This window comes from Dermacentor albipictus, chromosome 1, assembly GCF_038994185.2.
Source record: "Dermacentor albipictus isolate Rhodes 1998 colony chromosome 1, USDA_Dalb.pri_finalv2, whole genome shotgun sequence".
Lineage (NCBI taxonomy): Eukaryota > Metazoa > Arthropoda > Arachnida > Ixodida > Ixodidae > Dermacentor > Dermacentor albipictus.
In genome coordinates, this window is record NC_091821.1 from 31,379,208 (window position 1) to 31,902,781 (window position 523,574).

General features: G+C 47.8%; 1 protein-coding gene, 1 non-coding gene and 1 pseudogene across 10 annotated transcripts; 1 reads left to right on the forward strand and 2 right to left on the reverse strand.

Moving 5' to 3' along the window:
* Positions 1-5,405: 5,405 nt before the first annotated feature.
* Positions 5,406-468,383, forward strand: LOC139060753 (collagen alpha chain CG42342-like). 9 transcript variants are annotated; one of them, XM_070539837.1, is made up of 33 exons: positions 5,408-5,904; positions 206,573-206,630; positions 312,910-312,971; positions 337,017-337,052; positions 353,401-353,436; positions 353,542-353,568; positions 356,042-356,077; positions 357,335-357,394; positions 362,380-362,433; positions 365,804-365,902; positions 366,716-366,760; positions 366,889-366,924; positions 367,611-367,742; positions 389,424-389,504; positions 393,668-393,772; positions 400,470-400,541; positions 403,623-403,712; positions 404,629-404,673; positions 404,761-404,784; positions 423,858-423,926; positions 424,094-424,126; positions 433,265-433,297; positions 444,551-444,622; positions 447,147-447,191; positions 447,318-447,380; positions 449,249-449,275; positions 449,352-449,405; positions 450,948-450,974; positions 451,326-451,361; positions 453,820-453,873; positions 455,381-455,470; positions 462,772-462,865; positions 464,278-468,383. In XM_070539837.1, exons 1-32 carry the CDS (start codon positions 5,626-5,628, stop codon positions 462,814-462,816), a joined length of 2,025 nt encoding a protein of 674 aa, XP_070395938.1. In that variant the 5' UTR covers positions 5,408-5,625; the 3' UTR covers positions 462,817-462,865; positions 464,278-468,383. The 9 variants fall into 9 exon arrangements, with proteins under 9 accessions (XP_070395947.1, XP_070395954.1, XP_070395941.1 ...); XM_070539846.1 differs by lacking the exon at positions 447,318-447,380 and having other exon boundaries at positions 5,406-5,904; XM_070539840.1 differs by lacking the exon at positions 450,948-450,974 and having other exon boundaries at positions 5,407-5,904.
* LOC139054839 (uncharacterized) lies at positions 287,098-296,172 on the reverse strand (annotated as a pseudogene).
* Positions 350,532-350,604, reverse strand: TRNAM-CAU (transfer RNA methionine (anticodon CAU)). Its single transcript has one exon. It is a non-coding gene; the product is annotated as a tRNA-Met (tRNA).
* Positions 468,384-523,574: the final 55,191 nt, after the last annotated feature.

The window sequence follows — 523,574 nt, forward strand, 5'->3', positions numbered from 1 at the left end:
TGCAAGATACGCCAAATAACAGCGGCTAGTACTGACAACACCATTTATTTCAGCTTAAAAAACATTGACCCAACAGGCACGTCCACTCTCCTACAAGTCTTCAACAAGATGTGGGAGAAAGTACATGTCCCTGTGAGTTGAAGCATCGCTAACGTGATCCCGCTGCTAAAACCCAGCAAAACGCCCCTTTCTATTGGGTCCTTTCTGCCTGTCAGTTTAACCAGCTGTGTGCCAAAGGCGATGGAAAAAATAATCGATATTAACCTAGCAATGGTGATTAGAATCCACCAATTGTCTACCAGGTCAAACGGCTGGTTTTACAAAACGTACAAGTAAAATTATACTGCATCTTTGAGTTGGTAACGTTTACTGACCGCGAGATTAGCTGCGGGAACATTTCTGTTGCTGGCTTATTGATGTTAAGAAGGCCTTTGACTCAGTCAGTCACCTTCATGGCACGCATGGACTCCCAACGCTCGGAGTGCATGGCCGGGTTCTCAAATGTATCGCTAATTTCTTGGAAGACAGAAATATATATATATATATATATATATATATATATATATATATATATATATATATATATATATATATATATATATATATATATATATATATATATATATATATGGATGGATGGATGGATGGATGGACGGACGGACGGACGGACAAAGCGATGTATACACCATAAATAAATGGGTACCGCAAGGAAGTGTATTAAGTCCACTTCTCTTCAATGCAGCAATAGCAGGCTTACCAGCAGTACTTCCGGTAGCCATAAACATATCTATGTATGCTGATGACATTTGCGTATGTACATCGCCCGTGTCTCTAGAGGCTGTCAAGCATCGGCTGCAGGAAGCTTTAAATGCAGCAAGCGATTATTTATGAGAGCGGGGCGTGCATGTCGATGTGCCAAATCCGCGGTTTTGATATTAACGGAAAAGAGGCAAACATTTAGACGGCCATGAAATTGAGCTGGTTCGGAAACATCATTTTGCTGGCGTGATTTCAGGTCACCAACTTCGATTAATTAATGTTTTCACCGCCCTTAAGGACCGAATTAGCTGTGTAATAAATATTATCCACAGAATCACAGGTAGGAAGTGGGATGGAACAACTGCATCCCTGCTCCACATTCACTCGGCAATTGTCCGCCAGAGAAGTGCTTACTGCGCACATGTATTGCGCAACTTATCTGCAGGGTCCGTTCACCGCCTACAGCTGTTAGAGGCTCGGACTTTACCAGTGTGTCTAGGAGTCCCACAAGCTATATCCAGTCACTTCACTATTGCAGAAGCGCGGGAACCACATTTCACCGCTATTCACAGCCTGGAAACATGCCGGCATACCTCTTTAGAATTTCTACCCAGCATTCTGGTACCCATTTCTTTCTGTGGTAGAGAACCGTCCGGGGGCACAGATACACGCCATGTTGCAAGAGCATAAATCACAATTGCCGCGATGGTTTTTTTACTTCCGCTACCAACCATGGCTTCAACTAGCACCGAAAATAGAAATGTCAATCTAAGGTCTTAAAATAAAAGGGGCATTTTCACAGTCGCAGCGCAACAATAACATTTAAATCAGCTACTTGACAATTATCAGAAACTTATTCATGTCTATACGAACGGTTCAGTAATCGAAGAAAGTGTGACTGCAGCTTATGTTATAATATTCCTATAGGTGGAGTACGCTTGTCGGCAAGGACGCACGTTGTCACCAACAATAGCCGAATTAGTTAAAATGCTCCAAACCAGTTACTTTATGAAAACATATGACACACCAAGGAAGTGGGTAATTTCTGCGGACTTCTCAACGGCATTAGCATGTCTTGAATATATTAATGATAACCAGCCACATACACGAATAGCACATGCAGTACTGAACAGTTTAACCCAGGCTACTGAAAGAAAACAGTAAGAAGGAGGAGGAGAAATAGACGGAAAGACAGGGAGGTTAGTCAGTTCCCAGACCGGCTGGCTACCCTGTCCTGAGGAAAGGTGGTAAGGGGAATAAATGATAATAGAAAAGAGATGTTACAAAAAAGGGGAAGAGCAAAAATAAAAGAGAAAAAGAAAAGGAGAATACGGCACTGCTTAAAATCGGTCTCTAAGACCAGTCCTCCGCAAGAAGCGCAACAACGCTTTGAAAGCCTTCTGTGCTGAGGACGGTCTCGGCAAGTGCCCCAGGACCTTTCCCTCCGACAAAGGGCGTTTGTCAAAACTATCTAGCACTCTTGAAAGTTCTTTCGTGGGCACACTGAAGAGGGGGCACCCACAGAGAAGGTGGGCGATTGTTTCCTCGCAGCTACAGTTATCGCATATATAGGGCTCTTGTCCATTCCTATCCGAAATGAGTAAGCATTCGTGAAGGCCACGCCAAGCCACAAGTGGCACAGAAGCGTCTCCTCAGCTGTAGGTAGTCCTGACGGAAGGCGGAGCCGTAGATTCAGATCCAAGTTGTGGAGACGAGCGTTGGTAAATTCCGTCGAGTTCCACTGTGCGAGTGTAAGTTCATGTGCGAGCGAACGAAGCCCTGTAGCTGCGTCTGTTCTCGATAACGGTATAGCTACACAGTGGGGAACATCATGAGCAGATCGGGCGGCCTCATCTGCGTGGTCGTTTCCGTAGATACCACAATGGCCCGGTATCCACTGATATGCTATGTTGTGTTTTTTCTCTATTACGTGGTAGCAAAGAAGTCTTATGTAAGTGACTAATTTCTCATTCGGCTCATGACTAAATGGCGACACATTGCACTGCAGAGTGGTCTTCGAGTCGTAGAAGATTGACCGTGCCGGTGACGGTTCTTCAATTACGAACTCTAGAGCAGCATGGAGGGCCGCGAGTTGTGCAGCCGTCAATGATGTAAAATGCGATGGAATTCGCGGGAATAACCACTGCTCCTGCTGAGCTTGCAGAAGAAACTGAACCATTCGTGTAAATGTGAAGGCGTCCACTGTGTTTCTCATGCAGGAGCAGCAGTGTGGCTTGTTGTAGGGCTAAAAAAACAGTAAGTGATATTACAGTGGGTCCCGGGACATGCTGGTATAGAAGGCAATGAATTACCGGACTCGTTGGCAAAATCGGCCTATAAAGATGCAGATATTCAACTCATCCCTTTTATCGCCAATGAACACACAATGCATTTTGAAAGTACTAAACAATGAATTGTGTAAATCAAAATGGTTTAATGCTAATACTAAGGAATTGATTCTTTGCGAAGTGGACCCTGTTGTGCCTCGCGATTCCTCAGAACAAGGCATGCTTCACCGGCAGACATGCGGCTGTCATAGATTCTGATCACGCCTCATCGTTCACCCAAGGCAGCTCGCTTCAAGACAACAACGTCGCCCCCTCCTGACCGTCACGAAGAGGCCATTGATTGATGACAGGGTCATTGTCGAGAACTCCCAAGGAAGGCGTCGACAGCCGGTTCACAGTTTGACACGTGGTTGCCTCTTATTGTGCAACGTTGGAGACAGGAGAGCCGCCACATGGGTGGGACGTTGGTGGACGGGTGGTGGAGAACGATTCAGCGTTTGTGATTGGTCAGTGCATTTCCTCGATTAGCGAAAGAGAGAAATAAACGGCATAAAAAGCGGATCCGAACGGCTGCGGGAGAGACACTCGGACATGCAAAGATTCTGGCATGTACTGTGCTCCGATAGTTGGAGCCATGTTTGTAAAACTGAATCATGTACTTTGATTATAACCCTTTTTTCATCTCATCTCATAAACATCCCTCGGAGCTATTCTTTCTCCCGGCACCTGGCACGGCACCATCCGTGGAACCTTCGTGGCCACACGAACCACCCCACTTCACCACAGCCCTCAACTAAATTACCAGCTGGATGTCGAACTTTCGAAAAGTACCCAGACAGCATACACAGAACATTTCCTATACTACTGCATAAAACGGGCTTCATCCCCGGCTTGCTCCTTTGGCAAGGATGATGAGGATGTCATCCACTTCTCGAATGCCCCAGACGCGACGCAAAGACGGCAGCCAGAACAAGAGCTATACCCTCCAATGATCCTCACCGACCTTTCTCACGCGCGAAATTGCTGGGCCCATTGTCATCGAATATAACACAGCGAAAAGCATTGAACGCACTCGAACATTTTTTCGAAGACAGAGGCATCCTTAACAAGTACTAGATACCGCGCTGAATAGCTACACAATATAAGTAGCTTCCAATATTTGTAATAATTAGCACTTGTACATCACGTGTTATACACTTTTGTATTCTGTGTTGAAGCTCACTTTTCACTGCCAAATTCGGTGCGCGCATTATTTTATCTCTATGTACTACTAATCTGTTTAACTGCTCATTGCAGTCTATTATCGCGGCCACTTGTGTGTTTGGGACTTTGCGGTGCGATTTGTCTTTCCCTTTTATATCTATATGTTCGAGTATGTATATCACTGTATCCATACACTAAGCTTAACATAAAAAAAAAAGAATCTAGAGAAAGGCTCTCCGCATTATCTATTCGAAGTTTAAACGCAGCGACTCTCTTACTCAGCTAATACTGGCTAGTATTCGACTTCTTAAAAGATGGTTAAAATTACACCGTCTTAGTATTTCGCATTCACTCAATAATCGTGAATTATTGCTCGGCCTTACGTTATACGTAACCCCTTTATCAACAAGAGCCCCACGTCACAATAATCCGAATTCATTGAGCCACTATTTTGCTAGGATAGATACAAGTTTTCTGTCTTCCCTCGTACGATTTCGGAGTAGAATATCTTACTCGAGCCGTATTGACATATGCAAATTGAGAGCCTATTATAGATTGTTTGTTTCTTTTTTTTATTTTACTTCTATTTTGTGTTGAAATTTTTGTATTTCAATCGTTTTATTGCAGTTAATACACATTGAAATTTCTGTATTGCAATTATTTTGTTGTTCAGTTTGTATTTTGGAATACTTATTCATATGATTGGTCTCTTGTTTACTCTTGTTGTTCACTGTAGGAGTGCCCGTTCTGCACTATGTCACAAATAAATAAATAGATACCGGAAAATACGTGAAGTATCCCGAGAATGCTAATCGCATCAAAAGCGACGTGCTTTCTTCGGAATATTTGTTGATTGTGATGTATTTAATGTTTAATCAATTAACGTATAATCTCATATACAATATCGGTTGATAATGTCTTCATTATAATTTTTTTTTTCTTTTCACCCTTTAATCCTATAGCTCCCTTCATTGCCGAATAAACCGTACTTGCTAGTTGGCACTTGTGGTGTCTGTATATATCTTTCTGCTTTCGTGGGACGTTTTCGCGCTGCACCTCGCCAACACAAGCGAGGCAACAAAAAAAGGCGCCGACGCACGACAGCAAGCCGCCGCGAAATGCGCTCGCCGTCGAAGAACGCGCCCGCCGGCCGCGGTGTCGCGTGGGGCCGTCCGATGCCGCCACCTGGCGGACGCCGGCCCCGACGAAGGGAGGACGCGGAGGAGGCGCCCGGCGCGGGCGTTCCGAACGCGGGCGGCCAGTCAGTCGGTCCGCGAGCCGGCGCGAGCGAAGTAGCAGCAACAGTGCGGGCGATTCCGATGGCCGGTCTCCGCGCTCCCGCCGACTGACCACGCGCACGTGCTGAGCGGCGACCATGGGCAGTCCCGACGCGCCGGCGCGGACCTCCTTGTCCTGGGAGCCGTGGCGGGCCCCCCTGCTGGGCCCCGCGTCGGGCCACGGCGTGCTCGCCTGGCGCCTGGCCGCCGTCGCGGTGCAGTGGTTCCTCTTGACCGGCTTGGTGACAGTGACCGTGGTGTGCGTGGTCAGGTTACAGCGGCTTGAGGACAGAGTGAGCCTGCTCGAGCAGAAGCTGCTGGCGCTGGACGTGCGCGCGGACCCCCTCGGCGGACGAGCTGCTGCAGCACAACAACAGGTGGGCGGCGATCGAGGTCGCGCTAACGTGCGCCGGAAGACCAGCGCTTGCATTTCGCGGCTTTCCGGCACTTTCCCGCGTTTTACGCGCCGAGTATGACGACGGACCGAGTAGCACGTGTGTAGGCAGCGCCGGGTCCACCGGATGTCACGACGACACGAGTCAGCGGAGAGTGTTTGATGATTGTTGATATATAGTTAGGATCTATTCACGGATGGCCCAAGACTGAATGTTCCAGTGTGGCAGCGTGTTGACGAGGGAATCAGGCGCGCTGCTTCCGCCAGCCTTAGGGAAGCTATGTTCTATGAGGGTAGACGTTGATGCGATACTCATGATATGTAATGCGATAATCATTTACTCTGAAGTGACCGCAATCGACGTACGTGACTGGTCCATCTTGCCGTGTTATTGAACCATGCTGTCCTGCCACGGCACCAAGGGCGCAGCAACAACGAACTCACGTTCATTTTTGTTGCGCTGCCTTTGACTGATTTCTAACACAATTTCTCAACCACACTCTGCGCCGCAAGCGCACTAACGTAGATACCGAGCCACGTACTCGGGACAAAGCATCGGCGTTTTTGGTATTCATATCCTTGCACTATACCCACGATTTGTCGCAGAACTGATCATATACCGAACGGCTCTTGCTTAACAAATCATTTAAGTCTTCTAAGACAAGTAAAAAGAAAACGCTTTTTGCTTAATAGTGCTGTACCTCCAATTAACAGCCCAAAGCTTGTTCAGCGAAAACATCGCTGTTATTGCCCGCCAGGAAAAGAAAAGATGCTGTACTGCAATTGCGCTGGAGCTGAGAACGTGAAAAGTCGCTGCTATCGCGTGCCAGTAGAGATGCAGAGATGCAGCCGGCCAAGTCGCTCCGTGCAGTTACGTACTCGCTGAACATGTGATTCCCCGGCACCTCTGCAACAAGACATCACCACGTAAACATCCGAGTCACATGTGCTAGTGACCTTTAAGGCAAATTGTACCATGCTTTATCGCTCCATCGAGGGTATTTAAATGCGAATGGAAGCCGGTGGTTTTGATTATGCTTTATTTTTCCGGCCGAATGTACACGTATACGCAACGAACGTCGGCCACGCGCTATACATTCGTGACTCGAGCATAACCACCGGGTTGTGTTGAGTGCGTGTATCGAGTGCAGAGGGGTGCAACAGCACGCGTTTTTGTCGTATTAACGCTTGACTCTAAACTTAGAGACGCTGATAATCCAGGAAAAAAACATAAGCGGGGAAAGAAATGTAACGCGCTGTAAAATCAACTTTATCATTAAATATAATTTTGATCTTACAGCGCATTACATTGTACAACTTTTCCAGAACTGCGGAGCCACATCCACATAAACTTATAAGACAAATTTTCCGTGCACGTAGGTGTATAGGAAGGGACGTGAGCTGAATTTCGGGGTTCTATGGCGCCTTAATTATTGTCGAGTTATCACGCCGATTACTGTCATCGCCTTACGCGATAGAAGTTTTGTGAACCCCCACCTACGGTTCTCAATGATTTCACAAGCATGAGCAGAGCATAGCTTTAGTTCTTCGGGATGAACAAACAGGAAATATTCGCCGCTCGTTGCCAGGACAATCGCAGCTGAGCTTTGTTATTTTTTGTCACATTGCTTTACACGTACTTATTCAACAACAGATCTCTTCGTCAGGGCAGACAGAGCCCTCTGTATAGAGCGCTACATGACTGACTTGCCAATTTTTCGAAATTATCTACCTCTTGTGAACTAAAGCGACTATAACCAAACCATTTTAGCGCTACATGGACTCACCGTTACTGCGCTACTTTCGCTTTTATGTTCACGCTACGTAAATATAACCACTGCTCAGCAGCGAGGGATCTTGTTTGTGCAATTACGGGGTCTTCCGGATGGATAGTCGGACCCACTTTGCTGGACACACAAGACTGCATTACGTCGACACTGCGCTTGTTCTTCGAACTTGCATTCCTCGGCGTGAGCAGTGAGTGTTCTTGTGTGCGTCTGTGCTCACCGACTCTGTTTCTTTCTTCCTGCCTCTTTCTGTCCCTGTTTTCTTTCCCAAGTATAGGGGAAGCCAACTGAGCACAGGACCGCGGTTGATATTCTTACTTTTCCATCTTGAGTTTTCGCTATAGAGTATGCGTTCAAACAAATTAGCGTCCACGTTACTGGACCAGGTTATGAACTACAACTGCATATGCTTCGTCTGGGCAACATGCTTTGTCCGGACAACATGCTTTCGACTGAGCATTTGCGTATGGCGTTGGTCCAAAATGGTAAGCAAAAAGGCTGGGAGAGTAAAGATGGACAAAGAGAGAAAGAAAAAGACCATTCGACGCATGCCAGTCGTCTTATTTGTGGCCGGGGCCTTCGGTATACTAGCATTCGAACTACGCAGTTCTCATATGACGCCTTATAGTATCAATCTCCACAATTTGCGTTACTTGAGTGTAAGAAAAATCCTTACTATGGAATGCACTGCTCATATGCACCTGGAGTGGTGTCAAGAAATGCGGCGCCTAATTTGCGGGCCCCTTGACCCACTGTATATGTACAGCGTGGCCGACAACTTCAGAAAATAAAGAGTGAACAGGTTTGCCGCCAGACAAGCAAAACAAGAAGTTTCACGACTGGTCGTTCAAGCGTAGCAAACCACGTCCAACGATCACCGCGGCTAGACAGTGAGTAACTTCGCGCATCTTCCCGAGTAGAAAGAAGAAGTAAAAAAGATAAGGAACAAAAATAAAATAAGAGGCCATTACACGCGTGAACGCGTAAGCTAAAACGCGTCCTTCCCTCAAGGGGCGGAAACTATTTCGGCCTTCCCGGAGGCTTTTACAAAACGACAAGTTTGAAAAATGGGCGCACGCGGGTATAGCCGTCGCCTGCCGCCTATTCTGTTCGCGTTCGTAGGGGGGGGAGGCACGTGCCGCGTGTTGCTCGGCAAAGGCGCGCCGAGGGCATGCGAGCCAAACGTTGTAACCATACACTACAGCCCACGCTTGCTACCTCCGCTCGCCCAACCTGTGTTTCCACCTCACAGTGGCAACAGTTTCTGCGAAAACCACGGAGGAGATCAATTTCGACGCTGCTTAGCACCGCCCATCTCGACGCTAATTAACGCGTCGCCTCGGCGCCCTTATCTCTGCTTGGCAACGCTGCGCTTGGCTGCCGTCCGTCGCCTCTGCTTTTCTCGCCCCTCCAGCCCGCTATCATCGCTGCGCCCCTCCGGTGCCCAAGAAAAGAAGGGGCTTCGTGTCTGTTTGGATACAGCCCTTGATTTCGAGGCCGATTCGTGGCGCGGTTCGGACCTGGTTAAGAGTGTGGATGGAGAGGCAGATAATGTTGCGACACGGGCATCTCCTATTCCACTGCCGCCCGCCTTCTCCTTCTTGCCTCCCGAAAGGCTTCGGTGCTTTGTTCCCACCCGGCGAAAATAAAGAAATAGGAACAGCCTGTACGGTCCCAGTTTATAAGAAAGCACAAACAAACATACCATGAAGAAAGAAAGCTCTCTCTCTCATATATATATATATATATATATATATATATATATATATATATATATATATATATATATATATATATATGCATGCGTGGAAAAAGCGACAACAGCATGATGACGCTTAGGCATGCGAACTGTACATGTGTCAAAAATCAAAGGTGTTATCAAGGCCTGCCATTTGGAGAAGGCGCAGGAAAACGAAAAAAGAAAAAGAAAGACAGAAAAAGTGCGTACGTATCGCAGCATCTGGCTCCTGGACTCCGCGGTGCGCTGCGCTCGCACACTCCCGAGGGTGGCCTGCAAGACTTTTCCAGCACTCGTGTTGATGGTAAATTTGCAAAACGACTCCGCATGTGGTGCTCAAAATGGCAATATCACGTACATTTGAATCACTTAACGGACGTAGGTATTCCAGCAAAATATAAACACAAGAAGGTCAAATGCGCACTATATGTCACCTGCATGTCTGTCGCGAAGGAAAGTGCTAATTAACTGATAATAGGCGCGCAATGTAAACAAAATAAGACATGTGTGCGACTAAATCGTTCTGCTTGAGTGATAATAACATCCAGTTGTTCTCACGCTTTTCCCAATTTCCTTTTTCCTTTGTTGTAATACTTCATAAGTGAGAGATGTCGGCGCCTTTAGGCGAGTGCCGGCTGCTCCTTTTCACGAACAAATACACTCTATAATCGAAATAATGGTGCTTATGTGCACACAGTGCAAACGGCGGGTACATATCACGTGGTAGCTAACTGTAGGGTTAAAAAGCGTCAAACGAGCAGCGACGGAACGTCGTGTCGGGTAGGATGGTCCTTTAAGTCGTCATGCTCGTGCGCCTTCACAGTCGGATTAACTTACGCAGCGAACGAAAATCAGAACTGTAGCAGGTTACCGGATTCTTGCGGGCACTGCCATGCACTGCTGGCTCTCATCCAGACGCCTTCATCGCTTAGGGAAGAGACAGAATCAGAGAAAGGTGGGACACAACTTAACTCCAACCCACCTCGGTGTCTCAGTGGCTGTTGCGTTCAGCTGTTGAGCAGACGGCCGCGGATTCGGTTCGCCGCTTCGGCGGCTTCATTCATGCGGAGGCGTGTATATATGCAATGAAATAGAGCGCATGAAAATCCGCACAGTGCTCGTTAAGGAAACGCATGCGTTCGAGGTTACTGACTGAGTAGACAGAAGAAGAAATGCGGTATGTCTATTTCTCGCGCTGCGATCACTCACCGGCATCATCAGCGAAATGGAAAAGGCAAATCGCTATAGTGGGGAATGAGAGAAAGGTCTGTGAGAACATATATTGGGCCGTAAAAAAAGAAAATGAACTTACGCGAAGATGAAAGACCAATCCGTTGCGAAATGTCCCTAATGTATACTAACCAGCTAAGGGCGCGCAGGACAGAGTCGTGGGAACATATCGATGGCGTTCCCGAAGCAATATGGACTCTGCAGTCGTCTCCGTTTGTGGTTCAATACGTCTGCGAGTGTGGCTAACAAGTGTGAGTCCTGTGAGAAATGTGGGGTGTGGGAAGTTTTTTTTCTTCAGAGTCTCATCATTTGCGCGGTCGAGGCAGGTTCGAGAATCAAGTCGCCTTTGGCGGAACAGGCACTCAACGATACGAGCTACCTTGCTCCATAACCTCTCGCGGTTTTTAACCATCTGATACCATCACCAGCCAGTCCGACAAGCTATATATATATTTTTTTTATTTATTTTTTTTATTTATTTAGTCATACTGTTGGCCCGGAGGCCGTTACAGGGGTGGGGTACAGCACAGAAAATGAAAAACATAATGTACATTATACACAATGCACGCAAATTATACATAAAATACTGCTTTTGAGCATACATTCATAAAAATCAGGAAACTAGTAAGAGCACAAATACAAAAGCAATATGCAGGGACAATAAACACAATCTGTGTTGGTGTAACATAATGCACATAATTTTGTTTAGGGCATGATTTGCCTCAGATTGTTTTCAAATTGTGTAACGGTATCACATTGAACAATGGCTTTTGGTAGTCTGTTCCATTCATTTATTGTTCTGGGGAAGAAAGAATTGGCGTATGCATTAATGTGGAGTTGAGATATCCGGAAATTATGTTCATGTGTACCTCTTGAGGTTCTGCCTTGTTTTGGTGCTAAATAGGGAGTAGTATTTATGTTGAAATGCCCTTTCCAAAGCAAAAAAAGAAACTTAAGTCTGGCTACATGGCGTCGTTCTGCTAGGGAGGGTAAGTTAAGTAATTGCAGCATTTCTGTAACAGAATCAGTTTGCGAGTAACGAGACAGAATAAATCGAGCGGCTCTTCGTTGGACTCTTTCAATCATGGTTATCAATCCTGTTTCATAAGGGTCCCAAACAATACTGGCGTATTCCAGTGTGGGTCTTACCAGATATAGGTAGGCAGTTAACTTAGAGTCTTTCGAAGCAAGCTTGAGCTTCCTACGCAAAAACCAGAGTTTCATTTCTGCTGTCGAACAAATGTTTTTAACGTGCTCCTTCCAACTCAGGTTCTTGGAAATAGTTACGCCTAAATATTTAAGGCTATCAACTGCGGCAAGTGTAAACGAACCCAGGGTGTAGTTAAAGTCAACAACATGTTTTGTCTTGTTTGTGACGCGAAATACAAAAGTTTTATTTCTGTTAATTTTCATTTTTGAAATTTCACACCAGTGTTCAACCACCTGCAGAGCTTCGTTAAGAATTTTCGAATCGTCCTGGTTGTTTATCTGTTTATACAGGAGGCAATCATCTGCGAAGAGTCGCACCCTTATGTCTTTGTTAATAGATTGCGCAATATCGTTAACATAAACAAGAAATAAGACTGGACCCAACACAGACCCCTGTGGAACACCCGATGTGACGTCTAATAATTCAGATTTGGAGCCATTAATTTCTACGTACTGAGTTCTGCCTGTTAGGTAGGCATGAATCCATTGTGTTACATTGTAGTTTATGCCAAGATGAACCAACTTATCAATGAGTTCTGAATGAGGGACTCTGTCGAAGGCTTTGGACATGTCAAGACAAATACAGTCAATCTGTCCCTTGTTATTCAAAGCCTTCGCGAAATCATCAATTGTTTCAACCAGTTGCGTCACTGTCGAAAGATTTCGCCTAAAACCATGCTGATTGGAATATAGAAGTTTCTTGTCTTCCAGGTAGGTGTATATTGATTTTGATATTATATGCTCGAGAAGTTTACAGCATACACAAGATAAGGAAATGGGGCGGTAATTTTCAATTTTTTGCCGGTCTCCTGATTTGAAAACTGGGACAACCTTGGCCACTAACCAGTCATTTGGGACGCGTTTTTGTTCAAGTGACGCTTTAAAAATGATCGTAAGATAGTGTCCAATCCATTCCGCATATCTACGTAAAAAAGCATTTGGTATATCGTCGGGACCATTAGATTTTTTTATGTTAATGTTTAGCAGGAGGGAAACGACGCCTTCGTACGTTACGTTTACGTCCGGCATTTCCGAAGAACGATGGCCAGGCATCTGATATTGCGACGCATCACCACCAGACCGCGGGGAAAAAACAGACTGAAAAAACGTGTTATAATGTGACGCTATCGCTCCGTGATCGTGCAGAACTGAACCGTTCATGATAATACTATGTGGGTTATTTTCGGGCTGTGATAAGTGACGCCAAAAACGGTGTGGGGAGGAGACCATAAAGTTGGACAAGGTTTCGGTGTAATACTTTTCTTTGGCTGTGTGAAGCTTAGTTCGTAATTGCCGTGATAACAGAGCTATTTTTTCGTGGTTCCTTTTTCTCTTCAGTCTTTGGCGGGCGATCTGCCTCTTTAAATGAATTATTTCTCTGGTTACCCATGGATTTTGTTTCTTTTGTCTTATTTTTCGCAACGGTACAAACGTTGAGATACAATACGAGACAATATCTTTAAACCGCAGCCACAAGTCATTGACGTCACTTTCCGCTCTGAAACTGTCCAACGTAAATGATAAGTAGTCGATAATGCTCGTGTCATCGGCTCTGTCATACTGTCGAACAAGTGTGGTCTTTGCTTTATTTCGGGCAGAAGTAAGATCAGTTTTAAGTTCTACAGAAATAAGTTTGTGATCAGATAGTCCACTTTGAATTTGTACTTTGTAATTATCCAAACATGCATCAAGAAAAACTAAGTCAAGCGTAGACTGTGCTGATCCTGCTATACGTGTGTTTTCACGAACAACCTGCGTCAAATCATGATTGAAGGCGATATCAAGAAGAACTTCACAGGAAGCCCGCTCTTTTGTATCAATTGTCAAATTATTCCAGTCAATATATATATATATATATATATATATATATATATATATATATATATATATACGCACACACACACACACAGACACACACACCATCGCCGACTAATCAAACAAGCTGCTAAGGGGCCCTATTACCAAGACCCGTATGACGTTTTTGTTTTACGCTGGTATAGTTCTGAAATACTGCTTATAGGGTGTTCTACCGCAATATTTCTTTTTTTTTTCAAATAGGATTAAACGAAATGTTTTGAGGTGATTATGCGAGGAGACGAGCTGGCCTTCCTACTGACGACGCTCTCTCTCATTGCTTTTTCGTATGCCTTCGAAATACATGGCTACGTCACACTTATTTAGCACAAGCCGTGCCTCCTATTTTTTCGCTATCTTCAATTTTCACTGCGAGGCGCATTTCCGGTGATGGCTTTTCGCGTTATGCGTTGTTGTACAGGAATCCCACAGCTTGCTGTGGGCGCGGTAACTTTAATGTCCATGAAAGCTCGGAATGTTAGGTTCTCACCGTATTTTGCACAAGTCCTTCTCATTCATTCTTCAAAGGGACTGCATAGCGTTGAGTGTTTAACAAAATATTTAAGACAGAAAAGAAAAGTTGTGTGCCACGTCCACCCCTTCCTTCTTGTCATCTGTGAAGTGATGAGCACGGGGACGGACGGTTGAACAATGGTCCCCTGTATAAGATCTTCGCGCGAGATGCGCTTCTCCCGTGGCCGACAAAGCGCTGTCGCGCGCATGGCAGCGTGTATTCGCGCGATGCCACCTCCTCTGGCGTGGGCCATGAATGCAAATCACCTGACCGCTGCAATCCCGATTTATGCAAAGCGCGCTCTCTCTCCCGCTCCTATACAAAGCTCCACATATGCGCCCTTCCGATCGCTGCTCTGGTTCCACCTTCGTTTCCCTCGGAGCGCACTCTCACTGCTGTGGATGCTGCAGGCGACAGGAACGGGGGTGCGGGTGCAGGGCCACGGGTGGCTCTGAAGCGGTAGCGCATTGGCTACACGCGCAGAGCGAACGACGGTGCCCGCTGTTCTCTTTCTCGCGGCACTCCCTTTCTCGCAGGAGTGCTACAAAGCTGTCATTTGGCGTATGCGCACAGAGTGCCAGAACAAAGAGAGTAGCAGTGAGAAACGATACGTGGCGCGAATGCTAATACTGCGGCCGCGCACACCCAGATCTGTAACCAATTTAAGCGGGAAGGCACGTGCGTGTAGCGGTCATTTTAGAGAACGGCCTTTCGGAGAAGGCCGGGCGCATCGAATGCAAATCGCGCTTGTGACGCGTCGCTTTTTTTCTGGGCCATTCTTTAAAGGCCGCTTTAACCTGGATTGTTAAGCACGTGCGGGTTTCGCGGAATGTTTCAAAATTGTGCGGGTTACACTTCATAGACTCAATCCTCTACTTCAAAAGAACTCTGGAAAACGTTCTCGCGTGCTGATCTCGGGCGTGCACTTACATGCATTCCAATTATATTGAGGGGCAATAAATGCGATTACAATGAACAAACTAATACGTGCGCATAAAATTCTTCAACAGCGACCGCAGAGCTCGGGCCTGCAGGACCACATTCTATCAGAAAAATTTTTTCCTCTGCTGGCAGTGCTTCAAGCGCCGCAAAAAGGAGCGTCCGCTCGCGAGAATATCTTGAAAGGTATTAGCATAATATTAGAATACAGGTGGGGGATGTAGTGCAATTCGGTTGTTTCACGCCGTCGCACGCAATGCCCCCTCTACGCTCCCACTCCTCGCCACGACATAACTCGGGCGGTTGGTGAATAGATGCTATATTAACCAGCCGTCGGAATCACACGAAACCGGCAAGCGACGTGTTACGTTTTCGCTGGGTTTCCTTTCCATCCCATGAACACATGTAACTTTGGTATTCGCAGGCGCCGTTTGCTGTCATCTTGTTTCATTTCCGTTTGTCAACTTCAGCGACTCAGTGGCATGTGCTGTTCTGCCACTCAGAACGAGGTCGCAGGTTGGATCCTCCGTCTCGGCGGCCTCGTTCCGAAGGGTCGGAATTCAAAAAAAAAATTTATCTTGCAATGAGTGTTGAGGTGTATGTTGAAGAGCCCCGGGTGGTAATTAACGTATCCAGAGCCGTCCACTGTGACGTTTCTCTTGACCCCTGCATTGCTCTGAGACGTGAAACCCGGCCTAACAATCAATGGCTTCCATGGCCGACTTGATGTAATTCTTAACAGTTCCGCACTTTCGTCTAAGCTGCCGTATCACTTCGACGACCTGTCACGAACACCGTTATATGCTCCTGCACCGCGCGCATTGTCCGCAAGTTTCCTCCAGGATACGTCTATAGAGCCAGCGTTTGATGGTGGAAAGATTTCCGAGCCGGTTGGTCGAGAGTCACCGCTAACAGGCTTCTTCATCTCAGTCAAAGTGACCAACCCTTTGAGTCTCGGTGTTGTGTATAGTAAATGTCCTCCATTCCTACACACGACCCTGACTTCTCATTCCAGCTCATTCTGGCTGATCCTCTCTCTCATGCGACAGTGAACACATTCCGAGCGTTAGGCTTCGAATGACCAAAACAGAGTCACCTAGACCAACCACGGCTTTTTGAAGACGTTACCTGCAACTTCGGTTTCGGTGTACCACAGCTACAAGGTGTGTGTGTGTGTGTGTGTGTGTGCGTGTGTGTGTGTGTGTGTGTGTGTGTGTGTGTGTGTGTGTGTGTGTGTGTGTGTGTGTGTGTGTGTGTGTGTGTGTGTGTGTGTGTGTGTGTGTGTGTGTGTGTGTGTGTGTGTGTGTGTGTGTGTGTGTGTGTGTGTGTGTCTGTGTCTGTGTCCGCACATACAGATCGGCACACATACCGTTGGTGCACGGGCTAGCAGTCTAGATCGCTTAGTTTCGTTCACAGCTGTTGAACGTATTGTAATAGGGAATGTACCAATTTCTGCAAGTACGTTTCCCCCCACGCGCGGTGGCTTGCATCACCCTAGAAGCGGAAGTAAAGCAGGAGCGCACAAGCTGTCGCCGCCATTCTTGTCACCCTTTCTTGCTTACTCTACATCCCCGCTGTTTTGTGCAAACCTACTCTCGGCATGATAGTACTGTGAGCAGGAGGTCGGCTATGTTGTGTAGGGCAACCTAATAGTGTGAAAAAGCCTAGTTCGAGTAATTCGCATATGCCCTATTGTTACAGCTCTGCGAAAACAGAGTACCTATTTCGCACGCGATGTGCTAAAATTAAAATAAGCGCTACAACTCCTATAACGTACACTGCCTCGTGACCAGCTTACAAAACCGTCCCTGGTGCCGATTAAGCCCCTGAAGGGCAAGGGTCTCAATCTGATATTTTACTGGGTTCCTTCTCACCTTGCATGCAACTGAAGATAATGAGAAACCTGCTGCACTGGCGCTCGAACAAACTGGCAGATATGTGCCCCAAAATTGAGAGCCCCGGCCGAAGAACCTTCAGCACACAAAGAGCGATCCACAAGATCCCCAAGATCCACAAAACTCAACATTGACCCTCTGTGGTTACTCGCCAAGAGGGCTCACTCGCCAAGAGGTTAACCTCCTGTCTCGCGTTATAACGGGCGGCGCCACATAGACACGCTTATTTTAAGACAGGAAGGCCTGCCTCCCCGCTTTTTACTTTAGGTGGTGAGCTTGACGACGTGAAGCGCTTCGTCTGGTTGTGCCCGCATTTCGAAGAGTAAAGGGAGGTGTTACTTTACGGTCTACAGAAGAAGTGTCTTTTACACGCGCGCTCCATTATGTAATGTTCCCGGGAGGGCCCGGAATAACCAGAAAGAAAGGAAAATATTTTTACGCCTGTAATTTGCCTTCTTCCGAGACACTCAGTTCATGAATGCTTCGTAAAACAGTCTTACTAATTTGCTAAAAGATGCTCAGACGGAAAAACTGCTGGCCAAGCACGCCAAGCCAGCCCTGCTTATTATAAGACCACCACGGCAAAGCGCTCAACGCGGACCGAGTTGCGCATTGTACAGCCAGAGGAAGCGCCATGTGGACAGTCTCATGTGGCTATCGAAATAAGCAAGGAACGCTGTGACCGTGCTAGCCGTGCATATTAGGGTCATTGCCGACCACGCTCTAAACGCACTCTTCTTTGTGACTTTGTTTTCACTGTTCCTGCAGCACTTGCAGGCCTCAACTATACTGCGGACACCGAGTTTCGTTCAGAAAGAAAACAGTCCATTTCCGCCCGTCTTTATTCTTTTGTGAGAGCGAAAGAACTGGCACTCTGAGCGCAAACGTATATTACTCATGTGTCAGATGCTCATAGGGTCATCTTCGCGTCAATAAACTTTGCAATGTAATTAGATGGCCGCTGGTTACAAAATAAAACTACCTGGAGCATTATGCCGCATATGTTCGTTACTAGTATTTGCTTACAGGGTATTCGCCTCGTTGCTGACCTATTTTTGCACGTGTTTATCACTGAATGAATCACATTGACTAGGCCGTTTTTTTCTTTTTTTATACAACAACGAATTACAGCTGAATGATAGCGATACTGCACAATAATGTTTTTCTTTCTTTTTTTTTTGCTAAATATAACGTACCGCGCGAAGCCAAAATCGGTGATGTAAGCTTGGACTGTGTAGCTTGGAAGCTATGCTTGACAACGCACTGCATTCGCATGGCTGCCCAGTCGTAACGTCAGTAGGCATTAGGGCCGCGATAGTGCTTAGGCCGCAACAGCGCTATGCCCGCTCTCCTTCTCGGACGGCGCGAAAGTCCGCTGGGTGCAGAAGACGGCGCCGGCGGCTACGGAAGCAGCGGGACGTTTCGATTGGGGCGGCGGCCGGGAATCATCTTCCGCGCTCGGGCCGGTGCAAGAACTGCGCGGCGCTAACTCGTGCGGGCTCCTCTGAATGGGAAAGCCGCGATGAATGGGGTGCGGTGCGCGCGCCACACAAAGGCCGCGCATTAGACCCGTCCCGATTGGTTCCCGTCGGGTGCCGCCAGAGTGGGGGAAGCCAATTGACTCTGACGCGTGCTTCGATGAGAAATCGGCGCCGGTCGCGAAATTAGAGACGCCGAGAGGGAGGTGTCGGACTTGACACGTCGCGAGCTCTGTGTCACTCTGTCGCGTTCGGGGCGCGGGACTCCACGCTCGCCTGGTATTCGTTGACGCAGCAGTGCTGCTTGCGCGAAGCCGCGCCCAACCCTTCTCGCCAGTTCTCGCTCGACACGAGAGCCAAGTGGATTGATTGTGAGGCACGCCGCGGCTGTGACTGATGTCGGCAGCGTAGACTCTGGAGTAGTGGTTGCGGCGGGGGGAGAGCAAGGAGGGACGGGACTGAGGCTGATTACCGGCGGGAGGTGCGCGGCACTCAACACGCTGCCGACGGTTCGCTCCAAGTGTCGGCAGGCGCTTCTTCCCTGCCCTCGTTCTCTCGCAGCTGCTGTTACTTGTGCTTTCCAAGTATACAAAGTCTCTGAGCCGGCTCACTAGGGGAGGAGGGGCGCTGCGGTGTGAGGCCCCTGGCGGCGGTGGGGTGCGCTGTGTCTTAGCCTTCGTTTGGGTCTGCCTCGCTAAGCTATCAATGCGAACAAAACGAACTGCCAATTGTCTGCTCATCACGTGCTCGGTTCGATTCAGCTTCGCTCAAAAAATGACAGCGAGAAAGCCGAATGTTTGACCTTTGACTTCCTGCATGCGCGCTCTTGGTGCAGGACAGGTCTTGCGAGCGCCGCGAGGACAATGAAGGATTGCTGAACCGAGAGTACGTAATTCTTTCTCTCTGCGATAGGGGCTTCCAACGAAGTTTAGCTCCTTTCATTCGCAATTATTCGCCACTTTTGCGTTCGCAGAGGACGCGGTAAATGGACACCTCAATTTGGCCCAGCTATTCAATAAGTGACGAGGAAACTCGTCAGGACCTTCCGCATGCGTGCCTGCAACACCTTATACTTACCGAGAGATCAGTTATAGCCCGCAAAGAAACGGCACGTCTCCTTATCGAATTCTTAAGAGAGGCTGGTTTGATGGACACATGGTGAAACCCTTCAGCGGCATTGTGCGAAACGCTCGGGCGGAGCAATTGCCGGCCTCATCGCCAGGCTAAACCCGCCTGCTGCTAAAATTCACCACCACCACCATCGTCTAGACAAATGACACCGCAGGTGTTTGGCGCGCCAGCACCACGCGCCGATATGCGGAAGCTGGTAGCAAGCGCCGGTAACTATGCACCATATCCAGCTTTTCTGGACACGTACCAACTAGCGCCCCAAGCGGCCCCGGCACGAAGCTAGCGCGTTTTCAATGGAACGAGCGGGTTTTTCGCGAATAACAAAAGCTGCAGGTCGATTATTGAAAAACGCAGGCGACAGACGTGTTCTGGAAGACAATCCACACGAGCCAAATGCAGTGATCACGCTAAGGCACGTAAGAATTTTGTTCCCACAGCGGTTAAAGGTTTAGCAATGGGAGCCTATGGAAACGACGAAAATTTGTACTCGATTTTCGAGGCACGAACAGTGCCTGTAATTAACCTACGACGTCTATCGTAATACGCAGTGCAGCGTATGTAGTCCGGAGACTCAGCTTTCGATTGATGCCTATCTCGACTCTCCGCACATGGCGCAACATTGTTCCCAAAAGCGTTTTTTGAAACACTGTCGTGAAAATTCACGTGGTATCTATAAAAACATGAGCGTAACACTGGGCGTAGCCTCGGGAGCCGTGGCCGAGCGGTAGAATGGCGCGCACCTTTCGTCTCCCTTCGCGGTGGCCGCGGTTCGATTCACGCTTCGCACTTTTTTTTTAAGCCGCATGGGGCCTAGTTTTATAGTCTGTCACTAGATGGCAGACACACAAAATCCAATATTTGCTTTCGGTTCTGGTTTTGCAGCGTTGCAGTTTCTTTTTTTTTTTTTAGAAGCCGCATAGGACTTAGTTTTACAGTCTCCCAACAGATGGCAGAAACACAAAGCTCATGGTTTGCTTTCGGTTCTAGTTTTCCAGTGGTTCTCTTGAAATATTATGTTTTCTATTTTCCTTCCTAAAACATAGCAGTGTTGTGTTCATTAGTTAGGTCACCGCATTTATGAATATTTTATTCATTGGACATCATAACTAGAAGCTTGCGCATAGCTTTGTGTTATGCAAAAAAAAAAACACTTTAGTGCTTAGTAGCGTGGAACCTGGGAGAACAAAATGGCTATTCTTATTGCGTTCTTCTGGAAGGTCCGTTTTCACGACTTTCGCCTGTCCTTAATGGCACATACTCCGAGCGAATTAGGTCCACCTGGGCCACAATGCCACCCGGTGGCCAGTGCTATTCCTATGCAACATTCGTGCGGAACAAAGGGTCTGCTAAGCTGAGTCGCTGCCCGAACGTTAACTATTTCTAAAGATTCATTCAAATAAAAAATGCGCCAACTAGGAGAAGACGTGCAGCGTGTGGATTAATAGCTACTGTTAATGTGTTGCCTACAGCCAAGTGGTATGAATGTGTAGGTGTGCCCGTAAAAAATCCATTTGAATAAATGTCCCGTGTTGTGGCTGCCCCGGTCGCTCTACAGAGAAGCTAGCTTGGCTAGCCGTCAGTATTTAGGATCAACACATGGCGTCGCTCGTTCGGTGCAGTTGCTTTTAATGCGCAGCATTCGTTGGCGAGTACCCCAGCAATTTGGTAGCAAAATCGTGCAAAATCGTGTCTGTAACGCCAAAAAACTTGACGCATTTCCCATATGAATACATAGGTCTTCATAAAAAGGGTTGGGGTGGCCAACTTGAAATTGGAAGTGCCATCAGTATCAATTTGGGCGTGATACAGGGATGGGCCAAGCTGAATTTGGTAGTGATATGGGAGTGGCCCAACCTAAATTTGGGGTGAAATGGTAATGAGTCAAACTGAATTTGAGCCTGATATGGGGGTGGCCCAACCTAAATTTGAGGTGATATATGGGTGGGTAAGCCTAAGTTTGGGGGAATATGGGGGGTGGGTCAGCCTGGATTTGGGGATGATACGGGGGTGGGAGAACCTAAATTTGGTGGGATATGGGTAGTGGGACACCTTAACCATGGGGGTGACATGGGGCTGGGCGAAGCTGAATCGGGGGTGTAAAGGGGATGGGCTAACCTAAATGTGGGATTGATTTGCGGTGGGCCATCCTAAATTTGAGGTGATAGAGGGGTGGGCCAGGCTAAGTTTGGGGCTGATATGGGGGTGGGCCAACCTGGATTCGGGGATGATATGGGGGTGGGCCAACCTAAATTTGGGGTGACATTGGGACCGGCTAACCTGACCACGGCGGTGATGTGCGGCGGCGCCAAGCTGAATTGGGGGGTGATATATGGGTGGACTAACCTTAATTGGTGTGTGATTTGCAGTGGGCCATCATAAATTTGAGGTGATCGAGGGGTGGGCCAGCGCTAGTTTGGGGCGGATATGGGGGTGGGCCAACCTCGATTTGCAGGTGGTATTGGAGTGGGCCAACCTAAATTTGGTGGTGTTGTGGAGGCAGCACAGTTTGTATTCGGGGGTGATATGGGGTTGGTCCTACCTAAATGTGGGGGCAATCTCGAGGTCGGCCAATCTGAATTTGGGGGCGATATGGGGGTGGACAAGCCTAAATTTTGGGGTGCGCCGACTCGAAATTTGGACGTCGATTTACGGAAATTCGTGTGTGCATGCATCAACTTGAAAATTAGAGGTGGCCCAATTGAAATTTGGGATTGCGATTTGAGTTTAAGAGGAAGCTTTAGCTCGGGCCCAACTCCGACGCGGCGTATTCAAATACATGTAAAACGCAAAAACGTTTTTATGAGATAACCCCTGGACCGATTTTGATGATATTTGTTGCATTTGAAAGAGAAAGTTAAATTCTAGTGACTGTTGTAGCGGAATTTCTATTTAGGGCTTGAATTTTCTTAAAACGATTTTCAAATATTTGACCGTTTGAAAAAAATAGAAGCATGAAGTTTACAAATTCATAGTTCTGCATAAAGAATTCATATCACGGTTCTGTAAACGGCATCCATTAGACCATTCAAAGCGGACAAATTCAATATGTCATTTTACATCTTACATGTATTTGTTACGTTGGTTACGATGGTTTTGCAAAAGTTGTATTTCCCTATGATTAAATTTTTTTTATATTCATGTGTAACATATCAATTTTGTCCGCTTTGGATGTACTACTAGATGCAATTCACAGAATTGTATTATCATATTTAGTGGTTGAGTTACAGAGTTGTAAAGTTCATAGTTTCGTTTTTTGAAAATTTTCGATTTTCGGCAATTTTTAACGAAAAATTGACAACCTAACTCAAGAATTGGAAACCAACAGTCACTAGATTTTAAGTTTTTCTTTTAAATGCAACAAACCTCGTCAAATTTGGTGCAGTGGTTGCCGAAAAAAACGAATTCTCCTTATACATGTATTTAGATAGGAGCACTCGAGCTAAAGCTTCCTCTAAGGCTGGGCGAAAAGAAAATCGGGCGTGGCCGAATTTAAATTTGAGGGGGGTGGGCCAATTTAAATTTGAGGGTGTGCCAACTTGAAATTCGGGGGTGAGCCTACTTAATGTTTGGGGTGGGCCAATTGAAATTTGGGGGCCTGTTTACGAATAGTTAGACAACACCAGTGGTGTTTCTGCATCTTTTTCATCATCGCAAAGTACGTACATTAATAATTGTTAGCCAATACCCCTCAAAGTGAGCTACCACTCGAGCCTTCCCAGCCCACTGAGCTAATAATGTCACAGGAGTGCTCTCATCGTGACGACTGCGACGTTCAATGTGGAGATCCACAAGAACAAATCGCAGATAGAGCTGACCATTTTCACACCAATGTCATTGTTAACACTACTCGCGCGTGCTAGACGTAACACAAGCCTACAACGATCATAATTCAACTTTCCATTGCACGCTAGTCGACACGCTCTCAGTGCACTATTTCGCCAATCATTGGATAGAGCCTTGCTGGATGTTTTACTGTCGTGTTGCGTCGTTTTTCACGAAGGCCGTCTCCCGAAAAGAGAATACATTTTTGAGATTGACGAGGCAAGCTAGTATATAACTCATACGAAGCAAATGTATAAACGGTTATAATGATTTTTCAAAAATCAATATAAATAAATAAGATTTCAGATGGTATTGTTTCGACCGGGCATGACAACGAGTTTTTCCCGCCTGTCACAGTGCTTTGATCGAAAACCTAATCATTTTGCTCAAACGTGTTGCCCCAATACTACATGTGCTAAATGTAGAAAAGTGCGGTGCGTGTTCACAGCTTCAAAGCCAGTCTATTTTGTGTACGGTTGTTGATATTGTAGTAATGTGGAGTTTTCTTCTTTATAAGAGCACAAAAAGAAGAATATAACAGATGGTAGCTAAGCGCGAAGTAAATTGGAAGATCTGAAACCAGCAATTATTTTTAATTTGTGGGTTGGTCTTCTCCACCGGTAGATCGCTGTCGGATAACTTCAAAGAATTTTGTTTGTGTGCAACTGCAGCAAAAACGAAAATAATACCATTTCATTGCCAGGACCTCTATGCCCTCCACACACACAAGAAGGACACCAGATAATTGGCAATATCAGTTTATAAACTGACATTGTTTTACTAGTTTCAGTGTAGCGTGGTGCCTGCGGACGGAGTATTTTCTTAGTATCAGTCCAGTGTTAGCAGTGAGCAGCAGTTCGGTCTACCATTCCCATGAAGGCATACTAGCCATTGTAGCGCTTTACTGTAGGACAAATTAAGTGCTAAAAACTTGGTGTGCCTTGTCCTTTCCGCAGGTCGTCCATCCATTCTGTTATGGTGACGATCAACGTTGTGTCCGTCAGGCCTCCTCCTCATTTTTAGCTTCACCATCGCGAGAGTGGACAGAGGAAGGAAGCTTTCTTCACAATCAGCCCCAGTGGGATTTCACCACTCGTAACTCGTAAGGATGCCACTCACATTTCACCACTCGTAAGGATGCTAAGCACATCCTTATTTTCACAATGACTAGAGTACGAAGAAAAAGTAGAGCGTTGGTCGCTATCACTACCATGAACCCATGTCAATGCAGATATAAGTACGTGCAGGGGCTGAGTATGCTAACCTCTCCGCTACCACCTGCTTCCACCACCTTAGATTTTCCAGGCATACCTGTTTCTTGTTTTCATCGCAGACGCATGCAGGGTAAACGCGGATAACTAAAAAATCTCAGTGCCCTTCCACTCTGTGGAGAAACATGACCTGCAAAGCTGTGTATGTGGGTCCCTTAATGGCGAACTGCACCTCCACCGTATGTCGGCCCCGCATTGCACTGTCTTCGGGATCGGCCCACGTATGGGGAGTGCTTAACGCCTGCTTCATCTCCGCCGCGGGTCTCCCCGGCATGGCGTTACATTCGGGATCAGCCCACATATGAGGAGCGCGGAACGCATGCTTCACCACCACTGTGGGTCGGGCCGGTATTACGCTATCTTCGGGATTTGGCTCTACACGCGGACGCGATAGTGGGGAAAGTAGCCTTTAAGAGGAAGCTTTAGCTCTGGTGGTCCTATCTAAATAAATGTAAAAGGAGAACTCTTTTTTCTCGAAAGCCACTGCATCTAATTTGACAAGCTTTGTTGCATTTAAAACAAAAACTTAAAATCTAGTGTCTGTTGGTTTCGAATTCTTGAATTAGGTCATCATTTGTTTATTCAAAATTGTCAAAAATTGCACATTTTCAGAAAACGAAACCATCAAGTTTACAACTCTCTTTCGGCAATGAAAACTGATATCAAAATTATGTACATTGGATCTAACAGCACATCTAAAGCAGACAAAATTGATATATTACGCATGAATCTCAAAAAATTTAGTAATATGGAAATACAGCTTTTCCACAAGCCTTGTTCACAACGTAACGACTTCACGTAAGATATAACTCGGCATATTGGTATTGTCTAATGGATGCTGTTTACAGAACCGCGATATCAGTTCTTGATGTGGAGTTAATAATTTGTAAACTTCGTGCTTGTGTACTTTTCGCACTTTCGAATTGTTTAATATCTTTTACCAAAATTCAGGCCCTAAATAGAAATTCCGCTTCCAATAGTCACTAGAATTTACTTTTCTCTCCCGAATCCAACAAATTTCATTAAAATCGGTCCAGGGGTTATCTAAGAAAAGCGTTTCGGCGTTTTACATCTATTTGAATAGGCCGAGTCGGAGTAGGGCCCGTGTTAAAGCTTCCTCTTAACGACTTCGCTGTAAAAAAAAGAATAAAAGAAAACAAGAACGCTGCAGCCATCAATATCGCCGGCTCAGATTTCGTCATGATGGCACCGTCCCCATCGGCACGGCTCCGTGAGCAGCTACCAAGCTGTTCACTTTCGTTATCTTCCTTCCCTCGGCGGCAGCGCATTGTCTTGATGCCAGCGACGCGCTAAATCTGCACCATCATTGCGTCATGCATCACTCCTGCGACCAAGCAAGCTTTCTGCGGCACACGTACAATGCCGCATTGACACCAAAACTTTAAACTGCTTGCTTTCGAGAAAACAGCATGAATAAAAATGGAACGCGACTATAAGGCCACGGGGAATATGTTCGCGGGGCAATACTATTGATGACAGCATCCCGAAAGGCTAGATGTGGTCAGGTTGACTTTACAGGTTTGGAAGGAATGACTGACGGTCTAGTTGCTTCATTATCACATAAAGAACAGCGCTTAAGGTTAGCGCAGTTTGTGTGTGGTTCCTCTTTTGTGTCCCGTCGTGAACTGCTGTTCTTTCTGTCGCTTTACAGATGTTTCTTTTCTGCGTCAGTTACGCCTTCCAAGAGTGTTTACTTGGAAAATTTTTGTTCGCATGGCTCTTACAGAAGCATGTTTAGTCGAAAGTTTTTCGATTGGCTGCATAATCTCGTGGACGGGCTCCAAACTGCTCACTTTCTTTAGCCACGTAAGAACCATTACTGAAAATTTAATTAACGTAGCTTTGTTAATTACGCAAACAACTTCTCAACTTACTCCGCATCTAGAGATTACCAATCTGAACACTCGAATGATAAAATGATGTTAACATTGTTTGTATCATTTCAATAGTTTTGTTTCGTGCAGTTAAAAGCAGCCGGCATATTGATGGTGTTGTAGACTTCTTATAAAGTAACTGTGAAAGCTTGGACAGGTTATCTTGACACAAATCAACTTCATGAGCTTAAGCGCATGTGTCAAACCTTGCACGACTGCCTTTACAGCCGATTCTCATATATTATACAAGACGCACCTCAGCGTTACGGTACATCCCACAAGGTGTGCGAGAACATTGTGCGCGCTCCCGATTAGGTTCCTGAGTGTTGGTGGCATCAGGCTCGGTTTCCTGGCATCATATGGAATAAAAACTGCTGCCTGGAGGAAAGCATAGGGTACATTTTCAGTACTTTGTAACATATGAATCAGCACGGATGTGTACGTTAGAACGAAAAGTACTGAAATATTAAGATGAGGATTTCGCTGGATGTATTTTAGCTGTGTAATGATAAGATCTAAAGAAAGAATACTGTGATTTTGTGAAAAATAATGCTGACATGAAATATGAGCTCCGACACAGTACCCGTGGTGGAACTGGCCCCTGAACTATTGGGATACATTGAACCACGATACGCTGGTTTGATAGTTCGCGCTTGAATTTCCTGTATGTCAGTGCCGCTGTGCAGTGTTGGAGGCCCTTTTTAAACGACAAGCACTATTTTTCAGCTAATATTGAAAGCAACTGTATTCTTTTTTTAGGGGGGAGGCTTTTTTTTAGCGTCTAACCACAGTTCCAGAGTTATCAGTTAGCTCAAGATGTGCCTGCATGTGTTTCTAACATCCAGTATGTTGTCACGGATTCAATAGCGAAAGAGCGTTATCTTATCAGATTGCGAGCGTGAAGCGAATACGGGCCTACATTCGCCGTCACATTTGAGGACCCGAGATTGCGCTGTAATGTACGACCATTTCAGTCTGACGAACTGACGCCTTGATCCGTAGATCGGAATCAGAGCAAGCACTTTGCGCGCAGCCATCGTTGCGCTTTGAGCGTTTTCTTTTCCCGCGCAAGCTCACCTTATAATGACTTATATTCGTGACTCACTCTTTGGAAGTGTTTTGTTCTTGACATCCCTACAATGTGAGAGTATAGAGGCGCTCCTTCTTCATTGAGTGAATACTTGAAAACAGACTAGGCCTTTTCTTGCGTCTGCGTTTACACACTTACCGCATCAATTTATTTTTTATGCCCTAATTTAGGAGGCTGTAGAACACAGCAACCTTTTATTAACAGGACGTTTTAATAACACAGAAAATATGAATGCTTATTAGTCGGCTTTCACCTAATGGTAAGGAATTTCAATAAAGATATCTTTATGGTAATTAAAAGCCTATCCTCTTGACAACGTTTAATCTGAGTTCCTCTTTGCAAGCTGATACAGACTTGCAGGTGGTTCGTATCGGGGCCCTCAACACATGTCTAACCGTCAAACAAAGAGTTATTCCGAATGCTTAATTTCAGGAAGGCGTGTTACCCTCCTGTCTTTCATTCCCGTTCGCAAACACGCATAAGACAAAAGTGCTGCATGAAGAGTGTCGTTAGTCAAAACCAACGAGCTAGCGTAACTCACCTCGCTTATATCGCTGTCATTTAGGATTATATACGAAATATATATATTTTATATTGACGCATCACGAATCCAAAAAGAGCTGTCCGTGACCAGCCCAGCTAGGTTTCTTTCATTTCGTACTTCGTAGTAGCGGCTAATAGTAGCTCACGAAGCAGAGCACTGAGTGTGGATATTGCAGAGAAAGTGTTCTATATACTGTCTCGTCACCCACCGAAAATTGCCCGCCGTGCTACTGGCCATTCCTAGAAAATTGTATATGTGACGCCCAGTCATTTGCAACACCGCAACTTTGTTTCGCGATTGGAGAGTCCAGGTGAGAGACAGGGTGGTTATGTAGATAAAGACACGCTATTTTTTGCAGTAACAGATGAAAGCATGAATGAATGCCTTCATTTATTGAGAAAAAATAAGACCAAGCATCAGTGGAAGCACGTCTCAGCACATTGGGAAAGAAGCGGGGGACAAAGAGGAAAAGCTGGAGGCCGGGTGGTAGGCGAAGTCGCAGTTTAGGGGCGAGAGAATATAAGCAAGAGTTGGTGAAACCAGTTGAATTCTAGTGTAGATCTGTGATGTGGCGAGTAAATGATTGGAGTCACCGCCAAGCATCCGTCATTTGCGGTAGTATAAGCACCCGCCGTTCTTGGTAACAAACGTTTACTGAAAACCAATCTTCGCAATTAATTATTCATCAGCCATACCTCGCCACGTATTTCTTAGTGGCAGGGTCAGTGGATTTCAACTACGCTGTCACGACAAGTTACGACTATAACGTGGCGCTTGCGGTTACGGTTGCCATACTCGTGACTCTTACTATTGTGCGAATACTATAAACATGGGTTTACTACACAAGTTAGTGAACAGACATTTTAGAACCGCGTTTCTCACCTTACATACGCGCAACGCAATCACCATTGCAGCATGTTACGGTGCGCGTCCCTTCAAGACAGAGACAAAAATAAAAGAACGCGTTAGAAGACAGGGTACCGACTTGGGCCTCGTGCCAAACATATCCAAGCCAACAATATTTATTTGATTTCAATACCCTAAAGGCCCAATGCGGGCGTTACGTAGGGGGGGATTCATCAAAGAAACTTAACAATATACAACACAGAATATAAATGGCTGAAGACAGGAATAAACAAGTTAATAAGCCAGGTACAAGTTGACAGGGGAAGAAGTGGCTAGGAACAGGTGCTGAAAAAATGCACATGTAGCAAATCCCACAAAACAAAACAAAAATCGCACCTTCAGAAGTTACAAAACATGCCATCTAACATTCCACGGAACGTTACGGCCCACACGCACACACTGCAAAAAAAAAACGAAAAAAAAAACGCACATCATTGTACAGTGGAATGTTCTAAGTATGGGGGGGGGGGGGGTACCAAAGAGCTGTTTGAAATGATGATGTTCCAGCGATAGCCGCAATGCTAGAAGGAAGCGAATCCCACTCTTCAATAGCCAGGACCAGAGGTGAGTATTTGTGTCGTTCTGTCCGAGCGAAAATGGGTTTAGTCTTCTTCATGTGATCTAGACGAGCCGGTGTGTGCGGCACCGGGAGAAGATGTGAACTTGCGAATGGTGTGTTGCTGTGGTAGAGAGTATGGAAAAAAGATAAACGGCTGAGTTTTCTGCGCATGACCAGAGGCGGGAGACGGAGCGATATTTTCAGCACCATTACACTTTGATACCGAGAGTAACGGAAAAGGATGAATCGAGCAGCTTTGTTTTGTATAGATTTCAACATGTTAACAAGATAGATAAAATGAGGGTTTCAGATCACGGGTGCGTATTCTATCACAGGCTTGATTAGCGCGTTGTATGCGTGTAGTTTTGTATCCTGGTTGGCTTGGCGTAGTCGGCGTTTAAGAAGACAAAGTTTTTTTAAGTCTTTCGTAGTAATCAGTTCAATATGAGTGCTCCACGATAAATAAGAGCTAAAATTTACACCGAGGTATTTTACCGCCGCTGAAGTTTCAATGATAGTATTATTAACTGTGTGGGCATTAGGAATCGTCTTAGCAGCGGAAGTAAACTTGAGATGTATAGTTGTGTCTGCGTTAATTACCATCTGCCCTACCGCACCAATGAGTTAGCTCATCAAGATCAGTCTGGAGAGCAATGATGTTAACAATCATGCCGTCATTTCTATGCAAAGAGGTTATGTATTTAAACTTCTCGAGTGACAGTCCAATCGGCCACCTACGGGAGCGCTTGAAGCCGCCGGCGGCCATATTGTTAGAGGAAAAGGAGCACGGCTACAGTACGTGGCTGCAAGCACGCGCGACGCAACTGTGCTTGCAGTTCTGCGATGAAAAATCAAATGAGACCCTTTTAGGAAGTATATCAGTCCGGCATTGTGTGTCGCTGTTGTAAAGAAAAAAGAATGTCATGATGGTGGGTGCCTTGTGTTCTGTGTACAATGTGTTGCGAGAACTGAAAAACAGTCGTTTCCTGTTTTCTTCATTCAGTAACCTGCCGCGTGCATCGGCACTGTGATGCCCTTTCGTCGATACGTGGTGCCGGGCCGTATTGACAAAACATGACCTTGAAATACAGTATCCTTATGCCATTTCTTAAACAAATCACTATTTGTGTTAATGAGCATTTTTGCTTTAAACCTTGAAAACAAGAAAAATAGTCAACGATAGGTCTCATTTTTGTCTGGCGTTTCAGTTCTAGCTGAAAAGAGTTGGTGAAAGCAAATTTACATTAAAGCTAAGGCGACCCACAATCTGCACGATGCCGCAAGCCTACATGCGATCCAATGAAGGTAACCTGCCAAAGTTAAAGTCATGCGTCACTGGCGGCTCAAGCAATCTTTACTTCTTTTTTTCGTTTCTGCATCCGTTCTTCCTGCGTCTGCGGCAAAAACGAGAAGTGGGAAGGCAGATAAACGGAAATTGGTGGAGGCAGGTGGTAGCGTAATGGTTAGAGTGCCCATCTCCCAAATGCAAGATGCTGCATTTGGGAGATGGGCTCGAATCCCGGTGGTTTGTTTGGGAAGACAGCTTTCTGTGCACTCTGGTGACTGCGACGCTCAGAATTAGGCGGCAGCCTGACGACAACGGTCGCCGTCAACGCAACAGAATAAGCGGGCGTGCAAGGTCCCACTTAAAGCGGAAGTACATTCAGAGGAGATACGCTATACTCTTGTCGGCAAAAAAAAAGTGATGAGTAACGAGCGGTGTTGTTGAGCGAAGCTGTAGACCGATAATGTCACCATAGACATGACCACGCTCCAATCCCGGTGCTCAGCGGAAATATACGTCGACAGCATGTCAACTAGCGTGTTATAGATACTTCATTAGGGTCGTTGCGTGTTTGTGTTGTGTCTAGCAGGAGCGAGTAGTGTAAGAGATGACACTGGAGGGAAGGCGGTGAGCGAAGTCCGCGAAAAGTAATTGAGGATAGCCGTATTGAACGTCGACGCCGTGTTGAAGAAAGCCTGCGACTTCAGTTGCTCAGCCGACAGAAAGGCTTGAGTGGTAGCATACCGCTGGGCGTATTTGGTAACCACAGCGATAGACACACACTTTGCGGAAGTAAACAGAGGAAAGGGACCTAGTGAGTTGGCCGCCCTTTTCAAGCTCTGCTTGAAAAATGCATGTGGCGAAGTATGACGCACCAAATAGTATATGCCAACCCAAATGAATCAGCGCGGTCATACTTGCGCGACATGCCATGGTGGCCTGCCACCAGGACATCATGAAGTTGCAGCGATTACAGTTTTCATTGGGTACTTGAGAATAAAAACGAGCACATCAGAGAGGTCCGAGGGATGTTTCTACGGTATAAGAACACATCGCTCTCGCCCCCCCCCCCCCCCCAAGTAACTAAATCACGAATATAAGCTTACGAATAGGGGCATCATAAGATCGAGCACTAGGGCGCTTGTTGATCTTGTTCAGGATGACGTCAGCGTTTCATTCAGCGTTTATTTCTGAGAAAATGAGTTGGAGTTACGTTTATTTGCATCACAATGGTGGGCGTAATCAGGCAAACATTGACAGCATTTCATTAGAGGGTGCCTGACTACTCTGTGGAGATTACGTTTAACAATGACAACAAACACAGAAAGATTTGCTTACATCGATTCGCACATACGTGGGATCCGCATAATTTTGTGACTATCAATTTAGGTTCCTCAGAATGGCGCTCATTAACGCAACATTTCTATCCACAGTGAGCATAAGCGGCTGTCGTATCCACAGTAGAATTGATTTAAATGGCTTTAATCCCATGGACTTATCTTCGCCAACTTCCGTGGGAATGGAGTCGTCAAAATGGAATACAGGTGACAGGGAAATCAGGAGGTTGAGGAACGGCACGAAGGCGGAAGCTTGCGCATGACCTCAGGGATATAAAATGACTTTTTGACCAGCTTGGCCAGGGGGCCATGCAATGGTTTCCACGTCTATTAAAAATCCTCCAAAATATTAAGAGGCCGACGAAAATGCGGGCATTTTGGGAAAGGTGAAACCGCTGGAAATTTCACGACAGCCTTAGCCTAAATATTGTCACGTGGTCGTGACGTTGAATAACACAGTAGCAGTACTGTGAACGACAAAACTAACTTTTATTGGGCGAACCTGTGCCCACAAAACAGGCTACACTTATAGCACAACGATAGCGGCGAACACGCTCGGCGATCGTCGAAAATATGATCAGCGGGTCAAGCGCGTCGGCTTCTTTAGAGCAGTCATCGAATGTTCCAGACTAATCGTTCGGACCCGCGTGCCTTCCACAAAGTTCTGCACCATTCGCGTCAGGTGATGAAATCAGATAACATAACGTTCGGCGACAACAGACAGCGGATAGAAGCATCGATAACGTTCCAGAAACTTCGGATACATACAGGCGCGTCCCACGCTGTGCGATTACGTTTTTTAGGCTGCGAAACGTGGTTGCCCGATAAAGATAAGTATACGTGTCAATATAAAAGATGACTTAACATAAGAAACCATAACGTTGACAGGGTGGCCAAATTCTGGCACAAATAAATCGGTTGTTGAAGCAGTTAAGCTGAAACGCAAAAGTGCGAAATAAGGCGAGAATGTCGGCAAGTGTTAAAAAAAGGTCAAGTAGGTCCTGTGGCCGACGCCAGCGCTCGGCAGCTGTCAAACGACTGCACGTATTAACGAGATGCCTGGTCGTCAGTAATTACAGTATGATTCGGCTCTGAAATATTGGACGCGGACTCCATCACATTGAATACAGTGCATTCTACGGTGTCATTCTTGGACAGATGGTACCCATTCTCCAGCAATGAGGATGGGAACAAATTGTCCCACGGGCCGGCCGTCACCTTCCTCCTACTGCCAACATTCCTTTCCCTCCGTAGTTGCTTAGCTTTTATTGGGTTCGGCTGCTAATCACGAGGTCTCGGGATCGAATCCCATCCACGGCAGCCGTATTTCAATGGGTGTGAAATGCGAAAACCCGCGTACTTAGGGTTAGGCGCACGTTAAAAATCCCAAGTGGTCTAAATTATTCCCGAATCCTCCACTACGGCGTGCCTCATAATGAAATCGTGGTTTTGGCAAGTAAAACCTCATAATACGTTATGTAACATTCGTTGAGGATGTCCTGGGCAGTCGCACAACTCTTGAATTTGAATACAATTAAGTGTCAGGAGTTGCGCGTGAGGTCCTTGAATATGTCATCATCATCATCATCAGCAGCAGCAGCAGCATCATCATCAGCCTGGTTACGCCCACTGCAGGGCAAAGACCTCTCCCATACTTCTCCAACAACCCCGGTCACTTACTAATTGTGGCCATGTCATCCCTGCAAACTTCTTAATCTCATCCGCCCACCTAACTTTCTGCCTCCCCCTGCTACACTTCCCTTCCCTTGGAATCCAGTCTGTGTATAATAGCTGTGTCTTACCAGTACTCACCTACGGGGCAGAAACTTGGAGGCTTACGAAAAGGATTCTACTTAAATTATGGACGAGGCAACGAGCTATTGAAAGAAGAATGATGGGTGTAACGTTAAGGGATAAGAAAAGAGCAGATTGGGTGAGGGAACAAACGCGAGTTAATGACATCTTAGTTGAAATCAAGAAAAAGAAATTGGCATGGGCAGGACATGTAATGAGGAGGGAAGATAACCGATGGTCATTAAGGGTTGAATATGTGGATAGCCTTTATGGCGTTCGATAGCTGCTAGTCTACATTGCGGCTATATAATAAAGGTGGAACGGCAACATGGTAGAAAATGTGGAGAACATACAAATCCCGCATATATTATTCCACAATAATTTTAAATAGCGTTCTTGCTTCACACACGTGGATAGCCGCCATAGGAGACTACTTTGGAAACTAACTGCAAGTACTGTATATGTCGTACCCAAGGGTGTACCTGGCGTGGTGGCCAGTAAATGTGACGTAATATTGCGAGCAGCTTCGGCCATAGCATGCTAACGGATGACGACACAGACTGAAGTGACTAGCGCAAGAGTGGACAATAGAGAGACGCTACAAGGACAAGCGCCCAGTTGGAAGTTTGCGCTTATTCTTGTCGCCTCTTTAGTGTCCCGTGTCCACTCTTGCGCTAGTCACTTTAGCATGGAATACCAACTAGCCCCCTCTCACACCCTGCGACGACACAGGGACAGTTTGCTCAACTCTTGTTTCGTGACTTTTGTGTCAAGGTGAAAAACCGACATATCCATGTATATGTCCTGATACTTAAGCACATCTAGATTTGCAGCTGCGTCGATAGCCCATGAGTGCGCATTGCAAAGTCGCTAGTGAAATAATTGTGTGCACCTTAACGAATTCGATAAGAGAAAATCAAAATCCATCCACGACGGCGTCTCTAGTAGGCGCGGTGCGATGTTCGGACGTTAACAATGTATGCCGATTGAAGAAAGGCTGCCCCGAAGTGCTTCTGACGGTTAGGCTATCTTCTTTACTCCGTAGAATGAAAAAAAAGAAAAAGAAAAGGAAAAGAGAAAAAAAAGAACCGAATCAAAAGCCCAGAATCAACAATTGCTCGTCGCGAGTAAACGCTGGATGACGAGCAATTTCCAGGCGACGAGCGAATACGCTTGATCAAGAACACTGATAACGCTGGCGGGACAAGCATTGTGGCGAAGTTCAATGCACAGGGATAGCTTTTACTTTTTTATTTTTGTTTGGTTGACGTCATCACGCGTCACCGCGGGAAGTTTGAAAAGTTTAAGGTGAGTACGCCACGTGGTGGCATTCACGCGAACTAAACCCTCGTGTCCAGAAAAGCTGGATACGCAGTCACTGTTAGGAATTCAGACGGAGCTGGTAGGTAAAGATAATGCACCATGGTGTGTAACCATGGTGCATAATCACCTCATTTTGAAAACGGACTTGGTTAATTATTCACATACTGTCCGAACTTTTAGAAACATTTGTGGGGTTTGTTGTAGGCTTCCCATCTATGAGATGAATAGCAACAATAATGTCCATTGCGCGAAATAAGCTGCTGGTGTACGTGGCATTCAAGACACATTTCACGCAGTCTGATGACAGGAGTGGCGAAGGCGGGATGGGGGTGGTTACACGCAATGTCACGTGGCAGTTGCCACCGCAACAAAGACAAAAAAAGCAGAGGCCAGGCACGTCCACCACTATAAGGGCCACCACGATTTCATTCTCATTTTAGGCGAAGAGAGCGTAGCTTATATTTGTCGTTCGAGTTCTTGCCTACCCTTTGTAGCAGTATAACAAAAAAACAGCAGCAAAAAAATTGAAGAAAGAAAGAAACGCCGCTTCGTGCTGCTTCCAGCCAAAAGAAATTCCTTTGGTAGTGATGATGGCAGCCGGAGGATCGCTTGACGGCTCACCGCGCCGCGCAATGAATGGGCTTGCGCGATACGCGTAGCGCTACACACCGTCGTCGCCGAGCAGAGACAAACGACGTCTCGACGCGCGTTTTGCGACTAAACCGCTAACGACCGGCCGCCGCTCGAGGATATCGCGCACGCCGTCTCCGCCGCGAATTGCGTTAAACGACACTCCGACTGATTGGGTTATAAATCCGTGCGCGGCGCGAGCACGATAAGAAACTAACCGACGCGTCGCGACCGTCGGGCCTCGTCCTTCCCCGCTCCGATATAACTGGCCGAGCCGAAAGAACGCGCAAGGCAGCGCCGTCCCATCGCGTCAAACGGCGCCGACGTTGGCCTCGTTTCGCCGTGCCGTTCGGTGCTTTTCCTTCTATATCTAAACTGCAGCCCGCGAAAGTCGTCGACATTGCCTCCTCTGCTGCGGAGATCGGTTTCGATACGAAACGTAATTTGTTGGACGCGCCCAGCAAATGCATTCTGCAGTCCGCGGCAAGTCGTTCGACCGTGCCCGCGTATTTCCGTTTGCTCCGGGACTTTTCTTATTCTTCTTATTGCCCTCCGCCTTACCTTTTCCCATAATCCTCTGGTCCGAACAGCGTATCCCAAGCGCGTCTGTGTTGTGCGAGAGAAACGTCGGCTCTTACTTTCTGCAGTTTCGCCTTATGGCGGAACCACCGTGCAACGCTTTTCGAAATATTGAATCGGGTGCGTAGGAACTGCTCTACCGCGATGTTACATAAAAAAAAAGGAGGGAAAGAAAAAAAAAAAGAACTGCACTTTACGGGCTGAGAGGAAAACGCGGTATACCGTGAGGTGGCCACGATAATAGAAAAACAAGGAACGGACCCTGTGGAGCGTCGCTGCGCCGACCGATTTTGCAGAGTGAACAGCCAGGGAAAATAATACTGCTTCGAACAGACTCGGGAAGCCGAAGCATGCAGCGAAACACTTACCGTGCTCACCGTGCTATACACACGAGGGCGTGCCTCTGCGTAGAATGAACGAAGCAAAACAAAATAAAACGCACTTATCTAATATCATGATAAGTTTAAAAAAACACTTATCTAATAGTATGAAGAATGGTTGAAGCAGAAAGGCCTAATAGAAATTATCGAGAGCTAAAGCAATGGTCGCTCGCTCAAGCGAAAGCGCTTCAGGTTTTACATCTCTCTCTAATAAGATTAGGCGAAAAATACGGCGAAATCGGCCCCCAAAAGAAGAAAAGACAACTTCTCGCCGCCCACAAAGTTATCTCTTGTGTTCCATAACAATTTGACAAATGGGCCGCTTCAAAATAGCTTGAAAACGATGTTGAATGTGCGCAAACGTTACGTTTGGGAGGAACGATGGGCATAGAACGGTCGTAACTAAAGTGTACAGGTGCATAGACCATCCACAGGCGAGAGACAGAAGGGCGCCACAAGTTCTTCCATTGTGCTGGTATAATGGCCTATTCTACGACCAAATCAAATTCTCATTTATTCCTTATTTCTAACCATACTCTCTTCCCTAGAATTCCGTGCCAGTGTGGCTGAAGCTGCGTTAAATGACGTGTCACCTGGCTGAGAGCGCATTTCGAACCAGGCTGTACCTCTTTTCTTTGCACGTGTAGGTAAAGTAGGACTGACACTATTGCCGAAACAGCGTCGCCTCGCTTAAAATAAGAAAGACCTCGAGCGTCGCAGGCCCAAATGCGCGTGAAAACCCACCCGAAAGCCCCATAAAAATGCTAATGAATCTCCGGCGAGGCTCCGAAATTTTCGTTTCAATTTGCTTCGTCTTATCTCGAGACAGGGCGCCCGACAGGTCTTTTATTCTCAAAGGGCCGGAGTAATGAAAAGCCTGGAGAAAAAAAAAAAAAGTGACTACAGTAGATTGTGCGTTCACGAACTGCGCAGTGAGGACATTTTCTTTAGCTTTTTTTTTTTCGCAAGCGCGATGTCTTTCATAACGCGCTTTCAAGAAACACGGCACATCTCGTCAGCCCGCGAGTCAATGACAGCGAGCATAAGCGCCGACGGCCGCGAGCACGTTGAGCGTGTACGCGCAGTCGCCGAACGCTGATTGCCGGCGCAGGTGTTTCGAGCGCCGCTCGCGCGCAAGGGCACGCCGACGTGATGGCTGATTGGTGTCCATGTGTTTCTCAACAATCCTCAAATTCTCGCTTCGAAGAGAGCTCATTAATTGCGCTGTTCCAAACAGCGCTCGTTCGTGTATCCTCAATTCCTTCTCTTTGTATTCTTGTTCTTTGCTTCTTAACCTATGGGCTAAAACTTGCGTGGAAAAAAAAAAAAATACTTCGAAGCACTCTCCGTGAGCCTGCTTTTGCGCAAAACATCTACTTGCAATGATTACAACTAAATATACTTTGCGCACGAGCAGCCCGGCAGCACTGAATGACTGAAATGTTGCTATAACTATCCCTCAATTACGCGGAGATGCGCGGCCCGTTCTTGACTTTGGAATATTGGTGGGTGAACCAAGGGGGAATGCGAGGTAAAGAAGCAGCTGTGTGAAGGGGGAAAAAAATGTGGACCCTGACAACGTGGTCTCAATGACGCCCTTGAGCTTGACACGTGATAGCAGAGCAAAAAAAAGAAAAAGAAACGGCTGAATTGACAACACATCTGTAGCGATGAAAGTCCGCAGAATAAGCATTTGGCTGAGCAGTAAAGTATAAGTAACAGAACTTCACCGTTATGCCTCTTTACATGTCAGTACTGTGGTGTCACGCGCTCCGTCGAAGAGTCCACGCTGCCCTGAGGAAAAGAGTAGAAGCGAAAACACTGCGTCATGTGTAGCTCTCCGCAGATCTTTCAGCAGTATTCTAAGCGACAGACAATGATGCAACATGATGTAATCACAATAAGACGTTGGTGTGACGAGTAGACGTTGTGTTTAGGCCATAGAGTTTTATACGATAATTGTTAGAGGGAACATGGCGCTAGTGTCTACGGCAGCTGCAAGCGGGGTGGTTCAGCCAGCATGGGAATGACGCTGAGTGTATATGGATTTGCCTAAACTTCGTCCCTCTGGCTTCAGACGACTATACGCGACTACGTAAACTCGTCATTTTAAACAAAATAATTTGTAATGAAGAAACATTGATAAAATTGTCCGACGACAGGTTTCGAACACGGGACCTCTAGGACAGATGCCCAGTATTGAAACAATCGCGCAGGGACGCATGCATCGGCAAGCGTCATATAGAACGCCTTTGTTAATTTCTCGCGGGCAAGCCAGCGCGCTCAGACGCCTGGCGCGTTCCGATTTCGCCACCTCGACAGGCTGAACCGCTGCAGTTAGTAGCGATTGCGCGTGTCCACGGAGTCTTCTGCCCTCAGAAAGGTATAGATTGCTCTGGAATGTAGGACAATCAAGGCAGATAAGGCGTAGTAAACAAACCCAGAAGAACGTCTGAATCCACGAGCACGAATACGAGACAAATGCAGGTACTATATACACATCATTACCATGGTGGCCGAACGATTGCAGTGTCAGTGTTCCTCTAGAATTGTAGGAAGCTCTAGAGCTTAAGTGTGCGAATGCGTAATTGAGTCAATTTTGCGAGACGTATGCTCTTAAGTATCGTACTACAGTATAGCCATCTGAAGTGCAGCAGTTGCAGACGTGCCAGAATACTTTACACTCCATTGCATCAAATTCCCTTAAATCAACAAGGTACAGTGACGAAGCCGTATCAAAGTCTATAGCAAATTATTCTTTATTCGAGGAAGTGAGCGAGACGCTTTAAACTTTACACTTATGATGAATACTGGATTATTCGTGTATTATTGCGGGAACGGTCTCCGTAGTATCAAGATGACCAATTGGAAGGAGAAATATATCAGAACCACGCAGCCTGGTTTGATATGCAATAAATACGATCCCTTTGCCTGTATCTCAGAGATAATGGACACGCTGGAATGGGAAACGCTGTAGATTTACAAGGGAGGAACTAAGATTAATATCCTTGCATTGCACATATTTATAATGAAACCAAGATCGTTACGACGAAGTGTGTCATCGAGGTAACCTTTCTTTCAACGCGGTGTCAGCAGCACTCAGAAAAGTGTAGATACTCCTTCAAATAATGAGCTTTGTGAACTCCTTTGTTTTGTAAATTGTAAAAAACACTCAAGTACTGGAATAAGCTTCCAGGGCAAATGGAAAAATTACGTGTAACAGTGTCTTTTTTTTTTTAGTTATGGTGCACGAATCTCTCTATGTGTGCATGTTCATTTTGCATTGATTCTGATATTGTAAATTAATTGCCTCCCCCGAACTTTATTTGCTTATTTATGTAATAATTCTCAAATCAAGTGGATTTTTTGTTTATGCTCTTTTCACCTTGCCAGCACGCCCTCCCACCTCCCCGTTAGTAATACTACTCTACCGATTCAAGTATTCTGCAAATAAAATAAAAATAAATAACACGTTAAAGACAAGAAAACGAAAAAAAATTTGAATTCAGACCCGTGCCCGCGGTCGGAATGACAAATGATGAATCATCAGGCTGCCCCAGCAAGCGTACTCACGCCACAAATGCTAAGGTCTTCATTTTTCAGAATGAGATTGGCGGTAATAGTTCCTCTAATTTAACCATCATTACCACCAAGCGTTCGCTAAATAAACAAACAAGCAAACATAAAAACGCCAACCAATGGCAAAATAACGGGGCCACATGAAAATATTATATCTGGGAAACTACAAAGAAACAAAGCTAGACCGCAACGCTAGAAAGAAAGAAAAATAAAGGAGAGAAAGAAAGAAAAGCACGATACACCACCGCCGCCTTGTTATAACAGCACTTGATGAAACACGAAATAAAACTGAGACAAACGGAACAATTGGCGGCTCTCCCTTTTGAGAGCTATCGCTCGTGCTGTATCTCACTTTGACCAAGGCTGCTCAAGTGTCTCTTTCTCTCTCCCTCTTTTGCTAGGCCATCTTGCATATTCAACGGATGCTTTATAGAGTCTGTGATTGTTTAGTACTCGAAAGTACCGAGTTACGAATCGCCTTACAGCCACTGAACAACGAACCGACACCCAACCTATATGCAAACACATCGCGTGATGTTTACGGTTTGGTTTTGTCTGCACTTCACTTGATCAGTATGCGAACTATTTGCGTACAACTCCACCCGCTTACTCATTCCTCGCCACGATACCTGCAGCTGCAGGAAATCTGAATAGCCAAATTATTTATCGCTCTTTGAATGCGATAGCATCGCGCAGATTTTAAACAATTGATAAACTCGACCGTCGTCGTTGTACTCGGATTTGCAACGTGTGGTGTGCGTGGGCCGATCCCGTAGGCTTGTACTCATAGATGCGGATGTGCCGATGTCCTGTTGACAGGAAGCGATATTTGTCCCCGCAAAGGCTTTAACGCGAAAGGCTTAAGGGCCCTGCTTCGCAGAAAATCCGGCGTCGGCGGCTGGCATCGGACCTCAGCAGTGTGGCCAATTTCTCGGCGTGCGCTCTTGCCTCCTCTCCAGTATCATCCGAAAATCGACAGCAAAGCACTGGGACAATCCGGATAATCGCCACAGACGACTCCAGAGATTGGACCCTACCGTGAAATTTAGGCTACCACCGAAAATTCAACGCAGCTGTGCCAGTATTCTGCACAGACTAAGGCTGGGGGTAGCGTTTACGCGCGGATACGTGCACCTCATGCCGCGCACTGGGTCTCCAGACTGTGAGTTGTGCAATGTGAATGAGACTATAGGTCATGTGCTTTGTGACTGCCCTAAGTGCGTGAAAGAGCGTCAAAAGTTGAACAATTACCTTATGCGTCTCGACAGCCCACCGTTGTCGGAGGACGCAAATTTAGGCCCTTGGTCAGACGCTCAATCGAGTTTCAAGGCCATCCAAGCGTTACTGAATTTTTTAAAAAGTATGGGCCTGGACTGGATGCTTTGAGCATGCCAAATTGCTTGCCATATGTTTTACATCCTCCTTCTCTCGTCATTGTCACCCATCATGCACCTCTTTCTTCCCTCTTTCTTTCCCTCTTCCCCTTCCCCTAACGCCGAGTAGCTGGCTAGAGGAATATACCTCAGGCCGACCTCTCTGCATATCGTATCATTAAACGTCTCTCTCTCTCTCTCTATCTATCTCTCTCTCTCTCTCCCCGCGTGCCGTATTATCCCTAGAAGGATACCCGAATATCCCTAGATTAATTTTAACCACAAAAGCGTCTGGTTGGCTACCCTACTCTGGGGGACGGGAAAGAGGAATAGAAAGATAGAGAGACCGAGGGGAGGGGGAGGAAGCCGATCTTGCGCACGCACGCGGAAGGCCTGACCTACTCAAAGGCGTTCACATAAGCCAGTCGCCCTCAAGACAAAAGTGCCTTCAAAGCTTTGTGCGCGCTTCTATTCACATCTGTATATGTCTTGTTGAATGACAGAGTAAATTGGTTTCGTTTTACTCGTCTCACCGTGCTTGTCGCCGCCCGTTCCACAAGTGGCCATTTACTTCGGTAATGAACCTGCTGCACAAAGAGCTCTTGGAATTATGAAGATATGAGGTGCTGTGAAAGTAGAAGTATTGAAAACTGCCAAGCATGCGTTCTCGAGCGCGCAAAGATCAAACTGGCCAAGCTTCAGAAGTTTTGCTTTTACACACGCTGTGCAGCAAGGGGGGGGGGGGGGGGGCAGCGCTGAACGCCCTTTTTCGTCAAAAAGAAATACTATGTTACCGGAGCCGCCTCAATTACAGAGCCGCCGGACGACATGCCCCACAAGGTCGGCGAGAGTGCAGCGACACCCGCTCTACCCTCTCCTATTACGATGCCAGGATTGTAAAAAGTCGCGGCTGACTACAGCGCTGCTAGTTTTAGCGACCACTACAACAGGCTCGCTGCCCCAACTCCACTGGTACTGTTAGAAAGTTAAGAAGCAGGTGGTTCCAGTAACCTTACTAAAGTCTGCGTGGGTAATTATGAATATGCACAGCGGCGTAAAAGACGAGGTAATCTCGTCTTTAAAAATCCCTAGATACTTCGAGAAAGACACTAAATCCCAAAACACACTAATAAACCCCTAGATCTAGGGACAAATCCCTACAGTTGGCATCACTGGACGTCGTTTCGGCCTAAGGAATTTCGAACCGCGTATACCCAGGCGATCCATGTGACGCAAGGAAGTTAATGAATTGGTTGAATTCCTCAAGCTAAAATACGTAGAAAAATGTTAAAGTACGACTTACACACAACCTATAGGCATGACAGCGTCGGATTGTAACTTGAATATACGAGAACACATAATTCTGTTACGCGAAAACTCAAACAAGCCCATTTTCCAGCGTTTCTACATCATACGCCGCGTTCATACCAGAAAGCGCGCCTTCGTGCGTAGCGTTCGTCGCCAACCTTTCCCGGTAAACATTACAGTTACATACGCTGCAGTTTCTGGGAAGCGTGAGAAGCGGTCAGGGATCTTAGAATGCTATCGCGTTAACTCTTAAAGGCGAAGCTTAGGCGTCCTTCATTTTTTTACAGCGAAGCTGTACACCTCTACCGTCCAAGTAAATTTTTATGTCTTTGTGGTAAGCAAAAAACTCCCCATACGTGGGCCGATCCCGGAGATAGTGAAATGCCAGGCTGACCCGCGGCGTATTTGCAGCAGGCGTTAAGCAATCCCCATACGTGGTATGGCGAAAAGCGTGAGAAGAAAAGCGTAGTGTCGCGGAAGACGGGCTCTGCCGCAACGATGGCTACAAAATGGCGCAAGAGTAGCGCGCTTCGTCTGTTCACCGACGACGCCACCGATACCATATATGGAAACAAAGCGCTGCATTAGCAGAGGTCTGTCTGCGGCGGCTGCTGTGAATCGCGCCCACGCGTCACCCACGCACTACCTTTCGCGATCTCCCGATTAGCGAGGCAGTCGCGCCGCACTTCGCTCCGTTTGCAACGTGCTGCACGAGGCAGACTGTCCGCGCCAGCCAATTTATTGCGGAATGAAAACACCCATAAAGCTGCGCTCAAATTTCGCATTAGGGAGTATCGTAGTCGTCAGTGAAGTTTTTCATTTCGCCCCCTTCGAAATGCGGCCGCCGCGGCAGGGATTTGATCCCGCGATCTCGTGCTTAGCAGCGCAACACCATAGCCGCAAAGTCACCGCGGTGGGTGGCACGTGACAGGAGGAGCGGGCGCTCTGCATTGCGCAGCGATATCCGCCGTGTGGGTGGTTATATAGCAATGGTGTGTTTAGAGTGCTGTGAGTTCTATCGCGATAGCTGCGAGTCATGTGATATGTGTATATGTATCGTGTTGAAGAACAACAAACAAAAGTAGTCGTTTTCACAGTTCTGTTTCGGTTCACCATGAGGGGTTGTTTACACTCTTATACAGCATCACGCAGGTGACCATGAAGTAGAAGTCATAAACATGTCCATAGACATAATCATGGAAAGATTGGATCTCGTATAGTGCTATCGCATTACAATATGTCCACTCTAGTACAACATGGGGCCCCATCAAAGGCACGGTGGCCTGTTTCGTTTTCAAACACTTCATGCGCACGTAACGTTGTCTGGACGCTATTGATTTCTGCAGGCGAATCTTCGGTTTAAAGCTTTTAGTACATAATCGGGCTTGATTAGCAGTATTTATTATGCCAACAGTAACGTTTGTATTCAATTGAACACAATGACGAAAAACGGGTGTATCAAATCTGTCTGGTATTCTTTTTTTTTCTTTTTTTAGTGCTCGCCGTGCGCACGCACACTCGTATACTGAGTGAGATAACTCTAAAAAAAATATAATAAATTCTGGTGTTTCACGTGCCGCAACCACGGCATGATTATGAGGCACGCCTTAGCGGAAGGCTCCCATCGAAATGCGGCCGTTGCTGCCAGAATCGAACCCGCGTCCATGTGCACAGCAGCACAAGGCGATAGCGGGTAAGCCACCGTGATGGGCGAAATAACTATTCTTTCTTAATTAAGATCAAAATAGTCACCTCTCGGGGCAAAGTAAGCTGAAAATAAGCGCATTTGGCTTGGCACCTCTGGAACCACATGACAGAATAGAAATTATGTTAACGCGCAGGTCCTCATATTCTTCTAACGATGGTGGTTGTTGGAATAGTAGAAGAAAATGCGTTGACATAATTGAAGGAGACTGGCGCCAGCGAAGGTGCGGTGAGAACTTTACAACTATGACGACGCGATAGCGGTTGACAACTATTTGACGATAAGGCAACATCTGGCGCGTCACATACCATATGCATTATCAGTCATTATCCCTTTAATGACGGCACATATAAATACCCCAGAAATGTTTATTTTCTATCTAAATGTGCAAAACATATCGAGGATAAGCATAATCAATGAAAACAGACCAAAAATATTTTGCGGAAGTCTTTTCTCCAAAACAGAAGCAGAAAAAGCAGAAACGACCTAAGGCTCCGTTTGAAATTTGTACGGACAGCCATCGCCATATGTGAACTATATGTGTACATATAAAACAAATGTATGACAGAACTGCAGCCGGATATCTTGCATCGTTCTGTCTCCTCTGACCGTACTTTCAAAAGAAATTGAGCATCGTGCCAAAGTTCTTTTTCGTTCGGTGTTCTACCTCTAAACGAAGAAACGATGCTGGCTGCCTGTCATTCAGTGTTGGCCGAATACATTTAGCCAGAAACTCAATACCGAAACTCAGCAAGAAAAATTTGTTTTTCTAGTATGTTGCGTGTACACGCAACACTCGTCAATAAAAGGTTATTTCTAAATAAGAAGGTGTGATTAGACATTGACTGCTGCAAACGTTTCTCGATGGCTTACGAGTGTACGAGTGTACCACCGCTCCGGTGACGCATATCACATTCGCTTCTCGTGGTCGCATTTCATAGTCATGCCGTCCCCTATCGCGTATATTGCATGCATTTTTTTAGAGCGCAGCTTTTAGGTGCCCGTTCCTGCGGCGAGCGTCGGCGTAACCGAGCGAACGAGCACAGTGAAAGATGAAAGAGCGAACGCGGAGCGCAGCGGGCGATGAAAGACGCGAGAAGTTAAAGCGGATGAAGAGGGTATGGCGAAAGCGTGGACCTTGAGTTCGGCCTATTTGGTATTTACTGCATGTCATGTTGACCGCTAACAAAAGACGAAGACAGAGAAATAATAATAATATTTGGGGTTTTACGTGCCAAAACCACTTTCTGATTATGAGGCACGCCGTAGTGGAGGACTCCGGAAATTTTGACCACCTGGGGTTCTTTAACGTGCACCTAAATCTAAGCACACGGGTGTTTTCGCATTTCGCCCCCATCGAAATGCGGCCGCCGTGGCCGGGATTCGATCCCGCGACCTCGTGCTCAGCAGCCCAACACCATAGCCACTGAGAAGCCAGGGCGGGTGAAGACAGAGAAAGAAAACACGAAACGACCCGGCTCTCCGTCTTCCGTCTTTTATTAGCGGTCGACATAACATGCTTGACAAGAAAGGCGTAGGGCGACGACGATAGCTACGAGATGGCGCCAGAGCAGCGCGCGTCGTCTGGGAGGCCTGTCGGCGGAGGCTGCTGTGAATCGCGCCCACGCTTCACCCGCGAGGTGCCTTCCGCGATCTCCAGATTAACGGGGCAGTCGCGTCACATTTTGCTCCGCTTGCAACGCGCCGCACAAGACAGATTGTCCGCGACAGCCAACGTATAGCGAAATGAAAACACGTATGGAGCTGCGCTCAAGTTTCGCATTAGGGAATATCGTAATCGTCGGTGAACTTTATTTTGCTTTTTCTTTTGTATTCTTCCTTTGTGGTCATGAAAGCAATGCATTTTTTAGAGCGACTTTCTCGCTAAGCATGGCAGCTTCATTAAGGGGTCAAGAGCTGTCAATTAGCTGAAGCCAGTAAACAGTGCACTGAAAGGCACTATTTAGTGTACTGAAAGTGTGTACTGAAAGCACACAAATAGTGTACCAGCTGAGAGGAATGTTACTGTCAAAGTCGATGAGGATAGCCATAGGGGCTTGTTGGTGCGGCATATCTTATTGTAGCGCAAGCTGTGCCTTTCTGTTGTCCTTGTTCAGCTTGCGCTACAGCAAAATAAGATATACTGTCGAAGACTCCAATTGGCGTGGCGATAAAGTTCTGCAATACGATGACTCTATGTTTCCTTTTCGCGTTTCACGCCATAGGACTGGCCACGTCTCGCCTGCTCTCTTGCATGATGACGCAAGTCGCGAGTAAAATTGCTTTTAAATAATTCATCATATTTAGTTTGCTGGCTTGTAAACATCAGCACTAGCTTTGTTTACTACCGGTATGTTCTTTGCTGGCGAGTACAAATTTACTAGTCTTGGTATTCAGATTGCGTCAGGTGGCATGTTTGTTCATTCCGATTTTGGTAGCCGGCGTATGTTTTTGCGTTAAGACCGCCTTAAATGAACTTTCGTTTGCAAATAAACCTTGACATCCGACATGAATGCGTATATGCTTCTTTTAACAATGTCCCCGCGAATCACGATATTACGAAATCATTAATCCATAAGTCAAGCATTGCAGTAGGAAAATGACCTCCTTCAAACAATAATTAAAATATGCTCTCTTTCTTTTTCGTTCTATTGGTCATTCGACTATTGTCTGAGCAATGCGAAAGAAACGCACAGACAAATACCTGCGCGTAAAACAGATTCAATAGTGCTTGAGTACCCGTTGAACGCAAGAGATGTGACTCGTAGCACTTTTGGGGCCCACTAAGTCAACAACCGTTTAGAAATAATCACTGAACTGCCTCAATTAGGTGATCTGGAATACCTCGCTTGCATCGACAAAATGCAAATTGTTTCGACGTGTAAGGTAGTAGACGATGCGTGGGCGCTCTGATGACGCCAGGAGCACGAGAGAGAGTAGTATAACGTCGCCTAATTTTTACTCCACAAGCGCACACTCCCGTCCTGTGGTCGTGCTGTTAGGCGTCTGCGACAGTTCTGAAAGCGACGCACTCCCCGTATTCACGCTTACGAAGATGACGATAGTATACCAGAAATGCTAGATGACAAACGCTGCAGAGTTGGTTCCCTGCAATTATTCCTGTGCTCTCGAATAAACTGAAGCATGCATGACAAGGTGCTTATCGTAATTCGGTGTCGCATTTGCCAGTGACGCCAAACACGCTGTCGCGTTGGCCTATAGCTGTAGTGGTATAAGTAGCCTCGAGTTGCTCAAGAACATGCGCCTAAGCTCGGAATATGCGCGCGTACTAAGAAAGCGACGCCGCGAGCGCTCTTGAGAGAGGACCATCCACCAGAGCACATCGGGCGCTGGCGTCGGGGTTCTTTCGCGGAGGGAACCTAACGAGTGCGGAAACGCAGCTCTGTGAAACGAACAGAAAATAAAGTGGGCTTCGTTTCGCCCGCAGGGCTAACGAGGAGTTTAAAAGCTATAGAAAGAAAGAAATGAGAGCTCTCGAGGTGTGTTCGAAGAGCAGGCATAGCCGGGACGACGTGGGAGCTGCGAGAACGAACCTCCAGGGAGAATCCCATTTCAGGGGCAGGTGCGTTTGTCAAACGCGAAAAAGTGCGAAAAGAGCGGGGGCAGGTTCCTGCGGTTGAGGGTATCGGCCGCCCTATTATTTCATTTGGCGCGCCCCCTCACAACTGACTGCACAGCACCGTGGCGTGAGCGAGCAGTACGTGTGCTGTCTCGCAGAAAAGAAGAAATGAAAGAACGTGAAGAGGAAGCGCCACCGCGGTATTCGATGGTTGATGGGAAACGGAGGAGCGATTCGTGTGGGCCTGTCAGCGCCGCTGGAGGACGATGTCGGAAACGTGGCCGCATTCAGCGTTTATCAGGAATCGAGGCTTGTTTTTCGGCCTTTTTTCGCCCGCAGTTCCATTGTTATTAGCGCCCCTCTCGGAGGTGAGGAAAGGTGAGCGCGCGCGCGCGCGCGTCAGAAGCTGTTTCATCGCTCTCGTAACGCAGCTTGCTCTGTCGGCCCGCGGAACTTCCCAGAACGCTAAGAATAGGGGTATGCGCGGGAGGGAGTGAGAGTTGCAGTGGCGGCGAGGCCTGGCAGCAAAATACGACACGACATTGTTTGCTTCGTGTTGTGCCATCGACTTCTCGGCGGCAGGGTAGCGGGCAAACTCTGCGGGTGAAGTTCCACCGACCTAGCGCTGATGCACTTGTGCCAACTCCGGAATGATGCCGAAGAGCATACAACGCCGTTTGTATAACTTGGATGTTTTGCAAGCGCTTCCGAGCATGCTGTTTGCGGTCTTGCATTCTCTTATTCCATTTGTTTGAGCGAGCATGAACTCCTCACGTTTATGCTGGAGCGTCGCCAGTTACAAAGCATCCCTATACCAAGAACGCCTCAGCAAGCCAGCTGCTCGACATCGAAACGAAAAGAATGGAACTTGCTCAATGTATCGCTGGAAATCTCACACCTACGGTTCACTAGTAAAAAGGTACCGAGTCTTCAAGTGGGCGCACGCTCACCTGTAGCGACGTTCGGTGGCAGTCAGAACCGCGTTTTCGTATACCTTCTCTAGAACGAGCAGCGGTTTTAAAGTTTTCAATTTGAAATGAAAGTTTCGCATATTTGCTGCGCAAACAACCTAATATGGAGCCGCCGAGCACCGCAGCCTCGGTGCGAACGCGCGACCTCGTTCCAGTGGGCACAATACGTGCTCGTTGTTCGACTCCGTGACTGGAGGTCGCACAATATGGCCCAAGATGTCAAAAGAGACCGCACCGCGACGAGGCACATCGCACGAGAAAATCAGCCCGGCTCGGCCGGCTTCACTGCTTTGGCTCAGGGGGGCCATATCTTGACGCCCTTGACAAAGGAAAGGCGCGCGTAACAGGAGGCAGACCAGATGCGACAGCAAAGCGCGCGGCGGGCGCATTTTCTTTTCCGACGAGTGCAGTCGCGCTCACGGCATAAGGCAAATCACGTGGCCTCTTCGGAGCAGGAATGCTTGTGCGAAAACAAGAGGCCCTGGAGGATTGCGTTTCACCATTTCGTCGGGCAAACCTCCCTCCCCCCTCGTGGGTGGCGTGTTTATTTTGTTCCGCCACGGGATTAAGTCGCGCGCGCGCCCCGCTGGTGTAGGCGACTCGTCTCACCGCCCGGGGCAAACGCACACCCGGGCAGCCATGACATGCGGCGCGCTTAGCGTCCCCTCGCCCGCCGCCACCCTGCAACGACTCCTCGGGCTTTTTCCGGGGGCATGCCCCGCGTTCTGTCGCCGGGTCTTCCGACGTGCGTCAGCGAAATGGCTCTGTTCTAACCGGCGCAGTGCGTCGATTGCGTCTGACTCGAGAAATAAATAGCGTTTGACGTGCCGCCGAAATACTCGCGCTGCATCTCTCTCCCTTTCCATGCCCGTACCCTTTCTGTCACGTTTACGGCTACACGTTGTAGCCGGGGTTGCAGTTTGCTTGGCCGAATCGTGGCGATGAAGAAGCACTCTGTATTTTAGTCGCGCTTATGCTTTTATGACACTCACTGCGTGTTTGCGCGCGCGCGCCGATCCAACGGACGCTGTATTCGATGCAGCGTTCTGGGTCAGGAATTTCTCAGCCTGCACATTCGTCCGTTTTCTCCCGTATTACGTTATAGAACTCAAATGCGCGAATTCAACATTTGCAAGAGAAAGAGGTATAAACAAAAGACGAAATTACGAAACTTAAAATTTAAAGTCACCAGTTAGAAACGGCAAGTTATAAGAGGAAGGCGACAATTCGGTCGCCGAAAACAGCGCAGGTCAAGACGTCGAAGAATGACGCGACTGGCGCAGACGAACCCTTGCTATACAGCGGTGGTAGTGTCTTGCTTTAGTTGCCCCAGGATCCGATTGAGCTGCATCAAAATAATCAATTAACTGATATGATCATGGTCGCAATAGTCAGCTCACTGCCGACTTTAGGGCCATGCACGTTACACCATCATTTGGCAGCATTGTCAGAAGTGGAAAGGCGTTGATGGCCACCAGAGACAGCGTTGTTGTCAGCGCGCGATGGGTAACAGGCTCAAGACGTGACGTGTAAACTTCTGCGCCCTGTCACGCTTGAAGCCGCAACCTCCAGGCAGCATGCATGCGATGCCTTATGGCAGCGTCGTGCCACAATCACACATCGCATGCCACAACTTTTAACGCCATTTTTTCGTCACATGGAGAAGTAAATGGGAGCAGAGCCTTGCTGACTGTGCATATGTACAGTTACCCGCAGAAGTTTACAGGGCAACGCTTTCAGGACAAATGCGGATTTCTGCTCGGTTATGGCGTCGTGCTTCTAATTTAATGGATCACAGTGTAGTTCGCAAGAACTGCTACGGATCAAAGCTTTTAATTAGAGGATACGTGCACAGACTTTACGAAAATTTGGCTCTTTCGCAAACACCGTGTCTTGTAAACTTTTGCGGGTGACTGTACGTATATCATGATGTGCCGTGGCTCGCGCAAACATCCTGGGTGTGTTACCACAATTATGCGCAATATTACTCTCCACTCTTGGCTTTCAGTTACGAGCTGGTTTCCTTATTGTACAATAGTGTTTTGTGAACATTGCCACCTTCGAAATTGACTATGCATGAGGCCGAGTTACACGTGTGGAGTAAACAAACCAATAAATTAAATAAATGAATAAGAAATATTGCATAGAGGCCAACGCAGAGTGTTAAGTGGAAATCAAAGCATGGATTGTTACTCCGACAAAAATTAAAACAATAATGACTATGACAGTGATGACAGGCGCAAACGGCACAGCAGCTCGCACGTAGCAAAACCCTGGTTGAATTCTATGCAAGGACAAATCACTTCTTTAGAGCGCAGCTCTTAGGCGCTCGTTTCTGCGGCGAGCGTCGGCGTCAGCCTCGACGTCGGCGTAACCGAGCGAACGAGCACAACAGCGAAAAATGAGCGAGCGAACGCGGAGCGAGAGATGGAAGACGCGAACCGCGAACGGCGGAGACCAATGAGAGCGGCTTCTTCAGTGACGTGCCCGCGGGAATCTGGTGTCATGCGGACCCGCCCGACCTCTTGATGCGTACTCGTATCTGGTATCAGCCGGACCGATAGTTTCGTATACTATCGCTGCTCGCATCCGCTCTCGCTCGCGCTTGTTTGGTTTGCTTAGTTTGGTCTCGTTCGCGCTTGTTTCGACTGTCATGGTCGAAACCGAGACACCCTGTGGAAAGGTTTTCGAGGACAATGCGCCATATCCGATTCTATACGACAAGCTGGACCCTGAATACAAGCACACGGAGTCGACACCCAGTGCATCATTCTCCTTGACTTTGAAACGCAGCGACGCCGCAACAAAAGAGAGCACAACAACGTGACTATGATCAGTGGTAACGGCGTAATCATCTTCTTAAGACATGAACGCGTTAAAAACGAAGCACAAAGAACGTAAACATAGCGCCGACCTTTCAGCAGACGAAGGAAAAAGCACGCGACATATCGCATCTACAGAGAGCAGGCGAGATTTTCATGCTGTCGCCTGACTACCGCAGCGGCTCGCCGCCAGTTGGTGGGGCCGCTCTGCCACAGCTGCCTTTTAACGCCGGCGGCGCACCGCGCGCGTTTTCACGCTAACGCGTATGGGGCTTTATGTGGCCACAGTCTCTCCGAGATAGCACCAGAGTAACGCGCGTCGTCTTTTCACCGATATCGCCATCGATAAAGCATGCGGCGAGTGCGTCAAAACAAAGCGCTACATGAGTGGAGGTCCGTCTTTAGCGGCTGCTCTGAATCCCGCCCACGCGTCACTCGCGCGCTGCCGCTCGCATTCTCCTGATAAGCCCCAACCAGACGTACGCGTTGGAACGCGGCCGCACGCGCCGTACCGTGTCTGGGTGCGTACGGCGTCAGGCGCAGATGCTGCGTCGCGTGTCGACGCGTGGCGGCGTGGAGACCTAGCACTGCTAGGGTTTTTGCGCCAGCGCCAGTAGCTGCCGCCCGCGTCACCCGCCCGACGGGCCTCACGTGACCACGGCGAACCAGCATGACTTCCGGACGACTCTGCATCGACTCCGGATAGACGTGCATGCCAGCCCGAGCAAGCTGCATGCGTTGTGATATGCGTTCCGCGCGCGTTTTGGTAGTTGATAATGGCAGCCGCTGAAGTCTTCAACCGTAACGGCTGCATTAATAATGAAATATGCCGAAGTCCGAGACCTGACATAGCATGCAGCGCGCGTAGGGCACGTAGCGCGCGAGTGATCAGGTTTCACCGGGTTCACAAAACTCGTATTCCGTCGCACTTGAGCTCACGGAACCATTAGGAATCCTGCAATATCTTTTTTAATATAAAAACTAATTTTAAGTTAAAATGTATTGTTTTATTGCCATCTTTAACACATTGTTTAACGTGACCGTTACGCGAAGGCTAGGCTGCCTCGAACATCGCAACCTAGCAACGCTGAGCAGCCGCGACGAAACGCGTGGCGACGCGCGGCAACGAGTGCATCGTTTGGGTGCGCGCCCTCTTCCGCCGCCGGGCGCGACGCAACGTCGACTGAGCGCGGCGCGTGCGGACGCGTTACAACGCGTACAACGCGTACAATTACGGAGTATCGTAATTGTCGGTGATTTGTTTGTTGCATCCTTTCTCAGGGAAACGTGAGTATGATTTAAAGGAAGTCATGAAAATTAGAAAATATGAAAAGACAAACACACACACACACACACACACACACATACGCACACACACACACACACACACGCACACACACACACACACACACACACACACACACACACACACACACACACACACACACACACACACACACACACACACGCGCGCGCGCACGCACGCACGCACGCACGCACGCACGCCCACGCACAGATATACGTGCCTGGAATTTCTCCATGCAAGTTGAAGCGACTCGTGAACCGGCCCCCGTGACAGGAGCGCCGCATCATCTCATATTCCAATTGTTCTTTATCAAACGCCAAGCGGCCGCGCGCTTGGCGTGCGTAAACGGGCTTCTTAGCGTGCGTAAACATTACGAACGTTATACTCGCCGAATGACGTACGTTATCATATCGCACTTAAACCTCTGAAACCAAATAACGTACTGAGCATGCGCAGGGAGGATAACGCTGTTTCCTTACGTACGTAATGCGTTTACGTTTGGTTGAAAACGCTATTCTAAAGCTAGAGTGGTTTAGCTTGTCCGGTATACGGGTAAACAAACGCGGATGATTGGGGCGGAGGCGTAAAGGGGAGCGGCATTCATGGTGCAGCCACCTGGTGGCGGAATACTGAAACATCCAAAAACAGCTAATATTGCAGTAACCAAGTGTATTTTACTTCGCTGTGGGTGTAAATTTTTGGCAGCAAAACGATTACGCCAGTGCCGAAAATTTACACCAGCAGTGAAGTAGAATACAGTTGGTTAAGGCAATATTAGCTATTTTTGTCTATTTGAGCTCTGCGTCACCAGGTGGCTGCACCATGCAGGTCGCTCCCGTTTACGCCTCCGCCCCAATGCCCCGTCCGCCTTCGTTTACCCGTATACCGGATAAGCTAAACCTCTCTGCTAGCTAACGTTCGTAATGTTTACGGACGCTAAGAAATAGCGTTGTCGAACATGGCGGTACCCATGGCTTCCATTTCAGAGGGAATTCTCGTGATGGCTACGCTGTTATACTCGCGTTGGTCGCCAGTAATTGAAATGAGCTTTCGCTTTCTCTAAACTCACCTGAAACGTTAGTTATGAGAGCATAGCGCGTCCAATTTCTAAAATCGTTCGGTGATTCCGGCGCCCATAAGCATAACGAGAAATGTCCGTATAGCAACAACAGGATGGTTGGTTGCTAATGGATTGTCTTGGCTTGGATGCCTTTGGTACGAGGCGCAAGACGGCGCCCTGTTTTATAACGTCTTCCTTACGTTTGCGTTACCGTACGTTGAAGTGTTGAAGGTACGGGCATTGTAACGTCCCGCAAAAGTACTTATACGTTTAAAGCACGTAAGGCGATAACCGCTGTTCGAAAACTGTAAGTTTGCACTGCCTCGAGACCGCAATATTTTACTTGTCCTTACTCGCTGAAGCACTAATCAGTCGCAGGTTAAATTAAAGGTCAATGGCATTGTGGCTTGCAGCAAGACATTAGGCGACCTAAACATAAGTCGCAGCTGCTTTCGCCTGAAAGGTGATGCTGTGATATTGATAGCAAAGTATTAGACAGAAACACTATGTAAGGTTCGTAGTTTACCGGCCGTATAAATTGCAGTAACCATATACTAAAAATAACAAGCGCGGTGTCACGCGCGTACAGGCAAACATAAAGAGATCTCACTCGATGACCCCGAATACTCGCTGTCAGTGCACTGACATCATGAAGAGCGTACAGAGTGGAGAGATAGGGATAGAGTGCTTCGTGCGCCCTCTTGCTTCGACCCGTCTGCGAAACTTTAGACTACGCTACCTCAAACACCAGGCGCGCTTAAAGACAGCTTAGATGTAGGCATCAGCCACCTAGACTCGCCCAGACTGCGATGGCCGAAGTTTAGCTTTAGCATGCGGTGCGCAGGCCAGATATGCGCTCAGCCGCGCCATGCGCAACCACGGCGACCGGGAAGACGGCGCGCACCAAGAAACCATCTTTCTTGGCCCAGCCCTTGTACGCTTTCCCTCGCACCCACAGCGTATACGCCGCGTAAGAAGCGATACGATCTTAAACATCACGGTGACGTCGAAAATTTTCCTGGAGTGTCTCTATAATTCTTGTCACAATATAACCGTGCAACTAGTAGCATTCTGCGTCAGATGACCACTCGTACGCGCCGGCCTCACAAGGACGAAGACCAGCGGATAACGTTCACGCGACCTTTCACTTTGGAATTCAGTATCCCCATCCACGTAGTACTGCGTTTTCTGCATAGTTCTGCAAAGCGAAAAATGACTATTCAGATGTGATGCGCATTACTACTGTCTGCACCCAGAAGCGAAAGGACTTGCGTAATAAGCCTCAGCATGCACGAGCATTCACCTCAGGGCACCAGCGGCTCCCGAGCACATCTGCCCGGGCGCCACTCAACTGAACTTCAGCACAGTTCGGGCGTATTCGAACGCACAGAATTACGTTTTCTTCGGTAGCAAAAGCAAGCCAAAGTAAAGCAAAAAAGAACGAGTGGAGGAGGTGCAGTGAGGTTCCGGAGAAAAGCCCCCGCGTAAGGGGTACGTATACCGAGCACTCGGCACTCCTTTCAATCGAATGAAAACAAATTTAATCGCCACATCGCGTTTTCGAATCTCAGGACGCTAAAAGAAGAAAAGGAGCGAAATGGGGAAATCGGATCGGGCTTGGGCGGTGCGTGAGCGTCGGAAGAAATTGGCGGCTTAGTCGACGCTGGCCCCGCGCGCACTACCGGTAAAGGCGCGGGACTTCACTGCAGCGCGCGTACTCGGCTCCATTCCGTTGCATATGCGCACCTGGCTTCTTCGATAATTACGCGGCGCTCCGCGAAGCAGCTGACAGGGGCGGCACGCTTCTGCTGCTCGTCCTGAAGTCGGCGAAAGGATACACGCAACGCACCCTCCTCCTGCCGACGCCAGGAAAGAAAAGCACCCACAGGCGCTCGTACGTACGCACCCACGACGAACGATTTGACCCGTGCATCAAGAAGGGAGTTCGCAGGCGCAAAGCCTATTACGGGGCTCGTTATTAGAGGATTCCGTATTCTTAATCTCTGCTCCGGGCGGCCGTCGCGATGCACCAGCGACGGACCTATGTGGCGGCGGGGAACCTGTTTCGCACTTACGACATCGGCAGCGTTGGTGTTCCACGCGAGTTTGCTACGCGGACGGTCGGAGAATGCTGCGCCGCGTGGCTTGGAGGACCGAGGCGCACGCGCGCTTCCGAGCCACGGCGATCTCGGCGGGCTTGGCTGCAACAGCGGCGGGCCTCCGCGGTTTGTGCGGATGCACGTAACAGATAGCGTTGAGCGCGGTGCAGCGTAAGCGCGCCCAATGCAGGACAGCGGAAAGCTTGCTTGATTGAGGGATGGGGTTTAACGTCCGGGAGCAAGAAAAGGGCTATGAGTGACGCCGCTGTGAAAAGCTCCGGATTAACTTTGACCACCTGGGGTTTCTGAAATTGCACCCAAAGCGCGGCACACGAATGTTTTCGCATTCCGATCCCATTGAACTGTATAGCAGCAGGGAAACGAACCCGCGGCCTAGAGCTGAGAACGCTACAGCCGCTGAGCTACCGCGCTGCGGGCGTGACTAGCAGATGCGTGGTCGGAAGGCGGCATACATACATACATACATACATACATACATACATACATACATACATACATACATACATACATACATACATACATACATACATACATACATACATACATACATACATACATACATACATACATACATACATACATACATACATACATACATACATACATACATACATACATACATACATACATACATACATACATACATACATACATACGCTGGGGGAAGGGATAAGGACAATAGAAAGAAGGAAGAAATAAAAAGAGGTATAGAAACGTGCACGGACAGTACTACAGAGTTAAAGGCGCTCGCACAAGCCACACGTTCTCAAAAAGCCAGAAAGTGCCTTCACTGCCTTTGAGCCAATGATCGATGGGGTCGGTGTTCTAGTATTGTCTGTTCACTCAGAAGATGATCATCTAGTTTCCTGAATATGTTGAACATAGATTGCCTTTGTGCTTCAAACTGAGGACAGCGACTCCATAGGTGGTCAATGTTCTCCTCGCAACCGCAGACACCACATGCAGGACTGTCAGCCTTTCCAATTACTGCTGAATAAGCTTTCGTGAAGGCGACTCTCAGCCACAACCGACACAGAAAAGACGCTTCGCGTTGGTGCAGTTCGGCCAGAGGTCTGAGTTGCAGCGAAGGGTTTAGTCTCTGCGGTCTGGTGCGCCTTAATTGTATGTGCGGTATTCCACTTTGCTGAGGAGAGCGTGCGTGCTAGTATGCGAAGTTGTCTCCCGGCGCCGGTCCCTGAGAGAGGAATGAGGACGCAGCGGCCTTCTTTGTTTGACGTCCGTGCTACCTTACCTGTACCATCATTTCCGATGATACCTCAATGGCCTGGTATCCATTGAGAAGAGATATCATGGCCTTTTTGTCTCAAGTGATGAATAAGTTCGACTCTTTCGCTCATCAGCTGATCTTTAGTTTGATGTCGGAGAAGCGACTGTACACAATGTAAGGCCGGCCTTGAATCGCAGAATACTGCCCATTTTTCAGGACTTTCAATATTTATCACCTGAAGCGCACCGCGGAAAGCCGCCAGCTCTGCAGCTGTAGAAGTACTGATATGGGAAGTTTAGAACCGTTGTGTTATTCCCATTGTTGGTATAACTAGCGCCACCAGAACTGCTTGATGTAGTTAAGTCACCAGTTTAGACGTGGGCACAGACGTGGGTATTTCTCGTACAAGAACAGTAAACTAAGTTGCTTGAGTGCAGATGACAGCAAGTCGGACTTTTTTTTTTTAAGTCCTGGGATTGTGAGGTTTACTTTAGTACGGCTCACACACCATGGAGGAATCGAAGGTCTTGCCGCAGGTGCGTAACCCGACCTGAGAGAGGCACGGTGCGCGAAGACGGTTGCACTGAATGTTGTGAGGGACCTTTCTACTGGGAGACTTGCGAAATGGTTGGTAGGGGTAACGGACGAAGTGTCTTATGTGCACACGCATTGTTTCAGTGGCAATGTGCGTTCTAATAATGTAATCTTGAGTGACTGCAATAACTTCAGTCGTTGACGCGCTCCGCGGTAGGCCAAGGCATATCCTGAGGGCTTGGGCTTGGACGCCTTGAATTTTATTCAGGTTAGATCTGCAGGTGTTGCAGAGGACCGGTAGGCTGTACCGCAGGAATCCAATAAAGAGGACCCTGCGCACTTGCAGAATAGAGTGTATTGGCACTCACCAGGTGTTTCCTGTAAGGACCTTAAACATATGGCAAATCCTGTCAGGCGTTTTTTCACATAATTCACATGAGGGGTTCAGGAGAGATTTCTTTCAATGACCACCCCCAAAAATCTGCGACTTGTGCTGTAGGAGATCAGTTGTCCATCGACGGATACCACGTATGGAAGCATTAGTTTCCTGGTAAATGCCACCACTGCACAATTTCACATGATATTTGAAGTCCTTGTTCTCGAAGGTAGGACGATGTTAAAGTGCCTAACTTCTAGAACCAAATGGCAGCCTGAATTCGCGTCACACCCGACGTCCAACTACAAATGTCGTCGGCATAAATGGAGAGCCGAACGGTGCATAGAAAGATGTCGGCGAGTTCAATGAGTCTTAAATTGAAGAGGGCTGGGATCAGTATACTCCGCCCTGAGGGACCGCACGGTTACTATAACGCTGGGAGGTTGGGCCATCCTCGGTAAGTATGAAAAAGGACTCTCTTTTGAAGGTAGCTACTAATCCATAAATAGATCTTGCCGCCAAGTCCTATTGCCTCTAACGTGCTGAAGATCGCTTAGTGTGTTTCGTTATCGTACGCTCCTTTAACATCCAGAAACAAGGCAGCAGATAATCTTTTGCAGGACTTATGGTGCTCGACATAGGTCCCCAAGTCGACAACCGATTGTGCTTGCCAGCTGCATCGGAAACAGGATGGTTGTAGCTCGGCTAGAATGGTACCTCGAACATGACCAGGTATATCCAGATGCAATGGCCGGTTTCAGACGGAGCCTCATAATGAAAATCCGCGAAATCCAATCACTGTGGTAGCAATACTATGGAATATAAAACAGAAAGGTACGAATGCAGTCAGTATGAAAGTAGCATAAATAAAAAAATTAACAGCATAGAAACATATATCGCAGCCTAACCAACGGCAAAAAAAAGGGAAAAAGAACTAACTGCTATACTACATCGCAGCATCTAACCCGTGCGTCTCAGCCAGTGTTAGCCAAATGTTGAATGAAAAAAAAGGAATTAAAAAAAAAACGTAGCGCAAGATACAGGTATAAGGCCTCCGGTGTTCTGTCGTCAGAGGTCTGACTACCGAACACTATAGGTCTGATAATTGTAACTTGGGCCATGCTTTCTTCATCTGTTTCTTTTTTTCGTTGAACAGCTTGGCTAACGTTAGCTGGGAAACCCTATAGAGAGCACATAAGTAGCTGCGCGCTCTATTACATAAGGCTTAATAAATGTGTCAAGGGCAGCCGAATTTGCTGAACTGAACTGAACAGCGCCAAATTATTAAAAATTCCGACTTGTCATTCATGACGCAAGGCGTCTCAGGGTAAATTCGAGAAATACCTCGTTAGTGGAAATTAAATGGCGTCGCTAAAGGAGAAGATGGTTAACTGTCTCTTATTCTTATCATACGAAACACCAAGATGTCATAGAGCGAGCAGCCACATACATCAGTCAAATAAAAAATTTATAGACAGCCCTCCTCAGCGGAAGCTGGTCAACGTCACCTCTCATTAACGGGAAAGGAAGGCTGGGAAGGCGCTGGCGTGCTCGCCACAAAAACCTGAAGTGCTTGCATACGATAACGTTGACATTATTGAGCAAATGTGAGCACCGACGCTGCATTTGCATCGTTTACATGAATTCGACACGAGCGAGTTGAGCCAGAATTCGAGCTGAACCAGCTCGACTCGATCGAGTTTATCTGCATATTGCAAAGGCATTGGGTCAGTCAACCCAACACTTGGCAGGCGGGTTGACAGAACTTGCATCGACGCTCGTTCGTCCCGATCCGCTAGTTTTTACATGAACCCTTTGGCCGGATTTTGGCCCGACAAACTGATTCGACCCACCATTTCTTCATGCAAACGTAGCTATGGTCACCCTTGCCATATGCATGTAGCAACACGAAACAAATGAAAAAAATATATATCCAATTCGTGAGCTGGAACGAATACAATGTTACCTCTAGGTACGTCTATTTCATGCGAAAACAAAAGTAAAAAAATAAAACGATGTGACGCTGCCTGATATATCGCTTTGGAATTTCAATTTAGTTGCTTTTTTTCATGTCAGTCTCTATTTATTTATTTATTTATTTATTTATTTATTTATTTATTTATTCGTTTATTTATTTATTTGAACATACATCAAGGACTCCGAAAAATGGAGTATTACATGAGATGCTGGTAATATAAACCTAATACGACAATGATGCAATGGTGGTCGCCAAATGTGCGGGATTGCAGTGGTGGATGACGTGAGCAGGCAGAGCACAAAAAGGCACATCGTAAAACGTGCGCCGTTTAACATTTCTTTATCTGTGTTTCACTTTAGGGCACAAACAAAGTGCCGGTAACCGTAAAAAAAAAAAATGCTCCTTCAAAAACATTTTTGTCAGACACAGAATAATGAATCGGCTAACAAAATTAATTATCGGCAGAAGCGCCTTAATTGAAGTGATTGCAAATTACTCGGCCGACTTAGAACGTGGTTTCTTGAAATCTTTCTTCTTTTTGTTTTATTAACAGCGCCATCTCAGAGGAATGATTCGAAACACAGAACAGTTGAAGTAGCTAAGGCAGCACAACTGCTTGGCAAATACCTGCAGCAACTATTGAAGGCGACAAAGAAAGGCGCGCGTTTTATTGTTAATTTCAATATCAACTGGGTGTGTGCGGGTGTTTCCTCACCTTCACCAGCTCAATAAAATACATCATGATCCTACGGGCTTTGTTTTTTTTTCTGTCATATTAACAAAGATTTTTCGCACATTAACGTTGATTTATTACAATGATGAAAACAATTAAACAGAGGCGATGCTTCAACAGATCCTTTCGTATTACTACGCGAGAACACATTGGAGGTCATACATTAGTGTGGTTCCCGGCGCACATGAACGATGTAACTAACCAAGCGGGTTGCAACCCTAACGAGCGGGCCAACTGCCTGGCGCGTGAATTCACGAACCGCGCCCGAGATAACGGTCCGGCTCTCCCGCAGGATTGCTCCTTCAAAGATAATCTTACGACCTTTCATGAAATTACATCACATTACAGACTAAGCAGGAGAAAATTCCCTCCCCCCAGCCCGAAACTCAACAGGGCTCAGGCTGTTACTTTCAGACTTTTACAGACGAGATCCTACCTCACCCCTAGAGCGCTGAGTTGGATAGACCCGAACTTCCCGCAATCGTGCTCCAAATGCGGTCACGCGTGCTGCTCCTTCGACCACATGCTCTGGCTGTGCCCGTACAACGCGGGCTCCGACTTTCATAACAAGTCCAAGTGGGAGGCCTTGCTGAAGAGCTCGGATTTCACAAACCAACTACAGGCCGTCCAGAGGGCCCGCGACGTCGCGGAGAGTCACCACCTCCCTGTCCCGTCGTGGGCGGAGCCACCAACTTGATCGGGGAGCCTTCGGTCCCCCCAGTCGAGTTCCTCAGGACACTCTTAATAAAGTTCTTGTCAGAGGCGATGCTTAAATGGGTGGGCAATAAGGTATCGAGTGCACGTACAGGGGATTTCACGTTCGCGTCGTGGCCAATTACATTGAAAGGCGGATCAATCTGAAATGTATTTTTTATTGAGACATTCAAATTACCTCAAAGCTGCCGTATGCGCGACATACATCTTCGGTCCGGGTCTCTGGGTATAAGCAGCCCTTCGCTCCGCACTACCTAGCGGCCGAAACGTAGATCAGTTGGATATCTTGCCAGGCGACCCGCACCTGGCATGGTATTTCAGAGCACGTTCGCGGAGCCCGCGGGCACGCAGCAGTGTTTCACAGTTGCAAAGGCGGTTCACCGATGGGATGGTGCTAAACTGCGACCACACGGCACATGCTGCTTGGAAGGCGGTGGACGCGGTATCCGAGGAGGCCCTTTCCACTTTGAGTGACAGCATCCTGATAAAGTCTCGTTAGGTGGCGCGCTCGGATCGCGCTAATGGGTCAATATCCGGCACCGCCGGCCCCCCGTTTTGGACGAGGATCCCCGGATTTGCAACCACGTCTGGGCCCCCGTCTGCCGCCCCCGTCGACGAACGGGGAAGGGGAGGAGAGACCCCTCAAATCTGGCGCTGAGGAACGTCTCAAAGCGCGCTCGCGGGACGCGCAACGAAAGGGGAGAGCGTGTGGGTTGCGCCAACGAGCGCTCTTCACTGACGGCATCGATCGCGATTGTTGGCAGCCGGCGCCAAAGACATCCTCCCCGGCCGCGCGGTCGACGGCTGACGCGCCTGATCAGGGCAGCCGCATACAGTGCCCGCATGGCACTACGTGGAACACAGACTGAAGTCCATGCTTTTGCTGAACCCCGCAAGCACTGGGCCCGAAGCAGGTGCTGCTGCTCGGGACTTGGCCGCGTCGCGCGCCTCGACTCAATGAAGCAGGTCGGAAACTTTTTCAGCGCTGAAAAAGGGGTGCAAACGGAATTACGCTGGTAGACCTGCTTTAGCGCTTAGGGACGCGGACACATGAAACGGGGCACATGGACGCACGAATCCCTGCTTTCGACGCATCATTTCTTTCTTTTTTTTTCCTTTTTTCTTTTTAATCACACACTTCAGTCAATCACCGTGCAAGATTTTTACCGTGATGGCCTCCGCTTCGTTAGGGTACAAGATATCTGCTGAGTACGCTGACTTAAATAGGTACACAGGCCACGCATAACGTCGTACTTGGTTACGGGGATGTGCGTGCGGCACGGTATATTTCTAAAGGCGTCCGTGAACGTCTTCTTAATTTCTTTTTTCTTCTCTCTCACTCTCGCTCTCTTCTTTTTTCAAGAGCCTATAGCACGCTGTAGTTATGTGCTGCGCTTTAAAGCTAACGTTGCGTTCCAGAATACATCAGAGTACGTTAAATAAATGTTTATAGCTATCAAGCGGCTACAGCACGTCGGTGTCCGAATTGAATGAACCAGGTTCTAGCAAGCATAAATAAAACAAGAAGGCAAATGTTGCGCTCAGCAAGTGTCGAGTCTTGCGAGCCTTCAACGGAACGTGTCTCGATCTTCGTGGTCAGCTGTATGCCACGGCGATAAAATTCAAAAACGGCGAGCCATCTTTGAAGGTTTCAACTATCCAGCGACTCATTAAAGCATCCATTCACTACCTTCTTTATTTTATTTTTTTTAAGAACTGACGAAACGTATTTAATTTGTGAATAAGAAATGAGTCGCACATTTGACTCATAATGTGACGTAGCGCCCGATTACCAAAACGGTTGCTTTGAACTTTAGATGGAACTAAGACCGAGGGAGAACATATAGCAGGCATATACCGCGTTTTTTTTTTAAGTACCTTTAATTAAGCATTTTGATTAGTCCGCATATTGTGTGTTGTGCTGCGTTTTTTGTACTTTTTTTGTACGTACATCAATACGCATATTGCCACAGACACCCTAAGAAATCATCTTCGTCCCCTTTCCCGACTCCAGTCTCAACGCCTTGCTTCTCTCTCGGAAGTTAGACCAGAGGCAAGTTTTTCGGGCATTGTAGCCTCGTACCGATCCTCTCTTCCATCCAATTCCATGCCTGCAGCAAGATCACCTTGTCTTTTGTGGTGTCTTCGGCAGCCACAAGTGCTGCTTTTCATTCCAGGAGTTGTAAAAAAAAGTCCGAATTTCCAACTTGTGCACTGTATCAAGCCGCTCTACAGCTACTGCATGATTCATTCTCCAATCGAGTTCACATTTATACGAATGTCTCTTCGACTCTAACCAGATCTACTGGTGCGGTAGCCTTTCCGTCGATGTCAGTCTGCAAGAAGTTCAAGATCAATCACGACACAACATCGACCGGGTCCGAGAGAGAGAGAGGATGGTGCGAACTCCACACACTCCATAGCGCAGTGCTTGCTATATGTGCAGCAACAATCACCAAATAACTGGGCTATATTCTGTGATTCAAAGGCCGCCCTGCAATCTCTTGCACAGGAGATCACGTTCTCTCTATGGTGAACACCAAGCAGCCAGACCAACCGGAGCAATCGTCAATACCGCCTGCCCTCTTTGATGCATCTCTGTATGCCAACTGGACTCCGCCGAAGAGAGGCCACTCTGCTTTATCGCTTATGGCTAGGGGTGGCATTCGCGAAATCTTGTTCATTTCGCATTGGAATGGCCGACAACGCCCTCTGAAATTTCTGTCTTTGCGAGGAGACGTTAGAACACATTCTGTGCGACTGTCCTGAATGTAATGTTCAGAGAGAGTCCCTGGCGTCCGTTCTAGCGCCAATAGACCATTGTCAGTTGAAACGATTTTCCCATGTCGCCGACAGAAGACATCGCAACTGAAGGCGACGAAGGGACTACTTCGGTTTTTGAAAGAGACGGGCTTGGACAAGCGGCTGTGGCAGTGGTGTCACGTACCGCGCAAGAGTGACGGACTGTACCTGACGATGTGTGTGCTGTGCTATGTGCTCTCTCTCTCTCTCACCTCCCCATCTTTCACCCCCCCCCATCCTGTTCCCATGTGTAGGGTAGCAAACCAGTTGAGCTAAGCTGGTTAACCTGCCTGCCTTTCCTTCTCCACTTTTTCTTTCCTTCCTTCTGCGCCACAGCCCACATGAGCAATTGGTAGCAGAGGTACGATTACCCTGCCATCAAGCGGTGGACGAAGGCCACGGCATTATATTTCAGTGGCTAGCTAGGCGTCGCAACATTACCGGCAATGAAAGTGCCGACAAAGCTGTATGTGAGGCACATGGTGAACGTGAAAGCCCCTCGATACCATTGTCGAGAACATATGCAGCGCGGTACCTCAGCCGTCTTGCCCATATTATTACTCAAAGGAAATGGAACACACCGGAGTTCACCAACCAGCGCCTATGTGCCATGGACCCGCATATGAGATTACATTCTTTACCTGGTTTTAACTGACGGGAAGTTTCTGTGCCGCCTGCGAGTAGGAGTTTCTTGGAAAAACGTCCACTCATTCCTAATTGGAATGGCGGACAGTGCCGCTTGCAGCAGATGGGGTGTCGAAGAGACGGCCAAACATCTCCCGTGTGACTGCCCTACATATGAAGACGAGAGGAGCGCGCTTCGGGCAGCTTTGGAGCACTGAGACAGCAGGCCTTTCATAGAGGAGAAGGTCTTGGGCCCGTGGCCTCGTGCGTCTGCTATGGTCAAATCCACAAAGGCGCTGGTGCTTTTCTGGAAATGCCCCAGCCTGTATAACCGCCTGTGACTGACTCGGCGATGAACGCTTGTGCGTGTACCATTGCAAACTGTGACCTTCGTTCTTCCTTCTTCTCTTTCAATCCTCTTTCCGCCTTCCCCAGTGCAAGGTAGCCTACCGGGCTCAGCCTGGTTAACCCCCCTGCCTTTCAATTATGACTTCTCTCTCTCTGTGTGTCTTGTACTTTGCGCGTGTGCGATATGTACTGGCTTTATAATTTCATGTCCTGTGTGAAGTAGCATGCTAGGCACGCCGCGAGGCGAATCACTATCCTGCACGATACATTAAAAAGCGCTACTCACTTCTTAAGCGACTGCTTCAAGTTTCCAAAAATAGGAGGTACTAGAGAACATGATAATAGTTCACATCAATGTCCGACAACAATATTGGCGCTATAGTCGCCAATGTGATTATTAGTTAACAAAATATCACTAAACAGCATAAATAATAATTTTAGGAGGCGCGATGTAGTTGCAGAATTGAAGTGAACCAGTACGCAAAGCATAGCCTTTAGAAAGAAAATTTGTTGCTAAGACCAGTTCCAACAACACGCGGACTGAAAATGTATACCCGAAGTGAATTGGCTGTTCATCTAGAGAGTTCCGCGTATACTATATTTGTACACGGGGTGGAAGCAGCAACTAGAACAGGCAATTTATTTCGCTGGAAATTTCGCGCATTTATTTATCGCAGCTGGCCCAATTAAGGCACAGTCTGTGGAAGAATGCTAAGCTTTTTGGTACTTACTGGCTTCAATCCTATATAGCTGCAGTTACAACATGCCGCCTAATATCCACAACTTTTAAAAAGAGTTTATTCGTGAAATACTGTCTATCATTAATTGTATTGGTGATCATCGTGCAAGTTCTGATTTCGACCGCTGCTAAGCAGCTTATTCAGTTCAAGTTTTCATTTCTTCCTCGAATCTTTAATCACAAGAGACCAGTCGTAGTACCACAGCGCGCACACGCGCGCGAGCGCAGACTCATTATTTTTGATGTTTCATGAAACATTACGAACTCCAAAGCATGTGGCATAGAAAGGGCTAGATTCGCGCTGCAGCACTGTGATATCCAAAGTAGTTGATCGACCTGATCCGTTTTCTTGTCCACTCATTCTAACTTAGTAGCTCTTCCCACTTTCGTTGGCCGCCGTCCAACTTGATTAAACGTAGAAATGGGAGCCTATTTACTGGCATCGCCTTCGCCTGCAGTGGGTGGAGCGTTTGTTTGACTGCGTAGGGCTACATACTATGTACGTGTATCTCCCGCACTCGTGAGATGTGAGAACTACCAGTAGTGAGCAAAGTACTGGCGGTGATTTATCCAATAGTCCTTACAAGAACCGCCTGGAGTCGTCGGCTTGACTTGGCCTCGTCGCGATGGTAATTAGCTATACGGTATAGCTCCACGTTCATTTTCTTTATTAAATGTGAACTACGGAAATTTGGCCGCAGATAGCGTCGGCTATCCTAATATCATAGGTGCAGAAAAAAACAAAACAAGAAAGGTAACGAAAATACAAAGCACATTGAAAAGTCTCTAACAAAATGGCATAGCAAGACCGGGGATCATGGAGATAATGAAGAGAAAAAAAAATTGTCGCAGAAGGCATCAAAGATGATTTTCAATGTCAGCAATATCTTTCATGCGTGACCTGCTACATATGCCCATACCTGTCCGTGAAAAAAAAAAAATTATATGGGCGCATCGGAAAACACAAGTGGCAATCTCGCTGCCCATCCCGATGTCGAATGATGCCGTGACACATTATATATCTAGTTGTGATCGCTGCACCCCAGTTGAGTTGAAACCCCCCGAGCACCCGAGTTGAAACCCAGTTGATAGATAGATAGATAGATAGATAGATAGATAGATAGATAGATAGATAGATAGATAGATAGATAGATAGATAGATAGATAGATAGATAGATAGATAGATAGATAGATAGATAGATAGATAGATAGATAGATAGATAGATAGATAGATAGATAGATAGATAGATGCTTCGGATTTCTTCAGACCACTCGTGGATTTTTTTTTTTTCGTTCACGCAGTGCTCGATAGACGAGCGCTTTCGCATTCTGCCCTCAATCGGAATGTGACCGCTGCAGCCGTGACTCGCACCCGTGACGCACTAGTGACTGGACTTCGAATTCGCTTCGCGATAGGTTGGTGTCCCTATACGAAAGGTGGACTAGTGGCGCCATCTATACGCTAAGGATTGCGCACTACACGGGACATGTACACGACTAAAAAAAAGAAAAAAAAGAACGCAGGGCGAGTTCCTAGCAAAAATGCTGAGCAGCGTATTAGTTACATGGGAGAACTAGTGCCGTGACTTGTTCTTTTTTTTACTTTTCTTTTTTTAAGCGCCCCGCATACAGATATTCTTGAAAAGATTATTTCTATAAGGAAAAAAAAAATAATACTAAAGAAGGTTGAACCGGTTAACACCATTTTTTCACCTTCCAGTATCATGTCCGCCAACAGTGCTCTGCGAGTGTGTTCGCGCTGACTGCCTCTTTAGTATTTATCTTATCTTCCCTTTTTTCTCACTTACATATTTCCCCTTCCACAAGTGCAGGGTAGCCACAACCGGGCATAAGCTTGTTTAACCTGCCTGCCATTTTTCTTTCTGTGTACCTCTACCATTATACTTTCACTCTTTTCTTTTTTAAGTGTGATGTGACAATTAACAATTGCGCAGCAGTTTTTTTATTTCATTTCATTTTTTTTATCCAGTGAAAAAGAATGAACAGCCTAGCAACAAATTGAAAAAGCAAAAAAGAAAGAGAAAGGCTAGAGCCCAGCAACGAAAATGTGACAAACGCTCGTGTTCTTATACGTGCTGTAGGTGTACTCACTGCAAGACGTATGCATTTACTTCATATATTCAGAGCCCATCACTACGGCGCCTCTCATAAACTCAGCGCTTCTTTGACTCAACGAACCAATCGATCAGGTTTATCTCCGGTTTTCAAAACACCGGCCCCGCGGTGTGCATAACAAGAGCGGTGTGGGGCGAATATTATCCGGAAATCTATGACACTACGGAAGCTATTGTTATTAGTAGCAGCAGTAACGACACTCACTATATTGCTAAGAACCACACACGCCTATGTCTCTGTCTCTCTCTCTCTCTCTCCCTTGCGACCACGGACATGAACGCAGTGACGCACCGGCCTTATCCTCCTTGAGCCAAGCTCCTCCACATTTGTTTTCTTTTGTGCAGCAATGCATCGTCGAACGAACGCGCAGCTAGGGGCCAACTTTCGCCGGCGCCGTACAAGCGCCGCAGACGCGCATTCCACGAGAAACGTCTGCGGCAAAATCGCCCTTTGGCGCTGCTATATGTACTCCATCTGGGCGCGCGCGTCGTGGAGCTCGGCCTGCTTGCGCGGTGCTTTGTTTGTGTTGAGTCCTTCGCGTCGTGGCCCGGCCTAAATCGGCCCTTCTTCGACGTGGGTCACGCTGGCGTACGCGCGAGCACGCCTCTCTGCCGTCCCTTCATGGTTGCAGCTAAATGGTTGCTTGCGAATGCTTCGTGCCGAGATACTTGAATTGATTTCGGGCATTTTTGTCGCCGGCGGTAGAGCGCGACCGCTTATGCGGCTAGCGGTGGCCTCCGCTGGGATAAGTACGCCCAGCTTTGACAACGAGGGTGGAGAGATAAATAATAATAATAATAATAATAATAATAATAATAATAATAATAATAATAATAATAATAATAATAAACGCAGGAAAAGTGATTGCACGCCGTGCGTTTGATATCGTGTAATAAAAGGCAAGAAAAAAGATGGCCGAAGGGGTGAGGGCGGCTGCACGCACACAGGCGGACAAGATGCGCTACAGTATTACTCTGATCAGCCACGAGATGAGGCACATATAGAAATAAATTTACCGGAATGGTTTTAGGCGTTATCATTTGTTGACGACGCGACGAAAACATGAATTCGATGTGAAATGAACCCTCGACTAAAATTCCGACTTTCTCTGAACTTACTCCCTCCCCTCCCCCCGCCCCCCGAAAGAAAAAGTGGAAGCAATTGTTTCATCTGCGTCGGCTGCATGTGGCCTTCACCAACCAATTCCTACGTAGAATAAGGCGCGATGAATCATATATCACGTGCTGGAGGAGAACGATCTTAGAACATCTCACACGTGATGTGTTAACATGCCAGCTTCATGTCCAGCAAATGCGAGAACTGTGCGTCAAGTTTAGAGCAAGGAGGGAGGGGGGGATTATCAGTATCTTTAGGGCCTATTTCCAGACTGTAGCATTCTTCAGACATTTCAAGGATAAAATTTTGCTCTCTCTCTCTCTCTCCCCCCCTCTCACCCCCCCCCCCCCGCACACACACACACACACATAAGGATAACATTCTGCGCCGTGCGCAATTCGTATGTTATGTAGGACCTAGCCTTGGGGTACATTAGCAGTTTGCATGTGTTTAAACCTTACCATCTTTTTTTTTTAACTTCCCGCTTAATGTGTGACCATTACTCTTCTCGCTATTTATTTCTTTATCGTTCTTCTCAATTTGCTTTCCATCCGCATTTTTTCCTTTCCTTCTTTTTTTCCAAGTAATTGTGATCGCGCGTAACGTCTCAGCCGGTACAGAAGTGAAATGAATCAGCTGTAAGCACACGTTACCAGTTGCTTCACCTTATTTGCCGGATAAATATAATCGACGAGTGCACGACGCACACACCCACTCGCTCGCTCGCGCATACACATCGCGATCGGATAAGTACTGTTCCTGCCACTGCGCCGCTCGTTAATGACCACAAAGTCCGCTTGATACCGTCTGCATGCGACCACGGAACATCCTGTGTTCGGCGCCAAACTGATACGCTTGCCGACGTCCAAGGCGTGGTTGCCGCGGCGAACGACGTGCTCATGACAGGGTTCGCGACATTTCCCTTTCCTGTCGCGTAGACGTCGCCGCCTTCCGGCGTCGTTTCGGCGGACGCGGCGAACAAGTGTGCCTCAAGACAGCCAGCCAGCCGCGGGGCAGGTTAAAATAACAGGCCCGCGCCGGTGGCAGCGTAGCGTGGACAGGCGCAGCGAAGGCGCCCCCCGCTCGGCGCGCGGGTCGTTCCCCCTTCACTCCGTGCGCACTGTCTATTTTGTGTGCCCCCCTCCCCCCCCTCTCCCTTCGGAGTCCGCGCGAGAACAACGACGCCAGTCAGCGCACCGCGGCTCAACGTGCCGCCACCGCCGCGCGCGCACGGCAGTCATGGTTCTGGCATGACTCGTCAGCCCAGGGCGACGAGCATGCTTGCCTCCTTGTTCAGCTCCACCTCCTCAACTGTGGAAGGCGCGCGCGTCTACTGCGAGTGACCGAGGACCTGCGATTGCGCTTGACGTCGCATTGGCGAGCGATGACAGGGTTTGTGTGCACTGGTCATCTCTAGCCAGCACGGTAGGCTCGGTTGTCGGTGCATAGAGAGGGACGGGCTCGGTGATTCGTGGGGTTTTCCCTACACGAAACGACAGAACTCCGTGGACGCTTTTTACCTTATTCTTAGTATTTCGTCTTATAACTCGCGAACATCGCTCTTTAAGCTCGTGTATAAAGGATCGCTTTGTTTATTTATTTATTTATTTATTTATTTATTTATTCATTCATTCATTTATTTATTTATTAAAAATATTTTCAGGGCCCAGAGGCACTACAGAAAGGAGTGGCAGGAAAATGGCATGACGTGCAGTTAACAAATATATATATATATATATATATATATATATATATATATATATATATATATATATTAAAAGACATCTTGTGAAGCCATCTTGAACTCGTGGCCATTAGTTATGCTGGCGATTGTGGAGGAATGGTGGTTCCATGCGACGCTTGTTCTAAGAACCAGAGAGTTATTACACAATTTTGTGCGATAATACGGTAAACCCACCTTGAAGCGACGATCGTCGTTGAAGATATCTAATGATGTGGGTGAAACAGGACGTCCTTCAAATTGTTGTTACAATAACATATTTTGTGAAAAAGGTTAAGGCGAGATGACTTCCGACGCAACAAAAGGTCAGGCAAGTTTAGGGTTTTCTTCGTAGGTGTGACACTGCAGTGACGTGAATAATTCTATAAAATGAAACTTGCTGCGCGATTCTGAATGGCTTGAAGAGCTTGAATGAGTGTAGTCTAAGCAGGAAGCCATATGGTGCATGGTGCGTACATATGGTGCGTACTCAAATTTAGAACGTATCAAGGTTTTGTAAAGTGTGCACTTCAGGCACGATGAGGGCATCAAAAAAGTTTCGATGCCCATAACCGACTAGCAGGATGTCTGGCGCGGCCGACTAGTGAGCAGAGACGAGAACTACTAATATTATTGCCACTGAAAAGACTACAGTGAAGGCGGAAGCTGTATGTAACACAGGAGCATGTCAATAGGCAAACGTGGGTAAACATCGAGAATGATCCCCAAAGCAGGAATACCATGGAGAAATGGGGAAACGATAGGAAATCTTGCCAAGAGTAATTCAACACATAAGTAAAGACAGCTCCATGCGATAATGGATCGCCGCTCCTTCCCGGTGAAGTCATCTATTCCCATTCAGCAACTTACGCGGATAAATCGTATGATGTCTTCCGGTGGAACTGCCCACGCCATTACATGCACAGCGTTATCAACAAGCGTGAGTTCGTTTTCTTCTTTGGGCGCCGGTGACCGGTAAATAGATGATGAGATGACAGTTATTGTAAACGACCACAGTTTCCTCAAACCGAAATATCGCGAGGATGGTCTATCGTGTTGTCTAACGAATGCTTAGAGTCTAGTGGACTTAAACCGGTACATGATGTACCGCCTTGGGGAGTACATGCGCCAGAGAGAGAGACAGAGATATTAGCCAGTGTGAGCACCGGCTGGCTACCCTGTGCTGTGGAAAGGGGTAAAGGGAATAAAAGGTGAAAGAAGAAAAAAAAAGTGAGAAAAATTCACACAATAACGCGATGATACGCGCTAGAACTTTCGAAGGCGGCCGCACAATTCACAAGCCCTTAAGAACTTGAGCAGAGCCTTTAATGCCTTGAGTGCCGAAACCCGTTTGGACCAGTATCTTAGAACTTTTTCTTCTGTGAAGGGGCAATTGTGCAGTTTTTCGAGCGCGTCCGCGAACACTTTTCTTGACACATTGTAACAGGGACAGTCACAGAGGAGGCGCTTGATCGTCTCCTCGCAGCTGCAGGTGTCGCAAGTTGGACTGTCAGCCATTCCAATGCGGAAGGAATAGGCGTTCGTGAATGCCACGCCGAGCCACAGGCGGCACAGAAGTATTGCTTCTGCTTCTGGTAACCCTGGTGGAAGACGGAGTTGCAGACGTGAATCCATTCTGTGGTGACGTGCGTTCGGGAATTCACTGGTGTTACACAAAGTCTGCGTAAGCTCTTCTAGAGGTGTACAACAATTCATGGCGTGAAGGAGTGGCTCCATGCTGCATGGAAGTCCAGTCGCCTTGTGCCTCTGTTCAAACTAGGCAAATCACCCCTAGACGTGGCGTCTTATCGTTTCGTTGCTCTGGCCAGTTGTCTGGGAAAGGTGACGGAGAGGATGGTGCTGACACGTCTAGAGTGGTATCTAGAACGTTACGAGTTGTATGCGCCAGCACGCAAGGAAAAGTACGCGCACACACCTTATGCCTATGCACGTCTAAATTCTATATGAGCTGTTATTGGTGCATTTCTGTAGAACTGTATTGCATTTATATGCGCATACGATTGGGCAGATTGTTTGCTTTATATGTGTTGTGCTTCTAAAGCATACTGTTGGATCCTGTTTCGCACCACTTGTCTTTCTTTTCGTCGAGCAGGGATATCTCGCAGTTTTTGCGGCTAACTCGTTCCGATCGGCCGAACCCTCCTTACGTTCTTGTTACCCGCCCTTCGCATTTTGTAATTACAGTTCATAAGCTGCATGTTATGGCATGGCAAAACTTTATTGATGTCGTGCAGATAACGTGGGGAAATTTACAGCAGAGCGGTCGCAGTTAACGCACCAAATACATGCACACGAACTAGTCATACTGTAGGCGACTAAACTGTCTCGTGCACTTTTTTCTGTCATTAGGCTGCTTTTGGCATAATAAAGAACCCTATGGAAACGCAACAGGGACGGCTACCATGCTGGGAAACTCTTCAAAGTGACATTAAAAAAAAAACACATTACACACCGCATAAAAAGTCAGGACCCAGAATGTTCTACGAGAGCTTGCGTGAAGCAGGGGCACTAAACGTTCGCATCGCAGAAGTTCCCACTCTCCCTAAAGAAGTTTCATTTGTGATTCGTTAGGGGGGGGGGAGTAGGGGGGGGGGCTTTATTTCTAGTAGTAAAACATAATTACCCTAGAAAGTGGATGGGAAAACAGCGCCGCGGTAGCCCAGTTGGTTAGAGCATCGCACGCGTAATGCGAAGACGTGGTATTGTTCCCTACCTGCGGTAAGTTGTTTTTTCATCCACTTTCATTGCCATTAATTTATCATTTGTTCAAGTCAGTCAGTAAGCACGAGTAATTTCCCCCATCTCCTTGGTGTCTGTTGTCTGTTGTTGCCAACCGGAACTACCTCTGGTTAACCTCCCTGCCTTTCTCTGCATTATTTTCTCTCTCTCTTTATGATTAACAAAAATCGGGCCCCTCGGTTATCCCCATTTCTTCTCCTTCACACACACACACGCGCACACACACACACACACACACACACACACACACACACACACACACACACACACACACACACACACACACACACACACACACGCACACGCACACACACACACATATATATATATATATATATATATATATATATATATATATATATATATATATATATATATATATATATATATATATATATATATATATATATATATCACTGCACGCTTCGCCAGTCCCATTGCTGGGCTCCCTCTGCGGCCGGTCGTCGTCTCTCAGAGTGGCAGATGCAGCCTTGCATCTTGCAACTTGAAACTTGCAGCCGGGCTGTGGAGGTGCGCGACCGTCTCTCGGCAGATGGGCAGTCGCGGATGCTTCGCCGTCCGTCAGGACGCCCCGGAAAACATTAAACGTCCCTGGGCGGCGGACTTTCCTGTAGCAGGAAGCGGTGCTGCCTCAGTGAGCCCGCTACATGATGCTCGTGGACGGGTTGCTGCTCCAGGGGAGGCCAGCGCGCCGTATGCGGTACCGTGCATTGCAAATGAGTCGCGACGGAGATACGGCCAGGCAGGCCAGATGACAGCGTTTCGGCGGCGTGGGGCTTTTGCGATGCGGTTAGCGAGGGCCGGCACTCATCAACGCACTGGGGATTTAATGGACAGTGAAAAGCCCAGTCCCTCCTGGAATGGATAGGAAAAGGGACGGGCAAGCGCAAGTAGTCGATGACTTCTCGAAAACAAAAGACAGAATTCCGCTCGTGTGAAGCAATTAACCCGTAATGAGTCTGGACTGCCCTCCCCCCATGCGTTTCCTCTTTCCGGTTCACCCGCGTGTCAACTCTGCTGTCGTGGTGCCGCTTCTTCCGCACGAGAAGCGCGCAGAAGCTGTGGCCGGCGTTCCCGTCTACAGGCGCCAGCACCGCCATTCATACCTTTGACATCAACAACAACAACGACGACAGCAACAGGGCAATTAGAAGCGGGCGTAGACGTACGAACGAAGCAGAAGAGCGCGTACATGCAGCGCAAAAAAAAAATATACTATACAACGTCTCCTGCACTCTGCAGTCGAGGCTGTCCTGTCCCTTTACTTTTCTAATCGAGATCGAGGTGCGGAAATTTTTAGAAAAGAAGCAGAGGGTAAGGGGCGGGGGGATGGTTGGAGTAGCTCGTTGAAAGACGTGCATCAGGCCGGCGCGGCAGGAGCGCGCACCCTGGAAGCAGGAGCTGGCGTGGGAAGGAAGCAGTGCGGAAAACGCTCCGTAGCCCAGGATGGAGTAAAAACACGGGCTCTTCACTACGGGTGCGAAAAAAAAAAAAGAAAGTATGGCGCAGACGGCGCCCATTGGCTTCTAGGAAGGCCGAGAGCGCGCACTCTCTGGGTCCTCCCGATGGCGGGCCGAGCTAAACTGGTCTGTTTGTTGGCACGGGGAAGGGCACGCGGCTCACCCAAGTGCCTCTGCCGCCGCCGTTGCCGCACGGACTCTTGAGGCCACACTGCGGTGGCCCGTGGCGCGCGCGTCCGACGCGCATTCCTCCCGGTCGGTCGGCTGGCTGGCTCGCAAATGGTGTCCATGCCCTCGCCAATTAGAAGGCACCAGAAGGGTCTCGTCCGAGGGAAACAAAATTGCGCGCCTTTCTTCTATATCTTTTTGTACATTTCATTTTCTGTCTCGTTCCGCTTTTCTCGTTGCGGTCTACTTTTGCTTTTCCCCCCTTTTTTTCCCCTTCCATTTTATTTTATTTTTTTTCCCCTGTGATACCCCTAACGAGCACTTCGAAAGTTGCTGTGGGAGATGCGTGTATTTTTTTTCTATTAGAAGCACTTGCGGCGTTGCGAAACTGCCGCTGCTTGGAACGGGGCTCCAAGTTCGGTTTCCACCCCGTGACCTAGCACTTGCCACCATGACGGCAGTGTTTCCGTCTGACCATTGGCTTTGACGTCACGGTGGTAACGCTTGCCATGCATGCGTCTGCTTCAAAGTTGTCAGCGAAGCTATATGTTCCGAGAAAATCTATACTTTCTACATCACACAAACTTCCCTGCCTTTTCCGATCCCACTTCTCTCTCTCTCTCTCTGTCTCTCTATTTACCAGCCGTTTCTCGTACGGCTTATGTATACGATGCATCAAACACAACTCTTTTAAACAAACGAAGAACACTTCAGCACAAGGCTCATTTGCTCATTTACCGCGATTGCTTAGCGCGGCCACGCTGATGATCTGCTGAACGCAAAACGGGAGTTTAATGGTTACCCTCGGCATTCTATACACTAGGCGCCCAATCGAAAGAAAAGCCCGCTAGCCTTGCGACCTTCCGGGAGAGAAGTTTAAACCGAGCCACCTGAGCAGCCTCGAGTTAATTCATTGGAAAGGAGGAGAGAGAAAATATATTTGAGGAAAGCCAGAGAGGTCGGCCTTAGATAAAAATCCTCTGGTCTGCCATACATTTTGCAGAGGAAAAGAGTGAGAAGAACGGTATGAGGGGTTAGGCTGAGGGCAGGAATTAGGAAAGAAAAATAAACAAATTGAAGTCCAGTCCGCAGGCCCGAATCTAAGGCTGCGTTGACCAGAAATTCAATGAGCGCGCGCGTGGCTTGCTTAGTTGACATGAAATTCCACCAACCGCCCAGCATAGGACGATCTCGAGCAGTCACTGGTCTGCTGCCAATCAGTAAACATGAAATAGTCAGTATACATGCTGTTTCCACGCATACTGGAGGCAAACAACAAATACGAACTCCCCTGTGTCGAGCGGTAAGCCCAGATCATACTTCTTCACTGCATAGTCCGCGCGTCAGATAGTGTGCATATGTCGCACCGTAAGTTTGAGGCAAAATATATATAATCTGGCGCGTAACACGTCACAGCATGTTAGGGTGCTTTGTGTGCGTGTGTCTATGCCTGTATGCGTACGAGTTTCTTTTTTTTTGTTATTCGTACAAATCAGGGGCCGAATTCACAAAGCTTTTCGTTCGTAAGTGCTCTGCTCTATTCCAATTGCTGATCGCCTTGGCTAATAAGTCCTTTATTACTAATGGCCGGAACGAACGTTTTTATCGTAAGAATGTTTTGTGAATACGGGCCCTTGATCAAAATTCACTAAGTGAACTTACGAACAAATTTTGTCGTAAGAAAAATCTCACGAAAAAAATGGGTTTGACAAAGCTAAAACTGTTCGTAGGATCAGCAAGCTTGCGATGCCCGCCGCTGCAAAGACGAGCGCTGTAGTCGAAAAAAAAAAAGGCGTCTATGTAACGGTAGCGCTGCTGCGAACTACAGAACTTCCGCCAGAACTTACTGTAAGTCGATTCACAAGGCCTAAAGAGCCGTCGCAGATGATTTTCATGATTACACTCGGCTGATTTTCAATCAGCCGAGTGTAAACGGACCTTCGTTTTCACCGACCTGTTACAAGTGGGTCAAATTAGAAGTCCAGCTGAGACAGCATTACCCGACAGCGTTGACAAGTACTTGTTCCCATCGGGTGGAGACTGCAGCGGCCGAACGCGTTGATGTGCCGATAAAATAAAAAAAAGCGCGAGAGAATCTGCCTTAGGTTCTTTGTTGTATAGCTGAGAACTCCTTGAAAACCACATCTTCCGCCCAGTCTCTGCCGCCGCGCGTAGGTTGCGTTAAGAAACATGCGCGTGGGTGTTGCATTGGCACCAGCCACGACCTGTCCGTGGGCTCCGGACCGCCGGCCAGCCTTCAGCGCGACTTGTCCCTGGTGCCGTCACCCAGCCACTGCAGTTATTGTGTAGTTGTCCAGTACTGCGCTCACCAAGGCGTCACTACTGGTCCAAAGTGTGGCTACATCCAAGTTGCCCACCTGACTACCATCTGTGCACGTATGGTCTACACCATGGATCAGAAGGTCTACACTGGTCCAGACGGGCTTCGGCACTCAAGGCCTTAAAGGCTTTGCTGAAGTATTTAAGGACATGCGAATTGTGCGACCGCCTTTGAGTGTTGTAGCGCTTAGTACCGCGTTACTGTGTGAATTTTCTGGTTTCCATTTTTTTTCCCTCTTCTTCTTCTTTCTCCTTTTATTCCATTTACCCCTTTCCCCAGCACAGGGTAGCCAACCGGTACTTACACTGGCTAACCTCCCTGTCTTTCCTCCCCTTTGTCTCCTCCTCTTTATGGCGAAAGGCAGGCTTTCGAATTCAAATAAAAAGGAAAGCAGCCTTCCCCTTCCCCGTTCACATGAATCTATTTCGTCTTTTACGATGATATAAGAAAATAAAAGGAAAGATTAAAGGGGAAAAAAAATCTTTCTGGCGCAGCAAGCGCAAATAAATAGTTTCAATGTTGGAAAGGTGGAAAGGAAAGAATAACTTTTTAATCAGTAATCGATAGTAAGTCGATAGCTAAGCCAGCGCCAACGAGGAGGGGAGAAGTGCTGGTAAAATTAAATCACGGTGCTATACGCCTAATAGCCATAGCTATGAGAGACGCAGCGGGTGGCGCCGGAATTAATTTTGACAACATGCGTTATTTAACGTGCACCTAAGGCCACAAGTGTTTCTAATGTAGGACAGTTATATTTAAAGGCGGTATGAATTCTACGGCCGCATTTGAGCCATCGTATAATGACCGCACATGGCCGATTTTGTTGTCTACGCGCACTATGCTGGAAAGCATAACTAACCGGCGCGAACCGAGGCAAGCGACACATATCCTTAAGGTCCGACACGGAGGTACGGAGGCACGAAACGTCGCGGTGGTGACGGACTCAAAGTCAGCGTTACAACGATTACACCGTGGCCTACCTCAAGAGAAGCTTACAAGGCAATCTCTGGCACGAATTAAAGATCTAATGAGCAAGGGATTTAACGTAAAATTTTAGTGGATCCCATCCCATGTAGGAATTGAAAAAAATGAGAAATCTGACGCTGTTGCACGTCTAGCGCTGACAGGCGTCACTAAAGTGAGAGCGCCAAAGAGAGAGAGAGAGAGAGAAAGCAAGGGTAGGGAAGGCAGGGAGGTCAACCAGAACAACATCCGGTTTGCTACCCTACACTGGGGGTGGGGGAAAGGGGAATAGAAAGAGGAAGAAAGGGAGAGAGTCAGCACTGAGTACATGTGGGAGGGACACATTACACAATGACACTATAAGCGGTCTCTTAAGCCCGTGCACTTTAAGTACCGCACTAGTGCACGAATCGCTTTTCGAGCCAGTGACGGTTGTGGCCACGGTCCGAGTATCTTTGACTCGGTGAATGGTCTCGAGTCTAGACTGTGTAAAGTTGCCCGCAGAGAGAGGCGTTGGACATCGTAGCGAGGGCAGGTACACAATACGTGCTCGATGGACTCCTCGCACCCACAGGAGTCGCACATCGGGCTCTCGGCCATTCCCATACGGTAGGAGTATGCGTTCGTGAACGCCACTCCCAACCACAAGCGACACAACAAGGTTGCTTCGCCGCGGGAAAGGCTAGGTGGCAGTTGTAGCCGTAGCGTGGGGTCCAGTTGACGTAATCTGCAATTGAAGCCACTTGATGTCCAGAGATCTTGGGACTTCTTGCGCGCAAGTAGGCGAAGTTCTCTGGCAGCGTCCGACCTTGCCAAAGGTGTTGGACGCGTCTTTGTATCTTCGTGGGCGCACCGGGCAGCCTTGTCAGCTAGGTTGTTGCCGACGATGCCACAGTGAGCAGGAATCCACTGAAATACAATGTGGTGTCCTCTTTCCAGAGCATGGTGGTGCAGTTCCCTGATTTCAGATGTCATTTGCTCGTAAGTTCTGTGACGTAACGCGGACTTGATGCAATGAAGGGCTGCCTTAGAGTCACAAAATACGACCCATTTCTCTGTTGGCTCTTCCGTGATGTACATCATAGCGGCACGGAGAGCTGCAAGTTCTGCCGATGTAGATGTAGTCGTGTGCGACAGTTTGAATTTAACTGTAACGTTCTTGGCTGAAACGACGAATGCGGCAGTTGAGCTGGTAGGTGAGGTTGAACCATCGGTATATATGTGTATGCGGTCATGATACGTCTGGTGCAGTAATAGGAGTGTAATTTGCTTCAGAGCCGAGAGCGCCAAACATCTTTCAGAACGCTAAGGATGCAATCCGCAATTACTTTAGGGCGATCCACAAGACTCCGCACCAAGCCTGATGACCCATGCACGGAATTACTCGCGAAAAAGCAATGCTGTTGTACCGCATCAGAACCGACTCCGCTTACACCCAGGCTTGGCTATTCAAGGCTACGGGATGCTCTTCCCAGCTCTGTGCCTTCTGTGGTGATATCGGCGATATCGAACATTTCATTTTTGGCTATGCCCGCAGTTCGACACAGAAAGAAAAGCGATCTTCGACAGCCTGAAAAAGAATGGCCTTTCCCACAGGACCTATGAAGACCTCGCTTTTCCCGGAGTGCCCGCAGCAATCAGGAAGATAACGCAATGACTGCTGATTGCCTTCATGCGAGACACGGGGCTCTTTGACACCTGGTGACACACCCCCCATCTTTACTATCTGGAGGCTCAGGCGGAACAATTGCCAGCTATGTATGCCAGGCTAACCCTGCCTGCCGCAACACCACCACCACCACTACTAACACCACCACCATAAATCGCCATGTTCTCCGAATATCATATTTGTAAGTTTGCTCACTGTCTTCTTTGGCACTTCAATGCGCAGCAAATATGTTTCATAATGACTGGACGTTGAGCAACTACGCGCAAACGCCGACAAGCCGCAAGAGGCCGAGGGATGATAGAGAGAAAGATCCAATGGTCCGAAATATTTTTCCTGTGTCCCTTACGTATTCATTTGCTTCAAGTTATCTTTAACAGCCGCGTGGCGCTTTCCGTCGAGCATCGGGAACTACCGTAGATGGACTGCTGCGATGGGTGGAAGGCTCTTGAGCGTCGTTATAGCCACCTGCGATAGTTGTCCGACAGGCGCGCACATGGCGTGAGACACTCCGGTTGCAGTGGCCATGTCGATGCTCTCTCTCTCTCTTTCTCGCTTACAGCCGTTCTAAGTCGGAGCCTGCGCACTCCTCACCAGCATTCTGCAGGCATCCGCGGGCCAGCGCCGGCCTCGCTTCTATACAGCGTGTCTGCGGTACGCCCAGACTGCGAAAAGCCGTAGCGCAGATTCCGCAGATAAGCGTGAATAATCCCCCTTGTTTTATCCCCATATCGACCTCCGTGGTTTTCCTGGTGATTTCGCCGACGCTATCCCCCACGCCGCTTATACGCGTCGGCGCCTTCGACATCTCTCTTCATCAATCAGCGATAAGCATCTCCGGCAACTAATAGCGCTCGGGGATCGGTTGCCGTCCACGTGTATATACGCTGCATAAGCGGCAGCGAAGACAGCCGCGAGCTGAGCCGCAACTTTAGCTCCCGGTTAGAGGAGGCTCCGGCCTCGCTGACCGCGGCGTCTGACGCGTCCGCTTCTCCCCGCAGTGTACGCGTACGTGACGGCTCTGCGCGTACACGCCACGCGGGAGGCGGCAAAGGAGGGGGAGCCAGAGAACGGGCGCTCGCTCCGCCCCTGGAACGCGCCTACGGTGCTATCGTGCCGTTATCTGGGGAGGCATTTCCCATTAAGAGCTTTCCCTCGGGTTTTATACCCTGCGCCGATGAGTGCGGAAGGCCACTGAGAAATGAAGCGGCACGGGAGGCAGCCGCGTAATGGCTCAGATGGTACAATTCGATAGTCACCCCCATGATTCCCATTGCCGCGGCCATGCACCTTCTTCCCCGCTCTCTCTCGCCATGATGAAAGGACCATGTTTATCGGCGTCCCTTAAGGCTCTCGTATGAGCAACCGTGCCGAAGACGCTAAACGTGATTCTTCTCCCATCTTCGATCTTGGTAGTCTAGCCTCGTTAATGTTCCCCCTGTTTGATGTTCGCTTAATCTTCTTGTACGGCACCGGCCTCACGTACTCTCGCTTTTAACGATGGCGCCGTATCAGCTCACTCGTTATGAACTTAACTTTTTTTTTTCTCCTGCTCTTTGAATGGAACGCGTAATGTTTCTTCCTTTACGCTGCCTTCAAAAATCGGGCCATATATAAGATCGATCCGCGCTTTGTGATTACTATCCCCGTTTTATCTGCAATGAAAAGTGCGACCTCCCGCGGATTATAAATTACGTCACAGCTACCAGGCGCAAAGTTGCCTGCAAGTGAAAAGTAATCCAGCGCTCAATAGTCCATTTACGTAACGCCAGCGTTTTCGATAGGCGCACTGTGTGCGATCATTCGACGACTCGCCTTTTCTCGCATGACGACGAGCATCAGATTTGCCTCGGCATGACCGTTCCGGTGCAAGAGCCAATTTGGCGCCTGTTTATTGGTGACGTAATTTTGGAAATGTAATTATTGGCTCATTCTCTGCGTTCATTCACTCTGACGAGCACAGCATAGCTTATGTAAAAGGTGAGACACGGGTGATGATTTGCAAGGCGGCATACCGGTGAATCGTGGAATAGAGTTCCATCGCTTTCATACAAGCCATATCGATCAACTCTCAGCCTGTACGGAAGCTTAAGTCACAGTATACATTCTTCGTTGCTTGTTATCACATTACTACGGATTGGAAATAGTTCACAGGCTTTTGTACTCTTGAACAGGGCACAGGTGGCTTCTGGGCCACCGCAGCGTCTAAACGGCGTTCGCGTTCACCTACTGAGGAAGAAGCCGCAGGCTATAGATTACCGAAACCGACAGGCGCATTATAGTGGGCAGCGTGCGTTAAAATGTTGTGCAATGAGATAAACAACTCCTATATCTACAAACCTGTGGGCCGCAGCGTCCCTCACAAACTAGGAGACATCGGAAGCGAAGGTAGCTTGCTCACTTGAGGAAGCTTTGTGTTTCAATGTCATTGAAGAATAGTTATGGAACAGCACGGCTACTAAACCGCGGGGTGCGGCGTGACGCAAAAGTGGTTTGCAGAAGTCATTGAAAGACCGAGCGGCGCCCAGACCGCAGGCTATTAATTTTAGGAATGCACGTAGTGTCGTGGGTGGCCTGAAAGCAGGAACGACGCAGTGACAGCATTGACTGTTATGTCTGTCTTTCTTTTTTTCTTTTTGATTCTCTAGAGCATATTCAACATATCGCCTACAATTCTACACCTTATGCTGTATTACGCAGGTATTGGACATTCCGGAAGAAATGAAAATGAATAGCTGACTAATAACAGAGATGTCACCAATTAGCTTTTAAAGATATTACTTTAAGGCGAATATCAAATTCTTGCCTATGAGTTATCGACGCACGTTCACTTGGAACCACAGCACCGGACGAACACTGGATGTTTGTGGAACCATCGGTATAAATGTGTTCCCTGTCCGCGTACCTCTCGTGCAGAAGAACTATATGCCAACTGGACTGCGTCGAAGAGAGGCGACTCTGCTTTATCGCTTATGGCTGGGGGTGGCTTTCACTAAATCTTACTCCTTCGGCATTGGAATGGCCGACAACGAGCTCTGTAATGCCTGTCTTTGCGAGGAGACGCTGGAACATGTTCTGTGCGACTGTCCTGAATATAATGTTCAGCGACAGTCCCTGGCATCTGTTCTAGCGCGCCTTGACAGTAGACCATTGTCGCTCGACACGATTTTCACATGCCGCCGACAGAAGATATCGCAGGTGAAGGCGACAAAGGGACTACTTCGGTTTTTGAAAGAGACGGGATTGGACAAGCGGCTGTGAGAGTGACGTCGCGTACCATGCCAGATTGATGGACTCCAACGGACGATGTGTGTGTGCTGTGCTATGTGCTCTCTCTCCCTCTCCCCCTTCCCCATCTTTAATCTCCCCCATCCCTCTCCCATGTGTAGGGTAGCAAACCGGTTAAGCCAAACTGGTTAACCTCCCTACCTTTCCTTCTCCACTTTTTCCTTCCTTCCTTCCTTCACTTGGAACGAATTTTGAAACTATAGCACAATGTGGCGACGCGTACGGCTATGGTCCAAGGATATTCACGTTTAAAAACGATCTTCCGTCCAGCCAGTTTAACGATGACCGGAGAGAGCGGTGCAACAGCAATATAAAAGCCTTGGTGCAGGAAGCAACGAGGGCGTTGGCTCAAGTCAACAGCTCTCTGTGACTAGCTGCGCACACCTTGAAGTGTGCGCGTAACTAGCGCCTGTCTCTCCACCTTTTCTTCTCGTATCGCTCACTTTATCTCCTTCCACTAGTGGACTTCCTATCCGCACATACCCTGCCTTTCTTTCTCTGTTTCTTGAAACTGGCGCAATTTTGAGATAAGCACCCTGGAACGTGCAGCAAAATGCACTCCGAACTCCTAATACGTGCCAGGAACATTCGGTACCAATTGCAAACGAAAATATTAACGTGACTTACTGTGCGGTAGATTCGCATGTAACCGCCGACGTCTTCTATTCGTCCTTATCCACTTCCGCTTTCTTTCTTACCCAAGCGAAATCTTTCGCAATCGCGATATAGCTGGTTAGTTTAGGTTAGTGTCGTGGGAAAAATGTTGCACATATCTGAAGTGGCTCAGTACTATAGGAAGAAATACCAATGATTTTTAAGAATCTCAATGGAAAATGTCACACTATAGCAATGCAAGACGTAAGAAAAGAAAGGCTTGTAATTGTGGCTGCAAGCCACGTATCGATATGTACGATGCAACAATTCTTGCCATGACTATACGAGTTAACTGCAGCAGTGGCGCGTACACAGACTTCTATTGAAAAAAAGTTAGTGTTGTTGAGGGATTAGGATTAGTATGCCTATAGCCATGCGAATATTGTCCTGCCTCTCCTACTCGACTTGGAGAACCAGGTGGATATTTCCCTCTTACGAACGGAGCGGGCCAATTCTCTCTACGACGAAGTAGGGCCGGACAAGAAGACTGCCTACGAATGCATCAGCAGCCGCGAATGCCGTGTATGCGAAGACACCTTGTAAAGAGTTCGGGTGTCCTCATGCTAACCCCAAGAAAGACGAGACAGTTGCGCGTAGCGATATACTTCTGTACTGATTAAAGAAGTTGAGCTTCAACTTACTTGCATTAGATGTGCTAATCATCATCATCAGCAGCAGCAACCTATTTTATGTCCATTGCAGGACGAAGACCTCTCCTTGCGATCTCCAATTACCCCTGTCCTGCGCCAACCGATTCCAACTAGCACCCGCAAATTTCATAATTTCGTCGCACGTACCACCTACTCATCTGCCGTCCTCTACTGCGCTTCCCTTCTCTTGGTAGCCATTCTGTCACCCTAATGGTCCAACGGCTATCTAATCTGCGCATTACATGACCTGCCAAGCGCCATTTCTTTCTCTTAATGTCAATTAGAATATCGTCTATACCCGTTTGCTCTCTGATCCAAACCGCTCTTTCTGTCCCTTGAAGTTATGCTGCGCTCTGGAGACCCGGTCGTGCAGACCATGGCTACTGATCGGCCTGCCAGCATTATGGAGCGAAGAAACATAAACGCTTGAGTGCAGTGGGGTCGTGCGGGGGCCCGGGAGCTTGCGTGCCCCAAACTCCCCAGTCTTACAACAAAGTTTTTATGATGATGGTGATGCTTAGCATTCTTCTTTCCATCGCTCTTTTCGCGGTCTTTAACTTGTCCTCAAGCTCCTTTGTCAGTCTCCAAGTCTCTACCCCATAAGTCAGCACACGTAAAATGCACTGATTCTATACCTTCATTTTCATGAGGTATACCTTGGCTATAGCTTACTATAGCTATAGCTATAGCTATAACTATTGTAAGCATAGTATATAGTATAGTAAGTATAGTATAGTTATAGGTATAAGTATAGCTATAGCTATAGCTATACCTTACCTATAGCTATACCTTCATGAGGCATACGCCGTCGATTCTCACTCCTAAACCTTCCCAGTTTATTAGCTTGAATACTCCTTCCAAGCACGCAGTGAATAGCATTGGAGAGATTTTGTCTCTTTGTCTGACCCCTTTCTTTATAGGTATCTTCCTACTTTTCTTGTGTAGAATTAAGGTGGCTATGGAATTTCTGTAGATATTTTCCAGGGTATTTATGTAAGCGATCTGTACTCCTTGATTACGTAATGCCTCTATGACTACTGGTATCTCTACTGAATCAAATGTTTTTTCGTAATCTATGAAAGCCATACAGAGAGGCTTATTGTACTCTGCGGATTTTTCGATAACCTGAATATTGACATAAATGCGATCCATTGCAGAGTATCCCTTCCTGAAGCCAGCCTGTTCCCTTGGTTGACTAAAGTCCAGTGTTGCCCTTATTCTATTCGAGATTATTTTGGTAAATATTTTATATAATACTGGGAGTAAGCTAACGGGCCTATAATTTTTCAGTTCTTTAACGTTTCCCATTTTGTGGATGAGTATGATGTTTGGAATCTTGGAAGAACGCTAACATAATCCTAATCCATAAGAAAGGGGACGCCAAAGACTTGAAAAATTATAGACTGATCAGCTTACTGTCCGTTGCCTACAAAGTATTTACTAAGGTAATCGCAAATAGAATCAGGAACACCTTAGACTTCTGTCAACGAAAGGACCAGGCAGGATTCCGTAAAGGCTACTCCACAATAGACCATATTCACACTATCAATCAGGTGATAGAGAAATGTGCGAAATATAACCAACCCTTATATATAGCTTTCATTGATTACGAGAAAGCGTTTGATTCAGTCGAAACCTCAGCAGTCATGGAGGCATTACGGAATCAGGGTGTAGGCGAGCCGTATGTAAAAATACTGAAAGATATCTACAGCCGCTCCGCAGCCATCGTAGTCCTCCATAAAGAAAGCAACAAAATCCCAATAAAGAAAGGCGCCAGGCAGGGAAATACAATCTCTCCAATGCTATTCACAGCGTGTTTACAGGAGGTATTAAGAGACCTGGAGTGTGAAGAATTGGGGATAAGAGTTAATGGAGAATACCTTAGTAACTTGCGATTCGCTGATGATATTGCCTTGCTTAGTAACTCAGGGGACCAATTGCAATGCATGCTCACTGACCTGGAGAGGCAAAGCAGAAGGGTGGGTCTAAAAATTTATCTGCAGAAAACTAAAGTACTGTTTAACAGTCTCGGAAGAGAACAGCAGTTTACGATAGGTAGCAAGGCACTGGAAGTGGCAAGGGAATACATCGACTTACGGCAGGTAGTGACCGCGGATCCGGATCATGAAACGGAAATAATCAGAAGAACAAAAATGGGCTGGGGTGCGTTTGGGAGGCATTCTCAAATCATGAACAGCAGGTTGCCATTATCCCTCAAGAGAAAAGTGTATAACAGCTGTGTCTTACCAGTACTCACGTACGGGGCAGAAACCTGAAGGCTTACGAAAAGGGTTCTACTTAAATTGAGGACGACGCAACGAGCTATGGAAAGAAGAATCATGGGTGTAACGTTAAGGGATAAGAAAAGAGCAGATTGGGTGAGGGAACAAACTCGAGTTAATGACATCTTAGTTGAAATCAAGAAAAAGAAATGGGCATGGGCAGGACATGTAATGAGGAGGGAAGATAACTGATGATCATTGAGGGTTATGGACTGGATTCGAAGGGAAGGGGAAGCGTAGCAGGGTGCGGCAGAAAGTTAGGTGGGCGGATGAGATTAAGAAGTTTGCAGGGACGACATGGCCACAATCAGCACATGACCGGGGTAGTTGGCGAAGTATAGGAGAAGCCTTTGCACTGCAGTGGGCGTAACCAGGGTAATGATGATGATGATAATAATAATGATAATGTTTGCATTCTTCCAGTTTTTAGGGACCCTTTTAGGGACCAGCCGATAGACACTTTGTATAAAGAGCCGCCAGTTTTTCTAGCATTAAGTCTCCTCCATGTTTGATTAAATCGACTGTCATTCCATCTTCTCATGCCGCTTCACCCCGTTTCATGTCTTGCAAGGCCCTTCTGACCGCATCTCTAGTTGTAGGACGAGTTTCTGTATCCTGTTCATTATTGTTTCGAATGGAGTACTCCTGAGTCTTCTAGGTACTGTACAGGTCAGTGTAGAATTCTTCCACTGCTTTTATTATACCTTTGAGAATGCTGATGATATTACCTTGCTTGTCTTTCAGTGCATACATCTTGGTCTGTCCTATGCCAAGTTTCCTTCTCCCTGATTTCAGGCTGCGTCCATTTTTTACGGCTTCTTCAGTCTTTCTCACGTTATAATTTCGAATATGACCTATTTTCGCCTTCTTGATTAGTTTTGACAGTTCCGCGAATTCCATCTTATCTCTTGAGTTGGACAGTTTCATTCTTTGTCGTTTCTTTATTAGGTCGTTTGTTATTTGGGAGAGCTTGCCTACTGGTTGCCTTGGTGCCTCCCACTTCAATTGCTGCCTCTGAAGCCAGCCTCGTTAAGGTTTCATTCATTACCTCTATGTCATCATCATCATCTCTCTGTTTTAAGGCAGCATATTTATTTCGAAGTACCAGCCTAAATTTGTCTGCTTTTACCCTTACTGCCTCTAAGTTGACCTGTTTCTTCTGGACCAATTTTACGCTTTCTCTGTTCAAATTGAGCTGAATCCTAGTCCTCACTAACCTATGATCACTGCACTTTACCCTACCTATCACTTGTACATCCTGCACTATGGTGAGATCCGCAGAAAATATTAAATCAATTTTATTTCTTTTTTCATCGTTAGGGCTTTTCCAGGTCCAATTTCTGTTGCTACGTTTCCTGAAAAAGGTGTTCATTATTCTCAGCTTATTCCTTTCTACGAATTCTACCAGCATCTCTCCTCTAGCGTTTCTAGAATCGACTCCGTATTGACCAATTGATTGTTCACCCGCCTGCTTTTTCACCACTTTTGCATTACTACTGTATACCGAGTTTGCACTTTTCTCATCGCTAATTCAACATCTTCATAACACTGATCTACTTCCTCATCGTCGTTACTGGATGTTGGAACGTAGGCTTGTACTACCATTAATCTATACCTCTTATTAAGTTTGATTACGACTACTGCCACCCTCTCATTAATGCCGTAGAATTCGTCAATGTTGCCCGCGATGTCCTTATGAATTAGGAATCCTACCCCGCATTGCTTCTTACCAGGGAGACTTCTATAGCAGAGGACATGGCCGTTATTTAGTAATGTATAAGCCTCACATACAAACTAGAATGAATGGGGTGACGTCAGCGAGATTGCAGAACCCTGCGACATAACTTTCTTTTTCCCATTCGATGCACGTATGTCCCGCTCTCGGCAGCTTCTTTCGCGAGGGCGCCCTGTACGCTGCGGACAGGTGGAAGCCGAGGCCAGTAGGTCTCGGCAGATCGTGCATTGCGAGGTACGCATGACGAGTATAGCGCCGCTCCTGCGGTTGGTCAGGTCGGGGCGCGTTATTGGACAACTTCTGCATGGCAAGTGGTGGCGCAGCTGGGGTCACGGCGACGGCCGGCACCGCCTGAGTCATCGCCGACGTCTTGGGCTCGCGTAGGCGTCCTGTCCTTTTCGCGAGTCTGACCGAAGGTTGGGTGAAAGGGGGGGGGGGAGGGAGGGGGTTGCATCGCGGCTTTTGGCGCAACTCGTTCCTCGACCTCGGCGGCCGCGGAATGCCGCGCCTGGGCTTCATCGCTCGCGCGGGTGCCTCAAGCGCGCGGGAAAAACCGCCGCTGCATGGCCTTGTCTCGAGGGTGGAGAAGCCGCGCACCGTTGGTCCGGCCGCCCAGTGTAATGGCTAAACCTTTCTGTTCCGTTGTCTTGGTGAATGGGGTGTCGATAGTAAGAGAGCGTTAACTAGTCGTTTGAAATGTGACCCTTCGTATCACTTCAGGGCGCACAGAGGCTCTCGGCGGGAACGCTAGTGCGCAGAAGTGCGATACGCCGGCAGCGGAAAGCGAAACGCAGCCCGCTGCCGAACTGATTGAGCTTAACGCGTCGGGGCGTCCACTTGGCTTCTTTGTCGTCTTGCGGCCAAGTTGAGCTCGCGCCTTTCGAGCCTCTGCGTAAAGCTCTTTAAAAAAAATGAGAGGGGGAGGGGGAGGAGGGATGCCGTTATCTGCAGTGCCTGGTGCGTGAGAGACGGAAAGCAAGGCGGACGAAACCAGGGAGGTAAACAAAACGAGAGTCCGGTTTGCTACCCTACACTGGGGGAAGGACACGGATAATATAAAGATAAATAGAGGGAGAGAGTGAACATTGCGTGCTCGCGGGCAGATGCACGCAGAGGACTGTGAGCGGTCACTCAGTCCGGTGAGCACTTCAAGAGCTACACCAGTGCACGGATAGCCTATTGCGTCACCGACGGACATGGCCACGGTTGGAGTAACTTTGACTGAGAAAATTGTGAACGCCGGAAATATGAGCGGGACGGCCCGCAAATGACTCTCACTTATAACTTCATAATGCATTCACGTGGTGTTAACAAAGCTTTACTTCTTGCAGCTCGCGTACATGTGTAACATGCTTGCTGACGGCTGCAATGGCAAGTTATTAAAACACGAAACGTATCTTTATCGTTTATTCGTCAATAAAGAAAGAAAGAAAGAAAGAAAGAAAGAAAGAAAGAAAGAAAGAAAGAAAGAAAGAAAGAAAGAAAGAAAGAAAGAAAGAAAGAAAGAAAGAAAGAAAGAAAGAAAGAAAGAAAGAAAGAAAGAACTTCGTCTTGACATGGTGGATGATTGGTGTAGTTCTAGCTGCAGAAAAATGCATTTTGAGAGATAAATGAGATTGTAAAAAAAAAGGGCTTGTTTGGGAATAAGTTATGGCTACACTCTTTTTGCACTTCGGAAATAACAAACCGATAACCCGGTCGAAGGGAGGGCGTGAAAATCTACGGTAACGGAAAATGAATAGACATGTAATTCCTTCTGATTCAAATGCTTCGGCTATTGTCGCTGTCGCCCATATCGTTTTGCTCAAGTAAACTGCTGATACGTTTTGTGCGGTATTGAACTAACCGGAAAGTATACACTTCAAGCTTTGTGTAGTGCTAACAGAGAGAGAGAGATAGTGAGAGAGACAGAGAGATCACGTTTATTTAAAAGGAAGGGTATGAATATGTCGACCTGCAGGTGCACTCCTATAGCGAGCAGTGCTGCGGAGGAGGAGGAGGAGGAAAGGGAAGAACAGAGGGAGAATGTTCGTGTTTATACAAGGCTGGTCAGTTAGATCATTGCGAAACAAATGGCGATCTGCGAGAGAAGAACGCTCACACATAACGAAAACAAACGACGGGCGCTAACGGCTCTGCTGCTATTCCTGTGTCCTACTGTTTGGACAGAGACGAGGAGCCTTCAAGACGGCCTTTAAATTCGCTTTTGTACTATAATGGGTCCGCCGTGTTACGCTGTGAACCCGTCGGCTACACACGTGTCATCCACTGTCGTACAAGAGGCTTCCGGGGAAGGGGAAGCGCCATGCGTGCGCAGTCTATATTCGCACGCGTAGAAATAACGACTGCGGTTCTTCGGATGTCCACCGCTTTCTAAGCATAAAAGGGAAGATTTTAAGGAAAAAGGAAACATTCGAAGCCCACAGGCTTCGGTGTGTTCAGCGTTTTTGCCAACCGTATGCATACCCAGTGGCGTAGCAACAGGGGGGGCCGGGCGGCCGGGGGGCCGTGGGCCCCGGGTGCACGGGTTGTCATATACGTCTGAAGACACCCAAAAATTGTCGATATCCTCGCCTTCCTCGACTACACCCGGGGGGGGGGGGGGTGACAGAAGAGCTAAGGGCCCCGGGTGCCAGACGACCTAGCTACGCCACTGTGCATACCTATACGTGAACTAAACTCTTTATTTGACAGGAGCCAGCTCTGTCATGTATTTGCACTCTTCTTGCACCCTCAGGGCTTCAGCGCTGTGGGCAACGGTCAGAACTGTAATCCTTGCCATTCACGGCTCTCTAAGAGCAGGAGCGCCGCAGCAGCCTCACCAATTAACCATTATGATGGGCGGTCTCGTAGCGTCAGAGTACCGATTACGCTGCAGTCGAGACACTCTGCGCATACATAATCTGTCATTGCAAGCTAGTTTGACACCAGAAGCATCACGTGTTTACGCATATTCCCGCATGTGATATGTTTGAAGTTCAAATCACTACTTGGCGATACCATGACGGCAAATTCGTCTGGTCGTTTTAGAGCGCTCTGGGTGAGTTATACATAAGCCGTTAATGACATATTGAAAGCTGAATTACCAGAATAGACACGTATGTAACATCGATAACACTGCCTTCATTATTGCCATTGGAACCCGCTTATGCTCGCAGTAAATCTTAGTTATCGTCTCACACGGCATTTGTATAGCGCTATCGGGAATGTCCTTGTATACGACCGGATCACTATGCCATAATTCGACCTTCGACAGCTCTGCATGTAACGTGTGAAGGATGAGTTGCGCTACCTCCACTTAATGCTGCTGGTAATTCGTAGCGCTACGCCCACAAAATGTTGCGCAATAGCGCAACATAATGTGGAGGTATACCTTCACATTATGCTGCATGAGGAGGAGGAGGAGGAGGAAAAACTTTAATCTGGTCCTGTACAAGGTGTTGCCACCTGCCTGGCTAGTTCCATGTTGGGACCGGGAGGTCAAGCCTCCTAGCCCTATCACGGGCGTACTGGACAGCCAGGACTTGAGGGATATGATCAGGAGATCTGATCATTCCTAAAAACCGATTCCGGGAAATGCCAGGGCCGAGCGACCCACACTCCCAGAGCAGATGTTCAAGCGTGCATATCTCCTGTTTGCATGCTTTGCATATAATATTCATGTCTGCAATGTTATACCATTTCTTTATTTGTGCTGGTGAATAATAAGACTCTGTCTGTAATTGTCTAAGTGTAACTGCTTGTGCTCTGTTTAGCCTATAGTGAGGGGGTGGAAACTCCCTCCTTCCCATGTAGTAATGTTTTGTAATTTCATTGTATGTAATGAGCGTATCTCTATGTAAGTTCTCCAATCCAGCAGAATCAAAACCATATGTAAAAGCGGCCCGGTCTGTAAGGTCGCGGGCGACGCTGTTGGCCGATTCATTTGGATTGACGGGAATGCCATCAAGTGAACCAAGGTGCGCCGGGAACCAATAAATGTAACGTGTAACATTTGTTTGCCTTTTGTTAATTATTCTCGCAGCCTGCGGGGCAATCTTTCCCCTATTGAAAGCTCTAATAGCCGTTTTCGAGTCGGTATATATTTCGATGAATCTATCGTCTGTTAGTGCCAATGCAATGGCAACTTGTTCAGCGTCTTCAGGTTTGTTAGTGTAGACCGTGGCGCAGTTTGTGCAATTGCCCTGGTGATCTACTACCACCGCCGCGAACCTACTTAGATCTTTGTAGGCAGCCGCATCGACAAAGCAGGCTCCTCTGCCCCCTTTATCCATTTTCTCGATTAACGCCCTGGCTCGTGCGACTCTCCTGTTGATATTATGTTTTGGGTGCATATTCCTGGGTAGAGGTGCGACAATTATGTTGTCTGCGAATTCTTGATTAACTTTAACGTACTGTGCTGAATCCGTAATGGGGTTGATCATGATCTTGTCCAGGATTGATCTTCCCGTGCTGGTTGTAGATAGTCTCGCTATTTGTGATGTTTCTTGAGCCTCCGCGATCTCCATGGTCGTGTTGTGTATTCCTAATTTGAGCAGTTTTGCAGTGCTGGTTCGAATTGGGAGCCCCAATGCGCTTTTAACAACCTTCTTGATCACTGCGTCAAGCTTTTTGAGTTGAGACTGCGTCCAATTGTACATGGCAGCGGCGTATGATATATGACAGAGTACGAATGAGTTGATTATCCTGATGAGGTTATCTTCTTTCATGCCCTTGTGTCTTCCTGCCAGGCGCCTGATCATCCTGCACGCGTTATCCGTTTTAAGGGTGATTTTCTTCACCTCGGTATGGTTTCCACCGTTTGCATCAATGAAAAAGCCTAGTACCCTGATCACGTTGACTCTGGGTATATTGGCACCATTTTCTGTATGTAGGTGTATATTGCTTTCCGATAGAGGTTTCCAGCCCTTAGGCCTGCCCCCCTTTTCACGTCTATAAAGTAGTAACTCCGATTTATGGGGGGAGCACCTGAGTCCAGTGGGCCTCAGGTATTCTTCCACCGTCTTGATCGCTTCAGTCAGTGCGTCCTGTATCTGCCCTTCACTGCCACCAGCACACCATACAGTGAGATCATCAGCATATATGGTATGGTCAATGCCGTTAATCTTGCCCAGCTTTCTGGACAGACCAATCATGCACAGGTTGAAAAGGACGGGAGAGATCACCGATCCTTGGGGGGTTCCTCGATCTCCGAGCTGAACCACTTCCGAGTTTGTGTCTCCGACCTTTATCTTCGCCGTGCGTGCTTCGAGAAAGGATTTGATGTATTTAAACATCCTCAACCCGAGTCCAATGTCTTCTATCGTTCTGAGGATGTACTCATGCTTGATTCTGTCGAACGCTTTTTCCAAGTCTAATCCCAATATGGCCTTAGTATTTCTAGAATATCCGTCGAGTATGTGGTGTTTAATTTGCTTCATGGCATCCTGCGTGGAAAGTGCAGACCTAAAACCCAGCATGTTGTGAGTGTATATATTATTGTCTTCTAAGTGGTCTTTTAGCCTGTTAAGGATTGCGTGTTCAGCGACCTTCCCCACGCATGATGTAAGTGATATTGGCCTTAAGTTGTCCAAGCTTGGAGGTTTACCCGGTTTGGGTATTAGTATAACCTGTGAAGTTTTCCATTCTTCTGGGACTTCGCCTGAGATCCATGCTTCATTAATGAAGTCTGTCAGCGATTCAATGGACGGCTCATCGAGATTTCTAAGTGATCTGTTTGTTACTCCATCAGGACCGGGGGCTGAATTTCGATTTAGTTCACTTAACACCCTCCGGATTTCGGATATGGTGAAGGGTTGGTCGAGTTCCGGTTGAGCGGCTCCCCTGTATTCTGATGGAAGTGGCTGGTCCTGCTCATTTCTAACTGGTAGGTATTTGTCAATTAGTTGTTTGGTAACTGTTTCGATGGGCTGATCCCTAAGGGCTACGTGTATGGCTCGGGCAAGGCTGTGTCTTTGGTTGGCTTTAGTGCCTTTTTCATCCAGCAGATGCTTGATCAATTTCCACGCCTTGCCGTTCCTGATTTGCCCATCGATTGACTCACAAAACTCGTCCCACTGTTGCTGGCAGAGGGTGTTACAGTATTGTTCGATTTGTTTGTTAAGTTCTGCGATTCTTTTTCTGAGCCTACGATTTAGCCTTTGTGCCCGCCACCTTCGGGTTATGGCTTCCTTGGCTTCTATTAAGTGGGCAAGTTTCGAGTCCATTGCCTCTACATTAGTATCTGTAACAATTCTTTTGGACGCTGTTTTGATGTCCCTTCTGATGCCCTCACACCAGTCTCTGAGATTGAGTTTGGTGGTTTCTTTTCCGCTTTGGGCTCTTAATTTACGAAAAAGGTCCCAATCTACGACCTCGAATTCTCGAGTTCGGCCTTTCTCAACTTCCAGTGTGACTTCTATTACGTAATGATCGCTGCCAAAATTCATGTTTGTATTAGTCCATGAAACATGCTCTGTGTTCTTAATGAACGTAAGGTCAGGTGTGGTGTCTCTGCAGGCAGAATTGCCAAGCCTTGTAGGATGTGTCTTATCCGTGACTAAGACCAGGTCTAGCTCATCCGCGTGATTCCACAGATTCCTGCCCTTGGCATTCGTCCTAACGTAGCCCCATAGCTCGTGGGCTGCATTGAAGTCTCCTAATATAATCAGAGGTCTACTTCCAGCTAAATTAGTAGCCTTTTCGAATAATCTCTTGAAGTGTTGATTCTGGTGTTTCGGATTACTGTAAATGTTGAGTACGAATAAGCTATTGTTCCTTTGATTTTTGTGTGAAGTTGGTACTACAACCTCAACCATGAGGTACTCTAGGTTTTTGTCTATGACGCCTAATTCATGTGGGATGTGTGTAAGCTGCTTATTTACAAGCACGTACAGGCCCCTACCGAACGTTTGACACTCTATGGCTCTGTATCCAGTGAGTGTGACATATCCATATCCTGTCTCTTGAAGTGCGATAATATCCGGTTTAGACTGAAGTGACCTAAGGTATTGCTGGATGATGGAACGTTTGTTATTGTACCCCCCGCAATTCCACTGCCATATTCGAAATTCCCTCTTATTGTGAGCCATATTGCATATTCATCTCCCCCGCCTGGGGAGTTAGTGTAGCTCTGAGGAATGACGACCCGCATTGTTCCCTTACGTCCATTGACATAGTCATCATTTCCAGGGTTTTAATTCTTTCGCCAAAAGCCTTCAGTCCCTCCTTAGGGTCATTCAGTGCCGTCTGTATATGGCCTACATTCATTGTCAACTGTGAGACACTGTCCATAAGCATCTGCATGTTGTCTTTAAAAGACGCCAGCGCTTGTTTGACTTCCTCCATCTGTGTTTCAGTGTTCTTGAGCTTACTTTCAACAGCCCTACGCTTGGCTGACATTGGGCCTTCACCAGCAGGCGCCGGGACTGGGGCTTCTTTGCGTGTATTAGTGCTATCTTTGTTTTCTGCTTGTTTAGCCTCGCTTAAGAGTTTCCTTATTGCCGTCATCTCTCTAATCATGTTCTGATTCATTTCCCTTAGTTCTGCATTCTCTTTCTTAAGTCTTTCTATTTCGCGATCCTTACTTTGCTCTGGGGGTGGGTCACAAAGCATGGCACTTACCGGATCGGTACGCGCGTCGTCGGCCCAGATAAGTCTTGTTTTATTGTTGTCCCGGTGAGGAGGCGTCTTGTCCGCTATGGCCGTTCCCTTGACTTTGTCGGCCCATGTGGATCCGTTGATTCCTTCCCCGGGTTTCGATGCAGCCTGTTGGCTCCGATCTCTTGATCCGGATCGCGTCCTGGATTGGGATCTGGATCTGGGTCGGGATCTGGACACGCTTCTTCCCCTGGAGCGTGAGCGACTGCGGGACCTGGACCTGCCGCGGGACCTTGAGCTTGGCTGCGTGTCGTTATTGTCCTTGTTGAAGTTGGTTGCTAGTGCTCTTTCGTTTCTCCGTTTTCTGACCACGTATGGAGTTGTATAGCGCTGCTTACACACTTTGTCCGCAGTTGGGTGTGGGCCACCACACAGTTCACACCTGGGTTGGCACTGATGTTTGTCAGTCGGATTCACTGCACCACAGCCTCGGCATATTCTCTCTTGCGGAGACGGGCACACATCAGCTCTGTGACCGAGCCGACCGCAAGCGTAGCATACGTCGACTTGTTTCTTGTATAGTGAACACCTTACAAGGACCGGGCCATATCTGACGAAATTCGGAACCTTGTGTCCATCAAAGGCGATGATCACCGTACCAGTATTCTTGATTCTTTTAACGGCGAGAGCCAAAGGGTTTCTTGAGTTGACTATGTTCTTCTCCAGCTCCGTCGGGCCATCTGCTAAGTCAACGTTCCTTATCACTCCCTTGCACGTGTTGTGAGGTGCAGCCTCATATGCGTTGATCTCGAAGCTGCATCCATTCAGGTTAATTGACCTGATTCTCACATATTTCTCAGCATTCTCTCGTTGCGGCGTACTCGCCACAATTATGTTTTGGTTCACGTTCGGGCATATAATGTCTGATGCAATGTGGTCCGAGCTTAGACCAGCTGCTTCAACGATGGTTTTGCCTATCTTGGTAGAGCCAATCTTGCTAATATTGAGTCCGCCGCGTGGTCGGAGTATGATTTTAAAGTGATCTTTCGGCAAGTATGGCATTCGGGATGCCCTGGCGACCCTGTTCTTGACTCGACTGCCGTTCTCGAATGTTCTAGGCGACGTAGCCATATGAGGCCTAGCTCCGGCTGAATTGCCGCTAACAGCGGATCTGGTAGAAATTCGCCTAGAAACTGCTGCCTGCCATCCGTACTCTTCGGTGCACTTGTCGGGAGGTAGTTCCTCCCCATCCATCATGACTTGCATGCCTGACTCGCCTCCAATTGCCACACTCAGGCAGCACCTGGCCTAGCGCGGCGGCAATGGTGGCTGCTCGAAAAAGTCTCTTAAAATGTGAATAGTCGACCCACCGTAGAAATCCTGGTGTCGCCGTAATCCTCTTGATGCTAAGCGTCGATTGATGTAACCGAACCAAGGATACACTCAGACTAATGGGTCGAAACCGATGTTGAAAGCGGGAGCCGATCTTTCTCCATGTTCTTCGATGCTTCTTCTTCTTCGTCCTCCCATTATGCTGCATCCCCGACTTGTATATAAAGCGCACGAGAAAGAAATTAAAAGTGTTATGCGCTTTACTTGTACATTTGCAGAAGTTACTTTTTGCCATCGTGGACGCCTGAAGCTTTAAATTTCAGGGCTCCTCTCGATTACACCAGCGGATTTTGGACAGCTCTCGTATATATGCTTTTGCAACCACCTAAACGACGAAGAGCGCAGACGCCATTCCGCGCCACCAGCCATTGCACGGTTTCGTTGATGGCTTTCGGCTTGTCGTATGGCTTTCTTTATCTATCCTTTTTTTTCTATTTATCTGTTTTCTTTTTCATGCCACTTGTTCGCAACCTCTTCTTGCAAGCGCAGAACAACGTCCGAAATTTTCTTTTGTTTTAAATTTCCATTACGATGCCCACATGGCCCCGGGCTCGCCTCCGGTAGCAGCGCAAGAAAGTCTCATCACCAGCATTATTTCTGGGTGTTCTTCCTCTGGGCGCTGTTCAAACAAGCACCACAAGGATGCTTGCGTCGGGCGACAGCGTTTCTGCTTTCGCTTGTCTCTAAATTGAGCAAGGCTGCACTCGAGCGTGTGTGGCGTCGTTCTACGAGCAGATACATCATATGCTTGCTTCGCAAAGAAAGGCTGCGGTAAAGGTGCGCGTGATGTCTCGTTGTATAGCCTTGGGTAAACAAGCTTTTCTCTGCGTTAGGCCCACGCATCCTTTTGTGAGGGAAGAATAGTTTGCTTAGCGAAGTTCGTCTTCCGCCAATACATAAACAGCATGTCTCCACCTGCTTACTGAAGTCAACAAGTGCATCCCGCCGAGACATGGCATGCACGAACGGAAATTCCTCAAAGCTAAACGACATGAATAGAAATAGTGAAATATAATGGGACACTTGAAACGGCAACAACGTTCACTTTTTTATGTGTTTGTGCAGACCACGTTTTCAACTGTTCTCTCGAATCGTTAAACGTTCATGGCTCCTCGCAAGGAGCCACGTTAAATCAGCCAATTGACGAAAAGAACAACTGACGCCGAGTGTAGACGGCGCAGCCGGACGTTTGTGCAAGTCGTAACGTTGCTATGTCGGTACACGGAGTCGATGGCGGCGCGACGGCAGAATCGAATGCAACCGTTTTATGGGCGCGGGTTAATATTACGGTTGTTGTTTTGTTGAGTGGCGAGGCGCAAAGCGATTGATGCCCTCAATGTGCAAGCAGCAAAGCATACGCTTATGCGCGATGTTGTGTGCCATCGAAGATGGTGCACGTTACTGGAACACGCTCATTGATCATCGTTTTTCTCTTACACTCAGCCTCGTGTGATAAGGGTCGATATAAGCATACGGGCAACGTCTTTCCTGAACCGTGCATGCATGGTGCGCGTGCGCCATCGCTGGCGGAAGTAGTAAGGGGCGCGCGAGTTTCCTGGCAAGCATGCGGTTGTCGAAGCTGGGGTTACTTGGAAAGGCGTCAAACATCGCTCGGGCTTCTTGGAATGGCGTTGTCGTCACAGCCACATCGCGAGTGGAGCAGCCTGCGCGGCTGCTGTGATGCGAGTGTCGTGTCGCGCCTCCGCAGATGGTCTCCATAAGGTTGACGCGCACGCTTATTCATAACATGCGCAAAATCGCACGCAACTTATATGCACGTGGCTGGAACTTTTCGTGTTGTTGAGTTGCTGCTAACCGTATATACTCCCAGAGAGATCGTCGCTACTATTTTGTGCTAATATATTTGCCGCTGTAAGCGTGCTGAAGTGTCTCCTAGCTACAGAACATAGTCGGAAAACCCACCACGGTGCGCCACATATTTTCATCGGTCGCGACCAAACGGAGCGCCACCGACAGCTCATTGTGGGCACCTACATGTCGAACACGCGCGTACACAACCGCCGATCAAAACTGCGCTCGTGAAATCGATGCACAAAGGTTCCAGGTCTTTGATAACTGAAGTGTTCCTATATAAATACTTAAATCAAATAAAGCAAGCTGTTTCGGACATTCAATGAGGCGCCACGCTACGGACTTGCTGACTAGTCTGCCCCCTCATCTCATGAACTCGCTCTCCTGCTCGCTTTTCCACATTTATTTACGGGCCTGTCTCGTTTTATCATTAACGAGTTCACCGACTCAAGCAGTAACGAGCTCTGGCTGGTTCAGTCGTGATTTTACCCCGTCTGTTCCGTTATTTCGTGTTTAGATAAATGTTGATTATAGCATGATATAAGTGGTCGAGTTGAGGCCTTTAACGGAAACTTCGGCCGGCATGTGTCTGCAGACGTCAAAAAGAAATTTGCGGCAAGCTCACCGCTGCACATGACGTATCCTGTCTTTTATGTGTCTTGCACGCAGGAACACGGAATGTTGACCTGTACGTTGTAAAAGCGAGTTTCACAAAGAAGGTGAATATTCCCAATACCGACACTGGCACACAAAAACACTCCCTGCATAAGTGAAGTAGCTCCAGCTCTTATATTTCTCCTCATTTTTATTGACGCTTACATCTTTCTGTCTTTTCCTTAACCTCATATCTACGAACACATAGGCACAACCTGTCGCATATGCAGTTTACGCAAGCTGCCAGCCACATGCACTGAATTTCGTGTCGTAACAGGGCCCACTTTTCTCTCATTCTGAAACAAATCCAAAAAAGACTCGTCCAGCTCTACCGAAGTGGTGGTGACGCAGTTCCAGAGCAATAAAGCAAAAAAAAAAAGAAGAGAGCGAGAGAGAGTAAAAAGAACGTAGGTTCCACGCGACACAGGTTCGACCATTCAGCCAGTCACGGCGCAACCATTGCCCTGTCGACCCATATACTTCAAAGAACCAATGAGGCTATCCAAGTAAAACTTTGAAAGTGTATATGAAAGGCTACATAAAGATCAGGCGATGTACCCCGCGCGGAAAGTTCTGCAGTTCTTCTGTTATCTTTTATATTTCATTGATCTCAGAGGGCCTTTACGCCAACTCTTATTGGAGAAAAGAAAAACGCTGTCGAAGGGTTTTGCAAGAGTCAAATGTCAACTCAATAATGTTCGCAACGTTCGCTTTATGTCACCACTACAGCGACCGCTACGAGTGCACATCTCAAGAGAAGTAGGCGCTGATTGGAAGAGAAATTAAACTTGGCAGTTCATAAGTAAAGCCGAAATCACGTAGCGCTCCAATCCGCACTCTGCTGGTATACTTCTTTTCCTATAAGTTGGCATATAGGATGATACTCGACAAGAGTGGTGAATGTAGAAGGATGCTGCGTTGTCCTCGCTGAACTAAGGTTGGTACATTGAAGGGAGAGCATTTCGTCTTTATCGCCATCGTCTTTATCATCACTTTTGAAAGCGACAGCAGATTTATTTCTTTTTTTTTTCGCATGGAGTGCCACTCGGAATAATGTGTAACTGAAATTATAAATAAGCTCGGAGCAAATAAAATCTTGCAACTGGGTTTGTTTTGTCCATTGTATCCATTTCGCCCGTCGTTACGCTAACGATGACCATTGTTGTCATCGACTATGTTGTTTATGATTCAAGCTCCTAATCCTCAGCTCCACCGTCGTTATAGGTCGAAGAAAAAAAAAACATTACCCGCCAACTAGCTTGCTCGCGCAGCAGACAGCCTCAGCCCCGGCAAGCCGGCATACATAGCACCATTTTCATCCACCAAGTAGCGCCAGTGAGCAAATCTCAGTCATGCATAATTAAAAAATGTATGCAAAATGATACCCCTATACTTGTAGTCGACACGCATCTCTAAAGCGCATTTAATTGCTAATCACAGAGCACATTATATACCATGTTTTGATAGCTTCAACCAGGCACGTACCCAGGATTTTTTTTCGGGGGGGGGGGATATTCTTACGCGAAGGACAGTCGGTAAGACGAGAAACTATTTACAGATTATATTTACAACAACGGTTGCAGCGCTGACCGGTTAGATTCACAGCGCGAGCCCAGTTCGTTCTTCCTCCTCTTTTTTGGAGTTATGGCGCCTACGCGCCTCGTTCAAACAAACAAATACCACACGAATGTAGCAATATTTTCCAAGCTTCTTACGTAAGCGTTCTGTACTCCTTGATTACGTAGTGCATCTACGATTGCTGGTATCTCGACTGAATCAAGTGCCTTTTCGTAATCTATATAAGCCACATAGCGAGGTTTATTGTACTCTGCAGACTTCGCGATAACCTGATTGATGACATGGATGTGATCCACTGTGAAGTATCTCTTCCTGAAGCCAGCCTGTTCCCTTGGTTGACAAAATCCAGTGTTGCCCTTATTCCATTGGAGATTATTTTGGTAAATATTTTATATAATACTGGGAGCAAGCTAATGGTCCCATAATTTTTCAATTCTTTAACGTCTCCTTTTTTGTGGATTAGTAAAATATCTGCATTCTTCCAGTTTTCTGGGACCCTTGCAGTCGATAGACACTTCGTATAAAGAGCCGCCCGTTTTCCAAGCATTATGTCTCCTCCATCTTTGATTAAATCGACTGTTATTCCACCTTCTCCTCCGCTCTTCATCGTTTCATGTCTTGCAGGGCCCTTCTGACCTCATCGCTAGTTATAGGAGAGTTTCTGTATCCTGTTCATTACTGTTTCTAAGTGAGCTATCGTGACTCCTCTGGGTACTGTATAGAGGTCAGCTTAGAATTTTTCCGCTGCTTTTACTATATCTTCGAGATTGCTGATGATATTATCCTTCTTATCTCTTAGTGCATACATCATGGTTTGTCCTATGCCAGGTTTCGTTTTTACTGATTTCAGGTTGCGTTCATTTTTTACGGCTTCTTCAGTCTCTCTCATGTTATAGTTTCGAATATCAGTTATTTTCGCCTTGTTGATCAGTTTTGACAGCTCCGCGAATTGCGTAACGCTGTGCGGCCGCCAGTCCCATACAACCGCGTAGAGCGCAGGACTCTGCGATTCTAGACGTACTGCGCTCACCGCGAAAGGTTAGAAAAACACCCACATAAGCACAGCAGATAAGTGGCTACGTGAGGCGGTTCAAAACAAGTAATTGTTCTCCACTTCCGGCGGCGTTTTCTCTACTTCCTTTTTAAATAAAAAGATGTTGATCCATAAATATTCTCATAAACAACGGTTAAGTTATTTATTATTCGCTTTTGCTTGCAGTTTGGTTGTTGCCTTGGCTCTCTCCCTTAATAGATCGCTTAATTTCTCAACTCCTTGCGATTTTTGTTTCCAGTTGCCAATTTTGCACGAAAGGTGCTATACAATTAGGGAAAAACAGACGAGGTAACGGACGACAGTCATCTTACTCATGGGTTTAAGGGTTATTGCAGGGTTTCATGATGGACGCTCTTTCACATTATTTTATTTCCCACCTTATCTAACCCATATCAAGTGTATATGGTTCCGGGCATCTTCCAGCGTCGCAGCGAGCCGTAACTCAAGGAAATAATGAAGCAAAGGGATAAGTTAAACGCAATTGGCGGTTCTCCGGCCGCAACTCGTACCATGAGAGTACAGACCAGCTGAGTAACAGCCGCATCCCTCTCTTGGTCCAAGGACCAGCCTAAACAAAGAAGGTTGAACTAACAAAAGCAACAGCTATGCGCGGGATGGTTGAATAGATGGTGACAATTGAACGCATCTCGAGTTGATCGCGCGGGTGCGGAATCTATGAGAAAACTGTCCTTCACATTACAAGAGATGCCGATAACTACCGCCATCTAAAAAGGGTGAAAAAGGCAGCATAATGCTGACCGATGAACAGCTGCCAAGTCTCAACATTGATCTGACGGCGCTTTAGGAATGTGTGAGTAGTGGTGGCGTGGGCGGGGAGGGGGGGGGGGAGGGGTATGCCATATAATTTCGGGGGGGGGGGCCCGGGCCCCCCCGGGCCCCCCCCTGGGTACGTGCCTGGCTTCAACGCATATTAGGTGTTACATTTGAACGACGGTAAGACGCGCACAGGTTCCAAATAAGCGCTTACGCGTTTAAAACAGAGCTTTGTATACCGCTGCCACTGGTATTCGAACTCACGTCCCTGCGGCAACATAGACCCTGTTCCTAATTCGCAAGTACGCTTCTCTGCAGCCCACATTTGCCCCAGATGTGGCACCGTTCAAATTGAACACGAAGTGCTAGCTCCACATTTTACAATTATGAAAAAGGTCTATACGGAGCCGAACGAACGCCCTGGTGATTTGTACAAGATTTCACGCCCCACACAGACTCTGAGTTTACTGCCGTCCGTTCTTGCATCTCAGATGCCACAACAGGTAGTACTGCAACGGGCGAGGAGGAAGTTTTGTGTATATCAAACGAATTGCTCCTTGCGGCCTGCCGAAATAAAAGAAAGGAATTTAAAAGCGCGCGTAGTACTTTTATCCATTTTGTATAACTCTGCGGCACTTTGCTGTGCGTCTGAGCTGTCTCTATTTTTACCAGTCTGAAAGCGGCTGGATTTTTTTTTCTTCTTTATTTTTTTCATGTAGCCCATCCGGGTGAAAAACAGCCTGCTAAAATTATTGAATTAAGTTTCTTCTATCTCTCCCTTGTAGCATCAAACACACACTGTCTGTGAACCTCGATCCTGAAGCGGTTCATATTGCCTAATGCTTCTCCACAATTTGGTGTTAAAGATACGCAAGGAGCTCTACAGATTAGCACGGTAGCCTTTCATGAGCTAAACTAGCAAGGATAATCGGAACAATGAAATGCTAAGTCGTACGCTGTAAACCAGTGACCTATCGCATTTACGTACATTCATTCTAATAGGAGCATCACGAGTATCTAGATAAGTTTTACACGTAAACTCAGGCGAATCTTAGCCGCTCTGCTTCATATTCAACATGGCCATTCCAAAAATAGTTTATAATCAAAATGCCGACCGAGGTATTTATCACCATGCGTCCGTTTGAATGTAGCAGCAATTGTGGCTCCTGCTGTTATGCAAAGAATGCTCCAAGAATGCAATAAATACGAGTAAGTTCACCATACTCTGCTCCGACGCTTTATTGTGCTTCGTATATACATATTTTCCTAGTACTTTCTCACGCGTTACGCAAACGGAGCAGTAAGTTCCAGATAACTTAAGGCGCTTTCCGCATTTAGCGCTGAAACTGTATTCCTATAAGCGCCTCAGTCACTCACAACATTCTTTGTGATGCCTGCATGGGCTGCACAAAATGTACGCAAACATGAAAGGCGGAAAGCATTCTTTTTGCACCACTCACGCGTGGGGTGTGAAAGGCCGAGCGTCACTTCAGAACGGACGCCTCATTCTCGAGTTCTCCCGTCTGCTGCCAAATATTGAAATCACGCCACTGTTCAGCGAGGCTAGTCACGTACCGCAATGAGCTACATCAACTCCCGCTATCGCGTGACATTCATTTGAAGTTTCTTTGTACCAAGTGTAAGAATGCGCATTTTCGTAAATGTTAGCAACTTGTGCATAGGTCCCGTTGCAACCGTCGCTCTATGTTTCCTCATTAAGCGACACGCGTTACGGCTGCACAGATTAAATTAATTTTCAGAGTGTTCACGTTTCCAATGTCGGAAATAGTGCCGCCGAGGAAAAGATAGTGTGCCACTGAAGAATGCAAATGTGTTTAGTAAATGAGGGAGAGAGAGATTTAGGCAGTTGGAAAGAGGGAAAGACAGGGAGGTTAGCCAGTGTGAGTAAAAGAGAAAGGGAGAAATGAAGAGGGAAAGGTAGGGAGCTTAATCAAGGACGTGCCTGGTTGGCTACCCTACACTTGGGGACGGGAAAAGGGGAAGAACAGATAAGGAGAGAAAAGAAAAATAATAGTCAGTCATTCACAGTCAGTCGCAGAGGAATCTTCACTGTCACAAGCGTTCATACAAGCCACTGTCCTTAAGAAGCGCAGAAAGGCTTTTGTGTTTTTTTTTTTCACGCAAAAATGCATAGGTCATGGACCAAGGATCTTTTCTTCTCAGAGCGCTCTATTATCTAGCAGGTTGAGTTTCGCTTGGAAAGTACGTCGTTGATTGACAAAAGATGGGCAGTGACACAGACGGTGCTGTAGAGTCTCATCGCACCTGCACAAAATGCACGCCGCACTTTTGCCATTCCTATCAGGAATGAATAGGAATTTGCCAACGCGATGGCCAACCACATGCGAAGTTGTTTCGCGACGGGAGAGTTCAAGTGGCAGGCAAAGTCGCATGTTAGGGTCGACAGAGTGCAAGCGTGAGTGGGTGAAACCAGGTGAATTCCATCGTGGAAGCGTGATGTGGCGAGCAAGTGATTGAAGTTGTCGCGCAAGTTCTTGAAAGGGGTATAAGAACCCGGTGATATTTTTGGTGAGCCGAACGCGCAGCTTCATTTGCGCTGCCGTTGCTGACAATTCCGCAGTGGCGTGGCAACCATTGAAATACAATGTCGCGGCCTTTCTCGAGCGCGTGATTATGAATGTGCCTTATTTCGAACACTAGCTGCTCATGTAACCTATGACGTAGGGCAAACTGCAGTTTGCAGGGCTCTTCAAGGTGCACTCAAGTACGTGCTCCAGCAAGTACGTGCTCAACCAAATCGTTGGGCCATTTTCTGTGATTCCAAAGCAGTGTGAGTAAGAGAGAGAGAGAGAGAGAGAGAAAGAGCGCTCTGTCTCATGTATTCTCCCTTCTTTCTTCGTGCACTTGCGCTTCACAGTAATCTTATTCAATATAGCATACCAGCAAGTCAAAGTGCTCACCACCGTTGTATCGCTTATCAGAGAACAACCGCGATACAGGCTGTAAGAGGCCTCGGAAAACTGAGAGAAAAGCTGCGCAGTCACGCTTACATTTACTAGTGCATAAATGCTAAAAATTCGGTTGTAGTTTTAATTCGAATAACGGTATAGTGACGCTTACTCAGGTAGAAGACCTTGTCTTTATTTTTTCTCTTTTAGATAATTTTGGTATATTCATGGCACTGCTTCTGTGTTTTCTGCCTATACATTCTGTTCACCGTCACGTACGCTCTGATTGCAGTCGTTTGCTTTAGAGCACCCTAAATTTTTATCAGGCCACCTCCCACGAATCCTCCGCTGAATGATATGACGCTTTACTAAAATATTTCATTTCATAATGTATGGATGATGTCCTTGGGCAACACCATTGCATCCGCACGCTATGTATGTTTGGTTATAACGAAGCCGAAGCGCAATTTAAACGAATATGCTGAGCGGGAGCGTTTCTCGCGTGGTCACGGAACGCGTCAATAACTATATATAGCTTTCGTCGCTTTTTGGCATGATGAAGCCGTTTCTGTGGCTTTTTCCCTTAGACTCATCCGTTTTTATGGGACATAAATAAATGAAGTTAAATGAGAAAGAAAAAGTACATATGAGAGAGTGTCCTATAAAGGGTACATTCATTTCGCGGCAGGCGCTCAGACACCAACGTCAATTTTGTGCATGTGCCCCCTATTATACATGTACTTTTCCCACTGAAAGATTTGCCGCCTTGTTCCTTATACTATGAGTTGCGTGTATTTTTCGCCCTACTCGTAAAGCACAACGGCGCAGTTGCCATTGCAACTTCTCAGACCGCAGTTTATTGCGTCAGCTCAGACCGTCAATCAGGTCAATAATTCGAATCCTGTTGTCGGACAAATAGCGGACGAACTTATGTTTTCCGTCTGCTTTATGATTGACGGCGGAGGTCAGGCCTCGGGTGAAAAGCGAGAACACTAAAACAAGACAATAAACTCTAAAAAACGCTACATCGCGCCTTATGAAAAAAAAAATAAGAGGATTGTATCTATTTAACTGATACGTATGCTGAAGCGACGTTCGCGCTAATTGGCTGCTTTGAAGCTTCGTCGCTGAAGGGGTACACTGCAGAGAACCGTAACGGGAGCACTGCTGCGTCGAGGAGGTCATTCAAATCCACCCACAAAATGTACTGACTCGGGAGCCGCACCGAAAGTCGCCTGCCAACAAGTTCAGTTTCCGGCCGTCGAGAGCGCCGGAACTGCTCGAGAATGGAGTGGTGTGGCGGGCGCGGACGCCGTCGGCGCTCGAGAATCGACGGGAATAGAAAAAAGAAAGTTAAAAGTACTTCCCCGCCCGGGTGGCATCTATGCCTGCTGTGTGAAGGGTTTAAATTGTGCTGCTCAGGTTAGGCAGTGCTATAGCGCAGCGCACCTGCGCGAATAGCGACTCCCCTGCCCCTGTCGCTTGAGAGCGAGGACGTTCTCGAACCTCGGCTCGCTAAACGCCGCGTCTCTCCGCACATTATCGATGTTTATTTCATGAGCCTCGGGAGCGCGGGCTCGAGCACACTTCTTGGGGGATCGCTGCCAATCGAGAAGCCACTCGTGGAGGTCTCGCTGCAGTGACGAGGAACAGCGGGCTGGCGCTGTTTGCCGCTCGGAAATAGACCGCCGGACGCGCACGTCCAAAGCCCTCCGCTCCCACTCGGTGGACCTCGCCGAAGCCGTGGGGCGGCAGCGACGGTCGAGTGCTCTCGGCCACTGCCGGCGGGTATCATTCAAACGCCGTCGCGTGCGCGTGTGTGCACAAGCGGGGAACTGAGCTAGAGCGCGCGCGAGGCCCCCAGGGCTGCCGCATGCTGCGGGAAGCCGACCGCCTGTCGCCGGTATATCCGTCCCCGCTATCGCTCTAACCCTTGCCGATGACCATGCCTTATCTATATCGGCGAGGGACAAGCCTAAGCTGACCGCGGAGAAACCTTGGTCGACGCGGTGGGTGCGCCCAGTTTTGTCATTTTCTGCGGAAACCGAAGGAGTGAAGCTCCTCAGAGAAGGACCTACTATTCTGAAACATTTGGTTGACGCTCATTTTTTGCTTTAGCTTGCTTATGTCTTTGTTGATGTTGTTGTTTCTTAATTTTCCTCGTTCGTTCTCTCTGCCATTTCCAAAAAAAAATAAAAATAAAAACAAAAACAACACCAATTGCGCAAATACAAAATCTTGAATGAGAATCAACTAAGCTATTATACCATATAGTGCACCAAAGAGCAATGCCTCCAATTTTCACGTAGTTGCCGTATAAACATGCAGTTGGTGTTGTGAATACCAAATGGTAGCGGGGTGTACTCGGTTTTGAAGCGCAGTGTGTTCTGACAAAAAAAAAGAAGAAAAAAAAAACCTGAAAGATTGCTACTATATATCCTTGGCCCGTACAACGTCTTAATGACAGGGTATGCAAGGGCGGGGTATATCGTGGTTGCACGCTATTGCCGTCTGCAAGAGTTTTGTTGGAGACCGCCCCGAATCCGAAATACGCGAGAAATTGAGGCAAGGCAATGCCTTCCTCATCGTGCTGTTGAGGAATTTTCTCGCGCGCTGTTCTCATTTTCGATTAAGCAAAGGAAAAGAGGCGTCGAAAAGGACTGCTGTTTCAATAATCCATGCTCTGTCGAGTCCTTATCACCAAATGCTATCGCCTGTCAACTTGCGGTTCATCGGGTAGTTTTATCCTGGTGTACACATGTAGAAAACCCCGGAGAAGGTCGCATCGTGACCTCGCAGAGGTTCGCAGCGCCAGAGTGCCGCTGCGGCGCCGCGAAACCACATGACTCGGCACACGCGCACTATTCGGTGTGGCATCGAAGGTGTCGGCTCCCGGCACGCAAAACAGTGCGCAATAAAAGTAACATAAAACCTCAAAGAACTCACTTTAAGATAAGTGTGTGCGAATGCTCGAAGCTTTCGCATAATGAATCCAATGTTGTCCAATCTGATCCGGTCTTCGAATCGAAAAATCACTATTTGTAAACACGAATATTTCTCGAACAGTTTTCTAATATTTTAGAATCGGGAACCGTGCTCAATAAAAAGGTAAACTGGAGCGAAGGTACAATAAATTACATCTCCGCGGCCATACAGCAGGCCTAAAACAGGATGAGTTACAGACTGGAGCAGGATATACGTCGCCTAGGACGCCCGGCTTTGCCGGATAAACCGCGATCATTCACACTCTCCGAAGTGTCCCATGCATGGGGTATGCGAACAAACTGCCTATTTAGTCCTAATGTTCCATTTGTGCTTGCATTAAGCAAGGCTTCATAACCTGCAATGTGATGTGAAAATATATACGTATGAGCTGGCGCTTTTTTTTATTATGGTCAATTGTCATTTCTGGAGGAGTGGAGGAGGAGAAACATTTATTTAAATATAAGCAAAGGTTTTTGGTTTAAGCACACGTGACCCGCCGCGGTAGCTCAGTGGATGTGTGGCGCTCTCTGCTGCTGAGCGCGAGGCCTTGGGTTCGAATCCCGGTCGGTACGGCCGCATTTCTGTGGGGTCGAAATGCACGAATAACACCTTACGCAGATCAAACGCGTATCGTAGAATATGTGTATCGTAGAATATCGTATGAAGCGGTTGATCAAATGCTTTAAATCAGCCCATTTCATTGCTGCGTCAGTGGCGTAAAGGAAAATACTGGCTCGTGCTCTCGCGCACACGTGCCATATACGCAATGAGACACGCGTCGATACCACGATAGCAGCGAATGTGGCCTAATTAATGAAGTCTTTCTTCTCAAGAGTTCTTTACAGCATACCATCCGATACTTAATTGCACCCCCCCCCCCTCACCCCGGAGGAGACGTGCCATTTCATACGTATCTTTGTTTTTCTAACTGGACCTCATAGCTCGTGGAAGACATGCATGCTGGACCGAAACGCTGAACACATTTTTTTTTTCACATTCAGATTTATTGGTTCCAAAAAAAAGAAGTAATTACATGACAAATATACAGACGAGGGTCCCAAAGTGAAAGAACTGTAGTGGGACCCTCGGTTAATAATAACAACATTGATGGTGATATCAATAGTCAGCAAATTAGCGAGCTATAAACAACAATTGTTTCGTCGAAATTTCAGTTAAGCTCAAATGATTGGTCTCTTGCAAAATATGTATGACTTAACAGAGTTTCAGCTGGACTGGTGCCACCTCTTGCTTAGATGCTTGTCGTTGCCTCTTTTTTTTTCTTTTTACTTCAAAAGTGCTTGTAGTTCCTTATGTGGTGCACGGTGTTCACAGAATCATATAAAGGTCCTTTCTGAACCAGGAATATGATATGTATTGGCTAGCGCTTGCACGTTTCTCGCGTATATAGTACGTCTCTCGTGTCCACACGATGCAATAAATACCATGTAAGGAAAACGAAAAGCAACTGTTACCTAATTGTTAGAGCAGCGGCTTGCTGTGGTGGGGGACCGAGGTTCGGCGCCACCGTCAAGTACGTGATTAACGTTTTCTTCTTCTTTTTAAGTATGACCTATTCGGCAAGACGCCAGCGGCACCCTTCAGCCAGCGTCAGGAAAGTCCGCAAGAGATCGCGAAGAAAGCTTCGCATTGAAACACTCATATAGTTATATTTAGGCTTGTGTTAAATAAACCCAGGCGGTCGAAATTAGGGGCGTGCAAGTAGTGATTTTTCAGACCGAGTCAAATATGAATCGAAAAGCGCCAGAAACGAATCGAATATCGAATAATTTTCGAATAATGAATAGCCGCATTCTCACCAATAATATGAAACTATGTTCATCTCCCAGTATTCTTAATGCTAGCAAGTTTCTGTCATTACGTAGTATGTTATGAAGCGTTGTCTATCAAAAGCACAAATTGAGCGATAGGAGCAAACAAGTAGCTTTATCGCATGCACAGGGCTCTTCAGAGTGCAAATGCTCGCTTTAAATCCTGTAAAGTATGGCTATACCTAAGTCACGTAGCTCCACTACGCAAGTTCTCAGGTTTTATGTCTGTGCTATGCCAGCGGGGTTGAAAATGTATGGTACTTTTGCTCCAATGTTATCTTTGCTTGGGCGCAGCTGAAGTTCTGAGATATTCGAAAATTATATGAAAAAATGTTCGCGTTTACGAATAGTGGATCTTCGGTTCGTAGTTCGATTGCAGTAGGACACTATTCGAGTCATTGTTCTAAAGTTTTATTTTCGCACACCCCTTGCCAAATTAATGCGGAGCACTTCATTACAACGGCTCTTACAGCCCCAGGAGTTAGTTGCTTTGGGAAGTTAAATCTCATGAATCGATCAATTCAAGCAACCATTATTTGAAGACCTATAAGTATAACTAATCGGGTCTGGGAACTCACTACTGAATAGGGTGGCCTACTTGCCTCACAAAGATGATCTTGTTACTTGCAATACCTTGAGACATGAAGTAGGTGGTAGTGCATAATCTTTAAGTTCAGTGCCATAAGGACGTAATAGTATGCACAACATATTTTCAGTGCTTTCGCGAAGACAATTCAATGTTTTCCTGGGACAAAAGTTGGAGATTTGGCTGCTCAGAAGCATCATTAAGGGTGTTAATTACTTCATGTAGTGTACTAATATATATAGGAATGAAGGTAAAACAATGGAATCGTAGTGAATTATTCCTCTTAATTATGCTAGGACATTATGCGACTGTGTTTTCTCTTTTTTCTTTGAGTCATGCTAACTGGCTACCGCCGCCGAGAGAAATCTGCAGACAACTCTCGTCACACTAGGGTACCATCAAGTTCACGGGCGCGTCGAGAAGCGGGCGCATGACATTCAGCCTAATTCCCTGCGTAAACATTCGGGAGCCGCGGTATAAAACGCTCGCGAGGGTGAGTGGCGCAGGTCCTCAAATGTGCAGCGCGCTCGCTCGGACGCTAAGCAATGCGTAATCGGAAGAGCCACCAGTTCCGCAACGCCGCACGGGTTTTATGTTCGCATTTAATCTTGCACGAAGTGAGCACAGGCGGTTTAAACTAGGTTTCAGGCAAGCTCCCGTGGAACCTCGCCAAACGCCGTTCCTGGTCGGTCGTAAAGCAACTAAAAGAATCATGAGGTGTACAAACGTCGCATACCCCTGGTCGGCCACGGAACTGAGATCAGAGTCTCGTTCCCGATCGAGATATGCCTTCTCCCCTACACCCTGCGACTACGGAGCTTAACGAGGTCTTACAGTACGTTTTGAATACGCCAAATACTACCCCCGCCCTTCACCCCTTTTTCCCCAGTCGCTACGCGGTGCTCGCACGAGCACATTTGCAAAATATTATTTATCTACGCCCAGCAGGGAGCCTGTGAAAATCGCACGTGTTTTCCTGCGATGTTACCAAAGCACCGTGGCCATTCCTCCAGCCCCATTGTATCATGGAAATACACCAAGACTTCTATAACTGATGCCGTGATGGTCCCTTTTCATCAGTGGTCGCGACCAATAGCTGCCAGCGCACGGAAAGCAGTAGCAACATTCAGGAATACATGTAACTGTGGGGAAAAAATGATGGAAAGCAATGAAGTATAAGCATAATCACGGCCGTACCCGAATGGCGTGTGCGAGCACTTGGGATCTGACGCGAGTGCCCCTTGTGAAGAGTAACGAAGTAAAAGCATAACTGTGCTAGACGGCCAACCTATACACGGCGAAGCAAAGTCCTATACGCGTCTGTGCATTGCAGCTTGCAGGGTTTGCAAGGGCACTAAGGGTACTGAGCTTTAGAAGACTCTTTCGCTCATCGTACAAAGAGGTTTTGAAAAATTCTTGCTGGATAAGTCTGCGACGAAGCGCTGCACATAGTGCGCTGATTACAACGAGTTATACGGTTTAACATCCCAAGGCTTCGTGGCCTGTTATAAGGGACGCCGAAGTTTCAGCAGTCGGCTCCCCTACCGAATGCAGCCGATATGCCGCGCAGCTGAGATTGAATCCCACGACTTCTTGCTCAACGGAAAACGCCACAGTGACCGTAGAGGGCGAATAGGAAGCGTGAGGACACCGTTAATTCTCTTCTAAATACGGAAAATGATTATCCCAGTTACGGTGACGAACTAATTGAGAATGACTTTGTCTAGCTATGGACACTACTGAGGAGGCCATGAGCGTGGTCGTGTACCAGTCTCATTGAGAAAGACCATGCTGATGTAACATACTGCATTCGGTCCTTAGTAATACATACACATAAGAGATGTCTTTCTCTTTTTTTCTAATTTCCTGCAACACGATAAAAAAACTGATCTTAATTTCCCGCAGTTCTCCCGCAAATACCACGCACAACTACCTCGATCAACATCAAACAGCACCATATTTGCTAGCCCACGCACCATCGATTTGAGGCGTCGTCCGCAAGCTGGTAGCGAAAAAGTTTCGCGATTGCTTATCAAGTTAACAGCTTCAACACGTTTGCAAGATCGCTCCCGTTTACTCGATGATAAACGCCTGTAAAGCTAAAATGTGACAGTGGATGGAAAGGTGCACGATAATCACCGGGCAATGAACATTTTATGCCCTAAATAGTTATCACAAGAAAAGAAAAGAAGAACAAGGAAGATAGGTGCTTTCGCTTTCTGCATTCACCAGAACGCTCTCTCAAAACCCATGTTTCCTCCCGCAGGGGTGCTGTTAAACTTTACGTTGTTGCGTTTGATGAAGGTACCGAACGTTTTACAGCCTTTATCTTTCACTCGCAAAAAAAGGGTACGATCAGCTCGCGCAAATCGACGTTGTGTTGCTCTCGCAACGGGTAACAAGTCATTTATTGTTTTGATCACTATAAAGCATGCAAAGAAAGTAAATTCGCTTCTAAAACCAGTGTCGGCTCCTGTGGTCAACGCAGCGGCTTCCAGAATGCCCTAGGTAGGTTTCTTTCTCTCTTTTTTTTTTGCAGGTGTCGGGAATTGTTAATACACTGTGCACACACGAGGGAGCCTACATATAGTAAACGTCTTCAAAGGGTGTCATCCCTGAGACGAGATCTTCTCACCCGTCACTGTATAAATTCGTCGACTGTGTGACGCTCTTACCGAGTACTATTTGCGGATGGAGACTTGCGACAACCGTTTTGAAATTCCTGTCTCCTTTCGAAGCCTCACCTGGGCGTCTTTTACGTATCATACTGTTATCAGGGTTTTATCCAATTCTCACTTATTTTTCACAGGAACACTGGAAGCAATACCTGCACTCTACGGAAGACAGATTGTCACTTAAAAAGAAAAAAAAGAGAGAGACACGAAGGTTGCACTAAAAATTGTCCGCAAAGTCTGCAAGAAAAGAAAAGGAAAGGAGAAACTGCAATGTAGCAAGGAAATGCTCGCAGAAATCCTGTCCTGTCGTCGTTTTAAGGGGCCGTAAAACACCGACGCACTTGCGGCAGGTTGCTGTCTTCAAGAGACACTCCGTATACACGAACCTTAAATCACTTCATCCGTATAAGCCGCTGTGGCACTTGTGCGAATTTGCCATGCTATCTTTTCTTTCCTTCTTTCTTGTTCTTTGTTGAACCTGACTTTTACTGCCTTCCATACATTGCCACTTCAATGCTACCGGCTTGCGGCGAACGATGTAGAACATCGGAACGCCCTCAGGCGAATATCTCCCGTTGAGCGAACGATTCTTAACACTCTTACTAAACGCCACGGTGTATAAACAGCATACAATAAATGCAACAGCTTAGACGGAGACGAAGAGCAGGGCAATGCCTCACGGGACCGTCCACCTTCATCCCTGTGATGCTTTGTTTCATGTTCTCGCGGGTTATTTATGATGTTTTGAGAGCCTGTTCTACGTTCTGCTATCGCTCGAAGAATATGGCGGCCACACGTGTGTTCACTGCCGACGCGAGAACGAAAAGAAATCCAACGGTCGAGGAGGGGACGGTCAGGGTTGCTGTCAGTGTATGCGCGTGTATGCATGCATGCCTGCGCAACTAGATTTGTTATCTTTCTCTTTCTTTTTTGCCCTTCCTTACCCTGAGCTAAAAAAGAAAAAAAAAAAACTTCCATGAGGTCATAAAGGCGGCGCCACGTGCGAAAGATTATGTCTGAAAATAAATTGCCCAGGTGTCGCTTTGTCCTTCTATGGGTCTGTATCCATGAGCCGAGAACTATTGAGTGTTAGGCTATTCATAAAAAAAAGAAGAAAGAAACGAATTAAAAAAGTACTGGAACACCGTAGATAAAATGTAAATGTCTACGGTGCCTACAAGACAGACTTTGAGAACTCTGCCCGCTGCCACAGAATAGCGTACGCCGTTTACTTCGTTTATGCTCCTCTCTCTTTCAAACCCCTTACTCCTTCTCCCCAGCTAAACAAAGGAGAGCAGCTAATCTTCTCTGTTTAAGCCTACCTATGTATAACCTCTTATAGGTTCAATTTTTTTTTTTTGCCTGATAAAAATTTTCAAGTTGCTTTTGGAAATACTTGTGTGCGAGGTAAAACATCATAAATTACTCTCACGCCATTCGCTACCACGAAGCAAGATTGGCGGGATCGTTTAAAGAAGACTGCAAAGGGCATCTAGCACAAAATAATGCATTTATATTTGGACGTTTTCGCAATGGACAAACTCAGATTTCTTAGTCGAACCGTCTCGCACCTCACAGCAGTCTCTAGAACAGTCGGTATTGCACAGATGGCGACTTCAGTTTGCGCATCTGATTGGATGCAGCCGCATTAGTTTCTTGGAGTGTTCACCCGTGTTGGAAACATCATGCGTAAAGTGTTGCTTTCTGAGTCAGGGGAGCCGACACGCTCACTCAGTTTTGTTGGAGGACCACACAAGACGTCAAAATCAGGATTTCTCTCTTTTAAGCATTACATGAGGATATTTTAGCTCAGATTCGGTATGTTGCGAACAAGCGACTACAGGCTAGAAGACGTTAACCTCCCTGCTTTCTATACCATCTTTTTCCCTCTATGTAACAGAAAGCTCGCCTATACTTTAGCGCGTACTCCACGCCTCAATGTACTCAGAGTACCCCAAATAACCTGAAACACTAAGGCATCAAGAAAAAAAGAACATATCTGCATTGCCCGAGCGTAAACCCACGACCGCTTGTTGTTGCGGTTGTTGTGACGCTGTCTCGTCCTAACTCGGAGCACTTATCTTGTGATTACCTGCTAATCGCTCCCAAATGGTTCCTCGACAGCAATCATTAGCCTTTATGGACAACCTTACTTTCCAATTACGGGCACCGCAATGGTGAAGGCGATGGGCTATTTATAGAAGCATCTTCGTAGTAGTGTGCGTAGTGCGGCCAATTTAGCGAATTAGTCAAACGCGAAATCATTTTTCTGGCTCTGAACGCAGCGTGTTGTCGGCGCTGCGTTCATGCTTGCGGCTCTTCACGGCAGCGTTTCCGAGCGTCCGTTAAACCAGTAATGCCTTGTGTATCGTTTGTGACACGTGACATTCTCAGCACTTAATCGACTTAAAGGCCTTACTTTAAAGAGATTGTGCTGAGGGCAATAAAAAGGGCAGATGGAGAGCCTTCACACATTCTGTATACGTTTCTTCTTTTCTCTCTTCTTCGTCTTCTTTTATTTTTTGAGACGATACACAATTGTATTTAAAAGTCGCCCGACGCAGATAGCGTGAGTGTAGTGTTTGAGCTAGATTATTCGACGCGGCGGACATTACTCACACAGAAAATGAAAATGCATAACCGGCCAATTAACAAGAAAAAATACCCATTACCTTTTTAAATAACGGATTCTAGCCAGTGAGCTTGCAAAGCATATCCACCTGGAAGGAAATATAAGGATCACACGGGTTTCAACATAAGCGCCGTGAAACTTGCGGTAAAAAATGCACTATCGTTCCACTTATTTTTTGTTTAACTCACCGCCGTTTTATGTATCGAAGCACAAAAGTGAGCGGAACGCCCATGTATGTCGACGTACACTTTGGGAATGAATATCTCGAAATTGGTATCACTCTGAAAATTCGTTCCAAGTGTATACGCCTCGCGATCTAACCGGCTCGAATTCGCAAATTACGACATGTGCCGTAGAGCAAATAATTAAAAATGCAATTAATAATTGTTTGTTAAGCAGTTGATTATGCATTTTGATTGCTCGTCTCGCTTCGCCTCTTTGAGTAATCCAGCTCAATGGCTAGGGTTATGCTCTCTGGCGAAGGCGATTTTTAACACACACACACACACACACACACACACACACACACACACACACACACACACACACACACACACACACACACACGCACACGCACACGCACACGCACAACACACGCACAACACACGCACACACGCACGCACGCGCACGCGCGCACGGACACGCACGTATATTCAGTTTTCACCAGCATCAAATCTAAAATGTGTTTTAAAATGAGAAAGTCGCGCACCACATAAAATATGCCGCACGTTACAACCGTGATAGCTTAGTGCATGGCTGCGTTGCGCTGCTCAGCTCGAAGTAGCGAGTTCGATCCGAATAGCCGAGCGAAAGGAACCGCTACGTTATACCAGCTATGTTTCAAAGATGTTTTGCGACATAGATTCCTTCGATCCTTGTATAAAAGCCGCGGAATTGTAGTGGCACGAACAACCCTGTCTAACAGCACTGCGCTTAAATTCGCCACCTATTAAGTTTAATCCACACCACACTCGTGCTGTGGCGCACCGTGGCAGTTCCTTTGGTCAGATTCAGAGCACTTCCGTAGCCAAATGCTGCGCTCTTTTTGGAGCAAGCATCTTCCAACGGCTGATTGAGGCCCGTTCGCTGACACGGATTTACGCTGGGGTAAATTTACACCAGTGTAGGTTGGCGAAGACGCGCCGTCATCGACGACGCCAGGTTGCCCCCGTATTGGCCTGCTCACATCAATATGCGCATCGCTCGGTGCCTATAGCTCACGCTACTCCGTATGGCTCTGTATAGGCACCGAAGTCGCTGACCAAAGTGCCTATACTGCATGCTACAAAGCATGCGTCTGACGCTTGCTACTGACTAACAAACATGGCTGCGGCGTGAGCGTTTTTTCCGCAGTGCACAAATCCGCTCGCGAGTTACGATGACCAGCAGCTGCGAACACAGCAGCGCATCGGCTACACAAGCATCACCTCGCGAAATGGTGCCGGGCGTACGTACACGATGCGCGCAAAAAAAAAAAAAACATAATAGTATTTTACTGAGCTTGTAAGTCGGCATTTACAAAACAGAGGTGGGTATAGGAGCATGAATTGAATTAAATATGGGGCTTAACATGGTGGAGGGCTCCGGATTACCTTGAACCACCTGGGGTTCTTTAACGTTCATTAGCCGAGGCACGGTACACGAGCGTTTTTGCATACCATCATACCATCCTCATCGGAATGCGGCTGCCGCGACCGGGAGTTGAACCAAGGACCTCGTGCTCGGCTGCGCAAGTCATTGAAGAACCGTGGATACAACTAAGAAGGACAAATGGACAAAGAATTTACGTGACAACTCACGGAAGCTCCATCGGTGACTCCAGCTGCTCTGATCTTAGATGACCCATATCGTTGCATGATACCTGAAGGACTACGCATAATTCAGGGGCGAGATAAAGACCATATACGGACGCTGTCAATGAAGCCTTTAGCAGCCGGCATCAGAGTCGCACAAGGCCATGCTCGTACAGGAATTGGTGCTTGGCGCAAGCGCAACATCTAAAGGTTGCACGATAGGCATAAACTAAGGCTTTCGGCTGAGTCAAGGAGCAGAGACACGTTAGGCGATGTGGCATCTCGCGTCACAGGCATCTCCTCGTGTAAGGGCCCCTACCGCTGAAAACTTGCGCACCAGCAAACATAGAGAAGGCCGCGAGCGGCATTTCTTGAGGCAACGGTGGGGAAATATGGCGCGCTCTCTTGCGGCGGCTCGTTCAGTTTGACGCATCTATCACTCAGTTAAACATGATCTGACACATTTCCGAAGGTCCGCTCAAGAGCGGCGGATGAAACTGACATCGACGCGCACGACATGCACTGCCTAAGGCCACGTCGCTGTATGCAAGTGCATCGTTCACTGAAACAACGCACCGTTGTGAGACATAATTGCCGCTAAAAGGGCGCACGCGAACCACAGACAGGAAACAATCACGACGATACGGGCGGCACTTCCAACTGATTTATTTCTGGCATAGACCGCAGAAGGGGCACCGATCACGAATGAAGAAACGATCAACCTTCAAAGAATCTAGTCTCAGAGTTATAGAAAAACGCAGATGGGTGTTACGGTAGAAGTATGTTAATGATTTTAGAAGTTTACCTTAATAACAGTTGCATTCATGTTGGTGGATGACTCTTTTCGCAAAAAAATTTAAAAAACACGGCACCTGCATTAGGTTTTGCATTTGCATCAATATTACGCAACGTATTCTTCTTTAGCGATATAGTACTGACTATGCTTTTTAAACGTGATGATAACCTAAGCATTTATATGTTTTTAGATATATGAATGAATTCTTGATTGTTCTTAAAGGACAAGCATCTCTGACGCACTGTGACGATACTTTAACCCGTTTGATACAACACTGTAAAGGCCTCTCTTTTGCTCAGGAACTTCCACTCCGTTACACCTGGCAGCATGTTTTCTGGAAGTACTCACCGCTGGCGAAGAGGGCAGCCGTACCGTATGATTTATCTCATTCTAAGTTAGTAAAGCAGGACATCATCATGCTCTGCCTAGAATTCGCATTGAGGAAATCACGTGCTCACACGATGCAAGCTTCTTTTGAATATCAGATGCATCACCTCAACATGACGAGATTCCCGGGTACGTTGGTGACGTCAGTGGCGCAGACCGTCCTGCGGAAGGTTAGAGGTACGAGAAAAGCAGCGGGAGTTGGTATGTGACTACAAGGACCGTAAGACCTGCAGTGGCTCGCCCTATATTCTTTGAATGCGGGTTGTACCGTCAGATGCGATTGATGACTTATGCGCATGCGACCATATGCATATTTACCCTTGAGTCTATGCCCGAAACCAATCAGTTGGTAGTGCCACCCGTGTTGTTGTAATTGTTTTCTTTCGTGCCTGAGGCTTGTGCGCATCCCTTTAGAGGGAATTATGTATCACAGCCGTTACCATCTGGGACCAACAACAAGTTCTTATGAAACGTACCGTTCCGTGAAGCTTGCCGTCGTAAATGAACTCGAGTTTTGCGTAACAGCACAGAGAACGAAAAGTTATTTATGATGGTAAATTATTCATGTGTGTAGCTTTGTGTAATGAAGAGGGCAGTTCTTAAAGAAGGCAGTCGATTAAACAATACCGAACCGTTAGTGAGAACAATTTTCGCAGAGAAAATCGAAAAAAAAATAATACGATGGAGGCGGGGAAACGTCGGCGACAAAAAGCATCCACAAACTACCTCATTTATTAGTCATTGCCTGTCATTGCCCATGCTGCAGTACAACAGGATTCTCATTTATTACAGGCTTTCCCAGCTTTTGTCGAACAGCAGATATACTTTAGCCAAGAGATACAGGCAGCAAGCGACCACTTAAGCTGAGCCGTCCAACTTTACGCTCGCAAAGAACTAACGACGTCGCACGCGGAGATTACTGCGTCTATAGCGTAGACAAGCGACTTCGCAGCGTCGTAAGCTCCCTCGGAAAGTCGAGGCTTCCCAATCATTCCACTTAATCATCGCCGCGCTTTCCCTGCCCCGTCAGCGCTGTGCTGGCAACCATTTCATTTGATTCACTTCTGAGCGGCCTTCTTCGATGCAGCAGGCGAAGCGTAACCCCGGCAGCCGCGTGCCTCGGTCTCTCGGCCCGCTTATTCGAGCTCGCGTCCGAGCACGGACAGACGATGCAGACAGACGTTATCGATACCCAGCACCTTGCGTGCCGCGACACCATCCGCGCACTGCGCCTCCGCCGGGCACCCCTGGCACCCCCGTGAACCCTCCGCTTCTCTCTCGCCTTTCAGCCATACAACAAACACAGCGGAGCGTCGTCCGTAGAGTGCGCCGTTTCCGCCAGTTCTTTGTGTGCAAACTTGGCGCGTCGAGGCAGGCAGGCTTTGCGGACGGCGGTGGCGGCGGGAGGGGACGAGGCCGGGCTCTGCGGACGAGGCACGAGACAAAGCGGAGAAGTGGAACCAATTAGATCCGAACACGAAACCCGTTCTCGCGAGACCGCCGGCGCCTGGAATTGTTGCGAGGCACCTTGCGTTCCAACGGAAGAAGATAAAAAAAGCAACGCGGGTATCGGGCGCTCGGAGCCAACGTTCCAATTAATCTCCGGCTTTCATTAATCCACAGTGCAAGATCACACCGCAGTATATGCTCTGTGTATGTGCGTGCTTCGGTACCGAGGCCGACCGCTGCTGTGATTTACGCGCGCGCCCCGTCCGGACCGGTGCTCCCATCTCGACGGCCACCGCTGGGGCGGCTGACGCGGACGCGGGACCGTTCATCATGGATTGCGGGCCGCCACAGCGGCCAAGGCGCATGCTTCATTGGGGAGCCAGACATGCACTTAACCCGGGAGAGCCTTCCGCCCGAGCGGAATTCCGCGGCTCGTTACTTGGTGCTTCATCAGCTCTCTTACTGTGGCGCCCCGCTTGTACTGTGCGGACTCCCGCTTAGCCGTGGGCTTCGAAAACAAGACGAGCTGCGCGGATGCCAGTGACTACAGGGGCACCGCTGTGCGCGGAAGAGCGTGAGGCCGCGAGTTTTCCCAGTCAGTCTTGGTGGAGCATCGGTGTAGTTGGGTCCTTTAATATACGGTGAGAGCAGAGGTCAAGCTACCCCCAAATCCCCCCCTCCCTTTTTATTTTTCGCATTTGCGCCAAGGTTTGCAGGATTCTTCAAATGCGAATTGGATAAAATGAGGTCTTCTTTTTTGATGGCTATACATTCGTCAGCTTGGAAATCGGTTGCACAACAGGCTGCGCGGGAACGCGTCGGCATTTTCTGTGGACACGAAGCGCGGCCAAACATGCCTGGATCTTAAAAGCCGCGGTGGCACAACGAATAGCGCAAGAATTAAAAGTGACGTAAACGTTGATACGATGTTAGCTTGGAAGCCTTAGCATAGTACAATTGTCACCGCGTCATAAAGCGTGTGGTGCTTTAGCGTAATAATGTCACTCATTACATACGCTGCAATGTGCTAATTCAACGATAGCGGCTGCTCCGCAAGGCAGCTCATGCTTAAGCATAACTTTTTTTTGCCATTTTTGTTTTCTCACGGGTGTTTTCTAACGGAAATTCGACTTCATTAAAGTATGCACGTAGTGAAACGACTGTATAAGCAAACAGGAGACCGCGAACATTTGACATAGATATCTGACTTCGTTATGCTCGCTCCCCTAATACATCAAATAAAACAGAAAGAGTGAGGTGAACCTTTATAACAGTTATTCCACAGTAGAAGCATAGGAGCACACACGATTTAACGTTACAGAAAATGTATAATGAACATTATTATTCGCCTAAGACTTAGGCGAACTTAGGCTTAGCTTAGGCTTAGCTTAGGCTTAGACTTAGGCTTAGCTGAACTGAAACACGGGACGAAGGGAGACAAGCGTCCTTGTCTTAGTGACGTCCTTATCTGTATCCCTTTGTAAGATGTTTCATTTCGTCAGAAATTGTCTCAGAATTGTTCAAGTTTAGCTTCCGCGTCCAGGCAGTCTTCAATCGCGACAAGTGTCCCATGCTGTGAGTGCCACTAAGTCACTAATAACGGTGACCCACACGTTGTGAGAGTCTATAGTCAGTCAGCAGGGAGCGAGCGACTCGCTGAAGTGGCGCTTAATGCGTGCTCATCGGAAAGAGTAGCAGCATCCTAAAGAAAGCACAACAACGAAAACGATATACTAAAACAAGCATAACGTCAGAGTAATAACCGCAGTTGCACTTTATATTGAATTCTTGACTGTAGCAGGGCTGTAGCATAAATATTGCCCGCGCCTTCGCGCATGCACTGCTTGCTGCTATGACCTCTGGATGAACGGGGAAGCGGTCGAGGTGGGCGCGTGGCATACACGAATAATCACACTGCCGGAAGAGACGACCTCGCGATTAAGCTTTCGGGAGCGCCGCGCTTGCAGATCGTAACTCTACAGCATCGTAACTCTAGCGGCGATCAGAGAGCGTCGCAGTTTTTTCCGTAGATAGCAGTCTGTGTATAAGGCGTAGAAACACGCCCGTCGTGACCGCATCGTCGGTATACACAAGACCTGAGTAAAATTCACCGATCGCCGAACGTATATATAACCACGGCGCTCGCTTATCATCGAGATCAGGGGACGGGTTTTGCTAAGGAACAACGTACTCGAAAGATGGACCATTTTTATGCACGCGCATAGCCGAGCGCCGCACGTACTCACAACACTAGGCACCGAAAGGAAATTTGCGTGGTGCTTCGCATAACTAAGCACGCTGCGCGGAGCGAGCAAGCGAGAGCGAGATACATATCTAAAATCGAACGAGCGCTCACCTCTGGACTCCCGAGCAGTTGCCCAGCAGGAATTTGTTAGGCCCGCGAATAGAAACCCCGAACAAGGCGCACGGAGAGCGCGCGGCGTCATAGGGGGCGCTGCGCGTTCGTGAGCGGCCGAGCAGAATCCTCGAATTTGGGAGAGATAGAGCCCAGATGCGGAAACTGTTCACGTTGTTTCTGATTAACGTGGAACGGTAGCAAGAGCGCGAGAGAGAAATAGCGAGAGGGCACCAAGGTTAACCAAGGTCGCGCCCGGATAAATATCCAGCAATTTGTGAAGGAGGAAGACACATTCAAGAGAGGGGAAAGTAGCAACGATATTGTCAAATAAAGCAGCAAACATCAATATAACGGAACTATTTTATTATATATTATCGCAGTGGCTTATTTGACAGCGTCCGCGTGTATAGATGGACATTATCTGTTTCTTGTTCATGAAATCAACTTTGTCACTGTTAGCAAAGACAGTCTTTTGAAGATTATATGAGGTCGAAGCTGAAGCTATGACCAGTCGGGCGATTTCTGGACCGCCTATATAAGGAACTCGCGACTGACGTGATTCAGCTTGCGTTCCGGCTATAGTGTCAATGAACTCGTCACGTACTGATGTCTCAATTACTGCAAGTTACTGTATGCCATAGGGACCGTTTTGTTTATTTTTGTCTTTTTTTGGCAGGTCTTCATAAAGGAACGTATGATTATGTGACAAGTAATGGCAGAAAATTATTAGTTTATTATTATTAATAATTAATTAATTATTAGATACTGCTGCGTGCAGACAGCAGTACGGTGCAAAGGCTCCCGTTCCATCAAGTGAAAGTCGCCCCTATACAGCTACGCAGCGCAAGCGTACGACCCTTGCCAAAAGTTTCGAAGTCACAACTTTAACGTGCGACAGGAGAAGGCGTCGCGTACGGCCCCCTTGTGTCATTTTTGGTGCTCCGGAGAGCTGAAGACCAATAGGAAAAGGTGTTTACTGTATATACAGCTGCCTTTGAGCTTAGGAATCATTACTGTCATTATTATTTCATATGAGAACGCACATACACACATACAAAGGGAAATAGGGAAGGAGCCGTATCCATGGGAATTCCGTCACGAGACCAGGAGATGGCTCTTGTCACTGGTGCTGAGGCTGCAGAACTTTTGACAGACTTTGCGGGCAAACCTCGTCTGGTTTGACCGAATCGCATCATGGACACTCGCAACTGCGGGCCAAGTTTGCCACGCCGCTTCAAGTTCAAGTTCGAATTCAATTGAATTCTGGGATTACACGTGCCAAAACCACGATTTTATTATGAAGCACGCCATAGTGCAGGGAATCTGGTTTAAGTTTTACCACTAGGGGATCGCTAAAGTTCCCCCAACGCACGGCCCACGGGCATTCTTGCATTTCGCCCCCATCGAAATGTGGCTGTCGCGGCCGCGATCTCGTGCTTAGCAGCGCAACACCATAGCTGCCACGGCGGGTCACGAAGTGTAGGACATTGCAAAAACATCTGCCACGAGTTCACTTTTATAAGCGCAATTAGCCCAAAGCATGCTCGTCACAGCGCGTACGCGTAAAGTCACAACCACGCGAAACACGCTTTGGACGGATTCGCGGCGCCGCCCGGAGTCTTCAAGAATAATGCTATGCTGGGGCAACTCTCGCGCGACGTCGGAGTGTGCTCATGCATGCCAGGTCACGCCGCCGACACCAGAAGTGGCTAGCAAAGCATGAAAGCGGGCCGACATCAACCGACGCCAGCCGGTGCCGTAAGCTTTTGTTCCTTGTCGTTGGGGCCTATTAATAACGGAGGTTGTTATCGGCCCACGTGTTGGTCACCATGTATAACGCCGCTTACATATACCATTGGTGCGTCTCCGTTTGCATTCTGTTTTGTTTTCTCTCAAAATGTCAAAACGGCACTAATACAATTAAGAAGTTACGGGAATAATGAAATCGCTATTCGCGCTAACTTGAGAGTACAACCACTGCTAATTAAACTAGGGCACGGGAGGAGGGACGTGGCGTACGCACCAAACTTGTCCTCCTTTAGGGTGCAGCTCTTAGGCGCCCGTTCCTGCGGCGAGGATCGGCGTGCCTCGGAGTCGTAGCTCGGCGTAACCGAGCGAACGAGCGCCGCGAAAGATGAAAGCGAATGCGGAGCGCAGCGGGGCATGAAAGACGCGAGGAGGAGAGCGCAGAGGAGGGTGCAGCGGAACCGCGGGGCGGAAAGCGGAGGAGGGTATCGCGAAAGCCTGAGTATAAAACCGTAGTGCGGCGACAATGGCTACGAGATGGCGCCAGAGCAGCGCGCGTCGTCTGGGAGGTCTGTCGGCGGCGGCTGCGGTGAATCGCGCTCACGCGTCACCCACGCGCTGGCTCGCGAAAATAGATAAGTCATAAGTGAAAATAGATAACCAGGGGCGCTATAACGCAAAGCTATTTCAAACTTTTCTATTCCAATTCTGCAATCATGCAGCCCACCCCGATTGGTCGAAGACTTTTTTGGACCACCCCCACTTCACCTGTCTGTCACGCGAGGTCACGAAAACCGCAATAGCTCTCCATTTAATACAGCGTGTACCCACTGATTATGCATGATCGGACCGCGCAAAAGAAAAATAGTTATTCCTGATTCGACGCGTTTTAGCCATTATAAACCTCGGCTATTGGTCAAAAGTTTTCGGCCTGCACCCACTTCACCTGTCTGTCATGCGACGTCACAAAACCGCGAAAAGAAGCGCGTCAAAGTGACGTGTACGCGTTAAAGATGCTATAATATGCCGAACAAAACTGAATTTTTTGCTGAATAGCCGCAGGCTGCCCCGTTCGGAAATAAATAAAAATGGCTGACGCCGATCACTCAGGCACTGGCTACTCGCACCTGCCGGAGAACATGGGTTTATTTGCATGCAATAAAACTTTTTGCGTGGCCGTCTAACGTTTTCGAGAACTTTCGGCACTTTTACGGCCTCGCTCTGCCAACTCTTCTTGGCTGAGGATACGATTTACCAGCATTTTTAACCTTCCGTTGCGTGCCACCGCGGTTTTCGACCAGCCACTGCGAGCTAAGTAAGGGAAAGCGGACCAATCGCAGACGCCGGCACCACCCTCTTCATCCGGTGATAGATTTTCAGTGCACTGGCTCGGCCCAATCGAATCGCTCTCCACTTGAGCGTGCTGCTCGCCTTTTGTCCACCAATAGATAGGACACGCCGCTTACTGTTAGGCAATGTTATTCGATTTTAAAGCAAACAAAAGTGACCTCGATCCTATAAATGAGGAGAGTGTTTGATTGGTCTCTTCAGACAACCCTGTGGGTTACCGCCCGATGCTTGCGTCGGCGGTTACGCAAATTTGACGTCAGGGGATTGTAATGACAACATATTGGAATAGTTTTGCGTTATAGGGCCCCAGGTCAGCGATCGGTGTGCTTCCCGTTACTTAGGTTGCGGTGGCTGGTCAAAAAGCGCGGCGGCATGCAACAGAAGGTTAAGAATGCCGCTAAAACGGATTCTCAGCAAAGAAGAGTTGGCAGAGCGAAATCATAAACGTGCCGAAATGGCTCGATAACGTTATACGGCCGCGCAAGAGCTTTTATTATACGCAAATAAACCCATACTCACCAGCAGGTGCGAATAGCAAGTGCCTGAGCGATCGGCGGGCAGCCATCTTCTATTCCTTTCGAAACGGGGCAGTATCCGGCTATTCAGAAAAACATTCCGTTTTGTTCGGCATATTAATACATCTTTAACGCGTGCAGATCACTTTTACGCAGTGAGTTCTTGCGGTTTTCTGACGTCGCGTGACAGACAGGCGAAGTGGGCGCAGAGCGAGAAGTTTTGACCAATAGCAGAGTGCTAATGGCGAAAGGCGTCGAATGAGAAATAATTACTTTTCCTTTGTACGGTCAAATCATGCATAATCAGTGTGTACACGTCATGTCATATGGGGAGCTATCGCTGTTTTCGTGACGCCGCGCGACAGACAGGCGAAGTGGAGGTAGCCCAAAAAAGTTTGTGACCAATCGTGGAGGGCTGATTGCAGAATTGGAATAGAAACAGTTTGGAATAGCTTTACGCCATAGACGCCCCTGTTGAAATAATGCTCATGCATTTTCAGCCCTTCTTCGTTATAAAGGCTAAACCCCATTAGCGGGATTTTGTGCGCGACAGCGGCGAGCGACGGGTTCGCGCGACGGATCGGGCCGTCGCTTGAACAGATCGCTCGGTCATGTCGCGCGATCGCTCGGTTTCTCAAATCCAGAATTCGTCGCTCGTCGCCCGGAAGTGATATGAGCGACTAGCCAATAGCGCAAAGCCGGAACTGGATGTACATAACTCCAGTACTTCCGATTGTCGCACGGAACGAGCAAACTATTTTATTTTTATAGGTGCAAGAATAAGAACCTACTGCAAGACTTTCAGAAATATTTTATGCTGCTTTTTACAGTAAAATACATCAACTTAAGTTAATAAAGCACGCGTCATGCTAGTTTCGGCGCCTATATTGCTGCCCTCATACCGGCAACACTGGGGAGACGTCGCTCGAAGTCATCGCTCGCATGGGGTGCAACTTGTAGGCGACGAGCGAACGCGACAGCCATCTCCATCGCGTCGCTTGTCGCTGTCGCGTGCAAGATCGCTTGCATGGGGTTTATACTTAATCCTAGCTCCGACGTTCTTTCTGCTAGGTCGAAAGCATCTCGGCCTGCACTTTATTAATTTTGGCATCCATCTTTTCAACGTAGCAACATTATCCTGACCAGCCATTTATGTGTTACTTATTCTCTCCGAGTCTTCTGGGCTTTGATAAGGCTGCGTGCCATCCAGTTTCTGCGTTTGATTGATTTACTTTTATTTACACATACTGCAATCCCCAACAGGAAATTTAGCAGGGTGGGAACACAATATATCCGTGTACAAACGCAGGCAACAAAACAAATGAAGACGGAGTACATTGCCTACAGAAACAAGATCGGTATTGAGTAAATAAAACGTGGCGAAAAACAAAACTGTTGAAGAAGGTCATACTCGCGCTTGTAATCCAATCAGCAGAGGTTAGCAGCAAATGAAGACAACGAACGCTGAGTAACTACGACATTAGTCAAGTTATCCCATTCAATCACATTCCTAGGAAAAAAAAGAAATATTAAAAAAATAGTTTTTTTTTTTTTTAACGCGGAATCGGGACCATGTGTGCCTACCCTTTCTGCGTTTCATCATCTCTGCTCTCTCTCTGCGTAAACATACTGCTCTGCTGATGCACTGAGCGAACTTGTTTTGACTTCGAGAAAACTGAAAGAATACGTGATTTATATTAGAGATGAATGCAGAATTTGCTTGATGCGCTGTTGTGACAGCACACGAGACCGTTACAGCGAAGAAACTATAATGATTCGAGAACTAGATTAGACTAGCGGGCGTGGAGGAGGGATTGGGTAAAGGTGAAGTCAGTTGCAAGGGTCGCATTTTTCCCTGTGAAATTATAGGTACCTCATATTTGCCTGTTGTGAAAACGTTTATTAAAATAACCATAAAAAGTTTCGCTCTCAGGAAGTGGATCCATCATGGCGGGGGGAGGGACGAAAGAGGAGGTCAGTTCAGATATTATCGACCATTTTTGAGTCTTTGCAGAAATTGAAGTAATGACTGGAATATGAGGTAGCGGTTCTAGGGGACCAGTGGGAAGGCGCCAGGCGTCGAAATACTGAGTCCTTAGAGTAGGCGGGAGGGTGGCTATCGCTCTTCTACGGTGCTAAAAGCCGAGCAGCCCCAGAGTATATGTTGCTGATCCAGCAGCTGGTTCCCTGGACAGCAACGGCAAGTGGCTGATTGCCAGGTCTGGAGGCGCATCCTGAGTAGAGTCATTTGCACCTCGAGCTATCTGTTCTCCATCAATTTGTTTGCATGCTGTCTTGCGCTGTGCAGCGCTTACATTTCAGAACAATGTGACCTGCGCGGCCGAACGTTTGTGTCGGGTTATGGACACTGTGGAAGGTCAGGACACGTCCTCATAGAGGAGGACGAGAAGCAGAGAAATAAGAAAAGGCAGCGAGGTCACAGAGACACGCGTCCGGTTTGTTACCCTACACCGTGGAAAGGAGTTAACTATCGAGAGCAACTAATCTCGGCATTCTTGATTAAAAGAAACGAAAAAAAAGAGGGGGAGAGGGCTTCTTCAATCGACCACGTACAGGCTCCCACGAAAGAAAGTTACAGAGACAGCCGAATAGCTCTGGCGCCAAAAGCGTACGTCGTACTTACAAATCGTTCCGTGGAAGGAAAGCTTCTCGCTCCAGACGGGGCTCGTTATTTTCTAATGAAATCGGTCGCTCGCTCACTCACTACAAAGTCTCGTCTCACTTGAAAAACCGGCATCGCAAAAAAAAATGAAAGAAAGAAAAAAGAAACACGGACGGAGACGAGACGACAAGGACGAACGCGGCTAAAGTAGCAACGCTTTTCAATATAAACGCGATGGGTGCTATCGAGGCCGCCCGCACAGTTCAGGGGCAACACAATGACCACTCTTCACTCGAAGAGCGAGCACCGTCCGACAGCAATCGCTCCGCGCCGAGAGAAGCCCGACAACAAGTAACAAAAAATAAAGATAAATGCACATATATAAAAACAGGTGGCACTTGCCGAAAGCGGGCTTTAGCGGAGCCCCTCCGCCACTCTGCCCTGTGACTGGGCGTCAACCTAACAGGCGTTCTGCTGGGAGAAGACCAGCGCTGAAAGAAGAGGGAGCGAAGGGGAAGCGGCGCAACCGGCAATCGAGTCGGGGCCGCCGAGGGCAAACACGCGTTCGCAGACAACATGGTACGTTAGTTGCTCGAAGATCGCCTGCGGGAAGCACGGGCAAGTGAGGAGGGCGCACTGGGTTGCTGGCTCTACGCTAGCACTTGCAGCAGCATCCGGCCAGCTACCGGGACATGACGGTGGCCCATTACTTCCGGGCCCGCGCGCACCCCGGGCGCAGGCCGAGCACACGGCCCGCGCGCGTAGCACGAAATGGCCGAGCGCGTTCACCTGATCTTGTGCTCCCGGCTAACGACAAGAGCGGGACTGAGCGCGGCGACCGACACTTCGGCGCGCGCGCAATGCCCCGGCGGCGATTCGATTCAATCGAGTTCATTGCGTTACTCGGTCACTGCAGAAGCGCCGTAAAGAGTTTCTGGGGCGACGCACTTTGACAGCACTTGCTCGGCAGCGTGTTCTAAGTATAGCCGGAGCACTCAATGTCGAAAATGGCGCGGGTCACCCTCCCTACGAAAGAACGAAAGAAAAAACGCAATAGGAGGGGATACACCCAGCTCAGTTATATGGAGGGCCGTCCACGACGATCTCCCGATTGCTTGTATCTGCACGTGCATCTGCAGAAGAACGCGACCATCAAAATATGTGTCCCGGAAGGACGCAACTTGCGCGCTCCTCTTGACGTAACGGCCCAGCCCGATTTTATTCTATACCGCTCGCACGCATAAAGGTGAATTTCCTACTCCTGGCCCTTATTCAAACGCACTCGTCGGAATGATTCGGTCGGGGCATAACCGTGGCTGTCACAGTGCAAGAGCAATGAATGGATGCTTCGGGCAAAAAACATAAAACCACCGGAGCACGTCGACGAAGTCGCGCAGCTGTACATATGCGCGCACCAGAAAATTCGTTTTCCTATCTGCATAAGGGGCATTGTGTTTTTTCTTTCTTTTGAATAGCGATCAGACACTTCCAAAGCAGGCCGCGACGAAGCAGTAACCGCACCCTACTCACCATCTTCTCTAGCTTGTTCCAAGTGAATTCTTGGAGGTTACCTTAATGCAATCTGCATGCTTGGCAGTCCACGAATATGCATATATACATTGAACCAGCTTGCTTAGGTAAGCGTATTACTGACTTTATTTCATAACATAGGTCACCGAGCTCTGTTTTTAGTTATACAGCGGTGGTTACGACTTTCAGGGGAGAGCGCTCGCTGTGGTTGTACGTGTATACGCGTGTATTCCTTAGAATTATTATTATCGATAGTATTTAATTATTATCACTGTTACCAGGATAAATTGCTTTGTTAAAATGAAATTATGGGGTTTTACGTGCCAAATCCACGATCTGATTATGAGGCACGCCGTAGGGGGGGGGGGGGGGGTAGTCCGGAAATTTGGACCACTTGGGGTTCTTTAACGTGCACCTAAATCCAAGCACACGTGTTTTCGCATTTCGCCCCCATCGAAACGCGGCCGCCGTGGCCGGGATTCGATCCCGCGACCTCGTGCTTAGCAGCCCAACGCCATAACCACTAAGCAACCACGGCGGGTATTGTTTTGTTCCCGTCCAATAGAGTGTTTTAGTTGAGCGTCTTTACGGTCCGCTCCGAGTTGCCCCGCTAAGCCACAGCGGAGGGGCGGGCCATTTTCGCGTTTTAGTTATACTATGGTGGCTAGATAGGGAGAGGTGGCGTCCACGCCCGTATGTTCGCTGCTAAAGCGCGCTCCTTCGATTCATGCCGCCACCACAGTGGCCGTGGTGGCGCTGCGGTCAGCATTGCGATGTCTCTCCTAGCCCCCTACGCCTCTTTCCCCCGCTATCTGTGCATGAGCACGTGTGATTGTTGTCTTCTCGGTTCGACTGAGCACGCATGTGATTTTTGCGGCGTTTTCATTGTGGTGAAAGATTGCTCGTTAGCATATAGGCTTGAGTTCCGTGACCTGTTGCAGACAAATGGATGCTCGCGTAAAGAAAGAGAAGCAAACGCGCTGCTTTGCGCCTCACTGCACGCCCAGTTACGTATCGTCAAGGGAGACCGGAAGCCTGTCACTTTGTTTTCGGTGCCAAAGGACCCCGAACGTTTTGAAACGTGGCGGCGGGCTGTCCCCCGGGCTGAGAAATTTCTCGACGAGAAATCAGCCCTGTGTGAGCTTCACTTCCACGAACAATGCATTGTGTGGCACTTCACGCACGTGGTCAACGGCGAAACAGTCAAGATTCCATGTGATCGACCCGTGCTTACAAGCGACGCAGTGCCAACAATTTACCCAAATGCTTCATCGCACCTCTTGAAGAAAGTGGCCCTCACCACTGCTGTAGACAGGGGAGGACGTTTATCCGTCAGATAAGCTGAATGCACTGGTGATATCACTGGAGAACACTTTCACCCACTGCTTTAGTGTGAATCAACTAAGAAGCGACAGCTTTATGGATCCGGTATCTTTTCTCCAGTTGAACCTCGTTGGCTGCCCTGAACACAAAACAGCACTTAAGAATAGAATTATAAAGTTCTATGTGCTCACAAAGCTCCATTTCTACCTTAAGTCTCAGAACGCGAAATGGGACGAAACGTGGAAGCGAATGAAGATGCATGCTAAAACTGCCTCGGGTGCTCTGAATTGTGCCTTGAGAACCTTGCTACAAACCTTTTTGTTTTTTTATCAGTGGCTTTTAGTTTCAGTTGTGTGCAATTTCTCTGTGAATCTTGTTCAGAAGTCCTATTTCCTGAATACAATGTGCAATAAATGTCGGTTTGGCAACCTGGATTTGGTTGTTGAGGTTTCGTGTCTGTTTCTGCTGTGATACTTCATTAGTTGGAAGACTCGGCGTGAGCACGCACCGTGAACTCAGGTAAATGCGACTTCTTCCCCGCGCATGAAAGAAGCTGCATTTACTTGAGTTCACGGCTCGTGTTTCCGCGGCGATAAGCTAAAAGCGTAAGTGAGGACTTAAAGGCACATAGTGAATAAAGCTCTACATGCAGTTTCAGCTCTTGAGAGCGATTGATTATCGCACCGCACTCGATAGGGAGGAAACTGGTGATTCTCATACGATGTCCGAGCTCACGACGACCAGCTCCAACTAATGAAGGAGCACAGCAGAAACAGTCACGAACCTCAGCTACCACATCCAGGTTGCCAAAATTACATTTATTGCACATTGTATTCAGGAAATAGCACTTCATCTCAGCACAAATCACGCAGAAATTGCTAAACTGCGCCCGCGGCCAGCCCGGCGCAGCGCGTTGGGTCCTCTGCGCATCGCTCTACGGAGAGCAGCGCCACCTATAGGCAAGACATGAATCAGTGGAGCGGCGATCGCGCCCGTTGGCGTGACCTATCAATTCCTAGCCACAATAGTCATACGCTTAGTGGAACGGACCTTCCGTAGTTGCAGCGCTCCCTGGCCAAATTCACTGTAATAAAAGAACATAAAAAACACCCACTGATCTCTTTCATAAAGTAAAACGAATATATGTAACTCATTGGTACATGAAGTATCTAGACGTGCGCTTGTAATGCGTTACCGGTCCATTTTGTCCAGTGCAAAATAAAGCGCCGTCTTGGGGAACGCCACGTGATAGTCAGCGAGCTTGCGTTTACATCCAATTCAATCCTTTCTGACACTAACGCTAGCCAATGCGCGACGCAGCGCGCTCCGCTCAGGCAGCCTGTAAGCGGACCGTGTTTGTCGCTCCGCCAGCCCGCTCGCGGATAAGCGGAGGGCGCCATGGCGCGCTTCCGCTTCGCTCAGCTCCTGAGCGGAGCGCAACAACGCCAAACTAAAGCACTAATGTTTCGTACTACGATACAGCGTGCACGCGCGTATCCTTTGGGGCCATTTGCGACACGTTAAGAGCCTGCTCTGAGACAGCTGCATCGCTGTCCTCCGTTTCTATTCATCGACCTGGCCGGTATTGTTTTATCTAGCCTCCGAGCTGGCAGCCGGGCATTAAGATACTGCCAATTTTCTTCATCCCGCAAAGGAATTGGAAACTTAACTTTTTTTCCCACGAATCCGTATACTGTTTGTTCCCCGCAAACACTTTCTTGCTGCTGACCTTACTTCGCTTTCTGTATTCACTCGGTGCATATAGATCCTACCACATTGATCGCTCTCACCACGAAGGCGTATGTGTTAGCCAGGTCTTGGCACGACCACATGCGGCCACATACATCGAACGCATATCCACGAGCGATTCTGCGCCAACCGCCGCTTAAACTTTCTGGTGGCTGAAGAGAACGATTCTACTGCACGCCGAAGGCGCAGTCTAAGGATTCCACGCGCAAAGTGCCGTAGAGAAGCAAGTGGTTCGAGGCGCGCTTCTTGCTTCGCATGCGCCTCCGACTTGGCCATTCTTCTTCCTGCGTCGTCGATCGACCACCGCGCACTGAGTGCTCGAATCTGAGCTTCCTTCTTGGCGCTCGGAACCTCTCAGCGCCGCCTTTTAGTCTCGCCTCTCAGACTCTCGCGCTGTGCTCACCGAGGCGCAACTATACACACGTGCTATATCGTATGCCCCATGCACGGGCAGATGTGCACGTACGCACGAAAGGTCACAGACGTTTGACGGGCGCTATGAAATGCACCTCTACTCCTTGTATACCAAATAGCGATCATACTCTTTCATTCGTCCCATTTGGCGCTACAAGAAATATATTCCTTATATGCCGAAAAGGATGCCGCTCTTGTTCAACGAAATTTTGAGCACTGAACGTTTGTTATACGGCGTCAGCATATACAGCGTTGCCCAAGCTCTAAAATTAGTTAAATTTAATTCCGCCTTTTTTACGCGCGAAAAGCGCCATGATCGTGTGGCACGCCGTATAGCGGAAGACACCGGATGAATTTTGACCACCAGGGATTATGCAACGCGCAGTGAAATATAAGTATGGTCTCAATCCCGCCACTTGGTGATTCTGATCTTGGTGATTCGGGTTAAGCCGGAAGTATGAAAGTTTATCTCGATGCGGGTGCATCGCGAGGCATGTTTCAAACGACGACAAAAATGTAGCGCCCCTCTTCGCGGTGGCTCAGTGGCGATGGCGTCGCGTTGCTGAGCGCGAGGTGGCACGTGCAAACCCGGCCGCCGCATTCCGATCGGGGCGGAATGCAAAAGCGCTCCTATACCGTGCTTTGGGTGCACTTTAAAGAACCTCAGGGGGTCAAAGTTAATTCGCAGAGCCCTCCATTACGGCGTCCCCCATAACCCACTGTGCATTTCCGTGACGGTAAACACCACAATTAAATTTTTACAGCGTTGCGTCATTGTGGACGACGTCAGACATCCTCATAAATGTTGCCCAGAAATCAGACGAAAGTAAAGTGTAAGGCAACTAGATATATGAGGTGAAGGGACCAAAGTACAGATAAGACGGACGGCACCGTCATCATATCAACAGATTAAGGACCTGACATGGTCGACGATAGCAACCGTGCACAGCAGGAAAAAAAAATAGTCGCAATTTCGTCCGAAACGCGAAGCACCGATTGCGATAGCAAATTAGTAGATATCTATACGAAGTAAGGATAGTAGATTTATCGGCCGTATAAACTTGTAAACATTCGCTTACTGACTAAAATATATAATGTGTAAGCGCGACTGAACGATGACGTAAAAAGAAACAGACACACCATGACAGCGCAGTCGCGCTTGCACATTTTATCACGGATTCAAACCAACTAGCCCGCGAACGTGTTTTGACTAAATTAACAAGCCCGGTGTCACGCGCGCACAGGTAAACAGGAACACATCTCGCTCGAGGAGCGCGGAAACTCGCTGTCAGAATGCTGGGGTGAGGAATCGCAGCAGCAGCGATCGAACTGACCATCGCGCATCTCTCGCTTCAACGTGAAAGAAACGTCGAAAGTACAGCGCACACGAAGCTACCGGCACTACGCACATTTGTAAACATCGCAAATCGCTTTGAAGATGAGACGTGTGTTATCAGGCACACACTATAGGCACACCCTTACTAAGCCAGAACCGTGGAGCAGCTGTGGCTTCAGGGGAGCGTGCTCATCTCGCACCCACACCGAAATGTATCAAACGTTCTTTCCAAAGCCGCTAGCTTAATTTGTTTACAGGAACCTACCTGAGGAATGCGACGTCGATTCGAGCATTTGTTGACGTGATTTTGCTCTTTGCGACATCGTCCATTTTTGTCACGGCGCAGTTTCGCTAAGGGCACCGCCAGCACAGACACCTAAGGCTTTCGATGTAAGAACCTTTCAAATCACGTGTGTAAGAACTCTCAAATCATGTGTAACGTCACCCAACGTGCTTCTGTTGAACGTATACCTAACGCCTGGTACACTATTACCACGTAACGTGTTCCCAGGAATCAAATTGTTAAATATGTTTAGAAATGTTCATTCACGCATGCTCAGATTTTTTCCCCTTGCGGAACTAGTACATCAGGAAATGGGCATCAAAGAAGAAACAACTGATTATTTTCCGGATTGTAGGAACTTCGGCAAACTTCCTGTCGTATGGAGTATCTACGCACGGGAATAATTTCTTAAATATCAAGGATATTTATTTCAAGCGTCATTTTACATACCTTCATGAATACAGACGTGTACAATAGGAGACACATTGTCAAACAACGTGAACAGTGGGTCTGATTATATATCGCTATTGTAATCTATATACTTTTGTCTATAGATTACAATATGACTATTGTAATCAGGGGTTGACGGGGGCAGGAATCCTCCTGGTACCTTAGAGTTGAGCCATGAGGCCTAGGCCGTCTCCCTAGGGTAAGTCAGGAGCGCATCGCTCTAATGCTTTTCTTAACAAGACCTTTTCATCGGGCGAGGAGGAAATGCCGCGCGGCGAGCCTTTCCTCCTCTCTGGCTTGTGCGATCCGGCGCGGCGCTGCTTGAAAGTATTGCTGTCCCGTACTGCGGAACGGTTAGGAGATGCTTTCGCTCTTACTTTGTGAAATTTACGCAGTGTCCGTTCATACAGGGTCGGCGGGGAAGCCTTTCGGTGCATCGGTAACTACATTACGCGAAAATATCTCTTGGGGGCGCAAACATGTGACGCGTATCGCCAGCCGCGGTGTGTATATGTGTTGTGAACTATTTTGGGTGCATCGGCTTTAATTCAATGAGGAGAACCGGCGTCTATGTATCGCCAGGAAAGAGTAAATCTGCTCACTATCTGATCGCTTGCCGTAGGAACTAAGCGCATAAGAACGGCAAACCTAAGGCAACCCCGAAACATCCAAGCGCCAGGCGCTATCAAATATATGTGACACACCGGCATCGTTCTCACGCATTTAAAGTCGAGTAGACTTGAAATCACGATGATATGTCTACGCTAGCCTCCTGTATGAGGCCGATGGCGCTGCTCAGCACAGCGGTCACTGCGGTTGGCGAACCAGCATGATACATACATAAGCTATGTGCTTCGGCATTGCCTTTTTTTTGCACTGTAAAGCCATAGTATATACGAGAAGAATCGCCTAAAAAGAATGCGACGGCTATTTGGGTGGAAAAAATTTCCGTAACACGGCTGAGTGCATCTTAGAGAAAGGGACGAACAAACCGCAATAAAGAAAATTCGGTTGTCATCCTCTTTCTCGAAAAACAAGAGAGAGAGAAAGAGCGAAAGCGGGCCAACGCCGCAATGAGACCAATGGTCATGCAATGACCGCAGTGGTCATGCTGCATAACGTTTATAGAGATATAAAAGTTGATGTTGCATGCTTGGATTATGCGCTATATAGAGCAAAGATATCTGTAATCCAGCATCTACCACTGCTTCGGACGCTCGCGCAGTTCGCAAAGGGTTGCTTTGCTTAACAAGTGTAATCCACAGTGTAAGGTATGCTGTTATTACTAACCAAAACTATTTTATTCATCGATGGCAAGCACGACCACCGAGCCAAGTAGTCACGCAATGTAATCTACAGCTAACAGTCTGATCGCTTCTCAAAGTACAACAGCACATTTTCTGCCGTAGCAGAACGGTGCCCACGCTGTTACGATCGTTGCATATGTTTCATTGCTCCTAAACCGCAGCTTAGAACTAAATGAGAATACTGCTATAAGGGCACATTAGTGAATAGAATTTTCAGAAATACACATTTGATCTCCGAGGCTGACTGTAAGCTCAAACACGCGCGCAGATTTCACGCTGCGTGCTCCGTCCGCCTCAACGCCAGCAGAAAGTCCGGCCATACCGAATAAACCACTTCAGTACGTCTCACAGAACCATTTTCCACGTAAAAGACGCCACGTCACACTAAATAGACCGCGCGAGCGCGAAAGCAAACACCAGAAACCAGCGCCCAGCGTATATACCTGACATACAAGACGGAGCTCTTGCCCAAGCCAGCATGCCGACTGCTCATAGATGGCGCCACTGCCTAAGCAATATGGTGGCGCCCATGAAAAAAAAAATGGTCTATACACCGCCGAGGTATTTTATCGCTATGCCAGGAGACGGCCGCTGCTTGTGTTGACTTTTTGCTGCATTGAGCTTACGTCCAAAGACAAGCAAATTCCTTTTCGTTGTCTATCGATTAAAGGTGTGTTCTTTATAAGTTTAGAAAGAACGTAATGACGCCCACAGTTTAATACCGTTTTTGTAAAAATTAATTATGCGGTTAAATGTTGAACTTTAATTGCAACTGAGGCACACGGCTTGGAATTTAGGGAAGCAATGTGGGGGAGGGAGGAGCAAGAGAGGCTATACGGAGATATTTCCACGGCGCATTTCGATTTGAAGGCGGCTTTACTGGCCGCAGCGAAGTTTCGCCTTTATTTTATTTTCCTTCGTTTTTTTTTTTCCTTCGTTTTTTTTTCATGAGTCCAGTGCTGCGAAGTCTTTCGCGGCGGGTGCGCATCACTTGTTCCGCGTTTCATTTGCGCTTTTGTGTTCTTCCTTTCTTTATTTCAAAACGCTACGTACTGTTTCCTCGATCCAAGAAATAAAATTACTCGATAATGGCATTACTCACTGCCGTCCTAATGAAAACCTGTCTCGCTTTCGGACGGCAGCACCGAGCGTATAAATTGGCAGAAGCAGCGGTATTTCGACGGGTGTCGAGGCACACGGAAAAGCGCCTGCGTGCGGCTGGCAGCAGCATTGGGCAGCTACTTGGCTGGCACGGTCCCTCCCTGGTGGGAGCGCTTCTGTGGGCTCCGGTTGCTACAGAGCGGATGAGCGGGAGTCGCTTCTGCGGCGGGATCTGCGAAGAATCTGCGGCCGTCGGACAGGGCGGCGGAACGGGCAGTCACGACGGCTGCCGACGGAATAGGGGCAGCCGGAGATGCCGAGGGGAGTCGCCGAGAGACGTCATCATAGCAGAATATTCGACGGTCCCCGGAGCGAACGCGACAACGATCTAAACCGAGGAGGAGGCGCTGCTGGGTCGGCACTGTCTATTGTCGAGCCGCACTTCTCCGCTGTCACTTCGATCGACCCCTCACGTTCGGGCCCAAACGAAAAAGCACCGAACAAAGGAGCGGAACGCGTTCTTTTTTGTTTTTTTCTTAAAAGCGCGCGCAAAAAGGCAGCGCTTTCGCTCGACACCGCGGTGGCGGGGCACATGCGAATGGCTCATTGTCGCAGCGCCCACTATATATAGACGGGGACAATGGAGGCTTTTGAGTGCTTAGGACGTGCTCTATCACTTCAACGACTCGCATATCGATTAACAATTTCGAGTTGTGCGCTTCGATGAAAAAAAGAATGCTTAAAAGGCGGAATAAGTTTGTAACACGTAACATGGCTTGGCGACACTGCAAAACTGACTACTCTTCGCGTATAGGCCGGTTTGTCGGCCTCCTCGCATCCTGGTCGCATAAGAGTGCATGACGCGCCTACAGCCGAGCTAGTGCGCTTGCATGTTTTTCAAGCTTCACATGCACTACAACATGGAAGCGGCCTCAGCACAGGGCGTTATGCAAATCGGGCACACGTGCGAGACGACGTGATTTTCGCCGCACGAGAGGAGCACTGTGTTCATCGGATTGTTTCGGCGCCCTTCGGCAGCCCGAGTTGCGTAATCGCGCTGTATACTTCACGCGTTAGGAATGTAATATCGAACTCAATGACGCACTTTCCGCGCGCTGCCAGGATGGCGCTTTTCAATATGTGCGTTGCTCAACTGATCAGTACATCCATCACTGACTGCACGCGCTCTGTCTACAGTTCAAGTGCTTCACGAATTCTTACAAGGGGAAAATTGGAAAAAGTGTTTCATGGGAGCGCAGCAGTTGCTCCAGTGAACTTTCTGGTGCATTGATCTGTCGAGCTTTCGGCGCCATGTGAAATGGTTAGAATGATCCGGAACCCGGCCTCACTTCTCATTTCCTTTTCTTTTTCTTTTTTTGTCGCGCGGCCTTTCTTCTGCACAATGCGGTCGCCAAAGCGAATGCGCCCGCATTCCAAGCTAGCGGATGACACAAAGAACCAGTGCGCGCGGCCGACCAACCCAACAGGAAGCACAAAGCATCCAAGACGCGCAGGCAATCGTCTGGGCGACAGCGGCAGCGCCAAATGTTCGCTGTACCGAAAGTTCTCTCCTGTGGGGCCCAATTCGTTCGCGAAAACCGGCGTCAAAGATCGCGCCTCCCCGCTGGGCGACTCGGACGAGATGAGATCGCGCCTGCGCGGGGCGTCCTCGAAATGGGAGGCATTCCCGCGAGGCATTCTCGGCGCGAAGAATAGGTGTGGGCAGGCAAACAGACAAGCCCGGCGGCGGCCCCCGCGATGCCGGAGCGCCTTCGCGGGCCCCGGCGATACTTTACGAGTGTTTTCCTCCGGGGGCCGCGCCCCTCTCCGCCCTCGAGGGGCCGCCGCTGCGGAAGCAGCGGCCGGCGCGAGCCGCGCACGCCGCTGACCTTTGGCTATATAATACCACGCGGCGTGAGCCATTAACGGCCATCCATGAAGACATCTTGGCCGGTGCATATCTGCGCTGAAAGCACCCGCTGCTTGGGCAGCACGACTGCGGACCGGTTGCTGGGACGCGCGTGCCGCGGTTCGCTCAGGGGCTTCGTCATCGCGTCGCCTCGGGTGCCTGGATACCGCGGCGCCATTAATTGCCAAGCGAAGCAGAAGCCAGAGGCAATACGCGCAGGAAGGACACGGGTTCGAGAGCATCTCTCTGTCGCCTCGGATGCCGAGTGCAGGGAGTTCTGGCACGGCCGCATAGAATAATTGCGCGCTAACCTGTACGTAGCGCCGCATACTTAGAAATCGTGCGGGGAACATAAGCACGTTTGCTGCTGGGCGTAAGTGGAGACGTTGCATGTCGCAAAGCAGAAACGTTACTACGTAATTGCGTCGCGCTGTAGGACTTCCGCGTGACCAATCCAAACAGTTATTTCTGCACTGCCGACCTCCCGCCGCCTTCGGGATTTCGCGGACAACTGTTACGAGGTGTCGTTCTATAAGTCACCAATGCATGGGCGCAACAGAACGACGGTGTATATGAGCGGTGGCCAGATCGGCGAGAGGCACCGATCTTCAGACGAGGTGCCGGCACAGAAAACCGGAAGCGCATCGACCGCATGCTACTCCGTTGACCAACGAATGGTCGACGGAGTAGCATGTGGCATACTTCCTCGGTAAAACCGTGTACAACGGACTGCATATAAGTAGATCAGAAGTTACTGGGGCGAGGTTTCGTGCGCTAGTATTCCTTTGAAGAAATTTCAGTCTTAGCGGGGCGCCAAGAACACCACACACTCATGTTACACCACCCACATTTCTACATGCTTCTGCATCGTTCATATGCTTCTTAGTCGACCTCGATAATCTTCTCTTGAATGAAGGAAGTGCGTTAGGCGGCAGAACGCGCCTTTACGTGCCGCAGATTTTTTCTCCGTGGATAACCAGAAACATCAATTTAGCACGTAACGTAACGGTAGATCGAATCTAGTATAAAGCTGTCATACCTTATGAAGCCGTTCTTAATAGCAGGTAATGGTCAATCGCGAGAGCGAACCTGTTTGAGAAGGCGGCTGCGAAATGACGAGCAGTTCTCATGAACTTGGTTAGCTTTGTGAATTTGGTTCCCACGTGCATTTCCTGTACCTATAGGGACTAATGTTATTCGTTTTAAATAAAGGTACGGAACTCATCCGATCTTCACTGACGAGACTAAAGTTTTTTTTTTTTTTGCTATAAAGACCGTTGCGTCACTAGTCCCGCTTTTAATTTTCTTGTAGACCAAATAGCTTGCCACCATTATATTCCTTATTATTATTATTATTATTATTATTATTATTATTATTATTATTATTATTATTATTATTATTATTATTATTATTTGCTTTGAACACATATACACAGTTAACTGGAAAGGGAAAGCGAGGGGCAGGTTGGCAACTGCCACAGGAAGGGGCACAACGCCTGCCTTCTCTTCAGAAGGGAGGTGACAGCAACACATAAATGGAAGTTACGAAGGAAGGGAGGAGAGAGGAAAGGAAGAGCAACAGCACAAATCTAAAGACTAAAATAGAACACAGTACACTGCGCACGTTGTTCTGCCGAGTTTCGACTCTGCAGCCGGAATTAAAGAGACGCCGCGTCGAACAGCCTCCACAATTATCAATAACATCCATGGCTAGTTCGCTATGCGGCTAATTGTGTGCTCCACGGTGAGACGCCAACTATAGCTGCACGCAATCACCGTCTCACCGGTAGTCGGTTCACAATATACACTATTCACTATAAGTGTATAGTGTATTCCGTGTGTAACCCCACAATAAACACTCAATGGTCCCGCAACTGTAAAAGATAAGTTCTTCTATAGGGGATGTTTCCAGACAGCGAAGAAAAAGGATACAGGCATCAAGCACCTTGCGACACCAGCGCATCGTGCCAAAGGGCTGCTCTTGATGATGTACGGGTGCCCCGTTGTGACAGCTATTGGCCGTTGCTGTACGGTACACCCGAGAATGCGCCAGTGTCGCACGCCGCGAGCGAGTGGCTGCAACACATATTCGCCCTTAGCCAACGTCAATCACGCGTCATTTGATAGAGTGAAAAAAGAGGGAGAAGGAAGGGCTATCACCCACAACAGCATCTCGTTGGACGAATAGCGCATGCATCCACGGCACACGCACGCGCGCACTAACGAAGGCATCTATAGCTCTCAAGAATGCTAGAAGTGCTGTTATTGCTTCCCCACAGGTCGAGAATGTTCCGCCGCATCAAGCTCGAGTCTCAATGCGAGTTTAGCGTGGCGTTGCGCGCGAAACGTACGTCTGGAACACTATCGAGGCAGGCGCCTAGCCCGGGCGACCGCATTCCTCAAGCACATAGACAACAAAGCGGACGATGTCGCGTTCGTGGACGCGACATCGAGAAGGAAGGGGGATAACCGAGGGGCCCGATTTAATCATATCATAAGAAGCCAATTTTCCTGACTTCTTATGATATATATATATATATATATATATATATATATATATATATATATATATATATATATATATATATATATATATATGGTGTGTGTGTTACCTGGGGCGCATAATTTGCATTCATGGTTGAAAAACGTACCAATAAAATGTTTTGCCTAAGTAAAAAAGAATACCACAGTAAATTTCTGAAAAGCGCCCTTGATTTGCCGCTGTCATAAATACATAATGCGCAGCGATGTATATAGGGGGCGAGCTCCACCACAGGAAAAGCTGGCGCCACCGTCGGCTTGACGTGGTATGTGTCATCACGTGGACACAGCGGCCGCGTCGGCTGCTTCGCAAGCACCGAAGCGAGCTGAAAACGAAAGTTTGAAGTCCCACCTGCGCTGCGGTTCTGATTAAGTGGTGAGGCTTTCCCGCCTTGGGTGTCTGCTTGGCAACATTTGAAAGTACTATAATAGGTAGTGGCTGCCTTTGGAAGCTTGCAGCATGGTAGGCTATTTATCAGCGGGAAATCGCACGCTGAGAAGACCGATGAACATACAGTGCGACGCAGTTTGAGAAATAATATTGGAACATCCAAGAGTTTATAAGAAAAAAAAAAGATTGGATCGTCGCGACGGCATATCACAGTCAGCGCAGGTGTCGAAGTCTCTATAACGAAATTATTTTTGAACAGCTCTGATAGCGTCCACGCAACAATGGTTGCTAGTGTACTGTCCAATGCTCATAGTCTGCGGCCTAAATAAACCTCACGGCATGGTGCGAAAACGCGCTCGCAGCGAAAGCGAAACATTGTGCGCAAACGTGCATGCAGACGCGCAGTCGGTCGCTGCGAACTCATGCGCGATCGCTGCATTGAGGCTTCATTCTGTTATGCTGCTATATTTGGTTATACAGACAGCCCACTATAAGAACATATTTCACATAGCTTGCTCTCAGCTGCGTTTGCCGACCGTTCATGCAAGAAGCCCGTTCGGGAGACTCCATTGCGGCGACCGCGCGCAGTGGCATTCACTGTACATATTCGGTAAAGAGATATCGTCTGTAAACGGTTCTGTGCTTTCAGTTTGCCCAAGACTATTATTTCGACAGTCAAAAACTTCCTTCGTTTTGAGAGCGCCTACGTAAATGTCCAGGAGGGCTGCCGCATGGTGTTTTTATTGAGCGCCGTAAACGAAACCTGTGAGGAGCGCGTCGCGTGATCCCTCATACTACGCAAGGGAGGCGCTTCTGATAGATGGCATCTCCGTAAGTTCTCGCCTCGAATAGAAGATAAATGGCGTGTATGCTGTAGGTTTTTGCCACTATATGCATATGTTTTCCATGGGTAATGTAATAATGATCTCATCTATGAACACGGCTGTGTGCTTCTCGGAAAGTTTTCATGAGTCTAATTGGAGGAATTACTGAACGATATGTTGAAGAGAGAGATGAGGGAAACGCAGGTAGGTTAACCAAGGCCGTGCCCGGTTGGCTACCCTACACCTGGGAAAGAGTAGAAAACAGGCAAGAAAAAGGAAAGATAAGTTGAACTGTGTAGGCTGGACTCATGAAATACATGCATAGCCCCAGAGTGTGTATAGTATTTCGTCATGTTTCTTTCTTTTCTTTTTCTTTTTTGTGCCCCTATTTTGCACTCTGTACTATTCGCCGTTTTCCTGTTCAATCGCGCCATTTCTTCCTAGCCGATCCGCGGCGAAAAAACCACGACTGCGAGGGGACCTTGCCCCCGGAGTGTAGCAAAAAGAAATGAGAGGAACAAAAACCCGCGCGCCCTGTGGGCTCGCAGCCGCAAGGTAACGACGAGCCTGCCAGAACGATTTCCAAGGCGCTCACTTCATTAGGCGTCGCTCCAAGAAGTGCACTAGTCGCATTAGGTGCCCCACACGTTCTACGTGCCCTGCGCACCAAGTCTCCCGAGGGGACGAGCGAGAGTTCCTTAACCTGCGCACCACGCGTCTATGTATACGCAGCACTCGCGTGGCTGCAGTGGACACGGAGATGAAGAGCACGCCCACAGCGGCGAAGAGCAGTGTCGAATAAGGCGCGCGGCGATCGCACTCTACAACGCGATCTTTATGCACGCAACGCGCCACGCATACGGAGAGGCGCTTGTGCTGGGGCCGCGGGCTGCAGCGGGTCGCCCCGTGTTGAGCGCGCGCCCAAGTCGCGCCGATGATGCTGCCGTCGCGGTGTGGGCCACGCCGCTGCCGTTCCGAGGAGGTGCCGTTTCTTTGCCTCCCGCATCATAAGGCTTCTTCTTCTCCATGGGTGGCCGACCAAAGGGCGTCGTTAAAAAACGCTTTCTGCAGCGAGGTGATAGTTTGGGGGTCGACTCTGGGACCTCTGCGCGCTTCAGTGTATGCGCCTCCGTGCGGCCCATTGTGTCCGGACGGACACCAGATATACGCGTTTGACGCGCCGTGAGTGTGCCCGTCGTGAAACGTGTGCCATTGTCTATTCATGGCCGCCGCGTATAGTGATCTGGAGGTCACATTCTATATACGGTCGACACGATGCGCGCTCTCTTTTTTGTCCTTCCTTCCTTTATTTCTTTCTTTTTTTTTTAATCTGTAAAAGCCGACTCCCAAGAGTCGTGATGCCTCGTCGTGTAATGGGCGCTAGCGCTGTTGGAGGGGCGGTCTGGAAACGTCCATTTTATGTGGCATATATTACGTCTAAGCTTCCTGTCCAATGGCGTCTTCCCTAAATCTCGCACCGTCGGAGGGCTTAAGAAGCTGTAGGTATGCGACTTTTGTTCTTTGTGTGGCGGATTTACTGCCATTGCATTTATTATTTTTATTTTCATTATTACCAGTATTATAGTTTTTTTCCTTATATGCTTTTCCTTGCCGTTTGAGACGGCTCGTGGGAGCACGATGCATCCTATGCACAGCAGAGCGCGCTACTATACGGGGTGCCCTAGCTAAGTTTAGCCAGAGTTAAAAAATATGCGAATGTCACGTAGCTGGACAGAACAAAGGTAATGTTGTTTGCCGTCGCTTGGAGATACTCAAACTATTATTTGTTTCATTCCGTCTTATTGGATAATTCAATTAATTAATTAATAAACTGCTCAAATATTACAATTAGATTAAAGTGTCAATGAGAAATATGTGGAGCAACATGAGAAACTCCCGATACAGCTTTCTGTGGTTCAATACCTGCTACATAAAAGTGTTTTTCAGAGCGTGAAAGGAGCCCGCAAATGCACGCAAAATGGCTGCGCGACTGGCCACTCAAGGCACTTTGCGCGTATTCGCGGGCTTCTTTCACGCTCGGAAAAACACTTTTATGTAGCACATATTCCGAAACAGAAAGCTGTATCGGGAGTTTCTCATGTTGCTCTACAATTGTTTTATTGACGCTTTTCATCTAGCTATAATATTTCAGAAGTTGATTTATTAATTCGGACTAATTATGTAATTGGACAAAATGAAAAAATAATAATTTGAGCACCTACTTCGAATAGTATGTGTTCGGTTGAATTCGCTTCCAACGCGCCTTTCATTTTTAAATTCTTGGCTCAAGTTATGTGGGACAGCCTGTATAACTGAGGTCAAACTTCTGAAGCGCATAGCCTGTTGCACTACCTTCTTAGTTAACGTTAGCGACCATTTCTGTTCCGTTACCTTTAGATGGTATTCTTTCAGACGTGTTAAGGGACTTTCTAAAGGAATGCCGTATCTCGGATTGGGGTTCTTGTTATGCGGTATGTGTGAGTTTGCTCTGTTTATTGCAATTGTGTGCTTATCGTAGCATAGTGTGTGTGTGTGTGTGCGTGTGTGTGCGTGTGTGTGTGCGTGCGTGCGTGTGTGTGTGTGTGTGTGTGTGTGTGTGTGTGTGTGTGTGTGTGTGTGTGTGTGTGTGTGTGTGTGTGTGTGTGTGTGTGTGTGTGTGTGTGTGTGGGCGTGCGCGCGCCTGCGTGCGTGCGTGCGTGCGTGCTGTCACACTTAAGCAGTACGACACGCGAGGTAGGCGCTCCCCACTCCTGGCCTACGTCCACCGCGCTGGCTACACATTGAACAGACCTCACCCTCGGGTCGGGCGTGCGACAGGTCTTCAGGAGCGCTGCTCAGGATTGCTGATGCCCTTTTACCGCCCAGACCCTGTGCGCCTCGCTATTGCCAAGTATTATGCTGCGAACGCCTAAGGCGACCAGGAGAGAGCCAACGATGCGGGCGCTAAAATGAGAGCGCTTGGCAGCAAATCTGACAGGGGACGCGATGGATCACGTCCTCTCCGTAATGTAATCCGCGAGTCGCTCTTCCCCCCTTCCTTTCTCAATTTTTTTTTCTTCCACATTCTTGTATTGTGGATTGTGCGCTCGAAGCACTTGAGCAAAACCGAGAACATTGAGAGGTGCATAACGCAGTGAATATAGCAAAAGTGCATGGACTAAAAGCTGCGGTGTTCTGTCTAGTGCACTTCAGATTACGCCCACTGTGCCATCCTCGGCATTTCGCTGCTGCAGCAGCACAATTTCGTCTGCTCACGCATCCACCGCCTATTGTCCGTATACTTTCGCGCGCCGAAGCCTTTGCCTGTGTGCGAACTCTGACGACTTTCACGGTAGGTCTCGCGTACTCAATAGCTTGAAATACCAGACCCTTCCTTCCTCATTGCCCCCCCCCCCTTCCCCGCGTACGCGCACATAGACTTGTTTCCCGTATTTACCACTCTTTCTTTGTCTTCGATTCTTGCGGAGGAATTATGCTTTATTAGGTGGGAGAAAGGGCCCGTGAACAAACTCTGGTATATACTATGGGATCTTTTGCACCATGTTTTCTAGTCTTCAATGCAGTCGATAAATTAGCGGCATTGCGAAAAGTGGACATTGCCATTGGACAGCGTGCCACTTGTATTATATTCTGGCATTTTTGAACCAAACCATTATCTCAGTGTTTCCTTCCCTTCTCCTGAAGTGAAATCTCCTGCCCAAGATATTGAAGCAGTGGTGAATTAATAGTGAAAAGTGCTGGGAATTCCAGTGTGTTTCACGCAGTAGTCTGTGTAGCCGCCAAAATCAAACGTACAGGCAGTTTGGAGTCGACGTATTCATCGTTCTCTCACGACCACTGCTGCATGTTAAAAATTAACATGCAAAAGTCGTATTGGTCTCGTCAAGGAACAAAAGCTGCCACTTTCCTGCTTCCTTATTAGTACGCGGTGTTGATAATCAAAACGCGACTCCATAATTAAGAACTAGACGCAGCTGTATTTCGTACATAAATTGGGCACTCTGAACTTTTAAATAAAAAGGAAAAAAATGTCCCTGTAATGATGACCATGCTGTGCGAAAAGTAATAGAAGCGCAATTTATATAGCCGCGTTTACATGAATGCGACAACTGGAGCATCGCATCGCATCACATCAACTTTCTAGCACATCGCATTCATGTTAACGGGGATAATGCGCTAGGAAAGCGCGTCACATTAGTGTGCCAGACAAGGGTGGATTGAGAGTAGTAAGTCGACTTTCAGAGTGCATGCATGTAAATATGATCGCATCGCATTAGGAATTATGGGAATCGAATTTGCTGCGGATCTGCTGCACTCGCCGATCTGCGGGACAGCAAGATCGATGAGAAAATGGCGACCCAGAAAGCCATAGAGTTTCGTGCAAAAATTACCAGAGGGAACTCCGGCGCTGCGATCGTCCAGCCGCCATGGGAATGATGAGAAGTGCGTGAATTTGTCTGATTTACGTACATGTGGATTCGGGCGTTCTTGTGGCTTTCTTTATTACGCTTTATCTGTGTTCATCGTCCTAAATTTCAGAGTGATGTAAACTTTTTCTACGTGTAGAATATTGTGTGAACACGCACATTCGCTACTAATTGCAGCGGCTCACTCTGTCGAGGTGGCCAAATTGAAACGCGTCAAGCGTCGACACGCCGGCTTGCCCGCAAGAAATTAATTACGGTATTCTGTGCGGCTTGTCGGTTCATGCGTCCCTGGCGTAATGGTTTCAATATCGGGCTTCTATGCTAGAAGTCCTGTGCTCGCATTCTGCCCTCGGACAATTCAATAATGTTCATTTAATTACATATTACACAGTACTCTGTTGAAAATGACGAATTTACAAAAACGCGGGACCGTTTGAAGCCAGAAGGACAAAGAATTAGGCAAATCCATGTATTTCCCACAATTCCTACGTTGGCTTAACCGCCCCGATTGCAGCACCCGCAGATGCGATAGTGCCAGAGTTCCCTGTAGTAAACCTTGTATGGAACTCTGGGTGTGTTTCTGGCCAGCATCGGAGGCAGTCTACGTTGACAGCTGAGCAGACAGACGGAGACAGCTTCGAGGCCATGTAACGGAACGCGTACCGAACCGTCTGGAAGACGCTTTTGCGACGCGAAGCCACCTCGCGGCGACAAGAAGTTGACAAAAGCGCGCATCATTTCTGTATTTTATGCCTTTGTGCCTGCGAACCCATGAAAAACATGATGCGACTTACATTAAGGGCTCAGGAAAGCGTTTCTACGTTTTCTTGTGCTCAGACGGCTTTCCTGTCGGCATTCCAAGCGTCCTGCTCAGCTTTATCTTGTTTGGACAGGAAAGTAGCTTCCATCGTTATTGACTTCGATGCTGTCTTCGCGAAGCTGTCTACTTTGGCGTCTTCGCGAGAATTGGAGCGAGACTTAAGATGGCCGCTGACCGCTTAGCCGTCTACTTTGCCGTCTACGGCGAGTATTGGGACACAACGTCTGAGCCAAAGGCGACGCCGGAGGCGCTGCTTAGGCTACGATGTGCGACACCGTGTGCCGCCCCCATCGCACCAAGGGTGATGCGCTATACATGTAAACGCTGGCGCATCGCATTACTCGTGATGCGCTAGGAATTATGACGCGCTGCTTCCGCATTTTGTTGCATTCATGTAAACGCGGCTTATGTCCCACATAACGGACACATAAATACAGGATCTGTCAGCGCAAAAAACGACAAAGACGGAAACGAGGAGACGATCACAGGCGCTGTCTTGTTGTGCTGACAGATCATGAACATATTCCAACTCGCCCAGTTCTCGCTACTTGCGCACAGCATATACATAAATTATTAAATGAAGGTGGTAGATGTGCCAGTTTCTGTCATAACGTTTACCGATATGGTAAACCGATATGGATATGGTAAAGTTGTAGCATATTGTTCGTTCGGGGTGCTGCAATCAGTTGAAGCGCGAGAAGCCGGTCCAAGCCCGCTTCAAACGACTGCGTCACTGGTCATGCAGGGCGACAAACTGCGAACGCTGAGAGGAGCAGCATGTATCGAGGCAGCGTTTGCTGCGCGTGCTGTAGGAGTTGTCGGGACGATCCCACCGCTGTCAACCAGATGTAGGAGTCGTCGGACGACCTCGCCGCTGCCACCATTTGAAGGAGTTGAAGGTCGTAGAGAGGAACTCGGTGATCAGGATTTATTTACATATTAACATTTTGAATAAGGCATACATCGACAGTCTAGCGTGACTCCCGTATGGAGCCCGCAAGACTAACATACAGCAAACAGCTTACGAGCACGCAGCTCACTAGTACATTTCTAGCGTGACAACGAGCACTCAGCTCCCGACGACGAACACACCCTAGCAGCCGGCAACCGCTGCTTATAAGCACTTGGTCCCCCCTTGATTTCAAGCGAACGGAAACGTTCGTCCAGTCATCGTTCGACGTCATCGTTCGACGTCACCGTTCGACGTCACCGAAGATGAGCCGCCCTTTTGGAGGAGGCGGGCTCACGTACTCGTGTCGCACACGCACACAGGTGTAAAGGTCCGGAGCCGACGTCAGAGGGCTTCGTAGAACTCTGCTTTGTCCCGGGTGGCGCGGCCGAGTACCACATTCCTGAGCTGACCGCGCGCCACGTGGCTGCCGGTTTATTCGCAGTTCTCTGAAGTGCGCCCCGTCTGGTTGGATTGGAACACGTGCAGCGGGCTGAAAGCTGGCACGTTGTCACCCCGTACGGCCATTCCTAACAGCGCTGCGATGGGCGAGGCAGTCGAAATACTGCCGAGAGCGAAGCCCGAGGTAAAGCACTGCACAGGGAACAAGCGCTTGCGGTGGTATTGTGTTCTACAACACTATAGCGAATGTGGTTCTGCATAGTGGTAGAAATAGCAGAACGTTTATGATAAAAGGTTGGCCCGAGAAATAATGGGAGATCGGTTGTAGAGACAGTAGTAAAACAGGACACAGATAACATGTCTCGCGCTTATTGCAAATATCTAAAGCGCAGTTATCCAATTGTTTAGCTAAGGTATATAGGCAGAATGGGTGGTCCTTTAGCGTGCCTATAATGCAATTTTTCAGAAGTTCCGGCAACTGGAAACTAAGCTCAATGTGGCGCTGGAAGAGAAAAGATGCAACGCCCGCGAGAAGAAATAAAAGGACGAAGAAAGCTTAGTGAATGCCGCAAACATTTTTTCCTCATTATGTATTTCAACAGAACTGATCTAAACATAGATATCGTTTGCAAAAAAGAAAGAAAGAGAAAATAAATAATAACGCATGGTACAGTAAACGCTACTTTTGTCGCGCTTATCGTCGAGCTTTCTAATGAGTTCGTTGTGGTAAGAAACCACACTGTTCATCTCTGTCGCATATCGCTGCCCTGTTAGGCGCACTGAGACAGTAAATCAGCGTAATCATTTTCGTGATTCTCCCTTGTCAAGGATGGAAGAGCTCCAAAGCTCTGTTTAATTAAATACAAAGGCAGAGGCACCTCATGGAGAAGATAAATATCGAACAGAAAAGAGGTTAAAGACATACTACTTTGATTTAGCGCATTGACACTTTCTGACCCTGATAACTGCGAGTATAACACCGCCACCATTTGCTGACTACGCATTCAGTGCTTTTAAAGAAAATAATGTATACCGGAGTTGGAGCGATAAACGCGGATTTAATTAATGACACTCGACTTGAGGAGGAGGCGTTCCTGTCGGCACGCGCTGTCACTCGTCGTCCGACGCCCCGGTGACCTGAAGGTTTGCGGTGCCTGGTGGACACACTCAGCGGGCGAAAACTTACACTCTTGCAAACTTGCAAACTTACAAAACACGAGTCTAATTTAGGGGGAATTAACGCCATGCCATTTTCAACTGTCCAAGTTACCTAAAGGTCGCCGCCTCATCTTGGAGCGCAGGGCCGAGTGGCCGCAGCCGCCGTGCCGGAAAGAGGCTCTCTTTGAAGAGGGCCAATTTGGTGCCGGCAGGGCCCTTGGAGTTCGTGGCGAGGGGCGCGCTCACCGGTCACGCTGCGGGCTTTGCGCGGACTCGTGGCGCGGACCCTTGGCGCACGGCGCCGATGAAACGCAACGCCCGCGGCGGCTATTAGCGACATTTGCGGCGTTAAGGACCGACAAAGGGACAGTGTCGTTTCGTCGAGTGGGGGCGGCTGCACCGCAGTAGCGGGGACGACTACGTGCGCTCCCCGAAAGTCGGCGTGCGTAGTGCGGCGAAGCGTTCGAACAGAGTGGTGTCTATTAGCGCTGGTCCCACATACTTGCCGGACGGAGCTAAGGTGCGGGGAACGTGATCTTCGACCGGTGGGTGTCTTATTCCTCCGCGCGTCCTGCCCACGTAGCTTCGGGCTGTGGGCTGAAGAGCCGACCTCGAGTGAAGAGGGAGAGTCAGCGACGCGCGTCCGAATCACGTGTACGTCGCTCTTACGATGAAACGTCTGCGATTGCAGGCAGACCTGTTCGTGTGCAGGAGTGCCGACTTGCGGAGAGCGTCCGTAACTTCATGCGCACTGCGGAATGTGCCCCGTGCTGAGTTCCATATTCAGGTTCGACGCACTGCTGAGGGCCATCGTGTAAGCATAGATTAAACTGTTTCAGGTTCAAATCGAGCAAAGCTAAGAAGAGGAAAAAGAAAGAAAAGAAAAAAAAGAATGGTGTACCGGAATGGTTTTTTAAATTTTATTTTTACTTACTTTTTTTTTGGGGGGGGGGGGGTCCTGCAGTAGAAAGAACAGTGCTCGAGTGCAATAAGAAGTGCGTGAAACAGAAGACCGCTGGCGATCAGGCTCCGGAATTATGCAGCGGGGAAGTTTCATCGCACGGATGCACCGCGGATGTAGCATATATGGCTGGGAAATATTCAAGCCTAAAACACAGAATGTGCACTCCTATTTCTTAAAATCGTAACATAGCTGTAATTAGCAAGAACACTTTATCTTAAAACTTCCTTTCCGCTTAAGCCTATACAATGAGCTTCATAACAGCGTTATGTTTTGCTATAACAGCCATAATAGTCTAACAATATGCCAGGTTTACATTTTAACTAAAGTCCCCTACAATAATACCTTATGGGCAATGTAGGTATGTGTAATAAGTAAATAATTATAAAAATAATGAATTTGTTGTCAATAGCTATTGTGTTCTTTACGCATCTTCCGGCCTTTGGTCGGCTTAGGTTCTGTATTCACAATAATTCCCCTTTGATTCATGGTTACGAAAATTCGGCGCATACACAAGGGACAAAGAAAGAAAAGCACGACACTAGTGCTGTTTTTCTTTCTTTGTCCCTTGTGTTTCTGCAGAGGTTTCGTAACTGTAAACCCAACATTCCAACTAGCCCAATTGGCCGTTTTAATTCCCATCTGGGCACTGATCAAGAAAGTTCGCGCACTGAGAAAATGTTGAAAAGTTGCTAAACCCGCGTAAGCATCTCCGTTCAGAACAGCATCGCGTTCCACTAGGTTCAGTGGTCCAGTTTGTGTCTACAACAATGTTCCAAGACAAAGCTTGGCACTCCCAAAGTGCGACGTGCCATCACTCACGAGGTTACACCTTCGCAGAGGGGCCGTGTTTGTTTTGTGCATGCGTTCGCGGTGCGCCAAACGCAAACACTGACAACGGGGCGTCCCCAGAATGCGCCGGCGGCGTCATCAAATTCAGTGCAGTCGAAAGGAGAGAGAGATCAAAAAACTTTATAAGCATGAATTTTTTTACAAGAAAAGATTACTGCACATGGCCGTGTTTGAAAAATTTACTTGGCAAAAGCTATTCCTTGTTCAATGCGGCAAACAGTGAACAAAAGGGCTGCTCTTTTTGATTGCCTACACTACGCGTCGCCATTCCTCTTTGTTTACAAACACGCAGCTTGTACTCGTATATAGGTACAATGTATAAGCAAGTGACGCGGTGCTTTTGCTTCTTTCTTTCGCATTTTTCCTTTTCTTTCCTTCTTTTCTTAGTCCTTGTTATTGTTCCTGACAGAAGCTCCTCGTAGTAACAACGGCTGTGTATACACGCCGAGAGCGACACGTAAGGTCTATTGTTTTGAAAGTCGCGTTCTGCAGGACGACCCAGATTCTCGGCGAGACAAGCATCATCTTGTGCCCTAATGTGAAATCACTGCAGTTCGTTGTAGGCGCAGTAAGAGATAGATAGAGAAAGCCAGAAGAGTAGAGGTAGGGAGGTTAGCCAGACAAAATCGGCTGTTTACTAGCCTGAGCTGGGGATAAAGGAAAGGGGGAATGAAAGCGATGTTGACGCAGTAAGAGACTTCAAAGTAACACCAGCCTCAAGCTGCGCGGATTAGTCTTGGTAGCCACCCATGCATGCAGGTATCCGCACCTGCGAGCGGAAGACGGGTAGCCGCAGCCCCGACGTCGTGCAGCGACCTCCCCTGCCTTGCGTCAAGAGCGCGTGCCAGACTCATCGCCGCGTGCCGGCGATACGCCAGCGACGAGCTTGAAGAGCCGCCAAGCAACACCGATCCGTCACTCGAGTCGGCTGCGCGCTCGACAGCACAACCAAGATGAATGGCGCACTGGAGACGAACCCATCGCGTCGTCAGCGCAGTGGGGGATCGCCAACGACGAAGAGTCGTTTCAGCAATACACGACACCGCAGCGCCAGCAATGTATACGTGACTGGGTGGGGCTGCACGAGTGAGGCATCACACGTGGTCTGCCACCGAAGTCAAGTGCAGCCCACATGTACGGCCATGAACTGCGCATAAGCTTCAACTGCACGCACTTTTACGGTTTGAAATGTTAGTTTCGTCAGAGGTGAACAGGCGCACTGAAGTTCACAGCGAGAGAGTGAGAGATAAATGAGGGTTAGAGAGGGGCAGAACATCAAGCAAGCTAACCAGGATATGCAGTCCGGTTAGATATGTCATTGACACTGGCGAAAGGCATGGTTACCTACGTCATTGACACTTGCAACATACATCTATAGGCATGAATAACAGGAATAATCTGGGAATGCGTGTACGTGTGACCAGGCGCCGTACGACTATAGGTGATACATGTACCTCATGCAGACTCACGTACTATGTCGGTCCTCGACCGAGTGATTTTACAACCTTTGGCGCAGCTATACAGTGCCACACGACTGTTCAATGATCTCTCCTTCCAAGAACTAAGTGCAGTCCAATCGGCTTAGCGCTGTCAAGCGGCACTATCTGCACACAATGTACTGAAGGCCGCGCCATCTATCAAGCAAGCAAACATCAGATAAGAGGCAGATGTGTCTTTGATGACGCTGATAAAGCTCGATCAGTGGTTTACCCAAGTTAACGATGGAGACCAGAAGCAGCTTAAACTGGAAATTTTTTGTTGATGTTCTTTTCTAAAGCGTGATACATGAGCTCGTCGACGGGCCGCAGTTTTAACTCGAAACTGTAACCAGTTACCCACAAAATATATCAAAGGTGGAGTCAATGCACGAGTGCAGCGCAGACCATAAACTGGTTTGACGCGTCGGTAGGATATATGCATACCAGCCCCGTGGAAAATGAGTTCTGCGTCGTGTGTGTGTGTGTGCGTGTGTGTGTGTGTGTGTGTGTGCGTGTGTGTGCTATTCTTTTTCTCTCTCTCACCTATCGCATCCCTTTGCGCCTCCCCCGGTATAGGGTAGCCAACCGGAAATAATATCGGGTTAACCTGCCTGTCTTTCCTTGGCCTTTCTTTCTCTCTCTCTAGTCCTCCTTGGAATGGGCGTTCTGAAGACTCGTGAAAAATTAACAGTTGCTCATTCGAGGGGCTGATCGCGTTCCAGATCAACAGCAGATAGGCGTGCGTATTATGATTACAAGTACTCAGGCCATTTTAACGCTTTTCTCTCGACGGCTAAGCCCTTCATCGGAAGTGAAATATAAAGGCTTTCTTGTGATTTATAGCGTATTTTAGCAGGCCCAAATAAATGGTCATAACTTAGGTAGTACCGCTGGCGAGACAGGCGGCGTGTTCGTATTACTTTACCCCACCCTTTCTTTTTATTTGATTTTCTCGCATCCCCAAGCAGATGGATGCAGCATCACTCTATAGCGAATTCCATTTTGGCGTACAAGAGCACTCTAAAAGCAAGTGCTCGAATGTCGAAAAATCTCCTCACCAGGGCTGCCGCCTCCAATTTTGCGAGAGCGCCTTTTCAGCGCTCAAAATGCCCCTATTCCTCCAATGGAAGTCGCATGTTGGGCCTTTGTTATACTTTCAATTTTAATTTCAAGCGTTATTGTGATTGATCACCGTGTTTTTTCGTATGTCGGGCAGGGTGGTGTGTCTTAATTTCGACTGACAAGATAACGCCGGGAGCGCAACTCTATTCTATGTAATCAAACAATAAATCACGACATGCATAAAACCTGCAAGTACAATACCGGCTCATTGTTATCTCTAAAGCGCGTAGACCTATTTTAATATAATAGCGCATGGTTTTCAGTGGCCCCAATTAATTACTTATATTTCCTATATTTTTCCAAAGGCAAATACAATTGTGCACACTACAGGCGGCTGTCCTGTGTACTGTGTATTTGTCCTTGTCTTTCGCCGTTATGATTAGTGCCAGAGTATTATCATTTGACTGGCAGACTGTTCTCGTAAGAACAGTCAAAGCGTAATAACTATGTTGTGAATGCGGACCCTGAATCGTAATCATGAAGTAGGTCGTAGTGTGGTTTGTAAGAACATATACGTCATCCAAAAGCCGTAGTGAACTTGTCATTTGCGGAAGCAATCGGCCTATGAGGAACGTGTGTATATAAAAAAGAAAGGTTTGTGAATGATGCCCCAAATATCCGTATTATCAAGTAACGAATTCACAAAGCTTTCCGTTCGTAAGTGCCGCGTGCTGTCAGTCGGCTGTCTTCGCTAATAACGTGTCCAGCATCGAGATTGGCTCACACCTGCTTTTACGAACACTGTTCTATAGCTATAGCGTAAGAATTCTTTTTTTTTCAGTTTTTTTTTCTTCTTTTCTTTAGAATGCTGAACGAGCTTAGGTGATGCTGCTTGCGAGTCTGTTCAAATGGACAGGTTGAAATTGAGCAAAAAGCAAAGGAAAATCACGTAAAAAAATTCATGACCGATGCTGGGCTCCAAATCTGGGTCCCACAACACAATAACCCGATGCTCTCTCACATCTCGAGTGTCAACGTCAACTAGCGATTTGGGACGATCGGCGCGTCGTCACGTGGTATATTAGCAGCTCGCTCCATAAAAATCGGAGCGTGTGCGTGCACACCAGTTTTCGTTAGGCCGCAGAGAGAGAGAGATCGACAAAAGAAAGAGGAAAGGCGGGGAGGATAAACAGAGGAGAAGATCCCCAGCGTAGGGTTAGGCCGCAGATACCGCGATGGAAAACGCGAATAAATCTCAACCTAAGCACTGTCCTACGCGTGCGCCACGTCGGAGAGCAGCAAATTGCTCATAAAAGCGACAGTGTCCCACAGTATCTTCAATGATTCGCTTGTGGCAGCTAGCGCATTGAAACGCTTTGTGACATTCCATGCGCCGACTTCTGGATCGGCTCAAAGCGCAGTGGAACAGGCTTTAACGTGATAGAGTAAATCCGTCTTCATGTCATCGCCGTAGCCGTTACACTATAACCGTCGACGTCGCCTTGTGTATTTATGTTTGCACACGCGGGACCGCGACGACTTCTGCAACAAACTGTTAAATTTGGTAGATAAAAAATTACAATGCAATCTACGGCAGCCTTTAAATATACAGAGCTCTCCCTCTGGCACCAGTTTCACTGCAGAGTTAGAATGTTTGACAAAGGAATTTTACTGCCAAGTACAGCAAGAACGCTACACATGCATGAGCTGAAAGCATGGGGCACGTTCCTGATATCTGAGCACATCGCCAACATGACCCATAGTAAACTACGGGACAAAATACTTATTCTTCCTTGGCTAACTGGTTGTCAAAAATGCATGACCAGATATCTCTTTTTATTTTTTTTTTTCGTGAATACACCACAGCCGCAGCGCGTATAAGATGGTATATACTGTGCTCGCATACACGCTCGTGTGACACACAGAATTGGTCGCCTTGCAGAAAAATGTTGGTTCAGGATAAGCAGGAGGCGGTGGCATGGCGCTTCCTTCAAACCAATACGTATCCAAATCCGGTGACTTATAATCACTATCATCCAGGACAATATTCGGCCAAATGCAAATTTTGCCAAGAAAGGGCGGACCTAGATCACATTATCTGGGCCTGCCCTTGGGCGCCCCGACAGGGCCGAAAAATTAAAGGATGGGAAGCAGTGGGAGACCGGGCTGCTCAGCTCGGCCTCCGAAGACCAACTTTTGGCCGTCCAGCAGGACGAGGATGCTGCCAGAGCCCAAGGGCTTCTGGCCGCCATATAGGCGGGGTTGGCCCCCTCCGCCAATCTGCCGGCTACATAAATAAAATGTATTTCTCTCTCTCTCTCTCTCTCTCTCTCTCTCTCTCTCTCTCTCTCTCTCTCTCTCTCATCCGGCAACGTTTTGCAGAACACCGAACGATGTTACAGATAACCAGCTAGCCGTAAGGATGCTCCAGATAACATGATTCCCACACTGCGTGAGATATGCATACTTTATTTGCGACCTGCACATGAAATCTGCACATTTATTTGTGCACGGAAAGAATATGCGGCAGCACAATTTTGCTTTTAGGCAGAAAAACACTCCTACAGAACAAAACGGAAGTAATGAGTTACAAAGTCCGCAGGTCATGAGCACGTTTTCTATAGTTGCTCCTTTACATATTTATAGTGTCCAAGTAAATGGCCAGCAGCGTGCTAAATTGCAGCGGAGATGCGACTATAGCGACAAGAGCGCCGCACTCTCCTGTAGCACGGGCTTGCGTGCGGTGCACCGCTAAGAAAGCTGCACGCTTCCTTATAGGGGCCACTTTCGGTAACACGCGCGGGCTCTAATCCCGGGGTCCGGCTCGCACGCGTCTGCTGCGTGCTGGCGCGCAGGTCGCGAGCCGGCTTCTCGACATGCTGCGTGAAAATCCCGAACGCCGCTTTCGCGCGCCCCGCTCTGGTTAGCCACCCCTCGTCTCCTACGACATGCGGAGCGACAGGAGCAGCCCAAGCGCTCGCCGCGGGGCCCACCCTTCCCGCTTGCCTGTCCCCACTGAGTGACGGTGGCGGACAATTTTTCGCGCGTGCCAAAAGCGAAATTGGGGATCTAATCAGCCGGCCTGCCGCCCCCTTCTCGCGACCAGCAAGACCAGGCGGGACGAACGTTAAATATGAAGAGAGAGCAAGAAGGAAAAAAAAGGAACAAAGACAGAAAGCGAGATCTGAAGGAGGCGCAGCAGTCCAGAGTCGAACACACTGTCCCGTCCCTCGGCGCGGATGCTTGTCGCCCCGGGGTCCAGTTTGTGCGGAAGGGCTCCCGGAGCAGGGCGCAGGGAAGTGGAAACCATTCTTCTTTTCTTGTTTTGCCCAAAGTGGACATCTCCGGCACTTAGCAATGGGTTGCGCACCCGCCTCGCTGCGACCGCATCGCATTAGCAGCGTGCAATTCGGGACCGGTGCAGAGCGCGCGAGATGTCGGACGAATCACTTCCGTGCGGGCGGCCTTGCATGGTAGAGCGTCTTTTATTCCTAGTGTATCCTTCCTCACCGTGTTCTATTCGCTCACACGATCTTATTAGGTTATTCATTGCGGCGCGACAACGGTGCCGGGAGTCGATGACACTTGAACGAGATAGAGCAGTCTGATCTGTAGCAAAGAGACCCAGCCAAACGAGCGTGACCGACTGTCCTAGTATAAGGTCGAATATTTGAGACCCCTCTCGCGTAGATACATCCAACATCCAGAACACGCACGTTTCTCGCATTTGCCGGTCATAGAAACGGTCTCACTTTGCTACCGGCCATGCTCCCAGTGGTAAAAACCGCTCCTAGACTGCTTTGCAACCCCCCCCCCCTTTTTTTTTTGTCGCTGGAATGCGCGGCTGCAAAGTTGTGTGACCGCAGCAGTAGAAGTCGTGGTGCCCATATACTAGCTTGGACAGATACAGAGCTGCTTCTGTGCCGGGCAGCCTGCCTTTGACATTTCTTTAAGTTAATCAAATCTAAAATGTTTAATAAATGCAAACGTAAAACAGCTTTCACTTGTATTGCTCATCGTGGGTGCATAGGTATTAGACAGTTTAGTACTGCGTTAGTACTAAAGTTAGTACTAAAGTTAGTACTAGTTTAGTACGCAAGCGCTTTGTGGAACGTAGGAGCGCGTGTCACGTCAGAGCTTTTAGTACTGGGAAATGCCTACGTACGTAAGATGGCGAGCGTTGTTAGACGCCGAACGCGTCAAAGCGCGTTGGCCGCGTCCGCCAGTACGTCGAACCATCGGTCGGGCTATAGGCGCTGTTGATCTCGCCAACGTTCACGCTATTTAGGTCTTTAAAAGACTACATTTAATACGGATGCAATACACGAATCATATAGAGAAAAATAAAAACCGAGTACTCGCTTTCTTAGGCTGGCACGGTCGTTTGCGACGAACTGCGCCAACAGGAGGTCGAGCGTTTTGCGCAAACAGCGCACACTCAACACTTTCTGAAAAACAAAATTCCTAATTTTTTGCTATGGCTTTGCACCGTGCATGATCCAAGAATGGCTTCCGCGCGTTCACTTCACGCATCAAAGCCAGATCGTAGGCCATTGAAAAGCACAGCCATTCGCTGGTCGCCTTTGACGCCGCCATTTTGCGAAATTCTTTTGCCTCGCACACTCCCGAACAACCGAGAACCACGAGAGCAGCACGCAAGGCACCCCATGTACGCACGCAGGAATCGGATGCGTGCGTACGCAGCAGCCGCGTACGCATTACGTACCGTTCGTGTTGCGTATTGCAGATGCGCACTTTGCAGAACGTAACGATTTTACGTACGCAACGCCGTTGCGTATGCAACGTACACAGAACTAGAACTGTCTATTTACTGCAAGTTGTTTCATGCATAAAAGCTCGTGTGTCGCCTTAAGCATAATAAAGGGATCATACAGGACAAACTGAAGTAAGATAAGTCGCAACTGAAAAGCGAAACGAGCTGCACAATCACCTCGATTATTTGTGAAGCTCAAACCGATAACGGCTCTGTATTGCGTCCATTCGCCGATAACTTCACAAGATTGGATGCCAACAAAACCCTGTGCAAAAAACCCTGGATGCGTGTGTAGCGCTTTAAATACAATGTCTCTCATAATTTAGGGGCATGGACGGACGTACGTTGAGCATACGTACGCGTAATAAAAAGTAATGTAAGGCTTTCTGTATGAGATGGGCTTGGACTCTCAGCTCTAGCAAACGGGTAGCGTAAATGGGCTTCCACGGAGAGGCACAACATCCGTATACGCATGTGTGCTTATGAAGCTGCGTAACGTGTGCTTTTGCGACATCGTTCTCTGCGAACGTAGTATATGTGTACCGCGCATTGTATGCCGCGCATGTAAGCAGTTCACTGGATTATTGCCTCACCGCTTGCCAGTTGTTCCCCTCTTGCGGCAGTGAGGAACAGCAGCCCAGAGACAAGTTCTTCCGCCTTCCGTTACTACTCAATAAACTAGCTCTCCTGTCTCGTCCCCCCTCCACACACAAACAGACATACTTCTTTTCCTTTCTTCTACTAATTGCGACATAATTAGATCAAACCCTGTGCACTCCTCTTTGCCTATCACAGGCAATGACGCAATTCCACTTTCTGTCTCCTGCTGCAAGGATACGTCGGCAGTGAACATGCTCTACCAGAAGAAAATGCTGCCAAATGGTGGCTTTAATCTTGAAATACCAGATTATGGGCTAACTAAGCGAACATGAAATATGACGAATGACAGATATAAAGAGGTAGGGAGGGTAACCGAGAGCTGACAAATGAAAAAAGATCACTCTCTACCACTACGTCTCCTGGCTTCCCAAACGCTGCTGGCCCAACTTCTCTGGCTGGGGGAGTCCTTCGCTGGGAAAGGCCTCCTCGGAAGACCAGGCACTGATCCCACTTCTATGCGGCACTAAATGTTCTATATAAGAGGTCCTCGATTTCAAAAGTTCGAAATGAGAGCCATGAGCTGGTCCACTCTGGATGCTTGAGGACCTCATTTGCGACGCTAATGTTCCTGGGTTGTAGTCCAAGAGGTTGACACCTTCCTCTAAGGCCCGCTGTCTGGGGCTCGAGCACTTGCACGCCTACTATGCCAAACTCCTCCATGTCTACACGGACGGATCGGCCGCGTGGATTCAGATGGCAGTGTCGCTTCACACTGATTCCCGTCTCTTGGTACTGCATTGTCTGGCCGTTTGGACCAACTGGTCTCTTCGGCTAAAGCACAGAGTGCCGCTATTGCTGATGCTATTCACAAACTTAAGAACGGATCCGCACAGAAGAATTTAGCAGTATGTTGCGTGTAAGCGCTGCCAGTGTCGAACGGATACATAGCCTAGGTCAAAAGATCGAAAATAAAACGCGTCCTCATACTTTAAAATTCTTGGACTACCGCGACAAAGCATCCATACTGAGTGCCTGTAGCAAACAAAAAGGCAGTAGTTTTTCTGCGCCAGACGACTTTTCCAGAAACGTGCGTGAAATACGCAAACAGTTATGGAAAATAGCCACAGAGGGAAAAGCAAACGGAGTGAAAGTTAGGTTACTATATATAAGTTAAGCAGTGATGGCGTCATGAATGGATGGGATAAGCAAGAGGGCTTTTGTTATCGTCTGAATACAAAAAAGAAAAAAAACGAAATTGACAACGCAGTCCAAAACATCACTCGGTTGCAATTCTCAATGTTACCTGTAGGAGCATTGTAAACAAGGCTACTGAGTTTTAGGGAGTTCTACTGGTGCATAATCCAGATATTGCTATTCTAACGGAAAGGTGGTTGACCGACGCAATACACGACCGTGAATTTGTCTCACCGGGTTTTAGGGTACTTAGAATAGATCGCGGCACTAAACGTGGTGGGGGTGTGTGTATAGTTTTCAAGACAACTTCAAGTGTGCAAAAAATGCCTGATGTACGTTATATAGAATGCATATGTTGAATTCTATATGTTCTATATCTTTTGGGAGCAGTGTACAGACGCCCTGCGTCTACCATAACCGTTCTAGAGGAATTACGGGAATACATGAACACATATGTGAAATCCGGTGCTCGAGTTATTTTGGCAGGTGATTTTAATTTCCCTAAGGTGAACTGGTCTTCCATGTCGTACACTAAGCGCAGTGACATCACGGCTGAGCACTCTTCGATATCTCCTTTGATTTTGACCTTTCGCAGGTAGTTGAAAAGCATACGAGGGTACAGGGTATGTCTAAATTGATTCTAGATCTTTATTTTTCTTTAGTGGAGACATTGTTCTTAAAGCTCACTGTGAAGTAGTTCTTGGTATTTCTGATCACCGTGCTGTATTACTTCATGTATCTTCTGCCTCTACAAATGAAATCCGAAAGACTTCTACGTTTCCTAACTTTTCTAAAGCAGATGACGTGTCAATAATCGATGTTCTTTCTTTTCATTTTGATGACTTTGCCAATAGTGCTGATAACATGCACATTCTTTGGCACCTGTTTAAGCATATTGTGAACTGCTGTATGCGTACCAAACATTGTTAAGCCAACAAAAAGTAAGAATCCGCGGATTTCCAGGGAGATACTGAAATTACGGAGGCTGCTAAAGAGGCTTCAAAAGTGAAAATCTTGCTCCAGCGCATCATATTGTGATAATCTAATTTCAGATTTGTCCTCTAAAATCAAGAATCAAGTGGCCATGGACAAAACACCCCACTACGGGGAATCGCTACCTAGTTTTATTACAGCATCACCGGAAAAGTCTTGGAGAACTATTTCGCCTAAATCCTTGGACTGCAATACCTTCTAAATTAACTGGGAACGGGTAACTGATTTTGAATTACTATCCGATTCATTTAACGACCACTACACATCTGTTTTTTACTAAAGATGATGGTGCCCTACCTTTTTTTGATGTCTCCTTGCCATGTATGCCAGACCTTATAATCTCAGAACAAGGCATCTTCCACATGCTGTTAAAACTGAATATAAAGAAGTCACCCAGGCCAGACACCATCCCAAATTCGTTTCTTCAAAAATATGCCGAGTGGATGTATAAGTATTTGTACGTTTTATTTAATGAATCATTACGCGATGGTGAACTACCGAGCGACTGAGTGACATCCAGAATCAGACCGTGACATAAAAATGGAATGAGAAACAACATTAAGAACTGTCGCCCGTTTTCGTTAACATCCACAACTTGCACACTACTCGAACACATTATACATTATCAAATGTTCAATTTTCTTGGTAACCATAATTTTTTGACCAAATTTCAACACGGTTTTAGAAAAGGATTCTCGACGTGTACTCAGCTGGTAGAAAAATCCACGATTCTTCAACATCAATTAACACCGGTTCAGAAATTGACGCTGTATTCATGGATTTTTCAAAGGCATTTGACAAAGTTCCTCACAAAAAACTACTCTATAAATTGCGTAATGTTTTCAAAAATAATCAGTTAACTGAGTGGACCGCTGCGTACCTAACACAGAGAAAACAGTTTGTTTCCTTCCGTGACAGCATATCTGCATCAGTAACGGCGGATTCTGGAGTACCCCAGGGTTCGGTGTCAGGGCCACTTTTGTTCCTCCTATGTATCAATGTTACTGTGCGAGATATTCCAGTTCATATTGAACTTTTTGCCAAGGATTGTGTTGTGTACTCTGAAATTAATATCAAATCGGATCACTTATTGCTGAACAGTTCACTTGAGAAGGCTGCTTCTTGGTGTCGTGAATGGCAGATGGTGATCAACGTTGAAAAAAATGTTGTCATGAGAATAACATACAAAAAGTAACCTTTGCCCTTTGATTACAGTAATAATAACACTTTCCTCTCTGAAATTAGTTACTGTAAATATTTAGGGCTGTAGATTCCGAACGGTCTCAATTAGAATACTCATATTAATTATGTCACTAGAAATGCGAACCGTAAACTCTTATTTCTCAGGTGAGCACTTAAACTTTCCTGCCCTTTTGCTCGACTCTTGGCTTATAAATGCGTTGTGCTGCCTATTTTAGATTAGGCTGCAGTGATATGGGACTCTTTTACAAAAACTAACATCGCCAAACTAGAACAGGTACAAAGGAGAGCCGTGCATTTTATTTATAACACATTTACGAGAGCTTCAGAGACAGAGCTTTTAAAGAGGGCTAATCTTTCTTCTCTGGCACAAATAAATTGTTGTTCACGATTGAAGTTCTTTTATAAACTAATAAAGGGGCATTACAAGATTGACATAAGTGAGATATTATCCTTCTCGTCCGGATACGCTACTCGGCAAAGACACAATTTCATTATAACTGCCTTTTCCTCACGTAACAACTCTTTCAAGTATTCATTCTTTCCGCGCACAATAGTGCACTGGAGCCAGCAAAAAGATAACGTCGTCGTCGTTGTTGTTGTTGTTGTTGTTCTGAGTGGCTCTGCGCCAACAATAACTTCTTTCTTATCATATATAGTGGCATTATTTTGTTTGTATCATGTTTCCAGTGACAATGTTTTAGTTCTTCGGTGTAACCTTGTGTGTGCCCAACCTGTATGCTTAATATTTATTTATATAATAGTGTTTTTCATTAACCTGTGCATTTTTCTGCACAGGTTAATGCATGCATAGTGCACCATTGTATTAATTAGGTTTTACCACCCTGCTAAAATCACCGCATGGTGGGTGCAATATATATATAAAATAAAATAAAAATGAAAGCCGTCATACTCGAAGTCTGCATTTCACCAACTAACTCGCGATGCGCCTCCAAACAAGTTCTGTCGTCAGTGACTGGCTCCACTTAAAGAGATCTTCGAAAAAGGGATTAAGATAACGTTTCAGTGGATACCTTCGCATGTTGGTGTCATTGGCAACGAAAGAGCAGATGCCCTCGCCACTGAAGCGCTTTCAAGGCAGCCTAAGTGAGAGCTCCGGTGAATCACCAACTTCGTGCAGCGACAATTGGCTGCCACTTTCGTTCGCTTCGGAAACCATCGCATCAGCCCTCTGTTATAAAGAGACTTAACCGCACGGAAGCCACCTTCCTATACAGAGTAATAAAAGGATCGGCCTACATTCCATGCATGGGTGTTCAAAGTCAGCGATGCTGTTTCTCCGTCTTGCACTGAATGCAATGAAGTAAGTAGGCGAGACGGAACATTCTATCTCGTCCTGCAATAGCCTCTGTCCTGAAAGGAGGGAAGCATCTGGACAGCAACGTGTAGAGAAGTTATTCTTCCCAGAAGTAGCGCGCAGAGTGCCCAAGGAAATGTCACGCATTCTCTTCACATTTCTGCGAGAGACATAACTGAATGACACATGATGACATATTTTGCACTTAAAAAGACGCTCTGGAGGATCAATGGCCGGCCAGGTTTCTTTAGGCTAACCGAGCCTGTATAGTAAAATCATCGTCATCACCACCATCCTGCAGTGTCTCAGTGCGCGAAATGTGAGCGGTGCCTAAGCGACGCTCAATTAAAACTCTCTAATGTATCCGCTGCTCTGGACTGTATTCGACAGTTTTAGCGCAGGGTTTACATTCGCTCCGCTCAGTCCGGCGTATCCCAACAATTCGCACACAGCCGCTCAGCGGGAGCGCTACAGTGCGCCTGCGCACAAAGCTCCCATACGGAACGTAGTACGCTGCGATGGAGTCGACTGAGCGGAGCGTGAGGGTGCGATCACTCGGCTTCTTTTTCGTTTTGCAGCCAAGCTTAACCGTGCGTCGCTCGCGTCTCCGGGCAACGCATTATAGTTTAAAAAAAATCGAAGTCAACACATTTCTCTGCAGCCATCTGAGCGCGTGAAATGCCAGTGGGGTAGAGCGCAGCCGACTTTTTGCTAAAAATACGAAATTGGAACGCTGGGCCGAAGCATCGTCAGTCGCCAAAATGCCGATTCCAAAATTTCGAGGACGCCTAAGCCTCGTCTTTAAAAATCGAACGAGATAGCATTCAAAAATCCCTGACTGCTTCTCACGCTTCCCGCCAACTGCAGCGTATGCAACCGCAATGTTTACCGCGCAACGGTGGCGGCGAACGCACGAAGGTGAGCTTCCATGTAGGAACGCGGTCTATCTCGTGTGGGCCGATCTTGTCTTATTGTTTTGCACTTTTAATATTTCAGTCTGAGAAGATTTAACATAAAAGGCATGTGATGTCGTTGTTTTGGTTCATGACATTTGTTTGTGGGCTGTCATTCTCAAAATTCCCAGGAATAACTTAGTAGTAGAACACGTTGTGGAGCTAGTTGGTTCATATCTCTTGAAAAAAAAAATTTACTTAGGGAAGAATGTAAGGCAAGGTCTGAGCAACTTTAGTGATAGAAAAACTTTAATGCCGTATAAAATATACACGGCAATTTTCACTCACAGGATGGCCGACGCTGGACGCCGACACCGGATTTTCTGCGACACGGGGCACTTAAAAAATAAATTATGGGGTTTTACGTGCCAAACTCCGGAAATTTAGACCACCCGGGGTTCTTTAACGTGCACCTAAATCTAAGTACACGGGTGTTTTCGCATTCCGCCCCCACCGAAAAGCGGTCGCCATGGCCGGGATTCGATCCCGCGACCTCGTGCTCAGCAGCCTAACACCATAGCCACTGAGCAACCACGGCGGGTTACGGGGCATTCAACACTATCGTGTTAAAAAGCATTCTGTCCTAGGCGGAGGCCTCGGCTGCGTTGGAAGCAAAGCGTCAGCGTCAAGCGGAGTGGGCAAGGACGCGATGAGCGTCCACCAACAGGTGAAGAAAAAAAAAAACAGTCATGAAGAAAAGCAGGACAACCACATCGTGCTTAGCCATACAGACGCAGCAGAGGGGAATATAATTTAACTGTTGTTTAATCACGCGTTTCGCGCGGTGAGAATGTAAAAGGGCAAAGGGAAGGATATCGAGAAAAGAGAGCTAGAAGCATGAGGAAAATGGGGATAGGAGTAGGGATCATAAAAGTCAGGAGAAGTGGATAAGAGAAAGAAGGAATAAGCGAAAGGCAGGGCAGCTGGTTGAGCCAGGTTGGCTAACTTGTACTGGGGGAAGGAGGAAAAAAAATTAAAAGATGACAAGAGAGAAAAAATGTGCACAGCATACAAGGTGTTTCAACGAACACTTTCAAAACTTTTTCGAACTGCCTGTGACAGACAGCAAAATTCTAGTCGATGAGCTGCTCTACTCGAAGACGTGGGCATATCGCGCACAAAAAAATGTAAATGCATAATCGATCAATTAAACAAAATTACTAATTAAGTTTTTAATTAATTACCTTATGTCACATATTGCAACTTAGAAATTCTAGCGTGTGAGACCGCAAGGCATATTCACTTGAAAAGTATTGTGTGGATGACACCATTTACGAGATATCCGCCGTCAAACTTGCGGTGAAGATCCACTCTAGTCCCACTTACTTTCTTAACAAAACGTCGTTTTACACATTGAAGCACGAAAGTAACTGGAACGCCGATGCAGCTCTCCGCGAAGTTCGCGAATAAAAATCGGGAATAAATATTTCGAAACTGGTGTCATCCTGAGAATTCGTTCTAAGTGGATCCGCCTTGCAAACTCCCTTGCTAGAATTTGTAAATTACAATATAGCATAAGGTAATTAGTTAGAAACTTAATTAGTGAATTTCTGTTCATTCGCCGTTTATGCATTTCAATTTTTTTGTGCAAGTAATGTCCGCCTCTTCGAGTAGAATTGCTTACGGACCAGAATTGTGCTATCTGTCACAGGCATTTTTTTACAAAGTTTAAATGTGTTCGCTGAAACAGCCGGTATAGGAGAACCAGCTAATGTTAGACACCCTGTCCAAAAAGAAAAAAAAAGAAAAAGCAAACGAAAAAGGAAACCTTGAAAAACACGGTGCTAGATATGGCCTTAAGAACGACGGTGACTGTTCGCCGGACCCCTGACGACAGAACACCGTAGATTTTATTACTGTATCTTTCATGTAGATTTTTAAATATTTTTCTATTTTTCGTTGAATAGCTTGGTTAATGTTAGCTTAGATACAAGGTACATATATACATGCACAAGCGTTCAGCGTTCAATCAGTCACACGCGCTCTTACAGCTGTTGGAAAAAATTGGAGGACGCTTAAGCTTCGCCTTCAAGAGTGAAACGCGACAGCGTTCCCGTCGACCCGCCAAGGGGTGTAAGACAGTGGGCTACAGGGCAGCCATCACTTACGAGGCGCCCCGCATCGGACGCGGTGAGCGCCGAGCCATATGGTCGAGCAACGCGGCGTTCGGCGCAGCAACGAAACGTGCGCCTGAGCAAGCGGAACGAACCGAAGAACTCAGTATCTCGGAGGGGGAAATGATGCACGCCAGCCAAACGTCGTGATCGGCACGGGCAGAGAGATAGACAGATAGCGATCCAAAGAAAGGAAGGACGCTTGATTCTACAGAGGGAGCAAGGCGAAGCGTTGTCAGGGGAGAGGGAGTCGGGGCCGCGAACCGCCTCGCACCGGTCCTCGCAGCTCCAATGCGCGCGTGGCGCGCCATCTGTCGGGGCAGCGCCGTACATGGAGAGGAGGGGGTCTTCTGTGTTTGCCGCAAGATGGCTCTGCGTGTGCGGAAAGCGCAGAAGAAATGCAGCGGAAACGCACTTCGCTACTCGTGTAATTGCGACTTCTGTAAGTTACATGTTCATAATTACCGATATACACCGCAGTATAACTTTCCACGGCTCGTTTCGAAGGCAACACCGCATTCACTAGAGGCGCGTTTGTACCGCTTGGAAGCATCGAACTCGTGGCTGAGTGGTAGCGTCTCCGTCTCACAGTCCGGAGACCCTGGTTCGATTCCCACCCAGCACATCTTGGAAGTTGCTTTTTATTTATGAAGTGCCTGCCGTGATTTATCGCTCACGGTCAACGCCGCGGACGCCGACACCGACGCCGACGACACCGGCTTTTCTGCGACACGAGCTCCTTAACGCTATCGCGTTAAAAGTCAGAAAGTTCACGGGTGACCAGGGAGAGGGAGGTCGTGTTAATGCCGGTGAATAGTCATCGAGTCACAATGGCTCACACTGCTGTCGCTCTACAGTCGTTTCGGTGTAGCTAGCACTAGGGTGTTATTTAGGTATTAAAACCGTTTATCGAGCAGACTTGAAATGCTTTGCCAAGATTGATTAAAATTACATTCTGGGGTCTTACGTGCCAAAATCATGATCTGATTATCGTACACGGGCATTCTCGTATTTCAGCCCCGTCGAAATGCAGCAGCCGCGGCAGGGATTTGATCACTAACCATTTGATTTGATCCAAAACCACTAAGCAAACACGTTGGTTGATCTTGCCAAATCTTTTGTTGTTGTAGGTTTATTTTTGTTTCCCGTAAAAACTGTTGTTCGATAAAAGATTTATCTGGCATTCGCTTGTTTCGCAATGTCTCTGGACATTGCAAAAGAGAATGTGGAAGCTTGGGCGAGTTGGTGTTTCAATGTCGACATGTTTGCACGGAGCAAAAGACGAGGACTGAAGGAAGAACACAACACAGGCGCTGACTTCAAGTGATCTTTATTTGCGAAATCGCCAGAACTATATACATGAGCAAAAGTAATGAAAAAACAACTTTTGCATTAAGTCACACGTGAACCCCTACTGCATCACAGCCAGATATTTGATTTCGTTTTTTTGTGACGGCAATAGACGGCATGCTGATGCAAAGGCATTTGTCGCCACTTGTCCTGACGCATGAACTACCGGTAGATGACTCGTTAAGGTTTTCAGATTTGCGACTTAGTATCTCTAGAGATCACTTGTGCTGGATGTACGAGCCCAGAGGGAACAAGCCACTTTTGTCTTATCTGTCAGCCCATTCTAAGCTGGTTAAACGGGGCATCTGTAAATCTTTGCTTCACAAACGCCCTAAACAAGTCTTGCTTCCACTCTTTCCCGCGCAGTCTCCAAGCGCAGGCCTCCCTCCTAACATATGCTGGGTACCCCAAGCTTTTGTTAGTTTCTGTCGCAGTAGGGGTATTAAAGACAATCAAGCTGGGAGTCAAAGCACCAGCTCACAGCGCTGCCAGGTACAATGAGCCAGTTGCGGTACTCCCTTGCACAAGATTTCGCACAGCTAGAAAAAGATAGGCAGTAAAGTAGATGTTAAAGTTGTTTTTTTTCTGCCCCGAAAAAGTTATCAGTGCTCTGTAGACGTGTGATTAATGCTCATGCCACCCGACGAAATATTCGCAATACTAACCATAGGAAGCGGTTTGGAGCATGCGCCCTGGGTGTGGTTTACATGATTCCCTTGACTTGCGGAAAGAAATACGTTGGCCAAACAGGCAGAAGTTTAAATGAGCGATTGAAAAGGCATTTTTACAATGTTTATACCACCGTGCAGGGTCATCTTGGCATTCACTGCACAGACTCCCGTTGTGACCTTGAATTTGAAAACTGCGTCATAATTTCCTAACACCGAGAACAGCTTACACGTGAAATCATAGAGGCTGACAAGATACACCGGCTGGGTGACCATTGCATCAGCATGCCATCTATTGCCCTCACAACAAACGAAATCAAGTATCTGGCTGTGATGCAACATGGGTTCACGTGTGACTTAATGCAAAAGTTGTTTTTTCATTACTTTTGCTCTTGTATATAGTTTTGGCGATTTCGCAAATATAGATCACTTATAGTCAGCGCCTGTGTTGTGTTCTTCCTTCAGTCCTCGTCTTTTGTGCCGTGCGAACATGTCGATATTGCAACAGAACTCAGTTTTGTTTGTTTCCTTGCAAGCATTCTGCGTATTTCTGTCTTTCGGGATTTTGGCGGCGTCCTTAAAATGCGTTGAAGCGACGTTGCAGGACTGAAGGCAAGGAAGATATCACTGGTGTTTTTCACTTTTTTCGAACCAGAATCATCCCTGCTGCTTTCTTTATTTTTATTGATGTTCGGAATGTGCACCATAAGTAAACGAAGTGCGAACAGCGATGTCGGTTGGTATGGCGATGCAGTTCGAAGCACGAGGGTGCGATCTATTACTTTTGCTCGGGGCTGCAGTTGCTTGCCACGGAGAGGAAACTGAACGAAAAATTTATTTGCTTTCGGATTAGATTTCAGCGCACGTCGGCTGTGTACGGCTGTAGTATACGCCGATTTGACGCGTATATTTGATTTCCTCTCGTTTGCGCCACATAGTGCATCCCGGTCCAGACCCCAGGCTTTCCCTCTTAGGAAACCTTCATGCACAGCACGCCCACCCGCCCCTATTTCTTACTTACTTTTTTTCTGCATGGCGTGATAACTTCTTTTCACCCATGAAATTTCATTGTACCGCCAAAAAGGAGCAGCTGCTGCCTCACTGTGGCCGCCGCAAAAACACACCTTGAGAACGCCCAGGTTAAGGGCACCTCACCAGGCTTGGTTATCGCAGACAGGCGCAATGTGTCGATCACGTGGTGACGATTATGTCTGCAAACTATTAAGCCTACGTGCGCCGCGAAAGCAGCTGAAAATTTCAACAAAATCCCGCGCGCTCTGGGCAAAGGATTGTTCGACCCGCCAGTGATACAACGTCACGCTCGTGATGCTTCCACGTCGCACGCATGGTGCCTGCAGCGTGCAAATAACCAGAAGCAACGCGAACTCGATCGGGTATTCCTCGCCTCCTCGCACCATTCTTTCTGACATTTCATATGCTTCTATGTTGACTACTAATAAACCGTCGTTTTTGAAGATTGTTACGATAGAAAGCTGCCTGCACGGTCCTTTACAACTCCTAGTGTATAACCAATATTTCTTACTGGGCGCCTGGTGAGGGGCCTTTTAAATCAGCTGGGGCACCAAAACGTCCCTTTGCTGATTCTTCCACCTCGCGAATCTTCCTGTAGAAATGCCCCCACCCGACATTCAGTGCAACTGTCTTTGCACACCGTGCCTCTCTTACGTCAGGGTGCGCACCTGCTGCAAGATCTTCGATTCCTGCATGGTGTGTGAGCCATACTAGAGTAGACCTCACAATCCCAGGACGTAAAAAAAATGTCGGACTTGCCGTCATCTGCACTCAAGCAACTTACTTTACGCCTCTTGTACGAGAAATAAAGCGACTGCACACACGCCTATACTGATGGCTCAATTGCATCAACTAGTTACATTAGCACTGTATAGTTAAACCAACAACGCGTCAACCCAACGCTTCAATACTTTCCATGTCACTATGTCTACAGCTGGAGAGCTCGCGGCTATCTGCTATTCGCTTTATGTGATAAAAACTGAAAGTCCTGGAAAATGGACAGTCTTCTCTGATCCAAGCTCAGCCTTACAATGTGTGCAGTCGTTTCTCCTACTTGTAACTCACGATCAGCTAACGTGCGAAATCGTGAAGGTTATCCATCACTTGAGAGAAAAAGAACATCGTATCTTTTCAATGGATACTAGGTCATTGAAGTATCATTGGAAATTATGACGCAGATAAGGCAGCAGGGACGTCAAACAAAGAAGAACGCTGCATCCCTATTCCCCTCTCAAGGACCGGCGCTGTGAGACAACTTCGCATTCTAGCACGCACGATCTCCTTAGCTGAGTTGAATACCGCGTATACAAGGTGCACCAGACTGCACAGACTCAACCCTTCGCTCCAACTCGGACCTCCGGCTGAACTGCACCGACGCGAAGCGTCTCTTCTGTGTCGCTTGTGGTTGGGAGTTGCTTTCAGGAAAGTTCATTCAGCAGTAATTGGAATGTCTGAAAGTCCTGTATGGGATGTCTCCGGCGGCGAGGAAAACAATGACTACCTATTTTGCCACTGTCCTCAGTTTGAAGCACAAAGACAATCTATGTCCAACGCATTAAGGAAACTAGATTATCGTTTTCTGGGTAAACCGACAGTACTAGAACACCGTCCCCACCGATCATCGGCTCAGAAGGCAATCAAGGCACCTTTGTGCCTTCTGAGAATGTCTGGCTTGTGCGAGCGCCTTTGACTCTGTAGTGCTGTCCGTGCACGTTTCTCTACCCCCGTCTCTTTCTTTCTCTCCCTTCTTTCTATTCCCCTTCTCACTTCCCCCAGCGCGGGGTAGCCAACCGCACTCTTGAGCGGTTAACGTCCTTGCCTTCCTTTTATCTCTCTCTCCTCTCCACTGTTTCTTTCATCATAACTATAGGTGCCCTGCATCGGCAAGAAGGCGCTGTAATTCTTCCATTTATCGCACCAGTGTCGCTAACTTACACTTGCCGCTAGGGTGGGGATGAAAAAAAAAAACATCCCTGAAACAAAGAGACGCACCTGTGCATCTTCACTCGATTCACGGTCGCATGCCAAGCTTTCTCGAGCTCGAAGGCCACTCTAGCCACCCCGTAGAGTTGTTCGTTCGTTCTGCTATGTTCAAACGCGACCATGCGTTATTGTCCCAGCACGGTTAGCGTAGGATAACATTTCCGCGTCTCGGGCACTCTCACCTAGTGATAAGGGATCGAAAGTATGAATCCAAGTCTGAATCGCGTCCCTCCATGTTGCTTTCCCCGCTATAGCCGTCGGTCGGTCACGACACGTGCACAATCGAGGTCCGACGCTAGGAAGGAAGGAAGGAAAAAGTGGAGAAGGAAAGGTAGGGAGGTTAACCAGTTTGGCTTAACCGGTTTGCTACCCTACACATGGGAGAGGGATGGGGGAGATTAAAGATGGGGAAGGGGGTGAGGGAGAGAGAGCACACAGCACAGCACACACACACATCGTCCGTTGGAGTCCATCAATCTGGCATGGTACGCGACGTCACTCTCACAGCCGCTTGTCCAATCCCGTCTCTTTCAAAAACCGAAGTAGTCCCTTTGTCGCCTTCACCTGCGATATCTTCTGTCGGCGGCATGTGAAAATCGTGTCGAGGGACAATGGTCTACTGTCAAGGCGCGCTAGAACAGATGCCAGGGACTGTCGCTGAACATTGCTCTGTGTTGCGGCGCTGTGGTCAATAGGGGGAAAGCTTCAGCGCAGGTTGCCTACACTGCTAGAATTACTCACATTTTGGAATGACCCGGAATGTGCTACGTCGTGACTTCACCGATCTAATGAACACGCAGAGTGCCTATATATAGTGAGTGCGCACTTGTCGTCGCATCTGTGAACGGTCGGAGTACACGTAAGTGGACGCTTCAGACGAATTCTATTTAAAAAAAAAAAAGGCAGACGAAATACGTGCGAGAGAGTGTCATCCACATTTACACCGTATCGGTGCTGCAACGCCCGCGATGGCGGTCTGTAGCGTCCCTGCGACCGTACTCGAGGAGAGTGCGCCACTCCATGACAGCGTCTGTCCCGATGTGCGATGCCGGCAGTCGGCGAACGAACTCGCTGAGCCAGCAGTGATTATTGTCTTCAATTACGGTCGACACAAAGCCTATGTAGCGGCAGCATGCCTGAGAGCACTTTATCAAGCGTAGGCTTCGCCAAGGCAACGTAACGCGCCCCATTTTCTGGATCGATGCTGTGCACTCTTTGCGTGTTTCCGCTCGAGTAATTTGTGGGAGGACAGGTTCCGGGGCGCTAACGTTAATTTGAAATCGCATGTTAAGTCAAAAGCTTCTTCTCGCACTGTCAGGAGCGTTGTTACATCTATTTACATGGTTTAAGGAACCGAACAGTCTTTGTGAAAGCTAAGCCCTTGCTTTAGCAACAAAGGGTGAAAACATTCGTGTATTTAGGTTTAGGCGCGTGTTCAAGAATGCCAGGTAGCCGACATTAATCCGGAGTCACCCAGTGCGGTGTGCCTCATAATCACAGCGTTATATTGACAGGTAAATGCCCAGAATTTAATTTTAATTTCTACACAGAGCCGGAGACCCCCTCCGGATAAGAGAAGCGAGTTGCGTTTGGACTTCAGGTAAAACATGTATATTCGGAAATCTCCGATAAAAAAAAGAATTATAAGGCAATGTATCTGTTCGTTTCTTTGTGGCGAATGGATAATGGTGTAACGGTATCTTGAAGGGGGCAAAAAGTATATTTATTTATTACTATTAATAATAATAATAATAATAATAATAATAATAATAATAATAATAATAATAATAATAATAATAATAATAACAATATTATTATTATTATTATTATTATTATTATTATTATTATTATTATTATTATTATTATTATTATTATTGTTGTTGTTGTTGTTGTTGTTGTTGTTGTTGTTGTTGTTGTTGTTATTATTATTATTATTATTATTATTATTATTATTATTATTATTATTATTATTATTATTATTATTATTATTATTATTTTATGACTGAGCGCAGGCGACAGGCTTTGTATTCGGACGTTACACGACAGTAGAGAGTTTTAAATTAGGGGACGCAACCGGATTGCGTGCGCAAGAACGAGAGGACATGTTACTGCGCATGCGCACTACCGTCGCCCCTAGTTCTTGCGTACACAAGCCGCTTGCGTCCCCTAATCTAAAGCTGTCTAGTTTTAGCAAGGGCACGACTCCAGTTTTCCGTTTCGAATACATAAGAAGCACAGAAATGCTTTATTAGCCAACTGCTAAATCGACTTTAATGAAGCTCCTTACATTAAAAACAAAAAAAACAAAAAAACTAGAAGAAAGAAAGCGTCACGATGCAGCGACTGATATACCAGAAATTTTTGTAGGCCATTAAAAAAAAAGAAACAGCGGCGCTTTGTGTTCGCGCTACCACATGCAGTTTACGGAACTTGAATATTTATTTTTGTGGCAATGTCACCCGGTTCAATGCTTGTGTTTTAAGTTATCAGGATATTAAAAAAAAATGTTTTTCCCGCTTTTATTAACTTCGTGTGACATTCGAGAGCCTGAATGAATATTCTTCGACCATCAGTTGCTAGAATTCCGCTCTTTCCTAAGAAGCAACGTATTTTGTCCATATAGGTTCAGTGGTCACCTGATAAAAGTACATCTGCGTTTCACATAGCAAATAAAATATGGGGTTCCCAGCTGAAGCTTTTCAAACTGTTCAAGTATGCCGGCAACGAAGCCCCAGGCAAGGCGCATGCCTTAAAGATTGTTCGGCTTTTTCCCCGCGTGCACTTAACGCGTGCACGTATTGGCCTCGAGCTCCACCACTGGAAAAGCTGGCGCCACCGTCGGCGTGACGTGCTAGGAGGGATCACGTGGACATAGTGGCCGCGTCGGCTGCTTCGGGCGCGCCGAAGCGACCTAAAAACGAGTTTAAATTCCCTCGTACGCTGCGGTCCTCATTTAGTGGCGAAATTTTCCCGCTTCGAGTGTCGCCTTTACAACGCTTGAAAGCACTAAAATAGGTAGTGGCTGCCTTTGAAGGCCAACATGGTAGGCTACTGCTCGGTGCCGCAGGGCCGGAAGCACGTAACGGAGGCCGGTGTCAGCCTTATTCACACGTAGCCGCAGGACAAGAAGCTGCGTGAAGCTTGACTCGCGAAATATAAAACCGGCAAACAGTCATCAGCTACAACTCGGGTATGCAGCAAGCACAGACGCGAGGAAGATTTCTGCTACGGCGCCCGGTCTGCGATGTTCTGAAAACGCGCACTGAGACGCTCGCCCGAGTCCAGTGCCCGACTAATGTCATGACGGTTCGGTCTATGAACTTGTCGATGCTATAGACACTGGCAAGTTCAGTGGAGTGGAAAGGCAGCGGTAAGAAGCACATTTAAAAAAAAAGCATGACATATGGTCATGTTTGTGTTATGAATTAATGCACTGGATTACAAAAAAGGAGCAGCGGGAAATTGCACGCTGAGAACACCGATAAACATACAATGCGACGCAACTCGAGAAATAGTATTGAAAGGTCAAAGAATTTAGAAGAAAAAAAAGATTGAATCGTCGCGACGGCACATCAGTCCCCGTAGGCGTCCAAGTCTCTACAATGAAATTATTTTTGAACAGCTCTGATAGCGCCCACGCAACAATGGTTGCTTGTATACTGTTAAATGCTCATATTCTGCGGCCTAAAGCTCATGGCACGGTGCGAAAACGTGCGCGCGGAGAAATAGAAACAGTGCGCGGACAAGCATGCAGACGCGCAGTCGGTTGCTGCGAATCTGCGCGATCGCTGCATTGAGGCTTCGTTCTATTACACTCCATTTAGTTATACAAACACTATAAGAACATATTTCACATTGTTTACTCTCAGCGTTTACCTACCTTTCACGCAAGAAGCCGGTTCGGGAGACTCCATCGCGGCGACCGCGCGCAATGGCGTTCACTGTACGTATTCGGTAAAGAGATAGCGTCTGTAAACGATTGTGTGCTTTCAGTTTGCCCAAGATTATTATTTAGACAGTAAGAAACTTCTCTCGTTTTGAAAGTACCTACAGAAATGTCCGGGAGAGCTCGCGCATGGTGTTTTCAGTGAGCGCTGACAGCAAAACCTACGAGGAGCGCGCCACGTGATCCCTCATACTACGCCAGCGAGGCGCTTCCGATAGATGGCGACTCCGTAACTCCTCGCCGCCAATACACTGCAGCGCAAGTATTTCGATCACCATGCTTCTATGGCTTTGCCAGTCGCGAAGTCGTCCAAACGTCAGCACCAGTACAATTTATTTACGCAATACATTCGGAACGGCGAATGGACACAGCTATGCGAGCCGTTATCGAACGCTTCCAGTTGAATACGCAACACTCGTGAAGTTACACCATCACTGCGCAAAACAGCGTGGCCCAGTGTGCGAGATAGCGCATCCTGCAGAATCGAACGCTTTCCGGCCGCACAGTTGAGGCTGCAGGCGACGACGTCCGAACGTGATTAAAACGATTATCTATATTTTCTGCAAAACCTGTTTAAATCAGGCCGTGCAGACCTGCCATCGGCGGCCGGATAACATAACAAAGTGCTGTTATACTAGAAACCATTGTGTTTGATAGAGAAGGACCTGGTTGCCTGCTAGCTTGAACTTGCCAATATACTTACTGTATGTGGTTCGCGGAGAACTCGGAAGCGGCATGATACAGCTTCACTGCATTATATGTTCACGTTATTTTATTTTTTTGCTCTTACTTATGCTTCCATCCTACATTTATCAGTTATTTGCCGATCGTATATCAACTAGAGGGAAATTACAATGACTGTGCTTGTCCGCTGCGTATTTGATTCGAAATTCAATTACAGTGAAATATTTCTCGGAGAAAGGCGCCTTATAAAGGGTCATGATTGGCAGGCATGACAACAGCTCTCAGCACTGGACAGCGCGAAAGCTGTTAAAAATGGCTGTTTTGTAATCCGTCTAGAATGGTTGCCGAAGGCAGAGTCAGTATGCGTCCCTGATAAGTTATTGTCACTGGCTTGATCCCCGTCCCCAAGAGCTGTATATGGAAGCACGAAGGTTACGCAAGAGCGCCTGTCGCACGCGTCATGCAGCAGGGCTCCAAGCAATTAACTGAATGACTTAACAACCCGCGTTCACAAAGCAGTTCGTACGCCGTTCGTAACAAGAGGCGCCTAGTGATTCTGTGACTGAATTCGGAGAAGTTTTCACCATAAAGAACTGTTTTACCAACCGGCTTCTCGAATATGTTCGCTATGACAATTTGCCGGTTCTTGCGAACCGCTCCAGCGTTTAAACTTCGTAATAGAGGCTCTATATAATAGCGAAAATGTTAATAGCGATAACAGCTGGCCAATAACGAAAGTTTCTTACAATTTAAATGCATCGGGAGCCCGAATTCAGAATACGAAGAAAGTCGTTCGCGATCACTGGTGCGTATAGGTGATTTTTTTTTTTTCAATAAAAGTGTAATCCTCCTCCACGACGAGTCGCTCAGCTTACGCGACGCCTTACGCACACCGGCCATAGCAGGGAGCGTGGATGTTGCACCTGGACGACGCACGAGGCGACAAGTCCAGAGGTGGCGTGCGTGGAGAGGACTGAAGGCGAGGAGGAAAGTGAGGAGGGGGTTTCGTTGAGGCCGTGTCTCACTTGTGCCCGCTGTCGGCAGGTCGTTTGCGAGAGCGTGCGCTGGGTGCCAAGCGAGAGCCCACCGCGAAACAGGCTGGGCTAAAATCAATGACTTCAACGATCGCGTCCCGGCGCACACGAGATGACCCGGGCGGCTTCTGTCAGCCAATCGCTTCTATTCCGAGATTGTTTGTCAGAAACCGCGTGGGCTATTGATCCGACAAGCGAGGTCCAGCCAGCCGCGATCTTTGTATCACACAACCAAGCGACGGAAAAAATAGTAAAAAAAGGTGAAAAGGGAAGTGTCGAAGGCGAGACTGGCTTTTCGCTCGCGAGCCCCGTTTCATGCCGCTTCGGAGGCGGCCCTGCTTGGCAGCTTTCCCCGTAAGCTTGACCGGCCGGAAGAACTTCATTTCCGCGTCGGAAAAGAAGCCGAACGTTTTTTGATCAATTGTTTGAAACGACCGCTGCGCCGCACCGAAACGGGGCAGCGAACGCTGCGGTTCGCGAGGCTCTGGGACGAGGCCCGAACCAATCACTCGGCCGTCTGTGCATGGCGCGCTTCTCGGCTGGCTCCTTCTCCTCCGATTTCAAGCGGCTTGGCTTTTCCTTCAAAAACCGTAAATCCGTTGATAGAGCGTTTTCCCGAGAAATGCCGCCCACTTAGTGGCACTTTCCCGCCGTATAAGCGCTGTGAGATACAGAAATAAGGCGGGGGGAGGCCTGCGCTTTTCTTGTGTGCAACAGATGGCGAACAACGTTGTTAGTAAAATATTTTTGAGGGTGTACGACGTGTTCTCGGTTGCGCTATTCTTTTCTGCGTTTCCTGTCTTAACTCAGTCGCGAGAGAGAGAGAGAGAGAAGGGAAGAAGGAAAGGCAGGGACGTTAACCAGACTTAGTCCAGTTTGCTACCCTACACGTGGGGAGGGGAATGGGGAGTGATAGATAGATAGATAGATAGATAGATAGATAGATAGATAGATAGATAGATAGATAGATAGATAGATAGATAGATAGATAGATAGATAGATAGATAGATAGATAGAACTTAGGTGTAGGATGTCTATAGTCGAGCACTCGAGTCTGTTGCATTCAGCTAGTGAAAAAAAAATTACCGACGATTACGTTACTTCCTAATGCGAAATTTGAGCGCAGCAAATAAGCTGTTTCACCTTTTCGATAGATTGAGGCAAAGAAATCGAGCAACACATGTATGCGCTATCACAGAATTTTTTTTTTATTTTTCACACGTATTCCTTTAACAAAGACTGAACACAAACTTCCAAACGGATTGTCTGTAAACTGTCGCCGGAAAGCATTTGTTGCACCCTGACTGTTTGCGAGCCTTTGTTTGCGTTTGGCCTCGGCCTCGGCCGCGCGAACGGTAGAGTCTTCTCTGCGACGGCGATGAGCTTCTGCTTCAGCCTCGCTTACTGCTGGTTGCTCTCGACGGCGGCGATGAGCCTCCGCTTCGGCGGTGCGAACGGCAGGGTCTTCTCGGCGGCGGCGATGAGCTTCTGCTTCAGCCTCGCTTAGGGCCGATTTACGCTCGAGCCGCCCATCGCCGCAAGCCGCACCACCGCACGCTTGCGGTCGCGCGAAAAATTGCTCATATCTAGCACTTGTGCACAAATTACCGTTTACACTGTGTACACAGTGTATACCTTGCACATTGTAAGCCGAAATTTGTGCACAAGTGTTTCACACGTGCTATGTTTAGCGCGACCGCACGCGTGCGGTGCGGCTTGCGGCGATGGGCGGCTCGAGCGTAAATCGGCGCTTACTGCTGGTTGCTCTCGACGGCGGCGATGAGCCTCCGCTTCGGCGGCGCGAACTGCAGGGTCTTCTCGGCGGCGGCGATGAGCTTCTGCTTCAGCCTCGCTGGTTGCTCTCGACGGCGGCGATGACCCTCCGCTTCGGCGGCGCGAACGGCAGGGTCTTCTCGGCGGCGGCGCTTAGCCTCTGCTTCGGCGACGCGTACTCCTGGATCATCTCGACGGCGGCGACGGTAAGCTTCTGCTTCGGCGGCACGCACCTCTGGATTCTGACGGCGACGGCGCTGGGCCTCTGCTCTGGCAGCTCGTTTAGCAGCAGCAGCAGCAGCAGCAGACGGAGGACTTCCATCGGTCGTCTCGCTCATGGCTCAGAAAGAACTGGCAGATAATTTCGCAGTGGCGAACGGCAGCGGCAATTTCGGCTCGGGCGGTGCACATATACAGATCCGCCGCCACCGATCTGGCTCTCTGATTGCCACCGCACAGGGCGAACGGCAGCGGCAATTTCGGCTCGGGCGGTGCACATATACAGATCCGCCGCCACCGATCTGGCTCTCTGATTGCCACCGCACAGGGGTTGCATTGGAGGAGGAGCGAAGAAAGGAATTAAGTTCGAGCCGGCGCTTTGACAACCGGAGACTCGCAGGAAGAGGGGGGAGGGGGGCGGCGTGTACACCCAGCGGCAAACGATGGGGGCAGAAGCGCGCGCAGCAAGCGGACAACACGATAAAGGGAGGAGGGAAGAGATAGCAGCGACTGACTGATGCCGCTGACAACCCCAGCTGCGGAGTTGGTTTCAGGGACAACGCCGCCGATGCCGACACAAACAATATGATACCCTCGCTTCCGCAGCGCTAAGAAGCAGGTCTAGCCGTGGGAAGGTGGTTACGTATTCGTCGACGTGCCGGGGCCTACGTGAAATAACCGGCGCGTCGGCAACTGAAGAGCACCCTATCCGCCACACAAGAACAGGGGGGGGGGGGGGACCCTTTCCTCCTCTTTCTGCATGGCGGCGACGGTGTTCTATGCAGTCACGTTATCTTGACTCTCTAGCGGCGTCAGCGGCATCCAGCGGTATCAGTCGGTCGCTGCTAGCGCTGGGGGGATGAAAGGGGGGCGGAGCTGGTTACGAGGCCGACGACAACGCCGACGACGACGCGAAACCCAGGAACGGACGCCAAAGAGTTGCGCTCTAAAAGCGCTCGAACTGCTTCCTGGGCTAATGAACTGTGAGGCCAGGCTCCCAAGATCTTCGCTTCCGTAAATGGCCTGTCATCCAGTCTATTGAAGGCACACTGGAGAGTCTCACGTTGATTATCGAAGCGAGAACAGTGGCACAGAAGGTGACTGATGGTCTCTTCACACTTGCACTTACCGCACATTGGTGAATCCGCCATACCAATACAATAGCTGTAGGAGTTGGTGAATGCTACTCCTACCCACAGCCGACACAGCAGTGTTGCGTCACGTCGTGGAAGGTTCGCTGGTAATTTAAGTTTCAGTGATGGGTCGAGGCTGTATAAACGACACTTAGAGTTCTGTGGTGTATGCCAGTAACTTAACGTGATGGTACGAAGCGAGACTGCGAAGTCGGGACGTTTGCGTTACTGAGTAGGAGGTATACTTGCAGTATGTCGGAATGACTCGGGTTATCCTTCAATAAAAGTTCGTTCTCTGGAGTCCACCATTCATTCTCGTCTACACGCAGCGCGACCGAAACAAGTTCGGACAAGATATCTGTGGTAACTCAATAAGCTTCTCTTCGCGTTGTTCACGGTTTCAGGTTAGGCGCACATCTACGCGTGCCCTAGCTGTAGATTTTCGCCGGTGAACCCCAAGCATGACCTTTTCGAGATACCTGGAAGCATTCATAGGCGCAAGATGCACAACTGCTGGGCAGCTTCAAGTTATTTTCGCTCAAGGTTTCCGCGAGCAGAAAAGTAACTGCCGGGAACATCATGAACAGACGTTCGTTTCGCGAAACAGCGCATCGGTACATGTGCTTGCTTTATTTCTCCCACGCACGAGCACATAAGTAATAAAACAAAAAGTAAGGGTGAAGGTAATATAAGAATGTTTTCAGGAGGAAAATGATGTCATGTTTGGGAGCCGAAGTGTCAATATCCTTTTTTTTTATTGTTAAATTTATTTAAGGAAAGGTCTGTGCCTGTGTGTGGAGCCGGCTACTCCTCTTCTCTTGCATGAGAGTTATCATCGGAAAATTGTTAACAATCACAAAACTGGACTAATAAACAAAGAACGAACATTCACGTACTAAGTCTCAGTACTGCAATATAAATAAATTTCGCGCAACCCCACGAAGAGTTCACCTATCATAAATACTCACCACACCGAAATGTTCACACGCAACACATGAGGTCACGCAGCATAAATGTTCACAAAACCTAGATGTTCACACAGAAGATGTTGGGCGCTTGAATGCCGCACTCTAAATACAACAAATAAATATGCTACATCAACGTGGAGACACCATGAACATGCAATTAAGGGTGCCTGTTAATAATAAAAATGCGAGTAATAACTATCAATATCCTTCATTGGCGTCTAATTCTACACGTTGCTGAACTTACTTTTAATGTCATACACGTTTACCCTGTCTCCTTTCTTCTGTAAGCTTCGCGCACTTGCACTGGAGCTTGCAGAAAATTCCGCTGACTTCAGGATTCCGCCTTCTTATACCTTGTATTCTAACCTGTAGAGCCTTCTCCATATGCGTCGCTTGCCACGGCATGGCGTAGTTATCTTATTGCGTCTATTTGGAGCTGGATTCCCAGATGCGTAGTCCTTTCTGATCGGAATGGTCTATAGCCCCGAATGTGAAGTTCGTGGGTGCGGGGAGACGATTGCGAATCTTCGCTGCGAGTGCTCTTGCTCCTACTTGACACATTTGAGAGCCGTTGTCTCCCCACAAAACAGCATTCTTGGACCCTGGTCCCAGCCGACCGAGCGGCTTTAAAGACACTTATGTTTGTTTTGTTTTCTTTTCTTTTCTTGAAACCATCGAAACTGTGTGACAAACTGCGATAGTTTTCAGGCGTCTCACCACTTGTGCGCAAACCATTCATTTTCACAACTTCGTTTCCCTTCTTCATATCGCGTCGGCCTGTCCTCTGGTACAGGGTATCGAAGCGGTTATTTATTGTGGATAAACACTCCCTGCTTTGTATCCCTTATTTGTTTTCTTTTCTTTTTCTATATTGAAGCGTACTGGCTCTTAAGCCGCTTGTGGCTTAGTGGTAAACTGTTCAGCTTACACGTGTGTGCATTAGGTCACTCTTCTGTTGTTCTGTACACATCTTTATTGTTCCAATTTTCTTTCCCTAGTGGTCGCAAGCCGAACTGTCGCCAGGTTAACACCCCTGCCTTTTTCCTTTTCCTGTCCTCCTGCTCTCTCTCTCTCTCTCTCTCTCATAGCTGTTTACTGCTTACTGAATATACGTTTTCTGTCTACAATACTGTCAACACCTTCCGTGTCTATTGAAAAAGTGCTTGCATAAATGTGTTGTAATGTTAAGTATTGCATGTGTCTACGTGCATGCGGGGTACTTGACTGAACTGCAGTCATTTCTGGTGAGCGAAGACAAGTTCTTCACTGTGTCAGTAATTATCTCTCGCTCAGCGTCAGAGTCATGCTTTTGCAGCTCACACACAGATGGACAGCACCTTCTAAGTAACCTCCTGAGTAGTTAGCTGACGGTGAGGGTAACACTCACTCAATACTCATTATGCTGGCTCTGTTCATCTAAGCCCAAAGCAATCAAACTGAAAGAAAAACTAAACGAAAAGGAAAATAATTTAAAAGTCTCAATTCATTTGATTTCATTACAGTGGCTGTCCTCTCTTTAAATTGAAGTTTTTACGGTTCTTGAATACCGTCTTTCGCCGAGCCCAAACAGGCCGAGCGCTTCCACATTACGCAGTCAAGAGCAGGAACAGCAGGGCCACTTCGCTCCGTCTCGCCAGCCCTGTCAGTCGCCTCGTTTATACATCACGCTAATGGCCGCAGAGACGTTATAGTAGCGAAATAAGAAAAATAAATAGCCCCGTTATCGCTGCGGGAAGCAAGAAATAAAGTACCTCACGTGCTTTTAGATCACATGGCGCTTTGAAACCGGAATTAGCGAGCCTTAAGCCTGTTTTATGGTTTTCGGAGCCATCTTTGCGCGGAGATGCGAGAGTAAATTTGCCGAGATGCTCGTTACACTTTCTTTCTTCACATTACGACAGCACTACACTCTCTGTATCTTTTTGTCTCTCTCTCTCTCTCCCCCTCCCAGTCTTTACCCACCCCTCAATATTTTTCCATTGAAGTCAACCGCCCACACTGTTCTGAAGAACGCCCATTTTGCATTTGTCGCCAGCAGAGTGCTCGGCGTGTTCCTTAATTAATGGCTCGTCGTCTGTCTTCTTTATTTACTGTTTAAGTGCCCTCGGTATTCCAGACTTTGCACTCGAAGTTCACGAGCTTACCCGGGGATGGAGAGAGAGAAAGAAATGGCAGAAAGATGCAGGGAGGTCAGCCTAACGCATGTCCGTTTCGCTACCCTACGCAGAATGAAAATAAGGCGAAAGCATACTACGGGCTCTACCAGACCAGAAACTTTCTTGGGCTGCTCGCCCGCGCGTAACTCTTCGCAACGGCTGCCGCTGCGATGGTCTAAATTAGCAGTCCGGCCTTTCTACGAACCTCTTTCACGCATTGCTAGCCGCGATCGTGTTGTAGTGCAATCGAACAGAATTGCCGTTTCTTCCTCTAAAAAGCTGTCCAGCCTATGCTTAGCGGTCCACGGCCTCGTTTTAAGGGACGTCTGTCTGAGCAGTTGAGATGGTGCCAAAAGGCTTCTCGCTGCCGGTGTATAGTGGATGTTCGGCGAACACGCTGCTGAAGCATCCCTGGGACGCAGTCAGTGCAGTCGAGAAGGTCACCGTTCTTTGCCCAGTACTCACAGCAAGGAGAGTAGAGGAAGCGCCGAGACGTAGGTGGAAAGAAGACCTGCAGTCGATCTGAAGGTGTGCCAAGAAATTTAGCAGGGAATATGAGCTGTACATCTGCGGCGAATTCGACCTCTCGATGGAATGCGTGACCTCGCACGGCCTATGCCACACTCCGCAAAGAGTGCCCCTCACTTGGGGGACATGATATATGCCATACTGGAACTGCAAAACATGAATGTGCTATAATTATAGCAAGTGGACCATTTTCAACGTGAATCTCTCTTGGCAAAGACAAAGCAATTCAAGCACTAACGCCTGTTGGGATCTACGAACTGGTGTTAAGAGTGTATATAGGGACATACTGGTATAATCAGTAGCGCTGATGAATGGTCTTTTAAATACGACAATTCAATTACATGATGGTTTATAAGACTGGGCTCAGTAGAAAAATTGTTGCCTACATATGCTCTCCCACTCAGGGGCTTAGCCAGGGGGCGGGGTGCTTATGGGGCTTCAGCCCTCCCCTCCCCCCCCCCCCCCCCCTAAAATGTTTTCGTGCTGTCATGCACCGCCGACCAAAACAACCCCCGGCGCCGGAAATCATGCTGCATTTTGTCTAGAATGTCCTTTTAAATGCTCGAAAACACATTTCAGCGCGAACATTGCGAAATCAGGCTGGATTTCGCGGCAACGCCCACGCACCGGGAGTCACACATCGTAAAACAAGGAGCCCCATCTAAGCACAGTTTCAAGGGCGTTTTGATGCCAAGCGGGCTCATCGCGGCATCTCGCGGAGGCCGCAGAATCATCCAGCGCATGGATTTCAATTCTAAAACTTTATGGGTATAAAGTTCTCATAAGCTTTTGATGCGAAAGGTGCATTGACATTTTGAAAGTCGTTCTTTAGGTTTTCAATTCCGGAACTTCGCGAGTTTAATGTTGTCATAACAATTTCACGCTAAATGGGCACTGACTTTTCTAAAGTCGTACATCGGACCATACAACGAGGCAAGCCAAATCAACACACTATCATACAAGGTGACAAAGCACGCAGCGAGGTCCGATGAACCGAAGCGTTGTGGTGGTTCATTTGTGCCGTCATGTCACAGAAAAGAATATCAACATTCTTTTTCACCTGCGCCAAAGCATTAATGTCGAGCTACCAAAACCAGCAAAGGTAACTACGTTCTTATTTAATTTTATATTTTGACTTTTATACGCGAGGACATATTGAGCCTCTTCAATTTTTTTTTTTTCTCTCGCTACCCGCGGGCTGCCGGAACCAGCCAGTGCGCATGCGTTTTTCTCGTGTTGCCCCGACCACAGCGCGGCGCACTTCGATGCGCTTTCGTTTTTCTCTGGCTGAGAGGATTTTCGTCTGGCATAGCTTTGGACGCTTTCTGGCTGGCAGACGAGAAAAAGAATGCATTGTCGCTCGCCGCCATCACTGCGGGGACTCGACGGATTGCAACGCGTTTGCTTGAGCGCAACCTCTCCGGAAAGTCTTGTCTCGCCGGTGTAGGATACCGAGCAGTATGCGCATGGTTCTCTGTGGACCAAGCGTCTCACGTTTTCTTCGATATTCCTTCAGTAGCCACATTAGGTGCCCTAAGTAGGCATTCCTTTGTTGCCAACATGCTTTCCTTGCGTTTTTTTTTTCATTTCCGTGCCTTCGTCCCACAATGAAAAAAAAAAAGACATTGTTGCGGCGCAGCAAATTCCCCCATGGTGAAAGTTCGATTTTGCTACTTCTTTTGCGGAACATAATGGGGCACGGGATGCTTCAGCTGCCGGATACTCTTATTATATTATTGCGATAAAACTTATATGGACACTTCAGGCGCATTCCTGCCGTCGCCGTCGCCGTCGCCGTCATGTTTCGTATAAAGTCCAAGGGCGATAACATCGTGACCGCATGCCGCATGTTGTACGTGCGAGTGACAGCGTAGGGGGGAGGGGGGGTATGGCATGTGTGAGCCGTCGATGGTGGCTCAGTCTAGTGTGTGCAAGGGAGAAAAGCGAGGAGGAAGTGCGCCGCCTCCTGTCACGCGCGATACATCAGGGGGAGTGGAGGGAGAGGGGGCTGTGCTCTGCGAATTTGTGGTTGCGCAACATCTTTATTTGCCTTGTTTGACGCATTATATACCGTGGATTTTTCTTAGACACGTAGATTTATTGGAGACTTATACGTATATTTAGATATCTTGTTGCGAGGTTTTGTGTATACGTGCAGTGAAATTTGTTTCCAGTGACACTTTTTGGCCCTTTATCAAGCTGTATCTTCGCATTTGTATATTCCATTGTATCATCGCATTTCTAATGCACGAGGGCGAGTCAAATGAAAGTGAGCCAACCAAACCCGCGCAATAATGGTTCTGTTCATTATCTGCGAAGCATGCGCGTAGCTCTCATTTACGAAAGTGACACGCAGGTGTGAGGATAAAGGTTCTTTAATGCTCTCATACACTGTGTTGAACATGGTTGTGTGACATAATGGAGACTCCGAAAGTTCAACAGCATGTTGTCGTCAGGTTTTTGACAGCTGAAGGTGTTTTCTAAAAGAAATTTGTCGCCGTATGGCTGCCGTGTACGTTGAACATTGCGTTTCATTGACCACTGTGAAGCGTTGGAGGAAACGGTTCAAAGAAGGACGTGAAAGTTGTAAAGACGATCGAAGACCGGGCTAACGCCAGCGTGCACACACCCCCAAGGCTGATGAGCTGATTAGACAAGAACGAAGGAGAAGCATCTATGAACTGGCAGAGCGTGTGAAGATCAGTCACGGTTTGGTTCACACCATAATTCATTGACATGTCGGTTATCGGCTCTTGTGTGTGCAATGGATGCCCAAGATTTTGAACCACCGCCAGAAGACGGAGAGGTTCGGCGCTGCCTTGAGTCATCTGATCCGGTATCACAATTAGGGTGACGACTACTTGTCTGCAATTGTGACCGGGGACGACTCGTGGTGCCGCTACTACGAGCTTGACACACGACGTCAAAGCTTACGGTGGAAACATTTGAATTGACCTCCGCAAGGAAAACAAAGGCAGTCATTCCTGCCGGAAAAGTGTTGTTCTCTTTTTTTTTTCGATCGTCAGGAGCCATTATTGATCGAATTTGCTAAACCTGAAGAGACTATCTATCGCTTCCGATAATGTGAAACGCCGGATGGGCTGCGTGTAGCAATCAAAAACAAACGACGTCGAAAATTGAGGAATGGGGTCATCTTGTTCCAAGACAATGCCCGTCCCCACCTCGGTGATGTGCTGGCAAAACTGGCAAAGTTCAAGTGGGAAACGCTGCACCATCCACCATACAGCCCAGACCTGTCTCCTTGCAACTTCCACATTTAGGCGCACTTGAAAAAACAGCTCAAGGGAATTAGATTTGTGTCGGACGATGACGTGAAAAGTCAGTTACAGACTTTTTGAAACAACAACCCAAGGTGTTTTATCAGGCAGGAATTACGGGAGTCATTAGTCAGTGGGACAAATGTCTAAATGCTCATGGAGACTACTTTTGAATAATGTACCCCGTTTGTCATAGATTCGCATTGGCTCACGTTCATTTGGCTCGCCCTAGTAGATTTTGCGGAACTCCTGCTTTTTATATGCGCTCTTTGTTGCAACTAAAATTTTGGTGCAATTACTCACAATACACGACCAGTGACAGCTGCTCCTGCGCAGCATATTGCAACAAAGTATAGCGTCATTGAGGTTTTCCCTTGGTCGTTGCATATGTACAGAAATGTAAACAAGGTTCGTGAGTCACAGAGAGAGAGAAATGCAAGTGAGAGAAAGGCAGGGAGTTTAACAAAGTTTCTTTAAAATATTTGTCCTCAACTTGCTCATTTCATAGCCTTTACATTTTTCATATCAGCGGCATGCACTGCTTTGCTGGTTTTAAACCGATATAGTTCTAAAGTTCGTGTGATACTTTATTTGCTTATTAAATAGACAAATAACATGGAAGCATTGATATCAGTTAGTTCGGGCACAATTTTTGAGACATGCTAGTATATGCATTTAGGAAAAAATGCATATTTTACTTATCTTGACAGTGCGTAGCGTTCAAGAATTCGTTCGCAGCATCTTTGGCAATGGCAATGCGGTTATTATTAATGTATGTGATCCCTCGACAAATTCTATAGAGAGGAGGCTGAGCTGCAACACGAGCTTCCCCCGAATGAAGTTTCTGGCTACGCCACTGCTCCCACTGCATTGGACGTATTCCCGAAGTGAAGCACAGTGAACGCGTCAATGGTTGACCTCACGTTTTGCTCTCTCCGAAATTGGTGCACTGATTGTCACCCTCGATAACCACGGAAATCCTTTTCCTTTCTTTTTCTTTTAATTAAAGATGCTTGAAAATTTTCCAGCATCCGCTTTGCTATGCAAATTCTTCTCTTCCACTAATTACTCGAACAGTCATTGCAGGCAAAAGGGCGTGCTTTCTCAAGTAGCGACTGTGCACAAATTCATTCGTTACCTTACAGAGCCGCGCTCTGATTTTAGATGTAGGATGTGGACACAGTGTGCAAGCATTGGTGTTGACTGTCACATTGTGAGATTTCGTCTTCATCTCAACGTTAAGCTTTCCGGCACGCATAGATTTCACATCTTCAGCCTTTGTCGTAGTTATGCAAATCGCATCGAGCAAACCAAACTGCCGGTTCGGCGTTGCACGACTTATATACGCGCTAGTCTTGTGGCAACCGTACAACGCCAACGCGATGCTGAATTAATGGACGCGTGACAACACACTTTTTGTGTCACAGGAAAAGACGATGAGGTAAAGCGTTTGCCGGCGGAGCACCAACGCAACCTCATTAAAAGCACACTATCACTACCACCACCTAACGAACTAGCATGCCAGTATACCATGCAGGGCGCCCTCTTCATCTGGAATTTAGATCTAGTTACGTGCAGCAGTATATCCCCATGGCAAAACCCACCCGTATAGCGTTTCTCAAGCGTGCCCAGGGCTAAGAATACTATACACTGAGTGGCGAATCGCTGTCACTGATCTTCCGTTTTAACGGTGTCAACCGACAAATGGACATCCGCGGCCACTGCAAACACTTATGGTTTGTAGTGCCACGCATGTCCAAGCGTGTGAAAAATAGCATCAGGCACGCGTCCAGGGCGTCCCGGTGGGAAAAGAGGTATTACGTTTTGAAATACTGATGAAATCTTACCAACCATTTTTTCTATATGCTCCGATACAAGCCTCAAAATTCGAAGCACAGTGTCGCGATACGCCCGATAAGCCTCCTCTAGCGTCAAAGAGCTTCAGCCTTCATTTATAGCCGACCGTATAATCACACCCGTGATAGAAGACGGACAGGGTTCGTTTCTGCCGGCGGATCCGTGATTTCGCGAAACAACGCTCGGAAGGGGCCAGCAGATCGCTCGAACGCAGTAGTTGAGCACCACTGTTCGGCTGAAGAAAATCAGAGCTGTATAGCCTCGCGTGCCGTTGCTGTCGGCGCTAGCGATAGGAGCGATAATAGGGCTTTTCGGTGCTTTGAGCTCAGGACAAGCTCTCCGGGCGAGGAAATGGCTCGCCGAGACAGAAAAACTGCGTTTACGATCCGGCATTGACGGCGAAGCCGTGATTTATGTCCTCGGCAACGGGAGCGGCGGCCGAATCATAAAGCCACACACGAGCGGAAACGGAGTGCACTTGCCACCGGCACAAGACAGCGCGATCTGAAGCCATGGATGGTTGCGCGAGCGCACCCGCATGGCGCGCAGGCGGTGGACGGATTTGACTCAATTCCCGGAGAGTTTTACTGCCGGCACTCACTGTGTCTTTTGCTGCGCAGCTTCCTCATATCGCTCGCGCGGCAAGCTCAGTCGGCCTGAGCTCTCCGGATTCGCGCAGTTTACCCAAACAAAACTTGTTCTTAGGAGCCGGAAGAAAAATATGCACAGGTTTCCTTGCACACATAAGGCAGAATTGTACTGCCGACAGCAGCGGATGCGTTGAATACGATGAACAGCTGTATTTGTGAGAGGAACGCTGAAAACGGCTGCTGCGCTGAAAGCCCCGCTGCGAACGATTGCAATATCGCCCGCGCCAACTACGCTATACGTGAGCGTATACAGCTGGATAACGCCTCCTAAATAAACGCGCAGACGCCACTACTCTCCGGGAATGGAATTCGCAAAGCTTTTCGTTCGTAAGTGTAATTTCCCATTGGCCGGCCGTCTTCAAAAATATGATATGTCCAACATCACGATTGCGTGAAATTTGCTCTTACGAACAGTACTAGCGTAAGAACATATTTGCGAATACGGGCCCGAGTCTGCGTCGGGCACGATGTACAAACCCCGGAAGTTGTGCGATACCTCACTGGTTAATGCGCCCGTCTCCCAGGTGGACGTCGCCGCATGAGTTCGATCCCCATTCGTGGCATCGATGGGCATGGTTTTATATGTGCCGTATGGCGAGGCACCTCAGCATGGCAGCCAGATGACGCTCTATCGTGCCACAGACGTCTAAACAACAACTCTGAGCCCTCTTAGTGAGGATGGAACAAGAATCAGGAGAGCTGAACAGACGAAGTCAAGGGAAGGTGCATCGGGCCTTTCCAAGTTGCTCTTCCAAGCCGCTCTTCCTATACCAAATTTCAGCGTGAACTTCAAGGACATGTCGTGCGCGATAACTGTTTCTACACGTGCAGGAAACTAAAGCCGGTGGATGTTATAGTTTTCGGGGCCGTCGCCAGTGTATACGTCATCTGGGCGTATAGACTGGCATTCTCATTGCCAGGCGACACTCATTAATTAATGCAGGAGGACTTTGCTTGACCATAGGCTAGACACCCTTGTCACCGGGCACTCTTGTGATCCTTCAGAGAACAAGGGTGTCATTGAAGTGACGCATTCATAGGTGTCAGACAAGCACACCGTATACACAGCGCCACACAGTATAACAAGCAAGCAGACGCCGCCAAGTTGCAAATCACAAGTGGCGCACAAACGCCAAACGTTCCATAGAGGAACGCGCTATGCTTATGAAACGGTATCTGTCATCAGATTAGCGACATTGGGAAAGCTTCGGCGACAACCTGTGCGCGAAAATAAAGGAGATTTACGGACACATTCGCCAGCTGGTTACTGATTATGAGCCCGAAAATAGAACCGAAATCCGGAGTACTGTGATTCGTTGTCGTAAAATAAATGTTATGAAATGGGAAATTGCCATCCGCCTGAAAAGCAGCTATATGCATACGAGGCTACAAAGAAAATCTCTACGGGAAACTATGAACATCTATCAAGGTTGTCCCACCTTGCGGCTTTTTCCAGATGTTCTGTACGGGTTAATATGTGCGCAGTTGTCCGTACAACAACAATGAAAAAAAGAAGAACTTGACTGTTTTAAACGATGGGTCGCCAACATTCCTTCGTGGATGTAATTACTCAAGCTGCATAGATGTTACCCTGTGTTCACATGATCTAGTAAATGGTGTGGGATGGACAACAGATATGGAAACGCGCGGAAGTGATCATTTTCCCATCCTTGTTAACCACCCTAGCATGTACTGTGATATCAGGCGTTACAGCAGACTAACCAACTGGCAAGCTTTTCGGTACCGCCTAACGGATCAAATTAATCAACATGCAACAGTGGAAAAATTTACAGAATTTTTGCAGGACAATATGAACATATGCACAAGGAAGGTCCCAATTCCAAAAGATTATGCTGCAGTTGACGGAGAATATGAACACCTAAGAGCCATCCGACGCCGATCCGAAAGAGCTTACCGACGGAGCGGAAGTTTAGAAGCATACAGAAATGCTCAGAAAATACACAATGTAATGCGCAGACGAATGGAAAATCTAGGCAAACGGCGCTGGCGCGACTTCTGCGGCACGCTGTCTCCTCACATGGCTGTCCCACGAATTTTTCTAGTAATTCGTTCTTTAAGCGGACCTGTAACACAGAGCTTCCCATTTCGTGCTCTCGCTGTAGCACGGGACACGTGTGAAATAATAGTTGCAGATGAATTTTGTGAGCTTATTTCCAGACCTGCTTTCTCATCGCAATGTGCAGAGTTTGATATTTCAGTAGTGTTGGCTAAGCGCAAAATTACTGCTTGCTACTGGGCCCAACATCCTCAATTAGATCATACTTTCACATTAAGCGAGCTTCAATGTGCAATTGCATCATGTCGCCAAAAGTCCGCTGCTGGGCCGGACGGCATTACGTACAATATGCTAAGAAACCTCGGACCGACATGTACAAATGCTCTCTTAGACATCTATAATAACTTATGGATAGAGGAAACTGTACCTGACTCTTGGAAAGTCGCTCGAATCATACCAATTTTAAAACCTGGTAAGACGCCCTTGTGCCTTGAATCCTTCCGCCCTGTTAGTTTGACAAGTTGTTTATGCAAAGTAATGGAGAAAATGATTGACGCGCGACTTCAATGGTGGTGTAATGAAACGAATGTGCTGTCCAACTACTTAGTAGGTTTTAGAAAACATAGATGCACAATGGATGCAATATTAGATATAGTAACCTGTGTGGAGCACGAGCGTGCACGTGGGAACATGACTATAGCAGTATTCCTAGACATCAAGAGGGCATTTGACACTGTTAGTCACGTTCATGTTTTGCGAAGCATGTTGGAACTTGGACTGTCTGGCAGGTCCTTGCGATGGATTTCTGAATTTCTATCAGGTCGCAAAATCTTTGTTCAGACGGGTGAAGGAAAGAGTGCTGAACATGTTGTCAAACAGGGAGTACCACAGGGAAGCGTACTCAGCCCCTTCCTTTTTAACTGCGTCATGGCTGATTTACCAAGAAGGCTGCCATCACAATTAAAATTTTCACTGTATGCAGATGATGGGTGTATTTGGACATCTGGGTCTAATGCTCAACTACTTCAAATGGCATTGCAAGACGGCATAAATATAATCAACAAATTTTTGAGAGAGAGAGGAATGGTACTATCACACGCAAAGACAGCTGTATTGCCCTTCACTCGAAGGCAGTTAAATAATTTCACTCTTAATCTGGAAGGACACCCTCTAATGATTGTCAAACAGCATCGATTTCTAGGCATAATACTTGATAGGCAGCTATCCTGGGCACCCCATATAAAGAAACTCGAAAACGAGGTCAATGCCGTAGTGGCTGTACTTCGCAGACTTGCAGGCACATCATGGGGCGGATCAGTATCTTGCATGCTGACTGTTTACAATGCATTAATACGACAAAAAGTTGCGTATGCCGCGCCCATCTTACACGGACTTTCCCACACTTCAGAAGAGCGACTTCAAAGACTTTTAGCTAGAGGACTACGCCTATGTCTAGGAGTTCCACGAGCGACTTCTAGTTCTCTTGTAATAGCTGAGGCTCGCCAATCACCATTTCCAGTTATGCGAACTACAGAAACATGCCGGCATTATTTCCGTCTTCAAACCCAGTATAAAAACCACCCATTGGCTCTAGGCATAATGAAACGAGATAGAAGTTATGTTCATATAGAAATTCAAGAAAATCTTCACATATTGCCAAGAAATGAATTTTGGAACTCAGACATCGAATATCCTCCATGGCTGCTTACAGTTACAAAAATCGAATTGTCAGTAGATGGGATATTCAGCAAAAGAGACATGTTCATTCGAGCTGCTCAACAACTAACGCTGTACCAGATATATATGCGGTATTCAGGATACACACACGTCTATACAGATGGCTCCAGTACAGCAACCTCTTCAACTTCATCATTCATTATACCACACCTGAACAAACAAGAATCATTTAAGTTAACTCGTGCGACTTCGTCTACAACGGCTGAACTGTTCGCAATCCTAGGTGCGATAAAATTTATATTGTCAGTAAGAGATGCGCAAAAATGGGTAATTTTCAGTGATCCACAGGCGGCTCTAACATCACTCTGCAACACAAAGGGGAAAACATTCAGTGACAGTATAATATATGAAACACTTAAAAACCTCACAAAGGCAAGCGAAGCGAAACATGCAATAGCATTCCAGTGGATACCAGGGCATTGTGACATTCCTGGCAACACAGCAGCCGATGAAGCAGCACGACAAGCACACCTCAAAGATGATACATCTCCGCTCCCAATATCAAAGGATGAATTGCGCTGCATTATAAGGACAACGTCTCTCAAAATGTCTAGAAACACTTGGTTTGACCAGAATTCTAAGAGCTCGGACTTATACCATATTGATCCATTTATTGAATTCAAATTTTCATTGTCATTAGATAGAACTATGGAAACCCTTATTCATCGATTAAGGCTAGGCACTGCCTACACAAAGCATTTCTTACACAGAATTGGCCGTGCGGAAACCCCCGAATGTGATTGTGGATTTGTAGACGAAGATATATATCACCTCCTTCTAGATTGCCCACATCACGACACACCAAGAAGCCGACTTAAATCAGCGCTAATTAAATTAGACCGCAGACCTTTCAGTTTAAGGAAAATTTTGGGCCCTTGGCCAACAACGGCCTTGCAGAAGAGTGCTTTAAAAGCACTAAAGAGTTTTCTTGATGACAGCGGCATTGCTGGAAGTTATTAGCGCTTTCATTGTTCTCTTCATTTCATTGTCACTGTGTATATCCATCTGTTTGTGAATTATGTTATGTTGACTGTTCTGTTGTGACTGTATGTGATAATGCATTTACGTGATGTATGTACCACCCGCTGACTAGACAATGTGTTATTAGGCGGAAATATCTTTTGTACTTTTGAGACTTTCATCTACATAAGTGTGGAGACATATACATTGTATTTTGTATGTACCATGTGTTCCGTACGTCATAGTGTTCCTGTGGAAACGCTGCGTGATAAGTCATGGTGCTTGTGTGAAAAGACTATTTGATATGTAACCTTGAACCTTGTACAATGTGTGACGGAACCACTCAAGAGATGAGGAGTAGCCGGCGCCTTAAACTGTGCGCCAACATCTCCTTATATCATATCAATAAAAAAAAGAAAAGAAGAAGACGAAAAAGAAGAAAATAAAGAAAAAGATGAAATATCCGAGACCTAAGCACTTATAAGTTGTGAATGCGAAAGCATTAACGTCCAATTGAACGCCACTGCGCGGTTCTTCGAGTTATGAACTCCTCCTGGTCAAGCGAGGGCGTTTAGATGCTTGGTCAACGCCTCCTAGATTGCACAAGGCCGGTGCATTTCGATCATTGACGTCATGCTACCTTGCCCGACTGCCGTAGAATCTAATGGTAACGCTCCCGAGTATACGCCGTGTTGATTTTTGACGTAACCGCTTTCGTCACGCCGGGCTTGGCAATGGAAATTTTGGTTCGAGGACCATGTCATTAAGCAGAGTGTATAAGCCTGCCATGTAGGAGGCGCTGGTTAAGCCCAGTAGGTAAGCCGCTCGGCTTCTGCGCGTGGGGTCGTAGGTTTGAAACTCACTACCGCCAACGTTCTTCGTTTCGAATTTATTGTTTTTTTACATTAATTTCTTTATAGCAATTGCCGACGCGAAGTTAGAACGCAGGCGAGAGTTTGCACGGAGAAGCAACGCGCGGATAACGCAGGCTTTCGAGAGCGACGGTGACGTGTCTGGCGGTGACACCCTCTCCCCTCACGCTACACCCAGCGCTTCCAGCAGGTGTTCCCTTTCACCCACTCTGCTCCGTCGAGGCGCGCACGTAACGTGGTACGGCAGCCAACTGGAATGCAGCTGCCGTTTCGCTGCTACATACGCTGGCTTTTTCTCTCAATGGGCCATTTGATGCTTTCGCATAAAAAATTCGTGCGCTTGTTGGCGGATACGTGCGAGCTTCAGACTTACGAACTTGTCCTAGTGGCATTATGTCTGGTCTCTCTCTCTCTCTCTCTCTCTCTCTCTCTCTCTTTTATTTGAGTGTCAGATCTGTTTCGGTACGTTCTCTCCTTGTTTTTTTTTTCTTTCCAAAACGTTTTCCTTTCCCTAAAGCAGAGCTTCGTCTGACAGAACCCCACTGTCTGCGCACTTAAAATCGTATCTTTGCTATGGTTCGGCAGATAAATAGGAAACAAAAAAGTGCTTTGCTATCGTTACTACTACTACTACTACTACTACTACTACTACTACTACTACTACTACTACTACTACTACTACTACTACTACAAGAACAGCAACACAGTGATATTAATCACGTAGTCCGACGCCTGACGTGGCCTTGAGACCCACATGCTATGTCTGGCAAACTGTAACGCTTCACATCCGCTTCTTCTCCTCCAAGCTTCCCGTACCCAACCAGAAATCTGGTCACTATATTTTGAACGAAAGTACAATAGCGCCGCCATCTGTGATAATGTACATTTCCGCACTTCCCGTTCGAAAGTTTCTTACGATCAAAACTAAGATTAGTGCTTCTTCTCACCATTCCTCATAGAATGGCATAAACAATTAAAAAATATTATTGCCACTTAGCGCTGTACTGTATTCAATGCTGTACCATGTTCGCATGTACGCGTTTAGGAGCACTGTTACGTATTGAGTGCATCCAGCGACAGAGAGAGAGAAGTAATAAGGTAAGGCAGGGAGATTAACCAGGCTGAGCCCGGTAGTCTACCCTGCACTAGGGTAGGGGGAAAGGGGACTGAAAGAGGAGGAGGAAGAAAGAAGTTCACAGTCTCCACTGTTACACACGCAAGCGTTCATCTCTGAGTCAGTCACAGGCGGTCATACAGGGCGATGCATTTCAAGAAACGCACCAGCGCCTTTGTGACCTTGCACATAAGAAACGCATGACGCCACTGGCGCAAGATGTTCTCCACTGTGAAAGGATGGTCGTCTAAGTGCTCCGAAGGCTTGCGCCGCAGCCCATAGCAGAGATACGATTACGCTGCCATCAAGCGGTGGACGAGGGCCACAACATTGTATTTTAGTGCCTACCCAGAGCATTGCAACATTACCAGTAATGAAAGTGCCGACAAAGCTGCACGTGAGGCACATGACGTATGTGAAAGCACCTCGATACCATTGTCGAGAACGGATGCAGCGCGGCACCTCAGCGGTCTTGCCCGTATTATTACTCTAAGGAAATGGAACACACCGGAGTTCGCGAACCGGCGCCTATGTGCCATGGACCCGCATATGACGTTGCAACTTTTACCTGGTTATAACTGACGGGAAGAAATGCTACTGTGCCGCTTGCGAGCAGGAGCCTCACAAACGCCTACTCGTTCCTAAATGGAATAGCGGACAGTCCCAATTGCAGCAGATGTGGTGTCGAAGGAACGACCAAACATCTCCTGTGTGACTGTCCTACACACGAAGACGAGCGGAGTGCGCATCCAATGAAGCTTTCTTGCGTACCCTTCCAGACGTAGCAAAAAGAAAGAAAGAAAGAAAGAAAGAAAGAAAGAAAGAAAGAAAGAAAGAAAGAAAGAAAGAAAGAAAGAAAGAAAGAAAGAAAGAAAGAAAGAAAGAAAGAGCAAGGCTATGTATATCGCTGAACACGATTATTGTGGAACGCGACTGAGAGCGACGAAAACGAAGCAGCTTCTGTGCTTGCGTTCACAGCCATTGCCACGCGCGCACACAAGCATCAAGGCACGGATTTATGTCCTCCCTGTAAGTAATGGAGTGTCAGCGGCGGAACATTGCGCTTCGCTCAGGCATGGGTTCCCGCAGATAGCGCGGAGCCCATAGCTTTATGCTCTTATATGCACATCTACATCTGTCTTTCTTATTATATATATATATATATATATATATATATATATATATATATATATATATATATATATATTCATTACGGCTGCACGTATGACACGCTGAAGTTGCTTTATACGCGGAAAAACGTTGTGGATTGCAAGATGATGCATTTCGCGTCGCGATTTATCACGTTGATGACCACGACCTACATAGAGGAGGAACGCAGTCTTTTCTTCTCGCAGATGAGTTGCGTCTCCCGCAATTTGTCCTCTAACGAAGCGAACGCACAGAAGCGTGTAGAGACGGCTTGTGCCTTCTTTGAAAACTGGTTGCCAAATAATAGTCTTTGCTCAAAGTATAGCAGAGGACGCTTGGTGTCCTTTTTTTTTTTTTTGTCACGTGGCGCTTACCTTGGGTCGGAGGAATATGGTTCACTGTGCAGCAGAGATCAATTTCGTGTTGCCTTTGTTTCTTTCTTGGCTGGTGCTGAGCTCTTTTTCTTTCTTTCATATAATGACCATGCAACGAGACGTATGCACATGCACGCTACGAAACATTCGACTAATTAAAAAAAGAGTAGACACGAGCTATTTAGGGCAACGTTGTCAAGCGGTAATAAGCCTCCTGGTGGTTTGCTAAATCCAGGCGCGGGGCACCGTCAGTGTGGCTTATGTGGCGTTGTTTTTACCGGCCGTCTACTCTTAAGGAACATACCTCGCAAAATATCGATCAGAGCTTATATCTGACATGAGCGCCCGCGGACCCATCTTTAATCAATAAAAGTGTAGCTCAAACGTGATACCGATCTTGACGTAAATATGATAAATCATGGCATTATACCAATCTTAGCACTAATAAAGTGTTTCAATCGTCGTCAGGGCTAAGAGGGCAGTCGACGCCAGAGGGTTCCTGGACTAAGGAGCCCTCCCACGTTAGGGTGATACCCGGCCTCGCTCGAGACACTGTTTCGCACAATAAACGTTTCTTTCTCTCTCTCCCTAGCATTTCAGAAACCTTTACGTTGTAAGTCGCATCAGAGAACCAAAGGCAGCGAGGTCAAATATGACAACCACACGCTTGCGACTTAAAGGCAGACACGCCCACTGTAAACCACCTACATAACGCGTGGTTACAGAAGTGGGAAAGATTCATCAACCATTTCAGGAGCACGGTAGTGGTGCGAAGTTTATACAGAAATAAGAACGACAAAGTTTAGACAAAGCTATGCTTTATACGTCCTGTACTTACTTGCGACGGAAGTGCTAGTTGGCCTAGTTGGTGCTTGCTAAAAGACATGTTACTTACTTGGCACAAAGGTGGCGCACGCAGTGTAGCGTCAGATCTCCCTAAGTTTTTCTTGATGCGACATTGTATGATTCCAAATGTATAGGACAAATGCGTTCAAAACGCGTTCTTCCCGCACACTGTAACAAATTGGAATCGGTTGCCCACAAGAACCAGTTGAGTGTTTCAACGTGTAATCATTCATCTCCACGTTGGGTGTGCAGTCTAACAGCTGTCATCTTCCTTTTTTTTTTGGTACTGCGATCACGTTTCAGACATCAGCTACACTTTTCCGTCTATAGCCATTTATCTTGCTGTTCCGTGTTGTTTCAGCAAGTGCTGTTACTTTTTTTTTTTTAATTGTCGTGGTCTCTTCCGCCCAAGTCCTTTCGGGCATTTTTTAAAGTGGGTAAATTGTGTTATCACTTGTTGAAATAATAAGTTTTCTGTTGATCTGATACATTGTTTCTTGTCTCACTTTACATGAAATGTCTTAAATAAAAGTAAATTCTGGGGTTATACGTACCAAAACCACAATATGATTATGAGGGACGCCGTAGTGGGTGTGTGACTCCGGAATAATTTCTACCACCCGGGTTTCTTTAACGTGCACACAATGCGCGTTACGCGCGCGTTTTCGCATTTCGCCCTCGTCGAATAGCGAGAGCCGCGGCCGGGATTCGATCCCGCTCCTTCGCGCTTAGCAGCGCAACGCCATAGCCACTACACCACAGCGGCGGGTCAAGAAACGTTTTGATTTCATATTACTTGTTTCTTTCTTTTTTCGCTTTCGCTGTATTGCCCATTCCTGCCTGTGGCCGCATACTAAGATTGGCACTATTTCTGAAATAAAAAACTCAGTGCCCTTCCACTCTGTGAAGAAGGATGACCAGCGAAGCTATGTATGTGGGCCCCTTAATGGAGAACTTCAACTTGCGCCTCCGCCGCGCGTCGGCCTGGCATTTCACTATATTCGGGATCGGCCCACGTATAGAGAGTGCTTAACGCCTGCTGCACCTCCGCCGCGGGTCGGCCACTGCACTATCTTCGGGCTTTTTTTTTTTTAAGCACACGGACACGATAGTGGGGAAAGTAGCCCTTAAGAGCTTCGCTCTAGTAAGTGTCCTCCGAGATTACGCACACCTTCGTGCACAAGATCACAGAGGCCACGCGATGGCGCAGCTCCTGCTCGCAGTCGCTACTTTGTCCCAAGAGAAGTTGCATATAATCGGTAGTCTTCGAACTGAAGGCACGTCTTATTGCCACATGTTTCCCATCACCATACCAACATCAGTCTTAGGAGAAAGGCCCGCTCATAGAGAGAAACGCGGAGAGAACTAAAAAGGAAAGATTAACCTGCCTGAAGAGACTGGCATGTTATGGCAGGATTTTATGATGATGGGTTTCCTTGTACGCGTAAAAGGGTAAAATGCAAAAGTGCTCTCGGTAGGCAACAATGGCTGTCTGCTGTGAGCATTTTTGCGCTTCTCGTGTATTGAGCAGCGAAACAGTCGTCCTGCGCCAAGTGAAGATTCTTCTTCAAATTTGTTTATGTGAATCGACTCAAGGGAATTGAACCAGAAGTCGTGCTGCAGCAGCGCAACCGAACCTTGTTTACGTGAACTTCGTTTCACGCGAGTCGTCTAATCGCCGCAGCACCCAGCGTCGAAGCGTGGCAGTGGAGGTAACGAACGATTGCAATTCCTGTCTGGTTTTTGACGGCGCACCGCCCCCCAGATGCAGATCGACTCGACTGTGCCGGATCGCGTCCCGACGCACCTTCCAAAGTGTCACTTGTCGTTTCAGGCTTCAATAACGCGTGTTAACCCAAACAGACGCGTAACTTTGCTTTCATGGGCCAACTGGGGCCCTCTTTATCAGGTTTGTGCAAACTGCGTGAGCGGATTCTGCTCAGCTGAGAAGTAACCTCAGTGGAAATATTTTGTCCCCGCTCACTCTATAGGTAGACTTGACCGCCAAAGCCTGATGAGGTGATTGTTGGTTCCAAGAGGAAATTAATTTGTCGTGCGTAATTCGCCGACAAAACGTCTAGCGCTACCAGGAACTTGAGATAATGGGAGGAGTATAACTCGTAATTTAGCACGTCGACCTGAGTTAACGAACACTTACGACCTTACGATGTTTCTACGCGTGTGGGTGCGTATGTGTGTGTGTTTGTGTGTACTTGCAAGATAAGCAAACACTCCTGCTTCTTCCAAACATTGTCGTCAGCAAGTGCTCGTGCTTAATATATCAATGCCTTGTAACGATTCCACAATGTGCGATAAAAGGCTGATCCTCATTTTGTTTTTTTTCTTTTGTTTTCTTCTTACAGAGCCTTCTAACTAGGAATAGAAGAAATAGTCCAGAATCAGAGTGTATGTGCCCACCCGGTAAGTTTCTCTCTCTCTCTATCTGCGTTTTCTTACCTTCAGTTTCCTCGGGGACACGCGTGTGCTTCGGTCATGACGTGTCTATGATCTATACGAGTACGAAAGGTTTTATAAACGTCGACAATCGTGTCGTTTCTCTCTTTTCTTTTTTTTTGCCACACTTCCCTTCTTAAGATGTGCCAGCGCCTGGAATAAAAAAAAATTATATTCATCACGTGACTGCAAATGCGTCTCCATTACCATCCCCAGGCCTTCACCCAAACGCTTTCTTCCTATCTTAGGCTCCAATTTCGTGCGTCCAGAAGATTCCTGGAAACGACGCATTATGAAGATACCCGCAAGCTGACGTAGCGTTAGCTAGTTAAAAACTAGTGAAGCAACCACGACCGCGCAGCCTTCAGGTCATGTATACCAAATGTGGTGCGCATGCTCAAGCCTTGTCCAAGTACAGCGCCTCACACGTGCGGCCATTTTATGCCGCTTCACCACCATATCGCTCACATCTTCTTGGCCGTCAGTCATCTTCTTTTTTCGTTTTATTTTATATGCGTACTTCATTATGGATTCTCAAGGGCGAAGCAGTCATTACCACCCAGTGGACCCTCCCTCCTAGAACTGACCCAGCCACCAAGTTTTAAATAACCTATGTATCCAATAGTGCGTTGGATAAATACATGCACGCCCAGTGCCTGACCACCAAGTGGCAGCCTCACAACTGTCATTTTAAACCAGGAGAAGTTTAAACAACTCTGTTTTGGTCTAGCTTTGGTTAAAACTTGTCGCTTACGTCGCCAAGACCGTTAGAGTAATGAGGAATTCGTATTCGGCAGCCCCCTATTTCTATATTCTTTTCATGGGTATAAGCGGTTGAGTGCTTATAAATATGTGAAGATTTCTTATTCACTCAGAACAGATCCGTGGTACCATCGAGACCTTATTGTGAGAGGCAAGTGATTATAAAACAAGACTACTGTTTCTTATATTTTCTGTCTATTTTTTAAATATAGGCAATACGTAAGTTCCGAAGAGAAATTATTCAATTTTTCTCATTGTCGTTCGGTATTTTGAGAAATTCGTCACGCGATGATTCTGCCTAACATTAGATAGATTAACTTTGCGGGATGATACATAATGTGAGGATTGCAGCTAGGTTATTGAACAAATCTGTTTCTTTGTGATAAACAGAAGTAAAACTATAGATTAAGGCGCACATTTTTGCGCCGCTATATAGATACATATTTTTGGGAAAGGTGGCCACGTTGTTGTCTTGTTGCATGTTGTTGTTGTTGTTGTTGTTGTTGTCGTCGGCGTCGCCTCGCTCAGAGCCTGGCGGAGATGAAACGAACGCTGCACAACTGCATAACATACCTCGCCACGAGTGGCTGATTGAATATTTTCTTTGACAGCGGCTTATTTTTATTTATTTTTTTAAACTGCGGAATGTGTTTTTCTCGAGGTCTCCCGCAGACTTCTGTTTCACAGAAACCATGTCATCGCCGGACATGGCTCAACACAGGACAGCGCACATACACCAAATCGGTGTATACGTGCAGCCATCTAAACGACTGCTACAAATGTGCCAGTAAACATCTGCTTCTCTGCGGGATTACGCAACGAAACAACAAACTCTACTTAAATATCCTCACTGAAACAAATGTACGCCGTCAAGCCCCCCTCCCGTCATTCCTTTAATGAACCGAATAAAATTATTTGGCTCTTTTCGATGTAAGTATTCAGGGCGTACTCATGTAAGAATGCAATTACTGATGGAACTGCTTTATGTTAGCCTGCAAAAGAAAAAGAAAACAAATAGAGCGGCTGACTCTCGCAATTAAACTGTTAACATATTCGGACCAACCACGTATATTTTTACAGGCTTGTTTTTTTTTTCTTAACTCTTGGGTGTGCAGAAAACAATTGCGTATTATTATGCTAATTCTCTTTGTGAAAGACGCCTCTACCCACTCCTTTCTATTTTTCTACACTTAAAATAAAGAAATAAAGGAATAAAGAACAAACGTACAGCCACTTAGCGGCGTTTAAGAACACACCACTGACCACGCCTCGGCGATGCCTGTATGCGTTGCAGGCAAGCACCAAGCCGCGCACAATCTTGCTCGTAGAAAGAGAGCATTCATTTGCAAATAACCGCATTTGACAATGCAAGTAATGTGAAATATCCTCAATAAAAATCAAAAACAAGAAGAGTACCTGAGGTTGGGAGAGAGAGAGAGAGGATGTATATATAGAAAGGCAGGGAGGTTAACCAGGTCTATGCAGTTCTGGTCGGCTACCCGCGCGTGGGGATGGGGATGAACAGCGAAAGAAAGCGTAAGGGGAGAAAACGAGAAATGATCACCTCTGTGGTAGCCATACGTGACCCACTTTACATATAATGGTTAGTTTTCTGTGAACTATTCACCACCCTGTTAGTATGTGTATCAACTAGTTTCTGTAACAGTAATGAGCGAGATACCGATTCGTAGGTTTCTCTGAAATTAAAAATAGGGAATCAGGTTCTCCACTCTTACGTTTACGTTTATATTCATACGGGCCTATAGAAATTGTAAGTTCGAAACTAGTTAACGTGCCGAGCAAGTATTGGTCCTAAGCTGTTGTCAAAGCTTGCAGACTTACGAGAAGTCAAGGAGTGCACAAACGCATTCGTCTCGGAGTTGGTTAACTTTTCCTTCGATATGGCAAGCTGTCGCGACCACCGTTTTATTTGATTGATTGATTGATTGATTGATTGATTGATTGATTGATTGATTGATTGATTGATTGATTGATTGATTGATTGATTGATTGATTGGGCTTAATGTACCAAATGAGTACTGGGGCTATACGGGACGCTTTAGTGGAGGTCTACAGATTAATATTGACCACCAGCGTTAACGTGCACCCAAATACGAGTACACGAGTGTTAATGCGTTTCACCCCCAGCCTTGGCCACCGAGCCACCGCGGGGCAGCGAGTTTTCGACGCGTGCTATACGTGAAGGAAACCTTCTCGCGTGACTATTTACAGATGTTTCCTGTGGTGCAGCGATATAAACCAGAGAGAAAGAGAGAGAGAGGACAAAAACGAGCGAGGTTTGTGTTTTCCCGTTTGGATTTGACCGGTCGCATCGGCTCGTTCCCTGCGCGTTCCTTCACCTCGCGGGCGCACTTTTGGGAGCGCCGCGCCTGCTTCCCTGAGCCGTCGCGTGCAAGGGTCGCGGCGGTATGCGCCCGGCGTAGGTGGCCATCCGTCATGCTGGCGGCCACCGAAGCGCCGCTGTGCGCGCGCTCGCTCGTGCGTGGCGGCGTTGCCTGTCGGACCGCGCTAACGTGCGCAGCTGCGCCCGAATTTCTGAGCAAAAAACGACCTCGTCGCCGCCGCAACTAGCGCTCACGGCGTCCTCGAACCGTGCGACAGCTATCTTTGTCCGAGAGAAGCTATATGGGGACTGCAGACGCGGGCATCGTCGAAATGGAGGCTGCGTTCCGTCGCGAAAGGAAGGAAAACTCCCCTAGAATCTCCCCTGAAAAAAGAAGAGGACCAGGAGTAAAGCTTGCAGTATTTTTGGTACGTGAAAGTGGCAGGTGATTGGCTGGTGCCTGCGTTTGTACACGTCTCGCTGAAGCTCCCGATTGGCCTGTGCTCACGCCTCTGCCATATATTTACAAATTGATGTTACATAACACAAGTTCACGAATCAGGAGTCATTACGAAAGGGTTCGTTTTAGCACAGGGGCACAACGAAAGGAATAAAGATGGATGAGACACCGCGTAAAATAATTTATGCCCTTAAAAGCGAATAACAGTGTAAATGGATATTGAATGTGAATTGGGGTGTAAACCAGCTTATAACTAACACCCTTGCATCCAAAACGGTGTAAAGGTGGGATATATAGACCGATTTGCAACCTTTATTTTAAAACTCATTTACACCCTTATTCGCTTTTAAGGGCGTAAATCATTTTATTATTTTTCATTTTGTTTAGTTCAGATCACTCGGTGCTGTCTATATATTATTTTCTTCTTTTTTTTCCCCTCATGTAGTTGCATTAAAATAAGCCTGCGCATGTAATGGTATATCGGCAAGGCCATATGCTGTGAATCAGCACAAAGAAACTCTTCAAGACTGCGAAGGTATACGGTTCCTGAAATGACAGGCGCACTCGGCCGTCTCCTCTTCTGGTTGAGGATCGCCACTGAAGTGGCGACCTCAACGCTAGTTGCGCGAAGCTTTTAACGTAGTGTATGCTGCGTAATGCGCCTCCTAGCGACAAAAGTTCGGTACGGGGATATAGCTGGTTCATTCCGAGACCACAGATCCGGGATAGTGCTCAGCGATTCAAACGCGCACTAGTGGGAGTGCGTGGCTGCCGGCGCCTTTTCCGCCACAGGTCGGTGCTGGGGCCACTGGTATATGATGGGAACTGCGGTATATACGATGAAAACGAGAGACCTAGGGTGCGATCTTGTACGCGTTCCAAAATAGAGCGGAGGCGGTTCGTTCTTTACGTCACGAAATAGGCGGTATGTCCCGTTCGTCCGATAGCAGACGACACGGAATGCTTGACAGCAGATATCACGTCTCAATTGACGTCATGGCGTTCGGCACGGTTCAAATTGACGAATCGTATTTGGCTCGGTGGAACGAACCGCCTCCGTTCTATTTTGGAACGCGTACAAGATCGCACCCCTAGTGACGCATTGCGACTGAATTTGGCTTTCCAGCGATCTTCCCACGCTCACAGGCTGTCCATGCTGTCCGATTATCGCGTTTGAATCGCCGAGCACTGTAGATGTCCCTTTCTTCGTCCGCGATATTTACTTTACTTCTTAAGGCGAAGGGTGTAGGTTACCTATAAGGCTCCTGGCGTTTTCATCTTGGCGTCTTCGATTAATCTTATGCGCACACGTATTGCAGCCGACGCTTCAACACTACCCCCCTTCTCGCGGTCCTGCAGCCGAGCGCAGGCACTTAAACAACTTTCGGCGCGCGAAAAGCACGCACTAAATTACGAGACCACGGGCGCTATAACGTAAAAGTATTCCAAACTTTTCTATTTCAATTCTGCAATCATCCCACCGCGATTGGTCAAAAACTTTTTTCGACCAACCCCGCTTCACCTGTCTGTCACGCGACGTCACAAAAACCGCGATAGCTCCCCATCTGATATGACGTGTACACACTGATTACGCATAAATTAACCGAACAAAACAAAAACAGTTATTTCTGATTCGACGCCTTTTTGCCATTAGCCCTCGGTTATTGGTCAAAAGTTTTCGGGCTGCACCCACTCGGCCTACCTCCCACGCGACGTCACAAAACCGCAAAAACTTACCGCGTCAAAATGACGCGTACGTGTTAAAGATACATTAATATACGGAACAAAACTGAATTTTCTTCTGAATAGACGCAGGCTGCCCCGTTCCGAAAGGAATAAGAGATGGCTGCCGCCAATCGCTCCGGCACTGGCTACTCGCCCCTGCCGGAGAGCATGGCTTTATTTGCGTGTAATAAAGCTTTTTGCGTGGCCGTGTAACGTTTTTGAGAACTTTCGGCACGTTTACGACCTCGTTCCGTCAACTGTTCTTTGCTGAGGATCCGTTTTAGCGTCATTCTTAAGCTTCCGTTGGATGCCGCCGCGATTGTCGACGAGCCACCGCAAGCTAAATAAAAGAAAGCGGACCAATCGCAGACGCCGGCACCACCCTCTTCATCCGGTTATCGATATTCAGTGCAGTGGCTCGGCCCCATCGAATACCTCTCCACTTGAGCATGCTCCTCGCCCCTTGCGAGCCAATTAGATAAGACAAGCCGCTCAGTGCAGGTAATGTTATTCGTTTTTCAAGCAAACAAAAGTGACCTCCGAACGAAGGGAGCATTTTATTGGTTTGTTCAGACAAACCTGGGGGTGACCGCTCGATGCTTGCGTCAGCGGTTACGCAAATTCGACGTCAGGAAATTGGAATAAAAACATATTGGAATAGTTTACGTTATACGGCCCCACATCAGAGGATTTCACAATAAGTGCGCACCTCCCAGGCACGGTTACATAAGTTTGGCACCATAGCAACCTGTCCCGAGCAAGTCGGTTTCGGTACGTTCAGGCGCACAGTTTTCAGAAGAACCCGCGGCGCTATAGGGCCCTGTTAAATAATTCGTAAGGGGTGCAGAAGTGATTGAAATGGCGATATTCTTGAAGGCTTTCTTAGAGACCGTGTGTCCTAGCTAACGTTAGCCAAGCTGCTCAACGAAAAAAAAAAAAAGACGATTTAAAAAGAGCCGTGCAACACACAATTAGAAAACATGCGGTGTTCGGTTGTCGCAGACCGAAAACCGTGGGGATCGTAAGTATTGTGATTGTATTTTGTACCAGCCTTTCTAAATCTCCGTTGAACATGCTTGCCTGAGGTCAGCTGGCACACCCTATATACAAGCACCAGCTTGGTAAGAGCAGTGTGAGCGAGCGAAGGCAGCGTTTGCAGTGATGCGCTCGTGGGGTCACAATCGAGCGGGGATACGCCTAGAAGCTGTTTATTTCTATCCTTCTGCTTAAACTCAGCGAACTCTCAGCGAACTTTGAACCTACTTGCTGAACTCTCTTCGCTTTCCTTTTTCGTGTCGTCTATTCCATTGGAAACCTCGGCGTGCTTTTCACCAGACGAAAACTGGAGCAAAAGTAAAGTACCTATACAAGTACAACAATTCCTTTCCTGAAAGTATTTAAGAAAGAACTATAGCATATACGGGGGAAATCATTGCATAAGTACGATCAGTTTTTATTTCGAAAAAATATGGTGTGCTCCTTCTGCACTACCATCGCCCAAGGCGTCCGACAAACGCTGAAAGAAAAGTAAACCTCGTGGCCGGCTGTTGTAGCTGGTTAAGATAGTCAACTTGCAGAGCGGCATGAATGCAAAAAGGGTATGAACGACAAACAGACGCTTCTAAGCCTTGCATCACTTTTGCCGGGATGTGGGTTAGCCGGACTCCTGCATTGTGTTTGCGTTATCCTGAACACTGGCCTACGAGGCAAATTTCGTCTTTAAGAGATTTAGAATTATCTGTGTGAATGGCGCACCACTCCGTGAGCAAATGACAGGCATTACTATAGGCGTTTCTTGCTTGTAACTTGTAGCGCGGGCACAACGACAAGGATACAAGACACAGCTGTAATTTCCAAGGACATATTTAGCTACAGTTCCCACAGCCGTACTTTTTTCATTTTCTTCGAGGAGGGCTGCGTTAAGCTATAAAAATAATAAAAAAGGAAAAAGAATAATTGTTGAATGTAACCTAGCATCGTGCGAGTAGTCGAGTAAGGCTCTGTAGTGAAAGCCATCTTGGCTCGACTTGTTGAACTCAACATGCCGGTCTGAGCAAGTCAACAGACCGCAAGTCAACAGACCGTCTGAGTGCGGCGTGCCAGATGTGTCATGTGATATGCCACCCAAAACGTCATATAGGGAACGTGTTTATTGCGAAGTAAGCATAAACAAGGCCACGAAAAAAACACAGCAGACAACACTGAGATCGCGCTTGTTTAAAAGTTGTTTCATTTGACAAATGTAAAGAACGTTGCTTCTTTCTCCATTTTTTTTTAACAAAATGATAGGCTTTGATAATGCATGCGTCATCGGAGTTGACTGTGAGTCTACCTTCTAAAGGCGAGCGCGTCATTTCACACTTGCTCCTGCACATAATTTGGGTTGGCAGTTGCACGTAAGGCAATCGGCAAGAAAACGTGCTGTGGTCGTTTATACGCCCCACTCTTCAAGGCGCTTTTGCAAAGTTTCGCCCGTAAATTTCCTTGAATGACGAGCATACTGGTGGTAGTTTCGCAAGTCACTCTCACGCCGTTCCAAGCACAACGCGCTGATGATGGAGCTGCCGGCTCCATCACCAGCGCGTTGTGCTTGGAACGGCCGAGCTGGGCGATATTCGTACAGCCATAGGGGCGTAAGCAAGCTGGTTTTCAAGCGGTACACAGCTGTGCACAAGTTTACGAGCTCGTTGGTTCGACGTGCTTAAGGCAGCATCCTGGGAAGGACAAAGTGCACAACGCCGTAAAACTGGCGGTCACAAGCGCTGAGTGGCACAGCTATGAAGACTCAACGACCTTCACGCTTTGTGTCCTCTCAGCTCTTCATATACCGCAACAGCCTTGACCACGCAACAGCTCGTGACGAGGAAACATTGCATCATGCTTTGCGACAGTCCCTATAGTACAGTGTACAGAGACAGTCGCTTACCGTCGTGCTTAATCAGTGCGCAATCAATCAAAACGGCCTCTGTCTGAAGAAAGAGTTCTACAACATTGATGGGACATATGATCACATCAGAAGGCCCTGCAAGCGCTATTACGCTTATTGTGATCCAATGGCCTATGAGAATGCCTCAAAGGGCAACTCCCTTCCTATTCTTTCTCTTTATCTGTCTCTGACTCTCTTTGCCCTCCTTCCAACCCCTATTTCTGCCGCCAGTGTGCAGAGCAGCAAACCGAAAATTCTCATCTGGCCACCCTCCCTGCATTTCCTCTCTTTCTATATTGTTCTTCGTTTCATTTCTCTGTTTTACAGTCTTTGTCTCTCGCGGGGTGAGATTTCAGTCCTATAACAAATAACTTGAGGTTCTCAAACGAACGTAATAGTCAGAAACGACAGAAGAGGAGACTAGAAAACTTGGCGCGTCCGCAGATTGTCCTATTTCGCTTGCCCTTTTTTGTGTGTGTGTGTGTACGCGGCTTCCAGCTTTATCTTCCAGCCACGATCTCAGAGATTGTATAGTGCAAGAAGCATTTAGGCTCACGGGCATATCCTCCCCACCTCTTTCGTCGATATCAAAGGCTACAAATTAGCTTGTCTCAGAAGAGGACAGCAAGGAATACAAAAACTCGCGTTTGTACCCCATAGGTCAGCCCCTAGAACGTTACACAGCAACACCCATTGCATGCAGAACGAAAAAAAAAAGCATAAGCCAGAACGGTGTCTCGGCGGCATACGCCCGTCGCGCCAAAAGGCTGCTTAAGATTTGATGTCTACGCGGCGGTGAGACATGCACGGCATACAGCGCCGCCCCAAGAAGCCGTAGGCCGGGCAGCTGAAGCATTAGGTGGGTTCACGGCGCTCGCTAAACTCATCGTTTGCAGGAGCTGCACGTTCGGGCTGTATGGGACAGCTCGCGAGCGCGACAGCAGCGTTAAGAACAAGAAAAAAACAACACAGAGGAAGAGGAAGCATGCTGCGGCGAGAGTGCCTTCGTTCGAAAACGCTTCTTTTCTTTTGCTAAAAAACAATCGTAAATCACTGCACCGAGACGCCGACCGGAGGACGACGAGCCAGAAAGTTTGTAATTTGGTTTCCCCCGGAATCAATCCTCCATTTAGTTCGAGAGCGACGACGGGAGCGACGAGCCTCCTTCGTCTCGGGACGCCGTACTTAGTCCGAGCGGCTGCGCCTTTCGCATCACGCGAGCGGGCGCGCGAGTCTGACGCGAGAGGGAGTCACGCGACGAACGAAACAGGCCGCTGCGGCTTGTCGGCCTGGGCGAATTTACTAACGTCATTTCGGACAACAAAAGGGTGGGCCTGTGCTGGGAGAAAACCAGCGCATGGAGTTCATTTCCATGAGAGACAATCTCCGCTCACTCGCTTCAACCAGGCCCACGCCGAACAATGGCCGCGGTGCATGTTTTCTCTCTAGAAACACGGTTGCGCTCAAAAACGAAAAAAAAGAAACGTTTTTTTCCCCCCTTTCTTCGCTTGAGCGCGCGTAGGTCGTTACTACAGCGCTCTTTGCCGACACGCGCGGATCCTTGTGACGCCATGTAAAGCCCAATAAAGCAACAACTGCGCTGCGCAGTCTCCAGCACCCGCTTTGAGGTCAGCCTTCGTTCAGGCCCCGCGCGACACTCGAGCAATGAAGACACGATTTCGTTGCCGGGCGGGCACCCCCCCGCGCACATGTGAGCAGCCGTAAACCTCCTTCACTCCCGCGCTTCAACCCCCCCGCTTCTTTATCTTGCGATCGTAATCAAACCATGGCGGTAACGTTGGGCGCGGTATTTGAGCACTCCCCGCAGTTTCTTTAACCATCAGCGACCCTGTAATAAATACAAAGACGCTCGTTCAAAACGTTGTCCGGCGTCTACGAGCACTATTGATTGATTGCCCGCCCTCAATAAATGTGGCGGCACTCGCACAAGGATGCTTCACATTAAAAATGAAATAAAGACAAAGAGAGAGAATTAAAGAATGGGCAACTATTACGGTGCATGTCAAGTTGTATATTAAACCCGACTGGTTGCACTGCGAAGTAGGTTTATGCACGCAACCTTTTTTTTCTGTAGCTTGTTTTTGCTCTGAAGTATAATTTCGGCCTCTTAGAAAAAGTAAGTCTTCGCGCCCAAGGAGAGGCATCGTCGAGTTTCATGCTAAAATAACCAGAGGGAAATCTCGTTCAACTATACTCTGCGAATCATGAGTGGATACGTTCATTCTTGCTTTTTTTTTCAGTTCTATTAAGCGCTAGTTTCTCAACGCTCCTTTGTAGCAGTTAAGTGTTCTGTACTCTAAACAAATTCAAATGATACGTAATTACCATCGCATATGCAAATCTCGGCAATTTCGTGTAATCGTGGGCGTAAGTATCTTGTATAGACAATAAAAATTTTCGGGCAGCACACGCACTATGGGTAATTATTTCTGTGGTTCTAAGAAATTATGTTTTCATAATGTCCTGAATAAAGACGAATTACATAAATCAGCGGCTTCGCGAGGATAATCGTTACCATACGAATAATTTACAATGACAAATGAGCTTGGAAAAAAAAATCGTTTGAAGCCGGAAGGAGAAAGTTTAGAACGAGTCCGTGTATTTCCCATCATGCGCATGCTGGCTTAACAGCCACGTTGGCAGCGCACGCACACAATAGCATAAGATTTCTCTCTATTAACTCTATAGAAGAAATGGAACAGTGTGGAAGGAACACAGAACTATAGAGACGAAAGTGCCCGTGTAGTCCGATTATTTCGTCCTTTAGTCCTTCCTCACTGTTTCCTGTCTACAATCTAAACCCGCCCAACTCGCCGTTCTGATCTAATATTTTTAATATAAAACTGCACGTTGCCGGTGAAACAGCACGCCCAGAAGCAGAGAGTATTTCAGTGTCGATTCCTGCAAGGTTTCGCTTTTTCTTTATGATTAATATTATTGCGTAAACAGACCAGCTTGAACGCTGGACGAAGCGTTCGAACATTTCTGTTAATTACTGAAACATGCATGTACAGTCGACCACACAAATTCGCGCACCATGGTATCTCAGAAAACGTTGAATGTCCGAGTGGTTTGTATCAGTAGCTAGTGAAACTGTTTTTCAGAATGTTGTTTGCATATACTTGTAGAGGCTGTAAATGCGAATACCAAGCTGCGTTGTGAAGCTGCGGGTATATTCAGCTCTTTCTCAGATTCCATGGTCCGTAAACTTATGTGCTCGACTCTGCACACAGAGACGCGCGCATGTTGCAATATTACAATCTAGGATGAGCATAGGAAGCCACTCTGGTGAGGGCAACAAGTGCTGCAATCACGCCGCACGCTTGAGTGCTTTTTTCTTGAAAGAGAAAAGGGACTCATCAACCGTGTCTTCGCATGCAAATGAAAGGCCTTTCATTTCTAATATGCCTTGAATTGGCCGTAGTGCCTCACGCCTTTCAGCAGATGTATGCTATTGCACTTGTTATTTCATGTGAGAATGCGTTCGCTAAAAAAAAAAAAAAGAAGGAAGGAGAGCTAAAGGGTTGCAACTTTAGGAGCAGTTGTGGTGAGGTTGACTACGAAGGAGCAGTCTCTATAGCACGACAGCATCTACGGGGAGTGTGGAAGAGGACGACACGGGCGACGGGCGGCGATGCGTGGGCGTTGACGCTGGCGCAAAGGTTACAGGAGCGGCATCTGTCGCACCGCGCGGCCGTCGTCAGGTCTAGGGTCACAACGTCGTCAGTTCTCTCTCGCGCAAGCCCCGTGCGCAAGATGACGGAAACACAGCGACACCAAAGCGTGGGCTGGTCCGCGCCAGCATCACTTCCGATGCTACAGAAAGCTGACCAATATGGGGGCTGTAGCTGAGCTGTCAAATGGTAACGTCGCCGCTACTGTGAGTGAGCTCGCGAGAAATGCGCGAGCTGTCGCGTAGGATCTGTGCGCACGTTTGTGGTTACCGGCATGCTAGTCACGTACTGGGAGAGAGAGAGAAAAACATTATTTAATGGATGCTGGAGGTGCTTGCCTGCCCATACACCTACACAATGTATGACAGAAGTTAGATATGAATGAATGAATGAATGAATGAATGAATGAATGAATGAATGAATGAATGAATTAAACTTAATTTCTTACATACCTTAAAAGAGAGAAAGCAAGAAGAACGGCAGGGAGGTCAACCAGAGGGGCGTCTGGTTTGCTACCCTACACTGGGGGAAGGGAAATGGGGAATAGAAAGAGAAAAGTGGTACAGAGTTGAACACTGTGTGTGCACGCAGCAAATAGCCTTGAAATCAGTCAAGTCTATTCAAATGCCCCACCGATACATTGGGCTGCCGTCATGCTGTTGTCTAAAGCTAATCTTGGTGCTTTCCCATAGCTGGTGATGCGCCTTGAAATCATCTGGGAAGACCAATGGGCGAGTGGTCGTTAGCAGTACGTTGTAATACGTGGCAGTATGTCGTTCAAGTAAACCGCTGCCTTTTTCACTTCACTGCGAACAGAATGCTTCAAGTGAGCCATGGTGCTTATCCAGGATTCGCAAGCACTGAATTGAGAGCATCCAGCACTTGCACTGCACTTCGCGCTGACGGAGTATGCCGGTTATTCAAAAGCACTCGAAAAGTATTCGTCAGAGACCGGAGCATCATATCCACTTGCCGGTCATTTTCGGGCAATTTGTCCGGAACCTTATTTGTGGATTCTACAGCGGTGCGCTGTGTCCCTTGACGTGACACCGGCTCCGGCTGTGGCATCGTCTGTGGCTTCGGTGGTGACTTCTGCTGTGGCTCTGACTTCTGCTGTGGCTTTCGTAGTGCGGACCAAGTTGTATTATTCTCCGCCATCACTTTGCTGTCAGATTTAGATTGGATTCCGCCAGGTTTAGGGGGCAGAGGAGGAGGTGTTGTCGGATGGGGCGTACTCTTCACAAAGGCATCAGCGTTCTTTGAAGTCTGGTGGCGTCGAGGGCGTCGCTTTCTAACGGCTGCAACAGCTTCCCGATGAGACGAATGGTTTCCTTCTTCATTTCGGGGCATTCCTTCGAGGAAGCATGATGATGCCCGAGACAATTGGCACATTTGAGAACCGTGGCTGCACAAGAACCCGCAGCGTGGGGCTCGTAGCAGCGTGAGCAAACTCTCGTGTTCTTGCACACGGCGCTCACATGTCCCAGCCTCATACAATTGCTGCATTTGAGTGGCCTTGGGATAAATTGTCGCACATGCAAGGTGCCTAAAGTAGCCCGCCTTGACGTGCGAAGGGAGAGATTCGCCCTTAAAAATTATTTTCACACAGTGGGATGTGCCGAGGCGAGACATGGATTTTGGCGACGCCATCAACGGCTGGCTTCACTAGAATGGGCAAGACAGCGCTTTAGATGGAGACGGCCACGTCGTAGATGATACCAGTAGTGGAACCAATGTTCAGGGGGATGTACGAGTGGATCTTAACGCCACCTAGTTGAACATTAGTCAAATTTCTCAGCGCAGTCTCATGTGCGACGTCAATAGCCAACATATTTTTTCTTGGGTTGACTCGAACGTCTGTGATTTGCTTTGGCGCCAGCGCTTTAAGTTGCACCGAGACAGACCGTCTGTTGAGTTGCCTCAAGTCGTCGGTAGCCAGTTCTGGTACAAATAGAATCGTACTGACTGCGGTATTCCGAGTTGGTCCAACCGGTGGCGTGCTCGAAGACATGGTGGTGTGTCTTCGTTTCGCCGTACGGCTTCGCACAAGCTCCAAGGCGTCATCAGCGAAGTCGTGACTGCTGAGCGAGCAGACACTGGTGTCGTCGCCGTCGGTGTCGCTCTGGAGGCCCGTCCGCTTCCTAGACGCAGCCGCCGCTCAAGTTGCCATTCCCGGCAGAGGCACGGGGACGTCAACTTGCACGCGGCGAACCATGGCAACTCTCCAAAGATGTACGCAGACATCCGGAGAAAACAGCTAAGAGAGGAAAGGGGACGGCAGGCGAAAATCTACAGTGTTGTAATTTTGGTGTACCTTGATTATAATATGAAATCACACATTCGTACATAGTACACAGGGTCGCAACATGCAGAAGCACACACAGCAACAAGTTACTATGGTGGTTGGCCGATGCTAATGGCGCCTGCGTTGAGCGCAAATCACGTAGTGGGTACTGTTCTGCGGAGCTTTGACAAACTTTCACGTATGTTCGAGTCCCGCTTACGGTGTCTCTGCGCTCGTTCGTGCTAACCTTCAACCCCCCCCCCCCACCAAGTAACAGCACACCCTATTCTCAGCAGTGCATACTGTTAAGAATGGCGAGCTGCAAGGCAAGATTGCCACCCAGTTACGACTGGGGGACGCGACGCGCATCCCCCACTCACCGTCGCTACAGCTAGGAGGTGTTCGATGAAGCGGCCTTTGTGCTGAAAACCGCCTCCTTCCACCAGCCCCATCGACATTGTGACGGAACGAGTTCGGTGTGCGAACAATGGTTCCAGAGTTCTCCAGCGTGGACCTGATCTGATACGCATGAACAAGCTGCCGCGGGAAAGCCGTATTTTGGTGCTTCCCATGCCTCGGCCAGACGCAAGACAACGAGCTACCCACGATTGGCACCGATACTTCCCGGAACGGCACCCCTCCGACGCCATCGTCGGGCATCGGAATGTGTGTGCCTTTGTGTACGTAATCTGTTCTGCGAAGGGGCGGCAAGTTGGCGATGAGTAAAGGAACAGTCGCCGCCTCGTATGGCCGGCGGACCGAGTGTATAAAAACTGTTGTTGTGCGAATGCTGGACACACTTCTCTTGAGCGGTCATGTTAGACTGATACACTTCTCTCGTGCAGTCATGTTGGACTGACACTCTTTTTCTCAAGCAGTCATGTTAGACTGATTTAATTTCTGTAAATAAACCCTTATTCCTCGTTCTCGATGAGAAGCAGTTCTTCACTTCATCAACGTCCTCAGCGTAAATAAGTTGGACGACGGCATGGGCCCTTCGAAGGTAGCTACCTTCGAATTCATGCCGTACTCCAATCTTGGCAAAGGACCACGGGCGATAGGGATTGAGCCCCCAATCCTGACAATACTGTATTGTAAATTTTACCTGCGAAGAATAAAGACTTCGCTTCCTTTTGGGTAGTGCTCTATTAAGAAAGTATAGTGTTCCATTGTAGCGCCGCTGGCGTACCGGTGGACGTTGCGGAGGCCTTCTGCTCTAAAGTGGTGCGACCACCACATGTTGAATGTGCAATCTCTTTACCCAAAACACAAAATTTTCCATTGAGCCTTTCAGCACAGAAACTTGATGCGAACAAGACATCAATTCTTACCCCATGATGGCATCCGTTACTCTGCATTGTCATACGTGGGAGGAGGAAACCGTTCAGTTGGCAGGTAGGCCATTCCAATTTGAAAAGGCGTATAGTTTAAGAGGCATACTAGGTTGAAGTACATTGCGCCTGTGAACAAACTTTTCATAGCTCAATATTATCGTCTTTACTTGATCAACTTCCTACGGTACAGTCGTCTGGAAGATGCGGTTATACAACCAAGGCGCACTTTTTCGGTTTATCATATTGTCTTTTGGCGCGATCCACAGCAGTTACACGCGTGTATGAGTTGTGAATACTTATTTCCGGTTAGTTAAAAAAAATCTCGTTATTAGAACCGAGGTTTCCGTTAAGAAGGAAGATGAAAAAGCCGCGACGTGAAAAGCGTACGGAAGGCAACCCGATTGTTCTTAACCCATTAGAAGTTACATTTTATCACACGCAAACCCCATATACAGCGGCCAATCATTTAATCCTAGTCGGATATAGCTGCTGATCGCAAACTTTACCAACAAAAAGCTCTGTCCGCGCAACGCATGAACTATGCAGCGTTTTAATTTGTTGACATGCCGTTCGCAGAGCCGGTTCTCTATCAGCGGATAATTTATGTCACCTTAATATGCGACACTGTGATATATAAGCCCACTATGCTCGCGTATACATTCAGTTAGAACGACGAGCCTATCGCTTCCTGCGGAAATCCAGGCATTCAGGTGCGCCCAGAATTATATAAATACCGGCTTCAGAGCGGGCCATTGCGGAATCGGCGGCGACCTTTCTTGTTTGCTCTGCAAACAAACCTCTGAAATTTAAAAGGGTGGATATGGTTTTTCTTCCTTACAAACTAATAAAATGTGTGTGGATCGACGCTATATTGAATGCCCAAATAATTTTTGGTAAGGGTGTGTGTGACTTTCCGGTGTTTATTTTGGGAATGGCCGTTCAGAAAATGGGCTCAGCAATGCTATTCCGGCTCACTTGTGTAGCCGAGCAGCCGTCAGAGTGACTGTATCAAATTTACCGACTTCTATAAAGCGGTCGCACATGAAAAAAAAATCAAGAAGCTTATGCGAACGTGATTTATGAAGCAAGTTATATAAACGCTGAAAATATGCCCTTGATGAGTTTTTTAGCACCTCTGAAGGACATCTGGGTGTGCAGAGGTAAAAAAATGCACACGACGATTAAAATGAGTGCCAGGCATGACACTGACTTCCGGTACAGATGTTTGACAGGAAGTTGCCAGGAAATCCAGTAATAAAACGCTTCCATGTTTTAAAGAAGACACGTCACGAGATCATAGATAAAGAAATAGTGAAGAGAGAGGAGTAGCAAGAGACCCGAGGTGAAGGGGATGAAAAAAAAGTAAGAATTACGAGAGAGGCTGGAGAAACCTTGGCAACCTACCCTGCGGCAACGGCGCAGAAGGTAGTAGATAGCTGAGAAACTGCCTTTTGAATATTTCTTTTTTTTTTCACTGCTGCTTCTTCAAAGCTTCCTCGGTGATTCAGACGTGCGCCAGTGATGACCTAAGTTCTGTTACGGATGTTTGACAGGAATGTGGCTCGTGGTTTATCTATGTAAAGGACTTCTGCGACAAAAAAAGGAAGAAGAAAGTATATGAAATACGAAACACACTGAATGCGACTAGCGAGAGGCTACATAATTTTGGTGCTAGTCTCGGTGTGTTCGCGTGGGGGGAGTTCATTCGCCGCGGCGTTTTTGTATTGTTCAAATAGAAAAGTGCCGGCTATGCGACGTTTTAATGCAGTCCGTACTATATAGCTCGTGCGTTATACAAATGGCGGTGCTTCACGCAGAACCATACAACTACGGGTAGCCTATATACGACGCAGTTCCTTCCTAACCTCACGCCGCGACTCCTTCGCGTGACGTCGCCTCCCCCGTCTTCGCTCCGGCGCGCCCCAAAATTACCAGTTACGCGCGACAAGTGCCCAGTGAGGCGAGCGGACACGCGGCTCGGCGGCCGGCAATGTTTCGCGGAATACTCGTCCCTCCCGAAGTGCGGTCCGCCCGCTTCGTGCCAGCGATTCCCGCGGCGGCGCGCCGAGGCTCGGCGCCGGCCTGCGCCTGATAGCCGCCGCAGCAATCAGCGCAGCGAAGACTCCTGATTGAGAAAGTCATTTCTGCCAGGCTGTCGCACCGCGGCCGTTCCCACGCCAGCGCCCCGGAGTGGAACGGCGCGTTTAGCCACGCACCCCGCCTCGCGCACTCTCCGCACGCGCTGCAGGCGCGCCTCGTCACTGGCCCAACGGCGCCGCCGCCGACTGCCGTTATTTGCGTCGCATAGCTCACGGGAAGCGCGACAGCGGCTATCGCCAGCAATCGTGACCCGACCATCTGTCCTTTTCTTTTCTTTTTTTTTTGACCGCGCAATTACTGTAAATGGCACTTGGACGCAGAACAAAGCGGGATCACCGCCTTTTTGCTGGCGTTGTTACTCGCTTCGAGTTATTGCGATTATAACCACCCTACATGACGTTGACTATATGTGCGCAAAGCGAAAAAAAAAAACAAAGGAGAAACGCTAATGTAGACGCGAAAAAAATTATTTACCGCGAAATTTAATGAAGATTCATCAGCTACAATATCACCATCAACAACAAAACAACATCATCATCATCAGCCTATTTCATGACCACTGCAGGGCGAAGGCATCTACCTGGGATCTCTGATTACCCCTGTGCTGCGCCAACCGTTTCCAACTTGCGCTCGCCGAATTTAAATTCATCACCCCACCTAGTCTCCTGTCGTCCTTAATTGCGCTTCCCTTCTCTTGGCACCCATTCTCTAACCATAATGGTCCGCCGGTTATCTGACCTACGCATTACATGACCTGCCCAGCTCCATTTGTTTCTCTTATAATGTCAATTAGAATATCAGCTATCCCTGTTTGTTCTCTGATCCCCACCGCTCTCTTTTTGTCTCTTAACATTGCGCCTAACATTCTTCGTTCCATCGCTCTTTACGCGGTCCTTAACTTGGTCTCAAGCTTCTTTGTCAATCTACAAGTCTCTGCCCCATATGTCAGCACCGGTCAAATGCACTGATTGTACACCTTCCTTTTCAATGGTAATGGTAAGCTTTCAGTCAGGAGCTGACAATGTCTGCCCTTTTTTATTATTCTGTGAATTTCCTTCTCATGACCAGGGTTCCCTGTGATTTGTTGACCTAGGTAAACGTACTCCTTCACAGACTCTAGAGGCTGACTGGCGATCCTGAACTCTTATTCCCTTGTCAGGCTATGTTCGTCGAAAAAAAAAAAGAAAATAAATGATTTTCAAGTGGAAACAATAACGGAAAGTTGCGCCCCGACGCTTGGTAAGATAAAAAACGCAAAGACGTGAAATCCTGACCATATGTTCGACATAAAGGAAAACTGTTGTAATGTTTCTCGCAAATATATGAGCTGTCAGCACGGAAGAGTGGTGAGCGGCCATGAACCGCCTCGCACTGATTACGCTGCTCATCGCTTTCCTATATATAAACAAATTGATCGATGAAGCGGTGGCGCGTCTAGAAAGCCCCTTTTTCTTCGTATTAATGCTGGCATTTTGACTCCTACGAGACATGAATTGCGAAATGCGGCCTTCGTACACCCGTGAATTTTGTTAAACGTGGTGCATTGTTGTTTTTGTCAAGATTGCGCCACTAATCATAAACCTGCCAAAAATAATGGTCGCTCAAGAGTATTTCGCACGGCATGCTGCCCTCAAGGGTGGTGAAAAGGTAGAGAAAACACAGGGCACTACGCCGTTTAAAGTAAGTTTAAAGGTAAAGAAGACGTAAAAGAAAAGAAGAAGACCCTCAAGGGTGTAAAGTGTATTGCAGCACGTTGTCGAGAGGCACATCGGAATGAAGCGCTTTGATGTATACGGTGCATACGCAAGCTTCAGGGGGTTGAGGCTGACAACCTCTTTGCGGCCATTTTATGAAATCATAGAAATTTCGGTATACGGGCGAGGACGTGAAACGGTCCGCCGTGGGCTGCTGTCAGAGGTTTTCTTACAGCGTTCCGTCGAAGGAAAACGAGCGTAACAGGCCTGATGGCGAGGTGCGCGAAGATGTTACCATCAAAAGAGCAAGGTCAGACCGGCGGCAAAGCCTTGACACAATGAGAAAGAGAGAAAGAGAGAGGGAACTGATAAATGAAAGGCAGGGAGATTAACCGGCACAGAGCCCGGTTGGCTACGCTTGCACTGGGGGAAGGTGGAACGGGAAGGAAAATATAAGAAGAGAAAGTCCGCTGTTGATATCGCCGATGTAGTGACAGTTTTCTGCTCTATATCACAGACGGTCACTCAGTCCGCTAGCCTTCAGAAATCGCAGCAGAGCTTTTGGTGCCTTTTGTAGCTGCGATATGCTAGTCCATGGTCCTAACATCTTGATTAATGTCAAATGTTTTCCATCCAACTGATTTAGAGATGTGCAGAGGTTATGCCTTTTTTCAAAAGACGGGCAGTAGCACAGGAGGTGTTCTAAAGTCTCCTGGACACCGCAGGCATTGCACTCGGTGATATCGACCATTCCAATAAAAAATTAATACGAATTGGTGAATGCATGCAACGCCCAAGACGCAGCACTGTTTCTTCACGTCGCGGAAGACCAGGTAACAGCCGCAGTTGCACAGATGAGGGGAAAGAGTGCAACCGATAGTGAGTGAATTCTGGTGACCACCGGAAAGGAGGTCACCAGAACGCCGTAAATAACAGCGCAAGCTCCGGAGACCAACTAGCCCGCCTGACCGCCTTGAAGGCCACGGAAAGCGGTGTGCGCTGGCAATGCGGAGCCACCTGGACATAAGTGGCTGAAGTGCGATTTGCTCGATTGCAAATGATTGATGTGTGATTTTCGGGCTATCGAATGTCTTCCGTGCAATCCATTACTTCTGATACTGCGCATTTCTTGAACGACTCCGCAACAATCACGAACGCGATGATGGCCCACACCTTGGCCACCCACTACGGCAGTTCGTCCTTTGACGCATGCAAGTCTCCGGAGCGCCGAAGAACACTTGACGTGCCTCTGTTGCCTTTCGTATGTAAAATAATTCATCCTTCGAATGAGCTTTCGTTATGAAAACCCGCCGTGGTGGCTCAGTAGCTATATGGCAATCAGCCTCTGAACATGGAGTCGCGGGTTCGTGCTCCGACCGCGGCGGTCGCATTCCGACGGGGGCAAGAGAGCTCGTGTGTCGTTATTTGGTTGCACGCTGAAGAACCCCAGGTGGTCATGATTAATCTCGGGGCCTATACTACGCCGTTCCTCAGAATCCACTGCGCAGTTTGGGGACGGCAAACTCCAGAAGTTATTCCAATTCTTAACGAAAGCGCTGTGTCGACGCGCCATCGTCGCCAGTTTACGTTAAAACTAGAGTGTGCTGAAAACTCGTGGAAGTATGCTGATAAGCTTGCGGAGGAGCTGTTTCCCAAGAGTCGACACGCAGATGACCCCGAAGGAAACGAAGGGTGGTGTCAGATGATGTCCTTGCCGAAGGCAGCCTCTATACTGGGGCAGCAAGTCACGCAATTTCGCGGGTTATACGCCAGAAATTATGGCATATAGCGCATAAAAAAAAAAGTATTGGGATACATGATCAGAAATCGCTGTACGTATACCTGAGTATTCCAGCATGAAAGTCGGAAGGCAATTCTTCAACGTTGACATATGGAAAAATATTGCCTTAAACGCGAATAGCAGCGTGATGTGGTTCATGATTCGATACGATCTTGATTCCCAGGACTCATAGAGCTGGCAACCGGTGCTAAAAACGAAGCGCTCCAACTTGATGGCGGTCAGTGACCCACAGCGCTAAATATGCAATTTCCTCCGAAGGTCGCATAGGTCGCATATCGCGAAGCAGCCACATTTCAGCAAAATGCAGTTGTTGTTGTTCTTCACACGTCTTTACTCACATGTCTGCCCTTAAAGGGTTGCGGTGACTTGGTTTGGGACGTGGCGGAGGTGAAAAGGGCGCCGTCAACAAATTGCAGCGCAGCGTTGCAGGTCTTTGCTTTCAGTATGTTGTCCATTTCGGGCGTTGTCATGCGGGAAGGAGCACATTTGTGCAGACATGCTTGCGCATTTGCATCTGCGCTTCCGTCGTTGGTGTGTGCTCGCACTTGTGTGCTCCTTCACGTGCGAGTGCGAACGTGCGTCCATGCAGGTGAGACAACTTGCATGCATGCACACAAAGTGGCTCGCAAAGCATGACATCACCGCCGAAAGGAAGTTTTTAAGGTCTGTCACTACGACGGAACCTCCTGTCCTCTATTGTTTTCGCCAGGACGGCTTCAGCAAGTACAGTGTCAAAAAAAAAGAAATAAACTGACACCAGAACAAAAAATAAACAAAAGAAAAGAAGGAGGAAAAAGAACACACATTGCCTGGGTGGTTTCTGGAGTGAGAAAAGGTCACGTGCGCGGCTTTCGCGGAGCGCTGCGCCCTCGAAGAAAATGGAATTCGGGTGCGCAGAAGCGAGCCAATGATGCGCGATGCGCCGCAGTACGTTGGAACCTGTAGAAGCCGTGACTGCAACCTTTTTGGTCAACCGTGAAAACCGATCTCGAGAAGCGAAGCAAGTAGAGCTTGGAGGATCCGTTGAGAAAACAACGCTGTGACGTCTCCGTATGCCATCCTGGCCGCGGCCGAATCAGTGCCGGCAGCTGATATATCAGCAGATGGGATCCCTTTTCAGCATACCCTCTCGCTAAGCTGGCGCAGTAAAGCCGCTCCCGAGATAGATACAGCGTCGGCATTCAGATGCACGGCACTCTGCATGACTTCGCCTATTCCTCCGGCTGTCTGTCACGCTTCGCTGGTCATAGCTGACTCGGAGTGGCAATCATTCACCGCGTGACCTGCTATGCGGAGCGGCGCTACTTTTCGTGCGGGTAACATATATCATGTCTCCCCCGTAAGTGGATGGAGGTATGCGCGTGAGAAGCTATCCGTAATATTTGTTTCATACGTAGAGACAACTGCTCCATGTGCTTTAAAACTGTTTCCTCCTTCGAGACCCTATGGCATCTTATGTGGAAACAGATATATATATATATATATATATATATATATATATATATATATATATATATATATATATATATATATATAGGTATGCAGATTACTGCTCTGATGCTTGTGGCGAACTGCTTAATTGAGGTATGGGTCGAAATGTCAATCTGGAACTCTCGACGGCATATCTGTTGCGAATGTTTACAATACGATAATTTAATCAGTCAGTCAAACACTGATTCAACACGTCCTCTTACATTCAAATGCAGTTGTGTTACGAAAAACTCCGCAGTTGCGGCCACCATTCCACCGAGCCAGCATCGCTTGTCCTGCCTGAAACATTGCAAACATGGCCATCACTGCAGGAAAACATTGTTTATAAGTTCGGAAATGGGTGCCATGTTCTAGGCGGTGTCAAGAATGGCGAGCTGCGAAACAAGATTGCCACACAGTTACGACAGGGCGACACGACGCGCACCTCTCCCTCTCCGTCGCTGCAGCTGGGAGGCGTTCAAAGAAGCGGCCTTTGCGCTGGAATCCGCCGCCTTCCACCCGCCCCATCGACATTGTGACGGAACTAGTTCGGCGTGTGTGAACAATGATTCCGGAGTTCCCTAACGCGGAGCTGATTTGACACGCATGGACAAGCTGCCGTGGGGACAACGTATTTTGGTGCGTCTCACGCTTCGGCACCCCGCCAACGCCGTCGTCGGGCATCAGAGCGCGGTTGCCTTTGTGTCTGTAAACTGATCTGCAGAGCCGCGGCGAGTTGGTGATGAGTAAACGAACAGTCGCCGCGTCGTAGGACCGGCGGATCGAGTGTATAAAAACTGTGGTTGTGCGAATGCTGAGGACACTTCTCTTGAGCAGTCACGTTAGACTGAGTCACTTCTCTCATACAGTCATGTTGGACTGTTACTCTTTTTCTCAAGCAGTCATGTTAGACTGATTTAATTTCTGTAAATAAACCCTTTTTCCTCGTTCTCGATGAGAAACAGTTCTTCACTTCATCAACGATCTCAGCGTAAATAAGTTGGACGACGGCATGGGCCAGCTACCTTCGAATTCATGCCGTACTCCAATCTTGGCAAAGGACCACGGACGATGGGATTGAGCCCCAATCCTGACAGCGGCAATAGTGAAACTATTCTGTTATAGCTTTACTGCTGTACGTCTTTCGTCACTGCCTGAGCTTTGTCCTGCCTATATATTTTTTGAAGAATGAAGTGGTCTGAAACGCGAGTATAAATAAAATATATGCTGACAAAAATCATTGTTACACTATACTTTCTCTGTAGCGTAGTATAATAAAGAATCATGTCTGTTTCTTATCTATCTATCTATCTATCTATCTATCTATCTATCTATCTATCTATCTATCTATCTATCTATCTATCTATCTATCTATCTATCTATCTATCTATCTATCTATCTATCTATCTATCTATCTATCTGTCTGTCTGTCTGTCTGTCTGTCTGTCTGTCTGTCTGTCTGTCTGTCTGTCTGTCTGTCTGTCTGTCTATTCATTCATTCATTCATTCATTCATTCATTCATTCATTCATTCATTCATTCATTCATTCATTCATTCATTCATACATTCATTCATTGTCGTTTTGTGGCAGTTAAGCTTTGTGCCTACCTTCCAGAAGTTCCATCTTTCCACCCTGTCCCCTAGTTTTAAAAAAGCTGTCTATACCAACCAAGACTTGCCCGCACCAAGTTCGAACTCGCCCACGTGATGACGTCAACCGGCTCGGATGATGAAACTGTTTTTAGCGCTATAGATCATGCTAACTAATAGCCAAATTATGATCCACGTACTGCGATTCAAAAGCGCTGTATTATGTCTGCAGCGCGCTCTTTGTCTCGGGCCACAAGATCAATTCATAATATAAATCAGTGAAGTCCATAATCGCGCCGTTATAAAAGGGATATATAATATTTCAGTCGCTGCCGGGTCATTGCGGCACAGTCGGCTGTGATCGAGCTGCCGACGCGGCCCTTTGCGGCCATAAATTGTGCAGTGCATGATCTATATTTCTTGAGCATGGCTTCGTTTCCTTCTCTTGTCTTCCTTGCGCGTCCCATCCCATTGTCGCGAAAACATTCAGAGTCTTTTTTTTTTCATTTAATTTTTTTGTTCAGCTTCTCCCATCGGAGTTATCCGCAGCCCGTCTGTAGCACAACGCTGTATAATTTGGTCGCTTGAGACCGACCGAGCTGCGCCACTTTGACCAACGCTTGTTCTGTCCCACCTTCGGAAGCGCGAAGAGATAAGCGTGAAACACTTTTGTTGCATTGAAAGTGTTTAGCGTGTACCTTTAATCAATTACTTTCTTTTCTCGGACGGGCTGTAAGTAGTTGTTGCGCTCAACTGTCTACGGGGTGGCTGAATATGCTGATCGTGTCGACTCAGCGAACGCTTGAGAATGCGTGACGAAAGACCTAATGTTGGGAAGAGTAAACTCCTAACAGTTATAGCACGCAGGCAAGCGTTTCATTAGAAATTTAGATATTTTCAGGCCACCACTATGCGTGGTCACTGAAAAAAAAAAATGTAATTTGACATTTAATCTCCATGGCTAGCAAAATAACTCTAATATTCACTAGAATACTTTCATGGCTTTACTCCATGCTCAATCCATGCTAAATCTATTGTCCTTGGCTACGATGAAACCTCAAACTTGATTAATACTCCCGACCACCATTGCGTATATGTTTCTTTCTACCTGAGTCTTACCTAAATTTAATAGACATTTCCAGGTTAAAATCGACTTCCGAACGTCAAGCAAGCGCCACAATTTATATATACAGGGTGTTCCAGTTAACTTGGACCAAGGAAGGAAGGAAAAAGTGGAGAAGGAAAGGCAAGTAGGTTAGCCAGTTCAGCTTAACCGGTTTGCTACCCTACACATGAAAGCGGGATGGGGGGATGAAAGATGGGGAGGAGAGAGAGAGAGCACATAACACAGCACAAACATCGTCAGTTACAGTCCGTCACTCTTGCCTGGTACGTGACACCACTGCCACAGCCGCTTGTCCAAGCCCGTCTCTTTCAAAAACCGAAGTAGTCCCTTCGTCGCCTTCAGTTGCGATATCTTCTGTCGGCGACATGTGAAAATCGTTTCAACTAACAATGGTCTATTGTCAAGGTGCGCTAGAATGGACGCCAGGGACTGTCTCTGAACATTATATTCAGGACAGTCGCACAGAATGTGTTCTAGCGTCTCCTCGCAAAGACAGTCATTGCAGAGAGCGTTGTCGGCCATTCCAATGCGAAATGAGTAAGATTTCGTGAAAGCCACCCCTAGCCATAAGAGACAAAGCAGAGTGGCCTCTCTTCGGCGGAGTCCAGTTGGCATACAGAGATGCATTAAAGAGGGCAGGTGGTATTGTCGGTTGCTCCGGTTTGTCTGGCTGTTTGGTGTGCACCATAGAGAGAGCGTGATCTCCTGTGCAAGCACTCGAAGTCTACTAGCTGCGTCGGACTGTGAAAGGGGTATGGTCTCTTCATGTGTGTCTTCAAGAGCTGCCCGAGCGGCATTATCAGCTTCTTCGTTTCCTATGACACCGCAGTGACTTGGCAGCCACTGAAACGTCACGTGGCGTCCTTTCTCATGTGATGTATGGAGTAGGCATCTAATATCGAATACGAGCTGTTCGAATGGCCCGCGACGCAGAGCTGATAGCACATATTGTAGGGCTGCCTTTGAGTCACTGAAGATTGACCATTGTGGAAGTGGTTCCCGATTGACGAAACAAAGTGCAGCGCGAAGAGCAGCTAGTTCCGCAGATGTCGATGTCGTTGGGTCGTCAGTCCTAAAGTTGATGGTAATAGCTCTTGCTGGGACAACCACAGCACCGGACGAACACTGGATGTTTGTGGAACCATCTGTATAAATATGTGCACTCTCCGCGTACCTCTCGTGCAGAAGAAGCAGAGACAGTTGTTTGAGCACAGGCGACGACAGCTCAGACTTTTTCCCGATTCCTGGTACGCTGAGATGGACTGTGGGGCTGACAAGGCACCAAGGGGGTATCGGTGGCTTAGATGGAGCGGTGAAGCCCGAGGGAAGTTTGTCGTTGTACTTGACGATAGTTTTAGAGAGTGATGCTTGGTGCCTGTCTGAAGGTAGTGATGCAAGGTGGTGATAGGGGGCACGTGCAAAATGTCTGATATGCGTTCTCAGGGCTTCCACCGTGATGTGAGTTTGCATTGGATGGTCCCGAGCAATCGCAATAGTTGCCTCAGTTGACGTGCATCTGGGCAAACCAAGACAAACTCTGAGTGCTTGAGCTTGTGCTGCCTGCAGAACACGAATATTTGTCTAGCAGGTGTTGTTTAGTACAGGTAGACTATGTCTTAAATAACCGAGAAAGAGAGCTCTGTAGAGTTTCAGCATTGCGTCTACTGACATGCCCCACGTCTTTCCTGTCAAATATTTAAACAACTGGGAAATTGCTGTCAGGCGCTGTTTCATGTAGGCCACGTGCTGGCTCCAACAGCGGTCTCGGTCAATAATTACGCCAAGAAATCTGTGGGTTCTGACATAGGAAATGGTCCGCCGATTGATTGAGATGACATAAGGCGTCATTGGTTTGCGAGTAAATGCCATGCGCATTTTTCTGGTGATATGCTGAGACTGTTTACACAAGTAGCTCGCTGTCAAAGTTGCCGCTCTTTGAAGCCGCGCACGTATCTAAGGACGTGTGACTGCCGAAGTCCAGACAGAGATGTCTGCGTATATCGAAATTTGGATTGTAGTTGGCAAGTATTCAGCAACTTCGACCAAGATTTTTAAAAAACCCAAGAACTCTAGAGAAATCGTACCGACTGCGTAGTAGCGGCAGTCTTATGCACTTACAGCCAATAATTCTTTCATCATGAAGTGTTAATTAGTTAATTGCATTTAATTAGTGCACTATTAATGATTGCTTGAATTGCAAACATATTCATTACAATGTTGTAGGGCACCTTAAATAGCCTCCGAATCAAGCATTTATTTCGTGCTGCAGTGGTCCTGGTTGTTTCTTCCCAAGAAAAAACAAACGCCCGCGAAATGCGCGAAATACGAAATAGATGCGTCGCACGCCGCTACTCAAGCGCCTACAAGCAACCATTGAAATATATACGGCTGCATTCTCTTATCGCCGCATCGTACAAGGCTCTGCTACGCTTATCAATGCGTCAGCGGCGTCTTCTCTTGATGCCGCGGCCACCACATAGCGTGAAGCCCTGCATCGAGCTGCCGCCACTAGTAAAGGCGCGTATCCGTGGCTATTCGCTTGGGAGCGCTTGAGCAGCGGCGCGCGAGCTCGTATCTATTTCGTATTTTGGATGTTTCGCGCGCTTTTGTTTTTTCTCGGAAAAACCAACGAGGCAAAGCTGAGCACTAAACAAATGCTTGGTTCGGAGGTTATTTGAGGTGCCCTACAACTTTGTAATTGATATGTTTGCGATTTAAGCAATAATTAAAACGTTTACTAATTAAAAGTAATTAATTTAATAATACTTTGTGACGAAAAAAATACTGGACGTAAGTACATACGACCACGGCTACTATGCGTTCGGTACGATTTCTCTAGAGCTCTTGGGTATATTTAAGATCTTGGTCCACGTTAAGTGGGACATATATATTGATTTTCCTAGGGGAGCAGGTGGAGAGGTTGGATTCATGTTTTCCCCGCTTCTCCATTTCTCTTACATATATATGGTACTATATGTGATGAAAATTAACGTGGAAACAGATTTTAAAAAGAACGAATCGTGGATGACGTAACGCCACACTTTAGTGCGAGATTGAAAACTAAAATTCTGGGGTCTTACGTGCCAAAACCACGACATGATTCTGGGGCACGCCGTGGTGAGGGACTCCGGATTGATTTCCACGCCTGGAGTTCTTTGACGTGCACCCAATGCACGGTACCCGGGAGTCCTTGCGTTTCACCCCCATCGAAATGCGTCCACCGCGGCCGAGATTCGATCCCGCACCCTCGGGCCAGGCAGCGCAACGCCATAGCCACTCAGCAACCACGGCGGGCTATAGGTTGAAAAATAAAGCTCAAACGTACCCAAACTGTCAGTGCTTTAAGGCTAGGTTGCACAAAACAGGAAAATCCCGCACACCACTTAATGCCCTCCTTGCCATGTCTGGAGAAGGCCACGGTCCAAGAATAGTCCCTAAACAGAGTGCACGACTCCCCGTTGTTTTACACTTGACCCGCACTTCTCGCCTTTGCTAAGTATAAAGTGGACAAGTTAACAGCACATGCCATATATCCTCATCCGATTCATCACAAGCTCATGATTCTGATTCAGTGCGTCCTATATTATGAGGAAGTGGCTCCTGAAGCCCACACCTAGCCGAAACAGATGAAGCAAAGTTTCTACGTCTCTCGGTAAGTTAATAGAAAATCGAAATTTTAGTTCAGGGTCCACTGCATGAAGAACAGATTGTTTCACTGCGTCCGTCGGACCAGGTTGTCGAATACCATTCCACGGAAATTTTCTTCATGATGTGTTTTAGGCCATGATTGAAGACAGTAATAACGCACATTTCACCATGTTCATGAGCCAGTTTTGCAATTTAGTCAGACCGGTGGTGTCTTAACTATCCAATGTGGCTTGGCCCCCTTTGAAATACATCATGTCCACAAGATGCCTTGCTGAGCACATATTACGCAATTGAAACAATGATTTCACTGTTTGATGCCCTGGCGTGGATGTTCCTCAGAAGCTCTAGCGCCGACTTCAAGTTCGAACGAACCATCCAGTTATCAGATGCGTCACTTTGGGCAATGAACTTCGTTTCTGTCAGTATGGCACATAACTTTGATGTAGTGCGTGATGTCAAGCGAGAGATCTTAAATAGACGCTGTTCACCCGAGGCTGGAATCACAATAGCGCAGGCTGAGCTATGCTGAATACAGAGCCTACACGTATACGTATCTGTTTTTTTCTTGCATATTTCTCGGGAAGTTCCGTCATAACAAGCTGGACTGCCACCAAGGGAGGAACTTCGCATTTGCTCTTAATATCTTCGATTTCTACCTACACTTATGACTGCGGGTGAATCCCTGGTAGCTGGCGCTCCTTGCAACGTTTGTATCCGGGAATGCTTGCCTGTCGTCTTCGTAACGAAACATGCACATGAGACCCACTTCTTGGAGGTATACAGCGTTCTCGATAAAGGTTGCCAGTTGTGATGCCTAGACATGTGGCCATATGCTTTGGCCACAGCTACTGTACTTAGACTTCGCCTTCGGTACACCAAGATAGACACGAAGGCTCCTTGTCACTTATCAAGCGCCTCTTATTCTCCGTGAAATGGGATATTTCTCGCGCTACTTAGCCTTAGCACGACGTCACCAAATGTCGCCCTTTGTCATGCCGCTACGATAATGTCGATGACGCCAAGTCCGGCAGTTTCAGACCAACTTCGGTAACAAATTAAAATATTCGAGTGTTTTGCGACCTTCATACTATCTCAGTATAATAATTTTACCCGCGAGGAGAGTATGGTAGAGTCTTTACAACTTGGAAAATATATGTCAGCTATTCATTTCGTTCGTCCTTGCATCTAACTGCTCCTGCCATTGATGCGTTCATTTCATCGGCCGAGACCGCCCTTTCATATATGCCTGCTTTGCCGAAAAATCTCGACGGTTCTTGGAAACGCGTTCTTTACATCCTCTCTCTCCTTTTCTTTCTTTCTTTTTTTTAAAATTGTTATTCCGTTCTCATTCGACTACGGTACGAGGCGTCGGAAGCGCCTTCGTCTGTCGCTTCGCGTATCGCGCGTGTTGACAGAACAGCAACGCGTGTGCGTGCCCGCAAGCTATGTTCGCTATGCGACGCGCGGGCGTCACTGCGCCGGCCGTTTTTCGCGTCGCATTGTTCGCGGTCAGCCGCTATCACAGTGCACGCGAACGAACATAAATGGCGAACACGACGGGGCGCGAAAAGAATCGTGTGCGTGTGTGTGCGTGCGCCGAATCCATTGTCGCGCGAAGAGCGCCACGCGGCTCGAGCCATACGAGACAAAGGGCGCTCGCTGAACGGGGCGGGAGACCCACCGCAGAAAAGTTTACGAGCGCCGGCGCTTACAACTCCTGCGCGTTGAGCAAACGATTCCTCCCTCCTCCCCTCCCCGTGTCTGTTTGTTGTTATTTATTTATTATTATCTTATTAAATTATTGCCGCAATCATCTGTAGTCCTCTTTCGCATCACTACTGTCGCTACTGGGAACTGAGCCAGTCCGTGCAGTGTAGCGCTTTTGTCGTTTTCTCGAAGCCCTCTTTACCTTTTTTTTCTTGCTTCAGGTTTATCTAGTCGTGATATCGTAATGCTTCCAACATACTTTAATCGAAGTGAGTTCACCGAGGTACTAGAACTTTAACCGCGAGCTATATATACTCTTCTGTCTTTTGGGCGCACAGCCCTTCTCTCAGTATACCGAGTAGTGCTCGTAGGATCAATATAGAAAAAGAAACCTAATTGGTGGCGACATGGTACAGAATTTAGCGACAGTCGTTTTGTAATAATAATAATAATAATAATAATAATAATAATAATAATAATAATAATAATAATAATTTGGTTTCAAGTTCACCTTGTTTCTTCTTGAATGCGCGACGACGGAAAAACGTGCATTATACGTTGTCGAGAGAAGGGTTGCGCGACTTCTGCATGCTCAAGCGCATGCCCACTGCAAAACACTTTTTTTTCTGCTATGGTACACACCGTAAATAGAATAGTCGTATGGGTGATATACGTTTAATGTTGCCAAACTTTTGTATTTGGTCCAAATGAATAACGAAGAGAATGTACCGATAGGAGACGGAGGGGGCGGGGTTCACTGGATGTCTTAAAAATCGTCCCATTGTGATTTACAACAGGATTCAGTGTTGAGAAATACAGGTATGCCTTTCGCTTACATGCTTCGTCGTCTATGTACTCGTCTATCTTCTAAATTCACGAAGCAAGATAGCTCTACTCGACTGCGAGGCATGCCTCACTCGCTAAACCGAATAAAGGGAAAATGCCACATCCACCTAATAGTCGCAATTTCTACAAAGGAAACCCATGGGGGTTCCTCGAAAGAAAAGCCTCGGAGTTGAAGAAAAATTCATCTTGGTCTGGGGCTCGAACACTTGCCATTGCTACTTGCCTTTGCCTCGGGTTGTCGACAAGTTCGACTTTGCCCTGCCATCTGCTAGCGGCCTGGTTAGCTCAGATGGCAGAGCGGTTGCCCCGGAAAGGCGGTGGTCCCGGGTACGAGTCCCGGGCCAGGACGAATTTTTCTTCAACTGCGAAGCTTTTCTATCGAGGAACCCGTATAGGTTTCCTTTGTAGCAATTGCTCCGATTGGGAGGATGTCTCATTTCCCCTTTATTAATTACTTCCCTCCACCTTGCGGGTTTCCGCAGAACTATAACGGCAAACGCTAAATTGAAGTATGCAGCACGCGTGCCAAAGCACACAATAATCACAGCCCCGTAAACCTCCATGCTGAAGTAGTTCCTCAATCTTCAAACCTTAAGTGCGAGATAACAACATGAACAAAGAATGAAAAAAGTTAACTCAATAAGAAGAGTGCTGAGTGCGCATAAATTTTCTTTCGTGAAAGAAAGTAAGGGGCACATTAAAAGCAGCATTAAAAAAAGATAACAGGAGGAGAGCTTTCAATTAAGCACGCTGGTCTGTACTTTTCTGGAAAGGGCCCTGATATTAATCGCAGCCTCACGTGGAGCCTTCTCCGCACTGTAAACATCCCAACGAGAAACGGAAGGTGGGGGCGGAAGAACAAAGAGGAACGGAGTGGAACACAGGCACGGAAGAGGCTGCGCTGGCGAAGCCGTGCTTGCAGGCGGTTGGGGGGTAGGGAGAAGCGTTATTGCGGGGACCTGCACGCACAATAATGCTTCGCTTCTTCTCACGGGCATCTGTCGTGTTTGCGCGCAGTTTAGCTGCGCGTGCCGTCTCATCGCAAAGGAGCTGCACTCCAGCAAGGGAGGCGAACGAGAAGAACAACCCAGCAGGAATGAACAGCAACGGACACAGAGCTTTTGTTGTTGATGATGTTGTTGCGCGCGCCCCTGCACCCTTCGCACGAGTCGCGCGCTTTCTTTCCTCCTCGTCGGTTTCTCCTTGCGCTCACCAGCGCCTAAGACGCGCGCGTGAGCGGGCGCACGCTTTTGCAGCGTTCGCCGGTGCGTGAATCCAGAGGAGGTGACGCAGCGGCGAGAAGACAAAAGGAGCTAGAAAAAAACAGCGGCGGCCAGGAGTAAAGGGCGCCGCACGCTATACACTGCGTGCCGCTGCTGCTGTTGCCCCGCGAGAGTGACGAGTTCGCCAGCGGTGCCGCACAGGAGGGCTTTTTGTGCGGTACGGCGACACGGGCATACATTAGGCGCCGCCGACTCTGCCGCGGTCAGAGGCAAGCACGTGACAAACGAACGCGACAAATGCAACATATGGGAAGTGTATATATGTGTTTCTGCCCCGACATCAGCGGTAGTTCGGGAGTTGGTCGCTGGAAAGAGACCCCCGCCACCAGATTGCGTGAACAGCGCGTAGCCGCGTAGGCACCCGCACACGTTCTGCTCCTATAGCGGGAGCTTTGGGCAGTCCCATCCGGTAGCTGACGCTGTGCAGACACTTCGTCCTACGGAGCTGACTTGCGCGCATGAGATACCGTGGCATAAGAGTAGAGCGGCTGTCCCGGCTGCCCCTGTGCGTTCCCACTTAGGAATTGTCCTTTTTTTTTTCCCTTCCTAATAGCGTCTCTGATGTTGCGCACTGAGGGAAATGCGAAATTGGTGCTGGTCCGCGGCACTGCCCCTTCAACTTGTGGGTAATATAGCATGACTCGATATGGGCATAATGGGAACGTTAAAGTTGACCGTACCTGCTAAGTTTCTCCTTCCGCTTGCACGCTTGTTGCGTACATATACTTCTGATGCAGCTTGATTCGCCTATGCGTGCTGGGTGCCCTAAGACTTCGAAAGTCAATTGAAGGCCATTTTGAGGGGTAAATCATGGCGCACGTTGTCCTGTATGTATTCTGCACGCTGTAATATATGTACATCATGCGTGCCTAGCTGGCTATTGATTAGACTATGTATTGGTGAAACGATTAGACTCCGTCATTAGCAAACGCAGGGAAACTCAAAGTTTTAACTTGTGTATCTTCTGCATGTGTGTGTGTGTGTGTGTGCGTGTGTGTGTGTGTGTGTGTGTGTGTGAGGGAGAGAGAGGGGGGGAGGGAGAGAGAGAGAGGGAGAGATCCCCTTTTTTGCGTTGGAAATTATCTTAGACATTGGGTTTTAAGTTTCTGTCGATTAAACTCTACAATATTTCCTAGATACGTGTTAATGCTTTCCGACTGAAAGCACAGATGGCGGTATAGTTAAATAGAACAACTGCAGGGATGCATGCTTTCTCCACATAGGCAACTCGCTGCCTGCATAATGTATCGCAGCAATGGTTGAGTGGCTGTGGCTGAGTGCGAGCACACCTCTTCAATAGAAGTATATATCCTAAACGCACTGATTGGGTCACTAGTGATGTCTGGGTAATTAGGCGAACTGTCTTCATGACTTGTCGTACATGCTATGTCTATCTTCTCGTATAGTCTCGCCTAGAAGGCAGAATTACCTCCCCTATCACGAGCGGTGTTTATGATTATCAGTCAAGGCTGAGAAGAAAGAGCACCCTGTACAATTATGTGCAATTTGCCGACGGACGGAATGGGGAATATCGAGGATTTCGAATGGGCACCATGTGAAACCACGTTGAAGAGATAATTATACCGCCTAGTCCGACGAAAATGTAACATCTCACCTGAGTAAACTGTGGCACAAATAAGCATTTAGCGCAGAATTAACAAAGCGTTTTGTTGGTAATAACAGTGTTTCATTGCCTGGCTGCCTACGCTGATAATATGTTCATTATCCTTATCGCTCGGTGCCTGTTCATACGAATCGTTTTGTCCTACCAACTGCTTTGTGAAAACGGCCGAGCATTCCCGTTACTTGAGCACTCTCTTCTAGCCTGTAAATATATTCGGTAAGCTGCAAGGAACAGCTTTCATCGTCCTGTCAAGGTCTTTTACCAAGGTCGCTCTTGCTGAAGGACAGACCGCCTGCATAAGGGGAAAAATTAAAGAAATGATCGATAGTGCTGGCAGAACTGATCCTCTTTCTACATTGTTTCTCTCGAACCATGCACTCGATCGTGCCTTGCTAACCTGTGCGTAATATAAAGTTGCCTCTCCTGAAAAAATTTAATTCAGGGGTGTTACGTACCAAAACCACGATATGATTATGAGGCACGACGAAATCGGGGACTCCGGATTAATTTCAACCATCTGGGGTTCTTTAAGGTACTCTCAGTACACGGGCATTATTGCATTTCGCCTCCATCGGAATGCGGCCGCCCGGGCCGGGATTTGAACCCACGCCCTTGGACTCAGCAGCGCAACGCCGCTACACCACCGCGATAGGTCGATGCCGCTCTTCTAATTCTACTGGAACGTTTTTTTCTTCTTTTTTTTCAAATGGGGCCGTTTCCTCCCGTTTGTGCTACCGTACAAGCCGAAAGCGTATAGTTCTTTTGGCTGCTCGTTTTCTCCATGGTTCGTCCAACAACGCCTGAAGCATGCTCGGAAGTGTGCACTATGCCCAAGAATGGGCTCCCTGCGCACACTTTCTTAGATGAAGTGCAGACACAAAATTTTACAGTCGCTAGCTTTGCTCAATTTAATGATGCGTATAGGCGCTGAATGACTGATTGAAAATTTGCGTTCTAGTCTGGCCGAGAACGTGCGTTTACAAACTACACCTAGCTGTGGTCTTAGCTAAGGCTCAGTCTTGTCTAATTGTCTAATCTATGCAGTCCAAAACAATAGAGAGCTTTAGCCCTGGTGTATTATGGTGCGGCAAAGCACTGGAGAGTATACCGTAAATATTTGCGGTTCGTAAAGCGCAGCAGGTGCACAGCAGTAGATAACCGTGAAACCGTACGGCCCGGGGAATTTTAGCGTCCTATCGACTGAGCTCGAGGTTGCGCACTCGATTTCTGGTCGCGGAGGTTAAATATAAACAGCGACGGAAAGAACTAACGCCGGCGCCTTAAGGTAGGATGGAAGGATTCGAGGTGGTCAAAGTTATAGTGCGAAGTTCTCTTTAACAGCGTCCCTCACAGCCAATCGACCTTAGAAGAACTGAAGTTATGGTCATTACTATCCGAAACAATGTCGAATGAGAGGTTCGATGCCAGCATCAGGCACGTAATTCAATTTCTTTAGGCCTGAGCTATTCGGCCAGACGATAGTAGCAGCACCCAGCCAGCAGTCACGGTAAAGAAAAATCTGAGGGCCAAACAATGAAACCCTCCTTTCCTCAATAAGGAAGCCTTCATTACGGTGAGGCTACCTTATGTCACTCTGAAAGCTTCCTTACTGAGGCACCCTCGGTGAAGGCTTCCTTGGTACTTCCTCAGCATAAGGAGCGAAACAATGAAACCCTCCTTTCCCCACTAAGGAAGCCTTCATTGCGGTGAGGCTACCTTATGTCACTCTGAAAGCTGCCTTACTGAGGGGTCCTCGGTGAAGGCTTCCTTGGTGTTTCCTCAGCATAAGGTAGCTACAAAGCTACCTTCATGCGTCCTTACGCCGCTCCTGGCCCTGAACGAGCGCTTCACCTCACTGCTTAAACACGTGGCATTCGCTTGCGCATGCGCACTGTCGCCCACCTGCGGAGAAGTGCGAGCACGGTACATCTTGCCAGGCATGTTCGTTTCAGTGACGCGTGCGGCATGAAAGCATTGCTAGGCGTTGCTAGGCGTTGCAAGACGCCGGCGTGCCAGCGTTGCTGGAGCACATCAAGTTTTGCACTGTAATGCGCTACTTCTTTAGGTTTAGTAAACAAAACTAGAAAAAAGCGTCCGCGCTTCTTTATATCAGCTCATCAACTTAAAGATTGTGCGACTAAACAACTTTTTTATTGAATAGTGGTGTTATGGTGTTCGCCTAAAGCTTTTAAGAGATAATCTCGAACCCAGGCATGGCGGCAACCGCTCTTTACATGAGGACGGGTGAAGGGAGCTTTCAGAGTATGCTTGCTTCCTCCATCGGTCCTTCGCTGTAAGGAGGCCTCACGTAAGGTTAGGAAGCGCTCGAAGGAAAGGAACGTTTCATTGTTTGGGCCTGAAAGGGTTTGCAAAGAAAAGATCGCTTCAAAACTGAATTAGGCGTCCAATGGTGGGATCGAAGCTGAGTTGAGCAGCCCGATGGTCTAAGCATTTGGCCACAACTGCAAGTATACTCTGCCGTGCCAACGCCAACTACAGCCCTTTCAGGTGATTGCCCGCATGTGTCACATTGCGTATATAGGAAGGGTGCGCGGAAGCGCATACGCGCGTGCCAGTTAGCTTTGCGCCACAGACGCAGGAATGAAATGGGCAAATTACAGTTCTTTAACCGCGTCACCAAAGATTCCAAGATGTGCGTTCGCTGTGAATATATATATGTGTGTATATATATATATATATATATATATATATATTTATCCTTTTCTGCTTGGTCGCTTTTCTCGTAGGTTCGGCAGCGGAGACAACGCCACTTTACGCACTCAGGCCTAAGGGGTGGCGAAACGCTCCGCGTGCCACCGATGTTTACAGACCTGAGAGTATTCTGTGTTGATATTCGAGTAGGTGGCTTTTTTTTTTCGCTTTGCTATGTAGGAATGTTTTGCTTCCTATGTCCTGCAGCCTCCGGTGTCGACAGAAACGGCTTAAAACGGCCTAAAGACGGGCACACAATCACAGCAGCGGCGAGGCAAACGGCCTCTGCCATTCGGCGACACGCGTACGCGCCGCCGGCTGTGATCACCGTGACCCCTCGTGCTTAACGTTGTAAGTGACTTTTATAGGAAGGTAACCGAAGAGAAATGTGCAGCGCCGTAACTGTCTCTCATGAGGACACCTTAACAGCACTGCATATTGTCAGGATTGGGGGCTCAATCCCATCGTCCGTGGTCCTTTGCCAAGATTGGAGTACGGCATGAATTCGAAGGTAGCTGGCCCATGCCGTCGTCCAACTTATTTACGCTGAGATCGTTGATGAAGTGAAGAACTGCTTCTCATCGAGAACGAGGAAAAGGGTTTATTTACAAAAACTAAATCAGTCTAACATGACTGCTTGAGAAAAAGAGTATTAGTCCAACAGGACTGCATGAGAGAAGTGACTCAGTCTAACATGACTGCTCAAGAGAAGTGTTCTCAGCATTCGCACAACCACAGTTTTTATACACTCGATCCGCCGGTCCTACGACGCGGCGACTGTTCGTTTACTCATCACCAACGCGCCGCTGCTCTGCAGACCAGTTTACGTACACAAAGGCAACCGCACTCTGATGTCCGACGACGACGTTGTCAGGGTGCCGTTCCGGGAACTATCGACGCCGATCGAGGGTCGCTCGTTGTTCCGTGCCACGCCAAAACGTGAGACGCACCAAAATACGTCGTCCCCACGGCAGTTTGTCCGTGCGTGTCAAATCAGCTCCGCGTTGGGGAACTCTGGAATCATTGTTCACGCACCGAACCAGTTCCGTCACAATGTCGAAGGGGCTGGAGGAAGGCGGCGGATTCCAGCGCAAAGGTCGCTTCTTTGAACGCCTCGCAGCTGCAGCGACGGAGAGGGAGAGGTGCGCGTCTTGCACCCCTTGTCGTAATCGGGTGGCAAGGTGGCAATCCTGCTCAGCGGCTCGCCATTCTTGACAGCGCCTCCATGGCCCGAAAAATCTCGACTGTCTAGCGCTGACAACCGCTAGGCAGGAAGAGAACGGCTGCTGGTCAGGGGGGGATTGATGTCTTGGCTCGCAGCGACCACTTGTGCATTGATGTCACCGCCCCAAAACATCCAACAAGGACAGGCAACTGCAAAATGAACCCCACAACACGGCTCTGCGCCGAGATGGCGTGCATTGGCTATCACTTTAGACTCGCTAGGCTTCAAAAAAAACAACAACAACATAAGTGCAGAAACAAAAAAAAATGCTACATTTCACTATGTCAATTTCTGAAGCAAATTCCTGCTGACAAATTCAGCAATTAATGGAGGGAATTCTGCTGAATGAGAGGGGATTTTCTTCGCCTAAAGAAAAGCTAACACTAGTAACCCCAAAATTTAGGCGGGACCCTCAAACGCAGAATTCAAATTAGCCTGCTCAAACCATCCGCATTGCTATGCAACTTTCCCTTCTTATATCTAACGGAGAAGTTGTACTCTTGGAGAGTGAGGCTCCATCGGAGCAAGCGGCCGTTTTTGTGTGACATTTGATTGAGCCACGTCAGAGGACAGTGGTCGGTCTCGAAGATGAACTTCGCTCCGTACAAGTAACACGACAACTTCTGGGCGGCCCAAACCAAACAAGCGCATTCCTTCTCTGAAGCGCTGTAGGCTTCCTCTCTTACATTTAGTTTACGGCTGGCGTAGAGGATAGGATGCTCCTCGTTATCGTCGCCGACTTGACTAAGTACCACGCCCATACCTCTGTCGCTTGCGTCGCATTGAACTATGAATTCCTTTGTGTAGTCTGGCGCGCGAAGCACAGGGCGAGAAAGCAATAGCGTTTTCAAACTTTGGAAAGCGTTCTCTTTGTCCTTATCCCAGTGTACGTTACTCGGTGCTCCCTTTCGGAGGGCGTCTGTTAATGGACTTGCCAATTGCGAGTAATTCGGAATGTACCGTTGATAGTACCCCACAAGTCCCAAAAATGAACGAACGTCCGTTTTCGTGCGCGGCTGAGAAAAATCTCCAATCGTCGCTATTTTCAGCTCAGCCGGCCGTCTCATGTCCTGACCGACAACATGGCCCAGATAAGTAACCTGTGAACAACCAAACCTACACTTTTCCGCTTTCATCGTTAAGTCGACTTTAAACGTACGAAGCCTCGCATTCTTGTCGTAATAGAATTTGGCCTTCCTTTGAGCTATTTCCATGTTCTTTCCGACTAGTTCTCGGGTTGCGCTTAACCGCTCCAGTAAATTTAGCACGTATTCAACCACGGTTGGACTCTCCCCTCTTTCCTCCCACATCTCTCTTAACATTCTCAGTGGAGACCGGAGTGTCCTCCCATACACTAGTTCTGCTGGTGAGAACCCTGTCGCCTCATGTGGAACCGTTCGCAAAGCAAACAAAGTTGCCGGCAGACAGTTCTCCCAGTCCTCCTTGTGCTCGTAACAGAGCGCACGCAAAACTCGCTTAAGCACCGAATGCCACCTCTCTACACTGTTTGACTGAGGGTGATAGACAGAACTGTGTATTAACTTTACCCCGCACTTTTGCAAGAATGTGGAAGTCAGTGCGCTCGTGAATACTGACCCTTGATCTGCCTGAATTTCGGCTGGAAACCCAACTCGTGCAAACACTGTCAAAAGCGCGTCTACTACTTCGGTGGAGCTGAGCTCTTTCAAAGGGATTGCTTCTGGAAACTTGGTAGCCGGACACAGCATGGTAAACAAGTACCTGTAGCCTGATTTTGTTTTTGGAAGAGGCCCTACCGTGTCTATTACAAGTCGTCTGAAAGGCTCTGTTATTAAGGGCACTACCTTCAGTGGAGCTTTCCAAGTCTCTCCTGGTTTACCAGAACGCTGGCAGGCGTCGCATGATCTTACAAAGTTTTCTACATCTTTGAAACAGCCAGGCCAGTAGTATTCCATAAGCAATTTTTCCTTTGATTTGTTTATGCCTAGGTGGCCGGACCACCCATTTCCATGACAAAGACTCAAAAGGTCCTCCCTATACTTAGTAGGTATGACTAACTCATCTAAAATCCTACCCTTTCGATCTCTGTAATGCCGATACAACAATCCTCCTCTCTCATGTATCGTTACGTTGCGCCTAGCAATGCCTTCTTTAGCTGTGTCACGTAATTTAGCTAAGCTCTCATCATTCTTTTGCTCAGCTTCCAGTGACTCTCTATCCACGCGTAAGAGTTGATCAAAGTTCTTTGAGGCCGGTGATAATAACGACCCTGTCTCGCTTGTGAGCGCGTCTGCTTGCTCTTCCTGCAGGCTAGAACTCTGACACTCTAGTGCTACGCTCTCATTGAGCTGGTCAACTGGCAGGCTCTCCTCAACTGTTCTTTTGTCCCTCGGGCCTAGCTCGGATTCGGGTATTGAAGCTATCCCCTTTTCTGCTTCAGCTGGAGGAGCTTGAGCATTTTCAGCCGAAAGCGCCGCGATCTTACGAGCTTGGCCTCTGGTCAATGCCTGTACTATGCCCTCTCCCAGTTTGAGCCCTCTTTCACGCAGTAACTGATTCGAACGATTCGAAAAGATGTAGGGATACTGCAGTGACAAAAATTTGGAAACTGCAGCCTCAGTCTCTAGCTCCCCGAATGGTCCATTGATTTTGACTTTGGCCATGGGCAGACACACGCTGTGTTCTTCTACAACCTGTTTTATCCATGCTACTTCTCCGGTGAAGTCATCTACCATCACGTAAGACGGATGGACAATGTCCAGCGTGGCGGCACTGTCTCTTAGCACTTGGCATGGTTTTCCATTAACTTGCAGGTCGTGGAGATATGGACTTAAAAGTTCCATATTCTCATCTTTTTCCTCTACGTAGGAAAAAACTACGCTAGACTTCTCGCAGTTTACAGCTATATGTCCCAGTTTGTGGCATTTGTAACAGCGAATTGGTCTAACAGATTCGAATTTTCTTTTCTGTTCTTTTTGTGCGGTTTCTCCGTTAAGTTTCTCCTCGCTCTTTTCTGCGGGCTTTTCCGCCATGTCTACAGGCTCGGATCGTCTAGTTTGCGCACCCTTTTTGAACGGAAATGGTTTCCGCGGTCCATTTCGACCGTCCCAGTTTCCCTCCTCGGCGTTCAACTTTCTACGGGTTGCGTACTCTTCGGCTAATTCAGCCGCCCTTTCCACAGTGTTTACATTACCTCTGTCTTGCACCCACAGTTTCACAGCTTGGGGGATGGTTTTGTAAAACTGCTCTAGACACATGCATTCAATGATCATGTCTCTGCTGTCGTACGCTTCCGCGCTTTTAAGCCACTCGACTAGGTTGGCCTTTAAGCTATATGCAAACTCCGGATAGCCCTCGCTATCTTTCTTGCCTGTGCTCCTAAACCTTTGCCGAAAAGCTTCGGCTGAAAGGCGGTATTTCTTCAGGAGACTAGCCTTAACTTTTGCATAATCATATGCATCCTGCACACTCAGTCTGGCGATTACTTCCGCTGCCTCACACGGCAACATAGACAGCAACCGCTGTGGCCATGTACTCGGGCCGAAGTTCATCTTTTCGCAAGTCCTTTCAAAATTGCTTAGGAACAAGCCTATGTCGGTCCCAACCTCAAATGGCTTTAATAGCCTGTCCATGCGGTATGATTCTGCCTCACTTGATCGTCCCAGAGCGCCTTCACTTCCTTGAGACAACTCCAAACGTTTGCTTTCAAGTTCAAGTTGCATTTTTCTTAACTCGCGATCTTTATCGCGTTCCTCCCTTTCTTTTCTCTCTCGTTCTTCTCTCTTTTTCAGAAGTTCAAACCCCAGTTCAACTTCTTCTTCACTGGCCTGTTCGGAAATGATATGCAATAATTCTGATTTTAGCATTTCCTTACGTACATCTAGGCCCAGTGCCTCACAAACAATCAACAACTCGTCTCTCAGCAGTGTCCTTAATTCCATGACTGCTGCTTTACTGCCTTGATTCTGCTCTCTAAATCTAGCTAGGAAAACACAACCTAGCTAACACACAACAATCTAGCTTCCCTACTGTTCTAAACAGAATAACCACAAAATGAAGCCTAGAGAGTCAAAGCAAAAACCAAGCACTCACCGCAGATACAGCGCCATGTCGCAAAGTCCATCTCACCGCTGTCAGCCAGTTGTCAGGATTGGGGGCTCAATCCCATCGTCCGTGGTCCTTTGCCAAGATTGGAGTACGGCATGAATTCGAAGGTAGCTGGCCCATGCCGTCGTCCAACTTATTTACGCTGAGATCGTTGATGAAGTGAAGAACTGCTTCTCATCGAGAACGAGGAAAAGGGTTTATTTACAAAAACTAAATCAGTCTAACATGACTGCTTGAGAAAAAGAGTATTAGTCCAACAGGACTGCATGAGAGAAGTGACTCAGTCTAACATGACTGCTCAAGAGAAGTGTTCTCAGCATTCGCACAACCACAGTTTTTATACACTCGATCCGCCGGTCCTACGACGCGGCGACTGTTCGTTTACTCATCACCAACGCGCCGCTGCTCTGCAGACCAGTTTACGTACACAAAGGCAACCGCGCTCTGATGTCCGACGACGACGTTGTCAGGGTGCCGTTCCGGGAACTATCGACGCCGATCGAGGGTCGCTCGTTGTTCCGTGCCACGCCAAAACGTGAGACGCACCAAAATACGTCGTCCCCACGGCAGTTTGTCCGTGCGTGTCAAATCAGCTCCGCGTTGGGGAACTCCGGAATCATTGTTCACGCACCGAACCAGTTCCGTCACAATGTCGAAGGGGCTGGAGGAAGGCGGCGGATTCCAGCGCAAAGGTCGCTTCTTTGAACGCCTCGCAGCTGCAGCGACGGAGAGGGAGAGGTGCGCGTCTTGCACCCCTTGTCGTAATCGGGTGGCAAGGTGGCAATCCTGCTCAGCGGCTCGCCATTCTTGACAATATATAGGGAGCTGTGAGGGGAATAAATGAAGAGAAAGGAGACCTCCCCAGTCCAGCGGCGAGGACGCCCTGCTCGCACCTAACGCAGGTTGCACGCACGTACGTACACATCGACGTCGAAGCACGGAGGGAGGGCTTGTCGGAAAGAATGGTGCTCGCGCGGAGTCGCGGGGGAGGGGGAAGCCGCTGTGCCGGTGCAAGGTGCCGTCGGCGGCCTGAGAAACCCCCTGATTTGACGGGGCAGCGCATTCATTAGGCGGCTATTAATTAGCCGCGTTTCCTTCCGCGCGGCCGGCGTCTGAGCTTTCACCGGAGGCGGCCCGGGGACAAGCTGTCGCGCAATATGGCCGGGCTGGCGCTTGCCTGCGCTTGGCTGCGGCGATGGGCGGACGGGTGCGGAGTTGCTTCCGGTCCCGAGGCGTCGACTATGGCGAGCGTCGCGCGACGACCGCATGAACGATGCAGGAATAGGGGACTCCGCCGGAACCCATCGCGCTCGAGTCGGCATCGCTCGGTTACTGCAACGCCGAGTGAGGTTTGCGCGTCTGCTCCTACCATATGCATAATGGAAGAGGAAGTGTCAGCTCGCGCTAACACTGCTTGCAATGAAACAGGTATATTGAGAAGCAAAGTGTAACGGGGATGGTGGCTGATACGGGCCTGCTTGGTGGCCGCGTAAAAAAGTTTACCACTACATCATGCCACAATATGAAGGGGTGTGCTCTTTACAAGTATCGTCTCGTGCGAGTCTTGCTTTGATAACACAGTTGTGCTCATCGACACGCCGAGGTGGTTCAGTGGCTATTGCGTTGTGCTGCTGAGCATGTAGTAGCGACTTCGATTCTGATGGGCCGGTGTCTAATGACGAAAACGCTCGTGCACGATGCTTTGGGTGCGCGTCAAAGAAACTCACGTAGTCAAAGCTTATTTATTTATTTCAAAGTGCCTTACTGGCCCCAAGGGGAACATTGAGTAAAGGGGGCGTCGTTGAACAAATGACAACAGAAAAGCGGTACATCAGAGCTCAAAATGGGGGAGCCAAACATGTTTAATACCCGTGTCACACGGGCGTTTGGAAGGCCTTCCAACCGATAGTCAGTTGACTCAAAGGTCAAGTTCGAGCTGCTACACGGGTGATTTCGACGGCCGCCGAGTCAATAGTCTATCGAGTCAACGGAGCACCTTACAACTCTATCGAAATCTCGATGGCCTTTGAGCAACGGAAACGGAAACAGCGCGAACATGCCCTCTCGTTCACAGTGTGCTCCAACTCACGGTTAGAAAGAACAAATCAAACCAAAATGCTCTAAAAATACTATATATGAGTGTTATCAATTATTCAATAAAGTATTTTTGCCACTTGATATGCTCGAACTACACACACTCTCGACAACAGCGACGTGCAGCGACGCAAACGTTGCCGCAGTTTCGCTACTCAACAACTTAAAAACTAAACATACATGTAAGACAATGTATAAACAATTGTTTTAATGTATACAGAAACATAAAAGAAATTATAGTGCTTTTTAAGTGGTTTTAATGTTGTTTAACTTTTTGTGACATGAAAACGAAAATAAAGATACGCAGCGCCACACAATTTGGCGAGAAACACCGGTACCACTCAACGGCCTTTCAAAAGTGCCGTGTAGCAGCGCGGCAACTCCTTTGAGTCGATAGAGTTCTGGCGTTTCGAAGGCCGTCGACTGGAAGGCCTTCCAAATGTGCCCGTGTGACACGGGTATAAATTGATAACGTTCTCGCAAAACAGTGTTACAAATAAAAACGGTAAAGCAATGCAAAGAGTTGTCAGCAAAGGAATAAAATTGCGGTTCACGGTAACATAAAGAGTGGTGCATCACTCGCGCAAAATAACGCACATAGAGCGATCATACACACAAAAAACTACAAAATTGAAACAACGCATTCAACAAAAAAAAATGGGAAAGAATAAGAAGGCCTATACAGAAAGACACAATTCAACCCGGCGTACAGAACGGCGCATTGAAAAAGAAAAGAAAGGAGAGAGAGAAGAGACATGGCACGTATCATATATGACATGACACATGTACAGATGAATATGTTGTGATGAAAACTGCAGGTTCAGTAGCTGTCTGAGTTTATCTTGGCTCATTTGCGCGACAGTGCTATTCGGAAGCGAATTCCATAACCGAATAGCTCGTGGTAGAGCCGAGAAGTTAAATGCGTTAATGCTCCCATAAATCCTAGTGAGGCTTAAATTATTTTAAAGCCGTCGTGACATGCAAGACGCGCGTTCCAGTGGCAAGTTTCATGGCTTCATTTGGTGCACATATCTATGGAACGTATCTATGGAACATATCTATGGAACATATCTATAGAACATATCTATGTCATGTCGGCTACTTAGGGATTATCTGTTAATCCGGAACCCATCACTACAGCGTTACTTACAATGCACTGCGCTGTTTTGGAACGTTAAATCACCTACCTTGGTTTAATTTTGAATTTTCTCATCCTCAGAATCACAATGAATTGTAGAAAATAAGTTTTTGGACAGCTTAGAATGAACGAGTTCGTCAACTGATTGTTTATGTTCGTTCTAATCTATAATTTAAGAGCGCCATCGCAAACAAGCGCCGCGTACATTTTTCTTGAACGTGGAATGTTTTTGGTGTCCCCTCAAGGCGGCTTCAAGTGCAGTTACGATGGCGCATGTTCTATCTCCCTCGCTTGACGTTCACTGAGCGTGCATGTGGCCTTCCCGCGCGGATCGCTGAACTTCGTCGCCGTAGACCATCGCGCGCGTCATGTAAACGTTGCATGTGGACCAGAGGCAAGTTGTATTTTCTTACGCCTTTATTTCCTTTTGTTGCAACCATTGGGGCTGAATTCTGGACATTCCGCCATTTTGCGACGCAAGCGCCAGCGCTGCCATCTCTTGTTCAGTTCGCTGCTTATTCGCACCGCGTGAGGAAACTTCAAGGCGCCGCCTTGGGTACATATTTTTTTATAAATTAAAAAGCCGCCGTTGTCATAGCTTCTGATGATGTGAAAAATCTGTAATATTGATTACAATACTGACACAGCAGTGAAAAGCGCAAGAAAGTTGCAGGAGGTTTCTAATGTTCAATTAATGTTATTACCAAAAAAATGTTTTTTTTTTTATAATGATGACCCAAAACACAAATGCCAAGGCCACCCGAGGGCGATGCAAACACTATGAGCACGCGTAATGAACAACAGATTTTTATGGCCCTACACGACGGGGGAAATGCGGTGATACGCATGCCTGTCGGCCGCCGTTACATATGGCCGCCCATTAGCATAATTCGCACGGCCTGTCGCACCACAAATTCTGTCGAAAAATAACTGCAATGGCGACCCAGCGCAACATCACGCAACGTCAAATTGACGTTTACGAAACGGCCCTTCGTGTGACGCTCCTCACAGGATATTCCTTCAGCCAATCAGCAAGCTGCCATGGCGGCTGTCATGGACCACCACCACATATTCGCGCAATTGCAGATGCATTGCGTGGGCTTCTGCACGCTACGCTCACTTTATTTTTAAAACGCTAAGCTTACGGTATAGCTGCCAGGGACCAGAAGAAAAGTATTAGTCGATAAAATTTGCCGCTCCACGTCACGTTTCGTCATCTTGGAGAAAGCGCGAAATTTCATTTTGTAAATATTCCGCTTCCCGGCACAAACTTCAAGACACGTGAGCTCTCGAAAGCCAATCAGAGAGTCAACATGGCGGATAATGGCAGCCGTGCAGCCGCAATGCGTGTCGAGAGTAGAGCCGTAGATTCCGTGTCACGACTTTTTGTTATAGGTCACGCCACCGTTGCACTGTCCCGGTATCGACGGAGCATGCGCAGTTTGCGTGTGGACCGGTGGATAGTCTCCAAGGGCGCGAGCGCGCTATGCAATGCGCAGCGTCCACCTCGGCTCAATCGACTTGGCAGCGGAGCCATGGCACCGGTCTGGCTTCCGCTGCTGAGAGTTGTGCGCATGCTCACTAGCGTTTCGGCTGAGCAGCTACGTGCACGTATGCACACCGGCCTGAGTGAAAAAGATAGGCTTGATTCACACAGCCGTCACACGCCCTGTCCCGCAACAAAGTTGGCTTACGACGCCGGCGTCCCGTTTTGGGGGGAGAAACCGGCGAGGAAACGGTCCTTCCTGACAAACGCCGGTGCCGTTAGGGTGGCGGGAGGGGTAAGGTGAGGGCCCTGTGAATCAGGATAAACGTCAAGCTAAATCTGCCTAGTCCTTTCTTTGGGCGCTGGCAAATGTCGGCGCTTCTCCGTCAGTCTCATCTCGAGCACCGTCGAGCTACGAAGCGTGCAACGCGGCTGGCGGAGCTGGATCTTTACGCCAGCATTGTGAGATGCCTGCGTGCGGCTGTGCCGAGCAAACGCGGTTGTCTCGCTTGCTGCGTCGCACCTGCATGCCGCCTCCGCGTATTGCTAGAACACTAACGCTTACAGGAGCGCCAGCACCTCGGTGTTAATGCTTCACCCTTGCGGCGAAACTGAATTTAGGTGGCTCACCGGGCGTAATAAGTTGTTGTGTGCAGTGTAACAACTCTCTGCGCATTACAGGCCCTCTGTACTCGGCAACTAAAACATCTTAATAACCGTTGCCGTCGTGTGAAGTGAAATATACGCATCCGCACTCCAGTCTCGTTCTTCAGTATGCCTGCCGCTGCGCGTACTGTCAGGGAGCTTTGTAGAGAGCAAGTGACCGCTCCCCTGCCCAATTTCCCTCCTCAGCTGCAGCGCACATTCTTTTCTGACTGCTTTGTAATATCTACTGGATAACCTACTGTGAGGATTCTTCACTACGGAACTACATTCAAGGCGAGACGTTCGAACGTTAGCGATAGCCAACCGAAAGAAAGTGTGAAAGTGAAAAAAGAAAAAACGAAAATGAAAAGCTCTGTGCCCTTCCACTCTGTGGAGAAGGATGAACAGCGAATATGTGTATGTGGGCCCCTTAAGGGCGAACTGCTCCTTCGCCGCGGGTCCGCCCGGCATTGCACTATCTTCGGAATTTTTTCCTACACGCGGGCACTATAGTGCGGAAAGTAGCCGTTCACAGCTTCGCTGTAAAAACTAAAGCGCCTGTTCAAGGACACGAAAAGGTATTCAAACAGGAGCGGCTTTTCGAAGGCAGCATAGTGTTGTAGAAATTATAGCGCTGAGTGATGGAAGGCTATGATAGATATTCCAAAGAAGGAAAAAGAAGGTGATCGATTTAAGAGCTACGAAAGGCGAGAGGGCAACAGATGCTCCACCAAGTCGCACGTGATGGATCGAGTTTTTATCACCCCAAAGCTAACGAGGCTGGAAGCTTGAGCGAGATGGTAATTCATGGCATAAAATGAGACGGAAAGACCACGTTTTCTCGCCTTTCGCGATATATGTTCATTTTACGCGTCCACTGCCTCAAGAACAGGCCGAAGGATCTACTCCGGTACACCTGTAAGACAACCACGGGAGGGAACCCCGCCGCCTGCCATGCGCCGGACGGGAAATTTCCCTCGGATCTGGTTTATTAATCGTGACAGTAATTTATTATCGAATTATTATCGCCCAGGAAGGAGGCATAAGTGATCTGTACCATATCGATATGGTACACCTCCGTGAAGAGAAGCAGCCGGCTTGAACATAGTAAATGCTATCTTATTGACAGACTTCGCGTGGTATAAGGATGTCGAAGGAGGAGCGACGCACGCGCACAGCGCTTCGTGTCGATGCGGTCTGTTGAGCTACGCAACCTGGCTTAATAATGTCACGCCGGCAATCCGATTCAACTCCCTCGCGGACGTGCACTGTATACGTATATAGAATGCGCAGGGCCAGGGGAGAAAAGCTCTCCAAATCGCTTCCATTTAGAGATAAACGGCGACGTTCTCTGGCCTGGGACTTGTATGTTAGCAGACGCCGTTTGTTTACGCACGAATCTGCTCTCGTCACGGGTGTACTTTTTACCTTGCCGCTTTACCAGCGAACTCGTTCCCGCCACCGCGCGTGTCCGACCACTTGCCTGCGAGAGAACGTTCGTCCACGGCGTCTCCCGACACGTTTGTCGCCGGCGTATCCGTCGAGTATGAGTGCGCAGAGTATGTGTAAACAACGGCCGTATATAGCGCTCCCGGAACCGCGAGTGAGTGTCCACGAGTCAATCAGCGCCGGCAAACACGGCCCGCGCGCATTTTGGCCTGAACAACCGAATAATACGCGCGAGTTGAACGCACCGGCGTTCTGGCGTGCGCACCGAGTCAACAGAATCAGCACCGGCGGTTCTGCCCCGTCCCTGCAGGCAGCCCCGGGCTACAGCGCCGATGACAGCCGCGCAGACAAACGAATCGAGGTGCATGCGCTTGCTGCGTGCCGTATGCGTGCGCTGTCTCGGTGATATCGTTCGTCAGCGCGGTTCGATGGCAGAAGGCAAACACCGGCGCACAAGCAGCGCGCGAGCGGAGCTCTCGTCCCAAGCACGCACTCCAGCGCAAACCGCGCGGCTACAAACACAACGCGGACGCGCTGTGTATCTGCCATATGCGCGACGTGCGCTCTGTCAGCTGAAAAATGCAGCCCGCTCGGACCGTTGCTGCGAGCTCACGGTGCGCCGATCGCTGCCGCGGGAAACTTTGTTTGCGCGTAACGCGCGGTTGCTGCGGTGTAGTACACGCGCCGCTTTGACCCCTTTGCACGAGCCGCCCCCAGTCGAGCTCTTCGGCGCGCGCTGCCTCGCGGCCGACGGCACGCACGCTCACCGCGCGCATCCTTAATTCGCCGGCTCCGACACTCGTGTACCTCGAGCAAACAACTCGCTGTGAGCACGTGTACGCTTTGAACATTCGCATTACTTTTCGGCGTTTGTTTATTGGCGAGAAGGAAAACCTGAGGGGAGTGACTAGCTGGCCGCATCCGGCTATAGTATACAAAGTGACCAGATATCGTGCGCATCGCCACAAGGCAGAGAAACATGTGCATGATACGTGTCAATAGAAGAAGAGAAACAGACCAAGAAAGCAATGTGTGTGTTTCCTTTTTTTTTTCTAGAAGAGAAAACGTACGCAAGAGTTATAATGAAGACACACGGGGGTGCTATATATATATCCTTGCTTCCTCTTTTCCTATTGGCACCACCGCGCTAGATAGAACGAAGGGGCGCATGGTCATTGATGGAGGTTGGCTAGAAGCATCGGGCTAAAGCAAACATTGACACATGCGAGCCTCTGTTATCGTTCAAAATGTCGTGTCGTCTTCGCGGCCCCTCTACAGGACGGTATCAATATTTCACCTGCACACGCAAACTGCCGCCGTAGCACTTCCTGACCAGTGCACGGGCCCCCATAGTCGGCAGCGTTTTCTCTGAGGCGCACCGAATTGCCTACGTTCCGGCCTGAAATTTCACATGGAGTGATGCTGTGCTGCGTTTTTCGCAGGAGCTTTTTCCGCGCATTGCGGACTTTGCATTCCCGTTTCACATGCGCCGATCGAGGCGACTGCGATTTTCGCATTTAGGAGCACCTAGTCGAAGGGTGAATTATTCTTGGCGTCGGCGTATATTCGGTTCGCTTGGGCTAAAACAAAGTAAAACAAACTATACGAACAGTTTTCGTGAAATGTTTTTGGTGCTTTTTTTTATCTCGTGGCTTTATCAAAACAAACAAACAAACAAAAACAGGCAGGCCACAGTGACGTGCTCGCCAATCCGGGTTGTATTTCGTTCCTCGTCCACGCCGCAAGTGAGATTTCGCATCGGGAAATTGCACGCACGAAGAGGCCGATGGTGCATTTGCAGGACCTGCGACGTCGCACGCGCGAAATCGCTAGTGAAATCGCAAGCAAAATCGCGCCATCTGATATAGGCTGTGCAACCAATTTAGAAACCCTCTGGCGGGACTAAACTCTCCGCACATTAAAAGCGGTCAATGGTCGAGACCTAATTGACAAGCTTGCTGAAAATTAAACGAGCTCTTGCCATTAAATTGGCAATAAAACCACCGCATGCGAATGACCAGCCTCACTTGGGAAATCAAAGGACAAATGTTCCCCTTACTTCCGATTTACTCGAGCCTTTCGGTAAAATGTAAGGATCTCGTTAACCTATATGTGGAAATTATGCACAACGTAACGCACTAAAACTGCCTATATTCGCGGAAACTGGCCGATTTCTCGCAAAAAGACCCATGCACGCAACTTTCTTTTTTTCTCTCTCTTTTTTTTTCGCTGTAGCCGTTTTCTGCAGCAGGCTTCGCTGGGGAACCTCCAATGGCATGTAGGCGAGCGCGCGTCGCGAAGACCATTCTCGACCCCGCCCAGCCGCAACGACAGAGCGCAAAATTACCGAGACAGCACGTGGCCCAAGCTTGAGGGCCCCGCTGAGACCATGGGAGTGTGCGCCTTAATATGGACGCTAGTCGCTACTCTTGGCATGTTGGTGTTTCTACGCGTCACAGTCCACGATGTGCGGATGTCTCGGCCGGGAATAGCACTCGCGAACGTCGTAACCACTTTTTATACGAGGGCGTGGCGCTGGCCGTAAACACGTCAGCTTTTCTAGTCGCTTTGACGGCCGCGTCCGGAGTTTATATATATATTTTTTTTTCGTGGTGTCTCCTGCAATGGTTTGTGTTTTGCGAGAGCTCAGTTGATCTCTCTGTCTCTCTATTTAGGCAAAATCAGTTGCGTCAAAACGACGATTGCTAGCGCTTATAGCAGTCTCGCAGTAGCAGATATCCATGTCTGTACTGGCACGCCTGGAAGACTCCCGTATAGGGTGTCCGCAGAGCTGTCATTTTTCTCCGAAGGAGGTAATTTATTTCTATGGACCTAAACTGGTTGGACGCGCTCTAGAATTGTGATCGCCCACGTCGCCTCTCCGTTCGCGCAGGCATATACGTTTTGACAAAAAGAAAGGACTGGCTTTTTACTCCGCTTCTATCCGAGTGTACCGCGTGCCGGAAATGGTTGGCACGGAAATCGATGACATTCTTCTGAGACAATTCGTTAAGGGGAAAGGCGGATGCTTAAAACGTGAGATGCACTTGGAGGGATAGTTTCTAGTGAATAAAAGACAAGGAATCGCGCGAAAGAAAGAAAGAAAGAAAGAAAGAGAGAGAGAGAGAGAGAGAGAGAGATAAGAAGCGACAGTAATGATTATAAAACGCACTTAATAGAAATTGGTAAAAGGGGACACCTGCCCTTCTACAAAGAAGTGCAAGCCGCGACTGACTAGCTGCTTGTCTGAGCCCAATGATTAAGTCGCGGAAAACTGACTGATTGACAGGCCCTGTTCTGCTCTGCTATACGTAGCTTCCTGTGGAGAAATTGAGGTGGAGAGTATCTCGGTTACTCCATTTCAGTGCTTTATAGAGTAAAAAATTTATTAATTCAAGGAGATCTCGTTGGTGTGCCATCAATACAGACACGCGAGGTTATAGTCAGCGCATTCGTCCCGTCTAAAATGACTGCCGCCGAATGTATACGAAGAGAGCTGACGCTCAAAACCTGGACAGGCCGGTCAGTCAGCTCACTGGCTCTTGAGCTAGTTCGCCGCAGCATCGGTGGAAACATTCGGCCAGCTGCACCCAAGCCATCACAAATAGCTCCAAGAAGCCGGCAAACTGTCTACACCTTCCTGCTTTCCGTATAGCTTGCGCCATCCAGCTGCCGTCGTAAGTGGCGGGTACTTGGTAGGGCCCGTTTGATTTACAGCCACCCGCTGTTCCGTTGACAGAAATGTCGATGCGGCAGTGCGAGGGTTCCGTGCTGACGTCTATTTTTCTTACTCCGTATATTTTTCTTCCCGGTGCCGATTTTAAACACGTTGACTCCGCGCGTAAACAGGAAGACAGGTGCTACACAACCAACTCAATTTACTCAGGGCAATCTGCGAATTAAACAAAGCACGAAGAAATGAAATTCTATGTAGACTCAACAGGACCGCATTTCGAGTTTCTGTCGGTGATACGGGGCTATGTGGAGAGAGAGAGCGAGAGAAGCAAAAGAAAGGCGGGGAAGTCAACCACACGTACGTCCGATTTTTTTTACCCTGCACAGGTCAAAGGGCGTTAGGGATAAAAGAAACAAAGGATAGAAAACACTTATGTCGCTTCGGCCGGAGGTGCACGTCAAAACTGCAGTCGCTCACTGAGGTCCGTAGACTTCAGGAACTGCAGTAAAGCACGTGTGGCGTTCTGGGCAAGTTGCAAGGCATGTGGCCACTGTCCAAGTACTTCTGTCACCGTGAATGACCTTGAATCCAGGGATATAACGTGGTGCGCAGTAGATGGCGCTGGTCGTCATCGCGGGGACAGATGCACGAGACGTTCAATAGACTCCTCACACCCGCAACCTCCGCAAAATAGGAAAGGGCACTTTTAATTTATTTATCAAAAATCTGCTGCATATTTGATTGAACAGCGTGTATGCTTGCATGTGATTAAATGTCAAGCGGGAATGAAAAAAAAAAGTTTTCTCTTTTAAGTAGTAGTTCAGCTAATTCATGTGTAATTCATTTCGCAGACTTATATATTTGTAAATACAACTTAAATTTTCTTTCTTAACAGCCTTGTGAACAAAATTTGAAATGGCAAAAGAAAAGAAAGTAATCAGTGCAATTTAAAACGCACGGTTCGTCTGATAACCTTTTCTTTACTGTGTCAGGTGCCTGTATGTCTAGTGCTACAGCGGAGGAAAGTTGTGTTGCAAGGTAATATAAGTTCCGAATAATAACTATTATAAGTACGAGTGGCTTGCATAGATGTGTTCTCCAAGAAGTCACTGGCACGAATCCCTTTATTTCAATTTTTACGCTTGTCGGTTTAGTTACCGTGATATCTATGGGCTGTGACATTCGGTCGAAATATATATGTATATTTTAACGAGTGTGTGCCATTTTTCAGTCCTTCGTGGTTCAGTACAAAAATTCTGTAGTCGAAATTTGAACCTTCTTCTTGCGCAATAAGCTACAATCATAATAATAATAATAATATTTGGGGTTTTACGTGCCAAAACCACTTTCTGATTATGAGGCACGCCGTAGTGGAGGACTCCGGAAATTTTGACCACCTGGGGTTCTTTAACGTGCACCTAAATCTAAGCACACGGGTGTTTTCGCATTTCGCCCCCATCGAAATGCGGCCGCCGTGGCCGGGATTCGATCCCGCGACCTCGTGCTCAGCAGCCCAACACCATAGCCACTGAGCAACCACGGCGGGTTAAGCTACAATCAGAACGCGCGCCTGCAGCCTTCCGTGTTTGACCCAAGATGGGGGCGTCAGCGACAATGTCTCCACCCTGAACGGAGAGACGTGGTATTGAGGCACCCTACTCGTCTCAAAGAGGAACGAATCCCGCACTGTGAATCTCACGCTCAGTCGCAAGCGACACAATAATGTTGCATCGAAGCGGGAGATGCCTTATGGTAGCTGGAGCTTCATGGAAGAATCGAGAGCTCCTAAACTAGAGTTCGAGATACGGGGGAAGTTCCAGCCATCTAGAGTGGCGTCACGAGCCCGTGATCCGAGTTTCCTTGCAGAATCTGTTCTAGACAAATGTATCTGAACTGCCTGGGCAGTCTCGTGGGTGGACCGACCGTCAGAGAGATCATTTCCAACGATGCCGCAATGGCCTGTCAGTCATTGAAAAACGATGTTGCTGCCCTTTTCGAGAGCACGCTGGTGAGGCTCCCGGGTCTCAGACGCTAAAAGGTTGTAGGTTCCTTTGCGTAGGCTTGACAGCTGGCTCTGAAGGTGTGGCTCGGAATCACAAGAGTCGGCCCATATTCTTGGCGGTTCTTCGACGACGTTATTAGTCACGGTAAAAAAGAGCGGCCAGCTCAGTCGGTGTCGTCATGTGAGACGCAATGAACTTGATCGCGCAGCGTGATGTACGCCTCACCATTCCAAACTTCGCAAAAAAAGGCCGCGATGACTGCCTTGGCTTTAAGGCAAATGTGTTTACCTTCGCTTCAATAGGAGTATGGTAACTGCTCGCACGTTACACCGACGGCTCCGTTTCATCTGCGAGATGCTCGGCTACCGTTATCATTCTGGTTGAATTAGAAACGGAGGTATGTAACACATAAGGTTTATATTTTGTCACGACGTTAACAAGCGAGGCCTTAGCAAAACGGTGTTCTTTTAATAATGGTTGACACTAGGAGAGCGCGCGTTCCACGATGCACTTCGTCGTTCTCATTCAAGTGGCTGGCGGCCGCATGTGCCAGCTTACACTCTTAGGCAAAGTTGCGCCCTTTGGAATGTATCTCTGCCACACAACAATAATCGTCATCTGCCTTGCTTGCGTTTCCTTTCTTGAAACGCCGCGCCCGCTACTTTCCTATCGGGAATGCTGTGTAATGCTGATTACGCGCATGCCGTTCGTTACTGGGAAGTACCGGGCTCGCAGCGTTAACGAAAGGAAATGCGGACAAGACAGATGACGTTTATCGTTGTGTGGCAAGAAACAACCCAAAGGGTGTAATCTTTTTTAGAGCTTATCTCGCGCAAAACCAGATCACGCCCGCCGTCAAATTTATTGTGATAACAGGTCCGGAAGAGTCCGTAGATTAGCGTTCTAGTGTTCTGGCAAAGAACAAGAAAGCTCCATCTCCGGAGTCTTTATAGTTATTTCTACGTTAAGAAACAATATATGCGCGTGCCACATGTATAATTGATGCACCAAAGTAACTCTGAATGCCTCTAGGACGCCGTTGATGTTCAGCGAATAAATTCTGATGTAAATTCTACTGAATATTCTCATTAATTTCTTTTCCTTTTGTGTCTGGCCCACGCAGTTCAATGCATGGTGGGGTTTTAGCTTTCGCTTCCACCATATGACGATATCAGTTGACAGTGCCACTTAACCTTTGGCCTGCTTTTTAAGTTCTTTCCCGGTTTGCGCTCATATCTTTTCGCTTAAGACTATATTCAGCAAATACTCAACGTGGAATTTCTTTACCATTTACGTCTTCGCTTCGTTCTTATACAAAATTGTGACGCATCGTAAGCGCTCTTGTACGCTATACGGTGCATTGTTCCGGCTCGCGTATACAATTACCTTTTTTTTTCCGGCTCGTGCTTAATTCCCTGAATAAAAAAATCACCGCCCCTTCCAGTCCGTGAAGATGGTCGAACAGCGAATCTGTGTTAGTTACACCGAGTGTTACACCATGTCAGTCAAACTTCGCAAGCAGTCTATATTGCAAATATTTTGTTCACCATTCTTTCACCTCATTTTCGCTTTTGCGTGCTTCGCGTGGTGAGCGGGCTTTAGGAGCGCTTTCTTTTGTGTATGTGTGGTTCTCCCAGTTCTCTTTCTTTTTTTTTTTGCGCGTAACGTTTCTGTCAGTGTTTTGCTACGTCAATTGTCAAACCGATCCAAGCTATCGTCAAAGCGATTGCAGAGCCCGCAACTCCAGTGGTGCGCCTGGCGCCCGATATACTAGTATCCTAGTATTGCGTTTCAATCGCTGCGCGCTGTTCGTTGGCCCCAAACCACCAGCATATCATTTCTTTCTTTCGCGGCAAGGTGGAATCAATCGTCGATAAATTCGACGCCGATCGCCGAAAATGCACCGTGTAACAACACTCTTAGGCAAAGTTACACCCTTTGGCTTGCCCCTTCTGCCACACAACGATAATCGCTATCTGCCTTGATGCGTTTCCTTTCTTTAACGCTGCGAGCCTGGTACTTTCCAGTAACGAACGGCACGCGCGTTATCAGCATAGAACAGTTTACACCCTTTGGAGTGTCCCTTGTGATAACGCGCGTGCCGTTCGTTACTGGAAAGTTCCGGGCTCGCAGCGTTAAAAAAAGGAAACGCATCAAGGCAGATAACGATTATTGTTGTGTGGCAGAAGGGGCAAGCCAAAGGGTGTAACTTTGCCTAAGAGTGAACCGTATAAGATTCGCGTATAAGATAGCATTCCCACAGGGGGAAAGGGATCACTTCAACCCCTTTCCCCCTGTTGAGCTCTCCTTTCCCTCTCTCGCTAGGTCATGTGGCTCCTTTTTAGCGAAGTCCGACAACGACGGCACAGCGTCCACATAAACAACTTCGCTGTAAAAAATAAATTAAACTAACTAATACTTCTATGTCCAGCCTGCATGATACATAATACGCAGGTATAGTTTCTTCGATCTTTGTTGGCTTCGAACAAAGCTGCATCTCTTTGTGATGAACAAACACGAAAGCGCTTTCTGGGTCGCATGATTCCGGCTCGTCTGAGAAAAGTCGCTGGTATGTAGCGGGATTCGCGTAGTCATCGGTTCCACTGCTTTCCCTTCGCTTGGGCCAGCGTTTCTAGCTCGGCATGACGGAGCTAAGGGCGGCCCACAAGAATACCGTAGCGTTTCAAATATACCGTGTATTCCAGCTAACGTTAGCCAAGCTGTTCCAATTAGAAAAAGGAAGATTTCAGAAACCCAGTGCAAGATACAACTATAAGACCTACGGTGTTTGGTCATCAGGCCTCTGACGACCGAGCACCGTGCATCTTAATATCGTATCTCTTTTGATCTTTTTTTTTAACAGCTTGGCTTGTGTTAACTGAGACACCCTACATGTAGCAAAGCTTTATACTTGTTTGAGCTCTTTTCGTGTGCGCGCCCGTGTGCAAGATCCACGAGGGTGCGCGTGCAGCCGGACGCAGGCATGCTCTTTCTGGCGCAGCTGAATGGCTTTGTTTTCTTTAGCCACTGCTGCCTCGGGCGTTGGATTTTGTCCCTAAAGCTTCTGCAAGGCTGTCGCACATTGCGCGTAACAGGCATCGCATTCATGGCTCCTTGTAGAAATTTATGGACCGCATCCTGAAGTGGCTTTCAGAATGAAATTTATTGGGGCTACAGAGCAGGGTCCTCTCCCTCCCCTTCCTTCCCTCTTCCCTACATCCCTTATAACACAAGTGTTCCTCAAGCAGCCATCCCCAGACGCAAGCGACGCAACGTGCTGGAGAGAAGGCGGGCGTATCACGGATGGACGCTCTTTTGTGCGAGAGAGAAAAAGGAATATCAGGGAAGGGCATTTGTTCCGGTCTACAAGAAAACCCGACGGCCGCCATTTCTTCTGGAAACAATGTTAGCACGAGTGTCACTTTGCATCCTTTTGTTTCTTTTATTTTGTTTTGTTTGTGCCACTTGTTTCTTGAACATCATTTGCCTCACGCGTCGCGCGAGTGACGTGGAAACAAAAGATGGGGTGGGACAGAAAAGAACTTAAAAAAAAACCTTGGTGGAGCTGGAGGAAGTAACAGTGCCCAAAGCGCAAATATTTCCTTCACTTGGTTCGGTTTTCATGCACAAGGGTGTGCGCTGCCTCAGCGACACGACAAGAAAGGAAGTATGCCAACGGAAACTCGTGGTGCAACCATGCTAGGTACGTGGTGGTGATCCATTGCTCCGGAGCATCTGCCCCCACCCCCTCAGTGTCTCTCGGCCGCCCACGTACACCTGCTTCAGCACAGCACAAAGAGGTGCAGCGCGCACCCGCTCCTGCCCTGTCTTCCCAGTCGCCCATAAATCATCCTGCACTGCGCAGGCGGAAGACCAGGAAAGTGGAGACACCTTCTTAAGGAAGCGACGGGGCATGTAATCACATAAGTTCCAGCCGCGCAAAACTCGACCAACTAGAGTTGCTCGCAATATAGCGACAAGCCCCGTCGCACCAGTCGGCCCTCACGAATTTGAGAAGCGATATGGGTTTCGTCATCCTCCAAAGGCGGAGCGCGCGGAGAAAGGAAGCGATGAACCTTGAAATAGAATGGTTCGCCGAAGGAGCGGAAGCTGTAGTGTTCCCGTCGAGCCCCCCCCCCCCTTCGGCCCCGGCGCGGCATGCGCGCGATGTCGTCGCTTTCGCGGCGGCGGCGTAATAACTGCGTCGGCCGCACACTCGTTCCCCAGGTTTACGCGGTGGTTTCCCCGTGCGGGAGGGTGCTTCGTTAGCCTGCTGTCCTTCACACACTGACAGCGCGCGGCCACGTCTTTCGCCGCCGCTGGCCGCGACAATGCATGGGCATCAATTTCCTGCTCGCGTGGTAGCTTACGTGCCTCCCCGGCGTGATGCGTCGATTCTTCTTACGCCCGTCGCGTCAGGATTCGCGAGTTGCATTGTCTTTCTTCGGATCAGGCTTTATTCGATAATGTCGGATCCAAACAAAACACCGCCATTTCCGTGGCGTCACCCTTATAATGTGAAGCTGAGCTAAAGTGTATGCGCATCACACGCAAGTAAAGGCACGAACTATGGCTTTAGACAGCGTTAGCTGCTATGCCGGAATCATGGTGGTGGCGCTCGCCACAAAATCGCACTTTGGTACTTGCAAACAAACACATTCCCGGTGCTGCACGAGGCACACACACTGTCGTCAGTTAAGATATCTACTGAAGGCCATGGTTAGGAAGAAGACAAAACATTGCTAAAAAAAGAAAAAAAATGGAAACACCATCTTGCGTTCTGCTCCTGTTGTTTTAACTCCGTAGCTTTAATGAGCTCTTTCAGGACAGCACAAGTCACATGCTCATCCGTTTGTTTTTGAACAGTGTTCACAATTTTCTGTCAGCATCGCTAAGCCTATAAAAAGCAGAGGCATCTCTCAGCTCGTTTCTCACATTTTTGACAAAGTCTGCACAGAAACTTCAGCAACTTTTTTAGCCGTGTCATATGTTCCTGTACGTCCCCCCCCCCCTTTATGAAATGCACTTGGGCCTTTAAGGTGGAAATAAATGTAATGAAATAAATGAATATGGGCAAAATAGCACAGTAAGAAGTGGACCATGAGTTTAAAGGGCACAGCTACGGCGCCGCTGTGAACGCAGCTGGATGGAAACTTAATATATAAGTGGCACCACTGTATAGAAAAAAACGTCAGCCTCGATCTCTTGCAGCCGTTTCAAGCGTTTTCTCTTCTCTAGTAACTTTTGCATCAAGCTCACTCGCAAAGACCCAGTGAGGACGGCTATGCTTACAACAATGACCATCACGCTTCCGCTCAACTCCCGACATTCGAGCTTCGAGAGGAAGGCAGCTTGTAACACAGCGATTGGTTGTTGCTACGCTTCCCAAATGTGATCAAGGGCAGCATTTTTCGCTCAGCTGTCCACACCTCTTTCAATGAAGGGACAGAAGGCTGATTCGGAAAAATAAAAGGAGAGGGGGAGGTAGAATAGAGGTAAACGCAGAAATCTTTTTACCAGATTTGTGCGTAACTAACACATGTAATCAATTGTACTTGTAATCAATTACATTTTTTTATTTTTGTAATTGATCAATTAGTTTTCTGCTCAGTAATGCTCTGTGTAATCCAGTTACTTCTTTTTCAGTAAGCAATTACACGTAACCAGTTACTTTATTGACGGGACAAGGTGTAACAGGCGACACAGCTTCGAGTACTTGAATTTGGTGGAAACTTCAGTAGAGCGCCCACGGTCCTGCAACACCGCAGCCTCGCTCGTGGGCATATTCAGACAGACAAATCCGGACGCTCGTTGTTTGCGTCGTCATCTTAACGCTCCATCAGATGCTGGCCCGCGATTTGAACTGGCATTGCAATGGCTCCACAGCAGAGGCCACTTTGGAATTGATGCCAGGATATGACTTAAGGACGATATATGAGTTCTTCATTAGCCCTACCGCGAGAGGCTTCTCCGAGCCCCAGTAACGGTGAAGCGCTGCTCTTCCTTCATTCAGGACCCAGACGTGAGAATCACGGCATTGCGCAACAATAATCTTGTGCGCAAGATGTTCTTATGTTGCATCACCGCCCTTCTCTACAGCGCGGACACTGCGCGATTTTTCAGCGTTACTGCAGGTGTCTTCACCAGAAAACTAGGGAGATGACCCAACGAAAATTTAATGTTAGTGAAGATAAATAACGTGTGAAGGGCTGCAGAGGATGCACTGAAACAGCAATGTCAGCTCGTCCTATTTGCTCTATTTGTACGATGTCAATAAACGTTCGGAGGAAAGTAGTCCAGCAAATGACTTCGTTCAGATATGCTACTCGGGCAGGTCAGCTGTCGCAAACAACCAAGTTCCGCTGCTATCGTCGTCTCTGATGGATGCCCGTTTTACCATGAGAGGGCTAGATCTATAGCTTTGAACAGCCTTCGATATCGCTGTGCGATGAGGCCAAACCAACCTACCCGTGGAGCGACGACGTGAGCTGCATTGAATGTTTTAATCAAGTGTGGGTCACAGGCTATATCCCACATTTATGGAAATCTTAATGGGTGGTGCCAGTGCTGAAACAAAGAAAAATATCCAGTAGCTCTGGACTCATACAGACCGGTGTCGCTGACTTCCTGCGCAGCGAAGGTAAGGGAGAAGATGGTATATACAAGACTCACCTGGTACGTCGAACAGCGCCGGAAACTCCCAATGTGCATGACTTGGTTTCGGGAACGTCTATGCTCATTTCGATGGCGTGGCATTTCGAACGTCGCATTTCGATGGCGGCGAAATGCGGAAAGACCCGCGTAATTAGATTTAGGTGCACTTAATGAACCTCAGGTGGTCCAAATTTCCGGAGTCCCCTACTACGGCGTGCGTCGTAATCAGAAGATGGTTTTGGGGCGTAAAACCCCATAATTCAAGTAAATTAAACATCATTAACTGTTTTCGAGGATGTGGCAAAGCTGCTGCCTTACGAATGCTAAAGACTCTGCATGCACAAGATGTCGTACTCCTTACGGACTCGAAGGCAGCATTACAACTACTCTGACTTGGTTTGCCATTAAGAAATTTTTCACGCAAATCACGGTCATGCGTGAAAGACCTCAACAAGAAAGGCTTCAATCTAAAGTTTCAGTGGATCCCTCCTGACATTGGCATTGGCATTGCTGGAAATGACGAAGCTGACGCCTCTTGCTTGCGCAGCACTCTCACATCCCCCTAAAGTCAAAGTACTAAAAAGCAATCAGTTCACGATATCAGATATTTGTGCTAAGTTTTCTATCGCTTTGGATTTTGCCACATGCATCTTACGTTATCAGGCGGTTTCGTCGAGTGGAATCTACGCTACTACACCTAATAAGGACAGAGAGAGAGAGAGCAAATGATAAATGAAAGGTAGGGAGGTTAACCAGGACTGAGCCCGGTTGGCTACCCTACACTGGGGAAAGGGAAATGGGGACGGAAAGATTAAAGAAAGAAGAGAAAGTCCACCGGGGATATCGTTCAGTCACTCAGTCCGGATTACAGGACGCTCACTCAATCCTGTATCTTTCAAATATCGCAGCAGCGCTTTTGTGGCCTTTTGTAGCTGCGATATACGAGGCCATGGTCCCAAGATCTTGTTCAAGGTGAACGGTTTTCTATCTAACTTGTTGAGAGCTGTGCAGAGATCTTGTCTTTCATTTTCAAATGATGGGCAGTAGCACAGTAGATGGTCTACAGTTTCTTCGACACCGCAGGCATTGCACTCGGCGCTATCAGCCATGCCAATCAAAAACGTATATGCATTCGTGAATGCGACGCCCAAGCGTAAGCGGCACAGCATTGTTTCCTCATTACGCGGAAGCCCTGGTAACAGCCGCAGTTGCATAGATGGATCGAGGGAATGCAATCGATGTTGAGTGAAATCAGGTGTGTGCCACTTCTCCAATGTCATACGGTGCGCTAGCTTGCCTAAGTGTTGGGCTGCGTCAGTACGCGATAAAGGTATAGAAACAACACTCTAAGAAGAAAAGGAGGAAATGGGGTATTGAGGTTACTCCTTTAGGGGAGCAACTGATCTGCCACAACCATTCCTCCCTTTAGGGGGTAAGTGCGAGGGGATGAACTGTTACTCCCCATGCCGTTACTCCTCCGAGGACTAACAGTTGCTCTTTTCCGATGCTCCTCAAAGGAGTAACGGACATTATTTCCGATGCTCCGCAAAGGTGGAATTAATGAAATTAGGCATTTATACGCTAATAAAAAAGATTACTGAGCTGAAAAAAAAAGAAAAAAAAGGGGTCCGAAACCAGCATTTGAACTCACGTCCTCGCGCTCCCGTGTTAGCTACTCTAACCACTGCACCACGGCAGATTGCTTGACGAGACTAGGAAATTGAGACAGGTTAAGCACGGAACGCAGGTGTGGCAATGTAAAAGCGATTCGGCATTTTGTGTAACGTTGAGTGTACTTGCAACCATCAGTGAGTGCGAAAAGAAATATGCCCGAATATTCTTAGGGTGCTTTAAACTGAGGCACTACACGATGTAAACGTGTAGCGAGCTCAAACGGGGCACCTAAGACGACAGAGGCGGACAATTGCTCTGTCGCTTAGTGTGTCCCGTTTGAGCTACACATCGCTTCAGTTAAGTTCGTAATTTCCTTGGAACGGAAGGAACTTAGGTACTATTGACCAGCAAAATCTGGCAGTGTATCAATGACTTGCGCGTTTAATTTCTATCGCTCACTTATGGCGTGCGCACGAAGGGCATGGCTCTTCACATTCCAACTTTAAATTTCACGCAATTTTCTCACGAAGAGGCAAAGTGCTGCTTTGCATGTAGTTCAATGGACAGTGCACGAACTTCGAACTATTCACGATTTATAGACAATACAGTTTTTGCCGCATCACTGCACGACACGGACGAAAACAGCGGAGCGCATGGGGAGTAACTGTTGCCGTTCGTCCTCCCGTTGCTCTCTTTCCGACCAGGGACTAAACACTTACTCTCCAAAATTTGCACACGACACGCACATCTATGCAGTTACTCCTTTGAGGGACGAAAGCGCCCTTTTTGGGACGAACTGCGCAGTTACTCCCGTTTTCCCCGGAATTCTTCTTAGAGTGAAGGGTTGCTCCTTCGTGTGCTTTCTTAGCAGCGTCGTCAGCGAGGTCGTTGCCGGAGATACCGCAATGGCCAGGCAGCCACTGAAACACGACGTCGTGCCCTTTAGCAATCATGTGATGGTGAAGTTCTCGTATCTCCGATATGAGTTGTTCACAGGACCCGCGACGAAGAGATGACAGAAGACATTGTAAGGCCGCCTTTGAATCACAGAATATTGCCCACAGATTAGCCCGTTGGTTGCTAATATAATCAACGGCACCTCGGAGGGCAACAAGCTCCGAACCGGTCGATGTTGTCATGTGAGAAATCTTGTATCGGATGCTTAGTGATCGTGATGGTATAACCACTGCCCCGGTGGAGCTGGTCTGGGTGGAAGAGCCATCCGTATATATGTGGACTCGGTCAAAGTAGGAAGTGTGCAAACAATCCAGAGCTGCTTGCTTCAAGGCCAAGGTAGATAGGTCGGTCTTCTTTCTTATTCCTGGAACCGTAAGACGCACTTGAGGTTGTTTTAAACACCACAAAGCTGAGGTTGAACGTGCTGATGGTGTAAACCCCGATGGTAGGGAGGCACGATACTTGCTGACCTCGTTGGAGAAGGATGCCTGTGGTCGTCGTTCTGGCAGACAGGCAAGAAAGCTTGATTGAATCCGTGAAATATGACGAACATGGGCCCTGAGCGAGTCGGTGCTGATGTAAGTCGTGATCGGATGGTCTTGAGCCATTATAATGGCTCCTGCTGTTGAGGCGCTCCGCGGAAGGCCTAGGCAAACACGTAGTGCCTGTGCTTGCACGCTCTGAAGTTCTCTAAGATTGGACTCGCATATTTTAGCAAGCACGGGAGAACTATAACGTAGAAATCCGATAAAAAGTGCTCGATATAACTGTAGCATGTAGCCTATTGACGATCCCCATGTTTTGCCGGCGATGAACTTATGATGAACGAATAAGGACAGGATCTGCATATACCCCTGCATGGCTATTCAAGACGTGACGTACCGGTTATCCGCTGTGTACTTCGTGCAGTGAGACAGGAGACATCGAAAACTTTATGTGGTCGTGCCCAAGCTATGGTGGTGAAAGGGGTGCTCTACTTGAGAACTTAGGAAAGAGAGGCCTCCCATATGCATGTCTGAGACGCCTTGTGTTTCCGGAAGGATCTGCTATAGCCCGCAAAGAAGCTTCACGCTTTCTCCTAACATTTATAAAAGGCACTGAACTATTCGACATATGGTGAAATACCCCATTGACAACGAAAGAGACGCTCCGACGGAGCAATTGCCGGCCTCGATTCCCTGGCTAAACCCGCCTGTATTTACAACTAACCACCACCACCACCACATAGCGTAAAATTAATCAATTGCTTTCTTATTAATTACTCCACAACGTTCGTGGGACAGTATTTGCATGGTCACTGCATGTAATCAATTACATTATTGAAATAAATAATTGTAATTGTTCTTTTTTTTTGTTTTGTAATGTGTACAAGTCTCCTTCTTACCGGAACTAGGATGCGAGCTTAAGTACAAGTAACGACATGTATAAAGTAGGCTTTGACATGCAGCCACTGTTGTTCCTCTGGGCTGGAAGAATTACTTTGAAAATCGTAGTTTAAATCTGTTTAGACAACCAGTGCTTCAAAACTTTCACGGAGCACAATTTTTAGTGGCTAATTGGCGGTATGGGGCATGCGCTTACTTGTACATCATAAGCTGAACATTCACGAAAGAGAAGTTAACAGACTTCAGCAATTACTTGCGCTGTGAATTCATTCAATGGGACAGCGGCAAGCTTTCACAGCGAACACCGCCAACATGTTGGGAACCTCTTTGTGATACGTACAAACCCGTCTTCCCCCGCTACAGTAGTGCCTGCTGTCGCCTCCGAAATACAAGGACAAATGTCAGAGCCCTCGGAGTCATCGTGGCACACAAATGTCCACGCAAATTGCCAATCGGGAAAGTTACGCGCTACTTCAGTTGTAAGCGTCCTGCTCTCAAGTGCTGATCGCCGCAAGCTCGTGAGTTAGATGGTGGTGGTGGTGGGAAATTTTGTCTTTCTTCGCCATATTGAGAAGGGGAAACTGAGATGAAATGGCGGCCTCTCGACGACCGCTTAACATAAAGGACAGCGGAACACTGCAAATACTGTTTCGACGTTTTATTTAACTGCTGTCGCAATAATAAAACATAACTGTGAAAACGTTTTGTTTAACCGTCTGTTGTGCTATGAAGTTACTTGTTACGCTTGAATATTTGAATTAGACTTGACTTGAGTAGCTGGAGAGGCAGAAACGAGGCACAATAAGGTAGGTAAGTTCACCAGAGGTAGTTCTGGCTGACAACCCTGCACGGGACGAGAGGGAAGCTCTAGAAGACTTTTTAAAAAAAGATTGACGAACAAAGTACGGCCGGAGCAGCACATGGTTCTCGTCAAAAGCACATTAGCATTGCTTTAAGTCGTCCAGCATATACTACTACAGGGAAGCATCACATGATACGTGCCTGCCGGGCTAGAGTTTTAAACACACCACGGTAAATATCCCACACCGTACACCATTAATAAAATATATCCAGAGAAGGAGATTAAGATGGACTGCAACGACTGGACTGGTCTGCAACACACACACCCCCCCCCCCACACACACACACACACACACACACACACACACACACACACACACACACACACACACACACACACACACACACACACACACACACACACACACACACACACACGCACACGCACACACGCACACCACGCCGCGACCTGGTGGCGAGAGGCGAAAGCGGCTGGTCAGTACAAGCCTCTGCAGTGAGTTAGGACCTCACCGAACGCTACAGCTAGTGTCGCTATGTTTGTGTGTTCAGATTTTATTTCTTACTTTATTCGGGTGTTCAGCTGCGTTCAGTGAGAGTAGCCTGCTACCCACCACGTCAAAAGTGCGCCCCGTTTCTCCTTTAACTATGCAAAATGATGGAGGAAAAATGCAGTCGAGTCTCTAGAACCGCGGGTGATGTTTATTTTTTTAATTATTGTTTAAGAAGTGGCATGCATGAGAATTGGCAGGACTTAAAGGGACACTAAAGGCTAATATTAAGTCAACGTGGACTGTTGAAATACCATCCCAGAAACCTCGAAACGCTTGTTTCGTGCGTTAACCACTTCGAACGGAGAGGTTCACTCGTTGGCACACAGTGATAAGTAACGTTGCATTCGCCGCTGCAACTACCCTTGACCAAGTTCCGCAGACAGTTCGCGCATCCCACGCCATTACATGGACGTGACATTCTCGCTGCTTGTTCCAAATGCAAGTTTCGCGAGCCAGAGAACCAGCGCAGCACGACGCGATAACGAAACAACTGAAACTCCAAAGCGCGCGCGGCGCAGAGTCGAGTGCGCAGAGTCTAGCAAAAACGAAACCTTTTGACCACCCATACTCCTGAAGGGTACGTCAAAATGTTTTTTTTTTTTCTTAGAATTGAACAGAAGTAGACAAGTAGCGTTTTCTTCCGTATTATAACCTAAAGAAATGATATTTTTAATACAAGTAGTTCAGTACTAGTGACATAAATTATGATGAGGAGTGCCTTCGTCATCGGGCTAGTACCGGAATGCCGCGGGGGGTGGGGGGTCCCCAAATCGTGTGATGCATTTACCTCAATTTCTCGGTTACTAAAGCTCTGTTCGCGATTATATTGACGCCTTAGACTTTCTAGAGCATTGCTTTATCACTTTAACTTGACTTCATAGTAACCTTTAGTGTCCCTTTAAGAGAATTTCTGATGGCAGCGGCCCATACATGTAAAGTGAAAGTTCATAGAGCGGTTGAAACTGCTGCAGAACATGTTGCCGAGAGGACAAGCGAAACAAAATCGACCGACTGACATGGTTCAGACAGCCGGTTGTAGCATTACTGTGAGGGGACTGCAGATAAAGTGTCCTTTACGCATCCGTTGTCACATTATGTGTTGCTGCAAACAAATGAATGACAACAAGTAAAACTATTGCGGCCGCATCATTATCTATCTATAAGCAAAATTACCACGAGTGAGCGCAATGGCTACAATAACTTCATCGCGCTATTTACCAACAGCCATGGCTGGACATGTACTCTTACCGCATAAGCGTGTTTGTTGGCGGCAATTCCAGCGTGAACACCTGCCAGAACCGGTGAAGTTTAGTCACAGTGGTAGCGCTAGCAGCTGTTTTATTATTTTTTTTATTAGTTTGATTGGTTGCCTACGTTATTGTTCAGGGGGCACGGTTCTTAGTTGATACGCATTAAACGAACAGACCCATGTTGTCACAGTCTGTTGTTACAGCTTGACATCGTGTGACTTGAGCGGTACATACTCGAAAAGGGCAGCGCAGCGAAAACTCCATCTACGACTTCTCGTGCGCAAGGTACGCGTTCGCCCCACAGGGCTTTGCTTCCTTGGCAAGGGAAGGCATGCTACAAAGCTTCCCATGCACGAAATTCTCTTAAATTCTCACTTCAGCGCAGCGCTGACGAGCCTTACACGTTGCGACGCCTTGCATTCAGAAGCAACGCCTCGCGTTTTGTACTACTCGAAACCGATAAGCGTGGGATTGGGGGCCTGTTTTGGGAGGCCAGCGTTTCTGCAGTGCCGCAGCGCATTCCTAGGCAGCGCCTGGGCAGCGGCCTGGTTGGTGCGAACAACGAAAACTCGTGTACAACGATGACAACAACAAGATGAATAAAGAGGAAGATTCATTATCGTGTCGTCATCCAACAAAAATAACCTGCAGCCAAATCCATCGGAAAAATAAAAACACCTGGTAGAAACGCTGTGCATTGGCCGAACATATAAAGCAGACAACAAAATTGATTGATTGATTGATTGATTGATTGATTGATTGATTGATTGATTGATTGATTGATTGATTGATTGATTGATTGATTGATTGATTGATTGATTGATTGATTGCTGACCAACTGGTTTGTTTGTTTATTTATTTATTTATTTATTTATGTCGTCGATATTGAACAAGGCAGATATAAAATAAGAAGAAGCGATAACAACATAACAGCACGGATATAATAGCGAAAATAATTTGCTCCAGAATATACTTCGAATGAATATGCACGGTATGAACGGCGCCATTCCACTCTATTGCTCAGAAAGCAAGGTTGTAGGAAAAGGAGTTACAGGCAAGTTTCTGCCGCATATGCTGATACCATGTCTGGCCCCTCGATATACGATCTTTAGCGTCCGTGCTTTCCGCTCCTGCTGGTCGGCGGCCATTGGCACATGCGCTCTCGGAGGAGAAGCAGACACGGCGTAGACCGCAGAATTCACCCTATATGCGCCCTCTCGCGAGAAACTCGCAAATACACTCCTTTCACTTTCGAGGTCGCTCACTGATACGCGAGCAGACTGTGCGATGGGCTTCATAGCCTGAAGTCAAAGTTCGCTACCAGATGAGGGTACGGAAAGTGCCAGCACCCGTTTTGCATCCGGAGCTGACGCCTGCTGCGCAGCCAGGCAGGGCCTTGCACCCGTCACCGCGGAGCCCGGCATGACACGCACGCACAGAATATATATATATATATATATATATATATATATATATAAATTTTAAAGGAAATGGGGGGGGGGAGGGTGTAGCCAATGCTCGAGAGCCCTTGCTCCGGACGGCAGTCCGCGCCGCCACCGCCCGCGCGCTGCAGCAGTCACGCTTTCGTCACCTTGCCCTGTCGCTGGCGCTAAATATACCGTGTCGCGGAGCACTCCGCATGGAGTGGCAGCCGTGATGTATGTACGCAGAGTCACGCTATGCGCGGCCAGTGCTCGAACTCTTCGTGGGAAGCGGCGTGAGAAACGGCGGCTGCTTCGCCACCCTCGCTCTCTCCGCGCACGGTGTGGCTCTCGAGGCGCGCTGCTCTGCTTGGAGCGCGGCGAAACGAGACGCCCGAGAGTGCACGCGCCCTGCACCCGAAGGCGAGCGACCAGACGTGTCACGCGCGGCGTCGTCGGGGCGCCGGGAAGCGGCGCCCGTAATTCCCAGGCCCGGCGCTGCGTGTGTGTGTGTGTGCACCAACAAGTCTCCTCGGTCTTGACGTTGTCCGCGGCTTCCGCCACTCTTCCGCACCGCGAATTGCGGACACGTTTAGCGGATTTACGCGATGACAGTCGGAATTCGCCGCGAAAGACGCAGGCGGCTCAACTCTGCTGGCGGAGAGGCCGTCTCGGTCTGTGTACATGTGTCAGTCGAAAACGGTAGCACCCGCGGTCTCGGCGTGATGACCCTAGGCATAGTTGCTTTACTTTATTTCTTTCTTTCGTTTCGTTTTTTAACGAAAGGTGGCTCGCGACAAAGTAGGGCTGCTAAGCTCCCATTCTTTTCCTTGTTAGAGAAGGACAGAGAGGACGGGTAGACGACAAGAAGCTGCCAGATAGCTGCTTGGACGGCTCGGAGAAAAGCTGCTTGGGCAGACTCGAACGAACAAACATGACGCCTTTGTTTTCTCATATGAAATAAAAGTGCCCCCTCCCCCCGCCACCCGCCAGATTCACCCTCATTAACATAAATCCTATGCGTTGCTACGAAGAATCCGCTGTTGCGGTTGTCTTCAGATGTTGCTTCTGCGCAAGCAGTGGCGCCTGTACCAGGACGCGTTTTCTTGTGCCACGTCGCATCTGGAAATTCGTGGTAACGTAATAAATTGCTGTGACTGTTTTGCCACAGTATAAAAAGAAGTTCGTGCCATCGCGTCTGGCCCTCACTCCTGTTCGCGTCGGAGATTACTCGTTCTGCGACACATTCAATCATCTTACAGTGACAGCATGACTTTGGTGCACTAATGTCTGAACGAGACGGTTAGCAACAAGCGCCGTACCACACGTGCGTGACTGACCAATCGTTACATTTCTCTGAAAGCTTGCGGCAGTTAACACTGGTCTACGGCCTACTATTATGGATAATTTTCGTGCGCTTGATACATATCTCAGTCGTATTCTATATTTCCCTGTTTGGAACATAGGGCACGGACGTGTTCTAGAAATCAAACCTATTTCTCCTTTCATCGTTATTTTTAAAGCTGGCGAATTCGTAGCAGTGCATGTGCTTAGCCATTGGCAACAGTGGCTCCATCTTACACAATATATCGTTGTGGCTGAAACCAACGAACTCATAAGGAATTAATTAAGCCAATTATGGGAGCAGTAATATGGAAATTTATTATCATTATTTCTTGTTTTTTTCCTGCACATACGGGTGCGGGGAGCAGAAAAGCGCTGTTTAATGTCATGAAAAGAATAAAAGGTTATAAGTCCTCTCTGCTTATGTCTACGGTGTGTCAATGCAGTATGCATTCCTGAGCATTCTTGCATTTGTGTCTATCAGCATATCACCCGCCATGCGATGCTGCGCGAAAAGCTTTCCGGCATCCGTGAACTTAACCAATAGCCGGCGTTTCTGCTCAGGTAGGGTGATCTACCTGAGCGTTCACGCACAATGTTCTGTTTAGACTTAAAACGTCGATGCTGGGGAACAACGCTAGCACCCAAACGGGCCAAATGAACGATACCGTCGCTCCGTTGCGCACATCGCGAGTAGAACGCAAAACAGAATCCCCTTCGCGTGCGTCTCTGTCAGTGAGTATGCACTATGCTTCTTTTAAGTCCGTCTTTTTTTTTTCACTGCTACTTTCTTTCTCCTTCCGAAAAACCATAATATCTGGGCGAGCTGGCACATTTTGATGGTTGAATTGCAGCTTCCACAAAATCCGACAGACGCAGCCAAACGGAGACGTCTTTCACCCGGAACGTCTGACGATGCACGGTATATGGCTATCGGCTAACCTTTTCTGTAGAACTTACTTCTTTTCTCTCTCTCTCTCTTCATTACGTATACTAACAAAATTAAACGTCCAGGTCGACAGCAGCGCTAAGTCTTTGGGCCTCCTGCGCTGGCGTTCTGTGGCCACGTGTGTCGAAAGGCCTAACGAGCTCGGTCCTTTTCGCCCGCACGTGTGGAGAGCGTGGGAAGTCTATGAATGACAGCTACTGCGGGGCATGAGCTCTCAGCCACTCCCTTCGCATTCCTCCAGCCCTTTGGTCGCAAGATGTTTCGAGTTATGAAGAACGCTTATAAGAAGGAGGGGGGCGGCGCGTGCTGAATCATCGTGGAACCGGTGCATGGCGCGTCATAAGCGACTTCGAATGCGGCGCACCGGTGCTGACAGATGGGACCCTCTCACCTTTAGCGGAATGTTTTGGCGCCCGAAGCCTTCTTCAACGCTTGTAATACCCTAGCCACACGTAGCCCTGTCGATCGTGTTCTATCCCGACCGGGCTGAATCGCGATCAATATCGCTCCGTCTGACTGTGGAATTACTTATTCCTTTTCAGCTAACTCTCTCGTCCTGCTCTGTATGTCAGTGTGACTTTCGACTGATGCACGCCCCCTTTTGAGGCAATGTAACGTTTGGTTTGTAGACAGGCGCACTAAGAATTTCCTGTTGAACACTCTCAAATATTCAACACCATTTCGGGCGTAACCTTATCACACGAAATCATCGTCATCAATCTCACGTGAATTTACGTCCTTCGAAGCTGTACTCGCAGCGGATGGATGGATGGATAGATGTTATGAGCGTCCCCTTTGGAACGTGGTGGCGGGTTGCGCCACCAAGCGCCACCAGCGGGTCCCTGTCACGAACGCCATGTGGCGGAGTTTCATAACGCTCCTGACATGGAAATAGCACGCGCACAGCATTAGAGGAAGAAAATACGCACAAGATTGATGAAGATTGGGGGATGACGACAAATTTACGGCTCAAAACTGCGCACACTTGTAAAATTCTAGCGTTCAACGTAACATATATACTGTAAATTCCCGCTTACTGTCAGAGCTCATCCAAGGGAAGATTATTTCTGCGTTTAAGAACGCCAACAGTTATGTCCCTCTGGAACGCGAGCACCTTGCCAACACAGCAGATTACCCAGATAAGACAAGGAAGACGAAGTGCTTCTATTGTGGAACACATCTCGCCTGTCTCTGTGCTTTTCTGGACTTCTCACTGCACCTGTGGGGTCTACAGCCCCCTCCGTCACGGTGATGGATGTGCAACACCCCGAGGATCCTCTCGGTTCCCGTCCACCCGCGGACATCGGTTCGAGGAAGCGAGGGAATACGTCGAGTGGTAGCGAGGACACAGAGCTGTACTCCGCATCAGGTGAAGAGTCCTCGGAAGACAGCTTTCGACTTGTCCAATACCGCAAGGCCAAGCGAAGAATTATCAACTCATCTTCGGCATCCAGCTCGAACACTGTGAAAACAGCGCCTCAACGATGGCCTCACTCCATCTTGTTTGTGCCACAGAACGCTACCGACAACCTGCGCGTCCTCAACAGGCAAGCCCTCTCTGTGTATCTCGAAAACACTGTGCCAAACGAGATCAAGGATGTTAGGATAAATACTAGTCGAAACATCCTGGCAATCGATGTGATGAACCCGAGTGCGCTGACCATACTACAACATGTAACGCAGCTGGGAAACATCAAGGTCCGATCCATCGTGCCAACGAATGGTGCCACAATAACAGGAGTCATCTATGACATTGACAATGAAATCTCTAATGCAGACCTGCCAATTCTCATAAAACCAGCAAGCGAACACAACGTGATTGTGCATGTTGGTCGCCTCGGCAACACACGTTGTGTGAGGATAACCTTCAAAGGCGACTGCCTTCCACCCTACGTGAAGGTCGGCCACTTTCGCCACCAGGTTCGACCATTTATCCCAAGACCAATGCAATGCTACAATTGTCAGAAGATTGGCCATGTGAAGGGTGTCTGCAGAAATTCGGCCGTGTGCCCCCGATGTGCCGAACCCCGCTCAGAAGACAACTGCAGCGCAACCACATTGAAGTGTCCGAACTGTCAGGGTGATCACTGCGCCTCTTCCAAAGACTGTCCCCAGATCAAGAAAGAGATCACCATTCTTAAACAAATGGTGAGAGACAATTCTACCCACAAAGAGGCCGCTGTGAAAGTACGGCGAAGACGACGTCACCGTCGAAGGTCTTCACGACGGAAAACGTCAAGCTTCCAGGAAAAGTCAATGCGTCAAGCATCATCATCAGCGGAAGTTTCCAGCACTCCGAACACCGATGTTGGAAGGGAGAATACTGCCAGATCTCTCTCCACAAAGGAATGGCCGCCACTTCCGCGTACACGACCGCCAGAAGAGCCGCAGAAGAAGCCGCCCCCTGTACAGCAAGGTGCTGTATCCGAGGAGTCGCGGAAAACAGATGAGCAAGTGATAGCACTTATTAGACCTTTAATGAATGCCATTCGCGTGTAGCTAAGCAACATGCACACACCGTCTGCCAGAAGTGCGCTTCAAGTACTGGACGCTCTGAGTCCGGTGCTGGCAACCCTTGAGTAGATCATGGCTCCACAGCCACGGTCTTTTAGGGAAGAGGTCCGACAAGCAGCTGTTTTCCAGTGGAATGCGCGCGGACTCAGAGCGCGCCTTTCGGATTTCCGTCGCTTCGTGTACGCCAATATGTTTCCCATTATCGTCATTTGCGAGCCGAACTTATCGAACACAATCAGGCTTTCTGGATATGAATTATTCATGTCGTCAACTGTTTCTGAAAACAGTAAGGTTTTAGTGTGTATTCGCCGTGACCTCACCTACACTCATCAGCCTGTCCCACCTAATGACAATAACCAATATATATGCCTAAACGTAAGGAAAAAGAACTTGGCCTTTACTTTTGTGGCCGCATACCTATCTCCGTCAAGTCGATTTGATTACAAAAGACTACAAGACATCCTTTCCTCAACCTCCCATCCCTGGGTCATCATTGGAGATTTCAACGCCCACCATACACTCTGGGGAAGTCCGATGATCAACGGAAGAGGCAGATCTCTGGTATCTTTCGCCTCCAGTAATGAACTTTGGCTGCTGAATGATGGAAGTCCTACGTTCTTACGTGGCTCCACTTACAGCAGCTGTCTTGACTTGGCTTTCGTCTCTAGAAGCCTAGTCAGACGCGCAGGGTGGTTTGCGGACATAGAGACGCGCGGAAGTGACCATATCCCCACGTACATCAAGATCAGAGGATTGTCCCCTTCCAAAATAAGGCATACGATCCAAAGAGTGGACTGGCCTAAATTTCAATCTATTATGGAAGAACACTGCGACGCCAATCCATCTTTCGACTTGGAAGAGGCAATCAAGAGCGCGGTGCAAGACACTATGCGTACTCTCACATGCTCTTCGAGACTGAATGACTTTGATGTGGAACTAGAACGACTTCGAGCAATCCGACGACGTGCTGAACGAAGATACCGACGTACGAAGACAATGGACGATCTACGGACCGCCAGGCGCACGCAAAAGAAGATACAGCGCCGGTTAGACAAGCTCGATTCGCAACGTTGGGCTGCCTTCTGTGAGTCGCTAGACCCACGCAAGCCTTTATCTCAGCTATGGAGAACGGTGCGCGGTCTCCGGACACTTCCCGTACAGCGATTGCCATTCAAAGCGCTTGCCCTCTCTCAAAAGAGATCGGAGATTGACGTGGCAGAGGATTTCTGCGCCAGACTATCCGGCCAACTCACAGCTACCAACATTCTATCACCTTCGAGCAGCTGTCCGCCACCACGTGATCACCGGTTGGATCTACCATTTTCAGTCCACGAACTTAAGGCAGCATTAGCTTTGTGTAGCCGCACATCAGCGCCAGGACCTGACGGAATTTCCTACCGAGCTCTGTGTCACCTGGGGGAGCGAGCGAGAGGAGTTCTCCTCGAGGTGTACAATGAATCTTGGAGAAATGGCACGCTACCAACAACCTGGAAGACAAGTCGCCTTGTTCCACTGCTGAAGCCTGGCAAATCGCAGTTGGAGCTCTCATCCTATCGCCCGATCGCGTTGGCGAGCTGTGTGGGCAAAGTAATGGAGAGGATGGTCCTAGGACGGCTGGAGTGTTACCTGGAGTACCATAACACCTACCCAGATGCCATGGCGGGCTTCCGACGCGGTCGATCATCGATCGATAACGTCATCGACCTGGTCACCTACGTTCAACATGAGAAATGCCGTAAGCGTCTCTGCGCTTCTTTATTCCTCGACGTTAAAGGGGCGTATGACAACGTTACGCATGAAGCCGTCCTCTCTGCTCTCGCAGAGGTAGGAGTGGGTGGCCGGATGTTTCAATGGATACGGAGCTATCTATCCATGCGATCCTTCTTTGTAAGCACCGAGGGAGGCCATACTTCTCTACATTACAGCTACCGCGGTGTCCCCCAGGGCGGTGTACTTAGCCCTGTGTTATTTAACCTAACACTAATTGCTCTCCTTGAGCACGTGCCAACCACAGTCAGGCTTTCAATGTACGCCGATGACATTTGCATATGGACGTCTGCAGTAACACGCCTACACTTGAGAGCGAGAATTCAGAGAGCCGCCACACAAACTGTTATCTACCTCCGTAATCGAGGCCTGGAAATTTCCTCAGAGAAATGCGCACTAGTGCCATTTACGCGCAAACCCATGGCCAATTACAGTGTAATGATAAATGGCCAAATAATACGACGTGTCCGATCGCACAAGTTCCTAGGTGTCATAATCGACAGGGACTTGTCATGGAGCCCACACGTATCATACGTGAAAAAGAGGTTGACAGGCATCTGTCACCTGCTCAAGTTTTTCGCTGGCAAGACCTGGGGAATGTCGCCCAGTGCCATGTTGCAACTGTACAGGGTGCTTTTTCTAGGATTTCTGCGATACAGCTTGCCAGCAATAAGCAGCACAGGTAAAACAAATGTACGCACAATACAAAGTCTTCAGGGTCAAGTGCTCCGGATCTGTCTAGGCCTGCCTCAGAGTGCTTCGACAGTGGCTACAATAGCAATCGCTGGAGATCACCTTGTCAGGACCCACATTGAAATTGAAGTACTCAGGACACATATAAGGCATCTGGCCAGGACTCCCCGTCACCACCTGGCTTCCCTTACAAAGGACAGACCACACACATCTTTCAGCCAGACGATAACCGCATATAATGAGTCATTGCCAGCTTGTTTCACCCCGGCTATGAGACCTTCGATTCCTCCATGGTGCCTCGCTCAGCCAAAAATCAACCTCGCTATACCTGGTATCTCGAAAAAAGCTGATCTATCGTCGCCGGCCCTTAGACAGCTCACGCTACTACATTTGTACGAGAACTACCGTGATTCTACGCATATTTACACTGATGGATCTGTTCTTCCAAGCAGCTCCGCGGCGGCAATCGTCATACCAGCGAAAGCTACAACAATCAAATTTAAGACAACTCACGCCACAACATCGACGGCAGCAGAGCTCGCAGCGCTCTTTACTGCCCTTCAACACATTGGTGATGAACCACCACACAAATGGACAATATTCTGCGATTCGAAGGCGGCACTGCAGTCTCTACTGTCACCTTTACGACGCGGACCGCACGAACAGCTAATATTCCATATTACAGAAATGTTACAACATACAAGTGATGCAGGCCACGAAATAACCTTTCAGTGGCTTCCAAGTCATTGCGGGATTATCGGCAATGAACGGGCGGATCACGCTGCCCGCTCAGCCCATACTGAGGAGCGCCACGTCACAATTCCTCTTTCTAGAACTGACGCAGCACGGAAGCTCCGCCTACTTGCTCGGCAGTGCACCGCGTCGCAATGGAATGAGCCACATTTAAGAAACACGCGACTGTACTCACTTGATCCCACACTAAGTCTTCGAGCGCCATCACAGCTTCGCCGTAGAGACGCCACGCTTTTATAGCGACTTTGGTTGGGCGTTGCCTTTACTAAAGCCTATGTATTCCGCATAGGGATGACCGACAGCCCAATCTGTGACCACTGCGGCCTTGAAGAATCAATTGGCCATATCTTGTGTGCCTGCCCGCAGTACAGTTCCCAGAGGGCATGCCTTCGCGACGAACTTGACCGACTGGATGACCAACCGCTATCCGAAAAATTAATTCTACAACATCGAAAGGACCTAACGTCACAGAAGAAAAGGCCGTGCGAGCGCTATTGCGTTTTTTACGATCTACGGGCCTGTGTGAACGACTTTAACTGGAACGCCATTTGTGTGTGTGCCTCCATGTGTGCGTGTCTTTTTTTTTTCCTTTTTTTTGCGTTTTCCTCTGCCATCTTTCTAACCCGTATCCCCCATCCCCAGTGCAGGGTAGCAAACCGGAGACTCATATCTGGTTAACCTCCCTGCCTTTCCTTTTCATTCTCTCTCTCTCTCTCTCTCTACCCAGATGTGATGTCTGTAAACAGTGCAGCGTTTTCTGAATACGCATTGAGCATCCAGCCTATAATATCTCACGCGGGATACTGGGAGTCACAGGATATCGCACCGACGTGCACTACTGCTCTGTTTTGGATCGCTTAATCTTTACTTCTTTTTATCACTCGCTCCTCGCTTGCCTGAGGCAAGAAAAATAATAAGAAAGAAAGCTGAGCACCTTGCCAGCGGATGGCACGCAGCGAAGCCATCAGTCACATCGTACATATGTCGGATGTGTCACCTTAATATGTTTGCTTCCTTTGCGTTCTTTCTGGGTACGCCGCATCCGAAAGCTGCATGCATCTCTTATGTATAGCATCATTTTCAATGCATAAAGTGTCACTACACTTCGCTTACTTTTCTTACTTACGTGATCGTAGGCGATAAAACATACACGAACAAAAAAAAATACAGAAACTAGACAGCAGAATAAAAGATCAGCTTCTAACGCGCGCTCCTGCGCTCTACCAGGTATATATATGGGATACGGTATACATCATCCGCAGAAGCCTGCGCGTTATGGGCAGTCTGCACTGCGTTTTCCCCCGAGTGGCGCCTCGTCCTCTTGCTAAATCTGCCTAAAGAGCTGGGGCGAGGAGCAGAGGGAAATGTGCGTTTAACGAACTCCGCTGCGCATCTGCAAGTGGAACGAGATCTCGGGGAATCTCGACTTGGTTCTCGTTAGTGGCCATTAGAGGAAAACGTACGGGGCACACCATGGCTCTCCGCGTGCCCGCCTATGAGAGGGCGCCGGCGTGGGGACAGAAGGAACAAATACACATATATATGAGAGAGGCTATGCTAATGAGGAGAGTAGGCTATTCACTGCCACCGCCGCTCACGGTGAGCGAGAGGGGTATATGGCCTGTGTAGCTTCATGAAATCGTCTTATGGAAACCAGACTGCTCCCGTATGACGCGGTGAGCTCTTCAAAAACCAGTCAGCGGCGGTGCCGCATGAATTTCGCTTGACTCGCGGGCGTCTGGACACGGGACGTTTATTAAAGACCTCCATGCGGCTTCGCTATGAGCTCTACAAGCGATCAGAAGCCGTGGCCCTACATCACTTTGTATAAAGTCAGTTCGCGTCGTGCTGTAAAGAAAGGCGACTACGTAGTTTGCGACGACTCCCGTTCGCATCCTTACAATAATTCTTTTTCTCTCTCTCTCTTTCTCTTTCTTTCTCGTAGTTGTGCACTCTTCTCCTCTCTCGGTCTCTCCCAAAGCGGGAGCAGGTCATTAGGACTCATTCCGCACGCCGCCTTGATCGACCGCACACCGAGGCGGCTCGGAGAGGCTCTCTGTTCTAATGGCTGTTTGCGGGCATTTTATGTGGCCCCCAAAATGGGCTGCGCGGGCTTCCGCGAGTGCGCCGCGTTCTCGGGCTCGACTGGACCAGAGTAGCGGGCTCGGGATGCTTAAGTTTGAGCTCGAGTGCGCTCTGACTCGCCGGAGCTGTCATTTTCCTCCGAGCTGGCTGTTCGCGCTCGCTCGTGCCGAAACTAATAGGCCGGTCGGTTGCTTCGGGCACTCCTCGAGAGGACGACGATGAGCACGCGCGAGAAGCGAACCGATATCTGCGACGTGATTTATTGCCGTGTCGTCCACCCGGAACGAATCCGCAAGGCCAGGAGTATGCCCTATATCGGCCACGGATCGTGTAAGGAGTAGTTTTAAGGGAGATTCTCCGCATGAGAGGCTACTGGCAGCAGACGGGATCATATGGAGTCGAGGAGCTATAGTATGGACGTGTTGAACTCGTATATGTCCGTTTCTAACAAAAATTTGAGGTACATCTACCTGACAGGGAATGCACGCGCAAAGCTCTTTGTTATAGCAAGAAATGTTTCTGATTTGCCGGTTTGTTAATGTGATATAGTTATTTCAGTTTATTTCAGTTTCACTTTCCCTTTTTTGTCGCGTGCATCCGTTCCACACTCACTAAGAATCTAGAGAAGAGAGTGCGACAAAGAGAAAATAAGAAACCAAGGAAACCAGGGAGTAAAGGTGCTGGGTCCGCACCTGACTAGGTCCCTGTCTCTATATTATTTTGTACACTCGATTAACAACGGTCACATCGTATCATCCTGTCGCAGATCAGAAAAACAAACTCAATAAGTCATATGAATTGTCACACACACCGCCTACTCAACTTAAATATCCCAACAAGAAATGTGTAAACAAGAAACAGAAAAATGCTTTTACCACAAGGGTAAAGGGGTTGAACTCCTAGAGGCATCATATAACTGAACAAAAGTCTACGGGTAATTTAGCGAAGACCCCCCGATATCTGATGTGGGGTAAACTCAGTGCACAAGTGAAACAGAGCCTAACATCAAATCGAAAAAAAAAAAGAGAGTGAGAGAATATGGGAAACCTCGCCGAGGCATGTAAGCCCACCGTGATTTGTATATAGGTGGTAGGATGGAGCTAAGATGGAGAGGTCCGAAGCAACATGCTCTAGGCCGTGCTGTATTCCTGTTTCGACCCGTCGTGGTATCTCAGAGCATGCTATGGCGCTGCGCTGCTGGGAAAGAGGTCACCAGCTCGATCCCAGGGCCCGACGGCAGCATTTCAAAGGCGTCGTAACTCAAAAACGTTCTTGTACTTATATTTGGCCGTGCTTTGAAAAAAACCCAATTAATCGAAATTAATATAGAGTCCTCCAATCAATCAATCAATCAATCAATCAATCAATCAATCAATCAAACAATCAATCAATCAATCGATCGATCAATTATATTTACCAGAAACAGGAGACGGAAAAGAGAAGAACGTAAATAGCTCGCAATCTGGAGATAAAACAAAGCACCGAAACAGTGCACACTGATGGTTCTCGAAAGTGGCCCCTCGTTTGACAACGAGTGAACATATGAAGTGCCCTGCGAAGTGCGCGTCCTTCCTTGCGGTCAGTGACCTCCCTACATGCCCACTTTGTCGTGTCCGATTTTCTTGGACTGACCGCAATAAAGACGCCGTACGTGTCCGCACCCTGTCCGTTAAGAACTCTTACTACACCGACAATAAAGAAAATGCAGAGAAGATAGTGAAGCGCGTTACGTACCCTAATTATTTTATTATTTTATCATTTCATTTTGCCTCTGCCTCGGACACATTTCGTTAGCCCTCAAAAACGATCGTGCTGTGTTTGAGATTTTTCTAACTTGGTGGCTTCGATGAACCTGTCGGTGCACCGGCATGCCTGTCTATCAAACGTCATCTTCCGAACGCTTCCAGAAAACGCCCACCGAAAAAAAAAAAATTGGAGGGGAGCGGGATATCTAAGGCATAACGTGCCAAACTGCCCAATTTGCCTCAAGACATAACTCATCTAGAAACGACGGGGAAGGCTCGCGTAGAGCACTGAAGGGAATTGCGTATATCTCGGATCGATTAAATGGGCACTTTGGGCATCGCGTAGGTCTTTTCTTTCTTTTTGTCTTGTTTCCCTTTTGTTGTTCCCTCACTCTCTCTGCTTGGGAGCGGCACTCTGTTTCGGGAGGTCCCGTTGCCGAAAGCAGGCAATTTCCCTCGCCGCTTTCCTCCCCCTTCTTTTCGGTTTTGCTTTGTTGTCTGAGGCGCCTTCGATTTCTCGTCCCACTGCCGGTTTGGGTAGAAGCGGACGGCGTATCGCCCGATGAGGTCTGCATAGACCAACCGCCCCCCCCATCGATCAGGGTCCGCGAATACGGGGGCCGTGCGCGCGCGCTCGCTCACTGCCAAGGGGGTGTGTGGATGCGGGGAGGGACGTTCGCCACGGCGCGGCTACGTGCCGGATACCGAGCGCGCTGCTCCCGCGGCGCCGAACGGACCCGGACGCCCCATTTCGGCTGCAGCGAGCGCGCAGCGCTTTCAAGGCGGGAAGAGAGAGAACAGCTGCCTCTTCCTCGATGCGAGACATATCCGCGCTGAGAAGAACGGCCAGAGAGATGCGGCTTCCCTTCTGAATGGCTTCGCCGATAGTGCACTGCCGGAAGCCACGAGTGAAACGTGCGGTGCTGAATCGCGCTCAGCACTTGTCGCCCGGCGAAAAGAGCAGGGAACAAGAAGAAGAAGAAGAAAAAAATTAATACGCGCATCACGACTTTACGGTGGAATCCGGGAATGCACCCGCCGGAAGTTGCTACCACAGAGTAAGATATACAGGAGCGTCAAGCCTATAGTCATGGAGTTTCGTACAATAATTACTGGAGGGAACTCTGGCACTGCGATCGTTCAGCCACCATGGGAATGGTGGGAAGTACATGGATTCGTCTGACCTTCGTACTTGTGGATTCAGCTGGACGGCCCTGTGGTTTTGTTTATTACGCTTTATCTGTCTTCATTGTCCTAAACTTCAAAGCGATCTATACTTTCCTAAGTGCAGAATACTTTGCGGACACGGACAACCGCTACTGATTGCAGCGGCTCAACCTGTCGAGGTGGCCAAATTGAACCGCGCCAAGCGTTTCAACGCGCTGGCTGCCCGCAAGAAATTCATAAGGGCGTTCTATGTCGCTCGCCGATGCATGCGGCCGTAACGTAATGGTTTCCATATCGGGCTTCTGTGCTAGAGGTCCTGTGCTCAAATCCTGATGTCGGATAATTTTAATAATGTTTATTTAATTATTTGTTACACAGTATCATGTAGCCGGTTGAAGCCAGAAGGACGAAGTTTAGGCCGATCCATGTACTTCCCATGCTGGCTGAAACGTCCCCATTTCATCTCCCGTCGACGCTAGCGCCAGAATTCCTTCTAGTAATTATTGTGAGGAATTCTGTGGGCCTAGTAGCTCGCAATGCATTTGTCAGCGCCCTCTTTACCGTGCCGGTGACGTAACCCGCCTACGGCGTTCCATTCGGCTGCTTCTCGCTCTTTGTATTCCTTCGCCGCTTTCTGCGCACCCTATATATAAACGGCCTCTTAAGCAGGTGCACTTCAAGTATTGCACTAGTGCACGAATCGCTTTTCGTTCCAGTGGCGGGTGCGGCCACGGTCCGAGTATCTTTGACTCAGTGAACGGTCTTGAGTCCAATAGGTGCAAAGTCGCCCGCAGAGAGAGTCGTTATACATCGTAGCGAAGGCATGTACACAATAGGTGCTCGATGGTTTCCTCGCAGCCACAGGAGTCGCACATCGGGCTCTCGGCCATTCCCAAACGATAGAAGTATGTGTTCGTGAACGCCACTCCCAGCCGCAAACGGCACAGCAAGGTTGTTTCGCCGCTGGGAAAGGCTAGATGGCAGTTGTAGCCGTAGCGTGGGGTCCAGTTTACGTAATCGGCAATTGAAGGCAATTGAAATCCAGAGATATTGTGACTTTTTGCGTGCAAGTAGGCGAAGTTCCCTGGCAGCGTCCGACCTCGCCGAAGGTGTTGGACGCGTCTGGCTATCTTCGTGGGCAGATCGGGCAGCCTTGTCAGCTAGATTGTTGCCGACGATGCCACAGTGAGCACGAATCCACTGAAATATGATGTTGTGCCCTCTTTCCAGAGCATGATGGTCCACATCCCCGATGTCAGATATCATCTGCTCGTAAGTTCTGCGGTGTAATGCAGACTTGATACTGGGAAGAGCTGCCTTAGAATCACAAAATACAACCCATTTCTCTGTTGGCTCTTCGGTGACATACGTTATAGCGGCATGCAGAGCTGCAAGTTCTGCCGACGTAGATGTAGTCGTGTGTGACAATTTGAATCTAACTGTAACCTGCTTAGCGGGAATGACGAATGTGGCAGTTGAGCTGGTAGGTGAGGTCGAACCGTAGGTTTATATATATATATATATATATATATATATATATATATATATATATATATATATATATATATATATATATGCACCACAGTGGAGATGACGGCTTCGCGGCCGGTGTACTCTTGATGAGCGTTAATCACTCTTGAAAAGGTCGCTTGAGGTCTCTCGGTTCGTAGGGAGGCCAAATGATGGTCGGGGATCCTTGACAGATGGCAAATGTGCGCTCTGAGAGAGTCGACAGCTAGATGTGTCTGGATCATATTGTCTCCCGCGATGGCAATTGTTGCTGCTGTTGAGGTGCACCGAGGCAGCCCTAAACACATGCGTAGGGCTTGACCTTGTATGCTCTCCAAAGCGCGATAAACTGCCGCTGAAAACCGTGTGTTTGCCTAATCTGCTTTGTTACTAATCTGATCTAGCATTTGGCCTATATATATCCATATATATAGCCACACTTAGGCGGCTGTTGCGTATCACGCCGCAGTAAGCGATTTCCAAATGTGCAGGTCTCCGCCAGGATTACGGTAGACCAGGGTTTCTATCTCCTACGTCGCGATTCTACACCGCGACCGTACGCGTGCCCATGATTGTTAGATGGCGGCTCAGACATTCGTATGATCCAGTGGGCTATGGGCGCGAGTTCGAGTCTTCTCGAAACAGGACGCATTGTACCTAATGCATTCTGGCGGAGTGAGAGAGAGAAGAAAAAAAAAACATGATAAGGCAGGGTGGTTTCCCAGCCAGACGTCCGGTTGGCTAATGTACACGGTTGAAAAGTGATGACGGATTAAAAGAAAGAAGGAGACGACGAAGGCGAAATAAGGTAGGGTTGATGTGCACAGTAGTATTGTCACAGAACGTGTATAAGCGTCTTCTCAGGTCCGTCGACTTTAGGAACGTCATTGGCGCGAGCGCAGCTTTATGGACTTTATGACGGATGAAGCCAAGCTACCGCGGCCGCTCAGGTCGAGAGCCTAGCGAGTTCTATTCTCGCGCTACATAGTCGTGAGGCCACTTCTTCGTCATCGGCTTTGGAGGTGATAGTCGCGCCTACACTACGTTTGTTAGGAGTTATTCAACTATATACGAGTGGAACTGGTCGCTGCTGTCTATACCCGGGCATTGTTCTTTGTCCTTTCGTTTTTTCTCACGCGATGTGCTGGGGTGGTCGCGTACTCTATACGCGACGAAGCACATGATAAGGGAGTTAGGCGACAAGTAAAGCCATTAACATATATAGTTCAGCAAAGGACAGGACCAAAGACACAGCGCGGGGGCACTCAAGGTTTAACTGTCGGTGTAGAGAAACTATAATGAAAGAATTAAAAAGAATTCAAAGCCCCGATTAGTCCGGAAGTCTTCGATTCACCTAAGAAGCTTAGCCTCTACGTTCAAGCTTTTTAGTTTAATAAGCAAGGGGTGGTGGTTAATCTTATCGAAAGCCTTCGAAGAACAAAAATATGCGATCAACCGAGAGCGACGATCGATGCGGAAACTTAAAGAAGACAGGATAATTTTGCGTTGTATAATTACGTTTTCTAAAGTGCACGTTTTTCCCGAATGATAAAGGGCACTAGAAAGCGGGAAAAACTGGGAAAGAAAAAGGAATAAAGAAATATAAATGTCCCGGAAACTCGGTACACAATCATCCGTGTAAAGTGGATCCGTAATTAAAAGGCGATTGCTTGCTCTCAGTAAGTCAGGATGGAACCACTCTAGCAGCACCGTCCCTCTCCTAAAAATAAATGAATGAATAAATAAATAAATAAATAAATAAATAAATAAATAAATAAATAAATAAATAAATAAATAAATATCAGATGGTTTTTTTTTTTCATTCGAAGAAAATGTTGAACTAATTGCCTGTTCTTGCCACCTAAGACCGGGCTATCCCAATCACCAAAAACACTCATTAAGGCATGTATGAAATAAACAAAATAAACGAAAAAAAAGGAGACGGAAAATAAGAAAGGAAAAGTAGCGAAGAATGACTGCAGCGTAACCTGTTCCATAATGTAAAAAGCATCGTGTAAGCGATATGCGGGCGTGGCATGTAGCACAATTCTACTCCATAGGCTGTATTACCAGAGGAGGTGGATGGGTACTTGCACCAGAAAAAAAAAATTTACAATTGACTGATGAACAAATTTTCACTGATTACATTTTGACTGATACTAAAGGACGCGAATCGCAACGTGCAGATTGGAGCCTCAAGGCACGTTCAATTAAAAGTAATTTCCTAACTATAGAGCCAGCTTTGGGATAAGCGCCATCAGAATGGCAGTGGAATGTCCTGTTGTTTCGCATTTTTTTTCTTGTTACAAAACATATTTGTAAGCACTACAGAGCAAAAAAATAAAACTCTTTTGTGGTCTGCGTTTCTTTTCTCGTCATAAATGTACATGTTCTGCATGTGAAGGAGCAAGGAAATAAGAAAGAAAAAGAAATTGCCAGTGCACTTTTTTTAATACATCGAATGCTTCTATGAAGAACTATGCACATTATAGGCAGCTTGTAACGCCTCATCTTCCTTAATTCGCAGTCCCAAGTAAAGGAATTGTCGTTACAAATAATTTAAAGGCTGTTTTCATGTTCCTCTAAGTCATGTATCCAGTCTTAGGGCGTACAGCTCCAGGATTGCGTCACGGAAGCTTAATCGCTGTGTGCCGCAGCATGTGGACATATTCAGTGAGTTTGGGGAAAAGCCCATGTATGCGCACACATTTAAAGAAATTATGCAACCAAATTTGGCAAAAACAAAAACAAGAAACGTGGTCTGTTTACGTTGCCTGCGTTGTAATGCGTACGTGTCCATGTCATTTTGTATGAGAGTGGCCGGAGCTGAGCAGTGTTTGAACCCAGGCGCTATCTGTTGCGGAAAGATTCTACCGTATAAGAGGTGGTGCGGGAAGCTACCTGTTTGTAGTTTGCACCATTGGACGGTCTCGCGTCTTGTTAGGTCGCGGTGTGCGGGAGGATATATGCGTCTTCTGAGTCGGTAGTACTAAAGGATGTCTGTGTAAGCGGTGAGTAGAAAATCGTGCGAGATAATCGTGTCAGGGTAAGCGGGCCGGTGGGTCCTACACTCTGTTCGGCAGCTAAAATCTCGGGCAAGTGTGTGCACCTGGGTGTTTCCGCTGAACGACTCGTGGGCTGGAGCTCAAAGGAGTAAGCAGGGGATGGAAGAGGGGGGAGAACAAAGTGGAATGTGCGACGCCTGGCGAGAGATACGGCCGGCATCGTAGTTGCGGATAGCCTGTTGAGAGTCACTGATGACGTCTTTAGCATTAGGATCAGTTATCACCAGCGCAATGGCAACCTCCTCTGCGGCGGTGACGGTTTCTGCGTTGCGAATACGGCAGGCTGTGTACCAGCTACGGTGCGGGGCGAGGGCTACCACCACCATCACTGGCTTCGAGGGGGTTGTAAGAGGCGTCCGTATATGTGACATCCGGACATCCGCTGAAGCGTTTCTCGAATTGACGTGCACGGTGGCGTGGTGTTCTCTCGGCGTGATGTTCCGGATGCATCCGATTGTGAATGGGAGGGATCCGGAAAGTTTGATGATATTCCGGTGCAAGGTGAATATAATTGGGAGCCGCCCTCGTTGGTGAGATTCCAACTTGCTGCAGCACCGCTCGGCCAGCGTGCGTGAGTGAGAGCCGCTCGTATTGGGCGGTGAGGTTAGCTTCGATCAGTTCGCTCACAGTGTTGCAGATGCCGAGAGCCATAAGCTTGTGAGTAGCTGTGGACATTGGAAGCCCCAGGGCCGTCTTATATGCTTTGCGAAGTGACGCCTCTAGCCGTTCGCTTTCGGGGTTGTTGAGACGTAGGTGAGGTGCAGAGTAAGTGATGCTGTAGGAGTTGAGGAGGACGTCGGGATGAAAATTTGGGAAGTTTATTTATATTACTTACAGTGAGAGTCAATTAACAGTCTTAGAGTCGTTACGGGCCGGCAGCAACTCGGACGCTGCGGCCCGTGGCAAGAAGCTCGAAAAAGATGAATCAAGGAATGCTCTAGGAATGCTCTCTGCTGCTCCCGGTCTGCGTCTTTTAAGCCCTTCGGTGTCTCTAAGACACGTCACGTTCGGCCAATGGGAGAGCCCGCTCAGGTGACACTATTTTCGGCCAATCGGCGAGCCCGCTCGGGCGTCGTCATTTTCCGCCAATGGTAGGCGCCCGTGCGATGGAGTCACACCCGGCGAAGAGAGTCGCTGCTTGGTCCCCCTGTGGTCTTGCCTTGCTGACTTGCAATGCGCCGTCACAATAGATGGATGGGGGCGACGCCGCCAGGTTTTCACGGCGCATTACAGCCGTCTTGCTTCGGGACCCACTTTACCCGCAACAGTGCCAGCCAGGCTCTCGCTTCACTTTCGGGAAGAGTCAAGCAGTCAATACCTCCACCGGCGGCACACGAAGTGGGGGCCGCCAACTTGTTTGCACGTGCCGCGCCTCAGGAATGTGGTATCCGTGCTTCTGCGCTCCTTAATTAGCTGTGGTGCGATTCGATGTGGTCTGGTGAAATCGAAGTAGGCTCAGGAAACGGTCCCGTATCTAACAATGCGGAGCAGATGAAGGGCTTGAAGGAGGCGCAAGAGTTTGGACTCTCGCGTACATCGTTGCTTGTTGGAGACTCGCTTGAGTAGGTGTCCGATCTGTACCATCGACTGGTCGATGCGTTGGAGCGACATATTGTTACTGACGTTTGCCTGCAAATATAGGCCCAGAATTTTGATGTGATCTGTACGAGGGATGGAGTTGCCTTGCACCTGGAGGTTGATCTCAGGAAGTATACGTTTTGCTGGTGTCGTCGTGGGGACGGGATGAGGATATATTCTGACTTGGTCGCCGAGCAGCTGAGGCCAACTGTGTCGAGATAGTCTCCGACCAGATCGAGGGCGGTCTGTAGAGTCTCTTCGATCTGACCGCCACTGCCGCGTGTGTTCCAAAGAGCGATCGTCAGCATAAAGGCTGTGGTGTAGTTGTGGGATGTCAGCCAGAATCTTGGGCAGGCCTAGCAATGCAACGTTGAAAAGCAGTGGCGAGAGCATGGAGACTCTCGGCGGGCCGCGGTACGCAGGTTAAATGGTGAAGGGATGTGCCGTGCCGGTGCTGAGTTGTAGTCTGCAGTCGGTCAGGAAGTCTCGGACGTACGCATACGTGCGGTATCCGACGCCGAGATTCTGGAGTTGTTGAAGCATCGCTTCATGGAGGATGTTGTCGAAGGCCTTGGTAACATCGAGGGCGACGATGACTTTCGTGTCTACTGTGCGACGCATGACGACCTGGAGATGGAGGAGAAGGATAATGTCTGGGGCTGCTAAGTGAGGGCTGAAGCCGAACATCGTGTCTGGTAGGAGGTGGTTGTCTTCGAGGTAACGAAGGAGTCTGGTCTGTATAACATGTTCCATTACCTTCCCGACGCAGTGTGTAATATATATAGATGGTACGGAGACTGACCAAGGTGGGTGGTTTTCCCGGCTTGGGGATGAAGACTAGCTTGGCGCACTTCCATTCCTGCGGGATGGTACCGCTGGCCCACCACTTTTGAAGGTAGTCGGTGAGGGCGTGCATAGAGGCGTCATCTAGATTCCTAAGCATAGTGTTATAAATGTGGTCGGGGCGGGCCGCCGAGTTGGTCTTGAGGCGATTTAGTTCTGCACGGACCTCCGCTAAAGTAATTGGAGAGTCTAGACTAAGGTTGGCCAAGCCCTGATAGAAGAGAGGTTGGTTGCCGGTTCGGGGCGCATGTAGGTGTCAAGGAGCTCTTGTGTGAGCTCATCTGGCGTGCCAGGATACTGGTGAAAGATTCGCTCCATCTTTTGGCGTGCTGAGATCTTGCCTCCAGCCGGGTTCAGTAGATGTCGGAGAAGGTTACACGTGTTACGAGCGTTAGGAGTTTTGTTCATCTGGTTACAAATGTTGTGCCAGCTCTGCCGGGTGAGTTCGGTTGCATAGTTCTCGATGTTTTTGTGGACGCGCGCCAGCCGACGACGGATATCGCTGTCCCATTTTTGAGTGGCGAGAAGAGCTTCAAGCGACTTCTTGCGCTTCCCAGATATGGGCGTAGTGGCGGTCGCAATGTGGGATTGAGTCCTCTGAGTCAACGATTTGCGTTGCGTCAGCCACTTGTTTGACAATTTCGGTTGTCCATGTTTTGATGTCGGTAATGGCGGGAGGCGTGCTTTCCTGTGCTTGCGAAAGGAGTCCCACTCAATCACCTGAGTCGGCCGCGTACGTTGTGTCGTGGGCTCTTGTACCACGATCTCGAGCATGAAGTCGTCGCTTCCAAAATTTTCGTGAGTGTGGCATCAGGTAGCTACGACTCCGGGACTCGCAAAGGCGAGATCCGGTGTATCTCGGTGTAGGCCTGAACCGAGTCTAGTGAGGTAGAAGACGTCCGTGATGAAGGTAAGCTGGTGTGTATCCCAGCTTCTTTTATACCTGCCGAGGTGTCGCAGAAACTATGGCATTCTGCTGCTGAACACAAGGTTACGGGTTTGATCCCTAGCATCGGTGGCCGGATCCTGGAGAAGGAGAAATGTAAGAAAACGCTAATGTTCCGCGCTCTGGGTGTTCGTTAAAGAACCTCACATCGTAATAAATCACAGCTCCCCTCTGCGGCTACCCCCACAGCCCATGAACTACTTTAATACGGTAGGGCTAATAATTTTTAACTTCCTTTACTGTTGCCTTTTTGCAGCTTCACTGCACATCATGACGGTGCTGCAGCTGCTGCGTGCGCTGCTTCGCATAGAAAACCACAATCTCATTTTTTGGGGGGGCTTGGTCTGGTTAAAGTCTCGAAAACTAAAAAGCAAAAAAATGGCGCGGGCGAATGCTACTTTTGGGGGCGGCTGCGCGATCCGGAACTATATCCGAAACGTTGGACCTTTTACATGCGGACGGTTTGTCTGTGCCAGGTCACATGGCACTGGTTGCCATCCCTGACACGTATCCCGATGTCACGCTGTTTGGAGTTACCAAAGAGAGAGAGAGAGAGAGAGAGAGAGAGTCAACTTTTATTGATGCCAGTAATCACGAGGGCGGACGCAGCCTCCGTCCACGTAGCAGACGGCCGAGATCCCCTGGGTCTCAGCGGCTGCGTCGGCTAGCTGGACGGCCCAATATGGCTTGTACGTACATTTAATAACGAAAGTAATACCGGATTTAAGAACGCGTTCTTGTGCGGACTAGGCGTTGTTTATGGAACATTTAAGAACGCGTTTCTTAAATTTGTTATTATTTTCGTTATTAAATGTTCGTGCAAGCCGCCCCTGGTCTCGCTGGTCTGAGCTGAGCAGCAGAGTCTCCCACTGCTGCCTGATTTGAATTTCGCTGCCCTCGAAAGGAGCCTCCTTCGAGCATGCCCACAGAATATGTGGCAGATCCGCCCTACACATATGTAATTTACATTGATCATTATATTGCCCTGTATAGAATCTGCTGCAGGCCACCGGGTTAGAATACACGTTTCTTTGCAGGAGGCGCCAGGCTATACCGCCTGCTTCTTGGTTAGCTCTGGATGAGGTGGTGGGTGCCGGTTCCTTCCCAGCCAATAGTAATCGGTGATTTCTTTGTAGCTGACCATGCGGTCTCCTCTCGTTCCCGGCTGGGCTGGCTCACTTGCTCGGCGAGTAAGCCCTCGAGCTACGTTTTGAGTCGCCTCGTTGCCGGGGAGAGAGGAGTGCGCGGGCACCGAAATAATTTGGATTGTCCCCCGATGATGGCCGCTGTCATTGTTTTGAATTTCGAGCGCCTCAGGCGAGATGCGTCCTTTTGCGAAATTGTGAACTGCGATCTTTGAGTCGCTTATGATAATTCTAGCTTTAGTGGAGGCCACCGCTAATGATATTGCTGGTTCCTCCGCTACTTCGGGGTTGTCCGTTTTCGCGGTTCCGCTAGCTAGGGGTTCTCCGTCCGCGCCTACCGCTATGACGGCATAACTTTGCGTTCTCTGTATACCGCTGCGTCTACGTAGGCCACGCCCTCTGCATCATGGTATTTGCGCTCAATGTGGCGCGCCCTTGCCTCTCGTCGCTCCTTGTGGTTCTCCGAGTGCATGTTCTTCGGCAGTGGAGGAATTTTAAAGTTCCTCCTCGTCTCTAATTTAATGCTAAGGTTCATACCGTGTTGTGCTTCGTAGCGAATGCTTAGCTTCCAAAGAACATGTCGCCCCGTGGGGCTCTGTGTGAGTCTTTCGCATTGGGCGGTGGCGTGCGCCTCGATTAGTTCATCAAGCGTGTTATGTAGCCCCAATTCTAAGAGTTTGTCGTTAGGTGTTGTGACTGGCATGTCAATTGACTGTTTGAACGCTCGTATAATGATGCATTCCATGATGTTTTTTTTTTTCTGCCACGCCAAATGTTAGGTACGGCGCCACATAGACGACGCGGCTGATAACGAAGGCCTGCACTAAATGAATTAGGCCGGCATCCCTCATGCCGTAATGTCTAGTGGAAATCCGTTTGAATAGTCTTAGTGTTTGCTCTGTGCTGTACTCTAGCGCAGTAATTGTATCGCAGTTTCTGCCTTCCGCATGCAGCCGGAGTTTCAAAGCGCTGTTTCCACACTTGCTTTTGAAAAGATCCACGCAAAAGCGTAACCATGGTTTACTCCCGGCGAATGCCTCTCAATTCCGTCGAACACTTGAGGTCGATTAGCTTCACCTGGACCTCACGGGTCGCAGTATATTAACACCACAAATCAATAATTAATTAATTAATAATTAATGTGATTGCGAAGCAAGTAGCAACTTTGTTTCTCACCTTTTCCTAATGTCTTGTAACCAGCACTGAAACTCTCCGAAACATTGCTTTGCAACCTTTGACGCGCTAATAACATCTCTGTCAGACCAGCAGCAAGGCATTGCCTATATACGAAATTGGGAAATACGCTACATTCCCGCATGTGAACTGCGATATGAACGAGCGCAGTATTGCTTGGGACGCGAACATAGCGCGCACCCTGTACCAAATCACATGGCCTTTTTTCTGCAGAGTTGCGTTATATACTCAGGTGAACACCAATATCCGTCAGACATACCACTCGTTGAATACTACTCGTATCACCAAGCTATGTAATTTGCTCCCCTTCCTCAATCGAGAAAGCGATGATATCTGCTCGCTGCAAGAACGGCGCTACACTAAGAAAGTGCCCGATGTACTTATTACGTTGCGCCGCGCCAATGTTGCGCCGTCAATGGCGTACACGTAACTTCTCGGGAAGTTCGCGCCACTTTCTACTTTCATTGTCCTTGCCGGGGATGACGGAGCCCACGTTACCGCTTCTTCTTTTATATCTTAACGTGCCCGTTCACTGGTTGTCGGCTTTGCATCGTGTTTGGCAATAAAAGCGGCACAGGCAGGGTGCACACGAGGCATATGTCGTACAGTTCAAGTGTACTCTCTCGCTTCAGCGTGTGCTTCGTTTCATATTATACATGTGAAATTAACCGCAGGCGAACGCCCCTCTATAATTAACTGATCATTCAAAAAGGGGATAATATCCCCATGCAATGTTGTCATTTATTTCGCAACACATGGGAATCACTAGCTTAAAAATCAAGCCGCTGCGTTTCCCTTTTTTACTTTTTCGCGATTCTTGTTCTCAAAATACTTTAAACGCTTCCCTCGCAAGCTTTTTCGCGAAATACGAGCGTACACATGTGAGCAAAAGCATACGGACCACAGACTCGCCGAAAATACTTAATTTCTTCGTAATTCAGACGCACAAAACGAAATTGAGAAGTGCACTAGAAAGTTCGCAATCCCAAGTTTGGAGTGCATGTCTCAATTTCAAGTTACATTCAGAGGCAGTTGGGCAAATCGGCTTTATCGCGGAATCCCTCGTCCGTATACTTTTGCTTGATTCAAATTAAATATGAAAAACACCTCGGATACATTCTGCATAAGCTATACGTTTAAGCGAACTTCTCGAGAAGCCATTCGTACAAAACGAAACATCCTCTGCAAGATGCTTGAAGTTAACGATGGCAGGGCCACACGTACGCAAGGAGAATTCCTGTGTTGTATCACACTGACATTTCCTCTTTATTTCGTTTCATTTTCGACGAAAGCATATGTAATTGTGTCTCTTTAACAGCTAGCCGGCACAATTAACAACGCTGTGCATAGCGAATCGGCAATCTCGCACAAATGAGCCAGATACTAGACTCTCTTCTACTCATTCCACAGAGCAGAAATCGCGGCTTTGGGTGGCAGTCCTGGAACGTTGCGAACAGTAAAGCTCTTCTTTCGTTGAAGCTACCGACCCCGGCTCATCTATCGCCGCGTACGCGGCCACATGCGGAAACGTGTTCGTCTGCGCACTGACTTCAAGTGGCCATCAGGAAGCCAGCTCGACAACGCAGTCTATAGTCTGCGAGAGTGGCGTGGCTCGCTCCCGGGGGTGCAGTCCACGAAAGAGAGCCTCGTGCACGCGCGCGAGTCGATGCGCCGTCCATCGGCGCCAAATTTGTTGCGACGTGTCGTAGCGGCCAGTACTCGGCTGTCACCATACGCGCGTCCGTCATATGTCGCCCATCCCCACTTCCGCTTCCCCTCTCCATCGCGTACTCGGCTGCGGGCCCACCACAACAGACTCCGTAGAAACGTCGCCTCCCGCACGTGTACGCGGCGACGACACTCTGAAATAGCAGCGGCTCCGCGTAAACCCGTCAGCGAGGTAACGAACTGCTGCTCGGCGTACGCCCCCAAGCCCATTAAGAGTCAGCGGCGGGACGCGAGAGTACGGATACGCGCATCCATCACTGGCGAGACGCCGCCGGTCGAACGCGTGGCACACACACACGCAGGCACGATATGCGGCCGTGCTGCGCGCGCGCGCACGCACGCACGCACACACCGTACACGACCACACACTTCACCGGTCGCGCCGCTGCCTGTACCGTTGACGGACACAGGAGCGATGCCCGGACAAAGGGGAAAGCGCCGGACTCTATATATACGGGCGACCAGTGTCAGCGGCAGATGTGGGCGCTCCGGCTTTGTTGCTTGGCGAACAGTCGAGACGGCTTCATTTGGTGTCCGCAGCCTTACAAAGGGTGGCCGCTTCCTTTTTTTTTCTTTAACTAGCACGGTTTTTTATGATTGTTTGATGTCTAAACAACACTGATGTATATTAGCCGCGCTGGAGATGTCAGTTGTTTGTTTCGCTTTATCTGCCTGGGCCGGTCAGTACCTTAGTCATTACGCTAGTGGACAGAATCCCGTCGAAGTTGGAATTAGTCTGTACAACCGTCCACTATCACGTTGCCTTTTGTCCATGCTTTCCGTTAAGACGACTGTCTTCACAAACAGTTGTGCAGTGAAACGAGCTAATTGAATGAAACATATTAATGCTACTCTTCCTCCGCCATTTTAGAATAAATAATGCCTGTTCTACTGAAGTGCTACGACAAGTCGTATTCGGGAGTGTTCTTGAAGGCGAAAACGCAACCGGTGAAATTATTTGCCTGCAGAGATCCTAAACGGTAAAGTGGGCGTCCTTACTTAGGTCAACGCTTGTTCAACAGTCCATTGTGTCCGTTTCCTTTCTGGAATAGAGAAGCAGCCTGGGCACTAATTACTGTGTCCTAGAAGGGCGCATAGAGTGGTCAGCATCTGTCGTGTCATGGCGGTGAGTACCGAAATGATCTCACGTACACTTTTACTTTTAGTTATAAGAGAAGAAAGTGAGTGCGCATATGGAAGGAGTTCCAGGTTCAATACAATATTGCCTCGCACTTGACCTTTTCCTTGGGGATACGTGCAAAAGCAACATGGCGTAGTATAACAGAAACCTCGCTTTTAAAACACTATGACCTTTTCCTTGGGGATACGTGCAAAAGCAACATGGCGTAGTATAACAGAAACCTCGCTTTTAAAACACTATAGTCTCGATCTACGATGACCACTATACCCTTGAAAATATCGGTCTCTCTCCTTGTTTTCGCCACATTTCGAGAGCTGACTCTAGGTCTTATCCAGAGGGGCGGGGGTGGAGGGGGGGACAGGAGGGGACAGGAGGGGAACACCAAGCACGTGCTCCCCCCCCCCCATTTCTTCCAGAAATCTATGTGTACCAAGGTAGCTCCTGGCATAAACGGACGTGCAACAACACTCGCTTTGCCCCTCCTCCCTCCCCTGGTCAAGCGCGCGAGTGGTACAACTGAACTGGCGCCGTGAGCATTTGCGTAACGGAATCTCGCAGTGTATGGTATCTGCAACATTTTTTCTCGCGAAGTACTGTAGGATTCTGGCGATGTCACCGCGAATACGGCAGCCATCAAAACAACTAAGAGAATGAGCCGAGAACAGCTATCGCTGAAAAACCTACAACATTTTCTGAACAAGATCGACCGTCGCAAACTGCGAAGGAATGTATACATTCAACTTGGCGTCGTACAGGCCCCATTATGCACGGAAGGCGGGAGGCTTTTGTTGTCGGTTGCTGCGAGATGAGGGCCAGACGCGTACAACTAAGAAACCCTTGGCGAACGATTACATTAATTTGGCTGCTTTTTTAATGAAACGACTTGCAGCGCTTTGTGCCTTAACGCGTTATATTACGATGTATAGTTCTCTCAACCACGTTTGAAATGCATAACGGTGCTAGTATGGGTGCGCTGCCATGGCTTGGCACTTCAGCGGCCCCCTTGTGATCACTGAAGTGCCATACGGTATTTACCAGCACATTTATTCACGCAGAACAGCATGACGTCCATTCGCATTGCCCTGGTATAGATAGAAGGCGTTTGGTCATTATAGCACTTGTCTCTTTCTGTTTTTGCTTTTTTTCGTCTACGGTACCTGCACGAACGAGACTTCACCGCGCCGTGTCGCTGCATGCATCGGAAAGTCGGTACTCCGGTCGCGTAAATACCCGCTGCAACCACCGACACTTCGACTAGCGAACAGGGCGACAACGCGAAGAGCACAGCCGGCACAAGACGAATCGTGTCCGGCCCTAGTTTTGACGCGTGGGCCAACGGGAAGAGCCGAGGAAAGAGCGCGGGCCACTGCCCGGTCGGCTCGCTGGCCGCCATCCATCAGGCGGACAAATGCACAGGGCACCCAGGGGTTTGTGACGGGACACCCGCATGGTGGGTCCGCCTCCTACCCCCGTATACACGCATTTTGTATAGGCGTCCGGGACTCCCGGATGGACCGGCGGCACGCGTCACGACCGGGAGCACGTCAGGGCGAGCGACGAACATGCGGGCTGCCGTGCAACGTTCGCAAAGATAACGCAGGCAGCGTTGTGATATCGACGAGCATTTCGAGGACATTGGTGCTGCGTGTCGCGCGGTTTCTGCGCTGCGAGCAGTGACAAGCGGCCGCGCGGTGCTGGCACCGATGGCACTGAAGACGGGCTGATTTCCTTCGCCCGAATCTGGATCTACGGGGTGGTAGAGTGGAAGGGATCTGCCGGAGAGAATAGCTAAGCGTGAGATGTCGGCAGTGTTGGCGCTTGTTATACGCACTTCTGAAATGCCGTCCCACGGGTTTTCGGTGCAGTGGCGCTTTGCTGAAGCGGATAATTTCCTTACATACACAACGCCTCCTCTAAGGCTGCGCAGTTGCTTTTATTATTATTATTATTATTATTATTATTATTATTATTATTATTATTATTGTTGTTGTTGTTGTTGTTGTTGTTGTTGTTGTTGTTGTTGTTGTTGTTGTTGTTGTTGTTGTTGTTGTTGTTGTTGTTGTTGTTGTAGCTTCCCCCCTTTTCTTGCGGTCGCGGCAAACGATGCATGTCGACGGCAGACAGCGGAGACAAGTGTAAATGTAACGTCCATCACAGCATTTACGCTTAGATTTAAAAGGGAACAAATTACAGAAAGTGTTTCTCAGCAAAGCGTATAATCAGCGACTTTCCAACAACACAGAAGCAGGGACATGTTCAAAACCCGTAGTACTGGCATCTAGCCAGTGGCTTAATGAAACTTCATGAATTTTAACTCGGACCAGGATTAATCCTGGCTTTGACTGCCGTCGTCAGAAAAAAAAGCGCATTTTCTGGCATCTCTCACTAAAGTTGCCTACACGGCATATTTATCTGTATCTCACTCTGTCTCTCTCGATCTCTCTCCTCTCCTCTCTCTTTGTGCTCGATGTTACTTCCGTTCTGCGTGACAAGCACATGCTCAGTAAAGGCTTATTTCAACACTATAGCATTTGAAAACTCCCAATTAGAGTCGCGGGACTGTGGGGATAGCAATTTATTATAAGAGTATAAATTTGTTCAAACTATCTATTGGTCTTTAACAGCCTCGGCCCATATTCACGGAGTCGGCCGTACTTTAGAGCGGTTCGTAAGCTTAGCCTCTTGCCAATCGTGATAGCGCACATAATATTCGCAGAGACAACACAACGAACATTTCGCACGTATGAAAATCTTCGTGAATTTGAACTTGGTAAGCTTTCTAACGAGTTGTTCGCAGCACTGCATCGCACTGCATGAACGCATTGTAGTACTGTGAAGTCAATGCTTAATGCTATCAACCTCTTTGGTGTACACAGTAACGTTGTAAGAGCTATACAGGGTGTCCCAGCGAACTTTAGCCATAGTTTCAAAATATGCGCATGCCACGTAGCTGGACAGAACCAAGGTAATGTTATTTGCGGTCGCTTGTAGATACTCGGATTATTATTTTTTCATACCGTACAATCAGATAATTAGCCTCAATATAATCAACTTCTGAAAAAGTGTCAATGAGAACATTTTAGAGCGACATGAAGAACTCCCGATACAGCTTTCTGTTGCTCAATACGCTCTACATAAAAGCTTTTCCGAGCGTGAAAGAAGCCTGCAAATGCACGCAAAATTGCCGCGCGACTGGCCGGTCGAGGCACTTTAAGTCTATTCGCGGGCTTCTTTCACGCTTGGAAAAACACTTTTATGTTGCACGTATTGAGCAACAAACCACTGGCTGAATGAGTGACCATTTCGCCTGAGTAATCGAAGCGAAACATTCGAATTTGCTGTCAGAATTTCTTCGTAACGTGGATCTAAATTCGCAGCAGTAAGCGGGTCCTTGGACAGGACATGAATTTCTACCTATTCCGGTGACTTGTCCTTTCCTTTCCTTTTTTTAGTCCTTTAGTCTTCTATTGTTCCACACATGTACTATGTCACATGGCCGAGGAGATGGGAGCCATGCACTGTATTGCGGCTTGACTAGTCACTAAAGACTTGTATCACTTTCTTTCTCGGCTCTTCGTCTGCGCAGAGTAGCGGGATAGATAACTTTTGCCTTTAGCCCATTTATCTGCATTCCTTCAAATAGTTACTCTTGAACGCAAAGGCAACTATCGCGAGCGCAAGATCCCTACCAGTGTGCTGAGCACCGTAATTCTAAGTTCAATTGTTCATCTATTGTTTCAGTTACCTCATATGCCAGATCTGCCAGTATTTACTTACTTTACGTTTACCATAAGGCCATGCCTATTGAAACTTCATTCGTGCGATCGAGATAAAACCACTGAATTCCGCGCAGAATTTCTCTTCAAAGTTGCGTCATTCCTCCCGTTGTTAGTCGGAAGCGTCTAGATTTGTTTTAAGCTAAAATTTCTCCTTCTTTGAAGTTCACAAAAGAATGCATGAGGTGCAGCGTGCAAAGAACGTTCTTCTTCAGGGCCTATCAACGCGTATTAACAGCCTCTGCTTAGGTCTGTTGACTGGGAAAGAAGCTTTCACATTTCATTTTCATTTTTATTTTCTGCTTCAAAAAAGCAGTGGACGTCGGGAAAAAAAGCCGTAACTTGACAAGCTCCCGAGGCATACAAGGTTCGTTGACAATGACACCATCGAGCATGAGCAAAATGAGAACAAGGTGAAATCAGAAGCCAATGTTTCGACAAGTGGACTTGTCTCCTTCAAGGCCACTTGTCGAAACGTTGGCTCTTGCTTTCACCTTGTTCTCGTTTTGCTCATCGCCTTGAATTTCCATCTCCCACCTTCCCCGTGTTTACCATCGAACATGTGGCACAAAGATGGAATGCAGAAACTGGAAGCATGATTCATATTCTGGTAAAGAAAGAGTACTTCTGCATTACTAAACAAAAACACCAAGTAAGGCAGCAGTACAAGATACACACAAATCAAGAAGTAAAATACAACATTAAGGGCTTGAAGAACGCAACTTTAGAAGAATATATACTGAGATAACGGCACTAATTTCATTGTAGCAAATACGTTGGCTGTAAGGTTAGGTAAAAAAGACAGAAAAGCCATGACAAGGTTACATAATGCGTTACAGAAGTGTAAAAAAGGAGACATTATACAAAAGCATAACAAGACGCTCCCAACTCATGCTGCATTTCAATGCACAATTTGAAGGGGAAAAATTTTAGCACACATGATCAAGGTATGATTAACTACTGGCACAGTTTGAAGAAAAAGAATGTTATCACGCATGATCAAGATATGATGTTTAGCTACAGGCAGGTTTCACTGCGTGGGCGCTATAACGTAAAACTATTCCAAACTCTTCTATTCCAATTCTGCAATCAGCCCTACGCGATTCGTGAAAAACTTTCTTGGACCACCCCCACTTCATCTGTTTGTCACGCGACGTCAGGAAAACCGCGATAACTCCCCATCTGATATGAAGTGTAAACACTGATTGTGCATGATTTCACCGCACAAAAGAAAAAAAATAGTTATTTCTGATTCGATGCCTTTTCGCCATTAGCCCTCGGCTTTTGGTCAAAAATTTTCGGGTTGCACTCATTTCACCTGCTTGTCATGAGACGTCACAAAATCGCAAGAACTCACCGCGTCAAAGTGACGTGTATGCGTTAAATATGCATTAACATGCCGAACAAACCTGAATTTTCTTCTGAATAGCCGCAGGCTGCCCCGTTCCGAAAGTAATAAAAGATGGCGGCCGCCGATGACTCAGGCACTGGCTACTCGCACCTGCCGAAGAGCATTGGTTTATTTGCGTGTAATAAAACTTTTTGCGGGGCCATGTAACATTTTCGAGCACATTCGGCACGTTTACGACCTCGTTCTGCCAACTCTTCTTTGCTGAGGATCCGTTTTAGCGTCATTCTTAAGCTTTTGTTGCATGCCGCCGCGATTGTCGACCAGCCACCTTAAGTTAAGTAAGGGAAAGCGGACCAATCAGAGACGCTGGCACCACCCTCTTCATCCGGTTATCGATTTTCAGTGCAGTATCTCGGCCCCATGAATCCGTCTCTACTTGAGCATGCTCCTCGCCTCTTGTGAGCCAATTGGATAAGACAAGCCTCTCAGTGTAGGCAATGTTATTCATTTTTAAAGCAAACAAAAGTGACCTCCTATGAAAGGGAAGAGCGTTTGATTGGTCTGTTAAGACAACCCTGCGGGTGACCGCCCGATACTTGCGTCGGCGGTTACGCAAATTTGACGTCAGGAGATTGGAATAACAACATTTGGAATAGTTTCACATTGTAGGGCCCCGTATTTCCGCAAGCTGCATATTTAACTTTTAACCGGTACTTCAGAAAGGACCATCCAAACTGTACACAAAATGAGAAAAACACTTATCGAAAGAATGCTCGGAGGTCGGCACAGCTGCACCTGTTAATATCAAGGGACGCATCATAGAAGCGGTTCAATCATGCTAAAAGATAACATTCAAGCATAAGTTGCCCATATTTAGTCCGTGGTGTGTTAATAGTGTAGTGCCCTGAATGGCGTAACGGGTATGCCGGCGACAGAAGTTCTAGATTAGTTAGTTTTGACTGAGTTGAAACGTTGCCCTGAATTTCCTGTTTCTAGCGCAAGCACAGACGTATATCGAAAAGACTGAATATTCGCGGTACATTGCTGTCATGGAGGAGGTCTGCGGAGGGGTGAACATAAGGTTGGTTGAAGGCAATTCTTAAAGCCTTCTTTTGAAGGAGGTAGATTTTTTGAAGAGTGGTGTACGGAGCAGTTCCCCATACTAGGTTCAGTAATGGAGATTTCACATGAAAAGGGTGTGAAACAGAAGCAGTTTAATTTTAGGCGAGAAAAAATGGCTCGTGTCATACTTATAACATTTTGTTGTATATTTGCGCCAATTCAAAAGAAAATCACCCCTAGCGTGGCTTACGTGCCTGGACTTAAATGTGCCACAAGAAAAAAGCCCATTGGATGTGTAAGCTATGCAGCATCTGCATAAAGTCTCAACAACAACGCACCATTGCGCGAGAAAAATATCATGAGCCCATAGTTATAAAACTTTTTATCTTGCGTAAGTGACCACCCTAATTGGTCAGCGCCGGCAGGACCGCAGGGGCCGACAATTTCCGACAGGACCGACCGTGATAACGAGACGATCGCTGCGGCAGTGACCATTCATGAACTGCAGCTACGTAACCTTAGTGATTGCGAGTCCTCGCTATTTTGGACACCTCCTGATGTAGACCAAAATTCACCATGTCAGCATCCAAAGCACCAGTAAACGAAACTACTTACAGCGTATACTGCAGTCATATCCATACCCATATGGTGAGAAGCCCTCTATTTTTTCTCTCGTTCACCGACTAGTAAACGTATGACTCAATACCGTATAGCACCGGTCGCGGATGCAGTACGAAAGTAAATGAATGAATAAACCTTTATTTAAAACAGTGACTTGTCACTCGAGGGGGGGGGGGGGGGGGTAGGTCCCTTAGTCTATGAACCCTCTGGCCTGGACCCCCCGCCGGGCCCGGGCTACGAGTTCGCGCTGGTAGACCAGGTCCGGCTCGGAGATCACAATCTCCCACGCTTCAGCGAGAAGGTTTGGGCATGCGTCTGGAGCTGCTGGCGGCGTCGCTGTGATGCTCGCTCCGCTATTCTTGCATTGCAGTACAAGGTGTGCCAGGGTGTCTGGCACGTTTTAATGTGGACAGGTGTAGCTGTATAGCGTCGGTAGGAAATGATGAAATAAGATGTCGTGATTGAAGGTATTGCTTTGTAGTCGCCCATAGTCGCTGCCTTCGTCTCTTGTTAGTTTTGGATATGGGGAAGGGTATACTCTACGTCCAAGCCGATAGCGCTGCAGTAGTGCTTGATAAGTTAGTGCTATGGTTTCCGTTTCCTCCGCTGATGTAGGTGGGTGGGACGTATCTATAATCTCGTGCTGGGAGGGCGGTTCTTGCGCAGGCCGCGGTGTGTGCCGCTTCATTCCCTTGAGTCCCTCGTGTCCCGGAACCCACATGATGCAGGTGTATGGGAGAGGAGTGTCGCCGCGTTTCAGTATGTTGATCGCTTTGATGGAGATGTTGCCCTTCGTGTACTTGCGTGCAGCTGTTTGAAAGTCGGTGAAGACCACTAGCCATCCTCGCATTCGCAGCGGTACGAAAATAATCGGAGTTTTTGAAGGATCGATATTAGGGGCTGAATGCAGTTAAGAAAAAAGTTTGAGAACGATTAGCTAATTTAATTTCTCTCTTTTGTCGTTCCTTTTTTCTTTCTGTTCGCGTTGTTACCTCTTTTATCTTATACCATACACAATTTTCTTCCTTATTAAAGATCTAAGTGAACACAGTAACCCAATTATCGCCATAAACTGATAATGGCGATTTAATTTCTTATGCAGAATGCAGGATTGACGTCCTTATGAAGGAAACCATCGACTGCTGTATCGGATGAGTGCTCGCGGTGATGGCTGGTATTTGTCAAAACTCGGCAACAGAGGGGTTTTTCGAAAAGGAAAGAAAAAATGTCCCAGTTTCGCCCGAAAGGCGAAGCATCGATTGCGATAGCAAGTTAGTAGACAGCTATACGAAGTAAGAATAGTAGCTTTATCGGCCATATACAATTGTAAACATTCGTTTACTTTCTAATTTAACAAGCATGGTGTCTCGCGCGCATTATCAAACAGGAACACATCGCACTCGTTGACCGCGGAATCTCGCTGTGAAAACGCCGCAGTGAGAAAGCGCGGCAGCAGCAGCGAGCGAATTGACCTTCGCACTGCCTCTCGCTTCAACGCGAACCAGGTGGCCAAAACATAGCGCGCAATTGACTCTGTCCCCGTCGCAGATCGCTTTCAAGATAAGCAGCGCGCGGCCACTCCATACACAGTAATCGCCAGAGTAGAACCCCCCCTCCCCTGCTCTGCCCCCGCCATCGTCGGCTCACACTCGCATGCTTTCATTGCACATACAGCACACGGCGCGCGGCGACAATCTTATCGCCTTTGGACTTTATGCGGAACATTACGGCGACGCCGACGCCAACGGCAAAAATGTGCCTGGAGTGTCCCTAAATTGCTATCGCAATAAAAATTTAAATAAAAGCGAAATGCCCGGCACCTAGAGGAGGCCAAAATTACGCGCACCGGTAAAAAAGGCGTACCACTTAATTAGGATTCACAGATACAAATAAGAAAATAAACTTTATTAAAGAGAATGGTCCGGCAGTTTTTGCTGTGGTGGCCTCAGGTGGCGGCTCGAAGTCCTTGGACTCGGGCGGCATCTTCGACTTGCCGGACGGCCAAGAGCTGGTATTCCAACTCCACAAGTAGAATGCAAACTTTTTTTGCGTGTTATAAGAAAGAACGGAACTTTTTCTTTAATTTCGAAGGTACCACATGGCGATGATCAGGAGTATGCACGACCAGAGAATTTTAGCTGCAAGTAATATCGGGCTGCCTTTTTAGTGAGACTGAGCAACTGTAATGATTATATTCCAAGCGAACTTGGACCCGTATTCACAAAACTTCTCTTATTGTTAGAGCGTTTCCTTATTGACCGATCACAGGCCGCTGTATAGTACCTAAGAACTTGTCATAAGCAAGCATTACACGGTTTTAACATGACTTAAAGAGAAGGAAAACTCCAACCAATGCTTAATGTAGTTGAAGCTTTCCTTCTCTTTAATTCAGTTGTCCTGAACCAGGCAGATATCTGCCGAATGTTTACCTATGGCAGTTTTAACATGTATGGAGTTCATTCAAACATGCATCCTATATTTTCATCAAACACGTTCGGCAGTGATGTGGGCATGTCGAGTGTCTGCAATGAAGATTTCGTCATCCTCTAAAACATAATATGTATTTGTATTGCTTTAATAGTGGTGCATAGCCACTGTATCGTGCGCACATTTCGCAAGCTTTATTTCATTGCGCCCGTGCAAAGAGCCTAATTAATTATCACACACTGACGACTATATCACTGAGTGCAGACAACGCAGAGGAAAACATGGAGAGCCGCATTTTTTCTTGACAAGAACAAAATGAAAAATGACGCGTTCGTTCTTCAGCCTGCCTTCGCAATCACTTTGAAAACAGGCGCTGGACGGCTCAAGGTGTACGGCCAGGCGTACAAGCGTACGGTTCAAGCGACTATACCAGAACAGTCCGGATTAACCGAGAGATAATAGATTAAAGAGGAACTGTCCGACTGGAACTAAGAGCGCAAATAGCGGTGTATGCGGGCTAATACCACGCTAGAAGGCACGCATGCACGTGCCCGAGAAATTCGCCTTGTCGGTGCGGTTGATCGTAAAACGGTTCTCTCATTCCCAATTCACTAAGCACGGTGCAGCTGAAGGGCAGTGAACGAAGCCTCATATAAACAAATGGCCGACCACCCGTCGCTTATTCCGAGGCTCGTGCACTCTCTTCAGCGCCGGTCGTCCTTTTTCTTTCCTTTCTCGACGACTAGCGAACACGCCGTAAGCAGCACGCGTACCCCGAAAGGGCACTCTGCACAGTATGCATATGCGAGTCAGCTGCTGCTGCTGCGCTGCGCCTGGATGCCCTCGCGCGCTTATTACGGGAGCCTGGTCGCCGCGCAACAAGTTAATTGAACGCAAACAACCGGCTGGCCAGGCTGTCTGCCTGCCTACCTATGCGCGCGTAGCAGCAACGTATAAAGCGACGACACTTGCTGTCTCCGGCAGAGCCTACTATATATATCTCTCTCCCATTCCTCTCTTTCGTTTCTCACCTCGGAAACAAGATTACGCAACGTGTCCCACAGCCGCACACAGCAGCAAAAGAGGACACAGCCGCGCGTGGTGCGCGTATCGACAGCGACTGTCGCCGGAGCAAAAATGAACGTCTCCCGGCGTTCGCGCGGGAGGTAATTGGGCGCGTCAAAGGGGTACGGGTCTCTCTCTGTCTCTTTCCAGCCTCGGTTGCTCAACGCCGTTGTTCTTCTCTCTTAACGCAGGTCCGCCCGGGAAGCGAGGCAAGAGGGGCAAGCAGGGAGAGCCCGGCGAGGCAGGACCGCCGGTAAGTGCCGTGGTGTGTTTCTTCTTCTCGGGAGCACCCCTGCCCCCTCTTCGTCCCCAAGGCACTCCTGTTGCTTGCACGCGTGCGCCGCGGGCCTCGCGGGGCATTATTCAAATTGTGGTAAACACGCGAGGTTCGCCCCGTGGCCGCGCATGAAGCGGACCACTATTTGCCCACTCGTTAAAGCACGCGCGGCTGGCCACAGGAACGTCCGCGCTACGCGCGGGCACGCCAAGGAGGACTCGGAATGAAAGGCACGAGTTTATCTTGCCTTCCTTTGGCACCGTGCGCGTGCTGTGTGCCACTGCGGTGCCCTCTTTCCGTGCTCGTTAGTAGCCGCTCTTCTTTGTGCTCGGCGCCCCGAGGCTGTTGCGGTGTTTGCGCTTCTTCTCGGCTTCCCGCCGGATGGTCTCCCTTATAGCGCTGGTTCCCTGCTCGTATATTGTTCATTCTTGTTTTCTCTCTCATCCGTGTGTATCCTCTTTTCTCATTCACTGGTTCTTAGAAAAAAAAAAGGAGCAAAAGAAAACCTTGCGCGCATGCATCAACGCTTCAGGTTGTCTTATTTCCATACATTAAACATTAATTCCTCATTCCTGGTGACGTATAATCGTGCCGCGCCTGTGATAGTCGTCGAGGAGTGTAACCCGCTAGTGTTCGGGGTGCGAGCCGAGATCTTGGGCGCGTAAAAATTGCATCAACTGGTCGAAGTTAATCCGCGGCTGCGGAGGGCGCAGCCGCGATTCCTCGCGGCCCCACGAAATCTCGTTTGCAGTGCAGCGTCGTGCTGGGACTGCGTGCAGGCGCTGAGGACGTAATGCAACTAAATCCGTTTCGTTTTCTCCCGGTCCCCCGCAGACTCGGCAACACGTCCATAGCCTGCCTGTGAACTCGCTTCGTCCATTACCTTGCAGAATACGTGTGGTAATGAAATTAATTCTACCAACGAAAGTGCGCATACATTGTCCTTGCACTCGTCGCGAAATGAAATGACGCGCGAAACTGTAGTAACTTCACCCGCTGCATTTGCTGATTAGGCTATAGGCGCATTTAAACGACCTTTGGACTCGCCGATTTTAGTACGTGCTCAGCGAATACGAACGGCGCGGTTTGCGGATATTTTACGCATAGCGCGATTCGATGCCATTCATTCGCGCGACGACGCCAGAACCACAGTCTGAATAGGCTGTTATACCGGTGCCACACGAACACTTTTGATTGCGACCAAACCCGATCCGGATCGAAATTTTCGACTGCGATTGGCTCCCTCGCGCAGCTTGGCGCGAAGGAGCCAATCACGACCGAGGAATTCCTTCTGGGATCGGGCTTGATCGCGATGAAAAGTACGCCGTGTGACACCCGTATTATAACTCGGCGCCAAGTGCAGCAGCTATCGCACTATTCTCGCAGCCAATGGGAATTTAGGCTGCTACAGACGCCGGATGTCAGCCTTTCTGCCCAATGAGCTATTTGGCACTTTCGCATCAAGAAGACAAAGAAAAAAATTCGTGTCCTAATTACGCATGGCAGGTCGGGTGTTCTGACAGTTGCTCGGGCAGCGCCAGGCTTACCGGACAATCCACCGCGTTTGCAACGGCAAGAGCAGAGGGCAAGCATCTGAAAGAGAGGAAACTGCCGCTGTGATCTAAACGTGTATAGGGCCACTTTGGGTGTGACTCCGCGTGTTCTTTCTCGGCGGCGTGGGATCCAAACACGGCCGCGGCGGCAGCATTTTGATGGGGGTTAAATGCAAAACCGCCCGTGGTAGTGTGCATTGGGTGCACGTTAAAGAACCCCAGGTGGTCAGAATTAATCCGGAGTCCCCCCACTACGGCGTGCCTCATAATCAAATGGTGGTTTAGGCACGTAAAACCCCAGACTTTAATTTTTAAATTTAATGTCATGAAAAAAAAGCAAATTGTCGTCCACCCGAATGTAGCTCGACGCTACCAAGGAAACCACCAGGTTTCTCAGAAAGAGGGTTTCGCGGTTGAGGCAAACTTCGTCCCGGTCTAAGATTTGAACCCAGGACGAACGCCATTTCAGTGCGGTCGCTCTACCATTCGATGAACGCCGTGGCCGCTAAGCCACCACGGGGATTTATCCGGAACTTCGGCCTAACGTCGCCGGCTATGCCTGGAGAGTAAAACAGAGAGCAGGTGGGTTTAATCAGCAGAAAGGAGGAGAAATTGGCCGGCCTTTATTTAGGCTATAGTCTATATAGGCTATAGTCAAAGTACAAAGGTCCCTGTACCGTGATCGTCTCTCTCTCTCTCTACCTCGCCATTCTAGCTAATGCAAGAAACTGGAACTGGATCCGTGTTTCTTTTTTATTATTCTTATTTGAACATGTTTATTATTGACTTCGTCAGTGCACTCGTTAATATCGCTTGTTCTTGCGTTCGCACGCGAGGAAGAATCGTTGTTTCGTACGAACTACACTTTGGGTTCCGGCCCTGCGCTTCAAAGAAACCTTGTCTGCTGTGTAACCGATTGGCCACACGTGGTCACGCAGAAGTGGAGTTTTCTGTTAAAAAAGAAAAATGACGGCAGTCTGCGTCTGATCTCAATTGCCGCGAAACTCGTTTGCCAAGATATAGTTTCTAGCGTTTGTGTAGCCACCGCGCTACAGACGTAGATGTTGGTTTGCAACGTCGCGTCGGACTGCATAACAGTTCTGCGTTGATGTCGATAACTTTTACGCGCCATTTTGTCGCTCGAATTTGTCTACTGTCGTCGATACCTTCCGCTCTTCAAATGCAAGTTGCTGCGAAAGATTCAGAAAAGCTGAAAAACAAAAACACGAAATAATACGTGTGCGCATACACGAGTACAGTAATTGTACGATAATGAGGTGAAAAATAGCTTAGCAAATAGCGGTAGCTTAGCAAGCAATAATAACTTAATATGCAGGTGTGAACAAGAAAGTTATCAGAGTTCAGAGGAAAAAGAACGTTAGTAACGCAGGGACTACTGGCTTTACAATTGGCCAAAACACCCCAGGAGAAAGAAAGCAAAGACGAGAAACAAACGTAGTTGCTCCACACAAGCGAGGACAACGAAGATGTTGACTGAAAAGGTAGTGTTTTGTCAGGTCGACAACAAAGTAATAAAATCACATGACATAATCGTTCCATTGATTCGTGCGTATAAACAGTGTTGAAAGCAGGCAGTTCCATCATGTTACTGCATTCGGAAAATAGACGCTTAATTAATTAAATGTTGGGTTTTTACGTGCCAAAACCACTTTCTGGTTATGAGGCACGCCCTAGTGGAGGACTCCGGAAATTTTGACCACCTGGGGTTCTTTAACGTGCACCTAAATCGAAGTACACGGGTGTTTTCGCATTTCGCCCCCATCGAAATGCGGCCGCCGTGGCCGGGATTCGATCCCGCGACCTCATGCTCAGCAGCCCAACACCATAGCCACCGAGCAACCACGGCGGGCAAATATACGCTTAAAAACGTTAGTTATGGTGCTACCGGGTGTTAAACGTACGACGCGACGTCCTGTTCGCCGCTCTGTAAGCAAATATAAAAATGTGCGCCTGCTTTACGTTTGTTTACCAGAAAATGAACGTTAGCCTAGATTTACTTTCCTTCTTTTTTCTTTTTTCTTGTAGGCGCCATGCAGCTACAGTGTCTCAATTATTTATTTTTTCAGTCGGCGGCCTCGGGGTCACTCGCAATGTGATCTTGAAAATAGAATCTTACGGCTTTGCATTAAATCATACCCCGCGCATCAGTGAGCTGGAAACGATTGAGCACGTCGATGCGTTTTATTGTAAGGGTCCCACTTGGTGAATGCTAATTAGAAGTCCGGATCTGGTGAGAGGATAATAGGGTAGTTAATATAGGTCCCTGTTGTGAAACTTCTGTTAAGCAAGGACCTGCCTAGGACTGACGTTCGCCGCCGCCACCGCATAGTTAGACACGCCGGTCGCTATCTTCAATGCCCTGCGCCAAAGCACCAGCCAGTCAGGGCGTACTAGTATGAAGAAGGCTTGTGGATAGGGGCCGTAGTCTCTGAGGCAGCTTGCCTTAAGTTGTGTCTTTTAACTTTCATGAAAATATAACTGGGCAGGTTGATGCTGATTCATTCTTGAAGAAGAGCTGAAAAAATTAATACCCAATGAAATCCATCGAAACAAAAGACAACCGCTGGCTTCATGTTGACTTTCTGCGTAATATTCAAGAGGTTGCCTAATGAAGTTACTTTTCTTAGATTTTCATGAAAATTGATATCTTGCTTTTTTTGGCATTAAATTCTTGGTTACAGAGATTGAACCAAGTCTTGAAGAGAGTAGAATTTTGGACCCGTTGTTGATGCATATTTGACTACGGTGAAACGCAATAGACGGTACCAAAGGAAGGCGAAACAGACGGGACGAGCGCTATTAAGAACTGTCACTGTCTACTGCAACTTTTTCGCTGCAGCAGGACAGTGCGCGTGTGTGCCAAGGACACTCGGAAAATAGCAACAACAAAAAAAAGCAGGCGCAACAAGGCGAGACAACAAAAAATGCATACAACGCCTGCACTATCTCATGTTGAAACGCGATAATTGTGAAGCATGTGTACGCCGTCAAGTGCGCACAACTGGCGCTGGAGGTATTAAAAATGGGAAATAAGAAAAGAGAAAAAAAATGAGAGGTGTGAGTGTACCTGCTTAGCTGTGGCTACCCATGAATCACGCTTCTTTGTTTAAAAGTGCCACTGAAGCCACGCTAATGCACATATTGGATCCAGAATTTTCTGTTAACACCGCTAAAACAAACCTGCGTTCTAATTTTGTTTTTCCACAGCCGACGACCTCCCCATTCTTCAACCGTGGATAGCAACCACAACTCTCGTAGCGTAAAGCGTGATTCGAGCCTTCTCTTGATTTCAAACACCTGAAGTGCTGCTGCAGCCTATCGTTCAGCCTGTGGTTCATCCACTTTGAGGGAGTAGATGTGCTGTTGAGATCTTATTGCAAGAAACCACGCAGTGGTGCGATTATCGATGAAGAGGTACGGTACTTTATGGAGAAGTAACTGGCCCTTGTGCTTCCATATAAATGGCGAGGCGTCGCGGTTCTGCCCTAAGTGTTTTTATCATATGAAACCTGCAGAAGCGGTCAACGAGAACTTCGTGCCCACGAAGCTGAAGCCAGCCAAGGCCAAATGGGAAGCAGTGGCATTCACTGATCGAATGAACCTTCGTGTGTTGCAGAAACTAGTGAAGGACATTTAACGAGGTTCTCTATGAGTGTTTTTCGCGGCAAAAACACACAAGGACCTGTGCCCTTTGGGAACCATTGTGTCCGAGAAGGGCAGCTGGCAGGCTGTCCTGAGTAGATACCTGCTAAAGCATCTCAACAAGTTGTCACCAGAGGATCCCTTCTAAGTCAGGGATGGCCGGCACTGCAGCATGTGGCAATTGCGGTGACGCGGAAACAATTTTCTGTGCCAGTGACCGCAGTACAGTGTGCAGAGACAATCGCTTTCCGTCGTGCTGAACCAGTTGGACGACCAGCCTCTGTCGGAAAAAAGAATTTTGAAACGTCGATGCGACTTGACAACGCACCAGAAGGCCGTGCAAGCGCTGCTGCGCTTCTTGAGATCTACAGGCTGGGTGAACGCCTGTGATTGGAGCGCCTTTTCTGTTGCCTGTTTTCTTTCTTTTTTTCTCCTCTCTCTCTTTTTCGTCTTTACAACCCCTATATCGCCCACCCCAGTGCAGGGTAGCAAACCGGAAAATCGCCTCTGGTTAACCTCCCTGTCTTTCCTCTCTCTCTCTCTCCAGCAAGGCATCAGAGGAGCGGACTGCGGTACGTCCAAAGACATGGAGAAATTATTTTATTTTATTCCACATGAAGATCTGTTTCCAGCCGTGTGAGCGAACTCATTGACCTTACGGCACGGTTGCTTTCAAAACGAATGCGGCGTGTCTAAAGAGGACCTCCTCGAGCTGTCGAGGTGTTATCTTGGTGCAACCTTAATTTATTTCGAAGACAACGTGAACATTCATAAGCAGGCTATTTGTATAGGATCTTGCGTAGCTCCTGTCCTCTGTGAATTTTTTTAGCCAGCTTTGTCTGTCAACTCAAACGTCAGCTCTACGCCGCCAAACTAGGCGTAGTAAAGGTACTTACGTACTATAATATGGTTTTTACATTTTAAACCTAGACACACTGACAGTCTTAACGATCGTGGCTATGTCGGTCGTAGAAATTTTTAACAAGTGTAGTCTTCCTCCTCGCGGAAGTTCACGTTTGAGATCCGGCAGGCCCATTCCATTCAGTTTTAGACCTTCGCATATATTTTAATGAAAATAACCACATGTATCTGCTGGGCTTATATGCCAATATGCAAGAAAGCCATTTTACCCTTTGATTCCTCCCATTCGAAAGTGATTGAAAGGGGAACCACTAAATCAACTTTCAGGTCGGCACTTTTCAAGTCCTGCCCACACAGGATCACAGAAAGATTCGGTCACCAAAAGTAGAGTAGCCAGAAATTTCGTACGGGAGGGGGGGGAGGGGAGGTGGCGTTGCAGCTCGGCCTCCTCCTTATAGAATTTGTCAAGGGATCAAATACATGAATAATAACTGCAATGCCATTACAAAAGATGCTGCAAACGAATTTTTGAACGCTATGCACTGTCACGACAAGTAAAATGTGTATTTGTTCATAAAAGAGTATACTCGTATGTCCCAGAAATTATTGTGCCCGAAATAACTGACATGAATGCTTCGAAGTTTTGTTTGTATATACAATAAGTGAAGGAAATATCACACGAACTTTAGAACTATATCAGATCGAAATCAGCAAAGCACTGCATGCCGCTGATATGAAAGATGTAAAGGCCGTGAAATGAAGAAGTTGAGGACAAATATTTTAATGAAACCTTTTCATTCAAGAACCTTGTATACATTTTTCTACATATGCAACGGCCAGGGAAAAAAATCTCAATGACCTTGTCCTTTGTTTCAATGTATTGCGCAGGAGGAGCTGTCACCAGTCGTGTATTGTAATTGCACCGAAATTATAGTCGCAACAGAGTGCACATATAATAACCATGAGTTCTGCAAAATATACGAGGTCGAGCGAAACGAAAGTGAGCCAATGCGAATATATGACAAATGGGGTAGTTTATTTAAGGTAGTCTCCACGAGCATTGAGACACTTGTCCCAATTAGGACTAATGCGTCGCGTGATTCCCGTCTCATAAAGCTCCTTGGGTTGCTGCTTCAAAATGTCTGTAACTGACTATTTGACGTCATCGTCCGACGCAAATCTGGGTCCCTTGAGCTGTTTTTCCAATTGCCCCAAATTGTGGAAGTCGCAAGGCGACAGGTTAGGGCTGTATAGCGGATGTAGCAGCGTTTCCCACTTGAGCTTGGCAGTTTTGTGTTAACCATATCAACGACGTAGGGATGGGCATTGTCGTCGAGAAAGATGACCCCATTCGTCAATTTTCCTCGTCGTTTCTTCTTGATTGCGACACCCAGCCGATCCGGCGTTTCACAATATCGGAAACGATTGATAGTTTCTCCAGGTTTAGCAAATTCGATCAGTATGGCCCCTGACGATCGAAAAAAAGAAGTCAACAACACCTTTCCAGTCGAATAGACGGCCTTTGCTTTCTTTGGGGTTGGTGAATTCGAATGTTTCCACTGTAAGCATTGCCGTCATGTTTCAAGCACTTAATAGTGGCACCATGATTCGTCTCCGGTGACAATTGCTAACTATAAGTCGTCACCCTCATTCTGATGCCGGATCAGATGAGTCAAGGCAACGCCGAACCTCTCAGTCTTCTGGCGGTAGTTCAAAATCTTGGGCATCCGTTGCGCACAAAAGAGCCGATAACCGACATGTCAATGAATCATGGTGTGAACCGAACCGTGATTGATGTTCACACGCTCTGCCAGTTCATAGATGCTTCTCCTCCGTTCTTGTCTAATCGGCTCATCAGCCTTAGGGGTGATTCCACGGTGGCGTTGGCCCGGTCTTCGATCGTCTTTACAACTTTCACGTCCTTCTTTGAACCGTTTCCTCCAACGCTTCACAGTGGTCAATGAAACGCAATGTTCAACGTACACGGCAGCCATACGGCGACAAATTTCTTTTAGGAAACACCTTCAGCTGTCAAAAACCTGACAACAACATGCTGTTCAACTTTCGGAGTCTCCATTATGTCACACAACCATGCTCAACACAGTGTATGAGAGCATTAAAGAACCTTTATCCTCACACCTGCGTGTCACTTTTGTGAATGAAAGATGCCTGTGGGCTATGCGCATGCTTCTCAGATAATGAACAGAACCATTATTGCGCGGGTTTGGTTGACTCACTTTCATTTGACTCGCCCTCATGCATTAGAAATGCGAAGATACAATGGAATATACAAATGCGAAGATACAGCTTGATAAAGGGCAAAAAACTGTCACTGGAAACAAAGTTCACTGCACGTGTACACAAAACCTCGCAACAAGATATTTAAATATTCGTATAAGTCTCCAATAAATCTACGTATCTAAGAAAAAGCAATGGTATATAATGCGTCAAACAAGGCGAATAAACATGTTGCGCATTCACAGATTCAAAAGATTCAAAGATCACAGAATCCTTATGCCCGCCCCTCCTCCCTCCACTCCCCCGATGTATCGCGTGCGACTGATGGCGGAGTGTTTCCTTCCCGCTTTTCTCCCTTGCGCACACAAGACTAATCCACCATCGCCGGCTCACCCATGGCTCCCTCCCCCTCCTTTCACTCGTACATACAGCATGCTTCGCGCGGTCACGATGTTATCGCCCTTGGGCTTTATACGGAACATGAGGGTGACGGCGACGGCAGGAATGCGCCTGGAGTGTCCATATAATTGCTGTCGCAATAATATGAGAAAAATATCCGGCAACTGAAGCGTCCCGTGGCCCATTACTTTCCGCAAAAGAAGTAAGAGAATCGAACTTTCGCCATGCGACAATTCGCTGCACCGCAACAATGTCACTTTTTTTTTCTTTTTTTGTGAGGCGGGGTCACTGAAATGAAAAAAACGCAAAGGAAAGCATGCTGGCCACAATCAAATGCCTACTTTGGGCACCTAATGTGGCTACCGAAGGAATATCGAAGAAAACGTGAGACGCTTGGCCCACAGAGGACCATGCGCATACTGCTAGGTATCCTACAACGACGAGACAAGACTTTCCGGAGAGGTTGCGCTCAGTCCCCACAGTGATGGCGGCGAGCGACCATTGTTTCTTCTACTTGTCTGATAGCCAAAAAGCGTCCAAAACTCTGCCAGGCGAGAATCTACTCGGCCAGAGAAAAACGAACGCGCACTGAACTGCGCCACGTGGTGGTCGGGGCAACACGAGAAAAACGCATGCGCTCTGGCTGGCTCTGGCAGCCCGCGAGTAGCGAGAACGAGAAAATTGAAGAGACTCAACGTGTCCTCGCGCATAAAAGTCAAAGAAGAAAAATAAATGAGAATGTAGTTACCTTTGCTGTGTTTGTGTCTTGACATGGATGCTTTGGTGCAATTGAAAAAGAAATTTGGCATTCTTTTCTGTGACATGACGGTACAAACGAACCACAACAACGCTTCATCTCATTGGACCTCGTGGCGTGCTTTGTCAACTTGTCTGATAGTGTGTGGATTTGGCTTGTCTTGTTGTATGGTCCGATGTACGACTTTAGAAAAGTTAGTGCACCTTTGGCGTCAAATTTTTATAGCAACATTAAACTCACAAATTTCCGGAACTGAAAATCTAAAGCACGACTTTGGAAATTTCAATGTACCTTTCGCATCAAAAGATTATGAGAACTTTATACCCACAAAGTTTCAGAATTGAAATCCATGCGCTCCGTAGATTCCGCGGCCTCCGCGAGGTGCCGCGATGAGCCCGCTTGCCATAGAGTTACTGTATATGCTACCGCAGGTAGCAGAGTTGCGCGTCTGTTTTATCCCGCCGCTAGCGCCCCTATTGGCAGAGCGTCATCACGTGGTAGTCAAGCAACCGTGCATTGCGGAGAAGCAGATGCCCGGGCCAATTTTTGTATTTTCCGACGCCGCCGCCGCAGCGAACTGGACTGACACAAGTCAAATTCAAAGTGAATCCGGCCGATCTTGGCGTCCGCTGTTCGCGTGCGCGCTACCTGCGGTGCAACAACACGACGTGCGCAGCGCATCTCACAGTTGGTTCATCGCAGTGTCCGCGCAGTGCCATCGGAATGATATAATGACCGGGTGCTCTGCTCCCGTCTGCACGGATCGCTCTGAAAGCGGAAAAGCTTTTTATTCGATCCCATTCAAACCCATGCACCACACTGCTTTCACAGAACTGTCATAAAAAAGCCAGCTCACATTTTCAGGATAATGCACTGCTTTGGTTGCTGTTTCTGAACATAAAAGAGGTTACACAACTAAGTAAAGATATTTAATCTACTACTGCTTATGTGAAGCAGGATGCAAGAGGAATTAATGTCGTTATTTACCATACGGTAAGGGCCTTTACTGTGTTTTGCATTATTACCCATATTGTAGCTATGTCAATCCTGTGAGAGAAAAACTTTCACTACACTACCACAGAAGGTTACTTTTCGAATCCCTGCAGTGAAAAGGCACATAATGAAATGGCACTTGAAGGCGTGGCTGATATCCAGTGCCTGCTAGTAGGTGGGTACGTTTCTACAGCAAATTTAATGGGGTACCAGAGTCGAAATACTAATAGTTGGTCATTGATTCACCAGTAATATTTAAGACTGCCTACATGTTGAGAGCTTTGGCACATAAGCAGGTATGCCTATTGCAAAACCCAGTGTCCAGTGCAGCGCCGGATTATGGGCCCAGTGCCGCGCGCTGGATGCTGGGCAGGTGCGGCGTACTGGGAGGCACTGGGTACTGGTGCGAAAAACAGCTCTGGCGCGTTAAATACGCGATGCCTGGACACCGTATATATATGTTTTGAAAACAGAAAGAAACAGAGAGCATTTTGGTGCAATAAAAAAAAAACAAAAAAAGAAAAAGCTCCGACCCGGATTCGAACGTCGGACCTGCAAATCCCAAGCCCGATACTTTACCACTACGCCACGCCAGAACCTGAACATTGCGTGTGATTTTTTACGTCAAGGACCAAGAAGCAGTTTTAGTTTCACAGAGATCAGTCTCGCTAGATATGGTAGATGCGCTATCGCCCAGCAACTAAAGCTCACGCCTGTACCACAAAGAAAATTTTGCTGTTCATATTCAGTAGCTTGCTCGGAAGTGCCACAACACCGATTTTCACTTGCGATTGGCATTTTAACTTCGAAAAAAGTCCTAAATGAACAGCCGACCCGGGACGCTGTATGGGCTGTTACTACCGATTTGGATAGCCGTTTGTTGTTCTTCACGCGAAGGATATGCAACGTTTTCTTAGTTCAGTGATGCCTTTCAGTCGACACGTCTGTCTATTCATATATCTTCGTCAGAGAAGCGCAGGCTAGGACTGTGATCCTTCGGCGACAGCACATATATACCTGTGTTCATGACGCGTCACATCGGCGCTCATCGCTACTTGTGCTGTTTGTGCGCTCATGCTACTTGTGTTTATTTAAGGACACTGATGCGAAAGCTGAAATATGGTGATTTATCCTTGTTAGACTTCTTGATTCCTGAGCCTAAACGCGCCGAGAGCGTGCAGACGGACTCGGCGGATACGCTTGGCATAAGCTTCGGTGGGGACCGATCTCGGCGCCTTTTCTTGACGATCTTATTCAGTGAGCTGTTTCGATGCACTTTGTTTGCGATTAGGCGGAAAATCAGTCCACAGGCGATGCAAAAGCGTCCACGGTCGATCGACGATACGGTAGGCATGTCGCCTGCAAAAACAGAGTGTGGCTTCGCCGCATAGATTTGGTTGCTTGCCAGGCAAGATGGCGGACCTACGCGCAACTCTGCTACCTTTGGTAGCATATACAGTAACTCTAGCTTGCCATAAAGCCCCTCAATCTCCCAAAGTAGCGCCATTCACTTCCCTCCTCCTCCGCTCGGCGCGGCCTCGATGGTGGCGCCGCTGGTGGTGGGCCTGCCGTAGCAGACGACGGCTAACACGCTACGGGAGGAAATCCGCGGAAAAGTTCGTTCGAGTCCTGCGGAGCAGTTTTTTCAATCTAGATCTTGCTTTGTCAGTCGGTAACTGGCCTTAAGAATGTCGTGTCGGATTTGCGGAAGAAATAGAGAAAAGCACCATTATTCAAGGCGTATTTAAGGCGTAAAGCGCGCGCACGTTGAAAGTTCGTGTTGCTGAAACACGACACAGGCACGCGGTGTGCTCAGACACGCGAGTAATTACCAGAGTTTCAGGTTTTGACAGCGCGAAAGTATGTGCACGTGGTTTCGTAGGTTAGTTTACGTACCTGCAGGATGCTTTTGTTCGGCCGGCGCGTGAGAGATTCCGACTGTCTGCGGTCAGCAATGCCTGGCAGCAGGGCCGTTTCTGTTCCGCGCCTTTTACAGATGTACGTAGCTCATGCACAGGTTGTGGTGGCCATGAGCAACGTTTTCACACATAGCCGGTATAGATAATTTTAACAACGTACCAGCATATGAAATCGTTATTTATTTATTGCAGTGCAAATGGTTATAATTTGATAGAAAAGAAAGAAGGAACTTGATGGGACAACTGGAAAGAGGCTCAGAAAATAATTATCCCCCTCCCTCATTGGCACCAGCAACACTTTTGTTGAAGTGCTAATTTTATCTCTGTGTACTACGTGCGTCTGTATTCTTTTGCGTTGTAAGTTTTCACAAGGAAGCAGTGTTGCGTTAACTGGAACAGTCAAGGCACACAAGACAGAAGAAAAGTTGATTCTTGGGTTTTACATCCCAACACCACGATCTCATAAGGCACGCCATAATGGGGGCTCTGGATTAATTTTTTTTTTTTGCAGCTGGGGTTCTTTAACGCACCCCAATGCACTGGACACGGGCCCGTTTTGACACGGGCGTCAAAAGAAGAGGTTGGAGGAGCCGTGTCACTTCACAAAGCCGCGCGTTCTTTGCCACTTGCTCGAAGTCAGCCCGCCCGATCTTGTGAATCCACACTTTTCTTCGTTTTGCGTTGCGCCCGGCGGATGGTAAAACAAAAAGCTTTTTGCCGTCACTAGGTCTGTTGTGGCAACCGTAGGCGCAGCAGCACGGCATCGCAATTAAGCACTCGGCCCTAACACATTGTATAAAACTACCGCGCTCCTTCAAACCGCCTGCCGTACTTCGTCGCGCAGGCCCAAGAATGGGGGTCGCAGGCCCAAGATTGGGGGTCGCAGCGCGCTGGAAAGAAAAGATATACAAAAGCGCGGCGCCTGCTCTGCGCCAGAAAGAAAAAAATATACAAAAGCGCGGGCCCGCTTTCACGTGACACAGATTGGCCAATGGGGGAGCGGAGGAGGCTGGGGCGACAGGAGGAGTGGAGGAGGAAGCGCCTGGGTGAGCGGGGTGGCGGAAAGATCTAAGAATGGCGCTACTTTTGGAAAATTGAGGGGCTTTAGCTTGCCATCAAAATGCCCTTCAAACTGTGCTCGGTTGAGGCTCTTTGCTTTACGATATGTGACTCCCGGTGCATGGGTGTTGCCGCGAAATCCAACCCGATTTCGCAATATTCGCGCTGAAATGTCTTTTCGAGCATTTAAAAGGACATTCTAGACATAATACAGCATGATTTCCGCCGCCGGGGGTTGTTTTGGTCGGCGGTGCATAACAGCACAAAAAAATTTCGGTGTGTGTGTGGGGGGGGGGGGCTGAAGCTCCATAAGCCTCCCCCCCTCCCCCCCGCCCGGCTACGCCCCTGGTCACCAAGTCGCAAGGTTGCAGCAGGCGGGTTTCCCGCGTCCGGCGCTTCAAGCTGTTGCCTAATACCTGCGCAAGGAGCCCGCGGAAGACATTGTAGGATACCCTGCCGAATAGGCGTTTGTTCGAGGTTGTGCTATATGTGCATAGGCGCTCGCACAGCTTAAAGAAAGTAGCAGGGAAGCATGGGGTGGATCTTGTGTTTTGTGCGCCATGCAAGTTGACACAGCTGTGCAAACGCGTCGCGGTAAGACCTGTAAGGAAATACTATACAACGAAACACGAGTATCCGTATGTTCCATGCGCTACTTGTGTCCTGTATAGAATTACTTTAAAATGCGGTCGGGGTTACTTGGGACAAGCGGGACAATGCCTGAACGGCAGGCTGTGACTGCACTTTAGGTGTTTGAAATCAGGGGACGACGACGAAGTTACTCAGTGCTAGAACGCACCTGTGCCAGCTAGCCAGTTTTTCGTCAAATTTTCATCAGTCTCTGGAGCGCTTTCCGCGTCCTGGCTTGAGGTGATGGACGCGGAACGTTCCGCAGGCTCGTGCAGCCAGAAGTCTGCAACTGCAAGCTCTTCCATGAGTCAAGGCACCTGGTCAACCACCAGTGAACGCCCCAGAGAGACTCTTACTCCTGTGGCCATGGATGCAGAGCCTATTGCCGGCCCGTCTGGCCAGATCACTACATTGACAAGCTCCTCAAGGAAACGAGGCACCTGGTCCAGCACCAGTGAAGACACAGAGGTCTACTCAATCACAGGTGACGACTCATCCGATGACAGCTTCGTGTCGGTGAGGAGCCGAAGGGCTAAAAGGAGGCTTATCAAGGCGTCGTCACCAGCGAGTACGTCAACCATGCAGGCAGGCAGTGAGCGCTGGCCGCACACCATCCTCTTCATGCCAGTGGATTCTTCCGCCAACCTTCGAGTATTGAACAGGCAAGCTCTCTCTGTTTTTCTTGAGGGAAAGGCGCCAAACGAAATCAAGGAAGTCCGGCTGAACACACGAAAGAATGTTCTAGCTGTCGACACAACCCGTGGAACCACGCTGGAGACGCTACGACAGATCACAGAATTGGGGAACATAAAAGTACGACCGATCATACCTATGGATGGGGCCTGCACTGCAGGCGTGATCTACGACGTTGACTTGGCTATTTCGAACTCGGACCTGCCAATTCTGATCAAACCGGCATACGAAGGAGTGGTCATCACGCACGTATGCCGACTCGGCAACAGCCGTTGTGTGAAGATTGTGTTCAAGGGGGATTCCATCCCTTCACACGTAAAGGTCGGTCACTTCCGACATGTCGTACGGCGGTTTGTCCCAAAGCCGCTTCAATGCCACAAGTGCTTCAAGATCGGGCATGTTAAGGGCGCCTGCGCAAACTCCCCAATGTGCCCCCGGTGCGCGGAGTCACACACTGTAGATGTCTGCCGTGCAACAAACTTTAGGTGTGGCAACTGTAAAGGCACCCATGAAGCGACGTCTAAAGAATGCCCAAGACTCAAAAAAGAGTTCGAAGTTCTGAAGCAAATGGTCAGGGATAACTCAACCCATAGAGAAGCCTCAGAAAAGATCCGGCGTCGACGTCGTCATCGACGAAAACGCTCAAGACAGGGTGGCGTTCGTGCGCCGCTTGTGCCAACGCCATCATCCTCAAATAGAATGCCCGAGAGCACAAGGAGACCTCAGACGGGAAACGCTGCCCCCGTGGAAGAGTGGCCGACGCTTGCAAGCTATCAGTCTTCTAAGGAGCCTCCACGCTTGACGCTCCCATCGAAGCCCGCTTCTGTTGGTGAGGCTTCAACAGTCGACTGCCAAATGATCCCGGTGCTGCGATCTATTGTGAATGTCATCAGGGCCATGCTGACAAGCATTGACACTCCATCTGCTCGAAGTGGGCTACAAGTGCTCGACGCGCTGAGCCCCGTACTAGCAAGCCTTGAGTGAAGCCATGACTGACAATCACCAGTCATTTCGTAAGGAGGTCAGAGAAGCGTCGATCCTTCAGTGGAACGCGAGAGGTCTAAGATCTCGCATCGCCGATTTTCGTCAATTTGTTCTCGCTAACCGATTTCCAATCATTGTCATCTGTGAACCAAGATTATCCCATCCAATAAGACTATCCGGCTACGAGACAACATTCTCATCAAGCGACATCAAAAGCAGCAAGGTCGTCGTGTTTATTCGCCGTGAACTTACTTACGTCGTCCAATCGGTGCAACCTCATGACGACAATCAGTATGTGTGCATGACTGTTAAAAATAGGAATGTCACCTTTGCACTCTTGGGGGTGTATCTGTCTCCATCAAGCCGATTTGACACCAAAAGGCTAGAAGACATCTTAAAAACACAACCTGGTCCATGGATTATCACCGGGGACTTCAATGCACACCATACCATTTGGGGAAGCTCTAAAGTTAACGCGACGGGAAGACGACTAGCTTCCTTAGCTTCCAACAACGGTCTCTACCTGCTGAATGACGCGAGTCCAACATTTCTGCGGGGAATAACGTATAGCAGCTGCCTCGATTTGACTTTCGTCTCCCACCGCCTCGCCACACATGTTAAGTGGTTTTTGGACATTGAAACGCACGGAAGTGACCACATCCCCACTTACCTCAAGATCACGGGAATGTCTAACACGTATACGTCCACCACGATACGAAGAATAGATTGGACTGTCTTTAAATCCCACATTGAGGACGCTTGTCACAAAGGCCTCTCTTGTGGACTTCAACAAGCTATCAAGGAAACGGCACAGACAGCCACGCGCATACTCACGTGTTCTCCAAGGTATTCAGAATTCGACCTGGAATTGGAGCGGCTTCGTGCGATTCGCCGTCGTGCCGAAAGAAGATATCGACGCACTAAGTCAATTCAGGATCTAAGAACAGCCAGGCGAATGCAAAAGAAGATACAACGCCGCATGGACAAACTAGAGGCTCAGCGGTGGTCGAAATTTTGTGCGTCGCTAGATCCCCGCAAACCGCTATCTCAAATATGGAGAACTGTGCGTGGTCTACGTTCTGTTCCGGAACAGCGTTTCCCGTTTAAGGCCCTAGCACTATTCCAGCACCGACAAGACATTGATGTGGCGGAAGACTTCTGTGCTATGGTTGCGGGCCAGCCAACTCGTACAGGTTCGCTTACATTGAACCGTATTCCAGATTCACGAGATTCACGCATGGATCTGCTTTTCACGACGCAAGAGCTTGACGCGGCGCTCGCCCTATGTAATCGGTCGTCGTCGCCTGGTCCGGATGGCATATCTTACCGCATGCTATGTCACCTTGGTGAACGGGCACGAAGAACACTCCTTAATATCTATAACGAGTCGTGGCAGGAGGGCAACGTTCCCCAAGATTGGAAGATCAGCCGCCTGGTGCCGCTTCTTAAGCCTGGCAAGTCTCCCTTAGAGATTACTTCATACCGACCAATTGCGCTGGCAAGTTGCGTTGGGAAGGTAATGGAGCGAATGATCCTCGCCAGACTTGAGTGGTACCTTGAACACTACGAAATCTACCCGGACGCCATGGCTGGTTTTCGACGTCACCGATGTTCTATCGACAACGTTATCGATCTGGTAACCTATGTTCAACACCAAAAGACGTGTAAGAGGTTATCTGTCGCAATGTTCTTAGACATAAAGGGAGCCTACGACAACGTTCTTCATGACGCCATTCTTGAAGCATTGGAATCGGTGGGCCTAGGCGGTCCATTATATCGTTGGACTCGCAGTTATTTACATAGGCGGTCTCTCTTTCTTAACACTGAAGCTGGCCCAACCTCGCAATACTATACGCACCATGGAGTTCCACAAGGCGGTGTCTTGAGTCCTACACTTTTCAACCTTGTACTCATTGGTCTCGTGGAACGACTTCCGAGCACAGTTAAAATATCAATGTATGCCGATGACATCTGCGTCTGGGCATCTGGTGTGACACGGCCGCAAGTACGCGCCAGGCTTCAAAAAGCTGCCACGTCAACATCGGCATACTTAAATGAACAAGGCCTCAAGATCTCGCCAGAAAAATGCGCATTGGTCGCGTTTAGCCGAAAGCCAATGAGATCATACGATGTCTCTATCGACGGTCAAAGCATACCTTATGTCAGGACGCACCGATTCTTAGGCGTAATAATTGATCGTGACCTCTGCTGGAGTCCTCATGTGGCCTACCTAAAGAAGCGCCTGACAGATATCTCTAATGTGTTTAAGTTTCTTGGAGGAAATGTCTGGGGTACTTCAGTAAATGCAATGATGCAGCTGTACAGGACGCTCTTTCTTGGGTACTTGCGATACAGCTTGCCTGTGCTGACCAACACCTGCAGAAGTAATATCCGCACACTCGAAAGCGTCCAGGCCCAGGCACTTAGAGTGTGTCTTGGATTGCCGCGGTGTTCGTCAACGGCTGAAACAATTGCCATTGCACACGATTTCCCAGCCAAGACCCATATAGTCATGGAAGCACTCAGAGCACACGTAAGACACCTTGCTCGAGCCCCTGCCCATCATCTAGCCTCACTGCCAGAGGATCGACCACGTGCTTCCTTTTGCGAAACAGTCCTGCCTTATCGTGCATACCTTCCATCAGGTTATACAGCTCCAGCGAAAGTTCCGTTTCCACCATGGTGCTTGGCTCGAGAAAATGTTCGACTAATGGTACCAGGAATACGAACAAAGGCCCAACTCTCGTCTCCAGCACTCAAGCAGCTTTCACTGCTCTTGCTGTATGAGACTTACAACGAGCATCATCATCTTTATACTGACGCTTCAACCACGGTGAATGGGTCTGCAGGTTCGGTGATCTTTCCTGCAAAACCTTCCACAATTAAGATTCGACTATCTCACCAGACTACATCGACTGCCGCGGAGCTTGCTGCTATTCGTTGTGCACTTCGTGTAATTTCTGAAGAACTACCCAGGAAATGGAGCGTGTTCACTGACTCCAAGGCTGCTCTTCATTGTTTGGTTTCTGCCCTACGCCGAGGACCCCACGAACAACTAGTTATGGAAATCAGACTGCTGCTTCACCACCTCGTCGAGCAAGGACACGACATCACGTTGCAGTGGATTCCAAGCCACTGTGGCATAATGGGCAATGAACTTGCCGACGCAGCAGCACGATCTGCACACGAGGAGGGCTTACAAGACTCCATTCCATTCTCAAGAACAGACGCTGCAACGAAAATTCGTGTGCTTGCAAAAGAAGCCATCAAAACTTTATGGAACACACCCAGCTTAAAGCATACACGTCTACACCGACTGGACCCATCCCTTCGACTTCGACCCCCGCCTGGACTCTCTCGACTCGAAACAGCCGTGCTTTGCCGACTGTGGCTTGGTGTCGCCTATACAAGATCCTTCGCCTTCCGAGTCGGTATGGATGACAGCGCGGCTTGCAGACACTGCGGCGGCGAAGAGACTATCGAACACGTGCTTTGCCACTGTCCTCGATACAGCGCGCACCGGCTGTCACTAGCGACCGCGTTGGCGCGCCTTGACGACAGGCCACTTTCAGAACAGTCAGTTTTGGAAAGCCGACGTGACCTGTCGTCGCAGCAAAAGTCGGTCAAGGCTCTGTTGACTTTTCTACGTGACAGTGGCCTATTAGAAAGACTCTAATGACCCCATTTCGTCCCTTCTCATATATTTTTTTTTCTCATGCTTTCATTTTTGTCACGCTCTTCTTTCCGTCTTTATTTCCCCTTTCCCTTCCCCTAGTGCAGGGTAGCAAACCGGACGTTTTAAGTCTGGTTAACCTCCCTGCCTTCCTTTCATTTGCATCTCTCTCTCTCTTGAAATCAGGAGAAGGCCTGAATCCTGCTTTACACTGCAAGAGTTGTGGTTGCTAGCCATGGTTGAAGGCTGCGGAGGTTGTCGGCCGTGGAAAAACTAAACTGGAACGTGAGCTATTGGTAGTGGTGTTAACAGAATATACTGCATTCGATATGTGCATTAGCGTGGCTTCGTCGGTACTTTAAACATAGAAGCGGGATTCATCGGTAGCCTAAGCAGGCTCATTGACATCTGCTTCGTTTTTTATACCTCCGTGCCGGTTGTGGCGCAGTTGACGGCCTACACATGCTTCCCAATTATCGCGTTTCATGAAGAGATTGTGCACGCGTTATATGTAATTTTTGTCGTCTCGCCTTATTTTTGCGCCTGCTCTTTTTGTTGCTGTTGTCAGAGTGTCTTGGGCGCATGTGTGCACTGTCCTGCTACAGCGAAAATTTGCAAAAGTCATTCACAGTTCCTATTAGCGCTTGTCGCGTCTGTCTCGCCTTCCTTTGATCCCGTCTATTAAGCTTCACTGCAGTCAAAGCGTAGTCCGAAGGATAGAATTAGGCGTCAGCTGACATTGACAGCAAATAACTGCATTAACAAATGCACAGTTATGAGCGGACGGACAACCTAAAATGGCCAGGTTCGGCGTCTACCCTAACGATATCAATTACGTATATGAAAAATAACAAAACTTCTAAGACGCTGCCTTGTGGGAGACTGGAAGCTACTTAAGTTCCCAATAAGAATGACTGCCGATTGGCTGAAACGTGCTTCCAGTTATGCAGCCGCCCATTTTGTTATGTAAACTGGTAGGTTAACTGATTAGAATGTTTCTATTAACTTGCGTATAAAAAAAAAGGTCGAATGTGTGTGGGTGTATTTTTCTTATTTTTTGCTTTTTCATAACCGGGAAAATGACGCCAACTTGATCAGATTTGTCAAGAACCCTCAGAAAGTTACGAATGACCATGGTTATCCTTAGTTCAGACCTTCATCTCATAACATAGGTTCTGTGGGCCGGTGGCACCGTGTTTCTTTCTGCCGTTCGACACATCTACAGCGAAGAGAGATCCATGTACATTAGCACAGTGCAAACACTTTGGCGCTGAAAATGGCACGTCCTTGTACGCTACAAACCGAAAATGAATGATGGCGCCACTAGCATTCGAATGGAAGCGCGATGGTGCAATTTCTATTTAAACAAGAAATCAGTTTGAAAAGAAAGACAGAGAGAAAGAGAAAAAGACAAATAGAAAGAAGAGAATGTCAACGATTGTATTCTTCCGACACTTAGAAAAAGCACCGAGGAACGCCGCGACATTATGAATGGAAGGAAAAAGGAAACTAACCATTAAATTGCTTACATCGCTGTGGCAAAAGAAAAAGGAAAAAAAAACCTGTAATGAAAGGAATTTGGGAGCTAAATTGCGCAACGCGAGCGCTCGAATTCCGTCTCATCAAGTGGATTCGGATGTGCGTAGCCAGTGACGAGCTGCATGACTCTGTACGTGCAGCGTTTGTTCGGCCATGTCGAAAGAACCAACCCGATATTCCACGTGAGATTAACATGTTGCCGCGAATGGTAAGTAACTTCCGTGGTATACACGCTGAAGAAAGAGCGCGCCGAGAAGGGAGAAAACAGTCCGCATGCATGCGTGAGATAGTGGCCGGAGATGAAGGAACGGAGACAACGGCGTCCCCAAGCTTGTCGGCTTAAACGACGTATCTCTGGGAACGACGTATCCGTGCGCCGTAGCTCGCGTGTCTCAGATAGAGAGAACAATGCCATCCCGCGGCTTTGTCGCGTTGTTCCGCCGCTTGGCCGTAGGATACGCGAGAGAGCGCCGACGCACCGAGTGAAACCCGAGTGCGCCGAGGGGCCCAGTTTCCCTGGATGTAAGAAAATCCCGACCCAGAGAAAAGGGAAGCCACGAAGGATCACCGCCGCGGCGGCTGGGTCAGAGCTCGTGGGCAGACAGCAATGAGCGAAGGCGCAGAATAGCCGCCGGCCCAGCATAATTAGGTCTTGCAACCGAATCGGCGTCGGCCAGCGAGACACCGGATCGCGAGGAAGGGAGGGGCGCATCGAGTTTCCCTTGGTTAACTCTGCTGGACCCGACGTCGGCCGCCTCTATCTTCCCGGCACCGCCGCGGCCTTCTTCCTGCTCCGTCCCCTTCGTGCTCCTTCGCTTCTCTCGCTGTTGCGCTTTTAGTTTCTTCCCTTTATTTGCGTAACCGCATTTTTTTTTTTTGCTTCCTTTGCCGTGTCATTCTTCTCCAGCCGTAATCAAAAGGGATCGAAGAAGCTCAATTAAGCGCCTTTCGATCGATTTTTGCTTCTTCTAGAGAAGTGACGTGCTTCGAGATGCTATGTATCCGTGGGACAGGTCCGTGGCCGTCGCGTTCAGCTTCTTGCGAACGAGAGAATCAGTCGGTCGGTGCGTGCGTGTCCGGCGTTCAGTACATCAGACTCTCATTACGGCCTCGTTATTTGCAGCTGCGCGCGTGCGCGTCGCGGCCAAAGCCGAAGCTTCCTCCCGAGCGAGCGGGTGCGGAACAAACGCACGCCACGGAGGCAGTGGAGGAGATGTCTCACGGCGCGATATGTCTGCTAATTTTACGACAGCACGAACGCGAAACTATAGGACGCCGCCTCTCTGCTTCTTGCGTGAATAACTCGACCCCCGCGTATAGAAGGCGCGGGATCGTTCGTCGCAGAGAAGCACAGCGAATGGCGACGTACTGCTCGTTATCTCGAGTTGCGCACGCAAGGACGCGTCTACTTCTGTGTCTGGGGAAAGGGGGGGGGGAAGGGGGGGTACTGTGCTACTGCGGTTGCACGGTTGCGAACCCTCTGAAGTGCTCACTTGGGGAAAAAATGAAGCTTATATCCTGGTCGGGTTTCCGGGCACAAAAACGCGAAAGACTGCTGTGAGACTCATACCCAAATTGCACAGAAGCATTATTTCCGGGTCTTTTGTGTTACGCCGCGCATGCGCTGTTTAAGACAGGCAGAGCCAACGACCATACTTGTTCCGTACTTGGGAACTTTTCCCCTTTACCTAAACTTTGTGCGCTAAATCTTACTACTCTCAGCACCCGTCGCCACATACAGTCCCTTAAGTTATTTGAAACTTTAACAAGTTCACCTTACTGTGCTTCCCTTAGCTCATACAAAAATACGAGGAACTTGCTTCGTCCAGGACGTATCACTATTTTAATATCCGGCCTTATGGATTACGCACTGACGCGTTTTAATAACGTTTTTCCTCACTAACTATTGCATATTAGAACGTGCTACCTGGAGCCATTCGCACTATTGACTTCGACGAATTCCTATAGCTTGCATTTGAACTTTATTGATCAGTTGCTTTTGCGTTTCTTGTATTTTCCTGAACTCCCACACTCCTTCATAGCTCTCTCTCTCTCTCTCTCTCTATATATATATATATATATATATATATATATATATATATATATATATATATATATATATATATATATATATATATATATAGCTGCGGTAAGAAAACAGCCGGATGGACGGACGGACGGACGGACGGACGGACAGACAGACAGACAGACAGACAGACAGACAGACAGACAGACAGACACAGACAGACAGACAGACAGACAGACAGACAGACAGATAGATAGATAGATAGATAGATAGATAGATAGATAGATAGATAGATAGATAGATAGATAGATAGATAGATAGATAGATAGATAGATAGATAGATGGATGGATGGATGGATGGATGGATGGATGGATGGATGGATGGATGGATAGATAGATAGATAGATAGATAGATAGATAGATAGATAGATAGATAGATAGATAGATAGATAGATAGATAGATAGATAGATAGATAGATAGATAGATAGATAGATAGATAGATAGATAGATATCTATAGATAGATTTGTCTCCCGTCATGTCTGTATTGATTATATCGAGCCGCAACCATCATCTAAACGGGCAGTGTTCGAGGCCCGTTTCCAAGGCAGCGCTTTAGAGCCTAGCAGCCTTCTGCCATCTAATTCTCCAGCACTTTTTCATTCCTCCGGCCGGGGGATCGTTTCTGAGCTCGACTCAGAAACAGGCATTTCGTTTTATTGTTTTCATTAGGAAGCATTTCGTTTGGTCGTCCTCGAAACTTAAATAGGACGACTTGTTGCGCGCGGTATAGTATCGACTATTGTCCTTACTGTTGAAACAAACATCAGCTGCAGATTTCTTTAGGTCCAGAAAAATAAAGCACTGAAAGCTACTATTCAGCATTAAAGAAAAACTAAATGTCGTTAAAGAAAAGCAGGTTTCCCCGTCTGTTCTGTGTTGGTGTCTGGCGAAAGCACGTCTGCTATAGTTGACGCTTTTTGCAGCGTGCCTGGCGCTTAAGCTTTTTTTTTCCTCGACCCTCTTTCTACGCAGGGCGCGTCGGGGCCTCCAGGAAAACCCGGATTTCCGGTAAGACGACGGCATCTTGCCTTCCCCCGCCTTAAGTGCCTATTCATAATGCACCAGCGTTGCGCGTGTCCGCGAAGATACACGTAGTAAGATCGCAATGCGTAAGGCTCTTTCAGTGTACGAAATACGAAGATGGGCTTTCTATATGTCTACAAAGCTGGGTCTGTATATATATATATCTATATATATATATACATATATATATATATATATATATATATATATATATATATATATATATATATATATATATATATATATATATATATATATATATATATATATCGCTTCCTCTCTTCAGGGTGCCCGCGTGAGTAAAAATGGGGAGGGGAGAAAATACCAAGTGTAGCTTAATGCGATGCGAGCAAGCGAAAGCTCAGTTCTTTAGAGGAAAACGAACCGACGGCGGGACTTGTCCTGCTTACCGCTTGTTACAGAATTTTACGGGGTGAGGTCAATTTTTGAGAAACCGACAATTGACGATGACGTATTTATGAGAGGCTGGAGGAAATGAAAAGGCCGTTTTTTGATCGATCGAACAGAACACGTCATTAGCAATTATTCGAGGAATTCTTATTTAAAATTGGAACGGAAACGTGAGTGAAACTAGCGAAAGCGGCATTCTACTGGTAAACTTCCGTTTTTTTTTTTCTTTTGGCTGACGGTAAAGACAGTAGTTACTCTAAGAATTAGTTGTCGCCCCACCCCTTTCAACAATCATCTTCTGGCCTCTCTTGTAGGTGTAACTTTTGTTTGTTTGTTTGTTTGTTCCTCAGTTCCTTGTGTCATTTGCCTACCCCGCAGTACAGCAGAAAAGAATCATTGGTGCTTTCAACTTTTGCTATGTGAACAACTTTTAAGGATATACCAAGTTCCCCGCCGTGGTTGATCAGTGGCTATGGTGTTTGGGCTGCTGAGCACGAGGTCGCGGGATCGAATCCCGGCCACGGCGGCCGCATTTTGATAGGAGTGAAACGCGAAAACACCCGTGGGCTTAGATTTAGGTGCACGTTAAAGAACCCCAGGTGGTCGAAATTTCCGGAGTCCTCCACTACGGCGTGCCTCATAATGAGAAAGTGGTTTTGGCACGTAAAACCCCATAATTTAATTTGATTTTTTTTTAACAGACCAAGTGAGCGCGCGGAAAGGCCACGCACACGCGCAAGGGAACGAATATCCTCCTAACACGGGTCTGTTGTTCGCCATACGTATACCTTGAAATTCTGCACATCTGGTACCGTATTCGCAAAGCTTTTCGTTATATAGTAAGTGCTGTTTGCCGTTTAAGCCAATAATATGTCCAGCATCAGGGTTGGATGGAATTTGATCTTACGAAAAAATCTACTAACGTAAGAGAATTTCGTGAATACACGCCCCGGTTCGCTTTGTCCTCTCCACCAACTTTCACGGCTAGAGTTGTATATGGGTCCGCTCCTTGCGTAATCCGTATACGCAAGAACATCATTCGCGGTGTATATCTAAAGCGCTAGAATTCAAAACTACCGCCCCGACGCAAACCAGGGGCGCTATAACGTAACACTATTCCAAACTTTTCCATTCCAATTCTATAATCAGCCCTCCGCGATTGGTCAAAAACGTTTTTCGAGCACCCCCACTTCACCTGTCTGTCACACGACTTCACGACAACCGCAATAGCTCCCCATCTGATATGACGTGTGCACACTGATTATGCATGATTTGACCGTACAATAGGAAAATATTTATTTCTGATTCGACGCTTTTTCGCCATTAGCCCCCAGTTATTTGTCATAAGTTTGTGGGCTGCACCCACATCACCTGCCTGTCACGCAACGTCACAAAACCGCAAAAACTCACCGCGTCAGAGTGACGTGAACGCATTAAAGATGCATTAATATGCAGAACAAAACTGAATTTCCTTCTGAATAGCCGCTGGCTGCCCTGTTCCGAATGGAATAAAATATGGCTGCCGCCGATCGCTCAGGCGCTGGGTACTCGCCGGAGAGCGGTTTATTTGCCAATAATAAAACTTTTTGCGTGGCCGTGTAACGTTTTCCAACACTTTCGGCACGTTTACGACCTCATTCTTCCAACTCTTCCTTGCTGAGGATCCGTTTTAGCGGCATCTTTTACCTTCCGTTGCATGCCGTCGCGATTTTCGACCAGCCATCGCATGGTAAGTAAAGGAAAGCGGACCAATCGCAGACGCCGGCACCACCCTCTTCATCCGGTTATCGACTTTCACTGCAGTGGCTCGGCCCTATCGAATCCCTCTCCACTTGAGCGTGCACCTCGCCTCTTGTCAGCCAATTAGATGATACAAGCTGCTCATTGTAGGCAATGTTATTAGTTTTTCAAGCAAACAAAAGTGACTTCCTGTGAACAAGGAGAGTGTTTGATTGGTTTGTTGAGACAACCCTGCGGGTGACCGCCCAGTGCTTGCGTCACCGGTTACGCAAATTTAACGTCATGAGAATGGAATAAAAACATATTGGAATAGTTTCACGTTATAGCCCCCCTGTGCCACGTATCACTCTGTCCGAGCAGTGGAGGAAATATAACAGCTGCAAGGCACAAAAATGCCAGAGCGGTGCCGGTACTAAGCCAGCCAACTCAATAAAGTGACAATTTGGGCTTGCTATTTTTTAGATTTATTATACGAACAGTAGACGTAGCACGTTGTGCACGAATACTGCAATAAAACGGGTTCACGAGGTTCGAAATAAACTGCTGTGAGTTAGCGCCGAGCGGTTTCCAGTTAGTTCTTTTCTCTTCGTCCGCAAACGTGCTACGTCTAGCGCTCGTAACAGAGCAAATTCATGTCAGCCTTATCACAAAAGTAATCGGCAGAGGTCGAGACCACTGTGCCAGCGTTTGTGTGGGAAATCATTTGTGCACTCTGTGCTTATATCTGCGCTCTATACACCGCGCTGTTTAAAAGAAATGAACGCCGTTTCTCCAAACTGTGCATATAGCCAAACCTACCTAACGCAATAGTTTCTCGCATCATCCTTTCTGCGCAAATATTAAAGCGGCCCTGAACCAGCCCTCGGGATTGGTGAAATAACATAGTCGCAGGCGGCATACTGTACTATGAACATCTCAGCCAAATTTTGCCGTCGTACGCGGCGCGTGGAGCTCGCAAGCGGAACGTGGAGTCACCATTCTCTCAAACGCTCTCTTTTCAACAGAAGCCTGCTCCTCATTCTCTTTTGGACGCTTTATTTCCTAATAAAGCGGATTCCCACACGCGGCTGCTATTAGCAGCTGCGGTCTGCTACGTAGCATAGATACCGCGGCCGTCGCGGGGTGCCGCCACGAGTCCACTAGCTAAGTGCGCTGTGGCACCATGAGGATAACCGCGTTTGGCTTACGTTTAGCGAGTCGTAGGCAGCAAAGGTGGAAGTCGTGGCGTGTACGTTTACATCCAAAATGAAATTTGAACTGCGCGCCACGGGTGACATTTAGCGAGAGAAGTGGTTCGGTGTGATGGTTGTAAACAATATTGAAAAGGGGAAGGGGAAAGGGGGAGGTGGCTGATTGATCGGGTTCAAGTAAGGCCCTGGGCCCTGCTTGGCCTTCTCCGCCCAGTCTACCAGTTCAAGCTGTCCGTCGACGTCCCTGGAACTGAGCCAGGCTGTCCAGTCAGTTTCGCTGCTGACGGGGGCATGAGAAAACGGGAGCGAGGTGCATTCCCACGTTATGTGTGTGAGTGTCCCTGTTTGTGAACAGAGCCTAAATAGGTCTCTTTCCTTGCCCCCTGTGATTTTGCTAGTGGACTTTAGGTGTGCGTAAGTGTTTGTCTGGAGTCGCCCAAACGCGACCGCTTGCGTTTTATCGAGTTGCTTGACAGTTGGTAGGAGCACGCGACGTCTCAAGCGATGCCTATGGGCTATTTCGTGATAAGTCTCGCAGGGTTCCTCGTTTCTCTCCTCCTCGTTCACGCCGTCCGCATCCGCGGACGAGGCTCGGCGCGCGAGATCCCGAGCCGAACTGTGAGCCGACGCGTTGCCGGGCACAGCCGGGTGAGCGGGGGTCCACACGAAGGTTTTCAAGCCGCGTAGGGTGCGCCGGGTGAGGACATGGTAGGTTTGTTTGGAAATTCTACCGCGAACGAAATTGCCGATAGCCTGCTTGCTATTGCTGATGACGGTATTCGTTTCCGCATGCATGGCCATAGCAATCGCGGTTTCCTCCGCTTCCACCACTCGGCCAACCGGGATTGTTGTCTGTTCTGTCAATCCTCCGTTGTGATCCTCTAACACTGCGGTCATGAAGTCGCCGCGGGGGTGTCTCGCTGCGTCTGCGTAGACCACTCCATCTTGCGAGCCGTAGCGTCGCCGAATGGCTTCACTGCGGGCCTGCCGACGGCACTGATGGAACTCGGGTTCCATGTTGCGGGGTAGAGGCGGGGCGTAAATATGCCCCCTGACCTTTCGCGGAATCGTTATGTACTCTGTAACCTCGAGGGTGGTCTCGAGACTGAGCTTCCGGAGGACTGTGCGGCCAGCCGGGGTTAGCGAGAGACGACTGACTTGGGCTGTGTGGTGAGTGTCTAAGAACTCCTTGATCGTGTTGTGCATGCCTAAGGCCTCTAGCCTTGCGGTGGCCGCGTGGTCCGGAAGGCCTAGGGCTGCCTTTTAGGTTCTTCTGATCATTGTGTTTAATTTAGCTAAGCAAAAGGAAAGGCGGAGCGTTGTGGGCACAGCCCACTGCGCCGTAGCCTTCGCAGTGCAAGGCACTGAATAAGGAGAGGGAGCACAGCGGGGGTCGCGTTTGATTGCCAATTACTCCGCTTCTGCTGAACGCATTGAAGCACTTTTTGCGGCAAAGTATTTTAGAAATAGCCTATTTTCATTTCGTATGTATTGCTCGACATCGCTAAAAAGTGGTTCAGGGCCCCTTTAAGGCGAATGCGGCTCATGGAACGAAAATTTGACCATCCAGCGTTATGGCACCAAAATTCAATGGCACCAAAATTTGGGGTCGAGCCATCGACCTTTGGTGGGAGCCCAACGTACTTGGAGGTATGGGTGCACCGGCCATATCTCCAAGTTGGATTCAACTTGACATCGTGAAGGACGAGAGTCGAACCCACTACCTTTGGTGTTAATTAAGGCGAAGTTAATTAAGGCAATGTTAATTAGTATGCGCTTAATTAAGGCACTCGCACCCGCGGCCTCTGGTGGGATAAAACAAGTAATAAACAGTAACAACGCATTAGAATGAAAATGACTCAATTTTTTAACAGTTTCGGTACACTCACAGGTGTTCGGACATGAAGTCGGCCACAAGAAACAACCCAGTAACGTGAGGCTATGGGCTACGCGGGCAATGCAGGACGATTTTGCTGTTACGCTGCAGTGATCTCCGCTAATCACAAAGCAGTTATTTGCGCACTTACTAACAAAATATCGTCGTATATTTAATGAATTCGAAGTCGTTACTACTGCTGGAGTTATTCGGACAGCAAACAAAAAACAATAAAACCTTCGTTGCCTATGTATGATTGAACACCGCGCAAAAGGCGCGTTGAGGAGTTTGACGAGCACCGCGTGAAAAATAAATAAATAGAGAACAGACAAGCGTTGGTATTCAGACCTTGCTTCTTTGTTGCGTTTCTTTCTTTTTTTATATAATTCACGCTTGAACTGGTTTATACTCTTAATTATCGCGTCATCCAATTTTATGTCGATGCGCTTGAGAGCAGGCGTTTCCTTATCTGCAGATCCTCAAGCCCCTTATCTCTGCAGATTTCGAACAGTGCTCAAAATTCGCTTCAGTATTTCTTTCGGCGTTAATGGGATTACCCGGCGAAACAGTCGCCGCGTGATAGCACAGGGATAATAATTATTCGCTTGAACGCAGTCCTGCGCAATTCACTCTCAATGACCGGGCATGGCGGGTGTCGTGGTGAATTTAGTAACCAAGCGTTAGTGTTTTGGTACTTCTTCGTAAGGAATCGCTTGGTAACCTTACTAACACCACCACCACTCTTTATATCGTTGTCTCGTTTGTGAGTGGTACAAAAAATTCAATGCTGTAATTACGGGATAACTCGCCTTGGCTACATTCTATCAGTGTCCAGAAGAAAAAAACATTTCGCGTAGGTAATATGTTGGGATAACCATTCCTGCGTCGTCCCAAACCATGTTATACAGTAGCATATGCGTAATGCAAGCATACGGTTGGACAAACTTCCACTCCAAATTTCATAAAACGATAACAAGTGTAAAAAACCGCGCGGCCTTTTCGTTGCGTGTATCCCGCGTATGCCTCTCTCCAGCACTGTAGTTTCACGTTGGCAGTGAACTAAGCTGCGGTCGAGTCGCGCCGCTTACATTTATCTTCACACGGGTCTCGTAATTGGGTCGTTGCGAAAATGGTCGAGTGATTCCCCTCGAGAAAATCCGCACTCGGCAAGTTCGCCGAATCGGAACATCGACGCGAGGGACCAGAGGGGCCCATTATGCGACGTCGAAGATGAGCGTGTCAGACTCGGTCTTCATTACAGTCCCGCTTCGTTATTGAATATTCTCTTCCTCTGAGGCGCACATAGCGCTCTCCGCGAGGTGGAACACGGGAGGTGGCCGAAGCGAACGTCCGCACTTCCGCTCCTCGGGTTGAAGAAGATTGCCACCGGTTGTCAAAGTTCTTACCGTCTTGGGAACAAAAATGTAATATTTCGTCGTAGAAGCGCCACTGTTATGTACTTGTAGAATGCCTGTGCCTGGACATGCAAAAGCAGGAACAAGTTTTTGTGTAGTTTTGCGTGTGCGTGCGTGCGTGCGTGTGTGTGTGTGTGTGTGTGCGCGTGCGTGTGTGTGTGTGTGCGTGTGTGTGTGTGTGCGTGCGTGTGTGTGTGCGTGTGTGCGTGTGTGTGCGTGCGTGTGTGTGTGCGTGCGTGCGTGCGTGTGTGTGTGTGTGTGTGTGTGTGTGTGTGTTTGTGTGTGTGTGTGTGTGTGTTTGTGTGTGTGTGTGGTTCAGTGCTGCGCGTCAACAGTGGTTTTTGCGTTTTCGGTGTAAAGCACAGGTGTAGAGAGCGAGCTGAAATGAGTGAAGCCCGCTGTCGATAGAGAATAAATTGAAGAAGCGCTAAAATGCACGGGCATGACACAGAACGGCACAAGCACTGGCTAACGACTGATGTACATCAGGAGGAAATAGGGGGCCTGTGCGGTCTGCACCCGTGAATCATAACTTATTCCGTATCTTGAACGAAATCCCGCAACAACACGTCTCGATATCGATACTGGGTAAGAGATGCGGAAACAAGCGCGTACGTTGACTTCGTAATAAGCGAGCAGGCCCTACAGGTTCGCTAATTAATATGGACCCCGCGTGGTCTATCTTTTCCGTCTGAAATCGTAGGCAGTTTTGGAATACATGATATTTAGGAAATGCTGGCGTCCTTACGCGGCGCCAGCCACTCCTTTTCACATACGTAGAACAAGCGTAGACTAAATACGACATAACAAGCCAGCACTTAACAAAAGAGAGGTAACAACAACAAAGTCGGACAGTCAAGTGACGTAACTGCATTGAAGCTCTTCACCACACAAATCACATCAAAACCAAATTTGAACATAAGGGTAATCTCACATAATTGTGGACAGGACAACTCACAACACATTAGAATGGATAGTCAGCTCATATTCAATAAGTACAAATCGCAAAACGTGTCATATAAGACACTTTAGAACGTAAAGTCAGCTGTCATACACTAAATACATAAAACACAATACCGGATCACAGCAGTTCGAGTGGTTAGGGCCACAAACGGGAGTAGGAACTGCAATCAATAATTTCCAGCAATATTACTCTTGAGCATAACTGTGAGTCGGCCTAGTTGTAACAGAGTCATTATTGAAAAACATTTTGTGCGCAAACAGGGACAAAGAAGACGAGCAACACAAGGACGAGCGCTTTCTAACAACTGGCTTTCCTTTTTTCGAAGAACTTCCTGCCTAAATACCCGCATATTTGCGCGATCTTGTCAAACAGAGCACGCCAATAGCGCATATAACTCTTGAGATAAAATGCTGTGGACCAAAGCCACCCGGTCAACATAAAAACATCAAGGCGCACGTAGCAAGTACTTACGATGAAAATACGTTATAGATGTGATGACAACAGCGAATTTTCTTTATCCAGCAATGAAACCGAAGGATGGCTGATGCATTTTTCCTTTTGTTTTTCAATCCAGTGCGCTTCCACAATTTATCTCGCGGTTTGATTCCTATGCCTATACAACATTTCGGTGCTACAAAGACACGGTGAGCAGTCGTGTTCTTGGCAATGCATAGCCAATTGCGTACCAGGGCAACCTTTCAGAGTAGATAAGTGTTCCCTTAGTCTCGTGTTGATGCATATCGAAGTCTGCCCTACGTATACATGACCACATGTCATAGGAATCTGATAAACAACGTTTTTCACGCAATCAACAAATTGGTTCTTACGCGGATGTCTAACGCTACATTCATTTTTTGCATCATCCTTTCTTTCGAACTTGTTTTTAACCTTAGAACACACACTACCTATTTTGTTTTTTGCCGAAAACACCACTTTTACTTCGTAACTCCCAGCCACCTTCTTAAGTCTATGTGAAAGGCCGTGAACATACGGAATCACTGTAACCTTGCAAGCCAAATCCTTCTGCCTTTGATTCCTTGTGCATTGTTCGCGCTCGTCCTTGTGTTGCTCCTCTTCTTTGTCCCTGTTTGTTTGTGCACAAAAGTTTAAATAATATTACTCTTGTTATCTTACGCAGAATCAGAACCACTCCCACACATCAACCTGACATCAGATCCACACATCAGCCTTGCAGACACTATACGTATATAAAGCAGCTGAAGAACACTTTCGGTGGCATAAACCAAAAAAAAAAAATTAACGCAGAAACTCCTATGGGAGTTAAGTATGCGTAAGCATGGTGCCATTTGTTCACCTCCACGCAGCCCGGTCTCACTGCCAGCCTTATATGAAACTTCACCATCCAGCCAGTATAAACGCAGCGCTGCGGCGACACGAACTGCTGCGGACGGCGGCGCAAGCTGAATTGATGAGGCAAGCAAAGTACTGCAGGTGGCGGCGCCATGTGCGCTGATGACGTTCCAATCATTATAAGCCGCTATCGCTTTTTAGTGCCTTATCCATCCGCGTCAAACCATTATGAACCGTAATCAACCGTACTCCGGCGGCGGCTGCGTATGGCGCGGCCACGCGGACCCTATCTTGAAAGCGATCTGCGATGGGGACAGCGTACGCCGAGTGCTGATAGCTTCGTGCGCGCTGTGTTCCCGCCGCCGCGGGCCCTATGTTGAAAGCGATCGTCTTACATGACGGACGGGTTTCTTCGTTGGGTACGCAAGAAATGCTTAGGCATTTAAAATTGCTTACATTGTGTTGTTATTGTTCTTCCTTTGTGACGACGAGTAGCCGACGCCGCCAGAGGCACCAATGTCTCCTTTAGAGAGCTACAGCTTGCGCATTCGCGGAAGCACATGTCGCATTCGCGACATGTGTTTCCATGTCGTGAGGTGGTTTCTTCGCACAGCTCATTTTATTAGTGGCTGAGCCCACCGCATTTTTAAACGCGAGATCAGGGGAAAAAGAGACAGAAAGAAGAACTTCATTATATGCTTCGAATATAACTCGAAGACCCCTCTAAAGGGGTCTTCGAGTTATATTCGAATAAAAGAAAACGCATTATATCTGTGCAATTACTGTGAACGTATGTTAATGATATTTCGAGCTCACTGACTTTTTACAGCGAAGCTGTCTGTGTCTAGGACCACGGGACTTCTTCGTGGCGTAACGTCGACAGAAAACTATCCTCATCTATGGCTCGTACCCCCAAATACAATGGCTCGTACTCCCCTAAGGCAGAGGTTGGAAGCACTCGGCAAAGTGTAGCGAATCGTGCATACATTCTTTAGAATCACGCTTACAACATACAGAACAGCATACGTTTCAATAAAGAACACGCTTAAAGCAAGCATCCGAACTACATAAATGATGATAAGGCGCTCCTGCGCCTACATGCAATACGAAGCACGCAGCGCTTCTAGCATACGTTTCCCGCTAAAAGATTACAGTTGCGCAAGCTGCGGCGGCAACTGCAGCTTGACTGCAGCATACTAATCAGGGAGTGACCTAACTACACTTTCGTACGCAAAAGAAGAAACCGCCTAGCAACTTGTTTGTGCTGTGATAGTGCTATGGTAAGACCACGTATAGTGAGGACTCCTGAAGAGCAGCGTGCATACGAGGCGTGGCGCATTTCGCTTCTCTCTGGTCTACTCTCTGTAGGTGCACGAAGTAGCGGCGCTAGCCAAGTCGCAGGCCGTCGAAACGTCTTAGGCTAATAATTAGCCAAAGTGCTTGTCAATGTCCCCACGTGAATAATTTCAACCTACGTCGTAATGAGTAATCGTTCTAATTCACAGCTTCTCTGTCCAACCACCTTCACAGCGTGAACTGGAGACCACTTTTTGATGGTAGGAAATTTCTGTAGGCAAACTTTACATCAATAATATTTCATCTTATGAATGCTTTGGTCTTCTTTTTCTTTTGTCTTTTTTTCTGCAGGTATCTTTAAGTTTGCGAAAAAGCTTTTGCATTCATGACGCCCAACTGCCGATAGGAGCATGATATAAAACGTTCTTTTTTTAAAAAATTGGCAGGCAATTTAACCTCTAGTTGAAGTCGATGAATGACAATGTCTGCCTGAGTGAGTTGGGGGTGAGAATGGGGCGTAGACACAGCGCACGGCATTCTATCGCGTCACACCTCACTTGAGGTGAGTAGTATAAGCGTCGGATTGCTTAACAAATTTTGTTTACTGCACATCTTCGGGAGCGGCTCACGGAAGAGGCTGGAAACAGACATACAGGATGCGGAAAAGTGGGAAGAACTCGCCAATAAAGACATTGTTAACAGTGTTAACATTAGCTTAATAGAAGGGGGAAAAATCTGGTCGATGAAGCCGGGCACACATAGCGCTGTGTCGATGTCTCAGTCATGCCAAACTTAATGCAGTTTCCGCTTTACCGTATGTGTGTGTGTGCGCGCGCAGAGTGTCCGAGCTAACATAGGCCAAACCATTAAAAAAAGAAAGGCTGCAAAGTACGAGGTCTTGGCCAACGGTTTTCAGTTGCAGTCGTCTCCCGCAAACTGAGGTATATATTCCCTTGTAAATAATTAGACGAACTTAGCCACATTGAGAATTTCTGGTCTAACGTCGTACTTTCTAATGCCCATTCGTCATTCGCATTTAAAAACACCATATTCTATGGTTTCGAGCCCGCTACATCATTTCAGGATATCTTTTTTTCCCGTGTGTCAAAGCTGTGGCGGACCCGCCGTGGTTGCTCAGTGGCTATATGGTGTTAGTCTGCTGAGCGCGAGGTCGCGGGACCGAATGCCGGCCACGGCGGCCGCATTTCGATGGGGGCGAAATGCGAAAACACCCGTGTACTTATATTTAGGTGCACGTTAAAGAACCCCAGGTGGTCGAAGTTTCTGGAGTCCTCCACTACGGCGTCCCCGATAACCAGAAAGTGGTTTCGGCACGTAAAACTCCATAATTCTCTTTTTTTAAAAAAATCTGTAGCGCAATATGCGAAATAAGACTGCAGAGTAGGCGCGAGCCCGCGCGCCTGACATGCGCATCAGCAGCGCTCACCAACATTCTTCTTTTTCCTTTTCTTTTAAGCAATTATTCAATCTACTAAATGGCTGATTTGAAGACCACGTAAAAAGGACAATGTGTCAGGGTAGCTGTTGGCTACTGCTAAGAACAAACGTACTTCTTACCGCGCAGTCCTCAGTGCGGAGCCGGCGGGCACTGCTCTAGCGTAAAGCATGACGCCGTTGCTCGCTCTTGCGGCCGTTTATAGCAGCCAAGAGTTGCCCTGGCGCCTTTTGCCGCATTTACCAGCGTCACCAAGCCAGCCGTTTAGACAAGTCAATTGTTTGAAAGCTTCTTCGAGCGCGCTACTGCGACGCACACGAGCGCAGGCGCACGCTCACTTCGCCTTCGGCAGGCTGGAAAAACGTGACGGGCTGGAAACGGCATGATTCTTTCGAATTCGAAGCACACTTTGTCATTCGAACTTAGGATAACTATTAACTATTATGATAATTAACTTCAGCTAATTGTCTAAATTAATGATTTAAAAAAGTTTACAGTCACTTAAGTCTCCTTAAGTGATTTGAATGCGAAAGCATAATGACTTTTCTAAGCTATCACCTTACAGTATATCCTAATCCACTTTGCTTTAATTAGCAACAAACTTAATTAACCTGAAACCACTTTAATCGACCCTAATCTAGCTTAATCCACTTTAATCCACCTTATTTATATTAATCTGTCGCAATCCACTTTAATCCACCTTAATTCGATTTTGGGAGTGGGCCAGGCCGATATTTTTTGTGTGGCGTCTGTCCGGCACCGTTGCTCTTCACCGTGGGATTTCGCAGTGCGAGCCGCAGCTGGTCCAGCGCCGCGAACGTGACGTCATCACGTGCATTTTGGTACCATCGGATGGTAACGCCGGACGGGCGCCAGACGGACGCCAGATCTCTTTCGCTTTGAAAACTCCGAGGACACCTCAGTACTTCCTATGAGTTGTAAATGCGAAAGCACTAATGTCCATTTCAACGCCACTGAGCGGTCCTTCGATTTATGAACTTCTCGCGGACAAGCGAACCCGTCGAGACGCTTGGCTCGTTTTGATTTGGTGCACTTAGAGCGCAGGGGGAAGCTTCTAAGGGCAAGGAACGCGCGGATAGCACAGGCTTCTGAGAGCGAGGGCGTCGTTCTGTCGGGGCGATGCCCTCCCCCCTCACGCAACACCTCGCGCGTCTACCGGGGCATCAGGTCTGCCCTTTCCCTCGCTCTGCTCCGTTGAGGCACGCTCGTGACGTGGCGTCGCAGCCAAGGCTTTTTCGCTCAGTGAGCCATTTCACGTTTTCGCATCGAAACTGGCAGTTTCGTCCGAAGAGCGAACCATTGACTTCATTAGCAAGGTTCAGCGTTGTTCAGCGTTTAACTCTTCTGACAATGTTCGAAGTATACAAGGGGGCGACATCTTTTCGCGACGCAGCATTTAAGGCGGCTCCTTCTGGATATAAATAACAGCGCCCTGTCAGCTACGACACGTCTGATAACGCTGGTGTGATGAAGAGCGCCGCGAGTGGTTTGCACGCGTCGCACATCGACGGTGCACGAGGTGAGACCGAGGGGAAAGCCTCTCCACACGCTGGCTTTCCTGCGGGAAATTCTGCCTCTGGTGGCGTGTGCGGCGTAATGGTTAGAGTAGCGGGCTTCTGTGCATGCGGGACCCTGATCGAATCCCGCCAGTGGACATTCTCATTTAATTAAACCTTTCATTTACATACACACACACACACACACATACACACACACACACACACATATATATATATATATATATATATATCATAGCGATAATGGAAATGAATGAAAAAACAACTTGCCGCAGGCGGGGAACGATCCCACGTCTTCGCATTATGCGTGCGATGCTCTACCAATTGAGCTACCGCCGGCGCCGTTCTCCCATCCACTTTCCGGGGTATTTATGTGCTACTACTAGAACTAACCCTGGGAGTTTTAGCCAGCGCCACTCGCTCAGAAACCTTGGCAGCGGATGTGGAACATCCTTTCTGCCGCAGGCGTCACGAGCACGTGATCTTTTCATGTCGGAAAAGGGGACGCTTTATATATATATACACACATGCACAGGGTGTCCCGCATAACTTGAGCTAAGAATTTAATAATGGAAGGCGCGCCGGAAGCAAATTCAACCGAACGCATACTATTCGCAATAGCCTATAATAATCAGACATTTTTCCCCGTAGCACAGTAATTAGTTTTAATTACCCAACTTTCTCATTATTTTCTGAAGACCCCGAAGTACGATATGCAGATTTGTAGAGCACCTTCAGAACCCACCGACCGAGTTCTTTCCATTACGATACGTTTCACGTAGTCCTTTTAACGCCATCGCGTTGAGGAGCTCGTGTCGCAGAAAAGCCGATATCGTCGGCGGCGTTGGTCGTGAGCGAAAAATGGCGGATGGCAATTCATGAATAAAAACAACTTGGAAGATGGGATGCGTGGGAATCGAACCAGGGTCTCCGGAGTTTGAGACGGAGACGCTACCACTAAGCCATGAGTTCGATGGTTCAAAGCGGGAGAAAAGCGCCTCTAGTGAATGCGGTGGTGCCGTAGAAACGTGCCGTAGAAACGCGCCGTAGAAAGTTATACTGCGGTGTAGCGAAGTACGTTTCCGCTACATTTCTTCTGCGCTTGGCGCTCACGCAGAGCCATCTTGCGGCAAACACAGAAGACCCCCTCCTCGCAATGTACGGCGCTGCCCTGGCAGGTGGCGCGCCACTCGCCCGTGCGACACGGCTCCTCTTTCCGCTCACAGCGCGATTCCTAGGTGCAGCGTCCGATGCGGGACGCCTCTGACGTGATCGCTGCGCTGTAGCGCGTCTGGTGGGAAAGCGTCCCCTGCGATGTGTTCCGTGCTGCTGGCGAGGAGTGATGCGTCTGCGTGGTGATCCCAAGTGAGATAGAAAACGATCCCATGGAGGCGTCAGCCCCATGATCGCGTCCGCCTTCATGGCGCGTCGTGGCCCGGCTGTCCGTGCCGATCACGACGTTTGGCTCGCGTAGATCGTTTCTCCCTCCGAGACACCGAGTTCTTTGGTTCGTTCCGATTGCTCAGGCGCACGTTTCGTCTTTGACTCAAGAGCGTGCCGAGCGAACGAGTGGGCGATACGAACGGGGTGCGATAACGCTATCGCGTTCCACTCTTGAAGGCGAAGCTTAAGCGTCCTGCAATTTTCTTTCCGGGTTGCCGCGAAAATGAAAAACCCACGTGATGGAGCGCTTGCGATCGTGTTGCTCTCAAGCGTGCGTTCGATGAACACGGTCGGCTCCCGTCGGATGACGGCGAAAATACATGCTGCTGGCCGAGCGCTGCCGATGAGATAAAGAACGGCCTGCCGCTTCCTCGTCGCCAGTGTTGTTCACCTGCAACCAGCCCGGATTCGGAATCTACAAGAGGCAGAAATAATCCTGCGAACGCCCTTTGGGCAAACCTGGGGCTGCGCCGAAAGGCACAACGCCCTAACGCTCCCTTGACTAGCCAAGATGCTGCGCCGCCAGGCAGCGGAGTCCTGTGGAGGAGCTTCGGTGAGTGACATATCCAAACGTGCAACAAAGTTCTAGACAGTCCGGCGCCGTATTTCCTTTCCCCTGGAGGTCACTGCGCGCGGCAAATTAGAAGCGGGTGGCCAGCGCGGTCGCTGGTAGAACCCCTCGGACGACCGTGGAGTGCTGGCTTTGTATTGGGGCGCTTGAGTGACAATCGTTTCTCGAGGCTTTATAAGCCCCGACGCCGCCGCCTGAAGATCCGGATCCACCGAACCACCGTGAGCCGAGTGCCGCTCTCGAGTGGAGTGAGATGAGTTACGTGTTGGACTCTCGCCGGACATCGCCGTGCGGTAACAGTCGCGTTTTCTGTTAGCTCTCGGCCACCGTGCCGATCCGATCTTCTCCTGTATAATGACTTGTATATAGTGTATAAAGTCCATTTTGTTATTCTCACCGACGCCTGACTCGGAGCCTTTGCTACCAACTAGAGATCTGGCAGCGCTGTGTCACGAAACGGGTGACGAGCGCTACGGGACCACCTCAAAGTCGCAACACCAGTCACGATGCAGTCACGCCAGTCACGATGCCCCAACGACTGCAATGAAGCAGCCTGAGGCACTTGCGCTCTCTCAAAAATCCTGTAGACGAATCCTTGACCAGGTTGAAAAGCCGTGCCATACACTGCTCAGTTTCTTGCCCTTCTTTCTATCTTTCTATCCCCGCCTGCCCGGAGCGCATCGTTATGAGCCATATGTTTGAATGTGTTGCGCCTCTTGTAGAGCGCCGACTTTGTTCCTTTGTCGGGTTTTACTTAGTTTCCGCTATTCTTCTCTCTCAACTCATTCCCTCCCCGCCCACTGTCTGGAGATTTCTCTGTTATTATTATCATTTTTGTCGCCTTTTTGTCGTATTCTTCTAACGTTACGGGCGAGCAGTCATAGCCCGTGCGGACGACACTCGCATAGTTGGCATGCACGTCTGCAGTACCGATGGCAACGGTGGCCTGTCGGCTTGTTTCTGGTTCCAAGACGCTGCAGGATCTCAATGCAAAACAAAAAAAGAGTAGAGGAACCGCAGGCGAAAACCGTGGTCCTCCTTTCGTTATTTGTTGTCCCTGCTCTCACAAGCGGCGTCAGTGCGCTCGCACACACGCACAACTTCTCTTTTCTCTTTTTGCAGGGTGCGATAGGAATCGATGGCCCCAAGGGGGATACCGTAAGTACTGCCCACCCAGTGTCATAAAGAGTCGGAACTTTGCACGGCGGCGACGTGCGACAGGGCGCTGACGGCCACGCGATGCTCTCCTTCTTCTTCCTGCAGGGCGAGAAAGGGGACAAAGGAGAAAAGGTGCGTGCATCCTGCGCGCTGGGGCCACGGTACACGGAGGGCCGACCATGCAGCCCCGTAGCCGGCCATTGCACTCGTTCCCTTGTTTTGTTCCTTTTCTTTCTTGTCTTCTTTTCATGTATTTTTTTTACGTAGACGAATAGCTTAATTTATGGGCACTTGACGCATTTTATCAGCAGTATTTGTTAGCAGTCCTTTAGTTTGCGAAATGAGATCACGCTTGCATGTGTTATTATGTTCGCTCGTGTGTTTCACGGCGCTCTCCTTGCCGGTGTTTACAGGGCACGCAGACTTAAGGAGATAAGGGACATGCAGTGAGTGGAAACACGCTGACATCCAACTCATTTCACTCGCTCGCTTTGCCTTAATTCCTCAGATACGAGCGCGCCGTGAACACGATCGAGATGAACCGTTACCAACTCCCATAAGCTTCCACGCTCTCCTCGCGTGCATGCCAGATATCAGACCGACTTCGAGCGTCCTCGCGGTCGACGGCATCCCAGACGTTACCGACATGCGAAGAGCATCTAGAAATGGTTTAAGTCCGGCGCGCACAGTATGAACAAGTAAGAACAAACTCCCTAATGGACATTGCGTGCTAGCGATACGCTGTTAGCACGCAAGCTAACTCTTCCAGCGCTGGTCCGTCGTATACCGACGGATCAGCGCTGGAAGAGTTAGCTTACAATACAACGTCGTTCATATTGAGCATGTAAGCGCAGGTTTTTTCTTTTCACTTCTTGAAACACTCCAAGAAAATTAGTACTGCACTTACTGCGATCTAATATATCATCGTATACGCTCGCAACAGCCCACAATTCACAATGGCGCAGTATAGTGATAGCATGTTGGTGGTTCTACAGTAGGAGGTGGCGGCAGTAACTGTCCATCGTACACGAAGGGCACCTCAACCATGCGCTGCGCCATGGCGTCCGTCCTGCAACGTGTATGATTACCTATAGGCCCGCATTTATCGGCGCGATTTCCTCTAACCGTGTTGAAAGTTCGCGTGCTGCGCCATTCTGGCGCCATGCTGGTGAATACTTTGCTCAGCATAGAGCAAACAGCTTCATTGCTTTAACGTTCGGGAAGAAATATCGGACGATGGTCGGAATAGCGCCATGAGTTGGGAGACTTCAATCAATCAATCAAGGCCCATTGGGAGACTTCAATCTTATTGTCGTGCTCTACACATTCTTCTACTATGCTCTACACATTCGTTCTCGTAGCAGCGTCTTAAAAATATTACGGCTCCGAATGCACAAAGCTTCTGCTGCTAATAAATATATGTTTCCCAGTCGATGGCCTCTGATATCATCTATAGTGCGCTGTGTAGCAGTTTACCGCCCGCTTTTATGAGCTGTTCTTGTGCAAAAAGAATATCTTCGTAAACCTACGCCCGACGACAGTATATAGGGTGTATATATAATCTTCTTATGCAATGAAGCGTATGAACATGTGAACGGCATCGCCTCTGTAGCATCCACCTCGCTCCTACCAAACCTTTGAAAGCTCTAATATTCTTAGGTGGGCCACCTTTTTATTAAAAGGGAAAGCTATCGGAGATGCCGAGAAGTAAAAGACCGGAAAGGCAGAAAAATAGTAAAATGAAGTTAACAGAGTGGCCATGGTACGGCCTGTTTTGTTCACTCACTTGTCTGGAAAAAGAAACAACAGAATGATAGGCGTTAAATTTCTTTCTCATGCGGTGCGTTACGGTCATCAGAAAGAGAACTTTCGCAGTGAGCCGAAAAAGTTTTTTTGAATTGATTGGAGATGCTCCAGGAGGCGTAGAGGGAATGCTAGTGTAGTGCATAACATTTAATATATATATATATATATATATATATATATATATATATATATATATATATATATATATATATATATATATATATATAGCGCCATTTGTCAGATGTTCAAAAATGGACCGCATAATTTGCAATGCTTCGGCATCCGGAACTTATGAAGCATGTGCTGCCGAATTCACAAAACTTCAATATTATTGCTTAAGCAACGAGCTTCAAAGCGTCGGAGGTTTGGAGCACGTCTATTCATGGTCACACGAGCCTGTGAAGGTGCGCGGGCTGTATGGCTAAAATATATACCGAGCTCCTACCACAACGAATACTTCACTTCGGTCGGAAACCTTCCGCGCATGAAACTATTTCGACGAGGACATCTCGAGCTTCCAGACGTGTTATATCTGCATTTCTTCGCATGTGAAGAGCAAGATTCTGGTTTATTTCTTTTTTGGACTTTCTCCCTTTATCTTGCACGCTCCTGCACTGCTTCTCGAGTGGTACCAAGTGCGTGAAAGGTGCATATCATTAAAGCAAAAGAGCTTTCATTTTCATATGTCCCTTTCTTTCGAGTCGGCCTCGAACAAAAAGGAAATGAGTGTTCGTACCGGGCCTTGTGTTTCTGGTGCCTCGTCTGACTTCATCGATTTCTTTGCAATCTGTTCGTCTAGGGTGACTCGGGGATCGACCTTGTCTCAAATGTGAAGGTAAGTTCTTCATTCTTTTATTGCTTTCAGTGTTTATGCTTTTTGAGGGTATTGTTCAATTCCGACTGATTACTTTCACAGTCCAGAGGGATTGTCGCTGTGCATTTCATGTCGTTTCCTTTTCTTGTTTAATCAAGAGTCGACTTATAAGTTGTGTCACAGCGTTGCTTTGCCCTCCCTTTTTTTTTCTTGCGTTACTTTGTTCGCGTTCAGATGTTCGTTCTGGCTGCGGTAGCAGAGTTCTCACGATCACCTATTTTCGATTGCATGACGGGCTTTACTTCTGGCGGAAAGCATATTTACATGGCAGCATCAGATGCACCTACGTCAAATTAAGCAATCGATGGCCAAAACGTGTAAGCTTTTCGTGATGCACTGAACGCACTCGTGGCAGCAGTTCACGTAGCTGGGCATAAAACAGTGTCCGTATGTCGTTGGCCGAATGAGAAGCCGTGGCACGCCTACTCATCTGAGAAAAACGCTGCAGAATTGAGAGTTTAGCCAGCACATCTTGGACATAAGCTGGACCTGCTTGCCACTTGTTTGAACTGAGGCAAAAAGAGAGAGTATACCTCTGCACGCGATGTGATGTGCATGGTAGCCGACTGGCACTGTAAGGGCACTAGCCGCAAGTACAAATTAAAGCGACAATTAAATGCCTTTGTCTACGGTCCCCTTCAATTTTCTTGTAGCTACTGTCCTTTCGGTGCTGTTTTCCTGTCGTAAGTTCTTCGGTTCTCTGACTATCGAGTATAGAGAAGGGAGCGTCTGTAGGCAGTTGTAACAGCGTCCGATGAGGCTTTGAAGCCAGGCTGATTCTCGCTCTCTGCAACTACTCTGCATTGCGGGTGCCCCTGTAGGAGCAGCCCGCCTACAGGTGCCATTACGCGTGCGCCGCAGCCCAGAGCGTCTGCATCTGAGCGCTAGCAAGGCTAGAAGGGGGCCTAGTTGGTGTTGTATACATCATGACAGAACGCGCCGCTTGTGGTTGGGACACTTGGGATGCGGACACACGTGGACATAAAAAGACACGGAGGAAACGCTCGCGCTTCATTTTCTCTCTGTCTTTTTTATGCCGACTATATTCGTATCCCGCAGAGCCATAAGCAGCGCGCTTTGCCTTGAGATTTCTGAACGCGTCGTCGCCCGGGGAGTGGGGCTGATGAGCTGGGGCTTTTGCGCGCTGCTGTGGGGCTGCGCCCGCCTGCGTGTGCCGGCCCAGTGGCCTTCTGACGCCACGTCCCACTGCTGTTTCAGGGAGTAAAGCGTTCAGTCAAGATGCCCCACGGGGGCATCGCTGACGCCACCGATTTTAAGGTTAGTCCGCGCACTGCGCGCGTGCTCCCGTGTAACCCAGTGCCCTGTCCCCTTGCTCACTTTGACCCCCGCACGGCCATTCCGGGGCCCTGCTCGATACGGAGACTAACTCGACTGGCCTCTCGGCTCCTGGATCCTTGCAACTTCGATCGTCTGTCTGCCCTTCCCGCACACGTGTCCCGCCTTTCTTTCTTTCTTCTTCTCCTCTCTCTCTCTCTTTCACCCCCCTCATTTCCACTTCATTCTGACACTGCCGTTTCCCCTCTGCTTTAGAGAGAGGGAGGACGTGAACTAGTGTCTGCACTAACGCATGATTTGCACGTTTCTCAAACGACGCATGCGCTTTCTCTGGTTACTCACAAGAAGCTTTAGGCAGGTGTTCTTCTTCTTCCTTTCGCCGTGTCTTTGTGCACAGCAGCGTATTAGAGGAATAACCAGTGAAAGCATGCATCGTGCCACTGAAGGAGTGACTGCCAATAAACCTACTTTAGCGCTCGTAGATACCTTGCCCTTTCCGATTTCGGTGCATTATTCTATTAGAGCACGCTTCCTAAGAAGGATTGCTCAAGAGTTCCGAGATGCATTTTCAGCCGCCGTCTGCCTTAGCAGCAGCACCCTGTATACTCGCTTCTCCCTCGCTAAGCTTGCAGGCATTCCCTGAATAGCAACATCAGATTTAGAATTTCTCTGTGATCGATCCAAATAATAAAAAAAATACGCGCACACCAAAAAAGGCAAATCCTGTGTTCACTGTAATTCTTGAGACTACAGTTTTTTGCAGCGAAGCTTTTTTTTCCGTACTCGGGGCTCTTATATTTTTAACTTTAGCAGCGCTTCGAATGAGCGTCTTTGGCAACCTATACAATGTTAAACTTCCGTGACCCAACGTAAGCAGGCTCAGCCGTACAATTTCATCAACAAACGTATGTATACGCACTCTTATGGCTACTTTGTCCCAGGAGGGCGCTTAGCGCGCAATTACTATAAACCATGTCATTTTTTAATGCGAAAGCACTATATGCCGCATTACGCGAAAATCCGGCGTTGTAGTCGGCGACGTGACCTATTGACGCAACCAAAAATGGCCGACGGCAAAGATTAAAACATGTCGAAAAAATGCTCGGATTGACGTCGAAATTCTCATGGAGGTTCCTGTAAACAAAGTAAATTAATGCCTTTGAAAAGAATATCAGGCGAATTTTGGTCTGGATAGGAACCGAACCCGGGCCTTAGGGGCGGCGCAAGACGAGCACGCTTCCCCGCGACGCCACGGCGGCTCCACGGTTGGTTTGCTAAATGCGTCTATGCCTTCGTCATTGCGCACGTCACGTCGTAGCCAATGGGTAGGAGATGTGGCGCCACGTCATGAGTGTATAACGTATAACTATAATCTCCACTTAAACGCCGCTGAGCGGTCCTTCGAGTTATGATAAAGTTTTAGTATAGCGCGAGCTAGCGTTTAGCTTGCGCAATTCTAGTGCGCGTGCGCCGTACGCAAAAGAAGAGTTCGCGTTTTGCGGCAGCACGCAATTTTCGGAATTTATCGGGAGACGCCAACGCTCGCAAACCACCGACGCTATGAAATAGCGTTGTCGAACATAGGGCGGCACCCATGGCTCTCGCTTCACCGTGAATACTCGTGATGGCTGCGCTCTCACTCTCGTTGATCGCCAGCAACTATTGAAATGAACTTTTGATTCATTTAAATTCACCTGAAACGCTGGTTATGAGTGCATAGTGCGTCCAATTTTTTTTTAGATCGTTCAGCAATTCCGGCATCCCTAGGCCTGACGAGACGCGTCCGCATAGCAACAGAATGGTTGCTAATGGATTGTCTTGGCTCGGATACGTTTGTCGCGAGGCACCAGACTGTGCCCTGTCGTTGAACGTCTTTCTTACGTTTGCGTTCCCGTACGTTAAACTAAACCTCTTGAAGGGACGCACGTAAGGCGATAAACTATATTCTAAAACTGTCTACAGTCTGAAAATGCTACTTTGACTACTCTTATCTAGATGGCGAGCCAATCAGCTCTGGAGCTTTGACTACTCGCACCTAGATGACGCGGTGAAGTTTTGCACTCTGCGGAGCATCTTTGTTTTACGCTATACTAAAGCTCTCTCGAATAGCGTCCCGCAAAGATTTCGCAGGCGCAACACGCCAACGCTCACGCAAGCATTTGACGCTATATTAGAGCGCTTTAGTATAGCGTAAAATCCTTGCGTTAGCGTTAGCTCGTTCCACACGCTAAATCTTTGCGGAACGCTATTTGATAGAGCTTATTTTAACAACCGAAGAGCCGCAAAGCGCAAAACTTAACCGCGCCATCTAGGTGCGAGTAGTCAAAGCTCTTAGGCTGACTGGCTTGCCATCTGGTTAAGAATAGTCAAAGCAGCATTTTTTTATAGTAGACCATTTTATAATAGCGTTTGTCACCTTACTCACGTTAAAAACGCCAGCACCTATACGGCACGTTACTTTGAAAGACAGGGCTTCATCTGCGGCCTCGTGACAAACGAATCAAAGGCAAGACAATCCACTAAGAACCATTTTGTTGCTTCTGTGCGGACGCGTCTCGTCTGGCCTACGGACGCCAGCATCGCCGAACGATCTCAGAAATTAGATGCGCTATGCGCTTATAACGAGCGTTTCACGAGAGTTTAGAGGAAGTTAAAGCTCATTTCAATAGTTACTGTCGATCAAAGAGAGTGAGTGCGTAGCCATCACGAGAATTCACGGTGAAGCGGGAGCTATGGGTGCCTCCATGTTTGACAAAGCTATTTCCTAGCGTGCGTACTTTGCGAGCGTAAACGTCTCCCGCTAAATTCCGAAAACAGCGGAGGCACGCTATGCGCAAAGCTGCTAAAGCGTTCTGCGCGTGCGCAGTGTGGCCCCGCTATATTTTAGTGTTTAGCGTGGTGCCGCTTACGTTATACTAAACTGTCTACTAAAGGTATCTTGAACTCCTTGCGTGCAAGCGAGCGCGTTTCCTTTGAGCCTTACCGAGACGCAATTAAAACGCAGGCGAGCGGTTGCGCGGACAAAGAAACCCGCAGAAAAAAAAATACTTTCACCAAACGGACTATAATGCTTTCGCATTCCCACACGTAAGCACTACGTCTTAAGCGTCTCTCCCCAATTTTTAAATGGTGTTCTGTTACCCAGATCCGCGCAGAGTTGCAGCTAATCATGAAATTGCTCAGGTTAGTCTGAATCGCGCAGCACCATTAACTTTGCGACCAACTTTATTCTCGTGTGTTTCAAGTCACATTGAAAAACCACGGCTTTCTTTGCCACAATTTATTTTGTAATCTGAGCACTCCTTAGGACGGGGAAACAAATGAACATCCTTCATAACAAATTGAGCTTAACTGCGTTCGCGTTAAAGATACTAGCCTCGCGAATAGTTCTTGACTACATGGATACGACAAAGTAGTATAGACTATCAGAGGCTTTGAAGCATAGATCTTTCATTGGCCGTCTTTGTACTGTAAGATTACTTTGGGCTAAGATAACTATAAAGCAAGTATGCTGGTTCCCCAAATTTGAACTAACCAAGAGCGTTATCATATATAGCAGCGTACACAGAATGTATGAAAACGTCTAATAAGGGGTTGTCGTTGTTCTCCGTGGCTCATATTGGGCACCGGTGCTTCGCGTAGGCCTGCGCCTGAACTAATCGCACCGATTTTGTTTTCGGGTTTTTTTTTTATAAGTAAAAGGGATTGCCTAGTACGTGAGAGGCTTACAGCTGTTCTTCTGTCCTCTGTGTCCATTTTCACGTTGGACAGAATCGAGGTTGAACATTGTAGCTGTGCAGGCTCGAACGAGCCAATGCAGGTAAAGAAAAAGTTATATATTTCACGGAAACAGTTCCCACTCTATCAGAGCGAGACCATAGAAGAAAGGTCTAAAGAACTAAGCCGGTATCTCCTGTGTTGTATCGTTTTCTGACCATTTAAGCAAGGACACAAACGAAGCGCGGCTAGGACATTTATAGCATAGTGTCCCAAATCTACTGCCTCAGTTACTTCCTTGCCGCTACCCAATGAAAATAGCCTGCTGCGAAGCTACGCCGCTGTAGACGAAGAAGTTTCAAGGACGGGATGACGAGAAGCCAATGGTTCGAATATCAGCATGAGCCTCACAGTTCTCACACTCTCTATCAGCCGGTGCACTCAGGCATGCCGCATTATTAACCATACGGGGTGGACTCGTGCTTACTCGGAATTTGGTGCCTCGGTGATCGCCGCCGTAATCAACGTTGCCATCAGGGGTATACATGTTACTGTGACAAACACTCAGACTACCTTGATCACGTGTGAGCGTCTTGCATGTGTCATTTCTTTTTGAGCGAGAACGGAGAACTCGTCTTTTCATCGCCGTGAAACATCTGAGCGAAGGCTTTCACCACAAACGGGTCAGTCAGTACCACAAATATCGATTCGTTGTGCCCAGACACCTGCTTTCTAGACTCGTTTACTTATTTCAGCTACGGTAAATAATCGCGAAGCTACTGAACTTTTTTCACTGCTGAATGATGCACTTAATCTGAAAAAAAAAAAGGACATGTACCTAGGAACTGTGCCATGCCTACCTTGCGTCCGGCGTCGATACACCGAAATGCGAGCGACCCGTTTGGCGTAATGTCGAAATCGAAAGAGTGGTTGCACAGGGACCCGCATCTTCAGAGTCGACGTACGGACTTCAAGTAACCATCCCCGTTTACCACGGTAAACGCTCAGGAGCTTTTATAGAAACAGATATGGTGACTTAATTTGAAAGAACGATGTGTAGCATTCGTACGCGCAAACAAATAACCTTCGTAGATCATTAACCGCATAATATAAAAGTAGCAATGGAAAGCGCGCCTGGGATCTATCACAATGAGAAGGGTTCGATTAGCATTTTGCTTTAACATCAGAAATTATAATTGCATTTATTGGCTTTTTTTCCTCTCTCTCTCCCTCACACACATTTTTTTTAGGAACTAGCAAATATCGGAGTGACATTCTCTCCAGGCGACGTGTTTATGATGAAGGTACGTATATATTTAGTCACAACAGCATGCATCGTTGTTCAGCTATCATGTGATACATTAAATACATCTCTCAAATTTTTTCGGGTCATCTTTCTAATATCCCGTAGAATGCTTTTTATTCGGCGACAGATAGGAATAAATTAAGGAAAATAAAGGACGTCTACTAGGATGCCCTAAGTGGGCGAAATAGATGGTGAGGTTAAAATATAGGTAGAGCAGGCCAAACAGGTGATCACGCTCACACGAAAAGCCACTGCGTGTCACTAATCATCCAATAAAGTCTGCTGACTTTGGTGGGACTTTATTAAAGCTGGCGCAACTTTCTGGTCTGATTAGGCGTTAGGCAACTAACTGGATTTTCGCTCTCGTTTATCGAACGTCTAATTGCGTTGCACTACACAGAGAGTGGCGTTGAACGTTTACTATTGTAGGATGCACCTTAGCAGGAGAGGAATCAATAATTTCTGTAGACAAAGCAACTTATCAAGCAGTTCGTAGAGAAAAAACGACATGTGACTCAATAATGAGAGCATTAAAGGACTCTGGTACATCACAAGATTAAAGCAGCCAAGATAAAAAGGGTTGAATTGTTTCGATGTTGAGCTATGACGTTGAAGGAAGTTTATTTTACTCTGCTATGAGCGAATGTTCGTCTGAAATAGTTTTGTCGGCTGCTGTCATTTCTTCAGTTAAGGATAAAATTTTTCATGAGCTTCTTTCTAGGTATAAGCACATAATGTAGACCTCATGAAAATGTTCCATTCGTTTTGCGTGAAAAAGTCTGATTTCTAAATTTGGTGGCCAACCCTCCTTAATTGTGACTGACAGGTGGCAGCTTTCATACGAGCAATTTCTTCTTTTTTTTTGCTGTTATAACTTTAGACGAGGTGTACTTACGTATACGAGTTTGGCCAGAGCGAGTTTCTTTAGACCCTTCATCCCAACCAATCTGAGGCCGTATTTTGTAACGGTACATTTCATTTTCCATCATTTATGTGTCATCCCTCGCACCGAGCTGATCCCAGTGACAAAGGCGCCGGGGCGGCGTCGGATTAAACGACGCATGGCGAAAACAGTGGAAAATTAATTCAGTGTGGATAGTTACAAAATACGGCCCTTGAAACGCGTTTCGTATTTTCTACGCGGCCCATGTCGCACTTCTTCTTTAAGGGTCTTCTTTCACGTCTTCACCTCTTCTTTCACGATGCTTTCAGGGTCCAAGGCTACAGGAATGTTTTAGCAGATTATATGTATAAGTGCCAGTATATAGAGTAAGGGTTCGCTGCTTAAGCAGTCATAAATGGCACTAAGGTTCAGGTCGAATGGCGTCGTGAAGCCGCGCGCACCGCTCTTGTTTATTTTCTTAGCGCAACTTGTTTGCCGTACTACGCTGCTTCAACTCTGGCTAGTCGTTGCAGTCTCTATATATGCGGACATCTGCGCCCGTTTCTCATTTTGTTTCAGCGAGACTTGTAGCGGTTTAAGTTTTTCCTATCCGGGGTCACCGGCCGCCTTTGCTCCGGCCGTGCTGCGCTGTGTGGCGCCTCGGCGGGAGCGCACAACAAATGTCACTCGGAAGGCGGCTGGCAGCCAGCCCCCGCTCGGGAGTTCCCTCCGTGCGACCCCCTCGTTGGCGGCAAGTGCCGGTGCGCCGCGCGCTGCATGTCGATGATTCGCCTAGAAGCGGTTGAGCATCATGTGCGGGGCGCTTATCTTGCACCCGTGCAACCGCGCCGGACGCCGCGGTAGCCACACGCAATGCTAGACGCGCTGCGAGGCTCGCCACGCATTCGGCGCACGTCCTTCAAAATCCGGGCGCCACGTCCCGAAAAGTTACTCGCACCGCTACGCCATTAGCGGGGGCGGGACCGACCGAAGGAAGGGTAGGGCGACTGCAGCAGATCCTCGGAGATTGCGTGTAGTGGAGCCCTACTTCATCTTCGCGCTCTCTTAGCTCCTCATTTGCTCGCAAGTGGTCGACACTGGCTATCGTGGCTTCCCTTGTCGCTGTATAGCAGAATATAGCGTGTCGACCAGCCGCGGTGACTCTGATCCTGTGAGCACTATATTGCCTACGAGTTCATCAGGTATCTGCTGATTATTTCGCTCACTTTCGCACCGATGTCGTAAAGTCGATTGCCGCGCGGATCGCAATGCGCAATAAATTACGCTATGCAATGCAACGGTTATGCGCGCGCGCTCGCGCGCTCGCCAGATTATGGGAGTATAGTTGGTGTCAAAATGTGCAGAAAAAATGAAATCTTGCAGACCGCGAAGAAACTCGACAAGTGAGAAAAAAATGTCCGCGTGCATCGTGACATGCTGGGAGCAATGCTTCCAACAAGGATGCAGTGGAATGATGTAGTAGTGCAGGCGCGTACCGTCTCCTAGAAAAGTTTACCAGGTCCAGCAGAGTTTTTTTTTCTTTCTTCTTTTCTTTTCTTTCTAACGGACACGAAAAATTCCGACCAACTAGAGGCTAACAGGAAACCATCATCCAGGTCATGGTTATCGCGTCTTGTAAACCTTGGTGGGCAACTACACAGTGACATTAAACGCTCTTAAAGTAAGAATTGGCGCTTATCCACGCCACGTTTTCCCTGAAACTACGCAGCAGGATTACATTTCGCAGTCGGTGTCGCTTCCTCAGTTAACCTTGTACTATGCGGTGTGTGGTCAGGGCTCTGCGCAATTCTTACTCAATCTTCTACAACTAGCGGGCCTTACCGCAAGCATGACTGCAGCGTAGTTCAACCTACGGAATAGTCTATAATGCCATAAGCAGGCAGTATAGTGCGACGGATGATACCGAGTTAAAAAATGCGAGAACTGTCGTGGGTACAGCGGCACGCACCAATTTTCATAACGACAACGCAAAGCAAATAGCAATGATGCGTCGCTCACTGTTCTTGAATTTTTTCGCTGTGTTTTTGCCGCAGACGTTCCGAGCTGTTGTCAATTAAGGAATCGCTTAATGTTAGAAGGCCGCCCTCATATTCTGTGTATGTCGTTGTTCGCATGGGTGGTCAGCTGTATGGCTGTAATAAGCTTACAGTAGAAATCCAGCGAAGACACCGGTAAGGCGGGAGATGGAAATTCAAGACGATGAGCAACACGAGAACAAGGTCAAAGCAGGATCCTGCTTTCACCTTGTTCTAGTTTTGCTTATCGTCTTACAATAGAAAAGCAAGACCGTGCCGCCTACACGGTTTTCTTTGTCTCTTTAGCCCCCTCTCTGTCATACTTTTCCTGGCACAAAGCTTGCCCTGTCTAGCTGTACGATCCTACAGAAGTGAGTGTTAATTTTTCAGCGCGCTGCGCTGTATGCACACGTGACATCGAATGAGCAAAGGGGTCTCTTCCGACACAGGGATCGCAAGGAGAGGCTGGCCCTCCTGGCCCCCCAGGACCCCCTGGACCACCGGGATTGCCGGGATTTGACGGCGGCACGGGACCTCCCGGACCGATAGTGGGCACCTTCTTCTGAATTTCCCTTACCGCCGGAAAAAGGAAATTGTCCTATTTCTAATGTGCTGCAAACCAATTCTTTGCGGCCTTTTGCATTGCCTCGGACCTGTATGCTGCATGTAATACGTTACCACCAGCCAGGATCAGGCGAAAGCTAATACTGTCACCGGCCTGGTAGCAGCCGATGCGAAGGACATGGCGTTGTTGCTTTATACGTGTGTCAATTGAAGACTACCTGGCAGACATAATTGCTGCTAAGAGGACGCACACGAAAGCACTAGAAATCACAAACATGAAGGAAAACAATTACGACGACGGGGGCGGCTATTGCTCAAAATAGCTTGTTTTTGGCATAGTTTGGTCCACAGTTTTGTGCGTCAGTATAGACGTTAGGATGGATAGTTGGGCGTGTTGGTTAAGCATTATCTGAAGTGAAAGCGCCACAACGACAGTGAACGAAGATGTGATGTGTGTGTTCCCTCTTCGTCCACCGTCGTTGTCTCGCCTTCACTTCAGATCAGTATAGCCGCCTTTACGCTAGTAGGATATTTCTCTTCTAACGATTAGCCTCTCCACCGTTTAGCGGAACGCAGGTCCTATAGAGTACCTTCAAAAATATCGCGAGAGCACGATCGTGTTCAGCTTTTGCAGTTCATATCTTCTGCAGTTAACTTGAGATTGGTAATTCGTCGTTGTTCCCATCGGATTAGAAACGCGAGAAGGTAAAATATTATGAAAGATTAAGAAGTGGTTAATGGTTGTGGCTAATATAGAAACTGCGAACCTCTAAAGAAAGTGTGTTCGCTGCTTTCAGGGTCCTCCGGGTGACGTTGGTCCCAGCGGTCCACCCGGCCTCGTGGTGAGTACGTCGTGTACCTCCAAGAGACCCTATAGGAAAACCAGAGCGCATAAAAATGCGCGCTGCACAGTAACTATGGCGCATTTTTCAATAGTCGTGGTTCCTCTTCGTGCTTCCTTGTCTTTCAGGGGCCTGTCGGCAAGGATGGACTCCCAGGACCTAAGGTGAGACCAAAATATGGAACAGTTCCGTGCAGCTCAAGCTCCTAACGTGTGTGCAGCCACCAGCGCGCTCTGTAATGTCAATAAACGTCACGTCACTGCCCTTTGACCGCATCTTACGGAGTTGCTGGTCGCACTAAGCGCCACCTTTCTTGTGAGTGATGGGCCCTTGGTCATAGGACATCTTTCAACCTTCTCAGTGAAGCATCAAGATACCGCGCACTCAATCTCGTTTCACTACTCCGGCCAATCTACACCATGGCTGGGGACATGTTAGACTCAGGCTGTCAGAGCGCGTTGATTTCCGGGTGGTAAAACAGGCAGTACAGGGTATGAATGTTCGCAAGAGCGGTGTTCTTAGAGACGGTCTGTTACAGAAGCTCTGCATTATGTTAACAGCAGGGCTTACTCATTTTTCCTTACTTGGTAAGCCTCGGGGTCATTTGCATTACTGGGGTCACCAGCTTGACCCGGCAGAGCCACATGTTCGCACAAATTGGCTTCATGCTGTCTGCACTCTTTCAGGCATGTTTGAAAGGCTCACTGTGGAACGCTTGCCTTTTCATTCCCGCATATACGTAGCTTGCTGCATCCTTAAGGCTACTCGAGTGCAGGACACCACCTCTGCTCGGCGCTGCAGCTGCGCTCGCGAGTACGCGCCTCACGCCGGCGTTCTTGACCCTCCCCAGGGCGAGAAAGGCGACAAAGGCGAACGCGGCCTTACGACGACGCTGGACGGAAACACGTTCCCGACGGGATTCATCGAAGGCCCCGCCGGACCGCCCGGACCGCCTGGTCCCGCCGGACCGCCAGGCAGGAAGGTGAGCCTGCGCACGTACTTCAGAGGCCTCTTGATCGGAACCTTTGTGAGTCGTCGTGCGGCACTCAGAAAATGCGCCGAGACAAAGATGCCAAGTCGGAAGAGCGACAGAAACAAGAAGCCGAGGCTATATTTTGAAATCAAATAAGCTCACTTTGGGGGTGCTCAACCTTTCATGCTCGGCAATGCGTATCGTAAAGAATGTGGTGCCGAATGCACGAAGCTTTTCGCTCGTAAGGGATATTTGCCATTGGCGGGCCGTCTTCGCTAACGATTTGTCCAGCATACTGATGGGCTAGAATTTACTTTCATGAAAAATTCTACCGTAAGGTGTTTTTGTGAATACGGGCCGTGATTCGTGCAGACCTCAGATCCGTTGACAACATCGCCCTAGCGTGTTGTTACTAAATGTACTGGATTGTCGTGTACTGTTCTTTTCTTTTTATTCCTGCCTAATACTGTGAACAGTAACAGTCTAGAATACGAATCAGTGGCGCTGGACTGCCAAACGCGGCGTAAGCAGCTCAAAGCTGCTAACAAGAATGTAGAAGCGCGTTGTTAACAGTTCTGAGCTCTGGGAATATATATTAGAGAGAGTGTTAGTAGTAAGGAAGATAAAAGGATAGCACAAGGATTCAACACTGCGAGCATTCTATTAGTCTGCGGAATTCCTGATGGTGGCCTGATAGTGTTTCATCAGCACAAATTGAAACGCCAGCAGAAATAACTGACCAGAACGCGTGTTCCGCATAATTACGATGGCTCCGTAGTCGTCTTCTAAACATAGAATTGTCCCAAATGTACGTTATGGAACTGGAATTAAGCTACTAATTACAAATACAGTCGAACATGGAAGCTGAACAACGCATTCGTTGTTTTCGACTTGCTCGCGTTTGAATTTACGCTGATATCAACCTCTTCTTCACGAAGAATAACGGAAGCAAAGCGTATACAGGAGAGTGGTCGAGATGATTAGCCCGTGTTGTATAATTCGGGGCACTTGGAAGATCACTGATCGAGGAAAAACCTCGGTCAGTGTAAGAGGACATGTACACTCAAAACAGCACAAAATAGCAAGGTAGAATATTCAAGATAGCGTATCAAACCACGTATTTCGTTCTGTGTCTGCTTTTCAAAACTTCTTGGAGATCGGTTAGAAAACTGAGCTGTATGAGCCGCGGCAGCGCGTTGGCTGCGACATTCTACATGCTGAGCACAATCGAGGTCGCGGGCTTACTTGCCGGCTGCGGTGTAGTTTTATTTTTTCATTTTTCTTTTTTATTAATCCTTCTCTCTCTCACCTATCGCATCCCCTTGCCCCTCCCCCAGTACAGGGTAGCCAACCGGAGATAATATCTGGTTAGCCTTTCTGACTTTCCTTTGTATCTATCTATCTATCTATCTATCTATCTATCTATCTATCTATCTATCTATCTATCTATCTATCTATCTATCTATCTATCTATCTATCTATCTATCTATCTCGGCGGCCGCATTTCCGTTTGGCGAAATCTAAAAACGCCCATTTACTTAGATTCAGGTGCACCTTAATGAACCCCAAATGGCCAAAATTATTCCAGGAGCTACCCCTACGGCGACTCTCATAGTCCCGTGCTACTTGGTGACATTAAACCGCAAGAATCAATCAATCAATCAATCAATCAATCAATCAATCAATCGATCAATCAATCAATCAATCAATCACTAACTAGCATCATAACGATTTCGATTCCACCACATTATGTGTGTTCACCAGCAGCGCATGCTGCTCGTAAACAAGTTGGGTGGATGCATTGGTGGAAACAAAGTTCAAAGAGCACAGTCTGAGCAGTGTCCAACAGAAAAGTGTAAGTCGTTGTTTATCGCCAAGTCGAATGCCGGCCGAATGTACACGCATCGGCAATAACACTATAAGGATGGCAAGAAGAGGAAGACGCGACTCGCTTTTTCTCGCACAAGTCGGCCGTGGCATGCGACGGTCCGCACATCTAGATATCCAGCGCTGCCCGCCCATCATCGCGCACCGAAAATCCCCAACGCCGGTTGTGCGGAGTGCAGTCGTGATACGAAAAGGGCAATTTATCCTTCTTAATACCCCCCGCTCTGTTTCCTCTGCTACCCGGCGTTTGAAATAAACCGAGCGCGGCGTCGGCGCTGAGAGACGGGAATCCCGCTGAGTATCGAGCCGCAATGCAGCGCTTGGGATGAGTGGGCCGCAGCGCTAGAGCGGCCGCAGCGCTAGAGCGGCCGCTACAGACACGGCCACGCCGGCATCCATCACTTTCCCGCCGCGGGACCCAGCTTCGCAGTCGCGGCCGGATAATCGGTTTACGGTGCCTCCTGGCCGCGTAATCCCGTTGCGCCCATTCCTCTCCGATCTCGCCGAGCGGCGGGTTTTACAACGGATCAGGTTACGTCCTTCCTCTAACCACTGCTGACGGCTCACTCCGGCTGGAAAGTCCCATTACGACCTGCCTTCTAGCTACAAATTTCACATCACCGTGCATCCAATGTTTTGTCGCAGCGAAAGTACGGATATCGAGGAGATCATTGTCGCTGGGAGTCGCAGTGACGGGCCAGCAAAGTGACTTCGTCGAGCGCTCTCTGTGAGATTGCTGGTGTACCGGCTTCCCCAGATTGTGACTGGCCCATTGTGACCTTCGTTTAGCGTATGTGTGCGTGCGTGTGATGCAACGCGAGCCACATGCATGTCATGCGTGATCGACTGCTCCATGGACTATATAATAAAAGATGGCACTTGAAAGCTGCCTTTCAAGTATTTTTCGAGCAAAAAAAAAAAAAAGCTAAGGAGGAATACTAAAGCCTTCAACCATGCTTTCGTTCGATTTCGCCGATCTGTAACATGGCTGCACCGGTAGAATTTTGCGTGTCGCCGTACGGCGCCTGAAAGCTGGCCAAATGTTCGGTAAAGTATGTATCTTCTACACCGTTTGCCGGTACAAGAAGGAGTAAGCTGAATGGTCTAATTAGCAACAGTGGTTAAGACAATGGTCCGAGTCCATCCCGATCAAAGCACAAGAGATGATGACAGGCCACTGTATAACATCTGCACTGAGCAGTCCTGGAACTCTGAAGCGACGGGCAACCAAAGAGTTTTCCAAGCAGCGTCGTTGTAGGGAGCTGCCGCCGCAGCGACTTGGAATAAAGAGGCACATTTTGGGGTCCGTTCTATTTCGGCACACGCTGCGGACGTATACCAATCTTCGGATGACAGTACCACATGACATCAAGAGCTGTTTCATGTGCTGATGAGAAACGGTTGATTGGTGGTAAAGAATGTTCGGTGACTACTAATCACTAATGAGGCGTTGTTCATATTCAGAAAAGAGCGAAAGAACGGGGCGTACAGAAGGGCAACTCAAGACAGTGCTATCTGTAAACAAAAAATTTTTAGTCAAGGGCAATTGCAACTTGGTTGCATAACCATATATTCAAGAAAGCAAAACTAAACTAATAAAAACAACAAAATTACTGCATTTAAATTATACTTACTTTCTCGACGAAGCGATACTGGGCTCATGCCCAGTAATTAGGAACATTGCCCTTCGGTCATCTGTCAAACTTCACCGCAATGCGCCAGCGTAACTCAATGGACAGCATTTTCAAAAAAATACATAATTTGGGAGATTGGCTCAATTTCATCGTGTTTCCGTTAGCTACGTCGAAAGGGGGAAGTTAGTAACTTTCCTTCTCCGTTATAGTGGTGTTCTGGCCTTGACGAATATACTGCTATTGCGCAGAAGGGAAGTCACGATTATGCGCCGTTGAATGCGCGTGTTATTACGGGCGAATACCCTCTCGGCGTTGCTAACTGAAAGTTGTTGAAATTCAATTGAAATATCAATTTTTAAAAATACTGCCCTTTGACTTAGGCTCGTGCTTTGCGGTGAAGTTCGACAGATTTCTGAAGGGGCAATGTACAAAATTCCTGGGAATGCGGGCTTACACAAGTTTCTGCTTGTTTTTAATATACCCTAGTATGTCTCAGTAATTTCCCGTGTGTGCCCTTTTCTTTTCTTTTTTTTTCCATTTTGTCGTTGCGCCTTTCGGAAGCCTGCCAGATTGCGAAGGCCATTAGTATAACTGCGGCAATATGAAACTGTGCGTGTCTTTCCTGCGTTCTTTTTGTTTTGTTTTTAGTTTCTTTCATTTCCGTCGCAACTGCGTATCAAAATTCACTGGCATATTTGATTTCTAGTTTATTTATGGGATTTTTGGTACGTCATCTCGTAAACATTCAGCGTGATGCAGTCAGCACACAAACACAGAGCAGGCATTGGACACACGCACAGCGCTAGGTGTGCCTCCCGTTTATCCCCGGTGTTCTTGCACTGGTTTCAATATATTGAATGCTTTTGAGATAGCACTTAACAATTATTTCTAACTGTGATTCCTTATACGTTCGCGGTAGGGGATTATTTGCTCTAAAGAATTAAAAATTGCTACGGATCTGCAAAGGAGCGCGACACTGTCGTATATTAAGCGGGGATGAGGCGCGCTGTTATTATTAACTGCTGTAATATTATATTGCCTTCATCCCCTCCGTGGAAATAAGTAAACAGCATCTTCCTTCTGTCTGAGAAAGCTCGATACAGAACGTTGCTTCCGTATTTATTTTCGGCAAGAGCTTCGTGAAACATTGCACATTCGTGTCGAGGTCATATATATGTTGCGACGTTGTTAAAGGGGTGCTTCATTGCCGCTTCAACGCAGGAGAAAGGGCACGAGCACTCGCTCTTCCACGAGGTGTACACAGAGCTTCCAGGTCCGCATATCATCGTCTTTCCGCTTCAGAAATGAGCACAGTAACGAGCCACTAGTGACACGGCTGCGTCTTCGTCTCGCGGCAGCCCAAAAGGCGTAAGTGGCAAAGCTCTAACTGATGGTTCTCGGCGGATTTAGTCGTGGCGGCCATGTTGGAGAACCCACTGGCATGCAGGAAGGAGAGTTGCGCCTTAATCCGATCCGCTTATCCCGAGCTTATCCGCAGCGGCTCTCTGTGCAATGTGGTAATGGGACTTGGCGACGTGGTGTCGGCGATGTCCCGTCACGTGCGTGCCATCTACGCGCCCCGCCACGCTGTAGTTAGGAGCATCAATCACGCGCGGCGCTCCGCGCCTCACCGAGCACGGCCGTCGTTCACCTCGAAGGTTCTCCGCGGGGTTATATAAAGAGCTCGACCACGGGCGGGAACACCGTGTCTGCCGCTGCAAATATAAACCGAAATGAGCTGCTTTTCGGTTCACTTCAGCCGCACTTAAATTTTCACTAACAGTGAGGCGTCATTTTCGACGTCTCTTCTCTTATGGAGGGGAAGGAACAGCGAATTACGAACCGGCGCTCGAACGATACCCGGAGAATAATGATTTAAAAAAGACAGAGATAGAGAAATGGGGAAACGCGGACGGGGCAGCCCACTCCGGTCGGTCACGGAGAGACGAACCTTCTTTCACGCTTCGTCTGTAAATGCAAGGTGAAGTTAATTATACTCTAATTGACAGGAACATGGGCTGGCGTTCTTTTGACCGAGACATCTACCCGAGAAGAAGCAAGAAAGGCACTCGGAGGGGGAGCCGGAGCTCTGACTCCGGTTGGAAAGGAGCACGAAGAAGGCAGTAACACGTTCGCCGCGTTTTGCAGCGTCTCGAGATACCGACATGCCGCCGTGTCGTTTCTTTCCTCTTCCTGAATGTTTCAGCGATGAAAAAGAGGGTAGACATGAAATTTACTTGAACCAGGCTCCTTCCAAATAGAGAAACGAGACAGCTGTTTTCTTCGAAGCACACTCGAGGGCACATCGTTATTGTTTTCTGCTTCGAGACCAGCTGCAGTCTCCACTGTAGCGTTTAAATTAGTTGAAAGGTTATGACTCTGACAAGATCGGGGAAGGAGGGGGGAATGTCTTTATTTTTTAAATATAGGAAGAGGTAACATAATAAAATATCCCCACATTCTCGCCATCCGATGAACCGTTTTCACGTCGAGTGATGGTGGAAATAGGGCCCGTCGCAACTAAACAGAAGAGGTAAAACAATCACACGAAAGCAGGACAGATAGCGCAGAGGGTTCAAGCACGCCAAGCAGCCGAAGAAACAGTGCGCCCTCCCAAGCCGCGCGCCGTCAGATTATACGCGAAACAGCTTATGGTGTTCGTGTGTGTTGAGCAGGCGTATCTGCCTGCGTGACTGTGCGCGCGTGAGCTCGCGCGGGGTGGGGGAGGTCGCATTTTTCGGTCCGGGCATTCCAGAGATAGCTGTCGCCCGAGCTCGAGCGGGTCCCGCCAACGACATTGGCGCGACGAGGAAAGAGAAAAATGTGGCCAGCGGCGAGCGCCGTTTCGCTTGCGTTTGTTTTGCCAGCCTTGTCTTCCTCGAGCGATGCCTCTGTCCGCGCGTCGAGTGAGGAAAGAGGCGATGCGCTTCCGCCGCCTCGGGGACGCTTTATCGCCTGATACTTTTAATTCGCGCCGCTTGGACATCGAGATGTCTTTTTTTTTTATTCGCCTCTGTTCCTTGCAACGATTTCTCGATTACAAATTGCCAAGAAGGCCGTAGATGGCAGTGATCTCGGCTGTATGCCTCTGTTGTAACGTTACACCGCCGCTTATTATTCCTCGCGTGTTACGCGGCCGCCGCCGCTCTGTGTCCTGTGAGCGACGCACGAAGGCTTAAACGACATCAGCAGGCCTTGATTATGAGGGCCCATATTGCTAAAAGGGCTCTTAGTCGCAGGTGCCCGATAACTGGTACTGGCGCTGCCGTTCTTATCTGGCAAGCGGCGTACTTAGTATCCATGGCGGAAGCCGATATAGATTTCCCTGGGTAGAGGCGAGGCACGCTGACGTGCTGCCGTGAACTTTCTGCGTATTATTTGTGCGGTTACGCTGTAGCTTCCTTCTGTCAGAAGAAATAACTCCCTGGCGCCGACTTGGGCACTAAAACGAGCTGACCGCACTATCGAACCGTTATGAAGCAATGGGTATATCTGCCAGTACGTGTCTTCTCCTTGCCTCAATTAGTTGAAGGGGCGATAAAAGAGGGACAGCTATGGGACACAAACTGACGCTGGCTCATAAATTCTATTGCAGTTAACTCTTGTGTCATCTAAAGTGGAACAGTTTGGGAAGCCAAATTTATTTATTGTTTTTTTTTCTGCATTCTAATGAACCTAAAAAGGCTCCTAAAGAAACGACTCTGTGCACCAGTGTTATCGGAATTTTACACCATGTGTACATGCTACTACAATAATAAAAAAGAAAACAAAAAGAACAGGATATGGGGCAGTTGTGCATGCCATTCCAAATTACGCACGAACGAAAATAGGCGCTTTCGTTAACTGACTGCTAAATGCGTCATCGACGTCATCATATTACGCCCTGCGCAGCGGCCTGCGGCAAGTTGTCGGCACAAAACTGCGATTCGAAGGGTGCCAATCAGCTGTGCGGTCACACGTGTCGTGCTCTTTGGCTTCTGGGCGGATGACTTGGCAGCCATCTCGCGCTAGCAGCGTAACGGGTTTTGTTGCGGGATTCTCCCTCACTTACTTAGACGGTTCGATTATATTACGCATATCTTCGGTTTGACCGGGAACGACCCCCGAACGTTTGCGTTGTATACGTCGCGCATCGCAGCGCTGCATCTAAAGCAGCATCGAGGTCCAAGAAGACATTATTGTACGCTGGTGTATGATGGAAAACAATGAGTACAGCTTCAGACGAAGCTGGCGCCGATACTTATCAAGCAGATGACAGAACGTGTTGCCATATCGCTAAGTGACATGCCAAAAATTATAAGTGCGCCAAATGTCAAGTTCATTGCCGATCCACCTTCAGAGGATTACCCAGGTATGTACAAGGAGATACAAGCTTTGAGGCAAACGTCCAAAGATAATTCATCGCACATGCATTCAGTCGAGAAGGTATGGCGTCGGCATTTCTGTCGCCGAAGGTCTGTATAGGCAATCTACTGCAGTTGCTATGAGTACACTGCGTTCATCGATGCTCAATCCGCTGCCGCAAACACGTACCAATAGTAGCACTCAGAACCCTGGTAACAAAAATATAAAGATCATTGACTCAAGCGATGGGTGTCCACTGCTGCCAACGATAAGTCAACGAGAGAGGCCACAGCCGAATCCTGCTTCAGCTTTAGATTGCGGCCAGGAACAAGACCAATAAATTGTCACCATGATAAGGCCCTATAAACACTCCCCGAGTACTACTGGTTAGCTTACACATTCCTACTGCTTGTTTTGCACTTCAAATACTGGATCTTCTGAAGGTCAGTTGGCTTGTTCGTAGGTTACGGTGTTTATTACTGGCGGTGTTAGTCCTGAATCTGCTACTAACCAAATTTGAGGAGCACCATGACTGGCGTTTTGCACTCGTTCTGTAACGGAGTCAAGGGAACGTCTATTTGGTAGAATGCCAGAGGCCCGAAATTTGGTATTTCGTACTTTTGCCTTCTCCCTCCCCCTTTTTTAAAATTTATTTCAGAACAAATTTCCTTGTTGTCGTCATTTGTGAAACAAACGTTTAGACTACCATTTGGCTATTGAGTTACGAAGCTTTAATGCGTGCTTTCTGCACGCGACTGCCGCAAGATTATCGTTTACTTCAGGGGTGAGCTCATCTATTTCCTGAATACGCTGACCCCTGCTTGAGCGTAAAATTAAACCACCCAAAATCACGCTTGTAAAGGCTGGCACGTCACCTTCGATAGGGTTTAATATAGCGAGACTAGGTACAGTTTTAGCAGTTACATCTGAGCGAGAACTGAACCATCTGTGCCCATTCCCTGGTATGGGAAAACTTAAATATGGCGTGTAGGTAAATACGTGTGATGTCCTTTGCGTCGGATAGTGAGCTTTGCTCTTCAAACAATTGAAGTCTCACATTTCTACGGGAGCTAACTTATAACAGCTGCCTCAAGGGTTCAACTTTAACCTCGCGGTTCCACAGCAACAGTATTCTGTGGTTTTCGGATAACGAATCCCATGGCATCACATTTCAACTTAAGTTAAACTCAAGCGCCTTTCTTCAACACGTCTACTGGACAGAGTTTCAATAGTTCATGGGGGAGATGTTTCAAGACTGTTAAAGACCGTCTTCGTGCGAGGCTCACAGACCTGTTCAACGATGCCGTCCGAAGCGCTATGTACGCTCTTAGAACTTTCTCAAAATTTTCTGAACTTGCAGTCTTATAGCAGCAGCTGCATGCAATTCGCCGTCGGGCAGAGAGAGAGAGGAAGGAGAGGCGGGACAGTTAAGTAAAGTTTCGCCCGGTTGGCTACCCTTCACGTGGGGAAGGGGAAGGCAGACGCACCAAGTCCGCTTACGACCTTAGGTATACATGAATCCAGCGCCGTATCGACACACATCACTCACTAAGTTGAAAACTTTCTTTGAGCCACTCGGCCCACATAAGCCTCTGTCACTATATTGGTGCGTTGTCTTCGCGAACAACGCCCAACAGTATCACCCTCTAAGTACCCGGATCTCCACCAAGGTTGCCGAGAAGTTGGCGTATCTGAGGTGTCTGCTTGAGAGTTGCCGGTCCACCACACCCGTTCGTCACGCGTGATCTGTGTGATGCATCAATGTAGCGCGATTCTCGAGTATGTTATATATCGCCTTCAGCCATCATCATCACTACCATCTTTTTCACTAAGTTTGCTTTTAAATAAATCGTTACCTGACATTTGCTCTTCGGAGGCTCGTTCCTTCTCCGAGCTCCTCCGGTGCACCCTTTGCCAGAACGAGCAGCTTCCTAAAAATTAATGTGGGCTCTGATGAGCACATGACTTGGTCGTGTTGCGGATTAAGGTGGTGTTAGGGCAAGGAATCCACCATGCCCATCGACGAGTACGTCCAGTAGTAGAAATGAAGGAAAAATGGTTTATTGGCTTAGTTACGCGCCTCCAGTTGCGGAAGCCCACTCCATGCAGGAGCAAGTTAAACGTCCGAGTTCACATCAGGACCCTCGGTCCCACTGCACGAACCCGCCTCCGAAGCCCGATGGTATGGAATATGTGGCAGGATGGGAATCCACGGTCGGCGTCGTTCTTACTGTCGCCTTCCCTAGGCAAGTCAACTAGGGAATCTGAAGACAGCCTAGCAGCAAATCACAATCGTTGAATCCGTTGCAATACCACGCCCATGCTATCGCAACGCTCTGCAGCAAACCCGCCTCCGAAGCCCGATGGTATGGAATATGCGGCAGGATGGGAATCCACGGTCGGGGTCTTTCTTCAGTAGCATTTGATGTTGGCCCCCCTCGTCATTACTTCAGGCCGTCAGGTAGTGGCAGGGGTAGTGGCCTTTTGTGGACGCGTCAGCAGTCGGTGTCCACGCGGCGTTGACGTCTGGATAGGCGCTGAAGGATGGGTGGGGGTTTGCCTCGTGGCAAACGTCTAATTAATCACTTTGTGGTGTGTGACGTACTCCAGGGTAGCGTATCGTACTGCTGCCGAGTTTTAGCAACGCCTGCCTATCGAAGCTCGACCGACGTTACTATTGGGTAGCATGGCGTTGTCGGCGGGCTGCAGGCATCCGGTAGACCATGGCGACCGGGCAAGGACGAGACGATTTCTAGTGCGAAACTTGCGCGGTTTATTGAAAGGTTGTTGAAAGATGATGAGAAGAGAACGAAGTGATCTAAAAGTACATCTCGGAGCCCCTTAAATACGCTCTTTACAATCGTTGGAGAGATCTTGCTTCCGTCGACGTCACGCGACCGGCACAGGGTCGGATTGGCGGAAAGAGGGCCCCGCCTCCGGTTATACCTCGCCTCTGGTGGTACCGAGCCTCCTGGAATTGTAGACGCTTGTCCGTCTCTTTTGCGCGTTGCTGGTTCGTGGAAGTTCTCCTGTAGAGTTTGACCGTTCGAGGAAAGGGTCCCTCTAAAATCGCACACACACACACAAAAGAGGCCTGTAAACACTGCGGGGCTTCCGCCAGACCGGCAGACACTCGAAATGGTCATGACGAATTAGGAAGTCACGCTTCATTTCGATGAGGCATGGTGGGTGAAGGGAGGTAAGAGAAAGTCCTTTCTGCACGAGGTGCGGGACGCAAACCGTAGCAGGAGAAGTCACGCCTCATTTCGACGAAGCATGGTGAAAGAAGGTCGAGTGAAAGTCCTTTCTGCACGTGGTGCTGGATGCCAACCTTAACAGAAGTCACGCCTCATTTCGACGAGGCATGGTGAGAGAAGGTCCGGTGAAATTCCTTTCTGCACGTGGTGCTGGATGCCACCTGTAGCAGGAGAAGTCATGCCTCATTTCGACGAGGCATTGTGAGAGAAGGTCCGGTGAAATTCCTTTCTGCACGTGGTGCTGGATGCCACCTGTAGCAGGAGAAGTCATGCCTCATTTCGACGAGGCATGGTGAGAGAAGGTCGGGTGAAATTCCTTTCTGCACGTGGTGCCAGACGCCAACCGTAACAGCACCTCCGGCGGGGCAGGAAGATCCCGACGCGTAGGGGCCAGGAGCCGCTGTGTGAGTGATCGGCGTTTCTGTAGAAGAATTCCCCTTAGAGGTGACGAACCCTAGCTGGTAGATTCCTGGGAGTTATCATAAGTCCTCGTGGCGCTCTTGTGACTTTTCTCCTAGGGTGCCTCGATGCGCGCGCCCCACGGAGCGGCGGAGGGGGGCGCGCGCATCGAGGCACCCTATTTTCTCCCTGGTCTGGTCCAGTGAAATTGGTCTTGCAAGCAGGTCTCGCAACTTTTCGTCTCCTGCGTGGGCAAGCAATCAACCCAGAACAGTGCCGGACCTACAACCACAATGCAGCGAGCACAAGGCCACCCTCCTCCAAGACACACCCGGCTTTAAAAAAAAAAGGAAAACCGGCTACACCTTTCCCATACCTTACGCGCGTCCTTCCTCCCTGAACACTAAAAACAGCCATTTCTTGAAAGCCTTAAGACGTGGTTATTAAAATCAGCTAATAATCGACTACACTTCGGAAAAAAACGTATGAACGGACGTAAAAATGCCACGGAAACCCGGGTGAGCATGAGGCTTTCGTTACTTCACGGGGACCGGCTCAAACCGTCTGCATTGCCGTTAAGCTTACCTTTCTTGTAGCGAATATAGAAGGCGTACAGTTGAAGAGCCAAGCTCCAGCGCAAAAGACGACCGTTTTTCGTAGACATGGACTGCAGCCATGTGAGAGTACAGTGGTCAGTCTCTATGGTGAACCTTGAACCAGCGATATAGCAAGCTAGCTTCGGCGCCGCCCATACTACACAGCCGCATTCCTTTTCTGGTGCACTGTATGCTTCCTCACGAACTGAAAGCTTTCTACCGGCGTACAGTACAGGGTGTTCGTTCTCGTCATCTCTCTTTTGACAGAGCACCACCCCCATACCCCTGTCGCTGGCATCACACTGAAGAATGAATGGCTTCGAGTAGTCGGGCACGTTCAACACTGGCTTACTCGTTAGTGCGTTTTTCAGCATACTAAAGGCATTTTCTTTTGCGTCATCCCACATTACCGTTTGTGGTTCTGTTTTTCTGAGAGCATCCGTTAAAGAACTTGCAATCTCGGAATACCGCGGGATATATCTTTGGTAATACCCCGCCAAGCCAAGGAATGACCTGATGTTCCGCTTGGTGCGTGGTTGCGGCAAGTTGCAAGTGGTCAGTTTAACCTCGGAAGGCCGACGATGACCTTGCCTTATTACATGACCTAGATAAGCCACCTCCGCGCGCCCTAATTGGCATTTGGGAGCCTAACAGTTAAGCTGGCCTCTCGTAGAGGACACAGCTTGGTTCGCAGGGGTTCCATATGGTCGGCCCATGATGAAGAAAAGATTGCTATGTCATCGAGATACGGAAGTGCAAAGTCCTCCATTCCTCGTAGCACCAAGCTGGCCTCTCGTAGAGGACACAGCTTGGTTCGCAGGGGTTCCATATGGTCGGCCCATGATGAAGAAAAGATTGCTATGTCATCGAGATACGGAAGTGCAAAGTCCTCCATTCCTCGTAGCACCGGGTGCATAAGGCTATAGAAGCAATATGGCACATTCTTCAATCCAAAGCTTAGGACTTTCGGCCGAAAAGTTCCCACCGGGGAAATAAACGCCGCAAGCCTGCTTGCCCTCTCGGTCAACGGAACCTGCCAGTACCCTCTGACTAAATCGAGCGTAGAGATGAAATTAGCACTGCTCACTTTCTCAAGCCTTTCCTCGATATGCGGTATTGGATAAGTCTGGTCCTTCGTGATTAAATTGAGACTGCGGTATTAGATACATGGTCCCGGCTCCTTTCCTGGGACCTCAACTCAGATAAGAGGCGAGGTATAATCACTCTCTCCTGGCTCGATTACACCTAGCTCTAACATCTTGTTTATTTCAGCGGTCATGACTTCACGTTGACGAGGCGAAACGCGATAAGCTTTCGAACGAACTGGGTCCGACGAGGTTAACTCGATATCGTGAACGATCGCAGTGATCCTGCCCGGTGTGCCTGAAAATACGTCTTTAAATTCAAACACGCGTTCCCTCAGTTCGGCCCTCTGATTGGGATTCAGCTCCGCCTGTTCTACTAGCTTGTCAATGGTCTCGCGAATGTGTTTTGCCTCCGTCACTGCTGTTAACTCCGGAAAGTCGACAGGCATCTCCTCAGGTTGATTAAGAGACATGTTCACAATGGCCTCCCTCTGCCGGTAGGGTTTAAGTAGGTTGCTATGGTACACTTGGTGGTGTCCTTCGTTTTCCCGGTACCGGGATTACGTAGTTTGTTTCAGATAATTTCTGAATTATGTCAATCTGTCCTTCCCATTGGACCTCTAGTTTGTTTTTCAACGAGGTTTTCAGGATCATTACCTTTTCCCCAACTTCAAAGCGTCGCGCGCGAGCCGTCCTGTCATAGTAATGCTTAGCATTGCTTTGTGCTTTACGCATTTCCTTCCCTGCTAATTCTTGAGAAGTGTGCAGATGGTCCAACAGCTCTAGCACGTATGCCACAACCGAAGGATCCTCTGCCCGGCCTTTCCAGGCTTCTAGAATAATGCGAAGAGGTGAGCGAAGGCAGCGTCCGTAAACGAGCAAGGTGAAAAACCTGTTGATTCGTGCGGTGCAGTTGGAAGCGCGAACATCGCTGCAGGCAAGCAACTCTCACAATCGGCTTTGTGCTCATAACAAAGAGCTCGCAAAAGCCGTTTCATGACTGAGTGGACTTTCTCTACCGCGTTTGACTGCGGGTGGTACACCGAGCTATGAATGATTTTTCTTTCTAGACCTTTCCAGAAACGTTGAAGTCAGTGCGCTCGTAAAGACGGATCCTTGATCTGACTAGATTTCTGCGGGAAACCCTACTCGCGCGAAGATAGACAAAAGCGCGTTGACGATCTCCACCGAGCTGAGTTCTTTGAGAAGCACTGCCTCGGGAAATTTCGTTGCGGGGCATCGTGCAGTAAGAATATGTCGATAGCCAGACTGCGTTGCGGGAAGTGGTCCCACTGTGTCTATTATGAGCCTGCGAAATGGCTCCGTTATAATGGGAACAAGTCTCATTGGCGCTTTAGCCTTATCTCCGGGCTTGCCTATGCGTAGACAGGTGTCGCAGCTTATTACAAATGCTTCTACTTTTCGAAAGCAGCCGGGCCAGTGAAATTCCTGCAATAAGCGGTCCTTTGTTTTACGAATTCCCAGATGGCCTGTCCAAAAGCCCCCGTGAACCAGGTGCAGGAGCTGCTCACGATAGGGATGCGGCACCACTAGTTGGTCGAATTGCACTCCCTTTCGACTGGCGTACTTCCTATAGAGTACGCCTGCCCTCTTGAGGAACTTTACGTTCTGTATGGCCACACCTTCTTTAGCGTCTGGCCTTAGGTTACGCAGGATGGAATCTTTTTCCTGCTCAGAAATCAATGTGGCAGGGCTTAAATTCAATAACTTTTGTCTGCATTCTGTCTCGCGAGACATTTCAGGCTCCGCTGCTTTCCTGACCTTTTCATTAGCTGGCGTACTTTCCGTATCATCCCCTATAGGGCTGTCCTGTTCGGTACTGGTTGACGAATCCTCCGTCAATTAAACCTGTTTCCTCCACCACTGGACACTCATACACTGCCTTGGCCGCGAGCTCCCTTGCCTTGGAGCGAGTTAAGGCTTGCACTATCCCTTCACTAAACCCGATCCCCCTGCGTCGCAGCAAATCCTCAGATTTGTTAGAAAACAAATATGGATACTCAGGCGGGAGATCTGCCGAGACGGCAGCTTCAGTGTCCAGTACTCCAAAAGGGCCTTCGATACAAATCTTGGCCACAGGGAAACAAACACTGGAGGTTTCCACGGCTTGTCTTATCCAAGAGAAGGTCGGGTGAAATTCCTTTCTGCACGTGGTGCCAGACGCCAACCGTAACAGGCGTTGAGACCTAACAGTAGGCATAGAACACTGGGCTCGCTATAGAGAGATCCAAACTTCGGTTGCTGTTTCGGCCAGCACTTCTCCATTTGCTTTAAGTTGATTCTTTGGTGCCCTGTGAACGTCAGTATATCAGTAAAAGCGCGATAATGGCGAGACTCTGTGAAGCTTGGCTCGTGTTGACGCAACATACGAGCGCTTCATGCGTAATCTGATAGGCTTGATTTTGCATCCCAATGAGCGTTTCGTTCGCGACAGATGATCACAGGTAGAAACATTCAATCGTTACGTGGTCAAGCGTTAAGGGCGAAGGGTGTTCTGAAAGAAGAGTGGGTAACTAAACTAACTCAAAAAGAAATGGACGAAATCGCAGATCTTAACAGAATGTTACAGCCCACCAATAAACCACCATTTACCACTGCCGTCACAGCCAGGTGGCAGATGCGCGTATAGGGTTGCTGTATGACGCTGTATCCACACATCGTGGATTGTTTGCGCGTTTGCGTTGTCTATGGGCACACATGCGCAAGGAAACGAAATAAATGCGCGAGCGCGCCCACACGTCTCGCTTTCCAGCACTCCGACGCCTTGTCGGCACACTACACAGCGCAATATATTGGATAGCTGCTGGCCCCACGCGTGGAATCTCAGTTGCCCGGAGGATGCCATACTCAAGCCGATTTGGATTCCATCTCGGCGGAACATTTCCACGCCGGCCACGAAAAACAAAGACAGAAGAAAGAGCGAAGGAAACAGTAATCCCGCGTATGGGGCAGGGGCGTTATCGTCGTCCTCGGACGCTGCATCACCGAAAGCCCGGGGAATGGCATTTCCCCCCTTTTCGCGGCTTTCGTGTTGTTTTAGCGCGGAGAGGGAGACGACTACAAAAGAGGGCACGCCGCTCGCGGCCAACTGAGAGGCTCGAGCCATTCTTCGCGGATTTGGCGCTTCGAAAGCGCAGAAGAGGGCGCGGTGAGAAACAAAGAAGGCAGCGTTTTCGTATTCCAAGCTTGCGCGCGTTTCGAGCGCGCGTCTTCTTGTAGGGGAAACCGCGAGTAGAAGTTGTGGCGCCCCTTGGATAGGCGGACGCGGCTTTCTGCCTTTCTATATTCCTTCCTCCACTCCCCACCCCCTACGCGCCGCCCCCTTTCTTTGAGGCGACGTGTCGGTTGCGGCATGGGTTCGGCTGCCCAGCATAAACGAGTCTTGGGGACGGACACTCGCCTGCAGCCGCCGTTCTTCGAGGGCCGTATATAAGAGGCTTAACGCAGAGGCAGTCAAACTCTGGCCCCGATGCACAATAAAAAAGAACAAAAAGAAACAAATGGAAAAGAAATAGCGCGAGGATGAGAGAATTCCTTGTTGAGGGGCCTTCACACGGCACCCCGGCATTCTTTTGTCTTCCACTCTCTCATGCAGTTCTCCTACGCTTGCTGCTTACACTAATTGCTTTTTTTTAAAGCTCGCTTTTTCTTCTTTTCTTTTTTTCATCTTTCCGTCAAGCACGCGACTGATCATGCTCTACGGTAGCCCTCTTGGTAACCACTGAAAGTGAAGTTGACACTGTCCTCTGAAGCTCACTTCAGTCATCTCAAAAGCGCTGTCATTGTCTGAAGTCTGGCTGACCGTGCGCGGTATCCGCGTGATATTCCTGTGTGATGCTCGTATCTGCAAAGAGGCAGTGGCAAAAGCGTGGGCAAAACCCCACCATTTTTGTCCCCTCTCGACATCATTTGTTCCACGTTCATTTCGGGGCTTTTAGGATAGTTTCGTGCGCAAGCGACGAGAAAGCTCGACTTTCCGTATGATGATAAATAAATCAGACGTTCAAACGACAGTGGTTGTTTCATTCGGAATGCATATGGTACTGTTGGCACGCGTCGGCTGTCAACACGGCATGCAGCTGACGAGCAAATTTACTTGTCTCAGGTGGGACTTATAACTTGGCTACTTGAACGGCAGCACATGTGCACATGCTGCACGGTGCCGCGTGAGGGGTACGCGGCAAGAGCCGCAACCTCGGCATACACGAGAGAAACGAAAACGAGTCCCAGTAGCGACAAGCCTGTGTACGAAATTGTTGATATGTCTGTGAATACTCTGTCACATTTTGCCTTGTATCGGTCTCCTGGTCCGTATTCACAAAAGGCGTTTACGCTAGAATTTTTCGTAAGAGAACATTTCAGACAACCCTGATGCTGGACATACTACTAACGAAAAAGGCCGGCCAATGACAAATAGCACTTACGAACGAAAGGCTTTGCGAATAAAGAGAATTGAATTGAAAAGCTAAGTGAGGGCTTCAGGCTATTCCGTGCCGTTTCAGTCTTGCTCACTTTGTGAAAAAGGGCCGAGGGACCATTGCAATTGAAGTAATTGAGAAAGCAGCTGGCAAAAGCTCGGAAACGGTATTAATGTGTTTTGTGTACTTCTTCTTTCTTTGTTTGTCTCGCTACCGTTGTAGTGTTCGTGCTATAGAGAGTTAAATAAAGCGAAATGGAAATGAAATTTTCCGCTTCAACTTTGCTTGCACAACCTGAGTTTAAAATCATGGTATAACCATGATTTTAAACGTAATCTGAAGAGCTAAGTAGCCTGTTACTTTTAGTCCACATGAAACATGCGTTGCCGAGCTCCTCAAACGGCCTTTTTGTCTCTCGTCTTCAAAAGCGTAATTACTATCTGTTTCTGTCGCTCTCTCGACGATGTTCAAGCGTAAATTCATTGAAACGTGTTCAGCAAGGTGTATCGCGTTTCACCTCCGGTGCAGTGAAGAAATCCCAGGTCGGCGCTGACAGAAGTGGTACAAAGAAAACAGTACAGGACTTTGTGCACGGCATGAATATATTATGCGCTTGAAATATTGATGCATAATAACTTCTGAGTGTGTTCTGAAAACGACTATAGGTTGCGACGTTCTAAGTAGGCTATACCCCTTTTACAGTCAGCGCGGCTTGAATCATGCGGAATCAGCACGATATGGACAGATGTGTACCAGAAAAAAAAGAAAAGAAGGAAGAAAAAAAGTGAGATGGTGGGAGAAGGGATGAACTTGCAGCTTCGAAAAATAAAATAAACACACATATGGCATGTACGGTACGTTATTTCCGTTTCACCGCGCACTCCTACCGCGGCCCCACCAAGATGCACTTTGGCTGAGACCGTGGGTCAGTATAATGTTCTCACCATAATTTAACTACTGCATTGGCGAGGTCAAAGCCTTGTCCTGTAAAGTTCCGCCTCCGGTGCATACAGCTCTAGCTCGTGCTAGTGTTGAGCGCAAGTGGGACCACAACTAAACAGAATACGCCTCGCTAGAATTTAGCCGCACATATAACCGAAAGTAATTTTTATAAAAATTTAGTCATACACAGCTTGCGCGCTCAATCTTGAGCAGGCAACCTGCTGCAGTAAACTTGTTAGCAGAGTTAGGACGCGTCGGAAGCATCCATGGTCATATTTTGCGGCCACTTCTTTAAAGGACCCCTCACCAGGTCTGGCCATTTTGAGCTGACAAGCGCAGAGCATACAATGCGTGACAACGATCGTGTCTGCAAAGTATTACATCGCTACGCGCCGCGAAAAGATGTGAAATTTCAAACCGAACGCCGTCTGCCCTTCTCCTCTCGGCCGCCGCGCTCCAGGCCGCAGGATGACATACACCTCCTAGTGCGCCTACGTACACGTGTTCGCGCGAGGACATCGCTCGTGGTGACACGTGACTTCGAGAATTATTCAAGCCAACATCTGTTATTTGTGTAATATGTTTCTAGAATATACGAATTAAAGCTTAGAGAAATAAAACACACCAACCGAATGTCTGCATGTTCTTGGTTTACTTCGCACCGCAGCAAGACAGATGTACTTTCGTTTCGTCTGCTTCTTCCCACATCGTGCAGTCGCGCGCGCAGACACCGAAACTATGTCATTTTGTACCGTGTTCCAGGGTTCATGCTCTGTGATCCGCTCGTGTCTGCCTCAGTATTCGTGTAGCACAGACTTATACCACTAGTCAGGTGTCCTCGTGCACAGCGCGCCAAATCGTGTGTTGCGCGAAACGAGACAATCACAACAGCGAAAGTGCGCCGCGCTGAAAAAAAAAGAAAAAAAAAGAAAAAGCGAGGAGAGAAAAAGAAAGTTAAGGTGGGGCCCGGGATGTATGCGTCACGCGGTCCTCGAGGTCCGGCATGGGAGAACGCAGGGAAGGAATTTCGCTTGCGGAGTCTAGACGGGGCAAGTGCAGAGAGCGTCTATCTTTGCGGTGAAGCTCGTCTCCTGAAATCATGGGTTCGTAACACTGAAATATTTGTATCTCGGCTATTAATGAGCCCATTTGAAAAAATTTTGCGGCAGAACGCTCCTTAGAGGAAACGTAACAAGTTGCAGCGTATAACAAAACTTTTCTATGGGGCCTGGTGAGGGGCCCATTAAGACTCATGTCCGCAAAATACAACGTCGTCTCCTTCTGCCTTACCATGAGTGACAAAAAGTAAAAAATGAAAGAAAGAAAATATGTTGCTGCAAGAACAGTTGTGTCTACGGTGTGAATGGCTTGTAAGCGCGTAATTACTGGTGGGTTAAGCATCGTCTTAAGGCGAACTACGAACTCTGTCCGCTGCTTGACGCTATCGAAGAGACATTAAACTTTGAGTTGTTATTTTAGCGAGGTTATAAACAGTATAAAGCCACAAAGTTCTGACATCAAACTTGTTAGCTGTCTGGATGTCTGCCATCTCAGTGTACCGTGGTAAGGCATACGTGAATATGTTTAAGGCACCGGCCGTCAGCCAGATGCGAGACATCGAAGTGCTTCAGTATGTTTCGTGTTCTTGTGCTTACGTCCGTATTCACAAACTAAAACGACTAACAAAAATCTAACTCGCTGTCACTTTGCGCATGTGTTCGTACTTTGCATGACCGGAGCGCAAGCATACAAAGCAAGGAGAACAATGCCGACAGCGTTCTAACACTGGAAAAGACGAAGACGAAAATGAACGCATGCGACAGACGGGCGCCCGTCTGTCGTGTGCGTTTTCTTTCTTTTTTTCTTGTCTTTATCGTGCTTTGCGCTGTTAGAAAGCTGTCAGCGAGATGAACGAACTCGCACTGATTACGGTATTGAAAAGAATGTGTTATATACCTGAAAAACATCCTTGTGAGCTTATTTGTCCTTCGAATCTCGTGTAGTTCCTGTGGTGAGAATGTTTGGCGGCGTCGTTCCTGCTGAAGAAGTACTATAGCTTCTTCAAGGAGACGTAAAAATGCTCACGTATGCTAAATCATGTAGGCGTTGTCTTCTTAAAGGTTGGCAATATCGCTCGCTCACTGCTGAAAAGCGCACCAGTGCACCGACTTCAGCATCCAGCTACCTTAATATAAAGAATACTTAAACAACCGAAACGCTGCTCGAGTTGCACTGACAATTAAGAGTACTTGTTCACTTTTCCGAAGCATAAGCGCAATGCATGTCATCTTATGTCTTTATATTTTTCAGTTGTGTTTTTTTTTATCTTGACGGCTTAGATAATTTCATTTTGCTATATCGAAAGTTATAGGATAACAAAAAGATATCTTTTTTTTCTGAAACTCGAGTAACTTACGAAATGCGTGACAGCAGAAAGAAGTTGGTCGTTTGTCTCATGTTTTGCTATGCGCTTTATAAGTTAAAAAAAAAACATGTAAGAAAATAAAAAAGCAGTTAAGCAAGCTTGCGGTACTACTGGAGGCCGAAAATCATTCAAAGATACTCTCTTTTGAGTATGTATCGCTAGCTTTTGGGAAGGCTAGTGCTATAAGTTAAGAAAACAAGAAAGCTAAACATGAATAATTGAGGATTTTCTTCAGTACGATGCCGTCGTCGCACAGAAGATAAAACGTTCTTTTGTGCGACAACAATATGGTATCATATACGATCTAAAGCGCATTTCTTTTTTAGAGACAGTGCAGCAGGTTACAGTGTCACTCGATTCGCCCGTAAGCCATAACAGGCACCTGTGCTGTAGCAGTAGCTCAACCAGAAATGGTAGCTCAAATCCGCAGTTCGCACAGGCTGCACGTCGAAACTTAACGCTGCCTACTACGCAGCTCACTATTTCTGATTCTATGCTAGCGGTTGTGGAGCTGTCGGCCAGCTGCCGGTGCGCTTGTCACAGTGCATGTGCGACTGTCATAGTCGTCCGCATGCGGCCGTATCTGTCTGTGAGCAGAAAAAGGAGGAAGAGAAAACAAGGTGGTTGAGGGAGGGGGGTTGCGGTCGGCGCCGACACCGGTGTCCATGCCACGCGCTTCCAGGGGGACGTCGGCATCCCGGGACCACCGGGCGAGGACGGCGCCAAGGGTGACAAGGGAGAGCGGGGCCGCAGGGGAAAGAAGGTACGTGGCCCGCCACCACCGTGCGGGCCTCCAACCACGCAGGAGGCGCCGCCCGTTGCGCCGGTTGGGCTGTACAGCAGCTGTACCGCATTGGCACACCACCGAAGTGAGCAGAGTCTCGTTGGCACACGCAGCAGGGCAGCAGCGACTTGCGACTCGAGTAACTCAGCGCCAGATGCACTGGCCTGGCCCGCTTTTGAGCAATCGCGCGCACGCGGCCGTAAGAGCCACGCCTGTAGCTACGCTCTGACGTTAATGTGCGCCCACTTGCATCGGCAGAAGCCACCCAGCCCGGCGCATTTGTGCTCGCTGGTTTGATTAGTTCCACGAGGTGCCATGCAGTGAGCCGTGCGATGCGCCCTTCTAAATTTTGTTCAAACACAGTCTGCACTCCTCAGAGCACTGACGGCGCTGTACAGCTTCACCGACGCAGCGGCAGCACGCGCGCCCACGCGCGTTCTTCTCGAGACTATGCGTGCGTGTGTGTGGCTGTGTGCGTGAGAACGCTTGCTCTCTTCGTTAGCGTGAGTGGTACCAGTATACCATTCTGCCGCCTGACCTCCCGAGGTTTGTGGTTTTCGGTCCCGCATGTTGCACTCCGGTCCTTTCTGCCAAGCATCCTTTATCGTTTCGCTTGACGCCCTTTTCTTTGCCGCCCATTTGAGCACTTCGTCGCGCTTTCAGGGTGGATCGCATATTCTGAGAAAAGCAAAAAAAAAAGTAAACAGTGAAAAGATTTGTTGTTCATTCACATAAGAACGCCCAGGTACCCTATTGTGGGCAGGGGGTGGGGGGGCGGAGCAGCTACACGCACGCTGCTCAGTCGTGCTCTTCGCGGCCAAATTTCGAGCCCGGAGGACGTCTCCGATATGACCGGCAAGCCCCGAAAAGCGCGTCCAAGTGCGCCGCCTGCCGGCTTCGCATGCGCAGGAGAGCTGCGAGCCCGCCTTTATCGCCTGCTTGGTGTTTTCTCCAACGCTTTGCGCGGGCCGCTGCTGCGTCCCGCCCCGTGTGCTCCCCTTGTGCGTGTGTGTGTGTGTCGTCGACCCCGCCCTCCCCAGACCTTCCCCCGACACATTTTTTTGTTTCTGGGCTGACCAAATACTGACACCACAAAACAATTTCACCATCACCCGCAAACGTGCTCCCATCATCAACGAGGCTGCCCCGCCAGTCTCTTTCCAGGTGGGTTCAGTGACCAGTGTCCGTCCGCCTGCTCTGCACGCTCCCGTGCAGGTTGGCTCTCCTTTCTTCGGGAGAGCTTGAAGGAGCACTCTCGCGCAGGCGGTTTCAGGAGGCACGGCAACGCATTCCCGTTTCTCCCTTTATTTACTGCTTCCCTGAAGAGCGCACAAATCGAGCTGCCCTGACGCCGGCACTGCGCCCGTGCGAAGACACATGTCTCGCGCACCGGCGAGGCGGCTGGCGCGAGGGCCGGCAGAGACGTCGTGTTGCCATCGAATCATGGGCGAAGTCTCGGCGAACGCGCTCTCGCGCCAGATCGCACTCACAGCTCGTCGAGGTCACAACGCACGGCGGCCTGCCTGCGGACGTGAAGGCCTCCCCCTTTTCCAGGACCCCTGCGTGCCCAAAGACACGCGCTCTCCGATGCTGGGCGAATGATCAGTTAGGTTCGATTCGGCCAACTGATGAGCCCGTGTGCGAGATCGTGACGTGAACCGCGATAGATGGAGAGATAACGAGTTAAATACGAGGTAGAGGAGAGACAGGCACTAGTTAAGCGAGAGAGATTGCAGAATTGTCTTTTTTCAATGCCCGAACGAGTCACCGGATTTCACGTTGCCCCGAAAGAACGGATGTCGCCTCCCTGAAACCACTGGCGCCATTGAGAGCGAACACCTTCCACCCGCCGCGTTCTTAACGAAACAGAGCGTCCAGTTTTGAGGTAAGTTGCACTTTTCACTCTGGTCGCTCTTCTTTCTCTTTATTCTAAAGTGAAGACAAAAAAACAAGGGCCTGAGTTTTCTATCCCCCCTTGATTCTTGTTTTCCGTATACAGTTTCCGTTGCACTTCCTCCGCCTACATTGCGTTTACGTTTGGGTTGCCCCTTGTGTCGCTGTGCCGCACACTCATGTAACCCTGCCGTCGATTGAAACCCTGCTCTCTTTTATTTACTTATTTTACGCGACGCGGGCGTCGCACGCAGCCCGTCCTCGCTAATTACGTTAACCCTCTACCACTACTAACTCCACCGCCACGTTCCAGCGTGAACTGCTAACGGAAGGCGAGCTTAAACAGTGCTCAGTTTGCGTTGCAGCGTGCCTTTTTTCTTCTTCTTCTTCCTTTTGGCAAAAGTTTTCTTTTTTTTCTTTTTGTGCTTAGTTTTTGTGGAAAGGCAATTTTACAATTTGGAAGCAGTCGTTCACTTTCACGTGTTCTGTACATAACCAGTCATCCTTAATCTGTCCGCAGAAAAGCGCCAAAAATGTTGGCATTCACATATGCCAGTCAGTTTCATACAATAAATTTGTCTTCGTAATCACATTTCGCAACACTGAAGACTGTGCGAATCTGTCATTGCCCATCGTCATCGCTCTTAGCTACTGCGGTTGAGCTTCGTCGGGCGACGATATGACCTTTATGAAGTGCGCCCCAGCAGTCGATAAAGAGCCCCAGGGGCCGCACTTAAGCCTGTCACGCGATTAATTGCCATTTGAAGGCATCGCAGTGGCAAAATGAAAATCGATGGTGTGACTGACGAGTGCTATTCATGCGCAATGGTGTTCAAATAACGCCGCTACGCTCTGTACATTCGGGCAGTAATCGCTTGTTACGCGATTGGTGCTATGGGCTATTTCGCAGTGGCCCTTGGACTGTACCACGAAGTAAGACTAGACAGGAGTGACAATTGTTAGGGGCACCAATCGCGAGTGTGCTTTCAAAATAGAGTTGCGTAAAGAAAAGCGCTGAAAAAAAAAGAAATGACGCGCGCCGCGCGATGACATTGACATGCGACATCCGGGTGCGCGGGACTAGGCTTCCAGCGCTAAGACCAGTTTAACTCGCGTCTTTTCCGATACAACCTGGAGCCGACGAGACGCGGCTTACTAACGCATAGCGCGCTTGTGACTCCTGTCTAATTTTGCGCCGTGGTCGGGCCTGTGGATGTAATGTGCACGCGCTCTGTGACCTGAGCGGGAGTCCGCACGAACCACCCGTGCATGTCAAGTGCAGGTGGTTCCTATCCGGCAAGCGGTAGTACTGCATGCATGAGAACCTTCACACGCACGCCAGACTGGTCCGTTGAGCCACGACTGACCATGCAAAACACTCTCAGAGCACACATTCAGTTATTCCTGACTTAATTATTCAGCGGCATTTCCGCAAGGGCGTAGAAAGGTTATGTTGCCTTTGTTGATCCTGTTGTCTCGTGAGCGAACAGACTCGTGACATAAGACAGTGCTTACAATTACACGTTCACTTCTAATACGGCGCAGAGCAGTGGCATACATACTATGTGTAACAAACTGTACGAAGATTATAACGTCGGCTTTATTTTGCGCCATGAACCGAAAGTTGTTAGTTGCGCCATGAACCGAAAGCGAATAACAGCTGCGCTATTACTGCAGCGAAAAGCCGTAGCCGTGCGCCATCAGTCACCCTGTTAGCTCTCATTTCTCAGACTTTCGCCTAGCAATAATACATCGAACAAAACATACCCGCGTTTTAAGTTCTGAAAGCGACGCCCTGCTCTGCCACAACTGTTTGCCAGGCAGCACGCCCACAAAAGTGAAATGAGCAGTTTCGCGCGCGTCCGCCGCCTGCCGCAGGCATAGAGGTCTGCCACAAGGCGGCCCGCGAGGGTGCGATAAGCGACGCGTGTGCGAAGCCGGCTCGGACCGGATAGCGCAGCCCGCGGTTGTGGCCGTTGCTGCTGCCAAGCAGAGCGGACGAATCTGTGCCACCTTTGTTTGCAAACTACGCGCGTGGCTGTCACGACAGACAGGGTTGCTCTGGCTTACTTTCTCACCATCTGCCCCTATACTTACAAAAAAAAATGAAGTGGGGGGGAGGGAGAGAAAATAGCACGAGGAATGGACTGTGAGCTGTCGTCTGTTGCTGCCAGCAGTGTTGACTGACCGATGTTTTTGCGCCGCCTTTTCCACTCTTTCTATCTCCTCCCTTCTCTTTCTCCCCTTAGGGCAATGCCGGACGGGATGGCAGGTCCATCCGGGGCCTTCCTGGACAGAAAGGCGAGCCGGGGGCGAAGGGCATGAAGGGAGACTTCGGGCTGCCCGGACCGAGGGTACGTGGTCCACGCTCACTTTTTCCACAGCTCCGTTCACTGCGGTATACTGTCATGTTAGCTCGAACCGGACCTTCTCACCGTCTTTTACACCGCGATCTAGGTTTGCCACGTTTCGACGTGTTTTTCCGAAACTGTCGTGCGCTTCTTTTTCTCCGGAAACCAACGCGGAAAAGAGCGGGACTTTCAAGAAAGCATTCTTAAAACTTATGAGCGCGTGACGAAAGCGTTGAGGCCCCGACGTTAACCGTCTAAGTTATACGTGACAGTACAGGAACGCGAATATTTAGCGGCGAAAGAGTTGATTTCTTTAGGATTGAATTACACATTTTCTTTTTTAAAAAAAGAAGCAGTTTCACCCGAAAGGCGAAGCATCGATTGCGATAGCAAATTAGAAGACAGCTATCAGTAAAGATAGAAGTTTTATTGACCGTATAAAATTGCAAACAGAGGCATACTAACTAAATTAACGAGCATGGTGTCACGCGCGCACAAGGAAACAAGAACACATATCACTCGATTATCGCGGAAACTCGCTTCCAAACGCTTGAATGAGAAAGCGCGGCAGCAGCAGCGAGCGAATTGGCATTCGTGCTGCGTCTCGCATCAACGCGAACTAAGCCGCGAAAACGCAGCACGCTGCGGACTCTATCCCCGTCGCAGATGGCTTTCAAGATGCAGCCGGAGTAAAACGCCTCCCCCCGTCCCTCCCCTCCCCCCGGATTCTTGCGCGCGACGGAAGACGGCGCGCTTCATCGCCACTTTCCTCCTTTGCGTGCGCGAGATTGAGCCGCGATCACTCACTGGCTCACCCCCGAACGCTTTCACTCGCACATACGGCGCACGGCGACGATTTCATCGCCTTTGGGGTTTATAGGAAATCTCACGGCGACGCAGACGCCGAAGGCAGAAATGCGCCTGGAGTGTCCATATAAATGTTATCGCGATAAAAAGTTATTGAAGCCGACCGACTATGGCTTAGAGATGTAAAATTTCATGAAATTTTGAGGGGCGTGAAAAAAGATAGTTTCTTTCATGTTTTTTTTTTTTCAGAAAAATTGGAAAAAAAAGTACAATTGCGCACTGATCGAGCTATGAAGAACCCGACGCCATTTATTTCTCTTACACTGAAAAGAATATAATCGTTACATTACTACATCACAAAAGTCCCAGCAGAGCTTCTGAGTTCAACATCTAGGCGCAATTTCGCGTCAAGGCATTTATTTCACATCAAAGCGTCAAGACCGACATTCGTATCAATCGGCCCGATTCATTTCCGCTTGACGAGTCAACGCTTCGCTGTGCAACGGACGAAGCCTTCCGGAGATTGAGGTTCGAGTGCACGCACACAAGTTCTTGCGCGCGATCCCCTGCGAGCCTGTTGCGTAGCTTTGTGTGCACATTTCCAAACTCGGACCAGTTTCTTCCACATGCCGCAGCAGAAGGGGGAATCTGCAGTGTGCGACAGGCGAGGGGGCTCAAGCGTTGCTTGAAGCAAAGTCCTTACCACCACGTGGATGGATCCAGGTGGTGGTGGTGCTAAACATTTATCACTTGAGACTTATTTACAACACTTCTTGTGAGGGCGCTCAGGATCGCGCAGGGTGGCCGGGAGTTTTTGGCCCTCGGTGACCCTCAGAGCCCAGTCCAACAGCCGTGTTTTGTCGGCTGGGTTGGAGCTAGACACCGCGGTCTCCCATCCCTCGACGTTGGTGAGTTTCCACTCAGAGGGTGGCTGGAGCTCAGGGCATATGAACATTATGTGATGGAAGTTGGCTCTAGGCACGCCGCAGAGCGTACATTCCTGTCGATATAGGCCTGGGTGAACCAGGGCGAGAAAGGTGCTTGACAAGCTCCCAAACTCCTTTTGACCAAACTTTTAGATACGTCTAAAAAAGTCGCATCGCAACAGAAGAATTCTGCGGGGAAGCTGTTTTTTTTTTCCTTCAATTTTGTCCTGGTTGAAAAAAAACAAAATAAACCTGTTTGTTTACCTTGAAATTTTCAATGTTTTTTTTTTTTTCAGCCGCTTACATCTCTGCTATGGTGGTACGTTGATATAGTCTGTCAGCTCAAAAATGAATCACACTTAAACGCCCTTTTATTGCGATAGCAATTACACGGATACTCCAGGCGCATTTTTGCCGTCGCCGTCGCCTTGATGTTCCATATGCCGGGTCTACCATGTGGCCATGACCTACACGGTACCGGCGCTGTCATTCGCTATGGCCCTCCGACTGACACGGCAGTCGTGAGACCATATCCAGCAAGTTGGTATGCTCGGCGTGCGCTTCGACGCGGCATGCGGCGGATCCTGCTTTGAGTGCGGCTGCTGATGCGAACGGTCTTACGATGGATCGCACGCAAAATGGCACCATGTGTCTCGCGCTTAAAGTCTAAGCGCGATAAGTTGTTGCCACGCGCCGTATGCTGTATGTACTAGTGAAAGCGTGCGAGAGTGAGCCGACGATCGCGGCTCAGAATCGCGCGCCCTAGGGAGGAAAGCGGGGACGAAGCGTGCAGTCTTCCGTCGCGCGCTAGGCTGTGGGGGGAGGGGAAGGAGGGGGGGCGTTGTAGTTCAACAACAACTGCGTATAGCGCAATCACGCAGGCTGTATCTTGAAAGCGATCGGCTTTGGGGGCAGAGTCTAGGTGGGGCGACGGGCTCGTAGCTTTGCGTGTGCTGTGTTCTCGCCGTTCAGTTTGCGTTGAAGCGATAGACAGCACGAAGGTCACTTCGCTCGATGCTGCTGTTGCGTTTCCTCACGCCAGCGTTTTGACAAAGAGCGTTCGCGGTCCTCGACTGTGATATGTGCATATTTGTCTGTGCGCGCTGACACCATGCTTGTTAATTTAGTTAGTAGGTGAGTGTTTAGAAGATTATGCGGCTGATATAACTACTATCCTTATTTATTATGGCTGTCTAGTAACTTGTTAAGGCAATCGATGCTTCGCCTGCGAAACTGCGAATTTTTTTTGTCTTCCTTCTTTTTTTCGCGCAGGTAAACAACGCTGCATTAATACACCGAACAGTGTTGTAGTATATCGTTCACAATGAATAGCAGCGAATCGTAGCAGGCATTGAATTTGGTCATCACATAGAGTCCGATGCAGGTCCTGTATTCCTGCGTATAATTCCTGCGTATGGCTTTACTGTACTCGTTGTTCTCAAGCGCGCTAATGTGAGTCGTTATGGTTGTGATGCCAGCCGTGTGAACGCTCACGTAAACTTGCAGTCGCGGAACGTAACCTAATGGTACGCTACAAAATATGGTAACTTTGAAAGGCCGTCGACGCTAACTTTTGCCCCGGCTGGGCCAGTTTTGAAGGTAAAGGTATTTTTTTCCAACGACTTCTGCCACAAGAGAGAGAGACAAAGAGGAGGAAAGACAGGGAGGTTAGCCAGTGTAAGTACCGGCTGGCTACCCTGTGCTGGGGAAAGGTGTAAATGGAATAAAAGGAGAAAGAAGAAGAAGAGGAGAAAAAAAAATAAGGAAATTCACGCAGTAACGCGATACTACGCGATACAACACTCAAAGGCGATCACACAATTCGCATGTCCTTAAAAACTTCAGCAAAGCCCTTAAGGCCTTGAGTGCCGAAGCCCGTCTGGACCAGTGTCCTAGAGCTTTCTCCTCTGTAAAGGGGCGATTGTCCAGTTTTTCGAGCGCGGTTACGAGCACTGTTCTTGGCACTTTGTAGCTAGGCAGCATATCTCACATTATACAGGGTGTCCCGACTATCATGCACCAAGATTTAAAAATATGCGAATGCCACGTAGCTGGAGCGGCCAGTCACGCGGCAATTTTTCGTGCATTCGCGGGCTTCTTTCGCCCTCGGAAAAACACTTTTATGCAGCACGTGTTGAGCAAGAGAAAGCTGTACCGGGAGCTTTTCATGTCGCTCTGCAATTTTCTCATTGACAGTTTTCATCGAATTGTAATGTTTACGATGTTTATTAATTAAGACTGATTATGTAATTAGGTGAAATGCAAAAATAATCTAAGTATCTCCAAGCGACAGCAAACAACATTACCTTGGCTCTGTATAGCTACGTGTCATTTGCATATTTTTACATCGTGGTGCATGATATTTGTGACACCCTGTATACGTGTATTAGAGCCTCACAACCAATCGGGCCCAGTCCTGGTTAACCTCCCGACCTTTCATTTATCATGTGTTCTCTCTCTCTCAATTGCCGTGGAAATTCGCCGCATGCCAACGCTGCGCGCTCGGAGTGCTGTAGCATGGCATGCTTCGGTGATGTGTGGCGAAGTGGAGATAGACAGCGACGCCGAGTATGCAGCACGGGCAGACTTCAATAATTCATATCACCCATAAAGCAAAAATCGGAGAACCTCAAGAATAAGCAAAAGAGTGTTCCATCGATTGCGTTGTGCGCTTGCTCAGCGCGCCTGAGTGTTCACATTACGGTTGAATTGGTATCGAGATGCACTTAAACGTTTTCTTTCTTTTCAAAATGATATTACATCGTGTTGTCAGAACAGCGTCATTTTCTAAGTTACGCAATTTCACTATGATCGATTCCTGTTAAAGTTATAGTAAAAAGAAGAACTGTATTTGCTTTCAAAAAACTGCAAATATGAGACTACAAGTTGAGGATGCATCAAAAGCAGTTCGGTGCACTTGGCCCTTGCGCCAGAAAGACCTACAAATCACAAGTTCAGTGCACAGCTTTCGAATAAGCTCTGCTATTGAAGGCGCCTCTTCGATCCGATGGACCGAGTTTGTAGAGATTCGGGCGAACATAATTTTTCAAGTAATTTTTTTCTTGTGACTCCATGTTTTATTCAGTCAGCACACGTTGGAAGGGCCGTACAGGACGATAAAAATTTCCCCTGACGAATAATTTGTGAAAAGGCTCTGCGCTGTGCGTCTAATATGCCATGATTTTTAAAGTAAATTCTGAGACGGTCGAGCGGCGCGTCTCGGGACACTTGGAATGGAATAGAGAGCTTTAGATTATGAAGCGTAAACGGTTTGAGTGCGCAAGCCACATTGGTTCCCGTCTCAAGCAAAGTTTGAGTTCTTGCGTACGTAAGCCGGCTTACGTCATTGATTCACGTAGAAATCCGTGATCATATAGGTCAATCGCAGGGAGTGAGGGCGGTACATTTTAGCCAGCACACTCAGTCTGACACATACCGTAAGGTGCGTTCAAAACACGGGGCCATTATAAGGCAGGGACATTTCTGTACGAGTGGCTGACATTTGTGAATACGACTGCCGCTAAAGCAGACTAGTAAAATTAAGTTGTAATGGTTTAACGCCTCGAAACTACGCAGTGGGGTATGAGAGACGGCGCAGTGGAAGGCTTCGGATTCGTTTGACAACATGAGGGGTTCTTTAACGTGCGCCTCCGAGTACACGAGCGGCTCTTTTTTTCTTTTCTCCTGTTTTTTTTTTATTTTTCCCTATTGAAATGCGGCGGCCACATTCGGGAGTCGTACGCGCGACTTCGTGCTCCGCAGCAGAACGCAGTGGCTGTCACTCGGCCGCCGCCGAGAGTAGTGAGTGAAATAAAGATAAGAATTAGTGAACTACGCCGCATAGCAGTAATCATTGGATCGTTTATCTGTATACCGCGTATGGACATAATCTGCTTGATACGCAAAGAATGCGAGCTTTCGCTCGGCCTTTTATGTCATATGTCATTTTATGATGAAGCGTTGTGTACGTGGGTGCCTTGGCTACGTGATTTGTACGAGCTTCGCAGAAAAACAAAAAAAGAACAAATAAAATGGAAGAAAACCCAGTGCAACTGCTGGTGCGATAAGTATATATGGTAAATCAAGGAACGTTAGCGAAAGCTCAGCTACGCCCAATAGAATCCAAGCATCCTGCAATTCTTGCTCTTGCCTTCGGTTGCAATTTTTACCCGCCGCTGTGACTCAGAGGCTATGTGGCGTTCCGCTGCTGCGCACAATGTCGCGGGTTCGTTTCCCGACCATCCACGGCAGTCGCATTCCTGTAAGGACCGAATGCAAAAAAAAAAGGCTCCTGTGCCCAGTTTTGGCCCGACGTTAGAGAATCCCATGGGAGTCAAAATTATTCCTAAACTCTCTGTTACGGCCCCTCTCATTGCCGCTGTGTTGCTGAGGGACTTTAAGCCCCGTTGTTGTAGCCGTATTCCTTGGTGGGCTACTTGGCGAACCGTAGCTGTTAAAAGGGGGGGGGGGCGCAAATTGACGCACACATACGACGACAATTCAATTCGAGATGAGCGCTCATCTTTTATGTTCTGCTCTGTGTACGTGTATCTATTACCGCCCCTCTTCCGTTAGCTGTACCCCATTATTTCACGAATTGCTCCATTTTTATTCTTTTTCCGAATATTTCTTTCTTGCTCTGTTTTCTCAGTCAGCCTATACGCCGCTCTTCTTTGGCTGCCTCATGTAGCGAGTCTGGAGGCACTGCCCAAGGAGCGTCGACCGGAAATATTCTTAACCCGCCGTTAGACACGACTTGTCTTTCGCTCAGACGCTGCGAGTGTACCGCCGTCAGGCGGCGAGTTCTTTCTTATTTATCCTTGCTCTTCCAGGCTCTCGTAATGTGGACACAAGTTTTTACGGCACCCGTTTCGTTCCGCTCTTCGGGTGCCGAGTGTGTGTGTGTGTGCGCATATGTGTGTTTGCGAAGGCAGCGCTCGACCAGGCGACCTGTGTGGCTTGCGCAGGGCGACAAGGGCAGCGTCGGCCACCCGGGCAGGCCAGGAGAAGATGGCGCCCCGGGAAGGCCCGGACCTACGGTGAGTTTCGTTCGCTCGTGTCGTGTCGTTGATGTTGAAATTCAAGGGTCAGGGCCGAGTTCAAGGGGCTGTCTGAGTTATCGTTTGTAAAAGTTGGAGGGAAACTGCTGGCTTGTTCCACATGGGCAGGGATGAAAGCCGACGCCGGGGATACAAAGAAAAGATACATCAAAACATGGATACATTAATATGAGAAGCAACTAGACATTTCATAAGACGCAGAAAAGCGTAAGTGGCATAGCTTTGAGTATTTTATTTATACATACTACAGCCTCAATGAAGCTATTGCAGGAGTGGGATGAACAACAAGCATAAAGACATTATAAACACGCTTGCTTCAATTCTTTCAATGGTAGTGAACGGATGTTGCTTAGTAATGAATTCCAGATTTCAATTGATCATGGAAAAAAGATATTTAAAGGAATCAGTGCGGGAAAAAAGGTAGAGATATTTAGAGCTTGGTGACTCCTTGTAGATGAGGGTTTGGAAAAAGTCAAATAGTTATGAAGAGAGGAGAGACGAGGAGAATTGCATGATTACCTTGTGAAGCAATTTTAGGTATTCAAGTTTGCGACGCTCTGCAAGAGGAGCGAGACCAAGTAGGGGAAGAGAATTAGACGGCGAACAGTCTTTGTCATATCTCCTACAAACAAAACGCACTGCCTTTTTTTTTTCACTGATTCTAGTTTTTTGACGTCACAGTGTCAGTATGGAACCCATACAACGCAGCCATATTCGAGCATGGGGGGAATGAGGGTTTTATATGTTAGAAGTTTAGTTTCTTGAGGAGCAAGATGCAGCATACGATGCAAGTATATTTAGTCTTTTAAGGGCCTTGTTACAGGTGACATCAATGTGTTTCGACCATGAAAAATCGTGCGTTAGTAGGTTAGCTAAATGTATGAATTCGAACACTTTATTTAAAGTAATATTATTAAAGGCATAGGCAAAGACGGAAGAGCATGAGCGTCGTGCAAAAGACATGGAGAAAGTTTTGGAAAAGTTGATATTCATTTTCCATGCTTTGGACCAGTTACAGAAGTCAGCGAAAGAATTGTTAAGGACACCATGATCAGTTGGAGATTTAATTCTATGATATAAAACGCAATCGTCTGCAAAAAGGCGTATTTTAACTGAGGTGTGTAGGGGGATATCATTAATATAAAGCAGGAATAAAAGAGGACCCAGTACTGAACCTTGGGGAACCCCTGATGAAACAGGCATCAAGGGTGAGTTGGTAGAGTTGAAACATACATATTGCGAACGCTGGGAAAGAAAGTCGGATATCCAGCCAGCCAAGGATGCATTTTTTAGTATAGCGAACAACTTGTACATAAGTTTAGGGTGTGATTAAATTTAGTTGCTTCAGTTCTTCAATTGGTAATGGTAAAAATGATTGGTTGAAAGTGTTAGTGGAACCGGGTGTGTAAACGCTAGACACTACACGAATTAAAAAGGTGGCGTGGTGTGTGGGTAGGCGGGATGAGAAGTTTCCCATGTAGATGACTGAAGTCGTAGTACTATTCATGAAAGAGGCAAAGTCTAGTGATCCTGCAGTGGTGATGAAATGTCTCGAGTCCAATAGACACTTTAATTTGAGCAACGTTCTTCTGAGGACTGTGCGTAGATGTTATACAACATGCTGCACGATATTGAATAGTTTCCAATTTGTTAATTACGCATATTTGATTAGGACTCCAAAGCGCAGATGCGTATGCGAGCTTCGTCTGTCTAAAGGTTTCATAGGCTTGTTTTCGTATAAGGAGAGGGCACACTGCAAGGTTTTGTGTTATAAATACGAGAGATTTTCATGTATCAACTGCTAATTTGTCCATGTGTAAAGACCTGAAAGATTATTTGAAACAGTGATGCCTAGTTAACGATGTGAGTCGAGTAGTGCTATAAACTTCCATCAGCTTACATTTGTTAACGTGGAGTCTAATTAATGAATTGGTGCACCATCTTTCAATTAGTGTTACGTCTTTTAGTAGCGCCCCTGTCTGGTCCTAAACATAAGTTATGCGGCGGCAAACGACGCCATCGTCTGCGAATATTTGGATGGGGGAAGAGATACTAATAGGAAGGTCATTAATAAAAATTTAAAAGGAGCAGAGGTCCCTTAACTGAGCCCTACGAAACACCGGAGCTGACTTTCGCAGTGTCGGAACGACAAGTGCCAACAACAGTGAATTGTGATCGACCGATGATGACTGCGCAGCTAATCGAGACTAGATCTTGAGGGTCAAGGTTTAGACAAGAAAGCTTTTCCATTAGTCGCTGATGTGGGGAACAATCAAAAGCTTTCGTGAAGCCTGAGTAGATAACATTTGTCTAAACTGAAGAATCCAGGTTGAAGTCTAGACCGGTTGTAAATTCGAACAATTGAGTTTTTCCACATGAAAGACCGGGACGGAACCCATGCTGGTTGTCGAAGAATAAAACTTTATTGGAAGGAAGGAAATCAACTTTATTCAGGCCCTGCAGGCCACGAGAGTTTTGGGCTCTCATGGAGTGGTCGTCTCCCACGACGGAACCGGTAGGTTGAGTTTCCTGGCGGCGTCGTGGACCTGCTGGACGGCCCAGAGTTCGGGAGCGAGTTCTTCGCTCCGGATTGCTTTTTCAAACTTGCGCTTGTCCGGTTCGGAGTTTGTGAGCTTGCGAGTACGGCCAGGGTAAATGATATACGTTAATGGATGTATTGCATTTGGTGCAACAAGACTTGTCGTAGAGCTCAGGCATGTAATGGTGCAGTCTGTTTTGCGTGGGGTATGGGTCTGTTTGTAGCATTCTGAGTGTAACCGCTTGAGCTCGAGTGAGCGTGCGGTGTGGCGTGCTATACTTTCTACGTTGTAGATAGTAGTGTTTAGTGATTTTATTGTATGTAGTGGGGACGTCCTTATTCTCCGAGTGGTCGGGTGAAGCCGCGTGGTCTGTAAGTGTACGCGCAGCCTCGTGTGCCGCCTCGTTAAGGTTGGGGACGTCGCCGATCTTGTCAACGTGGGGTATGACGTGCGCATATATTTTGGGCTGAAAGAGCTTGTAATTGCCAACAGCGTACCTGCGCACTGACACTTTCCGCAGGGGCAACCCGGAGCCAAGGGCGAAAAAGGCAGCGTTGGAGAAGCCAGTCCACCTGGCCTGATGGGAATGCCGGGGTTGCCCGGACCCCCCGTGAGTGCAACACAGCACATGCCTCTAGTCGAATCGTGTCAGACCGCGTGGTACTTCTAGCGCTGCCAGCTTTTACGAAGAACGTTACTGTATTGTGTAAGAAGACGAACTCGTCACTCAATTTATTTCTTGACGTCTTTCTTTTTGTAATGGAACAAATGAGGGAAAAAATTCAAAGCAGGGCAGATTATCACGTGCCCGGAGTTATGCATACCAACCAATCTACTCACGTGACCTGACCTTTGCAGCAAGCAACATGCGGAAAACCTTGAGTGAAGGTGACATGGATTAATCTTACAGTGGATGGCGCGTTTGTTTACAGCATTGTGAGAGAAAGAGAGAATAAACTTTATTGTACAAAGGAATTGGGACATGTCAGGCGAGGCACAACTGTACGTATCACCTAAGGATGCCGAGGAGCGAACGCTGTTAGAAATAATTTGTGAGCCCGTGGTTAGCTAGCTCCTCTATACGAGCGTCAAACAGAAGTTTGACACTCGTCGCAGAGGCTCTCCGTCAGTCGACGCGGTACACTGTGATTAATACGTGATTTGTCCATGTCAAGTGTCAGCCGGCCGCGGCGGTCGCATCTCGTTGGAGGAGAAATGCAAGAACGCTCGTGTACTTAGATCAATTAACTGCACGTTGAAGGACCCTAGCTGGCAAAAATTAAACCAGAGCTCCCTAATACGGCGTCCCTCGTAGTATTGCCTTGTGACGTTAAGCCCCACAAATCAATCGTATCAAGCGTTCGCATCCATCATGGCAGGAACGTGTATACGGAGTGAAACGTTCCTGTGCACTGCGTGCGCCGCACATTCTGTCACCTTATGAGCAAAGTTGCAGGTTGCTTGAATGATGCGCGCTTAGCAAGGTCATGGCTCTGAAGTGTTTGTTCTACACTGCTTGCGTGCAGGGAAAGCCCGGACCCCAGGGAGAGAAAGGAGACAAAGGCGATGGCGTAAGAGCACTTGCGTTTGAACGCTTGCCTCCCCTGTGCGTTTGTGTTGCATTGCGCGTGACCTTTTGCCCGTCTTTTTCGTTACAGGCATCGGTGCGGTACATGAGACAGGCAAGTGGTCCGTCGTCTTCACTAACTGTGCATTCCTGCTGCGCCCATCCCTGCTGCGCCCGCATGCACTCCTTTATCGGGCATGCCGGCTGCATCATACGCGAGCCGTTACGCCAACGGGTGCTATGATTTAAACGGCCTGGTACATAGTACGCGTCTTTTGTCACTGAACAGAAAATTCCTGCGCATTTTCTAGAATTTCTTCAAGGCTAACAGACTGCTTGTATTTATTTCACGCTTCAGAAAATTATACAGCGTGTATTTGTACGCGCTGTTCTTACTTCGAACAGCTTTTTTTTTAAAGCCTACAATATTTTCTTTCAATTGAGTCACTACACATGGATTATTTGCCCAGCCGGACATTTGCCAAAAAGACAAAGCAAATAATTCATTAATTCAATTATTACGTAATGAACTTCTTAGTGAGAAACTTTACGGCACATATTTAAATTGGAACGTTGAAGGGCATCGCCAGGAAGCGCAGTTTCGTATTTCTCCTTTTAAAATAGCCACGTTGACCAAAATAAATGGCGTCAAATTACGCATGCGGCATCGCGAAGCGCGGCTCAATGTCCTACCTGTCTATGACGTAGAAGGGTGGCGTAAAATGAGGCTGTCGCCGCACTTCCCTCTTCCCACGAGCTGATGCTGATTGGCACTTGGCGCAGCTCCCGATTGAACGCACAGTCACTTCACCAGCAGGGGCTTGTCGCGTGGTATCGCGAAGCCACATTTTACGCCACCCCACTACGGCACAGGGGAGTCGCATTACGAGCTCGCGGTTCCGCGTGCGTAATCAGGCAAATTGAACGAATAATTTAACGCCTGTTATTTGGGCCTATATGGCCATTTTGAAGTGTAGAAACACGGAACTAGACTTTTAAAGGGAGAAAATTGTCATCCGCACGAGTGTAGCACGACGCTATACAAATGAAACCCATGCGGGTTTCTCAGAAAAAAAATGCTTCGCAGTTAAAAAAAAAGAGGAAAGAAAAGTGTGATTCGTCGTGGGCTCTCTCAAATCATGTCCTTAAGTTCTGCGTTGATATTTTCATGTCCGCCCTTCATCTGCACGCCATTGCTTAAGTATTTAACCGTTACTTTAGACCGCCTGCACGGCTTAGCCGGTGCCTATGGCGTGCGCCCGCGAAAAGTTACATACGGCGTTATCGGAAGAAGCGCGCAACAATCCCCGAAACGCTCGCCTCTGCCACGAGGTTTCAATTCCGCGGCGCCTGCAGCGGCTGCTTGCTGCGCGAGTAGCGCACAAAGACAGACGCAGCCAACGACCGTCTGTCTGCGGCATCGACAAAAGCGCTCCGCCGGGATTATTCCGACGACAAAACTAGTTGGCACTGGGCGAACAATAGACCTACACCAGGATGTCTGTCGCTAACTTTGCTGAAGCTTCACTCTGCCCTTTTTAAGTGCGCATCAGACTTGCAGATTCATCTTCACTGCCGATGTAGCGCTACGCAAATAATATCACTAGAGCTGTTGTACAGACCGAAGTGCACTGTCTCTAGCGGAGCTGCTTTAAAGAGGCACAGAACCACTTGCTAACGAAGTGGGAAAATGCATTCGAAGTTAAAACAGGCAGTGAAACACATCTTTCGCGATGCTTCCGCTCCTTCTTCAATCAATGCCTTGCACTGCCCCGGCGCTCCGCCTACTAGACGTAAGCGTGGCCCGCAGTTCCAGTTTGATTTTCGATGTTCACGTAAACGCCACTACTTCCGATTTTGGCTTTAAATCTAAACTATACCCGACAGCCACGACACTGATAAGCGGTGTGGCCAAAGGCTAATTCTAGGCCGAGCGCGAGCAGATGATAGTTGGCTTCTTCCAGAATTACGTAACATTTATTGAAATTTGAAAGCATATTTTCACTTACTGCAGCCTGTTTATTAAACTTCGTCCATAAATGTAAACAGTAACAGTAGGAAGAAGCGCACTGATCCAAACACGCTTCTTTATTGATGTCAACTATTATATATATATATATATATATATATATCATTAGGAGCCAACAAACACGCACAACCAAGGACAACTTAGGGGGAAAAAATTATACTTAATCAATGAAGTAAAGAAGGGATAAATTAATGGAAATGAAAGTGGATGAAAAAACAACCTGCCACAAGTGGGGAATGATCCCACATCCTTCGCAGATGTGAAACATCCTTTCTGCCGCAGGCGTCACGAGAACGTGAAATGCGGAGGTTGTGGGATCGTCCCCACCTGCGGCAAGTTGTTTTTTCATCCACTTTCATTTCCATTAATTTATCGCTTCTTTATTTCATTTATTAAGTACAAGTAATGTCCCCTATGTTGTCCTTGGTGTGAGTGTTTGTTGGCTTCTTATGATATAACTAATAAAAATCGGGCCCCTCGGTTAACCTCCTTTCTTCTCGCCTGTGTGTGTGTGTGTGTGTGTGTGTGTGTGTGTGTGTGTGTGTGTGTGTGTGTGTGTGTGTGTGTGTGTGTGTGTGTGTGTGTGTGTGTGTGTGTGTGTGTGTGTGTGTGTGTGTGTGTGTGTGTGTGTGTGTGTGTGTGTGTGTGTGTGTGTGTGTGTGTGTGTGTGGTCACGCTGGCCGGCGCAGCCGAAGGGAAGGAGGAGGGAAAGAGAAAAGTAGAAGGCAGCGAGGTTAACCATAATAGCGTCCGGTTGGCTACCCTACACAGGGGGAATGGGATAGGGGAAAACAAAAATTACAGGGAGCGAGGGGAGAGAAGGGAAGAAGGAAATTGCGGTGAGTTCGCTGACGCGTGTGGTCTTACAGAAATTGCATTAATAATCACAGATGGTCTCCACAAGCCTCTCATCCTTAAGAAGCACAAAAGCGCCTTCACCGATTTATCTGCCGACGGGCGATGGGGGCGGTGTTCCAGCAGCACCTGCACAGAGAGCGGCCGATTGCCCAGTTTGTGGAAAGCTTTGGCAAGTTCTTGTCTCTCTGGGGCATATCGTGGACAGTGGCACAGCAGGTGGTCGATGTTTTCTTCGGTGCCACAGACCTCGCATGCTGCACTGTCAGTCACTCCAATTAATGTAGAGTATGCCTTTATGAAGGCAACTCCTAACCAAAGGCGACAGAGAAGCGTAGCTTCACGTCGAGGAAGTCCGAGTGGAGGTCGGAGTTGCAGGGAGGGGTTTAATCGATTCAGTCTTGTAAGCCGTAAGTTTGGCGAGTTCCACTCCGTCAGTGAGAGACTGCGTGCCAGGTGTCGAAGCTGCCTTGCGGCGTCTGTCCTCGAAAGCGGAATTGGAATGCTGTGCTCTTCTTTATGTGCCGTGCGAGCAGCGTTATCGGCGGAATCATTGCCACTGATTCCACAATGGCCAGGTACCCATTGAAAAACAACCTCGTGACGCTTCTGTTGGACGTGATGGTAAAGTTTCACGATTTCGTGTGTCAATTGGTCATAACATCCGTGTCGGAGAACTGACTGCGTGTACTGTAATGCCGGTTTTGAATCACAGAACACAGCCCATTTTCTAGGTCTTTCAGAATCAATGAATTCCAGTGCTCGACGCAGGGCCATTAGTTCTGCCGCAGTTGAGGTAGTAGAGGAATGCGCAAGGAGCTAGCCGCTGCCTGTTGGCCTTGGATGACCGTTCGGTCCCTTGTGCTACGTTAACCATCCATAACTTTTGTAAATAAGCCCAGCTATACTACCCCTTCGATGCAGCAAACAAAAGGCGGCGTTCGCGAGGAAACTGCGACAGATAAGCATTCGCCCGAGGCAAACTGGCTACTGTACACCTCATCGAGAAGCACGCAGATTCTCAGGCAATGCGCATGAGGACGTCGAAGACTGGTTGGCATACTACCAGAGATGAGCCGCCTTAATGAATGGAGCGCGTCTGCGCAGCTCTCTAACGTTGTCTTTTTTCCTTGCCGGAACTGCCCTTATGTGTTACGACATTAATGAGGGCGCGCTCACAATTTGGGACAGCTTCGTCGATAAAAAATGCTTTGTTGATTCGCTTTCAAAGCATAAAAGGGCTGAGCAGGCACTTTCACGACGAGCGCAGTTACCGGTAGAGACGTGTACTACCTGCATTGAGGGAATCCTGAAGCATTGCGGAATTGTGAGCGCAAACATGTCGGACGAGGACTAGGTCGGACACCTACTCAACGGAATCGCCGAAGATGCGTACAATTTTGTGATGCCTAAGGAAGACCTGACTACCCTGTCCGACTGAATGCGTCCCTGTCGTACGTTCGAGGCTCTTAAAACACGCCGCATTCTTCCGAAGCTTGGCCGGCTGGACAACGTGACCAACATAGCCAAAGGGGACGTATCTGCTCCTAACGATCTTTCTGCTTTGGTACAGTGAGTTACCAGAGAAGTGGCTCATTTTCAAGGCCCAGATGCCAACCGTGTGTGCCACCAATGCTACGTTGATGAGCGCTACTTGGACGCACCCGCGGCCTGGCCACGACCTGCCTACAGCGACCGCCCCGTATACGATAACAACCACGCCCAGAACACCATGATCCAGCCCCAATCTACGAGTTTTGAACGTCGACATGACAGACAGCCTCGACGTGGGTCTCCCGTCTACATTACGCCTTGGAGATCTCGGCCAACATAAATGAAAAATTGCATCCCACCTGTGTGCTAGAGCTGCGGGGCTCGGGGACACATCGCGAGGTATTGCCGTCATCGCCCACAGCGCGCTCCGCGTGATCGCGCATATCCGCCTCGCATGCAAGAAGCTGCTCCCTGGCAACCATTTGTACCTTTTCGCCAGCCACCTCGAGAGCACACGTACACGCCAAGGATTGACTCCCCTGTGTCCGACCGAAGCCCGGCTCCACCGCCGACTCGGACACGTTGATCGCCATCTCCACGTCGCCGCTCACTTACGCCGCCCCAGCTGGGAAACTAGCTGGTGCGACCGATGGGGGTGAGGTCGATGGGACGGTCACTTTTTCAAATCCCTCCGTCTGGCGTCTTGGTGAAGAACAAAGTGTGTGTTGGTGTCGATGGTGTAAATTTCCTAGGTATACTTTGTGGCGCAAAATACATTTCTTGAAAAGGGAGAGAAGAAAGGAAGACAGTGTCCTTCTGTCCTTTTTCTGTCCCTTTTCACGAAATGTATATTGCGCCACAAAGTATACCTAGAAAATCTAAGCACAAACTTGCCCAAGAAGTCCTTTTGGATGGTGTAAATACTGTGACCTTGGTAGATACTGGTGCTTCCATGTCTCTGATGTGTCTTTCTTTCAAGAATCATCTAGGACTGAAAGTTATGTCTGTTTGGCAGGTAAATACCACGTTTCGCGGAGTTGGTGGTGAACTGTCCGAGTATACGGGAGGCATATGTGAAGAACTTGACCGGGACTTCACTGAGAGTGAAGTTAGGGCGGCTCTTCACAGTCTTAATAGTAGATCGGCGGCTGGACCTGACGGAATAACTAACAAGATATTAAAAAATCTGGATGATGAATCAATTTCTTATCTAACTGAACATTTCAATGAGTGTTGGAGAAAAGGGGTATACTCAGAGGAATGGAGGGTGGCCAATACTATCCTCATACCAAAGCGCATGATGTAGTTCTTAGTATATATTTTTAGGGAAGTATGGAGCAACATTAGAGTGCAGGGCTGCTGAAACTTCACTCAGCAGCGATGTCAGACCACCAGCGCTTGATGACATTCCATACGATCGTCAAGAAATATTTTCCGTGTCCCCTGGTGTACTTTTGCCTGCACAGACGGCAATGTTCATCCCAGTGACCTCTTCGCGCATCCGTGCTGGTTTCTGCTATGGATTAATTTAACTCCAATAGGTCAACACTCTAAAGAAGAGTGTACTTGTCCCTCGGTCACTTATCGAAGTCGCAGAAGCTTGTGCTCACGTGCGGACGGTGAGCGGTGTCCACCGAGTCAGTTGTTTTGCCTGCCGGACTGAAGGTAGCACTCTTTGAAGAAGATGATGAGAAGAATCTACAGGCGCAAGCTCGTCACTCAGAGACCATTCTTCAAAATTTAGGAGCATGATTAATAAACCGCTCCCCTCTTCTCACCAACAAGCGCTCCAAGAGCTCCTTACCCGCAATGCGTCAGTGTTTGATTTTGCACCAGATCGTCTACGCTTAGCACCGCACTCCCGCGTGCACCAACGCATCAATACTGGAACAGCGCCGCCAATACGACGGAAGCCGTACCGCGTTTCTGCTGCCGAGCGCAAAGTGATCGCAGAACAAGTTAGAGACATGCTACAGAAAGGCGTCATCCAGGAGTCCAGTAGTCCCTGGGCGGATTAAGTTATGTTGCTCAAGAAGAAAGACTATTCGTGGCGATTCTGCGTTGACTACAGACGCCTAAACGCAGTGACGAAGAAGCATGTGTATCCTCCCACGTATAGATGACGCCATTGACTGTTCATATTCTGCCTCGTACTTCTCTCTCGATCTGCGCTCAGGCTACTTGCAGATACCGATGCACCCGCCAGACAAGGAGAAGACTGCTTTGATAACGTCGGATGGACTCTTCGAGTTTAACGTAATGCCCTTCGGTTTGTGCAATTATCCGGTGACATTCGGACGATTCATGGACACGAGCCTGGGTGGACTTCGATGGGAAATATGCATGTTACCTGGACGACGTTATCATTTCTGGCAAGACATTTCAAGAGCACAACCAATGACTCGAAGTTGTACTGAATGCATACGACGAGCTGGACTGATTCTAAACTCCAAAAGTGTCACTTTAACGAAAGTCGAACTCTTGTTTTGCGTTTCCTAGTCGACAAAGGAGGCATCCGCCCAGACCCCCAGAAGCTTGCAGCCGTCCGTGACTTCAACCAGCAGAAGACCGCGAAAGACATCCGTAACTTCCTGGGACTATGTTCGTACTTTCGCCGTTTCATTAAGGACTTTACGCGCCTAGCTCATCCGGTCACGTCGCTCCTTCACGAGGACACACCATTTACATGGACGACTGAGTGTGAGTCTGCATTCTATCAGCTAAACGTTCTGCACAGCTCCAATTTCGCGCTACTCTTATCCTTAAGCCTCAACTGAGCTTCACACCGTTGATAGTGGCCTGGGCGTTGAAACAGTTTATGGCGGACACCAGCAAGTCATCGCCCGCGCAAGCCGTAGTCTTACCAAAGCTGAGCGGAATTATACCGTAACCGAACCGCAATGCCTCACGATAGTCTTCGCCACCCACAAGTTTCGACCATAGTTGTACTACCGCCACTTCACTATAGTGAAAGACCACCATTCTTTTTGCTGCTTGGTTGACTACGCGATCCATCTAGCCGATAAGCCCGGTGGTCATTACGGCTTCAAGAATACGACTTTTGTGTCACATACAAGAGTGGTCGCTGTCACACCGATGCTGACACTTTATCTCGCCTTCCGCCAGCAAGCACGCGAGATACGGATGATGACTTAGCTGGATACCTCGTTGTCGTCTCCGCAGAGTTTTTCGATGCCACCGCCTTCAAGCGTGAGCAACATGACCCTTCCCGTAGAGCTGTTCTTTATGCCGCTTGGTCACCGGCACGGGGCTCACCTTTTATTACTTTTGACGAGTTATTGTATAAGAAGAATTATTCTGCTGAAGGCGCTCCACTTCTGCCCGTAGTTAACTAGACATTGAGACCTATGATCCTGCACGCCATGCATGATGACATCACGTCAGGCCACCTTGGCTTTGCTCGGACACTCCACCGACTGTGCCAGCGTTTGTATTGGCCCAGGCTCTGGAAGATGGCGAAGCAATACGTTTACAGTTATGCCATTCGTCAACGCCATAAACAATGAACGACGCCTCCTGTGGGTGCCTTCCAGCCAGTTAAGCCACCGCCCTTGCCATTTGAGAAAGTTGGTGTCAACTTGCTAGGTCCCTTCCTCAAGTCTACTACCGGACGTCGCTGGATTATTGTGTGTGTGTGGACTATTTGACCCGGTATACTGAGACCGCGGCGCTCGCTTCGGCTGCAGCAGCTGACGCTTCATCTTTCCTGCTGTACTCCGTCATTCTCCGTCACGGTGCTGACAGAGAATGATGGCCGTGGACGGCAGTTTACTGCGGACTTTGTTGAAGAACTACTACGTCTTTGTGGATCTGATTACCGGGGCTCGACCCCTTACCATCCGCAAACAAACAGCCTCACTGAGCGCACAAATCTTACCCTGACCAACATGCTTGCCATGTATGCCTCCATAGATCACAAGAATTGTGATTCTGTTTTACCATTTGCAACGTACGCTTACAATACCGCCAAGCGCGAAGTCACAGGCCACGCGCCTTTCTTTCTTCTCCATGCTCACAACCCCAAAGCTTGATCGACACCATCCTTCCTTGGTCCCCACGTGATGACTATTCAATAGGCCAGACTTCACGTCGTGCCCAAGCGTCGACTGGCCCGCCTCCAGACTCTTTCCTCTCAAGATCGTGCCAATGCTCCTTATGACGCTCGAGATGTGCTCGTCACGTTTGCTTCTGGTGACTTTGTTTGCCTTCGGACAACTGTATGGAAAAAAGGGGCAGAACACGTAATTTATACCACGAGACACCGGCCCGTACGTCATACTGAAACGTTTCAGTGACGTGGCATACGTCATCGCAAGAGTCACTTCGCACAACCGGCGGTCACGTAAAACGCAAGTCGTGCACGTCGCCCGACTCAAGCTGTACCACCATCGGGCTATGTAGCTCGCTCGGAGAGCTTCTTCTGCCCCCGGAGAAACTGTCGCGCTGCACGACACAGCCGAAGGAAGAGAAAGTAGAGGTGTGCGCAAAGAGCTGGCACTGCCTATTGGCCTGGGATGACCGTCCTGTCTCGAGTGCCACGATAACCATCCATCATTTTTGTAAATAAAACCATCCATAAATATATATATATATATATATATATATATATATATATATATATATATATATATATATATATATATATATATTTAATCGATCGGGCACCAATGTTCTTATGTATAAAATTTATTCATAAATGTGGAATTAATGTGCTCTTTCTTAGGTATACGGGGAAATATTTCTGCAGTGTTAATATTTAGGCACCTGACATAAAGCTATATTATTACTGCATGCGGTACACGTACGTAACAAACTAGATTTCTTTTCTTGCAATACCTTGCAAAGGCTTCCAAAGGCTAAAGAACCCTTGCAAAGACTTGAAGACCAAAAAGTCATCGAATATGTGCAGTAGTTCTTTATTATTAGAAGTCGCACCGCGTGTTCATTGCTATTTTCCCGAAGCGGAAGTATGCGGCAATGGATTATTTGAAACTACGAATGTTCATACGCGAAACGAAAGATTGCGGCGAATACTGCTCAGGGTGAGACAAAATTCATGTCCAAACACGTACATCAGTGAATTATGAGAAAAATACGTGTTTAAAATTCAAAGCACCACGAATAGTTCAACGCAAATAGAGAGTAAGTGGTATTGCTCGAATCAGTTTACAGATTAGTTCTTTTTTTATATTTTTCGCTTCTGTTATATGGAAAGTGTCTGATGCGTCAGGAGGGACGGCTAGATGGACGGTCACCCTCACCCCTTTAAGAGGAAGCTGTAGCTCGAGGGCTTCTATATAAATGCATGGGAATTGAGAAATCGTTTTTAACGGCAACCACTGCACCAGATTTGATGAGGCTTTATAAGTTAAAATCTAACGACTGTACGAAGCTGATCTTTTTATTCTGGCTGTCGATATTTTAATAAAAATTGTTGAAAATGACAAAATTTCATGCAACTAAGCTGTAAAGTTTACAACTATAACTCACCAATGAAAAACGATAACACAATTATTTAAACTGTGCCTAATAATATATTACGACGAGGACATTATGCTAAGCGGTGTATAATATATATATATATATATATATATATATATATATATATATATATATATATATAATACACCGCTTTTAAGTATATTACTAATTTGTGAGTAGGTCTTTTGCAAAGCAGTCGTACACATTGTAACAATTTCAGGTAAACTGTTAATTGAAGTTTGTCCTCTTTCGATGATCTAACGGGTGCAGGTTACAGAAATGCAACGTCTGTTTTTGGTGCTGAGGCACGAATATGCAAACTTCGTGCTTCAATTCTTTTTTAAACGTTACCCATTTTTGATGATTGAAAAAGATTCCAGGCGTTAAATAAAAAAGGTTCTTTCCTGCAGTAACTAGAATTTCACTTTATCTCTCAAGTGGAACAGATTTCTTTCAAATCGGTCCTGTGGTTGTGTCGTAAAAGTACGTCTGCGTTTCATATGTGTCCGAATGTGCGGCATCAGAGTTGGACCCGAGCTGAAGTTTCCTCTTAAATCCGCCCGTGGTCTTGCGTCTGGCTACAACAATCATTGATTTTGTTTTGTTTTGAACAAAGCCAATCTTCGCCTTTGTTTGAGAGACGCCTCCAGTTCCTTTTGTTAATCGATTCGTCACTATGCTGTTCTTTGTCTTCCTTTTTGTGTTGTTTGCGCATTTTGATTAGGGCTCTCTTTTATCTGCAGTCAGCCCATGAGATGAAAACTCATTTGAGGGCGACTGTATACGACTGGCCATAGGCGTGGGATTGGTGCAATGATCGAAGCTTTAAGCACGAAACACCAATTTTCTTCATCAGAATTAGGGACGAGATATGAGCTGTGCTATTACTAGAACGGTTACTAGAGACCGCACGTTTTCCTTATTTATTCATATTAACGTAAATGACGGCGCGAACGCGTGTTTGCAACAAAACTAATGCGAGAAGCGGTTAATACTACGAGGCGTCCGCTACATCCTATGACACCTTTGAAAAAGCTTAAAATGAACAGACGCTCGAAAGTCCGTATTGACAGTCAGTGGAAACAAAGCGAAAATTTCGAGAGATCTCGCGCTCTCTTAGGCGTTCTCGCGCGTGAATCGAAGCAGGCTTTTACGCCCATGAGACTGTGCGGCGTGTGACATGTTGCCCTACACGGACGCCGTCGTTTCCATTTGGCGCGCTTTGTCGTCGAGAATTCGTGCGACTTGCATCGTGTTATATACTGGCCGCATATTCGATCGTGCATTGCCATGCACACGGAGGGTCTCGCCTCGCAAGCGCGCGGAACGCGCTTTCACCGCCGACATGCCGCTGCGAATATCACGCGGTGGGTTGCATAACGAGTCAACATGACGTCTGTAGAGCTGGGGGAAGAAAAAAAAAGAACAGTAACGTTTTAAACGTTGCAACCACTGCGTCTGCTTAACAGAGCATTCCGAAGATGCAAGCTTCTTTTTTTTCTTGCTTTCTTTTTTAGCTATAGAACGCACAGACTACGCCGCTTCCGCCACCGATTCGTTTCTTTTAAAGCGCCGTTCTGTTCCGTTTCCGCGCGCTATACATCTGAGCAGTGGGAGACAGAAGCCCCCGGAAGTATAGGCAATGAAATATTCATGGCAAGTCTCGCCGTTCGTTTTGCGGCGCTCGAAATGTGGCCCAGGCTCGAGAGCGGCACGACAAAATAAGTCACACAGCGCACTGCGGTGAATGGAACGAGCGACCTCGCAGACATGGCGGGCAGATTGTGTGCCTGCACATCCCTTTCACCATGCGACGCCTGTCAGATTATTTAGTTTGATTATTTTATATGTGTTCAAAATCACTACTTTGAGTTTTACTTCCTTGTGTTTTGTCTGTACTCGCTACATCTTCCCAGCACTTCCGTCTGGCTCTATTGTGTCATGATCTCTCCGAAGGTTCCTTTCTTTTTCTTTTTTTTTTTCCTCCATTGAGGATAAGGCGACATGTTCTACGTTAGTGCGAGTACCATCCATTATTATATGCGTCTGCTCGTGAGCCAGATGGTGACTTTGTTTTTTTTTTTTCCCCGCAGAAGAGGAACCGCACCAGCAGTTCTCACGTGCATACAATGCAGTGTGCCCGAAAATTTACCAAATGCATGAAAAGAAAACTAGGGCCTACGGAGGGCGAAACAACGTGACATATGTCGAAGTCAACACCACCACCACCACCAACAACAACAACAACAATAACAACAACAAAAGGAAAGGAAAGCAGTAATTCGCAACCAAGATCGCATTAAAATGGAATATGCTGATATATTGGTCAGGTGTAGCTCTATCCAAAGCAGGAAGAGGGAGAAAATTAGAGGGAAAGACAGGGAGGTTAGCCAGTGTAAATACCGGTTGGCTGCCTGTGCTGGAAAAATGGGGAAAAGGAACAAAAGGGGATAGAAGGGTGTAGTCGCGTATCATTGTACGAGACTGATTGTTAGTGCTGATTGGGCTTTAGCTTCACCGTGACTGCGAAGTTCAGTCATAATTTCACGTATTTTGCCAGAAATGACGCTATAGAGGAGGCTGGTGTAAATAAATAACGACTGGTCGCTTTCGAGTGGTGCTTTATTAGAAAAAAGCAAGACGCCCGGAGGAACGATATCAACCAGTTTCACTTTGACGAAAGCTACTGTGGATGCAACGGTCTGCCATTGGTGTCTTGGGGCGAAGATCTAATTGCTATACTTCGTGAAGAGCACCATTTAACCTTCTTATTGTTCGTCACGCTTGGGCGAAGTGGCAGTTCTTATGATTAAATAAAACAAAAAACGTCCGGGGATATTGTCAAAGGAAATATTACTTTTTCTCGGCGGTTACTTTGAACACAAAGCTGTCATTACATTGCAGAAACTCGCTCATTATACATTTTTACAAAACACCTAGTGAACAGTATATATATCTTAAATTTTAAAAAAACCATAAAGGCACAAATATATGCCCGTGAAGTTGGGGTAGTTGCTGCAAACCAGTGGTTTCACGCGCGACTGCTATAAATATTTATGCATCGCGCCCACTGATGGTGTAGCACTGGGGTAAAAAGGGCCTTCATCTTCAAGCAGAATGCGTCTCATTCCTGTAGGCGTATTCCTTCACAGTGAGGCCAAAAACTTAGCAACCCCGCCGTTGTCTCTCGGTGAACGAAAGCGGCTGTCGCATCGTGGTTGCAAATATTGCGGAGACCGTCCTCTTCAACGTGCTGCCTGGACAATGAATAACTTCGGTGATTCAATCTTGCTTGAAGCGCCGCCGATGACAATAATGGCTAGATCTTAAGGTCGCGTACAGTGGAACAAAAGGGAAACGCGATCGCTGTGACGTGCAGCATGTCGAAGAGAGCTTGCGTGACCGTGGCACTCTGAGATGCAAACAAGAAAGGAGGTTTGATGGGACGTGATCAACAGTGGGCGAACAGGCCCAGGCTTCGCTCGTTCGCCCGTAGTGTTGTGTAACTCTGGAGTGACACACGAGCACGTCAGTAGTTGGGCCGCAAGCTTTGGCCGATGCCACCATGTGACGCCAGCCGTAACCAAACCAATTTCGTCATATATACGTTTACACTTCAAGACTCCTCTGCAATCTTGTACTGGTCGCTTCAGTATACATATTTTGGGGGGGGGGGGGGGGGGATCCTGCTGTATGTTGGCCAATTGCACGCACCGGCGCGAGCGAAAGTTTGGAATCGTCTGCGTCAGCAAAATAATAATAATAATAGTAATAATAATAATAATAATAATAATAATAATAATAATAATAATAAAAGCAGCGAAAATTTTCTTCTGACGCCGGCGCTCGCACTGAAGTGGTCAAATACGCGCACGTTTGGGGGAGGGGGTAGGGGGGGGGGGTTCTGCTCGATTTCAGGCTCCATGTCAAAAAATTTAAAACACCCTCGCTATCTAAACTTCTGCTCGCGATCGTATATCGGCTACTGAGAATATAGGATGCCATAAATTATCGCTGATGTTTGCCAAAACAGAAGTCTTTGTTGGTTGAAGACGGAGAGAGAGAAAAACGGGAAGCGGAAGCAGAGAGGGGGAAATAATGAAAAGAAAGGAAGGAAGAAGCATACTAAGGTTGTTTTATTCACAGGTGCATAGTATAGAGACTACAGTCGGTCACTGAGTGCTGTTGACTTCAGGCACTGCAGCAATGCATGCCGCAAGCTTTCTGAGCTTGTGAGAGAAAGAAAATAATCCGGTTCACTGCTCCACTGTTTTTAAAGCAGCGACGCTTCATTCTATGGCAAATGCAGCACACGCTATAGCTTGACAATTTCCGATTTCTTCAGGGTTAAAATTTATGACTCAAATTCACAGTCGGAAAAGTTAATTCCAAAAAATATTTCGCATCAATCTTTTTTTTTCACTTTCTTTTTTTTTATGGCCGCCCAAGTGGCATTTTTATCTCAATTTCGGCAACACAGCACCGCGTAGAACAAAGCTGAAAAAATTCTGGGGCCGAATTCACAAGGTTTTTGATTCGAAGTGCTGTTTCCCACTTCTGGTAATGTGTCCGTCGATCTGATCGGCTGGAATCCGTTGTTAGGGATAGTCTCAGCCTTAGCAGTTTTCTGTGAATATGCGCCCGGTTCTCTATATGTGGCTATTAAGACGTTACCGGGTTGGGCTAGGTGGGTTAAGTGCTGATATACACCCTCTTTGGCATGTTTTTATAAGCTTTCGCCACGTTTTTGCAGCGACATGAAAAAGCACAATATGCGGCAAGTTACAGAAAACGACCGCTCTCATACCTCTCGTTAGAAAACTCTCTCTGCACGCAACAAAAGCGAAGTGCACCGAAAAAAAAAAAGCATCTGAAAAATTCAGTTGTTACGCGTATTCAGCCGTAAAACGATTTTAGAGATGGTCCATATATAAAGGTACCGATGATGGTGTGATATATAGCGGTATAGAGCGAGGTTTGTTTCTGGAACTTGTGCAAAAACAAAAAGAAAATAGAATAGGGAGTTGATGATTCTGGAGAGGCGCAACATAAATATTTCGACCGAAATGACCCGTTTAAGTCGAGTTAATTCATTACCAGCTGAACGTTCCTTCCAACAAAAAAAATTGACAACTCAGCTTCTTCCTCCGGTGATGACGACGCATTCCAAGCAGTGCAGCTTCAACCGGATACGAAAAGTGGAAGGTTCGTGTATTGAGGATACCGAGCGCCTTGTACTCGTGCTGCATTTTATTTTCTCATTTTACTTTAAATTATGTCATTGGTCATACATGAGGAGCATCTGTGCATTTGGGGCACAATAATTTGCAAGCTCGCTCGGAAGCGCAGTCGGGTGCTCGAGGGCTCGACTACGAAAGTCGAGCGCATCTCTTGAGCGCAACCGACAGTCCGAAAATCTTCAGGTGACTGCTTCGCTCTCGATGCCGACACCTGATCGAGCCTCGAACGTCAGGGTCGATCGTGAGGGCGCGTGTGCGCTTGCCAAGGATGTCGGCAGTCGCCGAACGAGGAAGGCAGGAGGATGGATGTAGTAGGGGGACTAGTCGGTACTTCGTCATTGAGAAAACTAGAGCGCTTTTGTTTTTCTTTGTGCAGTAAAAAATTGAGTGAGCGCCTGTCTGTGTCCGCTTCGCGCTTCGTCGTCGCAGCACTCTAGTTTCCCCATTGAGTAAAACAAGAGATCAGCGTGGGTTTCAATCGAAAGTGCAGGCAGAGGAACGGTGCAGTCGAGAAGGCCCAGGTATGTGAGCGATATCCACGCAAGAAAGAAATAGCCTTAAGGATAACAAAGGCACAGATATCAGCCTGGGCAACCAACTACTCTCCGGTGGCTAGAAGAAGCGGGCCTAGACTCTTGGTTATGTGAGTATACCATCCTGCTATGTGCTTTGCCTGTTCCCTCTGTCGTCATTGTCAGGCGTCTCTCGTTCGAAGCAAGAGGTTTGTGCACTTCCTCTGATAACGTCAGAGAATTCTAGCGACGGTTTGTGACAAAAATGGCATCGGATATGTGCGCTGTCTCTTGTGTTTTCGCAAGCAAATCTTCACAAGATGACTGATTAATGTCGGCGAATGATGCGTGATGAAGTGTCAGCGTGAGTGACCAGTGTCTTGTAGGATCGAGATGGGTTGCTGCACTATGGTCGGAGTTGAAGAGTTACTGTTTCCGAATAATAGAGTGAGATATATCAAATTTTCTTGAAGACAGAGTTTCGAGGCATTATGACGTAGAGTAAAACGGTTCGCAAATGAACTACAATGTCGTGTGAATGGTTTCGGAGTTATTACAAGGCTCAAAAACTCTGCCTTCAACGAATGACAAGTTCCTCCAAGATTGGTGTTTTCGTAACACAGCCATACAATCATGCGACAAAGATAGTGAGAGAGACAGTATAAGTTTGCCCGTGAGCCAGCGCTTTCGTTTGGGCTGTAGGTCAGCGGCTCGGACGACCGTAGAGAAAATTATTTGATAGCGGTGAATATAAAAGTTCCGATTGCTACGCCCGGCGTTGTTCTTTTTTCTTTATTTCAAGGCGACTTTGCCTATATTCAAGAATTGGTTGCACCCGATGACCTACGTCATTCATTGCGCAGTTGCGAGAATTTTGAATATTAAAGCTTCTGGTGCGCCGCGTGGCGATATTCCAGCTCCGTATAAAATTGTTTAAGCCATCTTTTCTGCCATAAATTTCGCCCTGGTGTTATCACTTTACAGACAACTAATATAGTGCATCTAGTAACCAGGCAGGGTGAAATTAAAATTCGGAAAGTTTGATCAGTGTTACCATTAAGTGCAAGAAATTGGGGAAGGGGAGGGAACAAAGTCCACCCGCTGTGGGTTCTACAAATCGCCGTCACTGCACCACAGTTAACGATGCAATGAAAACGCAGTACAGAGCAATACCGATGACGGGGCGGGGGACGTGGCTTCGAATTTAATTTCCTCCCTGAGAATAAAAATGCCGTTGTCGGACTTTCTTGTAAGAATCCCGCTGAATCCTGCTCCTCTCAAATACACCGTCTTCTGTACACAGGCAGTCTTAGCGTAAACGTTAGCGCTCGATACGTGATACAAAATCTGTTTTCCGACGTCTTTTCTCGTTCGATATATATATATATATATATATATATGTATATATATATATATATATATATATATATATATATATATATATATATATATATATATATATATATATATATATATATATATATGTATATATATGTATACCATGTACCATGTCAAGTAAGGAAACGGTGGTTGTGAGACGTCCATAGTTTCAAGTTAAAGTACATTGTCACACATTTAGCTTTCGGGGCGTGCCAAAACATTTTTGGAAGGCAGTACTCTTTTAAAACCAGGAGAGGCAATCTTTAAAAGAACAAGTTAGCGAACGCTTTCATTAAAAAAAAATAATTACGTTCTGTAGAGCAGTTTTCTTCTTCTTCAACTATACTGGCGGAAGAAAGAAATGATCGCTTACTAAAGGAACCGTACATCAACGCAGAATGCGACTAAATTGATCAGGGAAATTTTAGTAGCCATTACGCGTAGAACCAACTTTTTACAAATCTTCCTTCCGCTCTTCTTTTTTTTTTTTTTTTGAGCAGGAGTGATTGGGATCAGAGGGGATGCATCGCTTTGCCTTCAGCTGTGAAGTTACCGTGGCACGCAAGCAGAAAAAAAAAAGGAAAAGAAAGGAAGAGCGAAAGAAGGAAAGAAACGTTTTTCAAAATGATATAACGATGGCTACGCGCGTTTTCAAACAAATCTTATATATTTCAGCTTCATTTGGTGCGTTTCATTTAGAATCATTTTTGTTTCTTTGTAGAAAAGAAACGCCTCATTACTCTGTAGGAAGTGAAGCCTGTCAGCAGATGTTTTAGTTCGTATACCACGTCGCTTGAGTGGAGAAATTTAAAGGAAGCGTAAGGTGGTTAGGGGAGGGAAGGAGGGGGAACGCTTTTTCCCACTCCAGGATGAGTAATTTCGTCGGAAACGCTAGGCAAACCTCTCTCTCTTTCTCTGCTTCTTTCTTTCTTTTCGTTTTTCCTTTCTTTTTTCTGCAAAGAGTGCCTTAATTGCCTCATAGACGATGACTCCCCAGCACCGCCCCTTTTCGGAGGTAATCTGCCACTGCCTTCTGGTGAGCTTTAATCAACCATGTTCAAAGTCCCTATTAATAGTCGTCGCCATGTGTCATGACACTCCGGTGCGTATCATCATTACATCCGTAAGCCAAGTGCCCTGAAAGATAACTGAGACCGCGACAAAATGATGCAGACACCAAAAGCGTGGCTGCCATCCGCGGTTTACAGTTCGCGGGGATGCTAGTCTTTTCTTGTGTGTCGGTCATCTCGAGTCATACACGTGGTAGATATCTATTTGCGCATAACGGCGATAAAGCTCCTGCTCAGGAGCCCCGTGTTTCCCCAGCTGTTATTATTCTGCACGCACTGTTATACATTTAGTGATTCATGCAAGCAGATCTCGCAGAGATATTTCTTCACTTCGCACATATTGTTTTGAGCATAGAGCGCCAGAAGCGCCACGCGACCGCAGCGAATAAGCAAATAGCTCGGTATAACTGAAGCAGGATCGTTTTTAGCTCTTCAGGCCGATCGACGGAAGCGAATGCTCCGCGCATTCGAGCGCGCAAGAGGCTGCGCGGCCCCGACCTGAAAGCACGTTCGATCCATAACCGGTGTGGCGGCCGTCAGACTATTATGAGCAGGAAGGCTTGGCTAGTCCGTGGCAAGTATCGTGATAAATGATTTACTGGCGCATAAACTCGAGCAGAACTGTTCTTGTGCGTTCCTTGTGTGCTCTGCGTGATTTTAGTGCCGGTGAATTATAGCTGCTTCGGTCTAAAGTGACACGATCTGACTCACCGCTCTCCTCCCACTGCTTTTTCTCCTGCCCGAGGTGGCATACGAGGTGTGTGCGTTCTCTGTACGCGTTGCATGCGTTTGTGAACTGCGTCCGAGGTGAAGTATGTCTTCTGGTCTCACTTCAATTGCTAGTATGAGTAAAACTATCGCATGCTTTCAGGTGACCGAGCTCTTGAATAATACTGTGACGGGTTTTTTGCGGTTGGTTCTTTAAGGGTATAGGCAAACGGGCTCTTTTCGGGTCTTTGGTGTCACCCAGCGCAGCACAAAAAGCACCCTCCATTGTGCGAGCTGTATTGAAAAAGGAGCGGCGTGTTTTGCGAGGCTTGGTGTGTCGCGCTGGTGCGGCTAAGCGAAGTGATGGCCGTGCCCTCCCTGCTCCTCCCCGTTCGCAGAAGTCCAAGCGCAGACCCCCGGAGCATCACCACCACCACTTCGCCTCCGACCACGGCGGCGGAACTCAGGTCGGCACGCCAGTTTACCAACAGCTCGCGGCTTGCGTGCTGCTTGGTGTGCTTGCTGGACATCCCCGTACTAATCGGCCTGGATCTCTTTCTCTCTCTCTCTCTTCCCCCTGCCCCTACTGCTCTCTCTCTCATGCTGCCGCTAACCCACTGGCCGCCCACCGCAGGGGGACAGCGCATTCGAAACGTCCTACGACTTCGTAAGCAACCGCATGCTTTTGCATCTTGCCTTTTCTGACAGTGGCGTGCACGTACGTGAGCTGTAGAGAACGCGCTTGAACATCAATGTTGCTGCGCGCCCTACCGATGGCTAGCAGAGCGAGCCGAATTTTGACGGATGGCGCAGGCACTGAAGCGAAGGCTGTTGTTACCCAGTGCCGAAGGCGGGACCGACTCTTAACAGGGGCGCCAAGCTGGGCTCATTGATCCTGGCTCGTGGAAGTGTCGTCGCAACAGTAATTGAGCATGGATCTGCTTTATTTAATACCGATTGGATTGATTGGATTGAATAACTTTAATGAGAGGTCCTGCGAGCTACGGGACGCAAGGTCCCATAGAGCGGGCTACTCCCACGTTGGGACCGGGAGTTATAACTCCCTGGCCGCATCGTGGGCTCGCTGGACGGCCCATAGCTGCTCCGCCAGGTCCGTGCTGCGTAGTGCTTCTTGTAGCCTGGCGAGCTACAGCCTCAACTGCTTATCGCGAATATTGTGTATGAGAAATTTTCAATACTAGTGCGTGAGTGCTAGCAAGCCGTGCAGCGACGTCTAGGTGGTGCTCCCCGATTCCGCCTCGATTCGGCTTTGCGCAATCGCGGTCAACATTTATTCGCCGTAGCCGGCCTGCCGAGGCATGACCTCACGACGAGGCTCGATCTAGTTTGATATCGGCGCCATACAGCTGCGTTCGTGTATGCTGGATACGATAATGTTGCCCAAGTCGATGCCACTGGGCCTCAGCTTCAACATTGGAGGGAATAACCAGAGGAACAAACCAAGTGTGATTTATACAGACCTACGGCCGTGACTATGAAACACGCTTCAGCGGAATCATTCAAAACTACGGTGCTGTGACTGCAAAACAACAACGTCGCCGCTACAACGGTGACGTTTCATTTCTAGTAGACCAGCGTAATTTGCTGTAACGTTGCCGTGCCAAAGTAACCTGCCGTAAAGGGTTACTGCCGTGCCATGCCGAGTGAACGGGAAAGTTGCTTCTCGGTCGCCAGTCTCATTTCCTTATCGTGTACTGCATGACATGTTCGCCACCAATGTCGCCGTGCAAGTAAAATGTACAGGCTGAAGGTTAAACTTCGTACTTTTGTGCTGAGATTGGGACGTTCTCTTGCGACTCGATCGACCTATTAGGTTCGAGGAATATCTCAAGTATTACGATCTAGAACGAGTGAAAAGCATTTTAATGAGGGTATCCCGGAAGGCGCCGGATAAATGTGGAGCCGACGAATTCACTTGAAGCTCCGCGCGTCAGAGAGTCGCAGTTCAGCAGTGCCGTCTTTCTGGCTTTCGCCCCGTCAAGAACGCCTGCCGCCGCGATCGGAAATCGAACAGCCTCTCCGATACCAGGACAGGCGCACGCCGGATAGAGTTGTCGTTTACCCAAAGCGAATATCCAGAGACAGGAAACGTGCCACTACTTATTCGTGCACGACTTTCTTTCACGACCCCTTTTTGGTGACGTGAGCGTTCACATACCGCTCCTGTGGACAACAAATGTGGTGAAGCTGTGCAAGTCGCGAACACTCCACAAGCACGTCAATAAATGCGGTAAGGTAGCTACATCACGCATGGCATAAAAATGATGTCAGCGCGCTCTCGGCAATGCAGTCCTCGCTGTTATCGCGTTTTGTCATTCCTAGTGAAAGGCAGAAATGAAGTGGAACGATGGCCTCCGTGATCGGAGCTGCGTAGTAGAAGTGGCTGCTAAAGCTGTTCTGTACGAGGTGGAACGTTCGATAGCCGACCATGACGACCGCGTTTTCGCGAAGACAAATAATAGCAATGATATTTCATATTAATTTAAGGAATGTTTTACGTAACGAAATCATGGTTGGGTAAGTAATGAACCACGTGGTTGTGAGCGAGGAACTTCGGATTAAATTATAGGGTTTTACGTGCCAAAACCACTTTCTGATTATGAGGCACGCCGTAGTGGAGGACTCCGGAAATTTCGACCATCGGGGGTTCTTTAACGTGCACCTAAATCTAAGTACACGGGTGTTTTTGCACGGAACTTCGGATTAATTTTCTCCAAAAACTCTTGCACACGAGCGTTCTTTATTTTTTTTTATTTATTTTTTTTGCATTCTGGCTCAATCCGAACGTGGCTGCCGCTGGCTGAAATCGAAACGGCTGCCTCCTGCTCAGCAGCAGAAGCTGATACACTTCGCGCCTCACTAAGCCACCGGTGCGTTGAAATGACGAGTTGTGAGTGCGGAAAGGAATGAAACTTGCAAGCCTATAAACAGAGTGTACCAAGATGAAGGGGAGCGCATACGCGCGGGAAGCCGCTCTGAAACTTCGAGAAGTCGACGACAGAATGTTAAGGCCGCTGCCTCTTGTAATTTTTTGCTATCTGCAGCAATTTAAAGCAGAAGTAAGCAATCGTATTACTAGAGAAGTTCCCAATGTGAAACTGGAGCAGCGCATTATACTAAAATTTCTGGGGAAGACTGCCAAGCGATCGCGTGAAGGCAACGTGTTTGCACGCGGACGCAGACACTGAAAACGCGATAACTGGATCAATCTGTGGTTGCAACAGCAAGAGAAAATGTGGCACAAATAAATCACGTAGTTTTGCATGAACAATCATATCGCCACAACTTACCGTGCAACAAATTACAACGAAAGACTGAGAACTTCAGCGGGCAAAGTCTAAGAGTAAGTTTGAAGATTAACGTTAAAAAAAAATATTTACCACTCGCCTGGTCGAAGAACAAGAGTACGTGATTACTAGTTGGCGGTTTAAAGGAACGAACGATTGCTTTGTTGGGATCACGTAAACACGTGGCACCAGGATCATGAAAACTCAATCTACACACTAATAAAAATTGGTTTCAGCGCATAGCACAGGCACTCCCAGATCGTCAATGTCGCCCTACCTCTATTCTTGAAAAGAAAAGGGTATGGTGCATTCCGCCTGCAGTCACCTATGGGACCGAAGTTTGGAGGCTAACTTTAGAAACTCGAAGATAAATAAGCCAACTACCACGCAAGGCGAGACGGAACGGAAAATTATTGGCGTAACGTTAAGAGCTATGAAAGACGGCAGCATGGATTAGAGCGCGGATAGCTGGTATTCTACTTGAAATTAAGCGTAAGAGGTTGATCAGGTCACCATGTAAGTAGCTTATGAGGTGTCGGGGGAAGGGAAATACACTCGAGGGGGGCAACGGATTGCACGGCTCGGCTAGTTTAGGAAATTTGCAGGCATAGGGTGTAGATAGGTGACGCAGGACTGAGGGGTAACTGCAGGCCTCGTTGGACAGGAAGCCTTCGTTCTGCTTAGCAGTTTCACGTGCCCTTTCGGCATCTCGATCTACTTAGGGGAACTTCAGGTTAATGTACTGCTCGTATTTCGCATTCGCCTATTTTCCGGCAGCACTTGTGCGCACCTCCGACGTCAATCAGTGGTCGCAGAATAATAATACGAGCGGCAGCGACACCAGAGCTCTATCGTCAGCCTGTCGAAGCTTCGAAGCGGCTTCCTACGCAAGTTTTTTTTTTTTCTCCCTCTGGCTTCTGCACTTCTCACACTGTTTCGAGTCTCGTTATTTCTTAGGCGGACCTTGTAATTTGTAGCCCTCTGCTATCCGCGTCACTTATGGTCGTAGAAGAGTAGCTATGGTGCGTAAACGTAGTTAACATTCAGATGGAGCGATGCGGAAGCCAATGACAGCGTATGAGGACTTGCCCTTGGAGTAAATTCCTGAGAAAAATTGTTTGAGGCCCTGAAGTGACGCCCCACCATTTTTCTCGTTATTTCAATCCTTGCTCGTCATTCGTTGATTCTGTCCTTGCAGGAGCCGTTCTGTTGCACCCACGAAAACGAACGCCTTTGCGCGATATCGGGTACGCAACGCACACCTGAAAGCACGTACTGGCTTGGAAGAACCCTCAGGCACTGTAAAACAACTCTTCTGCAGCGATGACCCAAGCGAGTGGCTATTCGAGTGGCTAAACGAGTGGCAGCAGCATGCTCCCAACAAGCCATGGAGACAGAAGAGAGAGAACTTACTTTAACAGGCCAGACAAAGCATGCGATGACACATGGTGCTCCTAAGCACATCAGTGGAGGATGTTCCAACTAACACACCGTTGGATTCGTCCCCGACCGAAAAGAGGACATTTCTATCTCACAGATCGTGATCGCTGAATTTGATTTCACGTATACAACAAAAACAGACCGGGTCCTCGTCTTTAAGGCAACTGTCCAGGAGGGAAAGGAGGGAGGGAAAGAGATAAGGAGAAGGCAGGGAGGTTAACTAGGATAACGTCTGGTTGGCTACCCTACACCGGGGGAATGGGAAAGGGGAAAACAAAGATCACAGGGAGAGAGAGGAGGGAAGGAAAGAAGGAAATTGCGGCGAGTTCGCTGACGCGTGTGGTCTTATAGAAATTGCATTAAAAGTCACAGATGGTCGCACAAACCCGTCGTCGTTAAGAAACACAAAAGCGCCTTCACCGCTTTATCGGCCGACGGGCGATGGGGGGCGGTGTTCCAGCAGCACCTGCACAGAAAGCGGCCGATTGTCCAGTTTTTGAAAAGCTTTGGCAAGTTCTTGTCTCTCAGGGGTGTATCGTGGACAGTGGCACAGCAGGTGGTCAATGTTTTCTTCGTTGCCACAGACCTCGCATGCTCCACTGTCAGTCACTCCAATTAATGTAGAGTATGCCTTTGTGAAGGCAACTCCTAACCAAAGGCGACAGAGAAGCGTAGCTTCCCGTCGAGGAAGTCCGAGTGGAGGTTGGAGTTGCAGGGAGGGGTTTAGTCGATGCATTCGTGTAAGTCGTAAATTTGGCGAGTTCCACTCGGTCAGTGTGAGACTGCGTGCCAGGTGTCGAAGCTGCCTTGCGGCGTCTGTCCTCGAAAGCGGAATCGGAACGCTGTGCTCTTCATGATGTGCTGTGCGAGCAGCGTTATCGGCGCAATCATTGCCACTGATTCCACTATGGCCAGGTACCCATTGAAAAACGACATTGTGACCTTTTTGTTGGACATGATGATAAAGTTTCGCGATTTCGTATGTCAATTGGTCATGGCATCCGCGTCGGAGAACTGACTGCGTGCACTGTAATGCCGGTTTTGAATCACAGAACACAGCCCATTTTCTAGCTCTTTCAGATTCAATCAATTCCAGTGCTCGACGCAGGGCCGTTAGTTCTGCCGCCGTTGAGGTCGTGACATGCGATGTCTTGAAGCGCAGAAAGACGCAAGCGTCCCGCGTAGGTTTCTATAACGAGTGTTTGTCACCTTGCACCCGCACAACTGGGGCAATTAAGGGCCTCAACAGGTCAAATCACACCTTGCATCACACTATGACGCCGAAACACGGGAACACGTGGTCGTGTAATTGGCTTTATAGAAAATAGCTTTCAAATTAGCCATGTATGCACGCGCACTATTTTGTTAAAGTTGAAGTTATTAGTCCATTTCAGCTAATTAACCACATAGTGCATACAGTGCATACTCATTGCATACAGCGCAACAGTGCATACTCATTGCTGAAGCATGAAAATGTTATAGTTTTACGCCGCTTTGCTTCCTAGTTTGGAACACTCTCTCTCAATCTAGTAGTAAGATAGGAATACGTACTGTTATGTCTGAAGTCTGCAATCACATTTGCGCTGTTTGCCTTCTCAATTACAAGGACAGACCCAGAAATGTCACTTTTCTCCTTTTTTTCGATCGCCTGCAATATAACAGGAATGAGTAAACTTCGCTAATTTTGTGTGGTGTCCCTAACGTTGTTGTTTCGTTCTTCTTGAATTACTGCAATACGGGAAATTAGGCAACACGAAAAATAGTTCGCTATACGGGAACTGTAGCTATATATAAAAGTGAAAAAACAAAACCTAAACGACAGAACAATGCTGCTAGTACAAACAGAAATAATCAAAACCTTTCACAACTGTTTGTCGTAAGAGAAACTCGCACGGTACATACTGAGAGCTGGACTTAAAGTTGCAAATAAATACATAAGCGTAACGTAGAGTATGCGCATGAACTGTGACAAGAATAACTAGCCTCTAATCATGCTGAAATAGTTGAATCCACCACAACGCTCATAAAGAAAGTCAGAAAAAGTCGCCATAAGAGTGAATTTAAATTAAAAAATGAACGCAGTGGGCTCACATTATACTTTGCACTTGATCAAAAAGCTTTATACATTAGTTCACTGTGCGCCAGTTCCAACGGCACCGCTCAGGTACCGCTCATTAGCGCTCGCGCACCGAACACGTATAGCTCGCGTTGCTGGCGTTAGTTCGCGATGGCATTACTTCCCGCTCGGTCTGGGGTCACTTCTAAACAATGAAATATGACTCTTCGTGTCTAACAAAGAAACTCCTGACTTTCCACAACCGCGACCTCGCCGCTATCAGGTTACGAACATGCTCCATTGCACTATGAAAACAATGACACAAGAAATTGTTGCGGCGAACTGTTGTTAAGGCACTGAAACGTTAGCCTCCGTAAATGGAAATAAAGGGTCTAGATTTTCTTTCTTTTTTTCCCTCTAAGGTTGTCTTTAGTAAACAAATGAACACTTTTCGCACTGCTTAAAGTCGGTTCCGTTTTCTTATATTGTATTGTGTACTGGTTTGCCTTGCTTAACTCTGAGCTAGTGTATTTTTCATGTTTACTGCCGGGCTGCTATGTGCATCTTTAGCATAACACCCCCCCCCCCCCCCCGTCGCCATTTTCTTTTCTTTCACATTTGTGTCTCAATAAGGCGCTCCCCAGCTACAGCTTCAGCCTGACTGTTAGGTAGCGTGCGTATGTCGCCAAGGCGCAGCCGGGTAATTTTAACCTCTTGCTTCAGAACTGTGCAATTCGCTCAAATTTATGCAGGAGTCCCCGCGCAGAAATTTCACGCCAGCGTTACTGTTGCGCGGAGTGAGAAAATGCCGTTGAACGTTGCGCGGGCCGGCGTTTCTCGAGTATCCAGCTTCGTTGCAACATAATACTGCAATAAAATATAGTGAGCAATATCGCTCACTCTTCAGCACGACATATGCGCCTCGCCATTGTGCACTACTAACACGCATGCGCCGGTTAGCATGCCTTCGTGAATCTCCGTAACGTCTCTGTTGTGTGCCCTGTAACGGCGCGTAGTAACATTTATCAGCACCATCCCCGTTACTCGTGCTTAGAGAGGGGGAACTGTATGCTCCGTAGCTGAGTAGACCGTGAATATGATCGCTGTGTCGCAAACAAGGAAGGACAGAAGAGAACAATTGGAATGCCAACTTTCGACTGTTTATCATGTTTATTCTCTATTGTATCGCATGCAATTTATACCCGCAGGTGAATGCGCAACATACAAAGCAGCTTCAACCGCGTAACACCCTAATAACAGCCGGCTATCAAAAAAAAAACCTTCTTTGTGCATGAAAGAGTAAAACTGATGTGTCGCTAATACAAGACGAACCTCGCTCTTTAATATGGAACACCTCTAACAATTCACGTGCCGTGGGGCCACCACAGGGAAACCTGTGTTCACGGCATCTGGACTGGTGAATTGTTAGAGGCGTTTCATGTTAAAGAGTGAGGTTCGTCTTGTATTAGTGACACATCAGTTTTACTTTTGCATGCAGAAAGAAGGTTTTTTGATAGCCGGCTGTGATTAGGGTGTTGCGCGGTTGAAGCTGTTTTGTATGTTACGCATTGACCTGCGCGTATATATTGCATGCGATACGATAGAGAATGAACAGTCACCCGCCGTGGTTGCTCAGTGGCTATGGTGTTGGGCTGCTGAGCACGAGGTCGCGGAATCGAATCCCGGCCACGGCTTCCGCATTCCAATGGGGGCGAAATGCGCCAACGCCCGTGTACTTAGATTCCGGTGCGCGTAAAAGAGCCCCATGTGGTCGGAATTTTTGGAGTCCTCCACTACGGCGTGCCTCATAATCAGAAAGTGGTTTTGGCACGTTAAATCCCATAATTTCAGAATAAACAGTCGAAAGTTCGCGCTCCCCTTGTTTCCTTCCTTCTCTGCGCCAAAGCGATCATATTTGCAGTCTACTCAGCGATATGAACCGACGAGCCCAGCAACACGTACTTCTGGTATATGCTCCGTAGCGCATTTACGCCATCTACCGAGGACCGCTAGTTATATGGGAAGGGGCTTCTTTTTCTCAGCGCGCGCTGCGCCTTATGTCCGATTTACCACTGCTCGCGCTTCTCGCTGTGCTACGAATACGTAATAGACATACCACAGCAAGATGTGCGAAAATCCTCTGACATCGCGTTGCTCGAATGAAACCGACTCGAACCAGCGACCTCCAACAACACAGCACGAGTACAATATGCAGCCCACTGTTTTCAAGCTCTGTATATAATTGTGATTACGGGTGGATACGGTGCGAATCTAGTGTACAGAGAATATATTTCGTCGAGGCCGCAGAGCCGTTAGCGTGGCGAGTTAGTGTCAGTGCGACAAAGGCACCGCGAATGCCTGTGGCTGCACTGTTGCCATCTCAGTACGTAAGGTGCATCATGAGGCTGCCATGACAACGTAAGGGCTGTGGTATTTTTCCGTATGTCGCCACACTTCTGTTTAGAGCAGTCGTGCGTTGTGCTGCAGCGCAAAAGAAAAGGCGATCTCGAAACGCAGCTGCTTGAACCGAACAGCTGCCATCAGATGACCGTTTCTTTGCTGTATACTGCGATCCGCTTGGGCGCTCCAGACAGTGCCGTACAGCTAGTGTGTGTAGGTTTGATACCAAAGTCGTAAACTTATCTACGCTCGAGATCACATCAAGCTGGTATAGCGAGCCCACCAGAGATCCTGGCGTGCACTTTTAGTGGATATTGCCGATTTAAGCCTCATGCCGGTCAAGCATGAAAGACAGTCGCGGAAGGCCAGCCTGTTCGCAGATGTCGCTGTAGCCCCATCCGTCTCGCTCTGCTTGCCTCTCCAACAGACAGAGCGAAAGCACAGCTACTGTGTTTTGTTCTTTCGCCCCCTTGAATGTAACTTCGCCAAAACGCTCAGAAATAACCTCGATGTAGTTTCTTTGTTTCTGCCTCGTGAATACATCTCGCATGCATATGCACGGAGATCGAATTCTGATCGATGCGTTGTGATGATTGTGCAGGTCATCGGGCCGCCGGGTCCCCCAGGCATACCGGTGGGTATCGCTGCTTTCATCGCAGCGGTAGATTTCCTGTGCTTGACTAGCGCCTTACCTTGCTTTTTTTCTTTGCTTCCCCGACAAAAACAACATGTGTAACAGACGGTGTACAGAACATCGGTTTGGCTATAAGCGATCGTTAAACAAGAGAGATAAATGTAAAGCAGCGCGCACGCTAAATAGTCGTTAATATCAACGACGCTTCACAATTCACAACGAAACACATTTTGATATTTTGACTCTAGAACTGTGTTTTCCTCCTCTCTTTTTAGACGTAGTTCATAGGATGGCTCGAACGTGTTATGGGTTATTAGCTGTGGCCGCTTATTAGATTTGGGCATGTGCTATTCTGTAGGTAAGGCAATTTCGTTTTCTTGCTTTTTGTAAGCTGGAATTGTTTTACATCATATTGTTCACGAGGCGGATGAGGTGAACGCCTGGGAGAGTTAAACCCCTTTGTGTGCGCGCGTGTGTGTGTGATTTCATACGGTGGTTAAAACGTACAACAACCGAATCTTTCAATGTCAATGTCAAATGTGAATGTTTCAAATGTCAGTGCCTAATATGTTCTTTGTTATACGACTTTAGATTTAAAAAACAAGCTACTAAGACTCGGCTACCATGCATTCGTCGCTAAGAAAGCTATGAAAAAAAAGAGTGATTAAAATTACTAATGAGCGAAAGCAAATAAAAGTAGACACTTAATTCATAATGAGTTAGTGGGAGCTGCTACTACCTTACCGTGCGTTGAAATAAAGTTCAACAGTCTACCGCTGTATAGCAACAAATAAAGTCAGCTGAAATGACACACCGTCAATACAAAGTGAATTTTGCTATTTATCAACCCATTTTAATTATCGACACAATGCTCACAAGACGTTTCTTTTTTTTTTTCGAGCAATTAGTTCGTCAATCCTCTTGTGTTTAGTATTTCCTTCTGACGCGCGGCTCTCATGTCAGAAATGATTGCAACGCATCAGCTGCGCGAATAAAGTAACGACGAAGTGAAACTGCGCAACACGCAAACACAAGAAAGCATATATGTGCGACGGCAGGTCAAATACGCCTGTTTGCTTTCTGAACCGAATCGAAGACAGGCCAGAGAGCGAGAGAAGCGAGTGCTGATCGCTAGGTTTTTGGAACGCGCTAGCGACCATCTATCAAATACAATGGGCGCTTGTTTTAATTAAAAATCCGTACATTGTGCTTATCAGAGAAAAAAAAACGAAACGTTAGGGTAGTATGTGAGTGCATTCGTAGCGTCACACTAAACGTTCATCACGTCTACGATAAGTTCCGGCCATTATCTCGTTCACTTGCGCGCTGATTAGTTTTTCGTATGCCTCGTTTTTGTTGTTCTTTTGTGTGTCTCTCTGCGTTTGCGCGGAAAGAATGTGTACACACCACCCGGAAATAGGTTTAGCCATTGCTCCCACGTGAAGGAAAACGATCGCTCGCTTTCGGCGGTTTGTTTGCTAGCTAAGAATAACGCGGAAGGGGAAACTGTGTGCGGACACCGTTCACTTTCTGAGCTGAGTTTACGCACCACGCAACGATGGTATTGCTGATTAATGCTGGCGCCAGACAGCTTTCTAAATCACATATCAAGAAACAAACGTCGCCAACTTTGCTGGCAGGGACGAAACCTGAGTTTCGGACGAGATATTGGGGTCTCGCAGGTTTGGCACATGTGGCTGCGGTCAATCAAAAAACGAAATCTTGGTTCGTGTTTACGAAGCAGTTCGCAAGCTTGAGCGATTCGTAAGCACAGGGGCTGAGGTATCTTGATACCAGACCTATTTTAATTTACTTTACCTTATTTTACTTTATTTTATTTCATTTTGTTACGTACTTCCCCATGCGGGTCCAGACAGTGTGGACAGAGAAAGGAAACGTTGATAATATTAGACAGGGTACACAATGTGAACATTTGGCACATGCGGGTAGGGAGAAAAAGAAGTAGTTTGCCGTATCAGTTCTGGTGAAGTGTGGTGGCAAGGGATGCAGCTTAACGTTGTGGTTCTGCCTCGTCCCTACGAGTTACAGGTACTGATTTGGGTGGAGAACAAATTGGTTAGTGAGGAGTTGGCGAGTTCTAGCCCCTGAGATTTTCTACGTAATGATTAGGGCTCCATAGTTGGCTTTTTTATTAGTTCAGGGGGAAAGCCTTGCCGGAAATACCTAGAGCAAAGGAACATGCCGGTTTTTTAAGGCGTAAGCCTTTGGTGGCTCATGAGTGTCCGGGCGCAGTCCGTGGTGGACGCAGGAAAGCGGTGAGCACCGGCAAGGGGAGCAAGGAGAGGAGGCGTCATGCCAGTAGCGCTGTGCGAGTGGGCGCGTGGGAGAGCGCGGACATGAGGGGGCGGGGGTGCGCGCACATCGGCGACAAACCTTGCAGCCATATGGCTGTGATTGCATCCCATGCTCGCGGCCACGGCGACGTCAGTTCGCACAACAGTTCAGACAACAGCAACAGAGGCAGTCATAGATAGGCTTTCGCCTATCGCAGTTTATCTCAGCAAAGTGCCCATAGATTGTTCATACTCGTTCAAGTTCATTGATGCTGTCATCAGTATACGAGTCCCAAACGACACAGACGTATTCAAGCACGGGTCTTATTACACTTGCGATGCTGCATATTGTACGGAGTAGCGCTAGGTAACTTGTGTTTCAGAAACAGCTTGCGAAAAGCCGGCCGTGCAGATTTTATCAACGGGCATGATTTAATACAGGCTATTAGTTAGACAGTAACTCTCATATATTTCTAGGTAGAAGCTTCCTTGTGAAAGCGAAGACCCTGTAGTTTTTCTTTCTTTTTCGTTCATTGTAGACTGTAACTGGCCAGCCGCCCTCTCTGATATTACGCTGAAATATACATTATCGTTCAAATATAGCTCAGATCATTAAAAAAGATGAGTATATGGATAGACATAGTGGCTCGCATCTGCATGTCGTGGTGATGAACGTACTGTTACAGAAGTTGGCGAGCCAATGACAGAATCCTGACGATCGAAGTTTCGTGAGCTGTGAGGACACGATAACTTCTTACGCGTGACACGAAGTACGAAGTACGTCTTTGTTAATGACCATTCCTTGTGTCTTGCACAAATGAGCCAATATTTTTAAGGCATGAGTTTAGATCAACTTGGTGGTAGTTGCTACTGCAAACCTCCCGATAAAATACGCAGCCACCGGCAAATCCCCGCACGTTAATATTAGACTCTACAACGCGTACAATACATATTGTGGGCGTTTATTACGCTCGTCTTCTTCATCCGTGTATTATCATCATCACCCTTTGTTGATCGATCCTCATCTTCAATTCCGTGTGATCGTCATCATCGGGTGTGTGCCTTTGCTGGTTCGATGCCGAGCACTCAGGCCAAATAAACGTCGTTCCATGAGATATGTCATAATGTTTAATATCCTGTTGTAACGCAAGGGTATCCAGGATGCCACACCATGAGGTACCCCATGTTGTGCTGAACAACAGTGGCCTAACAAGTGAAGCCTCAGCCAGGAGCCAACATTTGGACATGTAGACTTGTCTAACTCAGTGCAGCTGCTTTTCTTGGTTGTGCTTATATGGCTCACTCTACCCAAATGGCAAGGAGTCTGAGTAGTGTCCAAGAAATCCGTAGGGGCTCCGAAACGTCCTTTTTCATTTTTTTAACACTTTGACTTGGTCAGCAACCGCAATAATTTCTTCACTGTGACACCTGACCAGACGAACTTTCGTCGAAGTCTTGACTTGATCAATTCAAGTCCACATCTTTCTGTGACCCGCTTCAATTGCTCGGAGCCAGATATTACAAGAAGACAGTCCGATGTTTCTCATCTGTTTCAACGATCTCAGCTGCATTTCAAATGTGTTATCTATTTCGACTTAATATTAGGCGACTGACCAATGACAAACAGTTCAGAACGAACGAAAAAAAACTGTAACGGCCCCTTGCGTCCGTATTAACAAGGCGCACTGTACGGTAGAGTGGCTTGCATTTACAGGTCGTGGTAACGAACGTGCTGTTAGAGGAGGCGGCGAGCCAATGACAGAGCCCTGACTATCAATAGCTTGGTGAATTCTGCTCTAGATTTGCTGTCGCGTGCAAGCACTTGCAGACTATATTGCGTCACTCTGCGATCATACGTCAGAGTGCGGACAGTGTGGCCACCGGCTTTTCAAACATTATAGCTCGCAACGCAACTTAGTTATCCCAGCGATGTTCCAGAAATTGCGCAGACAGTGAAGGTGGTTGCCCTCGCTCTCGACAGCATTGTATTTTTGGCACTCTGCTTACAAAAAAAAAAAACACGAACTTAGCGCAATCAATTTCACAATTTTGTGAGATGCACTCCACCGCGTGGATCTTTGGATTGGTTCAATTTCTCAAGTAAGTTCTGCAGGAACCCGCAAGGTAATGGGAGTTTCGTATAAGGCAAAATTACCATAGAAAATCGCGACCTCACCTATGCAGCATACTTTTCTCCCTCTTGAGGCGCTCAACGCGTTCCCAAGCAGGCAAGCAGGACAGAAACATGTTGCTGAAGCTAGAGACAATTTGCCACCTTAACTAGTTTTACCGCCATACTCTCTTAAGCTAACGCCAACTGCGGTTTCATGTCGCATTTTCAAGACAACCAGGATAGTCATGCGTCGCCATTGTGTATGCACTGTTTGGCCGAAAGTTTATGGGTAGGACCAACCGATTAAAGAACAAAACTATGAATGTTCTGTTGGCGCAGGAATAAGCTGTCGCAAGGGCGAAGCTACGCCTTTTCTTGTCTGTCTTTCTCTCGTCCCCCACCCTGCGCACCCGAGTATAAGTACATAGCATAAATGATTCACTAGATTTACTTGACGCAGTAAGTGAGCAAAACAGTAGTGATAACAATTCTTCCTTTTCTGTACTTTTCTGTCTGAACACTTCTCATGCTCATGACCATGTTTGCGCGACTGCTAATTGTTGTGTACTTTTGGAACTGTGAGGAGTTCTCCCATAGTTATGGTTTCCTACATAATTTAACAGAAAACGGTCTTATATGCTCCTCTTTGTACCCGAACAAATGTTAACAGAAACAATCTTCGTTCACATGCTAGGCCTATGGATTATTTAACATTTGTCTGACTTTCTTGCAATAGGAGAGAGCTCCAAATTATTTTGTATCCTGAGTGGATTTGCTAGGAAATATGATTTGCTATAGGTCCGGGTCTATGTTAAGCTTATCGCTCGTTTCGATAGCAACCGATAAGGCTTTTTTAAATTAAGCAAAACGCAGAAGGCAGAAGTTGACTTGCTGTCGAAACAAAGTCTGAATCAGACATCCCCTCCGCACGCAAGTTAAGCCCGAGCGCACTAATTTGTGCGTCTGCGATGGTCAGGTGCTTGGTGTCACACACAAGTAGCGTGAACTCGCAAGGCACCGTCGGAATGCTGACAGCTAGCGAAGGGCGCAGTTGTGTGTCGAGTTAATGGACACTTCGCGTGAATGTCACATTTCGAATGTCAAGCCAGCGTAAAAGAAAAAAAAAGACACTCACTCTTTTGCTGCGTTGATCGGTGGTAGCGACAGTACCACAATACTTAGCGGCTCACCTCAACTGGATATGTTTTCCTTGAGTGCGAAATAAAGGCTCACTTCGTAATCTTTACTCACGTCGGATCTAAGAAGTAGCCAACATGTGTGACAGGCGCTAAGATCGCATTACGTACATTGGCTAACAAAACAAGAAAACGCTGTCAACTGCTACTTGCGACAGGCGTGTCACCTTAAACAGGCAGATAAGTAGATTAACTAAGTTTAGTAATTAAGCTTCATATAACTAATTTATTTTCTAATTTACTTCACATGCTCTCAGAAGCCCGAAGGCATTACATATAGAGAAGCGTATATGTGATCGGTAACAGCTCCTGCGAGATTTGTGGCGTCAAATGGGGCAGCGACGGAGCCAGGTGATTTCTGTAGCCTTCTTTTCTTCGGATGAAAGAGTTAAAATAAACATTGCTACGGGGTGATGTGACACCATCTTTGAATGGGTAATTGGTGAGGAATGACGCGTGGGATGTACAATGGAACCTTAAGAAAAATTTTAATGCTGGAGTTTACGTGCCAAAACCAAATTAGATTATGACGCATGCTGTCGTGGGGAACTCCGGGGTGATTTCGACCACCTGGTGTTCACGGGCTTTTTTGCATTTCGTTCCAATCGCGAAATGCGGCTGCCGCGGTCGGGATTCGATTCTGCGCCGTCGGACTTAGCAGAGCAACGCCATAGCCACCACGGCGGGTACGATGGAACCTTAAGAATAGGTTTCGTGCAGTAAGCCTTCTGGAAAAGACAGACTGAGGAGTTTGTGGCAAGGAGCTAAATGTAATAGCCAACGTTTTCATTTCAATGTGTTGATAGGCCAATGCAACGAGAAAACATTAGACAAAACTGGCACGAGCTGCTCGATATGTAAATCACTCAGAAATATCGGTGAGTGTTGCCTGGCTAGGGTACGAAATCGTGCACGCACTCACTGACGTTTTGTAAAGTGGAACTTTCACAGTTCATGTGGCAGAAGAGAAACTGCAGCATAGAAAACCAAACATATGTTTAACATTCTTAATGATATAATTGGAATGCATGTCCCAGGATATGTCGTGAGTCACGTGCACGCAAAAATACTTTTGTCCATTACAAAATACAGCTAGATATTAGCAAGGTCGTACGCGAAAGCGGCAGTGCCACCAGAGAGGCGTGCAACTCTCGTGCGCCTACACTTATAAAGCTTCATCAGCCAATTGTAGCAGCAGGAAGAACGAGTGTTAGTACTGGACTGTAGCGCTAAGTGATCAGATTACAACAAAATACGCGACACAGTCATGCGCGGAAAGGTTGTTACTGATAGGAACGTAGTTAATGTATAATAGAAAAAAATAGTGGCCCTAAATAAGAACATTGAGGAACGTCTGACGCCGCTAAAGCAGTAGAATAGTCATGCTCTTTAGAGCAAACGCACAGGAATGAATTTGTCATCGAACACTTTATCTATCCCAAGACGTTGAGGCGAATATCAGGCGCAAGAAAGGCTTATAAAACGGTTCATGACACGCAGAATCCAAGGCTTCCAAGAATTTAATTAAAAACGCAATTTACTGCTAAGTCAATGTTAATAGCAAGGAGCCGATTGTTAGCGAAGGGCAAACGTTTCTTTTCGTGGAAGAACTTTCTAAAACTATTCTCCCTGTGCGTCAGGAATGGGCAAGGCTCAAGGAAACTGATCAGGTGATAACATTTTAGGTGTTCTGTGAGCTTCACGGTACGTTGGTTATCGATGTCAGCTTGTATACTCTTCAAGGGAGAGTGCCACCTGATTTGTGTATGGGAACCAACTTCTCCACCGTCCTACCGCTCGGCATAGTACAGTTCTGCAAGCACTGAGAAATAAATGCATGCAGAAAAACTTAATGATATCCAGGTGGACTTGTGAGGAACGTGTGGTTCGTGCAGTAGAAGTAAATAATTTTAGTTTTTCTATTAACCGATACAAAAAATTAAAAGAAACGGGTGCCGTCAGAATAAAGTTAGTACCACGAACACCAAGATAGACAGTAAGCGATGCGTGCGATAATCATGATCCAGAAACGTTATTTAAGGTGTCACGGCAACCGCTGCGATTTACAGGGGCACCCGTGATATTACACAGTTCGATAATTGAGGACTTATTGCCGCTGACCAACACTTCAAAATCTCAGCGGATTGTCAGGCCTGAAATAGAGTAAAGTGCACTGATAAATGACTTTCGTAGACACCCCAACCTGGTTCTGGTCCTCGGTCAGTAATAACACAAGCCACACGCAAGTTACAGATTTCGCCCCGGTGGTATCTTTGTACAAATTTGTAGTGTCACGATAAAAGCAATAATCACTCGGTCAAATTGAATCAGCTTGTAACCAGCATCATAGGCAATGATTATATTATTGGGGAGGTTGCACGAAAGCCACGTTTCAGTAAGCATCACAATGTGGGCTGCGCATATGTCGATAACAGGGGCGCAGATAAGAAATTGCGTTTGTCCCATAAGCTGCGAACATTGGTAAAACGAACGGAAACGAGTTTTTTTATTCGACACTTTACATAGCTTATATTAGGAGCTACCTTGTACCTCCTCATCATTTCAGAATGGTCATGGTCGCCATGGGCGGCTCCCCGCGCAGCAGATCTTACCTCCATACATTTTCTTCACACCGTGTTTATTTAGTGAAGCAGAACAAAGGGAGACAACCCAGATACAGCAAGCAACTGTAGACTAATCGAGCTGTCTAAGGCTTACTGAACTAAACAAATGAAAAAAAAAATCACTGCATGACGGGAGTGGTCAGCGACACCGGATATCCTTCATCACAACGGATTAGTTTTGATCGATGATCACTTTAGTCTCCCGCTAGACTAAAAGAAAATAAGGCGAGGAATGTTGATTCTGCACGTTATGCGACATTCGTGCCCATAACTGAGTAATGTTCCTCAGAAAACTAAATAGGCGAAGCATTCACGACAATATGTACCTCGTTCGAGCACGAACAGTTGTGCAGCAAAATTTGTGGACACAGATGAGACTTGGACTTGTTAGTGCATCTTTGGCAAACAAAGAACATTCCACACACGAAAACGGACACAGAAACACGGACGACACTACAGCACTGGAGCCGGTAGGAAAAAGGTGTGGCCACTGACATGCGTTTACCGGTATATATCTTGCATGGCAAATGAGTTCTGCGAAAGCCCACTAGGTGGAGACAGGTTGATGAAAGGGGCAATTGTCATGTACTCGTTTGTAGCGCGAAGCTTCAAAGGAAACCCACGTGGATTTCCCAGTAACAAAATTTTCCATTCTTCCTCGGGCATCCAGCCTGAACTCGAGTGTTACAATGGAGAATTCTACCCAAACGACTTCGCGCCGGCAGCCTGCTCAACACTCACTAAGTCACGAAGGAGCGTGAATTCCTATGAAGACAGAGGCTCACGGGAAGGTGGAAACTTGACGTGATCAACAGAGGTCGAACAAGAGATGACTCGGGCTGAAGCCAATGTTTCGACAAGGCGACTTGTGTTCGTTAAGACGAAGGCAAGCCCCTTGTTTTTCGAAACGTTGGCTCCAGCCAGAGACATCGCCTCTTCGGTCACTAAAGAAGTCAGGAGTGAGCGCCAAACACCTGCCCCCTATAAATGTCTAGTGTCCTCGCGGCAACACTATCACTTGCGCTAGTGTGGAGGTACCGCTCTACGCTCTAGTCCATCCACTAGACGGCCTTTAGCAAGCCTAAAGTATTCAGAAAAAAAAAGTTCTACATCACCATAGATTCCTAAGAACAATACACGACAGCTAGATAACTCCAGTTTTGCAACGCAATGCTGGAATGGAGTTCGCGCTAGCGCTGTGCGTATAAGATATGACAAATCGCGGCTTAAGTTTTGCAATGTCACGCAAGGTTGCTGAGATGCAGATTACAATTAACGGAAACTGCACACGACAGCTCGTTTTCTGAACCTCTGAGCGTTCTGATAAGCATCCTTGTCGAGCCTCGACCCGGGCAGGCCACACTGTCTGCAGCCTCATTCAGCACCAAGCCGACATGTGGGGGCATCTCCCCTGAAAAATAGCGGCGCAGCCAAGGCTTCACAGATCCTCTGGTGGGCATAATGGCCGCTGAGTAAACTCTGAAGAGTCTGCACTAAACAGTAACCCTGACTGCGTCTTGCTGTCTGAAATTTTGCGGTTGGCAAGAATCCAACTGCCTCAAGGCTGCTTGCATGGCATCAGCATGCCGTAGAAGACACGACCTGCTTGAGTACGGCAGCCTAAGAAACCTTCAGGGTCGGAATTGAAAGCCCTGCTGCAGAGGGCTGTGTATTCATTCATTTGTTATCAGAGCCGTCGGTGTATATACGAAGGATATGGCCGCACGTTCATTGCAAACCGACAATTTCAAAGCAATGGGTTAGCCGCACGTTCTGTCTAGGTGTTCAGGCACCAGTGTTCAGGCGCTTCTGCCCCAGATGTAAGGCACTTAGTACACGCTCTCATTCTACTAAAGAAGTCCAAACTCTCCCGTTTACGGGGAAACTGAAGGCTAAGGAAGCGGGGAGTGCTAGGTTTTAAGAAAGCGTGTGATTAGGCCCGCTTCCGAAGGCGTTGGAGAAGGACTTTAACAGCATGAGACTCATTCAGGCGACATATTTGCATGAGCAGTCACTTAGAGGCAAGAAGATTGAGGAAGGACGAGTGGGATTCGTGAATAAGCTGAAGGAAGTTGTCGTTTACAGCTGCCTACGACACACAAATGGCAATGAGTCTTTTCGATGCAGAGACAACTGGAGACTGTCAATGGAACTCAAATAACTGATATTAAAGGCAAATTTCAATGCATGCGGTTCGCTTGCATTGATACGAGTGGCATCAAAGAAGGATAATTTTTCTAGCGTGCGCCAGCTGTTAGCTTCCTAGTTTGGTGCAGTTGAGGTGTCGAAACGGTAGAGCCTGCAGCGCCTCGCCGGTAGATCCTGGATGACGCCAAAAACGCCTACGTGCATGGTTAGCCTGCTGAATTGGCATGTATCATACACTTTTCATCATCCGCATAGGTATTCACCCCATTCCAGGAAATAGCGCAAAGCAGGTCTTCGCTGAATTAGCTGCACTAAACCACGAGTATAGATTAGCCGGCTTTTTATTTTTCTTCTTTACCTATGTAAGAAAGTAGGGCGCAGACAACAGCACCAGCGTGCACACTGTACAGTAGCGAATTTCTTTAGTGATTACTAATGAGTGCCGAGAAACCATAGAGTTCAAGCCACCGCAAAACAGGCGCTGAGCTGGAATACATGCAAACATAAGCAAAATACATTTCATGCTTATTACCACATTCGAGGTCTTGTCCCTTATTCCTTCGCGGGCGCGTGCTTGCCGTTGTTATATTAGATCACGTGACGAGCCTAGTTATAGAAAAAGAACTGTACCTGCAAACCTGTGAGAACGATTCACTCACTCACTCACTCACTCACTCACTCACTCACTCACTCACTCAGTCACTCACTCACTCACTCACTCACTCACTCACTCACTCACTCACTCACTCACTCACTTTGAAACACCTTTTAAAGTTGCTTCCTTGGCGAATCGCTAGTTCTAATACAATTTGTTTCCATCGCGCTTTTTTCTTTTCTTTCTTTATCGTTTTTTTTTCCTGTTCACCCTTGCTACATAGGGAGCACCAGGATTCCCAGGTCCTCCCGGCATCAAAGGCGACAAAGGCATCGACGGTCAGAAGGGCGAGCAGGTAAGACATTCTCAAATGCTAGCTGCGCTACTTATGCTTGCTTGCAGTTGGTATACGCCAAACTGGAGCGTTTACCGCACATTACAAGGCGATACTACGCGTGTGTTCAAGATTTCATTATTCCGTCGCCTATACGTGGTGCACGCTATGCTATGACCTCGCCACTACATAAGACATTTAATTCGTATTCTCACCCAGGGTATAGGCATAACGTTTAGTCCGGAGTCGTTTCAATTAACATAGTCCCTAAAAGTCTCCCTCAGGCATATCATAAGAAGCCAACAAACATAGACACCAAGGAAAACACAGGGGAAATTACTTGTACTTACTAAGTGAATTAAAGAAATTTTAAATAAATGGAATTGAAAATGGATGAAAAAACAACTTGCCGCAGGTGGGAAATGACCCCACGTGTTTCACATTACGTGTGCGATGCTCTAACCTATTGAGCTACCGCGGCGCCATCCACTTTCTTGGGTAGTTATGTTTCCTAGTAGAACCCTGAGAGTGTTAGCCAGAGCCACCACTCGCAGACCTTGGCGGTGGATGTGGAACATCCTTTCTGCCGCAGGCTTCACGATTAGTGATCTTTTTGGGCGAAGGCAACTGGTCAATAAACCCACACCTGCTACCTGAAGGCATCAATGTTGCCGGATTCGAGACCCTCGTTATGTAATGAACGAGAAGAAAGATAGTTAACCGAGGGGCCGGATTTATATTAATCATATCATATAAGAAGCCAACAAACATAGACACCAAGGAAAACACAGGGGAAGAAACACAGTTGTTTTTTCATCCATTTTCAATTCCATTCATTTATCATTTCTTTAATTCCATCAGTAAGTACAGGTAATCTCCCCTGTGTAGATCATATCACGCCCAAATAGTTTTATTTCGCGTAGGCCCACGCGTATCCCTGGTTGACGGTATAGGCGTTGCCTCTCCTGAGCTTTCGCAGACAAGTTTGACGGGTGGAGATGCCATTCCTCAGCATACACGTTTTGTGTCAACTTCTTTTTCCGCCCTTGTGCGACCTTTCAATTGATAGTCGGCGTTTCGTTTCCCGACCACTTCTTGTGTCCGTGTCTGCACGCCTAACCTTTTCTAACATGAATCCGTATACCAGCTAGCCAGCCCAATTTTCTGTCGTTCAAAATGTAATTTTCCTCACACCACGGAAGAGGACTGTGCACGGAACTTTCTTATTTATATGCACGTGATGTGGTTGAGTCTAAGTTCCAGTTAAGCGCACGTTGATCTATACACCCGCGACAAAAGTACCCATATGTGGCTTTGAAAAGTGAACCCCCAGGCCTTATTGGCACTGTATTCATTCCAAAGTTGTTCAAATAAAAGCCGCGATGGCTCGGAAGTCTATGGCACTCTACCGCCGAGGATTATGTTGCGGGTTAGACTCTCGGCCGCGGCGGCGTCGTTATGATGAGTACATAAAGCAATAACGCTCTAGTGCAGAGCTTTATTTTTTGTAAATGTTAAGAACGCAGTAGGCCAAAATTACACTGGAACCCTCCGCTACCCCGGCCCTCGCGGCGCCTGTATTTTTCTGGGACGTTGCCCACTGTCAATTAATAATTATTTAGTTTGTTCCAATCGTGTACATCCCACTGTAATAAAGTCAACTGAAGTATAGTAACAAGTGCCAAGGACTACAATAAATAAATAAATAAATAAATAAAAGCTTGCTCCTACACAGCCCTTGCACGGGGCCAGACAGTGCGGATATTATTGATTATTTCAGTTTGAATGCCTTCTTTCATCTTGACGTTCATTTGATGTCCCACTTCTCTTGGAGAGGTTGGTATGTTGGTGTTCCGTTGAGCTGTTCCCATGGCGAAGCTGCAACAATCGATAAATGTGTGGAGGAAATATGTACATCTTATACAAGTGATCTAAAAATTGATCTCTTCCAAGTCTTGTATACACGCTGGCACAGTCAAATAAGTTGTCTGTATGTACTCCGCTTCGTGGCATAGCTGTCTTATTATAATTTTTTAATGGTCCTCGAATGATCGATTCATACCGAGACAAACGCAAGCGGCGTGATTCTCGCCTTTGTTGTGACTGAGGCGTCTTCCGCAAGAGATCACGTATTCGCTTTAACTCAACTGGTTTCTTGTATAAAAAAACAGGTTAATGTAAACCGGACGCATATATTTGTAACTTACTATTATGTTCTTCGATAGAACGCGACTATAGGAAAGTGTGGCATTACTATGTTGCGGCAGTGTAATATCAGAAGGTTGACCAAATTTGGCAAACGTTCTCCATTACGCCCGCTCTCCTGAGCATATGTCAGGCGTGCGCGGAAATAAACGTACGCCAAATCCGTAGTGCTTTGCTAAGCCGAACGCGCCTTTTTTATGGACGATTTTCGATTTTGGTGCGTGGCGCTTCACGCGCGTATGTGTGCGTGCTTGCTTGCATCCGCGCGTGCGCACGTGTGATCTCCGAGGAAACCGGTGGTCATGGCGGCTTGGCTGGGCGCCGCACTTCTTGTTCGCAGGGCGAGAAAGGCGACCTGGGACTCATCGGACCCATGGGTCTGCCGGTAAGTCAGTCCTCCGGGAAAGGGGGGGGGGGGGGGGGGGGTCGAACGCGGGCCGCGCGTGTATACGGCGCGGCGAGAATGCAGCACTCGGTGCTGCCCGGGAAAACGCCCGCTGTCATTTCTCAGGGTCCAATGGGTCCGCTGGGGCCGGCCGGACTACCCGGAAAAGAAGGCCGGACGGGAATCACGGTAAGACCATCACTTCTCGTCGCGCGCCGATCTCGCTGGGAGCGCGCGAGACGCGGCCGCCGCCGTCGCTACTTAAAGGGCGACGCCCGCTTCTTGACGAGGTTTAGAGAAAGCCCATAGGTTCCCTACCTCTCGTTTTTTGTTTTTTTTTGTCCGCCATCTTTTCCAAAATTCACGAGCCTCGCTACGTTTCGCGACGCTTGGACGATCTTTCGCCTCGTACGTCAATTACACTGCAGGACGAGGGAAGAGATCCAACCGATAAAGAGGAGGCCGTTCTTTTCATTGCCGCGCAGCTTTCGAATACGTTACAGTCCGCTTTAAGATACTTGAGATGAAAAGAATGCGAGAGAGTGGATTCGCACTCGGGTGCAGTCGCTTTGTAAGATTGCGTCAATAATCGTTACGACTGTCGAAGTATAGGGCTAGCGTACTGCAGCATCTGAACGTCCGAGAGGAAGATGCGCACCCGCACAGGGCACTTCGTAGTGTGCACGGTAGCTCTCCGGGACTTTCCTTCTGTGCACTGTCACTTTCTTGCTTAGTTCAAGTTTGGTCGTTTTCCTTTGCAAGCGGAAGCTTCCAATAAAACGAGTCCCTGGGCCTCGAATGGCCGTCACGTGCTCCGCGGACAATAATAAGTGCAAGGAACTCATCGCGTGAACGTGCCCTGTGACGTATACACTTCACCTCACTCCGATCAACGCACTTGTTCGCATTTGCCTCACTCCGATGGTGAACACTTCCGTTGATGAAAATTGAAGCTCTCAACCTAACAAGGCGCACTCTTCGTCGTGCACTCCGGAGTGTACAGCACGCCTACTCACGCTGCCTTCACTCTCCCTTGCATGCTGCCACTTTGCCCTCTAGCCATTCCACTAACACCTTCTCCAATTTCCTCCATCGCAGCGGCTGTGCTTAGCTACGTTGGGTATTTGTCAGCGCAGAAGCAACAAGTTGCTAGTACAGTTTGGCAGATCGACAGAGAAAAAAAAAGCATTTTCGTCAGACATTTTGTAGACGATGAAGCGTGCTCTCAATTGGTTGCAAAGGACGCATGACATAAAAAGCGGAGAGAGCGAACCCGTTCCTCAGGGGAGGGGAAAGAAGGTGGTGAACGGGTAGTCGTGATTCTTGTGAGTGGTTACTTACGGCACAGGCGGCAAACACAAAATCACTCGTCGATGGCGACAAGGAAGCGAGCGAACGCGTCCGTAGACCATTCTAAGGAAGAAAACTTCCCGCTAGGTCAAGTACAGGTCTGCCGGTACCTACGCCCCGTGTCTCAGCACATGGTTGTGTGCACAAGCCCCCCCTCCCCCTCCCCCTTCCCCCTATTCTAGAGTTACTGCCCTAACCGTCCTTCATCCTTGCTATACTTTTATTTTTGTCTTCGTTGGGGCGTAGGCTTGTCATAAGCTTGTCGAGCTTATATCGTGTCACGTTATAGTGTCGAGCTTGACATAAGACCTTTGTCGCGCTTAGCTGGCCAGGTCTATATACGCGCGTATTGTAAGCGTGGCCCGCCCTCGTGCCGGCGCGCCTGTAGCCCGCGCCTGCCGGAACCGTGTGGCCGCGGTGCGAAGTTCCACGTTCCAACTAACCGTGCTTGTTCGCGCGAGTGACGCATCTTTGCAGGAGAGCCGCCGGGGTGTGAGACAGGCCACTGGTGATGGGAGCACACGTTAACACATTCTGGCGAGGTGCATGGTGTGATTGTTTGTGGTATGACTGACGCTCAGCCCCGCCTCGCATACTATCCCCCCGCACCCACCGCGTTGTGGCTCGCGCGGTGGCGCTTGGATCGCGATGCGAAGTCCGCTGACCCATGGTCCCGTTTTCTTTCTCGACCCCCTTCCTACCCACAGGGGCCGCCAGGGCTGGACGGAATGAAGGTAACGTTCCGGGATCGCACGAGCGCTCTGGCGAAGGGAGGCATTTACGGTAAGCGCGCGTCCGCTTCCCACGCAGGGCGAGCGTGGTGCGCCAGGTAACAAAGGCGAGAAAGGAGAGCCCGGCCTTCCCGTAAGTTGGCGATGCTGCTTTGATTTTCTTTTCTCTCTTTGTTTTTTTTCTCTTGCAATCCCGGCTTCCCGAACTGTCATCCGGGGAATACCTGCGTGGTCTCGGCTTCACCGCGAGATGCAGCACATGTAGCAAATGCGCTAATGCACACCTCTGCGCATGCTGACACGCACCTTGTCAGACAGACCGACTCGTGACAGAGGCGTGTGTGGCCCCTCGCTAGGCATTGCGAGACGAAGCGCAATGTCTATCCCGTGCATTATTCCAGACGCCGTACCAGGAGCGTGCACGTCATTCGGTTTTTTTTTCTACTTTTACACATCCTAGCTACGGATATTTCGAATAGATAGGATTTTAACCTGAAAATTAATTGTGTTTAGCGCAAGTTCCGGCTGTGCAACTTGGTGGTATGTGTGTAGATCATTATTATTTTTTTTACCTCTTGCTTTTGCTCTTTTTTTTTGTGCCTTGCCTTAGCTTACCTCAACATGCAGTGCAAAACTCTACAAAACTGGCTCGAATGACTGATTGCTGTAGGTGGACGCGTGGATTCAGCAAGATTATCAACTAGCAGCGCAATTGTTGCATACCGCTCGTGCAGCTTCTTATTCGAAATAAACTTGTGCAACTTTTCAGGCGTATAATGCTGCCAAAAAGTGGGCCGGTCAATGCGGAGGAGGTTTTAAGGCTACTTTCGTCTAACCCTGCTGATTTGAATTTGCGAAATAACAGTCTTTCAGAGTGTCGTCACATTCAGTGCACACCGTGATAGCGGGATGTTCAACAAATTATTTAAATCGACAGGAACTTATATGGGAAGCATACCAATAAGTTATAGTGAGCCGTACGACACTTCCTAAGGTGAATGTAGTGCACAAGAGAATTGTGTTGCTGTGTAAAGCGTTCGCTCGGTATGCGCAAAGCGCATAAGACCTACCACTCTACGCAGAAGTTCACAGTGCACACGCTAATTCTAAACACACGTCCACTCGGAAGGAAAGATCAAATACAATTTACAGCCAATTTGGTTTGTGCGATATTTTTTAATATATTCTGCAATGTGCTCTCAGCCATTGTCCGATACATTAACTCACCAAGTGCTGTATCTGGCCCTTGACGCGACCGCTGTGTGCTACATAGCTGCGTATGTCCCCTGGAATCCTTCACCAGTGCCTAAAGAACAAGGCGGGCACAGCTATGTGTGCCTGCAACACGCAGCGTCCGCACGAAGAGGCACGCACGAATTGCACGGACAAGCATCAGGTCCTGCGGGGGGGGGCACACCAAAGTTTCCACGTCACGATTATCCCACGGACGAGCTGCGCCCGCTGACTGAGGTTGTCGAATATTTGGTCCTCAGCTGGTGGCCCCAGCGCCTGTCAGAACTTGCGTTGTTGTTTCTCTTTGCGCGACATCTGTGTCGTTGCACATGGGGCAGTCGGCCAGCCCTGTGCGCCCACCGGCTGTCTCGCTGCTGTGCTAACGTCTTCTAATGAGTGGTCTCTTCTTCTTCCATCCCCTTTCCCCCCTCCCCGAAATCAGGGCACCGACGGCATCCCAGGGTTACCGGTAATTATGAAGCTCCTCTCTAGACTACGGGGCCCCGTGCGCAGCCGCTGGCTCGTGGTGCGCGGTCACATACCCTTAACCCCAACGCGCGACAGAGCCTCCTGCCCTTCCTACCCGTCCCCTCCCTGTTTGCTACAGCCGTGTGCATGCTGGGGGCTGCTGCGCTGTTGGCCGCTGACCTGCAGTGTTGTTCACGTCGCTCTTTTTTTTTCTTCTTCTTCTGCGTGTGCGTGCGTGACTGTGTGTGATGCTTGCTAGTCCCCACCGCCCATCGTGGCTCCGTCCTAGGCTCAGCAGGGCCGACGGTGTCCACTGACGCTCTCTTCCTCTTGCCGCCCCTTTCTTTTGCAGGGACCCAAGGGCGAGCGGGGTGAGACGGGCATATTGGTGAGTGTCGGCTTTGTCTTCCCCGATTTCCATCCCGTGCGAATTCTTCAGAAGCGAGCAGAGCGCGCTTATAAGGCGCTGCCATGCAGAAAGCGCCTTCCGGCGCCCTATCCGCACCGACGCTCCCAATACGCGGGCGTGATTGAGCCCGAGACGGCAGCGGTGGTTGTCTCGCCCGCGGAGCTCCAGGCGCGAAACGGGCATTGAGGTGTACGCGTGGTTTGCTTATTATAAGCGACGCGATATAACGCTAGCGTAAGGAATGTAGCACCGGCTATGTCAGAGGCACAACTCGCTCTCGCTCCTATATACCGTGTAGCCTGCTAACCAAGCTGCTCAAAGCAAAAAAAAAATTGAGAAAAGGCGCTGCGAAATACGATCTTAAGACCTACGATGTTAGGTCATCAGACCTCTGACGTAAGTTTTATAATCATATTTTGTATCGTGCATTTTTAATGTTGTTGTTGTTGTTGTTGTTGTTGTTGTTGTTGTTGTTGTTGTTGTTGTTGTTGTTGTTGTTGTTGTTGTTGTTGTTGTTGTTGTTGTTGTTGTTGTTGTTGTTGTTGTTGTTGTTGTTGTTGTTGTTGAACAGCTTGGCTAACGTTAGCTCGGATAGCCTATATCTACGTCTATTAAATAATCGCAAAATTTTTCTCGAGGCGCGATACAAGGTGCAAATTTCGTAGCACTCGGAGAGGTTTCCGAATGAACACGCAGGCTGAACACACAGTCGTTCGATGCGCTCTAAATTTAAACGATTTGGTATAACCCTATATTTCTGACAAGAGGAAAGTTCAGTCCTAGGTTATTGCGTGTTGGTACAAATGGAGAAACTTGAAGGCGTATTTTCCAGAAATTTCCTCGGCAAGATATCTCTTCGTGATGAAGAAATTGCGGTCACTGACCAAGTCAATGTGAAAATAACAGAGACGTTTCGGGGCCCGTACGGGTTCCTTGATCCCGAAACGTCTCTCTGTTATTTTTACCTTTACTTGGTCAGTGACCGCAATTTCTTCATCATTATGTTACCTGACCAAACGAACTTTCGTCGAACTGTTGACTACAAGATATCTCTTCCTCTAGGGAAAAAAAGCGTAGTCCTTTTTTTTTTTTGTTCTAGTCAGTGAGAAGCGGCAGATAAATCAGGTCGAGACACTTTCCAGCCCAAAGAAGAGACAGATATATGTATAGGTACAAAACTTCAGCGAATAAAGCAACATTATATCGGACTCGACGTAAAATCACTAGCAAGCTTGACCGTGCAGTCTCGGTTAGTGTCACCCCTGCCAGAAGAGACTTTACAAACTCTGCCTATTTATTCCTTACGAACCTCTTGGAGCCTTTGGCAGAAGGCTTTTTTCGCTGAAGTATAAGTTAGTACAGAGTTTTAGATTAGGGTACGCAAGCGGCTTGCGTACTCAAGAACTAGGGGCGACAGTACTGCGCATGCGCAGACCCCAATGTAGGGGTCGGAGCATGCGCAGTACCGTCGCCCATAGCTCTTGCGTACGCAAGCCCGCTTGCGTACCCTAACCTAAAGCTCTCCAGTAACGTGCCGCAAATGCAAACGGTGATTTTCTTTGTGTTCTTCAGTGTTTGTCGATATTGTACGTGGAGTCTCCATTTGTACGTATGTCTAAAAATTTGCTCAACTTGTCAATGGTTTTAGCCAGCCACGACCCCGATGTCGGTGAGATGAAGGCGGTGGCCAAGAAGGGCCAACAATTCCTCACTTAGACCTTGTTTTGTTTCTATAGCACTGTAAAAATGTTTACGCCCTTAAGGGTGTTTTCTTGTCGCACTGGTGACACCCTTGCCGTTAGAGCCTTGCAAAATTTCATAGACGACGAAAACGGAGCTCTAACTAGACATGCGATGACAAAAGACGTAGCTGAAAATTATGTAATCATTCTGACAGCATTGGGCGCACAGAAATATCCATCAGGAGAGTTTCATATATATCCCTGTGAAATTTTCTCGTCGGATATTTGTCGATAAGTGTTCTTACCAGTGCAACAAGAAAACACCCTTAAAGGTGTAAACGTTTTTACCGTGTATTGACGCAGCGTGAAAATGAAAATACCCAGAGAAAAAACTTTTTGTCGAGAGTAATGAACGCGGTGCATATCAAGGACATGTCGCATATGGCGTATCGTTAAGGTGGCGAAGTTGTGACGTTTCCGAGCTGTGCCCGAAATAGATTTTGCCCATCTCAACCACCTCGTTGCTCGGGCTCCTTAATTTAGCGCGTTCAAGCGCTGCATTCGTGGGCAGCGCGAGACAAAGGGCAGTCCGCGCCCAACCACGCGCTGCCCTAGGCCCGAGACGCGCGCTGCGGACAAAGGCGAACAGTGGCGAACGTCCCCGCCTATCCGGCCGTCGAGCGCTGTCCTGGGGCATGATGAAATCGAGAGTCACTCACTTGTGTCTGTTCTTTTTTCGTTTTTTCTGTTTCTAGGGACCCCGTGGGAAGCGTGGAAAGAAAGGAGACAAGGGCGATAAAGGCGATCAAGTAAACATTGCTTGCTTTGCATATCAATGTATACCCTGCTCTGGACTCGCGCGAAATTGCACGGGAGTATGTAGTGCCCTGGGAATTAACCTTTGGTCGATGCTTCACGGGAAAGAAAATGAACACTGACAGAATGCACTATAGGCACAGCGAACCTACAGTGCGCGATTGCCTGCGGCGCCGTCACTTTGTACGCTGCGCGTCGAGCTCGCGCGGAGCAGTCATTAGTGAGCCCGAAAAGTAATCTGCGCTGGCGAATGAGTAGTAGCGTTTCGTTGTTCCTACTCTTCTTCGCTCGCAGGGAGTGATCTAAACCTGTAAGTGTAAGCGATAGCGAGGGAAGTGCCATATAGCTTCCTGGCTACGTCGCTACCACAACGGTGCGTGCGCGGTGGGAACACTCGTGGCATGTTGAGGTCGCTGACTGTCGTAACAAGTCGACAATATCTGCACGCACACGAGAACGGTCAGTAAATACAGCAAAATAACTTGCGAGACGGCGTCGTCCCAAAATTAAAGGCGCAAAACTGAGATCATGGTCTATCGTGGCACTGGTTACTGCGGATTCCACTGTTTGTCAATCGGGCGTAAAATCCCATGTTGGCTAAGCTGCTGCATGTTTCCAAGTCGTGTCTTGATCCACAAGTGTATAATTTGGGAACAAACAGCTCCCAAATACGGCGCTGACTATCAGTGACACCGTTTATTACCTGAACAGTAGCTTATAAACCTTAATATGAGCGCGAAAAACAACATTAAGATAGACACGAAACCCTAACCAAAAAAGCGTCGCACACGGTGGTTCATCCGTGACTGATTGCGGTCTACGAATTTCCGCCTCTTGCGATTGAACGTGTACACCGTGCGAAGTGGCCGTTGTGTTAAGGACCGTTTTCTCACAGCAAAATCAGGCAGCGATATGGCAGTGCACTGTGTCATGTGCGGGTACGTGTGCGCCGAAGTTTGAAAATGTGCACCCTCAGAACGTATCGCGAGGGATGAGCGTGTCAAATATTTGAGGTCGTTTCTATTCATCACAGTGGGCCGTCTTATGCGTACACATGCATGGTTAAAATTATGTGGTTTTACATGCCAAAACCACCATCTGATCATGAGGCACGCCGTAGCGGGGTGCTCCGGAAAAATGTTGACCACCTGCGGTTCTTCAACGTGCATCCAATGCACGATACACGGGCGTCGTTGCAGTAGGAATGCGGCCGGGATCGCACCCGCGCCCTCGAGCTCAGCCGCGCAACACTGGGCTACCGCAGCTGGTTAGCGTACGCCTGATTTAACTTCGCGTGTCCGAGTAATAGAGAAATAGCACACGTTTGCTATTAGTGTGGTTTCACTTGCGCCGCGTGCTATCTGCAGGTTGTTTGGGTCCGGCTTGGACTATCTCTGCTGATAGTCAGCGCGTCCTGTGCCTTCTCATTGCTTGTCGAGTGTTTAGCGCTGTTTGCTCCCATATATGCACCAACTATCATCTGCTCTTTATTGGTTGCAGGGAGTACCAGGACTGGATGCACCGTGCCCACTTGGCCCGGACGGCCTGCCACTGCCCGGGTGCGGCTGGAAGCCACCGAACACATTAGGCGTACGGGCCATTACTTTCATAGATATCACGCGCATCCTTGTTGCCAAATGGAGTTTTCAGTGGCAGCGTCTACCCGCCTAGTTGACGTCGGATTCAGAGCACGCCTGCATTGTGTTACCCAAGGGCTGTTTCTTCAATGCCCATTTTTTTAGCCAGTAGCCCTATGCCGATCCTTTTAGATATACTTGTAACACTTCATGGGAACTGAGCACTTACGGGTGCAACGATTCGTTTTCATTGTCCGTACGTCATTTCTTCAGCATCGAGTGACCGATTATGGCGGTACCCCGAATGTTTGAGTCGATGTTGAAGAGCGACAAGAATGGAAAATGAAATGAATTGTTACAAACTACGGCCCCAGAGGGCAAATGAAAGCAGTTCGACGTGTAATCGCATTGCTAAACTTTCTTACAAAATTAAGTATCTGTGTTGGTCCTCATGCGTGAATGTATGTAATACGGTTTCGCTTGAGCTCACTATAAGTCTTTCAGTTTCTTATTCGGCTGCCTTTTGTAGAATAGATGCATCATAGCATCACCATTTGCTTACTACTTGAGTGACTTAGTGATGATGGCATTTGGCTGCTGAGTGCGATTACAAGGGTGCAGTTCCTGGCCATGGGAGCTGCATTTCTACGTGGCAGATTCAAAAACCGGCCACGTGCTGGGATTGTGTTGCCGAGTAAAGATCATGCGGTGCTCAAATTAATCCGCAACCCGACTAGCATAGCTGGCAGCCACCATTGCCAACAATGCTTGTTAGCTGTACATACTTGAAGTGACATGGCAAATGCAATAGCTGTTTGCGTCTTGAAAAAGCAGTAGTTCAATGTTCCGCTAATCATTTACTGAACCGTCGCAGTGGTTTGTGAATTGGTTGACCCCTGGACAGCAATTCACCCTTATAGCTGGAGGCAGACGCTACCGACAGTTTATTTGTTTAGGTTAAATGAAGCTACTGGACCTCGAAGCCATGGAAAACAACAAGAAAATTACTGAGCCTCTGAGCGCCCTAAATAATTTACTACTGTGAATTTTTTACGAACCGGTTTCGGTTTCCTTTCTCAGGAAGCGTGTGTGTCGTGACGTCACGACACAGAAGGTCGCAACGTGGAAGCTGAACATCACCAGCAACGCTTTGGCACTAACTTCCTGCAGTGGCTATGGCGTTGGGCTGCTAAGCACGAGGTCACTGGATCGAATCCTGGCCGCGGCGGCCGCATTTCGATGGGGGCGAAATGCGAAAGCACCCGTGTACTTATTGTTTAGGTGCAAGTTAAAGAACGCTAGGTGGTCCTAATTTCCGGAGTCCCCCACTACTGCGCGCCTCATAATGAGATCATAGTTTTGGCATGTAAAACCCTGTAAGTTATTTATTTATTTTGCGCTCACTTCGGCTTGGTCGTCTGCATGTTACTATGCATGGGACCGCACAGCGAACTCGGCTATAACTATGTGACTTCTTTGAAAATTGCTCTTTAGGCCACATTTCTGCGAGCTTTCGAGACGTGCTGTTTTAACGAGCTGAAAGCAGAGTCTGAAACCAATGTACAAACACTGGCGGATACCAATTCATGCCGCAGTTTCTTAACCAACTGGGACTACTTTCACTGTTCCTATGGCAAACTGGTTATCTGAGTGAACGACAAGGAAGGCACCAACCAAAATTTATTTTAAAAACCCGACGGAGCCCGACCAGCTCATTCTTCAGGGATGAGATGCCGTGAGGCGCAGCAGCGCTTATATGCGCTTTGGGCGCTTTCACAGGCATGCAGGCACTTTTCGTATACCTTTAGCGTAAAGGACGGGTATAGTGTTCCTAACGAACGATTGATTTTACCCGGCGTTCTTCTAGATTTTTTTTCGTCTTTGTACACAAGTTTGTACCCACTGCCCTACGCCTTTTCGACAAGAACGCGGTCTTTTGGACGAAAAAGGGCGCTACCGACTGTGGAGAGAGGCTTGTGAGCGACATCAACCCCTGCCCCTCGCAGAACACGGGCTAAATTTAGTTGTCCCCGGCCATGCAGACATCTGCCGAAAGTTTACCTTTGAAGCTGGTAACTTAGCTTGGTTCAGAAATCAGATAGTCCTAATTTGTTTTTCTTTTTTTCTTTATTTTCTTTCTTTTATTTTCGGGAGATTACTTCTAAACCTTGGCAACGCCCTATGCATCTCAGTATGAACTTCGCGCGCTGTTTGGATAAGGATGTTCAAGCTAATCCAATGACAGTGCTGCTGACAGGCGTAATGTGTAGCTCAGTGTGTAGAACCCGTTTTCTCTAGCAAGTTAAGGTTTATTACCTGTAAGGATTAAATCACATGTATCTCTTGACCGCTGCCGCTACAGGCGCTAGTTCTTGATGATCTGAATTCCGGGGTTTCAACGGACTCAGTCCTAGCTCCAATGCCATCTCGCGCAAGCTTTTATTGAATATTTCGTACGTTATATTAAACTACTTCGCTGTGCAGTGGAGAGCTTTATTAGAATATTCAGCGCGTCACGCAACAGTTCCACGGTATAATCGAGAGAATGGCGCCTTTTTTTTTTCTGTTGAGACATTGACAGTCTCTCTAAAGATCAGGCAGCGAGGAGAGCATTCTTGGGGGAAAAAAATGACTCATGAGCTAGCTCCTCCTGCCTATTGCTAGAGAGAGAGAAGAAATGGGAAAGGCAGGAAGCTTAACCAGAGGGGAAGATGTGGTTTGCTACCCTACGCTTGGGAGAGAGGGGAGGGGAAGAAAAAGTGACAGGAAATAGAGATAAAAGAGATAGAAAGTAAGGGATTATTAATCGATAGGTATACTATAGTGTGATCGTGTACCTGTGCTCCCTATCTATTGCTAATTTTATACTGTTTTAGTAGAAGAGACACCCAGAATTGGCGCGTACGTTCTCTAAGTATAACCGCAACGAACCGGTCCAACTGACGGTTTCATGTGATGGTAACTAACGTTAAGCTACCTGTACTAACATGTGGTCTACTAGCGCCAAGTTAATAATTGGTTCGTTCTTCTTTTTTTTATAGTAGCGAGGCGTGAAATCCAATTATATTGCTGCATATCGCCTTACGCACTTTATTCATAGCACAAAAAATATAGTTCTACCATTACTCGGAGAGAGAGAGAAAGAGAGATGAAGAGGAAAGGCAGGGAGGTTAACCAGATATCAGACTCCGGTTTGCTACCCTACACTGGGGATGGGAGATAGGGGTTAGAAAAATAAGTGAGGAAAACGCTAAAAAAAACACGCACACATAGACACACACACACGCACACACACACACACACACGCACAAAAGGCGTTCCAGTTAAAGACATTGGGTACTAAGCTGCGCACATTTACGGACACCCGTTTTCGATATACATATCATGAAGTTCCAATGATTTCTGATAAGGCACAGCTACACCACGTGGGGCCACACTGTCTTTGTGTGTTTGTTCCGCTTCGTCCCATCGTCTACCGGCTACTTTTCTGCAGTGGTCGGCTCGGATATCGTCCTCAATAAATCTCAGTCGATCGCCACATTTACTCAGGTCGACCTAGTATCACTTTAGGTTTTCACTACCCCTATACCGGTATAGTTCGCGTCTCTCCTCATTACATGGTTGAATCGTCCCGGCTCTACCTTCTTTAACTTCTTTAGCCGCTGCGATCTCTGAGGTCTTGAACGCGCTTCGGGTATGCTGGTTCCAAACCCCGCTGCCAATCCGCGTGAACGCCGTGCAACTTAATAAACGCAAAGTCTCAGATATCCTCGCTTATTGGAGAGGTCATCATAAAGTTCCCACCGCACCTTTTCTTTATATTCGCGATGAATTAAAGAAAATATTACAAAAAGCAATAGATTCCACGCTCCTGTTACGCATGTCAGTAGAGGTCTGCAGTCTTCGGCGTCACCTGTGCCTCGCGCTCGTGCCGCAGCCAGTAGCCTCAGAAATAGTAGCAAAAACAGAGTACAACCCGCTTATAACACAGTCACGTGTTCAACGCCTCTGACTGTTCAAGGCATTTACACTTTTTTTCTATAACGCGCACTTGCCAAAAAGGTAACGAGCAAAAGCTCCTTCCTATATCGTTTCATCTCCTTTCTTTCGCATAGCATTGTTCTCTCGCATTATTAACGGTTGCCATCGCCTCGACACACATATTTTTCTAATGGCACGCTCCTATATGTTTTGCTTCGTTTCTTTCATCTCCCTATCTTGCCTCGACCGGAGACAGACTATAAGGGCGCACAGCGAGAGCCGTTCGTCTTGTGTATAGATTTTCCGGGTGCATTTCTCTACGGCACGCCCGGCCAGCCCGAGTCGAGGCCCTTTGACTCTGGCTTCACGCTTTCACCCCGCAGCGTCACCGGGCCGGAAGACACTGATAAATACGCTGCATAAACGAGACCGCGGCGAGAAAAGAGAAAGTGACAACTGCATGCAATCGCGTCGGCGAACGTACAAAGGCCCGCGGTTTGCTTGCGAATATAGAGAACGGCGCTCCTGAATGCCGAGCGTCCTGCTCGAAAGCATATGAACTGGCGTGCAGTCTGCAACGAAAGTGTAAATACCATCGCTTTCGTCCACGAAGGGGACACCTCTCATGCGTCGGGCACTTCAGCGCTCGGCGGCGCTCGCCTGCACAGAAAATGAGCACCAAAATGGACGCTAAACAGTAACGCTAAATCAATTTAGGCTGGTAACGCGTCATTTAAAAATGATCCCTTCATTCATCTGGCGCTAAACTGGTTCATTATCAGCGGAGAAAATGAAGGCCCAAGCGCCCTTTCTTTTGAATTTAGGGCCGGAACTTCAGCACCGGCACGTCAAGTGACACCACGGATTTCAAGGCATTCTAGTTTTTTGGCAGTACCGACGCATGGAAAGGCCCTAAAGCCTCCTAGGTCGACACTTTGTTTCCTTTATAATTCAGTGCAACCCTTCTTTGCAGATAAACAATTAGCCAGACCCGAGTATAGACGCTGTTAAAATGCATGACGGCACAAAGAAACGTTAGAGATGCTTCAAGGTGGCGTCACCGCATGTATTTCGTCTTTTTTTTTGTCTTTTCTCGCTTACCGTCAAGATCGTTGGCTTCCGCACTTTTGTGACGTAGTATAGGAGCGCTATTCGCGTACGATCACTCTCTGTGATATCTGTGATACGATCACTTTCGCGATATTCTAGTTGGAAAGAAGTGAGTACATACAGGAGACCGGAGCGGCGAATCCAGAAACGCGCCGCTGTATCGCGAACGCGAAGGTCGCTCGAGTAAGATGCCGTTCCCACTCCTGATTATTGGTGGCTTGATGAGAACTTACTGCTGGCACGGAACGCACAGAGAAGCTGATCCATCGCCTTGAATTGAAAGTTGAACACACGAACAGTCTTCATCTGACAAGTACGTCTCTCGACTTCTCCTGAATGCTGATGCGGCCGGGAAACTGCGACCATTTGCCGCAAGCTTATCGAACGCCAGAAATGCTCCACAGGAAGCCAAACATTAGCGAATAAACTATAAAGATTGGACAAGCGCTTGTTTAATTGGTGGAGATGGAAATTTCTAGGTGGAAACAAGGATGTGTGTATATTTCTGATAATCATCTCCGCTTTCTACGTCGTGACCGCGGACTATATATTCAAAGTGAGCTGCGTGTTCTGGCATTCCATGTGATCGCGCTGGCGCGCTTCTCCACCAAAGGTTAAGAACTTTGCACTGCAGCTTACATTTTGCGACAAAGTGGGCCGCTGTTAGTTAGTTAGTTAGTTAGTTAGTTAGTTAGTTAGTTAGTTAGTTAGTTAGTTAGTTAGTTAGTTAGTTAGTTAGTTAGTTAGTTAGTTAGTTAGTTAGTTAGTTAGTTAGATCTGCGTTGTTCCAATAGTTTTTTTCTTTATTCCTTTTATTAACTTTTTTTTTCATAGAACAAAGAGAAACTATGCAGCCGAGATATTTTCTGCATCAATCACTATACTGCAGCTTATATACAATAGAACAGAACGGAATTTTGTTTTTCTTGACTAGTGAATGGCTTTCAAGAAGGACAGGTTCAAGAAGGCAACAACATTATACACTACCGACTGTTTACTATATACTGAACTCTGAAAACGGCCCGTATCTTTTACAGGCGCGTTCGGGACACAAAGCGCCGGGTGCCGCGATATCGTAGCACTAATTTAAATCTGGACGGCGCAGCTGTAAACTATCCGTCAATGCAAAGCATTCGCGGTAAGCTTTAGGCCGACTATATTTGTGCCGTCACCTACTGTGGAACGCCTAAATACTGGAAATCTGCTTTCTTTGTCGGCATGTGGGGACGGATGTTCTCCGCTCCGGGCTGGTAGCACGCGCTGGAGTCTTGTCTTTGGAAGACGTCGGTCGCGAAAATCCCACAGGGTAACATTTGTAGCACGCAGCTTATAACGTCTCGTTTTATTTTATTTATTTTTTTCACAGCAGGAAAAACACGACCGCAAGTGTTATTTGTTGATATCGCTCTCATTTGTTAGTGAATAGTTTTGCTACCGCGAGGGCAAAACTTAAGGCTATAAAGAACGAGTAGGCACAATGAAGTCTCATCATGGACGCGATGTCAAAAGCGAGCAGTCAGCGGTCTCTGGCGCTACTTTCAGGTGACGCTATTTTCTAGGACTACGCAGCACTTTGGACCACGACGAGGAAATACTTTTGGCAGCTGGCACTAATAAATTCGCCTGCATCACTGTGTGTTCTGGCTGTCACTTTCTACCCTGAATTTGAAGCACCTGGTCATATTTTTTCTCCCGTCCTTTGTCCCCATGCAGTAGTTGTAGTGTTATTCTCCGGCAACTTCCTTTGGGAACAGTGCTAGCGAGGTATTCGATTTTGCTCGAAGCCACAGACTTAAGTTTCTAACGAATGTGCGCTCTTGGGGGGTGACATATTTTGGTGACTTTCCCACCTTCATACGCATCTGCTGCTCTCATTTTATTTCTAACCTACTGTTTCCGCCGATAGGTCACAACGTACTGCCGCTTTTAACACAGTCCCATGTTCAACAACTCCGACGTCCTGCGCCAAACACAAGAATAACAGTTCGATAGGGGCGGAATGCAAGAGCGCAGGTGTATAATATTTCAGTCCGCACAGGGAAGGCGTCGCAGTGTCTCGCTAACGGACGCCGGAAAGCCCAGTAGTAGAGGCTCCCGGTTGGGCCTACGCTTAAACTGTGTGTTCCACGCTCCCTGTGGCGTCAGATATCGCCGAGCTTTTTTTCTTTTTCTTGTTTTCGCGTAGACCGCTCACTTTCTTTGTATTCGTAACATGTGTTGCAGGGTCCCATGCCACCAGTACCACCGGAAGAACCACTAGACTCATAAGATCGCGTTCTACAGAAGCTTCTGGCGGCATCCATCAGGAGCATTCTCGGTAAGACTATATAATTTTGTATGCTCCAGTCACAAGCTTGCGCTTTGCGCAACAGTGTATGCACTATACGAGGTGCTATAGGTACAACTATCTATGCTATTTTCTTCTTTTTTGACAAATCAATCAATCACATATAAATGATAATCTCCTAGAATGAGTGAGTGAGTGAGTGAGTGAGTGAGTGAGTGAGTGAGTGAGTGAGTGAGTGAGTGAGTGAGTGAGTGAGTGAGTGAGTGAGTGAGTGAGTGAGTGAGTGAGAGTGAGTGAGTGAGTGAGTGAGTGAGTGAGTGAGTGAGTGAGTGAGTGAGTGAGTGAGTGAGTGAGTGAGTGAGTGAGTGAGTGAGTGAGTGAGTGAGTGAGTGAGTGAGTGAGTGAGTGAGTGAGTGAGTGAGTGTAGACATTACCGAAATTGCGAGCGACTTGAATATATTACACCACTGTATCAGTGGATAAATGGTGAAATTAATAAACTATTTACATGTTTAGGGGGTGGAAATGCGGACGCGGACAGAAAACACATGTTAATTTCTGTTCTCTTTGTGTGTGCGTTCTTTGCGCTGCTCTTAATACGAATATTTACCACACCTCCCAACTGTAGTTACTTTTGTTTAAAATAATTAACGCGGCTTACTTTCCCACCGCTCTGTCATTGCTGATCGCCATGCACATTTTTCTCTAGAGCCTAAAATTATGCTTTAGCACCGGCCAACAAGCATCAAAAATTGGCAGTGCAGCCCTACGGCCCTGTCTCAAACAGAGACGACGTGATTTACAGCCCGAGTCCTATAGCGCCGAATATTTGCTGCGAGGTGGAGCTAAATGGGGCATCGCCGTAGCTGCACTTGTGTGGATAGCCATTACTTGACTCATGACGTCATCTATACATCCTGACTGCATAAAATCATTCGGTTACTTTTTCGGTCGGAGAAGCAAGGTACAGTCGACCAAAAAAGTTTACGGACCATAGGGTCTCAGAAAATTTGAAATATACGAGCAGCCTTTAAAAACAGCCAGTAAAACCATACATCACAATGTTGTTCACATATACCAGTAAAGGCTGTAAATAGGAATACCAGGCTGCGTTTTGAGGCTGCGGAAATATTCAGATTTTTGTCAGATCTCTTGGTCCGCAAACTTTTTTGGTCGACTGTACATACACTCGTTTCAATGTAATTGACATAATAACAAATACATTCTCTGTAAATGCGTCACAACCGTACCCTTGAAGTTCAGTAGAACACCTCAAGGTGGTCGCGCTGCCACAAAATGATAGTTATGCGAGCCTTGGTTGAAAACGCTGGCTTCGCCACCATAGACTGGTCGGCACGCAGACGTCGAACGCTCGACGCGCCAGCCTCGGACGGCTGCGAGTCAACGTTTTGCGCAGTGTTTATTCCTATTTTCGTTCGCAGTTGTCATCGCTCGACATCGTTGCCTCAGAGCACGGCCGCCGGGACCTCGTCATTGGGCCGCGGGACGTCGGTGGCAGTCGCCTGCAGCCTCGGAGGAGATGCACCGTGCAGCAGACTCACGCTCCCCACCCCCAGTCCCACACTGCTATTTACGGGTTCTTTTTCGCTGCAAGTTTTGCTCTCTTTGCAGCCCCAGCGCCTCCGGCGCACTCGCGCACGCATACACACACACGCATACACACACAAACACACACACATACGCCCACATGCGCGCACATACGCGCACAGACGCGCGCGCGCAAGCACACACACACAAACGCAAGCAGGCGCTAGTTGACGCGCTCTCTTCGACCGACCCCGATGACAGCGCGGTTGAGCGCGGAGGTGTGCCCCGTGCCCTACCACTGATGACCTGCCCACTTCCCCACCTTGTTTTCTTTTTTGTTTTTTCTGACCAGACTTCTTTTATTGAAATATTCACGAGAGGGGAGGAGAAATGAAGGGCTGAAGGGTGGTGTCAGGAAAGCGTTGCAAATCCAAAGTGGCGACTGCCGAGGAAGCCGGGGCATTCGCAACTGCTCGTTCGCCTAGGCCAATGGAATCACTACGAAGAAAAGCATACATTGGCTTTTCGACGGCGCCTTTGACAACATTTTCTGGACGTCAACACGGACGTTCACTCAAGATACCGTTCAAGAAAAATCTCTAGCGGGTGGTGGTGCACTACTAGATGCGCACGTCAAGATGAAACTGTTGCGTGAACTTGCAGAGACCTTCGCAGTAGTCCGCAGCAGGTACTGTGCATCATTGCGAATACTGCCGCAGTATATGTAAAGGCGGTATTCATTGCTTACCGGACGAATCAGATACATCGATGTCGGACAGAACCGCCCAGTTTCATGCAAATCAAAGTTCAACGTGGAGCCACGTATGAGAACAGGAGCAAACCACAAGAAAATGCGCGTTATCGAGAGCTGAGGGAAGGCGCGAACCCTCACTGAAACGGCCGATGGGGCTCAGTCGGCAAGACGCGCGCCTTGCCTTCTCGTTGCCAAACAAGTCGCGACGCCCGTCCGCTACGCCTGTGTGCTGTGCGACACTGACCAGCCCACCCCTATGTAGCGATGCGCAGGCATTGGTTCTCCCTCCCTCGCCGCTGTCGATCATTGTATATGTCATCACCTCACCTGCACCACGAGGCTCGTCCGCTACCGCTGTATAGTATAGAAGCAAGGAGAGGTAGCTAAGAGTGTACATTTCTTTCTCGCTATCTCGTTCTCACCACCCTCTTTTCTTTTTTTTACGTTTGTAATGAGTATGAGTTGAGGTCTTCTCATTATCGTTGTTCTGTCGTAACAACGCCTACTTCGTGTTTCCGTCAGCTGTACCAGTGGCGTTTTCCGACGGCGAGCAGCTATTTCATTTGGGAATGTACGTGATGGTGTACTACATACGCGTGCTGTTTATCTGGGCGAAGAAGAAGCATACGCTTCTTTTAATTTTGAGTAGCAAAGGCGCGAGAACTGCCATGTTTCTTTCTAGAAACTGGGGTGGTTTCTCAAGTAGCATGATGGGTGAATAGCGTATTCCCTCATGCAGAAAAGAAAGGACAAAAAATAAAGCACATCAGGACGTGCTGTAGACATCGCGAGATCCATCGCGTGGTCTGAGGCGGTCATATGAAAGTGACTTTCTTACGTATGTGAGAAAATATCCTACAGCTTTGCTGGCAGCTTTTTCGGGAAGGCACTGCATAAGCGCAAGTCCAGCGGTGAAGCGATTGCAACTAGTGAAACAAATAAACAAACAGACAAAAGCGAACGGGTGCGAGTACCACACTATGACAGAAAATTACAGGCAATAATCGAAAACTTAACGCAAGCCATGATTTCAAGCTCACGTTCGCGATCCACGATATGCTCATCTCACAATTTGAAAAAAAAAGGGGGGGAAAAAAACACCGACAAGGACGCGCATGGCAGGATCCATCGCGTTGCTGCTGCTGCCGTCGCTTACTCTTTGTGTGTGTGTGTGTGTGTCCGTGCGCAACCAAGCGAAACAATGAACACATAACGCGAACATCTCAGCGGTGAAAGTCAGTCGTCTTGTGTCGTGAGCGTGTATAGAAACGAGAAGGTGCGCAATACTTACTTTTCTCTGCTCGCAGAAAGACTGTGACGGCGAGCGTCCAGAAGTTGCCAGTGTGTACCGACTTGATGTTTGTATGCGCCAGTGACGCGTATACCAGCGAGAAAGCGCCGAGAAGAACCGTGTTTCCTTCCCTCCCAATTCCACGAAGTCACTCAGTCCGAGCGGCTGGAGTGGTGCCATTCTTGCGAATAATTGCTTGCTGTAGAAAAACCACGTCCGCCTCAAGGAGGTTGTCGAAACAAATAAAAAAAGAGCTCCTGGAGTGAAAGTAACGTGCAAGCAGTGAAGCCGCAGAAGCCATCTTTCCATGGGCATCGAAGCAGTGGCGTAAGCTGCTTGGCCATTTCAAAATTGTCAAATCTCGGCCACACGAATCTCCTTCGACAAGTTTCTTTGTGTCACAGGTGTTTTGACGTGGAATGAGCATGGAGAATGATTTGATCGTTGACCACGATTACGATATTCAGCGAGAAATTAGCGTTCTGGTAGCGCAAACAGGGAATTTTTATAGCTCACGTAATCTAGAACGCATCTCCGCGATTCGAAAGAGAAAGATCACTCGGGATGCGCGCGTGTAAAAAAAAAACGAACTAAACAATACGCATTTCCCACGGCTTGTTCTCGCGTAGGCGGCTGCCCCTCCAGAAGTTTCTATTCGGACCTCCTTGGCGGGTGCCTCGACGCTGCCGAAAAAACAGCGCCGCGCGCGCACCGCGTGCGCCAGGAACCAGAGTCACGCGGCCTTCTAGCGCAGAAATGTCTTCTCACGCCGTGATGGCGCAGGACAAAACTTCTATCGGTGACGCGCTCGCACGCTACTGTGAGGTACTCGCGATCCTTATAAGCACGCCTTCCGCTTCGGCTCAATTCCCGCCATGGGGATGTTAAAAGGAACGTCAAAGAAAAGCAGTATAGGGCAAGTTAGACTGGTATGTGGACTTCGCCTTCAAGAGTAGCAAATAATACCTTTTTTACCGGGAGTAGAAGCTTACAACACCGGAAGACGGCGCAAAATACCACTCTCGGGTGGCAATACCACTGTCGCATTCCCAAGACAGCTCTTGCAACGTGACAGGATGTCGCATCCACTGTCTGAAGGAAGCCAGTTCATCGTTCATTATCAAAGAAAGAGTCACGCCTGGTTCTCAACGATGAAACTTCAACCAGTCAACTTTAAAAATCACGTGCAAAAATACATTAATTAATCAGAAAAATAAATACAGACAATAGAGACCGTAAGATATGTGACCCCACGCAGTGGCGTCATTATTCCCGCGCTGTGGGCAAGTGTGGCCTTAAATTGGTATTTTGGCCAAAATGTTTCTGCTCCCTAAAGATTACTGGCGCAACCAGGCACGGTGATTTATTCTTGTTACTAAGACATCCGTTGCTGTCCAGAAAGAAAAAAAAAACGTTAACAGGGTTATACATACTAATGTACACGCTTGGCCTAACTCATGGGGTCTGCCTATTCGTCATGCCCCATTCAATGCGAGAGTTGCGGAAAGGGCCGTTCGCGTGCCGAGTACAACCGACATGATGTCCACGTTGTTTGCCCCCCAGTGGCCGCGTGCGCTTTTCCTTGCTCAAGTCCGCGTAAGCGCTTCTGCATGTTTGTCGCGTGTGCGTTGGAACTTAAGAAAGTTGCGCCCTGGCACCCGGCGCTTTCGTCGCCGAACGCGAACGGACTTTCGTATATCCAACGGCTGGTTCCTTCGGACGCGGCGCATTTGAGTGAGCACGATGTGTTCGACGTACTTTGGCACCACTTAGGCCGTTCGGGATCCGGTGACTCCGCAGTCTGTCCTCGTGCTGTTGGGTCTCCCATCCAATCCCACCTTTACTAGAGTCCACTAAGTGTGTTCGTGTAAACTCAGGAGGCAAAGTTGGAAGCTAAGTTATTGTTTGACGTCGCATTCGTATTCATAGTGTGAAATAAAATACTTTTTACTCTTTATGTGTTTCTGTGTGTATCACCCGCGTTCCTGTGCGGAAACTAGCGCGTCCACGCAGTTCCTACTGCCACGTTCCAATGACAATGCCAACTAATACACAAAAAAGAAGCAGGTAGCCTTATTGCGGCCTTCGTTTTGAGTTTTTATATATCTTAATTGGTGAGGTCCAATTCGGGCCCTCTATTTAAAGATAGTAAACGGCGAGACGTGTTTATTTTCTTCTTCTCTCTATATTATTTTTGTTTACTTGGTCTTAGAATATTTCTTGCCATTTCGACAAATGCAAACAATTAAAAACAACGAGAATTCGCTTTCCGGTCAACCGAGTTTCGTGCTTCACTTTCATAAACAATCATATCTGAAATCATTCTCCAAAGAACAGTTTTCCGTGTTCTTTTCCTCCTCACAGCTTTTGCTCGCACACGTGGTCATTGTTTGCATAAGTGTTCGCAATTAAGGAAAAGATTGGCCAAAGCATCACATACTAATGGACGCAGAATGGATGCTTGGTTCAGTACTTTAAGCTTAATTTTGCGTTTTACTATTCATCCCATGCCGTTGTACTACGGTTGCCACGGATTTCGTTCAGCCGCACTCGGTGAAGGAAGGAAGGAAGGAAAAACTTTAATGCTCAATTTACAGCTTTCAGCGGCTAACAGAGGTCTTAAGAACCGGTAACCTAGATGGTGGGAACGAGCACAAAATCTGGCGGGAACGAGGGAGGGCACACGACAGGTGCTCAACCGTTGCCTTTCGCGCACATCTTCACAAGAAAATCACACAAGGCCTCAAACACCGGCACACGTGCGAAAGTAATACAGAAAAGCGCGGGATTCTCGAACAATGAAATAGAGAGAGAGAGAGAATAATAGGGCTTTATGGAGAGGAAAGGCGGGACGTTGAACGGGGGAGCGCGCTTCTGTCCTGCTAACACTGCAGTAAATAGAAAGAGCGGAAGAACAGGAAAGTAGAGGTGGACGAGGATTGGTGATGAAAAAAAAAATACTTGAAACGCGATTCAACCTCCAGTTTAAGTCGATGAAAGGCAATGCCTTCCCTGGCGATTTCAGGATGTTAATGGGCTCTAGGAACCGTATAATTTATTCTGAGAGTCGCACTGGAGCGACAACCTATGATCGACGTCAACTAGGGGTTGAATCGCCTTCCAGCTTTTTGTCATGGCTTATTATCATCGTAATCATCAGCAGCAGCGTTACCCTCAGAATAAAATATATGCTTCATCATCAGTTATAATCATCAGTTTTCTCAGATTTTTAAGTTGTGGTATCTCCGGGATCGGCCCACGAACGAAACTAGAAACGGACGTTAAAAATGGACTTAAAAAACAGACGTACTCGATACTTGATCAGATACTTGATCAGTGTTATTGAAAATTGCGCAAGAAAGCACAACCTATATGTATATGTACAGCGCTCAGCGACTGAAACGCGATACTCGGACAACGTGGCGGCCGGTACTTTCTTGCGCCACCGATGGGCGCTGGTGACACTGAGACGATACATTTTTGTGTCACATGAAAGCGAGAATCTTTTCGATGCATCGTAACTGCATTCGGCCTCCTCAGCGATCGCCCAGCTATCACTGGTGGCGCAAAAAGCGCCGACCGCCATGTTGTCTAAATATCGTGTTTCAATCGCTGAGCACTGTACACACATACAGGCACCAGAGTGTCCATGGGTAATGTACGGTTGCGACCGTATAAGAGAAAAACTGGCGAATAATCAGCGGTCTCATACCTGGAAGTGTTGTACGCGAATGTCGCAAATGACAATGCAGAGTCCCAATCCTGATGGTCGTCAGACACATACATGGCTAGCATGTCGGTAAGTGTTCGGTTCAGGAGTCGAACCATTCTTCTGTGGATGATAAGCCGTAGTCAACTTATGTTGCGTCGCGCAAGATTTTAGGCTGTCATCGATCACCCTCGACAGGAACTGTCTGCCCCGGTCAGTTATCAGTTGCCGAGGGGCCCCGTGCTGCAGTAAGACGTTATGCAGCAGGAAGTCTGCAACCACCGTGGCATAACTAGTGGAAAGTGCATACGTAATGCCAAATCGCGTAGCATAATATGTGGCAACGGTAACCCACTTGTTTCCGGAGGCGGATAGGGGAAACGGACAAAATAAATGGATGCCGACGCGGTGAAATGGCTCGTACGAATGTCCGGAGACTGAAGATGGCTTGCAGGCGGCTGTGTGGACTTTTTCCGGTGCTGACAAAGGTCACACGAGCCCACGTAACCGCGCACTGAGCAGGACATCCCAGGTCAATAGAAACGTCGGCGTGCGCGGTCGTACGTGCGTGACAAGCCGAGATGTCCCGCTGCTGGTGCGTCGTAGGGCTGCGCCAGTACAGTGAAAAGGAGGTGAGCCGGGATGACAAGCAGCAGGTCAGGACCGTGAAGAAGTGAAGTGTGGCAATATAACGTGTCATTTTGGAGTACAAAAAGGCGGATAAAGGGATGGGAGTACAAATTTTTGATGATTTTGCGTAAAGATTCATCAAGTCGTTGTTCGGCAGCGATGTTGAATTGAGGTATGGAAAGAATACAAAGATTGCACGTGCTCAGGGCATTGTCCGGTGGATCTAGGGGGCATCTGGAGGGGCAGTCGACATCCTAGTGCGAGCAGCCAGATTTGTAAACGACGGTGTATGAGTATTCTTGAAGTCGCGGTGCCCGACGACCAAGGTGGTCAGTGGGATCTTTGAGGGAAGACAGCCAGTAGGGTGCATGCTGATCCGTACTAACGGTGAAAGGTTGGCAGTAGAGGTAAGGACGAAATTTGGCGATGGCCCAAACAAGAGCAAGACACCGTCCCTCTGTGATCGAATAGTTCGCTCTGCAGAGATTGACTGGTATGAACTATAACACAGTCCTGACCATCCGGGCATTGGGCTAAAATTGCGCTGATTCCGTGGCCACTGGCGTCGATACAGATTTCCGCGGCGGCAGATTTGTCGGTGAGCCAACACTGGTGGGGATGTCAGTAGTCTAATCAGCTGTGAGAAGGCGGACGCTTGTTCAGGGACGAAGAAAAAAGTCACGTCTTTCCTAAAGGAGAAGGTCCGCGAGGGGTGGTGCTATTTCTGCCGAGAATATATGAACAAAGGCAAGAAAAGGAACGGACGTCCTGAGTAGAACGAAGTGTCAGAAAGTTGTTAATGGCGCTAGCTTTGGCAGTGTCGGGCCGCATACCTGTAGCATCGACAAGAAGACCTCGTAGGGTGATCTCTCGGCGGTTGAAGCAGTATTTGGCAGAGTTAAGATGAAGAGATGCATTGCGAAGGACGATGAGAATAGCCGAGAGTCTGTGTGGATTGCTTGAGAACGTGGTCGAGAAAATGATGACGTCATCGGGATAAGACAGGCAAATAGACCATTTGAAACCGCAACGAAGGGTATGCATCATTTGTTCGAGTGTTGCTGGGGCATTGCAAAGCCAAGGCATAACTTTGAACTGGTTGGAGCCCATCGGGTGTTATAAAGGCGGTTTTCTCACTGTGTTTTGCGTCAGCGGTGGTTTGGCAATGACCGGACCGAAAGCCTATAAAAGAAAAGCACTGTACGCCATCCAGATAGTCGAGGGCGTCGTCAATTCGTGGAAAACGGTACACGTACTCCATCTTAGTAACATTGTTTAGATGCCGATAGTCGACGCCGAACCGCCGGGTGGCGTCTTTTTTTCTGACAAGCACCACAGAGGACGCCCAAGGACTCGTATAGGGTTCGATGGTGTCCTTAGTGACCATTTTCTCAACTTCCGTTCGGATTACGCGGTGTTCAGCTGCAGAAACTCGGTAAGGATGCCTATGAATGGGACTGTCATTCCGGGTGTAAATTCGATGAGTCACCACCTTTGTCTGGCTGAGATGGGGCATAGCAAAATCGAAAACGTCGCTGAAAGCAGCTAGCAAACGATGAATGTCGTCAGACTGAGCAGCGGAAAGGTCTGGGATAATCATTGTGTCAGAATGGGCGTGAAATGAAGTGCTGGTGTCAGGGCTCCCAGAAGACTGGCGCATGGATAGTAAGGGCCACAGGGTCGTGTGGGTCTAAAGTCGCTATGCTGCCCAGCGTGATGCCTTTCGGAAGCAATTGTGGTGTGCGTCAAAAGTTCAGAATATGGATACATAACCGATTCGCAGAATCAGTCGCAACGGAGTGACCGAGAGCTACACTTTTGTAAAAAGGGCGTCTAGGGAAGGAGAGATCACCCAGTCGCCGTCACCAACCGGGGATCTGAGGTCAATGTGACATACGCCGCAGAGCTGGTGGAAGGTGAACAAACTCGACGACACATAAACGTCGTGGTGACTCGGAGGTGAGATCGGGCACAGAAGGGAGTTCTAAATGTAGAAGGCCAGAGAAGCAGTCGGTGAGGGCAGAATGGGTACTCAATAAGTCATGGCCGAGGATGACTTCATACGGGCTCTGGTGCGGAACGGTGGATATGCACCGTTCCGCACCAGACCACAGCCACCAGACCACTGTGGTCTGGTGGCTAGCGAAGCCCACAAGCCAACGACACACACATGCCACACAAGTACACATGCCAACGACACAAGATGTACCACCATCGGCAATCCTAAAAACAGGCGACGCAACAGGCGTCAGAACCTTCAGGCGGCGACGAGAAAGACGAGCGCTCATAACCGAGAATTGCACCGCCGTGTCCATGAGCGCCGAAACAGGCCCGCCGTCCACTACTATGTCCAAAATATTTTGTCGAGTGACCAGGGTCAACAGAGAATTCTGGGTCGGTTGGGCAATGCAGCATCGCCTCTGGGAGCTGCACTAGTCAGTTTTCCCCAGAAGGACGGCGAGGGCATGGCTACGACGAACGAGGGGCAATCGGTGAGTGAGAACGCCGGTTCTGTGGTGACGGGGAGTGGTGGTCGTAGCGTGCAGTCGGAGCAGGACCATCATATGGCGGCGGGTTATTGCGGGCATGAAACGACGAGGACTGGCTGTCTACCGGGCGGTAAGTGTACGCGGGACGAGGAGACGAATGCCGACGATAGCGACAATGGTGGAAAATATGACCTATCCCATTCCAGTTAAAGCATATTGGCTTGTCATCATGCGTGCGCCACTGGTTTGGATCGCGATATCCGGAATAGGTCGATTGCCGGTGGGGAGGTCGAAAGAAATTGCCCACCGTAGGGCTACTTACAGAACAGATGGGACGAATGCCTGCGTTCGCCAACTCTTCGCGTACGACAGTTTGAATTAAAAATACTGCTGGGCCGGACTCGTAAGAACCGGCTTGAGGAACTGATGGCGACGCAGCCTCAATCTCGCGCCGGACAAGACGCAGCAAGTTTTCGGCACCAGCTGGCTGGACGTCTTCACACGATCAGGTAGCGGCAGTATTAGGGAGCCGAACGAATTGTTGTGAGACAGAACGACTCATTGCTTCATTAAAGCGTCGGCACTTTTATAATGTCGTCGATGGTCGAGCAGTCCTTGTATACGAGTAAATTAAAGGTGTCATCGGCGATGCCTTTCAGAATGTGGCTGACTTTGTCAGCTTCGCGCATCTTGTCGTCGAGCCGCCGACAGTGTGTTAATACATATTGAATATATAGACAAAGTACGGTTCAGCAGACGCTTGGGCCCGGCACGAAAGATCCTTCTTGGTAGTTCGCTGGCGCCCAACTAGCTTCCCAAAGAGTTCTTGCAGTTTTTGCTTGCAGGTGTCCCAACTGGTCGATTTCTCCTCATATTATTGGCACCAAACACGGTCGTTCCCCTGAGGTAACCGATGATGTTAGCCAGCATGATACTCGGGTCCCACCTTTGTTGGCTCGCTCATATTCGATTAGCCAATTTTCTACGTCCGTGCTGTCAGTGCCGGAGAAGGTGCCAGTATTTCGTAGTTGGGCCAGGCCAATCGATGTTGTGGTAGCCGAATCCGAAGCAGCGGGCCTCTCAGTCGTCATGATCAAATGGCCCACAAGATGTTCTCTGCGAAGTTCCGAGATGTGCTCGTGAAGTACCCTGCAACTCCACCAAGATGTTTCTGGAGGTCTGCAGAAAAGGCTGCTTATTTACATTATGTAGAAGCAAGCTATAAGTGGGGCAGCAACAACAAGTATTGTTGTTGTTGCCTCAAAAATGACTACAACAAACATTGCGGTAAGTAAACCAATGAACTGGGCTAGTTGGTGGACGTTCATGGTTGTATTACGCTTAGTATTACAGTAACGGAAAGAACTAAAGAGCGAACATAAAGGAACAGAAGGTGGACGTGCTCGCGCCACGCACGTCTATATGTTGTTCCTTTATGTTCGTTGTTTAATTTTTTTCCGTCAGTGTAATATTAAGCGCAATACACTCATGGACACAAATGGCGGACGACAGACATCACTTCGTTTGCCTCTTATCTGCTCTACACTTCAGCCTCGTCTTCTATATCTGCATGACAACCGGCTCATAACAATATCATATGACATAACATATCTTAATGCATCACAGTTTCAAATCGCACAGCTCATAGCAGTGAATGACACTGAGGAAGCTTCACAAGAAGGAACAAATTCATGATTTACGGCACAAGAAAGACGGAGGCATGGAGAAATAAATAAAATGTGCTCATTACAACAAGCAGAATGAAGAGATAGCAGCTGCATCAGAAGTCGCTAGGGACATTGAGGTAGCCGAAAAGGCCGCCATAGCAATGGCCATATGCACCTGCCGATGGGACGTGCCGGTCATCGTCGTCACAGACTCGCAGGCAGCCTGTCGCCATTTTCGGGCAGGAAGAATTAGCAAGAACGCACTCAACATCATCAAATACCAAGCCATCTCTGATCGAAACGCACATTCTGTGGACCCCGGGACGCGAATCCTTGGTGGGAAACCAAGCGGCTCACGCCGCCGCCAGAAAACATGTACGCCGGACAACCCCCCCCCCCCCAGGACATTGTCTGCCATCAGACCAAGACGAAATGATAGAATGAAAATACTACAACATTCTAGAACATTACAAGAACAGGAGGAAATATCCGCCACCACACATCAGCAGAGAAGAAGCCGTCATACTACGCCGACTTGAGATGGGCACTCCACGGCAATCTACTACATGCAATGTACCCAAACACATTTACAAGAGACTACCAATTCTGCAATACACCAAACACCCTTTACCACGTGGTCTGGGAATGCAAAAAGAACCTGTGGACAACGCATATCCAAACACCAACGGAAGACCAGTGGGAGGCACAGCTGACAGGCCCAAAACCTGAGGACCAACTACGGCTGGTGAACAGGGCCAGGCTATCAGCACAGGGTCATGGCTACCTGGAATAGGGTGGCCTCCCACCTTCGGGCAATAACAGCTTGGTCTCCGAAATAAAGTTTATACACTCATTCATCACAAATGTCTTCAATAAACGAAAAAATTATCCGACGATTACGATACTCCCTAATGCGAAATTTGAGCGCAGCTCTATACGTGTTTCCATTTCGCGATATTTTGAATCAAAGAATTTGAGAGAGACATGTAGCAGAGTCGGTAATGGTCGAAAATCTGATCTGCGGATCAAGCGAGCCGGCGTTTATACATGACTCGTCAAAGGTTCCAGTGTGATCGCTGGTGCCGCATGGCTTCCAGAAAGTACTATACAATTCGCATAGCGCATACAATCAGATTAAGAAACAATCTCACACAGTAACAACCAAAACAAGCGCGAACGAGACCGACCCAACAGAACCAAACAGGCGCGGGCGAGAGCTGTGGCGCGAGCAGACGATAGTACGAAACGAGCGGATCGGCTGAGACCAGACACGAGTGCGCATCGAGCCGTAAGGAGGGTCCGCATGACACCAGCATCGCGCGCGCACGTCACTGAAGGGGCCGCTCTCATTGGTCTCCGCCATTCGCTGCTCGCGTCCTTCGTCTCCCACTCCAGCGAAGGGGGGCGGCGCTGGTTACGAGGCCGACGACAACGACGACAACGCCGACGCGAAACCCAGGAACGGACGCCAAAGAGCTGCGCTCTAAAAATATATTCTTAAAGCTACGCAATCTGCGTTCCTAAATGACGATAGGTTGTATATAGCCTGCATCACGCCAATACGCGCGTTGGAGCGGGGGTAGGCGCTGCAGCTCGGAGCCGACGGTGCGGCGTTATCGATCCAGGAGAAGACGCAAGCTGGTGCCAATGCTTCCCACCTTCTTCTGTTGCAATGTGCACGTGGCACGAGCAGCCGTCTTCGTAGACACTTCGCATCTCTATTGTTGATGTTCATGTTCACCCGCTTCCCTACTTGCTCCTTCTCGTCATAGCACTAAGTCTTTAAGTCTATTACCCCAGCAACACTCAACGCTTTCGATCGCGATCGCGCCTGATTGGGATCGAATGCGACAGAAATCGCTCTGTGTGACAGCGCTACAATACCGAGTTCGAGCGCCCTCAAAAAGCGAAACAATGCGTTGAGGCGATCTGCGCATGCTTATTTTATGGCTAGCGCTACGATCGCTTTGTATATACGACTGGAGAATCTCACGTTACGGCGCTTCCTGCACTCAGCACTTTGGAACGTCGTCGATAATCGTCTGTTTCAGATGAATTTGGCGAACCATACGTATTCGTTGAAAACAACTTGCTCAGGAAGTCAACGAAATCATTGTTGGACACTGGTGCTGTTAATGCGTCCTAGACTCGTTACTATAGTCATGTGCTGAACCTGTGCAACCTGAGAAAGACCTTAGCAGTACAGAATTCGTAGTTGCAGCAAGACCCATTTGGTCTGTTGTCTTTGGATACGGCTGGTAGCAGCAAGTGAGTGTTGTAGTTGACTTGAAAAACGAATACCAACTTCTTCAACCATGGGACGTGGCCTGATAAGGACTATTGGGCGCCAGGACTTAAGGAGTCGCCATCTGTCGGAAGCGCCTCCCTTGCGTAGTACGAGGGATCACGCGGCGCGCTCCTCATAGGTTTCGCTTACGGCACTCAGTGAAAACACCACATGGCAGCCCTCCTGGACATTTATGTAAGTACTCTTAAAATGAGGGAACCTTTTGACTGTCGATATAATAATATTTGGCAAACTCAAATATTGAATATGTACAGTGAACGCCACTGCGCGCGGCAGCCGCGATGGAGTCTCCCGAACCGGCTTCTTGCGTGAAAGGTAGGCAAACGCTGAGAGTAAACTATGTGAGTGAGTGAAGAAACTTTGTTGTGAATGCCTGCAGAACGGTTAGCCTTCCCCTGTTAGGGAGGCGTTACCGTGACGCGGCCATGACGTCTTCGCGGCGTGTGGCGCCTCTACTTCGGCCGCGGCCGCACTATTCCCTTTGGTCGACCGCGCCTGCCCCTCTTTTGGGGTGGCAGCCTCCCTCCGGTTTCGCTCGGTCGTTGCCTTTTGAGGGCCACCGAGATCTGCTGGACGGCCTGGGTTTGGACACCTTGGTCATAGCACCTCGTTGCGGCTTCGAGCCGCGGCGGGATCGTTGTTATCGTTGCAGCTTCGTGCGGATTCTTAGCACAGTCCCAAAGGATGTGAGCTGCAGTGGCTCTTTCCTTTCGGCACACACAACACAGATCACTTTCATAAACACTTGGACACACGTGCCTCATCAGCACCGGTGTGAATAACGACCCCGTTTGAAGTTGTCGATATAAAACCGCCTCCTTACGGGTCAAGCCCGGATGAGGTGGCGGCATAGTCCTTCGCTCTAGTCGGTACCATTTCACAATTTCGTTGTAGGAAGTCATTTTGTCCTTGGTTTCCCCCCACCACGACGGGTAGGCTGTAGTAGCAGCGGCATGGTTGGTTAGTCCTCGCGCCGCCGCGTTCGCCGTCTCGTTGTGGTTAGCGTTGCCGCGATCCGACACACCACTGCCCATGTGGGCCGGAAACCACTTTATCACCACACACCGACTTTCACTCGCGAGATCAACTACCTGCAACACACGCGCGGCTTCACCACACACCCTTGCTCTGGCGTAATTTTTCACTGCCGTCTTAGAATCACAGAGCACAGTCGTGCACTCGGGGTCGGCGATGGCCAGAGCAATGACCTCCTCGGCTTGATGCGCCCCTCGAGTCCGCACGCTCGCCGCTGTTCTCGTTGCACCGGTCGATGCCCCGACGACTGCAGCGGCGAATGCCTTTCTGTCATGTGGATACTCTGCCGCGTCCACAAACACGGCACCCCTGTCTTTGGCATGGAGATCGATGAGCGCCTTGGCCCTCGCCGCCCGCCGCTCTTTGTGGAACTCAGGGTGGATGTTTCTTGGCATCGGACATACCCGTAGCCGTCTACTAATTGCGTCCGGTAAAGGCACTTCTGCATTTTCGGGTCCCCTTTCCTTTGGTCCCAGGCCTAGGTCACGCAGCACTTGCCTGCCCGTTCTTGTTTCCGATAGCCATGCGAGCTGAGCGGTCCTCTGCGCCTCGACGATTTCCTCCAGGGTGTTATGCACTCCCAGGGCCAGGAACTTGTCGGTGCTTGTGCAGTCGAGAAGTCCGAGTGCAGCCTTGTATGCTTTGCGTATGAGCGCATTGATCTCGCTTACGTCCTGTGTGGGCAAAGCGTTGGAGCTTACGTCCGGCCGATCTCACTTACGTCCTGTGTGGGCAAAGCGTTGGAGCGTGTACTCATGAACAGGTGGCAGAGGTACCTGGAAGATTCGGGGCTGTACCCAAACACCGCCATCGGGTTCCGAAACAAGCTCGGAACTCAGGACGTCATGATACAACTGAAAAATGAAATCCTCGATGACACTACCAACACGAAAGACAAGCGAGCCATCTTGGGTTTGGACCTGCAGAGCGCTTTTGACAAAATGAGACACTCTGGGATTCTGGCCCAGGTGTCACGGCTAAACATGGGCAACAGAACATATGCGTACATCAAGGATTTTTTGACGGAGCGGACTACCGAAATCATCACCGGTGACCTGCGGCTCCAAAAGAAGCAGCTCGGCAGTGTTGGGACCCCCCAGGGCTCAGTCATCTCGCCATGACTTTTTAACCTCGTAATGATAGGGGTTGCCGAGCGCCTCTCACGAGTCGCGCGGGTCCGACACACCATCTATGCCGACGACATAACGCTCTGAGTCCCAGGAGGAAGCGACGAACACATCGAGAATACATTGCAAGAGGCTGTTGACGCTATCGAGGAGCAGCTGGACGGGTCTGGGCTCGTCGGCTCCCCAAGCAAGTCTGAGCTGTTGGTGATTCCTCCGAAAAGGGCAGCTATAGAAGACGAAAGGCAACGAACCTGCGAGAGAGCAAGACACAATAAAGATCAAGACGAGCGGTGGTCACATGATCCCGGTTGTCGAGAAGATCCGAGTGCTGGGGATGCTGACTGAGCGCAAACGAGTCAACGGCGAGACGGTCAACCGTCTGGCGGCCAAAGTCACCACGGCCATCCGCCTCATTAAGAGGGTGTCGCACAGAACAGCAGGCATGAAAGAAGAAAGCCTCACCCGGCTAGTGGAATTCTTCGCTATAAGCCACATTACATACGTTGCTGCTTTCCACAACTGGAGGCAGTGCGAACGAAATAAGTAAACTATGTGAAATATGTTCTTATATAGTGGGCTGCCTGTATAACCAAATAGAGCATAACAGAATGAAGCCTCATTGCATGCAGCGACCGCTCGCGTTCGCGGCGACCGACTGCGCGTGTGCATGCATATCCGCGCACAATTTTTTGCTTTCGCTGTGAGCTCGTTTTCGCACCGTGCCGAGCATAGAGTTTCTCACTATAACACCTAGAGGGTAATCTGGCGCCACCGTCTATGGGAGTTTCTTAAGGGGGCACCGTGCCGTCATGGGAATGACGGGATATGTGTCTGCGAGGCTCGTGTTGGCTGGTGTTGTAAGAGGCTTCGTCTAAAACGTAGATATGACTACGCAAATAAAGCGTTCTCAAAGTAAAATCTTCATAAAATGTTTCCATTCACACATATTACATCTTTACTTACCCACGATGCATGACCAAGCGAAGAAAAGCAAGAACAAGACGACCAACTGTTTCAAAGCGAGCGCGAACCTTGTCGTCTGTCCTCCAACTTTAGCGGCCCGCTGATACTTTTTACGTAACATGTAGTCGTACACACAATAACAAGTTCTCATAGTTAAACAAAACATGTTATCGCGTAATAATAAAGCTAAAACAGCTTTTCACGTGCTGTTCTAGTAGAAAATGAATCATTGTGACAGACGGATCGGTACTTGCCAAGCGCGTCTTCAAGTCGTCCTGTCTCTACGAGAACGATGACAATCCGAATCCACAATATACCGGCATTCCCATGCATACCACAGCGCAGCAGCGCCAGATTTCCCTCTAGGTAATGTAGTGAGAAACTCTATAGTGCCGAGAGCTTTAGGCCGCGGCATATGAGCATTTGACAGTACACTAGCAACCATTGTTGCGTGGACGCTATCATAACTATTCAAAAATAATTTCGTTATAGAGACTTCGACGCCTACGGCGACTGTGATGCGCCATCGCGACGATACAATCTTTTTTTTTTATCTTCTGAAGTTTTGGACATTTCAATCTTTCTTTTTTTTTTAGTTGCGTCGCACTGTATGTTTATCGGTCTTCTCAGCGTGCGATTTTACTCTGCTTACTTTTCGTAATCCAGTGCATCCATTCATAACACAAACATGACCATATGCCATACCTGTCTTTAATGTGCGCCTTACCGCTCCCTTTCCGTTCCAGTGAACTTGCCAGTATCAGTCATAAACAACGTCATAGACCAAACCGTCATGACATTAGCCGGGCAGCGGGCGTGGGCGAGCGTCTCAGTGCGCGTTTTCTGCTACTCACCGAACATCGCAGTCTCGGCGCCGTAGCAGAAATCTTCCTCGCGTCTGTGCTTGCTGCATACCCGAGTTGTAGCCGATGGCTGTCTGCCGGTTCTAAGACTGGCGAGTCAAGCCTCCAAGCTTCACGCAGCTCCTTGTCCTGCGGCTACGTCTGAATAAAGCTGACACCGGGTTCCGTTGCGTACGTCCGGCACTGCGGCACCGAGTAGTAGCCTGCCATGCTGCACGCCTCCAAAGGCAGCCACTACCTATTATAGTAGTTTCATATGTTGTCAAGCAGACACTTAAGGCGGTAAAGGCTCACCATGTAATCAGAACCACAGCGCAACTGGTACTTTAAACTTTCGTTTTCAGCTCGCTTCGACGCTTCCGAAGCAGCCGACGCGGCCGCTGTGGCCACGTGATCCCGCATGCCACGTCTCGCCGACGGTGGCGTCAGCTTTTCCAGTGGTGGAGCTCGCCGCCGATACTTAGGGTGGCACAGCAGCAGTGGTAATTGCTGGTCTGTGCCATTTGCCAAGATTCGTTTGCCGCTTTGCACGTTCCCGGTCACCATACTGCAAGTGCGAAAATGGCGTCTGCAAGTTGATCGCTCTCGGCTCCGTAGTCATTCACTCATTTTATGGGACACTGGGTACCAGCTACGCTCGACGGTTGCTTCACGGTCTGGAGATGACCTTAAGATGATTCTATGTTCCGCGCCATCGACTACAGAAGCACTATCACCGTGAAGCTTCCTTGCGTTAACGGCAGCACATGCATGTCCATTCTAACTAACCGTCCGGTGTATACACCATAGGTCCAGCCAAATAAACAGAGCTCCCTCAGACTCACTCACAAAACAAAACATTCTGCAGAAACCACCGACGATGATTGTCAATGTAAGCGAATATCCGAATGCTTCAAAACAAGCTATTCGCGTTATTAAAGTAATGGTGCACTTAACGAGGTATAATTGTTGCAGTGAGGATACTGCAGGTAGTGTTTGTTGTTTTATTGAGTATTTCCGCATAAAACACAACCGTTAAACAGTATATCTCTAGCGGTAGCACGTACGCAAGCATATCTCGCGAGCAGGTACGCCTCAAAGAGCTACGACAGGTAGCATTCGGCAACGAATGCGTCCCGCAGCGAGAACGCAAGCGCCCTTTGCGCCAGTGCCTTTGTTCCAACCTCCGACCAGAAACCACCGACTGCTATAGCCACGACCGCCCACGAGAACGGGCAAAACAGCCAAAGAAAGCTTTTGCTTTAATGTGCTCTTCGCTTAGGACTCACTCGCACTCAGACTCGCCATTACCAGACCGTGCCTGGCTTACCCGAACTCAGAATAATCAAAATCAGACTCAAGCATTTGGGCTCATGCATGGAATCACTCTGTGTCCCTTAGATTCACAATATCACCGACTCAATTCATATCCACGGAGCCATAGGTTCATACCCAATCCGCCTCATGGACTTGCAGATTCACATAAGTTCATGGAATGGAATGCTCAGACTTAATATGACTAACCTACTCAAGGAGAAGAAAGGGGTTTCACCGAGGAGCCCGATTTTTATTAGTCAAGAAGCCAACAAACACGGACACCAAGGACAACATAGGGGAAATTACTTGTGCTTAATAAATGAAATAAAGAAACGATGAATTAGTGGAAATCAAAGTGGATGAAAAAACAACTTGCCGCAGGTGGGAACCGAACCCACAACCTTCGCATTTCGCGTGCGATGCTCTACCGATTGAGCTACCGCAGCGCCGTTTCCCCACCCACTTTCTTGGGTATTTTATGTGTACTAGTAGAATCCTGGGAAGGTTAGCCAGCGCCACCTCTCACAGACCTTGGCGGCGGACTTGGAACGTCCTTTTCATTTCCATTAATTTATCGTTTCTTTATTTCATTTATTAAGCACAAGTAATTTCCCCTATGTTGTCCTTGGTGTCAGTTTTTGTTGGCTTCTCATGATATGACTAATAAAAATCGGGCCCCTCGGTTATCCCACTTTATTCTCGTTTATTACATAACGACGCTCTCGAATCCGGCAACATTGATGCCTTCAGGTAGCATATGTGGGTTTATTGACCAGTTGCCTTCACCCAAAAAGATCACGTTCTCGTGGCGCCTGCGGCAAAAAGGACGTTCCACGTCCGCCGCCAAGGTCTGTGGGTGGTGGCGCTGGCTAACACTCCCAGGGTTCTACTAGTGCACATAAAATACCCAAGAAAGCGGATGGGGGAACGACGCCGCGGTAGCTCAATTGGTAGAGCATCGCACGCGAAATGGGAAGGTTGTGGGTTCGGTTTCCAAGTGCGGCAAGTTGTTTTTTCATCCACTTTGATTTCCATTAATTTATCGTTTCTTTATTTCATTTCTTAAGCACAAGTAATTTCCCCTATGTTGTCCTTGGTATCAGTGTTTGTTGGCTTCTCCTGATATAACATACTGTAAGATTCGTCGGACGATCTCGCCGCTGCCACCATTTGTTAGAGTTGTCGGGCGATCTACGAGCTGTAAGCCAATCTCACCGCTGCCATTCAGATGTAAGATTTGGCAGTCGTAGCTGTAGGGTTGAACTTGGGAGGAACTAGGTGAACAGGATTTATTTACATTATTTACATCTTAGTCTACATTTACATTTACAGTCTAGCGTGGCTCCCAAATGGAGCCCGCAAGACGAGCATACAGCAAACAGCTTACGAGCAGACAGCTCACGAGTACATTGACGAGCACGACAACGAGCACGCAGCTCACGAGTACATTTCGAGCACGACAACGAGCACACACTAGCAGCCGACAATCGCTGCTTATATGCACTCCGCTCGACGTCATAGTTCGACGTCTTTTGGAGGAGGCGGGCTCTCGACTTGGAGGAGGAGGATGAGGGCTCACACACACGCACACACACACACATGTTCACGCTCCGAAATCGACACCACACGAATTTCGTAGAACTCGGAGCCGTTCCGGGTAGCGCGCCGGGTAGCACATTGTCTTGCGTCTTGGTCGGCGCGTGGGAAGGAGCCTTCGTCGGCTTTCTCGCGGCAACTCCCCCACCCGTAGCAGATCAGGTCCGCGTTGTCGTGTTGAGCACAAAGCCTGCTTCGTCGAACTCCTTCAGTCACAACGGCGACGAGGCTAGAGCGTAACGGTGGCGGTTTCAGCACAAAGCCTGCTTCGTCAAACGCATCCTAGCTGAAGCGGCGGAGAGTGGGGATGCGCGCATTGTTCCCGACACAAAGTCGACTTAGTCACGCCGTGGCTAGAGGTTGGCGGCGGCGTTCCAAGATGAGGTTGCCACCGCTGGCGTAAATGGCTGGCAAACTTGCACTGCAGCTGGCCGTTCTTAACACTACTCAAGTTCATTTAAAGCCATGCTCCACAACTCAAAACCGGCGAGGGCCAAAACCCATTTCTGTAGTAGCCATACGGGCCGCACTTTAGTGAGAAACGTTGCGTTTTTTGTTGACGCGCCGTGATTACAGGGCTGCCAAACGCTCCGCGTACAAACGAACATAGCATTTAGCCGGGTGTGCTGCCTCTGCGCCTGCTTATCGCTATCGTGAACCGCTGCGAGGGAAGCACATCGCTGGCGTTAACTGCACAGCCAACGCCTGCGTCACTGCCCTATCGCCTTTTAAGCGGCAGCACATCTTACTAGATGCTACGTTCGTTTGTATGAGAAACGTTTGACAGCGCTGCAATCACGACGCTGAAGCAGGCATGTTACATTGTTCTTGTTGTTTTGTATTTCGCGGGCATCTGCAATAGGCGGAAAAACACTAATGCCTAATAGATAGAATATTAGAAACTGTTTAATCGGACGTTTCGCAAAGCGCTCTACAACTTTCTAATTGGAATTTTTTGCCTTACTTCGTTGCTTCAGAAGTTCGTTAATTAATGTTAACTAATTATGCAGTTAAGCAGAATACAAACAATAGTGTGACTTACTACATACAATAGTCAGCAACATACATTTGGTCGCGTCGTCTTAGAGTACATCGGCATATTTTTAACCTCTGGCTAAAGTTAACTTGACACCCAGTATATTAATGTCTGAATGATGCACGCGATAGCTAGAATGGTGTGATAACAAGTGTTCGTAACCAAACCAACGTTTAAAAGCATGCGGAAACTCCACTGGAGTTAATTATCTAAGTATGCGTAAGCATACCGCAAATTTAGTTTATCCAACCCCCTAATTTAAGTAGGCCCACCCCTACTGTAAACTTCCCCGTGCATTTTCTATGGAGCCTTAGTATTCCTATGGGTATTGTCTCTGATCAACTTTATTTTCAATTGTTCCTTATCGCTATAAAGCCACCAGGCATCTATATTTACGCTATTATAACGATTAACTGCCTTCGCAAATTACGCATTTTTGTGCAAATACAAGGCATTAAACTTCTCGCGTAACCGGCTGCATGGGGTACCAGACGACAGGAAATGACGACGTATGGATGGATGGATGGATGGATGGATGTTATGAGCGTCTCCTTTGGAACGGGGCGGTGGGTTGCGCCACCAAGCTCTTGCTATTATACTGCTTAATGTTCTACCTAGGTTAAACAATAAAAAAGAAAAAAAACACTATGAACTACCACACCCAAATTTTCTGATCCCCTAGTGCGAACTGTGCTTTTGTACGTCTCTTGCTTTTGTCGTTTCCCCGCTTTTCTTCCACCAATCCTCCAATCGCCTCTTACTAATGCCTATTGCGGACATGTTTACTTTACCAGTGCAGTGCTCCCGCTGAACCCAAGGGCTTCAAGGAGGCCAATAGTGCCTAAATCGATTGCTGGGTAGACGTCTTCACATTCTAATAAAACATGCTCCATTGTTTCCCTAGCTTTACCGCAGCAAGCACATGCTTCTTCTTCCTTCTTATATCTCGCTTTATAGGTGCGTGTTCTAAGGCATCCCGATCTGGCTTCGAAAAGTAATCAGTTTCCCTTTGAGTTATCATAAATTGTTTCTTTCCTGATTTCTTTTTTCCCTCTTAAGTAGTTACTCATGGCAGGTTTCTTTTCCATTGCCGACACCCATGAGATTATTTCAGCCTTTCTGACTTTCTGCTTGACCTTCTTTGTTGTTGTGTTGCCCACCCTACAGGCCGCATACTTGCTGGTAATCTTCCTAGTTCTTTTCATCCACTGTGAATCAATGTTTTTCCTGTACAGATACCTGAACACTCTCCCAGCCCATTTACTTTCTTCCATATTCCTTCAGCCGTTCTTCATACTCAATTTTACTGCAAGCTTCCCTCACTTCAAAACTAGTCCAGCCCATATCACCCTGCACAGCTTCATTTGTAGTCTTCCCGTGAGCGCTCAATGCGAGGCGACCCACTGACGTTTGGTTCCCGTCGAGTCCTGATTGTACCCCTGATTTGAAGCAAACAACCGCATTTCCAAAAGTAAGTCCTGGAACCATTACACCTTTCCACATACCTCGGAGGACCTCGTACCTATTGTATCCCCATAGCGCTCTGTGCTTCATTATGGCTGCATTTCTCTTCCCCTTCACTGCTATTGTTTTTTCCTGTGTTTCCAGATATCTATTGCCTTCGTTTATCCATATACCAAGGTATTTGTATTCTGTTACCCGAGGTATTTCCCGGCCCTCACGAAACCCACCCCCCCTTACTGCAGCGCTCCTGCCGGCAAAGGGATGAAGCACGAACAGAGTTGTAGTCATCTCTCTCTGCAGACGGGCGTCGCCGTTCAGACATCTCGGTTACTCCACCGTGGTACTGAGCTCAGTCACTGAGCGGTTGGTGAGCATCAAGCAAGGGTCCTTATCAAGCCGCGATCGCGATCGCTTCGTGCTTGCACGATGGTAAGGCGCAAGCAGCCACTTCACTCATGGGCGTCTACTAAGGGCGTGACAGTATCGCTTTTCGGCTCTTCGGTTTCGCTTTCCTGTGTGACATTGGCCAGAGTTCATTACGCCTTACAAATTATCAACGTGAAGTTATCATTATTCTGTAAATGGTTACATATATATATATATATATATATATATATATATATATATATATATATATATATATATATATATATATATATATATATATATATATATATATATGAGCTCCACAAATGGCTCGCATCAATTCTTTCATTGAGACCAGTCACATGGCTATTCTGGTTCACAAGTTAATTAGTCTACTTTGCGGAACTACTTGTGTAATAACTACACTGAGTCAGTGTCAAATGTATGCCTCTGTTGTGAATGTAATCCAGAGGAAGTCATTTAAACAATTCATCCTTCCTATTTTTAAGGAATTTCAGATACATTTCGCGAAACACCCGGTAGTCAGGACATATATCTTCAAATAATGCGTACTGCGCAAAAAGCGATGGAGCCAAAATTTTAGGCATAACGTGAGGACATGAATGTGAATGAGAGAGCAAGGTGACCACTATTCTAGTTGACAATAAGAGAAAAGAAATGAAGCTGGGCAAGTCATTTAATGCATAGGGCTGATAACCGGTCGTCTGTTAGAGTTAAAAAATGGGTGTCAAGAGAAGGGAAGCGCAGTCGAGGACGTCAATGAATTAGGCGGTGTCATTAAATTAGGAAATTTTCATGCAAAGACGGAGTTAGCTGGCGCAAGACAGGAGTAATTTGATCTCACTTGCAGGGCCCTTCATCCTGCAGTGAACATAAATAACCTGATGAGGATGATGATCTTCAAATCAGTCCCTCGGTACGGAGCTCGCTGGCAGGGGCCTTCATTCTGCAGTGAACATACATAACCTGATGAGGATGATGATCTTCAACTCAATCCGTCAGACCAAACCGACACGTTTCTAAATGGTGGATTTCAAAAGCATGAATGGTGTATCGTGTTTCATAAAGACAAGCGCATCATGTTGACATCTTTTCAACTCAGCATTATTGCGCATGCCCACTAACGATGGAATCAACAAACATGCCCTCGAAAGCTATCTTAAACGTGTTCCCTCTCCTACCCACAACGCATAAATAGCTGAGCAAATAAGGCAACGGGGTTCTGTGTTGACTGACACTTGGCTCGATCGTATTCTTTGCGTGAACGGCACGAAACAATTGGTACGAGAGCAATATTTAAAACAATGAACCAAATTATCTTTACCTGGCGCATGTAACACCAGGAATAATGAAACGCTGACAAGGTTGCGATCAGAGAACCCTTGATCGATAACAACACTGAAATAAAATACGAGGAATGCTACCACGAGGAATACTAAGTCTAACAATGAAGTGGAAGGCGCGGGTTTGTCATTCTATTTGAACCAGATCCTTCTTTAACACTGCGTCAAAGTGAATATATTCAGTTTTGCTACAATTATAAAGGCTTCAAGGTGTTCCCAGCTTATCTGCGGCAAATATGGAATCTACACTTGCGTACGAAGGTATTTGCTTCCTTTGCTTACCTTCGCATGTCATACTGTGTCACAACTTTTGTTGCTTTGGATAATTGAATAGTTTATTTCCGTGCCTGTCAAACAGCCATGTGGCCTGCACAACAGTAGACGCTGTCATAATACATTCTTCACACAAAACTAATAGTTTGGTGCTTTTTGAATTTAGAGCACTTGTTTTAAACAGTCGAGAAACAAAACAATAAATGCAAAAGAAACTAAAAAACAAACTCACATTCATAAAAATGTTAAACATGTCATCGTGACATATTTCGCATATTTAATTCCATGGGTATGGCCCTGAGAGGTGACCAAGTATGGACTCCTGTGTTAATTATTTTTGTGTCAGACAGTACTCCTGAAATGCAAACCTGTTGCTGTCTGTCATGTAAATAACTTCGTAGTAGTTCCGAAGATGGACCAGCTGTTATGCCATATGCGTTGAATTTAGTAAAGAGAATGTTGTGATTAAGGAAATGGAATGCTTTTTAGTAATCGATAAAGACACATCCTACGGATCTGCCCTATTAATTTACACTTTGATCTTATCAGTAACCTGATTAAAGCTAGGTTAGTAGAATATCCAGGACGAAAACCTAAACCTAACTGTCTTGGTGTTAATAGTTTAAACTTGTCCAAGTAGTTAGAGACCCACTGTTCAATTAGTTGTACTGCTTTACTTAAACACCTGAAGATTATTATAGGCCTGTAATTTGCAAATAAGGTACGCCACCTTTTTTATAGACCTTTTTATCGGGTGAGGAGGACAGGGAGCGCGGCGAGCCTTTCCTCCTCTCTAGCTTGTGCGTTCCGGCGCGGCGCTGCTTGCGTGCAGCGGAACGATTTCGATATGTTTTAGATCTTTACGCAATGTCCGTTCATATAAGGTGCTCAGGGAAGCCTATCGGTGCATCGGTAACTACAGCACGCGGAGCTATCTCTTGAGGACGCAAACATGTGACGCGCGTTATCAGCCGCGGTGTGTGTATGTGTTTGAACTATTTTGCGAATATTGGTTTTAATTCAGCGAAGAGAACCGGTGTATCTGTATTACCAGGATTAAATGGTAAATCTGCTCACTATCTGATCGCTTGGTGTAGGGTCTAAAACATAAAACATAAGAGCGCATGCTCGTGTACGGCCAACCTAAGGCAACCACGAAACACTTAAGCGGCAGGTGCTATCAAATATTTGTGATACACCGGCATCGTGCTCACGCATATTAAGTCTAGTAGGCTTGAAATGCCTATGTGTCTACGCTAGTGTCCTGCATGAGGCCGATGGCGCTGCTCAACACAGCGATCACTGCGGTTGGTGAACCAGCATGATACATATATATAAGCTATGTGACTCGGCATTGCCTTTTTGCCCTGTAAAGCCATAATATGTGAGAGGGATCGCATAAAGAGAATGCGATGACTATTCTTGAGGACAAAATTTCCGTATTACGTGTGAGTGCGTCGTAGAGAACGGAACGAACACAACCGAAAAAAGAAATCGGTTATCTTGCTCTTTCTCGAAAAAGAAAGATAAAACGGGCTAACGCCGCAATACGACCTCACATAGTCACGCCGCACAACGTTCGTAGATATATAACCGCTGATGCCATATGCTAGGACCATGCGGTATATAGAACAAAGATATCTGTAATCCAGCACCCACCACTGCTTAGGACGCTCGCGCAGTTCGCAAGCGGTCGCTTTGCTGGAAAAGTATAGTTCACACTGTAAGGTATGCTGTTATTACTTACCAAAAGTTTTATTCATGGGTGGAAACCTCATCCACCGAACCAAGTTGTCACGCAATATAATCTGCAGCTAACAGTTTGAACGCTTGTCAAACTATAACAGCACAGCTCCTATCGTAGCAGAACGGTACCCACGCTGTTACGATCGTCGCGTATGTTTCATTGCTTTTAAACCGCAGCTTAGAACTAGAGGATAATACTGCAATAACGCCCCATTAGCGAATGGAACATTCAGAAATACACAGTTGATCTCCGAGGCTGATTGTAGGCTCAAATATGCGCGCACACATCGCGCTGCGTGTTCCGTCCGCCTCAACGCCAGCAGAATTCCGGCCATGCCGACTTAAACCACTTTAGTACGTCTCACAGAACCGTTTACCACGTAAAAGGCGTCACGTCACTGCAAATAGACCTCGCGAGCGCGAAAACAAACGCCAGAAACTAGCGCCGAGCGTATACCTGACATACAAGAAGGAGCGCTGACACAAGTCAGCATGTCGACTGCCCATAGATGGCGCCACTGCGTAGCAATATGGTGGCGCCCATGAAAAAAAAACGGTCTATACACAGAACTTCTTTTTGACCTTTTCAAGTCCAGAAAAATAGCCATTTTAAAGATTAAATTGACAACGTGACTGAAAGCTTCACATATGCTGTCAACAATTTCCTTGATTTAATAAGAGCATATGTTACCTAAACCAGGACTACAGTTTTTAAGATTCATAATCATGACGCGAACTTCAGTGGCTGTAGTTGCGAAAAAATAAAACAATTGTGATGACAAGCGCGACATGTGAGTGTCATTACCGCCGAGAATATCAGGCACAGAAGCCAAAAAGCTGCTGAACGTGCATCAACTAGCTTTAGGATTTGTAATATGCAGTCTTTTTCTTGAATTTTCGCTGTTCTCCTCCTAGTACGATTCTTATTCGGAAACGCATTAAGTACAGCTGCCATTGCTTTCGGGAATCGTTGCCGGTTTGATTTATTAGATTTTCATAGTAAATTTTCTTCGCATTTTTAAGCAGATATGTCGGTAAGGTGCAAAACTTTTTGTATTCAGAGATGGGTTAAATGGTCGAGCTTTGCATTTACGAGTCAGGTTTTCTTTCTTGCGCATGCTCTTCAACAATCCTCTTGCGCATGCTCTTCAACAATCAAGCCAAGGGTTTGAAGGGAAGGCAAAATGCTTAGGGCACTTAACTACTGTTGTCGCTGCAGGATATTCAAGCTTTAATTATGCCAGATAACTCATTACAAGAAGCTTCAGCATCACGAAATGATGCAACACGAGACCAATCTGAACCAGTGACCAGCTCTATGATGTGTTCTTTGTTAAACATGGATTTTGTGTACAGAGTTTCAAAGACATGTTTAAGACGTCGAAAACTGAGCACTCTTGGAAAGTGGTTGGTTATATATGTTGCTTCATATGATAAAATCATCTGGGGGATAGAGCAGGTTCCTTAATGCATGATCGATGAGAGTGTCCGAATTAGAGACGCATATAGTATGAAGTTGTAAAAACGACTCGATACCGTATCCATGACAGATATTAACGTATTCTCTGATGTGGGCACAGTCAAAAGATCGATATTTATGTCTCCCATGATAACTATGTTTTTGTTTTCATTCGAAACAGTATGCAAAATTTCATCTTGGAGCACAGCAAAATGTGTTTACACTAGAGCTTGGCGATCGGTACATGCAGCCAAATAGAGTGCTTTTTTCACAGGTATCGAAAGATGAATTACTTATTTCAATCCATACTGTTTCGCTATCAGGCATCTGATGTTTAAATCTAGTCTGCTTTTGTACTCTATATCTCGTGAAATAAAGACAGCAGAACCGCCAAGGCTAGGCGATACGCGATGACAGTATTTCGGAGTCTACGAGGGCAATGAAAGTTTTTTATGGGGTTTTACGTGCCAAAACCACTTTCTGATTATGAGGCACGCCGTAGTGGAGGACTCCGGAAACTTCGGCCACCTGGGGTTCTTTAACGTGCACCTAAATCTAAGTACATGGATGTTTTCGCATTTCGCCCCCATCGAAATGCGGCCGTCGTGGCCGGCATTCGATCCCGCGACCTCGTGCTCAACACCGTTATCCTTACTGTTACCGTTATCCTTACCGTTATCACTTAACCATGTCTCTGTGGCACAAACCATTGAAAAAGAGACTTGAATCGGCGATAACAGCCGGAAAAATTCGTCATACTGTTCTTTTTTACACTTTTTGCATTAAAATGAATAACTAAGCAGCTTGAATTCGACAACAACGATGCTAGTTCATTTGATTCAACGTGAGCCATGTTGGAAGAAGCAAAGTGCTATTAAGCATGATTAGCGAAAATTCTGAGGTCGGCTTCGTCTCGAATGCGAAAAACCCTGCTGTCTGTGTTCTTCCTTGCCTTGATTGGGCAGTCGTTTATCCACAGGAAGTGCCGATTCTCTCTTTAAATGCGTAAGCATTTCTATGCTTAACCAATGAGGACACCCATCCGTCCGTCCGTCCGTCACGTAAGACGATTGCTTTGAAGATAGCACCCGCAGCAGAGAGCGAATTGGCCTTCGTGTTGCCGCTCGCTTCGACGCCAACTAAGTGGCGAGAACACAGCGCAAAGCTATCAGCACTTTGCGCGCTCGCTTTCAAGATAGGGCCCGTGGGGCCGCGCCATACGCAGCCACCACCGCAGTACGGTTGATCACGGTCGTTAATGATTCGCATCGAGGAGAAGCAGCGTCATCGACCACGTCTACATACGAGGTCTTCCAAACGTGGCCCTGTTAAATTACGTCACGTATTACAACACGCAAGGCTGGGTGATCGTCGTCCACGAAGCAGCGGCATCATCCAAACCCACCACCATTTAGAACGAGTGAACATTCCTACTACTACCCTCTTCTTCGTAGTCTCATGCTGGTCTCGGTTAACATTTCGATGTTGCAACCGCGCTTCTTTGTCTCACGATTATTTCGCGGTGTTTCTCGCAGTTATACCAAACACAGCAGCATACGACGACGAAACAGCGCGTGGTTAGTAACGAATGCTTGGGTATCATTTAGGTGACACCCAAAGGAAATTCTGGGTGTAATTTTCTCAAGGGCAGAGCTTTCGAAAATATCTCTTTTGTTTTCCTGTATCAGATGGTCCTCGACGTAGATCGGCGTTCATTGTGTTCCTTGAAAGCCTGTATCACTAGTTTGAAGACGTGCCCTACGCGCCTTGCTTACTAATTCTGCTCTCTTTGCCCTCAATATGAACCTTGCCATTAAGTTTTTCGCACTTGAGGCAGATGGCCCTCGATGGGCAAAGTCGATGTCGTCCCTGGATACTGGGCAGATAATTTTACTTCCACCAACCTGGAGAATTGCCACACAGTCTTCGCCTTGAGAGCAAGGTACACCCTTTAGTTCAGCATTATTTCTGCGTGAGTATTGCTCTAGCTATCTTACTTTCTTTTCCAAGGCTGAATTTCGAGTTGTAAGTTCGCAATTTTCAGTTTTTCGTTCTCAGGCTTCGATTCCTCAAGAGTTTAATTTAAGTAAGTCAGGCTCCCCTGGAATTCATCAAGGTATTTCTTAAAAGCACCAACAATCGTTTCAGGTTCAGAGGATATCTTCGATTTAACGCTCTCAAGACCTTGTTGGACTACAGTAGCCAGTTTTCCTTGCGGTACACATTCAAGCGCATCAAGACGTTTCGCGAGTTCAGCATTTGAGGTCATGATGCACACAGAGCACAGAGACGAAAACTCTAGTAGTGGCAGAAGTTGCGACGTGCAAGGGTTAAGAAAAAATTAGAACAGAAGCCCACCTGTGCAGGGAACAGCAGAGGCTTGTTAGCAGAAATCGCAAAGGCTCGCTCGTGCACGCTCGCAACCGCTGCCACTACTGTCCCCTAACAGCTCATTCAAGCACACTCACTCTGAAAATGGTGCAGGAGAAGCCAGTAGTTTAAGTGTTTATGATGTATTCAAGAGACTTGAACTTGACCAAGCCTGATTTTATTAAAGTTAGAAGCTATAAATGATCCGCAGAACACAATGTCTACGTCTTGGCAAGGGCTACAGAAACGGGTCACTGTGCTTGATGGGGAGTTGCTGTCACTGAAACAAAATAAAGCCGATATCTCTCCTGATACGCCACTCATCAGAATTTTATCTCAAGATTGAATTCCGTTAAAACTTAAAATTGAAAAAAAAATAGACAAGTGCTAAATAATCTTATAATACTGCATCTGTCCGGCTTTCCCACAGAAAACGGGCAAGTATCTGGGAAAAAGGGTGGCGAGTCTTTTTCGAATTACAGCTGCGGCAATCTGCGCTTTCTGAGTGCATCGAGCGGGCATATCAACTGGGGCGTTTCGTAGAAAATAAGAACCGCCCGATCATAGCAATGTTTTGTCACTTCAAACATAAAGAGTACGTACCATCATACAGAGTAAAGCTAAAAAGAACAAAGTTCGCAATCCGTGAGGATTTTACGCCCAGCCGTTGGACATGTTCACTCTAAACTCCTGCATCATGCTCGTGGTTTTAAAAAAGCATTTTGAATCATGATACGGCAAGCTATATGTCAATAAGCAATGTTGCGTTTATGACGGCGAGTGCGGAGAGATCGTTCGAGTAAAAGGATAGCCATGTGTGTGGCAGGAGTCCAGAAACCATACATTCTTCCATACGTTCTATACATTGGCCATCATGGACACTCACCGGCAAATCCCAGACCGTACTTGTAGTTCTCGAAGTGAATTGCCTCAGCGAAAAAAGCAAAGTCGATAAATTCGCAATCATTGTTTGCGCAGTAAATCGGCATGATATGCACCAAATGATGGTCTACATGATTCTATTCTAAGCACCTAAGTTTTTCCTGATGGCTTGAACGTATACAGAAGTGACAGTGATACAAATGGTGGCGGTGTTTTTCTACTTGTTAGCGCGAGCATACGGTCTAGTGAATTCGCCGCTTGACGGCGGCAAATCCGTGTGGCTCAAGGTTCATATAAATGGGAGAGTGTGAACGGTCGGCGCTTTTTACCGTCCACCTGCATGCACGAGCACCAATGTTTTTGATTCATTATCCACTTTCCAGTCCACCCTGAACAATGATTACCGTACTTTCCGTAATTAGTCCGCACCCGGTGCACAGTCCGAAGGGGCCAATTAGGTGTTTTTTCTTAGATAGTTTCCTTAGATAGTCTTAGCTAGTAATAAAATGTTTTCCTGAGATAGTCCGCACCCGCGGTATCTGGTCTACAGGAACGAACTTCGACAGAAATTAAGTGTTTTAGCTTGTCCACAATCAATAAACAGTATAGTAGTGTGGTTTGCTGGGCCAGTTGGTGCATGGTGAACGTATAAGGGGTTCCAGCAAGTACGGGCGCGAGCACAAGTAAGAAGAAATGGACAGGACAACGCTGGTTGTCCAGAGTTGTCCTCTCCGTTTCTTCTTACTTGTGCTCGCGTCCGCATACTTGCTGGAACCCCTTATACGTTCAATAAACAGTAGGTTAGATAAAATTTTAATGTCAACCTATAAAAGCCTGGGCCATTCATCAGACTGTACGTAGGAGTCAGTAATAAAAGCCGTCAAAATCACTTGCTGGGGCTGCAAGAAGAAAACAAGTCAAGCGTGTCGGATTCGATGAACGGCTCTTCGATGATTTCATCGCCTTCAATTTTTTTAGTTCTTGCGCACGGTCGACTGCACTCAGCTTGAACAATACCATAAGGTGCAGTATTCGCTTGCATATAGTCACGGTGTTGCATATTTTACGGACATATATATATGACATACGCCCTAACACTATCCAGTGCTACCAGAATCAGCTGGAGATGTCATAGAGGTTTAGAATAGGAGCCTCAAAAGTTTGGGGTCCCCAAAGAGCTTTGCGGATGTTGGCGTTGGGGCACGCAGGAGCGAAGAGCTTTAGAATAGGGCTTTGCGTTTGCGGATAGCGTCTTGCCCATGCAGTGTCATTACGGCGTCAAAGAAAAGCTATTATAAATACTTAAATTAAATATACATTTTATGATAAGAAAAACAATTTTGAAATGCGTGTTTCCACGTTTAATTACAATTTAGAGGTTATTCTATTAGCAGCAAGCCATTAGCTGCGCTTAATTTTGAGTAGCCAACTTTACGAGCCTTCACCAGCCAAGTTAAGCCGTGTTAGGCCTACTAGTCATGAAATCGACAATCGAACTCGGAATCAGAGGCGCCTAATGAATCAGTCTTCATAACACATGCTAATTGAGAGAAAGCGGTAACCGCAGTCACTTCTCCTAGCTTGCGAAGTTCTCGTGTTGCTGCGAATTGAGCCCAGTTTTCTTCTAGGTTAGAGCTGTCGCTTCGATGGGCACCGCCATGTTTGTTGACGCAAAGTTTTGGGGGCAGCTTTTGGAGCTCCCGCTAAATCAGTAAAATAGCGTGCCCGACGCTAAACCAAATGCAGTTTGCGTCTCGCGCATACGCAGTGGCTTCGACGCTGTTTGTTTGGGGCCGCAAACGTTTTGGGCCCCTATTTTAAAACTCTCTATTGCTCGTGCGCTGCGACGACCACTGCGGACTGATTTTGCTATGTGACTTAGCACTGCAAATATTCGCGGGTGCCACTTGGCCTCGTTATATTCAAGCGTGCCTCCGATCTTAAGAAATCGCTTAAGTCCCCACCCATAGATAGTCAGCACTGTTAAGAACGCTCCAGCGGTGGCAACCTCATCTTGGAATGCCGCCGCCAACCTCTAGCCACGGCGTGACTAAGCCGACTTTTTGTCAGGAACAATACGCAAGTCCTCCACTCTCCGTCGCTTCAGCTAGGATGCGTTTGACGGAGCAGGCTTTGTGCTGAAACCGCCACCGTTACGCTCTAGCCTCGTCGCCGTTGGGACTGAAGGAGTTCGACGAAGCAGGCTTTGTGCGCAACACGACAACGCGGACCTGATCTGCTACCCGGGACGGCTCCGAGTTTTACGAAATTCGTGTGGTGTCGGTTTCGGACCGTGAACACGTGTGTGTGTGTGCATGTGTGTGTGTAAACCGTTCCGCGGAGAGGCGGTTAGTTTACGGGGACTAAACGAACGTTCGCGTCACATTGTATCGCGGGAGGACCAAGTGTTTAAAAACTGCTGTTGTGCGGATGCTGGACACTTTCTTAAGCAGTCATGTTAGACTGAGACACTCTCTCAAGCAGTCGTGTTAGACTGGCGTACTTTCTCTCGCAGTCATGCTAGACTGATGAACTGCATGTACATACTGTAAATAAACCCATATTCCTCGTTCTCGATGAGAAGCAGTCCTTCCCTTCATCAACGTCCTCAGCGTGGATAAGTTGGACGACGGCATGGGCCAGCTACCTTCGAATTCATGCCGGACTCCAATCTTGACAACGGATCATGAGCGATGGGATTGAGCCCCAATCCTGACAGCATCCAACGAAATTTCAACTTTCAAACTTGTGTAGTTTGCGCACTCTAGTCCAGAAAACACGGTGCATTATCGGTGGTGACTTCAGCGTGTCTGTGGTACGGTAAGCGGATAGGAAGCCGTTTACGTATTGCAGGCACAAAATCACTGTCAACGAGTTTTTATTCCCTCAGCTTCAAATGACTTATACGATACCAGTTCGTTAGTAAAGCAACACGTCAGAATCAATCGAGTTTGCCTACGTGTATGAGACTTGCTTTTCGCCAATAGACAGTACGCCATGCGCGGTGTTGTAGTGTGTCCGGGTGTCAGTGACCACGACTGTCTCATATGGCGCGTGCGGCTTTGCCAAGTTCTGTAACTGCGCACAGGCGCCCAAGAAAGGTTTCATTTATATGACACGGGTGACAAATTAGCTATTTCCACTGAATTTACATATTTTAGAGCGCAGCTATTTACATCTCTTAGCTGCCCGCTCCTGCGGCGAGCGTCGGCGTCGTCCCTCGGCGTCCTCGTAGCCAAGCGAACGAGCGAACGAGCCCAACAAAGGGATGAAAGAGCGAACGCGGAGCGCGTATGAAAGACGGCGATAGCGAAGAGAGCGCGAGGAGGAAAGCAGAGGAGGAGGGTATGGCGAAAGCGTGAGAGGAAAAGCGTAGTACCACGCACGACGCACTTTCCGGCGACGATGAGAGCGAGATGGCGCCAGAGTAGCGTGCGTCGTCTGTATGGAAACAAAGCGCTGCATGAGCGAAGGTCTGTCTGCGGCGGCTGCTGTGAATCGCGCCCACGCGTCACCATTAGCAAGGCAGTCGCGCCACACTTCACTCCGTTTGCAACGTGCCGCACGAGACAAGATTGTCCGGGCCAGTCAATATATCAGAAAATGAAAACACGTATACAGCTGCGCTCAACCTTCGCATTAAGGAGTATCGCATTCGTCGGGGGAATTTTTTTACCCCAGTTTCTAATGCCACCGAAAGTTCAGATTGTAATGTAATTTGGGAGTTATTCTTGATCGAGATGTATATATCTATGAAGAAATATCTGGAAAAAGACGGAGAGATAAACCTTGGGTCACGCGGATATACGTTTGTAAATAATAAAAACCGACGTCTGCTGAACTCTTGCAGCACAAAACCTATAAAAAGTGCGCTTGATAAGATTAGAACTTGGTACAAAAAAAAACAAAGATATTAACTAAGGAAAAACTGCTTTGATTCTCTTGGCCCTAAAGCTACAAGGTATTCCTAAGGAATTGTGCAAATTTCTGAACTCAAACGGCAGAGAAACTGTTGGCATCTCAAGCCCAAACGCAAATGGAAGATGAGTTACCGGTGATTATGAAAAGTGTCCGAACTTCAACGAATATTATCACCTGGTTTTTTTCTCCTTAGTACAGCGGTGGTTTTGCTGTTATTTCTTATAGTATTATTTAGCCTATGCCGCCAACAGTTTTCACGTGTGCTGGCGTGTTCAAGTTACTCAATGACATCAACGTGCAGCCCGTCGGAGGACTTGACGGCATTTCCTAGTACGTTTTAAAGTCTTGTTTCAAAGAATTAAATAGCTTATCTCTTATTGTCTTGTTATTTTGTTCCTGAACCTACTGAACATTTCTTATTTGCCTCATGCCTGAAATAACAACAATATAGTCCGTATCCAAAAGGGTGGTGCAAAAAGAAAATTATCACCCACCGTGGTTGCTTAGTGGCTATACGGTGTTGGGGTGCTAAGCACGAGGTCGCGAAATCTAATCCCGGCCACGGCGACTGCATATCGATGGGGGCGAAATGCGAAAACTCCCGTGTACTTACATTTAGGTGCACGTTAAAGTAAGCATGGTGGTACAAATTTCCGGAGTCCCCCACTACAGCGTGCCTCATAATCAGAAATTGGTTCTGGCACGTAAAACCCCATAATTCAATTCAATTCAAGAAATGATCAAGAAAATTATAAGCCTATTTGACTGACTATAATGCCTGTTGTAAAGCTATGCAGCATACTGTGCACAATTCCATAGCCAAACACCAGGCACAATGCACTTATTTCAACACTTATCAGCATGGCTTCAGATCAGGGCTCCCACGTGCAACGCAACGCTTACAATTTAGCCATGAACTTTCCTTCACTTTCTACCGACATGAGCAGATAGTGTATTATTAGATTTCCGAGAGGCTTTTGGCACTATATGTCATGCTCTCTTGCTATATAACTTATTTGGCTTGCATTGTATAATGTCATAAAGTGGATTCATGATCACTTGAAAAACAAGTTCCAGGGAGTTTTCATAAATGGACGTCAATCTGATTTTTTCACACCTAGTCACCGTCTGGGGTTTCACGGGGCTCTGGTTGGGATCCTTATCATTCCTGGTCTACATAAACGACGTTGTTCGACACTTGACATGCAATGTGAGATTGCATGCGAATGATTGCATGATTTACTATCCTGTGAATAAATCTGTGAGGTACTTGCTATAGTCAGAAAGATCTGGAATAGATACACCGCTGGAGTGCAAAATTGCATATGACTTTAAACGCAGGGAAATGCCAACTGATTTCATTTAAGCGCAGGTGCACTCCCATTATATTTGTCCGTACTTTCTAGTCACCGTGCCTAATAAAAGGGTGTCCAAATTGAAGCATTTGTGAGAACGCTTTTTAACAAAGACGAAGCAAGTGCAGCTACGACTGCGAAAACATTCAAGACGCTGACTATTTTAAAAAAAGAATCTTTTACCAAGCTTTACTGTAGGTTAAGGAAATTCTTTACGTTTCAAGTATACGACCTTTACTGGAGCACGCGTGTGCAGTTTATGGAGCTCACACGCATGTAATCTCATCCCTAATTATACTGGAATGTGTCCAAAACCGAACCGGCAGAGTTGTTGTGCATGATTACTGTTTTCGCGGCAGAATTTTCTCCATTAGGGCTCGTTTAGTTTGGTCTCTTCAGAAAAAGCGCAGGCTTCAAAAGTAGTGGGGACAACGTATACAAATTATATTTATTGAAATTCAGATCAATCGAAAACTCGTTATTCTGCCACCACACATTATATCTGCGTGCCGTGGCCATGACTAGAAAATAAAAATGCGCGAAATACCTTGTTGTACACTTTTGCTTTCCAGGCGCCTTTATTTTCTTTCCACTATAGCAACATGGGACCAATTATCACGTCCATAACTGACCATCAGAGCCTCGCTTTGTTGTATGCCATATTTGAATAGATACCTCATTCTTTTTTGTTCCATTGCGCTGATTTGTTCTCTTTTTATTCTATACAATGTTCCATGAAATTAAATACTTGTTGCCTACCCACTATGTTTGCTTAGTGTCGGTGGTGTTGGGCTGCTAAGCACAAGGTCGCAGGATTTAATCCCACTCCCGGCGGCTGCATTTCTATGGGGCGATAACACCCGTGTGCATAGATTTAGGTGCACGTTTGAAAGAACCCCAGGTGGCACTAATTATTCCGGTATCCCCCACTACGGCGTGACTCCTAATCAGATCGTGGTTTTCCCACGAAAAACCGCACAATTTAATTTAGTTTTTGGCTTGTTGCCGTCCTTCTTCCTTTTTCTCTTAGAATTCCTTTTGAATTTGCTATTTTTGTGGAGTGCTTGTATATATTTTTATGAGGCGGTCTGCTTTCCGTACACATGTTGTCCTTCTCTGCTGTAATGCTTTGCTGATGCTGCAGAATATTCTGAATAAATAAATCAGTCATCGTGATAAGTTTCATAAGAATTAAAAATGGTCACCGGACATACCAGGCGGACATTATCGAAACGCACCCTATAGAGCGCTTCTGTTCAGAGATATTGATAAGCAAATTTGACACCCGGTAGCCAGGCGAGGCTGGAGCTGGCTAGAGCTCTCTGCCAAAGCTTAGGTATGTGGTACGGATTGGGTGTGCTAATGGGCAATTCTGTACAGCCGCCAACCGTGAAGCAAAAGGTGTCCAATGCTCCACAAAAGTGGCAAAGTAGAGAGGAAATTTAATGGGTGAAGTGGTACTTTCTAGATGCAGAGGGTAAGGACAAAGGCACTCCCCATCCCCCAGGTGACCTAGCTTATGCACCGGAAAATGGGACGCCTTGCTTTTGCCGACTGTGTGCCCAGTTTGTGATCTGCTCCTACATCTTTCTATGCGGTCGTTCTGCAGCCACCTACGTCACTTTGGTGTGTAAGTGGTCTAAATGGAGAGGTTGAAAGCAGTACGCCTACGGCTACTTCATTTCACTTCCATGCAAAAAGAATAAATTTGCTTTAAGACACTTAACTAAAAAATGATAAGAAAACGAACACTTTAGCACGTGCAAACACTCGCACATACAAGAGTGAAATAAAAAAAATGGTAGATTCGTCCTTTTTCGAGACTCCCACGTCGAATGCAAAATTATCTCGGTGAATGTCAAATTTTACGATCAATATAGTCGTTCCAACGTGCCAAACTTGCAGCAATTCTATAGTCGCCAGCCAATTTACCAGATTTTTTCGAAAAGATGTCCAAGTACTAAAAACCAAACTTAGTGGTAACATCAATTTCGTGGCTTTTTACAATGCCAGCGATACGGAAAATCTAATTTTGACTTTTGCGGAGCTTCAATGCAATATTATCAATTTCAAATACCACGACGGCCGCGAAAGCGCTTCCCGTTCGTTCATCGCGTAGCCCGATGTGCGTCAAGCGTCATCGAAGGGCAACGTGTAACGCAATTCAGTCAACTCCCGAAAAGCAGCCGCTATAGGTCCGTTTTCGAATTCCGCCGCGTCGATCTAGCGGCGGCGGACGGCTGTTTAAATAAAGTGCCGTACAGACTCGTGTAAGGGCCGCACTCGTGTAAGGGCCATGCCCCCAACTTGGCAGCCCGAAATTTAGGGGAAAAAATTCGGCAGAGACACTTAAGACTGCTTACGTGTGGGAGTGCGAAATCATTATAGTCGCTTTGGTGAAACATTTCTCTGTTTTTTTTTTTCTGCGTGTTCCTTGTCCGCACAAACTCTCGCCTGCGTTTTAACTGCGCCTCGGCAAGGCCAAATGAAAACGCGCCAAGGCGTTTCTACACGCTCGCTTGCCCGCGAGCAGTTCATAACTCGAAGAATCGTTCAGCGGCATTCAATTGAACATGAATGCTTTTTTTAACGCGAAAGCGTTAAGTGCCCCGTGTCGCAGAAAATCGGGTGTTGGCGTAGGCGCCGGCACTGGCGTACGCGGCCGAGAAGATCATCCCGAACCACGCACATTCTGTACGGCACTGAAGTTGTTCTTCTATCACTAAAATTGCTCATACCTTGTTTTACGTTCTTTACAAAGTTATTCCTCGGATTTTTGAGAATGGCAGCCCACAAACAAATGCCACGAAACAAAACACCGACAGCCCATGTCTTTTATGTTAAATCTTCTCAGAGTTAAACATTAAAAGTGCGAAACAATAACAGAAGATTGACCCACGCAAGAGGCCACGTTTCTACCAGAAAGCTCGTCTTCGTGCATCGATTTCGCGGCCAGCGTATCCCAGTAAACGTTATGGTTACGTATAAGCTGCGTGAGAAGCAGTCAGGTATCTTTGAATGCCGTCTGGTTCCACTTTTAAAGGCGAACCTTAAGCGTCCTCCAAATTTTTATTTTATACGCCCATTTTATACACTCATGACGTGGCGCTACCTCCTACCCATTGGCTTGCCCCATCACGTGCCCAACGACGCACGCACTAGGCCACACGTTTAGTCAGCCAGATGGCTGCGACGTGACGTGCGCAATGGCGCACGCACTAGTCACACATTCGGTCGGCCACAGAGCTGTCGTGGCGTCACGCTTAACTGGCAGAGACGGCAGTTGTCCATATTTAGCCGAGCTGAAGCTTGCAATGTGTTCCTAGCAGCTCGGCTTATGTATGTCCTGCAGGTATTACACTGCTCGCGGCTTAGGTTGCAAGCTTTCCAGTGTGTGTTTGCTACTTATGTATGGAGCTCACGTGTTGAGGCCATGCGATGTGAAAACCTTTTTTTTTTTTTTTCCTCTAGAGAGTGGGGCTTTTGGTCTAGTTCACTTTTATGTTAGGCAACTTGTCTCCCGGTTATTCTTCTTTCGTGATATAAGAAGTACATTTCTAAGAGAAATGTTACAACTTCAATTAACCAATTAGCTTTCAGAAATAGTTGTATCGTGATCTGTCAGAGATGCACCACGGGCTCCGTGGGGCTTCTTGAAGGAAGTTGTCGAAGGCTTGCAGTTTCTTAAGGCTCGCTTTAGTATGGATTATATTTTCACTGCCTCCCGCAAAGAAACTTCTTCTGCAATCATAGACACATTGTTTCCTGTTCCCCATTATCGTGCGCCTTATTTGTAATGTCATTACATAGATGTACTTAAGCGTGCCCGTCAAATGATCATTCCTGCAGGGTTCAAAACTTTTTCTTTAAGTTACATCTGGCACGGCCGCTCAATGCAAATTGCATCGAGCGGCCGTGCATCTGGCAACCCTTCCTGTCCAAACCTAGTTAGAAAATATCATGAGCCATCCCACTTTGTGGAGGTGGTTGACCAGCGGAGCTGTTTAGCACACAACACGGACGTGACACATAATTTTGAACAAAGGTACGAACTCATTTAATGTCTTGATTGGTAGCTATCACGACGAAAGGCTCGCAAGCTCATTTATTGTCTTCATCGGTGGTGATTATTTCACTTGCAAGTGCAATCACATCCTTTAATAATGTCAAATCGTTGCACGTACGCCGTTGGGTAGTCGGTTGGGCCGGATCGGTGTGGCATCGCAAGGGATATGTCTGTAACAGGGAACACGTAAACCGCTCCCTTTTCGATACCGGCACATCAACATTAACATCATCGACAACGACAACAGGAGTAGTGTCATCGCAGCTAATTCACGGAAAGGGAGTAGCCATGAACCTTACGGGACTATGAATCACTGCATTTTTTGCTTGCTTACGGCGTATGAGCAATTGCTGAATGGGGTTCGAGCCATTGCTCACGGGGGTATGAGCCATTGATGATGACAGCTTTCCACATGCTGTTCTCTATGTTCTTTGCGGGATTAGAAATAATTTAAGCACTCTTCGCTTCACTTCGCTCAATTCTTGTAGCCTCTGCCTTACGGGGCTATGAGCTATTGCATCTTTTGCTTGCTTACGGGACCATGAATGCTTACAGGGGTATGAGCCATTGATGATGATAGTTTTTGTTCACGGCGAACAAAACTGCACGGAACCCTAGTCATATGTAGCTTCGCTGTAAAAACAAAGAGCCTCCGTGGTGTCGGGGAAGCGTGCTCGTCTCGCACCCCGGAGGCCCGGGCTCGATTCCCACCCAGACCGAAATGTACCTAATATTCTTTTCAAAGGGGCGTTAGTTTACATTGTTTACACGAACCTCCCTGATAAATTTGACGTCAATTCGAGTATTTTTTATGTGGTTTAACTCTTTGCCGTCGCGGCCATTTTTGGCACCATCATTCGGTCACGCCGCCGACCATAACGCCGTATTTTCGCGTAATGGGGCATGTAATGCTTTCGCATTAAAAATCCATCGGAGAAGCAATTGCGTTCGGTGCCCCGACGCTGCGCACGCGCATCCGGGAATTTTGGTGCTCTGCGCACTTGCGCGTGCCCATGCATCACTGCAGGAGAAAAAAACCAACCTGGGAGTTTTTAACAGGTGATGTGCCTATAAAACATCCCCATCCTCGAATATTTACTCCGATGTATGGGAGCAATACTGCGCCAGTCCCTTGTTTCACTCCGTTGGCTAGCTGCGGGAGGATTAAGGCGACATGACGGGATTCTACTCCGGTTCAAAGTTTTGTTCTCCTGCGAAAACTCCGGCAGGGAGTTTTGAAAAACTCCCCTCCGCCGAAACAGGTTGGTCACGTGGCGCTTCCCATGAAGCTGTGTGCCGCCGCGGCGACCGGCCGCGTTCAGCGGAGTCGGCAGTGCTGACGGCTGACAGTTTGTTTACATTTGTGAAGTGGAGTTCCGTGACAGCGTTTCGTCAATTTGTTTCCCGTATTTCCTTACAGAGAGTGTTATAGGCGTGCCTGAAGCTCACTGTATCTCAGCTTCAAGTACGTTAGCTGTGATCACTGTGCTGACAACGATGAATGCAAGAGTAACTTTTTCAAGTGCGGAAAAAAGGCTTAGGTATACCTCGAAGCTGCTCATTGACTCGTAATGTCGGCACAGATTTGACCGTGGCTTGTGTTCTTCAGTACGTGCAATGCGACTTTTATGTCTTTGTGGGTACGTGCTGACAACGTCCGGTGTAATGTTTGAAAGGGTCGCGTATAGCAATGGCAATAGCAGCCACTGTTCAAGCGATGACGTCCGTGCTATAGTCGCACATGAAAGGCGTACCCCAAGTTCGTTGCGGTGCTGTGTTGCCAGTGAGAAAGATTGGAGTGCCAGCAGCTCTTTTTATGTACCTGTGTACAGATATCCTCGCCCTAGAAGAACGGTAGGAAAAACGGTATGCGTACTGTAGATAAAGCTTCTCATTGAGCGATGTGAATCGAATTCTTATCGCGCATTGTGGTTTTGGTCACGTTGTTGCTTCCGATATTGCATTAACATTATGCGATATCCCAGACACTGATCTAGAAGCATGCCTGCTGGTTCCGAGTGTGAGAATTCGCTCGACAGATCAGCAATGTAGCTACTTTTCACAACCGAGAAAGGTTGCTTGGACGCTGAGCAAGTAGTGCGGTCTAGAAAATGTATGACTACGCACTTTTCGGTGTTACCTCAGATGCTGCGGGTCATGCTCACACGTAATAAATTCTTGCTACTCTACCACTATTTCACACAAAGTTAATTTTGCCATGAAGCACACGCGCTTACATTTTTCTTGCTTACTGCAACTAACGCACTACTCTTTGGCCGCGAACACCAGCAATGTGCGAATTTGGCCGTAATGGACTTGCTCACCAGCGTTGCCACGCGAGGGTCATTGGCGTCGAATAGGGTGTAATATTCCTGCATTTTCACGGGTCGATTACATATTTCTTGCAGCAGGCACGTACCCAGGGGGAGGGGGGCCGCCCCCCCCCCCCCCCCGAAATCAAGTAGCATACCCCCCCCCCCCCCTCTCCACCCACGCCACCACTCCTCACACATTCCTAAAGCGCCACCAGATCAATGTTGAGACTTGACAGCTGTTCATCTGTCAGCATTATTCTGCCTTTTTCACTCCTTTTAGACGGTGGTAGTTATCGGCACCTCTTGTAATGTGAAGGATAGGTTTCTCATAGATTCCGCACCCGCGCGATTAACTCGAGATGCGTTCAGTTGTCACCATCTATTCAACCGTCACGCGCATAGCTGTTGCTTTTGTTAGTTCAACCTTCTTTGTTTGGGCTGATCCTGGAACCAGGAGAGGGATGCGGCTGTTACTCAGCTGGTCTGTACTCTCATGGAACGAGTCGCCGCAGGAGAAAACGCCAATTGCGTTTAACTTTTCCCTTTGCTTCATTATTTTCTTGAGTTACGGCTCGCCGCGACGCTGGCAGATGCCCGGAACCATATACACGTGATATGGGTTAGATAAGGTGAGAAATAAAATAATGTGAAAGAGCGCGTCCATCATGAAACCCTGCAATAACCCTTAAACCCATAAGCAAGATGACTGTCGCCCGTTACCTCGTCTGTTTTTCCTTAACTGTATAGCACTTTTCGTGCAAAATTGGCAACTGGAAACAAAAATCGCAAGGAGTTGAGAAATTAAGCGATATACTAAGGGAGAGAGCCATAAAAAGGCAACAACCAAACTGCGAGCAAAAGCGAATAATAAAAAAAAGTTAAGCGTTGTTTATGAGACTATTTATGGATCAACATCTTTTTATTGAAAAAGAAAGTAGAGAAAACGCCGCCGGAAGTGGAGAACAATTACTTGTTTTGAATGACGCTTCTACAGTTATCGGTCGAACCGCCTCATGAAGCCACTTCTCTGCTGTGCTTATGTGGGTGTTTTTCTAACCTTTTGCGGTGAGCGCAGTACGTCTAGAATAGCAGAGTCCTGCGCTCTACGCGGTTGTATGGGACTGGCGGCCGCACAGCGTTACGCAATTCGCGGAACTGTCAAAACTGATCAACAAGGCGAAAATAACTGGTATTCGAAACTATAACATGAGAAACACTGAAGAAGCCGTAAAAAATGAACGCAGCCTGAAATCAGTAAAAAATAAACATGGCATAGGACAAACCATGATGTATGCACTAAAAGATAAAATGGGGAATATCATCAGCAATCTCGAAGATATAGTAAAAGCAGCGGAAAAATTCTAAGCTGACCAGTATACAGTACCAAGAGGAGTCACGATACCTCACTTGGAAACAGTAATGAACAGGATACAGAAAACCCTACTTGACAGAAACCACATTTGAAACCCACAGAAACCCAGAAACCCACATTTGACAGCTTCTCCAGAGTATAAACACCTGGCATTTCCCTGACATAGTGAATCTTGTTACACAAAGATGCTTGAGGTCTGCCTCACAAAATTACGCGGCCGCATTCCCTCCCTAAATTTCTATTTATACAAGTCGGGTTCGGTTCCCTCTCCCCTTTGTTCTTTTTGTGAGGAGGAGGAGACGATACAGCACTTTCTTCTACCTTGCCGCCGCTTTGCTGCGTTAAGAAAAAGATTGTTGGAGATACCTTTTCGAAGAATTGGCGTGGACTTGACAGAACCTGCAATTCTTTCGTTCGGCCTAGGAGTCCACTTTGGGATTCAGCCACAGGGATGCATGCTTTGCTGTCCAAACATTCCTTACAGAATCTAAACGAATGCCCTGCTAAATTTTTTTTGTTACTTATAAATTAATTATTCCTCATTCAACAGCACCTTTCTGATATTATTTTAGCCCGTAATTCAAGCCTATTCAATGCTATTCGCAAAGATATTAGGAAATTTATGCTCTATATTATTTTGGAATAATCCACCCATTTCTTGGCCAATCCCCCATCGTGGGTAGGAGCCACACGTGCCACAGGCTACAACAACAACAACAACAAAGGAACAAGAGATCAGGATCGCCAGTCGGCCACTAGAGACTGAAGTAGCACGTTTACCTAGGTCAATTAATCACAGGCAACCCTGATCATGAGAAGGAAATTCACAGAAGAATAAAAATAGGTTGGATCGCATACGGCAGACATTGCCAGCTCCTGACTGGAAGCTTACCATTATTATTGAAAAGTAAGGTGTGCAATCAGTGCATTTTGCCAGTGCTGACATATGGGGCAGAGACTTGAGAGCAAGTTAAGGACCGCGCAAAGAGCGATCGAACGAAGATTGCTAGCCATAACGTTAAGAGAGAGAAAGAGCGGTTTGGATCAGAGAGCGAACGGGTATAGACAATATTCTAATTGACATCAAGAGGAAAAAATGTAGCTGGCCAGGTCATGTAATGCGCCGGTTAGATAACCGTTGGACCATTAGGGTTACAGAAAGACTAGACGGAGCGATGAAATTAGGAAATTCGCGGGGGCTAGTTGGAATCGGTTGGCGCAGGACATGTGTAATCGGAGATCGCATTGCAGGGAGAGGCCTTCGTCCTGCAGTGGACATAAAACAGGATGATGATGATGATGATCATCATGATGATGATGATGATGATGATGGTGGTGGTGGTGGTGGTGGTGGTGGTGGTGGTGGTGGTGGTGGTGGGTGGGTGGTGGTGGTGCCCCCCCCCCCGAAAAAAAATCCTGGGTACGTGCCTGTCTTGCAGGCATATTACATCAAGTGAAATTGGTGCGGAAAATAATTCTGGAGTGCCGCCGCACACTTGTGAAACGTGTAGCAGTTCCGCTTCAATTTCTAATTGTTCGGTGTTTATCACTGAATAATTTTGGGCCATGATTGACGCTTTTATCAGAGGATTTTGTCTCCTCCGTGGTGCAGCGGTAGGCCTTCTGTTGAAGGCCACTCAAGGGGGTGTCGCTAGAGCGTTTACTGATTGCTCTATGCATACCTGCCATTGATTCGTTAACGTATTGTCTTTGCTGCTGTAGTTCGATTGCCAATTGACTTCTGAACTCGGAGCTCATGTGTTACGTTTGTCGCTGTAGTTGCTCCATGAGCTCAGAGGCTAAACGTTGTCGCTGTATTTGCAATTCCTGCATTAGATTTTGTAGCTGCTGCTGTGGTTGCGCATTTAATTGATTTTGATTTACCCGTCTAGCTAAGCCCTCCTCACTAGATGTTTCGGTGTTATTAGGTGTTGTCTCTTCGGTTGTAGCCGAGGGGACCACATTTTTTACGTTCGTACTAGCAGCTCTTGCATTCTCCTCGAAGGCGTTAAGCCTAGCTTCAAGCTTAGCTTCGACAGTTGATATAGTTTTTACAGCGAAGCTGTATAGCGCTAAGACCCGGAGTTTCGTGGCGTCTGTGTGCAGAAACTATCATCTTGTGGGCCGATCCTGGTGATACTGGATCCCATCTCAATGGCACATACCCCTGTTGGCTCAGGGACCTGTAACGCACCATTGAACTACCCTTGTCACACGTGGGACCCAAACTACCATCAGCAGCAACGGCTCGAGCGTCGTCGTCTTCTTCCACAGCTGGCTCGTTGACGCCCCTCGGTGAAACCGCACGAACGCGCTCAAGCTACTGCTCACGCGTTCGTAGTCTTCTTCCACAGCTGTCTCCGTTGCCACTCATCATTCCAGATAGATAGAATAAACTTTATTGTCCAACGGATAAGGTGATATACCCAGCCCCCGACACGCACGTCAGGGGGTGAGTGCCGCCGCCTCAGATGCAGGCTGGGAGGTCTTGGGTCCCAGCAGCCTCTTCAGCCAGTTGGCCGAGCCGGAGCTGGAGCTCAGAGTCCGAGCTGCGCAGCAGGGTCTCCCAGGTGTCTCTACTACCTATTTTGTGCGTTCCCCCGGGAGAGTACGGACATTCCCATATTATGTGGTCGAGGGTCCCTCTCGCCCCACAAAGATTACATCTATCGCTCCTGGCCTCGGGGAACATGTGGTTCGCCATAACCGGGTGCGGATATGTAAAAGTTTGTAGTCGTCTCCACGCGACTGCGTGTCTGTTGTTTAATTTTGGGTCTGGCGGGGATACCAGTCTACGAACCAATCGATAATGCTGCGTGATCTCCCCATATTTTAGCATGCGCTCTCCGCTCCCTCGGTCATCGGGGGCCCCGTAGCGGCTCGGCGGTAGAGATCTCGAGCCAGCTCGTGGGCCGCCTCGTTGCCGGGGACGGGTTCGGGCGCCGGAGTCCAAATTATTTGATTTTTTCTAACTTTCTCTGGCCTAGGTTTCTGCCCGCTAAGGGCGAGATCCTTCCCTTGCTAAAATTTTGTATGGCAGTTTTGCTGTCACTGATCACAAATTTCGCGTCCGTTCCAGCGCAAGCTAATGCGATCGCAATTTCCTCGGCAACTTCTATGTTGCGCCCGCGTAGAGTGACAGCGGTCACGGGAATACCCCGGCCGCTGACGGCCGTTGCCACCGTAAAACTGCCGCTACCTCCCGCCGCGTCTACATAGGCCACCTCATGTTCCGAAATTTCACCGAATCTAATTTTTAATGCTTCGGCCCGTTTATGCCTCCTGTCTTTGCTATGTTCCGGGAGCGTGTTTTTTGGCAGGGGGATGGGATAATCAGATTTTTTCTCACTTCCCTGTCTACTTCCACCTTTTGGGTGGGGCATCTGTCCGGAATTATTCCAACTTTGGCCAATATGACTCTTCCTGTACTCGTGGTGCTAAGTCTCTCAATTTGAGAGGTTCGCACCGCTTCCACCAGTTCTGCCCATGTGTTGTGCACTCCTAGAGCCATCAGCCTCTGTGTTGATGTACACATGGGCAGTCCCAGCGCTCCTTTTAAGCATTTTCTCATTAGAGAATCAATCTTTTCTCTTTCCACCACTTTCAAATCGAGATATGGCGTTGCATAGCTCAGCCGGCTGAATATGTACGCCTGTATTAGTTTAATTAAATGTTTCTCCTTTAGCCCTCGGCCTTTGCTGCCCACCCGCCTAATTAGGCTCAGGGTCTGTATTGCGTGATTCTGCAGCCTCTTGACGGTCCCGCCATTGTGGCCGTGTGACTGGAGAATCAGGCCTAAGATTCTAATTTGCTCGACTATTGATACCTCCTTACCCGCCACTTTAATTCTGATCTCCGACGGTGCCTTGCACCTTAAGTGTTTCGGATTGTATATAAACAATTCTGATTTCTGCGGCGAGCATGCTAGGCCTCTCTCGGCCGCGTAATCGACTATGATGTCGGTGGCGACCTGGAGCAGGCTTTCGACGGCTGAATCAGTTCCCCGGTTGACCCAGAAGGTGATATCATCCGCATATATACTAAATTTTAATCCCTCGAGCTTTGCCAATTGCTCGGGGAGTTCTCTCATAGCCACGTTGAAGAGTAGGGGAGACAGCACTGATCCCTGAGGCGTACCCTTACTCCCTAGCTCAATTGTGGGGGATTCCAGCGTTTGGAACCTCATGCAGGCAGTTCTTCCCGTCAGGAAGTCCCTGATGTATCGATATGTCCTGGTACCTACATTAATCTTGTTCAGCCCTTCCAGGACCGCGTCATGCTTTACGTTGTCAAAAGCCTTCGTGAGGTCCAGTCCCAGAATTGCTTTTGCATCTTTAGACCTTGAGTCTATTATATCATGTTTGATTTGGAGCATGACGTCCTGCGTACACAAGTGAGGTCGGAACCCGACCATCTCATGTGGCCACAGATCGCCCTGCTCCATGAAGCCCATCAGTCTGGTCTGGACGACGTGCTCCATCAATTTCCCCACGCATGAAGTTAAGGAAATTGGCCGTAAGTTTTCCATTTGCAGAGGCTTCCCGGGTTTCGGTATTAAAATAATGCCGTCTTCCACTGTTGTGGGAGCTCGCCTTTATCCCAACATTCCTGCATGTACTTCGTTAGATAACTAATGGAATCATCGTCTAAGTTCCTGATCATTTTGTTCGTTAGCCCGTCAGGGCCCGGAGCCGACTTCGTTGTGAGTCTTACAATCTCTGCCCTCACTTCCGCTTCTGTGATGGGGGCGTTCAACGCCTCGTTAGGCGCTCCACCATAGTCGGGAAGTGGAGTTCGTGATGTTTACCCCATGAACGTCTCAATTAATTTCTTCATGAAATAATCATCATTCCCTATAAACGCGTGCCTAGCTTTTGCCAATCTCATACCGGATTGAGTTTTTGAGCTTGCGGGGTCCAACAAGTGCCGGAGGATGTTCCACGTATTGGAGAGGTTCATGCTCCCCTCCATTTCGTCACACTTGTTGGCCCAATTTTTTTCGCATAATGTAAAAGTATAATCTTCGATTTCCTTATTATGCCTAGCAATCCTTCTTATGAGGTTGCGGTTCCATTTCTGATTTTTGAGACGACGCTCCATGCTTTGCTTAGCTTCCCACATATGCAGAAGACGGCTGTCCGCTATCTCCAGGGCGTTGTCCCCTTCGAACGTTTTTGTCGTCTCTCTCACGTCCGATTTGAGCGCTGTCGTCTACTCCTCGATGTTTCTGATGGGCCCCAGTTCCTGCGCTCTCCTGATATCTCTAAAATTATCCCATTCAACGACGGCCGGCGCGCGAGCCCTGCGCGTTTGAAGGCCCTCTTTCAGCATGGAAACAATTATGTAGTGGTCGCTGCCAAAAGTTTGATCCGAATTATGCCATTCTAGATCTTTAATATTTTTTCGAGAATGTCAGATCTGGAGATGTATCCTTACTAACGCTATTGCCCACCCTCGTTGGACCCTCAGGGTCCGTGTGCAGGGTGAGCCCTATGTCATGCGTATCTTCCCACAGCTGTCTGCCTTTCGGGCTTTGGTGCGGGTACCCCCATTCCTGGTGATGTGCATTAAAGTCCCCCACTATCAACAGTGGCTGGTTGCTTGAAATTTTGAGGGCCTTGCGAAGCAGAGCCCTGAACCTCACCTTCCTTTGCCTGGGTGAGCTGTATAAATTTAGAAGGAATAAACTAGGGTCCTTCTGTTTTCCGGTTCGAATTTCGACAAACACGTTCTCGATCTCTCTCGACTCTAGATAGTGTTCAATGGCCGCGATATTTCTTTTCACGAGCGTTGTGAACGAGGATTTCTCCCCCCTGCCACTACGAAATGCCTGATAGCCTGACAGTTTTGCGGGTCCTCCAGTTTCCTGGAGGGCAATGGCCAAAGGAGTCTCATCTAATAGCGGAAGGTGCTGTTGCAGAATCGACCGCTTGCGCCGGAAGCCGCGACAGTTCCGCTACCAGATTTGATTTTCATTTGCGCGCCTGGCCGTTTTGCAGTTGCGTGACGATCTGCTCCATATTCTGTTGCCACCCGTTCATGGCGACCATCTCATTCCTTAGCCTCTGGCATTCCTCGGCCTGTTTCTGAACTGCCCCGAGGACAGCTTGAATTTGGATGTTGATATATGGTTCATAAATTCATTCATCTTGGCCTCTAACCTTTCCAAATTTTCTACCCTTTTCTCTATAGCCTGAATAGGGTCGGCGTCTTGAATTTTGCGTTTCGTTGGTGGCGGGAGGGACGCCTCTGTGACCATCTTATCCTCTCCTTGCGTATGTTGACGTGCCGCTGGGGGGGTGTCATCTGTCTAATGGGTTGTTGCGGAGGAGGGGTTGCCTGCCTCTGTGATTTCTTTAAGTTTTGGATTTCGGACCGTTGCGAATCGACTATCCCCGTTAATTTTTCGACCATTTTCTTTAATTTCTCAATTTCCACTTCTCTTCTGCCGTAATGGGGAGGCCGCGTTTAAGGATGTATGAGCCATTGGTTAAGGGAGTATGAGCCATTCATTGCCTTACGTGACGGGCTCATTAGGTGATACGTGAATGTGTCTGTACCCATATCGTCACGATGACCACAGATCAATACAATAATTATGTTCGTACCATTGTTCAAAATTCTGTGTCACCTCTGTGTAGTGCGCTAAACAGCTTCGCCGGTAATCCACCTTCAGAGAGTGGAATGACTCATGAATTGTTACCCGCCGTTGTTGCTTAGTGGCTATGGTGTTGGGCTGCTAAGCACGAGGTCGCGGGATCGAATCCCGGCCACGGCGGCCGCATTTCGATGGGGGCGAAATGCGAAAACACCCGTGTACTTAGATTTAGGTGCACGTTAAAGAACCCCAGGTGGTCAAAATTTCCGGAGTCCTCCACTACGGCGTGCCTCATAATCAGAAAGTGGTTTTGGCACGTAAAACCACATGATTATTATTATCATGAATTGTTTTTTAGCTCTTTGCGTTCCTCTTTAATTTGGTTCTTGAGTTGTTTTTAAGCGTGAAATGCTTTTAGCTCCCATTGTAGGCGACCTTCAGTGACCGTGAGCCAAAAACGATATCATCCGGGAAACCAGTCAAAACTTTAGAAAATGTGGTCTGTGGCCCCCAACCCTTTGTACAGGACCGTATTACATACGCTAGTTGCTGCCCAAACAGGTTACAAAAAATATTGCTTCTGAGTTCTATCTAATGTTTGTTCACAATATCGCTCAAGCTGTAACTTCTAGCACGCTGAAGTTTTATATGTCATTTCTAATAGGCGACATTCAAAAGGCAGATAGGTGCAGGGCATCATACACTTCATTGTCATCTTTTGGCGCTGAGCCACGGTTGCCTGTGCTCTTTTGAACGCCAGCGGTCCGTGAGTTCCGCGGCGCGGGTTCATGTACTACACCCATTTTAAGATTGCGGCTAGTATCATATCCAACCAATCTGCATTCGCGGTTGCCATTTCATGCTTACATCTACTCTCAATTACGGGAGAGCCAGCGTTGTTTTTTCTAGAGCTAACTGCCTATTTTCTGCAATGACCTTTTGATATTGCGGGTTGTCTATTATGGGATCAATAGGAGATACAATACTGGCCCAGCTCCCCTTATTTGTTGTCTGACGGGCAGCTTCCTCCTTTTCCTTTTTAGGGGGGTAGAAGTAGTAGTCGTAGTTGTGATCTTCTGTGTCGGCCCATTCTTCTGTTGTTTCAGGTTTCGCTTCTCCACGGTAGACGGAGTTCCAGTTGTTGAGGGCCTTCGTGATCTTCATCTCGAACTCGATTGTCGGTTGAAGATTCTCGGTCGGAGCTGAACCAGCGTGGTTGGTATTTACTCGTTGGCTGTGCCGCACGTGGCTTCCTAGAGACGACAAAATTTATTTTTTTCTTACACTGTTTATCTCCTGTGATGTGCTTCTCGTTGCATATCACACACCCGGGAGTACATTTATGTTCTAGCCCGGGTTCTTGTTCTCCGCACATGGAGCATATGTTTGCGATGGGTGTCGGTCATACGTCGGTGCGATGTCCCGTGGAGTGGTACACTTTGCATACTTGAATAGTCAGTTTGTACGGATGTATAGCAGATGGCTTCCGCTCCCGTGAAGGTGTCAAGAAGCTAGTGTTAGTAGACATCACAGTGGTTTATTCAAGGACATTTTTTAGGCAATATGACAGCACCAACAAGCTCAAACCAAGGATCTGCACGCGACTAACTTCGTTTTGCCACTCACTAGACTCACTAAAAGCAGGGGGAAGTCGGGAGATGGAAATTCTAGATGATGAGCAAAACGAGAGCAAGGTGAAAGCAGGAGCCAACGTTTCAACAAGTGGACTTGTCTTCTTCAAGGCGACATATGCTTTCCTCGCCACAGTATATATAGGTGGGGTTCTACTAAAGGGGAGAGGGCGTAAGGTGGGTGGGTGCGGCAACGAGCGAAGGTGCAGAACTGAGAATAAAGGAGCGCTGTGCACAAGGCCACTGACACGGCCATCTGTCAATCACGTGTCAAGGCCGTGTGTCAGCCGGCGTGAAATGCCCTCTATTACCTGTTTCACTGGTGGTCGTGGGCTATCCTCTCTCTGAAAGATATACTAGAAGAAGCAGCAGAAACCGGTGCTCCTGGCACCGGTTTCTGCCGGTGCCAGGAGTTGACTTTTAAGTGTTATAACACCTGAAGGAAAAGCAATGCTGCTTGTTTTCTGAACCTAGTGTGCATGAGCAGTTAGTGTGCATAAGCAGCTGAAAATGTTCAACTGCAGCGCAAGGACAAAGGTCACACATAGCTAGCTATGTGTGACCTTTGTTTTGCATGAGCAGTTGAACATTTTCAGCTTTGAGCACAGAGTCTAAGTTTTGTTTTCAGACCAGCTGCTGATTTACGTGATATTTGTTATTTTATAATGATTATGTGACGCGCTATAGCGCTTGTGTGTGTCTCCGTTCTTACTTTCAAACATGAGAGAAGTTCACATGAAAATGGAGGCTAGAAGTAATAAACAGTGGTCGAACAAAGCAATATCAGCTGCAGTCAACGTTTCTACAAAGAAAATTGTCTTCGTGAGGGCGGCAACTGCCCTCACGAAGAGAAATGCCCTTTCAAAGCGTTGGCTTCAGCGACAGTCCTGGTTCGCCCGTTATTCATCACGATAGAAAATTGTATTTACACATCACACTCCTGTACAGTGGCACAGAAAAAAAATGTGAAGTAACAGAAAAATTATAACAGAACACAGAACTTTTTCTGTGCCTCAAATTGGATAACTGTTTTAGACATACATATTCTGTAAAATAAAACAGAAAATATTATTAAAATAACAGAATCTTTTTTAACAGAAAACAGAACTTTTCCTGTGATACAAAACAGATAATTGTCATTAAACACAAAATTCCTCTTAATGTAAAACAGAAGGAACTTGTTAAATAACAGAAAAAAGAAAAATAGAAAACAGAGCTTTACATAAATTTTCTGGCAGGACAGCTGCCAGAAAATTTGTTTTTCAAAGGAAATATTGTTTACAGTGCGTGCTGTGGTGCTGCGGCAATGAGGTCGCGGATGGTGTGTGTTGTAGTGCCTCTCTTAAAGCTATCGACATAGTTGTTGTGTGGTGTGGTGTGGTGAGCGTTGACTTGGTGGGAAGTGTTCGTGAATTTGCTCGTAGTGACTCTCTCTAATTAGTGCTGCGTGAGACAAGGAAAGCAGAGAGCGCTCACCATGCTCTTTCATCTTCCTCGGTAGAAATCTAGGGAAAATACTTAGATCCAGGGAAGCACTTAGACATCTTGAGTTCACATTGAGTGGGTGTAACCCCTTCAATGAGGTAAAGGGTGCGACATTTTTTATCTATGCACCTCACACTTTCCGAGTCCCCTCGCCGCACGCGCCTTCCCTCGCCACTCGGCCTCTTATTTTGCATTTTTTGATCGCGGCGCTGGCGCTGCGCAGCAATGCGATCGACGCGATATCAGAATGTGCGATCGCCGCAATCATGGGGCTGCGGACTGCGATCAAGAGCAAGAAAAAAAATAACGTATAAAACAAGAAAACAAAAGGTGCAGCCAGCAGCGCGCGTTTTCGCGGAAACCGCGCCAGCAGGCGCGGATAAGCCTCAGAACTCCTCGCCTGCCCTCGCTCGCTGGCAAGATAAAAGAATGTCGCTACCTTTAGTTTTATTCATGTGGCTCAATTAGGTGCGGCTGTTCGTGCCCACTGGCGGCAATAATACCAAAGTTACTTTTACACGCGCTCCGAGACCAACGACACAAGGCCTTGTACCATTTATAGAGTTTCATAGCCTCGCTTCGGCGATCTTTCGCAGCGCTGACACCCGTCCCGTCAAAGCCAAAGCTGTTCTGGCGCAGCAATTTGCTTGAGTATCAAAATGGCGCAACTGGTGCAGTATCCCCACCTTGCCACCCCCCCCCCCCTTTGTTTGAAAGAAAGTGTGCAGGGGTGTTATGATTCCACCTAGTGTACTATGCACTACAGCTGCTGCTGAAATGCCGATTGACTGGGCTGGGCTGAACTGGGATACGAGCGAGAACGAGGCCGGCGCCCTCAGCCTGCCTCTTCGCTCGTATACGCTCCAGCCAGTCAGCGGCGGCCGAAATGGATTGTCCACTCCCCAGTCCTGAAGATTCCGCAAACGACTTGCAGTCCTGTTTCGTCTCAGACGGCGATGGCTGCTCATCTTAGCCACTCATGCGTGTGGTTCGCGCTGCCTATGGTGACAAATTCAATTTTCACTGGAAGACCATGGAAAACTTCGGTATCACCCCATTTTGCGGAGTGTCAAGGAACGACTGAGACCGACGAGTTTGAATCATGGGCGGAATCGCATAAGATATCAGAAAGGAAACGCGATTTTGACCAATCAGCGAGGGCAAATGAGCGGTTTGCTTTCTGAACCGTTATAAGATCTCATACCAGATCGGCGAAAGGGGACGGCGAAGGCAAACACGCGGAACAGTCCGGGGAGAGGAGATCAAAACGAGTATGACATCACCGCCGCTTTTGTTCCGTTAGCGATTTAGTTTTAAGACACCCATCGCCAGGGGAGGAATTTGCGCTTATTGTAGGACTGACGTAATGGAGAAGCAATTTGTCCCTGCCAGTGGGAAGCATATGGAGCTTCCCTGACCTGACCCACTCGATTAAGTTGGGAGATTTCTGCCTGCACGCGAGCATACACCAGGCTCCGTCCAGCAAGCGCATAAACTAACACAAACTACAAACTTGCTAAGTGCTCACATATACTGTAGTTGTATGCATATGTGTGACTTTTAAAGGAAATAAACTGAATGGAAAAGTGTAGCGTCGTAACTGTCTCTCGTGAGGACACCTCATCAGTACTGCTCAGTACTGCACAGGGGAAAGTTGGTGGGAATATAAGAGAAAAGAGACCTCCCCAGTCGAGCGGCAAGGCCGACCACCCGAAGCCGGTAGTTCCCGGCAAATCGCCCACGAGCCTTATCCCAGCTTCTATGGCCCGTGCGCATGTCATAACCGATCGCGGAAAAGGTCTATTGGCCCGAACATATTGGCGGCTAGCTTGGCACGAAAAAATTTTACAAGGCAGCTAGGCCTAACCAGCGTTGCTTTGTCCAGCGGAAGAAGTTGCCGTTTGGTACCGAGTCACGAAAATCGTAATAGTGGTTGTACGGTATTCCTACGGCGAAATTGCCTCGCCAACCAATGTGGCGGTCAGGCTCGACGCCAACACGATCGCTTGCTGCCGCCTGAAAAGAGACCAAAGCGAAGCTGTCCTGTTGACTGAGCAACCTGCAAGCGGTGGCCCAGGTGGCGTTGATGGTATTGGGAAAAAAATATATTTACACAACAGCACATTTGCATGAAGTGGCCGCATGAAGTAACAGCATGAAATAGCACGTTTAAGGCTTGCCTCGGTCCACCGCGAGGTAAATGCAGCTGCTCGCCCACACTATACTGCTTTCCATGATGCTGAAAGGCGGAGCTTGAGGACTTAGTTTTTCAATCGCTTGGGGAAAAGCAGCCCGCGCCATGCAAATCCTGTCGAACCCTGTGGGCACATGCAGACCCTGATAAAGGGGGAGAGACGGCAACGCACCAGACTCCCGCTCCGACACCGGCGTCGTTTGAGCCGGCATTTTCAGCGCGTTTTCCAGGTTTTCCCCGAGTCCCTTTGCAAAATTGACTGAGTGACGCAAAACTTTGTTTTATGTCAAGACGGGATGACACCACGTCGCATGATGCTGTCACTCTCTAGTAAGCATGTGCAAAAATATTTTTAAAAACACCGCTTAATCCAGTTTGATATGAAGGATTAGCGTTTATTTTATTCAAAAAGAAAACAGAATGGAGGGACGGGTTACTAAAATGCACATCGAATAAAATGTATTCGAAAAATATGGTAAAAGCCATTGCAAATCGAGTCGATCATTCTCAAATGCGAATAAAAAGGAGATACATACAGAAGCAAATATTTTCGAATATGAGCTATTTCTATCAATTGGTAGCAAGCTCATTGGCATGAATCCCGATCTTTGTCGCAAGTGAGATTCTCTGCTGGTAAGTAAATCTCAACTGTCCCGAGACTCCTAATATACTCTCACCCTGCGCACAACGTGTCAGTGTTGCGTTCGCTCCTTTAAAGAGTTTATTTTGCTTTGGATGAGGGACACCTGCATTTCGGCGTTAGCCAACACTGTTTTTTGAGCTCAAGCTCCTTCAAAGCGGCGGCGGCACGCTTCGTTACCCGTTAATTCCTCAATGCGTAGGTCCTTTCTGTTCTTGTGTTCCTTCCTCCGCGCGTTCGCCCCACGGACCATTTGAAGCATCCTCTTGATCAGTTGTAGTGACCATCTGATTTTTCGGACTCCTTAGGGGCTGCGAAAACGTCCGAAAAATCGGCCAGTTGGAATAAATGAATGCAGCGTTTTTTGCTACCCTTAAGCGCTCATATCGCTACATGCACACCTGAAGAAGCTCTGAAGGCCTTCCAGTACACTTATTAAGCATATCAGTGCTCGTACTGTGACAGGAGATGGCGGGTGCACGCGTATATAATTAAGGAATACATACCGGTGTTTCTTGGCAATTGCCCCTTCCCGCGCTAGTTATGCTTCACCGCAATACTTTTGCGTATGCTTCACCACGTAACATTTCTGCACAGAGGCGAAGCTGACTTTCGGAAACCGGCATTATGCAACACGCCGTGCTTTCCAAGCTTCGAAGCCAATCGCGAGGACCACAAAGGCGGAGTCGGTACCACTGCTGACATCAGCGAATTCTTTCAATGAAAAACACGGCACAGAAGGGCAAAAAGCTTCATAGCGAACGTCAAAGTAGCTAGGCGTAGCGTTGCCAGTTACAGTGAACTCCGCAGTGGTGGCTACGGCTGCCAGCGGATCTGCATGCGAACGCCGGTTCGAGGCGGCGAGGTAATCAAAATGGCGGCGGTGGTGGCTTTGATAAATGCCATTTCGGATCTGCGGTCACGGCAAAAAGTCCGGAATTTAGGACGGCGAAGGGTTCTTGCATCCGAAGTTCAAGACGTTCTTATACATCGACTCTATGGGGTATGCGGTGGTGCCGCGAAGGCACCCGAATTATCGGGCGTCCGGAAAGTCGGCCGTTGACTTTACAGTGGCAACTCCTCCATTGGATGACACGGCGTCAGAGGATTCGTTACGATTCCTCTCTGTTACTCGAGCCAGCATTACCGCGACTTTCGTTCCCTTTCAGCAAAATTAATGCTCATTTTCCCTGATAGAAGCACAAATTCTCCGAGTTTTCCCTCAGTATTTTCAGACTATTCAAAATCCCTGAGAATTCCCGGTTGGCAGACACCCTGCTTTCTAAAGACACTTGCCCGGCGTGAAGGGGCTGCGATGAAGGTTTCGCCGGTACGCGCCAACGGCGGTGCGCTTGCGTGTGCGCAGCACTATGTAGCTGCCGATTCACCAACTCGGATGCGTTTGCGCTGCTCTAAGTGCGTACGTATGTACCCAATCTACTACTGGGTGTCCAGCTCGTGCAGCTACGTAATCTGACCATCTTAGTACCATGATGACCGAACGCAAGGCGCGTGACATTCGCCTGAATAACGCGAGCATCATGTAGAAACGTGCGCAATCAATGCGAAGCATCTCGGCTATTTTCGTCATTTCGTCATGACGCCGGCATCTTTTTACGCAGTGAAACTGGTCCTACGCTTTTATGACATACTGGTACCATTGGCTCTCAAGCGCAAACATCACAGTGGAACCTGTGCTTCATTTGTGAACCAAGCATATGCAAGGACGAAAGTTACACATAAAAATGGTTTCCATCAATGAGCACTTTCCCCCTTTACGCAGTTCCAAGTCAATATGAGCCAACAAACTCGCGCATCACTTTATCCTGCCCAGATGGCAAACCGGAGAAAGCCTATTCACAATAGTTAAAACTATATTTGCACTGGTAGTGAACAGCTTGTCCTCGCCAAATATATTTGCAGTGCCTAACAAAAGCATGAATTGACACAGCTACACACTCTCAGTACAACACGTGTTACGTTTCTAGCATGATATAGGACAGAACACAGCCCACACACTGTAAGTTCATACACCTGTTGACGACCAGCGCGATCAGGAAAACAAATCAGAACGAGCATTGAGAATAGCGCCCATGCATAAGCTTACCCATTGCCCGAGCTCCGTACCCCGTCAACAAAGAAAACAGCTCCGTTCATACACGTTTGCACCTTGAGTACTCTTAAAATCAATCTCTAACATAAAACAAAACAAAAACCGAGTTCATCAATGACCCGGTTGGCAACGAAACTTAGCCCAAAGATCCGAAATCCCTTGCAAAAGCCTCGCCGCGGTAACTCGACGGCCAGCAGTCATGGTAGTGAGTGCGCCGAGACACAGAAAAGAAGACAAAATATAGAATAGGGCACTAAAAATACCATGTGACGGTGCTCACCCAATTCGGAGAAGCAGACCTATCTCCTGCCTCCTCGCAGCAGCGGCGGCGGCAAGATGAAAGTATGTCACTACCTTTCAGCTTTATTCAGGGACCTTGAATCACAGCGCCGGGTTTACACTTTGCTTTCGCTGTAACTGATTGGCAAGGCTCAAAGGCGTTCGTTGTACATGCGATTTTGTGCCATTGAAATAACGGAAATTTTGACGGTCGCGCAGGTTTTAAGTGAAAGTTCGTCTAAATGGGGCTTTTACATGTTGGCTTCACTTACCACAAAAGCAATGTGGCTACAAAATACAGAGAACTAGTCGAATCTTGTTAATTCGAACTTTTGGTTTATTCAATCTAACGCTGCGGTCCCGTGAAAGTTTATCTTACAATTACATTACAATGGGTGAAAACACTCGGTAATTTGAACGCGCAAGCATTTGCAACGGTCAATTCGAATATACTGCACTCCGACAATGCTCTCAGCAGTGCACCAAATCAAGCTGCGCCTCCGAACAGCAGATCCGCCTACAGCCGTAGCCACA

Excerpts from the sequence above, each read along its gene's own strand:
- LOC139060753 (XM_070539837.1), top strand. The coding sequence starts at position 5,626 with ATGGGCAGTCCCGACGCGCCGGCGCGGACCTCCTTGTCCTGGGAGCCG. Across the intron at positions 312,972-337,016 it reads CCGGCGAGGCAGGACCGCCG|GGCGCGTCGGGGCCTCCAGG; the intron begins GTAAGTGCCGTG and ends CTTTCTACGCAG. Across the intron at positions 423,927-424,093 it reads ACCACGGCGGCGGAACTCAG|GGGGACAGCGCATTCGAAAC; the intron begins GTCGGCACGCCA and ends CGCCCACCGCAG.